At 40.6% G+C, this 480038-nt stretch overlaps 4 protein-coding genes and 1 pseudogene across 15 annotated transcripts; 2 read left to right on the forward strand and 3 right to left on the reverse strand.

The window, feature by feature from the left end:
* The first annotated feature begins 3911 nt into the window (after nucleotides 1–3911).
* On the forward strand, nucleotides 3912–92091 carry ADCY3 (adenylate cyclase 3). Of its 2 annotated transcripts, none has more exons than XM_058551682.1 (22): nucleotides 3912–4028; nucleotides 4502–5351; nucleotides 43500–43649; nucleotides 69253–69383; nucleotides 69945–70056; nucleotides 70202–70329; nucleotides 71584–71742; nucleotides 72630–72807; nucleotides 77481–77609; nucleotides 79284–79426; nucleotides 79580–79741; nucleotides 81397–81484; nucleotides 82355–82471; nucleotides 84331–84590; nucleotides 84870–84929; nucleotides 86384–86465; nucleotides 87311–87469; nucleotides 88035–88181; nucleotides 88759–88878; nucleotides 89914–90037; nucleotides 90729–90853; nucleotides 91509–92091. In XM_058551682.1, exons 2-22 carry the CDS (start codon nucleotides 4677–4679, stop codon nucleotides 91689–91691), a joined length of 3432 nt encoding a protein of 1143 aa, XP_058407665.1. In that variant the 5' UTR covers nucleotides 3912–4028; nucleotides 4502–4676; the 3' UTR covers nucleotides 91692–92091. The 2 variants fall into 2 exon arrangements, with proteins under 2 accessions (XP_058407665.1, XP_058407666.1); XM_058551683.1 differs by having other exon boundaries at nucleotides 4508–5351.
* A 1427-nt stretch (nucleotides 92092–93518) lies between these two features.
* On the reverse strand, nucleotides 93519–106829 carry CENPO (centromere protein O). 2 transcript variants are annotated; one of them, XM_058551685.1, is made up of 7 exons: nucleotides 106628–106829; nucleotides 106186–106301; nucleotides 104722–104891; nucleotides 97443–97560; nucleotides 96229–96488; nucleotides 94853–95024; nucleotides 93519–94087 (listed from the first exon to the last, which is right to left on the reverse strand). In XM_058551685.1, the coding sequence occupies exons 2-7, from the start codon at nucleotides 106262–106264 to the stop codon at nucleotides 93951–93953; spliced, it is 936 nt and encodes a 311-aa protein (XP_058407668.1). In that variant the 5' UTR covers nucleotides 106265–106301; nucleotides 106628–106829; the 3' UTR covers nucleotides 93519–93950. The 2 variants fall into 2 exon arrangements, with proteins under 2 accessions (XP_058407668.1, XP_058407667.1); XM_058551684.1 differs by having other exon boundaries at nucleotides 106617–106829.
* Nucleotides 106752–109777, forward strand: PTRHD1 (peptidyl-tRNA hydrolase domain containing 1). The gene is made up of 2 exons (XM_058551686.1): nucleotides 106752–107018; nucleotides 109435–109777. The coding sequence occupies exons 1-2, from the start codon at nucleotides 106767–106769 to the stop codon at nucleotides 109603–109605; spliced, it is 423 nt and encodes a 140-aa protein (XP_058407669.1). The 5' UTR covers nucleotides 106752–106766; the 3' UTR covers nucleotides 109606–109777.
* Nucleotides 109778–122933: 13156 nt separating this feature from the next.
* NCOA1 (nuclear receptor coactivator 1) lies at nucleotides 122934–357554 on the reverse strand. 10 transcript variants are annotated; one of them, XM_058551681.1, is made up of 23 exons: nucleotides 357214–357553; nucleotides 302291–302426; nucleotides 231095–231251; nucleotides 218140–218245; nucleotides 210989–211155; nucleotides 205162–205259; nucleotides 195949–196126; nucleotides 193603–193782; nucleotides 191985–192080; nucleotides 186954–187094; nucleotides 179092–179239; nucleotides 176479–177799; nucleotides 172981–173161; nucleotides 160324–160441; nucleotides 158862–159030; nucleotides 157294–157608; nucleotides 148981–149082; nucleotides 146441–146843; nucleotides 139255–139429; nucleotides 133479–133662; nucleotides 129196–129285; nucleotides 125421–125477; nucleotides 125243–125332 (listed from the first exon to the last, which is right to left on the reverse strand). In XM_058551681.1, the coding sequence occupies exons 4-22, from the start codon at nucleotides 218226–218228 to the stop codon at nucleotides 125433–125435; spliced, it is 4200 nt and encodes a 1399-aa protein (XP_058407664.1). In that variant the 5' UTR covers nucleotides 218229–218245; nucleotides 231095–231251; nucleotides 302291–302426; nucleotides 357214–357553; the 3' UTR covers nucleotides 125243–125332; nucleotides 125421–125432. The 10 variants fall into 10 exon arrangements, with proteins under 10 accessions (XP_058407662.1, XP_058407654.1, XP_058407656.1 ...); XM_058551680.1 differs by having other exon boundaries at nucleotides 125246–125335; XM_058551679.1 differs by lacking the exon at nucleotides 125421–125477 and having other exon boundaries at nucleotides 122934–125332; nucleotides 357214–357554.
* A 45407-nt stretch (nucleotides 357555–402961) lies between these two features.
* LOC131411729 (peptidyl-prolyl cis-trans isomerase FKBP3-like) lies at nucleotides 402962–403860 on the reverse strand (annotated as a pseudogene).
* Between the last annotated feature and the right edge of the window lie 76178 nt (nucleotides 403861–480038).

The following is a 480038-nucleotide window of genomic DNA, read 5'->3' on the forward strand; positions in this document are numbered from 1 at the left end:
CCCAGATGTAACCACACAGAGGGCCTGAGGGAGCTGGCAGGCAAGCCCAACCCTGTGCAGGTCACACTGGAACGGGAGTGGCCAGAGCTGCTCGGGGACCCAGCTGAGAGATGGATAGACAGTAGCTCCCATGGACTTGTTCTGTGGAGATTTGCCAACCATTTTGGTTCCCATTAATCCCCTTCTTCCTCCCAATGCCCCTGTCGAGGAGTTAGTGCTGTCATCGCACCACAAGGACACTGGGGCTCGGGGAGGCTGAGTAATTTGTCCGGGGTCCCACGTAGCGCCCTGGAGCACACTGCATGTCTCGTTTCCTGCCCAGGCTCCCACCGCTCGGCCTCCCTGAGGCTGGCGCACACCTGGGAGTGCTCAGGAGTGAACACCCCGACTGGCGACCCTTAACCAATGGCGGAGGAAAGCAGGTGGATGAACACTCCCCTCTTCCAGCCCTCCAGTGGGAAATCCTAAGGTGCCTTCTGCACGGCTCCTCCGGCTCCTCCGAGGGTCCCAGAGGGATAGAGCTCCATTGCCCACGGCAGTGACCACTATCACACACCTTGTATTTACCGGCTTTCCCGCCTTCTTTGCCCGGAAATCACTTGCCCAAGTAAACCACCTCCACGCAGAACCCTGTCTCCGGCTCTGCTCTCCGCTCAGGCCCCACACAGGGCTCTCCTGGGCCTCCCACCAGGGGAGCTAATGATCTTCTCTCCTCCCACTTCTTTCCCCCAGGACACCAGGGTTCTGCTCTGATCTGGTGTTTGCTGGATTCAGGAACCACCACATTTCCCCAGGGGGCCAAAGGACTCTTGTTTATCCAATAACAATTAATCCTCAGCCTTCATCTCGAGTCTCAAACCATACAAACAAAAGGTGCCTTCAGCAAAGCGGTGTCCTATCCAAATAGGTCTTGGGATAGGGTGGGAGTCAGGATGCCCTGCAAGTCCATGATTCTGTCTTCACTTTCAGACAAGTCACAGGCAAGTCACCCACACAGCCATTCATGTTCTCAGGTTGCGTGGGTGCGTGCATGTGTGCATGCGTGTGTGTTTTAAAGATAGATTTCCTGTATCTTTTGATTGCAAAAGCAATGCACGCCAGTTTTCCACGTTACAAGACAAAACATATAGCTTGGAACTGAAGGCACCTCCCCCATAATCTCACCCTTTTCCCTGTGGTTATTTTTAATTGCCCCTGGACCAGAGCATTTTCAGCATCAATGAATGAGGCCTATTTGTCCCTTCAGGGGCAGCCAGTGCACTCATAAAGTGCCATTTCTTCTTAGGAATATCATCCATTTATTCAATGACTATGTGTTGAGTACATACTGGGCGCTATGCTGGAGAAGCAGCAGTGAGCGAGACAGAGGAGCCTCTCGTGGCCTCACTGCCTATTTCCAACTAGTTGCATTTTCCCTGATCTCCTCTGTGGGCACGACCTTGAGCAGCTCTGTTGCTCTGGAGTATTCACCCAGTTGCCTCTGGCTCCCAGAGAGGCCCAGTGAGGGGCTGCAGCTGTCCCACTGGGCTTCCCACGTCCACAGGGTAGGGCTGCGCCCATGACCCAGAGTGCAGAGCAGGGATGGGGACGCGCTGCCGAGCCTTTGTCAGGAGGCTCCAGCCACTTGGAAGGTTGCCCCTTTCAGGCCCAATCAGATCCTCCCCTCTGGTCCTGAAAAGGTGTGCTCAGGTCACCTGACTGCCACCTGTGCACAGCTGAAGGTCTGTCTTGTCAGTGCCCCTGGTGCCCTGGCAGAGCTGGCAGGCATTCTGAGGACAGGGGCTGCGTGGCTCCTTGGTTCTTCCCTGATGTCCGGCCTGGCTGGGCATCTGCTGTGCACTCTCAGCACAGGTCTGAGACAGGTACCCATAGCAAAGAGAGGTGGATTGTAGGAGGGCAGGGGTGGAGAAGTGAGGCACAGGGTTGGGGAAGGAGAGGCAGGAGATCGGGGTTTTTACCAGGGGTACCTCTTTGTGGAACCCTCTCCCTTCTTGGGGTGGGTGGGGAGGAGAGGCTGGGGCATGGGTGGTGGCAGAAGGCCCAGCAGAGAGCCCACAGGGCTCAGGAGCTGGGCATGGCTTTGCCAAGTGGGGAGCCCCACAGGAGATCTCCAAAGGTTAGCACGTGTACCAGGAAATGGGGAGGGATTCACAGAGGGTGCAATGTGGGTGTCCCTTGTGCCAAAGCAATATTTACCAGCTTTTTTCCTTTTATTAACACATACCCCATTGTTAAACATAAAAATCATGCCTCCTTTAACAGCATGTAACAATTCAAAATAAATGTTTGGACTCCAAACAAATTAAAACAACGGGGAAAGTGCTTCTTTATTCAAATTACCCTCCTCCTCAATCTGATATGTCCCCCCACTTCAGAATCAAAGCTCTGACAAGTTTGGGCTGAGGTTGGAAGCTCTTCAGAATTAGTAAGAGGGACTGATAGAAATAGTTGTGATAGGGTCAATTCTCTGATGAATCCATTCCCTGGGGATGTGAGTTGACACCTGAGGTTCTGGAAAGGGCGCTCATGGATGTGTCTCAGGAGCTGGAGGAGGAATCTCCATCCAGGCCCGGATGGCTGAGTTTCTCTCCTCTCTAACCCATTTCTTCTGCTCTCCCCAGGGAGCCCATCCCCTAAAGCTGCTGGCTGTCCTCAGCAACCTCCTCCCCCCTCACACATGTTTTTCTTCCAAAACAACCTATCTCCTTCCTCTCCCTTTATCTAAATTCCTACAGCCTGTGATTGATCTTGGCAAGGTGTTTTGTGAAATCCAAGAAAAGTAATTATACTACAGTGTAAGAGACTGATAGGCTTAACCATTCAAAGGAGCATTTGAGTTTGTAAATTCAAACACATCTCAACCAGGTGAAATGTACACGGGAGATCTTTTTGAAGCATGGTCTCTTCCAGTTCCAAGTGCCAGGTGCCAACTGGGCCACTCCTACCCCCTTCCTTCAAGAACAGGGCTCAGCTTTGGGCCGGTTTGCGGAAAGCGGAGGCCCCGCGCTGTCGTTTGGGCTGCCAGGGTGGGCGGGGACACTTAGGTCGGGCGCGCCCGGCGGGGAGCCATCCCCAAACCTCAGCCCCGGCCTCTCCCGGCCCGGAAGGAAGCCGCAGCGAAGGAGGGAGCGGCGAGGGTGCCCCGAGAGCGCCTCACCTGCGGGAGGACGCGTCCGGGCTTCTATCCTCCGAGGCCGGGCCTGCGGGGGGAGGCGTTGATTCGCCCATCCTCACCGCCCGGCGCTTCCACGCAGCAGTCGCCGCCAGCCCGCCGCCCGGTGCTGGAGCGTGGGGCCACCGGGGCCCCGCCAACTCGCGCCCCCGCGCTCCTGCTCGCCCTTCTCCTTCCCCCGCCGGTCCTGGGTCTAGATCGGGGCGCCTTACCCCCCCACTACCCCCACCCCCCGACTCCGGGACGCGGTCGCCGAGAGGGCGGCGACTGCGGGGAGGGAGGGGCGCCGCCCGCCTCCCGGGGCCTGGAGCGCGCGTGGCCCCGGAGCCGCCAGCGCCGCGCGGGGACTCACAGTGCAGCGCGCCGCGCCCGGACTCGGAGGCTCCGCTCGGCACGCGGGCGGGCCAGGGGATGCTGGCGGGCTTCCCCGGCCTCGGCCCGCGCTCCCTCCGGAGAGGGCCCCGGGTGCGCCCCTAGCCGCGCTGCCGCCCCCGCCGCGACCACAGCCGGGGCGAGAGGGAGGGGTCCGGGCGCGCCGCCGGCCCCGCCAGCCGCAGCCCTAGGGGCGGGCGCCCCCGAATTTTCCAGTCGCCGCCGCCCCCTCCTTCCTCCTGCGACCGGGCGCCTGTGGATGCTGAGGGGCAACCCTGCGCCTCTCCCGGCCGGATCCCGGACCTGACGGCGGGGGAGTCGCGCTGCGGCCGGGGGCCGGGGGCCATGGCGGTTGGGGGGCGGCGCAGCACTTGGGCGCGCTGAGCCTCCTACCTCCGCCCGCCGCACGCGTGACCTGGCCCCGCAGCCCCAGCGCCCGCGAGGGGACCGGCCCGGAGCACGCCGCTCCCGAGTTCCCGCACAGGTAAACGCAGGGGCAGGGCCGGCCTTCCGGAGGGCAGACAGTGCCCCGAGGCGGGGAGCCGGAGTCGCCAAGGGCTGGGTGGGAAAGGAAGTAAACAGAAGGAAGATTCAGGAATCCCTAGCATGGCTCTGGTTTCCTTCTGGCATGTTTCATCTTCAGTTTCTAAGGCTTGGGCCTGGAGGAGATTTAGGCGAAGTCAGGGACTGAGAGAGAAGAGATGACAGAGAGACCAGGGGCGCGAGGGATGGAGAGATGGCCAGGCCCTGGGGCAAGCCAGAGAAGGGAACTGAGTATTTGGCCTGGACAGGACCGTGTATGTGTGTGGTCGGCAGTGCCCTGAGCATGGGGGTGGCGGAGAAAGCCCTGGTTCTGGAGCCTCTGCAGCCCGGTTCTTTTATGAGGGGTAGGGCGGGTGGTGGAGAAAGCACAGGTAGGAATGAAGAGGGGCTTCTACTTAGCAATGTCGTTTTAAGTTCCAGATGATCAGCGCTACCTGTGCCCTAGAGACCTGCTCTGCCTTCCTGCACGAGGTGGCCGGCCCTCAGCCTTCCCTAGGTCTCAGAGAGCCCTGGTAGGCAGCCCATTCCAGAGCCTTTCCTCTGTTCCTGGGCCACTTCTCCAGGGCCAGCAGAAGCAGACACAGCCAGGATGCCGAGGAACCAGGGCTTCTCCGACCCTGAGTACTCTGCTGAGTACTCCGCGGAGTACTCTGTCAGCCTGCCCTCAGACCCTGACCGCAGGGTGGGCCGGACCCATGAAATCTCTGTCCGGAACTCGGGCTCCTGCCTCTGCCTGCCTCGCTTCATGCGGCTGACCTTCGTGCCCGAGTCCTTGGAGAACCTGTACCAGACCTACTTCAAAAGGCAGCGCCACGAGACCCTGCTGGTGTTGGTGGTCTTCGCAGCCCTCTTCGACTGCTACGTGGTGGTCATGTGCGCCGTGGTCTTCTCCAGCAACAAACTGGCTCCCCTGGTGGTGGCCGGGGTCGGGCTGGTGTTGGACACCCTCCTCTTCGTGCTCTGCAAAAAGGGGCTCCTCCCTGACCGGGTTACCCGGAGAGTGGTGCCCTACCTGCTGTGGCTGCTGATAACAGCCCAGGTCTTCTCCTACCTGGGCCTGAACTTCTCCGGCGCCCATGCAGCCAGCGACACCGTGGGCTGGCAGGCCTTCTTTGTCTTCTCCTTCTTCATCACGCTGCCCCTCAGCCTTAGCCCCATCGTTGTCATCTCTGTGGTCTCCTGTGGTGTGCACACGCTCGTCTTGGGGGTCACCGTGGCCCAGCAGCAGCAGAACGGGCTGAAGGGGATGCAGTTGCTGAGGGAGGTGAGTCCCCCCTTCTGTCCTACCCAGCGGCTTCCCTGCCCACCACCTCTCAGCCAAAGTAGTACCTGTTTTGAAGGTGGGAGTGGTGTGGTTTTCTTTGCCCTTGAGTCACAGTGTGTCCTGGGAGGCCTCCGGGGCTCTCAGCTGCTGTGCAAGAGGGGCACCTCTCCCTCACCCTCTGGCTTTGTGCTAGAGTTTGTCTGTGCTTGGCCCTAGGGATGGAGGATGTCAGGACATTGGGCCTCAGGGCCACTCTGTCACCTGTGCCCAGCCCGAGTGGGTTGCAGGAAAGCCCACCTAGACCCTGTCTCGAGTAAGCCATTCCCTTCATTGACCTCCTCCTCCAGGAAGACCTCTGTGGGGAGAGAGGGCTCCCTTGGCTTCAGGTCTCCAGCCTGTCAGAGTAGCTTCAGCAAGTGACTGACGTGTGTGGACTCAGTGTCCCTCTGTTGAATGGGGACATTGCCCCCCTGCGTAACGTGGTTGTTATCAAGATCAAAGAAACCTGGGTGAAGGCACACTAGGAAAGGTGACGGGCTGTAGGGAGGGAAAGTGTGATTGTCACAGATCCCGCTTCTGCCGCTGGGAGCTCAGGGTGCTCCGAGCAGTTAAATGATTTGGGGGTCTCCCCACAGTAGGCGTGGTGTGGGAACACAAACGGGGATAGTGTTGCTGCCACGGTGGTGGAGGGTCTGCTAGTTCTTTGAGGACATGTTCTGCTGGAAGGGCTGGAATTTTGGCCTCAGCTTAACTAATAGACAGTATTGTGCTCCCACTGGGAGCCGAGACCCTGGCTAGGTGCTGAAGGGCTGCAGAGACCAGGAGATGCGATTCTCAGCCTTCTGAGCTGATTATCTGGTAACCCATCTGAGGGACTCCATGGGGCTTAGAGTCAGTGAAGTCCACAGTCGTACATCCTACCTGCTACCTCCTTATTTTATACATGAGCCCAGAGATGGGAAGTGACCTGCCCAAGGCCACACAGCACATTATGGAGTCATCTGGCTGGAGTGTCCATTTCTCAATTCCATTTCCAACGATCTTCCTACTACGTCACACTGCCGCCTCCATCTCGGCCAAAGCCATTATCGTTGTCTTCTGGGGTTGGGGACTGAGTCTCCAGGGCCCCAATGGCGGTTGATGCAAGAACGCTGTGGGGCTGTCCCATTGCCTCCCACTTGGTTAGAGCAAAACACAGGTTTTTCTCTGTTTTAACTTTTTTCTGGTTTTGGACCAAGATTCTTCCTGTTTTCCCATTCTGGCTCATGCCGCATCCTCTCTCACGGAAGCTCTGTGCCTCTCGGTTCTGCAGGAGCCCGGCCCTGGGCTGGTGCCTGTGGATTCGTGTGGGCACACCAGCAGGTCCGCTTGTTTTCCTCCCAATGCCCTGTTCATATAAGATGATAACCTGCCGTTGCTATCATGACTTCCGAGTTGGTGAACTTGAGCTTGTGCCTCTGCCAGTTGAGGGCCCTGCTGGAAGGTGTCTGGGGAAGAATGGCAAGAATCATTCCTATTGGGAGTCAGTAAGAAGCACAGCTTGGGGCAAATAGGCAAGTGGGCATGGCAGCATTTGGGGTCTGCGATCCAGCTCTAAACCATTACCTTCTACTGACCAGTCACTTCTGGCCCTTTCCTCTCTGCCTGGGCCCCTGGACCACATGAGCTGCCCACATGCTTTGTCGTCCATTAAAGGAGCAAAACAGAAATTCTCCCCATTGGAGCCCAGAGGCTGAACCCATGATTGCTGGTGTCTTTTGGGCGCTGCTAAGAAACAAAAATCCAGAAAGATTAGGAAACAGAAAAAAAGATAGAAAAATAAGTACATCAAAAATAACAATATTAGCATCCCAGGAGAGCATGGCCTGACATGCAAGCAGTGCCCTGGCTGTGGCTTTGGGAATACGGGGTGAGGGAGGTGGCTCCAAGGTCCGTTTGGGAGCCTGAGATAGAATGCAGGAGGCCCCAGCTTTCAGTGGGCTGTGTTCCAGAAGTTTCTGAGTCACTTGTTTGGGACTAATGTGACTTTTTAAAAGATGCCTGGGTTCCCAGGCCCACCCAGCAGAGTTGTCTTTAAGTCACAGCGTCCCTGTATTTGGTCTCCCTGAACACGGTGGAAACTGAGCCCCGTGTGGCCCTGCACTGCTGTGGGGAGAGCACCTGGATACATCTCCCCCCAGCCATGGAAGGAAGCATCACTCACCTGCCCGCTGCCCCTCTGGGCCCATGTTATCAAGGATAGGAGGACAGGGACATGAGAACGGGTGGTCAGACCCCTCACTAATGAGGGTAACACCAGGAACTTTCTCCAGAGCCAGGCACCTTCCTCCTTTTCTTTCTCCTGCCTGTGGACTCCTCTTTCCTTTCTCTTCTCCCATCACGTGTTGGCTGCAGCCAGGGACTCCGTCCTGGGTCGAGGTAGCAGGGGGCGAACCCGGTTTGACAGTTAGAAGCAGACACTGGATTTCCAGGAGTTTGTGAGTGCTTTTGTTGCTGCCGTCAGCAGCATCGCTGAAGAAGCACTTCCAATGCCCACGTCTTCTTTCTCTGCACCCTTCACCCCCTACACCCGTACTCGGCTCTGTGGGGGAGAGACAGAAGGGACACAGGGGCCTCAGGGCAACCTGAAATGCCAGAGGCAAACCACACAGCCTGCCCGGGGCTCTCCTCACGGGAGGCGGGCGGGTGGGGTTCCCACAGGAAGAGCTGGTGGAGTCGGGGGCTGTGGGATGGGGATGTTGCGGGGGCTTCATGTGTTAGTGAATGAGTCAGTATTACTGAACAGCAGGTATGGGCTTTGTAGCCTGCGGGGTCTGGGAAAAAAGGGGGTTGGATGATAACAGTCGAAGGCCGTGGTGGAGGAGAGCAGGGCTGGGGGATGGGGAGGAGTGAGCTGCCCCTGGCACGGTTTTCCCACATTCCTCCTCTTGCCTGCGTCCTGGTGCCACCAGGCCTATTATGGCACAACTTGCCTTTTACTGCCCCCAAACTGTCCCTATGGTGAGATATTGAAGCAGGCCGGGATCAAGGGCAGGACCAGGCGTCAGCCAATGGGTGGGAAGATGCGGGTGGGGGAACAGCCAAGATGCTGAGGAACATTCCTGTGGCCAGCGGCTGCTCCCCAGACCCCCATGTGCACCCACATACGCCTGTTAGCTTCTGACAGTGTCATTAAAGGTATGAGTCTGTGGCAATTTAGGGGCAAGGAACCCCTGAAAAATATCTTTTAGCTTTATTTCATAGCAGAAAGCCTATTTGGGAGCAAAATTCTCTCGTGGAATTAATAGCCTGTTAAGACCTTTATTCACAAATTAGAACATGATGGAGCTGTGGATGTGTAATTCCTTTCACACCTACAAATTACATAGCGAATCATTGACCCAGTGAATGAGCATCCGGCTCCGAGGGGCTGGAGGCAGCTGCAGTAGGGAGGGGCTGAGAGGAGCTAATGCTTCAGACTCCCCTGTCTATACATTGTCCCAGTTAGTCCTGGATGTTACTGGCTCCATTTTACAGATGAGGAAACTGAGGTTCAGGGAGATTGAAAGGAGGTAGAGGGGCTGGGTAACTGGGGAGGGGTCACTGGTGAGTGAGGAGGTGAGGTGGCGGGTGCGGGGGGCAGCAGGCTTCCCTTGTAGCCTCTCTTTCTCTGGAACCCAGGCAGCTGGGCCTCCTTCCTGCTTCTCTGGCTGCCCCCAAATGTCTTTGCTAAGCAGTGCTGAAGAACGGTGCCCAGAGATGGGAAGCCCTAAAATGTAATAGGAAGCTCCCCTCTCTCTCCCCATGGGGATTGGACGCGAGGAGGGGAGAAGCCCGTGACAGAATGTTCCTGTGGGAACATGGCCAGGAGTGCATGAGAGATGAAGCTGGGTGAGTTGGAGCCGGGTGGCGTGGCGGGAGGGCAGCAGCGTGGGGACTCTGAGCAGCTGCAGGCAGCCGAGGTAGACAGGGTACAGGATGAGAGGAGGCAGAGCAACCCAGCTCTTGGCCTTGGGCTCTGCCACTGTCCCCGGGTGGGACAGAAGGGGTCGTCCCTCCACAGAGAGTGTGCAGGTGGGCATCTTGTAGGAACCAGAATAATAAGGAAAACCACAGGAGGGGCCTGCGGAGCCCACCGAATCCAACCGCACTTGGGGAAGAGTAGTCAGTTATTGAACATGTAAACACCTTTGCAGAAAGTCCCCCCTCAATCCCTTCCCCGGTTGCATATCTCTGTGGCCTTTTTGGATCCTTATCTGTGTGTAAACAGAGCCCTCCAGTCTGTCATCACTGCGCACGTGCAGTTCAGGTCCCACCTCTCACTCACGTTATTGCACTGACATTTTGCCATGAACATCAGAGTCCTCGTGTTTATTATTTTAAATCAGCACTTCATCATCAGCTGGGTTTTTCTGGAGAGGAAACTGAAGCCCAGCGCTGGGCCAGTGGTGGGTAACAGGGGAGCAGCAGGGCTGGGTCTCCATGCCGGGGTCTTCCCTTGCCCCTCAGGCCTGCTTCGTGAGCTCCAGGGTACGCTTTGTGTGTACATGCATGCATGTGTGTGTGCATGCACATGCGCACACACACACGCACACAACCCTGAGCTTGGTCTGTCCAACAGCCCTGCTAAATTCTCCATGAATCGGAATTGCTAGGACTCTGAGGTTATTCTTGTTCTGCGGTTTTTTCATAAATATACAGCAAATCCCACTTGGGTGGTCCAACCCTGAAGAAACATTCAGACCCCCTCCCCCCACCAGCTCTCCCCTCACCAACAGACACACTCTCGATGATTGACTTTCCTGGGCACATGCCCTGACCAAGACTCAGACATCAGACTTACACCCATGTGCAGAGCCAGGCCCTGCGAACATGGAGTGTAGACAAGGTGCGTACATATACTGAACCCTTGCTGTGTTTCCGTTGAGTGTCTTCCAGCAAGAGGTAGACAATTTCATTTTACAAATGGGGACACTGAAATACGTGATGAGTGAAGGACTCGTCCAGGGCCACCTAACTGGTAGGTAGCAGAGAGGATTCAAACCCAGGACAATGGGATTCCAGAATTCCTTCTCTGCAGTTATTAAAGAGCCCCTTAGATGTTTTTGCTCAGAGCCTGTTGCGATACAGTTCCAACAGGATTGGGTCTTTGTTTTCTCAACCCACAACCATTAGAAGGAGCAATGTGGGGGACGAGGAGGTGTTTTTAGAGACAGACATTGCTGCTCATCGAGGAGCATAGCTGTCTAGGGGTTGAGTGTTGCAACCAGCAGCCCTGACATACCTTCTGTGGCTGCAGGAGGCATCATTACCTTACCGGATGATGTAATAACTGATGTCCCTAATGATGACCCACTCATCAAGAAAATTTTAGATTACGTTTAGTATAAAGTAGGGTATAGTATTGCATTCTAAAAAAAATTTTTCAGCAGAAATGGATAAAAGCAAGTTTAGACAAATAAGGATTGTATTTTGGCTTTCTAGGAAATTTACTAATGTGGGATGGCTCATTTCTCAATGGCCTTACTGCACATGTGTCCATTCACTTACTGTGTGTTTCAGTTATCCATTGCTGTTTAACAAACAATCTCAAAACTTAGTGGCTTTACAACAATAACAGTTTCTTATTTCTCGGGATTCTGTGGGTTGACTGCTCAGGTGGGTGGTTTTTCTGCGTCATATGGCACCGGCTGGGGTCACTCGCTTGGCTGCCTGGACTGTTTCATTCAGCCATCAGCATTTGGCTGACAGCCATGCTCAAGCCCTAAGAAGGCCTTACTCACATGTCTGGAGCCTCAGGCTCCTCCACATGACCTCTCCATGTGGTTAGCTTGGGCTTCCTCACAGCGTGGTGGTCTGTGGGAGAAAGTAGGAGCTACCAGGGTTTTTAAAGGGTAGAGCCATCACTATTGGTCAAAGCAAGTCACAAGTCCAACCCAGATGCTAGATAAGGGAACTGGATTCTACCCCTTGATGTGAGAGGGATATGTGTGTGCAGAGAGTGAAGGAATGGAAGGCAGCCACCTTCTGAGGCCATCTCCTAAACTAGGGGACACAAGGGGGATGCTGGGGAGAAGGGACTGAAGAAAGCCATGAGTCTGGGTGGGGTACAGAAATGCTCTGGGACCACAGGATGCTTCAGAAGTTAGAAATGTGGTCCAGAGAAGGGCGTATATAACTTCTTTAAGGTATTGACTCTCTATGAGGTCCAATACATCACTTCTAAGATTTTCGGAAAGTTTCAGAAACTGCATTGCACATAAAAAGACGAAGTCTCGTAGTTCATCTGCATGGGCTTTGCCTTATGTTCGTAAGAAGAATTCGTTCTCTTAACTCTTCAAACACATGTACCCCTCTGTCCAGGGCACTGCACCGGGCACAGGGCCGCAGTCCCTTGCCTCTGGTCACGACCCCAGCACCCGTCCTGGCCCTTTCTCTCCACACATCAGCTACATGGGCAGCCTGGCTCTGAGGTTTGTATTCCTTTCCCAGGAGGCAGGAATATTCTCATTTATGTGTGTCCTTCAGAAACATGTCAAATTTGTCTATCTTAGCAGGTTGTCATTTGCCTCAAAGAGAGATGAAGACAGATGGGAGAATTCCCTTGCAGCACCCCATGGTGCCTTGGTTGTGACTGTCACTCTGTAAATGTTTGTTAAATACATACATTCCTGCTTTGCTTTTACCTTTATCTCCTTCCTCATCAGCGCTCATTGAGAGTTTGATAAATTTTTGACTAGATCCAGGCTAGGGGAAACATTCTGGTGTTAATCCAAGTGATCTGAGAATGATTTTTTTCAAGCAAAATTTATATAACTCTTCAAGGATGCTAATCAATACTCCTTTGCCACTTGTTATTAAAGATTCTTTCTGATCTAGGGAAAAAGCAGCAATAGAGGAGGGTTCTTAGGAGCCCAGAAAATGAGTCATTGATATCCTATTGGCCTAGTTCTAATCTCCTCCTTGGGCAAAAATGATTCACATAAGATCACACAGAAGAAAGGCTGAGTAGAGTTGGCGCTCTCACCATCCCATCTCCCCTGCTTGTGCCTCCCGTCTAAGGAGAAACTTCATTCCTTCCATCACTTGCCAAGTGTTTCATCAGGGCAGCAAGCATTGTTCTAGGCAGGTTGTACAAAGAATGAGTAAAACTTGGGACCTGCCCTCAGAGAGCTCAGAGGCTGTGGTACAAGTCCTGTTAGTGAGAGAGGGCCTGCCTAGGGAAACAGAGAAAGGCTTCCAAAGAGTTGGCCATTGAGTTGGGTTTTGAAGGATGGGTAGGAGTTTGCCAGGTGGAGCAGTGGAAACAGGCTTTCCAGTCAGAGTCATAGGAGGTTCTTACTTGCTTGGGGTTGGTGAGAATTACTGTGTAACGGGTATGAGTGGGTGGCAGGAGCTGGAGAAACAAGGTGTAGAGAAGCCAGACAGCAGAGGGCTAAGGAATTTGGGCTACAATGATGGGGCTCCATTGAGGGAATTTAAGCAGGAGACAGATAGGATCCGATTTGCATTTAATAGAATCATTCTGGTGTACTTGAGTGAGGCTGAGACTGTTTAGGAGGCTATTAAAGTAGTCTAGGTGTGATCCCATGAGGGCCACCCACCAAGCTGGAAGCAGGGGTTGGAGAAGATGAGTTCAGTCTGAGTACCCATGGGACATCCCAGTGGAACTATCAGATTATTCAGTAGGTAATTATTGAACACCTTCTGTATACCAGGCCCTGTGCTCAAGATCTTAACTTGAACTTAAAACAGAGATCTAGAGTTCCAGGTTTAGGAATCATCAGCATTTAAGTGGCACCCCAAACCATAGGGAGGATGAGGGGCTGCCCAAGGAGAGTATATAGAATCAAAAGGGAAGAGGGCTTAAGACCCAACGCTAGGGAGCAGCTTGGAGGAAGGGGCCCCCAGCATGGAGCAGCCATGCCCCACCCCTGCTTTTGCTTCCTGCCTGGGCTCCTGCTTGTCCCAGGTGGCCTGTGATGGGTAGATGGACCATTTGGGAGCAGGAGGCAGCCCCTGTCTGATGGTGTCTGCACTATGGGTTCTCTTGCATTGGGGAAGCTTAAGACCAGCTGAGGCGAGGTGGGGCCAGATTGTCAGGTGGGGGACTGCTCACTGTTCTACCTGGTGAACAAGGGCACAGGAGTGTTGCTTTGTTACCTGGTGGGGAGGGGTGGATAATGTATACAGAGGCACTTTACAAACTATAAAGACTGTACAAATGCTAACCATTTCTTTCTTTCTTCTTCTTCTTTTTTTTTTTTTTTTGAGGAAGATTGGCACTTAGCTAACATCTGTTGACAGTCTTCCTCTATTTTGTATGTGGGACACAGCCACAGCATGGCTTGATGAGCGGTGTGTAGGTTTGCGCCCATCATGGGATCTGAACCCGCCAACCCCAGGCTGCCAAAGTGGAGCTGACAAACTTAACCACTACACCGCTGGGCCAGCCCTGCCATTTATTTCTTTATTGCACTTAATCCTGACAAGCCATCTCTGATCTTTGATCTGTGAATGAATCAGACCAAGTTTATTCATTATCATTTTTCTCATCTCTTTTCTGTGTCATCAGCTGGCTCTTTTTTCCCCGTTGTGAAAGGATTATTTTAAAGAATGTTTTCGATTGTAAAGTGCATATAATATTGCAGAAACTGTGGAAACAAGAGAAAAGAAATTTATCATAATCCTATCATAACCAGTTTTTTGGTGTGTGTTTCTTTCTGGTCTTGCATATGGAAATTTTTACAAAGCTGTACGTGTTACCCCTGCTTTTCTTAGTTAGCTTTATGGTGCAGACTTTATTCTATTTTAAATTAGTCTTCACAACCATCATTTTTTTTTTTTTTTTTTTTTTTTTTTAAAGATTTTATTTATTCATTTTTTTCCCCCCAAAGCCCCAGTAGATAGCTGTATGTCATAGGTTCACATCCTTCTAGTTGCTGTACGTGGGACTCGGCCTTGGGTTGGACGGAGAAGTGGTGCCTTGGGGCGTGCCGGGGATCCGAACCCAGGCCGCCAGCATCAGAGCGCGCACACTTAACCGCTAAGCCACGGAGCCGGCCCACAACCATCATTTTTAATGGCTGCATAGTATGATGTTGGCTAACTGTACCGTAATTAATTCAACAGTTCCTTATCTGTAGGGCGTTTGGTTACTCTTAATTTATTAATTTTATTTATCATTTCTATTTTATTTATTTCTTGTTATTATTTATCTTTAATCCCAGCAGACCATTGCCTCTCTCCCGGCGTTTCCCCTCCTGGCCATTTTACGTCTGGTCCTTCCTTCCTCTGATCATGTTTTCTGCTGTTTCTCCCAGCAGAATTCCTCTTTGTGGTTTCTAAGAAATTTGCTTTGATTAGTAATGAAACCTTTTCTTTCCTTTTCCCTTTCATATCTTCAAGAACACTTTCTTTGTTGTAAACAGAAAAGAAAATGACATGTTTCAGAAGAAATCCACCCCCCTACCCTTTACCCCCATTCAAAACCCCAACGTAAGCGGCCTGGGTTTGAACTTTGGCAAGATTTCTCTGGTTGTGGTTTGTTGTTCACATGTCATTTCAAGATGGGTCCCCATGAAATGAAGCTTGGTGCCAGCTGAGTCAGGTCTGGCAGCATAAGACCGGGGCAGCCACCTATCGCAGCTCCCTGGTTGGCTCGAGGTGGGCTCCTGGGCTGTCCTTGGAAGGCTGAGTTTTTCACCCAAGGGGACCGGGCCCTGGGGAATTGATCCCCGTGGGCCAATTCTTAAGAGACTGAAGAATAAGTCCAAGGCTTAGTCACCGACCTGATGGTAGTAGGTGGACTTTACCACCCTCCCAAGGAGGGGAATACTATGTCTGTTATTTGGTACATATTTGCTGCAAATTGGTAAGAAACCAAATCAGTAATTTCTTGAAGGGGAATCTGAGCAAAGGGCATTGCGTTATGCTGAGGGTGGATCATCACCCCAGGCAGGGCTGGGAGCTGCCCCGCGGGCTCATTTCCCAGTGTTGGACGGCTCTGTCAGCTAGACACAGCCTCCCCCGGATTGCCAGAAAAGTGGCACAAATTCTCATTCTTCAGCTCTCTTTTTTCTAAACTCCTACACATGATTACAGTTTATCTTTCATTGATGCAGTATCAAACACTGGAAAACACATTAACCCCCTCCCCCAAATTGGGGTTGTAATTGTTAATATTATATTGCCCATCTCCAGGGACAAATTTGGGACACTGCCTCTTTATTTCAGTAAAGGGCCCGATGTAGGGTGGTTACTTTAGGGAGCATTTCCTATCCCTTCCATCATGTCTTGTCTCAGACCCAACTGACCTCTACAGTTATAAACTAGAGAAGGGACCTTCGGAGCCTGACCTGCGGGTGGGCGTTCTGCTTCAGAATCGGCAGAATCACTGGCTTCGTAGTCATTTGACTTGGGTTACCTCCTGCCTCTCCTGCATACCAGCTGTGAGATCTTAGGTGCGTTATTTAATCTTGCTGTCTAGTTTCCACCTTTGTGAAATGGCTTAATCATACCTTCTTCCCTGGGTGAGTGCAGTGATGAACTGAGTATGTGCATGGCCTTCAAGGGCCTGATACGCAGCTGGCACTAGAAATGCTTGTTGCTCTGGCTGTCATGTCATAGTTGTTATTACTGGCCCTGGTGAAGAGGAATTTTAGAAAAGCTTGGGCCAACCCCAAGGAAGAGTGGCTCCATGTTCTGGATGTCTGGAGGGCACCTTGCTTGGGTCATCAGACACTCACCCTCCCCTTTTTTCTGCCGGGCCACCGTTTTTTTTTTTTTTGCCTTATAAGTGTTAGAGAGAATGTATTTTTCAGATGAGGTTCCCTATGAAGACAAAGAATACTATACTTTTGATGTGTTCTTTTTTTTTTTTTACATCATGGCAGTGGCGTTTCACTTAATATCTTTTTTCTTTATTCTCTATTTTTGGAGGAATGAATTAAGACTAGACAGCAGGTGGGGAGACACAGTGAAGAAAGTCTCTGGAATGATTTGGACTGGAGGAGTCAAATGTATTCTTCCATTAGGTCAAACACTTGTGCTGTGTGGAGCTTGTTCCCTTTATCGTGAATAAAGGGAACCGTAGTTCTGTGGGATGCCCCCCTGCTCCTGGGTGGCCTCCTTTTGTTCCTTTCCACCAGGGTTAGTGATGCATACCTCATGATACTCACCACTGGATTTAAGGGTGGAAAGGATCATGGAGCTCACAGTCCAACTTGCAGGCAGTGCTGGAACCTTCTGTGGGATCCTGACACATCCTCTAGTCTTTGCTTCCCTTTCTCTAGGGATGGGGAACTCACTTCCTTCAGAACAACCTAACTGGTCTAAACACTCTGTTAAAACTAGTTACAAATAACATTTACATAGGTCTTTAAAGTACATCTAATCTACACTGTGTCATTTAGTCCTCACACCTACTCCGTGAGTGGATATTCTTGTCTCTAGCATTTTGTGGAAGAGAAAGTGGAGGAGGGTCGCGGGGTAAATAAGGTGTCGCGCAGTGACAGTGCAGTGTGGGCTGGTCTCAAGTCCAAGTCTTCCGGATCCAGATGCAACGGAAGTCTTCTTATCTAATGAGATTGAGACGGGCAGTTGGTCAGTTAATGCAAAGAGTTAAATTATTGTGACTGTGGTCCCACAACTGTGTGTCAGAACACGTAGAACCATGAACCAAAAAGAGTGAATTTTACTGTATGTGAGAAAAAGGGAATGAAAACAAAAACTGGATGGTAGTAAGCACAGGTGGTCAGTGAATGACCTCAACACAGTGTGGTAAGAGCTGTGATGCCTTAGATGCTCTGTGGGGTGAGGTGGGGGGCTTGGACGGGGCACAAAGGAAAATTATGGAGTGATAGAAGTGTTCTGTATCATGATTGTGGGCGTAGTCACACGGCTATGTAAATTTGTAAACACTCATCAAAATATACACTTAAAATCGGTGCCTTTTATTGTATCTAATTTATAACTCAACAAAGTAGATATTTTAAAAAGTCAATAATATCTAGGAAAAACAAAAAAATTTGCTCATACATATGTACATTTATATGCATTTAAAATAGCATATTTTAATTGACAACATTTAGCTGTACACTCACTTCCTCATCTTTTGTTGAAGGGAAAGAGCTTTCCTTTGTGTCTAAGTGTCCTTGCTGGTGTTCCTTGTGGCTGTCTTTGGTAGGTAGGCTGTGTTGTCTGTAATTTCCAGTTTCCTTAAAGTGGAGGGAGAATTAAAAGTCAATTGGAAATAATCTGGGTATAGAATACTAGATTTTTATGACTTTTCTTTTTTTTTTTGTGAGGAAGATTGTCCCTGAGCTAACATCTATGCCAATCCTCCTCTATTTTGTATGTGGGACGCTGCCACAGCATGGCTTGATGAGTGGTATGTAGGTCCACGCTCGGGATCTGAGCCTGCGAACCCTAGGCTGCCAAAGTGGAGCATGTGAACTTAACCACTACACCACCGGGCTGGCCCCTCCTTTTTTTTTTTTGGCCAAATTTTTACTGTTGTCTTGCCCATTTTTAAATTCAACAGCAGTTTCTTTTAGGTACTCACATTTATCAAAAATTTCCAAAATACTTGCTTTTCTTAGAAACACCAACTATCTTTTTTTCATACTCAGATTTTATCTGTTTAGGTTATAGTTACTTAAATTATGTAAATATAATACCAAAAAACAACTGACATAAACAGATTTGGGACTAAATACAACTGACTTTTGGGAAACCCTCCAAACGTTGAAGCAGGAGTGCAGTCAAGTTCCAGAGAGGATCCTACTGCTGTGCATATAAGGCCCGTGCACGGATGAATGGTCTGGACCCATGTGAAATATAGGTTCAGAGAGCTTCAGTGCAGTCCTGTGCTCCGGCCCTTCTATTTGAGCCCATTCTGCCCCCTCTTAGCATCCATTCCTGGTTCTGGTTTATCCAGAGGACGTAACACACATCTGCCTCTTGTTTTCTACCCCACAGCCCCTCCAATATTTGAATTCAGCCTCCCTTAGTCTCATCTTCAGCCTAAACCATCTCACTTTTTCAAGAAGTCCCCAGGTGACGTGTTTCTGGACCTTACCTCATCCTGGGCACTTCCTCTGGCTGCAGACTGACACTGTGCGCCCATGAGTGCCATCTCCTGTTTCACATACATTTTCCCCACCTGCTCTAAGAACCCTGCCCATCCTCCCCCAGTGCAGGACACAAATACTAGAGGCATAAATTCTGTAGCTATAATTTAGGATTTAAGTAGAGGAGGTGGTCTCTACTCTTGGAAAGTTTAGATATCAGGCCTTAATGAAAGCATTATCATCTACATAAACATTTAAGTTAATATAGAGAAACTCATTGCTGCCTAGATGGCAAGACAGCTCTGTAGAGAGTGACGGAATGTTCCCCTGCCTGGCAGGATGTGCTGCTTAGAGGAGTGGGGAGAGGCAGAGGAACCCTTCCCAGGGACCATTGAGCAGGAACTACTGCCCATGGCTGGAGGGTGTGTTTGCCCCTCTGGGCTGCCTGCTGACTACGGCCACGTCCCACTGCAGCCCACACACCCCTTATGCCGTCCCTTCCCCCTTGCTTCTCTGTTCCTTTCTCCCTGCCAGAGCAGCCAAGATCAGCATGATTATCAAGTTAACCAGAGTCTGACACATCCCCTCCTTTGTCTGCCCTCTTCTTTTTTTGCAGGGATGCTGTATTTGTTGTTGATTACTTCCAAGGTATAATTTCATTTGTATGCCTGTTGATGGGCATCTATTGTCCATCTGTCTACTAATTTATTTTTACACTTGGTCAAACAAACATGTGTGGCTCTGGATACATGTTTGCACACGTTGCAGGGTGCCGGGGTTGCAGAGACAGGAACTGCGGTCGTGCCTACAAGGGAGGCCCAACTTGGTTTATTTACTTTGTATCAAAAAAAAGAGTTATTATCTAGATATGGGCCTGGCACAGAGCAGTCCCTCTGTAAATATTTGTTGAATGTTGATGTATGAATTATTATTAGGTTAAATTGCGTGAAATTGCCAATATCCAACTGCTTTCAACTGGCAAAAATGGCAGTTTAATTTCATATGGTTCAATCTAATATGAAGTTACAAATGCATTCATTATGGAAAGCCTGGAAAATACTAAATAGTGTGGAAAAATATTACCTATAATATTATCCCTCAAGGATACCTACTGTTAACATTGGGCCCCTTTTTACAGATAGATAGATAGAAAGTAAGTCTGATTTTTCTTCTGTATCATGCAAGTGCTTGTTGTAAGAACTAACTCAACCCAGGCAGGAGTGTAAAGAATAGAAGTGAAAGCCCCCTCCCCTCCCTGGCTCCCCTTCCCATAGACAACTATTGCCAAGTGTTTGGTGTGTATACTTCCAGAGAGCTTTCTATGAGTTTGCATATTTATGTGAATATATGCACATTTAGGATTGAGAGATTATTTGTGTAAGTTTATGCAAATCAGTGAAGCAAACCTCTTAGCGCTAAGATCCACATGGTCCTCTCTAGTAACCAGTTTCCCTCTCAAGGTGGTGGAGTGCCCCTGCAGTCTGCAGCCCTTTCCTTCTTCAGCCAGGAGGTCCCACTCGAGGTCCATGCTGGTGGCCTCTTGTGCGCAGCTGCGGCCGCTCCTCCAGCTGAGGAAGAGCCGGGCTGGTGGCGAGCTGCTCCTGCCAGCCTCCATGTGACACAGCAACAAGGACTCTTTCCGGGTCCCACTGGGCAGGAAATGCAGGCCCAGCGAGCTCAGCAGGCCGATGGCGGAGGTGGCGGGATGCACAGCAGCATCCCGGCCGAGAGTGAGGTGCCGCCATTAGACCTGGCCCCTGCTGCGGCTCTGGTCCCGAGTGAGCAGTTCATTCACTGGGACTCGTGAAGGCATCCGAATCAACACAAATCAGCTCGCAGGGCAGAGGAGAAAGGGTGGCGGTTGTGGAGAAGGAGGCAGAGAGCCAGGAGGAGGAGGGAAGCTGGGCGAGGAGCTGGACACTTGGGGCTCTGGGAAGCTGAGCGAACCCCGCTGGATCTCTTGGATGGCTGGGGCTCCACAGTATCCATGTACCTGCCAAGTGCTGATATTCTTTGCGTTTCTGGTTTTGCCTGTTTCGTCATGGTTTTGTCAGTGAATGGGAGTTGACTTCAAACTCTGCCCCTCTGTGGGTGCTGGGGTCTTGGGTAAACTATTTGATCTCACTGAGTTTGGTTTCTTCCTCCATAAGTGAGGAGGATAGAGGGGCGTGCAGCCCAGTAAGAGCCAGACTCAGGGCCAGATGCTAGGGTTCCGAGGCTGGATCTGCCGTTTGCCAGCTCGGTGATCTTGGTCAAGTTGCTTAGCTTCTCTGTGCCTTCTTTACTAAATCTCTGAATGAGCTACCATAGGTAGAGCTCTTAGAGTAGTGCTTGCCTCGTAAGTTTGCTGTGATGATGATGACGTGCCAGTTCCTCCAGGGTGGGGGTAAAGAACGTCTGAGACAGTGAGTGAAAGCACTTTGTAAACCACGTAGCCCCATTCACATGCAAATGTTCCTATTATTATATGTTTATCTGTAACTATGTAAAACCAAAGACTGTTTGCTTGGGAGGTGCCAAACTGTGTTTTGCTTGAGCGGAATTTACCAGTGAGTTGGGGTTTGCACCTGAGAGCATCTTGTTCCTGCTGCTTGCTGTCCCCTACTGCCCACACTGCTTCTGCCAGGAGGGACAGCCTTGGAGGCATTACCAAACATTTCTAGAGAGGACACTAAAGCCCAGAGGGGACGTGACTTGCCTGAGGTCACACAGAGAGATAGTGTCAGAGCCTCTGTCTGTAGCCTCAGTCTCCTGGCCGCCAGTTCACTGTTCTTCCAACCCTTCAAAGAGGGAGCTGGTGAACACTTGACACCGCCTGTGTGGTGGGGCAGGGACCTGTGACAGGTACAGGAAACAGAAAGGAGACAGAGTGTCTATTCACGAGTATCCCGTGTGGCTCTGCTTTGGGAACTTATGTGGAGATGGGGGAGCTTTGAAGGGGTGTGGGCGGGAGAGGCAGGTGGGCATTGGAGGCAGGTGACATTGGGATATGGGGTGACAAGTGTGAGTGAATGGCCAGTGGGGTGTTAGGAGCAATTTATTCAGGCGGGAGGCTGTTGGGTGTGTGGTTGTGTGGGGAAGATGATGAGAGGGGAGGTGGAGATGGAGGGAGGACAGGTGACCTGGTATGGGCATGTTTGAAGGGGATAGTCTGGAGTTCTGTGCTGTTGAAAGAATTTCCAGTGTGAAATTGGGATGGCCTCAGGCTTTAGATCTTCCGCTGGTGAGCTACTCTTGGTTGCATGGTTCATTTTGCTTTTGTTCTCCCAATCTTGGGAATTCTGTTTGCTTCCCTGGAGCCTGTCAGGCCTGACCATGCCAGGGTTCTCTCCCCAGAGACCTGGAGCCAGGAGCTGTGTGGTTTCCTGGAACATGATTGCCTGCTCCTGCTCCCCTGGCTTTATAAGAAGGAAGTCAGAGGCTGGAATTTTTTTTTCCAGCTCTTGAGAGGCTACATTGAGAGACTGGTCTAAGAGTGAAGATACTTAGAGGCTATTTCTTCTGGCTGAGTATAACTGACTTAATCTGCTGTGTCGCTCATTTTTCCCTTTGGAAAAAGGAGAGATGCTGCCTGACTCTCTTTCAGAAAATTCTCTGTGCTCGACTTCTCCCTCAGGAAAGTCCTGCTTAGGTGCATTTTGATGTAATCATTACTCTTACTCCCATCACAGATACAGCAGAGTCCAATACCTTTCTTTCTTCTGGGTCTGAGGGTTGGACTCATCCCAACTTGACTGAAAGGATGTCCCAAAGCCCTCAAGGGGCTGCTATGACCACAAGACCTGTGAGAGTACAGAGAAAAAGTGTCATTCTGCCTCAGGTAGGAAGGGTCTCTTGGAGGAGACAGTGCTGAGCTGGGCCATGAAGGGCAAATTGGATTTTGAGCCCTAGATTGGTAGGGACGGGGCAGAGGTGATTGCTGATGAGCAGTGGTCTAGGGGACGAACATATATGTATTAACAGAGAACCTTTGACTGGAGAATCGAGTGTGTGAGATAGTAAGAGAGAAGGCTGGAAGGTAATTTGGGATCTGAAATGGAGGACCTAGAAAGCTGTTTGAGATAGCTTTGATGACATTCTGTAGGCAGTGGGGAGCAGTGGAGTCCCAGAAGAGGAACAGAGAGAGGACAGAAAATATATTGGAAGTAATCATGATGGAAAAATTTCCAAATTTGATGAAAGCTATAAACCCACAGTTCAAGAAGTTCAACATAACTCAAATAAATATAAAGAATAAAAATAAAGAGAATCTCACCAAGGCACATCATAATCAAATTGCTTAATATTAGTGATAAGGAGAAACTCATAAAACAACTGGAAAGGAAGAAAAAACACATTATATAGAGAGAAACGTTAAAGATAAGAATGATAGGGGCCAGCCCGGTGGCGCAAGTGGTTAAGTGCGCATGCTCTGCTGTGGCGGCCCAGGGTACGCCGGTTCGGATCCCAGGCGTGCTCCGATGCACCGCTTGTCAAGCCATGCTGTGGCGGTGTCCCATATAAAGTGGAGGAAGATGGGCATGGATGTTAGCCCAGGGCCAGTCTTCCTCAGCAAAAAAGAGGAGGATTGGCAGATGTTAGCTCAGGGCTGATCTTCCTCACACACACACAGATAAAAAAGAATGATAGCAGCTATCTGGTCAGAAACTATTCAAGGCAGAAGACGACAGAAACTGAAAAATAAAAATAGTCAATCTGGAATTCTATACCCAACAAAAATATCCTTCAAAAATAAAGATGAAATAAAAACTTTTTTGTAGACAAACTAAAGTTGAGGGAATTCATCACCAGCAGATATGCACCACAAAAATATTCATGAAAGTTTTTCAGGCAGAAGAAAAGTGATAATAGACAGAAATTTAGACTGCACAAAAGAATGAAGAGGCCCCTAAATGGTAACTATGTGGAAAAATGTGAAAGCTATTTTTTGTCATTTTTAATCTCTTTAAAAGACTGTCTAAAGCAAAAATATAAACAATGTAATGTGGAGTTTATAATATATAAAAACAAAATGTATGACAACAATAGCACAAAGGACAAGAGGGGAGAAATGAACGTATATTGTTATAATTTTCTTGTACTATGTGTAAAGCAATAATATTTGAAGTAGACTGTATTAAGTTAAAGATGTCTATTGTAAATCTCAGAGCAACCATTAAAGAAGCATAACAAAGAAGTATGGCTCATAAGCCAATAATGGAGGTAAAGTAGAATGATAAAATAATTCAAAAGATGGCATGAAAAGAGGAGAAAAGTAACAAAGAACAAATGAGACAAATAGAAGACAAAAATCAAGATGACAGTTTTAAATTTGGCTATATTGATGATAATATTAAATGTAAGTGATGTAGTGACTCCATTTAATAAGCATATATTGTCAGATGGATAACAAAGCAAGAAACAACCATAAGCTATCATAAAGAAACCCATTTGAAATATAAAGACAAATAGATGAAAAGTAAAAGGATGGAAAAAAGATATTCCATGCAAACGCTAACCAAGAGAAAGCTGGAATGGCTGGCTATGTTAGTATCAGACAATGTAGATTTTGGAATAAGGAATATTACCAGGGATAAAGAGGGACATTTCATAATGATAAAGGAGTCAATTCATCAAAAAGACATCATAATCCTAAATATGTATGCACCTAATAACAAGCTTCAAAATACGTGAAGCAAAAACTGATAGAACTAAAAGGAAGAATAGACAAATGCATAATTATATTTGAAAATTGCCACACTCTTCTCTCAGTTATTAGTAAAACAAATGGACAAATTAATAAGTATATAGAACACTTGAACAACCAGCTGGACTGAAGTGATAGTTATAGGACCCTCTAATCAACAACTACACAATACACACTCTTTTCAGGTGCACTGAAATGTTCATGAAGAACATAATCTGCTGGGCCATAACACGAGGTTCAATACATTAAAAAATGAGTAAAATCATACAAAGTATGTCCTCAGACAAAACTGATGGATTGAAGCAGAAACCACAGAAATATATCTTGAAAATCCCAAAATATTTTAAAACTAAACAACACATGCCTAAATAACCATTGGATCAAGACAGAAATCACAAGAGACATTAGGAAATGTGTTGAATTAAATGAAAATACAACATCCCCAAATTTGTGGAATGCAGGCAAAGCAGTGTTGAGAGGGAAATTTATAACAGTAAATGTTTATGTTAATAAAGAAGAGAGGTCTAAAATCAATGATATAAGCTTCTGCCTTAAGTAAGTAGAAAAATTAAATCCAGAGTAAGAAGTAGGAAGGAAGTAATAAAAAATAAAAACGGAAATTAGTGGACAAACAAGTAACAATCAGTGAATCCAAAGCTGGTTCTTTGAAAAGGTCAATAAAATTGATAAACCTCTAGCTAGATGATCAGGAAAATGAGAGGATACAAATTATAAATACCAGGAATGAAAATGGGAACAGGACTACAAATCCTGCAGACATGAGCAGAATAATAAGATAATATTATAAACGACTGTATGCTAACAAATTTGACAACTAGACAAATTGGACAAATTACTTGAGAGACATAAAGTACCAAAGTTGAATAGCCCTATATCCATTGAAGAAACTGAATTTGAGGTTACAAACGTTCCCCAAAGAAAACTTCAGCCCCAGATAGCTTCAATGCTGAATTCCACCAAACATTTAAGAGTGAAATAATACCAATTCTACACAAACTCTGCCAGAAAATAGAAGAGGGGGGAACATTTCCCAACTTATTTTATGAAATCAGCATTGCCCTGATATCAAAACCAGAAAAGACATTATAAGAAAAAAAAATACTGATGAATATATCCCGCATTGTGTATGCAAAAATCTTTAACAGAACGTTAGCAAATAATACCTAGGAATATATAAAAAGAATAACACATTATGACCAGATGGGGATTTTCACAGGAATGCAAGGTTGTTTTAACATGTCAAAATCAATCAGTGTAATTCAATATATTAGCAGACTAATAAGGAAAGCCCATTTGGTCATCTCAAAACGTGCAGAAAAAAGCATTTGACAAGATTCAACACCCATTCATGATAAAACCTTAGCAAACTAGGAATAGAAGAGAATTTCTTCAACCTGAGAAAAGGCATCTATGAAAAACCTACATTCTATTTAATAGTGAAAATCTGAATGCTCTCCTCCTAAGCAGAGTTGGCTTTATTGGCATGTGACTTGAGCGGTCTTGAAATTCTTAACAATTTTATTTTTGACCTTATGTTTTGTAGGTGAAGTCTGCTGGGACAATGGAACATGCAGGTGCACAGAGGAAATATGCACAATATGTGTGTCTGCCATTCTGTGCCGTCCCATTTTCATGTAGTGTTTGTGATGTCCCAGCAGCACGGAATTCTGGTGAACTCATGGTGTCTGAGAGTTCAGGATGCAGAGCAAATACAAAGTAAACATTTGCATCTATGACTAAGTGGAGGTCCTGACAGCCCTGAGAGGCCCTGCTTTCTGTTCAAACTAGAAGTTGCTTCGAATGCAGAGAGAAGGCAGTGGCATTCTAAGAAATGTGCACATCCAAGGAACCTCATCATCTCTTTCTTACTTGTGTTGTTTCCCTGTATTAGCCAACCACTTAACACTGAAATTGATGACATAGAAGGAAAGGGAAAGATAGGGGAAACCATAGTTCCTTCTCTTGTCAGTCCTTCCTTGTTGGTGAGCTGTAGGTAGAGTTAGTAGAATGTGTGCATAACAAAATAAAAACAGTTGTTAGTTTTGTGCAGCATGTCCACTGTTTTGGTAAGAATGAAATACATATATACATGTATATGTATATAAGAACCACAAAATACTAATTGCTTCATTTCAGTGATTCTCCATGTGAGTTAAATGCTCTTATATATGCATTTAAAACTGGCATTGAGTAATATAAAGAGAGATGATAAAATTCATGATAGTAATTTAAAAATTTAACTTTTCTTAGTACAATGTTAAATAGCAAATAAAAAACACTGTGACAAGGTAAAAGATGGAACACAGAGGAAAGGACAAAGCTTTATATTTTAGCACTTTTATTGCACTTTTCTCCTGCTTTTTGAATAAAAGGACCTTCATTTTCACTTTGCACTTGGCCCCTAAACTATGTAGCTGGCCCTGTCCCCTAAGGTCAGGAACAAGGAAAGGGGAAGATCAGCCCTGAGCTAACATCTGATGCCAGTCCTCCTCTTTTTTTTACCAAGGAAGATTGGCCCTGGGCTAACATCTGTGCCCATCTTCCTCTACTTTATATAGGATGTCGCCACAGCATGGCTTGACAAGTGATGCGTCTGTGCACACCTGGGATCCGAGCCTGCGAACCCTGGGCCCCCAAAGTGGAGCGTGCACACTTAACTGTTATGCCACTGGGCTGGCCCCTCTCACAACTTCTTTTACCTTTGTACTTGAGGTCCTTGACAGTGCAATAAGGCAAGAAAAAAAGTCATACAGAAAGGAAGAAACAAAACTGTTTTTTTCTCAGATGATAGATCATCCGTGTAAAAAATCCTAAGGAATCCACAAAAAATCTGCTAGAAGTGAGTTTAAAAAGGTTGAAAGTTACATGATTAATGTAAAAAAAAATCTTGTATTTTTATATACTAGCAATGAACACTTAGAAATTGAAAAAAATACTTTTAAAGTTTCATCCCAAACCATAAAATACTTAAAGCTAAATTTAACAAAATATGTGCAAGACCTTTATAGTAAAAGCTCTAAAACATTGCTGAAAGAAATTAAAGAAGACCTAAATTAATGGAGAGACCACAGATAAGAACAATTAATAGTAAGATGTCAATTCTTCCCCAAATTGTTATAGATTCAATTCAGTCCAAATCAAAATCACATCAGTCTTTTTTGTAGTAATTGATAAGATTATTATAAAATTTATATAGCTACATAAATGAACTAGAAAAGCTAAAACAATTTTTAAAAAAAAATTAGAGGATTTATACTACCTGATTATGAGATGTAATATAAAGTTACAGTAATCAAGACAGCATAATATTAGCCTAAGGATAGATGCATAGATAAATGAATCCAAATAAAGTCCAGAAATTAATACATACATCTGTGATCAATTAATGTTCAAAAAAAGTGCCAGGGTAATTTAATGGAGAAAAGATAATCTTTCAACAAATGATGTTGGAATAATCAGATATCCATATGGAAAAAAAAATCGTAATCCATACCACACCCCACATATAAAAATGAACTTGAAATGGATCATAGTAAAATTTATACTATAAAACTTCTAGAAGAAAGCATAGGAAAATCTTTGTGACCTTGGGTTGGGCAAATATTTCTTAAATGGAGGTGAGTATTGAAGCTGTTAGCCTTCTTTTCCATATGAGGAAGTTGAAGAAGGAGGTTCTACCGGACTTGCTAAAGAATGATAGAATAGGAGCTTGTCTGGCTCCAAAGCTGGTGCTCATTCCACGGTGTCACACTGCTTCCTGTTGTAGGGGCTGGGGAAGGACTTGTTGACAAGTGGCTCGAGGTTCATTGGTGTCCACAGAGACCAGGCAGCACTGTGGGCTGGGGAGGTACTTGATAACTGCGCCATGGACAGGTGTCTCCAGCAGTGGCTGGCATTGCCACAAGGGGCTTCTCAGTAGGAGTTGGGAAAAGGGACAGGAGAGGGACCGAGCCCTCCAGCTGGGAGCATGGTCCTGGGGTCAGGAAGGTGCTACACTGCCAGGCTCGCAGCCCGGCCAGCACACAGCGGACACAGGGAGAGCTGTAATTGGTACCTGGGAGACCTGACAGGCGATGGGGGTGGGCCATAGTGGCAGGAAGTCAGTTGAGAGCTGTATGGGGGGACGACCTGAGTAGATATCAGGGTGAACCTTATAGGACAAGGCCAAGGGTCCTGGATTGCATTTAAATAATAAAATGCAGCAATAAGGTTATACTTCAATCCAGTGGTTCCCAAGTAGACCTGACTGCATCGGAATCCCCTGGGAGGGGGAGGAGGATTTATTCAGAACACAGAGTCCTGGCCCCACTCCAAATATACTAAAGCAGAGAGTCTGAGGGTAGAGCCTTGGGATATAAGCACAGACAGGTTTGGGAACCATTGACACTCATCACCTTCCCAGGTGATGACAGTGACATATTAAAGGAGACTAGGAAGCTGGAAGATTGGGCACAAAGTTCAGTGTAACACTGGGAATTTATAATCTGCCTGATCATAGTAGCTGACATGTGCCGAGACTCTTGTGTCCAGCACAGTACTATGCCGGGTGCTTCACACAAGTCATCTTAACGAATTCTTCCACCCCTCCTGAGGTGGGAGCCATTTTATTTTTGTCTTACAGAGGAGGGAGCAAGCTTAGAGCGGTGGTGACTTGCCACGGCCGGGAGTGGTGGAGTGGACTTCAGGCCCAGCCTGACTTGGAGCCTGAGTTTCTAACCGTGGTGCTTTACTGCCCCAAGCGTTTACCTCTCGGAGAGAAGGGGTGTGTGTGTCGGGAGGGGTGTGGCGTGGGGACAGACGGCCATCGGGGACCTGCAGAGGAAGGATGCCCCAGGAAGCGTGGCACCGAGGCGCGGGGTGGGAGAGGCGCAGGTGTCATTGTGGGCAGACTGCTGACGGCGCTGGTGATGGGCTCACATCCCACACTAAGGCGGGAGAAGGGTCAAGAGCCCCAGATCAGGCTCTTGTGTGTCAGAAGTGTAAGGCTATAAGGGGGAAAATGAGGAGAAAACCACAAGGAACTTCTCAGGAAGTCCGGAACTTCTCAGGAAGCCAGGGGGTGGTTTTAGAACTCTTTTGAAAGCCCGGAGGATGTGTGTTCCCAGGATGAGAAAATCCCTGCCAGCTCGGGGGCCAGTCTCTGAGGGGAAGGACAGATGGTGGCTCCCACAGGTGGAAGAAGCATTTGAGAAGAGGAAGGAAACTAGGCGGCTGCAAAAGAGAAATGAGACCAACAAGTGAGCCCTGTGGCATTGTCTGTAAGGGACTGTCAGGCTGATGATAAGAGGCTCTTCATGCCAACAGGGCCCAGTGACTGGTGGCTGTGCCGTGTGCATTGGTCAGCATGGAACCACTCAGGACTGGTTGCGGTTGTCTTGCCCGCTGGACTCGCCCTCCCTTCCCCTTGAGAAGGCTCATCAGACCGAGTGAGATGATGATTAGATGGGGATAACCTTGAATCAGCTCCAGCGTATAAAGAGAGTGCATCCTTTGCAAATGGCGCTGAATGATGAGTGACACATGATTGGCTTGGCAGCATGGCTTGCGCCAATCTTGGGGCAAGCAGCAGTCTTCTCCCTTCACTCCTGGTAGCTGTGACCCTGTGGTTTCGAATTCCTATGTTTCACAAAGCTGGGCAGAGGGCAGAGGGCTAGGCGACTGGATTCTGTGCCCAGGGCTTGTGTGAGGAAGCTTTATCTTCCCAGCTGGTCCTCTGACAGATCTGGTGGGAGGGGAGGCATGTTCGGAGGAAACGGGTGCACAGAGAGTAGGATCTCTTGGATTCCTGGACTAGATCGAGAGGCTCTGGGGTGGGGCTGCCTGACGGCTGCCTGGAGATTCTCACTGCCATGGGGTGTTTACCAAGGGCCTCCCAAGTGCAATGAGGGAGTTTCCATAAAGAGGAGTGTCTGTCCCGAAGGGTCCCAGGGTCTGCTGGCAGTCAGGGCGGTCCAAGTGAGGGGCACAATAGGAATTGCAAGTTGTCTTTATTGTCTCTTCACGAAGAGATTCATAACAGAAAGATTATGAGGCAAAAAGAAGAAAACAGCAATTGTCCTAAATCCCCCTCCCCCACATAATAACCACTGTTGACATTTGGTGTTTCTACTCCTGCTCTAGCTATTTCGTTTCTACAGAAATGAGATCAGGGTGTGGCTGCATATTTAAACCTTCCTTTCTCTTTAATGACTTATCTTGCGCATATTTCCTCTTCAGGAAACGTAGAGGAGAGCATGTGAGCTCAGGGTGGGGCCCTCGAGGAAGGCTCTGTGGAAGAGGCAGGGCTCAGCCAGCTTTTGAGGGAAGGGTGGAAGGTGGTGTGGGTGGGGCGCTTTTCACATTGGGGGATGCAGGGGTGTGTTTGCCTTTAAGCCTCAGGATAACCATGGAGTAGGCATAACCATCCTGCCTCCCTCCGTTCCTCCCTCCCTCCCTCCTTCCTCCATTTATTCATTCCTTCACCCAGTAGTCATTGAACACCTTATGTGTGCCAGGCTTTGCCGAGTGTTGGGGACACAGTGGTGATTGGAACAGATTTTGTCCCTGCCCTAGTGGAGCATATAATATAATGGACAGACACATCTGTTTTACTCAAAGGCAAACTTCTTTTTTTATTTTTTTGTGAGGGAGATCAGCCCTGAGCTAACATCCATGCTAATCCTCCTCTTTTTGCTGAGGAAGACCGGCTCTGAGCTAACATCTATTGCCAATTCTCCTCCTTTTTTTTTCTTCCCTAAAGCCCCAGTAGATAGTTGTATGTCATAGTTGCACATCCTCCTAGTTGCTGTATGTGGGACGCGGCCTCAGCGTGGCCGGAGAAGCTGTGCGTCGGTGCGCACCCGGGATCCGAACCCAGGCCGCCAGTAGCGAGCGCACGCACTTAACCGCTAAGCCACGGGGCGGGCCCAAAGGCAAACATTTTTAAACAATTAAAAATAGTAATACAAATGTGGATTTTTAGGGGATAGAATGTGAAATCCATGTGCACTGGCAAGGTGAGAGGCGGGGCTTCCTCCCCTGGTGCATTAGTAGGAAAGTTTGAGAGCTCTCCACGTGTGAGCTGTGGCAGGTGCTGAGGTCAGAAGTGCCTGCTGGTTGACACACTGGGGACGTCAGCTTGGCTAAAGCAGATGGTTAAGGGTAACATCAGGGAATTGTGGGAGATATTTAGAAAAGGTCACAGGGACCAAAGTATGTAGGACCATGAGCGCCAGAATGAGGATTTTGAACTTTATCTTTTGGACGATTGGCAGTCATTGAGGCGTTTTGAGCAGGAGGCGGCACTTGCAAAAAGATAGTTTTGGAAGATTAATTGGTGCCAGGGGGTGGATGGGTAGGCCCAGAGAGGGCCCAGGGAGATGAGTCTGTGCCCAGCCCTGCGGGAGGTGAGGGTTTGGGCCAGGAGGTGGCAGGAGGGATGACGAGGGAGGAGATGGAGAAAGACCAGATGGAATGAATGCCCCACTGGAGGTGCAGAAAGGAGCACAGGGAGACAGGGAGAAGGGGCTGGTGCTGGTTCAGGTGTTCAGCAAAGGTTACTGAGGACGTACACGGTGTGGGTGCTATGTTCTAGTTACCTGGGGCACACAGGAGGGTTTGCTGTGGTCCCATCCCTCGGCTGCAGAAGTGGGACCTTGAGATCGGGGCTGCTTGGGGAGACCATGGCAATCCTGGCTATTCCCGTTGACTCTAAGTGGTGTTCCCACCCCTAGCTGCACCTTAAAGTCACATGGGAGATTTTCAACCGTGCCAATGTCTGGGCCACTGGTTTCACTGTTTTGGGGTGCTACCCAAGCATAGCACCAGGGTGATTCTACAGTGCAGCCAGGGTTGGGAACCCCTGAACGAGAGTGAGGGGAGCACACCTAGGTGGTGCTAATTCAAGATAGTTGAGGCTAAAGAAATTTAGAAGAGGTGATAGTTTGCTAGGCCTTTGAATTTTGGAGTTTGAAAGTCTTTGTGTGTCATGTGACTAGGATAGGGCATTGAGAGGACTGGTCCGTGGCCACACAGGGTCTTCCCAGACCCGTCTCTCCCATACAGTGAGTATGTACTAACTTTGCCAAGAGCCAGGAAATGGGAGCGGTAGGAGAAAAGATTGGAACAATGAGGAAGAAACTTGGAAAAGTTAAAATCTGAATTGAAAACCAGGAACTGAATTAAATGCAGACCACATGAAACAGCATTAACAGATGGAAAACATCTTGGTGGATGTGGCCTTGAATGTATGGAAGAGATGCTGGTTGGACAGGAAAAGGATGAGGAGAAGGAGGTTACTCAGGGTGTGGGTGAACCAAGGATCAGAAGATTATCAGAAAAGGAAAGAGAATAAATGACAGAAGAAAAAGAGGTGAAAGGCACAGGGAGGTGACCGAAAGCCATTGCAGACATTGAGAGTTTAGTTTGAAGAACCAGGAAGGTTGAGGATCTTGGCTTTTTGTCTTAATATTTATTATACGACCATGACCTAGAACAGTAATTCCATAGAAGAGAATCACCTGGAGGAGCGCAAAATGCAGATTCCTGGGTCGCAGCGGGCAGGGTGAGACCCAGGAATCTGCATTCTTAACCTGTTCCCCTGGGAATACTGATGCACCTGGCTCAGAAACACTGAACTAGAAAAAGAACAACTAAGGAATAAGCACTGAAGGATGGAGCCAGAACCAGTGACACTAAAAAAATCCTGGTGTCCCTGGGCAGGCTCTAAGAGGCTGCAAGGAAAGAGGGATGCTGAGTGATCTGTAAGCAGCACTACGGGACAGAAGGAAGGGGATCGACTCCCCACAGAGAAAGCTGTGATTCAGGGGAGGAGTGACGCTGCTTCTGCTGCTGAGAGTCTGCAGAAAGTTTTCCTCTCAAGATCTGAGTCATTTCACACCTCGAGGTAGGCAGTTCTGAAATCCCAAGGGTTTGCTCTGTTCCGGGGCCACATCCGCAAATGGGCTGTCTTTGTGTCATCAGTGATGTCCCTCCACGTTTTCGCGTGTGTGATGATCATATTTCTGGAATTCTAAAAATCTTCTTCTGCCTCCAGATTATATGTTCCTTTCTCTCCGGGCTGGTACGTATGTTCTCAAGGTCATTCAAAGACAATTCCAGAAAGTCAGGAGCTAAGCACTAAAGGCAACCAGTATTGCTAGAGGTGAGAAGACCTGAGCAGGTGGCGTGGAACCCTGTTGTCATTCTGGCTAATCCCATAAGTGTACGGTTTATTATTTTTTGCCTTTTGTTCATTTAACATTAGTCATCAGTTCGAAATTGGTTTAAAATTCCTTTACTAGCCAGAATCCATATATTAAAATATATGTAAAATTCCGTTTTGTCAGTATTTGTGAAAACCCACAGTTGAGTGTGTTCACCCCAAGTTTTCTCCCTCTTGGGGCCTTTGCCGACCTACCCTCCTCTCCCTCAGAGTCAATCTATGCTTCCTCCGTTTCTGGTAGCTTCTTTGCCCCGGTAGAAATGAGCTCCTTGAGGTCATTTTTTACTCTCCAGGACTCAGCTTGGGGCCCACTACTCACAGAGAATTCAGTAGGGTTGAGTTTTAAAAAAAAGGATCTGAAGCCAAACATGATTAAACGTTTTTTTTTTTAGATTTTTATTTATTTATTTTTTTCCCTCCAAAGCCCCAGTACATAGTTGTATGTCATAGCTGCACATCCTTCTAGTTGCTGTATGTGGGACGTGGCCTCAGCATGGCCGGAGAAGTGGTGCGTTGGTGCGCGCCCGGGATCCGAACCCGGGCCGCCAGCAGCAGAGCGCACACACTTAACCGCTAAGCCACGGGGCCGGCCCCTGATTAAACGTTTTAAAATAGGATCCTTTCAGTAGAATTGACATCATTTGGCCTGGAGAAAAAGACCAAGGAGACTAACTAGTGGGGTCACATCAATAAGAGAAGACGCAAAGTGCTGTGACCTGATGTTTTCTGTTTGTATAATGAAGGCACAAGGGGAGAGGGGAGTTTTTGGTTGGTTTTGTGGTTCTTCATCATCTGGGCTAACAGACCCTTTTGAGAATCTGGTGAAAGCAATGGACTTCGCTCCCCAGAAAAGGGCAAGACATAATTTTGTCCCAAATTTTAGGGGTTCACTGACTCCGCCTAAGCTAGTCCACAGACGTCAAGTGAATAATCCCATGGTCAGTATAAAATGCGAAATGGAAGATGTTCATTCCTGCATCTCCTACAGAGAGATAGACCAGATGGCCATCTCTGTTCTTAATCTTCTCTACCCCTAGGGTTGGGCCTGCTTTCCATCGTGGGTACATTTATCAAGCTCCTGAGTCCTTATGTTCAGCAAATATCAGTAGCATTCTCCTCTTAGCTCACAAGGTCTACGATTGATATAAATATAAGTCCGCTTGCTCACATCTTTGTCCTCAGAGTTCATTATTCTTCAATACAAAAGCTTGGGAAAGTTTCATGTGAATTCTCAGGAATCAAAAAGGAAGGGAGGCTTTGCTCTAGGCCAGGGTTCCTCGACCTCGGATCTGTTGACATTTTGGGCTGGATTATTCTTTGCCGTAGGGACTGCCCTGTACATTGTAGGATGTTTAGCAGCATCCCTCGCCTCCACTCAGTAGATGCCAGGAGCACCTTCCCCCCTGGTTGTGACAATCAGAAATGTCCCAGACACATTGCCAAATGGCCCTCAGGGGCCAGATCACCCCCCAGTTGAGAACCACTGCTCTAGCCTTTCTCTAGCTTAATTTTGGCTCTCTTATCAAGAGGAACACCTCAGTGGAGAATGAACTATTCTTTCGGATTCTTTCTACTACTGTAGCCACTCATGCAGCTAACTTCTGCTATGTGCCAATAGCTGTGCCAGGCCCTGGAGATGCAAAGGTGAGTAAGAGATACCCCCTGACCTCAGGTGCTTATTGTGTCCTGGTCGGGAAGAGATATGCAGATGCATCAGGTGGTGCCAGGGGGAAGGATGTGTCTCATGGAAAAGAAGCTTGTGTCCTAGGGCCTTTGCACTAGTATATTCTCCTGATTTTTCCCATGGCTAGGTCTTTTTTGTCATTCATATCTCAGTTTAAATGACACTGTTTCAGGGAGACCTGTCCTAACAACCTGTGTTAGCTGTTTTCACCTAATGCTGTATAACAAACAACCCAGAACTCAGTGGCTCACAACCACACGTTTCTCACTCGCACATCTTTGGCTTGGCTGGGGTGTGGCTGATCTAGGCTGGGCTCAGCTGGGTTTGGTTTTGCTCCCTAGGTCTCTCATTCTGCTGCACCAGTGAGCTTCTTGGTGCATATTGTTCCCATGGTGCCAGCAGAAGCACAAGAGGAAAAGCAGGTGTGTTTCAAAAATCTGCTCATGTCATGTGGACTAACATCCATTTGGCTAAAGCAGATCACACGGTCAAAGTCAGCAGGAGGGAAAACACTTCGCTCTCCGCGAGGCTGTGGCAAGGGCGTGGCTGTATAATACTTCTACAGGGGAGTGAAGGGTTGGGGCCAACAGTCTCTCTTACTCCCCAGTCTAAAGCAGCTACCCAATCACTGTATCATTTCTGATCTCTGCTGAGCTCTGATACTCTTGCTGTGGAATTATTTGTTTCTTATTTGTCTGTTGTTACCAGAATATCAGTTTCATGACAGCAGGGACATTTTCTGCCTTATTCACTGCTAAATGCTAAGCACCTACCTGGTACAGGGTGAGCATTCACTAAATCTTTGAAAGAAAGAAAGAAAGAAAGAATGAATGAATGAATGAATGAATAGTGCTGTTTGGGGAAGCAGGGAGGAATGTTGGAGCTGGCTCTTGAAATAGTAACAATAACTAACATTTCCTGGGAGATGACTAAGGCCAGGTATGTGCTGCTTGTTTGACCTGGGTAAAGTCAGGGGATCATCACAACATGAGGCCCTCCACAGGCAGGAGCGGGAGGAATGTTCCAGTTGGAGCCATAGAGCCCTGAAATAGCACATGTTGTTAGAGGGTTGGAGAGAGGCCCAGTGTGGCTGGAGTGAGGGGAGCCCGGTGGGCAGCAGCCAGATACAAGACACAAGAGTGACACTGCAGCCCAGTTGTCAGGGCTGCCATGTTCCATGTTTCTAAGTGAGCCATCATGTAAGAGGCTGCAGAGTGGGGCCCCTGGGGTTGTGCAGTGCACAACCTGAGAAACTATTCTGGCAACCCAGCAAATCATGAGAGACCTTGTGTAACATGTCAAGTTGGCTGTACGTCTGTCTTGGAAGTCTTCTTTGTTTTGGAAGAGGATAGACATTGAATGTCTTTTAGCAGAGGCGTGCTCAAGCTGTAAAACGAGTGGGAAGCTTTTATTTTGAGGCACATGGTGGAAACTTGACAAATGCCCAGCTTGGAAGGGCATGTCAGTGGTGTCCCAAGGCTTGAACCTCGTGTTGTGTTGAGTAGGGTTTTATTTGTTGGAGAACCCAGACATCTTTTGGCACGGTGATGCTAGAGTTTGCTCCGGGGCAGCACAAGAGAGTCACCCCACTGTCTGCAGACCTCCTCACCTGCATAGATGCTCCAGGACCTTACTGGGTTCTATGCTCCCTGGGGGGCCCCCGGTGCCTTGGACTACGCCCAGCCTCTGCTGACCCTCATCACAGTTCAGCTAAGGAGACAGTAAGGTAGGGAGAGGAGTCCTGGACTTGTGCTTGGGTGATGTGCTTGCTAGCTGGGCAAGAAGGCAGCAGCAGACCTGCCCCAAGGCCACATGTGCCTGGTCAGGCTGGCTTCTGTCCCCCTCAGCCAGGACAGATTTTTTTAATGTCTTGAAACAAACTCTGTGCTCACAAGAAAAAAAAAAAGAGGAAGGAGATCTGAGTTCCAGTCTCAGCATGGCTGGGAGACCGCGGGCTTATAACCTAATTTCTCGGGGCTTCAGGTCTCATCTGCAAAATGAGAATGAGAAAACTTTGCTTGTTGTGATAAACAAATGAGATAATAAAGATGAAGGATCTTGTAAAACTTCATTAAAGTATTATCATTAGGTACTCATTTGCCTTCTGCCTTCTGGAAGAAAAGAAAGAAGAAGTCATTAAGAACGTATTTTGTGCCAAGCCCTGTGCTAGGTGGTGGTGCATATAATCTGTCTTAATCTTACTGGAAAGGCCTTCAGGCTTACTGTGAGGATGAGGAAGTCAAGTCTCAGAGAGGTTAAGTGACTTGCTCCAGGCCACACAGCCTATGGCCTATGTGACTGCACAGCCCAACCTTTTTCTGCCACTCGTTCATCTACCAGTAGGCCCCCAAGGTCTGCAGCGAGCATGGCTCCAGAGGTGGGGACCCCATGGGCACTGTGTGGCGGCCGCTGCAATCTCTGGCTGGGCTTCCTTGGGTTGGCGAGGCTGGTTGCCTGCAGAGGTGCCTTCTCCCCTGCTCTTTCCTGCCCTACAGCACCTTGGAGATTTTTTTCCAAAACATCTAAGTTAGTTTTAATGAACAGAGACTCCGGTGTGGCCGTCCCCCAGCAGCAGAGCATCATAAAGTCTCCAAGGGCGACTGGCACGGACGTTGACACCCCAGAGCAGCTTCCTCTCCCTCAGTTTCTCCTCCCCAGTTCTGGAGTGTTCTGGAATCTGCAGGCCGGAATGAGCCTATAGGGAGAGGTCAGCCCTGGCAGTGGAGCCACCAGCTGCCTCCAAGGGGTGACTTCCATTTTAAAGCCCTGTTTAGACGCAGGGACGCGTCCCCGTGGGCTGTTAGAAAATGTGCAGTATACTGTGATTCATCAAATTCCAGGAGGAAGGATTTCGTAGAGAAATTTTCTCACGGTTGCATTTCTGAGCTGGGGTATTGTAAACACTTGATTCAGCTGTCGTGGGCTAGATGAAGCTTTAGTCTGAATGTTTACTCACTTGGGAGATTCATGCATTCTATTCATTATTTTTAAATCTTGTATTAAAAAAAAAAGAACAATTCCTTTGCAATAAGACTGCTGCCCAGTCTAAGGGGGCCACTTCTCACTGGGTGAGAAGAGGTGACCTCGATGTTGCCCCAGACCAGGGCTTCTCAGCCTTGTAGATGCAGGGCACTCACCCCGAGATTCAAGTCTGGTGTGGGAGTTAAGCTCGAGGTGCTGCTGCCACTGCTGGCCCAGGACCACCTGGAGGAGCAAGGGTCTGCACATCCGGGTTCCTGCGGACCTCCAACTGCCCGGGCCGGGAGCTCCTCCCCAGTCTGTTCTCGTGGTCAGATAGTGTGTGTGCAAAACCCCCACAGCTGGAGCTCTCTAATATGTCATTGATGACGATTATAGAGAGGAGATGCCTTCCGGCCGTGCTCATTCACTGAGCGTGGTGTCGGAGCCCGTTCTTTAATGCCCGCGTCTTCGTGAAGCCATCCAGTATCTCCCTGAGTGACTCTGATCCCCAGCCATCCCGCCCTCTCTCTACACCTCTTTGTATGCTCTGCCTTATACTCTGGATATTTCTCAGACCATTCCCCGCTGCTGTCCTGGCCTGGGGTGGGCTCCAGGGGCTCAGGGGTGAGAAGGACAGCCTGGGAGCCTTCCCGGTTGCCCCATCTGCTAGAGGAGGCAGGACCGTGTGTGGGGTGCATGTCAGGGGCGATGGGGAGGCCGAGCAGGGCTCTTGGGGTGGAAGAGGGGCCTGCTAGGGGGCCGGGTGTGGCTGGGGGGAGGTATTTGCACATGGGGGGGCAGGGAAGGCCGCCCTGGAGGGAGATGAGACCAGTTCTGAAAAGGGAGCCCTCCCCGCTTACCCGGGAGTGGGAGCCCCGGAAAATTAATCCCAGACCAGCAGAGCTCAAGGCTCAGTTTGGAGAAGCCCATTTGTCATTGTCACATGAGAGACACATTTCAGATTCTTGCTAGGGTTCAAGATTTCCCTGGTGGCCAAAGCTTTTCTTGGGTCTGCAGTTCTTAAACTATAATTAGAGGCAATACTGATGGGTGTGTTTTAGAGAAATGATGGCTGCCCCAGTTACCCATCCTCCTGTCCTCCCCTGCACTTGGGCCTTCTCCGGCCAGTGGTGGGCATCGTAGTCACCGTCGGTTCTGCAGTCCCAGCACTGTGGTTCAGTACTACTGCAGGGGCGAAACTCATTTTTTTCAAATATGTTTTGAGGAGCACATCCGTTTTGCTAAGTGAGACACACTTACGTTTATAAATACGAAACAGGAAATTTCTGGATTTTAAGAGCCTAGAGATAATGACCACCATTATGGATGGACGCTGTGGAACTCTGTAGACCTTCTATTTTGTTTCAGGTTAAAAATGCCAGCAGCTCACACATTAGTGCTTTAGAGCTGGTATCTTCATGGCAATTTTTTTTTTTTTTTGAGTTTGGAGGACTATGAAGCCCACCTTTTTTTTTTTTTCTTGAGGAAGATTGGCCCTGAGCTAACATCTGTTGCCAATCTTCTTGCTTTTTTCCTTTTTTCTCCTCACAGCCCCAGCAGATAGTTGTATGTCATAGTTGCACATCCCTCTAGTTGCTCCATGTGGGACGCCACCCCAGCATGGCTTGATGAGCAGTGTGCAGGTCTGAGCCCAGGATCTGAACTGGTGAACCCCAGGCCGCCAAAGTGGAGCACGTGAACTCAACCGCCACGCCACTGGGCCGGCCTCACTTCATGGCAGTTTTAATTTTAGCTTTAAAAATGTCTAATATCCTTTCTGGGGAAAGGTGGGGTCATAAATATGTAAATCAGCCGAGGGGTGCTGGTAGGGCAGGGTTTTGTGTCGTAGGATTATGAGATGAGTGTGGGAAGAAGCCTTGTCCTCTAGTTCTGAGACCTCGCTTAATCTCATTTCCTTCTCCGGTAGAATCGGACTCATACCACCTGCCCTGTAAAGATTAAAGGAGATGAGGCAGATAAGTGGGTGCCCATGTCTGTAATGTTGTGAAGTGACGTCATGTTACAGCCAAGGAAACTGAACCCCAGAGAGGGGCTCCCAGCCCTGGCTGCACATCAGGGTCACGTGGGAGTGTTTACAGACTGCTGCCCATGCCCACCCCACCAGTCACTGCGCACCTCTGGAGTGGAGCCAGCTGGTGACCATCACCCCAGGTGACCCTGTCACCATGTTGAGAGCCCTCCTCCACCAGCAGTGCAGCTCCTCCTGCTCTCTCCAGAACCTTCGTCTCCAAAGCGGATCCCTGCTTCCTCTCTTTGCTTGGCAGCATCACCCTATCGGATTTGTGTCCTGAACTCAGAGGCTGAGAACCGGCCTGTAGGGCCTGGCTGAGCCTCTCGCCACTCTCCTCTGGCTGGGGGAGTACAGAGCTCCTTGCAGTCGTGGCTGCAGGGGAGAGGGGTTGGAGTGGAACAGAGCGACAGCACCCCTGAGGTCCCTGTCTTCAGATGAGGCAGGTTTAGAGGATTCGGGGAGCTCTTAAAAAACCCAAGGCCTGGGACCCCCAGGAGGATTGTCTAGAAACAGACGAGCTCACTGGGAGGCGAGGAGGGCATTCCCTGGCACAGAGGGACCTGCAGGACCCACATGACTGTGGCTCAGATGCGGCCGTTTGCCTCCACGGCCTTGCAGCCGAGAGTGCAGGTCGGGCAGGGGATGAGGTATCTGTGACTCCGGGTGCTCAGGGGGCGGGAGGCAGTGTGGCTCTCCGGCCAACCCGGTAACCGACCCGCTTCCCCTTCCGTCCAGCCTCCTTCCCCCAGCCTCTCTGGACCAGCTCATCTCCGGTCCCAACCTTTACCCTCAGAAGTGAGGTCTGATGAAGACCAGACAGTGTTAGGACTGCAAGGACCTTTGAGATGAGTCAGTCCACTCCTCAGCTCATAGATGAGGAGACTAGAGCTCAGAGAGGTTATTTGACCTAGAAAGTCACCCAGCTAGCAAGGGGCAGTGCCGAAGTCCAGGGCTCCTCCCGACCTTGTTTTCTATACTGTGTGTACCTACAAGTGGAGTGAAAACGTGGATTTTATTTTAAAATATGCACAGTTCAATGAAAGGAATGCTGTCCTGCATAGACGGTCCCCAGGCATGAACCAAACCTGAATCCTATTCAGCTCTTTGGATTATAATCTTTGGTCGTGATTGGTCTGAAGCTTTTCCCCTAGTTCCTCTCTGACGGTCTGCACAGCAGGTTTGGTTTTCTTAGGTGGACGCCCCAATGGGTAATGACGACAGTAACTCCTAATGCCAGCTCAGCACTGTGCACTGTACAGAGTCTGGAGGAAGACCCCTGAGTGTGCAGCTCTGTCCCCAGTCCACTGTGACAGCCCAGGCTGGTTGTGGCCAGGGCCAGAGACAGGCCTGTGGCCCCAGGGCGGCCTGTCCTGTCTGGAGCCCCCGGGTAGAGTTGCTGACACAGGTGGGTTTGGGGTCCAGACGCGGCTCCTCTCCGTGCAGCTTATCCTTGCCCTCAAGGACCCACAGCCCCGTGAGCTGGAAGACCCTCAGCCCTGGCAGCTGCTGTTTCTGGACCCCGTGTGGGCTTCGGCCGAGTGTCGCTGCTCAGTGAGGATGCACAGGGCACACCCTGACCTTGTCGAAGGGCTTCCTGTGCTGTAAACTAGGGTGGTTTCCAAGGAAATACAGCCCCCTAAGGAGGGTGGCCGCTGGGCTGGCAGAGGTTCCCAGACTCCAGGTCAGACTGGCTTTGAGACCCAACATGATCTGTGTGATTTGCTTTGACTTATAATCATAAATTGGCAACTCTTCAGATTATCGGGTGTTAATAAGTGGCCTGAGGCCATATTGATACTGACCACTCAGACGGGAGTGGGCTGTCATACCCCATCAGAAGGTGCAGGGAGATGTTCCACAGGACTTCAGAATTGCCTATGTGCCCACGAATGGTGTGGGTGATCAGGGCTGCCCAGGCCCAAGAATACAATGGGTCTTTAGTTGCTGGAACCAGCCATCTAAGAAGCATGTGAAATCTGCACCTGGTGACTTGTGACCAGCATCCCTCACCCACTCGTTAATTCATGACTCGGTTGGCCTTTGTTGAGTGCCCCCGGCTCGGCCTGGTGACCCAAGTACAGACATGGCAGGAACTTCTGGCTGGGGGTGATGGTCCTCAGGGTCAGTATTGATCAATCCTGATGAGACACAGACATGTCAGAATTCGCCTCCCTTACTGTCTAGTAAACCATCTTGTTTAAAAATCTGAAATTGACTTTCTTGCATTTTTCACCTACCCCAGAATCCATTGTATTCTGCCAGGCCAACCTTTTTTTCCCCTCGAGCCAGAAACTAAGAACTTCTGCCTCCATTCCTGCATCTCAGCTCCAGACTTCTGCCTGAGAAACCACACTCTGTGGAGGAGGGGTCTGTCCTCCCTGGGCGGGATCTCAGGGAATCAAGGCGGGGAGAGTGGGGCAGCCTCAGGGGGCAGTGTGAGCTGGCATCAGGGAAGTGGGAGGAGCCAGACCTGGAAACAGGCCTTGTTGGAGAAGGCTCCTGGCCAGTGGTCTTGGGGAAGTGGGAGAAATTAGAACCTGGTCCAGCCTGAGATGGGGCCCAATCACAGTCAAAGATTGGAGCCCGCAGCAGCCAATGCCTGGAAATCAGGAGTGGTTTGGATGTTCTGGTCCGTATCCATGGCTACCTCTGGCAGGAGGCGATTGGGTGTGCTGTCCCAGCAGCCTGTGGGAGTGGGCTGGGGACCAGGGACACCTAGGGGAGACTGCAGGGTGCCGGGGATGGGGAAACAGGCTCGCAATGCCCAAAGAACCCCTTTATGCCAATGCACTGAGCTTGCAGGATGGACATCAGGTCCCATAACCCCCTCTTCCCCTTCCTGTAGCTTCAGTTCCTCATGGGACCTGGATATTGGTGCTGGCTGCCCCTCACCTGCTGGCAGGTGGGGTTGGCTGAGAGGATACATGTGAATCCCAGAAACCTGTAAACGTGTGGTGCACATACATGTAAAGTAGCATGGTGACTACTGAATCAGCCCAGGACCGCTTCAGTTCTCCTGTTATGTTCCATACGACGTGTGCCTGGCTTTTAGGATTGTACACTCGCAGCCAGATCTAGGCTTTGTTCACTCTCCTCCCGAACTAATCAGCATGGCATCTAAGTGCACCTAATCAGTAAGCGCTCAGTGAGCGGTGGTTGAACAAGTGAGTGAATGAATGAACGGGTAGCAGAGGGGCTGCTCAGGCCTCACAGGTGGATGGAACTGGCCCATTTAGCTAAGGTGTGAAGCAGGAGGAAGAAGAACACCCTTCAAACAGCCTTCCAGGCCTGGAGCTACACCCTTGGATCGGTGTCACTCATCCGTGGCAAGTGGGGCAGAGTCTGCTCCACGGACCTGAATACCCCATGGAGGTCTGAGGCTCTACGGGGGCCCTCCGCGGACACCAGGCAACCTGGGGTTTGATTTCGGCCACTGCCCGGCCCACCTGCTCCGTCCCCTCTCCTGAAGACGTGCCTTCACCACTGTCCTTTTCTCTCCTCGGGGTGCAGATCCTGGCCAACGTCTTCCTCTACCTGTGCGCCATCGTCGTGGGCACCATGTCCTACTACATGGCGGACCGCAAGCACCGCAAGGCCTTCCTGGAGGCCCGCCAGTCACTGGAGGTGAAGATGAACCTGGAGGAGCAGAGCCAGCAGCAGGTGAGGCTCCGGGCTTCTGGAGGCTCTTTTAGAGTGGCCTTGGGGCAGTCCGGCCTGGAACCCTGGTTCAGGGACCGTGGCCAGGGAGGAGGGGCCTGTCGGGAGCTAGTGAGCCCAGGGCAGTGCGGGGTCCCTGGGGCTTGGAGTTTCAATTCTTTTTCTCCACGGGCATCACTTCGTGTTATTCCTCTTCTGCCTCCCTCTGCCGGTCCCTCCCGTTTGAGGGCAGATGCTCACTGCACACCTACTCCGTGCTCCAGCTGCTTTCCCTGCAGCTGAGGACCCATCCTTGGCCTCAGGGGCGCTTCTGGGTGAGGTCCATCAGCCCCTCGCCCCTCTGCCCAGGGGCACTAAGTTTCCTTCACGCTCAGGGCAATCTCCCCACTTCCTTCTCCTGCTTAGTCATTTATGAAGAAGCAATACCAGCCCAATCCCCAGGGACCCCACTGTTTCCATGTTTCCATCAAGAGAAGTGCCTGCTGTCCCTGCTCTTTGCTCACTGGCTTTACTCCAGCCTGATCCACCACAGAAACTCTCAGTTTTCCTGTGACTCAGTCTTTTAAATAGTTTTTGGTCTGGATTCATCTCAAATGCCTTTTGAAGGTCTCCAGAAATTACATCTACCGATTTCCTGTTATCCATAGGTTTCTGTCCCCTTCACAAACAAACTCAATAGGTTGAAAATATGTGATTCTCTGCTCTGGGAACCATGTCATTTTGTGTTCAGGTGGTGCTGTTTGTTCTGGGTTCGCTGAAATTGCTGTTTCCATGGACCCTGCCACTCAGGTGGATGGGGCCACAGTTTTGAGGGCCACTCTGGAACCCTTGGCCAAGGGGGCTCTGTTCACGAGCCACACGTTTTCTAGACAGTGCTATTTGAAGGCACACGCTGAATCATTTAGCTGATGGGTCCCAGCTTCCTCTGTCCTGGGGATGTTTTTTCTCTCTCTGTTTACCAGTGAGATCTGGAAGCTTCTGAGCTGGGCCTTGGACTCATCGCTTTCAGAAGGAAAGTTTTAGAAAGGGAATCTCCCTGGCTTCCGTTGTGACAAAGAGCCAGGCTTAGCAGCTCATCGTATTCATCCCCTTCTCCCCGGCCCTGTAGCCTGTGGTTATTGAGGAGCTGCTGCGGCTTGAGTGTATTTAAAGAATCCCACTTTACTGGCTTTATTGAGTCCCTTGAAAGATAGTTTTCAATTTCTGTTTTTTATTCTGTCTTGTTTCTTGTTTGCATCTGATCTCTCATACTGTGGAGGCATCCTTCTGGATTCTCTACATTAAAGGAAAAAAATGCATGTGTCACCACTTAGCTAGGCTGGGGCGTTCTCTTTATATAGTCTTGGTGCAGTTTTCAGCATATATATCTTGTTGATCTTGTCTGTCTCATGACCTATAATCCAGGACGTCTTCCATCACACTGAACAGTACTTGATGGGGGAGCCTCCTGGTGTGGTGAGGAAGGCTCTGTGTCTCACCCTGGATCTGTTATTCTCTGTGTAGGTAATTTAGACAAGTTATCCACTCCTTAGAGCCACACTTTCCTCATCTGCAAAGTGGGGGTATTGATACTCCAAAGTGGGAGTATTGATACTCATCTTGCAAGGTTCCCTGAGGGTCAACTGAGAAACACAGACAGAAGTGCTTTGTAGACCTTGGAAATGGCAATAGTCAGGCCGCAGCGCACAGGCCTTGAGAACCACTTTCTAATGCCCAGTGCCATATGTTCCCTCTGGGCAGAGTCAGTGCAGGGAGCCTGGGGCCTGGCAGAGAAGGCCACCCTGTGTTCCAGGACTCCTGAACACCGTGGAGCTGCCAGGGGGCACCGGCAGCCTGCCCAGGCCACGCTGCTGCTCCTCTGTGTTGCCTGCCTCAGGGCTGCAGCAGCAGAGCAGACACTGGTCCCAGGAGTGAGAGGTCCAGGGACGCAGAAGGGAGGTGCCAGGGAGGAGAGGCACAAATGTACATCCCAGGCCTAGCTGGGCACACAGCAGGTGCCTATAAATGTCCATCAAGTGGATTGAATTCATCTAGCCCAGCTCTAGCCTGAGTGTGAGCTTGAGCTAGTTCCTTTACCTCTTTGGGCCTCAGTTTCCCTATATATAAAGTGTAGATGATAACGAAACCTTTGGGTACAATGGGATAACATGTGTGAATCCCTTTGGGAATGAGAAAAGCACTGTTACCATCAGGAGGGCTGGAATTCTGCCACCATGAGTTTCGATTTGCTCATATTTTCCTTAGGACTTTTGTGACTCTGTGCATGAGAGAGATCTGCTCACTATTTTACTTTCTTTCTGAGTCCTTGACAGGTTTGGGTCTCATGGTTATGCCAAACTTGTGAAATAATTTGAGAAGTGTTCCCTCTTTCTAATCTCTGGAAGAGTTTGAGGAAGATTTGGGTTATTCCTTAAATGTTTAGAAGAATTCACTAGTGAAGCCCTATGGGTCTGGAGTTCTCTTTATGAGAAGATGCAATTTCCCTCACAGATAGAAGGTTCTGTCTTTTTGTGTATGTTTTGGAAAGTTTTTGGTTTTTCAGGAGCTTGTCCATTTCATCTAAAGTTTCAAATTTTTAGCATAACGTTCATCATATTTTCTCTTTATCTTTTATTGACTGTGGGCTTTGTAGTGATGTTCAGTTTTTCAGTACTGATATTGGTAATTTGTGCTTTCTATTTTTTATTTTTTCGATCTGTCTTGCTAAGGTTTATGAATATTTTAGCCTTTTCAGGGAAACACTTTTTTGGTGCTTTCTTTGTGCAGTTCTATAATTCATTAATTTATGCTCTTAACTTTGTAGTTTTGTTTCTTCTACTTTCATTGGGGTTAATTTGGCATTCTTTTTTACATTCTTGAGATGGGACTTAGGTAACTAATTTGCAGCATTTTTCTTCTAAAACATGCATTTAATGCTATAGATTCCCCTCACTACATTGCTTTAACTTTATTTCACAAGTTTTGATATGTCATATTTCCCTTGTCATTTAATTCCAAATATTTTCTAAATTCCATTAGAATGCCTTTAATCCATGGGCCATTTAGGAGTACTTTAATTAATGTCCAAATATCTGGGGAATGTTTAAAAGTTGTCTTTTTATTATTGATTTTTAGCTTAATTCTGCTGTGGTCAGAGAACATACTCTATGATTTCAATCCTTTGAAATTTGTTAGAACTTTATTTTTGACCTAGCATGTGATTTTTTTATTGAAGTATAATTGACATATAATATCATATTAGTTTGAGGTGCACATGCATGAGATCGGCTTTGTGCACTTTGTATTCCACAAAATGTATCAAAATACCTTTCAAAAATGAAATAATGTCGGGGGCCGGCCCCATGGCATAGTGGTTAAGGGCGTGTGCTCCGCTGCTCGTGGCCCGGGTTCGGGGCCGGGCACGTACCGACGCACCGCTTGTCAGGCCGTGCTGTGGTCACGTCCCACATAAAGTGGAGGAAGATCAGCACGGATGTTAGCTCAGGGCCAGTCTTCCTCACCAAAAAGAGAGGAGGATTGGCATGGATGTTAGCTCCGGGCTGATCTCCCTCACACACACACAAAAAAAGAAAGAAAGAAAAAAAGAAATAATGTCAATTATGACACATTTGCATCTAGCCCAAATCACTTTTACCTCTTTGGTCACAATGCAAGGACCTCACAACACTCAACTCCCCCTTCCCCACACTTTCTGACTATTGTAATGTATTTTAAGCCCTGCAAGACATTATTATTATAGTTTCACAGTTAATATTCATTACTTCATTTGCCCGCATTTTACGCTCTCAGTTGACCTCCATTCCTTGCTCATCTCTGCGCTTCTGTCTTCTTGAAGAATTCCCTTTAGTGTTATTTTTCATGTAGGTCTGTTAGCAGTAAATTCTCTCCATTTCTTTTCTTTTTGTGATTAGCCCTGAGCTAACATCTGATGCCAATCCTCCTCTTTTTGCTGAGGAAGATTGGCCCCGGACTAACATCTGTGCCCATCTTCCTCTACTTTATATGGGACGCCGCCACTGCATGACTTGACAAGTGGTGCATCGGTGCATGCCCAGGATCCGAACCTGCAAATCCCGGGCTGCTGAAGCGGAACATGCGCACTTATCCACTACGCCACCACACCAGCCTCTCTCCATTTCTAATTGCTGGAAGTCTGTTTATTTTGCTTTCAATTTTGAAAGTCACTCTTTGTTGGATGTAGCATTCTAGGTTGCCAAGTTTTAACTTTCAGCCCTTGAAAGATATCATCCCATTATCCTCTGGCTTCCATCCCTTCTGTTGAAATGCCAGCTGTCAGACATACTATTGCTCCTTTTAAAGTGATGCATATTTTTTCTTCTAGTTGCTTTTACAGTTTTTTCGTTGTCTTTGGCTTTCAGTTTTACAGTGATGTGCCTTGGAGTTTTCTTTGTAGTTACCCTGCTTGCTATTCGAAGAGCTTCTTGAATTGATGGCTTGATGTCTTTCAACAGTTTTGAAAATTTTCAGCCAGTATCTTTTTGTTGCTTCTGCCTCATCCATTCTCTCTTTTTCTTCTAGGACTCTAGATATCCTTATTAGATATTTTTACCATGTTCCCTAAATCTCTCAGGTTTTTTTTTTTCTGAATCTTCTTTTTTTCCCCCCCTGTGATTCAGACTCAAGTATTATTGACCTAACTTTTGCTTTACTAATCCTCTCTTCTGCTTTGTCAGATCAATGACTGAGCTCATCTATTGACTCGTTAATTTTAGTATTGTATTTTCTTGAGTTCTAGAATTTACATTTGATTTTAAAAAACAGATTCCAGTTCTCTGGTTGAGTTCTCCCTTTTGTCATCTATTTTTTGGAACATATTAAACATTTATTTTAAAGTCTTTGGCAACCATAATATCTGGAATACCGCTGGGTCTGCTTTTCTCTATTGATTTTTGGTTTTGTCTTGTGGCATCCTTGACTTCTTTGTGTTAAATACTGGATATTGTGTATGGAAAGTAGTCGTGGCTCTGGGCGATGTTGTGTCTCCCCAGAGAAGACTGACTTTTCTTGCAGCAGATGGTGAGAGTAGGGGCAGCCCTCATTGATCCCATGTTGGGTGAAAAGATGTAAGGCTGGGTTTTAGTCTGAGAGCTGGTCTGTTTCTCTTCTGTGCCTGCTCTTAGGAAATAGCCCTTCAGGGGTCTTAAGTGAAAGGCTGATCATCCTCTTGAGGGACCCTGTGCTCCTGAACATTGTGAGACTGCCAAAGCTCTCCTTCCATTTTAGCCTCTTAGCTGTCACTTCGAGCTTGGATTCTCGGCCTCTTGCCCCAGGCAGCTGAGGGATCGGCAGATGCCTCAAGATTAGTGTAGAGAAAACAGGCTCGCTTTCTATGGTTCTCTTCTTCCCAGGATCTCACTCCTCTACTCTGGCTTGGAGTCCTGGCTTGCCAATCCTTGATTCTCCAGCCTCCTGAAAGCACTAACCATTGCTCTTCAGTCAGCTTCTCAACCTTGGTCTCAAGGGAAAAAGTGGCAGAGTGTGTTGGGCTCACTTGAGTGTGTTTCCTTTCCCTCACCGATCTTGTCTCCTCAAGTCCTACCTGCCTTGGTTGTTTCCCATTTCCGTCAAATAGCTGTTCTTTTGTACAGTCACACGTCGCTTAATGACAAGGATGCATTCTGAGAAATGCGTCGTTAGGTGATTTCGTTGTGCAAACATCGTAGAGTGCACTTACACAAACCTAGATGGTATAGCCTACTACATACCTAGGCTATGGTACTAATTTTATGGGATCACTGTCATATATTCAGTCCATCGTTGACAAAAACATCCTTCTGCAGTGCATGACTGTATTTGATCCAGCTTTTATAGTTCTTGGCTAAAGAGTTGTCTGATATAAGGTCTTCTATAACAGCAAGAAGCAAAAGTTGGACATTATTTAAAAATTTTTAAAGTTATTTTTGAGTAGCTAAAAGGTACATGGTATGAAATTATAAAGGTGTGAAAAAGGATATACTTTGGAAAATAAGTTTCCCCTGCATAGCTGTCTACTTCCCCATCCCTGAGACAACTACTATTATCTTTCTTGTGTACCCTTTCAGAGGTATTCTGTTTATTTCCAAATCTGTGTATGTGGGCTTTTCTCACACACACACACACACACACACACGGTAGTATGTTCACTCTTCTGCACTCCATCTTTTCACTTACTATCTTAGAGAGGGTTCTAAGTCCTATTGCATTGCCTCATCCTTTTTAATGACTGTATTCTATTCCATTATATAGAAGTAACAGTTTATTTAACTGGGCTCCTATAGGGTAGACATTTAAGTTATTTCCAACCTTTTGCTACCACAAACATTGTTGCAGTAGATATCTTTATAGGGACACCACATCTTACATGTGCAAGTATATGTGAAGACTAAAAACCTAGAAGTGGAATTACTGGATCAAAGGGCATGTGCATTTTTAAAATTATACATATATGTTTACTGTGGTAAGATATACATAACATAAAATTTACCATTTTAACCATCTTTGAGTATACAGTTTAGTGACATTAAGTACATTCACAATGTTGTGCAGCCATCACCGCTATCCATTTCCAGAGCTTTTTCATCATCCCAAACAGAAACTCTGTACCCATTAAACACTAACTCCCTATCCTCCCCTCCCCCAGCCCCTGGCAACCACTATTCTACTTTCTTTCTTTATGAATTTGCCTATTCTAGGCACCCGATATAAGTGTAATCATACAATATTAGTCCTTTTGTGTCTGGCTTATTTCACTTCGCATAATGTCTTCAGGGTTCATCCCTGTTGTAGCGTGTCAGAATTTCATTCCTTTTTAAGGTTGAATAATATTCCATTATATGTATATACCACATTTTGTTTGTCCATTCATTTGCTGATGGACCCTTGGGTTGTTTCTACCTTTTAGCTATTGTGAATAATGCTGCTTTGAACATTGGCGTACAAGTATCTGTTGGAGTCGTTCCTTTCCAGTTCTTGGGGGTAAATACCCAGAAGTAGAATTGCTGGGTCATATGGTAGCTCCGTGTTTAACTTTTTGAGGAACTAGGCATGTGCATTTTTAATGTTGATAAATATTACCAAATTGCCTCAGATAGAGGTTCAAACAATTTACACTCCTCCCAGCAATGAATGAGAGTGCATTTAGGCACTGAAGTTTTCCTCGTTTATCTAGAAATACTTCTTTGCTTTTGGAACCCTGCAGCTCCCCCAAGGATGCCCATTTGAGAACCTCAGCCACAGGGAACGAGCCCCAAGGCAGTAGTAACATCCTGTGAGCTGGTGCCTGCTCTTTACTCATTTGGCTCAAGTCACAGCCAGGTAACTGAGGTTTGGAAGAGTTTCTTTTCTTTTTTAGCATACGTTGTATGATATTTGGTAAAAATATTCCCCACTCCCTTTCTCCCCATTTCCTTGCTGGTATGTATTAATCAGAGTAAAAAGCATTGCCATTACTGCTCTCATTTAGAAGAATTGCCAGGAAAAACACTTACGTTATTATCATTCCTGAGAGAACCAATATTTTTTTCCGTCAATATTTATTCAACAAACAAAGAGAGATTTACATCTGCCAGCATGGAGTACAGTGCTAAAGTATACACCTCTCTCTCATCTAATCACAAAGATGACCAAGCTACCAAAAACACTTCGATTTCAAAACACAATCATATCTGTGGCCCTTAGCAACACTTTGAGTCTTTATTTAACAAGACTCAGCATCCTATGAACATTGTGAAGACATCATATTATAAATTTATGATAAAATAGGTACACAATAATAACAATAAAGTCATGCACCGCATAATGACGTGTCAGTCAATGATGGACCGCATGTACAATGGTGGTCCCGTAAGATTAGCACCATATAGCCTGGGTGTGTAGTAGGCTATAGCATCTAGCTTTGTGTAAGTACACTAATGTTGGCACAATAGTGAAGTTTCCTAACGATACATTTCTAAGAACGTATCCCCGTCATTAAGCGATGCATGATTGTACAAAGAAAAAAATACTGATAGAGGCGTATTCCTTCAAGTCTTTTTTCTTCTTCTGTGTTTTGAAGGACAGTGTCCTAACCATGTTATCCTGATTATAAAAGTAACACCTTATTCTCATATATAGCAGTTAAGCATAGCAGTTAAGAACCAGATGTTTGAGTCTTATGCCTATCATATGGTTATTATGGAAGCTACATGTAAAGTTTATTTAGCACAGTGCTAAATAGTGGGCACTTAAACTGTCTACCATCATATTATTGTCATTGGATAAAATTTTGAAGATACAGAGAAGTATAGAAAAGACCATGAAAACCTTCCATAATCTGGAGGTTTCTTTTAAAAATAATTTTTTTTAAGTTACATTTTTTTCTTTTAGGAAGATTGGCCCTATGCTAACATCTGTTGCCAATCTTCCTCTTTTTCTTTTTTCTCCCCCAAGTCCCAGTACATAGCTGTGTATCATAGTTATAGAGTTGTAGCTCTTCTAATGTGGGATGCCACCTCAGCATGGCTTGATGAGCGGTGGATAGGTCTGTGCCCAGGATCTGAACCGGCGAACCCTGGGCCGGCGATGCGGAGCGCAAGAACTTAACTGCTACACCACCGGGCCGGACCCTAAAAATAATTTTTTAAAAATACAGTGCGTTACATTGGGTTGTCTGCTAGAAAAGGCTTTCAGATTTGCTTGATTTTTTTTTTTTCCGTTTTTCTTGAGATGAAGTTCATATAACATAATTGTAACAATTTGGTACATTCCACCACCTCTATCTAGTTCCAGAACATTTCATCACTCCACAAGGAAACCCCATACCCAAGCGTGATGTTTAAAACCAGACAGAAAGGCACCTGGTGAGCTTTGGGACAGCCCAGAGCAGCAGTCTCCTATCCTTGTCTGTGAGGACGGAAGACCCAGACCCTTGCACACACCGTCATCCTGCGTGTTCTCCTCTCCCTGTGACAACATCAGAGTCTGAAGCCTGCGCCAGATAGCAGACCCTCACTGGCAAGCTTACACTTGGGATCTGCATCTGACGCTTCCGCCAGCACTTTTTGGGGGACAGTGAGAAGCTGTGTGACAGCTTCTCACTGTGTGACATTGGCACTTTGCTTCTGTGGTCTTCAGTTTAGTCGTCTAAAAAATTGAGATTAAAAATAATACCATGGTTGTGGGGTTGTTTGGGAATCACTTGAAGTAAGAACACTGGGATGATTCGAGAAACTGTGAAGCCCTTCATTGCTGTTAGCTGTGGTCACGCTGGCCCCAGCCCCTGGGGATGCTGGCTGAAGGAGGGGCCGAGAGGTCAGACGGGAGCTGCCTGGGGCGCCTTTCTCCATGGTTCCAGTCGGGACAGAGGTTGCTCGTCCCCAGGCACCGGGCCGACCTTGCAAGTGACGTGGCCTCTGGGCTGATTTTCCATCCCGGGGACGTCTGTGGGTGTGTCCTGGGAGCCAAGCGCAGGCTGGTAGAGGTCGCACAATCCACTTCACTTTCCTCCCGTGACAGCCCCTTGTGAGGATACAAATGAGGTAATGGATGTGAAAACACCTTGGAAGGGGCTGCAGAAAGTCCCAGTAGGAGAAGAGACAGAGGCCGGGCTGGACGTGGCTTCCGTGTAAGGAGGCGGTTGAGGTCACTGCCACACCAGGCCACCTGTGTACTCACGGCATTTAAATGCCTTTTTAAAAATATTCCCAATTACAAAAAAATTCTCTGTATATCCTTTGCAGAGGAGGCTTCCTTTCACAGTTTAGTTCTCAGGGTCCGTGTCTCACTTTTTATTTTGCCAGGGTGTTTTTTTGTGTGTGTGTGAGGAAGATTGACCATGAGCTAACATCCATTGCCAATCTCCTCTTTTTGCCGAGGAAGATTGGACCTGAGCTAACATCTGTGCCCATCTTCCTCTATTTTGTATATGGGATGCCACCACAGCATGGCTTGATGAGCGGTGCATAGGTCTGTGCCTGGAACCTGAACCTGTGAACCCCGGGCCGCGGAAGCGGAGTGCGCAAACTTAACCACTACACCACCCAGCCTTGCCAGCATGTATTTATTTATCTTGCTTTCTAAACTGCCTTGGGAGGAAATGCCGGGGGGTGGGGGGTGCTCGCGGCTGCGTGGCCTCCAGCCCGACAGTCTCCTCTCTGGGCCTTATCCCCCTCAGCTAGAGAGTGAGGCTGGGGGTGAGCTGGCATCAGGGAACCCATCCCAGATCCTCTCATTCTGTTCTCTTTGCTGCTGTCACCTGAGAGGTTGTACTCTCCTTTGTGAAGATGACCAGCCTCCTGCTAATGGCAGACAACTCCCGATGGGTGGCCATCGTCCCCCGGGAAGGTGCGAAGCAGCTCTGGGCCTTCGTGGGCAGGCTTCCCCTCTTGCTTGTCACCGGGGAGGGGGTGGGGAAGGGTGTGTCTGGCGTGTCGAAGGGCGTGTCGGGATGAGGGAGCGCGTGGATTGCAAAGTGGGATGGAGTCTCGGATTGCAGTCAGCTTGGCTACTTCGACGGCCCTGGCTTGTCTCCTCCTCTGCAGGGAGGGCTGGGGCCTGGCCACTCTGAGGTCCTTGTGGATTTAAAGCGCTGAGTGTGGCCCTGGCATGCAGGGGGCTCTCTTTGCGTCGGCCGAGCACATATCTAACCCTTTAGGCAGTCCGATGGCATTTTCCTGTGACACACGCCACCAAGGTACACTTCAGGCCTCGCTCCAGCCTCCCCTCGGCTCCACCGGCCTGTTAGGGTAGAGCAGGAGGCCCAGAGGAAGGAACTGGAGTTGTTTTTCTCTATTCCCATGTGACCATACTCCAGGGTTTAGTTGGGGACCTTGAGGGTTGCTAAGCACCCCCACTGGCACCTGGCAACAGCAGGCATCCAGGAAATCCACCCAGTACACACCTGTCGCCAGGTCCAATACAGAATTCTGAGCCTTTCTGGATCACATACTCAGAATTACTTCCCAGGGAGTGGGACGTGGTCGAAGGAGGATGTAGGGGAGGATGGAGGGACGACAGGGGACGCGGCTGAGGCGGGCCTGCACTTGCTACAGATCGCATTTGGTTAGGTCAACCAGCCTTGTCCTCATTCAGGGAACAAAGGACTGCCCGGGCCAGTGGGCCAGGTCATCTCCATCCGCGGCACCCTGGGAACGTGGTGCAGGGGGATGCTGGCTGGTTTTCCGTTCAGTTCCAGGGGGACGCACAGACAGGACAGCGGCTTCACTCTGCCCCTCCTTCTACTACAGCCCCACACCCAGGTCACCTCGACCAGGGATAGCGTTTCTTCTTCATGCCAATCTTTCCCTAAGTGGGTGACCTCCTGCCCTTGAGCGGGTCTCAGAGGGAAGAACCACCCATTTACTGTGAGAGACTTCTCTCTTGGGAGCCCCAGAGCTTGGAACTGTGGAATGCTGCCACTTCATAAGCTCAGCTTCAGTTCCTTGGCTTTCTGAATGTCCCTCCTCTCTGACCTCTGCCCAAGCCTGCCTCACTCTTCCCTTCAAGACCTTTTGTTGTGAGGAAAAGGCATAGTCTATTCTCGAACTTGAGCCCTTTTCTCTCTGGAGGTTGGTGAGGGAGACAAGAGTCAGGGCGACAAAGAGAGAGAGAGAGAGAAGGCAGCTGCTCCTGGCCTGGGGTTGGGCTTCTAGTGTCAACCCTCAAAGTGCCCGCTATTGTCCCGGCAACCGTGAGCTTGGGGCCTCCTCCTGGGGACTAGTGAGAGCAGGGAGGGGAGACAAGGATGGGGCAGGAGGAGCGTGCTTCATGGCCACTCTGCCTCTTACTCACTGCATGGTGGCCACACGCGCCCCGTCGGGTTATCAGCACCTGATGTGGGTGGGCAAACGCATCGTCTACTTGACGTGAGCCACAAAGGAACCCCCTGATATCAGCCTCGAAAGATACTTGCCGTCTTAGCTTCTTCATAGAACCACTCATGAATATCATCTAGTATTTTTTAGTTTTTATTTTAGCCTTGAATGCCTTTTGGTTTGAGAAAAGTCAGAAGGTGACTTTTCCGTGGTGTGAAGTGGGAATTAGTGCTTCTGTTGTTTCCAACTCCCACCTCTTTGATTTCACAGAATGTCCTTCGTTCTAGCATTCTAGGATGTAGCGAAACAAATCCACATTTTAGGTAGTGCGGTGACGAGCCCACAGAGGACGGTTGTTCTACAGCCACAGAGGGCTCCTGGCAGTGGGAGGGCGTCACTGTCGGGTAGCTCCGGGCACCGTTGGTGATGACAGCACTGCTGACAGCCCCGTGTATGGGCTGTGTGGCTTCCGAGCTGGGCCCTGCTGGGCTCTGGAGGGTCGTGGGCCCTTGCCACATCCTCCAGCAGCATTTTTCTCTCCAAAGGGTTGTAGGGTCCACTGTCTGGGTCCAGGGTGGCCAGGGTTATGGTGCATGCCCCCTTCATCTGGCTGTAAGAATGAAGCTTTGTTTAGTTATCGGGGTAGTGTATTAAAAGCTGACTCGTGCCAAGCCCTGGGCTGTTTTCACTGGACTATCTCATATAATCTTCATGACAAACCCAGAAGGGGAGTTGGTACTCACTCCCTTCCTCCTGGTGAGGGCTTCTGTTCGGGACATCCACTAACTAGGAGAATCAGGGGAGGAGTCCCTGGACCACATCTGGCCTATCGGTATCTGTTTTGTTTGACCTGCCCAGAGTCAACTGGAAGGGCAGGGCTGCTGTTTACAGAGATGGAAGATGGTGAGAGGCACAGGTTTGGGGGCTGTCAGGACAAGTTTGCGACGGCTCGTAGACATCTGGATGGAGAGCTGGGTGGGACACAGTCGGGTGGTCTCACTGTGTAGAGCTCGTTTTGTACACTGACCACATGTCTGCAGGCTGGAGGGCCTGTGTCTGCATTTGCAGACTCCCACATGGGCTCTGCCAGGGTGAGGGTGTCTGATCCTACAGGACAGTGCCTTGTAGTATGCTGGGGGCTCAGCAAAAGCTAGAAACCAAACAGCACTTGGGGAACCTCAAGTCCACCTTTGTTGCTCCTATCCACGGATACTAAGAGGTGATTTTTGCTACCAGGTGCCCTCGTGAGTCCCATACCTGCCCCCACCCTGTCTTCTGCCCCGAGGCACTCAGGGAAGGGGCGCAAAGCGGGAAGCACCGGGTAGAAATTCCAGATGCTAGGGCCCGGCCCGGTGGCGCAAGTGGTTAAGTGTGCACGCTCCGCTGCGGCAGCCCGGGGTTCGCCGGTTCGGATCCTGGGCGCGCACCGACCACTGCTTGTCAAGCCATGCTGTGGTGGTGTCCCATATAAAGTGGAGGAAGATGGGCATGGATGTTAGCCCAGGGCCAGTCTTCCTCAGCAAAAAAAGAGGAGGATTGGTAGATGTTAGCACAGGGCTGATCTCCTCACACACAAAAAAAAGAAATTCCAGATGCTGTAGCCACTGCCTCAGCGTCTCAGCCAGTCCCCTCTGTGTCGGCCTGCATGGTTGGGAATGTGGTGTGTATACCCAAATGGGCAGGAGCATCATGGGACAGTGGCACCCAGAGGATCTGGCGGGGCCACACCTGGGATAGGCTGCAGTCATGTGACCCTGTTAAATATACAGCAGGAAGGAAGTGAGTGAGTGCAGCACAGGGGTAATGTGAAGGGGCTGAGGGGGCGGAGGAAGGAGGGACCATCAGCGGGCTGAGCTGTGGAGACTTAGAAGTGTGTTTGGAGTTGGATTTAAAGAACATGATGGATGTGGACTCTCTGGTGACTTTCTAAGAAGAGGGAGGGGAACTGGCACATGTGTGGTGGGAAGAACGGAGTCTTGATCCAAGTGGAAGGGCAGAGGTGGGGTCAGTGAGGAGTGAGGGTGGGGGGGTGGAGGTGGAGGGTGATGGACAAAGTTCTCATTCGAGGACTGTTCTTTGTCCCTCCTGTGGGAAGGATGGAGTCAGGAGACCAGCCAGACCTGGTCTGGGGCTAGGCTGGAGTGGCGGCCATTAGGTGGAGAGTAAAGGAAGGTGGGAGCAGCATTTGGAAAAAGCACTGGCGAGATTTACAGCTTCACTGAGAGGAGGCAAAGGGAGTGAAGCCAAACCCCCATAACCCCTTGCGGGTGGAGACTTTGTCTAACTGCCTCGGACCTTCATGCCCGGGTGGACTGAGCTGCTGCTTCCGGTCAAGGATGGAAGCAGGGGGTGCGTGCCTTCGCAGCGGACATTGCCGCACTCTTCCCACTGATCACAGATGCGACCTCAGCATCCGTCTCAACACAGTGCTCCAGGCAGCTGTTCTCTGTTCCTCAGAGTTGGCACTTGAGCTGGACTTAATTGCTACAGGGTTCTAGAGCTGCGCTGTCCGATATGACAGCCACCAGCCATGTGTGGATATTTAAATTAAAATTAAAATTAAAAATCACTTCCTCCATTGCCCTAGCCACATTTCGTGTGCTCAGTAGCTGCATGTGGCTGGCTAGTGGTACCATATTGGACGGCACAGATTCTAGAACATCTCTGTGATCACAGAAAGTTCTGTTAGTGCTGTTGTAGAGGGTGATGGCTTGCCCCTTGGGCCACGTCTAGCTGACAGCTCATTAACTCACCAGACCTCTAAGGAGCATCTGCTTTGTGCCAAGCTCTCTTGGTGAGGGCTCCAGGTACCACGCACATGGCCGCCTTTGGGCCCAAAGGGCTGTCTCCTGAGATTGCAGTCACCTTGGCCCACACAGTAGCCCTGTCTCTGGGGACTGCACAGGAGTCCAGGCAAGTGACCAGAGGTCCAACGTGCTCAGCGTCCCCTCTCCCGCTCAAGCAGGGTAAGAATTCTGGGTTGCCCCTGGGTCTGTGGGGTTTCTGTGCTGTTTGAGAGGACACGGCCTGGTGGAGACTTGTTGGTCTGGCTCCCCCAACACGGGGATAAGTGTGGCCCTGCTTCCTGTTTAGACCCTGTCAATGTGGGTGGCTCTGGGGATGCTGGCTTGAGCCTGTTTTCACATGGAAGGGTCTTGTTTAAAAGATATGCTGGTTTTGAGTTACACAGCCTGTCCCTCCTCTGAACTCCCACAGCCTTTGGCTGAAGACGGCAGAGCATTCCTGCCCTATGAGACCAGTCACTGCACATGTGACTGGACTGCCCCGCCCATCCGAGCTCTTGGGAGTACTGTTTACCTTTGACCTTCCCAGCATTTAGCTCCGGGACCTGCATAGATGACCAGTGACTGTTCTTTGAGTGATGGAGGTCGTGACCATGTCTTTTGGATGGGGGAAGCATGCGTGGGCCCCTTGTCTAAATGGCGGCTGCCTGCTCCATACACAAACGGCAGCACCAGAGTTTCCAGATTTCACACATTGTGGTCCTTTGTCCTCTCATCAGGGAGAGGGGACCTGTTCGGGCTCTGACCTCCCAGGACTAGCAGGCCGGGCCCTACTCTTCATTTCCTTCCTTCTGCTGCCTCCTCTGCTCAGGTGGTCAGGCCAGGATGGGCACCTGGTGGGATCCAGTGACCTTTTGGCTTCCAAGTGGCCTGGAAGCTCCAAGAATCTGGATAAATCAGGACCAGAACAGACATGTTTGTGGACAGCTGTGGGTCTGCTCACAGCCTATGATGGGTTGTAGTGATAACATGTGTGTGTACACACAGCACATAGGTAGGACACACGTGGGCATACACAAGGACACATACATCCTTCAGACAGACAGGCAGACTTCACATGCTTACCAGACACACACACACACACACACACACACACACACGCACACACACGGCCACTGGGGCACTGCCAGGCTCTATCTCCACTGAAGTCTCCGTCCCTCTGCCCCTTTTACAAGGATGTTGTAGAAACTTAGCTCCTCGTCAGCCAAGCTCATTATTCCAAATCCCTGCTGGCCGCCTCACAGTGATTAACTCCTGAAAGACTCATCAGAGCATCACCTGTAACAACTCCGGGCCCTTGGGAGCCGAACTGGCCTTCTTCCCTGTCTCAGTCCTGAGCCAGCACAAAGGTGAACCTGGCATGAGTCTCCGCTGAGGAGAAGGGGGCTTGACTGGTTCCTTCCCGGAGTCTGGCTGGGGCCCTGCTGACAGCTCGCTCTGGCCAGGGGTGCACAGCTCACCTGAGCAGCTCAGCAAATAACTGTACAAATGAGGAGATCCCAGCCCGGAGGCCAGAGGCCAAGCATCCTGCCCCAGGCTGCTGTGTCTCTTCTCCCAGGGACCGGGACTCTGCCCCCAAACAGCCCTGTACCCCACCCCGGGTCTGCTCACCACCTGGGGGAGGCCTGGGAGCGTCTCCCCAGGATCTGGGCAGTTTTTTGCTCTACCCAGAGAGCCTACTAGAAACATTCAGGACTTATTCTTTCTCTTTCCGGGCCTCGTTTGGTTCTTTTCCCAAAGAGGGTCAGGGCCTTGACTTTGGTTACCGTGTGTTTTTAGGATAACTATCAAAGCATTGTAGGGCCGGGGAGAGACTGTATGAAGCAGGTTACTGCCATCTTCCTCTCTTTGTGTGGAGCCATGTCTCAGTGTCCCAGGCTTCAACTTTCAGAGTTTGGCTGAATCCCGTCCTCTGGACCAGCCTTCCATCCTGTGGTTGACTCCCTCCTGTAGCCTTCTCACGTGGTGTCTGGGGATGGTGGTTCCCCATCTCTCAGGGCAAACTGTTTTACTCTTAGAAAATTCTTCCTCCTCTGGAAGCAACAGTCTGTTCCCCAGCAGTCTTCCCTCATTAGCTTTCTCTCATGGGGCCTCCAGAACAAGTCTCATCCCTTTTCACACAACAGCTTTTCTCAGACTTGAAGATTGCTGTGTGATGCCACAGAGCCCTCTCCTCTCTGGGCTGATCCCCAGCCCCTCAGCCCACCCTCAGATGCCCGGACTCAGGCTCCCTCACCTCGTGGTCACTCCCTGATGAAGGCCTAGGTGACCAGTTTCCTTGGAGGGGAGGCCCAGCCTGGTGGGGTGGGTCCACCACCTCCTCTTTCAGGATGCTTAACTTCCACTAAGGGCCAAGGGGCTTGTTGAGGCGTCGCTTTATGCTGTGAATTCATTTAAAATCTAATAGCATCTCAAATAGCTAGGCTTTTTTCCCCCCAGTGTTGATACACTATGCCTCCCCCATTCTATTCTCTTGCAGTTGGTTTTGGGGTCTCAAATAGAGATTATTACATTTACCCCCTTTGAAGTTCATCCTGTACGTTTTACCAGATCACTCTGGAGTAAAATCCATATGAGCCAATTGTCCAGTGACATGCCATTTACACATTGTATGAATACGTACTCTGTATCTTCTGAAATTTTCCTTCTGGAAGAATTTCCCCTTTGAACAAAGAAAGAGAGCCTAAGAGATCCCCCATTTCACAGATGAGGAACCAAGCCCAAAGGGGCAAAAGCATATGCCCAGGGCCACAGGGACTTTAGGAGCCTAACCCCAGGTCAGTGATCCTTGTTCTAGCCTCCCCCAGCCTTGGATGATGAAGCCATTCCTCTTGCCTCTGACAAGATTTTTAAATTTTTAAAATGCTTTGTCTCTTCAGCGAAGCCTTCTTTGGAGTTAGTCATTATTATCTCCATATGTCTCTTCAGCCTCCAACTTATATTCCTTCTTTTGGTCTAGACCATCAGATTTTAAAAGTAGCTTCAGGGTAAGGAAATGTCATTTTCCCATAACCCAGTTTTCTGAGAAAATTTCCACCCTGCCACTGAAAGTCACAGTCCAAGAGTGAAGCAGCCACATGCCAGAACTTCAGGGCACCACAGTCCTGAGAAAGGTGGCCTCTGTGCACACGTCATTTTTATAAAGGAGAGACGATATGAAGGCATCTGAAGTTAATCACAAAAATTCATATGATAATGAATAATAAGCATTAGAATTCAAAATACCAGGAGTTTTAGAGAGGTGAGGTGCCAGTTTCAATTCAGTTTTGAAAATCACATTACAAAACAAATAATTTAAAAAATAAAAAAGGGTTAAGGGAAAAGAAAAAGTAAATAAAAAGATTAAATTGTTGAATGCCCTCCTTCTGCCCCACTGCATTTGCTCGTGACAAACTTGGATCACATCTTCCCGCTCTGTCCCAGTTCTTTTGCGTGTGATGCTCAGCAGTTTGTGGCTTTCTCAGAGGAAGCTGGGAGAGCACTGGACCACTGCGTCTTAGATGGTATGAGTCCGAGTTTCTGGAGGTGCGTTGCCATTTCCACCTTGAATCTCACTGCTGTCTTGTGTGCTGGCTTTGGGTTTCAAGTGTTCTGCTTCTCTCTTATCCCCAAGTCCTCCTGCTCAGACATGGCGTTGGAGGCAGGGGTCTCCAGCAGTGACCTCGGGAGGCAGGATCTTGCTCTGGGTGTACAACTCAGCCTCTCTCCCACACAACCACAGCTGGGCCTTTCCCCTCAGTTTTCTTTCCTTCAAATCCTTCTCAAGTGCTCCTAAAGTGGTGCGTCGAAACTTTGATGTGGTGGCAAGTCGCCTGAGGGTCGTTGGGCTGCAGGGGGGCCAGAGGATCTGCGTGGGGTGAGCCCCAGGTGATGCTGAGGCCACTCAGCATGACCAGCAGGCGAGACGCTGGGTCATGAGGCCTAGGTTCCTGCGCATGGGCTTTGCTGAACCAGGGGACCTCCCTGAGCCCAGACGGCAGGGCCTCACCACAGGTTTCTGCTGCTCTGGGAGCTTCCCGCGTTCACCATGCACTGTTGGGCCCCTGCACGTGTGCCGTAGAGGAGGCCTGGCATGCACCCCCTCTAGGCAAGCCCCTCTGGAGCTGCCGCAGCCCACCTGTGTCACAGCTTTGGGGTGACCCAGCGTCTCAGGGTCCTCACATTTGGCCCCGTTGGTTACATTCAGAGCCCACTGTCAGTCACTGAGGCAGCCCTCGCAGCATCGGCCCTTTCTCCTCCCCTCAGCCTGTGAGGGGGAGAGGCGGACCGAGGCTCAGGGAGGATGCCGGCCCTGCCCGGAGTCTGCGGGTGTAGAGCCAGGATTGAACTCGGGCCTCTGCCTCCCGTCCACTCCAGCAGCACCCTCCTCCTTCTCTTCTCTGCCGACCATCAGAAGGAATTCCAGCCCCTGCCGCAAGCCCAGCCTGCTCTCCCTGATGCCCAGGAGTGGTCTGGTTTGCTGCCCGGGCCACTGTGCTGAGGCACCCACAGAAGTCTTAGCCAGGTCTTCTTCTGCAAGGGAGACCCACTTCAGGAGTGGCTGGCCAGATCTCCGCACACAACACCACAAGGACTGGGGCCCACAGAATGTTCCAGTGGGCTGACCCCCAGGAGCGTCCTGATAAGACTTTCTAGAACAGCATTGTCAGGTCCTTACTAGATAAGGTGTGGGCACTTCTTGTTCCTTTACATTCATAGCAGAACAACTTCCAATGCAGAGGAGAGAATTGGTGTGTGAGAAGTATGTCCTTGGGTGAAGAAGAATCACCACCCCCGTTCCATTGGTCCAAGAGCCCTGGGTTCTGGGTCTGCCACTGACTCTGAGGAACCTGGGACCAACCACTTAAACCCTTCATGCCTCGGTTTGGTCACCTGCAAAATAGAGGCAATGTTACACATTTATGAAAATATAGGGTAGATGGGAAAGTTTTAGCAAAGAGACATTTTGATATTGGTCAATAGTGTCCATTTGCCTGGTGCAGTGCTGTGTTCATGAGATCAGCAGAAAGAAGCCAGCCCAGGGTGACTGTTCTGTCACCTGGCTCGCTAGGAGGGCTGCCACCTCCCCCACGACCCGTCGTGCTGTGTGCTGTGGTCTCCTCCTTGTTTATACCTGGCCATCGGTCTGCTTCCTCGGGTTGTAACCAAGCAGACGTTGGGGTTTGGAGCCAGCCCAGCAGCCTTACAGGGATCTCCCTTTCTAGAAAACTGTGGTAGTTACAGACAAGCTGGGGTCAGGATCACAGCTGGAGGCAACAGGAAGTTTTGTGTTTATCTCCAGTTTAAAAAGTATTTTAAAAAAGCAGCAGTAGCAGTATAGCAACCATAGAGCATTTTGGAAAACATTTAAAGTTTTCTCTTAATTCCATCCCCAAATTAAATTACCCTCTTCTCTTTTGCACATACCCTTCTGCCTCTATTTAGATGCACACCTGCCCAGCATTGCCTTCACAGAACACAAACTTGTGTCCTGCTCTTCTCTCTCATCAGTTTCTTGTTGCTGCACTTTTCATCAGGACCAGTTTTAGGGTTGCATACTGTTCCATCCAGAGGATGTGTGACGGTTTAGCCACTTGCTGGGCATTTGGGCAGCGTACAGCTTTTCCACAAGTGTAAATGATGCTGCAACAAACTTCTTGCACATTTATCTTTTTCCTTCTTTGGATTATTTCTGTTGAATAAATTCCCAGAAGAGCCATTAATGGGTCAGAGGCTTGGAACATTTTTATGACTCCCGAAACATATAGCAACTGCTATTTTAGGATGAGCAGGCTCTGCCTCTGTGCTGGGGAGACCAAGCCACAGCCCTCAGCGCTGGGCCCCTGCGCAGGCTGCTCTGGTGGCCCCTGTCCCGTCCACCCCTATGCCCCCTGCAGGACCCACCAAACAAGTGTGCCTGGATCCCAGCCTCCTTCCTTCTCCAAGAACACATGTGAGGTGTTGGGGTCTTTAACCTGGTCTTTGAGAATGGATTCAGGGATCTGTGCGTGTATGAGAATTTTTCTGAAAGATCCATAGCTAACATCACATGCTCTTAAAAGGGGCCAGGATCCAGGAAAGGGTTTAGAATCTGAAATATAAGGGCAAACAGGGCACACCAATAAAGTGAGTATAAATGAGGAGGGGGACGAGCATACCTGTGCAGGGGCTTCTAGAGAGGTGGCGTGTGAGATGGGTGTTGAAGGGTATGGGTGGAGGTGGCTGAGGAGGGGCTTGTCTACACTGGAGGGGCCACAGATGGGACGAGAAAGGCAGGTGGGTGCCACGAAATGCGGCAGGTGGGGAGCCGTCCAAAGGTGCTGGCGCAGGTGTCACACGGCTTAGAGGAAGTTCAGAGGTCACGTGGAGGGTAGACTGAGAGGAAGAGCAGAGCTTGGCGCCAGGGAGACCCATTGAGAGGCTGTCACAGAAATCCTGTGGTTGCGACGTGGGCCTGGCCCTGGAGGACAGCTGACAGGGGAGGGCAGCCCCTCTTTCACTGCCCACTTGGCCATTTTCCTCCCTTTGACCCCCGCCTACTAGAATGTTCTTTCCTGTTGAGTCCCTTGGCAACTGCCTGTTTCACTCTTTTCTCATCTGTCAGATTCTCTTTGTCCTTTCTTTGCGCATACCTACTTATTATTTAAAACCCATTTTATCAGAATGACTTAAGGTGGACTCTCTGCCTGCTTAACCTTCTGAGGCTGACGATCAGGTTTCCATAAACCATAGGAGTAAATTGGCAGCCTTAATTTACAACCACAGCTTCTTTCTTGTTATTTTAAAAATTGACATTTAATGATTTTCTGCCTTCAGAACTCATATATGCTCTTGAAAAAAGTTACAGAAATGTATAACGCAAAAAGTGAACATTCCCCACATCCCACCCCCAGAGATGACCTCCTTCCTCATCAAGGTGACCTCCGAGGCACCTGAGTTTTGGGCGGCAGGGCGGCACTGACTTTGCACATGTGCTGCTGCCTTTATCTGGCGTTAGGTGACAGTCTTGGAGCCTGGGCTGTGCTAGGAGGAGGCAATGGGCCACCCCTGAGGAGGCCGGGCTTGTCTTCAGGGAAACTGGGCCTGTGGTCAGGGGCGTGGAGCACCTCACAGGGCTGGACTGGATTCTGACGTCCCTGGGGTTCCATGGGAGCCCGGAGAGGCTTTTCTGGATGGATGGGGTTCTGAGGAGGAGTCCGAGAGGGCAGTCAGGGCCTGACCATGTAGGCTCTGGCTGCGGGGCTGCAGCAGGCAGGCTGGCAGGGAGACAGCACAGCGCCGTGACTTTCCTAATTTCGATGTCCCACGGCCCCTCTCTGCTCACAACCCTGAGTGGCCTCCTCCCAGCCAGCAGGCCCTCCCCCTCCTCACACATCTGCCTCTTCCTCACCTTAGCATGCACCCTGGGAAAGGACTGAGGCTTGTGCAGAAGGCAGGATCCTTCCTTGTGCCCCTCATTATCCCGCCTGGCCTAGACACAGCTCATGAGGCCTGGCTGAGTGAACAGAAGGGTTTTCTGCTCGCCCCGGACATCCCACTGAAACTCTTAATCCATAAACCTGTGGCCAGCTTCGAAGCCCAGAGGAAGTTTGGGCCTCATCTTTCTGTGATACCTGCTGTCTCAACGCCCTCAACACTCCACATCAAGTGACATAGGAATAGCTAAAATCTGTTGAGCACTTGCTGTGTGCAGGTGCTGTTCTAGGGGCTTCACGGTAATGAGTCACTTAGTCTCCCTGTTTTACCAACAAGGACACCAAGGCACAGGGAAGTTTAGTAATTGCCTGGTCTCACACAGTGAGTGAGTGGCAGGGCAGGGATCTGAGGTCATCCAGCCCAGAGGCCCAGCTCTTAACCACCACACCCTCCTGTCCCTGCCAGCCTGGCATGGACCAGGGCACACACTCCATGCACTTGGAGTGAGCTGGGACCCCCAGGATTCCTGCCTCGGCCCCATGCTCACTGCTGCCTCCTGATGCCCCTTCTCCCCCTCAGGACTGCAGCAGCTCCTAGGCCGCCCTGAGAGCCAGCAGAAATCCCTGGCTTCTCTTGAAAATCCTCCTGGAGGCTCGTTGTCTTTTCCAAGCTGAGAGCTTCTCCACAGTGCCTGGTTTCGTTCGGGCACGGGAGAGGGCCTCACATCCCCCCGTCGGGCTCCCCTCGCCGCACACGGTGGGGCGGGGCGTGCAGCTGCCCAGGTCTCTGAGTCTCCTGCACTTGCTCTGCCTGGGCTGCAGGGCCCCGGGAGACCTGGTTGCTGCCTCCTGGGCTCAGGTTGAGCCAGGGCAGAGCGCACTGGGGTCATTTTGGCTTCTCATTCCTGAACTGTAATGATGCCGTTTGTGAGGTTTCTAACAGTGGAAGAGACATTGCTGTGGAAATAGGCGAATAATAGGAATAACCACTACAAGTGCTTCAGGTAGAGCCTGTGCCAGGCACGCTGGGCAAAGAGGGACTCACCTCATTATAACCGTGTGATTCACTGCAAGGAAGAGGATTGATTTTCCCCATGAAAACAGAGATAGGAGACAGGGACCTCCCTGTGCGGCCGTGGGCGAGCAGGGGGGCCTCCGGTCTCCAGGCTGTCCCTGGAGGAGCAGGGAGGGGCTGCCCCTACAGCAGAGCTGTCTTCTGCCCGGGGGGGTGAGGCCCCAGCCCTCTGGCTTACAGGGGGCGGGGAGTCCGGGTGCGACCCCAGACCCCTGGGGACCTCTTGGCTGCCCCACTCGGAGGAGAAGAGTAGAAGCTCCCCACCTCGGTTCTCCTGCCCCAGAGCAGGTGTGTCTGAAACGCAGGTAGAGCTGTGTCCTCTGGCCTCAGGGCCCACTGACCACAATAGAGAGCAGAGCAGGCGGGGCCCCCGCTGTCCAGGCCCTTGGCAGGAGGCGAGGTCCCTCGCTCCTGCACCTGCTGGGCTGGTGTCACTGCTGAGGCCTGGCACTTGCAGCCTCGGTTTCCCGGTGGTCCAGTGACCCCTGATCAGGCCCCAGGTGCTGAGGACCCCGACAGTAGCCCTTGGTTTTCCAGCCACCCCTGGACCCAGGTGACTCGTGTGACTGGCTCTCTGGACACAGCACTCCCAGACTTCCTGAGCCCCGCCCGCCTCACTCCTCCCCTTCAGCAGCTGACCCTTGCAACACTGGCCTGGTCGCCGGAACTGCGCCACCGCGGGGTCAAAGGCCCTGCCCTCCAGCCACATCTCTTGCTCTCACTGCCCCTCCTGCACCGCCATCTCTCCCAGGCCAACCTCACATCTTGTTGCCTTGCCCCACGGGCCTCAGTTTAGTCACCTCCTCACCGTTAGCACAGTTCTCCTGCCCCTCCACCCTTTACGATTTCCGTCCTGCAAACCTCAACTCGAGATTCTCCCTCTAGTTCCTCCCCATCGTGCCGCCCCAGACGCTGTCCTCACTGGCCTCCTCTCCTGGGGGCAGGGGCAGTGTTGCTTCCTGACAAGGCACCCTGCCTGGGTTTCCCCTCCTCTCACCTCCACCTTCCAGCACCTTCTTCTGTCAGTGTCTCCTCTTGCCTGTCTCCCTGCTGCTCAGTCCGACCCTCGGCCTCAGAGCTGTAGGCTCAGCCCACGAGTCTCCCAGGCCTCCGCCCGCCAGGCAGCCCTGCACGGAGGCCTCGCGGGCCCTCGGACTCACGTCCCAAACCAAACGCCCGCCTTGCCCCTCACCGCTCTCTGCTCCTTTGTTCCTTATTTCAGGAACTGGCACCTTCCACCCAGAGGCCCAGGCCACAGGCCCGTCACCTCCCATGCGCAAGCAGTCCCCAAGTCCATGGGTTCTGCTCGTCGCGAGTCTTATGGCCCCCCGCCCTGCCAGCCCGGCCGCTCTTGCTCCGGCCCCAGCTCTGCCTGGATCCCGCGGGAGCCCCTGCCTGGTCTCCCTCCTGTCTCTGCCCCACGCCCTGTCTGTCACCTCACCCCCCTGCCCTAGGCCCTCAGTCCTTCCGCAGCTTTCGGGAAGGATTCAGATTCCTTGCCTGCACACCAGGATCTTCCGGATCCAAACCGGGGGTCGGCAGACATTTTCTGAAAAGGGCCAGATCGTGAATTTTTTTGGCTCCAGCCATATGGTCTCTGTCACAACCCCGCTCAACTCTGCCACTGGAGCAGGAAAATGGCCATAGACAATACGTCAACAAATGAGCGTGGCTGGCCAGTAAGACGTCATTTATGAAAGCAGGCAGCAGCCAGACTTGGCCCACGGGTGGCGGTTTGCTGACCCCTGATCTAAACCAGGCCCCACCCTCGAGCTGCACTTCTGTTTCCGCCTCCACGGAAACACTTGCAGGTCCCTGAACCTGGTACAACTGTACATGCGCTCCCTCTGACAGGATGCTCTCAGCATCGTGATCTCCAAGACTCAGCTAAGCGTCACTTCCAGGAAGTCCTCCTGATTGCCCACCACCACCCTACACACACCTGGCTGATTTTGACACCCTTCCTTCTTTCTTAGTTGTCTGCTCTCCCTTGCTCGTCATGGCGTGGATCACACTGCACTGTGGAGGGCGCACTTACCTGCCTCCTCCATGAGACCCACAGCCCTCTGAGGGGAGAGGCACACTGGCACCTAGCACTGTACCTGGCATCTAGTAGGTCTTCGATCAAGTTGACCGAATTCTCACGTGATTGCTCTATGCAGGGTGGGGTGGTGACCCAAAGCTCTGCCCTCGAGGGCACGCGGAGCAGGCGCAGGAGAGAGTGGGCTCACGCAGGAACTGTCACTCTTCCTGTGGCATTGAAGGTGCACGGAGGCACAGAGCCGAGCTGGGATTTCTTCACGGGTTTCTCACTCCCGTCAGATTCTAATGGTGCTCAGGTCACAACCCTGAGCCCACTCAGTGCAAGAAGCTGCCCGACCTGGGCCTCTGGCCGCTTGCTGATGTGGGGTCTGCACCGTAAGGCCTCTGTGGAAGGTCGCTTGGGTCCTGGCTGACATCTGTCGCCGGGATCAAGGTATTTCTTCCCAGAAGTATCTGAACCTGCCCCTGCCCTCCCCACTCACCCTCTTCTCCCTCCCACAGGAGAACCTCATGCTTTCCATCCTGCCCAAGCACGTGGCTGACGAGATGCTAAAGGACATGAAGAAGGACGAGAGCCAGAAGGACCAGCAGCAGTTCAACACCATGTACATGTACCGCCACGAGAATGTCAGGTGCGCCGGCCCGGGCCCCGAGAGCAGGATGGGGGTGGTGGCTTTGTGGGGTCAGCTGAGCACCGTGGGGTTCGGGAGTCTTCCTCGGGGACTAGAAGCAAAGCCGTCCCCACAGCGTGAGCCTTCCCCTGCAGGAGCAGCCTTTTTGACAGAGATTGGGGCTGAGACATGCTTTAGGCTATGTGGTCCAGCCCCATCATTGTACAGATGTCACCCAGAGTGGGGAAGTGACGTCTATGAGGTCACCTAGCCATTCAGGGCCAGCACTAGGGCTAATAGCCATGCTCCTTCCAGGAAGGATGCATTCATCTTGGGGGCAGGAGTGAGGCAGCATGGGGCCTGGGGAGGGAGGCCCCGTAGAGGGCAAGTGCACAGGAATAAGCTAACCCTCAGAGCCCTGTATTCGCCCTGGAAGTGCCAGGGTCTCACTGCTTGGGGGCTTGAGGAAGGCCCTCCTCCTGCCATGGTCCTGGCTGCCTGTGGGTTGGGAGCAGGAGCTGGTGGTGGAGTCAGGCGTGTCATCGGAGGCTTCACCGCCTGTGGCCGTCCCTCCTGTCGCAGCATCCTCTTTGCGGACATCGTGGGCTTCACCCAGCTGTCGTCTGCCTGCAGCGCCCAGGAGCTCGTGAAGCTGCTCAACGAGCTCTTCGCCCGCTTCGACAAGCTGGCAGCCGTGAGTGCCCCAACCCTCGCCCTGCTTCCGAGATGGGTGGCCTGCCCGTGCCCTCCCTGCCTCCCGCTCGTCGTGCTCTGCTTTCTTTGCCACTCCTCCAGTCGAGGAGGGACTCGGGACCACAGCCCATGCCCTGCCCTTTCAGAAATACCACCAGCTGCGGATTAAGATCCTGGGCGACTGTTACTACTGCATCTGTGGCTTGCCGGACTACCGGGAGGACCACGCCGTCTGCTCCATCCTCATGGGGCTCGCCATGGTGGAGGCCATCTCGTAAGTGGGGGCCTCTGGAAGGGAGGGGGCTCCAGTCCTGTGGGAGGAGCAGGTCTTCCACGCTGGTATGTCACAGCAGGCCTGGCACCCCCAAGCCCTCGCGGAGGGACCGCGCAGGCCTGTAACGTGGGAGGTGGCTTTGGTCGATAGGTGGCTCGGTAACTGGCTCTGGGAAGTTAGGCCATAGCTTCCCTTCCTCAGAGCTGAGGGGAAATGGCAAGACTTCTAGTCTCAGGGATGCTTTTCCAGCCTTAGTCCACACTGCTTTTTCCGCTGGAAGTTGCAGTCCTCATGAAGTTGATCCCGCCGCTTCATGTTTGCTTGGATTTCCCCCCAGGGTGTCCCCCATCTCTTCTCTCAGTGTTTTCTCACCATGACCCCCCAAGACAGACAGGTTCAGGGATCACCATGCCCACCTCTCGGATTAGAAAGTCAGAGTGCAGCAATGAGGTGACTCTGCAGAGGTCACGAGACGAATGGGGCAGCAGAGATGGGACTGGAACCCCGGCCTCTGAGCTCCCAGCCAGCGCTCCGGCCTTCCCCCCGTGAGCTGTGGGGACTGTGGGCTCTGCCTCCCCTCGCTCTTCCCTGTTGCTGCCATTGCTGCAGGTGGGCTTGGACCCTAGAGAGCAATCCCTCCTGTCACTCAAGGCCCCTGGTGGGCCCCGGGTGATATCAGGCCCCCACGTGGGAAGGGAAGCTCCTGGCTGAGGTTCTCCTCCACAAGATGGAGTCCAGGAAGTGGGGCACGTGCGTCGCCTCCATCTCTGAGGGTATGGTTTTGTATTTTTACCATCTCCCAGGTTAAAGCTCCCTCCGCTATTGGTCTAGAGACAAATGCTGCCTTTCCCCAAGGGGCCATAGTTCAGGACTAGAGACTTTCACCTCCACTCCCCTCCCCATCGGGCAAAGTTCTGAAATTCGAGACTGTCTCTTCCTGGAGTTCTCTAGCGAGCTGCAGCGCCTGGCACAGCGCCTGGCACACGCTGGACGCTCAGTGGAACATCAGCTGCACGAGTGAATAAACGGGTGGTTGCAGGAGAGCGACTGGAGGTGCCCCCAGGGGAGGAGGGCTGGGGCAGAGTGCCTCTGCTGGACTAGCTGAGAGGCAGGCTGAGAGCTGTGGGGCACCCCGCAGGCCCCTCGGGCTGCAGGGGAAGACATCTGTGCAGCATGCCTCTTGCAGGGGAAGCCGCTGGCCAGCGGGCCGTGGGCCGTGCCGGACCCCTCCTCCTTTCTGTGTGTACCTGGCAGGTACGTGCGGGAGAAGACGAAGACCGGGGTGGACATGCGTGTGGGGGTGCACACGGGCACTGTGCTGGGGGGCGTCCTGGGCCAGAAGCGCTGGCAGTACGACGTGTGGTCCACCGACGTCACTGTGGCCAACAAGATGGAGGCCGGCGGCATCCCCGGGTGAGTGAGCGTTCCCTCCCGGTGGGCAGGCCTGGGGCCGAGGGAGGGGGCCATCCCATCCACCCCTCAGGGCTGTGGCTGAGACAGGGAGAAGAGCCTTAGAGAAGGGCCCCCTTCCCGCTCAGGAGCAGCGTTCCTCCTCGGGGTGCCTCCTCCTCGGCCTGAGGTTGGCTGTGGCTCCCCTGCCTGGACCTCGGCAGCAGTCTGGCCTCTTGCCCCCTCTACCCACTGTGGGGCCGCCCCGGCTCTGCTGTCTCCCCAGAGGGTGTCATTACTAGTGAAAACCAGAGCGGCAGGCCCCGAGGCAGCGGTTTGCAGCTATAGCGCACCGCCCCCCCCGCCCCGTCTGACTTGAGCTCTTTTACAGAATCGGCCAGTCAGGCGGGGCAGGCCCTGCCCTCAGGGTGGACTGAGGATGCCTGAAACCTTCCCACCTGGGTCAGGGAGCTTCCTCCAAAGGCAGTCACAGTTCTCCCTCAGTGGTGACACCCCAGAAATGGGTTTATCACCCCCCAACAGCAGCTGCTGCAGCTGAGAATCACGCAGGGTGGGTAATAATCGGAACTTAACGTCTTTCGAGTTCAGAGCAGACTTCTGAATTCCTTGTCTCATTTGAGACTCTCAGCCTGTGAGGACAAAATTTTATTCCTGTCGTATGGACTTAACACTGATGCTCAGAGAGGGGCAGGTGCCGCCCTGCCCACACAGCTAGGCAGTGCCAGGACCTCCCTGTCACTGCTCCTGGTAGCAGCACATCTCACTGCTTCCACTTGGCCTCTGCCCCACATGCCCGGAGACACAGGTCTAGCCACTGTCCGCGGACCGTCCGCCGGGGGTGGGTGAGGGCTGCCCCAGCCTGTGCTGAGGGCTCTCCCGCTGCAATCCAGGCGCGTGCACATCTCCCAGAGCACCATGGACTGCCTGAAAGGAGAGTTTGATGTGGAGCCAGGTGATGGGGGCAGCCGCTGTGATTACCTAGAGGAGAAGGGCATTGAAACCTACCTCATCATCGCGTCCAAGCCGGAGGTGAAGAAAACAGCCACCCAAAATGGCCTCAATGGCTCGGTGAGTCCCCCACCCGCCCCCTGGACTAGGTGGATGGGAAGGGAAGGATTACAGAAGGAGAGATTGTGGAAGAGTTGGCAGGACTTGAAGATGGCTAAATGTGAGAGGTGAGGTGCAGGTTGGCATAAAAGTGATTCTGAGTCCTGCTGAGCAGACTAGTATGCAGTGGCATCCTTTCAGAGGGGAAGCTGGTTTCTGGGGAAGATAGCATGTGTTCTAAATGGCAAGTTAAAAATAAGGTGCTGCAGTATGTCCCAAGACAACGTCCAGAGGGGAGGCCACTGGAAACGTGTACGTGGCACTCCGGAGAGGGGCTGTGTTGGGGATAAGGGCCCCCTGCATGGAGGAAGCAGTTGAAGCCAGGGGAGTGACGTGGACGCCAAGGGAGAGAGTGCACAGAGCAGGGGAGAATGCCAGGGAGGCAGTGGGGTTGGATTGGTCATGGAGGAGGAGGAGAACCAAGGCCAGGGAAGATTTGCTGCGTGGGAAGTGAAGACAGAACGGGACAGAAACAGTGAAGCCATCCTGCGGCCCACCCTCTGGCCTGGTCTTTGTGCAGAGTCTCCCTTGTCATCAGACCTGATGCCCTCAGCAACTTCCTTATGTTTTCCTACCAACCACGAACCTCCTGACGGTCCATCTGATTAGAAGCCACCAGCGGCTACTGCAGAAATTGATCCCTGTACCATCCTCTGATGAAATAAGGAAGTTATTTATTCCTTGTAATCTCTCACTTAAAAACCTTGCCAGTCATGAGAATCTAACAATTAAGGAGTTGGGTGCTCTCAGGGATGGCATGTCGTTAGGACCATCCCGTGGCGGAGGCTTTGCCTAGTTATGGCTAAAGCAAAGCCCACTCTGGTGAGGCTTCAGGGGCTATGGCTGAAGAGGTGACTCCTCATAAAGTTTTAAAAGAAAACCAGATGCCTTCTCCGCTCCCCCAAATGTATGTGATGACTAGCAAACCAGTCAAACACATAAATGGAAGATTCATCTATTCAACAAATCTGATCGTAACCACTATTTATCGAGTACTTCTCTGCATCCATTCTTTCACTTAATCCTCAAGACAGCCCTGCAAGAAGGGGGCTGTTGTCATACCCACTTTACAGAGGAGGAAACTGAGGCCCCGAACCTTGCACAAGCTACAGATCTAGCAAGTGGCAGAGCTGGGACCTGAAACCAAAGCCTGTGCCCCTGACCACACTGTGCCAGCCAATGTGCCAGCCACATTGCCTCCCAGATGTCTGTGGGTCCCCGCCGTGTGCAGGAACTCAGCACTGGGAGGAACCCAAAGGTAGATACGCCATGGTCTCACCCCCGAGTAATGTAAAATCCCACTAGGTTTCTGAGCCTTACAGCAAAGGACAGTTGAAGTATTTTGTGCTAAGTGTAAAGTCTGAGCTACAGTAAATCTTTAAAGAACTCAGAACAGTAGGAAGCTGTCTTTCAGAAAATTAGGAAATATGAGGGTGGAAAGTAGAGTCCCATTGAAATGAGACTTGACCTTGCCACAAAGTTAACGAGTCATTCATATTTTTAAGAGTGCTAGATGTAGAACGTCATACATTCATTAGTACAAATTTAAAATGTATCTTCTAAGCTCTTCTACAAGACAGTGATTGACAGTAATCTAAGAAATCAGCTACCCTTGTGAAATGATAGAAAGTTTACAGTTTCTGACATAAAATTTTTAATAGATGCTATTCCTGTAAAAAATTATCCACATATTTGGTTTTACTAGGGACCGCTAGGGAGCAGCAGTCAAATATACGTATGTCTTTGTGACAACACCACTCGTTCTTGTTCTAATCTTGTATTTTATTTTGCTTACTGATTTTATTTAATAGACCCTTGCACGGTGTGTAATTTGGATCAGGAGTTGTTCTCAGCCCCTGACACCCCGTGAGGGTTACGGAGGAGGGAACTGAGGCACGAGGAGCCTCGGCAGCACCGTCTTCATGAAGCTGTTGTGCTTTGGTCATTATTCAGTTTTCAAATCAGAGACAAGTTGAGTTCGTGGACACATAGCTTAAAACATCAGCACCGAAGCTCTGGGGGGTTGGAACGGGGTCCGTGCTGCATACCGCTGGGCCCCACCGCCCGGATGGCGCCTGCACAGGACAGGCGCACAGGCCGTAGTCGTCAAATGACTTGAAGTCAGACTTCGTTTCCTTCTTCAATGCTCCAACAGACAAACGAGTCAGCACCACTTCTCATGGAAACATGGGCAGTGTTCTCTTTTCAAGACTTCTTTCACTGACATTTTGAGGCAACTGAGGTTTTCAATATTTTTGTAAAGTTGACTTTTAACCATTTCTTAGTGCCCCTCCCTGAAAACATAAACTCCGCAAGGTGGAAATGCTGGGTTACGGGTTCTGTACATTGAAGTTTGCCCCACATCCCTGCTCACTCACCTTCTGCCACGCTCCCTGTGCCCTTGCTGGCTCTCGACTCACTTTTATTTTCATTCCTTTGAGAGATGAGACCATGATATCTCACGGTTGTCATCTCATTTCTTTAGTTACTAGTGAGGCTGGGCACTGGTTGTTAGCACGTGATTTTCTTCTGTGAGTTAGTTGCATGTTCGTATCTAACCTTGAGGGCTTCTTCCCCTCTCTGATTTGTAGGAGCTCTTTGTTTATAAGAGAAATGAGCCCTTTGTCATATGACATTCATCAGATATTTGTCAGGCACAGCCCGCCCAGCACGTCACCTCTCTCCCAGGGAACGTAAACGTTTGGCTGCTGTGGGTTATACCGGTTGTCTTCGCGGCGAGGCTGTGCAGCAATCAGCCCCAATGGGCAGGGACCTGTAAACAACTTATCACGACCATCATAAGCTCATGTGATGAGCTCCACACCTGTGTAGGAAGTCTCCAACTCAGGATGTGCTCGGATAGGGCAGTGTTAACACGTCCAACGCTGCTCAGTAGTCACCGGGTCAGAAGTAACGCAGCACGAACGACGCAGGGGAGATGACGCAGGGGAGATGACGCACGGGTGAGACAGGACTGATAATGGGACGGCATAGGGGAAGGGCTGAGAGGTCCCTCACTGGAGTCGCAGGAGCAAATACAGTTCCATCTGCAGAAATCCCTCCCCAGGGTTTAGTTGAATCAAGTGTTGAGGAGGAGAGTGTGAGGAGAATTATCACAATGAATCCTTGCCAAAGTGTTAAAAAGCTCCCGAGACATCTCCCACCCGTACTGACGTTGTTGCCAGTCTCCTCTGGGCTCACTGTTTTACACGCCGTCTCTGACAACTCCCAAACTGAGATCTCAGCCCCCACCAGCTTCCCTGCACTCAGCTTGTAGCCGCCTGTACGTCTCCACTTGTATGTAGAACAGGCAGCCCAGAGGTAACAAGTCCAAAGCCGAGCCCCTGACCTTCTTCTCCACTCGGACACCTGCTCTGCCACAGGCTTCCTCATCAGTCAGTAGGAACTCCATTCTTCCAACTGCTCAGACAAAATTCTTTGAAGATATCCTTGACCCCTCTCTACAATTCATGAGCAAGTTCTGTTGACTCTTCCTACAAGATATAGCTCCAGTCTTCCCTTCTCACACCCTCAAAGCTACCATCCCCGTCAGAGCCACTGTCATCTCATGCCTGGACTATTACAGTAGTCTCCCAACCAGTCATCCTGCTTCTGTCTTTGCCCTGCCACCCTCTTTCTCAACACAGCAGTCAGAGTGAATGAAACGTTAAGTGAAATCACGTCACTCCCCTGCTCAGAGTGCTCCATTGGTCTCCTGTCTTACTCAGAGGAAAAGCCAGAGTCCTGCGGAGGTCAGGAAGACCCTGTACGGTCAGGCCCTCCCCGCCCTGTCCCTTCCTTCACTCTGCCCCAGCAGCAGTGGCCGCCTGGCTGTTGCTCAGATACTCCGGGTGCACGCCTGCTCCAGGGCCTTTGCACCAGCTGTTCCCTCTTCCTGGAATCCCCGTCCCCAGAGAGCCACATGGTTTGCTCCTCCAGGTTTTTGTGGAAATGTCATCCTCATGGTGACGCCTCCCCTGACCTCCTCTTTACAGTCACACTTCCCACCACCCCTGTGCCCCCTTCCTACTTCATCTTTCTCCAGAGCACTTGCTCTCTCCTTGTGTACTGTTTATCTTCTTTATTTTGCTGCTGTCTGCCTTTGCTCACTGGAATGTGAGCTCTCAAGGTCAGGACATTATGTCAGTATCCCCAAGCGTTAGAACAGTTCCTGTCACATAGTTGGTACTCAGTAAATACTCAGTAAATGAGTGAATGAACTGTTTCTCTGTGTTATAGTGTTTAACTTATTCTGTCAAGGAAAAATATTAATCATTGGGGAAACTGGTTTATGGAATTTATTTCAGACTTTTGGAAGGCATTTGACAGGGCTCTACACCAAAAAAGACCTCTGTGAATCACTGTGTCATTGAGTTATTGTTTTAGAAATAGGTGTTGGAACAATTGGGTCTTTCTCTGATTAGAATAAATTTTAATAGTGGAAATTAATACTAGAAAATTGTAGCATTTAAAAATTAATGTTCTAGAGGAGGAATTGAATAGTGAAATTTCTAAGTCTGTGCGGCTTTTAAACTCTGATGGGAAGATTCCAGACTGATGGTAGACCAACCACAGGCTGGGGTGGGCCACTGGCAGTGTCTGGGGTCCCTGATGGCCACTCCTTTCCACTGCAGGCCCTCCCAAATGGAGCGCCAACTTCCTCAAAGCCCAGCTCCCCGGCCCTCATTGAGACCAAGGAACCCAATGGGAGTGTCCACACCAACGGTTCCACGTCAGAAGAGCCGGAAGAGCAGGACGCCCAGGTATGTGCAGGGCTGAGGGCCAGGACGTGGGCAGAGGGCGGGGAGGCAGAAGTTGCTGCAGGAAGAGTCCTGTACTGAGAGGGAGAGATCTGGCCACTAGCCTGGGCTCTGCTCCTTTTTAGCGGTGTAACCTTGGATAGCTCACACGCACACACGCACATGCCCCCGACCCCACTGTCTCATCAGTTACATGGGGTGGGGGTGGGTAAGGTCAAAAGAGGTGCTCACCTTGGAGGCCTTGTCTAGCTCTGATGTCCCAGGATCCTGTAGATTTGAGGGCAGTGAGGACATCCATGGAAAATTCTATAGGATCTGCAACCGTTTTGGAAGTGAGACTTCAGGGCTGGGTCACCTGTCTGGCTAGGTCCAAACTCCACAAGTCTCGTGCACAGATGGGGGGTTTCCAAAAGATTTAACTTCCTCCCCCCCTGAGGACAGGGTCTGTCTTGGGACAACGTCCCGGATCTGTCCATCACTAGAGGGCTTCCTGAGTGTACTCACTGATGCAGGCACGTGCTCTGAAACAGGAATCTCTACCTCGCTGAGGTTGCTGCGAGCGGTCGGCAGCATCGCCGTCTCGCTATGAGGGAGGCGGAAGACTTGCCCCTGGTGCCTTTAGGTCAGGTGCTGGAGAACAAGAGGGCAATTACTGAAAGTAAATTGGGTTTTTCTTGAGCACTACAACCTTCAGTAACTTTTCCCTATTGTGATTTTCTTGGCGGAAAGTGGAAATATAGACTTAATGTAACTCACTAACAAGAATGACACAGAGATTTTTAGCAGCCTGTGATTTTTCATGTCCTCAGAATTAGCCAGTGTCACTCTGCTCCAGGATATGCTTCAGGGGCAGAGGTTCTTGGTGCTGGAACAGACCATCCACATCATTTTACAGGGGAGAAAAATGGGGCTGGAGGAACATGAATTATATGGGGTCAGATCGTCAACCAGCGGCAGACCTGAGCTTTAAGCCCAGGGTCTCTTGAGTCTGGCTTCCAGATACACTCTTGGACCCATACAGACAGCTCTAGTCTCAATTTTTATTTGGACTAATGGCTGTGTGATCACAGTCTGGATTCATATTTGGGGAGCTGATGCTTTTCCTTTGTGACTGGGAATGAATATGGTAGTGGGTAGCCCAGCCCCACCACCCAACTAGCGACAAGGACGTTCCTCTCTCTCCCATCGCTTTCCTCTCAGGTTTTCCTCCCCAAATGAACCAGATGTGAGCTCCTCTAAGAGCTCTCTTAAGCCCCAGGGCTGGAGGTCAGTCACATCCCCCAGGATGCCAATGTGTGTGGCTGTGTGACACCCCCATCCTTGTAGCAGAAAGTGCCAACACAGCACAGACCCCACAGTGGTCTCAAACTCCCAGGTCTCCCGCTCGGGAGCCAGGTGGCTGCTCCCCCACAACGCTGCCATTAGTGGGTGATCATTGCAGAGCTTCCGTTAGAGGCCACAGAGCCTGGGACCCAGAGTCGCGGGGAAACCAGGAAGGACTGTGGCTTTGGGTCTAGACCCAAGCAGGATAGAGCCACATGCGAGTGCTGGGAAGACTTTTCCTGGAAGGTGGTTTTGAGAGCCAGAGGTTAGTCTTCCTGTGTGTGATCTCTTTTTCCCCCGACCCCTGCCCCCACTCCATCCACCTGCCCCCCAACTCTGCCCGCTGCCTTGTAGGCTGACAACCCCACATTCCCCAACCCTCGCCGGAGGCTGCGCCTTCAGGATCTGGCGGATCGAGTGGTGGGTGCCTCTGAGGACGAGCACCAGCTCAACCAGCTGCTCAGCGAGGCGCTGCTGGAGCGCGAGTCTGCCCAGGTGTAAGTGGCCCACAGCCTCCTGCCCACTGCCCTCAGCACTGCCTTGTCAGGACCTACTGGGAGGTCAGGAAGTTAGTCGCCTTAAATACAGCCCCTCCCTGGCAGGCCGAGGTAGATGTGGCATGTGTTTCACGGGGCTTGTTTCCACTGCAGAGTGAAGAAGAGAAACACCTTCCTACTATCCATGCGGTTCATGGACCCCGAGATGGAGACCCGCTACTCTGTGGAGAAGGAAAAGCAGAGTGGGGCCGCCTTCAGCTGCTCCTGCGTTGTCCTGCTCTGTGCGGCCCTGGTGGAGATACTCATTGACCCCTGGTGAGGGAGGGACAGTGACAGGAGCTGGTCAGTGGCCAGGGGAGGGTGAAGGGCGTTGAGCTTCCTAGGCTGGAGGTGTGAGGGATGTGGGTGCCTCCACTGGAGCGTGACACAGGGGCACAGGCCTTGCCTCTGCTCCTTGCCCCCCACTGGAACAGCCCCAGGGTATATTGGGACCGTGCCCTGGACCCCCTTCCTTTTCTCTGTTCTGGAATAGCACTGACATCGAAATGGGGATCACACTGGCGCTGAGTAAGCTGAGGGACATTGGGGTCCAGGGGGATGGAGACCTTGGCTGGATGGGCCTGAGTGATTCTGGGACAAGGAGACAGAGGATGGGGATACTGCTCAACCTGTCACCAAGGCCGATCTGGCTCCCTTTCTTGGCTCATCTTAGTAAAGATAGATCTTAGGCTCTGGGTGCAGACTGATCTTCTCTCTCACACAGCAGCAGGTCCTCTGGGGAAGTTGGGTGTTCTGGGGTCTTAGCCCCAAATGTTGAAGGATGACTTCCACCCTCCCTCCCCCGCTCCCCGTGGCCCATCAGCAGCTCACTCCTGCTCAGGGATTCCCCATCAGAAAGGAGGAGTGTGGAGCCCTGTTCTGATTACAGTTTGGGGAACTGGACTCAGTCACACGGTCCTAGGTTCTGGACACGGCTGCCTCGCCTGTTTGTTGTACAACCTTGAGCACATCACTAAGGGTTCCTGGAACATCAGTTTACTCATTCATAAAATGAGCATAATAATACCTGCCCAGCCAACTCTCAGGATTGTTGTGAGGATCAAATTCAGTCACTTCACAAATATTTACTGTCTCCTTTGTGCTCGGGGCTAAGGTCTAGGGATATACACTGAACACAACATACATACAACATATTAAATAATCAAAACGTATGTGGACAGGGACAAGTGGCACGGATAAAAGTACAGCAGGGAAGGGAGGAGAGATGCTGGTGGCGAGTTGAGTTTAGTTCTGTTTGCATCTTTACACAGGATGGTCAGAGCAGGCCTCAGTGCCAGGGAGATATGTCAGTAAAGACCTGAGGGAGGAGGGGTAAGAAGTGACTGAGAATCAGACACGGAGGTTTCTGGGGCTCTTGGCAAGAGCACTCTGAGTGGAGGGGTTGGGGTGAAACCAAATGGGAACGAGTGCGAGGATAGGTAGATAGGTTTCCTGGAGATACCGAGATGAGATGGATGTGGAAGGACTTTGTCCACTGTGAAGCTCTGTGCCTTGTCGGAGGGTAACTCTCAGCCCTTAGCAGTGAGGGAGCGGCTCTGTTCCACAGTCTCTCCTTTCATCATGGCTGCATGGCAGAGTGCCCACCCCTAAGAATCCCTTCCCAAGTTTTTACTGGGCTCTGCCCAGGGCATCTGTGAGTCTGCCCTTTTCTGGGAACTGTCCTGGTCAACAGTTACCACTGGGGAGGGTCGCACATTCCCAGGCCCTGTACTCAGCTGGCAGCTGCCTCGCCCCCAAGTCGGGGCCTCTGTCTCATCTGTACAGGAAGCAGTAATGCCTCCGGGGCATCACATGGACCTTTTCGGGCACAGGCTTGTGCCTTCCATCTCCTTGCCTTTACTCTGCTGGCCGCTCATGCAGGCTCACTACTTCCTCTGGTCCCCTCCCTAATTGTCTTCTCCCTGTTACAGGCTAATGACAAACTATGTGACCTTTGTGGTTGGGGAAGTCTTGCTTCTGGTCCTGACAGTCTGCTCGCTGGCTGCCATCTTTCCCCGGGTAAGAGGCACTCTTCCTTTTGGTTCAGAAGCCTCTGGAAGTGAACATCACTCCCCGTGCAAGTGGGTGTTGACGGAGTTATGCGGCCTATCAAATCCTTATGTATAGACTATCTTCTGTTAGGGTGCTTCAGGCATTTATCCATTCATTCATTCATTCCACATTCAGTCATTCATTCACATCAGCAGAGCACCCACTTTGGGCCGGGCTTTGGTGGGTTCTGGCACTGGAGCACGCATGGGTGAGTAAGCCAGAGTCTAGAACCCGTGTAGAAAACCAGTGGAGGCCCAGCCGGGAGGTGGGTTGGCCCCGATTATGGAAGGACCTTGAAAGCCAGACAAAGGGATTAAGACTTTCCCCCTATAAGCACTGGGGTGCCATGCAGATTTTTGACAGAATTACAAGGGAAAAGCAGTGTTTTAGGAAAATTAATCTGGTAGGTAGCTTGCCAGGTAACTTGGAGAATTTAGGTATACTGACCCAGGAAAGGCAGGGGTAGCCAAGCAAAGATGGCTGGCCCCCAAAATTGTCCCCTGACCTGGCCTCGCCGCTTAGAGACAGGGAGCGGACTACCGCCAGCTGGTGCTGCCACAGCCCTGGGCTGGTCGCTATGTCTGCTCTGGGAAGGGGTCCGATATCTGGAAGCCGTGGTATTCCACAGACACCTCAAGTAGGACTGATACAGAGCACCAGGATGCCCGCACTCTCTTCTCAGCTCTGCTGCACTGTCAGTTTTTGGTTGACTTACATGCAAAACACTACTCTTTAGGTTCCTGGGAACTATGGGAGCAAGCAGAGTCGTTAGCAGTCGTGTTTACAGGAGAAAAGGCTATCAAAGGCTTATGGCCCTTGAAATTCCATTCCTTCTAGGCCTTTCCTAAGAAGCTCGTGGCCTTCTCAACATGGATTGACCGGACCCGCTGGGCCAGGAACACCTGGGCCATGTTGGCCATCTTCATCCTGGTCATGGCAAACGTCGTAGACATGGTGAGCTCTTGCTGTCCTTGCTGAAGGGACCCCCGCTCTCAGTGGAGAAAGGCTTCCATACTGGCCAGCACGGGCAGTTTGTCAACCAATTCCTCCACCATTAGACACAGGTGTGGAGTGTTTAGTTTCCTAAACAGATCATCCTGGCCAAACAGGGGGGGGTCTTCTCCCCAGGAAACCTCTCAGACTGACTTGTTTCCCCTAGCTCCTCACTCTCCCAGAGTCCAAGAGCCCAGCACCATGCACCAGGTCCTGTGCTAGGTGCTTTACATACATTGACCCATTGAAACAAGCCCAAGAGGTCAGTATCATTATCTGCAGTTTCATATGAAGAAACTAAGGCTCAGAGAGGATAATTCACTTGTTTCAGGTCACACAGCCTGTAAGTGACAGAGTCAAGAACTGAAGCAGTTCTAAATCCCAATCCTGTGTTTTTTTCTTCCATATCTCACTGCTCAAGGGGCCCAATACTCATAAGCATTCTGTATATCTTAAGTATTCTCTACAGTGTGGTTGGTGTCAGGTTTCCATCAGGACCAGGGAGGTAAACCTGCTGCACTAAGGGAGCTCTCCTGTTCGGCCTTCATCCATTTGAACAAGGCTAGACCTTCCCAGAGGTGGGTCACTGGGGCCTGCAGCTTCACAGAGCCCGAATGGCTGGAGGCAGACAAAATCATCTGTTCTCCGCAGTTCATGGAGAAGCTGCGGGTTCCATGAGGGCTGCCAGATGTTTTCATGGGGAGAAGGAACAGCAGTTGGAAGCCCAGATCCATTGATTCAGAGCCTACAGTCATTTATTGAGCACCGAGTGCTTGGAGCTATCACTGATGTTCTCCTGTCAGTCGGCATGGCTCCCTCCAATTTTGGTAGTACTATATGTACTCTCATAAAGAGAGTCCTACTTTTTCCAAATATGTTGTTATATTATTTGCTTTGTTTTCTTTAACAATTTAAGCACAGAAAAAACTCAGCTTGGAGACTTATTCTGGAAGCAGCAGAGGTGAAAGAGCCGTAGGGCCAACTGATCAAAAGTCCAACTGGAAGGAGGAGTTAGGAGCTCCAGAAGCTGACGTGCCCATGGGTTACACGGTGCTCACAGCGCCGGAAGAGAAGCCCAGGCCCCTTGCATGTCAGAACACACCTGGGGCCTGGAGCCCAGGTCTGGGCACGGCTGTTTAACAGGGTCATAGACACTGTGCAGGACACCTGGAGGTCCTTTCACTGGTGGAGGGTGAAAAACTAGGGAGGCCTGAAAACTTTTCACACACTGGCACACATGCTGAGACAAGTCCCAGTGGATGAAAGTTACAAAAAGAAAGTGATTGAGCTCATGGATGCACTTTCTATTGACGGCATCTGCCCAGCAGTGGGATCGGTGACCAACCTCTGGAAATGGAAGTGTTTGAGCAGAGACTGGCTGCCATCGCAGCGAAGCCGTGAGGGGTGGTCGACTGGCTGGCCCCACGGCCCCTCCTTAAGCAACAGTGCAATGTGGGCAAGAGCATGTCGGATTTGAAACCTAAAGCCTAGACTCCTGGTTCTGGCTGTACGACTTGCTAATTGTACTACTTTGGGCAAGTGTGGCCTCTCTGAGTTTTCTATACAATGGTGGCAAGACTAAAATTATTCAGAGAATTTTCATGATCATCAAGGAGATGATGGTAAAGCCCTTTGTAATAACTTGTCATAATTTCTGTATTATTATTCCTCAGTAAAGGCTGCCATCTTGCTGTTTCTGAGGGAGCTGTGGGAAGGCGGGGCATGGCAGCTGAATGCACACTGCCGTGACACAGCCTTGTCTGACCAGTGTCTGCTGTTCCCTTCCACCCTGTGTTCTCCCCCACGCTCCTGGCCTGCAGCTTAGCTGTCTCCAGTACTACACGGGACCCAACAACAGCACCACGGGGATGGAGGTGGAGGATGGCTGCATGGAGAACCCCAAGTATTACAACTATGTTGCCGTGCTGTCCCTCATTGCCACCATCATGCTGGTGCAGGTCAGCCACATGGTGAAGCTCACGCTCATGCTGCTCGTCACGGGTGCTGTGGCTGTCATCAACATCTATGCCTGGCGCCCCATCTTCGATGAATATGACCACAAGCGTTTTCAGGAACATGAGTAAGATGAAGCCGTTTGGGGATCGCCTTCCTCCCATCCCCCCAACTCCCTATTTCAAGGTCGTGGGCCTGCATGAGGTGGCTTTGTCTCTAGAGCTCATTAAGGTTTATATGGGAATCAGGGTTCATGGTTTCTCACAGACGTGCCACTGGTGAGCTGTGATCCTGGGATAAATCCTTTGTAGCTTGATGAGTGGAGATCTGGGTTACCTCATGTTTGGCTGGACATCAGCCTCTTGTACCCAGATGGGGCCTGAGTGCGCTATCATCTGTCCAACAGATTGGTTGCCTTAGAGAAGATGCAAGTGTTCTCCACCCCTGGGCTCAATGGCACTGACAGGTAAGGATGACTGCTCTCCCCTCCTGGCCTGCATTGACAGCCAGGGAATACCACGGGGAATACCACAGGCCAAAGCCCCCTGATCTCCCCCTTCCAAAGGCACATGCTATGGGATGTTCAAGTTAGAGAAGTTGGGATGTTTCCTACCTAGCGGGGCCGGAGCAGAGGTAAAATGATTTTCATATGGACCTGGCCATCCTGAGACAGAGAGAAGCTTGGAGAACAGCAGCAGTGTAGTTTAGAGGGTGGGATAAAGAGGCTAGGTTGAGGTGAAGAGAGGAGGAACAGCCAAATGGATGGTAGCTGCAATTAACTGGCTGGCAGGACAGACAGCAGAAAAAGGAGGAAAGGACACTGCATTCCAATTAGAAGACCTGGATTCTTACCCTGCCATACTAATTCTCTGTGGGGCCGCAGGCAGGCTAGTTTTCAAGTTTCCTCTTGAAGAAGATATTGGACTAGAAATTCTCCAAGGTCCCTGCTAGCTCTAAAGTTTTAGAATTTTATGATTCAGTGACTTGACTAGACCTTCAAGTAAATTAAAAAAAAAATTGATTACCTAATAGAAGATGGGTAGAAGACTTGAATAGATGCTTCAGAAAAGAAATCTAAATGGCCACTAGTAAACAAAAGGCATTCAGGTAATTGCGGAAATGCAAATTAAGAGCACAACGAAAGACCATTACACACCTACCAGCTTGGCAAGAATTCTTAATAATATCAAATACAGTGGTATAAGTGGTAACTCATACAGTCATGTTGGGAGTATAAATTGGTATAATCACTTTAGAAAACCATTTGGAGTTATTTAGTAAAGTTGAAAATAGACCTATGACCTAGCAGTTCCACTGCTACATATATACCTTAGAGAAATCCTTGCACGTATATATGTCCCAGGATATGTGTACCTGAATGTCCACAGTCACACTGTTTGTAACAGCCGCACATACACACAAACATCTAAAACAAATGAAAACAATCCAAATGACATCAGTAGTAAAAGGGTATATAAATTGTGGTATATTCATGCAACAGAATACTATACAGTAATGAAAATAATTAACTATAGCTCCACAAAAAATATGGATGAAAGTTATAAAAATGCATGGTAAATTGTGCCCTTTCTCCAGATTCCCACATGGTTGCAGCTGCTTCTGTGATTAGTCAGGGGATGCAGTGTTTACTAAACATCTGGGGAGCAGCCCTGGTGGGGATTCCAAGTGCAGCCAGGAGGGGCCAAGGGTTGCCTGAGCTGTTAGACAGGAGCCCAATGATTTAAGAAAGCTTTCCTGCCCAGCAGGAGTCTGGACTTGATGTGAAGGCACTTAAAGAGCTGGGAGAAGTTTCTGGGGCCTCGGGTGACAGGAAAGAGCACAACCCAGTTAGAGGGAATTAACTCCCTTCCAAGAGGGCAGCATGGGTGCTCTTTCAATTGAATTACTCTTGCCCTGCAGGCTCCCCCTGGTGCCTTCTAAGTACTCAATGACAGTGATGGTCTTCGTCATGATGCTGAGCTTTTACTACTTCTCCCGCCACGTGAGTGCCTGCACACCCTCCTCTCCTCTCACAGCCTGTCAGGGCCTCCTGAGAAGCAGTCCCAGAATCTAAGAACCCAGGCTCCTAAGGAATGCTGGTTCCCTTCACCCATGGCATGTGACCCTAGTCAAGCCACCCCTTCTCCATTTTTTGTTTTCTTTCTCAGTAACACAAGGAAAACATTTCCTTATCTCTTCCTTCTGACTTCCTTCAAGATGCTGAAGGAAGAGGCATGGGAGGAGGGACTCAAAAGCCTGGATAAAATCTCTATTCCCTAGGCCAGGGTTCATGGATCTTCACTCGCCCTGGCTCTGGGGGTCACTAACACACTGACCACGGAGCCAGAAGAGAAAGGGAAAGAAGCTAATGAAGTCTTCGTTTGGTTAAAAGGAAAAACAGGAGAGAGAGGGAGAGAATAGGGAAGTATCCATGCAAGGGACTTACGGCTCCATGTTAGCTCAAGTGCCACCCAGTGGTTTGCCAGGGAAAATACAGCCTTCCCAAGCCAGGTCTTGGCCTAACGGAGCCTGCTAGGAATGGGGACTCCTCCCTGGGCTAGGAGATCCCCACTGCAGCCACCACCCAAAAGACAGACCTGTAGCTAAAATTAGGTCCCAGGAGGCCCGACACATCCGGAAGGCCTCTTGGGTCCCTGCTGTAACCACGGAGGCTGGGATCCTCACTGCAGCTGTAGGCTGGTCTTTTTTGATTAGGTGGATCTTTCCATTCAGCCATCTTCCTTCCAGTTTTTCCACATGGAACCCCTCCACTTAAGTTCCCACTTTTCATCTTTCCATCAAATGGCCAGCTTAGAGCACACACCTTGCCTGTGTCTGTGTCCACAGGTGGAAAAACTGGCACGGACACTGTTCTTGTGGAAGATTGAGGTCCATGACCAGAAGGAACGAGTCTATGAGATGCGACGCTGGAACGAGGCCTTGGTCACTAACATGTTGCCTGAGCATGTGGCACGCCATTTCCTGGGGTCCAAGAAGAGAGATGAGGTGAGGGGTGGCCTCATGCAGTAGTCTGGAGCCACAAGGCTGTGTTTTCATCTAGTTTTCTGCCAGGGAGCCCCTCTGGGCCCAGGCCTTCTCACCACATGGCATTAGGGGTCAGGTAGGGCTGGACCCAACCAGCAACTGCAGTATAAGCAAAGGAGAAGAATTTCACAGGTTTTTTGTAAAGGGCACTGCTATATAGATATTTTTCCGTGGGCCACACATCTCTGTGAGGCTCCATTTCAGAAGACAAGGCCTTGGCCAGAGCCCACCTTTCTGTCAACTGCAATCTTCTCAAATAGAATGGTTCTTATGGCTTACTTCCTACCTCTACCCTACCCTCTTTCTCATAACTGGGGCTGTTACAGGGACTAGAGAAACTCTTTTTTATTAATTCAAAGTTGTGATGAGCTACTTTCTAATTATTCAAAATTGGAATAATCTGGGAGATGTGTGTGTCTAAAAAGCTGAGTGCACCTTTCATGGGTGTGAAGATAAATTCATCTCTGTAGTACATTATTCTGTCAGTCAGACTTTCTTTGAGCACTTTGGCCCTGCCTCTTTTTAGGAGCTGTACAGCCAGTCTTATGATGAGATTGGAGTCATGTTTGCCTCCCTGCCCAACTTTGCTGACTTCTACACAGAGGAGAGCATCAATAATGGTGGCATTGAGTGTCTGCGCTTCCTCAATGAGATCATCTCAGACTTTGACTCTGTGAGTGCCCATCCTGCCCCCCTCCTACCACAAAGCCAGCTTGTTCCAGATTACATTGCAGGACAGGCTGCAGAAGTCAAAGAGAAGTCGGAGAGTTACTCTAGCTGGCTATGTTTTTCTATATAAGCCCCTCCCCATAATTAATATATGGGCTTCTGCAGCCATCTGGAAATGTTGGGTCTGAGGGGGTGAAGTGGCAGTCTGGGAAATCACCTACAAGTTCATAGGATAAGGACTGGCCAAAACAAGATCCTAAGCTCCTCTGATTCCTATCCTCAAATTCAGATTCAGTAAACATTAGATAATTTGTAAAACCAGGGAAAATGCTTTTACATATGTGCTCACCCACCCTAGGAGACTGGCAATTATGTCCCAATGTTAAGATTGTAGAAACTGAGGCTCAGAAAATCAGAAACTTTGCCCAGGATCACGCAGCAGAATAAATAATGCTTTTATAGGAAAGCATCTCTTGGATGTCTTGGGGAATTGTCGTAAACAGGCAAATATGTCATTTAGTTGGCTCATTCATCTCTCTTGACTCTGCTGACAGTTCTCTCCTCCTTCTTCCTGGCCTCAGCTCCTAGACAATCCCAAATTCCGGGTCATCACCAAGATCAAAACCATTGGCAGCACCTATATGGCAGCTTCAGGAGTCACCCCAGATGTCAACACCAACGGCTTTACCAGCTCCAACAAGGTATCTAACCGCCTCAATGGCTAGAGGAGATGGGGCTCTGCCTCCTGAGGCAAGAGATAGGCAGGCCACACCTAGCATGTGGGAAGGGAGAAGTTACAAGAGTAGCTAACATTATTAAGTATTGCTCTGCAAAGGGGTCACAGGCACACTGCTAGCACCAAGCAGTGCACATTTAAAATCAGGTTTACTGAGAAAGTTTAATGAGCAGACAGTAGCACACACGCAACCCCCGGCTACTATTCCACAGCTTAGGCCAGGCATAAGGAGCTTTGTGTAACTGTGGCCATGCCTCCTTAATGCTCTGTACGTTCGTAAGAACTGGGGAGCAGGAACCATCTCCGCAATTACGTAACAATGAAATGTCAAGGTTGGGAAAGTCGTTTTGTTAGAAAAAGGGAGTCATCAGAGCTCACTGGCTGACATCAGCCTGTTTTTTGTTAAGTTAATTCAGACCCTTGGAGCCAGCTCTGTAGCTACCAGATAGGAGAGGAAATGAGCTGTGGGGGCCCTGGTCCCAAGGGCTGTTCTTGAAATATCATTATCCGATTTTATCTTACAACTGTCCCATACGACATAAGTACTACTGCCATCTCCACTTTATGGATGAGTTTAAAGAAACATGTCTAAGACATGTCATCAACCTCAAGTCCTTACAGTCTAGTTGAGGGGTCAAAATGAGGACAACTTTCCTAGATTTAAAGACCAGGCTCAGAAAAGGGGGAGATGAGACATGACTCACGATCAGATACATGCCAGACAGGAAGCAGTGGGGCTGGGAAGGGTTTGTCTTCACCACCACCATTGCCCAGTCTTTGCCCTGAACCTAGAGGGACCCAGGTGAAGTTGGTCACAGTGACAAGTCATAGCTGAAGAGGTTGCTGACTCCTTTGTGGGAAGAAGTGGAGAATAAGGCCTTTAACAACTAGATGGAGGGATTCACCGCCAGAACGTTGTTCAGGGAAGGAAAGTGAGCAGGCTTGCTGTGGTTATGGCCAGACTGGCTCCTGATGCTTTCAATGCTGCTCTCTGGCACAGGAGGAGAAGTCAGACAAAGAGCGCTGGCAGCACCTGGCTGATCTGGCTGACTTTGCACTAGCCATGAAGGATACACTTACAAACATCAACAACCAGTCCTTCAACAACTTCATGCTGCGCATAGGTAAGGGTTCAAGGCTTGCTGGCCCCCTGCTCCCTTCCGATGCAGGGGACTCAGCAAATCAGCAGGAAGGACTAGAGGCTTGGAGAGACCTGAAGCATTTAGGTTGGGGAGGGTCACACACTCATAGAGCTGGAAGGGAACTTAAAGATCTTCAAGTCCAGTTTCTTCTAGATGATCAAACTGAAAATCTAGTCAGCTGTCCCTGTCCCATACTGTTTACAATAGCCTTCCTTCTGAATCTGGCTACAGTTTGTTGTCTACCTTTCCAAGGAATCTTCTATGCCTGCTGAGGGCTTTGCTGGCCTCAGTCCAGCCTGTTAAGAGTTAATGTCACCTGCTACCCTCTACTGGGAAGGGGTCTCACACCTTCCGGGTGAGGTCACAGGAGACTTGAAGTACCAGGTGTGTGTTAAGAGCAAAACTAGCAACTTCTGTACTAAGTTAATTAGCATATTGGGGGTAGCTGACATTTGCCAAGCACAGAGTGAGGACAGGATAAATAGGAGACATGATTTTTGCCCTTTGGTGGCTTAGAGAGACAAGCTTAATGAGGAATATGATATGTTATATAATTAGGAGCTTTGTGGTTGGAGTCAGGTGGCAAATTCTATGACAGAGGAGTTGGTGGCTTCTGAGAGATGGTAATAAGGTTTGGTGTGTGACTGTCCTGAATTTTATACCTCTACCCCAGGCATGAACAAAGGCGGGGTACTGGCTGGGGTCATTGGAGCCCGGAAACCACACTATGACATCTGGGGCAATACAGTCAACGTAGCCAGCAGGATGGAGTCCACAGGGGTCATGGGCAACATTCAGGTATGTCCAGCAACAGAGCCGAGCGTGTGCTCAGGTCCAGGGCATGGGAACGAAATGGGAACACGGCATGTTTTTCCATGCACTACTGCCTCCTTTCTCTTGGCCCAGAATATTAAGTTGGCAGCGCTAGGAGATTAAAGGCAAGCGTGGGAAGAGATGCCTCCATAACGATCCTTAATAGAAGGGAGAAAATACTTCAAGCCCATTCCTTACCCAGTTCTAAGCTCTGGGTAAGAGTATCCTGCCTCTTGGTCTGAACTTTCTGACGTCTTGTGCCTCCACAGCTCCCCCTGAAGCCACCCTGATCTGTTGATCTGTTATCAGCTGGGTCTGGCAGGAAAGCTCCACAAAAGGGGCAGAGGAGCAGGGAGCAAAAGTTCCCAACAGTGCTGCCTCATAGGTGACCTGTGGCTGTCCTCCCAGGGAGAGAGAGCACTAAGACTATCTTTGGGAGAGGGGAGGGCCCAGGCAAGCCACCCTGTGCTCCACTGCTCTCTGCCTCATGCCCACTGGTGCATGGAGTGCAGGGCCTGGCCTTGGCAGGTCTGGAAAAGAGCACTATGGGCCGTGTGGACTGGGACCTGTGGATAAACTGTGCCTCTGGTCTAGGCACACTCTCTAACCCAAACTCTTGCACTTTGTTCTCCCTCTACAGGTGGTGGAAGAAACACAAGTCATTCTTCGAGAGTACGGCTTCCGCTTTGTGAGGCGAGGGCCCATCTTTGTGAAAGGGAAGGGGGAGCTGCTCACCTTTTTCTTGAAGGGCCGTGACAAGCCAGCTGCCTTCCCTAACGGCTCCTCTGTTACACTGCCCCACCAGGTGGTAGACAACTCCTGAATGGCCTCTAGCCCCACACTAGTCCAAATGGGAAGGGAGAATTTATTTTTTGGAATCAAAGAAAGGCCTTGGAAAACAACAAAACACCAAGTTCCAACATTCCCAAATTGTCGAAGTGCACACTCACATAGACTTTAGGTTTAAAAATCTCCTCAAGCCTTCATTTGTTCGTGGATCTGTGAGCTCTGAGGGTGGCCATACTATTCCTCAGTGTGCCTGTAGCTTCCCCAGAGAGTAGGGGTCTTAGGCATAGTACTGGAACAATCCTTCCAAAGCCCTAGTTCCAGCCAGCCCTTCTTCCCCAGAGAGGCCATGGCCACTGTGAGCAGGAATGTATCAGAAGTGAAACAAAGCTGCCTTTGCCGCTGGGCTGGGAGCACAGGAGGGGAAGCTCTGCTTAACATGATACAACTTCCAGCTGTAACTTGGAAGCAGTGCTTTTCGTTCTGGAGACTTGGTTGTTAGACCATGGCCTCAGTTAGGCAAAAGGGCCCTCGTCCTAATGCTCCTGATAATCTTGAAAGGTTCTTCTGGAACCCCTGTCACCTTAGTCATGAGAGCAGAAAGTGCAATATTTCCTTTTACCTGGTGGGAGGGAGGGAAAGGGAATTTATTTCTGAAAGAAAAATATATAAACAGATCTTCTACATTTATATTTCTAACTTTCTGTTAAAAACCACTTTCCAATATTGCCTTGCCTTTTGAGCTCTTGCTACAGTCGCCTTTGCTACTGCTTTAAAAGAGAATATACAGGTATTGATAAAGAACAAGACTGTTTTATTAAAAGCTTTATTCAATTTAAATGTGATCATTGTGAAAATTCTGTTAATACCTCTCATCTGAGACAGGCTCAGTGCTTTGCTCACTCACACCACTGGGCCTTACCACGTGTCTGGAAGGCAAGAGCTCGAACCAAGACATCTCTTTATTCTTTTTTTTAATTTAATTAATTTATTTTTTTTCCCCCAAAGCCCCAGCAGATAGTTGTATGTCATAGCTGCACATCCTTCTAGTTGCTGTATGTGGGACGCAGCCTCAGCATGGCCAGGGAAGCAGTGCGTCAGTGCGCGCCCGGGATCCGAACCAGGGCCGCCAGCAGTGCAGCGCACACACTCAACCGCTAAGCCACGGGGCCGGCCCCATCTCTTTATTCTTAAAGGCTTTCTTCTAAATGGTGGTCTAAGCTGGCTTTACCACTCCCCTGTGGTCCTCCCAGGGTCAGCGGGAGCTCCCACACTTGTAATTACTTCCTGGTCCTCAGGTGTAGCAAGTGACCACTTTACAATGAGGCCTGAATGCAGCGCTGGGCCTTGGGCAGTAAAGGTAGTAATGACTCCTATTTGTGACTGGGCAAAGGAGGGACAGGAATTGAAATGTCAGGACCTGACCAGCCAGACACAGGTTTTCACATCTGTGCACTGGCCCTACACATACTCCCATAAGCCAAGGAACAAAAAGTGCCAGCAGATGCAAAGGCATGGTTATAAGGACAAACAGTACACTAATCGGACCAGGAGATGGGGAAGACAACTGCACAGCCAGGACCTAGAGCTTGCAGGAGAGGGAAGAGATGCAGAGGGAAGGTCTGCTTCTCTTTGCAACAACTGAGTTATGAGCAGATTTCCAAAGGTGACTTAATACATTCAGCTCTCTACTAAGAAGTTTTGGGAAACAGAACCCTGATTATGATGTGAGAAAGTATTATGGATAAAATATTCTTTATAAAGCAGTGGCCTAAAATACACGGCCCCAAACCAAAGATTAAACACACTTCCCTTCTTAACTATATGATTCATCTCATACTATGAACTTAAGAGCATTCTAAGAACTTTCTTTTTGAAAGTCTCAGATAGGAAAATGAGGCAGAATTACTTAAAGCTTCCATAAAAACTAGAATTACTAATTAGTTGAATGGTACATACCCCCTCTCTCACAAAATACCCTTCTATTGCCCCACAAACTATTCTGATTTTCAGCTAAAACATATGATTAAGTCAGTATCTCAAAAGAACAGATGATCTGGAACGTTATAACAAGTGACCAGGCAATCATGGAAAATTGTCCAAAAATGCCAATGTCTATGGACTCAAACTTGCCCCTTCTCATCCTGACGAGGTGGCTGTTTGTTCTCACTGCAAGGATAGTCCCCAAACAAGGAGTCTGAGCCTTTGAACAGTTTTCAGCTCCCGGGACCTTGCCTGGGACTATGTACAGTACCAGTTTACTCACTTCTGACATGTTCCCAATGAAAATAATATTCTAGGAGACCAGGCTCATATCCAGGGTTTCTCCTTTTCTGGCAAACGAAGTAAATACTTGATGTAGGGGCTTCGTACGAAACAGATTTGCATGGGATGCTCGCTGTTCTTCCCATGAGGTGGATAACGCTTCCATCCCTGAAAAAGTAAGATTCTATCAATCTCATTTAGGGCAACTGGGGGAATCAGAACCTGGATCACTGATAGTCCAGACCCATGTAATTTTTTTTTATTTTCTGGTCTGGAGCTGAGAGAGGCTGCCCCTTATTGGACCAATGTAATTTTGAGACCAGAAACTTAGAACAGACTCTGCCCAGAGAAATCTAAAACTTATGGTTTGAAACCTGTGGCAGCTTCAAAATTGCTGCCTCCTAAAAACATTTTATCCTATTTTTCATTATGGCCCATGTGACATTACTATGGTACATTTAACAGAAACAAGGTCACAAAAAATGTCTCTCTCAGCCAGCCCTGAAAAATTCCCATTTAGAGAATCATCTCTGGAGAGCTAAGTGTATCCTGACTTGTCTTCGTAGTGAAATAAGTCTTTGGATCTCTCACCACAAGTGACCCAATGACTCAGCCTCATTAGCTGTCTCTTCAAGAGGGGTTTCCAATGAAAACAAATCATAAGCTGAAAGAACACTGCGAGGGTTTGATGGAGCAGAGGAGGGAAAACTAGGGTAATTATGTTTACTACTTACAAAGAAGGGAGGAAAAATTGGTAGAAACAAGGAAAACATTCTTTGTCTTCTCCCGTCTGAGTAAATTTATAGTACGTAAACAGCAGCAGGCGTCTCAAGAGGCCCAACTGATGCATTCCACCTATTTCACCCTGCTCCATTCAACCTGAGTAAGCCAGGGCACATTATGACTGCTGCAATGAGGCATCCTGCCTCTTACCTTGATAAGTAATGGTGACGTCAGTTGGAAGGGTTAATGTGAGGTCCTTATACAGCAGTCTAGCACAAAACGGGAAGGACTGACCTCCTGGCTCCACTTTGTAAGTAAACGACAGCAAGTTGCACAGTGCGTTTCTCTGCAAGGGCCCAGCCAGAAAGGCTGCAAAGTCACTCTAACGGGGGTGGGGATCAAGACAGACACAAAGTATATGATGACTGACAGCTCCAAAGGCACTGAGTAGTTGTCACACTTCAAACATGTCTACCAAAAATAGGGTCCAGTAATTAAATTTCAGAGAAATAAATGAAGGACAGAGAGAGGCCTAAAAAAAGGACTAATGACAGAGATTTATTTGTTTTTTTTAATATTTTTACATTTATTTTATTTTTTCCCCCCAAAGCCCCAGTAGATAGTTGTATGTCATAGTTGCACATCCTTCTAGTTGCTGTATGTGAGACACGGCCTCAGCATGGCCCGAGAAGCAGTGCGTCGGTCGCACCCGAGATCCGAACCTGGGCCGCCAGCAGTGGAGCGTGTGCACTTAACCACTAAGCCACGGGGCCAGCCCCTAATGACAGAGATTTATAAGATAACTAAGAGTTGGTGGCAGCCTGGAAAGGCCTGCAGGAAGCAATTGGACAGGGGCTGGGAGTGCAGGGGAGACACTATTTCTGTCAAGAATTTTGTTGATGTCACATATATACCTAAGATGCTTCATGTCTGCTCACATATCAATTTAAGTATCTAACTGACAACCAGGAGCTTCCGTCATTCTAAATGCATAGGGGGGAAATGCTAAGCTTACAAGAGTCATTTATTCCTTATTTGCATTCATTTCCTGTCTACTTTTTTTTTTTTTACCCCAACCCTAGCTCAAATGCAACCCTAAGAAGACAGGCCAGAGTTTAAGCAAAGTATTCCTCCAAAGTATACCTCCAAAAATGGAGAGTATTCCTCTATGATATTTCAGAAACCATCTTTCTGCTTTGCCTCTATACCTAAGGCTCCGCAAGGCACTTGGTACATAGTAGGTACTCTATAAATCCCCGGAGAATTAAAAGTAGAGCAACTGTACTCTACTACTTTGTGAGAAGAAGAAAGGGTCAAGTATAAAAGCTTGAGGACCACCATTCAGGAGTGAATAATCCCTTAACTAGTATCCATGCTTCAACATCACCCAGAATTTCAACAGGGGAAGAAAGGTGGGTGGAAAATAGCTGGTATATAAATAAGAAACAAGCATTAGAAGGATAATGGTCAAACTTCTGGCTCAGAGTTATGAAACATTTTAAAACACAAAAGAAAACATGTCCTTTTTTTTCCTTTTCAGCCTATCCTAGGCTCACAAAATGCTATATAAGATCCTAGACAGATACCTGAAGTCGATCTGCCTGGTACTTCCTCCCAGAGTAAGCATTTAGGTATTCGCAGAGACTGAACAGGAAGTGCTGAATATTAGTCTGTAAGTATTTTGCAGATATCTCCTCTAGGGGAATGAAGACGGGAATTGAATGGTGATGTATCCGAAGTGGTTTCTGTATGACAAGGTCCACAAAATAGGAATCCAGCAGGTTGCCCTCAAAAGCAGTGTTGATGCAGACACAGACTCCTCGGCTGGTCAATTTCCCACTGAGCCCTGAGGCAAACAACACAATATCTCTCAGCAGATGTCAGGGAAAGGTAGTATCTTTTTTTTTTTTTGCTGAGGAAGATTAGCCGTAAGCTACCATCTGCTGCCAATCTTCCTCGGTTTTTTTTTGTTTGAGGAAGATTAGCCCTGAGCTAACATCTGTGCCAATCTTCCTCTTCTTTATATGTGGGTTGCTGCCACAGCATAGCTGACGAGTGGTGCAGGTCACCTGGGATCCAAACCCACGAACCTAGGCCTCCAAAGCGGAACGCACTGAACCCAACCACTACGCCACAGGGCTGGCCCTGAAAGGTAGTATCTTACTCATCTGTGCATCCCAGTCACTTCAGCACTGCCTAGTACATACAGTATGTGCTCAAATATGTTCTGAATGAATAAACATCATACTCTTTCTTCTCATTGACTGTGGCTCAGGTTGAGTTTGAGTTGTTAAAACCATAGAAGAATGGTAGGAAAAAAAAAATCCTAAATACCAAATTAGTGAGTAAGAGATTTTGAAATTTTCAATTTACCTATTCTTTTTTTGTGTCAATTTATGAAGCCCAGTTCTTCCCACAATCCTCTTGTGACACAGATAATGGGGAGAATAAATCCCCATTTTAATGGTAAAACAGAGACTTGAGGGGTTCAAACTATTTGACCAGTGGCAAAAAGTAAGCCAGCAGTAAAGGAAGCTCTACTACAGGGTCTGGCACAGCTGTTTTGCTGTTTTGAATAGCTAAAACAAATAGTCTAAACCAGCCACCAACCAGCCTCCTGCACAAAGAGGCCAATCTTATAGGTAAGGATGCCTACAAACAGCACCCCAGCTTTGTGTGTATATGTTGACAGGAGCAAAAGCAATGCATGTGAAGTAAGTCCAGGACTAATAATACATCTAGCAAACTCACTCACTAGAGACAAGAGACCAAGATTGAAACAGGTCAGAAAAAATTATACCTGTAAAACGATATGCCTGCAGAATAGCTTTTAAGTTTTCCCGTTTTCTTTCCAAAACTTCTTGCTCACTCATGTCCAATGTTTGGTCGGGTTCAACATTGGCTGTAGATGCTTTAACCTGCAAGATATGCGGCAAATCAAACTGGGTACAAAGGGACATAACACAAAGTCCCTGCCCTCACCTAACTGGACAAAAGCTAAATGCAAAGTATTTATTATGTAATGAATCAAGAAATGTTACAGTGGCCCGTTAGTGCTATGAATTCACAGTAGAGGAAGGATCTTGTGGGTCACAGTGCTAGGAATCAGAAGTAGAAACTGTGCTGGCCTGAAGAACAATTAGGAATTTGGTGGGAATGGCGAGTATTGTGGGAGGAGAAAGAGGAGGGTGCGAGGAAAGCCTATGATGAGCACAGGGTGAGTGAAACAGCTGTGAAGAGGCAAGGCTGGGAAGGCCGCTGTGGGTCAGACTGCAGGCGTTCAACCGCCGGGATGAGAAATACTGACTCTAGATGTACACTTCCAGCCATGGCCCAGTAGATGGTATCAGACTAACCCTCCCTCTGAGAACAGCTACACAAGCTGGATGAAATACCCAAATTAAATCAGCGAATATGCAACCAAACAGAAAATGGTCTGAAGGCATTAGAGAACAACCAAAACAGCCAGACTGAAGATTAACGATAAATGCTCTGAGGTTAGCTGGCCTTTTCCTGTTGCTTTTCCCCTCAGAGCATTTGCTGGTTTCTATCACAAGGCAGACAGGCCAAATAGAAAGCTGCAGGCTAAACTTTGTAGCAGTCTCACCGTGCTGAGAGAAAAAACTGCAGACCAAGGTTACTAAAGCAGCCTTTCCACATGCCAAGACCCCATAGAAAAGGGAACCCAACATGCTGCATGCAGTTTGCCCTCCAGGCATTTGCCAATCCTGAAGTGCACATGTGTGACTGGGTATTAAGGAACCAAACAGAAAGAAGCTGCTAAAAGTTAAAAAGCTAAGCAGAGATTTTGGCAGAACAAAATTTGGAGTTCAGAGCCTTCCAAGGAAGAGGGGCCTTGATAGCCCTGTCCCCAACACATATCCAAACTTTTGATCGAGGGCCCTAAGAAAAGGGCAACACCCTACGACAAACCAAAAGAAGACCACTTCAACTGGATTAAGGTGATATGCCCATACGCTATCTGCCTGTCAGAAAAAAACTGATATTCTCTCTGGAGGAAGAGAACATGGTTCAGAATCCCTATATTTTTTCATATACAATACCTATCATTGAATCAAAAAATTTTATCAGGTATATCAGGAAAGAGGAACAGACGACTGAAAACCAAAAGGAAAAAGAAGACAACAGAAACGAATCCAAGGGGATTCAGCTATTTGAGTTATCAGGTATAGCCATTAACATAGATTAAAAGATGGAGAACTCATACCAAAAAGCTGGTATCTATAAAAACGTATCAGATGGAAATCCCAGAACCAAAAAATACACTAACTAACATTAGGAATTTAACAGGTTTAAAAGCCAACTAGAGGGCCAGCCTGGTGGCACAGTGGTTAAGTCTGTGCACTCTGCTTCCACAGCCCGGGGGGGTGGGCTCGGATCCTGGGCGTGGAGCTACACCACTCACCAAGCCATGCTTTGGCAGCATCCCACATACAAAAAATAGAGCAAGATTGGCACAGATGTTAGCTCAGGGACAAACTTTCTCATCAAAAAACAAAGGAAAAAAGAAAAAGCCAACTAAACACATTAGAAAAGATGATAAGTGTGGCAAAAATAGGTATATTTTCATATCCAGATTAAAGCCTAGAGAGAAAAAATAAGATTAGAAAATTAGTAAAGATGTAAGACATAGGTCACAATAAAAAAAAAAACCTCCATACATGGGAGCCCCAGAAATAGAGGAAAGAATGAGGCAGATGCATTATTTGAAGAGATACTGGCAAAATTTCCCACAAGAAATGAAAAATATCAAGTAATTAATTTAAGAAACTCTACAAACACCAAGCAGGATAAAGAAAGAAACCACTCCTAGCCCCATTATGAACAAAACTGCTAAAACCCAAAGACAGACAGAATCTTAAAAAGAGGGAAAAAAGACACATTATATTCAAGCAATAAGACTAACACCTGATAGAAACTATGAACTAGAAGACAATGGAACGATATATTTAAAGTACGAAAAAAAAAATAACTTCTAAACTATAACTTTATACCTAGCAAAAATATGCTTAAAAAATGAAAAACATAGAGAAATAATGTGTTTTCAGACCAACAAAAATAGAGAATTTATTGCCAGCAGACTTACAATGAAAGAAGTACCTAAAAGAGCTACTTATGCTGAAGGAAAATTAATCCCAGATGGAAATATGGAAATGCAGGAAGTAATAAAGAGCACTGAAAAGGATAAATATGTGTATAACTCTAAAGGAATAGTGACTGTACAAACAAAATGTTTCATAAGTTTAAGCATATGTAGAATTAAATATATGATGACAATAACATGAAAGGTGCATGTGTGGGAGAGAAAAGTTAAGATGTTAGGAGGTTCTGTATTATCCAGAAAGTTGTAAAAGTACTAATCTGAAGTATACTCTAAAAAGGAAAAAAACTCATGTTTTCTCTAGGATAACCACTAAAAGAATGCTGAAAGAATATATAATTAACAAGCTAATGGAGAAGTGGAATAAAAAATAAAAAGATCAATCCAAAAGGTGGCAAGACAAGAGAAAAGAGAAACAAAGAACAAATAAGACAATAAAATAGTAATATGGTAGACTGAAATCCATATATATCAGTAATCACGTTAAAAGTTTATGGACTAAATACTCCAACTAAAAGACAAAGACTGTCAGGCCGGATTAAAAATATCTAATTATATGCTACTTACAAGGAGAATACCTTAAATATAAGGTCACCAAAAGACTGAAAGCAGAAAGATAGAAAAAAATTTACCATGCAAACCCTAAACAAAAAGGGTTGTTGTAATTATACCAATATTTGACAAAGTTGATTTTAAGGCAAGTTGTTTAAAATAAAAAACATCTCATAATGACAAAAGGTTAACTCAACCAGGAAGATATATTAATCCTGAATTTGTTTGCACCTAATATACAGCAAAAACAGAATGAAAGGGAAACAATGTACAAATCCACCATCACAGTGGGAGATTTCAACACATGTATCCCAGTAATTGATAAAACAAATAGACAAATCACTAAGGATATAAAACACTTGAACACCATGATGAACACATTTGGTTTGACATATATAAAACACAGTATTCAACAAATGTAAAATCTACATGTAATACACGCAGAACATTTATCAAAACTGACCACATGCTGGGTCATGTTCTCTGGTCACAGTGGAATTAAGCTATAACTCAGTAACTAAAAAAATAACTAACAAATCCCCAAGTTTTTGGAAATTAAGCAATATACTTCTAAAACAAACCTATGGGCCAAAGATATCACAATGGAAATTAAAAATATTTTGAATTGAAATGATAACGAAAATATAACATACCAAAACATGTGCGATATAGCTAAAGCCATGTGCTATGGACTGAATGTTTCTGTCTCTCAAAATTCATATGGTGAAACCTAATGCCAATGTGATGGTATCTGGAAGTGGGGTCTTTGGGAGGTGATTAGGTCATGATGGTGCAGCCCTCGTGAATGGGAATAGTGCCCTTATAAAAGAGACCCCAGACAGCCAGCTTGCCCCTTCTGCCATGTGAGATTACAGTGAGAAGACGACCATCAACGAGAAAGTGCGTCCTCATGAGACACTGACTCTGTTGATGCCAGGATCTTGGACTTCCCAGCCTCTAGAACTATGAGAAACAAATATTTGCTGTTTATAGGCCATCCAGTTTATGGTATTTCTGTTACAGCAGCCCATATGGACTAAGACACTATGCTTAGAGGGAAATTTATAACCTTAAATACATACAGGAGAAAAGAAAGACTAAAAAAAAAATCAGTAAGTATTCATCTCAAGAAGCCAAAAGAACAGCAATTTAAATCCAGAGAGTAGAAGGAAATAAAGATGAGAAGAAATCAATGAAAATATAACACAAATGAGAAAATCAACAAAACCAAAAGCTGGTTCTTTGAAAAGGCTAATAATACAAAACTGATAAAACTTAACAAGACTGATCAAGGAGAGAGGAAAAGAGTGTGAGAGTGAGCACAAATTACCAAAATCAGAGTAAAAATGAGACAACACTACTACAAAATGAGATCAATCCTATGCACAAAATACTAAATTGTTTGATAAAGTTTCAAACAACCTTAAATGTGAGTTTAGATGAAACAGACAAATTCCCTGAAAAATGCAACTTACCAAAAGTGACACAAGAAGAAACGGGACCTATGAACAGCTTTATACTGATCAAAGAAATTAGACAAGAAACTTAACACCTTCCCACAGAGAAGGCCCAAAGGGCTTTACCTGGGAATTCTTTACAAAAATTTAAGGGAAACTAACACCAATTTTACATAAACTCTTCCAGAGAACAGAAAAAGAAGACAAGCATCTCAACCCCCTTTCTGAGACCAGGATAAACTTGATGCCAAAACCTGATGAGGTCATTATAAGAAAAAAAAAAAAAAATCACAGGGAAATCTCTCTCGTGAATTTAGATTCAAAAGTCATATTAGCAAATATCAGCAAACTGAATTCAGCACTATATAGAACGGATAAAAGCCATATGATCACCTTAATATAAATGCAGTAAAAACATCTGATAAAATTCAATACCTGATCACAATTAAAACTCTTGGAAAACTAGAAATAGAAGAGCATTTCTTAAATCTGATATGAGTATCTATACAAAATTTACAGCAAACAGGTTGACTCTATGACTATTTCTATTTAACAACGTACTGGAGATCTTAGCCAGTGGAGTCAGGCAGGATAAACAGAAGTTACAAGGATTGGAAAGGAAAAAGTAAAACTGTTATTGTTTGTATATGACAATTTCAAATGTAGAAATTCTGAAAGAGAGATAAACTATTAGAATATGTGTATTAGCAAAGCTGCCATATACAAGGTCAACATGAAAAATCAAATGTATTTCTATATAATAGTAACAATTAGAAAATACAATTTCTGAAAAATACCATATGTCAGGGATTCTCAAACTATGGCTTGTGGGTCAAATCCAGCCCCATAGTTATTTTTGTAGATACAGGTTTACTGGGACACACCACACCCATTCGTTTATGTACTGTCTGTGACTGCTTCATGCTACAGCAGAGCTGAGTGGCTGCCACAAGGACTGTATGGATGGCAAAGCCTACAACACTGACTATAGATAAAGTTCACTGACCCCTGCCATATAAAATAACATCAGGAAAAATCAAACACTTAAAAATAAATAGAATGAATGATGTTTAAGACCTGCACACATAAAACTACATACATTACTGAGATAAATTAAAGAACTAAATAAATGGAAAGATATACTACGCACATTGACTGGAAGACACAACACTGTAAAGATTTCAGTTCTCTCCAAATACATTCAATGCAATCCCAATCAAAAGTATAAGAGGTTTGTTTTTGGAAAATGACAGCAGATTCCCAAATTTATGTGAAATTCAAGGGGCTAAGAATAGCCAAGATAATTCTGAAGAAGATGACATATATTACAGGTATCAAGACTTACAGTAATAAACCTCTGGTACTAGCACAAAGACAAACAGACCAATGGAACAGAACGGAATCCAGAAACAGACCTACAGTGGACCCAAAGATGCACTACAATACAACGGGAAAAGAGTGGTCTTTAAGAAGTGGTCCTGGATGAACTGGATATCCATATGGGAAAAAAAAAAAGTATGACCTCGGGGCTGGCCCAGTGGCAAAAGCGGTTGGGTGCGCACACTCCGCTTCAGCGGCCTGGGGTTCACGGGTTCGGATCCCGGAGGCGCACCAATGCACTGCTTGTCACGCCATGCTGTGGCAGCATCCCAAATGAGGTAGAAGAAAATGGGTATGGAGTTAGCTCAGGGCCAACCTTCCTCAGCAAAAAAGAAGAGGATCGGCATCAGATGTTAGCTCAGGGCTGATCTTCCTTACAAAAAATAAATAAATAAATAAACCTTAAAAAAAAAAAAAAAGAAGAAGTATGACCTCTATTTCACTGACAAAATCACCTGGACGGTAATTCTGAAAGTAAAACAATAAAGTTTTTAGAAAATAACACAAAATATCATCATGATCTTAAGTTAGGCAAAGGTTTATCAAAAGGAAACGAGTGGTAATTTATATATTTTACATTTACTTTACATTTATATAAAGTTCAAAAACAGGTAAAACCAATGTATGGTGACAGAAATCAGAATAGTGGTTACCTTGAGGGAAATGACCAGGAGGATACAAGAGGGAGAGTTCTGGGGCACTGGCAATATTCTATACCTTGATCTGTGTGATAATTACCAGATGTGTTCACTCTGTAAAAGGTTCTTCAGATTTGTGCACTTTATATATTTAAATATATTTTTTATTTTAATAAAAAAGCAAAAGAAGAGAGGGAGGGAGTAAGAGAGGGGAGGAAGAAAAGGAGGAAAAGGAAGAGGGAGGGAAGGCAAGAAAAGGAAGGAAGGCTGACTTCACCCATGGGCAATGAATGGTTATTGATGGTTTCTGAGCAATGAAATAATGCAGTGTTTTAGGAAGCATTTTCTTGGCTGTGCAGGATTTATTGGAGAAGTAGAAATACTAAAAGAGAACCAACTAGAAGACTACTGCAATAATCCTGGCATCCAAATCACCTGATAAATATTTACAACACACATGGATAATACTTGAGCTATATGGCAATGGAGTCAGGGGAAGAAGCACGGAGACAATCTAAAGGAAAACTGACAGCTCTTGCTGGCTGGACATGGGCTAGAGAGAAAACTGAAAAGAGGGAGGGGTCAAAGTTTACCATGAGGTTTCACGTCTGGGTAATAGAAAGATGGCACTAATGACAAAAATACCAATGACTCAAGTGAGGCTGAGACTGAGGTAACAGCTTCATGTCTGTGAGGGCAGGTTCAGAGACTGCCATGAAGAACCTGCCTGGCCCATCACTAATGCCTGACAATCGTTAGTTGATATTGATATTAGCTGAGACTCTACAGGTTTGATCATTTGAGGGATCAAGGACTGAAACCAATCCAGCAAGATCACATGTAAAACATATTATACAAATTTGCCAATTCCCAAATCATGTTTGTTCTTTACACTCTAGGAAAGCCTGCCAACATCACCCTTCTACTCACTCCGGCTTGACGTTGTTTCACCTCAGCCCTCAGCTTATCTCGCAGACGTCTCAGTTTCTGAATCTTGGTTCCAAGGGCGCTGCCCAGTGCCTGCGCTCCCTGTGGCTCTTCCAATTTTTTACGGGATCTGTTCATATGAATCTCTAGTCTTTCTAAGTGAGCTAAAACACCTGAGGAAAGTAAAAAAGGAATTTCACAAGAAGCCAAGGATTTCTAACTCTGGCAACAGGAAGCACTTCAGGGAAGAACAGAGGGTGACCCTTTTTTCAGAACTTTGTGGCCAGCTCAACTGTTAGACATTCGCCACAATTTATAAAACCAGAGGAGCTGACAACAGAAATCAACGATTAGCAACCTCTTAGGCTGAACACTGATGTACAAGCAGTCCCTAACCAAGAACACTGTCCAAAGACAGCATTATCTGAATATAGCTAATCTCACTTATCCATCATAATAACGACCCAGAGGAAAACAGGGTCACCAAATTCATTGACTCTCTCAGACATTGTTTTTAAAAATGTAGGTGTTTTTTTAAATTGGGTTTTATGCATGTTCTTCCAAAGTGCTAATGCATAACTCTTTGGATTTAGACATCCAAAGAGGCTTGAATAAGAATTTTGTAGCTCTGAAAAGTATCAGAAGCTCAGGACTCTAAAGACACACACTAAAGGGAATGATCCACAAACATTACTAGGTATTAAAGAAGAAGAAAAGCTCACTGCGGACAGAAATTCGGAGGCAAGAGACTGACTAAGGACCAATATAGTAAAGGTCACAGTTTCATAACGCTAATCAACTCGAACAACAAAGCATTTGCTGAACACTTCCTACATATTAAGACACCTGTGCTAGATGCTTTACTTGCAAAGCATGTAAAGAATTAAAAAGTATTTGTTGAATATTTCCTATACATTAGGCATGTGCTAAATGTTTTACTTGAAAAGCATTGAAGGAATTACTTATGTAATTTCCACTACCACCACCACAATGCTAACATTCACCTCCATTTTCCAGATGAAGAAGGCGAGGCAGAGAAAGGTAAAATAACTTTGCCCAAGGCCACAGCGTTTATAATGGCAGAGCCAGGACTCAAACCCAGGTCTAACCAACACCAAAGTCACTGCCCCTTCCACAGAAATAATGCATAAATGGTTCCAAAGCCCTGGGAAGAGAGGCAAGAGACCTCACTGGCTAGAACTGTAGCTCTGAATATAAACACTGAGCATACTATGAATGCAACCTATCGGTTTAGAAAAGGCAAGAGCCTAGAAATATCTGAAGTAATTTTTCCTTCTCCAGTGATCTTAGTGGCCTGTCCCTCTAAGTCTTCAATGTTAGTTTCTTTTACCATTCTGCTCCCAAACAGGACAGCTCACACATCAGTTAAGGAGGAAAGGGCTCTTTCAACGTGGGGGTCATCTTTGGGCAACAGTAGTAAGGGGGGAAAGGCGACCCTTTGTATACCTCCTTTGGACTCGCCGTGTGTACTTAAAGTATTCGCCAGCTCCATCTCCTCCGACTTGCAAGAGCCTTCCTGTGACATCGTCCAGGCACCGGTAACTGGCACCTAGATTTCTTTGCTGGCAAAAGAGAAATGACAAGAAAGTCACATCTATTCACATTCAGTCAAATGCTGATGGCAGGGCACTCACAACGCAGACATGCACCCGCCGGCCCCCGGACACCCCAAGCGTCCTCGCTAGGACTCCCCTTCCGGGACCCGCCCGCCCGTTCCCCGGGTCGGCGTCGGCGGTGTCCCCGTCTACCTCCCCACCCCTGCGCGCTCCCGAGGGCACGCCCCTCTGGTTCCGCCGGGTTTCCTCGCACACCGAAGGAGCTGTAAGAGGCCGTTCAGTTCCAGCCTGGTCACGGCCCCGTCCGTCACCGGGTCTTACCTTCCCCGTACCTCTCTTCCTTTTGCTCACCCAGGCCAGGGACGAGAGTTCCCGCCCTCGCCTTCAAAATCAGCCAATCGGTCCCAGCGTGCTTTGCGCTCCCACCGTACAAAAACATGGCGGCGCTCAGGGCTCCTCCCTGGTCCCGGCATGCACCGGGGAGTAGGCCCGGTCTTTCTCTTGGGCAGGAAGATGGCGGCCTCTAGCGCAGAGCCGCAGATCTTGGTACAATACTTGGTGTTACGAAAGGATCTATCGCAGGCTCCGTTTTCCTGGCCAGCGGGCGCACTGGTGGCACAGGCTTGTCACGCAGCCACCGCGGCCTTGCACATTCACCGTGACCACCCGCACACGGCTGCCTACCTCCGGGAGCTGGGGCGCATGCGCAAGGTGGTCCTCGAGGTGAGGCCCCCCGGCAGAGGGGGAGGGGCGCTGAGGGCGTCGAGACCGGAAATGGGTGGGGTCTTGAGTCTGCGGGCCTAACTTCGTGGTGTGGGTGCGGCCTTAGTGGAGAGAAGTCCTGAACGTCTGGCTTTGAGAGGGTTCTGGGGCTTGAGCTGTTGCCCAGGGAGCTTTCCCTTGGCTGGGTGGGACCTGACTGTGAAGAGTGGACATCGGGTCCTTTATTAACGCTTCCCGCATCCCTCCTGTCTCACCTGCGTCCTCAGTAGACGCCTGTGAGGACGGAGGCTGGTGGAGCGAGACCCGCCTTTCAACTGTGCACTGGGCCGGCCGTTTAATGCGGCGCGGAAAAGTACTGGCCCCCTCCCTTCCGCAAAACCGATCCGGAAGGGATAAGGACACGATTGAAGGCAAACTGAAGCATTTACCTGGGTATGACGCCAAATTATTTGAAAATAGATGCGAACACTAGTACGTATAAGTTGAACCTAGCATAAGAAATATCAGAGCCCAGGGCTGTGAAATAGCGATGAGGTTCTTTGCAGATGGCCACACAGATCTTACCCTTACCCTTTGTCAATTCTGCTGCTAGAAGTGTATCCTAAAAGAGTAATCAGATGCACCCAAAGAGCATTGTACAAGGATATTCATAGGAGCACTTTAGAATAGTAAAAAGTGGAAATTACTAAATTTCCAATACTAGGGATTGGTTAAATTAATTTATCTCCTTATAATGGGTTATAATGAAGCTAGCATAAATCTTGTTTTGGAGCATATTTGGTTGGCATGGAAAAGTGCTCATGTGATGCTAATTAAACTGTATGTACAAAGTGATCCAGATTTTGAAAGGAAAAACTAAGGAAATGCATCCAAATATTAAGTAGTGGGTGGTGGGATTTTGGTTATTTCCTAATGCTTCTCTCTTTAGTTTTCTACATTAAGCACATATTTTAAAATAAAAGCAATTTTTTTCCTCATTATAAAATTTATGTATTTTAATACATAAACCAGAACCTTGAGGTGGAATGGTGGGGTAATCCCTTCATGGCTAGCTGGCAAAAACAGATTATGTTTCGAGAGAAAAACTGCTGTTGGGTAGTGAAACATTGAACAGTAACCTCTAGGAAGATACCTTGAGAATCTGTAAGCAGGGAGAAAAGCAGCCGCTTTTTGTTGAGATTCTTTTTGTAGGACAAAGGCCTCAAGAAATCATGTGGTTTAGACAGCCCCCACTCCTTCGCTGTCAGGCAGATAATATATTTATCCCTTTTCTCAGATGAGACATCTGCAGCCCACAGAAATTACGTGACTCCTCTGAGTTTAAAAGACATCTGATGATTCCTGGTTTTTAGCCATGACTCAAGAAAGGGACTTAGGAGTCACCGCTGATTAAATTAAGGTGCTGTTGTAGCCATAAAGACCAATAAAATATTAGACAATCCCAAGATTAACTGCATTTATTGGGTGCCTTCTGTGTGCCAGGCACAGGTCTGAGCCCAATTTCAGTGAATCCTCACTACTTCTGGGAAGCATGATCATCCCTGTTTTACAAAGAGGAAACAAAAGCCCAGCTAAGTCATGTAACTTATCAAAGATCGTGCAATCAGTAAGTGGTAGGACAAGGGTTTGGACTCACTCTAACTAGTACTGTGCTGCTGCCTGGTGCTGCAGAAGGAGAGAAGGGAAGTCAATGAGTTCTCCTTCAGCATGGCTCTGCCTGAAGGACTCAATAGATTAAGAATGGAAATCCCATTATCCTCTAATTTGGTAAGACAAACCTCTAGTTATCTTAGTGGCTTCTGCCTTCATAGGCAAAAATATACCTTATGCAACATAACATAACTAATTATCTTTATCTTCTGAGTGATAGCTTTAATACTTCCTATAACAGGATTCAGCATGGGTGATAAGAATGATGAGAAACAATTTCAGAAGGATGTTAGAGAATAGTTTGCCCTCCTTTGAGTTAACAAGTGGGAACTATCCCAGCAGAAGGAAAATCCATCTAGGTTTGTGCAGAGTAGGGTGGGAGGGGAGGAGGGAGGTGGAGGTGATGTGATTTTAGAAATCCTTCCAGGAGTCATCTCTTCTAGAAAATGTATAGAGCATAATTACTGACAGTGCATTCCCTCAGCATCTCAAGAGGGAAGAGAAAAATCTCCATTTTATAAACAGGAATACTAAGCCTCTCCCTGTCCCCCCTAGGCAGCTTATCCAAAGTCCTTCAGAGAATGAATGGCAAACGGAGCAGTGAAGCTGTTGCTTCTAGACACGTGCTCTAAAGCTCCTTCTTTTGTAGAGCTCTTGCCCCACTTTTAGTTAAAAGGAACCACCCCCCATACTTTTTTTTTTCTTTGCCTTTTGACACTTCCTAAATGGGCTGTTCAATCTATGTTCTGTGTTCTGTTCCTTGTAGGCCCCAGATGAGACCACCCTAAAGTTGCTGGCTGAGACCCTGCAACAGAAGAACATTGACTACATGCTGTGGCTGGAACAGCCAGAGAATATCGCCACTTGCATTGCGCTCCGTCCCTACCCCAAGGAAGAAGTGAACAAGTATTTGAAAAAGTTCCGATTGTTCACATGACTGTTAACAATTGCGTTGATATATTTGAATATCAGTTAGATCCAGAAACTACATGCCGTCCATCCCTAAGCATCATATACTCCTTTCAATGGCAACTCGCTCTTCCCGTTAAATTATGACAGTTCCTTGAGGGTCAAACACATGTTTGTATTAAAATTGTCATTAATAAGTACTTCCTCTTATTTTTAATTATTAATAAGTTCAGATGGGAGAAGTAGGTGAGCAGCAATATTGTCTATGGGTCATTGCTCAAATAGAAGATTTGTTAGACTCCTATACAAGGGTCAAGGAAACACCCTTCCTTTTTTGTTAGGAATAATAGAGTTCTTCTAATAACCCAGGTTAAAACTTTGCCTTTGAATTCCTTATTTCTTATTCACATCCAGATATTGTATTCACTGAATCTAGGACAACATCAACTTGCAGATACACCATGATTTTACATGTTGTTAAGAAATAAGAAATGCTGCCAATTAAGTTAAGACATGCAATTAATTGTGAGATGTATTTCTATTTCAAAGATGTTAAAATATATATTGGGGCCAGCCCGTGGTGTAGTGGTTAAGGTCGGCATGCTCCGCTTCAGCAGCCTGGGTTCGCTGGTTTGGATCCCAGGCGTAGACCTATAGCACTTACTGTGCTGTGGCAGTGACCCACGTACAAAACAGAGGAAGACTGGCACAGATGTTCGCTCAGGGCAAATCACCCTCAAGAAAAAAAGAGGAAGATTGGCAACAGATCTTAGCTCAGGGCAAATCTTCCTCAGCAAAACAAAATATGTGTGTGTGTGTATATATATATATATATATCTTTCTTTCTTTCTTTTTTAGATTTGATGAAATATGTCAAGTACTGCATCTCTTTTCTTGTAGTTTCTGGTGCTCCCATCCCGTATCAGGCTCTTGTTTTGCTCATCAGTGTCCCATTGGTCTGCTTACCTCTAGTGTATCCTGGTTACAGTGCAGCAGGTGTTCTGCCACCAGGTTTGTATAGGATCATTGAGCACCCTCTTCAGTACCGGCTCTAAGTTGCCCATAGAACAAAGTCAGAACTCCTTAGCTTAGCCTTCAGGCCCTCCACATTCATGTTTCCTACCTATCTTTTTAGGTGAATTTTCTGTCTCTTTATCCAAACTTGATGTTTCAACGAAGACATTCCAGTTGCTGCCCTCTAGTCTCTGGCCTGCAGTCGAATGTTAATACTCTTCCTCTCCCTTTCCTGCCTCTGGCTTTACTTAAACTATTTCTGGCTCAAGCACTATCGCTTTCACAAAGTCTTAACCAACCAAAAATGACAGACGTTCTCTGAACATCTATAACACTCTGTACAATGTTTAAAATATGTCTATAAGCATGGAGACATCTACTGAAATTGCTTGGACATCTGTAAAGCAAAGTTATACTTTGTTCAACAGATATCTGTTACATGTCTACTGTGGCAGGCTGTACTAAGAGCTGAGGATATAAAGATGAATAAAACAGCTTTTGCCTTCAGGTAGTTAAGAGTCTAGTGAAAAGACAGATATATAGATAATTAATACAGAGAGAAATGTACAAGGTAATATGGGTATACTTTTCCCCACACACCCCCTAAGTACTAAGGCCACTAAGATACTAGATACAAAGATTTTCATTTATAAGAGATGGTCACCTGAAACTAGGAAAGTGGATAGGGCCTCCCAGGAAGAACTGGTAGAGTGCTGAGAACAAAACCCAACCCCAGAAAGCTAAGTGAAGCCATAGAGTTTGAAGGGGGAGAGAGCAATCAAGCGAAGCATAGAATTCCAGTAAATAAGAACTGAAGGGGCCAGCCCTGTGGCATGGTGGTTAAGTTCAGCATGCTCCACTTCGGCAGCCTGGGTTCGCGGGTTCAGATCCTGGGTGCAGACCTACACTACTTATCAGCCATGCTGTGGCGGCAACCCACATATAAAGTAGAGGAAGATTGGCATAGATGTTAGTTCAGGGTGAATCTTCCTCAGCAAAAACAAAAACAAAACAAAAAAAAACCCTGAAAACCTTTAATAATTGGGAACATATTGGTTAACTTGGTGAAAGCAGTTTAAATAGCATATGAGGGTGGGAATCATTTGGAGTCTATTGAGACAAGAATGGGAGGGGAGGTAAGAGATGGAGACTATCCTTTCAAGAAGCTTGAGTGGGAGGAGAGGATAATAATTGGATTGAGGCTGAAAAGGTGAATGCTGGGTCCCATAGGGGAAATTTTCTTGGATGCTTGAGCAAGTTGATGGGTGAGGAGAAGGTGGGTAAGGAGAAGAGAGTTTGAAGTTCCTAACTATAATAACTGATGAAAGAAGTCCAGAAAAAATGGGAAGAGATGGGGTCAAGACATAGGGAAGGACTGACCTTGAACAGAGAGAAAGAAACCATTTTTGAGACTGAAGGGAAGTGGGGAAAGGTATGGAGACACACACAAGTTTATACATCAGAGGAGGAAGAAAGTTGAAGTTGACCATACCTCTTGTCTTGATGTTCTTCTATGAAGCCGGAAGCAGGTAGCCTTTGATAAATCTGAACAAACTCCTTGAGTACTATATTATATGGCATAGGATAGTGTTAAGAGTTCAGACTCTGGTGTCAAATGGCCTGAGTCCAAATCCTGGCTCTCATACATTCAAGCTGTGTGAACTTGGGCAAGTCACTCAACTTCCCTGAGCCCCACTTCCTTCATCTGTAAGATAGGAATTTACAGGAGTGCTATATGGATTAAATGTGTTAGTATGTACAAATCCCTTGGAACCATCCTGGTCACATGGTGCTAGAACCTAAACATAAAAAGACATAAGACACAGCCCTCAAAGACCTCTCAGTCAAGTAAGCCAGTTGTCTCATTCCTTATCTGCTAGGGAGTGATGCCATCCAAGAATCATTAAGTACTCCCTGCTATTTCCATTCAAGACAATTAGGAAAATATTTCCAAATGACACTGCATCTTAAAAAAATTTTTTTTTTTAAATTCTGAATTCTGCTGTGAGACATAGTGATAAAGCCAAAGAGAGATGAGTCTATATAGCTGAGAGATAAATCCCTAAAGCTGAGATCTGGGCATAAATAGCATAAACTTCTACCCAAGAGAGAAAAGGACAGGTACTTATGTGCTGATCCTGGGTGAGAGCGAGACAATAGCAGGGAAGTAGCAGATTTTTTTATTAGTATCGGCTAGGACCATTATCATTTGAACTGGACCAGTGGTTCTCCAAGTGTGGTCCCTAGATCAGCATCACTTCGGTACTTGTTAGAAAGGCAAATTCTCAGGCCTTACCCCAGACCTACTGAATCAGAAATTCTGGTGTTATCTAGAAGCAGCCTGGTCCCAGGAGGCAGCAACCTAAAAGGTGAACAATAAATGTGTGTGACTTAGAATCAACACATTCCGATAGTGTATAATGTGCTTCCAGGAAGAAGTCAAGATGGAGAGCAAGAATCTGGCACTAAGTACAGTATATCTGGCCGTGCATACCACGCTTACAAAAAATGCTGTGTGGGGGCTGGCCCGGTAACATAGTGGTTAAGTTCACATGCTCTGCTTCAGCCTTCTGGGGTTCATGGGTTCGGATCTCGGGTGCAGATCTACACACCACTCATCAAGTCATGCTGTGGCAGGCGTCCCACATACAAAAGAGAGGAAGATGGGCACGGATGTTAGCTCAGGGGCCAATCTTCCTCACAAAAAACAAAACAAAACAAAACAAAAGATGTGTTCTTCAATAGAGCAAAGATTGTGCTGCAAGCCTTAGAAAAGGTGATACATCCTTGAAAATAATTTCCTATGCTTTGGTAAGTTTCTTATATGTGAAAAACGTTTTATAATTAACAAAGTGCCTCCCTGTGTGCTGATCAATCCTGACAATTCTGTGATGCAGGCAGTCTTGTCTCAAGTTTACAGATTCAGAAAGGTTTGACTTGCCCAAGATCAAAGTCAGTGGCAGGACTAAGATTGAAAACCAAGTCATTTGTCAGTTCAGTTTTCTCTTAACCTCTCATAGTTGGTTACTAATTTGGTTTTCAGCCAAATAGATACTAGCTAGAGAGTGGTTTGAAAAGGGGTCATGAGTAGTTCAAGCACTGGGAAGCGGTATCTTCCACTTTAAAGTGGTTGATTGACATTCTAGATTAAAAGTCAGCCTCCTGTGACTGTGAGTTGTGTGACTCAATACCCTAGAGCCCAATTATCACTGGATGAGCTGAGAAGATTGAGTTTCTGAACTTGTAAAGCTGAGGATGAGCGCCCAGGTCACGGCTTCTCATGGGGCTGGCAGAATCCAGAGGGCTCCCTGAAAGGGGCATGTTAAAATTGCCTGTTTTATTGTTGTTTAATCAACATACATCTTCCCCACAGATTCTGAGATGCCGTCCTAGGGGTGTGCACTCCTTCCTGCTTCCTGGTTGAGAATGTTGGCAGTAGTGGACCACTGTTACTAATGGGAAGGTGTTAGTGTGGTAAAATGGCTGAGAACCACTGCCCTCAGTTATGATTGCCTCACAAGTTTTAGCTGTTCTTTGAGGTCAAGTTTAGCACAGCCCCAGCTTCTCCTTCTCTACTTTTAAAACCTGGACATGGTAGGTCTTGAATGCTGGCTTAATGCTGGATTTTAGTTGTGGGGATTTTTGCAAGGGCCAAATAAGTGGCACCCAAGTTCTGAACCTAGGTTCTTGAGAAATAAAACAAAAAGCAGATGGAGAAACAAAATATCACATTTATTATCAATAAGTTAGAAGATATAGCTTTATGTGATAGCCTAAATGGGCTTGCTAATTTCCTGTCCTATGGGAAAGTGTGAGTATACAGAGCAGATACTCGCCAAAGCTGCTCCTTCCTACTGTCATTTGCAGACGTAAAGATAGAACAAATCCCCCCACAGTCAATCTGTCAAACTTGGATAGATTAGTTCCACCTAATTGAGAAACATGGACCAAAGGCAATCATCCACCCACTAGGTTATTCCTTCAACCTGCAAGAGGAAGAGTAAGGAGTGGAGCAACAGATCAGGAGCATTATGTTAATTAAGCTCATTCTGTAAAGGAAGAAGTGGGGATGAAGCGATCCACCTCCTCCATTGGATGTAGGCATTCTGAAGAAGTGCTAATGATCCCAGAGGGAGACTGAGCTGGCAACAGGTGCAAGATGTATTTGCTGGGAATGAGGAGGAAAGGTGGGACATCAGTAAGGAGGCCGTTTGAAATAATGGAGGCACAAGACTGTGATATGGCTGCAGGAATGAAAACTGAGCCATAAGAAATATGGTGTTACTTCTTTATGGTACAAATGGAAAGGGTAAGGCAGGTACAATCCCGGAAGACTTGAGATGAAGAGTCAGCTCTGCTACTGAATGGCTATGCAATTTTGCCTCAGTTTCCTCACCTGTGAATAACTCCTAACAAGTTTATGATCATCAATTTAAACAATACTCCATAAAAGCACTGTATAACTATCATCACCACACACAATTTAGTCTTTTTCAATGAAATCATCATCCTTACTTCTTTTTCTCATCTTACTGCTGCGTGGAGATGTCAAATCAGGTCTTTGCACTGGCTAGGACCTCTAGTACAATCATAGCAGAGCTAACAAGTATCTTTGACTTGCTGTTGACTGAAATGGGAATGTTTTTAGATCTTCACTGTTAGATATGTTATTTGTTGAGAGTTTCAGCAAATATTCTGTATCATATTAAGGAATTTCTCTTAATGGTTTACTAAATTTTCTTTTTAAAGATTTTATTTATTTTATTTTTCCCCCCAAAGCCCCAGTGGATAGTTGTATGTCGTAGCTGCACATCCCTCTAGTTGCTGTATGTGGGACTCGGCCTCAGGATGAACGGAGAAGTGGTGCCTCGATGCGCACCCGGGATCCGAACTCGGGCCACCAGCATCGCAGCGCGCGCACTTAACCACCAAGCCACAGGGCCGGCCCAGTGGTTTACTAAATTTTTAAAAATTCATACATGGATTTTTTTTTTAATCAAATACCTTTTCTGCATCTACTGAGATGACTATATGGTTTTTCTCTGTTGTTACTGCGGTGAATTGCATTTCCAGACTTCAAATATTGCACCATCTTTGTTCCTGGAATAAACTCTACTCTGGCATGATTATTTAATTTGAGAGAGATGGCCTAATTAAGAGACCTCGGTTCCAGTCATCTTTCAATCTCATGGCTTCAAAAACCACTGATGTGCTGACTTCCAATTTAATATCTTCAGCCACTACTACTACCCTAAGTTTCAGACCCATGTATATCCAACTGCTGGCCTGACATCTCCACCTTTTGGATGTCTAACAGGAATCTCAAACTTATCAAGACAGAAAATGAAGTAAACCTGCTTCTCTTCCCCATCTCTGTTAATAGAAATTCTATCCTTCCAATTGATCAGCCCAAAAACCTTGGAGTTATTTATGAGTCTTCTCTCACACTCCACTGATAAATTGGCAAATGCTGTTGTCTCTACCTTCAAAATATATCCAGAATCTTCTCACAATTTCCACTACTATTATCCAGGTCCAAGTCATTATCTCTTGCCTGAGCTGTTACAATAGTCTCCTACAGGTCTACTTTCTTCTGCATGTGCCTTCTCTACAACTATTCTAAACACAAAGACAGAGTGATCCTTCCAAAACCCACATAAGATCATGTCACTCCCCTGCTTAAAATCCTCCAATGGCTCTCCATCTTGGAGTAAAAGCCAAAGTTCTTATATTGGTCTGTAAGGCCCTACACCATCCTGGCCCTTATTACCTCTTTGACGTCATCTCCTACTATTCTCATTCACTCTGTTCCAGCCTTAAGACTTTTGCCCCTCTGCTTAGAAAGCTCTTTCTCCATATTGCCACGACTCACTCTCTCACCTCCTTTAGGTTGTCACTCAATGTCACCTTCTCTGAAGACCTCTTCTAACTTTCCTGCTTTAAGCTGCCACCATCACCTCCACTAGTACTCTCTATCCCTCCTTCCCTACTTAATTTTCCTGCACAGCACTTATCATCTGACACACCACATATTTTGCTCATTTGTCAATCAACCTTCATTCCACGAGGGCAGGGATTTTATTTTCTTCACTGATGTAGCCCCAGTGCCTGGAATACTACCTGGCAAATAGCAGGTATCAAATTAATATCTGTTAACTGAAAAATATATATTGTTATTACTATTACTTTAAAAATAATCATCCTTTAAAATAGCTATTGTGCAATATTTTAAAAGACAAACCCTTAAGTCTAAAGATTCCCAAGACCAACCATAATTTACTTTTGAGCTGGAAATTGATAAAGTGACTGAAGTCTTCTCTTTATTTGGGGTTATAAAAATCACATTTCAGGGCCGGCCCCGTGGCTTAGCAGTTAAGTGCGCGCACCCCGCTACTGGCGGCCCAGGTTCGGATCCCGGGCACGCACCAACGCACTGCTTCTCCTGCCATGCTGAGGCCGCATCCCACATACAGCAACTAGAAGGATGTGCAACTATGACATACAACTATCTACTGGGGCTTTGGGGCGGGGAGAAAAAAGGAGGAAGATTGGCAATAGATGTTAGCTCAGAGCCGGTCTTCCTCAGCAAAAAGAGGAGGATTAGCATGGATGTCAGCTCAGGGCTGATCTTCCTCACAAAAAAAAAAAAAAATCACATTTCAAAGACAGACTTAAAAACCTAGATCTGGGGCCAGCCCCGTGGCTTAGCGGTTAGGTGCATGCGCCCCGCTGCTAGCGGCCCAGGGTTCGGATCCGACGTACCGCTTCTCCGGCCATGCTGAGGCCATGTCCCACCTACAGCAACTGGAAGAATGTGCAACTATGACATACAACTATCTACTGGGGGTTTGGGGGAAAAAATAAATAAAAAATTGTTTTAAAAAAAAACTTAGATCTGGTTCATTACACTATTTTTTCTACTTTCCTATACACTTAATATCATTAATAAAAGGCTTTAAAAAAGCTTTCAAGGGAAAGTAAGATGAATTTTTGAAGCTTAAGCTTAGATGTGCACGAGTCTTTAAACTGAGTATGTTCTATGTGGAGCCTTTTTCCCAGTTTATTTTGGTTGAACTCTAAAAGTCTAGCTTACTAGGTAATTATCATTTAAAATACAATTGTTAACATCAGAAGAACGTTAAAAAGGAAAGCTAATTTTAAAAATTAATGCTTATTTTATGAAAGTTTGCAAGTTAAAAAGGAAAATGAACAAGAAATATGCAGCCTAAAGTTTAGTACAGGCAGGTGTATGATAAATTACTTTAGATCTGAAAACAAAGCAGAACTGAGCAGGGCTGGCTCTTCAGGAATGAGGAAAGGAATTCCAGGTAGGACATTTGTTCTGTTAGAGGAAGGTCTTCCTCTTCGTTGACCTGTCCTATCTGTCCACTTTCCAAGTTAAGTCACTCAGCTTCCAGAGGCACTGGTTTTAAAAGCCAGTCTAATAGAAATGTCACAAAGAGCCATCTTATTCTTATTTAATTTTATCATGAATCACTTCTCAGCAGCATTATATTGTAGGTGAAAGAGATAGCATGGCATCTGATATACTCATTTTGGGTAATTGGAAAGGATTATAGTCAACCCAATCAGCTGATTTTCAGTGGAGAGGTCATTTCTGAGAAAAGTAAAGGTTAACAAAAGCATATATCAACTATAAATATAAAGCTTGAGAGCATGAAAAAGTGTTACTTTTGAGCAACTTACATGTGCATTAATTTTTTTTAAAACACCATCCTTAAAAAGTGGAAGTATTAAAGATAACTGCTAATGTTCTGCAAATTCTCCAAATTTGTGGAGGCTCACATTTCATGAAAAAAAGGAACAATCAGCAAGACAGACTCATGACATTGTCTTGGACTCTTTGACACCTTGCAACCTTCCGTTAGCTCAACAATCAGGTCTTTAGGAAGACAACTCAGTGCCTGGTCTGTGCATCAGCTCCTTTCTCTTATTTAAAATACTGCTTCTGAACCTATTTCTTCAATCAGCAGTTAAGAGCCTACTATGTGGAAGGAACATAGTAGGGGACAAAAAGAGAGATGTGGACCTCTTCTTTAAGAAGCTTATAATTTGGTGATGGAGAAAATAGATTTATTTATAACCAAGTGCCAAATGGAGGCCCAAACACTGCAGCAAGACAGTACAGAAGAGGGGGCTACTCTAAGTGTGGGGACCAATGAAGTCTTCTTGGAAAGGGCATCTAAACTGAAGCTTTGAAGGACGAGTAGGAGCATTACAGGCTGAAGAAAGACAATAAATATGGCAATGGAAGTGAGAACATAGTAAAATCAGGAATAAAGACCACTTGTTTAGAGAAGGTGTAGAGAGTAAGGAAGCTTAAAAGCTAGGTTGATTTCAAATCAACTATAGGCAAAAAGTAGTCACTAATAGATTCTGAAGGTCATGTTTAGAAAGATTTCTCTGATAATTTTGTGAAGAATGAATGTAAAAGGCATAAAGGTGGTTATTGTAATCATCCAAAGAAAGATAATTAAATCCTGAATTTGGTCTGTGATAAATAGAATTAGAAAGGAGAAGATAGCTGTGAAGCACTTCAAAGGATAACTTTTTGCAATTTGGTGAGATGAGTGGGAGGAAGTTGTTGAAAATGACCACTAAAGTGCCTTACTAATTTTGGCCAGCCCTGTGGCTTAGCGGTTAAGTGCGCACTCCGCTGCTGGCGGCTCGGGTTCGGATCCCGGGCGCGCGCCGACGCGCCACTTCTACGGCCATGCTGAGGCCGCGTCCCACGTACAACGACTGGAAGGATGTGCAGCTATGGCATACAACTATCTACTGGGGCTTTGGGGGAAAAAAAATAAAATTATAAAAAAAAAAAAGAAAATGACCACTAACAAAATGATGCAATTAATTCAGATAAGGGATAAAAGAACGTTATTTGTGGAGAAGTTATTTGGTTTGGGACTTAAGTTTGAGGTGCTGGAGGCCATGTGGTAATGTTTACCAGTTGGAAATTCAGGACTGGATCTTGAGAGAGATCTTGGCTAGAAGGGTGGACTTAAGATGCATATTAATGTAAGTGGTACTGAGTTCAAGGGAAAAGATGAAATAATTCAGGGAGAGTACAGGGACTTGCTTGAGAACTTATTACCCTCACACAAATTTAAAACATGAAAAAAATCAGTACTTTAACTCAAAATTAGTGCCCAGTTTACTTTCAAAATGGAAACCCCAACAAACTTCTAAGGAACTTGAGTTTCAGAGAACAATTTTAACTCATCAGGATTCCCACAATCTTTATGTGTTACTGTCTAATATGCTTTTATCTCTAACAGTTGTATTGTGCAGTGGAAACAATGGTAGGTTTCATCCCAAAGCCCAAGGATTGACTTTTGGGTCCAGCACTTCCTGGCTATCTGACCAAAAACCTGAGCTTCAGTTTCACCATCTGTAAAATGGGGCTATGACCTACTCTAATTGCTTCATAGGATTTTGAAGATCAAATGACATACTGTATGTGCTGTACAAACTAAGAAATTATTAGCCAAGAGTATTAGTCTAGCATATTGCTTGGCAGAGTAGAAAGAAAAAGTATTTCTTAACTGATGTAGAATCTCCATTATTAGGAAGGAAGCAGCTTCAGGCAAGCATCTCTGTATTCTCCATACGGCCTATCACAATATCTGCACTGCAACAGCTCATCAAAAATGGAATAAATACCAAAACCTTGGTCTAAGGTTTTTTGTTTTACTCTGTATCTTAGGATCTCTGGGCATTGGAGTGGGAGGAAAACTTGACGGAATAAAAATGATTCCTTTTAACATTTTAATTCTTTTCTCAGACCAATGTCTCAGGTTTGTTCCAGATAACTGTGGGCATTGCTTGCTTCTGTTGGTTGCACAAACTACCATAGTTCTGAGGCAAGCACAAGTGATTAGACCAGAGCCAAACTCTAGCATAGGAGAAAGATTCTTGTCTGCAGAAGGATTAGTAGCCAGAGAAAAGTGAATGCTTCCCTGATCTGATCCAAGAAACCAAATTTCCTGTCTCACAATAAGGATCCTCTGTCACTTTATACTTGCCCCACAAAGAACCCACATTTTCCAAAATTCTTTTAAGCTCAGGAGAGGAAACTGCAGTTTCATGGACCCTTTTTCATTTCCTGGCTAGATATGCAGGGACAGAATGCCTCTCCCACAACTGTAGTGGGACACCCTGCTGACCTTATGCCAAAGCTCATCCTTATTTAGGCCTCCAAAGGTCAGGCTCTGCCTGCCTCCAGAGCAGGGCCAGGTCCTCTCTTCTCAGCTCTTAAGTTCTCACCTCTCTTTTCAAAGCCTTTTTTAAAAAGTTAACTCATATAAGAAAGCATTGCCTAAGGTCACACAATGAGATTCAAGTCTGCAGATTCCAAATCAGTTCTAAATCATATAGTCCAGGATAATGAATCCAGAATTTGGAATTAGAAGACTTGGTCTCAAGTCCCAATTCCACTGATAAACAGTGTTTGTGTCATAACCTTTTATAGTTTTCTCTTTACAACAACTTTCAAAGGACTGCAGAGGACTGAATGAGATAATGTACCTAAAAGCACCTTAGAAATTGTTACAGTACAAACTTATTTTCCCTGAATGTTTTTAATATTGTCTTCAGCTACGACATATTATTATGTAAAAGATATAAAAGCCTGTACTTCTGGCTGGATAGGGCTAGTTATGGAAGAGACCTTAGCTCCTGGCTGGCACAATTTCCAAGTGAGGATCCCAGAGCCTAGTTCATGTTCCTTCTGGAGCCAAAGGCTGATTTAAATTACTTTCCAGTCCACCAGCTGACATAATCCTAATAAAATGTTTATGAGAACTCAAGAACACTGGTTACCAATTTAAAAATCCACCTTTCTGGGGCTCCTTCCTGTCTCCAGGCTTTCACACGTGCTGTTCCTCAGAAGACTTCTCCTCACTCTGCTCTTCACTGAGCGTCTTCCTCATCACCCTGCAAACCTCACTTCAAATGCCATTTCTTCCTCAAGGAAACCTTCCTTGACTCTCCAGACAAGGTCTCACTCACAAAGCAACCTCTAACTCTGCTTTATACCACTTATAATCCAATTGTGATTATAACCATGTAAGTCCCTCCACATGAATACAAGCTCTGGGAGGGCAGGTCCATGTCTGTCTGGATCCTTCCATAACCCTAGTGCCTTGAATAAAGACAATAAAATGTGTCGAATGAGTGAATGAGGCCAGAGCTTTGTGATTCTTCAATCTTGTTAAAAGCTCTTGTGGCAATGAAAATAAAATATATAAAGAAAACTAATTTAGTGCTGGCAGAAAAGGTTCTGGATGGAAGAATGCTTCCTTTGGCAGTTTTCTCCAATAAAAAGAATTCATGGGCTTAATTAAATCACCAAGATCTTTTTCAGAAGTACAGGAACGGTCAAGGATGAAGCTCTGAATTACTGACTTTTTTCAAGTGGAGCTGCTCTTCTGGGAAGAGCAGTTAATGTCAACAAGGAAATCAGCACATCTTCCTTTGTAAGCAGACAACTGTCCTTTCTTTTTCTTTGATTGTCAGAGCCCAGGAGACAGTTTCTAGGTACAGAATCTATCTTAGGCAAAACCATAAAGAAGATGAAGTTTCTCTATATCAACCTCACTTTTTCCTCAGTTGTTTCTACTTGTTTTTCTAATGGCCTTCCCACTCCTAGTTCAGGATAAATTTAAATCAATGTTCAGCCTCATTTAAGAGAAGTATTATTTTTACTTTATCCTAACTTTGGGAAAAAAGGTTTTGTTCCCCCATAAATATGACTTCAGACAAGAGCTACCAAATCTGTGTGTATTTATGTGTAGGAATGTGGGATATACACCCTTCCTTGCCCTCTAGAATCACATTTGTTTATCCTCCTTACCCTGGCACTACTTAGCCAAGTGTTGGTGGATTTAGGCCGCCTTAAAAACACACAAACAAGAAACAGGGCCTAATTTTTATAAAATACATTGTCAGATTGAAGGAGCCTCCTGAACTAAGATTCAATATTTGTATAATCTGTATAATAATAATAAATGTTAATATATAAAAACCAATGATGGAGACAGATACGGTATCTTGTAGCCATGAAGTGCTGTCTGGACCAGATCTCCTGGGCCAAGAAACAGCAGGACCAGAGTGTTTAATTATCAGACAAACGGTCAAAGTTAGAATTTCCTCAAGGCCCACTATCACGACTTCACTTTGACCTTCTCAGATTTCACTGGTCTGGTTCACATTAGGCTGACTCTGAGGATCTTTGGCTTCAGGGATCCTTTCTTTTATCATCCTATTAATTCCTGCAGGATGTAAGTTTCATTTCTTCCCTGTAAATGAAGAGGCAACCCATGAGGTTGTTAAACAAATTCTATTCAGTAGCTGGAAAAGTGAATTTCCTGTGGAATGACAGGAATTACATAGAAGCAAGCAATTTTATTTTCCTCAAATGTAGCAATAATTTTAATCTGTACATACATAAAACAAACAGTGCAATTATAAAACCTTGAAGGTGACATGCATACTTTAAGGTGCAGTTGGGATGGGGGGAGGATGTTATTAGCATCTCCAATTTTCCTTACCACTTTTTTTTTCTAGTTCCTTATGCAAAAGCACTGGGTCAGGAAACTTCATCTGGAATGCTGAAGTTAAAGGTGAACTTCCTGAAGTTTGCACGTCTAAATATCACAAACAAAACAGAAATGACCTTGTAGAGCAGTTTGGTAGGGACTAGAGTAATATGGCTGGGCTTTCAAGCTGGGAATGAATGAAATCAGGGATGCATTTTCTGAAAAACTAAAAGACACAATGTTTGTAACTGAGTGTCCTACTTCTGTTTCATAGTTGCTACCCATGTGAGCCCTTCCACCAATCTTTTTATTCAGTATAGTTTTTGAATAGATGCTGTTCAATGGAGTTATTTGTAACTAGGGGTGGTGAGATGCAGAAAGGAGGACCTGGGAAAATGGCTTCTTCCTTGATGTCTGAGTCCACGCTCCTCTTCCATTGTTAGTTCTTATGGCCTTTTCTCTACCATGGAAGCAGAGGTAGCTGGTGCACAATGTCAGATGCTGTCATCATTCACAGGCCCAGAGGTGCAGGTAAAGGCGAGTGATGGGGTCTACCTTTGCTTCTTCCACAAAACCTTTCTCAAGTTTTCCTGGCCTTGCGGTGGAACTTCTAGAACTAGAAAGTCAGTTCACTGGGTCCTTGACTCAGAGACCAGGATGAGATAAGACTTGGCAGAGTGACAAGACACAAAGGGAAAATATGGTACCAATTAGCCTCAGAGCAGGATAGAGAAATTATATTTGTACTGATAAAAATTCGAATTCCCAAAGTCAACCTAAAAAAAAAAAATGAAGATTTTCTTTGAGTACTAATTTTTCTCTGTACAAGCAGCCTGTGTACTTCTGGTGATAATTCCTTGCACTGCTCTCAAGTTGCATGATCCCAGGGGCACTCTAGGGCAGTGTGCTCTAGCTCACCTGGAACAGCTCTTTCTGGCAGTGGCATTTTGATTTGAACCCCAAAGTAAATCCATACATGGCGTCACAGTTATTAAAATAATGAAATATTACTAGCCAAATGTAACTGCAATTCAATCAATGTTATATTTCACACACAAATTTAGAAAAATCAAGAGTATGATAATAAAACCATAAAATTAAACAGAAGGAAATCAATTTCTACAAGAAATCAAATATATTTACAGTAAGATTTAAAGGGGAAAATAAGCTACTTGGATCATAAATTTAATTTTATTTTAAATAACTTTAGCTACCTCAGCTGTTAATACAATAAAAGCAGAAAGAACAGGCTGCCTTTTTTTCCAGATTGAATCAGAAAATTGTATCTACAGTAATTGACAAAACTCACTTCTTGTCCTTCACCCATCTCATCAAAAATTATTGCATTTTCCCCCAAACTGTATTTTTTTGGATTCCTCTGTGAATATACTCATTTCATCCTCGATCCTGGAGGGATCTTGGTTTAAATCCATCTTTAAAAAAAGGAGAAGGAGTACATATGTGGAGGCAAAATATTCTCTTGAAGCCAACAGAGAGAGAGTTGCTAGAAGAAGCTGATTGTACACACAAGCTGCCTGGGGTTGGGAAGGGGAGGGCTGTTGATTTAGAGACACGTGACAGCCTTTCGTGGATGGGCACAGGCAAAGCCCACCGGGCCCTTCTTCCTTGGCAGGGTGGGGACTGAGCCAGTGGAGGCGGAGCTTCATCATCCCCTTGGAACTTGTCGTTCTGGTTCTCCTCCAAAAGCCTTCATCCAGATAAGAAGCCAATGACTGATTACAAAAATAAGAATAATTAAATTTGGCTCAAGAAATAGATTGTCCAACTGTTCTGCCTTGTTATTTTTTCAATATCCAAGGCCTTTACAAAGAAAGAAACAAAAACATCTCTCAATCTCCCAACAAAAGTGAACTCCTTTTTTTTTTTTGCTCCAAATGCTACGACCTGAAGAATGGCTGCAGATTGAGATATCAAAAATCTCAGAAAAATATATAATATATTTGTATATCTCTGTATGTCTATTATTTAAATTTCACATTCCTTTAAAAGTGGTTATTCAGTCAGTAGCTGCTGAAGGAGGCTCTTCTGCTGGGCCTGGGGGGTCTGTGGTCCTGCTGTGGGTTTTTGAGTTCCCAGTGGACCAGGCTGGTTCAGGTAAGGGTCCCCGCCTACCAGATTCACTGTACACTGGACGTCAGCAAACACCTGAACCTGTTGCACCTGCTGGAACACAAATAAAAGATGTGTTTAGACAGAAGGGTCTGCCCCCCCGGCTTATGAGTGGGTACTACTTGAAGTGGAAACTCACTAGAGCATTCCTCTAGTCTGTAGTCACCACAGAGAAGAACTCTTCTGTCTTCTTGTCCTACAAAAAGAAAATCGCTGCACTCATTTTGCTCAGGGTTCTGGAAAGTTCACACTTTAAAAATAAAATCAAAATTGGAATGGTCAAGCCTCCTACAGGCTCACATCAATACTGAAAGTGAGCATCATTGCTAATACTGCCAAGATTGGGAAAAGCCCAGTTTCAGAGTCAGGGTATCCAGTGGTGGGTTTAAAAAAATATGTTATTTGGAAAACTGGTTTAAAAACATTCTACGGATGACTTTAGTAGAATAAAAAAATCTTTATGATGTTAGAAAATTAAGAGCTTTGAACCTAGTATTAGCAAAACATCACCACCACAATTCAGTAATAGGACATCAGCATTACTAAAGTTAATGTCCAGAAGATTTGTGTAGTATCTAAATGTACTATAGCACAGCTCCTTTACAGATTGACTTTAGAATTACAGCAAAATATTAGCAGAACAATTTTATATTTAACTTCTTTTTCCTGATAGACAATCCATTTAAACACATGAACTAAAAATAACAGTAAACTACTAGCTGAGAACAGTGTGAATTTTCCCTTTAACTACTTTCAGTTATAATACACGTATTCCTTAAAAATGTCTAAAGTTGCATAGTTCTAGCATTTTCTACTGAGAAAACAAAGCCAGAAGTTAGTCTTTACCAAGCAGCCTTATTAAAAAGTCATTTAAAGAACTGATTAAGGCCAATATCACACTTGTGAATGTTCCAGACCAAGAATGGAGATGCCTTCTCAGGCATCCAAGTGCATCTAAATAAGTGCCTCAAGTGTTTAGCAAACTTGTGCCTCAGGTTTAATAGGTTCGTGAAGTATTTTAGATTAGTGATGCATTTTTTTGGTCATTCATCACTAATTCATGCTAACTACACTTGGCTTTTCTGAAAACTTTTCTATCCTAATTGAATAAAAGTTGTTTTCCAGTACCCTTCATTGGCCAAATGTCAAATGTCCCAATCATCCAATTGCTGCATCAGTCTGGCCCCCGGTCCTCTCCATCCATCCACACCTCCATCTACTCTCTCTCAGATAGGCAGACATTTCCTGAGCGGGGCTTTTTTAGTACCTATGAATCTAGTTAGATTAGCATCGTTTCTCTCCTGATCCTCCTCTCACCCCACTTTCCTAAATTTTGCTTCTTGCCGCCATATGCTCCCATTTGTTTTCTTCTTCTTTGGGGCTCTTTCTTGTGGACCTAAAATACACTAGCTCTCTGAGTCTGTTCTCTAGCTGCTTCTGTGCACCACCCCCCCACCTCCGGTTGTTCTCTGTGACTTCTCATTCCTACTCTCTTCCTTCAAGAGCTCCACCCCTGGCATTCCGCTCTCCCCATGTCAACAATCTCCCTACTAGCCTTCTTCCTGCTTCTCTAGTCTGTGTTGCTTTGCTGTTCTTTCCTCTGTCTTGCTTCCTCCCCATCCCAGGTCTTCAATCCTCCTCAGTCCTCCTCTCCATGTCTTTTCCTTCTCCTTTTCTGCACAACTGTCTCTATATTTCTATCTTACTCACTCCCCAGCTTCTGTTTGGCAAATACAAAAACATTGGAGCAAATAGAGATTTCATGATGGGCTACAACAGAAAGAAGATTCTGCCACTGAAACTTAACATGAGCACACAGTATAGTGCTTTTAGGCACTGACTAATTTTTTTAAACAATTAACATACAAAATTTCATGTTTATATGTTTCAACATATGAAATATTGGGGCAGAGCACAGGTGTTTCTGTCCCTAAACACTGAAAAACATTCTTGATAAAGGCATGATAAAAACTAGAGAGAAAATTCTGCTTCTTTAAAAAGAATGCTTTTTTAACATACTCTATTTTGAAACTTAAAAAATCAAAAAGATTAAACCAAACTCTAAAAAGTACACATTTCAAACTATTACTTAGAAATGGGGTGCTTTAGACCAGACCTCAAAGGACTTCTGATATTGCCACATCTTCACAGACAGGCAAAGATGCAAATGAAGCTTACAATTTGCCAGGAGACAAGAGGGGTGTGAGAGCTGAGTCCCAACCTCTTAACATTTTCCACCATAGTTTTTACTCCAATTCAAATACTGTCCTGGGGCTCAAGAACTTTAAAACCTGGTTGTCATATTTTAACTAATTTGTTGAACTTCCCAGTATATGTCTCTGTAGGTGTTAGACTTTCAAAAACTTCTAGTGAATGAAGACTATCTTCATTTCCCCCATCACAAAATCCCCTCTTCACCCTCACAGGCCTCAGATCCTATTTCCTAATGCTCCGACTATGGACACAGCCTCCTAACTGATCTTTCTCCTCCTGAGCTGGCTGCCAGTGCTACTCTTTTCCCCTCCTTCCCATCAGGATGAAGCCTAAACTAGCACTTTTATCGCTGCTCCCCATCAGGGATGAAGCTTCCTCTGCAGGACTAAATCCAAATCCCTTAGTTTAGCATTCAAAGCCTCTGGAAATTTGCCCCAATCTACTTTACCAAATTTAATTCCTATAAATTCTTATTACAAACCTTTACCTTCAGGGGATTTGGTTTTCCAGTACTACGCTCAGATTTTACTGTTTCTCTCTCTCTGTGCCCTCTACTTCCAATTCCCTAGACTTCCAAGTTCACCCCCGACCCCGGCCTCCAACAACTATAGTATCTTTCCCCTTCACTTTGCCTTGCTAACTGTACTTCAGGCCCAGTTCAGTCCCATCTCCTGTGTAAATGCTGTTCAGACCAGCTCAGCAATTTCTTGTTTCTTTTAATGCTTGTGGCGTTAACATAAATTTGAGTTGGTCTTTTTTGATTATATGACAATTTATGTGCATATGTCTATATGTTTTATCTTTCAACAGGCCCAAAGTGGTATGGCAGAAACCGCATGAACTTTGGTGTTAGAAAGACCTGGGTTTGAACCTCAGCTCTGCCACTTTCTAGCTTTGTGAATTGTGCATGTAGTTAAATCTCCTCAGGTTCAGTTTTATCATCTGTGAAAAAAAGGAATACCACCTCCTTCAAAGGGTTCTAGTGAGGCTTACATGAGATAAAGCAGACAGTGCACAGCACAGTGCCTGGCCAATCACAATCATTTCACAAATGAAACTTCCTTTCCTCACTTCTCTGCACAGTTCACCTAAAGGGCAAACGTGTCTCATGTTTCTTTGTATCTCCACCTTAGCATAATGCCTGTATTTTAAAAAAATATTTATTAAGAGACTAAAGACTAAACCAAAGTTATTGAAGTGAATTAAAACCTCCAAAATTTAAGTTCATATAGGAAAGTAGCCACCCTTGCTATTTGTATTGTTTTGAAACAAGTTTCTAAAAGGAGGCAGAGTACACAGCAGGCATTCTGTTCTGTCTGAATTTACTAAGATCTTTTGAGATATTTTGATTACACATGAATTTTAGCACAGTGTTTATTTACAAAATAACAATTAGTGGCCACCATTTGTGATCCCCTTATCCTGTCTAAACACTGGATTAAAACTTCTGAAAGCTTATCTCATTTAACCCTCTTCTATAAGCAACCCTCTAAACAGGTATCTTGTTAGTTCTCTTGGTTATACAGCCACTCAGGAAAGTTCCCTAACATGCCCAGGATGACACAGCTAAGAAGAGTAGAGCCAGGACTCACACCCAGGTCTGACTCCCAAGGTCAGGCTCTTAACTACGATGCTACACAAAGTTTCCTGTGTATCTAGAGTACATTTGATAGCTCTGGGCTTAGAATTTTCTTACTGACCTGGGTTCCATCTGCTTCTGTTTTGAGAAGGTCAGTGGATGACAGCTGGTTGCAGTAGAGGCCTGTGTGTCTCAGTGCTGGATCATTTATCTATTAAAGATAAGAATAAGATCAAATTACAAGCTAGTTGTTTAAGTTGAAGACCAAATTCTTCAATGAAACACAATCCCACTGACAGAAAAATAATAGGAGGACAGCAGAAATAAAAAGCTTAGCAATTTACTGTGTTGTGAGAAGTCAGGATAGTGGTTCCCTTTGCAGGGGTGGAGAGTGACGTGTAAGGTAGCAAGAAGAGAACCTCTGGGGGGCTGTTCTGTTTCTTGATCTGGGTGGTAGTTATAAAGGCGTGTTCAGTTTGTGGAAATTCATCTACTCGTATACTTTTCTGTATATTCTTATACTGATACTTCAATAAAAAGTTAATTCACATACACAAAAGTTAATTAGCAAAAGACTTCCACTTCTGATCAAGATTCAGTAACAGGGATCAGATTTATCCTCTGCCTAAATGAACTAAAAAATTAGACAAAATATATAAAATGAAGGCATTCAAGACACTGGACAAAGGCGCTGAAGGAGAGTTAGCCCTGAGAGATGGAAAACAATTGAGGTGAGTCCTATGACTGCCCGAGCCTACTCCCTAGAGAAAATTTCCAGGCTGCAGCATGGGGAAAGGGAATCCTGGCAGAGCCTGCCATGCTCCCTGAGTTGAGAGGATGCAGCTGGAAGTCTGAGATGGCCAAGGCAGCTGGAATTCACAGGGCACAATATCAGGGGAGAGCTACACAGAGAGAACACTCTGAAGATCTGCAGAGGTTTCCCTCGAGTCTGTGGCTTAGTACTGATGAGCTAATGGATATTAGGGAACTACCCAAAGCAGAGGGAAGATTCACCTGAAAAGGTTTACATGGAATAATTCCTAAAGATCACACACAGCTGGGGAAGAGGTCCTGATTCTACCAGCCAGAGTGGAAAAACATCATAATTCATGTAGTCTCAGGTAGCTCACTAGAAAGCTTTTGCCTCAGTAGTAAGGTAAAATTAGCCCTATACTAAATACTGCTCTGGTCCCACTTAACAAAAGAGTAAGAACTGAAAGGATCAAACTGTTTCAAGTATCTTAACTACTTCCCAGAACAAAGCTCAAGAATATTTATAGGCATATCAAGGTAAAATTCACATGTCTGGCATCTAATAAAAAATTACCAGGTACACAAAGTGGCAGAAAAATATGACCTCTAATGAAAAGATAAGTCAATCAATTAAAACTAACCCCCAAATGATGTGGATGATAGAACTGACAGCCAAGAACATTAAAGTGGTTATTATAATAACTGTATTCCACATATTCAAGAAGATAGAGAAAAGACTGAACATGTTAGAGATATGAAAGATATAAAAAAGGTCCAAATTGAACTTCTAGAGATGAAAACAGCAATGTGTGAGATGAAAAATACACTAGATAAAATTAACAGACCAGACATTGAAAAGATTAGTGAACCTGAAGCTATAGCAACAGAAACTATCCAAAATGAAATACGCAGAGAAAAAATGATTGACCTTGCATCCCCCAAAAACCTCCAAACCCAATCAGTGAGCTACGGGACAACTTCAAGTGGCCTACTGTATGTGTAATTGGAGTCTCTGAAGGAGACGAGGGGGGTGGTGACAGAAAAAAATATTTGAAGAAATAATGGCCAATATTATTCCAAATTTGATGAAAATTATACATCCATTAATCAAGAAGCTCACTGAACCCCAAGCACAAGAACTATGAAGAAAATCACACTAAGGCATATCATAATTGAATTGCTTAAAACCAGTGATAAAGAGAATAATCTTAAAAGCAGCCAGAGAGGGAAAAAAAAATCAATTAAGTACAGAGGAAAAAAGATAAAATGACAGCAGATATATCATCAGAAATACTGCAGTGGAGCATCATCTTTAAAGTACTGAAAGCTAAAAATGCCAATCTAGAATTCAGGGAAAAGAACTTTCAAAGATGAAGGTGAAACAAAAACTTTTCAGACATACAAAAACTGCAAGAATTCATCACCAGCAGACCTGCACCATAAAAAATGTTAAGTGAAGACCTTCAGACGGAAGGAAAATGATACCAGATGGAAATTTAGATCTACACAAAGGAATGAACAACACAGGAAATAACTATATGGGTAAATATAAAAGGCTTTTTATTTAAATTTAAAAAATATATAATTGTTTAAAGTAAAAGTTCTAACAATATATTGTGGGGTATATAACATATGTAGACATAACATGGATGACAATAATAGCACAGGAGGAGAGAAATGGAAATAAACTCTTGTGAGGCTCTTATATTATATATGAGATGATATAATATCACTTGAAGGTAAACAGTGATAAGTTAAAGATGTATACTATAAACCCTAAAGCAACCAGTAAAATAACAAAACGGAATTATATATAGTTAATAAGCCAACAAAGGAGATAAAATGAATTAAAATATTTAATTAAACCAAGAAAAAGCAAGAGATGGGACAAAGAGAAAACAAGTAAGATGAAAGATTTAAATCCAACCATATCAATAATCACATTAAATGTAAATGGGCTACCCACTCCAATTAAAAGGCAGAGATTGTCAAATTGAATAAAAAAGCAAGCCCTAACCTATAAGAAATACACTTTCTTTTTTTTTATTGGGAAATTTTTGTTGTACATTATTGTTTATCAGTCACCATATAAGTGCATCCCTCCACACCTTGTGCCCACTCCCTATCCCCCTAGCCCCTGGTAACCACCAAACAGTTCTATCTGTCCGTGTGTTGGTTTATCTTCCACATACGAGTGAAATCATGCATTGTGAAATACACTTTAACTGTAATATTCTTTTACCTAACTCATTATATTTTTTGTTATTTTGTTTTAATCTACTGAAGATAGTGAAAAATTCTAATATCTGAATAACAACAAGAAACAATCCTTTTTAATTCTTTTATTTTGCTATAAGATATGGATCACTAAGTTGTTGGTTTTTTCCCTGCTAACCTCCTTAGGCTTACTATATAATACCCGAAGAATAGGGATTTTTAAAAAAAAATTCACATCAAAAAGAAATTCTAGGGGCCAGCCCAGTAGGATAGTGGTTAAGTTTGCGCACTCTGCTTCTGGCAGCCCGGGGTTTGCAGGTTCGGATCTTGGGAGCGGACCTACACACTGCTTATAAGGCATGCTGTGGCAGGTGTCCCACATAAAGTCAAGGAAGATGGGCACAGATGTTAGCCCAGGGCCAATCTTCCTCAGCAAAAAAGAGGAGGATTGGCAACAGGTGTTATCTCAGGGCTAATCTTCCTCACACACAAAAAAGAAATTCTATAAAAAAGCTACTCAGTGTTTACATGTCTTTAAGACTTGCTATAAATTATGGCTACATGATCATAGCCTAGTCACCATAGTCTACTTTGTGGTTGCTGATAATGAGAATAGTAATTACAGGGAGTTAACTCCAATGATCTTAAATATCACTTTGAATTTAGTTATTCTCTCCTTAAAAATCTTCAGGAGGCTCCAGGATAAACTCTAAACATATAGATGGTCTACAACACACCTAAAGAGTTTACCATATAAATTCTGTTCTAAATATAATATGAATATCCCCTTAACATTCATTAGGCTTCTCAACTTCTATTCCTGCCTAGGTCATGCTGTGATAACCAGACTTGAATGTTCTTTTCTATTCTCTTTCTTTAGGCAAATTTTCCATGAAGGCTTTCCTAATCAGGCCCTTTTTCCTTTAAACCCTCAGTAGTTAACTGTATAGACCCCTAATCTGACATAAATACGTATAGTTCTAGGGGTGGTCCATCTCTTTCAAAGCTGTTTTGTCCTGTTATTCAACTGATCCTTTGTTCATGTTGTGTCTCTCCAACTTGTAATATTATCTCCCACAGGTCTATCTTTGCACACAGTAACTACTGAATAAATATTTGTTGAACCAAAAGGGAGAAATGAAGAAAATGTGTTCAGAATGTAAAGAGGTAACTTCCAAGCTAATGTATTATATGTATCATTTTACAATAAATCTAAAACACTAAAATCTCAGGAGACTAAAATCTTATAAGATCTGTCAAAATTTCCATTGTATATCTTAAGGGATAGCAATTATCAAAAGATAGTGGGAAAGAATAAAGAAGTGTGGTTATTTTTGACAAGTAACTGTCAACATACCTGATTTTCCTTGGAATAATGAACTGCGGTGTGGTGTGGTGTTAGTATGTAGCAAGTGTGCCACTTATGTCACTTACCTGCTCAGGGCACACAGTGTTCATTCCTGGCATCTGCAAAGAGCTCATTTGCATCTGGCCCATCAGTGGGTTCATGTTCTGAACATTTGTGTTTCCACCTGCCATGGATACGGTGATGCTCATATTGTTGTACACTCCTGGCTGTGCAGGCGTGGGCTGGTTCTGGACAGCTTGACTGAACACACTGTTAACTCAAAAACAATTCTGATTATATCCACTGATCATGAACACGGGGATAATGTGACTGGACTCTGTTTCTTAATTATTAGATAGAATTCCAAAGAAAATATTTTACATTCTTAAGTTCATGTAAGACTTCACCTTATTACAATATATAAGGATTGAGTATAATTCAGATGCATTTTGAACTCTGCCCAAGGGGTTTAATAACTAAAAAGAGTTCATTTTAAGTTATAATTATCCAGCCTAATATCAGAGTTGTTAAGCTCCAATTATCTGAATAATTAAAAAAGGTCGTTTTCCACAAAAGTAAATCTTCTAGTTTACCCATTTAACCATCAAAATCATTCTGAAATTTATTACACTATTTTATCTTCTTAAACAGAGACTATCCTATTTAAACAGAGTGCCTGGTATATATATTAATTCTTAATAAATGTTCATTGAAGGAATTAACAAAGGAATGAATGATTCAAAGGTAGCATTCTTATATTGTGATTGCTTGTACATCTCTTACACTTAACACTTGAGGGGAATGATGATATCTTGTTCCACTTGTTCCTTGTCTCTAGTAATAAGTGACATATAGCAGGTACTCCGTAAATATCTGATGAATGAATGAATTATGGATATGGGTTATTACTCAGTGCTGTCAACTGATGAGGTTCAGATTGCTTTTTATGTATAGATTTTACTATATCTACACCAATGTTTTTCGAAGTGTAGTCCAGAGACCATCTGCAAGAGATTTCCCTGGAACTTGTTGAAATTGAGACTCCCAGGCCTTATGCTAGCCCTAGTGAATCATATTTTCTGGGAGTGGGTAGAGAAAGCTGCATTTCCAACTATTTATGCACATTAAAATTTGAGAGTCTGTATTCAATGTCCTATAGGTTGCTATCACTTCTCAGGGTTTCAGCTTCTGCTGGTTTCAATATGCTATAAACTAAGACGAAACCAGATGTATATAACCAGATATTTTTATTTGGCAAATTTAATGGTTTTAAAGACATCAAAGGTCTTCTCAGGGCTGAAGACAGCTTCATGTCTTTTCTAGGAAGCAAAATGCAAGGGCAGCTATGTTTTTCAGAGGGCTTGTTTTACTGACTTCCTTCTTCATGGCTAAGTTCTGGGCTGCTGTTATACCAAAAATCTCAAATGTGAAACCAGTTTCTATTAGTAGGCAGAATAGTATGGAATAAACTCCAAGTAAATCCAATTTGAAACTTTATAAATGAACTCTCCAAATTCTCAGTGATACAGATATATACATCTAAAGGAAAATATGAATTGTGTCTTTTTTTAAGTTCTACAAAACACCAAATATTTTATGATCATCAATTCTTAAACAATAAGCTGCTGGTAAAATTCTACCTATTTTAATGTTAAATCTGGAGAATTTGATTTCAAAAATTATTTACCCCATCAATGGCTTATCTATTCCTTGCTAGCTCTTAGGGGGAAAGCAGGATGTACTGACATTTATCGCTTCTGGTAAATTAAGATAATCATACTAAAATTAACAGGCTGAGAAACAGCCTATTCATCATGTCTGAAGAAAGTAGCAAATTTTCTAAGTAATTATAAAACACAAATGCTCAAAGAAAATTATATGCCTAGGAAATGGTCAATAAGGCATCTGTGGACCATTAATGTCTGCACAGTGTGTACACTTGTGAGGCAGTGTCCCCACAACTACAGGTAAGAAAAAACCTAATAGTCTGTTGCCCATTTTCTAATGAGAACATTTTTGCCTTAGACAATGCTCATTTGTCAATTGATACATAGATCATCACCCCGGAGGCGCAGGGCTATGTAAGTCAACGCACGCAGAAGCTTCAAGGACTGCAAGGATGTCATACTTAGTGAAAAGTTTAAGATTTAATTTCCTTTCAAATTTATATTTGGGACTGTATATTAGCTTAAGTTCTTTCAAAGTGCTCTTGCCAATAGTTCCATTTTAGTCTCTTCCATCAAAGGAAGAAGACCAAGCCCCTCTGCAGCATCACTTGCTGTTCCAGTTCTGCAGTGGACTGGAGGGTTCACTGGCACCTTAGGCCCAGTGCTCGAAGGACCATCGTTGCTTTCCTGGTGGGTCTTGTGGCAGTTATCACAGTTTCCTTAGGCTAGCACCAGGTATTTGATTTCCCCCTAAATCATCGGGGGAAGAGGGAAAGATTAAGACTTTGGCCTAAAGTGGGTTCCATAGATACTACAGGTATTAACAAGGAGGGAGGAGTTCCTAGTCAAATAAGTCTGAGAAACAAAGGGTTAAACAACAGGGCTCATTGGCCTTTAAAATGCTAATTAGCACTAGGACTCTCCCTAGTGACTAGTGTTACACAGAAATACTGCCTTGTTCCACCACAAGTAGGTATGGCTTAACTCTTTATTTCTCTTGCCACCAGAGAGATAATGAAGAAGAATCACATTACACTGTCTCTGAACTCTCTTACATCATTCTACTTAGTGATTCTTTGTTTCAGGATTTAACTTCTCTGACTTACTCCTGTCACCAACTAGACTCCTGGTAACTTGACAGCAGGGGCTGTTCTCCTCCGTTTCTTGTGGTATCTTTCACTGTGCAAAGAGACAGTGAGTGGTCACAAAATATATGCTGCCTGTGCTGACTAATAAGCTTCTACACATGAGCCAAACAAGTAATGTGAATGTTTGAAGAGTTGGTGATAATTATTCTCTTTTCTCAAATGATTTGGGAAAATCAAAGTTTACAGAAACTACTAAAGTACAACAAAAGCTCGTCCATATTTGATTCTGAATCCAAGAAGTGACTTAGGAATAGGGAATCTTTGCACTCATCCGTTCAACAGATGTATATTAAGTGCTTACATGTTCTAGAGGATGGACATGCAGAAGTAAATGAAAACAAAGTCCTTGCTCTTATGATGCTCGTATTCTAGTTGAAGGAGAGAGACCATAAATAAACAGACGAACACACAATATGTCAGATGTTAAGCACTATGAAGAGAAATCAAGAAGGGAAAGGAGGGACCGGGGGTAGGAAATGGTGTTGTTTTAGAAATGATTGTCAGGGAAGTTGAATACGGTGACATTCAATATCTACGTCTAATAAGGTGACATTTAAGGAGACACTCGAAGTGTGAGAGAGGAAAATATGTGGCTACTGAGAGAAGAACATTCCAGCAGAGGGATTAAAAAATGCAAAGGCCCTGAGTTTGCAATGTACTTGGCACATCTGACAAACAGAAGAATAAACAGAAGCCAGTGTGGCAAAGTGAGTGATGAGAATAGCAGACGAGGTCACAGAGGTATCCAGGAGCAAGATTATGTAGGGCTTTATAGGCCTTATAGTGTATTTTGAGTAAGCTGGAGAGTTTTGAGTAAATAACTGACATACCGCCTCATGTTTTAAAAGCATCACTCTGGCTACCATGTAGAGATTAAACTGGTGGAGGAAGGGTGGAAGCAGGGAGATGGGAGGCTACTGCAGTGGTCCAGGAAAAAGATGATGGTGGCTTGCACTGAAGTGTACAAGTAGAACAGGTAAGAGTGAGAGCTGCTAAGAAGCTGACATGATTTGCTGATATGTTTGATGTGGGATGTGAGAGAAGGAAAAAAGGTTTTTCTTCTGAATAATTGGAAGAATTAGAGTTGTCATTTACTGAGATGGGGAAAAATAGGAGAGGAATGGGTTTTGGGGAGAATATCACTTTAGTTTTTGTCATGTTAAGTTTGAGAAGCCTATTATACTTCCAAGTGGAGATGTCTACGAGGCAGTTGGAGATACAGTATGGTATTCAGGGGAGAAGTCTGGGCTGGAGATTTAAATTTGAGAGTCACAAGCATAGAGATAGGCATTCACAGTGGTAAGACTGGGTGATAAAACAAGCAGTTAGGCATTCACAGTGATAAGACTGGGTGACAGAACAAGGGAATGAGTAGATATAGGGAAGAAGAGGTTCTAGAATGAACTCTGAGGCGCTGAAATGGAGGTCAGGGAGACGAGGAAGTCCCAGCAGAGTAGACTGAGAGATAAGAAGAGAGTCACCTGTCTCAAGAGAGAAAGTTGTTCCAGAAACCAAATGAAGAAAAAGCTTCAAGAAAGAATAAATGATCAAATATGTCAAATGTTACCAATGATCATTGCATTTGGTACTGTGATCACCGCATCGGGCACTGTAAAGGACAAAACGACCTTGACAAGAATACTTTTGCTGGAGTGGTGGGGATGAAAGCCTGACTGGTTCAACAAGGAATGGGAGGAGAGAAAGTGTTAGAGTACAGCCTTTTAAGGAATTTAACTATAAAGGGGAGCAGACCTGTCAGCCTGACTGTGTTTTTTTCAAGCCACATTTAAATGCTCAGGTATAGGCATGGAGCAAGAGTTTAGCTGGATTTCATGAGGGAGCATTTTGCTAGGCACAAGCGCACCAGAGGGAAAGCTGGGCAAGGGAGTTGCGAGTGCCTGTAAGGGGGTAATTCTAGTGACGAACCGTGGAATCTAGAGTGGGTTTAGGAAGCTGGGATTAGGAGACTAAATTCTTGCATGTTATATAGATGGTTCCACTTCCACCTAATTTACACACAGTCCTTACTGAGAGCTACACAGTTCTCTAACAGGAAGATTTCCTCTCACCTTTCAATGAACTCTAAGAGAATATGGTCTTAAGTTTTCAACTTTAACTGCCTTACTTATTATGTTGTCAGATCAAACAGCTTCCTTGTCATTAGAACGAAGACACAACTAAATTAAAATTTTTATAAAACTCAAGTAACGTGTGAAAAGTTCAGCAGCCAGGATTTGGGGGGAGATGACTTTAGGGAGATAATTCTCAGCAAAACGAGCACGATGAGGCCACTAAAAATCTAAAGATTCCAAGAGTTGGGTAAGGCAGAATGACCTGAGAAGCCTTAAAACCTTTGCTGCTGTTGTGACACCTTTCAAACGCACTGAGAAGAGTGAAACCTGTGTGCCCACTATTCCACTGAAGTCTATCATTTTGCCACTCTTGCTTCAGATTTTTAAGTGTTTTTATAAAGAAAGACTTTTTAAAAACTGCCTATTTCTACCTCTGTCCCAGGGAAGCTCTGTTACTCATGGGAGTTGATCATATTCTTCAGGTGTGCTAGGGGTGGGATAAAAAGGTTGGGGGCTGCTAGATCACTTTTCTTTTTTTTTAACTTTATTTATTTATTTATTTATTTATTTTTCCCCAAAGCCCCAGTAGATAGTTGTATGTCATAGCTGCACATCCTTCTAGTTGCTGTATGTGGGACGCGGCCTCAGCATGACCGGAGAAGCGGTGCGTCGGTGCGCGCCCAAGATCCGAACCCGGGCCGCCAGCAGCGGAGCGGGCGCACTTAACCGCTAAGCCACGGGGCCGGCCCTAGACCACTTTTCTGTACTGTCAACACACAAATTTGCCATAAAAATGACTTGACACTTCAAGGATTTAAAAATCTTTTTTTTTTCCTGATAACATAAAATTCAGTTCCTTGAATTTGCAAATAAATGGCAGTAGCCAATAACCTTCTACTTAGACTGTGAAGGCATAGCTGTTGTTCTGTGCTGCAGACTATCAGGGATGCTCATATATAAAAACCGCCCCCTTACTTGTTGTTTCCCATTGCTCCTTGCTGCCAGGCCTTCATGTCTGGTGACTGGTACCCAGAAGCAGGTGGAGTTTGCTGGAGCAGAGAGCTCTGAGGAGGAGGGATTGGCATCGGCACCATGGAGCTCCCAGGGCTTAGAGATGGAGCAAAGTTGGTCTCACCTTGGGGAACCATTCCTGCAAATTGACACAAATTAATTTATGTGAATACACTATAAATTTATTAACCCTATAAAAGAAAAATCCCCATAAAGATCTGTCAATATATCTTAAAATATCCTTTTCAACAGAGTAGGAAAAATATTCCAGTCTCTTATAAACGAGGCAGAAAATTTCTGTATAAACAGAAAGATGAATAAATGCATAAAATAAGTATGGAAGAATCCTTTCCATTCACTAAGATGTTGATTTGGGTACCAGGATTCTGCATAATTTGTTTTTTTGCTTACATGAATTTTTAAGTGTAAAAAACATATATCAAAATACTTGGGGCCGGCCCGGTGGCACAAGCGGTTAAGTGCGGGCGCTCGGCTGTGGCGGCCCGAGGTTCGCCGGTTCAGATCCCAGGCGCCCACCGACACACTGCTTGTCAAGCCATGCTGTGGCAGCGTTCCATATAAAGTAGAGAAGATGGGAATGGATGTTAGCCCAGGGCCAGTCTTTCTCAGCAAAAAAAGAGGAGGATTGGCAGATGTTAGCTCAGGGCTGATCTTCCTCACACACACACACAAAATACTTGACGGATTACTTGTGTATTAAATTGAAAACGGAAAAAGGTAAAAACAAAAAACAAAAAAAACCCACGTATGAAACGAAGAATGAGAAAGTTTTGCTGGCCACTCCTCCTCAGTTGTCTTTGTGGGCTCTTCCTCTCTTCTGTCATTTTTTTTTTTAAGCTTTATTGAGATATAACCTACCCAGCATCAAATTCACCCATTGAACTGCACAATTCAATGATTTTTAGCAAATTTATAGAGTTGTGTAACCATCACCACAATCCAGTTTAGACATTTTCATCATCCCCAAATTTCCCTGTGCCCATCGGCAGTCAATCCCCACTCCCACTTCTAACCTCAAGCAACCACTGATCTGCTTTCTGTCTCTACAGATTTGCCCTTTTTTGGAAATTTCATATAAGCGTAATCACATGTGGTCCTTTATACCTGGCTTCTTTCACTTTGCATGTTTTTGAGTTTCAACCACTCTGTAGCATCTCTTAGTAGTTCGTTCCTTTTTACTCAGGATAGTGCTTATTAGCAGCCATTGATGTAACTACTTGAAAATCAATTGACCACAAAAGTAGGGGTTTATTTCTAGATTTTTCATTCTTTTGTAGTGACCTATATGTCTATACTTCTATCAATACCACATTGTCTTGATTGTTGTAATTGTGGTAATTTTTGAAATTGGGTAGCAATCCAACTTTGTTTTTCTTTTTCAAAATTGTTTTTGCTTCTCTAGGTCCTTTGCATTTCCATAGAAATTTTGCATTTCCAAGGAGAAGCTTGTCAATTTCTTCAAAAAGCACGCTGACATTTTGATAGGGATTGCATTGAATTATAAGATCAATTTGGAGTGAATTACCATCATTTTAGTCTTTTCCTCTCTGATTTCATTTTAGTTTCTATTGTTACATCTTCAAGTTCACTATTTTTTTTCTTCCGTAATGTCTAATCTGCTTCTTATCCCTTCCAGTGTATTTTTCATCTCAGCCACTATAGTTTTCATTTTGGTTTTGTTTATATCTTCTCTACCTCTCTACCTCTACTTAACATGTTCAAGCTTTCCTCTAGCTTCTTGAACATAAAGAATAAATGTATAATTATAATTGTTTTAATGTCCCTGTCTACTAACTCTATCATGTGTGTAATTTCCGGGCTGGTTTTGATGGACTAATTTTCTCCTCATTATGGGTTGTATTTTCCTGCTTCTTTGCATGCCCAGTAATTTTTAAAATAAGATTCTAGACCTTGTGAATTTTACCTTGTTAGGTGCTATATTTTTAAAATTCCTTTAAATATTTTTGATCTTTGCCTGTGTTGTGGTTAGGTTACACGGAAACAGTTTAATTCTTTGGGGTCTTGTGCCTAATGAGACAACAGCAGGGTTTAGTCTATGACTTATTTTGCCCCACTACTGAGGCAAAACCCTTCTGAGTATTCTACCTGACACCTCATGAATTATGAGGTTTTCTATTCTGGCTGGTGGGAAGAGGAACTGGCCCTGTGTGAACTCTGAAAATTGTTCCCTCTAATCTTTTCAGGTGCTTTTTCTTGGCCTTGGTTTATACACACATGTACACACACACACACACACACACACGCACACACACAGATCAGTTCCCAGCTGAAGACCTGAGTGAGACCCTCTACATATCCTCGTAGCTCTCTCTGTGTGGCTGGCTCTCTCATGGTACTGTGCCCAGAGACCTCTAGCTGCCTTGATTTTCCAGGACTCCCAGCTCCACTGCCTCAACTCAGGGAAATCGGCCTCCTGTTGAATTTCCCCTCCCTGCAGCACAGTCTGGACAATTTCGAGAACTGTTGTTTAATGTACTTTGATTTTTTGTTTGTTTCAGATAGGGGAATAAATCTGGTCCGTTACTCCATCTCGGGCAAAAGTGGAAGTCTATAATGATATAAAAGAGTAAAAACGAGTTTCTTTTTATAAAAGTTTTCTGTTATGCTAGCACTCTGTATTCTTTTTCTTCTTTTCCTGACAAAATATATTTCACAGTTAAATACTTTTGAGGTAGAAAATGTTATAAAGATGTGGAAAAAAGAATGCCATAATTTGAATACCCAGAATTTAGCACAATTCCTTCAAATCTTCATACCACATTAACCAGAGATGTAGTTTATTTATTTAGGTTTATTTTTTATAGGCTACAATTTAAAAAATATTTTAAATTTTCTGGGAAAGTTGAGCCAACTGTAGACTTTCTCTACACTGTTTTCTTTCACTATATGTTTAACTACCATTGGTAAAGATTATATAAATAAAGCTACATATTTTCTCCTTGCTGCTTCGTCTGTATGTAATTTAATCTCTGGTAAATAATTTTGACTTAAAATATATAGAGAAATTTGTTTTCTCATTTATGACTCTAGAGGGTGGGTTTTTTCCCCCATCATCTTCATTTATACATTGACTGTCTTTGCATTAATTTTACATTTTAAATTTTAACAACTTTGGTTATGATCCTTAAAAAAAAACTTGTCTGTTTCGAATGCATTTTAACCTTATTTATGATGAAATAATTTCTCTCTGAAAATATATATATGTAAGTGGGGGAAAAGATACTTATCATATTCTGGATACTATATCCTGTGGCATCAAAGTTAAACAATAAATAAGAGCCTCCAAGTACATTGGCATGCTTTTGACATTTCTTTCTGGCCTCATCTCCCACTCTAACAGCCCAAGTTTTCCTTATCAGATGACCTAGTTTTAATAGAAGGAAGCGGCCTGTGAATAATGAATTGGAGGAGTAGTTACAGTTCTGGTCCCAGTTCTGCCACTATATTAGACCTAGGATTCCTTGGACTAGACAATCTAGTTCCTTCTAGTTTAAAAATTCTACAGTTATATCTTTGCCTAGATTATATTAAGTCTCCCTGCTGGACCATAAATAGCCTCATGGCCATTTGGCAGCAGCAACTAGAATTAGGATTCATCCTTCCACTCATTTATCTCTTCAAAGATTTGTTGAGCATCAACTTACTGCCAGACCACTGTGCTAAGCACTTGAGAAACAAAGATGAAAAAGGTCACACTTTGCTCATGCAAGGTAGATGTTGTCCAAAAAGAAAGGCAGCTAGGTTAACAAATGGCTATAAGACAGGATGGTGAGTGCTTATGACTGGGAGTGTCAGGGAAGGCTTCCCAGAGGAGACACCTCTGAGAGGAAGGAGGAACAGGAATGAGACAAGTGATGGAAGGATATTTTAGACAGAGGGTACAGGATGCACAAAGGCCTAGAAGTATAAGAGAGCAAGGTATGTACTCTTTCTTGGAACTTGAGAAGTTCGTTATATCTGTAACATTGAGATATGAAGGGAAGGGGAAGTGGAGTTGATGAGATTAGCTTTGGAAAAGTTGCGTTTGGGGTGCTGGTGGAAAATTCAAGTATGTCTGTCCAGTAGGCAGCTGTACATATAAGCTGAGACATCTGGTTTAGAGATAGAGAACAGAGCCATTAGCATGAAAAGGTCACTGAAGCCACAGGAGTAGATGAGATCACTCAGGAGGAGTGGGTGGAGTAGCATGTTTACTGTAGTTCACAGAAGAGGGAGCTCTGGACTAGCTTCAAGGAATTCATGAAGCGGGTACAAAATTTTTAAAAAATTTCTCTCACGTTTACTTTGAATATAGCCTTAATATAAAATAAATTTTAAATATCTAATTCTGTTCTTGTGCACTCATCATGATGGCATGATAGTCTAGAAAAATTTTCTGTTTTCAGAAATAAAAGAAAGCATACTCAGCCCTTACTATTAGCTACATGTTCCTTCATTTACTTTGGGCTTATAATAAGCTGAGAGATGCCAAAGCAAAGGACTAAAGCAAAGCTACTGTATTCATCCTTTGGTTTTACCGTCATCAATTAACACGGTGATCAGCAAACTTTTTCCACAAAGGGCCAGACAGTAAATGTTTTCAGTTTTGTGAGCCATAAGGTTTCTGTAACAACTACTCAACTCTGTTGTGTAAAACCAGCCACAGACAATACATAAACTAATGAACGTGGCTGTGATCCAATAAAACTTTATTTACAAAAACGTGGTGGCTTTTTTTTTTTTTTTTTTTGGGAGAAGGCTTGATTTGAAAGGTTGGAACTTTCCCAGAACTTGAATTTGTATCAACACAAAGCCTGGTCTTGAAGCCTTCTAGCAGGCTGCTAATCATCCTGGAGTAAGTTTATTAGAGCAGTGGAAGAAATACAAACTTTCATACCTTTAAATGTTCTTATGCTCACCAGGAAAACTAACAATTTTCCCCCTATTATTTTGAAACAGTTCATGGAAGAACTGAAAGCTCTGCCATTTCATTCCAGTCTGCAACCAGATGTAACTACCGCTCTCTTCACTGTACCCAGCTTCTAAGTTTTGTTTGTTGTATGAATGCTGACTCTATCACAAAAAATTCTTATTTTGTGAAAAGTATTTTTTGTCAATTAAAATTTGGACTGGAAGAAAAATCCAGGAGCCAGATAGAGCACTTATGATGGGGGGCAACACATCCAGTTATACTGCCCGGTGAAGAAGTAAGCTTCACCCACTCATTGTCTCAATCACCATGCTCCATACTGACTTGCAATAGATCACAGACAGCAATGAAAGAAATCTTGGCAACTTCATTGGAAATGGGTCTTTGAAACACTGCCTTTCCAGGTGGCTTTGGGAAGGAACATGAGCAGGATAGGAAGTTCTTTCTTGGCTTTCCAAAGAAGGATGTTAAAGAGCATGACTGAAAACTGACAGAAGTATTATTATTATTTTTTTTGTGAGGAGATCAGCCCTGTGCTAACATCTGCCAATCCTCCTCTTTTTGCTGAGGAAGACTGGCCCTGGGCTAACATCCATGCCCATCTTCCTCCACTTTATATGGGACGCTGCCACAGCATGGCTTGCCAAGCAGTGTGTCGGTGTGCACCTGGAATCTGAACCCGCAAATCCCGGGCCGCCGCAGCAGAGCACGCGCACTTAACCACTTGCGCCACCGGGCCAACCCCTAGAAGTATTATTTTTATTTTATTTTTTAAAAAAAGAATCCTTGGGGAATTTATTAATGTTTGGCTTACTTGTAGTTAGTATTTTTTCCCCCAATGAAAGAGATAAATCTTTTGGTTTAAGGCTCTGCAATTAATATCATGAATGCTACTAAGAATCTATTTGCTATTTTGGCTAAGTTGTCATTTTGGAAGAGGAATGGGGAAACAGATAACTATCCAAGTCTTCTAACGTTGGAGGAAGTACTTCTGCAGGCTAGAATAAAGTGAAAAAGGCTTATCAAATTCTCTGCATACAGAAATCATAAGACACATGAAAGTACAACTCTTTTGAAGGTCACTTCTATTCAATCTTATAATTAAAATATGGATTTATAATCCTTTTCTTGCCCACACAGATAGTGTCAGTGATAGAAACCAGCCAAAGATGACTTCATTGTCTTGAGGACAAAGGAACTGATGTGGCATAATTTTGATTAAAATGTCTTAGAGAATTCTGGCGCTCTCTGACACAAGATACTTAATTTAATAGTCAAAGGATTTTAGCACTTGTTGCCATCAGAATGAAAAGTATAAATTGATTTAGCTGTCAAAGCTGATAAGCATACTGCCATGTCAAAAATCTCTATATAACTTCAACATTTTATTACAGTCAAACAGTAGCTTTCTCATTGAAATTCATTTTTAAGCAGCCTTAAAATTTACTTTTTCTTTCATAAAAATCAAAGGATTTATTTCAATTTTTTTTCAGGAATTTGCCATTAATTTTGCATCAACATTTAATTAAACATGGTGGATTAATCAAATGTGTTTTATTGCCACTATCTATTAGAATCTCAAAGTGATAAAAGAAAAATTTTAAAAGATATCATCACCTAGGACAAAGAGAATAGAAGAGAGACAGTGCAAATGAGAGAGTAAAAAAGAACAATCCTTTTGGAGGCCAGAAAGTGTGCTGCAGAGGAACAGCTTACAACCTAAACAGCTAAGAGCAGTGACACGAATGAGAAGCCTGAGATACTTTGGGAAGATTGATTATCCTTATGTAAACTAACAAAAACAAAATCTCCAATGTAATGAAAAAATTGTAAGCAAATTTGAGTTAATGTATTTAAATCCATTGTCTGCAGTGAACTTGCATTAGATTCTTATGGGATCCATGAGAGAAAGTAAGAAACTGTGCTTTGCACACAAAATGTTACAAATTTTAGAGTCAGACAGGTCCTTATAGATCCTCCAGTTTAATCGTCTTAGCTATCAAAGAGAGATACACCCCAAACCATCCAAAAATTTAGTGGCAAGAGCTGAGTCTGGACCCTGGATCTCCTGACTCGCACGTCAGTGTTTTTCTCCTTCAGCACACTGCCTCAATGTCAGTGACCTAAAACACATATGAAGAGAGACCTGAGCCTGTCTGTAGTACGTATAAAAGCAACATAAAGTTGTGATCCTCATACCTGATCCTGGATACTGGAAGACATTCTGCTGCATCTGAGGATTGATTCCAGTGCCAAATTGTCCTCCCATGTTTCCTGTCATGCCTCTGTTCACCATGCTGTTGCGGTTGGCCAAAGTTGCCTCAGGATTTGCTGCCAGTTGTGAAAACGGGCTGGTAGAAGTAGGTGGGGTTCCTGGATTTGTACCATAGTTTGGTGGGTAGGGGAATTGCTGTGGAGCACCCTGAGGAAGACGGGGGTTCCCCATTTGAACTGGCAGTCCAGATGAGGGAGGGAGGTTGTTCCCAAAGCTTTGTTGCCTCATGAGCATGGCTCTTTGCTGCTGTATTAGCTGCCTCTGTCGGTGCTGTTGACTGTACAACTCCCGCTGGCGCTGTGCCAACATTTGGGCATTCAGGGGTGGCTGCAAGAGAGGAAAAAATCCTCACATTAATATATTATAATCACTACTTATCTTGGAAAGCTTACAGGATAAAGCCTAGAAGTTTGTGGCAACAAAAGATGTAGCAATTATCAGTGTAAAAGGAAACTAAAACAGAAAAGGGACAAAAACCTCTTAAGTAATAATCATAGGAAAGAAAATGAATTAAGTACATTTTATAGATTAAAGGTAGTTGAGAAATGCTAAAACAATATCTGAATATTATAGCTGGTTAAATGCAAATTCTCAATTAAAAGTCACACAGAACTGAGAAAAGTCAAAGAAAGTATATATATTGATTAGTATTATAGGCCATGAAAACTGTTAAGAAAAACACAAAAAATAAAGAAGAGAAAGAACATGTGCTTGATGACTTCTATCTTATCTGACATTAGGTTGTTCTGACTTTTTTCCTTTTCATTTCCAAAAACTTTACTGTGTTTCTAGTATGGAGAAACTGTTTTTTCCTTTTCTCACTGAGATCATTTATTCTACTTTAAATGAATAAAATGTGATTATAGGCGATTTTAATTTTCTGCATTATACTTTTCTGTATTTTCCAAATTATCTATAATGAATATGCATTATCTTTACAATTAGAAAAACCTACAAACACCATTAAAAGAGGAAGAATCAGGAATCCAGGAACCAATGACAAACAAGTTATCACTTATCAATTAGAAATAAAATAATAAACAGAGATAATTGGAAACAGCTATTTTATATTATTGTTGCAGTATAAGACTACTCTAGGCATTAGAGTAAGTGTTTTAATAGCTATAATATTATGGATGAGGAAAGAAGTGGTAAAATTAGGTTGCAGTCAGTTTTTGGTCTAACTTGCAAAGCAATGTGGCATGTCATTAAAGCCTTCCTAAGAAAATGTCAATTCAGATTGAAGATCTGATTAAAGCATGCAGCTCCATTAAAATTAAACTTGCCAACTAGATATAGTCCAACCTAGAAGAAACTATGACATATGACTTTCTGATAGAAATCATCTTCATATGAATTCCAAAAGTGGGGTCTTGTTTCCTTATTATCTAATTATCCTTGCATAAGCTAACCATTGAGATTTACAAGACAGAGAAACCCAAGTCTGGATCCATGAAGATACCAGTATCTGCTGCTCACCAGCAGTTTCTGTCAACATTTATCCCTTTGGTTAGTGTTGGCTTCCTGTATTTGCCCCAAATCTACATAGGTCCATTTTACAGAGAAATGAAGAGTTTTGTTTGAATCTTCTCTTAAATCTCTCATCCTCCAAATTTTTTTGTCAACTTCGTTAAGAAAACACAAAAAAAGTGGTTGAAGCAAAAATATTAAAACATGCGTGGAAGTTAAGTAGGGAGTGAGTACTAGATAACTCTTAGAAGGCTACCCAGTTCTTTTTATGTTTAAAGTTCTAATGGCTCAGGGTTCATATACAAGGATGATTAAAATAAATAAAAAATAGAAAATGTTGACACTCAGACTGAGCAGAGAACACAAGGTAATCAAGATAACTCAGCAATGTGACTGGGATTTGCTCAGGTGTCAGGTACTATTCACACAGCTTCACATCTTAGGCTTCTTATTACTGGTACTATTCAGTACAGCAGTAACAGTGTTCTACTTAGTCATCTAGTATCTAATAGCAATGACAACAATAACAATAAAACAAAACAAAGAACTTTTGGCTTTAGATCAAATATCAGTAAGGGGTATCACAAATTGATTGTAAATTCATTCTAGAAGAAAGCTACACTACAAACGTCATTAAAAGATCAGTTCACAGACCATTTCAAAGACACTCAAGTTCAACACTTTAAGAAACAAAGCTTGGGGGGCCGGCCCGGTGGTGCAAGTGGTTAAGTGCGCGTGCTCTGCTGCGGCGGCCCGGGGTTTGCCGCTTCAGATCCCAGGCGTGCACTGACACACTGCTTGGCAAGCCATGCTGTGGCGGCGTTCCATATAAAGTGGAGGAAGATGGGCACGATGTTAGCCCAGGGCCAGTCTTCCTCAGCAAAAAAAGAGGATTGGCGGATGTTAGCACACAGCTGATCGCCTCACAACAACAACAAAAAAAACACAGCTTGGGTTAAAGATGTACTAACGATGTCTGATTTTCTCACTTTACCTGAGGTGTAATTTGCTGCTGCATGCCTGACCTCATATTGATGCCAACAGGAGTGTTTGCTGCAAACTGGTTCAAGATAGCTTGCCGATTCTGGTGTATTAACTAGAGAAAAATGGAAACAATGAGATATCATAGTCCTATATACAAACATACAGCATGGCCCTTATAGAGTAACACAAACTTTTTATTGATTACTAACAAGTTTTAATATGGCAGGTTTAGTAAGATTATTTCCCATGTTTATTTGCCAAAAGGCTGGCAATTCCTAACACTTATCAAATATTTCCTGCCTACAGAACACTAAGTATGGCAGAGCACTTAAAAGCAGAACACATACACACATACATATATGTATATATACACATGTGTAAATACCTATGTGCATAAATATACGTACGTGTGTACGTATCTACTTTTAAGTGCTCTGCCATATTTAGTGTTTTGCAGTGTGCATACATATATGCACACACACACACACAAACGTTTACCGTACTTTTTAAAACATGTTAATTCTTAGTTATTTCAGATAAGTACAATAATGGAGAGAAAAGAAGCATCAGCCCTAGGTCTTAAACTATTATGAGTAAAAAAATAAGTATACAATAGGGCATATTCTACAAAGATCTGGAAGATGAATGAAAAAGTTGAAGTACTTTTCACTTGGAGGGTGCCTGTCTGATGGGTAATTCTGGGGGAAAATCCAATGAGGTTTCATTAGCTGGAGAGAATTATGTAAGAAACAAAGGGTCTGAGAAAATGGACTATTTATTTAACTAGAAGTAATTACTTTAGACCAGCATTTCTCAAATTGGTGTTCTAAAGAACATTATTCTGCAGGATATTAATAGATGTGCCAGGAAAATAGCATGCTGTGCTGTATTAAGTATTGGAAATGATGGGTTTACACAAGGTGAAATAGATTTCTTTACTGTAATTCTATGAGGCTTTAACTGGCCAAAGCACATGGTGGTTCTCCAAGAAGAGGATATACTATGCAACTTATTTATCACAAACTTTTTTCTCTGACATATAGCCACTAACATTTACCTCCTAGAACAATATTCTATGGAATACTAGTTTGGAAGATGCTGTCTATATAAGGCTTAGGGTTCCAGGTGATAGGCATGCCTTAATTTTATCAGGTAACAAAACAAGCATTCTTGGAAGTGCTACCTCCTTACAAACAATCTATAGCTTAAAGAATTTCTTGTTCAATAATTTGATATGAATACATTGTTTAGAGAAATAACAGTAACAATAATATCAATACTATTTTGTGTTTGTCTGGTACTTTATAACTTAATTATAAAATATACTGATATAAGATATTGCTATATAAATATATTTGAATACATTTAATATATTTTAATATACATATGCAAACTAGAAAGCCTGTTGAAGTTTTATAAGAGAATCCAAAAAGCTGTAAACAGTGATTAAATACCTCATCTCCAAATAACTCAATTCTTAATTCTGGTTTCATTCATTTTCTAACTCCCATTAGATCAGAAAACAAACTGATTTGGGGGGAAAGGCTCAATATAATGTAAATGCTAAAATTAAAACTTTCAGGCATGGTGGAATAGGACAAAACATTCAGAATCACTTCAAAAATAAAGATACCAACATCATGGCTTTAAAAAGTCAAAGGGACTCAAGTACAAAAACCTACATACTTCGTAAACTCAATAGACAATGAACATGAGTTTAAATAAAGCATTAATTTTACAAAGATTTATCAAAAAACTCAGTATATGCAAGATACTACATAAAGTTTGAAGGCTACTAAGGTGAGCAAATTTGTATCCTCTGGGAATTCTCTGTTGAGTGGCAGAGGCCAAAACAGAACAGTGCAATGCACAAGTGCTATATTTGCATATATAGAGGCCTCTACAGCAGCACAGAAGGAGCAACTAACTTAGCCTAGGACATGAAGGCAGGGACCAAAAGCATGAGTGAGCTCAATGGGACCCTGAAAATAGAGTTAACTAGAGGCAGAGAGAACAGCAAGTATAAAAACATAAGAGAAGGCAATGAGGAAAAGTGAAAATACGTCAATACTTAGCAATAAAGAGAAGTAAAATTGCCAGGGGAGTGGCAGTTGGGATTCCAAAACTTACATATTCTTTAAATTGTGAGATAATGTGAGAATGAAATGGGTGGAGATGGAGGAAAGATGCTTGAGAAGTAGTAAAAATGAGAAAATAACCTTAGAAAAGAAATGAAAACTTCAGAAAATAGGCTATTTTTAGAAGTAGAAGGCATTATTCTAAATAGCAGCAATCTGCAAGCACTTTCTGTTGCAGAATAATTGCTCTATTTCTGTCCTTGAAATAACTCATTTCATTTTTCCCTCCCTTTGACTATCTGTGTGTACCACCTGACTAATGCTATGTACAACTGTCTCACTCTGACCTGCCTCCTTCCCTCTGCTTACTAAAATGGTACCCATTTTCCAGGAAACAGGTCAAGTTCTACTTCTTCCAAGGAAGTCTTTCCAAAAGGATCACCACATCCTTTATCTCCTCAGAAATCTTAACTTTTGTGGGGTTAGGGAGTGGGAGGAGAAAGGTTGGTAGTCCTCAGAGCTGCAGACACAAATTTAAAAGCATATAAAGGCCAGGTCAAAAGGCTTGTACTACAAAAGGAAATGCGGGGTTTGTGGCCACTGGAAGAGTACAAACCCAGCCAACATGTATAAAACACACATGCACACACACACATGCACAGTCCAGGCTGGCTATCATTGTGTCTGTCTGAATGGATTTTTTTTTTTTAATGCCTTAGCAAGAAGTTTCTTTATAATAAACCTAAAAGATGATTATCTAGACCACAGGTTCACAACCAGGGGTGAATCTGCCCCACAAGGGACATTTGGAAATGTCCAAAGACATTTTTGGTTATCACAACTTGGGGAGGGGTTGCTACTAGCATCTGGGTGTAGAGGCCAGGGATGCTGATAAACATCCTTCAATGCACAGAAAGAACCCCACTAACAAGAATTATCCAGCCCTAAAATGTTAACAGTGCCGAGGTTGAGAACCCTGATTCAGCCACCACATAAATTCTTGCCAAATCAAGGAGTTCTTTAAAGAAGCTTATGCTTTTATCAGGCAGTTTGCATTGCCAGAAATCTGGAGGTGAAATCTGCTTCCCTGTATTTTCTGCCCTTTGATCTTAGTTCTATTTTTTGGTCACTTCTATTCTCTATAATATATAAAACAGTGGTTCTTACACCAGATCCATATCTTTCTTTAGTACCCTAACACATAACATATCTGGACTTGACTCGTTTCAAGATGGCTAAGTATACCATATTTCTTTATCTGTCTCGACTGTTACTCCCTCTTCATATTATTCTTTTCTTGATAGTGCGAAGACCATGGCCCTTGCTGGAGAAGAAGAAAACAAAACTGGAATAGAATAATTGTACCTTTTGTCAGCCAATGTTATACCATTTTCTACAAGCAGTAGGTCTACCTATTTTTGATGTTGTCCTTTTCCCAAAATAGAACTTTAGAAGTTCTTTATTGGTATTACAGATATATTTTTTGAGTCTTTGCTTATTTAAGATGTAAGCAACACTACATCTAAAGGCTTATATTATAACTTTGTGTTTCTTCTTAATCACCAGCTCCTTCCTTCATTTTTGCTGGTCTTTAAAAGTCTCAACCAATGCACCTATACTAGTTTTCCAGGGTGTTTTTCCTCCCCCTGTCCCCTAACTGGGGATTATTTATAACTGTATAATCAAATTTAGAATCTTTTTATTCTTTGTGTACCATACTCCAGTCAATGCAATATACTTAAGATCAAGAAATCATATCTGTTTTTAAATTGATCTTAAAATCCATTAAAAAGAAACAAGCTATGATATAGATCTGAGTATGTCTCTTTGTCTTCTCAAATCATCAGACACTATGCTGAATTCCTGCCTATGAGATGCTTACATCTCCTATGTTAGGCAAGAGGGAAGGGGGAAGGAGAGGATATGACCAACAAGTAAACAGGTGATGTCAATCCACTGAGGTGAGTGTATTATGAACACCATGCTATGAATCTGATGTATTCTGGATACTAAACCTTTGTCAGTTATATGGGGTTGCAAATATCTTCCCCGAGTCTGTGGCTTATCTTCTAACCTTGTTTATGGTATATTTTTTGTGTGTGTGAGGAAGACCAGCCCTGAGCTAATATCCGATGCCAATCCTTCTCTCTCTCTCTCTTTTTTTTTTTTGCTGAGGAAGACTGGCCCTGGGCTAACATCCGTGCCCATCTTCCTCTACTTTATATGGGATGCCACCACAGCATGGCTTGACAAGCAGCGCGTTGGTGCGCACCTGGGATCTGAACCTGCAAACCCTGGACCGCTGAAATGGACTGCACACACTTAACCGCTGTGCCACCAGGCCGGCCCCCTTTTATGGTGTCTTTTTATCTTAGGAGTTTTAAATTTTAATGCAAACATCCACCTTTTCCTTTATGTCCCTTTGTTAAGAGGCCATAGAGATCTTCTCATATTCACATTTAGGTCATTAAAACACCTAGAATTTATTTTTCTGTATGGTATAAGGATCTAATTTAATTTTTTTCTCCTCAGGGATATTGAAATGTACCAGCCTGTATTACACAGGCCGTCCTTTCCCCACTGATTGCCACCTCTGTCACTGACTAGGTCTCTATACACGCCTGGATGTGTCTCTGGGTTCTCTATTATGTTCCAGTGGGTAGAACTCTCTATCCCTGTGCCAGTTCCACATTGCTTGGTTTTCATTTCTAAAGCTTGGCTTTAAATCTTGATATCTGGGAGGGCAAGTTCATCCTCGTTCTTCTTTAAGATTGTATTTATGCTTCTAAAATAAATTTAGCGTCTATGTGTCAGATTCCATGTTGAGATTCTGATTGGAATTCCACTGAATTTATAGATTAATTTCAGAACAATAGTCTTTCAATTCACAAATATCTTTTTTTAGATCTTCTTTTTGACTTTCAATTATGATTCATAATTTTCTAAGTTTTATAAATTGTGAACATACTTTGAAACTATATTTTCTCATTGGTTTTTGCTAGTAAAAAAGATTGCCATTAATTTTTATTTCTTGTTCTTTTATCTAGAAACGCTGCTGAACTTCTCTGTAAGTTCTAAGTTCCTTGTAGATTCTCTTGGATTTTCTATGTAAGCAGTAGTATTATTTACATATGATAATTTTGTTTCTTTCTCATGTTTGCTTTCTATATTTCAAAACTACTTAATTTTTAGTGCACTGATAGTATTCTCTTTTTTTCCTGCACTGATATGAACTTACTCACTTAAAATATACAACCATCTAATGGAATTTAAGGCAAGAAAAAGGGTAGGTGTTCCACCTCAGTTCACCAATTTGATCTCAACTGTGAATTTCCCTATATAACTTTAAATAATATATTTAAACCTCAATTTCCAAACCACAGCCATTTACTCTCTTCTTCTTTGATGACAGAAGAAGATTTTGTTCAGCTGACTATCCCAAATCACACATCTCAAGGGGTAAACTGTAAGTACTCTAAGTCAATCCTTGCCAGTAATTGGTTAGGGGTGTACATGTGGCTCAGTTCTGGCTAGCCAGACATGTGAAATCTTTTTTTTCCCCTTTTTTATTTTTTTTGGGGGGGAGGGGAGGAAGGAGGGACAAGAACCTTCTAAAAAAAGTTTCCTGACTTTTGAAAAGAGATGCATAGGAAAGATGCAGTCTCTCTTTTCCCTGCTAGATAGTTTTGTTAGTATGTGATATTTGTAACCATGGCAGCTATTTTTCTAGTTGCCAAGGATTACAGAGTAAAAAGACAGAAAGAACCTGGGTCCTTGATAATATTCTTGAGCCTCTGAAGTAACCACACCTGGACCTGTCTCTATTTTGTATCATCTCAATATTTGAGTCAAAATACATATTTTTTATTGTTTTACAACTTTGAGTTGATCTTTTTTCTTTCCTTGTTGCTGAAAGCGTTAACTGAGGCATTGACTGAGATAAGCCTTGGCCAGACCTTCTCACAGAGAGCCCTTAAGTGGACACACGTGGAATCCTCTCAGCATCTGCAGTGCAAGAGCCACTATGGACTGAGTGCCCCACTGTGGAACAGAAGAATTTATGGTCCAGGATCCAAAGAGTAGGTCTGGATGATGTGGCTCATTAGGTAGCAGAGTTACTGCCCTATATGGAAGTAAAGTTGTTTTTGTGTACTGACATGTCTGAGGGCTTAAAACATAGTGTGTCCTCAAATGGCAACTAAACTTTTGATGGTGAATACAACGCAGTCTATACAGAAGTTGAAATATAATGTACATCTGAAATTTTTATAATCTTATAAACCAATGTTAGCTCAATTAAAAAAAAGTGTGCCCTAGGTTTTGTATTTCTCCAACCTGGTGGATATTTTACTCTGTTGGGATACCAAGACCACCAAACTTTGGACATATCTCCATAATATTTAAAGGAAGAAACAAAGAGCCACGTTCACCTATTTGCATCCTTACTTCATGTATATCCTCTGCACTGCTGCTCTGCTTATCAGTTGCTTTAGGAGCAAATCAAAGTAAAATCAATCTTTTTCTGAACTATATGTGAAATATCATTTCACTCATTCACCAGTCTCACCTAGATTGTTGGTCTGGCCTCGCTCACTGGACCTTGAACTTTAGACAGTATTTACTGAACTCTATCCTGTAAAATGAGGAAATCAGCAAACCTACACTTTGCTCTACTTTTTTTGGTTTAGCACTTAATTACTTACTGCCTGTTTATTAAGTTTATTAATTAAGTTTAGCACTTAATTACTTACCGCACTGTTATTGAACTTTTCAGGTATATGTTTTGAATACCCCAAGCTGACCTTAAGTTCTGAAAGTTGCCTGTATCTTTTATTCTTTGTATTCCTCACAGTACCTACTATAGTCCCCCTAAATATGTTTTGTGAAAAACTAAATACAGGGGAACTATTAAGCATTTCTTATCCTTTTGCTATCTAATGATGAATGGCAAGTTATAACAAGAAGTAGTTTATCTTCAACTAATACTTGGAACATATTACTATTCCCTTTCTTTGTTTCTCTTTTCTTCTCTCTTGTCCCTTAATTCCTCTTTGAGTCCTTTATTCTACTCCAGCATTTTAAAAATTATTCATTTCTTTGTTATTCTACCATTAAAAAAATCTTTTTTTCCTATCTCATCTCCCCCTTTCTCTGTCTCTTTCATCATCTTCCTCTTTTTAAGTGGAATGGAAAAACATTTTATATTATTTATTTTATCTATTGAAGTTTATAATAATAGCCAGTACTTATTAAGTGCTACTAAATGCCAGGCACTGTGCTAAGAGCTTTTACATGTATTATCTCATTTAATCCACACATCACCTATGAGGTAATAGAATTATTTAGATTCTTTTTATAGATGAGGAATCACAGGCCTTAAAAGGGTAAATAATTTGATTGTCAACTTACCTAAGTTAAGGTTAGAATGAGGACTTGAAACTAGAGCTAACTCTTACAACCAGTATAACATAGTGCCTCTCCAATATAATTTAGCGCCTTCTTTCTCTTCCTTCCTGAATTAGTAAGGCTCCATGGAATTTCTTTAAATACTTTTTTTTTTAATCCAAAGCAATATACACATATGGTTAAAAAAATACAAAAAGACTAATAACAAGAAGTAACAATCTACAGCCCCAATCCCACTTCCCAGAGAGAATACTTTTAGCCATTTGCTTTTTTGGTTCTTGATGATTATCTCTATATTTGCTGTTCATACAATCTTAAATATTTATGCCCCTATAGCTACTCATTACCTGTTATGAGAGAGAAGATTTAACTCACCCACACCTCCCAGGACCCCAAACTATCCCTTCCTACATTCTCCTAATATAATAACATCACTAAGCTTCAATCACTCCGACTTCAAATAACATAAATAAATCATTTTCTAGTCCAACATTCATAAACAGTATCTCTCGATGCTCTACTTTATAAATTAAGCTATGCTCCTCTTTATTAACTTAATAATTGTATGATGTTCATCCTAAATATTTGTTATCTCAAATAACAAAACTAAATTGCTTTTAAATTTTAGGTCTCAAAGTACTTTGTTATGAGTCAGCAGTCTTTAATTGAATGAAAGTGTCCCTTATTCTTCTCCTAGCAGACCAAGGATGGTTTTCCGAGCCTTTCATAAAGGTTCTGGAAGTGGACTTGACCTTTATTGTAGCAATTGGGCTGTCTTATTATAAAGAGAGTTAGCACATACCTTTAAAAAGTATCACCTGCTAAACAAGAGTACTCACCTGCTGTTGTCCCTGTAATCGCTGTTGAAGTTGAAGTCGAAGTTGGTTGGGTGCAGCTGGAGGTCTGTTTAGAGTCTGCCTGGGCTGCATGCCCATACCAGGTGAAAAAGCACCTCGGGGAGGTGTTACTGGAACAGGCATAGTTCCCAAAGAAGGTTTTTGCCTGACTATGCCTTGGAAAGGGCTAGAGAGATTGGCAGTAGGTGAAGGAGAAGAATAAGGCTGGGAGTAAAGGTTGGGTCTTTCTTCCATCATCAAAGGTGGTGTTGCTTGTTGTGGTGGAAATCTCTCTGATAATACATCTAACCCACCTCCCTGTTGGAAAATAAGTGGAACATTTTACAAATAAATTTCTGCCAATAAATGATGTGCTTCTCTGTTTAATTTTGGATCTGAGAGCATGTTATCTCTACAAAGTTTCATCATGATATATTCATGCTCAATTCATGAAGCGCTCCAGCAGTTTGCTACCTAAAGGAATCATTTACGAAAGTTACTTTTGAAATGGAGTAATAGATTAACCGAGATGTTTAAAATCTCTCTGAAGAGATGAAAACATGGTTAAAATAAAGGCCTTAAATAAAATAAAGCCCTGAAATAAAGCTAAAAAAACTGAAAAGAATCTCATTGCAAAGCCTAAGAAAAAACAAACCGTACATTTAATAGGTTACCAAGAGAAGTCGATTCCTAAAGGAGGGATTAATTAGGATTTCTTCTATCTCAAATACAGAATTCACGCTTTTACCTTATTCAAAAAAAAAAATCCATAGCTGACCTAATAGAATGCCATAGAGTTAAGGCTTTCAAACTTTTTGACTATTACTCACTGTAAGAACTATAATTTAAATTGTGACCCCTTGTGTGCGTGAGTGTGCGTGTGTAACTGAAAGGAAAGTTTCATAAAACATAACTTTTCCTTTTTGTGGGCTATGCATTCTGATACTTTGTATTCTACACTATTCTACTCCACTAAAAAAATGCTGGTCATGATGCACTAAATTGAATTTTTAACCCCACAGTATGAAAACTACAACCTCGGAAGTTGGAATGTCATGGAATATATAGGTTGAAGTCTAGCATAGATGAATGATAAATTAAGTCCTAAAATAAAAAGTGATGATAGAAATCTGGATTCTATTCTAGAGGGAGCTTCAAAGATTCTGTTACATACTGAAAGGCTAAGACTTTCTAATTCTAATTATTTCTAATTCTAATTAATATGATTTTCTTTAAAACACCCATTATTTATCATATATTTTGATAACTTTTACAAGGGTAAATTATAAAACAGCTAAAACACAGGGAGAACAATATTGAAAAATCTTGCTTAAAAATCATTTTCTGTGCCAGCTCTGGTGGTCTAGTGGTTAAAATTTGGTGCTCTCACAGCCACGGCCCAGGTTTGTTTCCTGGTCGTAGAAACACACCACCCGTTTGTCAGTTGTCAGTTGGTGGCAGCGGCTCACATAGAGATACACAACCATACACTGAACCTTTAAAAAAAAAAAAAAACATTTTCTAGTTCCTCAGGGCTGCATCATTTATATAATGGCAACTTTAATACATACCTGAACAAGTTTGTCAATTCCCAGAGCTCTGTCTAGTTCAGCTAGCTCAGTTTCATCTTTGCCACTGAGGAAGGATACCAGCTGTTCCAGAAGAGCCTTCTCATCATTTCTTCCTTCTACTGTTGTTGGTGGACAGAGAAGCTCATCTAATTGTGAACTAATACACTGGCTGCAGAATCAAAATATAAGAAAGTTTAAGACTGATATAGCAAATAAGTATTCAATCTTAAGAACACAAATATATACACACACACACACACACACACATATGCAAATCTAGTTCTAGAAAATTCTCTGTTGGATGCTTTTTCAACCAATTCTTATGCAATGAAATGTTCTATACTTAATGTGCAGAAATTTATGAACGTTCGGTATGTAGCTTGAATATATTTCTCATTATTTTGTCAATGACTGAACTTTGTTTCCATATTCTTCATATAACTTACAGAAATAGCCTGAAAAATTAACCAAACATAGTTAATAAAGGGAAAAGAATTTTTAACAAAAGTAAAAATCAACCAAAAACTCAGAGAAAAAGTCATTTAGCCTATGTTAAGATTTATTCTACTTATTTATTCTATGAATGACGTTAATTATTGATAATTGAACCATAATCAAAATAGTACATATTATATTACATAACTTTCAAAGATGATTATATTATATCGATAACATGATATGATTACCATTTACAAAAGAAATCAAACTAGAAAAATGAAACATGCTCAGTATTAAGGAACAAAACAAATTGTTAATTACATGTAGGAAATATGTAGTCTAATCCAAACTGATATCAACTGATGAATAAAACTTAGAAATATACAGAAAATAACAGTAATACTAACAATACTGATATAATTATAAGGATTCTTCTTTTGGGAAGGGAAAGGGGAATACAGTTCATAGTTAAGGCTCTAAACCACACTCAATACTATCTAGTTATCCTTTAGTTGCTATGTATGAGATGTACTCTATGTTTTGGAATGGAGCTACCTATGTGGACAAAGAAATTAAATTCAAGATGGGACACTGAGTAGATATAGAGAGTACTTTCCCTTCTTATACCCTCTTGCTCCAAACAAAGAAAAAAGCTGGACAAAATAATTATATAACTAAAAGATGAAGAGCAACATGATTGCTGTACTGAGGCCAATTCATTCACAGGTCCCAGAAATTTTATGGTAATCAATCAAAGCAAAGTAAGAGATGAAAAATAAAACAACAGCTGCACACTATATCAATCTCTTAGTAATTATAACGTGCATTAGCCTTGTAGTCATGCAGTAAATAAATCTGTTTAACTTAGTGCGCTCCCCCATCCCTTTTTTTTTCATTAAACATTCACTTCTATTTAATATCTCACAAAATACCAAAGTAGACTAGAATCCAATTTGGGAAAAGTAGTTCTTTGTTGCAGAAGCTGGTATCTGATATTTTATAAAAAACAAAATGTATTACTCACTCTTCTGCTTTATTTTGATTTACAGCTGTCACTGTATTATTTGTCCATGGAATCTGATCACCTGTTCCTGGTTGTCCAAACTGGTTATCAATTGCTTCCAATTCCAACTCAGGTAATCCTGATTAAAGAGGAAAAGGTAAGAAATCAGTATCACAATGGAATATAAAGTGACAGTATTTTTCAGAAGTAATATATCATAAAGTAGAGTAAGATTTCCCCTATAAAATATTACCTCAATAATACAAAGGTCATTTATTCAGAAACTTAAACTATCTAGAATGTGGCCACATAATTACAAGTAAATGAGAAAGTGAGAAAAGGTCTTTGAATCAAAGAAAATCTGATGTTAAAAAGTTTGCACAGGGGCTGGCCTGGTGGTGTAGTGATTAAGTCCATGTGCTCCGCTTCAGCGGCCTGGGGTTTGTGGGTTCGGATCCTGAGTGCAGACCTCTGCACTGCTCATCAAGCCATGCTGTGGCAGGCGTTCCACATATAAAGTAGAGGAGGATGGGCACAGATGTCAGCCCAGGGCCAATCTTCCTCAGCAAAAAGAGGAGGATTGGCAACAGATGTTAGCTCAGCAGATGTTTCCTCAACAACAACAAAAAAAGTTTGCACGTAAGTTGATGTTACCATAGGAGAATCACTCAGGACTTTGTCAGAAATTATTTATTTTAAAGATAACTATAACAATTTTGGTTAACTGCTTTTTCAGTCTACGGCACTTTAGAATATGCTATAAGTAGGGACGGTGTTATTATCATGAAATGAGAGCTGCAAACAAAAGATAAAATATGTTCTATAAAAGGCAGGAACAAAAACTAAAGGGTATAGCAGTCCAGGGCCATTTGGTGAATGGACAAAGCTCTACAGCTGTTAACTGAGAATACAGCTGTATGATAACAGTAAAATAATTAATGCTTATAATAATGACAAATGGAAAAAGAGGTTGAATTATGTTTTGAAATGGAAGAAAATAACACATGCATTTTATTTATTTTTGTGTGTGTGTGTGAGGAAGACTAGCCCTGAGCTAACATCTGATGCCAATCCTCCTCTTTTTGCCGAGGAAGATCGGCCCCTGGGCTAACAACCGTGCCCATCTTCCTCTACTTTATATGGGATGCCGCCACAGCATGGCTTGATGAGCGGTGCGTTGGTGCGCGCCCGGGATCCGAACCAGCGAACCCTCGGGCCAAAGAAGCAGAGCGCGCGCACTTAACTGCTGCGCCACCGGGCCGGCCCCTAACATATGCACTTTAGAAAGTTTTTGTGTGGGAATTTTTTTTTTAAAGCTTTGATTATTTCTGTACTATTTATACTAAGAAAAAAATTGCAAATAGCCTAAATTCCAGAAATTTAGGGACTAAATGAATTAGTTATGAATGAATGAATGATGGTATAGATATTTATAAGGTGCTATTAAATGAAAAAGAAAAAAAGCATAATCTGAGACATTATGTTCAGGATGACTCTTTTTATAAACTATTTCATATATATTAATAGAAAAAAATTATGATAGGTTATACATCCTTGGTAGATTTTAGGTTTTGAGCTTAAGAATTACTTTTATTGGGCCGGCCCCACGGCTTAGTGGTTAAGTGCGCGTGCTCTGCTGCTGGCGGCCCAGGTTCGGATCCCGGGCGCGCACCGACGCACCGCTTGTCTGGCCATGCTGAGGCTGCATCCCACATACAACAACTAGAAGGATATGCAACTATGACATACAACTATCTACTGGGGCTTTGGGGGAAAAATAAATAAATAAAATTATAACAAAAAAAAACCAACAAAAAAAAGAATTACTTTTATTTTCTTTTAAGGTTGTTAATGGTTATTGGAAATTTCTAAAATGAACAGATATTAATTAATCGTTGTTATGGGCTTAACTGTATTCCCTCATATTTCATCCACCTCTCAACTCCTCCCCTCTCTGGTAACCACCAGTTTGTTTCCTGTATCTATGAATCTATTTCTGCTTTATTTACATCTGATAAGGGGTTAATATCCAAAATATATAAAGAACTTACATAATTTAATATCCAAAAAAAAAAAAAAGACCAACCTGATTAAAAAATGGGCAGAGAACTTAAATAGACATTTTTCCAAAAATAACATATAGATGGCCAACAGGCATATGAAAAATGCTCAAAATCATTAATCATCAGAGAAGTGCAAATCAAAATCACAATGAGATATCACCTCACACCTGTCAGAATGGCTGTTATCAAAAAGACAAAAAATAACAAGTGTCAGCAAGGATGTGGAGAAAGAGAACTCTCATACACCACTGATGGGAATGTACATTGGTGCAGCCAATGTACATTGGAAAAGAGTGGAAAAGAGTATGGAGGTTCCTCAAAAAAATTAAAAATTGAACTACCATATGATCCAGCAATTTCCCTCCTGGGTATTTATCCAAAGAAAACAAAAATACTAATTCGAAGAAATATATGCACCCCTACCTTCACTGCAGCATTATTTACAATAATCAAGATATGGAAGCAACCTAAGTGTTGACAGATGAATGGATAAAGAAAATGTGGTACAGTCATGCGGTGCTTAACAACAGGGATATGTTCTGAGAAATGCAGCGCTAGGTGATTTCGTCATTGTTTGAACATCATAGAGTGTACTTACACAATCCTAGATGGTATAGCCTACTACACACCATTATAATCTTATGGGGCCACCATCATATATATAGTCCATCGTTGACCAAAATATCATTATGTGGTATGTAACTGTATATATATACAATGGAATATTACTCAGCCATAAAAAGAGTGAAATCTTGTCATTTTCGACAACATGGATGGACCTAGAGGGTATTAAGCTAAGTGAAATAAGTCAAAGATAAATACCATATGATTTCACTTATATATGGAAGCTAAAAAACAAAACAAAAAAAACCAGAACAAATTTACTTCTAAATGCAAATAATTATAGCTTTCAATTAAACTTGTCATATCATGACAAATGATAGAGAAATCAAATTCTGCAGGATTCTGAAAAATGAAGCAAACAAAAACCACCAAACAACAACAATAATAAATGGTGATGGGAAAGTAATCACTTAATTCCTGTCATTATCTAAATCAGGAAGTTATTCAAAGTAGATTATCTAAAGCTGTCCCATTGCTCTGCTCCATACATTAATTCCTCAATCCTGTTCTGTTTCATAAATCTAACTGAGACAAATTGTATTTAAGAGTCAAAGAAAATTTACATGGCTGTCTACCATCAATACTGAGTATTGTAAGATAGTTTATTTGACTCAATAACAGGACATAGTATCTCATTTTACTAGTCTTGATGGGAAAAAATGTTAAGAAAATAAGTTGGATAAAATATTTTCAAAATAAAATAAGATTCATGTGCTAACTTTGGTGACTAGAAAAAACAAATAAACAAACAAATCAAACTTTGATTCAATTAAAAGTTTTGTTTGGGGGCTGGCCCGGTGGCGCAAGCGGTTAAGTGCACATGCTCCACTTCGTGGCCCAGGGTTCGCAGGTTCGGATCGCAGGCACGCACCAACACACTGCTTGTGAAGCCATGCTGTGGCGGCATCCCATATAAAGTAGAGGAAATTGGGCACAGATGTTAGCTCAGGGCCAATCTTCCTCAAGAAAAAAGGAGAGGATTGGCATCAGATGTTAGCTCAGGGCTAGTCCTCCTCACAAAAAAAAAAAAAAGTTTTGTTTGCATAGCCTGTATGCTTAAAAGAAATTGGTTTTTATTCTAAGAGTCACTTCAACCTTTTAGGACTTCCTTTAGAAACAGACTTATATAAAAAATTCGAGGAGTTGCTGGAATGTTGTAAGAAATATACAAGTTATCTCTCTTTGTTCAGGAAATAAACCTCCTATTTTTTGTCATGCTTGTGTTCCTATCACAAATGTGAGTAAGTATGCATATATGTAACACAAGACAGGCACAGTAATTTTTAAAGGGAAGCATCAATGCACCTATCAGTCCCTGTGTTGGAGAGAGGCAGCTCAAGTAGGGGGAGAAAATAAGCCCTTGGAGATCCCTGATCAAGCTATTAATGTTTTTTATCATCTTTGCAAAGGGCCCAACATCATCTTTTCTCCATTTAAAATCTGGTTAAGGGGGCCGGCCCGGTGGCGCAAGCGGTTAAGTGCGCGCGCTCCGCTGCGGCGGCCCGGGGTTCGCTGGTTCGGATCCCGGGCGCGCACCGACGCACTGCTTGGTAAGCCATGCTGTGGCGGCGTCCCATATAAAAGTGGAGGAAGATGGGCACCGATGTTAGCCCAGGGCCATCTTCCTCAGCAAAAAAAAAAAAAAGAAAAAAAAAGAGGAGGATTGGCGGATGTTAGCTCAGGGCTGATCTCCTCACAAAAAAAAAAAAAAAAAAAATCTGGTTAAAAAAATACTTTATATCCCCATTAGCCACACTGATCCCAACAAAAAATATATATATTATTAAAAATTTTAAAAATTACCGCATGCAAAGTAGAAAGCATTGCCTAACCATGAGAGTGGCTTTTGTACATTCTACTCCTCTAACAGTTGATTCAGTATCTAGCGATTCTGATGTTCACAGTTAATTTTCTTCAGCTGTTGGTAAAGAGGTTTCTGGTTCAGTTTTGTGTTACATTTGGCTGTAACTATGCACAGCAGTTTCAGTGTTTTATTTTTCTAAATATGATGTAGACAAACAACCAGTTTCTCTAATATATAAAAAAACTCCCATAAATCAATAACATAAAAACTGAATAACCCAATAGATAAATGGTCAGAGAATATCAACGGGTCACATAAAATCACTGAAAAATGATCAACCTAATTCACAATAAAAGAAATACAGATTAAACTACATCGAGATACTTGAAAAAATGAAATCATCCAAGTGGCAAAGATGAGAAGGTGCATAATTCAACGTATTGGAAATGATGTGCAGAAAGGGGAATATTATCAGTTAGTCTGTAAACTGGTATAATATCTAAGAAGGGCCATTTGGCACAATCTATCTACCTTTTGACCCAGCAATTCTATTCAGAACTTACATTTCAGATATACTCTCATATGTGGTAAATTATCTGTACATAAGATTATTCACTACAGCTTTGTAATAGCAAAAGATGCCTACCAACAGGCACAACACACTAAATGCAACCTCAAAAACAGAGAAATTAAAATGGACTTTTTTTTAAGTACTGACAATGTTTTACATGAAACTCATTACTTTTAGAATTATGCAATATTTTTAATGTACTACAAAGTAGTAAGATTTAAAAAAATAACCATCTCAGAATGTTGATGTTCACAGAACATAAAAACAACCACCTCAGGATGTCATTCACTTACTCCAATGATGTTCTCAATGTTCAGATATTTTTGGAATTCCTCTAGAACTGTCTTAACCAATATACAAGTCCTTCAAGAAAATACATCTTCTCATAGTCACATCTAATTTTGGTTTTGATTTTTAAAAAAGTATTATTCTTTTTGGATCAACAAATTTGGCTCCAAATAACTTCAGAAAATTTCAGAAGTCAAATCTACCTTCAAAGGATAAGGATTTGAAGATAGTCAAAAGGACACAGGGGGCCAACCCCGTGGCTTAGCGGTTAAGTGCGCGTGCTCTGCTACTGGCGGCCCGGGGTTTGGATCCCGGGGGCGCACCGACGCACCGCTTCTCTGGCCATGCTAAGGCCGCGTCCCACATACAGCAACTAGAAGGATGTGCAACTATGACATACAACTATCTACTGGGGCTTTGGGGGAGAAAACAAAAGGGGGAGGATTGGCAATAGATGTTAGCTCAGAGCCGGTCTTCCTCAGCAAAAAGAGGAGGATTAGCACGGATGTTAGCTCAGGGCTGATCTTCCTCACAAAAAAAATAAATAAATAAAAACAAAAGGACACAGCAGAGGTTTCCAAGGTACTGCCAAAGAGGCACACTGCACATATTTTGCTCAAAAATACCCTCCTAAATTGTCTCTTGATGTGCTCTTGTACTATATTTCTAACAAAATTATTTAAATGACTTGGTCACACTGCACGAGGGTGTGTGTGCATGTAAACAACATGTTTTGAAACCAGGCAGACTAAGATTTAAATCCTAGTTCTGCATATACTAACTGGATAACTTTGGGTAAGGTTTTGTCTGTGTGGTTTTTTTCTTTCCATTCTCTGGACCGTAGTCTTCTCATACGTAAACAGACCTAAGGAAATTTTCTGGTTCAATGTGCTAAATATAGATTTATCACCTATATTTTATTCTCCCTCCAAAGTGATCACTGAAATAACAAAAGAAATAAAAATGGAAAAATAAATCGACAGCTGAAGGAAAGGCAAAAGAAGTATCATGGCAGCTAACTAGAACATGAAGAATTTCTGAAAGATAAAACAGATGGAAACAAACTGATGGTGAAACTTCAACTAAACTAAAAAACTTACAACAGGACAAAGAAGATTTTCCAAAAATGGGAGGTTTTCCCAGAAGAACATCAGAACAACTCCAAGCTCAGTGGTCATTCAAGCAGGTAAAGGAACAGGCCACGGGCGATTGCTGGGATAGTTAAAGGACAAGTGAACAGCTGCCACCAGGCCCTGCTCTGAGTGCAGCTGACTCTGGCATCTGCCCACGGGATTAAAGTGGTGAGTACAGGACTCAACGTGGGAGTTCTGCCCAGGGAATCTCCCACAGTGGGTGCTAGGGCTGCCATGAGGGATTTCCCCATCACCAACTCTGACTCCCTCACAACAACTGAGAAACACAGCTTCTATAATCAGAACCTACATTCACTGCCAGAGCAAAAGGGCTTCTCACCTTAGCTAAAGAAACATTCTAGCTACCAAGGTTTTTCACTCTAGGTCTTTTTCACTATATATGGACAGACAGACCAAATTCACCAAACATTCAAGAAAAGTCAACAGCAGGAAAGAGAGAGAGCAAATTTAACAAAGAAAGTAACTTGGAAGAAAAAAGGATTATTACAGAAAATGGATGAGCCTTAAAGTAAGTATAATAAATTTATCATCACACAGATTAAAAAGTCTATCATATTCATAAAAAGTAATACAATTCTATGAAAAAGAAAAATTATTTCTAGAAATTAAAAACATGATAGCTACAATTAAAAGAACTCAATAGATGGACTGAAGAGCAGAAAGGATATGGTTAAAAATTCAGTTTTGATGTAGAAAATCTGGGCCAGAGATTCTCTCAGAATATAGTGCAAAAAGGCAAGGAAAAGAAAAGTATGACAGAAAAGATAAGTGCCACAGCAAACAGATCCAGAAGTTCTAACTGGTATATCTCAGGTGGTGAAATATGATGATAATTAAAGTGTCCTATGCAACACTTTTGCACTTGACACAGGTCAGCTTAAAATTGAAGACTAAAGTAAGGAAAGATGCTTGATTTTCCTGGTTGGGCACAAGGTTAAGATTTGGAATCAGCCATTCGATAACGGACTCTGGTTCTAGTGAAATGTAGTGGTGGACAGCATAGAGGTTAGAGGAGGCAGAGAATTAGAGACTGTTCTTTATATGCGCTATCATATTTTTGTCCCATCTTCTTCTTTTCTTTCTTTTTCCTTCTCCAATCCTTTATTCTCTTTCCTTTCTCCTGCCCAACTTGTTTCCTTAGCCTTAGGCCTCTTGAAGTCTTTTTTCTTTCCTGTCTATATGGAAATATTGTAGACTGGCTGTCTGCACCTATCATCCTCCTCCTCATTTACCTCAATATCTTCCCCTATCTATGCTTTCGGCCTTCGCACAAGGTTTAACAGATTCTGGCCTATTTACAAACTTTACATACGGAGCTGCATTCAGGGGAGGAAATCTCAGAGAGAAAAAAGAGCTATTTGTCTCAAGACAGATAGGAAAAACACTCCACGTTCACAGACTTCTAGAGCTTGAAGACACTTTCTATGTTTATTAACTTTAATTATTATCAAATTAAAACATATAATTTTAAAAGTCAGAACCCAAAGGTCCATTATGAATAAAAGCAGTTTCCTGCCTTATCCCTTTCGATCCTTTGGTTACTCCCCTTTCAACAGAGGCAAGCGTTTTCAACTTGCATAGCTGTTTTCTCTGTGATTTGCCTATTTATTTCTAAATATGCACTTGCTGCTACTTCTTGATGTCTCAGTTTTAGATTACAGACTTCCCATCATGATAAATGAGGTCCTAGTTCTCCCATCCCAACCTCTCTTACTACCTCCTGTGTCCCAATTCCCTAACAGAGATCACAGTTTTTTATAAAAACAAAGTTAATATTTAGATTCTTATGACTACACAAATATTATTCACTGCTAAGTCATATTGTGCACTATGTTCAAACCTTCTTTCTTGTACCATACTTTCTTTCCTTTTTTTCGAGTTAACAATTGTCTTATTTATTTCATTTGCCAGCTTTTCTAGGGGAATTTTTCAGATGCTTCAACATTTTGATATAAACCTATCAGTAATATTTTCTGTAAACTCCAAAAGATCAACTTCATTTCTCCCTGGCAGGCCTCCTTTCCAGAGGACTCAGGCACCTGTTAAAATCTGCATGGCTTGTTCCCTAATCTTATTGATCAGCTACCATTCCAGGACTTCCTTTCATATCCTCTGTTTCCCCTGGACCTTGTATCTTTCTCTTTTTTGGTTTCTCCCTATTTGCTAAAGTACATCCTCTAGGAGCTTCACTAGAAAAGGTGAATATACCTTGCAAATATTTGAGTTTTTATATCTGAAAATATCTTCATTCCACCTTCACAACTACTGGAAATTCAGATACCTAATTATAGGTTAGAAATCACTCTAATCCCAAATATTTCTAAAGTAAATTTTATTGATGTATAATTTACATACATTAATATGCATCAATTTCAAGTGTATAGTTTAATAAATTTTGACAAAGGTATAAACCTATAACCTTCCACCTCAATGAAGAAAACAGAATATTTCTATCACATCTAAATGTTCCTTCAAGCTCCCTGTTTGTCAGTCTTCCCTACCTCACCCCACTACTGGCAACCAATGATAGACTTTTTTTACTCAGCATATTTTTGAAAATAATTCATGCCATGTACCAGTAGTTCCTTCCTTTTCATGGCTGAGCAGTATTTCATTTTATAAATATACCATTTGCTTGTTGATGGACATTTAGATTGTTTCCAGTTTGGAGTTATCATGAACAAAGCTGTATGACTATTTGTGGTCAAGTCTTTAATGGGCACATGCTTCCATTTCTCTTCATTAAATACCTAAGAGTTGGATTGTTGGGTCACATGGTAAATGCATGTTTAAATTATGAGAAACTGCTGACCAATTTTCCAAATTTGTTTTGCCATTTTACATTCCCAACAGCAATGCAAAAGTTCAAGTTGCTCCACATCTTGGCCATCATTTGGTATTGTCAGTTTTTTAAATTTTGGGTATTTCAATGGATGTGTTGTTATGTAATGCATTAGAGGTTTTTTTTTTTTTTTTTTTTGGTGAGGAAGATCAGCCCTGAGCTAACATCCATGTTAATCCTCCTCTTTTTGCTGAGGAAGACCGGCTCTGAGCTAACATCTATTGCCAATCCTCCTCCTTTTTTTTTTCCCCAAAGCCCCAGTAGATAGTTGTATGTCATAGTTGCACATCCTTCTAGTTGCTGTATGTGGGACGTGGCCTCAGCATGGACGGAGAAGCGGTGTGTCGGTGTGCACCCGGGATCTGAACCCGGGCCACCAGTAGCAGAGCGTGCACACTTAACCACTAAGCCACGAGGCCAGCCCATGCATTAGAGTTTTAATTTACATTTCCTTGATGATTAATGTTACTGAACATCTTTTCATGTGCTTATTGGCTACTTTCATATCCTCTTTTATGAAGTGTCTTTTAAAATCCCTTGCCCATTTTTCAGATTGGGCTGTCTCCTCTATTACTAACATCTTGCATTAGTGCGGTACATTTGTTAGAACTGATAAGCTAATACTGATACATTTTCATTAACTAAAGCACATGGTTTACATCAGGGTTCACTCTTTGTGTTGTACATTCTATGGGTTTTGACAAATGTATAATGACATGTATCCACCATTACACTAACATACAGAATAGTTTCACTGCTCTAAAAATCCCTCGTGCTCCACCTATTCATCCCTCCCTCTGGCAACCACTGACAACAAATCCCTGGCAACCACTGATCTTTTTAACATCTCCATAGTTCTGCCTCTTCCAGAATGTCATTTAGTTGGAATCATAAAGTATACAACCTTTTCAGATTGGCTTCTTTCACTCAGCAATATGCATTAAAGCTTTCTCCATGTCTTTTCATGGCTTGACAGCTTCCAAGTTTTGGCAATTATGATTCACTGTGTGCAGTTCACATCTTCTCTCTGAAAGCTTTTAGAATCTTTGTCTCTGATGTTCCAGAATTACATGATGATAAGCTTTGGTACAGGTCTTTTGTGTTTGTTTGTGTGCGTGTGTGTGTGTGTTGAGCCATTTTAATCTGGAGAATTATGTCCTTCAGTTCTAGAAAATTCTCATATTTGTTGTCTGAAAATACCTTCTCTTCCATTTTTTTTCCCCTCTTCATTGTTCGTTTCCAGAATTCTTATCAATCATTAACGGCTCTCCTAGGTTGATCATAACTTTTTCTTCCTTACCTTCTATTTGTCTTTTGGTCTGTTCTTTCTGGGAGCTTTTCTCAGCTATATCTTCTAACATTTCTCTTGAAATTTTAAAACTTTGGATATCTAATTTCCAACAGTTCTTTCTTGTTCTTTGTCCCTTTTTTTCATCCCATGTTCCTCATGGATAAAATATCTTTTCAAAATTTTTAATAGTTTTTTTAGTTCATGCACTCATTGTATAGTTCCATTGCATACTCCTTTTCTATTTCTTTTGTTCTCTTTCAAGTTGCAGACTTCCGTCAAAGTCCTGATGATCTTTGGTTGTGTCTGTTCAGTGCTCTAAAATACTGACTGGGAGGGCTGAGTGTGAGGCTTGTGTCTTCTGGTAGCCTTCTCTGTTGGATGATTAGATGGCAGGATGACCTTTGCACGTTAGGAACCTCCCCTTTCATGCCCATATTCAGACTTCTTCTTTCTGGCCATTTAGTGTCTCTTGAGTAACTCCAGTCTCCCACATTGGATGGGGTAGGGGACCAGGATCAAACCAATCAATATGGAGACTTTCATTTTATCGCCTTTCAGCCTTGCACTTTATTGTTTCCCCAACTGTGCCTGATATCCTAGAGTCCGGAACCTCTCAGTTTCAATTAGAAGAGACTTGCAAAATCATTTCATCTAATTTTTATTTTGCAGATAAAGAGAATGAGGGTCCTAAAATTCATTTGCTTGAGGTAACACTGTTAATAAATGGAGAATATGAGACTTGAATGTAGGCTCCTGCTCTCAGTGTTCTGGTCAGCTGAAAAATTGCTTCCAAAAATGTCAGAGATGACTCAAGACTTGTCTCTCCAGCTGCCTGGAAATCTTGGTAAACTTTCAGGAATTGTGTATGACAGCTAAAAGCTGCAAGAAGACTGCAATAAATGAGTCCCACTTCTGATCCCATCAGAAGAGAGACAGGATTTAGGTCAATAACCCGCGCAAATTTTGAAAGTGAGCTGGTTAGTTGCCTTTAGCTTCCAGGTCACACAATGGAATTATCACTACTGTTTTCTTCAACTGCAAAATTTGATGGGTAAAAAAAACCTTGACAGCCTTATCTTCATGAATTTGAAGTATGCTACCAAAGTGTCTCCTAATTAGGAGAATGCTAACCTAGGCTAGAGAAGCGGTGACCTATTTCAACACAGGTGTCTCCTAAACACTGCTCCATGGAAAACTCATTCTGTGAGGTAACCTGAATTACTTGAGAAAAGGAATTCTTTTTTTTTTTTTTTGAGGAAGATTGGCCCTGAGCTAACATCTGTTGCCAATCTTCCTCTTTTTCTCTTTTCTCCCCAAAGCCCCAGTACACAGTTGTATATCCTAGTCGTAGGTCCTTCTAGTTCTTCTATGTGGGATGCCGCCTCAGCATGGCTTGATGAGCGGGTGAGTAGGTCTGCACCCAGATCTGAACCAGTGAACCCCGGGCCGCCAAAGCGGAATGCGCAAACTTAACGGCTATGCCACCAGGCTGGCCCTGAGAAAAGGAAATCTATAATCAAGAAAGTTTGGTAAATGCCGGATTAAAGAAATCTAAACTGGTTTCTTTAATATGGGACTTCTTAAAACCTTTAATATGCACTGTGAAACTTTAATAGGAGAGAGGCGTATGTGCCATGTACAATTCACCGAGTGTATTTCAGCACAACATCCTTTTTTTCCAATTCATAGGACTAGTGTTCAAGGAAGACACCTTGGGAAACATAATCTGAATCAATATTATATTTCTGAAAGTCCTGCTATGGAATGTTTTGGATAAGAACACAAAATTGCTCTCCTTAGCATCAACTGCTCGCTTAAATGTTAATTACAAAAAGGTAAAGGTTATACTCTAATTTAAAATCACATGATGAGCGAAGTTCCTATGTTTAAAAGTAACTGTATATTATTCATACTGGCATTAATAAAAATAAAGTTATTTCACTCTCAACAAACAAAATGTCTGTGCACTAATGGTGAAAGACAAAGCACTAATCCACATTATCAAAAACACAAAAAATGAGGTTTTGTCCCCAACACATACTATTGAGCCTGGAAGTAGGTCTGGCAGTGGTGGACTGAAGTGAAGCTGGCAGGATCTCCGATTTGATGGTTACACCGGTGACTGCACCATCCATCCTCTCTGTCTCACATAAGCCTGGCAACTGTGCTGCCTTCTCCAGTGTGGGTAGTAACTGATCAAACTGGTCAAGGTCAGCTGTAAACTAAGAACAGAAACCAAAGTTAGAGGAAATGTACTCTACACTTTCACCCAAAACAAGTAGAAAAAATGTTTTCCTTTAAACCCTGTGAATTAAGCGTGACCATGAGAGAATGAAGAAAGAAGAAATAATTAGAAAGACTGAGGCTTCATTGAAATTACATGAACTAACACTGGAAACAAGTTTGGATGCTTATGATATTAATATACTGCAGGATATAAGATAAAATACACATAGTATTTATCTACTATATCTTGTATAAAATATCTGCATTGGAAAAAGACTGGACTGGAAAGAAGTGTCAAGAGTACTGTGTTATGATGATAGCAACATGGGTGATATTTTTCTGTCATATTTTTCAAAATTTTGTAAAATGACTTACTTTATGATGGAATGAAAAATAAATTTACATTGACATAATGTTTTTTTATAATTTAAAAAAGCTCGGGAAACTTTTTTATAAATAGCGTATCAGCTTCAAAGATCCCAAAAAAGTCACTTTCCACTTAAGGAAAACATATCTTCTAGAATAGACAGGAAGTTCCTACAACTGTCTCAGGTTATACAGAAGAGAAAACTGGCCTTTATTTCACAAGATTATTTTACTATGATTACTCTGAGATAATTCATCAACATAAAATGTCTACTTGTTTGGGTTTTGTTATTCAATTCAAGTAAAATTTATGTTTCTAGACTGTATAAATAGAATTATATATATGTATTTTTTAAAAGTCTGGCTTCCTTGGGGCCAGGTCCATGGCATAATGGTTAGGTTTGCGCACTCCACTTTGGCGGCCCAGGGTTCGTGCGTTGGGACCCCGGGCACGGACCTGCGCACTGCTTGTCAGGCCATGCTGTGGCGGCGTCCCATATAAAGTGGAGGAAGATGGGCACAGATGTCAGCCCAGGGCCAGTCTTCCTCAGCAAAAAGAGGAGGATTGGCAACGGATGTTAGTTCAGGGCTGATCTTCCTCACATACACACACACACACACACACACACACACACACACAAAAAGTCTGGTTTCTTTCATTTCACATTACATTTCTGAAGTTCAGACATCTCATCATATGTAGCAGTGGTTCATTTGTTTTCATTGCTGAATAGTAGCCCATTGTATGAATATGCTACAATATATTTATCTATTCTACTATGATGGATTTGGCAGTGATTCCAGTTTTTGGCTAACACAAATAAAGCTATTCTGAACATTTTTGAACATGTCTTTTGTTATGCATGTGCAAAAGTACTAACAATAAAGGAAAAAATTGACAAACCGGACTACATTAAAATGAAGAACTTTACTTCATCCAAAACACCATTAAGAGAAAGAAAAGGCAAGGCGCAGCATAGAGAAGATATCTGGAAATATATAACCAATAAAGGGCTCATCTGAATTATATGAAGAACTCTTACAGGTCAATAAGAAAAAGACAACATATTGGGAAAATGGGCAAGACACTTGAATAGGCAATTCACCAAAGAAGATATCCAAAATACCAATAAACATATATCAGGGAAATGCAAATTCAAACTATGAGATACCACTACATAGACTCCAGAATGGATAAAATTTAAAAGACTGACAATACCAAGTATTAGCAAGGACAGAACAACTAGAATGAATTCTCACACACTATGAAAACTGACATTATCTACTAAAAATGAACATATATATATCTTATAATCCTGCAATTCTCAGGATCCTGCAAAACTCAGAAGAAATGCATGTACATGTGCAACAAAACAGACATACCAGGATTGTACACAATGGCATTATTGTATAAAGCTGTTACTTTTAAAGTTAATTTTAGACTGCGAGTTTTAAATGTAGTTATTATTAAAAGCTGTTTTCAGCTTAAAAACATGATATTAGTTTGCTTGTACCAAGAAACATGAAAGCCTAATCCTCAAAGAGCACACATGTAAAAAACTAACCAAAATAGTGTTATTACAAATAGTAAATAGAGACAATACAGAGCACTATGAGAGCAAGAGGAAGGAAGTGTCTAAATAGGGCTACTGGGGAAGGCTTTACAGAGATGATGTGTGAACTGGTTGGGAGAGCAAGGAAGAAGATGCTTAGAAGAGACACGGCTTATCCCGGGAATGGCAAGGACTTCCACGTGCCTAAAATGCAGTACGCCTGAGGGAAGGGAGAGATTTCTGTGAGATGAGGGCAGAAAATAAAGCTGGTTCAAGACTGAGGGACCTATTGCATACTAAGTGTGAATCTTATTTCACAATGGAGAGTCTTATTGATAAACCGCTTTGTAAACACATTTTAAACTATTTCATGGATGTCTATAATCTGTCTAAATAATTTGTAAGCTCCTAGAGGGGAGGGACATATTTTCTGTTCTTCTTAAACTCCTTCAGAGTTCACAGCAATCATTCAACAAATGAAGCTGCCTGTTAATTTTCACCCCACCCCCACCTCAGCCTAAACACAGAGGTTCCTAATTCATAACAATTTATGTAAAGGTTTATTTATATTCTTCTGTTTCAGGGAGTGTTATATACCCTACTACCCAGAATACTCAAAGTCCCTATTCTGATGGGGGTTGAGGGTGCTTAGAATTAGATGAGAAGGAAAACAACCTTGCAAAGCGCTTCAAAGGAAATTAAATAGCAAAGCAAGCCAGACTAGGCAGCCTTGTCTACGTCCTCACATTTCTCTCCCATTTCATTTGTATCAGAGGTTCCCAAACTTAGCTACATATCAGAGTTCTCTGGGGAGCTTCTTTAAAATACAGATTTCTGGGTTCTATTCTCAAAGAGCTGGATTCAACAGGTGGAGTTGGAAGGAAGGGGCAGGAAAGGTATTTTTAAAAATCTTGAAAGATGTGAACTCTGATTTTATAGAAAGAAAGAAATATCTACTTTCTTAGAATGCAGTATTAATATTGTAGCCTTCCAAATTTCCAAAGAGAACTTTATTTATTTATTTTTTTGGTGAGGAATATCAGCCCTCAGCTAACATCTGTTGCCAATCTTCCTCTATTTTGTATATGGGACGCCGCCACAGCATGGCTTGATGAGTGGGGCGTAGGTTTGAGCCCAGGATCTGAACCCGTGAACCCTGGACCACCAAGGCAGAGCGTGCAAACCCAACCACTACGCCACCGGGCTGGCCCCAAAAGAAAACATTTGAGGGCATCTTGTGATTTTTCAACCATTGATACTAACTTTTTAATATATGCCCAATGGCTAGAACAAAACATAGTCTGACTCCAAATTTGGTCTATGGTTGAAGTAGAACAAATGAAAAGGAAAAAATAACTAGGAATGTTCATTCTGTGAAGCCAGGAATTACCTACCTGGCTCTGGGACTCCAGTTTAATCTCCTCAGGAGCAGGTTTGGTCATTGGGGTTGGGTTTGTGTTACAAGGATCCATCTGTTCTTTCTTTTCCACTTTTACCTTGACATCATCCAGGCTCAGGTTTGGAGTTGATCTTAAATCTTTCTCGTCTTTATCTAAAAGGTAGCGTAGAAGCTGATGGTCTTTTGATTCTTTTTTCTTTGAAGCATCCAGTTCTAGTTTTATACTGGAGTTCCCTTGTACCTGTCCAGTCACTGACACAGAAGTAGATGCACTGTCCTTTTTATCAGGCTCAACAGACAAAGTGGTGATATCCGAGGGGCTACCCTCTTGTAAGAGCCGGTGTAAAATTTTGTGCCGCTCTGTCAGTGAGCTATGAGAGGAGGGGCAAGAACCGCTTGAAGAGTTAGCAGAGGCAGAGGTGGAAGTCCCTGTGCAAGACAGTACTTCTTTGCAACTTGTGTCTATATCAGCATGCCGTAACTGCTGCTCTGCAGTTGTCGTCAAAAGCTGCACTAGTTTATGACTGGTTTGAGAATATTTATTGTCTCCATCTGAGAGTCTGTCATTGTTATGCAGAAGCCCAGAATCCAGAGGTTTACCATCACTAGAGCTGTTATCAGACTGAATCATTTCATTTAAAATGGATGCGATCTCTTTGTTATCTTTGGACTCAGCTTTTGCTGGTTGTATATTTAATCTGCTAGGTGAATTCTGTGAGCTCATCTGCCTGAGGACTGGAGAACTGGCAGAGAAGCCAACAGAGTTATTGGGTCCTTCATTTATACTCTGTAAAGATGTTACTGGGATGTTTGAATAAGATCGGTTATTATTATTACAAGCAGCACTTGTCATGCCAACAGGGGAGCTTAATGTTGGAATATTAGGAGGAAATGAATTGTTTGGCATCCTGGGCCTTGTTGCCAATCCAGAACTAACTTGTCTCCTCGGAGACATGAACTGTGTGAGGGATATTCCTGTACCTTCTATGGGAGAATTATTGAGGTTTACAGATGGATTAGTGCTCTGGGAACTGGCCTGTCCCTGGTTTAAGGCAACACTGGCTACAATCGGATTTCCAGATGAGCATCCAAAATTCCCTTGGCTGTTGCTAGAATTACTATGACTGCTGCTATGAAGATCTGAGCTCTGTTGGCGGTTTATTCTGGTGGATACCATGTTGCTGTTGGATGGTGGCAATGTAGATGTACGGGCCACACCATGAGCTGGAGAGATACTAGGATTGACGGAGGGGTTTACTCGGGGAACTGACATTCCAGAATTAGTGTCATCTTGAGGAGAAAGACCACTGTGTTCCCTAGAGGGGAAAAGACATTATTATTCAAACATCTTCGTTGGTTTCCGTTAAAATATTTTTTATGATGTATAACACAAAACCATTAACCTCATTAATATTTAAGCTATCAAGTAAAGAGCTTTTGTATAACTTTTAATTAAGGAAAATTAATTTTTCCTTACTGTTACTACTACTGTGAAATATTAGCACCATGTAACAGTAAACAGTGCTTATGGCCCCATAAATTTGATAATGGTTTCAGTTATATGGGAAAAAAATCTTTCTTGGCCTAGGAAAAAATACAACACATGTACTTTTAAACTTTTCAAAGTTTAATACAAGTAATTAACGTTACAATAATACTTTTGGTTGAAAGAGAAACTTCTCGCATCTCTGTTTACAAAATATTTATTCATGACTCTCTTGTTACAGCTTTTAAGTATTTCAACTCCAAAGAGGAAGACTGGGTAAGGAAAATACTGTGTCACTGATGTAAAAATTAAAAAGGGTGATATGCAGACATAGCAGATGTTTTGAAAGAGAAATCACAATATGAGAAAAAAAACTGTGCTAATTCCACTCACAAGCATAAATTAAACTAAAATTAGAAAAAAACAGAATACTGTATTCAGATTTTCATCAAGTTCTTTACTCAAATCCATAATTATGACAACAGAATTGTGACTGGTATTACCATGTTCCAATAAGCAAATATATCAGATGAGGAAAAGATGAAGTGAGGGGAAATGTCTCTGTTTTTGTTTAATGCTAAATTTTAAATAGTTGTAAATGTAGGGTTTTGAATAATTCATAGGATAAAAGAATAGTTCCATGAATTCACCATATATACCAGTGTAAAACATATTTAGAGAGGAGAACAAATCTCAAGTTGATAGTTTAATGATTTGTAGTTTGAGAAACTGTCAACGTGAACTCAGGAGCCATCAAATTTACCCTAATGAAAATAAAGCACTTTTAAAAATAAAGATAACAATATTTACAAACTTTGGAATCTTTTATAAGACCATAAGTTCATATATGGAAAGTTGGAAATTTTTAGCCACCTTTTTGGTTTTTACCCCTAAAACACATATTTTCAGCCTCACCTTTCCTGTCTTCCTTTTTAACAACAAAGCTATTTTCAGGTGACAAAACTATAAAACCCAGTACGGATATATTGATTATATACTCATCACACTAGTTTAATGCCTAATTTAGAATTTTGTTCTGAATCAAGAGTATAAAAAAGTTTTCTCTAAGAAGAGATATGTGAACTGACTTATTTCACATGAAGCTCTCCAAACAAGCAATACCTGTCGATGATGTGAATTCCCATGATGAAAGGCTGCATGTCTGGACTTTGAGGGTAGCAAAGTTTACACTTGGTGTGGGCGCTAAGCATTGTCCCATCATTCAATATGAATCTATAGGATGGGCTGGAGGCAGTGCCACGAGTCATCACTGTTTCAAACAAAAGAGAAACCTAGTTAAAATTCTGACACTTGTATTCTGGGCAAAGGAGAGTTACCAAGCCTTATTTCTACCTAGAACCTCATTTTAAATGCCTTTCCAACTGCTGCCTGCTCAGACTTAAAGAATAGTTCAGACAAAGCAGATATCTGAGGGGGAAAAATGATTCTGGTTAAAATACACGATCTGATGACAAGTTTTAATTTAGTCCTACTTGAATGGGTGCCTCCTCACATAATGATTAGGAAGAAACCCCAAACCAGGAAAAAAAATCAACCTTCATATTTCCCCATAATGTGGCAGCTCTTCAAATATATTAAGTACCCACTAAAAATACCAGGAAGTAACCTTCTCCCCTCTCACTTTCAGTAGTATCTCTAATAAGCTTTATTTTTCTTTTGCTGGTTGGTTTTTTAATAACAGCTTTACTGAGATATAATTCACATACCATAAAATTTACCTTCTAAGTTTTGATTAGTTTTCAGAGTTCCTTAACTAAAATTCAAATTTAAATTTTCACTTAAGAATATGAATCACTAAGGTCCTACTTGACAAATTATTATAATCATATATATGTATTATTTTTGATGTTTGAATTTAGTTGAGTAAGCCAATTAAGATAAAGCCAATGATTACCAACATAAGGAACAAAAACTAGGTTAAGGCAGTCAAATCACTATATACAACATATTTAGCTTTGTCTTAAAGCTTCATTAACAGCAGACAAAATTCTAACTATATTGGTATTTATTAAATATATAAAGTCTATACCAGACTACTAAGTAAGAAAATGTCATCGATGTTTTAGTAATACAACAGAATTCTATTTTAAGAAAAATTTAATAGGTAGATTCAGCTATACCAAGGTTAAAAATCATATCCACCGAAACATAAGAATTACTACAACAAATAACTATTATAATTTAGCCTGTAATAAATGTTAGTCCTATTTTTCAGACATGTCAGAAAGAGCTTCAACTACATTTCAAAGACATGTGAAAAAGACTTAAAATGAGTGATTAATAAATAATTTTTGAAGCTACATATTACTTTAAGAGAAGACATGCTGTATTTTATTGTCTTGGATATACCATATAAACTGAAAAGGGTATAATCTGTTGTAAACCTATACCATACATAAATCTACTTAAGCACCCAAACCAGGATATAAACTTAATTAAAAGCATTAAGATTTACGTCCAACCAACAGCATTCCTTACCCACCTGGCAATTTCAGCCAAATCATCGGCATATTTACCAAATATCACACACGGATAAATTTAGTATCTAATAAAATAATAAATGATGAAAAAGAGTCTTTAATGGAAACCGATAATTTTTGTGTAAGGATATAAGTAAATACTTGCTATAGCAAAAACCTAAAAAAATATTAGCAATTCCCAACTGTTAATATATTTTTAACAATATATTTTGAAAAACAGAACTACAACAAAAAAGTGGCTTTTGAAGATAAATTATTAACCTGAGACAATGATAAAGCTACAGATGTATAAAGGGCCAGACAAGATACAATATATTTCATGTTATTTTGCTTATGCCATTTTGTCTATTTCCTCATCATTGTTTATTGCTCTTTAGGATCTCCTTATCCTGCTGGAAAACACTCACTGGCTCTTCACCATTAAGCTGTGCTGTTCAATATGATAGCCACCAACCACATGTGGCTATTTAAAGTTAAACAAAATTTAAAATTCAGTTCTTCAGTCACACTAGCCACATTTCAAGTACTCAATAGCCACATGTGGCTGGTGGCTACCATACTGAACAAGTACAGCTCTATACAATCTGACTTCAACTTGCATTTCTAATCTTATTTCTCTCTGCTTCCTAAACATTTCTTCTAAATCTCTTTGAATAGAAGGTAGATAACTTCTTACCTACTTATTTTTCTTCTTCAGCTAGAATAAATATTAGGGCTAATATTGTGTCCCATTCTTGTTTTCCACTCTCCATTGAATCTTGCTTGATGTTTTGTATATAAAATCATCTAGTAAGTACTTGCTGATTGATCTTCAACTTGAGTCTTATTACCTTATTGGTAGCTTAATATTGATGTATCCTCAACTACCATAACTTTTCTTCAAAGGATAGATTTTAAATCTTAGCTATGTTCTCAAATGCTTATATTATATCTCAATTTAAGTTTTTGCTCTTGTAGGAATCTAAACTTACTTTTCCAATGGAAATTAATGGAGAGAAACTGCTTGATTTATTGACAAGCCCTATAAAGTGAGAAAGAACTAGAAACTCAGGCTAGCAAGGGAACATTAAGACACTTAATGTGGAGGGGCTAGCCCGGTGGTGTAGTGGTTCAGTCCACACACTGCTTCAGCGGCCTGAGGTTTGCAGGTTCGGATCCCAGGCACAGACCTACATACCGCTTATCAAGCCATGCTGTGGCAAGTGTCCCACATATAAAACAGAGGAAGATGGGCACAGATGTTAGCTCAGGGCCAATCTTCCTGAGGAAAAAGAGAAGGATTGACAACGGATGTTAGCTCGGGGCTAATCTTCCTCACACACACAAAAAAAAGATCCTTAGTGTGGATTACAGAAACATCAATAGTCTTTTGGTAATTATGTTGCCTTAACTTGTAGGACTATATCTAAACTTGGAAAAATTCCAAAATTGGAAAACCCCTATTAACTTAATCCAAGGAAATGATTACACTCTAAGTTTTGAAGTTAGATTATTTATTTTGTATGATAATTTGTACAATTAGACTTAGCACATCATAATTTACACAGTCATTCTTTGAAATGAAAAAAGGCAATATTAAATATAGTAAAACTTTAATTAATTAGAACCTAATTAAGACTCCAGTTAACTAAAATTTTTCTGGCGCTCAATTGTTCAGATGGAGAGATAAACAGGAAGGCAGCATGGAATAATGAAAAGAATAACAGCCTAGGAGTCAGAGTCAGGCTTGAACTCTGACTTTGTCATTTACAAGTTTAGGACTTAATAATGCAAATTAACCTTTGCCCATCATCACTAAAATGCAGCCAGTAATGCTGTGAGATAATATCTAGCATGGAGCCTAGTACACAGCAGGCACTGAATGACTATTTCCTGAATAAAACCAAAGAAAAAAACAAATAACAAAGAAGCAGCTTCCAATGGACATATATCCTGAGTCATACACACATTCAGCCAATCCCCAGACACCATTTACACCAACTGCTTCATTTAACTCTATATAACAGTCACTAATATTTTGAATTAAGACATGAGTAAGGAAGTATAATTCTTTACAGAGATGGTTGCATAAACATTTGCTCTGCACACCAAATTTTCCCCATAAGTGGGTTTCAAGGTTTAGGACTAGACAAAACTATTTGGAATCTCATTTTGTGATCACAGGTCCTGGCCTCGCTGTCTGATCTAGTCTTGCCGGGCATACAGCTAGTATTTTGATCCCCGACTCCTGTGTCCATTTCTAAAATTTTTACGACATTTAGTGGGGAGGGATATTATTCGTGTGATATTATTGACACGCTAGAAACTCTTCAAAGAAACTTTAAAATGGCAATTATTTTTGTTTTTGTTTTTCCCCCAGAATAGGCCTCAACATAGCTATAAAACAAAGGAAACCATTTCTCTGGTCATAGCAGCTATAGAAGTAGAGCTATTTGGATTTCTGACTCCACCCAATTCGGTGCTGAGATACTCTCAACAAGCATGCCTTACTGATGTTAACTAAATGGGCAGGTATAAAACATGTGGTAGGATACTACGGGCCAATGCTGGTAAGCTTTCTTTTTCTTTTTGGTATTTCCCTGGACATATGTAGAAAGAATGCAATTAAAAATTGTTATTAAGATAAACAAAAAAAAGTACCCCTAGAAGCACTAAGATTTTCAACCACCAATGAGTAAACTCTATTCAGTATATCAAAATTTCTAAAAAAGAAAAATAAACTCATACTTTAAATATTTTCAACAAAGTTTGGCATAAAAAGATTTTGAGTTAACTCTGTTATATAGACCATGGAATTAACCACATTACACAAATCTCAAAGAACATTCTGGTTAATCATTCATATGGGTACTTATGTTTTATAGCAACGCTTCCAAACTTCTTGATACTATAAACTCATTCCAACTGTTTCATAATATTTTTTAAATGAAAATAATTTCATTTTGTGATTATGAAGATAATATAGAAATAAACAAAGAATAAGTAAAGTCATTTGTAATCCCATCACTCAGAGATAACCACTGTTAACATTTTATGAACCTTCTAGCACTGAATAAATAGATATACAAGAGTGAGGTCATACTGTATACGCTGTACTTTCTTAGCTTATTTTTTATTTTTATTTTTTGCAGGGAAGGATTCGCCCTGAGCTAATGTCTGTTGCCAATCTTCCTCTTCTTTTTTTTTTTCCTCTCCCCAAAGCCCCAGTGCACAGTTGTATATCCTAGTTGTAAGTTCTTCTAGTTCTTCTATGTGAGCCGCTGCCACAGCACAGCAACTGACAGACGGGTGGTGTGGTTCTTAGCCTATTTTTTAATATAACAATATATCATGGACATCTTTCAAAGACAAGAAATGATGATCCATTACATCACTGACAACAGGTAAACAGAACTTTCATAAAACTTTTCTAGGCTATCTGGCCCAGCATATCCCATAACTACTACTCTCCCTAAGCGCTAACAGGTGTGCTACAAGAGGAAGTATTCTGAGGAAAAATAAGTCTGGGTAACAAAGTCAAACAGGTACCTTTATTGTAGAACTTCCCAGGAACTTAAATATCTTAAATATGCCTTATGAATCCCCAAAAGTGGGAGATTGAAACACTTCCCAAACTTAATTCAGCATGAAATGACACATCCTAGTTATAGCTATTAATATCTTCTGGAATCTAGGTTTATGTTTCCCAAACTTCTCTGTCAGAAAATGTCTTAGACTATAGACTCTGATTCAGTAGTATGGGCGAAGTCCAGAAATCTGGACTAACAATGGCCCAGGATGAATCTTATCAGGGAACTCTGGGAAGCATTTAACCTAGACCTTTCTTTAAAGAAATAGTCTGAATTGAACAGAACTGGGAACCTTTTCCAAACTATATACACCTGCATGGACCTCCTCCTAGTTTAAAAAGTTCCTCAGGAGATCCTGGTACACATTTGCCCCCAGTCTCAATGGAGAACCACAGTTTTAATCCAGTTCATGCTGAATGCTCCCACATACTCTTTGGCTGAAATGCGTTTTCAAATTTGCTCCTGGAAAATAAAATGGTAAGCTCCCTTTAAAAGCAGTCCATGAGCTGTCCCTATCAAAAGCAGCCTTGAAAAACTAAGCTAAGAATTAACTTGAATTTTTAATGCATATTAGGATTTTATACCAACTGCTGCCTTCAAAGAGTAAATTAATGGGCAGGAAAAAAGAAGACAGACGGAGGACAAATTTTTCTTGCCTAAATATCAATCACTGAAGAGTTTTATGAACTTTTAAACTTTTTCAAAGTTTTACACAAAATCAAGGATACAGTGGATAATTTGTTTCACTCTTTTCACACTGTCCCTAAGGGAAGAGTCAGCAAGGAAACTGCAAATGCAAATTACACCTCTCTCCATTCTTGAGACTAGTGTTTCTCAAACTTGATGGACTTAAGCATTACCTTTGGAGCTTGTTAAGATACCGGGGCCCTCACCTGAGATTTTAATTCAGCAGGTCAACATCTTTAACAGGTGATTCCCATGTAAGTGTTTCATGGACCACCTTTTCCTTACCAGGTTAGATACTGCTGAATATAGAATATCAGAAAAAGATGTGCTCAATCCATGAATGCTGTTTGGCAAGTTGTCCAGAATCTCCAAAACACTAGACTCAGAGTCATGTGATCTCTGGACAACTTAATTCTGAGAAAAACACACATTATTTTTATTGAGGAATTTTTTTTTTTAAAAAAAGGGGAAGAAAAAGACATTAAGAAATGAGTAACGGGGAAGAGGTGTTGAATTATACTTATATTTCTTTACATTTTACTCTAAATTGTTTCAATGTATATGTTAATGATAGATTAATTACTTATTACACTTCAGTAAATCTATTTTTTAGAGAATTCGAATGGTTTAGAAACATACTTTAAACTATGGCTTAATCACATCTATGGGGAGTCTAGTCATTTGGACAATGAGACAATAATCTAGACCTGCTCTGCCTTGGTGGAAATGTATATAAATTCTAGGCAAATAAAATTAAAAATCTTTTAAGTACTGCCTTGGAAGGCCCAATTTATAAAGTTAAGGCAAAAATCAAGGAGTATCATATACTTCAGCACTTTAGGCAATGAGTGGAGACAGTGCTCTGAGTCTCAAACCAACGCAAAAGTCAAGTGCCACTCCTGGTAGAGGGAGTCAAAAAGTCTGCAAACGGCGGATGGCATTAGTTGCTTACTGTAATGATTTTCAAACTTGACTGCCTGGGGAACTTTTAAAAAATACAGATTCTTAGTCCTATCCATTGAAATATCATCTCTGCGGATGGTATTAGTCCAGTAAGAGACCCACTAGGGAACCACTAATCTGTAGGAAGTTGTCCTAGAAGTAACCAGACTAGTGACATTCATACAGATGGCTTCCTGAAAAAAAATCAAGCTGCTTCCTTCATATACCACTAGGAAGCAGCTGACCTAAAATGAAATGAATGGAAAATCATCTGTAAACTTAGGAAACCTAATATTATGGGAAACTGTTAAAATTAAGAACAGCAATGGAATAGTGAAAAATACCTTTTAATTGTTTTTCAGGAACAGTCATACAGAGTCTCTTTCCAAAGAAACTATTTACTTAGAGATTTGAGAATAAATTACATTGGGAAAGGAGTATTAGGCCACCATAATTACATGATGATATTTTTAAAGTATATCAAAATTCCTTATCTCTGAATCTCTATGAACTTTCTGGCCTTAATTCTCAGATAATTTTCCCTATCTTTCCTATAATACCACTAAGTTCCTTAAGAGCAGGGAATATACTTATTTTATACTCCTATAGTACTTGCTATGACACAGCAGCTATTCAATTATTAATTAATAATTTCAAACGACATATTTTTAACTTGAAACTTCAACCTGAGTCAGGAGACACAGGTACTGTGACAGTCATGAAGTAAACATGCATGCTACAGATCTCTGTATTATCCAGAAGCCCTTTGACACACCTGTTCTGCTGGGAATGATCTTCAAAAGCCAGACAAAAATACACTTCCTCTCCGAAGCTGTCCCTGATTCTCCAAGTCAGAAACAATTTTTTTCTTCTTTGGTTATACCTCTATTATAGCCCATGTCACACTAATCTTTAAAATTGTCATATACTCTCCTAATATATTTTGAGCTCCTGGAGGGCAAAACCCTGCTTCTTAGTCATCGCTGTATCTCTGGCACCTTACATAGTATTCTGTGTATGTGAGGAACTTGATATATGTCTGCTGAATGAATGAATGAATGAATGAGTGACCACCACGTGATATCCCGTTCTTTAAAACGTGCATCCCAAAATTCAGGATCCACTCATGAATTACTTTGCTTACCCATTTCTTCCTTTCCTAAAACTGATTATTGCAAAAACTGTAATTTGGAGAAAATACTTATTGAGCCATAAATTCTATATAAATTATCAATATTAATAAAGAGCAAGGTTAACAAAAATAATTGAGAGAGAAAAGCTATACCTTCTTGAAATAGTTGTCTGGCATAAGATGGCTCTCTGCCCTGAGGTTGGAAAAAAGCATAAATGCACTTCCTCACTAAATCTTCCCAGCCAGTTCTGCCAGCAGCTCTCAGGGAACTGGTATCAATAGAGATGATTTTACCTATAAAAAGAATGAAAAGTTTACATTTATGATAGCCTTTTGATATAAATCATCTATATTTCAAAATTAACAACTACATCTAAGGAATATTCTGCCCCCCCAGCAAAATGCTTAATGGACAAAAGCACTAAAAAGTGCTATTAATTTTTATTACATATGATAACGACAAAATAATAAAAAATTGTTTTGGCTTTGGAGAGTGTTATGTACTAGTGTATCATATTTTAAAATTCAACTCCAGTCAAATATTAGTCATACCATAAAGAACTAAAGCTGCCAAGACTAATGCAGGTCAAACTCCTCTGGCTTGCTCTTTGGATCCTGCTCTCTGTATAGTAATGACTGGATCATTTATTGGGGAAGGAGAGGCAGAGATGAAATATATTATTTTGGTTTAAATTAATTTTCAATAACAAAGTGAAGAGAATGTGAGAAAGTAAGCGAGGTTTTCTTTTCTACTTCCTCTTGAGCTGTAGGCAATACTGCATTTAAGAGTAAACGAAGAAGGAAGGCAACAAAAGTTAAAGCAGAAAAAGCTAACAAATGAGATTAAGATTTGCTAGGCACTCTGTACAGAGAACATATGCTTTATAAAATTTAGTGGTGATTTGCTATTGTTATCATACTTGTGCAAATTTCCTACATGGCTGTGGAAAAATTCAGGTAAATTATTCGTTAGTTAATCAGGGGCCAATTAATCTAATTTGTGACTATTCAAATGTGTTTTTATTTTTTATGCAATCTTATATTCACGGAAAATACTATACGTAAGATATATAATATATATGTAAATTAAGAATAGGATTAATAAAATGAAAACCTGCAAACCCACCATCCAACTTCAGAACTTGAACATTAACCAGTACCATTCCATTATGTGGGTATTCCTCACTTGTCACATCCCTTTGTCTTTACATTCTCCTGTCAGTGGACAACTAGATTGTTCCCAGTTTTTTGCCATTACAGTCAATGCTGCTATGAACATCTTTCACATTTTCCACAGTGCATGTCTGTGAGCGTTTCTCTAGGGTACATATGTAGGACTAGAACTGTTGAGTCATAGGTTATGTGAATGTTCAACTTGATAATTTTAAACTATTTTCCAGAAACTTATATAAGAGTTATTGTTAATCCAATATCCCCTCCATCACTTGGTATTGTCAGGCCTCTTTATTTTTTACAGTTAGTAGGTGAAAAATGGTTATGGTCTAAATGTGTATTTCCCCAATTAATGAGGTTGAGTATTTTTCATGTTTATTCAACATTCACGTTTCTTCTTCTGTGAATGCCGATCATATCTTTTCCTCATCTTCCCTTTTCTCACACAATCAACTCAAATCTATTGTATTGTTTGCACTTCCTCATTTTAACTAATCCCTTCTTTATATATTTCACTTGGTTTGTTTAGAAATAAATTAGACCTCTTTAACTTAGGGTCTTGAATCTAACGTACCCGAGTCTGTTAGATCAGGTTGTCGCCCAAGTCTTGGCATAAATGTAGATGGAAGAAAGAAAATAAATTAAAACTTAAATAAGGGAATTTTGTTATTTAAGAACAGTTTGGGGAAAGCCTGGTGAACACTGTGACCAAAACTACTATAGACAATTTTGGATTTTCAAAGAATTTTAATTATTCAACCTTTGTCTCTTATTATGTCCGAGATCAAGAGTTGGTTATAGCAGAGAATCCCGTTACGTAATCTTCACATGCAATAATACTCCCCACAGGCAGTGACTAAAGAAGGCGTGCATGCATGTGTGTGTGTTTGTGTTCGTGTCAGTATTGGCCCACAAGAGAGCAAGAGAGTCTGGAATTGTGGGACTGGAGGGGAGAAAGTGATTAAATTATCAGCAATGGTAATAAATGATTGGGTAATGCAATGACTATCTTAGAAGAGAATCATGAATAGATTGATTTAGAATACTTCTGCTTGCTAGAGGAAAGTTTAACCAACCAACCAACCAAATAAACCATTGTTCAATATTTCCTGATAGACTTTTTTCTTTTTTTAAGAGACACAAACCACTCCATGTAGAATTAGAAGTACTGCTAAAATTTAAGGAATTAAATATCTAATACTTATTATAGCTAGTTTATTTTTTTTCTATTTTGTTTTTTTTTCCTTCTTTCTTTTCTTCTTTCTTTCCTTCTTCTTTCTTTCTTTTTTTTTTTTTGTGAGGAAGATCAGCCCTGAGCTAACATCCATGCCAATCCTCCTCTTTTTTGGCTGAGGAAGACCGGCCCTGAGCTAACATCTATTGCCAATCCTCCTCCTCTTTTCCCCTTTTTCTCCCCAAAGCCCCCCAGTAGATAGCCGTATGTCATAGTTGCACATCTTTCTACTTGCTGTATGTGGGACACCACCTCAGCATGGCCAGACAAGCAGTGCATCAGTGCACACCCGAGATTTGAACCCGGGCCACCAGTAGCGGAGCGTGCGCACTTAACCGCTAAGCCACAGGGCCAGAACCCATAGCTAGTTTATTTTTCATGTAAATCAATTCTATGACATAAATTACATTTTAAGAATACTTTGTATTTCTCCGTCATCTTTCTCTTTTCTTTATATTTTCTCTGGTATCTTTGGTGTAATAAGTGTGTACAGTACAGTGATGCCCTTTTAATAGTGCTTTGGGGGAAGGCAATGCAATATAAAGGAAGAGTTCTATACCAGGGCATAAAGATGTCTGTTCTCAGCTATTAGCTATGTGGTTTTGGAAAAGTCACCATTCTCTCATTTGTAAAACGGATATGCTAGATTCTGTGATTCTCTTTAGATTTATAATTATTTTATGATCCAGAGCTTAACTTTTATTTTTATAAATGTATTTTTATTTATTTTTTTTTGAGGAAGATCGGCCCTGAGCTAACATCTGCCAATCCTCCTCTTTTTTTGCTGAGGAAGACTGGCCCTGGGCTAACATCCATGCCCATCTTCCTCCACTTTATATGGGACGCTGCCACAGCATGGCTTGACAAGTGGTGCGTCGGTGCGCGCCCGGGATCCAAACTGGCAAACCCTGAGCCGCCGCAGCAGAGCGCGCGCACTTAACCGCTTGCGCCACCAGGCAGCCCTAAATTTATTTTTAAATTAGGTATATCTAAGATTTTAATGCTGGGTCCATGGTCAGAAACAAAAGTACCAGTGATAACATTGTTCCTATGGGAAAATACAGTCTTCTTTAAAACATCCAATTTAGTATTCAATTTATAGAAGTGCAATATGAGGAACAGCTGATATATACTGTTCGTAAATCATCCTCATAACATTTAGGCCTCCCTTGTCTCCCACATTTATTCTGTGGCCTAACCATCACCCCTTTCCAACAGGCTTTTATTCTGCTATCAAATAAGCCTTTATTTGATTTTACTGATGCAAAAGACCAGTTATATTTTTCAATGGACCGTATTTTTCCTCTGTGCAGTAATATTTATGGTTTTCAATAAGGGTTTATTAAATTTTTTCCGTGCTGTTCATTAGTAGAAAATAGAAAGGAACATGTACATGGTAGACTCAAAAAGGGAATGAAGAAAGGTATGGTAATTGGTAATTACTACCCTCAGACGCGGCATCTCCAAGCTCCTAGACATTCTCTTCATTATATTCTATTATCTGTGCTAATTTATCCCCACCTACTCTTTAGTAAGAGCAGTTGGGAGTTTATCTTTAAAAACACAAGAATAAAGCACCTAACATAGGAATATTAGATTTCTGAGACTAAAAAATTAATAAATATTGCAACAGGATCTTATAAGCAATGGTAAAGGTCAAAAAGTACATTAAAACTAAACTTTCACAAAGAATAAAATTTAATAGAAATGATTTTTTAAATCTCAGTCTGCTAAAAAGTGTCTGTACTATCTATCTCTATTTTAAAATTAGAGAGGTAAGTGATACATATGTAACTCTAATGTAAAAGTATAAAAATTTGGTTTTTATGTGTTAGAGTGAAGATAAGATTAAATAATATATGAAAAATACTTTATAAATTGTAAAGAACAATAACAATTTGGTTTTCGCCAAAAATCAAATCTAAAGCACGCCTTTAAAAGGAAAGCCTTATTTTCAGGCACTCTCACCATTACTCACTTTGTGGCTCTACTGCCCTTCTTTCAGTTCTTCTAACACACCTCTGTCTTACTCAGGGCTTTTGCAGCTCTGTTTCTTCAATCAGGAGCACTCATTCTGCACCATGATCCTGCCTCACTGCCTGCTTCCAACACCTATACTTTGCACAGTTGGCACCACTCATCCTTCGGGGCTTAAGGGCTCAACATTGGCTCCTCAGACAGGCTTTCGTTAACTAGCTAATTTTAAAATAGATCCTATTACTTTCCTTATACCATCTCACACCTTTTCCATCATAAAATGTACCACAATTTGTAATTACATCGTTGCTTTTTGCTCAACCATATATATACCCTGAGCAATCACACATACTGACAGGCACTTCTAGACACTCAACCAGCATGTGATGAATAAACAAAGAAAAAGAATTAACGAAAAAAGAAATAGCCAGGTTCATTTAAGCATAATATTAAAACCATAATATTTGTATCCATTTATAAATAAACATATTTATATCTACATTGCCAAATGTCTTTAAAAATTTTATTCCATGATTATAAAAAATAATTTACAGTAAAACAAATACAAGTACATGAATAGTTATAAATAACGTTCTCCCCAGCACCCTGCCCATGAAAATGATCACAATATCTAAAATGCACAATATCAAGACCACCATTTAAAATGTTTTCTGTATAAGACTAGTGAACAGAAGTCTAATAGCAGAGAACAGAAGAACACAAAATTTTGACATAATTAGTTTTAAAGGCATAATTAATCATTAACACCGATGGAACATTCTGAACTTTGCAGTTAGTACCTGTAGTATCTTGCTTGGTCATAAAGGATTCTACACCCGTAATAGCTGGAGGCCGAGGTAATCGCCGTGCAATACAAATCAAACATGACTGGAAATCTGCCCAAAACAAGAATGGAAAACTGAAGGAAAGAAGTTAGAAAATGGTTCACATCTATCACTTGCTGTTAATGGTTTTTATAAAAACAATACATGTTGTAGGATCTGACACAATATTGGAGTCACGCCGATTTAATAATATAATATTAGAAATAAAATTACTGGTGACCAAAAGCTGGCAGCTCTAGGTAAAGATCTAGTTAGCATAAATTATCTCTTCCCATTGAATGTTCTTACATAAACTAGAGGAGACTGATGCCTCTCACATATTTGGATGATGACAACTCAAAGAAGTAGTTTTGGCTGGATTTAAGCAACACAGGGGTTTTTAAAAGACAGTTTTGTAGTCAATTTCCTATACTGATCAGTACTTAATGGCTACAAAGATTATTCTTATAACCACTGCGCAGATAACAATTACCATATGAGAAAAACAAGATTTAACTGTTTCTTTTTTTTTTAATAATTTTTATTTATTTATTTTTTCCCCCAAAGCCCCAGTAGATAGTTGTATATCATAGTTGCACATCCTTCTAGTTTCTGTTATGTGGGACACGGCCTCAGCATGGCCAGAGAAGCGGTGCGTTGGTGCGCGCCCGGGATCCGAACCCGGGCCGCCAGCAGCGGAGCACGCGCACTTAACCGCTAAGCCACGGGGCCGGCCCAAGATTTAATTGTTTCTGAAGAAGCATTCTTTTGCCCTCTACAGAGGACTTATGTTTTTAGGATCTATAATTTTTCGAAGTCCAATTTCTAAATATTTTTGAGAGTGCTACACACAATATCACACAGCTAAATATGAAAATTAATCGTATCAGACAGGCTTGTATGTGTATTTTGTAAAAAGTCCCCAGTTGACTGTGGCACCCATTCCCTGGTGAGACCCACTAGCTACATGGCCTTTTTTGCATCTGACTGACTTCTCATCTATTACCTTTCCTGGTCCTTACTCCAGTTTCCAATTTGTGTTGTTCTTAACTTAGCTCAGTCTAACTTCACATGGAAAACTCATCCACTGTCACATATTAACTAATGCCATGCTGATGCTATGTTCATATTAGAGCTTCAGCTGTGTTTTCATCTGTTCATGAGCTTTCTCCTTGTAAATTACCTTGGACGGCCTCAAAAATGCTAACTCTATTCTCCAATGTTCCTTACACTCTAAACTTGAAACTTTCTAAAAATCAGAACTGTTCAACAGCCTGCTGCATCTGGTACATTTCCAACTGGCAACAGTTTAGTTACATTTCTTATTTCTAGGCAGCAAGTTGGTTAGAATTTGACATTTTACTGGGAATGCCAGATTAAAACTGAGAATTTGGGGGCTTTTTAAAGGGAGTGATTCTAGATGTTAGCAATTTTTTTTCTTAAGAAATACATAGCAAATTGAATAGCCACTGTGATATATAATATAGTAACTAAAAATACTATCTGAAGAAGCTAGTTTATAATCAATTACCTCCCTCTTCCTGAATGCCATGGAAAAAGCAATCAAACACCTTAAAATGACCCTTTGTTTTACCTTCTCCATCCTCTTGAATTGATTTTGGCTGTGACACAGTGAAACATTGCATTACTTCATACCGCTGGCAAGCTTCTTGGTTCTCGGTGCCTGGCTCATCTGGAGGGTGAATTAGCATCCTGCAGTTAAAGGTATGGCTATTTCGTCGTGTTGCCTCTTGAGGCCAAGGAACTCCATTTACTGTGGAAGAAAAATTGATTATATGCTGGTGAAAAAGTACAAACTCTGAGGATACAAAAGACATACCTTTAGCCATCTGCTTAATTAGATACTCAGTTTAAAAGACCCTCTTCAGATCTAACATTATCCTGAGGCAATAGGATACTTATCTTCCTTAGCAAATCTAAATGTTTACCAATTAGAAAATTGTTAAATTTCCAAGAAATTGTATAAGATTCCCCCCCTCAAAGATAAGGCCTTACAAATACCCTAATTCATTAACAGTCTCCATTAAAAAAATATAAAAATTAATAGCTTACTAGCTCTTTTGCTCAGAATTTTATCGCAATTAACGAGCTTTTCTGTTTGTTTCCACTTATACTCGGTCAATGATAAAATGACTGAAAACCATTGTTAAGCGAGGGTTTTAACCTAGCAGGCATGGATTCTTAAGGATGGGTTTGCGTGAATGTGCACCTTTTTGGGGAGAGGATTCAAAGTTTCTCAAAGGAGTCTCACTCAAAAAAATATTTAGAATACATAGAGACCAATCTTGGTTTCTTATAACTATTTTTTCCTGTACTTTATTTCATTCGCACAATTATATGCTACAATGCCTCAAATAAGCTATTACATAAAAATTCTTGTTAAAACAGAAATGTTATCTGATTCAGTATAAGAAAATTGAATTCAGTTGTAAAAAAGATGTCTGTACATTTCAAGTGAGAATCATTGTGTGGCTGGTCACCATTTCCCATTTACAATGCTATATTCAAACCACAGGGGCAGTCGGACGGTTTTTTCAAGGCTATCCTTTCACCGATCCCAACAGTTTTCGTCACTTATCCTCTCCATTGACCCTCCTTCCTTTTTACTATCTGATCACTCTATAACTGTTAGACAAAATTATGGAAACAAACCTACAAACCTACACGGGAGTAAGGAGTCTTGGTTCTGCTATGAGCTAATTGTCAGGTTTGGATTAATTACTTAAGCTTCGCTTTATCTTTAAAATAAAGGAATCCACTGTCTTATCTCTAAAGTCATTTACACTCTAAAATTCTATAACAAAACACATAAGCCCCCTTGATAATTCAAATATTGGACTAGTGAATTTAATAGAAATAATAATTTCAGGCCCCCAGTTACTATAAAGATATACTACTATTTTCAAGGAAGAAATAAGGCTTCCATTCCATCTCGTGAACAATGTAGAAAAAAAAAGAGCTATGGAAAACATTTTATTTGCATGTTTGGTTTAGTTATATACGATTTCTAGCCAAGGCCCTGCCCCCACTTTTGGAGCACATATAGGCTAAAGAGTAGGCACATGGCTTAGTGAATGGAATAGAGGCTGGAAATCAGAACCCATCTATCCTCTCAGTTAGGCTCCTCTGTCAGTGAACAACACATCCAAACATTTGGAACTCCTGAGTTGAAACCACTTACATCCAAAAATGTTAATTTTAATAAGTATGTAACATGACAGTATATTCCTCCCTTCCTCCTTTCCTCACCTTTTTCTTTTTTTTTCCTTTGAGCAGGGTGGTGGGAAGGGTATACATTTTTCTCTTGGATATAATCAAAATTGAAAACAAAGGGAATTTCAAGCAGAAGCCTCTATTTTTTTAAACACTTTATTTCTTTGCTGGGAACGATTTGTCCTGAGCTAACAACTATTGCCAATCTTCCTCTTTCCTTTTATCTCCCCAAAGCCCCAGTACAGAGTTGTATATTCTAGTTGTAAGTCCTTCTAAGTCTTCTATGTGAGCTGCTGCCACAACACGTCTACTGACAGACGAGTGGTGTGGTCCTGTGCCTGGGAACCAAACCCGGGCCGCCAAAGCAGAGCGCGCCGAACTTTTAAGCACTAGGCCATCGGGGCTGGCTCTCAAGCAGAAGCCTCTTGTGGCAAGGCAACTAACTGCTCTGCCTCCCACTACTGGCATATGATTGTGGCACGATCCAGAGAGAGAAGATAAAAGGAATGCTCTTTATCAGCTATTTGATGACATTCTCCCTTCATATTGACATCCAAGGCTGAAACTAAACTTAAAAATATTTTTAATATATTATAACATATATTAGAATAATACTATGTACTATAAATATAATAATAATATATTTATTATGTAAGGAGAAGCTACAGAGAGTTTATAATCTTTTAAAAAACACATTTCTTTGTACCAAGTGATTTTGGTAGCAGATTCTTCACAAACTCCGCATGATCCCCCACGTGCAGTATGCTGTAGACACTGGTATTCATTAATTCCTCTTGATTGTAACCCAAGTAGCTGGTCACATTCTCTGACACAAATACAATTCTCCCTTCACAGTTCACAACAAAGAAAAATCCATCCAAAGCCTGCAAAGCCAAAAAAAACAGAAGAGGATTAAGAGGTTGGGAGGTTAAAAGATAAAAGAAAAATAAACATATACATTTCTCTATTGAAAAAGAGATCAGAAATATATGTCAAGTTAAAAGAAGGGAGACTGAACAGGAAATTTAATAGAGCATGTTCTCTGAAGAGGACAAGACTTTTACTCAGACTGCACACTAACGTTTCAAGTAGGCATAAATGAATATTTATTTCTTCCTTAGAAAGAAATTTTATGGTAACAGATGTGAAGCAAGCAACTGACCCATTCCTTCAGTCATAAACATCTCTGAACTGTAGGTTAAGACCTGGTCTCTACTCTCAGGGAAGTTGTGTGCAGTCGGAGAGAGACATAAACATAATAAAATACCAGTGATAAAATGCAGTGTCAGAGACACACACAGAAAACTCTCTGAGCACAAAGAAGGATACCTAATTTGGGGTCAGGGTAGGGGTTAAAGAAAGGCTTCTTACAGACTCCTATCTGACTTATAAAAGGCATAGTGGAAGAAGGCAAGAGGAATGAAGGAAGAACATTCTAGGCAGAGGGGAGAGCATGGCACATAAAGGAACAAAAAAGCAGTTTGGAGTTGCTGGAGCACATGGTACAAGGCAGGGTTGTGGCAGGAAATAAGTCTGGAGAGGTGGACAGGAGCCAAATCACAGAGGGCCTCCTATGCACTGAGATAGAGCCAGGGGTCTCCAAAAGAAGACGTATGTGCCCCACAGGGAGCATAATATCCACAGGGGTGCAGGAAAAAAGTGAGAACCTCTATTTACAGTGTAATCTAAAACATAAGGAAGAAATTAAGCTTAATAAACATATCAACACCTTGGGGCCTCACTCAGTCCAGATAGTCACATATCACAGACCTTGATTCCAAGAGGAATCCCGAGAGAAGACCCAGAATACAGAGGTTGACAGGGGCATCTTAAATAACCTTTCCATTTATTGCAACATATTGCAGTTTACTTGCTATAGAATGTACATAAGCAATAAAAACAAGACCTTTAAAAAGTAGAACATTTACAGAATTTTGCAACAAGATAAAAATCCTTTGTATCACAAAGGGGTTTACTGGTAAAATACTTAAAAGAGCCATCTAACAATGTTGGTGGGCTACTCACATTTCTTTTGAAAAATGGCAAGTGTCCCAGATTTGCTGACCTTTTCTATGACGAGTGGTAACGAAAATATGCTACCTAGCAGATATTTTCCAAATTAGAAGCACAAATAATTTTGTCCCTTCAGGGTAAAGATGAAATTTTAACAATGAATAAGAAGTAAATTGCCTTTCAAAAAGACACTTGAACTATAGAGACAGGATGTACTGAAATGTTACCATAGTTATGATTTTGTTGCTGAAAATGATGCAAATCACTTGTAAAAATTATCTTCTCAGTTTAAACATTTATAAACAGAACTTTTTATCTGCTCAAAAATCTTCCAGAGTTTCAGTGGGCTTTAAACCCACTTTTTAAAAATGTGAAAATGCAACATCTTTTGATTAGTTTGGAAGAACCACTGTTTTAGATTAAGGAAGATGGAATTTCAATAAAAACCTTTGAATAATTGGTGAATAGGATTTTAAAGTAAGTATCGTGACTTAGTAAATTCATCTAATGATATATTTTTCCATTTCTGTCTACCTCATTTTTGTGAGGTATCTTTTTCAGCTAAGATGATTATTTAAACCAAATAGTAAAATAAACTGAACTGAAAACTACATCTTCAAATCACTGCATCACAAAGCATTCAACCAAGATTTTAAAAAATAATGAAACAGGGCCGGCACCATGGCTTAGCGGTTAAGTGCGCGCGCTCCGCTGCTGGCGGCCCGGGGTTCGCATCCCAGGCGCGCACTGACGCACGGCTTCTCTGGCCATGCTGAGGCTGCGTCCCACATACAGCAACTAGAAGGATGTGCAGCTATGACATACAACTATCTACTGGGGCTTTGGGGGATAAAAAGGAGGAGGATTGGCAATAGATGTTAGCTCTGAGCCGGTCTTCCTCAGCAAAAAGAGGAGGATTAGCATGGATGTTAGCTCAGGGCTGATCTCCCTCACAAAAAAAAAAAAAAAATGAAACACAACCACATTGTTCTCATTAAAAATACTGCTAATAGTTTCTTTGACAAGAACAAAAAGAAATAAAACTATTTTTATTCCACCTGACTGTTGTGACTATTTCTCACTTAGTTCATAATGCAAAGGGGAGAAGAATGTGATTAATAATCTAAAAACATTAACACTAGATAAAGCATTGCTAAACTATTTTGGGTTTAGATGAGCACAGGAAAGCATTCTTATATCTAACCAACTTGTTTTTTTTTAAGACAGATTAGGTGTAAATTTCATAGCACGTGATCAATATATATTTATTTGCCTTGCAGTTCATGTGAAAATAGGGATATGTGAAACACAGATTTATCAATTTTTTTAAAGTAGATCTAAAAATTCTTTAAAATGTTCTTAGCTATTAACTGAATTAATTTTTTTCTTTTTGGTCTCTCAAAAGAGTTTAATAAAGAACAGTTTGAGTATGACAGAGTATCACAGTTCAAAGCAAGAAACAGGATTGACATCGAAAGACAGACAAGTAAAACTTGGTGTTTCATGGTGAACCACTTCCAAGGGTCACACCACCCAGCTTCTTCAGCGCTACTTTTTCCTTTTTTTCATCTAGTTTTCAGGGCATCCTTCTTGGCTCCTCGCTCTCTGCCTCCCTGGTGACCTGTCTACCCTCAAAGACACAGCCAGTCTCTTTCTTGCTTTCTTCACTTTCCATGTCTGTCTCTGGATATCTCTGGAAGTTACCTGTTGTCTGCAGAGAGGCTGGGAGAGACCGAGACCCACTCCTGGGATCATCTCTGCCCAATCTGAAGACTGACCAGTGGTAGGCTTGAGCTAGTGTGCAGACCTCCAGCACCAGGAAGGCCCAGGGATTCACCTGGACTACCCAGTGCAATTATTAAGGCATTTCAAAATCCAAAGGATTTAAAAGTTCTCCTTCATTGCAGTAGGCCTGCAGTCCCTGCAGTCTCCTGCTTCCACAGACTTACTGGGGCTTCTCCAAATTCTCCTCTCATTGACTGCACCTGACCTCACTGCCAGGCTGGGAAGTTATCCTAGTAACTGGCTTCTGCAATATGCAGCTAGTCAGCCTTATGGGGAGTGTAGAACTTTGACCAGGTCTCTGCTTGGCCTCAGTTACATGGACTGGTCATTTCCTCTGTGAAGTCTGGGGCATCATACCTCTTTTGAGCTTCCCCAGAAAAGGCTGGCTAGGAAAACAGGTCGACAAAGGCTGCCCCTGTAGCTGCAGAGTTGTCCTGCTGACCCTACCTCTGAGATGCAGACAGCCTGTCTTTTGCTGGAAATGTCTATTTTTTGTTTTTTTAATTATAAATGAAATATACACTTATAAAAAATCTAAAATATGAAAATGAAGTAGATAGAAGATAGTAGAAGCCAAATCCCACCCCCAAGAGATTGGCAACATTTCAGGGAATATTCTTTGAGACTACTCCTATGAATATACAAACATCTCTAATTTCTAAAAGTATGTCTGATTAATAAAATCTGCTAATACTTGTTCTTAGTCTATAAGTTTCCCCCATACGTTGTGCATATAATTAACGTCCAAGTGTGCTCCTGGGAAGGAATCTTTCTGTTTCTCCAAGTCCTGACAGCTGGTCTTACGTTGAGCTGCACACGGAAGATGATAACAAATGCCTGTCCCTTCAGTACCACATAACCAACCTGAAGGGGTTTTCTCTCTACCCAGAACATCACCCTCTGTGAGACCCACCACCCTGGGTCTCACAGCAGGGTTCACATTGGCCAAGGCTTCTCACAGCACCCTGGCTTTAAATGACTACACGAGCTTCATGGACTATCACCTAAGTGTCAGTCACTGGACAAAGTTCGGGAAATAAAACACATAATTGTCAACTATTTTATAGTCTCTGAAGGGAAAGACAAGTACACATAGTGACAATGCAGTACAATAGAGGAATTCATAAACGTTAAGCACAGAGTAAAGCACCCAAAATGGGCGAAGGGATGGTTGTCATGGGTAAGGTTTCCTGGGAGGAGACCACGCTATACCTGAGCCGAGGCTCAAAGGACACAGAGCAGCAGCTCAGCTGGACAAGGGGTAGAAAGGACATTCAAAACAGGAAACAGCTCAGGAGTTAAAAAAAAGGAAATCACCTTGTATGTACTTATTATATAAGTTTTTTTGAAACAGCTTTAAGGAAAAGCAAAAAAATTAAGGAATTTATCTGAAAGGCATTTATCTTGAAGGCAATGTTTTTAAGCAGGAGAGTGACATGATCTGCTTTTACAAAGATCCTTGTGCCAGTGGGTGTGGCATGCAGATGGGAAGCAAGGAGACCAGTTGCAATGTTATTGTGATATTCCAGTTCAAATGAGAGCTTGAATGAAAGCAAGAGCAGTGGATGTGATAGAAAAGAATATGACAGAGGCAGAACAAACAGCAAGTGGTGACCTCTAGCAGCTGTGGTCACGAGCACTTGGGGTGATCTTTCATTAATGACTTTAGGGTTCTGGTAGATAAGTGCCTTTCCCTGAGAAAGGGGATTGAAGGGGTGAAAAAAATCTAGTGTTTTATTTTTTAACTCTTTTTCTAAAAGAGGAAGTAATGGGATGGATTACAAATTTGCTTTTAGAGACGTTGTATTTGAAATGACATTTAGATGGAGATGTTCAAAAGGCAGCAGGATATAATGAAAGGGAAGCTCTAAAGAGAGATCTGGGCTAAAGACAGACATTTGCGATTTACAGGTACATATAGTATCACTTGGCTTTTTGTTTGTTTGTTGTTAACTACAGTCATCTTTTCCTCTTCCACAGAAGATCTGATTTCCTTTGGGGAGTTACTTCTTCCCCATTAAATAAAGTCTCATGAGATTCTTAATCGGGCCAGTGGGAGACTTCCTCTCTAGATGTGAACCTTGAGGAGAATTACAAAAAGACTGCACATGGCTGGAATGCATTCATTCTAGCAGCAGGGCACTGCCAAGATGGGTCTTTCTAAGAGAGCTTTGTATAGTTTCTTCTTTCTAGCCTCCTTAAGATGCCTTGGTTTCATCTTATTTCCAAGCATGGTTCTGTGATATGCAAATAGTATTCCAATAAATTCACATTTGCTTAATTTAGTCAAAATTGGTGTCTGTTGCTTGAAATCAGAGATTCCTAATTGATATTTTACTCACACACACAGATGTGCACACACAGACATGAATACATCATATAGATGTAGATATAGATAAAAAACTGCCCAGGAAGTGTGCAAAGAACAAAAAAAAAAAGGAAAAGAGCCAAGGCCAGAACCATGGAGGATGCTAACATTTAAGAGGCAGACAGAGAAAGAGAATTCTGAGAAAGAGGCTGAGGGCAGCCAGAGAGGAGAGGAGACAGTTCTATCAAAGAGGCCATGGGAAGAGTTTTATGGAAGAGGAAATGTGTGGTCAACGGTGTCAAGAGCCACACAGCACCGTAGGGAATGCTATAAAGTGAGGTAAGGAGGCCTGAATGCACATGCAAGGTACAGGGAGACCTCAGTGACCAAAACAGAATTTTTCTTGGGGAGCAGTGGGAAATAAGGAGCATTAGAGTCAGATACTGCAGAGCTTTGAATAGGAGGCAGAGGAACTTAAGAGAGTAAAGAGCAATAGAGAACCAGGAGCTTAAAAATAATGCCTGTACTGATGAGTCCTTACTATGTGCCAAACAACAAATGTTTGTTGAATAAATAAATTCTAATACCACTCTCTCTTTAAATGTGAGGAAATTACCTCCAATACCTTCATTCTTAACTCATGCCACCTTTATTTTATGTTTAAAAAGGAGGAGGAGGAAAAACTGGAACCTGTATGGTGAGAATTTCTTATACTATGGTGGATATTTGGTCACTTTTTAGATGTGCAGATCTTCCATCTGAGCAAATCCCTCTAGAACAACATTGTCAAATAGAACTTACTGCAGTGATGGAAATGTTCTGTATCTGTGTTGTCCAATACAGTAGCCACTACCACGTGTAAGTACTGAGCACTTTAAATATGGCTGGTGAGACTGAAGCATTAAATTTTTAATTTTATTTAACTTTGAATAGCCACATGTGGTAAGTGGCTATCTTATTGAACAGTGCAGCTCTAGACTGGATGATTTCATGGACAATCTCATGGTGGCTTTTCTATTACTTCTTCTTTTAGCTGCCCTGGATTAGACTCTATAAAGTTGAAGGCAACAAGGACAGGGTTGGGAGATACACAAGAAGGAACAGAAAAGGCTGTCAGGCAAGGGAGCTTTGAAGTCTGTAAAGGTTAGTAATTCTATTTTACAGTCTCTGTTTCACATACCTACAGGTCATAAATACAAATATTATTAGCTTCTTGAGGTCAAGAACCTAAATATATTTCTATTCTGAGTTTCTGGAATTTCTAATTTGATGTGTTTTTTTCATATTTGAAAATGCTTACCTAATGACATTTAATTCATGTGTAATGTTGCATTAACAGTTTTCCTTTGATGCATAGGGGTTTTCAGGGTAATAACTTCATCGGTTAAAAAAAAAATTCTTGTTTTCTTCTTATGGTAGTTTTGAATGGATATTTTCCTGTCATTTTCTGTTCATTTTAGTGTTGTGGACTTTTCTCATACAGCAGTAACAAATGTTTATATAAATTAAAGATGTAGTAATAGTATTCTGTGCCTCCAGTTGTGTAGTATTCAGTTTGTGATCTCCAGTTGTGTAGTATTCACTTTGTGAATAATCTATTTGCTCTCCTATTGATCTCTGTGGTTTCTGAAGAACATGTGGTGAAACTAGGATTTAAATGACTATCATTTTCTTACAGGAAATCCTATACTCAAGGACTTCTATACCTTATACTTCTTCAGTATCTCAAATGACATTATATGCAGAAAATAAATTTAATAAATATTTAATAAATTGAAAGGAGATATAAAGTTCTGAGGCCAGTTTTAAACTTAGGGTACTAAGAAAGCAGACAGAACTCTCACAGAAAAACTAGAAGATATGATAAGACTAGTCTACTAACATTCTGCAGAGTAGAGGAGATAAGCAGTAAGTGCTAGGATATATCAGGGCTCCAGGAAAGGCCCAAGTGTAACCAAGTAATGGGATGGTGACAGGTGCCAAGCACGGGGAAGAGATAGGGTAGAAGTGGGAAATGAGCCTAAAGTATTTTTCTTTCTTTAACTTATTTTCCTCTAACAGCTTATATTAAAAATTTCAAAATACAGCCAAGTTGAAAGAATTTTGTAATGAACATCTATATATCCACCACCTAGATTCTACCATTAACATTTTTACTATACCTGTTACAACACTGCTTCCAAAACACAGTCATGTGTCATGTAATCAATTTAATGGGTTGGGAAAAGAATATAATAATAAAAAAATTAGAGGCCATCACATGTGGTAACTTCCCCCTCTCCCAGTTATATGTATGCACTCGCTCAGAGAGTAGTTTCTATCCAGTTTCAAAGGCCAATGTCTATTTTACAATTCTAGAAAATAAGTGCTCGTTCTCCTAATAAAAATTCTCCTATAAAACTAATCTGACAAAGTGCTTAAATAATGTGGAGGGGAAATAAAGAATTTAGATTTTGAGGGGGAAGTTGCTGATAGGAGGGTCATGAATATTTAGCAGCCTGTTAAAAGTATACGAATGAAGTACGGGACGAGGTTAAAACAAGAAGGACATATTTGGGTGTCATCTCTACAAAGATGAGAGGTGAAGCAAAGAGAATACATGATATTTCTGGGGCTATAAAACCAAGAAGCGAATTTTGAGAATGTTCTCACATTAGCAGTGTTGGTAGAGGGAATTATGGTTAATACAAAAACAGACGAATAGTCAGGGTAACAGGAAAAAAATGTATTAAGGAGTTAGAAAATAAAGAGACCTACAGAAGTTTGAGTTGTTAAGACTGTACCAGAAAGGAGGGCCTTGAGATAGGACAAGAAAAGGATAATTTATTCTATATAAATATATATATATATATATATATAAAATTAGGCCTAGAGATAGAAAAGTATACACTATGGGGAATGAGTGTGTATATACACATATATATACGCGTGTTTTTAAACACTCATGTATGAGAGGGAGCATTTAAGGTGATGAGCCTGCTCGAAAACAAAACATCTGTGTTGAGAATAGGAGGAGTGAAGATTAGAAGCTAAAAGCAAGGACTAAAATTACAAAGTAATTACAAAGTAATTCAAGTTTAAAAGCTCTTCACTTTAAAAAGTTTGATAGATGGTTGTTAAAACTGTAAGGTCTCTTACAATGTTTACATAAACAATTAAAAATTTTTTAGTCCAGGGGCCAGCCCAGTGTCATAGTGGTTGAGTTCGCACGCTCTGCTTTGGCGGCCCAGGGTTCATGGGTTTGGATCCCAGGCACGGACCCACACACCGCTCATCAAGCCATGTTGTGGCGGCATCCCATATACAGGGTAGAGGAAGACTGGCACAGATGTTAGCTCAGGGACAATCTTCTTCAAGCAAAAAGAGGAAGATTGGCAATGGATGTTAGCTCAGGGCCAACCTTCCTCACCAAAATACCTACTGCAATAAAGTGAGGCATTCCTTACTCTAAAGTGAAATTCTACAGTAGGCATAGACAGCATTAGCTGGCTAGATAATTCTGATGTTTTATTTTCCCAATGAGTCCTAACCACCCCAGGAATAAATGGCAGAGCCATACTGTAGGCTTCAGTTTTCTATTTGAATATTTAGAATGCCTTTATGAAAATTTATTGTGTTCATAATCACATTTAATTCTGAAATAGTAACAACTGTCAAATAGTTTCCAAAATAAAATAATTATTAAAAGTTCTTTAAAACTTCAGTAATTTTTTTATAATTTATTCATTGGACGCAAGACATAAAAGAAGATAAAAAACCAAATTGGCTAGAACAAAGATTTTGATCTCTTTCTGAGTCAATGAGAACAGCTACCTCTAAAAGAAGAGGTCCCAAGGATTCCTTTTCTATCACTCCTTGACTACTCGACGAGATGTCTGATTTCTGCACTTCATCATCAGTTGTTGATTTCTCTGCATAAAGAAACAAAAAGTCACACATCCAAAAAGGCTCATTTCCATAATGGCAAGTTTATGAAGACACAGATTCACCTAATTTCAGATTCAAATAACATTTATTTATTATCTAGACATTTTCACATTTAATCTTAATTATAATCATTTTAGGGATAATAAATTGAGGGTCACAAAGGTTAAGTAATATGTCCCAAATCATAACTAATAAGTGGCAGCAGGAGGATCTGAATTCTTACCTACGAAGTCCAGTGTTCCAACAATGAGGAAAACAGTATAAATATATAGCCTTTTAAAAAAGTCTACACCAGAAGTTTTTCCTTTTTTTTTGGTGGTGGTGTGGAGGAAGATTCGCTCTGAGCTAACATCTGTGCCAATCTTCCTCTACGTGGGTTGCTGCCACAGCATGGTTGGTGAGTGGTGTAGGTCTGCGCCTGGGATCTGAACCCATGAACTTGGGCCACTGAGGCGGAGTGCACCAAACTTAACCACTACGCCATGGGGCCGGCCCCTCAAAAGTTTTTAAGAAATAGATAAACTGTAAAAGAATGATTATTTCCTCCATTTTTCTTTCTCCTTTTCTGATTTGATCAATTGCCACTGAAGAGAGAGTGAAGAAATGATTCTTCCTTTTGTAAGCCTGCATGAACTAACTAAGCTTTCACACACACGTCATGATCTGATTGATAAAACTGTAATGGCTCAATGATTTGGAATTCTTTTGCGCGGTGAAGCTGAAAACTATCCTTCATCTTAAAGCAGTATCATACTTAAATAAAAGTTTCCAATCTGTCAGACTTAGTTAGTTCACCAAAAAAAAACAAATATGGTATTATTGAATATAGAGATTCATTTTTTCACTTTAATATAAGAAATATTTGAAAATATTCCAAACAATACAGAAAATGACATGGCATACCATTCATTTTTCACAGATATTAATATTATTTGCTTCAGGTCTTTCCTTTTTTTTTTTTCCTGAGTAAGATTGGCCCTGCGCTAACATCTGTTGCCAATCTTCCTCTTTTTTCTTTTTTCTCCCCAAAGCCCCAGTCCATAGTTGTGTATCATAGTTGTAGAATTGTAGCTTTTCTACATGGGACACTGCCTCAGCATGGCTTGATGAGTGGTGAGTAGGTCCATGTCCAGGATCCGAACCAGCGAACCCCAGGCTGCCGAAGCAGAACGCACAAACTTAACCGCTACGCCACGGGGCCAGCCCCTAATATTATTTGCTTCAGGTCTTTCCTTTCAAATAAATAAAGTGCTGCAAATAGAGATAAAGCTCTGCCACCATTCCTCCTCTGTCCCTCTTCAGAAGTAACCAGTATTCTGAGGTCAGCACAATCATTTCTAGGCATGTTTTTATACTTTACATATGTATGATTTCATGAACAACATATTATTGCTTTGTGTTTTAAAGTTTACATAAATATATATAGACTTTTTCAACTTACTTTTTCCACTCAATATTATGTTTGAGATTTAACCACATTGATACATACAGATTTGATTCATTCATTTGAACTGCCATTTAGTATTATATCATATGAATAACCCACAGTTGACTACCTAGTCCCCTACTAATAAACCTTTTGACTACTACATTCAGCACTATAATGAACTATTTTCAGTATTTCCTCTTTTGTACATGTGTGACAGTTTCTTTAGGGTAAATACTAGAAGTGAAATTGCCAGATCATAGAATCTGTATATTTTTGACATTACTAAGTTTGACATATTGCTCTTCAAAGAGGCTGGAACACTAGTAATGTACAAGGGTTTTTGTTTTTCTGTATCCTCACTGACACTTGATATCATTACTGTTTTTAATTTTTGTGAATCTAATGGGTGTAAAACGTTATCCCATATAGTATTTATAACAGTTTTACTGAGCTACAATTCACATAGCATACCATTTATGCATTTAAAGCATACAATTCAATGGTTTTAGTATATTCACAGTGTTGTGCAACCACCATCACAACAAATTTTAGAACATTTTTATCACCCCCAAAAGAAACCCGGTACCCTTTAGCAGTTACTCCTCAGTCTCCCAACACACCTAAGCCCTAGGAGGCAACCACTAATCTACTTTCTATCTCTATGCACTTGCCTATTCTGGACATTTTTTATAAATGGAATCAGACAATATGTGGTCCTTTATGAGAGGCTTCTTTTGCTTAGCATAGTGTTTTCAAGGTTCATCCATGTTGAAGCATTTATCAGTCCTTCACTCTTTCTATTGCCAAATAATGTTTCATTGTATAGGTATACCTTTTTATTTATCCATTGATCAATTGACAGATATATGAGTTGTTTCCACTTTTCAGCTATTTATGAATAAAGCTGCAATGAACATTTGTGTACAAGTTTTTGTGTGGACATGTTGTCATTTCTCTTGGGTATGTACCTACAAGTGGAATTACTGGGCCATATGGTAACTATGTTTAACATTTTGAAGAACTACTGGACTGTTTTCCAAAGTGGCTGCACAATTCTACATTCCAACCAGCAGTGCATGAGGGTTCCAATTTCTCCCATCCTTACCAACATTTGTTATCATCTTTTTGATTATAGCCAGTGAGTGTAAAGCGGTATCTCACTGTGGTTTTGATTTGCATTTCTCTGATGGCTAATGATACTGATTATGTTTTTCAAGTGCTTATTGGTCATCTGCATGTCTTCTTTGGAAAAATATCTATTCAGGGCCTTTGCCCATTTTTTAATTGGGTTATTATCTTTTCATTATCATGGTATAGGAGTTTCTCACTTAGTTCTAAGATGTACTTCCTTCATCATTTCATGTGTTTATAACATTAAGACAGGATTTTGTTTCTTACACTAGTTCCAAAAAAACATAAACTGTGAAGTCCAAGTAGATTAAATAACTATGTGTGAAAAGCAAAACATTTAAAATTTTAGGCAAAACCCAAGGTAGGAGCGGATATGTGACTAGTTTCTGACCTAAGGGATGCAAAGAGAAGTGACATGCGATTTCTGGGTCTTGTCCTTAAAAGGAAAGAAGCATGCTTTCCCATTTTCTTCTTTCCCCTTCTTGTCAGCTGGGACGTGGACAGGCGAGCCATGTCTGACCACATGAATAATGTGCCTAGGAATGGCACAGCAAAAAAGATGGAAGAAATCTGAACCTCTGACACGTGTCATACCTAGACTATCTGGTTAAAGCCATTGTACTTTGGGTCTCTTGTATCCTAGCCTGTATGCTAACTAATACATTCCATATTTCTCAATAACATGTTTATTTGCTATATTCTGACTGTGTCCATGTTAGACATAATTTATTGACATGCTATGATGGAAGGTAAGATTTTAACTTACTCACATCAACCTTCTACACACACATTCCTTCTCCTCCCATCCTCCCAATATAGTTACAACAATTTTTAGAGCAATCAATATTAATATCTGTGTTACTATGGCTACATAAATACAGTTCACAAATGAACCAAGGTGTGTGCTATAATGTACATGTCTCATTTTTTGTGTTTTACTTTTTCTGCATAGTTTAACTCATCCCTAAACTCTCCTACAGAGCTGAAAAATTCCTCTCAATTTGGTCAGTCATCAACTACTCTATGTGCTCCATTTTTTAATTTTGCACTCATAATTCATTTGGATGAACACACAATTCTAGGTCTAGAATTCTCATTTTCAGTGTTGTTATTTAGGAATCTGGACACATTCTGAAAGTAATCTAGTATGTGTCTATTTTTTCCTCTCTTTTTTCTCTCTGGTGTCTGGAAATTGTACGCTGGTGTCAATTTTTTTTTTCTTTTTTATTCACTGTTGGGCACTACATGAATGTTTTCAATCATTTCTCTTATAATTTCCTCCCTTCTATTTGGTCTGTTTCCGTTTTCTGGGACTCATAATATGATACACCTCACGAACTAATCCTGTATATTTCTCACCTTTCTCTCATTTTCTATTGCTTGTGTTTTTATTTTACTTTCTAAGGGACTTCTTCAAATTATCTTTCAACCCTTCATCTGTTTACTCAACAAATATTCATTCAAAGTCTACTGTGTATCCAGGAACTATTTTAGGTGTTAAGAATACAATGGTGAACAAACAAAAATCCTTGCCCTAATGGAGCTCTAGTGGGGATAGGCAGACAATAAACAGATAAAACATGTAATATGTTAGATACAAAAAATACTGTGGGGAAAATAAATCAAGGAAGATGTAGAGAGGTATATGTGTGTGTGTTTGAGTATCAGATACGGTAGTTAGAGACAAGTTCATTGAGAAGAAATATTTGAACAAAGACATGAAAGGGATGAGGGAGTGAGCCTTGTGGATATCTGGGGAAGATTGCATTCCAGAGGGAACAGCAAGTGCAAATACCTGAGGCAGAGTGTGCCTGGAGTGGTTGAGGCAGAGGGTATGAGTAGATAAAGAGTAGAAAACAAGGTAAAGAGGTAGTTTTTATTAGCTATCCTGTTTTTACGTTCCAAAAGTTATCTGTCGTTTTGAAAGTCTCATTTTATAGCATCTTATTATTGTTTCATGGATGAAATATCTTCCCTCTTGTCTCTGAGGGACTGTTTGGTTATTTTAAGTTTCTTTCTGCTCTCTACATTTCCCTGCTTCCTCTGACTTCCCTTTTTTCTGTTTGCTTGGTTTATTCTCTTTTATATTCAGGCTTTCCTCCTAAGACTTTTATTCTTATTAAAGAGAAGGTACTAAAATGCTGACTGGTAGCTGTATGAAGAGTGGGGGCAAGGCAAGGAGTTCAATTTTTCATTTGAGGATCAATCATTCCCAACTGCCAGTGTCTGTGTGTCTTTGCCTTTGGACTGCTCAATTTCCCCTGAGGAATCCTCCCATCTCTGGCTTAGTGAGTATGAGCCAGGCTGTCAGGGTTTTGAGACCAAGCAGGGAAGGGGCCATATAGCCTCTTGCTGGTTCTCCCCTTTGCAGGCTTACAATACCAGTTTCTCCTGTCTGCTAAATCAGTTATCACTAGATTATCCATTTTCCAGCTTCTAAAATCTAAAATCATATCATTTTAATAATTTTAAACATATTTGTTTATAGTCTTTTCACACTGCTACTATTAATCTGAACTTCTTTTGGGCCTAGTCCTTCTGTTTGTTATTTGTGCTCTTACTCACCGTAGATTATTTCCTCAAGTGTAATATAAATTTTCCGCATAAAGACCACCGAGAAGCACTTTGTCTTTGGGAATCCCATGGGGCCAGCTGTGGGAGTGTTCCTCCAAAGTGTTTGTCTTTGTTTCTGGTAGGCAACCCAGGGGTTTTGTGCTGTGGGGTCCCCAGTAAATATGGATAGTATAAATATACACCAGTCAAAAATATATCAGTGTTTTCTCAGAGGAGATTGTTTCCCCCACCCAGATCCCAGGCAAGCTTATTACTCATATGGAAGGATTTCCTGTCACTGAGTTACCGTCTTTCAATTCTATGCCAGAGCCTCAGGTTGACATCACAACTTGTGCTTCCTGACTCAATCTCCCATGACACTGGGTCCTATAACCTCCCAAGGCAACCACCAATAAGCTACTTTGTTGTAACAAGAAGGCTCTCAGATTCACTTTCTAAAACAAAAAGCATCTAAACAAAAATGTTTCTTTAATAAAATTATGAAGTTCAACGCAATTTCTTAATAAAAAAAGAAAATCACATATTGTAAATGTCTTAATCACAAAGCACACAGCCATGGGTTTTGTTTGGTTTCTTTACCTTGTTCCATTCTCTTCATTAGCTGTATCTGATCGACTGTCTTCTTCAAAATCTTGCATTTGTCTGGTTTTACACTCAAGCTGTCAATGTCACTGATGTTGGCAGACAATAACTCAGCTAGCTCTTCTAAATATTTATTTTCTTGCTCCCTGCGCCTCTTTTCAGTGCTGTTACACAAAGAAAATCCAGTTAGTGTACCTTTCTACTACCATATTTCATTCTCTGATCAAGTATTTAATGTTTACACATTTAGAGAGATCTCTATTTTTATCCAGAATATAAAACCAGATTTAGAAAACAATTTAAATTTACACCTAAAAAAACAGATACTATAAAATACCAAAGCACAGAAAACAATTCTGGCTACAATACATAAAGAGAATGACTGCTATCACTGATGTATTTCCTCAATGATGTATATACATTGAATATTTCATAATCAATGAACACTAGACATTAAAAGGAAGCAGACAGTACATATACTAGCTGTATTTGGAATTATTTTATGTTCTAAATAATAACTCCTTGAAATAGAAAATACGAATTTTCAAATAACTTTGTTATAAATTAAGCAGGGCACAGGATACTAGAATTCAAATGAGTTATAATTAGAAATCTGATAAACTTGATTCTTATAATGATTAGATTATTAGTGGGTCCTCCTCAAAAAGAAAAAAGTATCCATCCAAAAAGTAAAATAAAAAGAACAATAAATCAATAATTATTTATTATGTTTTTTATAATTTTATTTTATTTATTTTTTCCCCTCAAATCCCCAGTAGATAGTTGTATGTCATAGGTGCACATCCTTCTAGCTGCTGTATGTGGGACGCGGCCTCAGCGTGGCCGAAGAAGCAGTGCCTTGGTGCGTGCCCGGGATCCGAACCCGGGCCGCCAGCAGCGGAGCTCGAGCACTTAACCGCTAAGCCACGGGGCCAGCCCTAAATCAATAATTAAAGACAGTGTCTTTTATATACAACTTTGTTCTAAATAGAAAAAAATCATCTACTTATAAGTTCTCATAAATGTAATAAATAAAATCAAATTCGATTTATCTTAAAGCAAAATAATGAGAGCAAGGAACAATATGCAAACAACTAGCACTTTACATTCATTCAAATGTGCTGAATGAATATTGTTCATTTTTGTTTTTCTGTCTTTACCTCTGGCTTATTTAACCAAGTCATCAGGCCACTTGCTTTACGTAACACATACAAAGACAATGAAGTATTACTTTGAGATGAATTTTTCTGTTATCAAATGAACATAATAAGACAGACTGGTCACAAGTAGCTATTTGTTTTATAAGCAGCAATCAAAATCTTTTGGCTTCATATGAAAGTGGTTGAAAAAAGAGGTGAAAAGAGGGAAACATCAGTTGCTGAAAAGCTCATAATTGGCAATAATTACAATATCATTTACTTTTCTTGATTAAAAAAAGACTATAAAAGCAATAGCATTTACATAACAACATAGTAAGCTGAAAAGAACCAAGTCAACTAATCAAATGTATTTACCTACACAAAACAAGAAGCTGCTAAAGGTACACATCCCAAAACAAAACCAAATTTTAAAACTATAACAATTACACATTCTGTCTTTATCTTTTAAATCTTTCATTATTAAGGAATTAGTCTCATTTTACTTAGTAAAACTTTACCTTACAACTTCCACAGCAAGTATATGCAGCAAGATATTTTGACTAATTTCACACCAAGGCATTGAAAATGAGGCATGAAGAAAATGAGTAACACATTTTGACATACACAAGGTTTTAGAGAACTCCAGCTCTGCAACCTGAGACTGTTCTGGATGACATCTGATTTTATGTTAGAGAAACTAATTGATACTAGATTTATTTAGTAGAGTCAGTCTGAAGTATGATCTGTTTAAATCTATGGGTCTAAATTTCAACATGAGTAAACTGGATTCACTTGGTGGGACTCCCAAATTTGTATTTGACATTAAGCTTTATGTAAAACTGAAGTGCTTGAAACCACTATAGAGTAAAAGAAAAAGTAAAGTGATAGAATGGGCAGGATAGGCAGACAGAGAGGTGACAGAGGAAGCAAGAAGCTAAGAGTAATGAAATGGTGAGGTGTCTATAAAATGACTTAAGAATGAGACTAGGAAAATCACCATGAAATGAAGTAACTAGTCAGCAAGGATAGTAAATGAGAGCAGATATGTTCAAATAAAGTCAAAACTTAAGGAAGGATGGAAATGACAAAAAAATTCTACCTTAATGGAAAAGAAGACTTTCTTTATTACTTTGGGCCACCTACATTTCTCCTCTCACTAACCCACTTTATTTCCATTTATACTGCATACATACACTAACAGTTGTTAGTGCTACTATGAGTTAACTTCTTATGTATACTTTTTTCTTCAACTTACTAGTTTTCTCAACAAATGTTCCTATACTTACTATGTGCCAGATAAACACGTACTGTGTCCTAGGGATCCAGGAGTAGATTAGATGCAGCCCCCAATTAGTTGGGAAAACAAAGAAAAGCAACAGGCTGTTACAATATATGTGACAAGATTATAATACTATAAAAGAACACAGAGATAGCACCTAGACCTAGAGAACGAGATGTCTAAACCTAATGGTAGGGACAGACTGGTCTCCTGATAGAAAAAAACAGCTTTTTCAAAGGTATAAAGTAAGAGAGAAAATGTCAAGTTAAAGAACCTGTGAGTAGTTCAGTATGGCTGAACTACAGATGATAAGAAACAAAAGGACAACAGATGAGGTCTGGGCCAGATCACAAGGGCTCTTGCATGCCATGGTAAAGAACATGTATATTGCTTAAAAGTGCAAATTCAAACTTCTTCTCATTCAGTAGCTATGTAATCCTGGAGAAGTTACTTAATAGCAATTTAACTTCTCTAAACTTCTATTTCCTTATCTGTAAAACAGGGATAATGACATTATTTACCTCCTAGGGTTTTGTGAAGATAAAAAAAGATGATACATTAAAATGCTTGACAGAGTTCCTCGCATATACTATTAGCTCAATAAATGTGATCTATTATCATCACTTTGATTATGACTATTTATTTTTCAGGGAACGGGGGAGCCAGAGCCCAGAAGGGTTTAAGAAGAAGAATGAGTAGCATGACCAGATCTGTAAGCTCCTTGAAGATAGAAAATATGTCTCACACTTCACTTACAGCCTTACAACATCACGCACATGGTGGTGGTTGAATAGTAAGCATTTAATAAGCACCTGTTGAGCTGAATTGCAAATGTTAAACAAGCATAAGGCACCGCTACCCAGCATTTTAAGATTGGCATTTTAATCCTCATTCTCCTAGAAAAGTTAAGGAATGAAGAAGAGGTAACAGGAAGGAGATACGAGGCATTTCACCCCACCAAACAATTACTGAGAAATTCCCCTATCCGAGGCTCTTGTACACAGGGCTGGCAATACCCTGAGGTCTAACATAAGCTCTTTATGCTTAATGAGTTCACGATCTGTTTGAGGAAACAGTATATAATAACAAAACCAAAAGAAACATTACAAGGTGGTATTCATGCACAAGCTTAATCAGTTTCAAAATCACAAGTTTTTAGTTTACCATATCAAAAATATCACTTTATTAAAACCAAAGCCCATTACTTATAAACCTGAAAGAGATGATACTTTCAAATATTTTTAAAGCAAATATGCAAAGGTAATTATCTTTAAGACATCTAAGAAGAGAAAAATAAATTAAAATTTTGATATTTGTAATTATATGATTATGTACACAAAAAAAATCAAAGTGGATCTAGAGATAAGCCATTAAAACAGGAAAATGGAGAATAATGGATGTCATTATATGGGATCAATACTCCCAAATTATTAGCATGCCTATACATTAATAACTGCCAATTAGAAAATACAATAGACAAAACAATATCACTCCTAAAAGCAATAAAACCTCTGTGGTACCCTGGCATATATCTAACTAAAGATGGGCCAGACATTCATGGGGAAAATTATAAACTATCACTGAAAAACAGCAAAGACTTGAATAAATGAAAAGCCTTATATTCATAAATAAGAACACTCAAGAATCTAGATGTCAGTTCTCCCCAATTTAATCTATAAAAGTAAATGAAATTCTAATCCAAATCCCACAAGGATTTCTTTAGGAGAAATTTAAAAAACTGATTCCAAAATCTATATGACAGTGCAAAGGGCCAAGAAGAGAGAAAATAATTTTGAAAAATAACAAGGAGAGTAACTTGCCCCATCAAATACCAAGGTGATTGTTTTAGGAAAGTTGAGAACCAGATCCCTATCTACGCAGGAACGTGGTCTGTGATAAAGGTAACAGCACAAAAGCAGAGAAAGAATAGGGTCACAATCACTGATGTTCTATCTGGGGAAAAAAATTAAATTAGGTCTCTACATTATACCATACACAAAAATAAATTCCAAATTAATTAAAACTCTAAATATGCATTAGAAGAAAAATTATAAAAATACATTTAAGGCCTTGGAATAGAGGAAAAAATTTGTAAACAGGACCCCAAAAAAGCCGGACACATGAAAACCTGTGGTGCTAAAGTATGTCAACAGACATCATAAACAGAGTTAAACAGGCTGAGAGAAGATATTTGCATCAAACAAATGCAAAAAAGATTAGTAACTAGAAAATTAAAAATACCTCTTACAAATAAAAAGGAAAAGAACAAACAACCCAGCAGGAATATGGGCAAAAGACACAACCAGGAAATTCACAGATGAGGAAAACATAATTGGCAATAAAAACAAAAATCATGATCAACTTATCTAGTTATCAGGGAAGTGTACTTAAAACTATAACCCTACACTCATCAGATTGGCAAAATGCTAAAGTGAGCAGAGAATCGTGTGGGTAAGAATGTGATAAAAGAGGAACTCTCAATGCTTGTCATTTGAAGAGCAATGTGGTAATCACCTAGTTAACATAAAACTACACACAGACCCTAAAGAAACTCTTATGCATAAAACAGGACGTGTGTATGAGGATGTTCGTTACAGCGCTGGCTGTTAAGAGTGAAAATTTGTAACAAAGAGGTTGTGTATTTATAGAGAACGTCTATCCGTAGGGAAATGGATTTTTCAAATATTGTATATTCGAGTAATAGGACTGAATGAATCTGTGTATATTTATATCTCAAGATCCACGATGGAAAAAGTATACTGTATTAAAATATACAGAGTATTATACAATTTATGTAAATTTAATAAACATTCTATATTGTTTATGAATACTTATATATATAATTACTAAAAATAGATTGGAGGAATTAATTGCAGATAAATCAATTTAATTATTTTGTTACTTTTATTTAAACAAGACTATGCAAACATGTTAAAATATTAACAAAATACTAACCATACAGCAAAATAGGACCAATTAATATGTGGTAGGTATACCTAGTTTCCTAGACTAGTTTCCTAGACTAGACTAGTGTCCTAGTCTTTATTCTTTTATAGATTCAAAAAATTTCCCCAAATAAAAAATTAAATGTAAATGGTAATAGTTTATTTATTCTTAAGTTTTCCTTTAAGAAGGACTGGCTTTATGTACAGATATAAACAAGAACATTAATGTTGACAACACAAATCTGGATTGTATCTTGATAGCAACATTCCTGCTAGCATCTGGACACTTACCTATGATTATGACTACTTAGGGTATCATCCCTCTATGAGAGTTCTCTGAACAGATTAAGAGAAATAGTCGCTTTTCTTTCTCCAGCCTGGAGTCCCGGCACTGTCCTGTTAAAATCCTTTCTTTTTCCCGCCACGAGAAAGAAGCATGTAATCCGAGGACAGAAGAGTCTTCTGTCGCTTTACTGTTTAGATCAGTGATTACCAACTGGGGGCTATACTGCTTTCCCCACCCCCAGAGGACATTCGATAGTGTTTGGAGACGTTTTTGGTTATCACAACTGCTATGACATTTTGGTTATCATAACTGATATAAAGATGCTACTGGCATCTACTGTGTAGAAGCCAGGGATACTGCTAAACATCCTACAACATAAAAGATAGCTCCCCACAACAAAGAATTATCTGGCTGACAATGTCAATAGCATGAAGGTTGAGAAATTTTACTATAGATCCCAGAAGACGAATGGAATAAAATCCCCACTCTTTTCCTCTCAGATAGGAAGCTGTTCTTTTGATGTGATTGAGGTCCCTTCTCTATCTGGCATTTGTTAGAGTCTAAAGCAATAAGTGTCTTTCAGCCTATTTAAGGTGATCATATTTCTTATAACATACAAACATTTAATTTCACAAATAATCATTCTTTAAAATCCTGATATTACAGCAATATATTTCTTAGTCCCACTAATACCACAATGTTCTAAAATAGCAGTTAAAGTATACAACAGATTTATTTATTCATTTGACAAATATCTACTATATACATGCCACATACTGTGCTAGGAACTAGGGATAAAATGGTGAGCAAGAACAGGCAAGATCATTACGAAATGGCAGCTTGGAGTGTAGTGGAGAAGTCAGGGATTTGTGAAATAATCACAAAACCTAGTAAAAACCTGCAATTATGGATGGGAGCTATAAAAATACATGTGGGGGCTGGCCCAGTGGCGCAGCGGTTAAGAGCGTGCGCTCCACTTCAGCAGCTGGACGGTTCACATGTTTGGATCCCAGGCGCGCACTGATGCACCGCTTGTCAAGCCACGTTGTGGCGGCGTCCCATATAAAGTAGAGGAAGACAGGCACGGATGTCAGCCCAGGGCCAGTCTTCCTCAGCAAAAAGAGGAGGATTGGCATGGATGTTAGCTCAGGGCTGATATTCCTCACACACACAAAAAAAACAAACGTGAGACAGATACATAAATGGGGGAAATTTGACCTAATAGTTATGGAAGGAAGAGAAGGCTCTCTTTAAGGAACTAATAACTAAGCTGGCATCTGGAGAATGCACAGGTGTTGACTATAGGAAATCAAGAGGGAGCGAGCTAGATTGAGGGAGCAGCATGTATAAAGGCCCTGAAGAAGGAAGAGAACATCGTGAGTATGAGGGACTCAAAGCAGACCAGTAAACCTGGAGTAGATGAAACAAAAGCTCTAAAGTGGCAATGAAAATGATAAAGCAGCTCTGCCAGAAATAGACTAAGAAAAGAGTGTTCCTACCTTGATGCCAGTGTGTCACATGGCGATCCTTTTCTCTTATGTGAGTCTGGGTTAGCAGGGTCGGATGAACTGTCCCCAAGGCCACTCATGTTGAAAAACTTCACACCTAAAAAGGAAAGACAACAATAAGAAATCTACCCTGATGAACTTTCCAACCAGAAGGGAGGAGGAAGCTCCCTTAAGTTAGGAAATATCTAAGCATTGTAGTCTCTCAGGGAATGGAAAAATTACAGCCATCATAAAAGCATCCACACCTCTACAAAAGCACAGGAGTCATCAGCTATTTAGCGTTTCTACACTGTCTTTTCTGTACCTATAAAATAAAATTAATAATCCTTAATGAAATTGTAGAGATCAATTAGGATAAAAATATTGTTAGAATAATTAGATACGGAGATTTTTTTTTCAAAGAGAAAAAAATCACTTTCGTATGCAAAGGTAAAAACTGAATGTATAACTGGGAGTCAGAGAAATTATTTTTTATATTTATTTATTTTAGACTTTACTTTGCAAAAGGATTTAAAACAACTTTTACTCAAAAGGTTTAGGATTTTATATTGATAGGAAAATAAATGATACATGTATGATTAAAGTTAAAGCGATGAACTAGATTTGGATTTTGAATTGCACTTACCAACTTTGAATTCTATACTCCTAACGTTGTGTTTAAGTAGTCAGGTAACAAAGATCAAATGGTTAGTCTATGTTAGGATCTTGGTATAGATGCCAGAGAACACAAAGTCATTTCCCCTAGCATGCCAGCCAGGTCTCCTCTCACATGTTGTGCCAGTTAGTGACTACACTTAAAGATCCCTTCTGATCTGTCCCTATCAACCACTATTCTTTGTTAATCCCTAATGAAATTCAGAATCCTATCCTTGGCCTTATATTCATCACTACCTTTTGGATTTTTATTATTGTCAAACAACACACCTCTCCATTCTCTTTCACTCCGTCTACCCTTGTAAAAGGAGAATTAGTGCAGTTTTCTTCTTACCTTATTCTCAGTAGTTTTTGCCTAATTCTTGGGGTTTAGAATTCCTCATGGGTTTAACGTCCTAGGCCCCTCTTCCCTCATACTATACATTATTCTGGGGTGATATCACTCACTCAACATGGTTTCAAAAAATATCTCAATACTCATTACTCTCAAATCTCCATCTCTAGCCCAGATCAGACCCCAAATCCAACTCCTCACCAGATATCTCCATTTGGATGTCACACATGCATTTCAAACTCAAGTTTCCAAAATTACTTAACTTCTCCTCCTTATGTATTTTTTTCTCTCAGTTGGTATATTGGAGTCATTTTAGCCTCTTCTCTCATACCCCACATGCAGGCAAACACCAAGATTTGTCAATTTTTATTTCCTAAATATTTCTAAAATCCATCCCTTCCTCAAATTCTCCTCTCAACATCTCTCACTAGACTATTGAAATAGCTTCCCAGATGGTCTCCCTAAGCCACCAGAGTAGGCTATCAAAAATGTAAGTCTGATCATGTCAATCTCTTGCTTACAACCCTTCAATAAGCCTCACTGCCCCCAGGACAACATTCAACCTCCTTAGTATAATATACAAAGTTGGCATCAGCTCTCACCTATTGTGTGTCTGTTACAGAATTTGGTGAATGAGTGACTAAATGCTTGTCCAATCAAGTATTTATAGATTATATATGTTTTATATTATATATTATTATATGTATTATATATTACATATATACAATCTATATATAAACAGATTATATGTGTTCTATACTACATATAATCTCTATATACAGTCACGCATCGCTTAACGATGGGTATATGTTCTGAGAAACGGGTCATTAGGCGATTTTGTCGTTGTGCGAACATCATAGAATGTACTCACACAAACCTAGATGGTATAGCCTACTACAGACCTAGGCTATGTGGTACTAATCTTACGGGACCACCGTCGTATACGCAGTCCGTCGTTGACCGAAATGTCATTATGCGGTGCATGACTATACACATACACAGATTACATATGTTAATTTTAGTTTCAACCCTAAGAAACGACTTTAAAAATAAAATCCTTGGTAACATCCCATATTCCCAGCAAAGGTAAACACTAGTCAGAAAACTTTAAATTGATCTCAACGTGGGTAGCCTAACTTAAGCTAGCGACAAATATTTATTGAGCTCCTACTATATGCCAGCCTCTGTTCTAGGTATGGGGATACAGCTGTGAATAAAATTTATAAAAATCACTCTCCTCATAGAACCTCATTCTTTTGTGAGGGACAGAGACAATAAATAAAATAAAAAAGTAAATTAGTAGAAGGTGATAAGTGCTATGGAGAAAAATAAAGCAAAAATAGAGGCTTAGGTGTGTGGAAGGGGAGGCGCAGCAATTTTAAGCAAGGTAGTTAGGAAAGGCCTCACTGAGAAGGTGAGATACGAGCAAAGACTTGAAGGAGGTGAAGGAGAGAGAATGGTATCTGGAGGAAGAGTTCTCCTGGCGAGGAAAAATGGAAGGGCCGTTAAGACCTTAAGGCCAGAACATAACTATGCTTTTGAGAAACACGAAAGGAATCAGTGTGGCTAGATCTGGGGAGTTAGGGAGTAGGAGACGGGTTAGCGAGATCACGGGAGGCTACACCATGTTAGACCTTAAAAACTGCTTTAAGAACTTTAGCTTTACTCTGAGGGAATCAGGCAATCACTGGAGGGTTAAGAAGATCTGATTTTGGGGCTGGCCTGGTGGCGTAGTGGTTAAGTTCGCACACTCTGCTTCAGCAGCCTGGAGTTCGCACGTTCAGATCCCGAGCATGGACCAACATACCGCTTGTCAGGCCATGCTGTGCCAGCGTCCCAGATAAAGTAGAGGAAGATGGGCATGGATGTTAGCCCAGGGCCAATCTTCCTCAGCAAAAAGAGGAAGACTGGCAACGAATGTTAGCTCAGGACTAATCTTCCTCATAAAAAAAAAAAAAGAAGAAGATCTGATTTTCATTCTCTGACTTCTTCTATGAGGGATAAGTATAATCTTTCTCATCTCAGTAATTTGGTATTTAAGTTTCCAACTGCTAAATGGACTTTTCCATTTGGATATCCCCCTGTCACCTCAAACTCAACATGTATAAAACATGATGAACTTTAAGTTCCAGATTTCTATTAATGATAAATAAATGAGATGAGCTGCATTATGGATTAATGTCATCATAAAAAAAACATTTGTTAAACCTCTTCTGGGGGAAAGAGGAAGGACCTATGATAAAGAAAATAATTACAATTTAAGGTGGACAACCTCAATGCAAAGGCAAATATACCAGACTTGCAACAACTACCACCATAATAAAAAAGATGCTGAAAGATCCGACAATGGTTTTGTTAGCATCCGTTATGAAACCCAAACACAAAACAAGAATAATCAGCTAAGTGATATATTACTGTAATAAATAAGACTGCTACCTTCTTTTCCTATGGAGATTCACAGAAGCATAAATGAGGTTGACCGAATACCACAGAAGTAAAGAAGCCACTTAATTTTATTTTCACATAGAAATAAATGTAAATATTTTTAAATTTATTAATACAAAAAATGAAATTATGCAATACATTTATAATAATGAAGAAGCATCAACTCTAAACTTTTTTCAACAAAAGTAGAAATAAAAGACAGAGGGAAATGATGAACAGGGAAGAAAATGAAAGATAAGAATTCAGAGTTTGCTAAAATCCAAAAGAAAAGAGTTAGCTAACTCCCACTTCATGCTGAGGGGTCACTTCTTGTTTCCTTAGCTGGCCATCTTCTCTGCCTCCAAAGACATTAGGTTATACCCATCTGAGAACTTACCCATCTGAATTCCACTGACTCTCAAAATACTCCAGGGCACATATTTCTTTTTATAATATGCTATAAAGTATAATTCTCTTGTTTGTCTCCCCTTCTAGACAGTTCACTCAAAGCTAGTTACCAGATCTTTTTACTATATAGCCAATATCTAACATAATGCCTAAAAGATATAGAAGCTAAAATAGGTGATGAGTTAAAACGGATTTATTTTACTAATGATGACATTTAAAAATTTTAAAGGATATTTAAGATTTTTTTATTGTTAAGTTTTTCTGGAATCTTTCATAATGCTTTGGAATTCTTTCCTGTAATTGAGAAATCGAGCTTTCTTGATATCCTTGTTTCCCTGTTTTGAACAGAAAAAAAAAAAACTATCTTCTTGGCCTAGAAATTGGAAAATATCTCTTCTAATTTTGAAAAGGTAAAGATCCACTATTTTGGAGAAACCTCCTACAATATTTCACAGTACTGTAGAGATACAAAGACATGTTGTAGTTATACAACTGTAAACCTAAATAATACAATCTCACAGATTGGATAACTTTAAGCAAGAAATAAATCTGGATTTAAAAGGAAATCCCCAGGCCGGCCCCATGGCTTAGGGGTTAAGTGTGCGCGCTCCGCTGCCAGCGGCCCGGGTTCGGATCCCGGGTGCACACCGACGCACCACTCCTCCAGCCACGCTGAGGCCGTGTCCCACATACAGCAACTAGAAGGATGTGCAGCTATGACAGACAACTATCTACTGGGACTTTGGGGGAAAAATAAATAAATAAGATCTTTAAAAAAAAAAAAAAGAAAGGAGATTCCCCATACTGTGCTACCCTCAGACTACTGGCTAGAGATTGACATCTGCTAAATTTATCTGAGATTCTGGGGCTGAGGAGGCATCAGACAACAATTCAACAGCAGCCAGACAGAGTTTGGCCTACCAAAATAAGAGCCAAGAGTCAAGAAGCTATGACAGAGTCACCAACAATTTGCTGATGATATGATTCTGGTATTAACTCCTTTCTATTTACAAAACACAATAAACAGATAGTGGAATGCAAAACCTCTGATGAGTGAAAACTATTATAGCTGTTCTATTTGTGGAATGGCTTTATATTTGGCAGTAAGGGTACGTAAATAAGGTTCATTAAGAAAAGAAATGCTTGTTTCAGGAAACCAATTTGCATATCAGCTTTGAAAAAGAGGTAAGGTTTCTAAGTAAAAGTACCTTGTTGATTTAAAAAGAGTTGCTCAATTATACCCAAACAATCTCAAGTAATCTCTACAGAGCAGTTTTAGGAACTAGGAACCATACCTATCTCTATTCAAAACGATCAGACTAAATCAAATAGGTGGAGCTGAAGAAATAGGTCAGGGCTTTATATTTCAGTTGAGTCAGAAATTTCTACATAAGAAATTTGTCATTCGTCTCCCAGATTTAGCTGAGCACTGCATAATTTGAAAAGTCAGTAACCATTAGTTAAACAACTCTAATAATATACTTTAAAATGTTTACCAGGCAATTAGCACAGAGAGGCATAGATACGATGAGAGAAGACTCTGAGAGCCATCATAAAGAAATGTTTCTCAAACTGGAGTCCTCAGACACCTAGGGTTCTCTAAAAGAAGCTTTCAATTTTGTCTTTTCATTTCAATGACAATTGAAATCTCTCTCATGTGATAAGAAAGAATAGGGACTTGAGGATTTTCATTGCCCTTTTTACGGTTGAATAATTTTCCATGGGTCAGATCTATCACATTTTCTTTATCCATTCATCAATTGATGGCCACTTAGGTTTTCCCTTTTTGGGGGGTTATTTATCAATAATGCTGCCATGGACATTTATATGCAAATTTTTGTGTGAATATGTTTTCATTTTTCTTGGGTAAACACCTACGAGTTGAACTACTGGGTCTTACTGTAACTCTCTTTAACTTTTTGAGGAACTGCCAAACTGTCTTCCACAGTGGCTGTATACCATCTTAAATTCTCATCAGGAACATACAAGTTTTCCAGTTTCTCTACATCCTCACCAATAATTGTTATTTTCTGTTTTGTAATTTTAATTATAGCCATCCTAGTGGGTGTGAAATAGTATCTCATTATGGTTTTGATTTACATACCCCTCATCACTAATAACACAGAGCATCAGCTCATGTGCTTATTGGCCATTTGTATATCTTCTTTGGAGAAATGTCTATTCAAGTCCTTTACCCTTTTTTTTTTTTTGTGGTGAGGAAGATCATCCCTGAGCTAACATCTGTTGCCAATCTTCCTCTTTTTGCTTGAGGAAGATGGTCCCTGAGCTAACATCTGCGCCAATCTTTCTCCATTTTGTAGGCGGGATGTCGCCACAGCATGGCTTGATAAGCAGTGCATTGGTCTGTGCCTGGGATCTGAAACCCCAAACCTTGGGCCACCGAAGAGGAGTGCATGTGAACTTAACCACTAAGCCACTGGGCTGGCCCATTTGCCCATTTTTTTAATTGAGTAGTCTTTTTATTGTTGAGTCATAAGAGTTCTTTACTATATTCAGATACTAGAACCCTATGTGATACACGATTTACAAATATCTTCTCCCATTCTGTGGGTTACCTTTTCACTTTATAGTGTTTTTGGATAAACAATAGTTTTAAATTTTGATGAAATCCAACTTACCTACTTTTTCTTCTTTGTTTGATAAGTACAACATCTGGCTTCCCTTAAAAACAGGTTCTATTAATTGCTATTTTCCCTGTGTATGAGCCATACTTTCTTGTTTCTCTGCACGCCTCCCAGTTTTTTGTTAAATACCAGATATTTTGAAGCTGATGACTGAACAAAGATTTCCTTAAATGTCTGGAAACAAAAATTCTCTCTGAATCCACAAAGCCAGGGACCAAAACTCAGATGGTGGTTATCCCTGGTCCGAGTAAGAGCCCCTGCCCCCACAAGCCTCTGCCGTAAATGATCAGCCAATATCCTAACCATTATGGCCAGGAATAAAAAAGCAAAGGTGGGCCAGTCCAGTGGCGTAGTAGTTAAGTTCACACACTCTGCTTTGGCGGCCCGGGGTTCGTAGGTTCAGATCCTGGGCACAGACCTACGCACAGCTTATCAAGCCATGCTGAGGCAGGCGTCCCACATATAAAGTAGAGGAAGATGGGCACGGATGTTAGCCCAGGGTCAATCTTCCTCAGCCCAAAGAGGAGGATTGGCAGCAGATGTTAGCTCAGAGCTAACTTTCCTCACCACACACACACACAAAAAAAGCAAAGGCAAAGAGATGGATTCAAAGCAATGAGATCTTTAAAATAAAGACATCATTTTATCTTATTTCATTGATTCTATAAATATCAGATTTTTCTTAAAGTGTTTTTTTTGTAGAAGAACATCTTATGCAAAGTCTTTCAAATTTATTATGCTATTAATAAAGACATTATCTATGACTTGTAACTTCTAAAAGTATGTAATATTTAAAACAATATTTTTAATAAATTTATGTTTACCACTAAAAGTTTATTCTACAAATTAAGAGATAATGCTTTCTTTCTTTGAAGTATTTTTTTCTAAACAGAAAGAACAAGTTTGGAAAAAGTATAAAACTTTATTTTTTTTCTATTAAATATATAGAAAAAAGAGGAAAACCAAATTAGTTTTAAAACCTAATATTTTAAATTCCTCACATTGACTTTTTTAAAAATTTAATTAAGATAAAAAATAGGGCCGGCCCCGTGGCTTAGCGGTTAAGTGCACACGCTCCGCTGCTGGCGGCCCAGGTTCAGATCCCAGGAGCGCACTGATGCACTGCTTCTCCGGCCATGCTGAGGCCGCATCCCACATATAGCAACTAAAAGGCTGTGCAACTATGACATACAACTATCTACTGGGGCTTTGGGGGAAAAAATAAATAAATAAATAAAAATTAAAAAAAAAGAGAGAGACAACATTTAAAAAAAATAAATAAATAAAAAATAAACATATATGCATTTGCCTTGCTAAAATACTCCTAGTGTATGAATTTGTGATTGAGGAAAAAGAGTTAGCATATACAATACATATTTGTGGCAGCTATCTTATTAAAACCATTTGGGAAAAATACCCTCAACATTTCCTTCTAAATCTATGAAACTAGATGATTCTAGTTATCTTAAAACGACACTGGGTAACTATAGATATACTGTACATGTCTTCCAAAAATCAGTTCTGCATTGTTCTAACTTGTGAAAAATATGTTGGTATTCCTTAAAAAGATTAAAATCAGTTTTCCTAACAGCTATCTTTGTGTAAACAAAAAAATATGTATTTGATATTTACTTGCATGTGCACATGAGAATAGTTTATAACAGTGTAGCAAAGCAGTAACAGCCTTAAGAAAATGATGATCATAGGGACAAAATTAAGTGAGGAAAATTTCAATGTCTGTCTCGTTCCACCAACTCCACCCTCTTTTCACAGATTCAGATCTGAGGAGCAGAAAAACAGCTAGAAGCTGGGGCCAGAAGAGAATGAAGATCAGCATTAGACATAGATAATCCACAGATGACTATCCAAAATCAAATAACCACATTTGTTACATAAAATGATTCCAATATCTAAAATAAAGAATTAAGCTCCTGATCAGAAGCTGTTCAATTTCCCTCAAACTGAATTTTAGAAACTCATTTCAGAATATAGTATGGTTAAATGCACATATATAAACTAATAAAAGAAAAATAAATATACTGAAATCTGATCTTTAATGTTATAAGGTCACAGAAGTACTAAAGTAATAGAGCTGCATGAGTCAAAATAATTTGCCAAAACAATGGAATTGTATTCTGAGGGCACCAGAAAATGATCAAGTCAGGTAAACCTCTAGATAATTTCAGGGTTATCTCCCCAACTAAAGGGGAACAGGCATGAATAAAATCACAATATAAATCTACATACAATCTCCATTGCCCAAATTTACAGAAAAGATATGCATTTTTTAAAGCCCAGCTTAAAACCTAAGTCATCTCACTTGATTCATTAATATTTGGAAAAAAAACTTTATTGATATCCATTGAAAAATGAAAAAAAAAAAAATCCCTAAGCATTTCAGGTGAATAGCTGGTTAAACAGCATCAATATCTCCTCAATGCTAATACTAATTTACCTAGTTATATCCTTTCCAGTACAATGCCCAACTAAAGACTAACTCTAAACAAATGAAACTCAAATTTCACTTTCCAATGTTCTCAACAGAATAATAACTATGAAAATAATGCCTATAAACTTTAAACTGGAGATGCAGATTTATAAAATTTCAGAATAAGAGGGTCCCCAGCAATTGTCATCTAGTGTAGGGCTTCCCAATTAGAATATATGAAATGCCTATTCTGCCTGTTCCCACTTTAGCAACATAAAGTCAGTAGTAAAAAAGAATTTGAGAGGAACAAAATAACAAAAAGGTTCACAAAAATATGTAGGCCCATTAATATGCAATTAATTAAAGGATATGACAATATAATAATATATATTGTGTTTATATGCATTAACTCATTTATTCCTCACAACTGCCCTATGAAGTGTGTATTATTATTACCTCCACTTCACAGAATCACTGATTGAGCTCAACGGTTTTATCTTACTAATAAAGAAACTATGGTCTGATGATGATGATGATGACAATGACATAACGACTAACACTTATATAGGATTTACTATGTGCCAATCAGAGTTTTAAGCACTTAACTTACATTATTTACTCATAAACCTTATTAATTTATTCAGTCATAAAATATGAGGTAGGTACCATTATAATCCATTTTAGAGAAGGGAAAACTGAGGCATGGAAAGATTACTTAATCTGCCAAACATCATATGTGGCAGAGATAGAAATCATTTTAGGTAACCTGGTTCCAGAATCTGGCTGTGTTTTAACTGATATAACTAACTTACAGTCGCATAACTGATAAATAGAAAAGCCAACAATACAGTCCCAATTTTTTTGCTTTTGCCGCTACACTAAAATGCTTCTTCATTAGAGTCTTCCCAAAAAAGCTGACTTTAAATTATACCACATCTAAAAATCCTGGGTGGTATTTACAAGGTTCTCAAACACATGAAGAGAGAATCTTTTCAATTCTTAGTCTAAACATCACATGGAAATAAATAAAACTGATCATATACCTAATCCTGACTTATCTTCTATGGTCATTATAATATAAAACCAATTATTTTCTAGATGTGATTCACCTTAAAAGGTAAACGTGCTATTCCTTCAAAATCAAAAGTTCTGCCTTTACAAAACCCAATTTTTGTTCAAAAATTTAAAAGTCTTGGATTCTAAGATTATATATATATACACACACATATGCACACATATATAAAATTTCTTTCAATAACATATAAATCATCTTTAGGAATCTACTTTATGGAATTTGGGGCTCCTACCATGTTTTAACATACTTTCTCCTAAAAAAAATCTTTCTAGGCTTTGTTCTAACAGATAAGGTTCTCAGTAACAAATCTATGAATCTCCAAAGTCTCATATGATAGTCTCTTTAGAAACAAATATAGATGGAAAACAGACAGGCTCAAAATGAGTGCCACTGTACAAAACAGCTGGCCTGTACTCTTCCAAAATGTCAATATCATGGAAGACAAAGAAAAGGTAAACAATTTTAGGTTAAAGGAACCAAAGAGATGTGACAACTATGCAATGTAAGATTTTGGATTAGACAGCTGATGAAATTTTAATATGGACTATATATAAGTTAATAACAATGAAAATGTTGTTTCTTGAATTTGATTATTATATTGTGCTTAAATAGGAGATATATACTGAATATTTAGGAGGTAAGGGTCATAAATGTCTATAACTTACTCTCAAATGATACACCATCATCATTATCATCATCATCATAATGGTGGCGAAGGAGGAGGAGAGGGAGAATTAGTAGTTAATACAGAGAGAGATAAAGCAAATGTAACAAAATATAATTGATGAAACTGGGCAATGGACATACAGATGTTCAGTATACCAATCTTGTAACTATTGTTTTTAATAAGTGTTAAAGGGAAATAGAAAACATAAAAATTTTCATTGTGAAATGAAGAAAATTTGACTTTCTCAGAGTCATTCACTGAACAATGAGTTAAAAAAAAAAAAAAAACACACCCAAGACAGTTTAATCACTAGGTTATTCCATTTTCTTTCCCTTTCTCTTTCATAAAGTCAAGGTACTAACATTCCCTTCCTGAAAACTCTTAAAGAGAGGGCTCTCCTACATGATTAAAATTCCTCTTAATTATAATACATCTTACTCTACAAAACTGTTTTTATTAATCACAATGCTTATTAACTCATTTATCTCTTCTTATTGAGAACCAACAGTCTGATTTCAAGTAACAGAAAACTTAAGAAATACAATGCATCACTAAGTTAACAAAAGCCAGAAATCTGGTGTGTGTTTGTTCTAGAAACCAATGAGATTTTTAAGAGAGGTAGTAAGATTAATATTGATATTATCAAAAGATATTAATGAATATCTTTTCAAATCATTTTGCACCTCCAGTCCTTACTCTCCACCAACTGACTGTCTTCCCTCCATCTCCCAAATTCACTGTTTATTCCAAACATACACATTGCTTGTGAGCCAACTAAATTTAACTGCCTTTAAGTTCTGTGATTGTTATACCCCACCCTCCAAGTTGACAGCTATCACTTTCCATGGTGACAACCATCTCCTCCTTTAAAAGTGGGTGGGTGTGCAGCTGGGGCAGACGGATGCAAGGGGTTTCTGGGACGCTGATATTGTTCTATTTCTTAATCTGGATACTGTTTACACAAATATGTTGAGTACATACATGATAACTCAAGAGTTATACACTTAAGATTTGTGATTTTTATCTATACGTGTTATAATTCAATTAAAAAGTCTATTAATTAAAAAAATTTCCTGATATCGACTTACACCTGTTAGAATGGCTATAATTACCAAGATAATAAATAACAAATGTTGGAGAGGATGTGGCTAAAAGAGAACCCTCATACACTGCTGGTGGGAATGCAAACTGGTGCAGCCACTATGAAAAACAGTATGGAGATTTCTCAAAAAATTAAAAATAGAGATACCATATGACCCAGCTATCCCACTACTGGGTATTTATCCAAAGAACCTGAAATCAACAATTCAAAGAGACTTATACACCCCTACGTTTATTGCAGCATTATTCACAATAGCCAAGACGTGGAAGCAATCCAAGTGCCCATCAACAGATGAATGGATAAAGAAGATGTGGTATATATATACAATACATAAAAAAGACAAAATCGTCCCATTTGTAACAACGTGGATGGACCTTGCGGGTATTATGTTAAGCAAAATAAGCCAACAGAGAAAGGCAAACACCGCATGATTTCACCTATATGTGGAAGATAAATACATGGACAAAGAGAACAGATTAGTGGTTACCAGAGGGGAAGGGGGTTGGGGGGGTGGGTGAAAGGGGTAAAGGGGCACATATATATGGTGATGGATAAAAATTGGACTATTGGTGGTGAGCACGATGCAGTCTATACAGAAACCGATAAATAATAATGTACACCTGAAATTTCAGTTATAAACCATAATGACCTCAATAAAAAAAAAATTCCTGCTGGAAGTCTTTCCCTTACTGATTTACCAGTTTCTAATTACTCTTCAACTTTTATCTACCATCTTAGCATAGGGATGTTTCTTTTTCTAGCTATAGGCTGCTATGACCGTTGTCATGTTAGCTCACAAACTCTTAGGAAACAGCAACAATGTAAAAAGCCCAAATGTACAAAAAGGACACTACATACATATAGAATTAATGACTGGATATATGTTACAATTATATGGACCAAATCTGGGGATGATTCAGTATAGTTTTTCTGCTTCCACTGTCAATTCAGTAAAGACCTGAGGGTCTCATTGTAAGATATCAATCTAAAGCCATATTAATTTCAATGTGTATTAAAGCAGTTTATAAAGCATAATCTAGAACTTTTCTAACATTTTCATTTAGGAATATCAGCACTTGTTTTATAATAACCTTGAAGCTTCTGAGATCAAACACATATTTCCACAAACAATAAGAGTCAACAGGTAATCATCTTCCCTCCATGCTTTTGTAGAGACAAAGATCTTTAAAAACTGAGCTACATTCCTACCTGGGAGACTTCTTTGTTCATAATGAGTCCTCAAAACAGATATGGTCAAATCTAGCGCTCCGGAGGGTAGCTTCCAAGGGAATGGGGCAACGATGTTTTCCAGAGGTGGCTCTAGTCTCTTCACTCTCACCTCATTTAAGGCCAATTAGGCAAACAACTAAAACAAAGGAGAAGAAAAAATAAAAGCAGAAGGGAAGTTAGATTGTCATTTTATTCTCTACGAAATTGATAAAGGTTAAAAATGCTAAGTAAAGAAAGAAAACGCAACTTTTAAGGCCAAATGAAAAAATATTTCCGAAAGACAATGGACGAAGATCTGATTTTATAGCTGAAGTCCTTTTTGGTGAGTAAGCATGTATTCCTATTTAAGACTGCTGCTTAGGTAGTACATAATTATATTCTGCCCTTAATCTTCTGAAAGACCCATTTATATGTCTTTTAAAAATTGTTTCTGGCTGCATATGTATATTTATCCTTTCTACTTATAAATTCTGATTTTTCATGTTTTCAGTTTACATTTAATTCTTTCCTTGATTATGTAATATGCCTCACTATGTATTAAAGTTACTATGATATTTTACTTTCAAATGTTTTATTGAAAAAGTTTACAAACATTTTATGTTCATAATACTTAAAAATAAAATTTGTTGAGCTCTGGTTCCAGTAATGACGGACTATCTTGTATTGGATTAACTTGCCCACAGATAACAATTATTAACTCTGGACAAAATACAAAAAATAACTGTTCAAAGACATTAAAAGTGACCAAAAGCAGGCAAAAATGTAGGGGATTTGATCATTGAAAGAAGGAACCACAATGGATGAGATATACACTTATAAGACTTTCCCTTAAGACAACTCTTTCCAGTACGTCCCTTATGTAGTGGGAGGCTAGACCTAAAAGAGAAAACCAGTCTCTTGAGGCATTAGAGAATGTAGTTCAGAGCTGAGAGGAAGCTAGATAACAGGAGGAGAAAATCATGGAAAGAAGGGCAGTACAGTAAAGAGGGCACGGGGGCTCCAATCTGTATACAAATGTTCCTCAAATCCTTGGCTGATCCCTGAACTGCTCACGCACAGGGAGACTCCAAGTAGTCCAACAGAAGGCAACAGCTGGAAGATGGAAAAGCTGAATAGAGATTTCAGCTACTGCCTACCACAGAGGAGACATAGCTTGGATTTTGAATCCTGCCAAGTTAAAAAGGCTTGGTGAACACAAAAGGCTTCCCATAGAAACCACAGAAGGGCCACATCTCAGGAGTAAAGACTATATCCCAGGACTAAGGATTCTCCTAAGTCTAAGTGCAAAACTAAAATACATCTGATGTGGCAAATTATAAAAACCAAGCCTCCAATTTCAAGATGATCAGTTGGTATTTTTTTTTTTTTTACTTTTTATTTTGAAATAATTATAGCCTCACAACCTCACAAGAACTTGTGAAAGCAGTACAGAGTGATTCCATGAATGCACCACTCACCTACCCCCAATGGTGACATCTTATATAGCTACAGTATATTACAAAACCCAAGAAACTGGCCCAATACAATTATCCAGACTACAGACCTTACTTGAATTTTGCCAGTTTTTTCATGCACTTGTTTTTTGGTATATCTTTGTTTATAACTCTACAACTGAGACTCTCTTTTGCTGTTTATAATCACACCCTCCTCCCCTTTCCTTAACTCCTGTCAACCACTTATCTGTTCTCTCTTTCTATAATTTTGTCACTTTGAGAATGTTATATAAATTGAATCAAATAGGATGGAAACATTTTGGATTGGGTTGTTTTTACTCAGCGTAATGCCCTTGAGAGCCATCCAATTTGTTGTGTATATCAATAGTTTGTTCCTTTTTATTGCTCCATGGTATGGAGGCACTACGGTTCTTTTTTTCACTGTTCACTCGTTGAAGTACATTTGAGTTGTTTTCAGTTTTGGGTTATTATGAATAATGCTGCTGTGAATATTTGTGTACAGGTTTTTGTGTGAACCTAAGTTTTGACTTATCTAGGATAAATACCCAGAAATGCAATTGCTGGGTTATATGGAACTGTATATTTTCTAGTCAGTAATTTAGCTGTCTACTACAACAAAAATCAATACTCTTCAGAAAAAGATATCCACGATATCATCCACATTATCATCTACAATATTCAGCATACAATAAACAATTACTAAACATGCATAGAATCTAGGAACTGTAACTCAAAATTAGGAGAAAAAGTGGTCAACAGAAACCTACCACAAGATGATCTAGATGTTGGAAATAACTGACAAGGATGAGAAAGTAGTTATTATAAATATGTTCAAGATGTTATAATGAGTAGACAGATGACAAATACTGGCAGCAAATGGAAACTATAAAAAAGGAATAAATGAAAATTCAAGCGCTAGATAGTTCAATATCAAAATTTTTAAGTCACTGGATAGGCTTAATAGTAGATTTGAGATAGAAAAACAAGTGAGTAAACTTGAAGTCAAAACAACACCCAATGTGAAGACTGGACAATTGAAAAAAATTAAAACCAAAGTTGCTTTTTTGAAAAGATAAAAAAAATTGTTAATAATTTAGCAAGACTGATCAAAAAAAATGAAAGACAATACAAATTACAAATAGAAAAAAAGGAGAGATATTATTTCAGATTCCATAAATATTATGTTCTAAACCATACAATGCAAATCAATTCAATAACTGACATAAAATGAAAAATCCTTTGGAAAACTCAAATTGCTAAAACAACCACAAAAATAAATAGAATGTTATTTACTAAAAAAAACTTTTGTAATTAAAAACATAACAAAACAAACAAAACTCAAGGCCCAGATGGCTTCAACGGTGAGTTCAATCAAACATTTAAGAAAGTAATAGTAACAATCTTTCACACTTTCCAGAAAACAGAAGAGAGATACTCCCCAACTTGTTTGATTAGGCAAGCAAAACCCTAACACCAAAACTTGACAAATATTACCGGAAAAGAAAACCAGCCACATGAATACAGATGCAAAATAGCAAATTGAATCCAGCAATATATAAGAAGGATAATACTCCGTGATCAAGTGTGGTTTGTCCAAGGAACATAAGGTGGTTTAAAATTCAAATATCAATTAATGTAATTTATCATATTAAAAGAATAAAAAGCATATAAACATCTCAATAGACACAGAAAAAGCATCTGACAAAATTCAGCACCTACTCATGATAAAATTCTCAGCAAGCTAAGAATTAAAGGTAACTTCAATCTGATAAGGAGGATCAATGAAAAATCTACAGCCAATATTTTATGTAACAGTGAAATATTGGGAGCTTTCCTAATGTTGTGAAAAAGGCAACAATGCCCACTCTAACCACTTCTATTCATTATTGTAAAAGATGTACTAAAGGTCCTACTCAGTGCAGTCAGTCAAGAAAAAGAAATAAAAGGAAGTTAGAAAGAAAGAATGAAAACTGTCTTTATTCATTTAAAAAGTGATTTTTTGGTATATAATTCTAAAGAATCTGAAAAGCAACCAGTAGCATTAATAACTGATTTGGCAAAGTTGTAGGATACTAGGTGAGTATACAAACATCAACTGTGTTTCTATACAACCACAGGAAACAACTGGAAAATAAAACATAATTTTATTTATAATAGCATCAACATAAAATACTTAGGAATTAATTTAACAAAAGATAAGCAAAATCTATACACTTAAAATTATTAAACATTGCTAAAACTAAACAACACCAAAAAAATAAAGTGATTGACTATGTTCATGGGTTCAAAGACTCAACAGTGTTATGAAGTCAATTCTCCCCAAAATGAATTCATATATTCAAAAATAAACTTAGTGTTTTACTTTATGCATGTCTAGTGCATTTTACTATCAATAACACAAATATATTTTTGTTTTGTTTTACAATATATTTGTAATGTATTTTCTTTTTTTTCTGAGGAAGCTTAGCTGAGGAAGATTCGCCCTGAGCTAACATCCACTGCCAATCTTCCTCTTTTTGTATGTGAGCCAGCTCCACAGCAGGGCCACTGACAGATGAGTGGTGTAGGTCCACATTCAGACACCGAACCCGGGCCGCCAAAGCAGAGCATGCCAAACTTAACCACTAGGCCACCGGGGCTGGCCCTGTAATGGTTTTTTTAAAATTCTTGTTTTATAGGCTTTTGCTTTTTATATAAAGTCTATGTTTTTCTTAAATCATGATTTCCCCCAATTTTGAAATCCATACTAAAGTGGAATAGTTAATGTTAGAAAATTGGATGATCTTGTCACCCGGATCCAAAAGTGCTTACCTCTTATAGTCCCTCTAAATTAAAAACATACGTGTTTTTTATATTTTCAAGACTTTTTTTCCTTCCTTGCCTTAAACCCATACTTCAAAAACTCAAACTTGAACTAGCTCTTCATATTGACTTATAGTTAAAACTATTAAAGAAAGAGTTTATAGTTGTTAGCCCAATTTACATTATATTTGGTTGGACTGTTCTCATTGTATATGCCTCGTTTATCTGCCTTTGTAATAAACTTGGTGCCCTAAAACATTTCTTAGAGGATGAGATTCCTCCTGATTACTACTTCGTGTGTTCTTTCATCTGTGAAGCACTGTATCTTTGAATTTTCCCTAGGTAAACCTGGTAAGAATTGGTAGGTAGTATTAGACTATAGCAAAGACAGCATTGCTCACTAGTCATCCACAAATCCAGGTTCTGTCATTATTTGACTTCCAAGGAAGAGCACCTCCCAAAAATCATTTGTGTTCTGAATCCCGCAGGTACAATCTTTGCCAAATCATGCCACGCTCTTCTATAAAATTATGGGTACTTTGTCAAACCCAGGCAGTAACTGAAGCCAGATGGATTCCTGCTAATGATTTAGGGTCTGAGAACAGCTTGCTAGTGCTGATGGATTCATGGCCAACCATGCAACAGAATATGGGAACGATGCTGAGGGGGAGGCTGAGTATAGTCACTTAGGGACTGCATGAAGACAGAAAAGCACAAGATAAATCCATATTCAAAAAAGATACATAGACAATAAGAAGTGAAAAATATGGAAACCAAGAGATAGGTGACACAGAGAGAACCAAAGAAGACAGGAGGAATATGAAAGAACAGGGATAAAAAGAGCAGTGCTGATGATCTGATGTTTGACTGTTATTATGAAATCAATAAGCTTATTATTCTTAAAATGTATATCTCCAGTAATTATTATGTAATTATCTGTGCCATTCAGATTTCAGTATTTCAAAAGTCTTTCTGTATCACCTCTCCCCTAGGAATCCAGAATAGGAGATCTGACATGGATGGTACAAACTCCTAATAGAACCCAGTGACTACTGGGGATGCCTGGAGTCTTCCAATTACTAGTTCCAATTTTCCTCTCATGGGTAAGCTCTTTCTGTCTTCATTATCTGCTTGCAATGCTGGATTCTGGCACAAGTGCTGGCTAATGCAGCATCTCAATTCCTTTAATTTAATTTATTAAATTATTCAATTTAATCTCTTAAATTCAATCTATTTTAAGAATCAGATGAGGAAGCAATGGGATAGAAGAGTACCTATACTGCACCTAACACAGAGAGAGAGTAAAAAGGAAATCTATAAGACATTCTCCCTTTGTTGTTTTAGAGTTAGGCAGAGATTTGCAGGGTCAGGATTTAAAAATACATAGAGAAATAGAACAAATAAGTATCTATGGATCTACCACCCAGAATTAATAACAGTAAAAATTTTTGAAATATCTTCTTTTTTAAGAAATAAAGCATTACCAATAAATCAAAAGTCCCCACACTCACACATAGCCCACTCTGTTCATTGTCCCTCCCATTGACAGAGATAACCATCACCATGCATTTAGTAAAGACCATTCTGCTTATTTTTTTTTATTTCATTGAGGTCATAATAGTTTATAACATTGTGCAATTTCAGTTGTACATTATTATTTGTCAGTCACCATATATATTCTGCTCATTCTTTAAATCATTTTTAGATTCACACACATATATATATCTATAAACAATACACACTGATGTTTTACGTTCTAAAATACACATGTTTAAACTGTATACTACACATATTCTGCATTTTGCTGATTTCATGCATTATGTTTTGGAGCTCTATCCTTGCTGAGGGGTGTGTATGTGTGTTTCGTTCATACCTATATGTGAATATACCACATCTTAGCCATTCTAGTATCTAAGTTGTCTATAAATTTTCATTATTACAAACACTGCCTCAATGAGTGTTCTTGTATTGTTCATATTTCCATATGCACAAGTGCAAGAATTTCTAATGGTAATATCCAGAAGTGGAATTTCTGAGTTGTACTATTTGCATATCTTCCATTCTACTCACTATTTGTCAAATTGCTTGCCAAAATGACTGTTTCACACTCCCACTAGCAGTGTGTGAGACAACCATTTTCCCCATACTCTTTTCAACACTTGATATCACCAGACTTTATTTTTTAACCAGTCTACTAGATGAAAGTGGGATCTCATTTCAATTTGCATTTCCCTGAATATTATGGAGACTGAGCATCTTAGCTGGCTATTTGGATATCCTATTATTTGAACTGGTGTGGGTCTCTTTTCATCCATTATGCTAGGGACTCAATAGGTACTTTGTCTTAGTTCTGGGAAATTTTCATGGATTATACTATTTATTCTTTTCTTTCCTTTCATTTATTCTGTTCTCTCTTTTTAGAACTCCTAATAATACGAAGTTGACCCTCCAGAACTTGTCTTTTCATTTTCTTTTATCTTCTCTCTATCATTTCTTTACCTTTTTACTCTAGTTGCTAAAAATTTTTCCTCAATTTATTATCCAATACGTCTATTAAGTTTTTCTTTTCTGCTATATATTCTTAATTTATAAGAATTCTTTGTTCTCTGAATGTGCTTTTTAAAATATCTTGTTCTTGCTTTATGGATGTAGCATCCCATCTTTCTGCAGGTATTTTATACATACACATATGGTATATGTATATCTGTGTGTATGTGTATATATGCATATACATCTATATACGACTGGATATGTATATATACGTGTGTATATACATATACATAAAATTTTCTTGGCTGCATAGTTTGTTTTTTCCAAGTTGTTCTGCATTTTCTATTTGCTTATTTTCGTTCTGTTATTCATGGTAGATGCTTTCCTTAGATGCCTAATGGCATTTAGTTGGTTCAGCATAAAAAGTTTATTGAGGGCCGGCCGTGGCTTGGTGGTTAAGTGCGCACGCTCCGCTACTGGCGGCCGGGTTCAGATCCCGGGCGCACACCGATGCACCGCTTCTCCGGCCATGCTGAGGCCGTGTCCCACATACAGCAACTAGAAGGATGTGCAACTATGACACACAACTATCTACTGGGGCTTTGTGGGGCAGGGGGAAAGGAGGAGGATTGGCAATAGATGTTAGCTCAGAGCCGGTCTTCCTCAGCAAAAAGAGGAGGATTAGCACGGATGTTAGCTCAGGGCTGATCTTCCTCACAAAAAAAAAAAAAAGTTTATTGAAAGCTCTAATCATGTACATGGGGCTATTGATTGTGACCTTCACTATAGGGCAATCTAGCCAGGCCCTTTGTTAGGGCACAAATATTGACATGAGAAACCTAGCTCCCATTATCTACCACTTTTTTACTTATTTGTTCAACACCTGGATATATATAAAGTAGTTTAAGAATTGTTAACCTGTACCCTATAAGAAACAAATTTACCAATCAGAGTACGGTATTTATGTACAGTTCTTTTTGCCTGTAGGTAATTTCCTGTTCCCTGCCTGGAGAATAAAGGCCTTAGTTTGGGAAGCCAATAATGGAGAAGAGGGCAGGGGTTTTTAGCATTCAAAATGCCAATACGCATTTAATTCCCCTCTACCTTCAATGTGCCTGGTGTCTGCTAGCCCAGAGGCCCATGTTTTAGCCTAGAGAATATACTCAAGTCTCTCGTCTGTCAAGATGGAAGCAGTGCATTAGCACAATGGCAAAGAGTGAAGGAGACCCAAGCATCTGTTTCTCCAATAGCTTTTAAATAATCCTCCTTATTTTAGTCCCCTGCCCTTCTTCACCTCCAGCTTCAGTTACACAATACTACCACTGACTTAGCCCTTTGAAGATTCACCAGTACAAAGTCAATTGGTCCTTAGCTTTCTCTACTTAAAACTGTGCTTTCTTAAGTTTAATACGATTGTTACCTCTATTCTAGCTGTTTTCCAGCCTCTAATATTTTGCCATATTTTCTCTCCTCCTACACCTCTGGATTTATGACTAAAAACAATAATAATAACAACCTCTATTGACTTTATTTTTGTTGTTGTTCAACTAAACTGTGGTTTGGGGAGGGAACAACATTAATGTGTGCTCAACCTACCACCTTTACCTGGAATCAAATACTGTGTTATTATTCGTAATATTTTATTTGTTTATTTTCAATCTTCCTGTTATTTTGTAATCTTTTAAAAGTTTTGCTTCATGTATGTTATTAACATCTTAATATTTTTGAGAATTTTAAAATCCATCATCCTGACATTCTCGAGAACCAATTAGCAATTGAAATTACTCAATAACATGAAACAGAATTAACAACAGGCAGCAAGGGCTACACAACAGGTAAACAGGAAAGTTTAGAAAAAGGACCAGCTTTAGACCAAGGGAATGCCTCTCCATACACAGGAGCTGATACCATGGATTGTGACTTTGAGGAAGCAGAAAAAAAAAATCCATCTTCTGTTAGCAACTGTCACCTTATAAGATGAGTGTCAAAAAAGCTGTGGTCTAATGTGCTCTTCTCTATGAGGAAGTAAAAGAAACTCTCAAACCTCTAAGTGCCGTAGATTCTCTCATCCATGTACATTGACGGTGAAGAGTGATGAAAGTAACTTGTTACTAATAACACTTAAAATCACAACGTTTATACATTAATTACTTTAATAAAATTAGTACAAATTCAAAGTTGTCTTCATTGTAACATGACTTTAACTTTTCTTCTTTATGATGTACTTTTTGATGAGGAAAGGGATAATATTAGCCAAAATTCGCAGTGTCCTAGGACTAATAGCTTAGGTTACCTATGCTGTCATCCAGTAGTGGGTTGTTATAAATAAATCATTAACACTAGTGGCAATTACAAATTATTTTGATTGCATGGAGTTAAGATTTCATAGCATCTTCTATGTTCTTATTAATTTTACCCCAAATAAAATTTAAGAAACAAGAAGGCATCTAAAAAATTTTGTGAAGAATTAAGTTTTTTTCTGGGAGAGACTCCACGATTTTCATGAGAGAACAAAAAAGAATGATGCTACCAACTTTCCTATTAGTGATGACATAAAAGTCACGATCTCCAAATCAAAGACAAAAATGATTTAAATAAAATTTGAAATCATCTATATTAATGTTAAAAAAACATAATTAAAAAATATGTATAAAGTTTATTTATTTGACTTTTCCATAGTATGTAGTTGCTTTTTCTTATCAACACTATCTGTGAAAGGAGGCCTAGAAAAAAAATGAAGCCTTTAAAAATAATTTATTTTTTAATAGAATGGCAATATTTACTTACTTTTCCTTGTTAATCTTCAATATTTAGAAGGCTGATTTCATTGTTCTTATGATAATGAAATGTTTTCACGAAAACTTTACAATCTCTCTCCAGAAGAAAACTTATTTCTTCACACAACTTTCTGGGTGTCATAAAAAATCTTCATAAATTTATGGGTGTTGTTAGGAGACAAAATTCTATTATATTGGAAAGATATGAAAACTGTTGCTCTATGGTAAGACCAAGAGCTCCAAGGGAACTCTAGCTGGGAAATACAAATCTCAGTCAGTGGCAAGAATTCTACCAGTGGACCAGCATCAAAGAGAACCACAATCCCAAGGAAATTCTTCATGCACATGTGCAACAAGAGATATGAAGAAAAATGTTCATGCTAGCAATGCTTATAAGAGCAAAAAGTGGGAACAACCCAAAAGCCCATCAATAATAGAATGGATTAGTCAACTCCAGTATATTGATACAATAAAACCTCATACCAGTGAAATTAACTGAGCTTTCTATCCTCATTTGCCTACAGACAACCACATTCCCTTCTTACAACTGAGGTAGTATAGCATTATGGTAAAAAGTATAGATTCCAGAGCCCAACTCCACCAGTACGAACTTTCTGACCTTAAACGTCCCCAGGCCTCAGTTTCTTGGTCTACAAAAAGCAGGATAATACTTGTACCTACTCGAGAGTTGTTAGGAGAGTAAATATTTAATATTTTTAAGTTATTTAAAACAGTGCCTGACACATTAAACACTGTGAAGTATTTGATTAATATATAGATCACAGTATCTCTTCCACTTGGCAGTCACATTTCTAATAAATGATAGCAGCCATCATGTTTTCCCTTAGTTTTTGCCAGACTTGGGTATCATGCATTTCTTTAACTATTCATTTCAGTAATATACCCTCACATGGCTTTTTGTTTTTAATTCTCATTCTTCTTCTAGGGAAATATTGATGCTTAAATTCTAAGTTTTAAAGATAAAATAAAAATTTTAAAAGTACATTAAGAAGTCAATCCGGAAGTACTTTGTTGTTTCTTAATTTCTATTTCTTGCCTCCCTTTTCAAAAAAGGCAGATAACCTTAAAACCAAAATTATATGTTTCACTGCCTGCATATCAACTACTAAATCTAAAATATTAATGACTCTTATATCCACCATTACATTTACATTAAAGAGCTAAACACTGAAAAGGCTGGACTGGTGGATTTCAATACTACTCATTCTGGATGTAGTATAAACACGTCTATTTTGGAGACATATTATTCTCAAAAGAATGCTCCTACTATTTTTATGCTCTCTTCTAAGCTCCACACCTGTGAGCATCTGCCTATTCATTAAGGAGTTCCAAACTAAACTCCTCCATTTTCCTTGACTCTTCCCTTTCTCCAAAAAATGGCACCTTCACACCCACCCAATTGCTGCTACCAGAAACCCAGATATCACCCTTGAAATCTTTTCTACTCTCATACCCTATATATTCAATCACCAAGCCCCATCTAACCTATTTCAAAAATAAATCATCAATCCAGATGCATACAAATCCAATATCCTATTCTCGCTCACACCTCTTCCATGAGGTTTCATCTCAGTTATAATAAAATCCAAAACTCACAACATAGCCACTCTCCCCACAGCATACTATGCTTTAGCCATAGTTCTTTCCTTAGTTCCTCCCTATTCTCAATCTTTTTTCTCCACTTCAAGGCCTTCACTACAATACATTCTCTGCTGTGAATTATCCCTTATATCTTCTTCACCTGCCCAATTCCTATTCACTGTTCAAACTTCAGCTAAAATTCTACTTCTCTTACCCTGGTAATCTAAATCAGCTCTCCATTATACTTTCATAGCACTTTCTATGTTTTTTTCTTAGCATTTTTCACAATTTTTATTTACATATTTGTTTGTGTGATTATGTGTTTACTGCCTATCTCCCTTACTAGACTGTAACTTCCCAGGTGGATTTTTTTTTTTTTGAGGAAGATTGGCCCTGAGCTAACATATGTTGCCAATCTTCCTCCTTTTTTCCTCTTTTTTTCCTCCCCAAAGCCCCAGTAGATAGTTGTATTTCATAGTTGTACATCCTTCTAGTTGCTCTATGTGGGATGCCGCCTAAGCATGGCTTGATGAGCAGTGTGCAGGTCTGTGCCCAAGATCCTAACCAGCGAACCCTGGGACACCGAAGTAGAGCACGCAAACTTAACCGCTATGCCACCGGGCTGGCTCCCCCAGATGGAGTTTTTTTTTTTTAAGTGGCACAGAGTAGGTACACAACATTTTAAAAGGTTAATTTGTGGAATTAATGAACCTATTGTAATTCAACAATGGTAATGCAGTTAAAAGCTCAAAGAGAATGAGGATCATTGAACTGGTCAAAGGACATTACAAATCTTTCTAAACAAATCCAAGAACAGTATCAATGGCATAGAAGGGCATACCAAATTATTAATATAAGGGATTAGGCACAGGTTTGGAGGTGAGAATACAGGGAGGAGAGAAAGCTGCAAGTGGTAAAACTGCTAGGTTAGTCTCTACTAACTGGAGAAAGCCCATTTCTGTGGCATCATTCTGCAGTATAATTTCTCTCTCTGTTTTTGTCACAAGGCAAGAGAAAACACCAGGGTGTTGGAGAGAGTCCACATTCAAAGAGCTAAAAATGAAATGTAACACCTAAACTACAAGCATTTAGTTCTTTCCTAAAGAGCAACTCTACTAAATCAGAAGGCAGCTGTTGAGGACTATCAGAACTAAGCTGTTCTAAATCTCCAAAACACTATAGTGAGATGCTCAGATAGGATTTTAATTCCCAATACAGGTTTTATGTGTTAGAAGATGACATTTTACTGAGGTCTAAAACAAAGCAAAGGTCAGATCACTTTAGGTAACAGTTAAAATTGGCATCTACTTCATCAGATGAGTATTTGTATTACACATTTTTCTATGTGTAGGCTCTAACTACTCCACACACTGCCAATTGACAAAGACGGTCTTACTACTACTTCGTACCTCTCAAGGGCAGCAAAGAATAGATATTCACTAAAGTTAACTGATAATATTATTTCTATCTAGATATTTCTACTTCTTTTTATGATATTTCTAAATTACATATTATCTTTTAAAATAGAGAAGTGATCAGCATATGTGCTTAGAATTTTGAAATCAAATTCTAAAACATTTTCTTTTTATTTCTTTTATTCGGTATACATCATTTCTTTTGCCACAGGCAGAGTCATTCAGTCCTCAAATATTTAAGAGCCCAATATGTGGTAAGCACTGCACCAGGTGCCAGGGTACAGCAATGAACAAGAGAGATGAAGCTCCTACTCTTTGAAGCTCATATTCAAATGGAGCAAAAGATAAGTAAATAAAACTGGATAATTTGAGGTGAAGAGTTACTAGGGGAGCTACTTTAGATTGAGTGATTAAGATGTGAGGGTAACATTTGAGCTGAGACCACATATAATAAAAAGAATCCCAAAATTATTTCAGAAATGAATGACTTCATAGTATGTATGTAATAAAAACTCAGCAGACAGAACCTCTTATCCTCTTTCACTAATCTTGAACTTCTCATTATCACCTATAGGATGCCTATATTTGTAAATCCAGGCAACACTCAAAATTTAGTGGGCCAAAAAGAAAATGTTCATCACATCACTCAAAGTCACTACTAGATACACTGCTATCACTATCAATCATACTATCATTTTCCCAGTTCTCTCGATTCTTAGAACTGTTTAAGTCAGCTCTCCTTCTTGCATTTCCTATATTCAATCCATTAAGAACTCCTGTTAATTCTTTCTCTGCTATGTCTATCAAACCAGCATCTTGTTCAGTTTTTCAGAACCATCACTACACTCCATACTGTCAGCAATCCAAGTCTGACGCACTTCAACAGCATGTCTACCCTGTATGCTGGGTCTGCTTACACAATGCACCCTGCTAAATAAATCCCCACAGCCCATGTTCACAGTGTCACACCCCTAGTTGCCACTCAACAGTGCCTTTGCATAGTGTCCATAAAGAATTCACACTCCTGTGACTTAGCACTCAAGGTCTCCTATTATCATAGCCTCTAATAACAGAGCTTAAAAATATACAAGACAAAAAGTGACTGAATTAAATGGAGAAAAACAAATACACATTATAGTTGAAGATTTTAACACCCCGTTCTCAGCAAATGATAGAAGCAGCAGACCTCTCTAAAAAAAAAAATCAATAAAGACTTAGAAAATTCGAACAGTACTATCAACCACCTTGACCTAATTGACATTTTTAGAACACTACACCCAACAACTGCAGAATACATATTCTTTTCAAGTGCATGTGGTACTTTCACCAAGAGAAACTGTCTGTTGATAAGTCAAAATAAATTTAAAAGGATTAAACACATAAGAATGTGTTATTTGAACACAACTGAAATAAATTAAAAGTCAGTAACAATAAGACATTTAGAAAAATCTCCTAAACTCCAAATGTTTAAAATTATACTTCTATATAATCCATGAAGCAAAAATTTTTAAAAAGAGAAAAGAAATGTGAAAACATTTCAAATGGAATGATGATTAAAAAAAAATACACCACACAAGAATTTGTAGAATACAGCAAAAGCAGTGTTTAGAAGGGAGGGAATTTTATAGATTTAAATGCTTATATTAGGGAGAGAAAAAGGTTCTATCTTAATAGGCTAGGGGAAAAAAAAAGGCAAAGTAAACCCAGAGGAAAAAAATAATAAAAGAACAAAAATCAATGAAAAAGAAAAACATAAAGAGAAAGAAAATTAACAAAGCAAAACTGAGTTCCTTGAAGAGATCAAAAAAATTTATAAACCGCCAGTTAGAAGGGCCATAACACAGCCTCCCTTTCCCTTCAACCTTGTCTGAAACCACCATGACAGGCATCTTCCAGACTTCAGCCGCAAACGGTGCGCAACCCCACTGCTGCCTTCCTGATCTTCATCAAACCATGGTTCCTGGGCCAAATAAGATCCACTGCCTATCTCTGTACGGCCTGTGAGCCAGGAATGGTTTTTACATTTTTAAATGGTTAGAAAAAATCAAAAGAAGAAACTAGAAGTTTCTAGTTCATAACACAAGAAAACTATATGGAATTCAATTTCAATTGTCCATAAACAAAATTTGGTTGGAATAAAGCTCATTTGTTTACTTGTAAACAAATGCTTTTGCACTGCACTGGCTGAGTTGGGCAGTTGCTGCATAACCAGCAGTGCCTAAAATATTTACTATCTGGTTGTTCACAGAAAGTTTGCCAACCCCTTGTCTATACATACTCCTCCCTCCTCCTCTCTTCTCTGTCAGTTCATGCACCCACCCCAAGAATTGGCTCAAAATCCACTTAGGAGAAATGTCACTTTTACTTCCTTGAAAAATATTCCATTCAAAATCCTCTATATTGTTTTGTAAAGTACTCAATACTTTTTCTGTGTGTATGATGGTTTCCTCGTTGAGCAGTAAGTTTCCTAAGAAAGAGTCTATCTACTATCCATCAACAAAACTCCAAGTAAATAAGCCAGGGCTAAGCAAACTACCCTTGCCTCCTCTCCCTTGAAGTAAAGACCAAAGTGAGAGGGGAGGAAAGGGAGGGGGCATGAATCAATTGGGAATTGAATATGCATACATTCGTAACTCTTATTTTTTATTAAAGAGAACTACAGAAATTTAACCTGTCTACTGTCTTAAAATAAAGGTTTATTTTCTCTGATTGTAGAAGAACTACAAGCATATCTCATTTTATCATGCTTTGTTTTCTTGCGCTTCGCAGATATTGCGTTTTTATAAATTGACAGTTTGTGGCAACCTGAGTCGAGCAAGTCCATTGGTGCCATTTTTCAAACAGCATTTGCTCATTTCATGTCTCTGTGTCACATTTCGATAATTCTTGCAATATTTTAAACTTTTTCATTATTATTATATTTGTTATGGTGATCTCTGATCAGTGATCTTTGATGTTACTATTCTAATTGTTTTGGGGCACCACATACCGCGACCAGATAAGATGGCGAAATTAACCGATAAATGTGTGTGTGTTCTGGCTGCTCCACCAACCAGCCATCCCCTGTCTTTCTCCCTCTCCTTGGGCCTCCCTATTTTCCCTGAGACACAACAAATCAAAACTAGGCCGATTAATAATCCTACAATGGTTTCTAAGTGTTCAAGTGAAAGAGTTGCACGTCTCTCACTTTAAATCGAAAGCTAGAAATGATTAAGCTTAGTGAGGAAGCCATGTCAAAGGCTGAGACAGACCAAAGGCTAGACCTCTTGTGCCAAACAGTTAGCCAAGTTATGAATGCAAAGGAAAAGTTCTGGAAAGAAATTAAAAGTGCTACTGCAGTGAACACACAAATGATAAGAAATCAAATCAGCCTTATTGCTGATACAGAGAAAGTTTTAGTGGTCTGGATGGAAGATCAAACCAGCCACAACATTCCCTTAAGCCAAAGCCTAACCCAGAGCAAGACCCTAACTCTCTTCAGTTCTGTGAAGGCTAAGAGAGGTGAAGAAGCGCAGAAGAAAAATTTGAAGCCAGCAGACGTTTATTCATGAGGTTTAAGGAAAGCGGCCATCTCCATAATATAAAAGTGCAAGGTGAAGCAGCAAGTGCTGATGTAGAAGCTGCAACAAGCTATCCAGAAGATCTAGCTAAGATAATTAATGAAGGTGGCTACACTAAACAACAGATTATCAATGTAGACAAAACAGCCTTACGTTGGAAGAAGACGCCATCTAGGACTTTCATAGCTAGAGAGAAGTCAATGCCTGGCTTGAAAGCATCAAAAGACAGGCTGATTCTCCTTAGAGGCTAATGCAACTGGTTAACTTGAAATTGAAGCCAGTGCTCATTTACCATTCCGAAAATCCTAGGGCCCCTAAGGATTATGCTAAATCTACTCCGCCCGTGTACTATAAATGGAACAACAAAGCCTGGATGACAGCACATCTGTTTACAAAATGGTTTACTGAATATTTTAAGCCCACTGTTGAGACATACTGCTCAGAAAAACATTCCTTTCAAAATATTACTGCTCATTGACAATGTACCCGGTCATCCAAGAGTTCTGATGGAGGTGTACAATGAAATTAATGTTGTTTTCAGGCCTGCTAAATAACACAACATCCATTCTGTAGCCCATGGATCAAGGAGTAATTTCAACTTTCAAGTCTTCATGTTTAAGAAATACATTTCGTAAGAGTATAGCTGCCATAGATAGTGATTCTTCTGATGGATCTGGACAAAGTCCATTGGAAACCTTCTAGAAAGGATTCACCATTCCAGATGTCATTAAGAACATTCATGATTCATGGGAAGAGGTCAAAATATCAACATTAACAGGAGTTTGTAAGACGTTGATTCCAGCTCTCATGGATGACTTTGAGGGGTTCAAGACTTCAGTGGAGGAAGTAACTGCAGACATGGAAACAGCAAGAGAACTAGGATTAGAAGTGGAGCCTCAAGATGTGACTGAATTGCTGCAATCTCATGATAAAACTTGATGAGGACAGATGAGGAGTTGCTTCTTACGGATGAGCAAAGAAAATGGTTTCTTGAGATAGAATCTACTCCTGGTGAAGATGCTGTGAAGACTGTTGAAATGCAAACAAAAGATTTAGAATATTACATAAGCTTAGTTGATAGAGCAGTGGCAGGGCTTGAGAGGACTGACTCCAATTTTGAAAGAAGTTCTGTGAGTAAAATGCTATCAAACAGCATTGCATGCTAGAGAGAGATCATTCGTGAAAAAGAGTCAACTGATGTGGCAAACTTCATTGTCTTATTTTAAGAAATTGCCACAGCCACCCAACCTTCAGCATCCATCATCCCGAACAATCAGCAGCCATCAACGTTGAGGCAGGACCCTCCACCAGCAAATAGATTAAGACTTGCTAAGGCTCAGATGATGGTTGGCTTAAATTAAGGTATGTACATTGTTTTTTTAGACATAATGCTATTGCACACTTAACAGACTACAGTACTGTGTAAACATAACTTTTATATGCAGTGAGAAACCAAAAAATTCGTGTGACTCACTTTATTGTGATATTTGCTTTATTGCAGTAGTCTGAAATTGAACCCACAATATCTCTGAGGTATGCCTGTACTTACTTCATGAATCAAGGATAGGAAATAAAAATTTACTTAATTAGCAACAAAATTTTTTCTAAAATTAGTAATATATTATGGCCCTTTCTTTCTCCTAAATGAGCAGTTCTCAAATTTTTTGGTTTAAGGATCCCTTTACATTTTCAAAAATTATTGAAGACTCCAAAGAGGTTTAATGTATATGGATTATCAATATTTATTGTTATAAATTAAAACAGAAATTTTTGGAATATTTTAATAACTCTTTAATAACCCATTTTTCTTCTTTACTGCAAATATGTAGCACTGAAGAAGACAATAACTTCACATACAGTTGGGTACCATTGCCTTGATTTGTGGTAAGTCACCAGCTTTACCTTCCATTAATTTTGCACTCTCAGTGCAAATGTCTATACATTAGAAAAGGCAAATAACATCTTAGTATTATTAAGAAAACCATTTTGATGTTGTGGACCCATGAAAAGGTCATGGGGACTCTGTTATGGATTGAATTGTGTCCCCCCAAAATTCATATGTTGATGTCCTAACCCCCAACATGACCCTATCTGGAGATAGGGCCTTTAAGGAGATAATTAAGGCTAAATGAGATCATAAATGTGGGGCCTTAATCTGACAGGATTAGTGTCCTTATGAGAAGAGGAAGAAACACCAGGAGTACGCTCACAGAGGAAAGGCCATGTGAAGACAGCGAAAAGGTGGTCTTTTGCAAGCCAGGAAGAAAGGCTTCACCAGAAACCAACCCTGCCATCTTGATATTGGACTTCTAGTGCCCAGAACACTGAAAAAATAAATTCCTGTTGTTTACTTAGACTCTGCTATGAAGTTTAAGCCTCCCATATCCTTCCTATATCACTTTTCTGAATTGTCACTTCTAACTCCTTTTAACCATTTGAACCCTTATCGTTTGTTTGACATTATAGAATTTGGCTAGGGAGATTTGAGGTGAACCTTCTGCCAATCCTAAAGTCAATATTCTCTTTGAGCTTTCAGATGCAACCTAAGAAGCTCTACTCCACTGATGTCCTCAGCTTCTTCTCAATATCCTTCCAAGGTCTGGTAAATGTGAACATACCTATAGCTCAGTCTTTAGCCCTCTTTTCTTTAGTGCCCGTGTAAACACACATGAACATAAACACATGCACACACACATTCAAGCACACATATGCACATCCTCTCTTTCCGTGGAGAAGTACCAGTCTTCTACATTCAATTTAATTCAAAAATCTATTGAGTATTTTATATATGACATCTCAATAAATTCAATCTACTAGAAAAGACATGGGCATAAAGCTAGTTAAAAATTTAAGCCAGAAACCATAAAGAAAAAGTAATAATTTTGACCATAAAACAATGAAAAATTCCTAACAATGAAAACAATATCATAAACCCACAATGGCCAAGTTAATATCCCCAGAAAAATAAGCCAAGAACAAAAACAAGCAATGTACATAAAATGATATGCAATTGGTGGGCCCGGCCCAGTGGCGCAAGCGGTTAAGTGCGCGCGCTCCCCTGCGGTGGCCCGGGGATCACAGGTTCGGATCCCGGGCACACACCGACGCACCGCTTGTTAAGCCAAGCTGCGGCGGCGTCCCATATAAAGTAGAGGAAGATGGCCACGGATGTTAGCTCAGGGCCAATCTTCGTCAAGAAAAAAGGGGAGGATTGGCATCAGATGTTAGCTCAGGGCTAGTCCTCCTCACACACACACACACACACACACAAAAAAAAGATATGCAATTGGACAATAAAAATGAAAATATATCCAATCTAGTAATTGCTTGAATTAAATTAAAATTAAGGCAAAGTAATTTCTCATCTATCACACTGCGAAAAGATTAAAAAGACTGACAAAATCCAGCATTGGTAAGGGTCTAGGGAAACATGCAATGTCCCACATTGTTGTCAGGCATGTAAATTGGTTAGAGGTTAGAAAACTACCTCCTTTCTGTAGTTAAATAATCAAAACGTATATTAAAAGCAATCCACCTTTTAAGAACTTGTCCTCATCATGTAATCAAAAGTGCATGAAGTGTAGGGCAGCAATTCTCCACTGGGACCTATAGTCCCCTCCAGGGAACATTTAGCAACGTTTGGAGACATTTTTGGTTATCACAACTTGGAGTGGGGAGTGCTACTGGTATCTAGTGGGTAGAGGCCAGAGATGCTGTTGAACATCCTATAATGCACAGGACAGCCCTCACAACGAAGAATTATCTGACCCAAAATGGCAATAGTGCTGAGGCTGAGAAACTCTGGTATAGGAGGATCAGGAGCTTTTACCATTGCAGCTACCTTGCTTCTCCTCAGAAGGGAAAAAACAATTCTTATTTAGGTCAAATCCCAGTGTACTGACTGGCTATGTAACTGGCAGGTGGGGACAATGTGCACTAAAAAGTCAAACTGCTATATGGTTCTCCCTCTCCTACATTCGTCATCCATTTTGCTAGACAGTTAAGTTGATTCAGTCTGACTTCCTAGGAGTGGCACAGCATTTTCTTCTCACACAGTTAATGGGTCAAAACACATGGGGACTAGAAATGTCACTAGTACTATCACACACCTATCATGCTGTGAACAGAACTTGGCAGTCAGCTAACAGAATAAGGTCAAACATTAGATTTGGGGAAATGAGCCAAAGTGGGTACTAATTCCTAACACAGCCTCCTAGGATATAGGAATACAGAGATCAGTTAACAACCTGGACCTATGGGGAATGCAAATTAATGAGCTTTGCTTAGAAAGTTGCCTGAACACACACACACACACACAAAGAGATCTGAATCTATAGACAGTACCCATGTTCAATTAAACACTGGGGTGCTGTGGTTCAAGTGTTCAAAGGGAAAACAGAAAAATAAAGAGATTTTAAATACACAAGATGTATATTAAGGGGACAAAAGTAACCTTAGGAAAGATGAGGACTGAAGTAACATTATTGCAATTTTCTAAATGTTTCAAGAAGACAAGAGTATTTCAAATGTCACATTCAAATATCAAGGGGTCAGACAGATAAGTAAACTCTCCTTGCCTCCCAAATTATGGGAATCACAGTAACAACTCTTTCCACCTCCTGGTGACAGTGGAGTGGGTAAAAGAGATGGAGGCTGGGATACTGCAAAGAAGGGGTAAGGAAAAATTCTAGCTTAGTTACCTAGATGAAAGACAGTATAATGAATCCAAAGCAAAACTGCTTTTCAAATATCCTGTTATCATCTCTTACCACTGACCTAGAGAGGCATTTTCCCTAATTAGCCTAAATTTCATCACATACATGTAACTCTTATACAGATATGCTTGGAAAGGTCTTGCATAAACAAAATTTTACAAATCAAACCTCATTCTTTACATGTAAAACTAACATATTTCATTCACTGGAATCCTAGTGTGTATCATTCTTCTAAAATTGATCCCATCTTAACATACCTTTTGTATAAAATCATATTTTATATATGAGACAAATGAAAATATAAAACACTTTAAAAACACACAACAAAAATAAGAATTAAATTTGCTCATATTGTTTTCCATATTTCCAGATAGATTCATAATATTGAACAATAATAACTTGATCATGACATCTGTTGTACCTGCTAAACAAACCAAATTATATACAATTTGGCAACAGCCATGAAAATAGAAATCCCAATTTAACACCAGTTTATTATAGCAAGATGAACTAAGTCTCCCCAAAGACATGCTTTTTTTTTAGTCTTAGTTTAGGCTAACTTTGATCTTGCTGGGAAGGAATTTAAGGAATTGTACAGAAAGGATAAGAATTTTACCTGGAAAAACTGTAAAGAATTTGTAGAGCGGATATGAGGAAGAAGCACTGAGGAGTCTGAAGAGGCTGAGAAGGCAGGTTGTTTGGGAGAGAGAAGGTCAAGAAGAGGTAGAGATGTGGCAGCTTACTGAGGAACAGGAAAGTCTGAGAATGAACAAAGATATTTAAAGGCAATGTACAGGAAGTAAGTCTTGCTGGAGGATATCGAATGTAAACTACTCCTTTCATCCCAACAAAATCTTTAGGAATAGTCTACATTACTAATCACCAAAAATATAATTTTGGCATCATATTTTTTGTTTGTTTTCTTATATCCAAGAAGTCTTGAAGAGAGCTTCAAAGTTAGAGAATGGTAGTCTAAGGATCAAGACCAATTTGCCCCCCCCCCACAATAATTACATTATGTAAATATACAGGTGGTTAAATTAAATTACAGAATATTCTATTTCTTATTAAAAAACAACATATGTCCCAGTTCGCAAACTGGTTAATACAAGGTTATAATGAAGCCAAGGTTTATGGGTCTGGACCCCTTTGATCCATTAACTGTTCTATTCTGAGTTCACAGGTCATATGCCTAATCTTCGGTAAACTGCCTTTCAAATGAGAGTAGCTAGATGGTCAGTTAAGGGTAGACAGGAGAATACGAATAGATGAAAGAAAAGTCATCACTACTACTATTGGCAAAATTTAAAGTATATTTCCCACTGATTTTGAATCTAAGATCACATTAGTTTGTGGAAAAAGGTCAAACAACCTTCAACAGTTTGGAAAATTATTCTATTTCAGGCTCATGTAAGTTTTTTCAAGAAGGTTCACCATGTAATTTTATGTCTAAAACAAACCCAAGTGAATACTTTCCAAGAACAAATTAAGGACTACATTCATAAAAGAATTACTACTTAAGATGCAATTATCTCATTTTAATGATGCTTAAATTAAAGCAATTAAACGATTTAACAGGGGAAACGAATCTATGAAAGCTTCTGTTAATTGCTGACCATAGAAGAAGAGTTTTAAAAAAAAAAATCCATACATTTTGTTTAAATTCCTCTCATGTTTAAATCTAACAAAAGCAATAATGGTAACATAAGTAGTAAGCAATATCAAATACTTAATCATAATTGAAAAGACAGTACAAAATGTCTACTCTTTCCTATTTAACCATCTGGAACATGTTACAAACTCCCTGAAAGCAAGAAAAATCTGCAAGTATAATTACACTCTGGGACTATTAGCATGACATGCTTCAATAAATACTCCTAATAGGATCTGTTGATATAATAATTGGCACTAAAACTGATGAATTTTCCTTATATGGCTATTTGTTCTTACTGATTAATACTCAAGAAAACCAATAAATCACCCCTTGAACAAAAACAAACAAACACATAAACAAAAAAAAACATCCAGCAAGGGCAAAGGGTGACAGGTTGCAGAGGCAGAACAAAAGGGACAAGCAAAGAGCAAAGATTTGCAAACATCTGAGGTGAATTCATATTTTCTTTCCCACCTTCTCTCTTTATTCCTCTCTTCCCCCAACCCCCAAATCTGGCATAACTATCTGTGCTTTGGTCAAATGTGACTTGGTTAGGGTTAGGAGAAAATGTTACATTAAGTCTTGAGTTGGCTAAATTCCACTTGGCTGAAGGTCTTCAGATCAAATCCTAACAAGGGAAAACATTCAAAATTTCCTCTACTCTTGATAGTTTTGGAGATTTAACACCTAGCTCAAGGTTAAGAAAGAGAAGAACCCAACCAGCTAAGATTTTTAAGAAGATAGCTCCGGCAGCTGAGCAACGGACGCAAGAGGGTTGCTGTTGATAGTCTAACTCCAATATAATGAGCCGTTGGATTAATGCAGCAGCAGTGGGGATGAATGAGACACTGGACTAAATGGACAAGAGCTGGGGTTGAAAGAGAGGCCAAACTGTCTGCATGCGTGAATACAAAAGTAATTCATGTTCACTGTAAAAGTCTAGAAAATACAGGTAAATAAGAATAACATAAAAATCATCTATAACTGTTCCACCTAGAGTTAATTAACAGTTGTATATTTATTCTTCTACAAATATAAATACATATATAGTTTCGTTTTAATGATTATGATATCATAGTGCACATATTGTTTAAGAGCATCTTTTTTCACTAAATTTATATAAACATATAACTTCTCATGTTATTAAACATTCTTCTATATAGTTTGTAGTATTGCCTGTAAAATATTTCTCTGTGTGTGCATATCTATCACAGTTTTTAAGCAATGCAGCAGTGCTGGACTTTAGATTGCTTCCAATTTTTTGCTATTAATAACAATACTATGATGAGTCATCTTTCTTGCTAAAACTTTGTTTACATTCAGGATTATATTCTCTGATTAAGCTCCTACAAACACCAAGTTTCCTGGCATGGCTGGATGGATATTAATGCCATTTAGCCAAGACTGAGTTTACAGGAGATAACAGATGTCTGAGGGAGAGGCTAATGAATTCAGTAACGTACACGTGTATTAATTACGAATATAACATCCAAGAAAATAAATCCAGCTGACTTCCAAAGAAGTGGGATACAAAGGTTTTTGGAATCACTGACATATTGATGGTAACAGAGTGGATGACATGACCAAGGAAAAGTATGAAGAGAAAAGAATGGATTACTATGGAAAACACTCAAATACTTAGGGAGAGGCGCAGTTACAGCTTCGAAAGATCAAGTACCAAAAAGAGAGAAAATGAATAAAAGTAAGAGGAAAACAAGCAGAAGTTGAGGGTAGAGAGATCATAATGTCGAGTTTCGAGAATTATTTTGAACCTGCCAAAACAATCACAATCCCTTTAAAACACAACAAACTTTTAGAGGAGTGTCCAAAGGTAGTCAAGAGTCTGTTAAAATAAACCCAAGTGAGGCACAAATACTTCCCCCTAAAGACACCAGCAATTCAACGTATCTCAACACCACCACAAGCATTGAATCTACATGCTTTTATACTCAATTTGTCTACCACCCTCCCCAACTTCATACCATAAAGATCCAAACAACGAAGAATTCTACATAAGTGTGTAGGATATCATTATCAAGGTGGTTTTTTTACGGGGTGAGGGTGAGAGGAGGTGGCCTAAAACTGTTTTTCTCCCTTTCAGTTTTGGCTAGTCCTAGTATACTACGATTGATTATCACAGTAAACGTGTTCACAATTTCAATCTCATTTTACAAACTTTCCTAAGTATCTTTTTCAGATTTAATTTTTACAAAATTGATTTCATTTTTCCCTTCCTCTTTCTACCCTCTGGTTAACTCTCAAGTATTAAGAGCTTTAGCCCACCAACAACTGGTTTCCAAATACCCACACCAATTGCTCCGCTTTCCGCAGCTCTAATCAGGGACTGCTCTTGCAAAAAATCAGAGTACTTAAGAGTGGGCCTCATATGGATACACAAATTGAGTCGTAGGAGATCAAAGTATACTCCTACATCAAGTCACATTGATCTGGCTGCCAGAACATGCAGAGATACTGCTTGCCTTTGGGGTATTTTTTTTCCCCCCAAAGCCCCAGTAGATAGTTGTATGTCATAGCTGCACATCCTTCTCGCTGTACGTGGGACGCGGCCTCAGCATGGCGGAGAAGCGGTGCGTCGGTGCATGCCCGGGATCTGAACCCGGGCCGCCAGAAGCGGAGCGCGCGCACTTAACCGCTAAGCCATGGGGCCAGCCCATCTTTGGGGTATTTTTAAAGACCAACCTCATTCATTATTCCTATAACCCCTGATATCATTTTATCCATTACAATCGTCTATTTCAACATCCTCTTCTTTCTTCTAGGCCCACATTCCTCTTCCACTAAGGAATTCTTTATTCATTCTCCTTTTCTTATCCTAGTTTTGCCAAAAGAGTGGTCTTTCCCTTGCATATTTTTAGTATGTTATTTTATTGGGAAGGGGCACTAGAAAAAGATGGAAAGAAATCTCAACTCCTATATACACAATTTTGTTAATCAATATCAAATCCATACCAGAGCAATGTACTATACCAAATTACACCAAATTAAAACTGTGAACTATAAATGAGCCACTCAAACAAATAATTTTCAACACATGTGAATAAGGATGATCAGAGAAAGAGAAATACGCCAACAGTACATAGTGATACTCATTCCAACTCACAAATCATCATTTCTAACCTCTGAAGATCATTGTTCCTTTGTTTCTCTCCCACTGTCTTCCCCATAAGTATAACCTATTGTGACAATAGTACTAAGTAACAAGCATGTAGGCCATGTGTAAATAAGACCTCAGTGCTATTTGATAAAAATTTCAATATTATATATAAATAGTGCCATTTTTATTTTACTTTTAAAAACCATCTGCTTTAGTAAAGCCTAAACCTAAAAGTAGGCTCTTAATATTTCAACACTGATCTGATAAAAGCATACTTTCCTAGTATTTCTGATATTTTCATTAATTTTTGGGACACCTATTTCATTAATAAATGGAACACCTTTGTAGCAATGATAAATTTCTACCAGCCTTCACTTCGCCTCCTATCTGGACTTACTCCTCTAATCCCTCACATCACCCTCCTCCTCCCTCTGGGAAGCCATTCCTCATCTGCTTTGGTTTGATTAAGCAACCGTCCTATGTGTTCCCAGAGCACCCTATGCTTACCCCATTGTAGCATCTAGCAAAGTATTTGTCTATATATCTGTCCGGATACCCTCAAGCGGACTGTAAGCTCCTTGAGAGCAGGAAGGCTATGTTTAACTCACTGCTATATCTCCAGAGCCTTGGACAGTGCTTGGCACCAAGTATATTCTCAATAGAGACAGTCAGTCTGGCCCCCATCAGCACCATCAATCAGCACCATCAACTGCTCTACCAGCACCATCCTACACTAAGGCTTACGGAGTCAACATAATTTTTCTTAGGGTACACCTTGAATCCTTATACTGACCGTCTGTGTATCAAACAATATGTTACAGATTCTATTTAATTTTATTCCTTCAAAGTCTCTATGAAGTAAAAATAATTATCCTCCTTTACCAATGAGAAAATAAGAGCTCAGAAAAGATAAATTACTTCTCATAGCTTCACAGTGAGCAGTTGAGGAAAGATTCATGCCTGTCTGTCTCACTGTGAGTGGAGACTGTTTCTACTATACTACTATTCTGCTTCCCCAATACCTATACTGAATCAACATGAACACCTAATGATTCAAACATATTTTTCTTGCTATATTCTGCAATGTTAGATCCCCTCTGAGTATCAACAAAATGTTTGTGAAGTATCTGGAAGACTGTAAAGATGGTGGTTAAGCTTACACGCTCTGGAATTAGATTGACTATCTGGATTCAAAAATCAATTGTGCTGCCTACTAGCTGTGTAATCTTGGATAATTTATTTAATTTCTCAATGTTTCAATTTGCTCATTTATAAAATGGGGATAGTAGTAGTAGCTATAGGGTTGTTGTGAGGAATAAATAACAATATATGAGAAGGATTTAGAATAGAGCCCAGCACATGATGATAATACTAATAGCTAGGATTATTGCATGCCTACTATGTATGTTACCTTATCGTCAATAAACATTAGCTATTAATATTTAATTATTTAAGTTTACACAAAGAGGTTGTTAATTTTTTCTATGTCAGTGGTTCTCAAACCTTATAGTGCATTAGAATTACCCAAGAAGCATTTAAAAATACCCACAGGTCCTGCATCCTAGAGATTCTAATCTGTTGGTCTGGGTTGGGCTCTAGAAACTATTCTTTTGAAAAGTTTCCAAGAGGATTTCCATTCCCTGAAATATGGTAGAAATCTTAAAACATTTCTGCCACCTAGCATCTAAAACTGCTCAATAAAATATAAAGCTTAGTCTTTTCAATGTTGAATACCCCATAAAGAATGCAAGAGGCAACCACTAACGTCAAGAATGAAAACAAATCAAGAAAACAGATAGAAAAGCAAACAGTGAAGCTTCCAGATACTCCAGCGGGCATCTGGAGTATCCTGGTAACCTAGGAGTTAGCGGGACCACGGAAGAAGGCTCAGACCTCCTAAAGTCAGATCAGAGGCCATCAGACAAAGTCAAGGCCCAAGAAAGACAATAACCCAGGAAAAGGATGAATCCAAACATTAAAAACATCTCAAAGGCAAACATCAAGGAAAATTTACATCTTGGCTTTAGCAAATACATTATGAGAATTTGATAACTGAATCATCTATACTGTGTGGATGTTCCTAAACACCAAGAGTGAGAATTTTAAGTTAAAATTCAGGTTCACATACTCTCAACTCGAAGCACATAGTGGAAGAAAATAAAAATCCTCTCTAGAGGAATGTACCCTGAATCTAAACCGAGGAGTTCCTATAATTACACGGGTTCCAAAAAAAATGAGTTCACAATTCAAAAAGAAAAATCACAAAACACATAAGAAAACAAAAATACACTCTAACTCTGTGCTCAGGAAGAACAGGAAATTTTTAGTGTACATCTGGCTACCCTGTGCCGCAAACCAAATGGAAAATACTTTAGCATTTTCTGAAACTGAACATGCACATACCCTATGACCCAGCAATTCTACTTCTAGGTAGAGATGCTTTTGTACACCACAAGACACATATAAGAATACTCGTTGCAGTATTGTTCATAATAAAATGAACAAAAACAAGTGTGTCAATCGACAATAGAACAAATCTTCGTATATTCATAACTAGCCATGAAAATAAACGTCCTACAGAGCAATGTAAATGACTCTTAGAAACTTAAAAGTACATATTAAGAACACACCCAATCTACCATTTTTTATAAAGTTCAAAAATAAGTAAATCAATAGATTATATTATTTAGGTATAGATACATATGCAGTAAAACTTACTTTCAAAAATTAAAAGAACAACAGTCACAAAATTCAGTAGAGTGTTTACACTTGGGGGAGACAGGAAGAGGGATGAGTTAAGAAAGGTTTACACAGCGAGTTTCCACTGTATTAGCAAAATTCCATTTCTTAGGTTGAGTATACATACTACTGCTTGGTTCATATTAACATACTAAACAATATTTTTAAATCTACTTTTTAATGGAGAGCAATAAATTATTATTAAATGAATTAGGAGATTACAGAACAGTATTTTATGGAGAATAACTTAAATATTTCAAATAACACTACTTATTTTGTTATTTATTACCCAAAATTTATTTGTCTTGATTACCTAGAGAACTATTATTCAAGATACTACTAGTTATTACATAAATGTAAAAAAGAATTTAGAGTTTATTAAAAAACTTTACAAGTTAACCATCCAATTACTTGTTCCTATTCTTCCCAAATCACGTGACCATGCGGTAAATTGTAATTAATATAACTGACAGCTACATTGAAGTCTCAGTGCTCTTCCTGAATTTTAATTATAGTGGGTACTTTTTGAAACTACAGAAGTAGTAACAAGGAACAATTAAGGGGTAAGACATAATGAGTCTAACCAAGATTAAAGTACATGCTAAGGAAGTAATACTTGTCTTCTGATCTCTTGGGTAAAGGTGGGAGGGAGGAGGAGTTGTTTTCCAAAGAATAATCTCCAGAGGAATCCCAATTAATAAAACTGTCAGGGAAAGAAGTAGGATTAAGATGTTCAGGAACTATTAAATCCTTTTCTCCTAGCATTGTTAAAAATGTAGCTTCAGGCTGGCCTCGTGGCTTAGCGGTTAAGTGCGCGCGCTATGCTACTGGTGGCCCAGGTTCGGATCCCGGGCGCACACCAACGCACTGCTTCTCCTGCCATGCTGAGGCCGCGTCACACATACAGCAACTAGAAGGATGTGCAAAACTATGACATACAACTATCTAATGGGGCTTTGGGGAAAAAAAAAGGAGGAGGATTGGCAATAGATGTTAGCTCAGAGCCGGTCTTCCTCAGCAAAAAGAGGAGGATTAGCATGGATGTTAGCTCAGGGCTGATCTTCCTCACCAAAAAAAAAAAAAAAGTAGCTTCATTGACTGATTATAATAAACAGTATTATTATTTTTTTTAAATTGAAGGTACAGAATTATGGAAGATTTTCCAAGAAAATTGCATGAAAATTTTAAATATTCCAGTCCTAGTAACTTTGTAAGTGACAAATCTTAACAATATCAGATATTATTTTTGTACTGCAAGATGATAACATGTACTGAAACCTTGAAAACATAGACTACTTGGAGAGAAAATGAGTTTGACTTGATGAAAACTGAGGTACAGAAAATAACTACAGTTTTACTTCAGTGATTGAAGTTCTATGCATATCATAAAAACTGCTATAAATGCAATCCAAAGAAGAGATTTACCATGGGAGTACTAACAGTAAGAGGCAATAGGGTTTGGAGAACAGAAATTAGAATGGGGCTTGAAAAGCAGGCACAGAAGAAGTATCATTGAAAAAAGCTCCTATCTGGAAAGAAAGCAAGAGGAGGTAGGCTCAAGTACGATGACAACAGTAGGGATATGTGGCTCTGGACCAAGGAACATCCCAATTAATGCCACTAGGACTATGGATAGGCAAAGCAAAGTAACAACAAACAAAGGCGTATACAATGTGACGACAAAATAAAGAACAAATGGGAAACAGATAATCTCAATGCTACCCTCAAGAAGTGACCAATACTTTCATGGATTCTGGAGACTGACAGTAGACATCGGGGAGTGAGAAAAGAAGGAAAATTATACAACTGCCTGAAGCTACAGTTGCAGGTCACCGGGGATCCAATTTAAAAATGCAAGACTAAGGCTGAGGCATATGAAAATGGTTAATCATCCATAATAAGCAGGTAAAAGCATTGTGTATAAGTTATAAGATAATCCAAATTAACAAAGTTTTATTTTAAAACATCTAGCACATTTTAGCCATAGCTAAGCCTCCAACTTAAGGGGCTTTCCGCTTGCCCCATTAGCCCCACTATGTAAAACGTTTCAAATCCTATCTATAAGAGCTCAAATCTGACATCCTCCATAAATCCTTCCCAGAAAATAGTCTTAAATACCTCTTTTTGAATTTCTACCATTTTCATTGTCTTTGTCGCAGATACTAACTACACATTTGATGGTTAGAGAAGATTTACCAGTAATTTGATATATCTGATATCTTCAAATATTAAATTTTACACTATAAAGTTTGTAATAAAAGTATGCTGGTTTCACCAAGTAGAATAAAATTCCTTAATAAGAAGGTACTATAATTTATGCCTCAAAGTGGAATACTGGAATATTAGAAGACAATGATATAATAACTTTTACCCTGTGGAATATCTATTGAGTCATATGTGCACATCATCCATCATACTCTACCTGCCTACCTTCTATATTTCCACATCACTGTCAAAATTAACATGATTCTGGGGCCAGCCTGGTGGCATAGTGGTTAAGCGTGCACACTCCACTTCGGCGGCCCGGGGCGCATAGGTTCAGATCCCGGGCGCACACCTACACACCGCTTGTCAGGCCATGCTGTGGCAGCGTCCCACATAACATAGAGGAAGATGGGCACAGATGTTAGCCCAAGGCTAGTCTTCCTTAACAAAAAGAGGAGGATTGGCATTGGATGCCACCTCAGGGCTGATCTTCCTCACAAAAAAAAAAAAAAAATTAACATCATTCTTAGAGGACCAGATTGCCTATTTAGGCAAAATTGGTATATCCTCTCTCATATTTGTCTCCAACATTAAATCACAAAGTTCTGTCAATTCCCTCAGTAACCTCTAAAAGATACGGATTCTCTTTCTATTTATAAATCTTTGTCCAGGTTCTCATCTCCTGTGCTTAGGCTTAGAAGCCATGCTAGTCCATTATACATGCAGAACAACATCTTTAAGAAATGGTTTTTTTACTCATTTCCCTCCTAATTAACTCTCAGAAGTTGGGTTTTTTTTCTTAATTGCCTAGCTAAATAAATGTAAAATGTATATCCAATGCTCTCCTTCAGTTTTTCCCTGCCTTTCCTTCCCTGAGTCTCTCACAAGACCTTTGGTATTCTATTTATCGATATTATCCCTCAACTCCATATATATGCAAAGCACGTACACTTTTTTCAAATTTTGATCAAAATTCATATTCTTTAAGAATACTTTCCTAAGTTCACCTCATTCTGATCACTGTTCCTTGAAAATTTCCCAATTTATATATTATGTAGTACTTGTTCATATGCTTTTTTTCCCTTGCTGCATTTAAAGAAAAGATTCTAATATACCAATATATTCCTGGTCATAACCATGCATGCTTTTTATTTTAACTTATTAATATTCGTTATACTATTTTCAGTTTCTCCATTGCTGATTTCACTTATGAAAATATTGAGGAATCTTTTTTCACCACTGAAATTAATCACCTACTTAGTACTTATGATGGTTAATTTTATGTCGGTTTGGCTAAGCCACAGTATCCAGATATATGGTCAAACACCAGTCTAGATGTTGCTGTGAAGATACTTTTTAGACGAGATTAACATTTAAATCAGTGGACTTTACAAGCAGATTATCCTCCATGATGTAGATGAGTCTCATCTAATCAGTTGAAGGTCTTAAGAGAAAAAAGACTGAGGTCCCCCCAGGAAGAGGTAATTCTGCCAGAAGACTGCCTTCAGACTTGAGCTGCAACATAAACTCTTCTCTAGGTCTTCAGCCTGCCGGCCTGCTCTGCAGATTTCACACTTGCCAGCTCCCACAACTGCCCATGAGCCAACTCCTTACAATCAGTCTCTCTCTCTCGCTCGCTCTCTCTATATATACATATACACACATACATACATATACATCCTATTACTTCTGTTTCTCTGGAGAACCCTAATATAGTACCCCAGAGTTTAAAGTCTTGTTTGGTGACTATAGGGAACCCAAAGATAGGCCCCTCACGTTCCTCAATCAATTCATTCCTCCAAAAAATATATGAGTGCCTGCTATGTGCTACATTCTGAAGATTCAAAGTTGATCTAGATCCCTGTCCTTAAGGACTTGGGAGTTGGAGAGGTTTAGTGGGGGAAAGAAACAATTAAAATAATACGATAAATATCATAAGGTTATGAGCTCAGGATACTATTCATGGGAGTACATAGGAGAGACACATATCTGAGGTTCCTGCATCAACTGAATCTTACTGCCTATAACTAAAGTATTGTTCATCATATCACTCTTGGAAACCAATTACATACTTTAAACATATAGGAATAAACTAAAAACATTTTTAAAAAGCAAAGAATGTGAAAACAAACATGATATAAATATTACATTGTTAATATTCCTGTGGAGTGGTTTCTTTGCAGGAGCTAAACTGGCTAAAGAATCTTAAAATAGGTTTTAGAATGTTGAAGAATCTTGTTCCAGTTAGAAAAGCCAAACTGATTAACTGAGATTGGAAAGATACACACAAAACCTCACAGTTCATAAATCTCAAGCATTCTATGTAAAATGAATATTGTAAAATGGGATCACTCTTTAGTTCTTTGAAATGTAAAAGCATTTTAAATCATAAAATTCTCATTTTGAAAGCACCTTAACTATATATGAAAAGTGATTAAAATTTAAGTTCATTTAAGAATACTTTCAATTAATTTGCTGTAGCTTTTACACCTACAACTATGCTATCTATACTACCAAATAATATAAAAACTGAGGATCTATGTTCACAATGTGAAATATGGCCACCTAAATTTAAACATTAAAAAAAAACTATTAACTTAAGAACAATCATTAAATCTTAATCAGGTAGTGCAAAATGGTAATTAAAACAAAAATCTTTTTTTTTTTTTTTGCTTGGGTACTATATTTAAATACAAAGATTTCCTTAATTCCCAGTAGCCTGAGAATTTATAATATTTCATAATTCTGTCAGACTAGTGTACTAAGGACTATTTTATAAAAGTTGCTGTCAATATTACTGTATGACATTTACTTCTTTGGGTAGTGATTAAAAAGAAAAGTGTTTCCCAATACTAATTAAACTAGTGATATTATTAAATTAACACAATTTCATAATTTTCCACAAGCATTCTTTATCAACTAGTAAAATCTACAACCCCATAGTAGGCACAAAATAAATATTTGTTAAACGAATGAATGAAATGTTCACAGGCCTGAGATTCCTGTAGTCTGAAGTCTCATGACCTTGCTTCTCAAGTCTACTTCAACATGGACACTGCCAAAGGTATAATTTTTTTATGAAGACTAAGAGATTTTCCTTTGGGACTATAGGGGCCTCCATATATCCTCCTTCTAAGAAACTATATAATTGGCATCATGCTAACACTTCATGAAATAACTGGAGCGAATTATTAGAGATCTCTATTGTGCCCATAAAAGCTTTCTATTCAAATACGAATACCCTGCTGCCAAGTTGAAAGCTCAACAACCTCTGTGCAGAGGCTGGAAGGCTAAAAAGGCCCTAAGAAATCAATCAGGATACCACAAGAGGCCCACTGGGTCCCCTGCTAATTTAACAAGGATTAAAGTGCAATATCCTTGGGTAAATCACAACTTCTAAGAGCTTCAGTTTCCTCATCTGTAAAAAATGGAGGTTGGTCACTCCAAGATTCTATGATTAAGCGATTCTAGAGTGCAGAGCAAATTTACCTTCAATATTCCTTTGGCAAGTACGATGCTTTAGAAGCCCTATAAAAATGGTTTTTGGCCTTGTTTGGGTGATGGACAGCTTTGAGACTCCAATAAAAGCTACAGACACTTCATCACAAAAGCATTCCCACAGGGACAAAACTTTGTATATAATATCAGGAGAGTTTAATGATCCTCTGAAGTGGTCCATGGAACTCACGTTAGAAACTTCTGTTCTGTAAATTTAAGTAGAATTTAATAAATTGGAGATGTGTTAATAAGTTTGAAAACAATGCAGCACTTTCTACCTAATTCTTTTGATTTTTTTCTAACAAATTAAATTTATTTTAAATTTCAAACAATAGTAAAGAGGAATTGATTATTTGTACGACTATCAAAGAGAAAACATGGTTTTGAAGAACTGAAAACTACTAGTTTAGATAATTAAACTATGCTGGTAAATCAGAGTTCCAGATACATGATACCCAAACCATTATGATTATAGGTCAACCTCAAGTCTAACGAACCAACTGTAATGGAAATAATTACTTAGAATTTAATTTAAATTTAAACAAACATGTTCCATCTGATTCTTTTTATGTGGACAATCCATTTGGAGATAGGCCTTCAATAAAAATACAAAACTAAATACGAAATATTAAGTTACTAAAATGGCTTAAATTTCTGAAAGATTAAATAGCAATCATGTATTTTAAAAGCCCCGTGGCTTAGCGGTTACGTGCGCGTGCTCCGCTGCTGGCGGCCCGGGTTCAGATCCCGGGCATGCACCGATGCACCGCTTCTCCGGCCGTGCTGAGGCCGCGTCCCACATACAGCAACTAGAAGGATGTGCAGCTATGACATACAACTATCTACTGGGGCTTTGGGGGGGGGAAATAAATAAATAAATAAAATCTTTTAAAAAATAAATAAATAAATAAAAGCTGAACATAGTCTCATCACATCCTAATTTATAATTAAGATTGGTTAAAGAGTGTTGAGCTACATGAATTTGCTCATTATTTATATTACTAAGAAAAAAATTTAAGTTTTCCAATGTACAAGGAAAGAAAGTACAGGGTCAATGTCTAATAAATCTATGATTTATTACATAGAAGTAAAGAAGGAACAATTACACAATTCTGTAGAGATTAATTAAATACAGGCAAATAATACTGGTGTTAAGGTTTTTTAAATCATCTGCAGAATAAGCCAAAAGGATGCTAATATCTGCTCTGATAGTATAGTTTCCAGTGTAGATCTTTTGTGCAAGCTTCTCTTAGGATTTCTCTTGTCTAAAATGGGTCCCCAGGGAACAAGCAAGAAGAAATTCTGATTATTTTCTGATGCAATAAAGGGAGAGGCCTTTCTAATACTGAATTTAAGGAAAATAATGACTCTGCCTCGATTAGTGATGGCAATATTCCTATTAGGAATGTAAAAGTAAAAAGGCTATATTTTCCAGCGTATTTCTTTTGTCATTTTTTTTTTTATTAATGTTTTAATGGTTTCTAACATTGTGAAATTTTGGGTTGTACATTTTTGTTTGTCCATCACCCCATATATGACTCCCTTCACCCCTTGTGCCCACCCCCCACCCCCCACCCCCACTTCCCGGGTAACCACAGTCCAGTTTTCTCTGTCCATGTGTTGGTTTATATTCCACATATGAGTGAGATCATACAGTGTTTGTCTTTCTCTTTCTGGCTTATTTCACTTAACATAATACGCTCCAGGCCCATCCATGTTGTTGCAAATGGGACGATTTTGTCTTTTTTTATGGCTGAGTAGTATTCCATTGTATATATATACCACATTTTCTTAATCCAATCGTCAGTCGAGGGACACTTAGGTTGCTTCCACTTCATGGCTATGGTGAATAATGCTGCAATGAACATAGGGCTGCATAAGCCTCTTTGGATTGTTGATTTCAGGTGCGTTGGATAGATTCCCAGTAGTGGGATGGCTGGATCATAGGGCATCTCTATTTTTAATTCTTTGAGGAATCTCCATACCGTTTTCCATAGAGGCTGCACCAATTTGCATTCCCACCAGCTGTGTATGAGGGTTCCTGTTTCTCCACATCCTCTCCAACATTTGTTGTTTTTTGTCTTGGTGATTATAGCCATTCTAACGGGCGTGAGGTGGTATCTTAGTGTTGTTTTGATTTGCATTTCCCTGATGATTAGTGATGTTGAGCATCTTTTCATGTGCCTATTGGCCATCTGTATATCTTCCTTGGAGAAGTGTCTGTTCATTTCCTCTGCCCATTTTTTGATCGGGTTGTTTGTTTTTTTGTTGTTCAATTGTGTGAGTTCTTTATATATTATGGAGATCAACCCCTTGTCAGATGTATGTTTTGCAAATATTCTCTCCCAGCCGGTTGGTTGTTTGTTCATCTTGATTCTGGTTTCATTTGTCTTATAAAAGCTCTTTAGTCTGATAAAGTCCCACTTGTTTATTTTTTCTTTAGTTTCCCTAGTCTGGGTAGACATGTCATCCGAAAAGATTCCTTTAAAACCAATGTCAAATAGTGTGTTGCCTATATTTTCTTCTATGAGTTTTATAGTTTCAGGTCTCACCTTCAGGTCTTTGATCCATTTTGAGTTAATTTTTGTGAATGGCGATAGCACATGGTCCACTTTCATTCTTTTGCATGTGGCTGTCCAGTTTTCCCAACACCATTTATTGAAGAGACTTTCCTTTCTCCATTGCATGTTCTTAGCACCATTGTCGAAAATTAGCTGTCCGTATATGTGTGGTTTTATTTCTGGGCTTTCAATTCTGTTCCATTGATCTGTGTGTCTGTTTTTGTACCAGTACCATGCTGTTTTGATTACTATTGCTTTGTAGTATGTTTTGAAGTCAGGAATTGTGATGCCTCCTGCTTTGTTCTTTTTCTTTAGGATTTCTTTAGCTATTCGGGGTCTTTTGTTGCCCCATATAAATTTTAGTATTCTTTTTTCTATTTCTGTGAAGAATGTCATTGGGATTCTGATTGGGATTGCATTGAATCTGTAGATTGCTTTAGGTAATATAGACATTTTAACTATGTTTATTCTTCCAATCCACGTGCATGGGATATCTTTCCATTTCTTTATGTCATCGTGGATTTCCCTCAATAATGTCTTGTAGTTCTCATTGTATAGGTCCTTCACCTCCTTGGTAAGATTTATTCCTAGGTATTTTATTCTTTTTGATGCAATTGTAAATGGTATTATCTTTTTGAGCTCTCTTTCTGTTAGTTCATTATTAGCATATAGAAATGCAACTGATTTTTGTAGATTGATTTTGTACCCTGCAACTTTGCTGTAGTTGTTGATTGTTTCTAACAGTTTTCCAACAGATTCTTTAGGGTTTTCTATATATACAATCATGTCATCTGCAAATAGTGAGAGTTTCACTTCTTCGTTACCTATTTGGATTCCTTTTATTCCTTTTTCTTGCCTAATTGCTCTGGCCAAAACCTCCAGTACTATGTTGAACAGGAGTGGTGAGAGTGGGCAGCCCTGCCTCGTTCCGGTTCTCAGAGGAATGGCTTTCAGTCTTTCCCCGTTGAGTATGATGTTAGCTGTGGGTTTGTCATATATGGCCTTTATTATGTTGAGGTACTTTCCTTCTATTCCCATTTTATTGAGAGTTTTTATCATAAATGGATGTTGTATCTTGTCAAATGCCTTCTCTGCGTCTATTGAGACGATCATGTGGTTTTTATTCTTTGTTTTGTTGATGTGATGTATCACGTTGATTGATTTGCGGATGTTGAACCATCCCTGTGTCTCTGGTATAAATCCCACTTGATCATGGTGTATGATCTTTTTAATATATTGTTGTATTCGGTTTGCCAATATTTTGTTGAGGATTTTTGCATCAATGTTCATCAGCGATATTGGCCTGTAATTTTCTTTCTTTGTATTGTCTTTGTCTGGTTTTGGTATCAGGGTGATGTTGGCCTCATAGAATGATTCAGGAAGTGTTCCATCTTCCTCTATTTTTTGGAATAGTTTGAGGAGGATGGGTATTAAATCTTCTTTGAATGTTTGGTAAAATTCACTGGAGAAGCCATCTGGTCCTGGACTTTTATTTTTTGGGAGGTTTTTGATTACTATTTCAATCTCTTTACTTGTGATTGGTCTATTCAGATTCTCCATTTCTTCTTGGTTCAATTTTGGGAGGTTGTATAAGTCTAAGAACTTATCCATTTCTTCTAGATTGTCCAATTTGTTGGCATATAATTTCTCATAGTATTCTCTTATAATCCTCTGTATTTCCATGGTATCCGTTGTAATTTCTCCTCTTTCATTTCTAATTTTATTTACTTGAGCCTTTTCTCTTTTTTTCTTAGTTAGCCTGGCTAAGGGTTTGTCTATTTTGTTTATCTTCTCGAAGAACCAACTCTTTGTTTCATTAATCCTTTCTACTGTTTTTTTGGTCTCAATATCATTTATTTCTGCTCTGATTTTTATTATTTCTCTCCTTCTGCTGGCTTTGGGCTTTGTTTGTTCTTCTTTTTCTAGTTCTGTTAGGTGTAATTTAAGGTTGCCTATTAGGGCTTTTTCTTGTTTGTTAAGGTGGGCTTGTATCGCTATGAGTTTCCCTCTCAGGACCGCTTTTGCTGCATCCCATATGGTTTGATATGGCATGTTATCATTTTCGTTTGTTTCCAGATAGTTTTTGATTTCTCCTTTAATTTCATCAATGATCCATTGGTTGTTCAGTAGCATGTTGTTTAATCTCCACATTTTTGTCACTTTCCCAGTTTTTTTTTCCTGGTTCATTTCCAGTTTCATAGCCTTATGGTCTGAAAAGATGCTTGTTATGATTTCAATCTTCTTAAATTTATTGAGGCTTGCTTTGTTTCCCAACATATGGTCTATCCTAGAGAATGTTCCATGCGCGCTTGAGAAGAATGTGTAGTCAGCTGTTTTTGGGTGGAGTGCTCTGTATATGTCTACTAGGTCCATCTCGTCCAGTTTTTCATTTAAGTCTAATATTTCTTTATTAACTTTTTGTCTGGATGATCTATCCATTGCTGTAAGTGGGGTGTTAAGATCCCCTACTATTATTGTGTTGTTGTTGATTTCTCCTTTTAGGTTTGTTAATAGTTGTTTTATGTACATTGGTGCTCCTATGTTGGGTGCATATATATTTATAAGTGATATGTCTTCTTGATGGAGTGTCCCTTTTATCATTATATATTTCCCTTCTTTGTCTTTCTTAACCTGTTTTATCTTGAAGTCTACTTTGTCTGATATGAGTATGGCAACACCTGCTTTCTTTTGTTTGCCATTAGCTTGGAGTATTGTCTTCCATCCTTTCACTCTGAGCCTGTGCTTGTCTTTAGTGCTAAGATGTGTTTCCTGAAGGCAGCATATTGTTGGGTCTTGCTTTTTAATCCATCCTGCCACTCTGTATCTTTTGATTGGAGAGTTCAATCCATTTACATTTAGGGTAATTATTGAAATATGAGGGCTGAATTTTGCTGTTTTGTCACTTATTTTCTGGTTCTTTTGCATTTCCTTTGTTTCTTGTCCCATTTGTTTTGGACTGCCAATTCAGTTTGGTTGTTCTGTCTTATGATTCTTCTAGTTTTCTCTTTGTTTATCATATGTGGTTTTAATTTGATTATTTGTTTAGTGGTTACCTTGAGGTTTGGGCAAAAAATCTTCTGTATGAGATAGTCCATTATCTGATAGCCTCCTATTTCCTTATACTAAGTCAATTCAGTCACTTTCCTCTTCCCCTTCTAAGTTGCTCTTGTTATACCTTATTCTATCTTGTGTTGTGGCTGTGTGTTTACAGTGATGAGGTTAAATTTATTTTTGGTGAATTTCTTCCTTTGATCTTTGAGTTTAGTATTTAAGTGGTTGCTAACCTATTCCGGTAAAGATCTACTATTTCTCTGATTTTGTCTACCTACTTTTCTCCTTACTCCAAGCTTTGTGTTCCCTTTCTCTTCTTGTTTTCAGGCCTGAGGGCCTTCTTGAGTTTTTCTTGTAGTGGGGGTCTCGTGGCCATGAACTCCCTTAGCTTTTGTTTATCTGGGAGAGTTACTATTTCTCCATCATGTTTGAAGGATATTTTTGCTGGATAGAGTATTCTTGGCTGAAAGTTTTTGTCTTTTAGTATTTTGAATATATCATTCCAGTCTCTTCTAGCCTGAAAAGTTTCTGTTGAGAAATCCGCTGAGAGCCTGATGGGAGTTCCTTTGTACGTTATTTTTTGTTTTTGTCTAGCTGCCCTTAATATTGTTTCTTTGTCGTTGACCCTGGCTAGCCTTACCACTAGGTGTCGTGGTGAAGGCCTTTGTCTGTTAATATATATAGGCGTCCTGTTGGCTTCGCTTACTGGTATTTCCTGCTCCTTCCCCAGATTTGGGAAATTTTCAGCTATTATTTCCTTGAATAGGTTCTCTGTTCCTCTTTCCCTCTCCTCTCCCTCAGGAATACCTATAATTCTTATGTTACATTTTCTAATAGAGTCCGATATTTCTCGGAGTCTTTCTTCATTTCTTTTTAGTCTTAGTTCTCTCTCTTCTTCCATCTGGAGTATATCTGTATTCCTATCCTCTAAAGTACTAATTCTTTCCTCCATATTGTCAGCTCTGTTCTTTAAAGATTCCAGATTCTCCTTTATCTCCTCCATTGTGTTCTTCATCTCCATCAGCACTGATAGGTTTTTCTTTATGATTTCAATCTCTTTTGTGAAGAAACTCCTAATCTCATTTAATTGTTTGTCTGTGTTGTCTCGTATTTCGTTGAGTGTTTTTATGATAGCTATTTTGAAATCTCTGTCATTTAGTTTATGGATTTCTGTGTCTTCGGGGTTGATTTCTGGGTGCTTGTCATTTTGTTTCTGGTCTGGTGATTTCATATATTTTTGCATTGTGGTTCCTGTGTTGGTTTTGATTTTCCTCATCCTGGAAGTCTCTGGTTGCAATTTCCACCTGCCGCCACTGTCTGGTGGTAAAGGGCTGTGTAGTCTAAGCCCCCTGCGCTCTGCCCCAGTTTTTCTGCTGCGATCCGCAGTTTTGTTTTGTTTTGTTTTGTTTTTTTTCCCCACTGCGATCTACGGGTCCAGTCCAGTTTGTTCAGGTCTGCCTCGGATCGCTAGATCTGGTCGAGCTGCAGACTCCGGGTTGCGGGGAGGGGGGAGCTCTCTCTTTTGCCCTCTGGGTCCCTGACGTGGGAGGCTTCTCGTTTGCCCCTCTTTATCCGCTCTCTGGGGTGCTCAGATGTTGATGGTAGCCCTGTGGCTCCTCTGAGCCCTCTGTGCGGGAGTTTCCCACTGGCTGAGAGAGCCCGAAGAGCTACAGTTTCCCGCCGAGGGCCGCCCCTCCCCCCTCTCTGGGAGCCGCGCGGACCGGATCGCTGATCTGATGGGGAGGGAGCGGAGTTCTCCTTACCTCTCCCCACTTCCTCCGGGGGCCCAGCACGTTCCGCTCTCAGATGTGCGGCAGTGTGGATCCCTCTGCTCTAGCTTTTCACTGTCTGGGATTCCGTTGTTGGTCTGTGGCTGTTGCTTTTATTGTATCTTGTGGGGGAAGAATTCACGGGAAAGCTCACTCCGCCATGATGCTGACGTCACTCGCCCTTTCTTTTGTCTTTTTAGTTAAACAATATCTAATTTTCTTAAGAAAGTCTTTTTCATTAAGTTATAAAATCATAAATTCAGACCTTTTATTACAAATTACAAATTCCAGTTTGTTCAGTTCACAAAAGAAAATCATTGAAACACATTTATGTAACCTGCTTATTGCAACATGGACTGTGGATTCTTCAATGTTCCACTTACAAATTACTTAGGGACTATGAATATACCACTGTGTTTACTTTAATAATTGCTACGTTTGGACTTACGAGTAAAATGGGCCCAGGGGGGCCGGCCTAGTGGCATAGTGCTTAAGTTCACACTCCGCTTGGGTGGCCCAGAGTTAACGGGTTCAGATTCCAGGCACAGACCTACATACCACTCCTTAAGCCATGCTGTGGCAGTGTCCCACATACAAAAAACAGAGGAAAACTGGCATAGAAGTTAGCTCAGGGCCAATCTACCTCAAGCAAAAAGAGGAAGATTGGCAACAGATGTTAGCTCAGGGCCAATCTTCCTCACCAAAAAAAAAAGGGAGTGGCAGGAAGCCCACCACTTTCATCTAAATCCCTAGCACCCTCCTTTCATGCTGCCACTCTTCTAATGTCCAGAAAGAGCATAACTAACTTAAGAGTGTGTTTTCTGGGGCCGGCCCCGTGGCTTAGCAGTTAAGTGCGCACGCTCTGCTACTGGCGGCCCAGGTTCGGATCCCGGGCGCGCACCAATGCACCGCTTGTGCAGCCATGCTGAGGTGGCGTCCCACATACAGCGACTAGAAGGATGTGCAACTATGACATACAACTATCTACTGGGGCTTTGGGGAGGAAAAAAAAAAAAAGAGTGTGCTTTCTTCCCAAAATAACCATTCCCATATCTGGTCCAAGGTCAACTGATCCAGTCCCTCTAGATCTGAGGTTGGCAAATTTTTGTGTAGAGAGCCAGACAGCAAATATTTTAGGTTTTGCAGGCTATTTGGTCTCAGTAGCAACTACTCAACTATGTTTCTGGAGTGCAAAAACAGCCATAGACTGTACATAAACTAATGAGCATGGTGGCTATATTATAATAAAACTTTATTTACAAAAAAATAGGCTGCAGGCAGGATGTGGCCCATAGGCTATGGTTTGCCAACCCCAGGCCTAGATCACACCAAGAAACAAGATTGTGTAAAGCAGCTATAAGCTAAGGTGGCATAGTTTCAGAATAAAAAATCATTACAAATAAAACAATTATGAATCACTTTAAACTTCTCAGAATCCTTTCAGCCTAGTATAAAAGAGAGCATGATATAGCAGAAAGTATCTACGCAGGTATTCAATACATACTAGATACTTAATGAATGCAGATTTCCTTTCCCTTCTCAAAAGTGTCATCTCTCATGACAGTATTTGCTGCCAAGTCCTACTTCTAGAAATCACTTATTCTGGCCCTCTGACAAGAGCTGGCCCTTGATTCTTCTTGATCCTGGCAAATAGGATCCTGGTACCACTGTATCAAGATTTTAGTGCTCCTTCGTTCCTTTTCCCCCCCCATTAATCCAAAGCTGCAATGTCACAACCTTATCCATCTGAGCCTCAAACGCCAGTATTACTATCAGTCACTATGGGCCCAGGGAAGGTGGTAAGGAATCAGAGAAGAGAAAGAAGAGGATAGAGAGAGGGTAGGTTCAGGTGGAAAACAGGTGAGCGGTAGCATTACCTCCCTTTTCCTGATTCTAAAAAGGAGCCAGGTGCTAACTTACTGTTAATTTAAATGAAAATGTTGTCTACTCTAGTGGGAACAAAGAACAGTTCACTTTATGCAAAGTGCTCCCTAATGAAAGAACTCAGTTATAACAGGCGGAAAAAAAACACAGTAAGCTTTATTCTTATGCTTTTATCTAGATCACTCTGCCTCCAGCTGTGAAACTGACTGGTGTTTTTAAAGCTCCAAGGAGCCTCTACTAGTAACCATGGATACTGCTTCAAAACAGTACAAAAAAAGTAGGAGGGGACAGCAATTTGAAGAGAAAAACAGTTTTCTTGATTTTTCACCAAATGAAGCTACAGTAACAAGAGACAGACAGGCTGATGGCTGGGCAAGGGCCTCAAGATCACTACTTCTCTACAGAACCAGTGAGGTGCTTGATCTCTCAGCCCCACAGACCTACTACCTCAATGGATCATTTTACCTTATCCAAGAGTGATCTCCAAAAGCTAATTTAGTCACATACAATGGACAATGTCTTATAAACTCAACTAAAATTCTTGCCAAGAAGTCAGTGAATTTTGCTTTCCAGCAGAGCAGCTTACTTGGAAAAAACAAATTAAGAGCACAAAGTTGCTTAAAAGTATATGAATCTGAGCCTAAGAAGGTACCTATGGTTTTAATATAAAGCTGCCCAAGGAATTCTTCTCAACCTTTGTTAGTCAAAAGGTTTTCATCAAATGTTCCTTTTTTCAAATCCCTTAGCAACCTTTTCAGTTATTAAATAATTCATTCATATACAGTGCATATCATGTTTCAGGCACTGTATAAGACACCGAGTACAAGACAATAAAGAAAATAGACAAAACTCATGCCTTATGGAGCTTACAATCTGATGAAGAAGAGATATTATATACACAATTGCAAACTGTGTTAATGTATTACGAAGGAAAAAAGCTAAAGAGTACTTACTAGGATATCAAGAAAAGCTTCTTTCACATATAAAAAGACCTAATGCTGACAGCTATTGATGCCAGGTAATGGATACACAGCAATTCATCATACTCTCTACTTTGGTATATGTTTAGAAATTCTCAAAACAAAAGTTAAAAACTGAAAGAAATAAGAGGAGACCCGAAAAATAAGTAGGTGTTAAACAGGCAAAAGGTGCCAGGGAAAAGTGTTCTCTAGGCCACAGGAAGAGAAGATGCACCAATCCAGAGAACCTGGGCGCTGGCACATTGCAGGGATCAAAGCCCCAGAAAAAGCTAAAGATCTTTCACATCCACAAGTGATAGATGAAAATATTCCAAATAGTAATAATGGAAGCTACCTTCATTGGGCCTTCACTAAGTGCCAGGCAGTGTGCTATGTTAATACACTTTATCTCATATATATCTCAGAACAATCTATAAAAAAGGTACAACTATTCCTAGTTTGCAGATGAGGAAACTTATGCATGGGAGATCAAGTAACTTGCCTGTATCTATCTGATTCCAGAACCTGTGCTTTTTCTTAACCACCATCATACGCCCTGCCTATCACATATCCAAATGCCACTATTAATTAAGTTTTACTCAAGAGTTCTAAATTTTTGTTCCATCTCTACAATTAAACAACTCTGTGATTAAATCAAGTCATTTCACCTCTTGGTCATTTCACAAAATGGAACAGAATTAGATGATATTAAGGCTTTACTAGCTTTTAAACGCTACACCTTTATGATTACATTACTAATTTTTTTCCATACCAGAAGTTTATACCTATCGTATTTTACAGATCATATGGTATGATTTAAGCAATTATCTAAATTTCAATTCAATAATTAATCAATCCACAAATAATCTCTGGTCACCTTTGTGCCAGGTAGTCTTCTAGGTGTTAGAAATACAGTAGTGAGCAAAACAGTTAAAAATCCCTGCCTTCATGGCACTCACAATTTAGTGGGAGGAGACAGACAATAAATTAAACAAATAAGTAAACAATATCATATATTAGACTATGGTTAGTACTATGGGGAAAATAAATCAGGGAAGGAGTATAGGAATTGCTGATTCTCCCATACCTATCATGAGCAGAAATTTGTTATGCACTAGTCCTTGCCCTTGAACTGATCACACTCTAATAAACACAAATATGAGGAATTCTAGAAAAGACAAAGTAGTATGGGAACACACAGGAACACAAGGCAGAAGGAACTGAGCTGCACTCTGGATTTTGCTCTCTTAAACACCAAAAAAAAAAATCAAAAAGAAAAAGAAATGTGTAAAAAGAATATGAGACCTATATTTTAAAGCCACACTTCAAAATTTTAAAAAACCTTATTGATAAATATTTAAAGAAGATATGAAAAGAGAGACAGATTATTTTCCTGTTTGGCAAAACTATTATTAAGACAAAAACTGGGGCCAGCGCCGTGGCTTGGCGGTTGAGTGCGCGCGCTCCGCTGCTGGTGGCCCAGGGTTCAGATCCCGGGCACGCACCTACGCACCGCTTCTCCCGCCATGCTGAGCCGTGTCCCACGTGCAGCAACTAGAAGGATGTGCAACTATGACATACAGCTATCTACTGGGGCTTTAGGGAAAAATAAATAAATAAATAAAAATTATAAGAAAAAAAAAAAAGACAAAAACTGATCCCAAAATTATAGGCTTAATATGAATCAAATAAAAACTACCATATGTTTTAGAAACATGATCATATAAGAATCTGTACTACAATTAAAAGTGGAAAAGGGTAAATGTGTAAGAAAAACCAAGGAAATTTTGAAAAAGAAGAGTAATGAGGGTAGCTATTCCCTAATGATTATGAAAACAGTTATTAATATGCTTTTCCCAGTTGCATTTCCTTCTACTGACTTCTCTACTATTCCTTGAGTAGCATCCACTTACTTGGAGAAGTTCAGGAATGAAAAGAGAAAGAAATATTTAATATTCACCTTTTGAATTAAAGAAAGGATTCTACAGTAAGATAAAAGCCTTAAAAGTTTGGTTTTCCCCAAGAAGGAATTTTTTTAAACACTAATATTTTCTGACCAAGCCTGAAAGACAGATTATAGTTTCTTCCACAGTATAAAGGAGATATCCCTTCTGCTCATGACAGCTAAAACATAAGGCCTGCTTCCTCTGGTAGAAGGAGGATAAAACCTAGAGAAAGTGTAAATTGAAGCCACAAATTCCTGATTCTGGCCAAAGAACTGTGGGACAAAGAAGTGAGACAGACAGGAGAAGCAAGTGATTAGATCAGTAGCCCCAATATCCTCTCCAGGTGGAGGCTGCAAAAGGAAAAGAGTGTCTGACAGAGCAAAGAAATCTGGGAGTTAGAATGGCTTCTGTTCTGCTTCCTGTCGCGACTGTGCAAAGTGACTGCCTTCCAGAAGCATCCCCCCTTCACACACACACATACACACCAACCTCTTACCTCCACTCATACACACCTAGCACAAGCTGGAGATAGCCACCTCAAAATATATGCACAGAAGCACAATCAGATTGAGGAAGGGTGTGAGATCGGCTCTGGAGTCTCCCTTTTCTCCTGTGTGCCTGGAAGGCACTGGGAAATTCCTGTGAGCTCTAAAGTAGTACAGGAAAGGTAACTTGAGATGCTGGATAGTGAGTTTACCAAAAGAGGTCACTGTGATAGGGGCAAAGTAACTGCATAGCAGAGGCCTAGAAAAGAGACCACCTGGCTGGGGGCCAATGGGAAGCCCTAGCCAGACCTCAGGTTATCTGTGACACCAGGAAAGATGGCCAATGCATCCTGGGAGCCAAAAGAACAGATCTCAAGCAACATCAGTTGTAAACTTCAGCCACAGACATCTGAAGAACACCCAAGGACAGTTCTGGTAGGCACCACAGTTGTCCCATTCCAGGGAGTAGCCAGACCAGTTCCTTTAAAGGAGGGACCAGTGAGAAACCAGAGAAGACAGCACATGGATGGAGGGTCTTGGTACCCTTCAACCACTACAAGGCCACACAAGCCATATACACCCATTCCATAAGCCTGGATTCCATTGCGGGAAGGTGTGAGAGAAGAAATGATACTTGAATGAATAGTATCCAAACAGAGACTGAAATATCCAAAGAGATCAATTTAAATTACTGGATAAGACTTAGTTTACCAGATTAGAGTAAGACTGGTACTCTTCCTCCACTTACTCGATGACCAAGGTTCCTCAAGAGGAAAAGATGAGTTATTGAAAAATAAAGAAGCTACATTTTCTTTGCAGACCTGAGTTAGCACGAGTAAGCTGTGATCCTGCTACAGATTTTATGTGCGAATTCAAAAGAAATACTTCTCGGCACGTTAGAAACCAACATCACTTTAAAAGTAACAGTAGACTTCTAGTTAAAGATGGCAGACTGAGCCCATTCATCTACCTCTTCTCCTTCTTAAACACCTTATGTTAGGAGGGCCTGGGAGTGTAGGCAGGCCACAGAACAACTACGTGAAAAACCACCAAAGAAGACCAGTACTACTCTGATAGTAAATGGTAAATGCTGACTACAGCATTTACTATGAGTCTAAAGTCTTTGTCAGAGGGCTTATTACAGTGTGAACTTTGAGATGGAGATAACAGCAGGATAGGGGTAACCTCAGTGGAGGAAAAGAAAAAAGAAGACAACTCGGAACTTATCAGAACTCTCCCTGCAGATAAATTCCTTCCCTATAGCAAAAAACTGAGGGAGGGGCAGGTCCCAGCTTGTTAGTCTTGTCCCTGCAAGTACATGATAAAGAAAATGGGAACTGCATCTCTCATTCACCACAGTAAGTGAGAAGCCAACCTGCAGAGTCCTGTGGTCAGTGATGATATTCAATGGAGTTCTCCATTGAATTCAATGGATTCTCCATAAAGGAGAATCTTGACCTTTACGGAATTACACCAGCTATCAAGATATTACCAGCATCTGAATCATCTAAAGTGCTTAGGTGCCCCACCTCAGACTTAATGAATCAGATTTTTGTGACTGAAGCCAGGAATCTGCATTTAAACTGAGTCCCCAAGGGATTGTTATATACATTCAAATTGGACAACCACTGATTCAGACCTTCATTTGAAAATACTGTAAAGAATAATAGCTAAGAATTACCAGCTACTTAATAAAAACAAAGGCGGTTAAGTGCACGCGCTCCCCCTACTGGCGGTCCGGGTTCGGATCAAGGGCACGCACTGACGCACGGCTTCTCCCGCCATGCTTAGGCTCCACATACAGCAACTAGAAGGATGTGCAGCTATGACATACAACTATCTACTGAGGCTTTGGGGGGAAAAAATAAATAAATAAAATCTTTAAAAAAGAACAACAACAAAAAAAAGCGAGGCACGAAGGTGAAAAAGCAGGGGCACAATGACCCAAAGAAAAGAGAATAAGGCAACAAAAAGAAATAAAATATTGTTAACTGTAATCGGTATCTTCAGAGAGATTCAAGAGGCCAACATATCCATAAAACAAGAAAAACCTGTTCATAAAATGCAATAATCAAGGAACAAGAAAGAATATTTAGAAAATAAAAACAAAAATTATTTTCAGAATGAAATAACCTGACTTTCAGTGAAGGCCAAGATGGAATAAGCCCATAAGAGACTCTCCCTACCACTGATTACAACTAAAACTCTGGAGAATACTAAAAGCAACTCCCTGAGGACTCTGAAAAGTAAACAACAGCACGTGCATCCATCAGGGAGGGAAGTCAAAACTTGAAGAACAAGCAATATGGCGGTGAGTTTACTCATTAAAAAAAAATCCTTCCTTTATCTACCACCTTGACATGAGGGTGAGTAGAGTCCCAAAATTATGCAGCAGGTGCACAAAGCAAAAACTCCAAAAGAAACCCCCTCTTTCTAGCTGGAGTAAACAGGGCATCTGTAAGCTGAAAAGTATATGTTTGGGGTTGGGGGAGTTCCCAGTTCCTTTTCTTTTTTTCTCTGCTCACCCTGCCCTGAAGCCAGTGCAAGTCACAAAGCTGTTAATACCGAGGCAGGACACCTAAAAGCCTAAGAGAAAACCGGCCCCTCCGTCCTAAGGAACGGGAAAGAGGAGCCAGTGTAGCATGAAGAGTATGGGCAGAATCCTTACTATGTATTTCTCTCTTTTTTCCCCTTACTGCTTCAACCCAGGGGTACCCCAATGGGGTATAACTGTGCAAGGGGGTGGGTGGAGCTAATACTCAGAGAGAAACCCCAGCTTTCCAGTGAGAAGGCCAGGAAAAGACTTCTGGGAGCCAGAGAGCATAAGGAAAGTCCCCAAGAGTACAGAGATAGAGAAGATCTCTTGATTCCACTAAGGTGCATATGTTCAGAAGAAACATAAAGAAGTACAATGGAGGAACTCAACAATGATATAACACCACTGACCAACCATCAAGATGGAATAATACAGAGATACCAGTTTTTCCTCCAAATGAATCAATGCAATTCTAATCAAAATCCTTCATATCTTTATTTTTTTAACTTGATGAATATATTCTAAAGTTAACCTGTAAGAATTAATACTAAAAATAAGCAAGACAAACATTTTTGAAAGACTAATAAGACTGTAAAGCTACAATTAACATTAAAACAGTATGATAATTATGCAATGATACAGAATTAGACCAAAGAAACATTAGTATAGACAGACAAATACATGTATATATGGGAATCTTATATATGATAAAAGTAGACTTTGAACAGTCGGTAAGAAAAAAATTTCAATAAATGCTATCAGAACTAATTACCTATTTTAGGAGAAAAAGTTAGATTTCTACATAACATCATTTATAAAAATTCCAAAAGATTAAACAAAAAATATTCAAAGAAAGACCAACAGCCAAAAACATATGACAAAAAGAAGTCAAATAACTGCAACTTGAATGACATTCCTTTTCTTAATCTTTTAGATTCCCATTATATTTTTAAAATAAAAAGTCTGTGATTATATGCGTGTGTCTGCATTCACTTGAATGTGTCAAATCTTTGGATATTTCTACACTAAACAAAAAAGAAAAAAATAGAGGAAATGGTAGATATGAATACTTATTCAAAACTTCTATACATAAAAAGAAATCATATAAAATTAAAAGGCAAAAAAAAGTAAAAGTTTTTGCAAAAGCTATGACAAAGTTAATATCCTTAATATATTAAAAATTTATACATAATGATTTAAAAACTGCTAAGACTCCAAAGAATAAGTGGATAGAGCTCCCTAAATACACACAAAGAAACAAATTAAATATCATTGTGCGCATATCAATTTAGCAAACACTGGAGTGGGAGAACACTCAATGTGATAATGTGGTGAAACGCATGCTCACTTGCAGACAGTGAGGAAAAGGTGACACAACCTTATTAGGAAGCAATTTGACATTAAGTAGCAAGAATCTTAGAAAATGCTGATGCTCTCTGAAGGAATTATTACAACTTGAGAAAGTCTTCCAATTCTAGACTCACATTCGACAGCTATGTGATAACCAGACAAGTCACATACCATTTTGAGCAGTTTCTTCATTATAAAAAATGAATACAAGCCACTAATTCTCAGGGTTGATGTGACAGTTAAAAGAGTAATCAAGCATGTAAAAATGTCTTAAAAACTACAGAGCAGAGGGTTGACCCAGGGACTGTGAATTCTGGGGATTTCAGAAGGTTCTCAAACTCTCTGATTGAACTTATTTGAATGTTTGTGAATGTCTAGAGGACCCCAGATCCTCCAAGGGGTCCCTGATCCAAAACTGAAAGTAGTTTTCAGAAAACTGAAAACTGCTACAAGCAAAGAGCAAAATAAAAGTGAAGCTATTCTTCCCAGAGTCCAGCAATATAAGCCCAAATCAGGAATTCACTATAAAAATCCAGGTAGTATTAAAGATGGTATTAAACTTACCCCATTCATTTCTAAACTCCTCAGGGTAGTATTTAGTGATTTCTTAGCATATTACTTCATTCTCTGATGTAGTTATAAAGGAAACTTGAAATTAGGAAAACAATATAACAGTCAGCTGGATCTACTTGGATCAATTACATGAAACTAATGCAATCTACTTCAGAAAATGAAGGGGCAGTAAATAAATTTAATATATTTAAAGTATTTTAATTCATTAAGATATGCATAACTAATACATAAACTAAACTGGGACATTCTTCTCGAAGCAAACAAAAACCAGAGATTTTATGTATATATTTTTAATAAAATGGGATATACAAAATTATCACTTTTTCTCCAAAATAATTAAGACTAAAAGATTAATTCTAAAACTTCCATTTCTAGATAATGAACCATACTTTCATTTAAAAACTTCTACCCTAACAGTGAGCCACAGTGATAAAATTCTACCCAATCAAGCACATGGCAAACAGACCATAAAGAAATTTTAACTCTAATGAAAACTAAACAATTAAGAATTAAAAGTACTTGAGGATTTCCACTTCTGGGAAGGTGGAACTGATACATTTTTCCCTATTCCTCTCACTAAGTAAAACTAAAAGTCCTGGACATCGTATGTAACAAACCTAAAACCAAAGTTGGAGAGAATTAATCCCTACCCAGACCAGGTAGGGATCCTCAGGATGCAAGGAAAATGACACAGTAGAGAGTTCTACAGGTTTTCCTTTGTGCCTTATATATCCCAGACTTGAAGCTAACTAAAGAAGGTAGCAACAGGCCCAGACTCCCCCCACAAAAAAAACAACCAAATAAACAAACAAAACAAAATCCTGTTCTCCCTAGCCAGAAGATCAGGAAAAGGACAATCTTGAGAAAAGCTGTTGTACACAAATGTCACACAAAAAAACTGTGGACCCACCCACCCCCACCAGCCAAGTGAAGTGGGGAGCCTAGATTTCCATCCTTGCCAAGCTGTTAACAGGGCACCCCATATTCCCCATCACAGTGGTGTCAGAGAAGCCAGTGGAAGGCCGGTCTCTATCAGGTGGTAATGAGACCTCCTTCCCCACGCTGTCGGTGAAGACCACGTAGAGAGTTTGGACTTCTACCTGGCAGTAACAAGGTGCCTCTCTCCTCTGCTACAGGCTGGTGTCAGAAGAGACCGAATAGAGTCAGGCCTTTCACCACCGCCCAACAGTAAAAAGGCCCTCCCCTGTGGAGGCCGTGTGGGAAGCATACTGAAGCACTCCCGTCCCTCCCAGCCAGTGAAAAGTCAGTGGTAGCCAGAACTACCATCCCCAACTAGCAGTAATGATGAATTTCCCCCCATCTTGAGAGTTAAAAGAGGCAAACAGGAATCGGGACTTCTATCCCCACCAGACAGTAATAAGACAGAGCACTCCCCTCCTTCCCATGCTGGAGCAGTGCCAGAGCAAGCCAGCTAAATCAGACTGTTTTTAAACAAGATCCAGAGTCTCAGAACATAATACCCAAAATGTACACAGGTATTCAATGAAAATCACTCATCATACCAAGAACCAGGATTATCTAAACTGAATGGAAAAAGACAATTCACAGATGCCAATACCAAGATGATGGAAATGTTAAGATTATCTGAAAAAGACTTTTAAGTGGCCATCATAAAAATGACTCAAGGAGCAATTATGCACATATTTGAAACAAACAAACCAAGAGAGTCGCAGCAAAGAAAGAAAAATAAAGAAGAACCAAATGGAAATTTCAGAACTGAAAAATACAATAACCGAAATAAAAGACTCAACGGATGGACTCAATAGCAGAATGGTGATAACAGACGGCAGAATCAGTGAGCTTAAAGATCGATCAATAGAAATTATCCAATCTGAACAAAAGAAAGACAACAGATTGAAAAAATACACAAATGGAGCCTCAGGGACCTGTGGAACGACGACAGAAGATCGAACATGGAAGTCATCCAAGTCCCAGAAGAAGAAGAGAAAGAGTGTGGGCTGAAAAAACATTTGAAGAAATAATGGCTGACAATTTTCCAAATTTGGTAAAAATCATAAACTAACAAATTCAAAAAGCTGAGCAAACTGCATACAGGTTAAACTTAAAGAAATCCAAACACAGATACATTATAATAAAGTTTCTGAAAACTAAACACAAAGGAACAAATCCTGCAAGCAGCCAGAGGAAACAGTGCATTATCTACAGGAGAACAGCAGTTAGAATGTCAGGGACTTTCTCATCAGCAACCACAGAGGCTGCAAGGATTCCTTTACATCGAAAAAAAGGTTGTTGGGCCAGACTCAGTGGCCTAGTGGTTAAGTTTGGCGTGCTCCACTTTGGAGTCCCAGGTTCAGTTCCTGGGTGCAGATCTCCACCATTCATCAGTGGCCATGCCATGGTGGCGGCTCACAGACAAAAGAGGAAGATTGGCAACGGATGTAAGCTCAGGGCGAATCTTCCTCAGCAAAAAAAAAAACATTGTCAAGTATCAATAAGAGGTTAGTATCACTGTGTGTGCTTTTTAACTCATATTTTAATTTTAGATAGTATTTACCAAATCTCTACTACAAAAATTGGGAAAAGTGGGAGCCGGCCCAGTGGCATAGCAGTTAGGTTCGTACACTCTGCTTGGCAGCCTGAGGTTCACAGGTTTGGATCCCAGGTGTGGACCTATGCACCATTCATCAAGCCATGCTGTGGCAGGCGTCCCACATATAAAGTAGAGGAAGATGGGCACAGACGTTAGCTCAGGGCCCACCTTCCTCAGCAAAAAGGGGAGGACTGGCAACAGATGTTAGCTCAGGGCTAATCTTCCTCACAAACACAAAAAAACTGGGACAAGCGTACTCATACCTCCCACATCTCAATTTGTTATTTTATTTTGTTCAAATTTCCAACATTTACATTCTACATTATAATAATATAATCAATTGCATATATAATTACATATTCAATTCCTACAGGTATTCCAGTCTTAGTTCTAATCTTAAGTGAGTTCAGTGTTTGTAAGATTTGAAGAACATAGTCAACAAGCTGGAACTATGGCTGACTCCTCATTCAAACTTTACTTGACCTCCCCATCTAAAATGACAACTCTTCCCTACCACAGATGGCTGCCTGTACCACTACCCTGTTTTACTTTTTTTTATAGCACTTAATTACCTGAAATAAGTTACTTTGTCTTCTTCTTTATTGTCTATCTCCTTCTTCCACAAGAAGTAAGTTTCATGACAGCATGGACTTTTATTCTGCTCACTGCTGTATGATTCATTTGCTTATTCTTGCATTGGACATTTAGCTTAGCAAAAAAGAGGAGGATTGGCAGATGTTAGCTCAGGGCTGATCTTCCTCACAGAAGGAAAAAAAAAAACTTATATGCAATAAAATACACCTAATTTAAATGTACAGTGGAATGAGTTTTGACAGAGGAAAATACCTATGTGACTACTACCACAATCAAGATATAGAACATTTCCATTGTCCCAAAATATTTCTTCATAACTCTTTGCAGTCCAGATAATTTTTACTTGAATATTTAAAGGGATCTTAAATGAATTCTATGAGAAATGGTTTGACATATAACAGAGCTTTTTTCTATATCCACCAGTTAAAGGATCAAAATGCTTATTTATATGTAGTGAGAAGAAAGAAAGAAAGAAACTCTTATACATCTCAGTATGCTGCACACCCTACCTAAGAACACATCTTTCCCCTCTTCTCCAGGGAGTGTGGGTCTATTTATCACTCAAGTCCCAGCTCCTGCCACCTTCTCTGCAAAGCTCTTAACTCTCCCTCTCCTCCTGTCCCTTCTCCAAATTAATCTCTACATTCCTACGGCATATTATTATTACCCTTATCTCAATATTTGTTACACAGTACATTAAGGAAAGGACCATGTCTTACGGATATGTACAAACCCAGCATCTGGCATGCAGAGCAAACAGCACATACTCAATAAATAAATCTTAAGATTCAGGTAAAGCATCACCTACTCAGCAAAGCCCTTTCCCACTTGACCTTTAACCCTCAAAATATGAAATAATTTAGTTAGGCACTTGGGGATATTCTTCTAAACCACTATTCAAACAGTTCAATTGAATTGTTAATTCAATTAAAAATTCATCATTGGATTATCTAAAGCTTTCATTGAAATTTTTAATTCTGAATGTTAAACATTAATGCTCAAAAATACTGGTCAACTGCTTGATAAAATGCTTGCTATTTTTTTTAAAAAAAGAATCTGCATATTTTTATCTAGAGATAATTTAATTTATGATGTTTCTCCATTTCATAAACAAAGCAGAATTAGTTTTGCACAACTACTGGCAACAAATCGTTTTTCTTTAAAACCTCTTCTTAGTTTATTCCAAGTAAATTTCATGACCCTAATTCAGCACAAGGACCTGCTTCATAAATGTCAACTTTCACTACTGAAGTGTTACTAACATGTTAAATGCTAGGGAAAAAAATAAACAAACAAAAAACCTGCTTTTCCTAAAGCCCTAGAGAGAAAACTAGGCCCTCAATTCTTTTTCTTTTTTTTATTGAGGTCATATTGGCTTATAAATCAATTCAGAATTTTTACAAGTCTGACCATTCACTAGAAAATTATAACTTTAAAAAGATATCTAGCAATATTGTTGACAATAAACAATGATAGTTGGCATAGTTTTCTTCTGAAGAGTGAAGGAGAGATTTACAAAAACAAAAGTAAAGCTGAAAGAAATTACATATCTGTGTGGCAGAGTTCAATGGCGGCTTCCTAAGACGTTTTATTTTGACCCTAAACACTTTTGTGAATCATTTTAAACGTAAGATTTCAGTAAAATTTTTCCTGTGTTACATTTAAATTATTTACTAACAGCATTGTCCAAGTTTAACTTTTTTTTTTTAACTATAAAGCCTCAGTTTAATTTTATTTATTTATTTCCCCCCAAAGCCCCAGTAGATAGTTGTATGTCATAGCTGCACATCCTTCTAGCTGCTGTATGTGGGACGCAGCCTCAACATGGCCGGAGAAGCGGGGCGTCGTGTGCGCCCAGGATCCGAACCCGGGCCGCCAGCAGCGGAGCACGCGCACTTAACCGCTAAGCCATGGGGCTGGCCCCCAAGTTTAACTCTTAAAATTAATAAAAATAGCATCAGTGCAAATGAGCAAATTATCAGATTCCTATCCATAGTTCAAGATGAAGAACAAAATAGCTTTACAATTACTGTAATTGGACTTTTCACATGAAGTTCCACTCTACTTATAACATAGTTTAAATTGATCTCCCTGCCTGAACCTGTCTTATATACGGATGCCAGATTAAACTCCTTGAATTAAATAACTCTTTCAACGTCAGCTTCTGTTGAAAAACCATCAATGACTCCCCATACTACAGAATAAAATCCCACTTAGCTTGATTTACAAGTTCACTCATCTATAATGAGTGTCTTTATCTATGCCTCAGCTCCTACCTTACCCTTCAGTCAATTCCTACTGTCAGGCCTTTCCTCAGACAAACACTTCCTGGAGTGCCTTTCCCAACTCCCGGCTCCAAGAGAATCCATATCCTACTAAACTTGCAAACTCCAGTTCAAATTTCTCCAAAAAACTCTTCATCAACCAACTTGCTCCCCACCTCCCTTATTCATTAAGGTACTTAAGAACAGATCCTGTATGAGTATATTTCAATTTAACATTATTCCATTGATTTGTTTATTTCAATAATAATAATAATTTGTTGAGTACCTACTATAAGCCAAGCTATTCTAGGCACTGGCATTATAGCACAGAACAAAACAGATGAAGTCCCCGTTGTCACAGCGCTTTCACTTATATGTAATGGATATGAAATATTTGGGCATTAAATTATCATAATACATCAAATTTCCCATTGTTGGCGAATTAGGTTGTATTCAGTTTTTACTATTATAAGTAATATTGCTGTGAATATAGCTCTAATACAGCTTTTTTATTCCTTGAATTATTTAGTTCAAGTTAATTCCCAAGAGTAGGATTATTAAATCAACAGCCACAGATGTGTTTTGGCTTTTAAGACGTATACTACCAAACTTCCCTCCAAATGAGCTGTACCAATTCCAAAAGGAATGCATGAGTACTTGATTCTCTGTGGATTACTTTATTAAAGTTACTCAATAAGTATGAAAAGGTTATTCACTATTGTTTGAACTAGCCAAGAGGTTGAACTCTTTTCCTTATGTTTGTTTATTCTATGTCCCCTTATGACCTAACAGGCATAAGTTTATCAATGTACTTACTGGAATCTTAGTGTTGTAAATATGTTTTAAATATTCACAGTAATTTTAGATAGTATTTAAGGTCATATTTATAAATATTTTCCATTTTGTTATTTTTCTTTTTAACTTTGTGTTGGTTTTCTTATACAGATGTGCTTAATTTTTTACAGTCAATTTTTTAGTCTTCTTAAATTACTATTCTTTGTATAGTTTCACTCATTTTTCAATTTTAAAAAGTTAACCATATATTTACATACAGACAGGTCTAACACTAATTTTTCTGTTATTTGATCATTCCAAAACTAAGTAATTCTACCACTTGACAGACTTTATGCTTCTTATTGTATATTAAATTCCTAAACCGTATCTTCTCAATTCTTAAGATACCTGTTCTTAAAATAATATTTTTAGGTTTCTGAAACTAGGAGAAATATCAGAATTAATGTCCAAAAACCTACCAGTAGCCAAGCAAAAGAATAATTTGTGACGCATGTCACTACTTGCCCATGTGTAAATCTATGGGAAATACCTTCCCATAGACAATATCTGTTTATCCAACAATACCCACAGCTGAGTTAACTGCATAGGTAAACTCACATGTCACATGCAGTTGAATTTTAAGTTAAATCTGAAAGCCTAACTGTTGCTTGAAAATGTTTTCAGAAAGACTGAACTATAATAAAGCACTAAAATAAAAAGCTATTGTGATGCAAAAGTTGTCTGTTGCAAGACAAGCAGGGACAATTAAAGGCTGGAGAAATGGCCCAGTCTCTCAAAATAGATCACAGAATTATCAGAGCTGGGAGAGACACTGGTGTGACCAATTTACATTTTACAAAGTACTATCACCCAAGTGCTGGATATTAATCTGTCAAAAGTTTCCAGCTGACTCAAAAAGGAAGTTATTTAACTCACGGTTTATCTACAGAAAAACTGAAACTATGAGTTTAGCCAAATAAGAAAAGCAGTTAAATTCCAAACATTTCCCATATGACTCAAAACTATACCAACAATCACAATGTGTAAAGAGACCAAAAAAGCAAGCCCAGGTGAGGAAAATCAGCATGTTAGAATGTGAAAAAGAATTAGACTCAATTTTATATTATGACTCCAAAGAAGATGGTACAGAAATTACATGGATAAATGTATGCTTCTGTCAGTTAATTTCTAAGCAGGTTTTTAAAAATAAATTTCTTTTTTCTTGAAAATATATTAAATCAATAGTATATATCACAATTAACAGTCTTTGAATTGAGAAAATGCACTGGGTGTATGTATTTCTGAATATATTTGTCTACATCTATTCAATTATTTATTCACTCATTCATTTCTGAGTACAGGAAAGCAAGAACAGAGATGCAGGAACAAAACTAAAGATATAATGCACAAAGATCAAACCCTTCTGAGATCCTAAAGGTAACTGTGATGCAGAAAAATACACGATGAATGAAGAAAATACAAAGGTTAAAAATGACAACCAGTTAGATAACTAACTAGCAAATAACCAAAAAAACCTGATAAAATTAAAGGTGAGTAATAGCAAAAAGAAAAAGCTGAGAAAAAGTAAATTAAAATGGAACTTAATTCAGGTAAGAGTATTAAGAACTTATTAAAACTATGTGGTATTTGAGCAAGATTCAGATACCATAATTCTTGATCAACCACCCATCACTGCAATAGGTTCCAGAGAGTGAAAGTGAGAAGGGATGCACCAGGCAAAATTACCTGTTTATTATTATCAAAGGGTTTGGACCACAGGAAACTAGGTACTCCTGTGCCTCAGTTTTAGGTAAGCCTAACACCTGAAACACTGAGAGCAAGCTACCTGGTTTCTTAGCTTCTTTTACTTAGGCCCACATCTTAACCCACAGAAAAGAAGAAGGAAAAGATAATCAAGTATTTCCACAAACAGCCACGATAAAGTAACTGCGACCCAATTTATCCTCCTGGCTTATACAACCAGAAAACTGAATAAAATAGATTAACCAACAGTTTTCAGATTTTGAACAACAGTCAAAGCGAGAGTGGGATCCCTGAGAAAAGGATCCCACCTCACATCCCTGAAGCAGTTTCCAGGATTCAGCTTAGAGAGGGAGGACTTCAACAGAGCGTGGCAGTCTCAGAGAGCTGAGGCGGCAGACACTGACGTTCAGCCAAGGCAGCCAGAATTTGTGGGAAAGAATACCAGAGAGAAAGGAACCGCGTACAGAGACAGAGCTCTGGAGATCTGCAGAGGTGTCCCCTCAAGTCTTTGGCAGGTACTGATCTGTGATGTGTAAGAGGAAACCGCCTGAGGTTGGGGAAGGTACCACTGAAAAACAAATGGGCCAAAGAATTCCTGAGATTCATACAAGGTTGGGAACAGTTTGTATCCCCACCAGTAGAGTGAAAGGAGCTCATAATACGTGAGAAATTAAGTAAAGTCCTCAGAAGGTATCAACTCTAAATTAGCTCTAGGAAAAAAGACTGCTCTGGACCCACCCTCAACAAAGCTTCCTCAAAATGAAGCAAGTCTCAAAAAAACACCCAAGTGATTTCAAAAAATTTAACTGTATGCCAAAACTTAGACCAACATTAGCTAAAGGAATACAGCAAAATCCAGCACCCAACAACATAAAATTCACAATGTCTGTAATCCAATGAAAATTTACCAACCCTATAAATTAAAAGGAAAATATGACCTATAACCAGGAGAATAACAAATCAATAGAAACAGACACAGAAGTGAGAGAGAGAGAATTCGGCAGACAAAGATGTTAAAAGAGCTACTATAAATATGCTCAATATGCTCAGAAGGTAGAAAGACATGGAAGTGTTGAGAAGTGCGAGATTTTTTTAAGGCCCAAATGGAACTTCCAGAAATTAAAAATACAATATCTGAAATGAAAAATACACTGGATGGGATTAACAGCAGGTTGGACAGTTAATTTGAAAACATAGCAATAGAAAATATCCAAAATGAAGCACAAAGGGAAAACAATTCTACAAGGAAGAAAGAAAGAGAATACCAACAATTTGTAGCAATATATCAAAAAATCTACTGTACATGTAATTGGGGTCCAAAAACTAGAGGGAAGAAGATGATAGAAAAAAATAATTGGAGAAATAACAGGCAAAACTTTTTCAAACCATAAACCCACAGATCCAAGAGACTCAACAAAATCCAAGAAGGATAGAAAAAGAAAACCACATTTAGAAATATCATAATCAAATTGTTTAAAACCAGTAATTAAGATAAAATGCTAAAAGCTGCCAGATGTGGGGAAAAGAACTACTATCTACAGAAAAACAAAGACTTCTCATCAGAAACTATGCAAATGAGAAGTCAATGGAGTGACACTGCTAAGTACTGGAAGAAAACAATTGTCAACGTAAAATTCTATATCCAGTTAAAATATATTTCAAAATGAACATGGAAATGTTTTTAGACAAAAGATGAAAAAATCCATTACAAGGAGACATGCACTTAAAGAAATGTTCTTAAGGCAGAAGGAAGAGAATATCAGACCAAAATTTGGATCTACACAAAGGAATGAAGAGCACCAGTAACAGCAAATATATTAATAACTATAAAAGACAACTTTGTCTAAGTTTTTAATTTCTGGGTTTTTTCTCAATTGTCTTAATTTCAAGAAAAATCTGTGCTTACAGTAGAAACTAAGAAAGTAATCCCTCCCAAAAAGAATCTCACTCTCACCAAGTAACTATTGTTAAGATATTCAAACTGATTTTATAACATTAATTGGACATATTTCTATCTTTTTACGATCTCTAGAACAGTTTCTCACCACAGGAATTATATGTTACTTGAAAGCTAGAAAAAACTCATTGGCCAAAGGATCTAGCCCCAGAACCAATTTTTGGAGAACATTCCTTGAACTTTCTGCCACTGTTTTTGGTTTACCCAGATTTTCTTCTTCTTAAAGCAGCTTGGGCATTTCACAATTCATTTCAGAGAGATTTCAAATAAATTGTCTTAGAGTTAATAAGTAGAGCTCTCTCACAATTTTAAAAGTCTCTTTTCTGTTTTTATATCCCCTTTTTCTTTCTTCCTTTGATTTTCTATCTTCTTGACAAGATTAGTCAAATATTTGTTTACTTTATTTGTTTTTTAACCCTAAGAAATAGCTTTTAGATTTTTCAATACTACAGTTTTCAATTCATCTGTTTCTGCTTTTATCTTATTTATAGCCTCCCTTTCTCCTATGCATTTATTTTGTTGGTCTTATTCGTTTATTATTCTACTAAATTCTGAAGTTGAGTACATTTATTTTTTTTTTAATCAGTTTACTTCTAAGTACAGTATTAGTCTTAGCCTGAGTCTCATTTCAGTTTGCTATCAGTTACTGTATATTTGATCTCCTGTTTGACTCAATTTTTTTTTTAAGGAAGATCAGCCCTGAGCTAACATTCATGCCAATCCTCCTCTTTTTGCTGAGGAAGACTGGCCCTCAGCTAACATCCGTGCCCATCTTCCTCCACTTTATGTGGGACGCCGCCACAGCATGGCCTGACAAGTGGTGCGTCAGTGTGCACCTGGGATCCGAACCCGGGCTGCCAGCAGCGGAGCGCACACTTAAGTGCTACACCGTGGGGCCGGCCCCTTGACTCAATATTATTTAAGAATGTCTTCTGTTTGATTTTTCCAAGTGGTTGGAGTAGTGCATTTTAAATTTTTATTTATTTATTTATCTTTCCCCCCAAAGCCCCAGTAGATAGTTGTATGTCATAGCTGCACATCCTTCTAGTTGCCGCATGTGGGACACGGCCTCAGCATGGCCAGAGAAGTGGTGTGTCGGTGCGTGCCTGGGATCCAAACTCGGGCCGCCATCAGCAGAGCACGCGCACTTAACCGCCAAGCCACGGGGCCGGCCCCAGGAGTAGTGCATTTTAAACTTCTGTTGTAATGACAGAATGGACATAAGGTTTCAGCTTTTCTGGAATTTACTGAGGTTTTCCTTTGTGGCTTAACTTAAAATTTATTATTTTTTTTAATGTTGCATAGTCAACTGGAAAAGTATACTTAATCCCAAATTTAAATGAAAGCTGTATAAGTAACTAAATAAACTCCATTATCAGCAGTGCAGGTCTTACACTATACTTCTTCAGGCTTTCAATTTTTACTAGCATTAAATGCATCCATATGATATTAAGAGTAAGGACAGAGAGTCTCAATTTTGCACCTAACCTAATTTTATGTTTACATTGCTAGACCTGTAATAGGCAAAGAGTGTTTCTTAACAATGTGAGGAAGTTCTCATTTCAAGGAATGTCTAAAAATTCTTGAAAGTTTTAATAGCTATTTAAATTCACCTTCACATTAAACATTCCCCTGTTCTTTTTTTTCTGAGGACGATTCACCCTGAGCTACATCCGCTGTCAATCTTCCTCTTTTTGTATGTGAGCTGCTGCCACAGCATGGCTACTGACAGACGAGTGGTGTAGGTGCATGCCCGGGAACTGAACCTGGGCTGCCGAAGCAGAGCATGCCAAACTTAACCACTAGGCCACTGGGGCTAGCCCCCTCCACGTTTACTTTTAATTGAGGAAGTTAAAGGTATAAAATACCTGAAAAGTCACTCCATATCAAACCCACTCTCAAAACCAATAAAGCATCCTTCCTTTTTCTCTAAAATAGTAAAACATGGTTTGACTAGTAAGTAGCCTGTTAGAATTATGACCTTTCTTGTATGAGACACTATACTCCAACTAATATATCTGTGGTAACAATAACTTTTCAGGAAACCTATCATATCATAAACTTATACTGAACTAACAAAATCCCTAAATCCTGGATTTTCCCAAATCTATGCTTTAGCACTTTGTTTAAACTAGAAGAATAATTCACCTTCTTTTTTCATTCTGATTAAAAATCAGTTTCTGAACACAAACTTTCAGTTTCACTCCAAGAGAAAGGGATGGATGAATCTTGGCTCTACTGTGAGTTAATTTCAAAGTAAGCCTTACTAAGACTCAGTTTCCTTATACATAAAATAGATGTAATAATAGTTTACACCTCACAGGGTTACTGCGATAGTTATCTGAAAATATGTATAAAGTGTCTATCACAGTTCCTGACACATAGTAAGCATTAAATATTAGCTATTATCATTATTATATTTTTGTTTTCCTCATATTAGCTTCCTTTTCGCTGCAATTCACTGATCCCATACTCTGTAATTAACCACATTAGCTATGCCTCCTCATTTAAGATCATTTTCAGAACAATAAATGTCTCAATGCCTTTAACAACTAATTGATAAGAGATGTTAAACTGAGCACCTCTCAATTATGCTTAATCTTGCATATCACTTTTTGGTTTCCATAGCATCCAGGTATAGTTTGGAAGGTATTTCATCTCTCCATTCAAAGCTTTTATGATCAAATAGAAGAGTTTCTGTCATATACAATTCTTCAAAAAATATCTTTTATCTCTTACCGATAAACTATAGCTCATAAAAGCAAACCCTCTTCTTTAACACAGCCAAGTAACTGGTTGTTCAATTTCAATAGCTATGCCACTCAATAATTATAATTGTCATTTGGAAAATGGAAGAAACTCTTGTGCCTCTACCATCTTCAGTTTCCAAATACTTTAATATCATTTTCAAAAATACCATTAAAGATACGGTAAAAGGTTGCTTCACTTTATTGCTATACAAAATAACAGGTGCACCTGGGTTGGAGAGAGGAGGTGGTGAAGCACAGAAAAATAGCACAACTATTAACTAGCTATACCAGGTCTTCAGATGGCCACCTCCCATAACCTTCAGGAAAAGTCTGTCTGGAATGGTGACTTCTCTCTTTCTCTTGAGGGTAAAACCAAAAATTTTCCTTCTTTCTAGAACCTATATACCTCCTTTCATGAAGCTTAGCTACCTTACTACATCATAATGTACTCTGTAGCTGGCCAAAGAGAAATCAAAAAACCTATGGAGTAGGGACAAGTCATATTTTCCCCTCAACTGTTCCCACCCCACCTCCTAACAGGCAAGCATTCTTTTCGCAACTAACTCTCTCAGTCATCTTTCTCAAACTCAGAGATTATTATAAAAAAGTTCCTTACAGAGAACACACAGATTACTCATTAAACCACCACAGCACATCATCAACAATTTTTTCCACCTGTCTCAGGTCTAGGACTTCTTCAAGTTAACTAAGCCATGTTCTCTCCTCCCCATTTTAAAAGTTAAAGAAAAAAGAACAATTCTTAAACAAAATTATGAAGTAGTTGTCTCTTAAACCAAACCAGGCATATTTACTAGATACATATTATGAGCTAAACAGTGTACTAAGTGCTTTGCCTAATTTTATCTCATGTAACCTATGTAAAGTCAGGTGGGAAGTAATTATATAATATGTGTAGGGGTTGGGGGAAGTAAGGAGTAATTTTACCTAAGAGTCACAAAGAAATTCAGCAAGTGGGACCAATAAAATTAGCTAGTAATTGAAAGTAAAATGAGCCATGAATAGGCTGCTTACAGATCAGGAGGTAAATATAATTTAAAAAAAAAAAAACACTAGAAGCTGTTAACAATACACTTTATTCTTTGATTTCTGACTACCCACTAACTAAATTAATCCTAAGTCTCTTAGTGAGTACCTTTATTTGTAAAGGAATAAACTCAGTTGGACTCCAGATTCCCTAAGTATTAAGACAACTTCCAAAATCAAAATTACAAATGAAAACCGGTCTTTAAAAGTTTAACTTGTTAGCCAGCACACTAAAACAAACAAAAGAAATAAAAAGTGTAAAGATCAGAGCAGAGGGATTTACAAGGGGAGATACAAAAACCAGAGAAGCACAGACTCTAGGGCTAGAACACCTCGATTCAAATCCTAGCTCTACCACATACCAGTGACGTAACCTCAGGCAAGTTGAGGTCTACTTCACTGGAGCTCTTGTAAGGATATAATGGGCTAATATGTATAAGTGCTTAAAATAGAGCCTGGTAAATAGTAAGCACTATATAGTACAACTGTCCTTTGTAGATAATGTGATTTTCCATATAGAAAACCCAATAGACTCAAGAAATTATAGAAATAAGAATTCAGCAGGTTGCTAAATACACATAATTCACTTGTATTCTCATAAGCCAACAAAGCGAAAATGTAAATTTCTGGACATTTTCTTATGGAAATTTTCAAAAAAAGCTCAGAAAATAATGTCAAGAATTATACCACCAACACCACAATTACCTTGCTTAAACAACGATCAACTCATAGCCAATCTTGTTTCATCCCCACCCATAGCCTCCCCTCTAACTCCGGATAACAATGAAGCAAATCCAAGATATATCCTTGCATCCATCACCATTTCAATACGTTATCTCTAAAAGATAATGACTCTTTTTTAATATAACTACATACTGTTATCATACCTAAAAATTAACAATAATTTTTTTTTTTAAGGGCTTTCCTTGCACTTTTTGGTTTTTTTGCTAAGGAAGATTCACCCTGAGCTAACATCTGTGCCAATATTCTTCTATTTGTATGTGGGTCGCTGCCACAGCATGGCTGCCAAGGAGTGGTGCAGGTCCTCGCCTAGGAACCGAACCCAGGCCACTGAAGCAGAGCATGCCAAACTTAACCACTAGGCCATGGAGCCAGCCCAACAATAATTTCTCAATATCAGATACCCAGTGTTCAGTTTTCCTGGATTATTTCATAAATATTTATTAAAATCTGGACCCAAATAATGTCCAAACATTGCCATTAATCTAAAGTTTCCTCCATTTCTCTTTTTTTTCTCCTTACAACTTATTTGTTAAAAAAACCAAGGTGTGTCCCAAGGACCTCTCCATAACCTAGATTTTGCTGACTGCATCCCCATGATATCATTTCATACGTTTCCCTGTCTTCTGTGTTTTCTATAAAATGGTACTTAGAGCTAGGCTTGATCAGATTCAGATTCAAGTTCACTTTTTTGGCAAAGACACTTCATAGACAGTGTTGTGAACTTAATCATTAAGAGAAACCTAATGTCTGCTTGTCTCTCTGTGATGTTAGCAGCCACAGATGATCTCTGCTTAGGTCCAGGAACTCGTTACAAAATGATGATGTTCTATTTATCACTCCTTCTTCATTTATTAACTAAAATACTCCTGAGAAAATAAACTTGCCCTCCTCAACTATTTAGCTACCTTCAAGTACAGCTGGTTCCTTAGCATACTCCAAAGAAAACAAATGAGGTTTTTGTAAGTATCAGTATGAACTCATGGATTTAAACATATTTGATATGAATGATTATAATGCAGCTGTGCTTACTGACGCTCAAATTGTCTCATCTGCATCTCCAGGCAGAGCCCATTCAATTAAGGACCTCAGTTGTTTTGCCACAATCCTATTAGTATTTGATAACTTCCTTGCAAGATGTTCAAGTCCCCAGTGTGGAATCAGCGTTAGCCTGCAGCCACTTTCCATATTCAGCTAGTTTCTTTCTTATTCTTAATTTCTACTAAATTAAAAATTCCTAATTCTTAATTATAAATCAGCTGTGTTATACATTCTGGATTAAGATTCAACACGGACCCAGAAAATTATAGCAAGACTTCTCACTGAAGTCTACTTTCAGCATTCCATTGAATGCTGAAAAAAGGCATACCCCACTCAAAACTGGAAGTTAAATGCTTCAATTTGAGCGATTAGAGCAAAAAGATTCCTAATCTATTCTCTACTTACTTTTTGGCTCTAGAAAGTATTTCTTCATGTTCTATTTCAAAATTTGGATGTAATTTTTAAATATGCACAATAAATATTCACTTTTTTTCTTTCATAAATGAATAAAATCATCAAGTGTGGGGAAACAGTCAAACTGTTAAGAGACTGAATTACTTTGAAGATTTTATTTATTTATTTTTCCCCAAAGCCCCGCTAGATAGTTGTATGTCACAGCTGCACATCCTTCTAGTTGCTGTATGTGGGACGCGGCCTCAGCATGGCCGGAGAAGCGGTGCATCGGTGCGTGCCCGGGATCCGAACCCGGGCCGCCAGCAGCGGAGCGCACGCACTTAACCGCTAAGCCACGGGGCCGGCCCCAGTGACTGAATTACTTTGTACCATAATTCAGACATAAAATCCTCATATCTCATCCTTAATTTTAAAACTCGTGATACAGTGAATACAAAGCTATAAATTCTACTTGAAATACTAAATATATTTGCTAAGTTATGCCCCCTTGAAATAACAGAAATGGCAATATCAGCAGTAAAGAAATGTTTATCTCATTTCACTAAAAAACTAAACATATAAAGCCCTGTCACCCTACTAGCATACATCACTGTGGAAAAGCAGAACCCCATATTTGCTGACCATTGCTTCACAAAACTCTAAAAAGACATGGCTTTAGTGGCCAAAATGCTTATCTCCACAATTTTTACTGCTTCCTTCAACAGAAAATCATGATCAGAAATCACATTACTGAATGCCAATTCTTCTCTCTGAAAAAAGGGGGATATAAATTGATATCCCAGTGCAATCTCTTTTACTTACAGACCAAGTGCACCCTTTCCTGCAGCTGACATTGTTGGGCTTTGATCAGAGGAACCTATGCCACCTTTCCAGGCAACAATGGCTTCTTAAAAAACCACTAACCACCACCACCAGCAACAACAACAAAACAAAATAACAAACAACTCTTCCGTGGTAGTGTGGATTTTTCAGTGATAAACACTAACACACTTATATGAAGTGCTGGTATGTCCTCTGCACCATCAGTGCTTTCATCCAACTGAAAAACAAAATATCTGCTAGCATGCACACATGACAGTAATTGCTTTTCCAGATGGTATGCCTTTGATAAGGGATTTTTGCCAAAAGCTCATTTTACTTTCTCTCCAAGCATAATATTTGTCATTAACTTTGAAACTGGTTTTACAAGCTTCTCAGTAGTAGCGTGAGTTAATCTGTTCTTTGCTATGAGAAGGATAACTGTGAGTGGTAACTACAGTAGTGTGGTCGTCTTTGTCTTTAGCAACAATATTCATTAATTTCACACTGAAAAGCATTATTTTATATAATTTGATATTTATTTCATTTTTCATCACAAGTCTAAAATTAATTATTATAGAGAAGGAAAGTGAGACAGAAATATTAATTCAATTCCCTAGGGTAGCATGAAAGTAGAAGAGCCAAAACTTGTGCTCTTTCCGTCATATCACAGAGAAAACTATAGCAAGGGAATACCTATTCCTTTAATATACCTCACTGAAATTTGTTTTAAAATATTTTGAGTCCAAATGAAATATTTTTAAAAGGTTCCATTTTAACTTACTGTAAACTATAATCGAAGATACAACCTTACAAATGTTCTAGGGCCTTTACTCATGTACTGATTTTGTTTTGTGTTGATTCTCCACCTCCCCCCCCACAAAAAAAACAAAATCCCACAATCTCAAAATCTAAAGTCTTCTCAAAAAAATTACAAGAAAATTGAGGCCAGCCCAGTGGGGCAGTGGTTAAGTTCATGTGCTCCACTTTGGCAGCCCTGGGTTCATAGGTTCGGATCCCAGGCACAGACCTAGCACTGCTTATCAAGCCATGCTGTGGCAGGCGTCCCACATATAAAGTAGAGGAAGATGGGCGTGGATGTCAGCCCAGGGCCCATTTTCCTCAGCAAAAAGAGGAAGATTGGCAACAGATGTTAGTTCAGGGCTAATCTTCCTCACCAAAAAAAAAAATTACAAGAAAATATTGTCAAAAAGTATTATATAAAACTTCTAAGCCTAAGTTTGTAAAATTTTCACTTTTCCTCATTTTCAAAAGGGAAAATGACCCATATTAATAGGGGATATCACTCTGTGAAAACTTGCAAAAGAATGGGGAGATAAAAGAAATTGACTAATTAGAAATCCCTAATTTAAAGATTTAAGCAACCTAATTTTGGCTATTTGGGACTTTACAAGTAGAATCATATAGTTAACAACCACAACCAATTAGTTGGCAAATTCAATTGATCAGAACTTCCTACTCCCTAATCTTAACTTTAGTTGAGATCTGAATATAGAACTTTTATATTACCTAGAAACGGATTCTAAACTCTGATTTTCTGTGCTCATTTTTTGATTGCTTTTAAATGGTTTTCAAATAAATGTATTTAGCCTCCCTGGCCCCAAAGTAAACATTCTGAGTGATGCTGTCTTCAACTTCATTCATAATGAAGTTACAGAATAATATATATTCTTCCACATATCAAAAATCATTCTTCGCAAAGCTTGGACATTCAATTAATATTGTTAAATGAAAGTAAGAAGGAGAGATATCTAAAAAAAAAAAAAAGAAAGAAAAAGGTTCTGATAATAAGACAATAATACATTTAATCATCATTACCAGTTAATTCAAAATGACACTAGAAAATTTCTGAAAAGGATAATATAGCTGATAGTTGCAGATAAGTTTTTTGTGTTTTTTTTGTGTTTTTTTGTGAGGAGATCAGCCCTGTGCTAACATCTGCCAATCCTCCTCTTTTTTTGCTGAGGAAGACTGGCCCTGGGCTAACAACCATGCCCGTCTTCCTCCACTTTATATGGGATGCTGCCACAGCATGGCTTGACAGGCGTTGCGTCAGTGTCCGCTCGGGATCCGAACCGGTGAACCCTGGGCCACCGCAGCGAAGTGCGCGCACTTAACCACTTGCGCCACCGGGCCAGCCCCCAATGCAGATAAGTTTTTAAACTTCTCATCACAGCAACCTCATTCTTTTTATCTGCTATTTGATTCGAGGTAACTTTTCTTTGGCAAAAATTGCTCAATTACACCATTCCCTTCTAAGAGGTAATCTTAACTGAGGCAGTCTTAGGATTTTCCAATATCATGGATTCTTATTATTTTAGAATTTATCGCTTTACATATTCTTATTCCAAAACAGAACAAAATGAAATTAATAATCTTAGTAATAGGTGATACATTTTTCTCAGATTTTCACGTTCTCTGTATTCTAGCAAGATTAATTTACAAACCTCTATAATGTATACAGAGAACCAACCAACTTTGACCTATCTCCTAAAATAATTATCTTTCTACACTTTCTGCCTATTTGCAAAAATATAATTAAAAGAAAAAATATTTTGTTCTTAAATAAACACCTAACTGTACCCTGTTTGGAATTTATACATATTTTAGAAAAACAGAGAGCACTATGCTTGTTTTCTGTTGATACTGTGTTTCCTTTGATTGTTTTCAATTGTCTTATGTAGTTTTTAAAGTGGGGATCCACCCCATGATTTGGAAGTGTCACTTGATTCTTTAATTACATATCTTGCTCTTCCGGCCCAAGAGAAACTAACCCATCAGATCCCAAAGGTCTACAGGGACAGTCTATGGGGAATAAAAGTGACACTTCTTGGTAAATAGAAAACCCTTAGCACTAAGTTTAGGAGAACAGGAGAAAAAGGTTTCCAACTCTATCTAAAGGACAATCACCAGGATCTTTTGTATTATGTGGGTGCACTCTGTTAGAGTTCTGAATTCAGTTGCTCATCTCAGAGGGTCATGACATAAATAAAATAATTATTAAATTGGCATTTATTCATTCCATTTCTTCTATCACAGATAGTTGACTGAGTCTTAATCTTCAATCACTATATTTCTTATAATTGACATGCTTTCCTAATTATTAGGATTACTTCCTTTTAGAATCTGGATCTTTTTTCAGTTTTTGTGGGGAATGGGTGGGAGAGGGGAGTGAACTCTTCTTTAAAAGCTAACCATTCTAGCATAAAAACTTCTAAACTTATGAAATCTATATATAGAGACCAACATTAAAAAATGACTGCCAAGGAGTCAAATTAAATAAAAATTGTGCCTCAAATACCTTAGAATAAGTAGAAATTCTAAATATCGGTGTCTTCATTTGGAAGCAAAGATTCCTACTGCATGATCTTGCCTGATGGTCCTTGATTTTATCATCAGAGTCAGTTCCAGTTACATTTCCATTAGTATGGATAGATCTAAAGTAGGAGAAAGAAGACATATTTAGTCCACTAAAAACACTACAAATTTTAGATACTGTGACACATCACTGTTTTTCTGTAAGCATACAAAGATTCTCACACAGATGCTTTAGTTGTTCAAGAAATGCAAATTCATGGGCCGGCCCCGTGCTTAGCGGTTGGGTGCGCACGCTCCGCTACTGGCGGCCCCGTTCGGATCCCGGGCGCGCACCGACGCACGGCTTCTCCGGCCATGCTGAGGCCGCGTCCCACATACAGCAACTAGAAGGATGTGCAACTATGACATACAACTATCTACTGGGGCTTTGGGGAAAAAACAAAGGAAAAGAAGGAAAAAAAAAAAAGAAATGCAAATTCCCAATTGTGTCCCTACTTGAGATTTAAAAAAACTGAGGGCCAGCCCTGGTGGCCTAGTGGTTAAATTGGGCATGCTCCGCTTTGGCGGCCCGGGGTTCAGTTCTCAGGTGCAGACCCTACACCACTCGTCTATCAGTGGCCATGCTGTGGCAGCAGCTCATATACAAAATAGAGGAAGACTGGCAAGATGTTAGCACAGGGAGAATCTTCCTCAGCAAAAAGAGGAAGATTGGCAACAGATGTTAGCTCAGGGGGAATCTTCCTCAGCAAAAATAAATAAATAAATAAAAACAAATAAATTAAAAAATTGAAATTAAAGATTAAAAGTATAATAAATAAAGTTGATAAGAGATAATTAGTCATTAGCTTTAAAAAAGTTCAGATCCCCAAAGGAGGTATGCAGCAAATTGGGCTTTGCATCGGTATTCCAAGGAGGCAAGGAGCACATAACCATGAGCTCACTCATCAGAGTTGCTGAAATCACCCCAGCAGCAGTGGCCTCAGTACCCAGTTTCAGGTAAAACGGAACAGTAGGAAGAAACAAGATTCCCAGCAGAAGATATCTCTATGATAAAGAAGTGCCCAATATGATGACTACCATTCATTCCTGGGTCACTGTCAGTGGCATATTACAAGTTGGATTTTACTAAATTAATAGTAGTGCTATATCTTCCCACTCTACCTCAAAGCTAACTCCAAACAGTGGGGACTTGGCAGACATCAGAGAATTCTTAAGAAATGTGAGCCCTACTGGCTTTCATTATTTAAAGCGTAATTGCCTTAGGCTTTACCACCCAGGGTTAAGCTTTTTACTAATATCCCTTTAGATCACAAACACACAGTGGATCAGGCTCTAGAGATAATCAGCATACCACAGGTGAATTCAGGAATCTTGCTAGTTAATACTACCTGAGGCTCCCACCCCTGTCACCCTTGGGCTTTATTCCCAAGACAACCATTCTGGCCAACTATCCTCTCTCCTACATTCATGCCTACAGTGTTTTCTAGGCTTTTTCACCCACTCTATGCATTCCCCCACTGCTGCCTTTCCTTCTAACCTTTTCCACAGAGGCCTCTGGAAACCCCTTTTACACAGCCAAACAAATCACCTCTGCATCCTCAACCTCATCACTGAACATTCCTTTCAACCACTGGGCCAAATCTCGCTCTCGAAAAGAACCCTGTAGAGTGAAGGCTAAGGCAGTAGGAGTCAACCCTCTCCACACTGACATTTCCAGACCCAAACTCACAAGCAATCCCCTTCTTTCCCTCAGGCTCATGCCATATGGGTGGACTACCCTCTTCTCTTTCTTATTCAATATCCTACTCTATTTTTTCTAACTTGGGTCCAGACTCAATCCCTTAGATGCACTCTACCTACCCTTTCATCTCTTTAGTTTCTGTGTTATCACCAGTCTCAAAATCTTGGTTGTCACCCAAGCTATCAGTCCACCTAGTATGTTACTTTCTTCCTTGCATTTCACCACCCTCAAATTCCTAATCCTGGGTCAATCCAATCAAGTGCTGCTAGAGAAAAATCACACAACCATATGCACTGATTCTGCTATAATACTAACGTCTTCAAATTCAGGTAGACACTGAATGCTATCCAGTAACCCTTTTACATGTTGTTAATCAGATCCTTCCCCCAAAACTCACACTGCCTTTGTTTCCAAACTTTTGCCACTCTCCCTCTTCCAGCCCTATGGGGAATGAGATGGGAGAAGGGTTTCTTCATGTTTTCCTTAACCATTTGTATAGGTTGTTTATATTGTGAAAATACTGTTTCTTCCACTTACTTTTAACATTTTCTCAGTCTATCACTGGCTTTTAATACTGAAGTTTTTATTTTTAGGTGGCCAGATTTTTCTATCATTGCCTTTTTCATTTCTTTTATTATTTCTCTGCTTAGAACTTTCTCCCACCTTCAATAATAGCAGGTACGTACTCTGATTTTAACCTTTCTGTGGAGAAATTGTTTGAGTACTTCATTCCAAATGATGTATGAATGAGATTTGACTCTAAACTGAACTGTATTCCGAATTGCCAGTTTTCCTAGCAACAGTAATTCCATCGTTCCTCGGTTTAAAAAGTTTCTTCTTAATATATTCACTTGTTTGCGTACAATAAGGTTGATTTCTGGGCTATAATCTCTTTAAGTAATATAATTATTGTTTCTTTATATGTTTTAATTTGTGATAAAAATATCCTTTGGTATTCTCATCTCCTTATTCTTCCTGACAATAGTTAGATACATTTTATCAGTTTCTAAGGATATGCCTCGGGATTTCATTCGTAAGAAACGGTTGCCCAGTCCACTCTTTGAGTGCTGGGTATTTCTATCATAGTTGTTGCCCACACACAATGCTACTTTCTGCTTTGAATGATCACCCATACTATTACTGGATCTAGAACCAAAACCTTTCTAATCGTGCTAGAAAGCCACTCTTTTTACATATTTATTCATCTGGAGCCAGATTCATAGAACCTTGCTCTTTGCAACTTTCCATGCTTTGTATTTGCTTTTTCATTGGTAAAATCTGGTTATATAAAATAAAGCTATCTCACACACAATTTTTATTTCATACGCCAACATTTTTTTATCAGCTCTGCAGTATTTTTCAGATCTTCCTGTTATCTTTTAAGATCCACACAGTTATATTTACTTTTTAATTAATTTTTTTGAATTCACATACTACATTCACATGAATCAAGAAATCAAAATGATGTAAAAAAGAACATACGTTTGAGAGGTTTCACTCCTATATCATCCACGTGCAGCTCACGTTGCGCTTGCTTATATATAGGTCATGACTTTTATTATCTTGTACATCCTTTCAGCGACTCTTTATGCAAATACGCCTAACTGCAAATATTGTCTTAGTCCTCCTGCCTTTTTACACAAAATGTTCAGTTTCCCAGCTTACTTTTTTTTTATTTGGTATAGCCTGCAGATTTTCCATGTTAGGATATGTTTCTTCACTGTCTTTTAAAGCTTCACGATATTTCATTGTGTGAATACATACTAGTTTGTGTAAGCAAGCCCCTATTTTTAAGAAATTAGATTCTACAAATTTAAGTCTTATTTCTGAAAATAATTTATTTCAAGAGCAATAACTGTACAAACCAAAAAGTACACGAACCTATGTGGGGTGATTTCACAAATTTTTATTCTATTAATAAATATAAGTTCTCTTGTACATGACTTTATCTTTTATCTCAAGTTTACTCTATGATCCTATCTAAAGTCTATCAACCATTATAGTCATAATCTCTGAAAGCAGAACAATAGTTCTCAGGGTAAGAGGCCTCAAATTCTGAAAGCTGCCCAACCTCACTGAGGGTTTCCATGGGGCTGCAAAAATGAAGTACAGTTGTACAAGAGTCAAGACAGTTGTGCAAGTCAATAAATGTTCCATTCTACTTAGTGGGATCAGGAAAGGCTTCATGGAGGAAGTAGCTGTTTGTGTTCAATCCTAAATGAAGTGCTCAAGAGGCAGGTGAAGGTAAGGGAAAACTTAAAGAGGGAACAAAATAAACAGCAGTTTGAATCAGCATACCTTGTCAAGAACTCTTAAGTAGTTCCACTTCCACTTAGAATGCAGAAAGCCACAAAAGAATGTCATTCCCACTCTAATGAGAAAAAAGCCGGATCTATAAAATCAAAACTTCTCTTGAGCCTAACAAAGAGTTGAGGTCACAAAGCAACCAAGAAAATTTAATTCCAAAAAGGGACAAGTTCCTTCAAGGGGGACAAGTTCCTTCAAGGAGAGACTGCACACACAAACTGTTTTACCTTTGGCAGGTCACAGAAAAAGAAGTGGCCACCATACAAGTGTCTAAGAAAAACTCTGCTAAAATTTTAACAAATTCTTAAAGATCAAGTGCAGACTAGTGTGTCAGTTAGGAATGGCTGGGGACCCCAGACACAAGAAGAGTTTACTCTCAACTGCAAGTTCTTCTACATGCCTCAACCAGATGATCACAAGAAAGCTTAGAGGTAGGACAGGAAACAAGAAAGAGCCCTGAATCATTGGGGCAAGAGTGCAGGAAATGACAAGCATAGGCCTGAAGCCCTGCCTAATTCCCCAACCTTTCTCCCACACAGAGCAAAAGCCTCAAGCCACTAGGGGAAGGACAGAAAATCTTCTTACCCCCGGGTCCAGCCAAAAACCCAGTGCTTCAGAGGAGAACAGAAGTAAAATGCCTCTGCCTCTGGGGGTGGGGGAGAAAACACTCTCAAGCCCCCAGACACAGGTATATCTACTTATGCTAGGAGAGGGTAGATGCAAAAAAATCCCTCTGCCACTGTGGGGGAGGGGAAGCAGGAAAAAGTCTTGAGCAAAGGATCCTGCACTAACATCAGGGAGAAACCTACTACCACTACGGGAGGGAGAGGATATTCCTAAAGACCAAACACAAATATACAACAGAGTTTGACTGCCACAAGGAAGAGAGCAGAAAAAGTGAGAAAGCCCTATCACCAGTGCCCAGAAACATAGGGCCTGACCAGGATTGAGTCTGGACCAGAACAAAAGAGAACCCCACCCTGTCCCACAAGCATAGCACTGGGTAACAAGCAACAATAGTCTATCACTGGGAAAGGGACAATAACATGAAGAGAAATCTCTCTATTGCACAAATGTGCAAAGACCGTTGAAAGATGAGGGTGTTATAGGAACACAGAGAAAATCCTGTAGTACCACATGCCACACTCTAAACACAATGGAACAGCAGCCAACTGCTGGAGAAATCTGAAGCCTGTGGTGCACTGAAGGTAACAATGGCAACAAAATCCAAACTCAGCTCAATTCATGATTAGATTGACTCAACCTCCAACACAAACAGCCTGACAGAAGAAGAAAATCACTGCAATCTCTCCTATTCTTCTGTACACAATGGTGAACATTAAATCAAAAATTATGAGGCATGCACAAAGGCAAGAAAAAAAAAACCTTTGTCAAGATATAGTGCAATCAACAGAGTAAGAAATGATTCAGTTACTGAAATTATCAGACATTTTAAAATAACTGTAAATACATTAAATGATCTAATAGAAGAGGTGGACAACATTCATAAAGAGATGGAAAATTTCAGCAGTGAAGTGGAAACTTAAAACAGAAAGGCTAGGCCGGCCCTCTGGTTTAGCCATTAAGTGCGCGCGCTCCGCTGCTGGCGGCCCGGGTTCGGATCCCAGGCGCACACGGATGCACCACTTCTCCCGCCATGCTGAGGCCGCGTCCCACATACAGCAACTAGAAGGATGTGCAGCTATGACATACAACTATCTACTGGGGCTTTGGGTGGGTGGGGGGGACAGAAAGGCTAGAAACAAAAAAAATGATATTAGAGAAGAAAAATTCCTTTGACAGGTTCAACAACAGTCTGGATACAGCTGAGGAAAGAACTGGTGAACCTGATGACAAGTCAATAGAAATAATACAAAACAAAACCATAGTTAGAAAGAGTGGGGGGAAAAAACAGTTCAGGGCATCCAAGAGATATGGAATTATATCAAAATGTCTAGCATCCATTTAACTGGAGCCCCAGGAGAATAAAACAAAAACAATGAGATACAAGAAATACATGAAGAGAAAATGGCCAAGAATTTTCCCAAATGAATCCAAGACAACAGACCAAAGATCAAAAAATCCCAGGGAACCCCAATCCTGATAAATACCAAAATGCACACAAACAAACAAACATACATGGATATATCATAGTCAAACTGCAGAAAAACAAAGATAAAACTCTCAAAGGCAGACACAGAAAAAAGAAAGATTACATACAAACAACAAAGATTAAAATTTCCTACTCTTCAGGAAATTACACAAGCCAAAAGACAATACTGAGTTCACATCTTTCAGGCACTGAAAGGAAAAAAAGCTGAACACAGAATTCTATAACCAACAAAAAATATTTTTCACAAATGAAGGAAGAAAGAAAGATGTTTGACAAATAAAACCTGGGAGAATTCACTGCCTGCAGACACGAGAAATGTTAAAGGAAGTTCTTTAGGCAGGAGTGAAAATTACCAGGTGAAAATCTGGATCCACAAAAAAGAAATGAAGAGCATTAGAAAGAGAAGGTAAATATAAAAGACTATTTCTTTTCTTATTTTTATTCATTTTAGAAGGCTATACACCAACTAAAGCAAAAAATAACATATTGTGGGGTTAATAACATATATAGAAGTAACATTTATGACAACATAGTACAAAAATGGAAGGTAGAAAACTGAAGTATACTGTTGTAAGGTCATTACATGATACATGAAACAAAGTCTGCAAACATTTTTGATTGTCACAACTGGGTGTGGGGAGTTGTCACAACTGGGTGTGGGGAGTGGTTGCTACTGTCATCTAGTAGACAGAGGCCAGGGATGCTGCTAAAAATCCTACAATGCACACAGGATATCTCCACCATCCCCAACAAAGAATTATCCAACCAAAATTACTGATAATGCCAAGGTTGAGAAACCATAACCTAGAGCAACCACTAATATGTGTGTGTGTGTGTGTATATATATATGTATATATGTGTGTGTATAAATATACGTGTGTACATATATAGAATAAGCCAAGTGTTAGATAAAATGGAATTATGAAAAATGATTAATTCAATACAAGGCAGAAAAATGGGAAAAAATAAACAAAAAAAAGATTAAAAAATAGTAAACAACTAGCAAGGCAGTAGACTTAAATCCAAATTTATCAATGATTATATTAAATAGAAATTATCCAAACACCCAATTAAAAGGTAGAGATTATCAGATCAAATTAAACAAATAAGATGCAACTATGTGCTATCCACAAGACACTTACTTTAAATACAAAGACAGAGAAAGGTTAAAAGTAAAAGGACAGAAAGGAAAGAAAACTTAGCATGGCTATATTAATAACTGACAAAGCAGACCTCAGAACAAAGAATATTATCAGTGATAAACAGGGACACTGAATAATGATAAAGGATCAATTCATCAACAAGGCACAGCAATCCTATATGTGTTTTTACCTAACAACACAGCTTCAAAATAAATAAAATAAAAACTGATAAAACTGTAAGGAGATTAGACAAATCCACAATTACAGTTGTAGACATTAATACTCCTTTGTTATTAATCAAAAGAACAAGACGACAGAAAAAGAAGACTTGAAATTGACCTAATTGGACATTTATAGAACATTCTACACAACGAGAGCAGAATATACTTTCATTTGAAGGGAACACAGAACATTCACCAAGAAAGACCATATTGTGGGCCACAAAAGAAACCTCAAGATAGTTAAAAGAACTAAAATCAAATAATGTATTTTCTCTGACCAAAACAGAAATTAAATTAGAATCGGTAACTGAAAGATAGATTAAGAATTACCAAAGGTCTGAAATTAAACAACACACTTCTAAGTACCCCAAGAGTCAAAAAGTAAGAGATATTAGAAAATATTTTTAGTTAAATGAAAAGTAAAACAGAACATATCAAAATTTGTGGGATACCACTAAGTAGTTTCTAGAGAGAAACTTATAGCATTAAATGCTTATACTAGAAAAAAAGAAAAGTCTTGAATCAATAATCTAAGCCTCCATCTGAAGGAAGTAGAAAAAGAAGAGCAAATTAAACACAAAGCAATTAGAAGGAAGGAATGAAATTGAAAACAAAAAACAACAGAAAAAAATCCATGGAACCGAAATCTAGCTCTTCGGAAAGTTCAATAAAATTGAATAAACTTCTGGACAGAGTGATCAAGAAAAAGAGAGAAGCCACGAATTACCTATATCAGGAATGAAAAGGGGACATCACTAGAAATCTCACAGATATTAAAAGGATAATAAGAGAATATTATGAACTTTATGGCAATAAATTCTACAACTTGGATAAAAGGTACCAATTCCTTAAAAGTTTGAAGACAAACTACCAAGTTCACTCAAGAAATCAGATAACAAGAATAGCTCTTGGTATATTAAAAAAATTTAATTCATAATTTTAAATCTTCCCATGAAGAAAGTTCCATGACAAATGGCTTCCTTGGTAAATTCTACCGAACATCTAAGGAAGAAATCATACCAATACCATATTACATATACTCTTTCAGAAATAAATGAAGAGAAAACATTTCCCAATTCATTTTATGAGGACAGCATTACTCTGATACAAAAATCAAACCAAAAAAAAAAAAAAAACTTTAATAAAAAGAAACTACAGACCAATATCCTTTCATCAACATAGACACAAAATATCTTAACCAAACACTAGAAGAATGAATCCAGGAATATATAATAAGGAATATATGCCATCCTCTCACCTTCCAGTGCTATAATCAGACAATGCTCCTGCTGCTAGTCATAGGGTTTTCATGGCCAATTTTTCAGAAGTCGGTAGCCAGGTCCTTCTTCCTCATCTGTCTTAGTCTGTAAACTCCACTGAAACCTGTCCACCGTGGGTGACCCTGCTGGTATTTGAAATATCGGTGGCATAGCTTTCAGCATCACAGCAACAAGCAGCCACCACAGTATGACAATTGACAGATAAGTGGTGTGGTTTCCTGACTGGGAAACAAACCTAGGCCACGGCGGTAAGAGCACCAAATCTTAACCACTAGACCATCGAGGCTGGCTCATATTAATAGACTGAAACAAAAATGATCATCTTAATAGATGCAAAAAAAAGATTAGAAAAAACCCACAGCCATTCATGATTCAAAACTAGAAACAGCAGAGAACATCCTCAGCCTAGGACATAAATCTACAGCTAATATCATACATAATCATGAAAGAAAGATTAAATGCTTTTTCTCGAAGATCAGGAACAAGGCAATAACATCTGCTCTCACCACTCCTAGTCAACACTGTACTGTATTGCCAGTACAATAACGCAAGAAAAGGAAACAAAAGCACAGAGATGAAAAAAAAAGCTTTTTCCACAAGTGATAGGATTGTATACAGAAAAAAACAAAGAATCTACTACTAAAACTAATAAGTGAATTTAGCAAAATTGCAGGATACAAGGTCAACATACAAAATTCAATTGTATTTTTATATGGTAGCAATTAATAATTAGAAATAAATTAACAAAAGAGTAGCAGTTATATTAGCATCAAAAAAGAAATACTTAGGATAAATATAACAAAATAAATGGAAGATCTGCGTGCTCAAAAATACAAAATACCAAGTGAGAAGTCAAAGACCTCAATAAATGGAGATACATACTATTTTCAAAGATCAGATCAATCAATATTGTGAAGATATCAATTCTCCCCAAATAATTTACAGATCTAATGTAAATTCCAATCAAAATCCCAACAGGCTTTTTTGTAAAAACTGACAAGTTGATTCTAAAATTTATATGGAAATACATAGAACCTAGAATACTCAAAACAATTTTGAAAAAGAAGAATAAAGTTGGAAAATTTAAACTACCTGTTTTAAAGGCTTTCTATGAAGCTATAGTTATCAAGACACCATAATTCTGGCATAAGGATAAACATACGGATCAATGGAAGAGAAGAGACAGTCCAGAAATAGATCTACATATTTATGGTCAATTGATTTTCAACAAAAGTACCAGGGTAATTCAATGGAAAAAGAATTGTCTTTGTAACAACTGGTGCCAGAACAACTGACATCCACACAGGGGAAAGAAAAAAAGAACATCAACCCACACCTCACATCTTATACAAAAATTAATAGACCTAAATATAAAAAAACACAAAGCTGTAAAACTTCTAGAGGAAAACATGAGAGAAAATTTTAGGGACCCTAGGTTAGCCCAGGGGCTGGCAAGCTTTTTCTGCAAAGGGTCAGATAGTAAATATTTTAGGCTTTGTGGGTTATACAATCTCGGTTGCAAATACTCAACTCTGTCCTCATAGAATGAAAGCAGCGCGAGACAATATGTAAACAAATGGGCAGGGCCATGTTCCAAAAACACTTTATTTACAAAATAAGCAGTGGGCTGAACTGGCTGTAGTTTGCCTACCCTTGAGTTAAGCAAAGAGTTTTTAGATATGACACAAAAAACATGAACCATAAAAGAAAAAAATTCATATATTGCACTTAAAATTTGAAACTTCTGCTCTTCAAAAGACAGTGCCATGAAAATGTAAAGACAAGCCACAAACTTGGAGGAAATATTTGTGAAACAAATATTGGACTTGAATTAGATAAATAATTTGTTTCTAGGGCCGGTGCCATGGCTTAGCGGTTAAGTGCGCGCGCTCCGCTGCTGGCGGCCCAGGGTTCGGATCCTGGCGCGCACCGAGCCACCGCTTCTCCGGCCATCCTGAGGCCGCGTCCCACATACAGCAACTAGGATGTGCAGCTATGACATACAACTATCTACTGGGGCTTTGGGGGAAAAAATAAATAAATAAATAAAATTATTAAAAAAAAAAAAACTTGTTTCTAGAATATAAACAACTCAATACAATAATAAGAAAATACACAATCCAATAAAAATAATGGGCAAAGTATTGGGACAATGCAAAAATGACAACTCTAACAAGCAGCCTAGTTACATGGTACATGTGTTTAAGCCTTCCTACTGGCCTTTAAGCTACCTAAAACTAGACTACTCCTGTCTGAATGGAGCACCCAACATTCTGCCTTACACAAGAAGATAACCAACAAATGAAATAAAACTATCAGAGCATTTTTTAAAAGTTAATTTTTAGAGAAGTTAATACACAGACCCGGTAAAAAAAAGTAAACTGTACTAATGGGTTACGGTGAATAGAAATTTTTCCCCAATCATCCAGGCTCCCTTCCCTTGTTTACTGTGTATTCAGAGGTATTCTATACATATAAAAGCATTTACATATGCTTTTAATGAAAGTGGTAGTATATTATACACAATTTTTCATCATGATTTTTTTTACTTAATGTATCTTAGAGCTTACTTCATATCACTCCTTATAGAATTCCCTCATGCTTTTTTTTAAACAACGTCATGATATTATATTATATGAATACATCATAATTGATTTAACCAGCTTCTCATCGATAGACCATTACTGACAATGCTGTAAAGAATATCTGTGTACTCGTGAAGTGGAATTAGTGAGTCAAAGAGTATCTAGGGCCAGCCCCGTGGCTTAGCGGTTAAGTGCAGGCGCCCCACTGCTGGCGGCCCGGGTTCGGATCCCGGGTGCAAACCGACGCACTGCTTCTCCGGCCATGCTGAGGCTGTGTCCCACATACAGCAACTAGAAGGATGTGCAGCTATGACATACAACTATCTACTGGAGCTTTGGGGGAAAATTAAATAAATTAAAAAAAAAATTTATTAAAAAAGAAAAGAGTATCTAGATTTTAAATTATGATAGCCTTTGCTAGATTGTGCTCCACAAAGCTTATTGTGGCTTAAAAAAAATATGGGCATGTGTCAGTAAACCTTCCAGATAAGGGAAACTAAGATAAAGTAGCAAATTCTCATAATATAGGCCCGATTACTAAACAAAGATGTTTTCGAAGACTTTCAACTCTTAAGTAATACCTGTTAATCCAAGATAAGTTTATAGTGAGTGACAATGAGAAGAGTGAGATGTAGTACGGCTCCCCATTACCCCCAAATTTTTTCTATTAAATTAAGGCAATAATTTTTATTTAATATTTATAACCTGTTTAATTTCTAAGAGGACTTGAATTAGTTACAAGTTAAAATACAAAGTAAAGAGGATTAATCACAATAAAACTATGTAAATGAAAGTAAAAATTAGATACTATGGTAGTTGGTATAGCTACATACTATCTTCCAAAGATGGCTGCTATCAATTCCTTCCCTTCCTGTGGGCCCATGTCACTCCACTCATCAAGAGATGGGGCTTATTTCCCAGCTCCATGAATCTTGGCTGGCCTTGTGACTTGCTTTAACTAACAGGATGTGCTGAAAGTGACACTCTGAAACTCCAGAGAACAGGAGGACTGGCAGCTTCCCTTTCTCTCTCTTGGAAGTTAGAAGCCACGTAAGAAACTTCGACTACCCCAAAACTACCACGCCGTGGAGAGGCCATGTGGAGGCATGCCACGGTGCTAGACATGTGAGTGAAGCCACCTTAGACTGTCCAGCCCAGCCTGGCTACTAGCTGAGTGAGTGATCCCAGCTGATGAGACACAGAGCAGAAGAATCCCTCAGCCAAACCTTGCCAAATTCCTGACCCAGAGAAGTGTAAAAATAATAAATCAATGAGGTTTTAAGCCACTAAGTTTTGGGGTGACTTGTTATTACACACTATCAAGCTCATGATATGAGGAAATTATAAACACTGAGCGTCAAATTTGGGTCTATCTTTTCAGGGTTATAAGTTTTCATCCTCCAATAAAAAGAAAGGTAAGTTTTGTATCTGAACAGTATGCACTTGTGCAAAGAACAATGAGCCTAGTGGACTACAGTTTCAAATATAATTTTAGAAAACGCACGTCCTTCAAATGATATTCCTTGCAGATAGCTTCTACACAAACAGATGGCATATCATTACATCAGAACTCAGTACAGGCATTTTCACGTCGGGGAAGACAGATACTTTTGTTCTCTGAAGACTTAATACAAGAAACTAGATGAATACATAATTCATTAATGAATAAGATATTCATTAAACTATCTTCCCATATCTGATATTTTAAGTGAGCTTTTGATAGACATTAAATAGGTGTCAGTTTCTGATTAAATCTTCTAATAAGAACACACAGAATAAATACTTTATAAGGTTGGTTCAAGTTAGTCTCATATATATTAATAGCCCTAAAATATACCTTTTCCCTAGAACTGCTCCCACTGAGATCACCAATATTCTTTAATGCTATATCCCATGAAAATACCTTGGTCCTTGACTTATTTAATCTTAAACAGCATCCAGACAAACAACCATTCTCTTTCAGTCACTAAGTGCAGCTCACACTCAAGGGCTGGGGAGTTAAGTTCCACTCCTTAAGGGAGGACAGTGTCTGCATAAATTACTTGGAATTCTTCTGTATGGTATAAATAAATAAGTGGGGGCAGTTATTTATTCAATCACCTATTTTAATCAGTATGGACTTAGGGATATTTACTTTATACTTGGGGTTATAATCTAATACTATGTTATTTATTTTACTGCTCAAATTGTTCCAGCTTTGGTCATTGGGTGCTCCTTCAGGTTGGCTCCTGTATCCTTTTGCCAAGCCCCTATCCTTTTGGATTTTGAGTATTTTCTCACTTTCTGGCAATATAAAATGTTTCAGGCTTATCTTGCATATTCCTGTCCCAGTCCAAGAATCAGCCATTTTTCAAGGAGCTTTAGTTCTTTTTATTGGAGAATGGTATTAGAAACCAAGATCTGGGTGCTGGGTGGGCTCAGTGCTACTGGGGTATCATTGCTTCCAGACTCTTTCAGTAGACAGAGCTAGGAAATATATGTCTGTATAATAGGCCATATATACATACATATCTATAATTGTTTCTTTATCCATATCTATATTAAGCTAAACATGAGTTCATATTGATGTCTCTAACTCTAATCCAGTACCATATGATTCATTCCAGCCTTCCCCTTGCCTGTGGTTATCTGTAACCTCACTCTCCAAAAATGAGAAACCTGGCTCTCACAATTCACCATTCATTTACTCATTTGTTTAATACCAGTATGCACGTAAAATGGCTTCAGAATTATTAGCCTACTGAATTTTTGTCCTATTTTTTTAGTTTCCTTCCAAAAGTCTTATTAGAAGAATACTCATTTTAGATGTATGTGTTCCTAAGATCTTCACCTAAATCATCTCTTCTCTCTCTGCACATTCTACCTGGGTGGTGTTTCATCTCCATGACTTGAGTTACCTTCCAAATGCTGATAATTTCCAAATCAGTATCTCCAGCCCAGATCTCTCTCCTAAACTTCAAACCTACTTATCTAACTATCTACTAGATCTCAACTTATGTGTCCGATAGGCATCTCAAACTGAACTCATCATCCTTCCCTAATCTCCTCCTCCAGTGTTCCCCTACTGAATGGCATCATCATCATCTACCTATTGCGCAAACCAGAACTTTAAGAGCAGGTCTGTCCTCTTCCCTCTACATCTTCCTAATATCCAACCACCAAAGCCTAAATCTTTCTCAAATCCATCTACTTCTGTCCACTCCATGACCCTAGGATAGCCAGCCCAACATCACCTCTGACCTAGAAAATTTATTGTTAGAACAAACAAATAAATAGGACAACTCTCTAACTGATCTCACTACCTTCAATTTTACCAGCTCTAATCTGATATTCTCCACACCATAGCCTGAGGGATCTTTCTAAAAAACAAACCACATCATATCACTTTTTCATGATTAAAATCTTTTAATAGCTCCCTATTCCTCTCTAGATAAAACCCAACTGCCTTGATATCATTTTCAAGGTTCTGTGTGATACTATCACTAGTTACCTCTCCAGTGTCATCTGTTCCTTTCTCTCATTTTGTATTCTCTGCAATCAACTAACCTGAAATCTTCTCAACTTCTCTCTCCTGTCGTCTTGTCTCAACTCAGATGCTGCTTCTTCAGAAAGCCATCTCTGCCTTTCCCTCAAATCTGAGTTAAGTGCTCCTGCTCTATGCTCACATTCCTCCATGTAGTCTACCCATTGTAGTATCCATTGTACTGCACTGTAACTACCTGGTTATTTTTTGCATGGGTCGACAGACTATAAGCTCCATCAAGGCAAAAATTACATCATCTTGTTTTTCACTGCATCTCTGAGAGCCTGATACGTAGAAGGAACACAATAAATGCTTAAAATAAACACTTTTGAGTTTCTATTTTTATTTCTGTGGCTTATATTTAATGACTATTTTATAGGTAATCAAAATGAAATATCTTCTGTAAGGTACAGAGTTTAATATTAATCTGTTAAATCAAGTTTACTAATTATATTATTCTATAGAGTATTTCCTTGGATACCCTTTTTCAGAAAAGGTACAAAGCTAGTATAATTTCTGAAACCACTTCTGTTTGAAAAATCTCTCTTTACTTCATATGTAAATAACAGTGTGGTAAGGTATAAAACTCTGAAGTCATATCCTTTTCCCTCCCAACACTGTAGATACTGCAGTAGTTACCAAACTTCAAACCAGGAATCAATACTACTGGTGATGTTTTCACTAGTCCCAGTACGATCAAAAAAGTTGACAGTGTTGTTCGACCTAAAACAAAAATTATTCAATTGTTTGTTTTATATTTTATATCCTTGTTTAGCCAAATAAAAGTTTGATAATTGATGTTAATTACTCAAATTTTCTACTAGCATTTTATTAGTCCATAAATCCAAAGGTCTAGAATTCCCTAATCTAGCATTTTTCATTAAATAGAAGACGAGATTCCAACCTGATTATCTTTCCTTTGAAAATCATTTGGTTTTCCTCCTTGAATACTTGTAGAAAATTCTCTCATTCTTGAACATCTGAAATGTGACTAGTCTAATTACTCATCTTGTTTGCTATTTGGTGAGTTCTGTTACAAGTGCAAGTCTTCAATTCAGCAACATTTTCACCACTGAGTATTTCTTGATTACTTATACATCATTTCTGTTCTTTCCTTTTAGAACACTCAATTTATGTATACCAGATCTCTTGGATCTATCTATTGTCTCTATTATCTTTTTGTCATAATCTCCATCTCTCTCTCCATAATTCTGGAACATCATTTGAACTAGTCTTCTAATTCACTAATGTGATTTTCTGGAGTATTCAATATACTTTTCACTATTATTATATATTTTCATTTAATTTTAATGATTTTGCTTTCCGAACACTTTTTCCTATTCTCAGAATGCCCCTTGTTCATGACAATCCCCTCTTAAATCTCACTGAGTCTAAAAATTTGGATTTTTTACATCTGATGCAGTGTCATAACTATTTCACATATAGCTATCTGCTATGAAAATTCAAATTATTCCTTCTTTTCAACTACTGAGTCTTCTTATCTCCTATGATTTTTCTGTTTGCTCATACCTACAAGAGAGATGGCTATGTTCTTGCAGAATCAGAACCTAAGAAAGGCTCTCTCAAGAATTATTTAGATCAGTGTTAAAATCTTTTTCAGAAAATTTCTCCTTTATGTCAACACTGGAAACCCAAAACCAGCTGGGGCCACAACCTCTTCTCCACCTGCTAAGGCTCACCTCAGTAATAGCCTTAATCCAGTCCAGCAGACTGACCCTCTGTGTCAGTTAAGATTAGGTTCAGATGCACATGAACAAATACCTGTGGTTTACAGAAAAGAAAGGTTTATTTTTTCTCTCACATAAGATGTCTGGAGGTAGGTAGGTCAGGATAGATTGGCAGCTCTGAAGTCACCAAGGACCACCACTTGTTCTACCTTTTCACTCTGCCAGCCTTACCCCACAGCATCTATGCTCCAAGTCATCTCATGGTCAAGAGATGACTGCTGCAACTCCAGAAATTACATCCACGTCCTAGGCAGAAGAAAGGAGGAAGGGACAAGAGCTCCTCCTGAGGCTTCCCTAGATGAGTCCATCTCCTTTAAAAAGCTTTCCTAGAAGCCAAAAGCCAAGGCCAGAGCCAAAGCCAAAGGCTTCTGTTTACAGCTGCTGGAGAATGTCATTTTATAGTTGGGCTTAATGATATGTCCATATTATAGCAGTTATGTTACTAAGAAAGAAAGGGAGAAGAAATACTGGGTTGGCAACCAGCACTCTCAACCCTATCATTTTTCTCCCTCTCCTCAACAAGTTTCTAGTTTGCCAATGTCCCTCTTAATTATGGTATTCAGAATTAAAGTCAAACAACAGATGTTACATGTATTTTCACTAGGGTAGCATAATTAATTCTTCCTGTAGTCAGAACATAATACTTCAATTAATGCATTTTAAGGTTGTCCAAATTTCCCCAAAAGTCATATCAAACTTCAGTTGTCTAAAATGCCCTATTTTTTACTATTCCAAAACAGGATTTCTCCATCCTGTATTTGTACAACTGATTTTCAAGGACTCTTAATTGAGCATCTTCAGTGTGACACTGCGGTCAAGTTAAAGACACAAAAAAACCTTGAAAGACTTGTGGTATCAGGAGCTAAAGAGACAGAGCATATAAATAGATGAACAACAATGTAAGATATCATATGAATCTTTCCAGACAAAGAAGAGAGAAAATAGGTGCTACAAAAATATAGAGTTGGCAGAAAAGTTTAAGAGTGAAATGGGAGAAAGTGAAAGCTTAGAAGAGAATGAAAGAAAACACCTGACAATGTTTGTAAGAAAAGGGTAAAAAACTAGTAAAGAGGCTAGCGAAGAAAATAGGACTAATGGAATAACATCCTCTCCTTTAACCCTGCATCCCACCCCCGTCCCAGCTCCCACAGATCTCACTCCTCTGCGAACCTATGTCTGCAGGATCTATGTTCACAGCCTCTGCCACCTTACTTGCCATTTATTCCTCAACCCACTGTAATCTGGCTTTAGCCCCACCATTCCATTGAAGCTGCTCCTGTTTTGGTCATCTCTTAACTGCCAGATCACTACTTAGCCCTTGTTTACCCTTTGGTAATCTGGCATCACTGACCACTCCCTTCTCTGGTTTCCGTGACATTATTCTTGGTGCACCTCTTACTCTCCAACCATTCTTCCCTCCCTTGTCTGTGCTGGCTCCTCTTCTTCACATACCTCTCAAATGGTAGTGGTCATTTTGTCTCCAAGTCTATGCATTCTTCCTGAGCAACCTCACCCATGAGCATGAGATCCACTACCATTATCACCTATATATGACTTCCAAATCTTGCTCAAGGCCAAACATTTGAGTTCCACTGGCACCAAAAAGATTGTTCCATTTCAACAACCATATTTTTCATTCCCCAGATCTCTAATTGATTCCTCTTAATAAATGCCTACTCTTGTTTTATAACTACTTGTTTTTGTTAAGAATATAATAAATTCGGGGCCAGCCCAGTGGCGTAGTGGTTAAGTTCACGCTCCGCTTCAGTGGCCCAGAGTTCGCAGGTTAGGATCCTGGGCGCAGACCTACACTCTGCTCATTAAGCCATGCTGTGGCAGTGTCCCATATACAAAATAGAGGAAGACTGATGCAAATGTTAGCTCAGGGTCAATCTTCCTCAAACAAAAAGAGGAAGATTGGCAACAGATGTTAGCTCAGTTAGCCAGTCTTCCTCACACAAAATTCACTATCTTCCTAAAATTATTGGCTACACTCATTTTAGAAATCTGTTCTGGTAACTTTTTATTTGACCCTAAGCTCTTCTGTTCGTTGACTCTCTTTCATGGTGTTAGCTTTCCTGAAACAATGTGGAGATTCTTATCTTTGTAGTTGGGATTCTGTTACATTCTGGGGGCCTCTTTTGGTAAGGCTCATTGAGGGAGCAACACTCATTTCATACTGCTTTCAGGAGTGGAAGAGGAGGAGAACGTGCCACCACACAGGGTCTCTCAGTGCCTGGACTTCTAAGTGTGAGTATAGCCAGTTACCCAGGATGCTTCCCAGTCTCATAGGCCCAGGTTCCTACATGCAGTTTTCAGACGGAATCAGACCTTTTGTTTGGCCCAAATTGGCGTTACAATGTACAAAGTCCGTTACAATGTACAAAGTCCGAGCTGCTGGCTGCTCAGGTTACAGTAATGCTAATGAATCACCCTACTGATGACTCTAAGACTCTTCCTGCTCTCAGTCTCCCCCACCTCTGGATATGAGCATTACCCACAGGACCTCCTATCTATTTTCAGAAATTCTTCACTGTTTCTGATTTACGAAGGGGAAGAACTCCCCTTCTTGTTTCTATAGATGGCTACATATATATTTTTCTATTATTTCTACAGATTTGTTGAAGGAAAGCAAAAAGGTAGTGAGTGTTCAGTCTGCCTTCTTGAAATTAGCCAGAATAAGTTTTCTAAAATGCAAATCACATCATGAATCTGTCCCTCTCCCAGCTTAAAATCCTTTATCGGCTCCCAGCTTCCTACAGATAGACTCTAAATGTCTTAGTACCACATTCAAAGTCCTCCACGATACAACAGAGGACTCCCCACATCTCCATGCAATACCTCTCATGGTCCAGCCACACCTAACTAGTTATAGTTGCCCCTGTACAACATCCTTTTTCAGACCTTCAGACCTTTGCATGCCTCATTCCTTTTGTCTCTAATGCTTCCACCCCCAGCATGACTCTTTTTAGTCTTCTAGGCATCCTTTAAAACCCAGTATCAAAAATGTAGGAAGAGATACATATCAAAGTTTAACAGTGGTTTTTTCCCTGATTTTTGCTTATCTATATTTCCTATTTTTTTACATTAAGCATGTCCCACTTTTATTGAGGCAGAAAAAGTTCCTTTTAACTTCAAAACTCTGGTCAGGGGTTCCCTCCTCTGTAAACCTTTACTTGACTAGCCAAAAAAGATTCACTTCCTCTTTGTGCCACCACACTGTCATGTTAAATCCCCTTTTTATTATGCTGTATTGAATGTCTTTCTTCCCCTACTAGACTGTAATCTCCTTGAAGACAGTCTATGTTTTCTTGATCTTTCTCTTCCCAGAACATAAAAGAACGTGAAATCTTGTGCATGCCTAATAAATGTTTGCTGGATAAATCAATGAACAACAATAAAACTGGAGGAATTAGGAATGGGCAGTTTCATGATCATATGAACTGATCTGGGAAAGTCATTTAACTTTTCCTCCAAGAAAAAGAAAGGGAAAAAGTACACAGAGACATTTAGAGGTAGTGAGGAAAGTATAATAATTATGTAATCATTTTAAATCAGAAAACATTTTAAGAGAGCATCACATCCAAGCCCTCATGCTACAGATTAAAGAAATGCATCCCAGAGGTAAAGTGATCTGCTCAAACTCAGAACTTCTAACAGAACATGGATTAGAACCCAGGTCTTCTAATTCCCATTACAAAGCTCATTCAACTTTACTAACTTATCCTATTACTGTTCACCTCATGTGAGGCTTTGGTAAGGATAATACCATCTTAACAGCTGAACAGTGCTTGAAAATGAAAGTTCTCCCAACATGCACGATCACTTACATTGTAGTCTATCAGCATTCGGCCAGGGTTTGCCTTTGAATAAGACTATCCTAGGAAGCAGCTACTAGAGCTCAAACTAGGGAAGGAAAGGTGAAAGGCATTCATTCAGGCCATAGATTTGATTTTACCAGGTGACCAAATAACAAACACAGATATAAGACTTGCCCTTTTTGTGGATATATTCTGTAATTTCATCAGACACCCTAACAAACAAACAAACATAAAAAGTCATCTCAACATTGAAAGCAAGCTAAATTTCCTAACCTGCATATTTGTGGGCTTACAAGAAAGGAAAAGGGGTTTTTTCAGTTTGTTTTTGGTAACCGGCTGTTCCCTTCCCCCATCCTAGAAACAAAAAGTTAGTAAACATAGTTTTCAACTGAGGGAACCACAGCCACTCTAGGTAGTCTTGCACTAGTAACACTTAGGAAGTTATAAGATCATTTTTCATTATGAGGCTTTAACACTGCTGAGATAAGGCTATAAAGAAATTTGATACATAAGAAATCTCCACAAGACTTTGGCTACATAGCAATCAACCCCTTTTAAAAGATATCTTCAATTTAAAATATTCATAAATACATTTTCTTTTCCTTATTTTTCCACCTCAAGACATTCCTCAGTTCTTCCTTTCCCTACCAGCACTGAAGAGATTTGCAAAGGTCATATACATCCAAGTCTAAATACATGTGGACTCTGGACTTTGCCATTTTAAAGGAAGTACTGAACAAAGTAAAAGGAAAATGCAAATTAACTTAGCTTGAGACAGAGTGACTGGAATGCCACTGCACATTATTATGTTTCATTTGCATACAGATGATAAACTAGTGGGAAGTAGCTCTGTGAAAACAAAAGCTGGATTAATAATAACGGGCCTCAGTAGGAAAAAAGAATCAATAAGCCACTTGAAAGACGAAATGGACAAAAGCCAAAAACCTGAAACGTAGACCTAGGGCCATATTATTGCAAAAGTGAAGTATAAGAAATAGGTTTTTCCGCTCATCAGATGTCTTTATTTCCCAAAATAAATACCCCTGATTAGCTAGAAATTCCATAGTGTTAGTCACAATAAAGATTCACTCACTTAAAATGTCATAACATAAATAAATAGCAAGGTGAATGTAATTATTAAAACAATGATCCTTCTCTAGCTCTTAATGGTAAACAAATTGATCATTTTTTGTTTAAAGCAAAACTGTACTGAACACCTTTTGTCCAACATTTCTTCAGATATTCTGTTGACCGTTAAAAGACTAACAAATGTGGCACCAGAAAAATAAGCTATTGTTAATTCTAAAACTGGAAATCTTTGGTTGCAACTCTGATGTACTTGGCAATCTTTAATGAGAAACCATTTAATAAAATGCTATTTCTGAGAAGTAGTAGAGAATTTCTTAGTTCATGGTGGGTTGCACCAAGATCTAAAAAAATCTGAGAAATTAAAGACTAATTTTTAAAAATATGCAATATGCTAAAACTGAAATATGTGTGTATTTTACCACTAGGTAAAATATGTAAGAGTTTAAGTTATATCATTACGGTAAATACGTTGAATTTTTCATAAAATTAGCAAACAGTTTTCACAGCATAACCATCAAAAAGAACTGGTAAATTTTTAGTAAATTAGGACAATACTCAAGAGAATATATATCTCACACTGATATCTCAAATATCCTTGTAGAGAAAAAAGTGGTAGAAAATAAGTAATTAAAGGTACTTCCAGGCAGAGGAGAAGCTGCCTATAAAACTTCTGCCCTGAAAGTGCTGATTAACCACTCAGTATCCACCAATGAACAGAGCTGTGGTAGCCTGCCTCAGTGCTCAGCCTTGGGCTGTCCTGTTAAACTTTTTTTCCATGACTTGTTCCAATAATTCAAAAACTTGTTCATCGTATCTGTTAATAACAGAAAACTGAAAAAAAAAAAAAAAGCTGAGTAGGCTAGATAATGCAATAAATGAAAATAAAAAGAGGTAAATGATCTAAAGGATAGAACAGGGGGTTAAAAACAAACTAGATATAAATTAAAGGTAATAAGTACATGAGAGTTTGCTGTGTAGTATTTTTTATCAGTTACATATCTTTATATATCCTTTTGCATCTATTAAATGTTTGTTTAAAACATTTTTTAAAATTAAGAGTAAGTAAAGCACTAGAATAAAGCATATTAAAGTCCTTTCCCTAGATTATTTCATGTAATCCTCTAGTAATGAGGCATTATTACCCTTATTTTATTATTTAAAAAAAAAGCGGAGGGGCAGGCCTAGTGGCATAGTGGTTAAGTTCGGCGCACTCCAATTCCACGGCCCAGGTTCGCAGGTTCGCAGGTTCGGATGCAAGGTGCGGACTTACACCACTCATCAAGCCATGCTGTGGCAGCAACCCACATACAAAATAGAGGAAAAACGGGCAAATATGTTAGCTCAGGGCCAATCTTCCTCAAGCAAAAAGAGGAAGATTGGCAACAGATGTTAGCTCAGGGCCAATCTTCCTCACCAAAAAAAAAAAGTCAAGTCAATAATCCAAGGACACTTTACTCATAAATGGCAAAATCCAAATCTTTTTGCCCCTAAAGTCCATGACTTGATTTGCTACACCATTCTCTCCTCTATTCTTAGGTTAAAATGAAGACAGGAAGATCTGGCTTAAATAGCCAATTATGAAAATAAATAGATAGATAGAGAAATAGATAAACAAATAAATAAATTTACCTACAGGCTTACATGACCAAAGCAGTTAACAGGAACAAAATGCGGGATACAGTCACTTAAAAAAGAGAAAAAAACTTACTGCAAACTTGGACTATCTTAATCAAACTGATAAAACAGACCCATTCTAATCTGAACTGATCAGACTCACATTTAAACCGTTATATGAAGTTTTGAACACCATGATTTAGAGGATTTAAAGTTAGAGAATATCTAGAGGATTTTCAAGAGTCTGAAAACAATGATATACAAGACACAGGCTACGGAAATTAGCCTGGAAAAGAGAAGCATATGAAAGAGAGAACAGCTATCATCAAACAGAGACATCAAAGCAGTCACCAAATATCTGAACCCTTGATATACCAAAATGGACAGAGATCATTCAGAGAGTAGAAAGTAGAACCAACAAGTAGATAATATATGGAAGCAGACCTCAGGATCATTGTTACTAAAGATAATCAAGCAGAAGAGAGATAGACTAAAAACACCAAAGGTCCCTTACAAATCTCAGATTCTGTTTCCCTAATCCTTATCCTTAATATGAGGTCTTTGTTCTCTAAAACAAATTGTATCCTTGATTTTAACTGTATGTTAGTCATTTACCATTTTATATGCATATTCTCATAAAAGAAATGTCACAAATTATGGTCCAACTGGCAGGCTAGTCCACAAAAGCTTATTCTACAAAACCATACTACAACATTAATAATAGCGTAGTCACATTATATTTTCTTTTATCTTTCCCAAAATCAACCTAATCTTCACCCTCCTACTAGTCTCCCAAATATGGAAAATGAGACTACATTGAAAAATCAACCTGAGTTCTGAGCAAGTGAGCAGCAAGTCATCAGAACAAGACAGAGTTGAAGAAAAAAATGTCCTTTTTTCCCCTAAAATAGTAGCTCCCTAAAGTGCCATCCCTAGTAATTTTTTAATAAAGCTATTTATTATTTGTAAATTCCACCTTTCTGCACAGCATTCCCCATGCCCTTCTTTCCTAATTTCAGTAGCCTCAAATTCCCCCACACGGTAGTACCCTACTCTAGCCCTACTTTGGCTGCCTCAATTTACCATAATACTTATCTCCAAAATTACATCTTTCCTGTTTAATTACAACTAGGGGTCGAGAGGAAATCTGACTAGAACAATTTATAAAAATGATTATAACCTCTTAACCTAACCAGAAGTATCTAAAAAAGCAAGTATTTGTCTATCTAAATTAATGCTTAATAAACAGAATTTCAGGCAATAAAACAAAGTGAAATAAAAAAATCATCAGAGAATGCAGGTGAAGATATTGTCATGTAAAGTCAATAACGAGCCTTGTATAAAAATCAGCTCTCACACGTGGACTCTGTTTCATAACTTTCTGAGCCTTCAAATCCTTTCAAAGTCTATGGTTTCTAAGAACTGTATCCCTGGTTTGTGGGGGAGGGAGTCTATGATAATAAGTAGGACTGGGGAAAATAGCTTCCCCTGGTACTTGTATAGATGATTATATTGTAATTGGAGAAAAACTTTGAATAGATAAATGAAATATTAAGAAGCAGGAAGTTAGGAAAATTCTAGGACTGAGGAAAATGAGTCTATATACTTTTCTCAGGCTTATAAGATACCTGCTCTCTCATTATGACCCATCAAATATCACCAATATGCAAGAAAGACAAAAACAATCTATTTAATAGCTTTAAAAAGTAGGTATAAATGACAATTTAAAAAAAAAGCTGGTCAGGTATGGTAAAAACAATTGGGAGAAAGATATTGAGGGGAAGATGGAAGAACACAGTCAATAAGACGTCTTTTGAAATGAATGGATAACCCAAATGCAAATAATCTACCTACAGATAATCATGACTTGACCATACATATAACTGAAGGTAAAATACATTATTCTGAACTAACATGTGTAATACGTTTAGAGCAGTGCCTGCTATACGATAAGCACTCAAAAAGTGTTCACTTCTACAACTATTAATTTATAATACCCACTGTTTGTAGTTTAAAGGAATTCTAAATACTTAATCCTGTCCTCTCCTAAGCATATGACTACTACATATTTTAATATAAACACAATCTAAATGTATAACCTCTTTCAGATCTTTAAAGGCAATAATCTTCCTCTAATTACAATGATGTGCTAGATTACAAATTACTAGAGAACATTATTGTATTGCTACTAATTAAAGTTTTACTTCACCCTTTTCAGCCTTGACAATCTTCAGTCCTCTTCCAATCCATTTTAATATCTGGCCAAAACCAACTCTCAGTGTACATTTTGATTACTGCATCTTCTTATTCAAGTGTCCTTCCTCCTCCCATTTCTACACCACCCCCAAATCAGGATCCAACCTCTAGCTCCCACAGAGTTGGGCACAACATCTGGTGTACTCTCTCTATGTAACTTCAAAATGCCTCCACTATGTGCCCTTATCAGATACCATTATAATAATTGTTGATATATCTACTGCCACTGTAGTCTGAGAATTCCTTGAGGACAAGGTCCGTATTTTCTTCATCTTTATGAGGGTGGCACACAAAGCCTGATACTGAAAGCTTCTAAATGTTTGCTGAATGAATGACTTTATCCTTCAGAAATAAACTAAATGACAAGAAATAGTTTAATAAAGTATAGTACAACTAGATGAAGCAGTATATAGCTATTGAATCATCATTATGAAAATTCAATAATAAATGTTAGAGAGGCTGTATGTCATGGTGACTAAGAGCATGAGATTTAGAGTCAGTCCCAGTTTTCATTCATGCATTCAACAAATATTTAATGAGAGGCTACTTTAAGCCAGGCACTATTCTATTCTGCCCTCATAGAATTTACATTCCAGTGGGGGGAGGCAAACAATAAACACAATAAAATAAGTAAATAATATAGTATGTCAGAAGGTGATATGTATTAGGGGAAAAAAGAGCAGGGAAGGGGACTGTGAGTGAAGGAGAGGGGAAGGGAAATAATGGATGGTATGGGTAGACCTCCTTTATTCAAGGTGAGATTTGAGCAAAGACTGGAAGGAGTCAGGGATATCCAAGAAACTGCCAGAATGTTTTCCAAAGTGGCTGCACCATTTTACATTCCCACAGCAGTATATGAAGGTTCTAATTTCTCCATGTTCTCATCAACACTTGTTATTATCTGACTTTTTTATTCTAGCCATCACAGTGGGTGTGAAGTGGTACTTCACCGTGGTTTGGATTAACAGATCTCTAAGGGCTGTTTTTTCATACTCTTCATAGTGTCTTTTGAAGGTCAGAAGTTCTAAATTTTGATGAAGTCCAATTTATCAATTTTGTCTTTTATGGATCATGCCTTTTGTATTGAATCTAAGAAATCTTTGCCTAACCAATGGTCACAAAGGTTTTATACTATGCTTTTTTCTAGAAGTGTTAAAGTTTTAGGTTTTATATTTAATTCTATGATCCATTTGGGGTTAATTATTTTTAATGTGGTATAAAGCATGGATCAAAGTCTAATTTTTTGCTTGTGGATATCCACTTGTTGAAAAGACTGTCCTTTTGGCACTGAACTGCTTTGATACCTTTGTTAAAAATCAATTTAATATATGTGTATGGATCTACTCCTGAACTCTCCAGAGAGTATAATATAAAAAGTACAAATTCAAATCCCTGTAAGAGCCAAAGTAACAAAGAGTGTAAATGGGGCAAGTTTAAGCAAAAAGGAAGAAGTGGGGCCTATATCTTACTGAACAGAATACACGCTATCCTTAAAGCATTCAAATTCAACAGATATTAAAACACTGCGTAGTCTAACCACAATGGTGTGTATATGTGGTTGAGGGGGCTGTGTGTAGGAGAAAACACTAGTATATAAAGACATATCAAAAAATGAAAAAAAGCTGGATAGAAAGAGAAGAGTACATTGGAAAAAAGGTTAGAGAGGCAGTTGTATAGCAGTGGGCAAAACAGAGGGAGTAACAGAGAAAGGGAAAAAAGATGACACTAACAGGCAGGAGAAGAAGAGAAGGTCAGATACCAGACTAAGAATTAAAGGGGGTTAGGGAAAGTTTAAAAAAAAAAAATTGTGTACCTCTACCAATATAATTATTACTAACATTTCATAAGGGTGGCCATTAGTTTGGCTTAGTTAACAGCAGCGACATATAATTATTTGCATTTACTTAATGAACTTCTGTCTTTGCTCCCCCTCAATTACGAAAAGGAAAAACCTATTCATATTCATAAAGAGAAGAAATATATTTCATAGGTCCGGGTCCATGTCACCCGTGCTTTTATAACATGCAGAGCAAGTCTCAGCCTGTTCACCACCAAGCAGCTGGCACATAAGAGGTCATACTCAAGCAACTCAGAGAGTGACCTGCTGGGCGAGCTGCTCTGGCTGTTCCTCAGTGACAGAACTAAGAAGAATAACTTCTTTCTTGAAGGAGATTCACTTAGGGTTTCTGTTTGTTGTTTGTTTTTGTGTATTTGTTTGTTGTTTTTAACTCCGGATCCAATGAATTAAAGAATTGCTATTTGCTTTGGAAAAAACACCAAAAAATTACGAATAAAATTATAAATCCAGACTGTAACTTTCAGAAGCCCACCAAAATATTAATAGCTTTTGTCTAGGGAAAGGACTACATATGGTTAGCTACTTGCTTATTTTACTTGCTCTGTGGTTTTTTTCTCCCTTCTACTTTTTAATATTTTTCCCTATTTTCCACAATATTCCCATTTTCCTTTCATAACGTAGGGGGACAGAAACAAGCAAGCAAGAAAGCGAGACAGCCTTCCTCCAAGTAATGTAACATGAATCACCTTTAATCTCTCAAAAACACCAAAGGAGAGATAAATTTAACAAAGGGTGCCAAAATAAATGTCCCCCAAATAAATTATTCCTAAAGGCGCCTTTACTAATTTAGAAACTTCACAGGGAACCTGTTTTTAATACTAAATTTTTGAAAATACAAGATAAGCTCTTTCTCAACGCTAAACTAGATAGGACAGCTATAACTTACTCTGATGCCTGGAGTTCGAATAAGGATCAAGACAACACCCTTACTTGTGGCTTGCATGCTTGTTTCTTAACCCAATGAACCTGTACCATCTCTGTCTTTCAACTGTGGATAGTTAATATAACTTAACTATTAGTTCTGCAGATTCACCTGACACTCAGTATACTACACTTAACCATATTTACTTTGTATTAAACTACTGTAGATGTCTTTTTTTTTTTTTTTTTTGGTGAGGAAGATCAGCTCTGAGCTAACATCCATGAAAATCCTCCTCTTTTTTTTGCTGAGGAAGACCGGCCCTGAGCTAACATCTATTGCCAATCCTCCTCCTTTTTTTCCCTTTTTCTCCAAGGCCCCAGTAGATAGTCGTAAATCACAGTTGCACATCCTTCTAGTTGCTGTATGTGGGACACCACCTCAGCATGGCTGGACAAGCAGTGCGTCAGTGTGCGCCCGCGATCCGAACCCAGGCTGCCAGTAGCAGAGCGCGTGCACCCAACCACCAAGCCACAGGGCTGGCCCCCGTAGATGTCTTTCAATATCAAAATCTTAAGCCATAAAAATTTAACTTTCTACTTATGTTTACATTTTATTCCCAGTATCCTATACTAATTTTATTAATCTATTAATATTATTCATTTTAAGTCACAATTGCCAGAGACTAGAATCTTGCTTGCTTTACTTGCTCCACACAGAGTTTAATCAAATAAAATTCAAGTAATAAAGGCTATTACCCATGCTTATGTGACTGTCTTACTGCCAAGAAATTAAAATTTGCTATTTGTCAACTAACCTGGTCAAATGAATTATGGATGGCCTTATACCAGAATAAGTCAGCCACAGATCCTGAGCCACACAGTTCCAGGAGCCTGTTCATTTGATAGTATAAAGGTTTCCTTATACACACCAAGTGCTTCTACAATCAGCCAGAGAAACCGCTAGACCTAATAACTGCTCACGGTGTAGAATATTATGAATTCCATTTTAGAGAATGCTAAACTTGGTGGAGGAAATGCGGGGAAAGTAAAACTCTCACGATCTGACAGTAATGTCTAAATTGGTACACTTGATTAAATAATGTCAAATTATTCTTCAAAGTTGAAGAGGCATATGCTCTTTAACCAGTGATTCCAATCCTATACAACCATACACACACACACGCATACACCCTACATGCTCTCTATAGAAATTCACACATGTTAACAAGAAGCATGTTCAGGAATGTTCACTGTAGCATTAATAACAAAATAATCTAATAATAAAATGATAAAAAGTCTAATAATAAAATAATGGAAACTACCTAATAACCACCCAAAGGAGAATGGGTAAATAAATTATGGTGTAGCCATGCAATAGAAATTGCACCCACAGCTAATATCATCCTCAATGGTGAAAAACTGAAAGCTACTCCTTTAAGAACAAGAACCAGACAAGGATGCCTACTCTCACCACTCCTATTTAACATAGTATTGGAAGTCCTAGCCAGAGCAATCAGGCAAGAGAAAGAAATAAAAGGGATCCAAATTGGAAAGGAAGAAGTGAAACTCTCACTATTTGCAGATGACATGATTTTATAGATAGAAAACCCTAAAGAATCCACCAAAAAGCTTTTAGAAGTAATAAACTAATACGGTAAAGTTGCAGGACACAAAATTAACATACAAAAATCAGTTGCATTTCTACACACTAACAATGAAGTAGCGGAAAGAGAAATTAAGACTACAATCCCATTTACAATTGCAACAAAAAGAATAAAATACCTAGGAATAAACTTTACCAAAGAGGTGAAAGATCTGTACACCGAAAACTATAAAACATTGCTGAAAGAAAGTGAAGACACAAAGAAACGGAAAGATATTCCGTGCTCTTGGATTGGAAGAATTAACATAGTTAAGATGTCCATACTTCCTAAAGCAATCTATAGATTCAATGCAATCCCTATCAAAGTTCCAACGACATTTTTCATAGAAATAGAGCAAAGAATCCTAAAATTTATAGGGAACAACAAAAGACCCCGAATAGCTAAAAGAATCCTGAGAAAAAAGAACAAAGCTGGAGGTATCACACTCCCTGATTTCAAAATATACTACAAAGCTATAGTAACCAAAGCAGCACGGTACTGGCACAAAAACAAACCCACAGATCAATGGAATAGAATCGAAAGCCCAGAAATAAACCCATACATCTATGGACAGCTAAACTTCGACAAAGGAGCCAAGAACATACAATGGAGAAAGGAAAGTCTCTTCAACAAATGGTGCTGGGAAAACTGGACAGCCACACGCAAAAAAAAAAGGAAAGTAGACCATTACCTTACACCATACACAAAAATTAACTCCAAATGGATTAAAGACTTGAATGTAAGACCTGAAACTATGAAACTTCTAGAAGAAAACATAGGCAGTACGCTCTTCGACATCGATCTTAGCAACATATTTTCAAGCACCATGTCTGACCGGGCAAGAGAAACAATAGAAAAAATAAACAAATGGGACTACATCAAACTAAAAAGCTTCTGCACAGCAAAGGAAACCATCAACAAAACGAAAAGACAACCTAACAATTGGGAGAAGATATTTGCAAACCATACATCTGATAAGGGGTTAATCTCCAAAATATATAAAGAACTCATGCATCTCAACAACAAAAAAACTAACAACCCAATTAAAAAATGGGCAAAAGACCTGAACAGACATTTCTCCAAAGAAGATATACAGATGGCCAAGAGGCACATGAAAAGATGTTCAACATCATTAACTATCAGGGAAATGCAAATCAAAACTACAATGAGATAGCACCTCATGCCTGTCAGAACAGCTATAATTAACAAGACAGGAAACAACAAGTGTTGGAGAGGATGTGGAGAGAAGGGAACTCGCATACACCGCTGGTGGGAGTGCAAACCGGTGCAGTCACTATGGAAAACAGTATGGAGATTCCTCAAAAAATTAAGGATAGAACTACCATACGATCCAGCTATTACACACACTGCTGGGTATTTATCCAAAGAACTTGAAAACACCAATGTGTAAAGATACATGCACCCCTGTGTTCATTGCAGCGTTATTCACAATAGCCAAGACTTGGAAGCAACCTAAGTGCCCATCAAGGGACGAATGGATAAAGAAGATGTGGTATATATACACAAGTGAATACTACTCAGCCATAAGAAACGATGAAATCCAGCCATTTGTAACAACACGGATGGACGTTGTGGGTAATATGCAAAATGAAATAAGTCAGAGGGAGAAGGTCAAATACCGTATGATCTCACTCATTAAGTAGTAAATAATAACAACAACAAACAAACACATAGAGACAGAGATTGGATTGGTGGTTACCAGAGGGGAAGGGGGGAGGGAGGAGGGTGAAAGGGATAATTAGGCACATGTGTGTGGTGATGGACTGTAGTTAGTATTTGGTTGGTGAACATGATGTAATCCATGCAGAAACAGAAGTATAATGATGTATACCTGAAATTTATACAATGTTACAAACCAATGTTATTGCAATAAACAAACAAAAAAAGAAATTGTAGGAAAAATGTTGAGAAAAAAATTATATTGTAAGAGCTGTATCTAAAGTTTAAAAACATGCAAAACAATTACATTATTTACGGAAACAAATATATTCAAGATAGTATTTACCTTTGGAAAATGGAGAGTGGAAAAAAGGGAGAAAGAAGGGTACAGAGAGGGTTCAACTGCACAGTGTTTTACTTCTTTAAAAAAATTCTGAAGCAAATATAGCAAAATGTGAAGATCCAATTAAGTTGGGTGGATGGTACATGGAATCATTCCTCTACTGTTTTTTATTCTTTTCTGCATGTTTGAAATATTTCCTATCAATTCAGAATACAAAGAGAGCTGAATTGAGTGGACTCTATTTAACAAATAGTTAATATCTGACGAAGAGTAAGGAAAGCCAGCAAAGAAGCACCTGTAGCAGAAGACTGTTTTCACAAGACTTATTTCCATCTGGGAGTGCTAGAGCCATATGCACACACAGGCACAAATCATCTCACTTAATCCCCCAACGACACTGCGAAAATGGAAGTATTATCCCCGTTTGGCAAATAAAAAAAACTGAGGTCAAAGAAACTGGGTGTCTTGACTAAGGTCACACAGTAAGTCACAGAGAAGAGTCTAGATAATCTGTAGATGTAAAGCAACTTTCATAGCAACTCTGGTGTTTCAAAGAATGGGACATGCAGTTTAGTAACTCTTGTTAAAAAGGAGTTTCATTTGATCACAAGCTCAAGATAAGCCCCAAAGATGATATGGCTACCAAAAACAGCTTAATTCTGGGTTATATTAAAAGGAAAACCAAAAAACTATCAGTTGCCCATATTCTGTACTACTATGCGCATAAGTACTGAGTTTAATTTTAGACTCTGAGTTTTAAGAGGACATTGATAAAATGGATAGTTGTTACCATGGGCAACATTCCAGCTGAATAAAATAAATGTTTTAACCATTAGAGCTTTTCAAAACTGAATTGAATTGCTCTAGGAATATAAGCATTTCTCCTACTGTGCTGGTAGATATAATGCTCGCATTTAATTATAAAACACTGTGCGTTATGATGCGTCTTAGTCAGGTCTGGCTGCTACAACAAAATACCACAGACTGGCTGGTTTAAACAAAAAACACTTATTTCTCACAGGTCTGGAGGCTGGCAAGTCTAAGATCAAGGTGCCAGCAGATTCAGTGTCTCATGAGGGCTCTCTTCTTGGTTTACAGACATCTGCATTCTTGCTGTAACCTCACATGCTGGAGGGGAGGGGAGGCAAGCTCTCTGGTCTCTTCTTAGAAGGACACTAATTCCATTGTGAGGACTCCACCCTCACAACCTCATCTAAACCTAATTACCTCCAAATTACCACCTTCTAATACCATCACATTGAGAGTTAGGGCTTCAACATATGAATTTTGGGGTGACACAAACTTTCAGTCCATAAACATGATGCAATCACCAACTCCTAAAAGGAGTTAAATTGCTAAAGGAAAAATAACTTATTAAAACTGTGACAAAATTGAGCTCTTAACCCCCTTTTCCCTCCAAAACATTTTTTATTTATAAAATGATTTTTGATTAGTTAAGATTTCTTAATGTAACTACTACATTATGGTACAACACACTTTGGTGAACCACACTTCGGTGAACTAACCATCTCATATGTCCAAGAAGAAGCTGAAAACCCTTCTGTCACAGATGTTGGGGGCTCTACTCTGACAAGAAGCTGGACTGCATGATCAATAAACTTCCTCCTAATTCTCATATTCTATAATAAGTGAAAAGGTTAATATGGCTTTGGTAAAGAAACTCCACGTGGGCCGGCCCCGGGGCTTAGCGGTTAAGTGTGCGCACTCCACTGCTGGCGGCCCGGGTTCAGATCCCGGGCGCACACCGACACACTGCTTCTCCAGCCATGCTGAGGCCACGTCCCACATACAGCAACTAGAAGGATGTGCAGCTATGACATACAACTATCTACTGGGGCTTTGGGGGAAAAAAATAAATAAAATAAAAATAAAAAAAAAAAGAAACTCCACTTAAGACCAACAAAATACTCATTAGCAGGGAGTCAGAGGTGAAACTAATGCAGTGGCAGAAAATCATAACCTGATTAAAATATTATCAAGTGAGGTGAACCAAGTCTTGCTGAAGTATATATTTAGAAGATAATGAGCTACATCTCTACTGCAAAAACAATTGGGACCTATCTCATACCATACAGAAAAATCGACTCAAAATGGATCAAAGACCTAAACGTAAGTGCTAAAACTATAAAACTCTTAGAAGAAAACATATGCATAAATTTTCATGACTTTGGATTAGGCAAGGGTTTCTTAGCTATGACACCAAAAGCACAAGAAGGAAAAAATAGATAAATTGGACTTTCTCAAAATTAAAAACTTTTGTGTCTCAAAGGACACCATTAAGAAAGTAAAAATACAATCCACATTATAGGAGAATATATTTGCAAATCATATATCTAATATAGGACTTGTATCCAGAATATACAAAGAACTCTTTTTTTTTTCTTTTGCTGAGGGAGATTCGCCCTGAGCTAACATCCATTGCCAATCTTCCTCTTTTTGCTTGAGAAAGATTCGCCCTCAGCTAACATCTGTGCCAGTCTTCCTCTATTTTGTATGTGGGTTGCCGCTACAGCATGGCCGCCGATGAGTGGTGTAGGTGCACAGCTGGGAACCAAACCTGGGCCTCTCAAGCAGAGCATGCCGAACTTAACCACTAGGCCACAGGGCTGGCCCCCAAGAACACTTAAAATTCAATAATAAAAAGACAATTAACAAAATTTTTAAATGGGCAAAAGATTTCAGTAGACATTTCTCTAAGAAAGACATAGCAATGGCCAATAAGCACGTAAAAAGATGTTCAACATTTTAATCATGAGGGAAATGCAAATCAAAATTATAAGATGCCACTTCACACTTACTAAGATGGCTAGAATAAAAAAGTCATATAATAACAAGTATTTGCAAGGATGTGGAAAAATCAGAACCCTCATACATTGCTGGTGGGAATGTAAAATGGTGCAGTTTTGTAGTTCCTCAAAATGTTAAACATAAAGTTACCATATGACCTAGCAATTCCACTCCTAGGTATATAACCAAAAGGAAGGAAAACATATGGCCAGGCAAGAACTTGTATATGAAAGCTGATAACAGCATTATTTATAACAGTCAAAAAGTAGAAATAACCCAAATGTCCATCAAGAGTTGAACAGATAAACAAAATGCAGTACATCCATACAACAGAATATTATTAGGCCATAAAAAGGAATAAGTATTGATACATGCTACAATATGAGTGAACCTTAAAAATATTAGGCAAAATAAAAGAAGCCAGACACAAAAGGTCACATATTGTATGATTCTATGGGATTTCTTTTTGGGGTAATGAAATAGTCTGGTGTTAGTAATGATAGATGCATAACTTTGTGACTATACTAAAAACCACTGAATTGTATACTACTTTAAAAGAGTGACTTTATGCTATGTGAATTATATCTCAATAAAAATAATAATAAATAAAAACAGGAAATCTTTCTTGGGAATATCACAATGAAATTCTAGATATTTCACCATAGTAAACATAGTATGGCAATATGATTCCCAGAGTAAGAGAAGAACCACAAGAAGCAGGGTATTAAGAAAATGTGCCCCGTGGCCGGCCCCGTGGCTTAGTGGTTAAGTGAGCGCGCTCCGCTGCTGGAGACCCGGGGTTCGGATCCTGGGCTCGCACCGACGCGCTGCTTCTCCGGCCATGCTGAGGCCGCGTCCCACATACAGCAACTAGAAGGATGTGCAGCTATGACACACAACTATCTACTGGGGCTTTGGGGGGAAAAATAAATAAATAAAATCTTTAAAAAAAAAAAAAGAAAATGTGCCCAGGTCAAGCACTGGGGCTTTCTGATAAACACATGACCAAAGTTTAGCAAAAACAAAGCACATATTCCTACACTCTGCGTGCCTGCCCCAGGCAGACATCAGTCATCAATCATAACACCCTCTGCCACTGAGCTGGAAATGGCCATGGATCGCTTCTGAATACAGTTCTCTATGTACCCATTACCAATTTATCATAATTGATAAATTGCTCAAGGCTGGACCTAAAGGTACTAACCTCACACCTATTTCTTTCTTAGTCTATTACACATGGAAATATTAGTGGTCAGTACTAGTTTTATTAATTATAAAATACTTCAGACATACAAAAAGGTATTGAAAATAAATTTAACATATACGATATACCCATCATCCAGCTAAAGAAATATATTACAAATTCAGTTAACACTTCCCCTAGTTTTAATAAATATCTTTTTAGAGAAAGAACTGTAACTATACTCTTGCTCTCTCAGTTAAAAATATCTGCCTACAGGGTCGGCCCCGTGGCTTAGCGGTTGAGTGCGCGTGCTCCGCTGCTGGCGGCCTGGGTTCAGATCCCGGGTGCGCAGGACACACGCTTCTCCGGCCATGCTGGGGCTGCGTCCCACATACAGCAACTGGAAGAATGTGCAACTATGACAGACAACTATCTACTGGGGCTTTGGGGGAAAAAATAAAATTAAATTAAAAAAAAAATAAAAAATAAAAATAAAAATAAAAATATCTGCCTACAAATATGGTCCATGGAGTAAAACCAACATCACTATTCACCCAGAGACTCTTAAGCGACCTCTGACATGTGACATTTACCACATATAAAATCTCTATCACTGTCAATTTAACAAGAGAAGGAAACTCTCCCACATGTCAACAGCAATAGTGATGGAAACAGAAATTAGAAAATGACCAGAGGGTTCTTTCCGTCCAAACTTTTCACTGTCATTTAGCCAAAGACAAAGGCCTCCACCATCCACCTTTCCTTGTGTATTGCCAGTCTAGCACACTTCTCATTTTAACATCTATAAGATTTTTCAAGGCACTTTCACACACAATATCACATTAACCCTACAAGATAGATAAGGCAGCTATATTTATACCCCTTTTTAAAGATATGGAAGAACAAAGCGATTAAGAGCACAAAATTGGAGTCAAGCAGGGCTTGAATCCCTGCTTCACTACTTCTCAGCAATATGAACTGCAAAACAAAGATGCCTGGCTTACAACGTAGTTATGAGGATTAGATTATACAATGCATATATAAAGCACTTAGCACAGAACCTGCTATAAAATAAGCACTAAATAAATGGTAGCTGCTGCTATGGTCGTTGTTGTTAATTATACAAGAACAAACAGCTCCTGAACAAGGGAGCTAAGACTAAAACTTAGGTCTTCTTTGATTCCACACAACACTGCTTCATTTGCAAATGGTCACCAGGAGTCCTATCTATACAGAGTAAACTCGACCATTTCCAGGAAATGCTTTCCCTTTCTCATCTAGACACCATGGTGGTCACTTAGATTTTAAGAATCAAAAGCCAACAGCAATACCAACAGCTGCTAATGTCAAAAAGACAACTAGACATATGTATCTCATAATACCATCTATAAAGTCGTCTAGCCCACCCCACCCCCAAAATTAAGCCTTAATCAAGCTTTTACATCAAACTACTAATGTACAGAATATAAAGATGGTAGAGAAGTATGTTAATCTAAACCGAAATCCAGACTGAAAGAAATTCTACCAGACAAACTACCCAGGTTCTTCAACAGATAAATTGCAAGGAAAAAAAAAGAAAGAGAAGCAGGATTCTACAAATTAAAAAAAGACTTAGACATTTCAATCAATCCTGATGTCAAAAAAAATTTTTAACTATCCCCCAAAAAAGGCAATAGCATCAGCCCCATGGACATCTGCTTGGGGGAGAGAAGACACTAGTGACACAACCAGAATATTGCAGAATATTTTAGGCTTTGGGACATTCTTTTTTCCCCTTGTAAATCAATAAACTGGCATCGTGGTTTTTAAAAGAAAGGCAATAACAACACATATAGCCTTTACTCTGCCTATGCTACACCTATGATAAAAGTCTTACTCCAAAGAGTATTTTTAAAGACTACAGGTTTACAAGTTCTTAAAATGATGCCCTCCCTCCCAATCTACAAGAGACAGCTGGACTAAAGGTCAAAGGAAAAAACAAACAACAAGAATAGGAACACTATTGTAACTTAAGCTTAAAAGAAAACCCACATCATCAATAGGATTAGCTGTCAAGAGGAACCTTCCTAGAAGTAACCCATCTTATGATGCGATTTGAGATACCTTAATGAAAATTATTGCATCTCCCTGTCATCAAGAAGCAGCCAGCTTAAGGTAAATTAAACGAAAATTAATCTGAAATTTCAACATGGGCACATGCTGTAATGAAGATTACTTGTTTATTTCCATATTATTCCAAAAAACTTTTGAGACAACTCAGAGCACACTGGAATTAAAAAGGGAAAAAGTGATGAGATTGAGGCAGAGAAAATGAAAGAGGAAAATAAGTTGAAGTAGAAGTCAGAAGTAAGTTTACCACACAAACTATATGTGACAAGGGCCTATATAGTTGCAGGGGAAGGGCTGCACATCTGACTGAGCTCTCTTGCAAGAAGAGAAATATAGGCTACAACAGTCATGATGACTATGTAATACAGGGAAACCAGTGGTAAAGGAAACACAGCTTTTCCTGGTACCAAGACCTGGAAAAAAAATTACTACGTGGGTTCTAATAATAATGATGATGATAAAGACAGCAGCAGCTTGAACTGTACACTTAAAAACGATTAAGATGGTAAATTTTATGTTATGTGTATCTTACTACAATAAAAAAAGACTGGGGGTAAAAAAAAAAAACAGCTCATTTTCATTGCATGTGTCCTGGGCCAGGCATGTTCTAAGCTTTTTATGTTTAAACTCACAAAATTCTCACAACAACCTTGTGGAGGCAGGTACAATTATTATTCCCATATTATACATGAGAAAACTGAGGCACCAAGAGGGGAAGTAGCGGAGCCAGGATTCAAGCCCAGGAAATCTGGCTCCAGAGCCCACACGCCTAACCATTACATAACCCCTCATCCATAACGGTGTCTCACTTTGGGCAAAAGCATTTGCCATCAGCTAAAAGTAGTATTTGTCCATCAACTATTAGCTCGTTTTGTGTTCACTTTTAGTCCTCCAGATTAGCTGCTAATAGTAATAGTAGTAGCAGTAGTTATAACATCACCAAGGGCACTGAGATAAAGGAGATAATATTCTCACAAGAATTCTACAATAAGAAGAATACTAAATTTTATAAAGCTATTTGTTTTAATGGCCCTCAATAAAAGTTGATTGCATTACACCAAATAACAACTCCGCAAAAGTAATTCTACTCCAGTCTAAACAATGCAATCAATATACTCTGATATTCTGGCTTGATCCAAGTAAAAACTATTCTAAAGCAATGGATTGAATGTGTTTATTTAAGCAATTCTCAAAGAGTACTATTTCTGACTACTAGGTTTTGATAAGAATTGGGCAGCAAAGTAAGTGGATACATACTTGCTAGAGGGAAGATATTCTATACTGCACTTACAGTGGACTATATACTTTCATAGTCAACCAGGTGCAGAATCAGGTTAATATCTTCTTACGAAAATTAAGGAATCTAACCACTAAAGATATCTAAGTATGCAGCCAACCCACCTCTCCACAGAAGTGAGCCAAGAAAGTATTTTATTATAGGGCCAAAATTTTCCTGAAACTGGTTCTGATTCTCCACCAGTGGACAAACGGTCAATTGAGTCCCAAAGCTGTATACCATTCAGTGTAGTCACAATGATTTTGACCTGGAAAATTCTCAAAACAAGAGTTTCCCAACATTCATCTCAGCCATAAAATAACCTCAATTAAGCACCCATAGAGTATTCAATTAAGACAGGTAGCCCTGAGCTAAATGAAAAATGAATTGTATACCTATATAAAGTTATTAGATATAAACCAATTAAATATCCAGGGATAGCTGTAAAAAAAAAACCCATATATATATAGATATATACATATATATATAGATACAGATATATACACAATGTAGGTTTTGGAGTAGTAGATATATCTTTCTTTCTGAAATAACTAGGTAGCAGGGTCAGCTGTCTACCAAGGCCATCCCTAGTTAGTGTAAATACAATTACATCATAAGCACATTATGTCTAGGAAGCAATAAAAAAAGACAAGCATCCCAAAAGGAACGTGAACAAATATGAATACGAGAGCCTTAGGGAAAAAAAATCCAATATACAATAAACATCTGATAAGATGATCAACTTTATCAATAGTCAGGGAACTGCAAATTACAATGTTGTTATACCATTTTCACCCAGCAGATAGGTCCAAAAATGACTGATACTATCCAGAGTTGATAAAGGTGGGAGAAAGCAGCATCTAACATATACTGTTGATAGAAGTGTAAATTGATATAGCCTTTGGGGTGACATTTTGAAAGGACATCAATTTTCTAAATGTGCATAACTATTAATTCCATAGGTATGTTCTCATACATATGCAATAACAAGTACAAACTAGGCTGTTTACCAAAACATAGCCTGCAACAGCAAAAAACTGGATATCTAAATGTCAATCAAGAGAGATGGTTACATAAACTACAGAATATACATCTAATGTAATGCTATGCAGCATTTTATACAAAGATAAAATGGCTCCTTCTTATTCTGACACAGAAAGATTCCTATGACATTAAGTTTTAAAAGTTTGTAACAATTTTAAAAGCATGCTTCTACTTGAGGGGGGAGGAACGGGAAGGAGGGGAGAAGGTTAGGGATGGATGCCAAGGGGGTGGGGGTTCTGAATTAGTCAGGACTCTCAGTTCCAAGACACAGAAACCCAATTCAAATGAGCACAAGCAAGTTAGGGAACTGATTAGCTCATTTAACAGGGAAATATAGGGTGAACCTAATTTAAGGTTCAAGTGGATCCAGAGGCTCCAATGACTCCCCAGGCTCACACATAAGAGCGTGTGAGAATGTGTGTGACTGTGCATTTGTGAATGTGTGTGAGAGAAAGAGTCTCTCTATCTGTCTCAGTCAGCTCTGCTTCACACTGTATGTTGGCCTCATTCTTTCCTATGGCAGATAGGTTTCCTTCATGTGGCCAGGCACACTCTATTTCAGCTTAGCAACCCCAATGGGATGAGCCTATCCCTAGCCCAACACCTGTTCTTCACTCTCAAGGAAGGGCTCTGAATCTGCTTTGGTCATATGGTTATCCTGCAGCAATCACTGTGTCCAAAGGAATAGAGCATTATAACAGACCAAACCTAGGTCACACGCCCAGCCCTTGCTCAAGGGGGAAGACACTGCAATATGAAATGGGGATTATGGGGTGCTAGACCTAATTTAGCGTGGTAGCCTAAATTAACAGCTACCATACAATTCATGACAGAGACTTTCACCTTTTAACTCTATATACTTCCACTTCTTTGAATGTTACTAGAATATAGTCGTGTATTGTATACATATGGATTCGTTTTTAATTTAAAAGGGAAAACATTATTGGAATGCAGTCGGAAAGAAAGCCTCAGGTCTAAAAAGTTCAGGCTTGATGACTTTAGGAATAAAACTAGGGGGAAAAGATGCCTCACATATAAATAAGGATCTGGACTTCCTAGTCCTGCATACTTGGTCAACATTTTAACCACCACCCAACAGCCCTTATCAAACCAAGCATTAAAAGACAAACAAAAAATGGAGAAAACAGGTTTTAATTAATTAGCAATATGTTGATAAGAGGGAGGGGAAAGACCTCAGGGACCCTAAGGAGAAATTTTATGAAATCCTCAGACCGCAAAAAGTCTCCAATAGTATCTGAAAGCCTTTTACACCCTCTCTCTCTTTTCTCACCCTATACTCTTACCAGCCAAACAATACACATAGAAAAGCTCTGGATCAGTTTTACTGAAGCCAAATCAACACTCTCTATTTATTTCAAATATCTACTCTAAAGATGGTAGCAAACCATCTAAAGTAAAACAATTTATAATACCTACCCCTAAAGTAGAGACATTACTAAAATTTCTCCTTTAATTGTCCCAAGGGCTACCATTCAACACTACAAATTCTTTTCACAAAAAATTTAGTAACAAAAATCCCATTTAGACTGACACACACAAAGAATTCCTCTTTACTTCAATGACTCCAAGCAGGGCCTACCAATTCTGGTATTCGTCTCTCTAAAGAAAGCCAATTTTGGGGGCCGCCCCGGTGGCACAAGCGGTTAAGTGCGCACGCTCTGCTGTGGCGGCCTGGGGTTTGCTGGTTCGGATCCCAGGTGGGCGTCGACGCACTGCTTGGCAAGCCACGCTGTGGCAGCGTCCCATATAACGTGGAGGAAGATGGGCACAGATGTTAGCCCAGGGCCAATCTTCCTCAGCAAAAAAAGAGGAGGATTGGCAGATGTTAGCACAGGGCTGATCTCCTCACAAAAAGAAAAAAGAAAAAAAAAGAAAGCCAATTTTGCTATGGTGAGGCAAAGACATTTACTACTCACCAAACATTCATTTCTTGCCCACATTTCCTAGCCCCTTAAGCAGTGCCCTGTGACTACTTTTGGCCTATGGGCTATAAGAGGAAGTGATGTGAGTCACTTCAGGGCCAAAGGCACAGTAACCAAGGAGGCTCCATGTTCCAGATTAAGCACCAAACGTACTTTATTATTTTGTTCCATGGGACCATGCTATAAGCATCATTCCAAAGCCTACAAATCTAATTCAAATTCCACTTCCCCCAGGAAACCTACCCAGACCATGCTAGGTTTCTGGCATCATCAGTAACACATTTATGTATGTATACCGTGGGGCATTGTGACACTGCCACATAACTAATAAATGGCCTCTACTCTCCATAATTTACAACGTGGTTGGTGGGAAAGGACACCTGTAAAAACAGAAACAAGTAACCATGATAATAAATAAATTTCAAGTGAGTGCTAAAAAATAGTAAGTGCTAGAGGAGTTTCCACATATCTCAGTTAGCAGCTAATACTAGTTAGTTATATACTCCATATGACATCTTTTATATTATTTTTTAATTCATGTATTTAAAGCAAATAAGACTCCCTATAGAGATTATAATCTCCTTGAAGGGCAGGAATCCTAAAATATAATAACCTCATGGTTCTCCTAGATTACCATTCAAAAGAGTATTCAATAAAAATTCATCTTTTATTGAGAGGAAAGTGTTGAAAAATTAAAACAGAAGTGTAGTAATCCTCAGACTTTAGGAATTTGTGTCCCTAGTACGGCTAAGGAGACAGAGGAGGGAACACAAGTTTCCATAGCAGGTGGAGCTTGACACTGGAGAACAATGAGTCACCAAGCTACCTCAGACTTGTGAACATAACCCTTAACAGTCAGCTTCTTATGCTGTAGGACTACATGCTCTCTGAACAATATCTGATTTCCAATTCAATTTCTCAAATACCCTGAAACCAGTAAAGAGAATCCCTAGATATTATGTATGAGTATTCCAGGTACACATACAAAAAAGGTCTACTTCTCTCAGTACGTTAATAAGTAGCATTATGATTAATCAATGTGACCCACCAAATATTTTAATATCTACATGTGTAAGACACTGCAGAGGACAAAATATAAAATATGTCCCCCTTTTGCCATTCTCATACCTTAATACGGAAGACAGAACACATGAAAACAAAAAATGCCACACAGTACAAGTACACAGTACAAGGCAGTATAAAGTGTCAAGTGAATAACAAGGAAAATAAATACTAAAAGAGTTCATTGAAGGAAGAGATTATTTTCAAATTTTATAGTCTGAACACTTAATAAGCAAGGTGGAATCTGAGCTGAGCTTTAAAGGATAGGTAGAATTTCAAGAGGTATAGACCAGGACAAGGGAGAACATTCCAAGGAAAGGAATATATAAAGGGGTGGAAACAGAGAAGCCCAAGGGATGTTTAGGAGACAGTAAAATGACAATTTCATTTCAAACAGTTTATTGGGGGAGACTAGTGGGAAATGAGACCAGAAAAGCGGGTTGGTGCCAGACACCGGAAAGCTTTAAATGACAGACTAAGGAACAAATTTATCTTGACAGTAATGAGGAGCCATTGAAGGTTTTTAAGCAAAGTACCACAATGAAAATAAAAATTAGGATGATCATTCCAAAACAAAATTTAGGACAGACTGAAGAAGGAATTCACTGGGGACAGTGAGACCACTTTGGATACTATCACAATAATTAGGCCTAAATTAGAACGAAGGCAGTGAGAAGAAAAAGGAACATATCTAAGGAGCTGACAGAACTTGGAAAGTGTTTTTAGCATCTGTCAAATCAGACCCTAAGGACTCTAGAAAGCTGAGATTCAGATGCTAGAAAGAGGTTAAAAGCACAGCAACTGTGAATTCCAGCCTACCCAGCAGGGTTTCCCTATACCTGAACTGATACTGGGCTCTTCTACGCATATATGCATTCCCACCTCCACACTCATACAAAACGTCCAACCTTCTGGGGGCGGGGGGTTAGAGGGACAGAGGTGAGAAATGATAGATAAAAGCAGCCAAGTGATGAAGGCCAGGTAGTTGTGCAACAAATAGATAGAACTCAAATATCTATAAAGGCCAAAGGCATTACAATCACATCCAATGCAAAATGGAAAAACAGACTGCAAATCCAGTCATCCTGCGGGCTTGAGTGATGACATCAGATACATCCATTCAATTTGGCAAGAGGGTAAGACTGGATGAATGGAGTTACTGAGGTCCCAGTCCTTAATAACAGAGGTTCTTAAACTTTGGGGAAGCCATGAACCCTTTTCTTTTTATTTTTTTGTGAGGAGGATCAGCCCTGAGCTAACATGCATGCCAAACCTCTTTTTGCTGAGGAAGACCAGCCCTGGGCTAACATCTGTGCCCATCTTCCTCCACTTTATATGGGACGCTGCCACAGCATGGCCTGGCAAGCGGTGCACGCGTGCGCGCCCGGGATCCGAACCCGGGCCGCCCGCAGCGGAGCGCGCACACTTAACCGCTAGGCCACGAGGCCGGCCCAGAAGCCATGCACCCTTTTGGGAATTTGGTAAAAGCTCCAGACCCTCTTCCCAGAGAAATGCATAGACTCACAAAATTTTCAGATTTTCAGACAGTCCCCCTAAAGCCTATCTAGAGACTCTTAGTCCATGAACTCCAAGGGTTCTTAGGTAAAAACACTTGCTAGAAAACAGTTACAACCAGTTTCATCATAGACCCCACAGTTAAAAAGTTTTTAAATAGAAAGTGATATATGTATATTTATTTATAATTTATATACATTGCACACTAGACCAATAAACTATGTACCTTGTAAAGCATACAAAAAATGGAAATGTAAAAGAATGACATTTATTATAATAAAATAAACCATTTTTAAACATTTTAATGATTGATGACACAGCTTTGTGCTCTTTCTAATAAATACTGTTATTAATAACACTCTTTTCAGTGAGAGTAATATGAACATGGTTTGTTATCTTTTCATTTCGCTTTCACATTTTGTAATACAGCAACTTGAAAGTCTGGTTCTAAATTCAGTTCATCCTTATAATAAATAACTATTTTATTTGGTTTAAATGGCTATCACAACCAAAAAACATAATTTACAAAGATGAGTAAAACCGAAGGGAAGAACTGCATCACTTGCTGCACTGAATAAAACATGATATTCAATTTTCAATCCCATTCACCATTTATGCAAAGGTTTTTGCTAAAATTCAGCTAGTGCATTTCCATATTTCCTGATGACAATCAGTTGTTCTTACTAACTAATCAGATGGTATTGCCTTCTTTTTTTTTTTTATAATTTTATTTATTTATTTATTTATTTTTTCCCCAAAGCCCCAGTAGATAGTTGTATGTCATAGCTGCACATCCTTCTAGTTGCTGTATGTGGGACGCGGCCTCAGCATGGCTGGAGAAGCGGTGCGTCGGTGCGCACCCAGGATCCGAACCCAGGCCGCCAGCAGTGGATTGCGCACGCTTAACCGCTACGCCACGGGGCCGGCCCTTGCCTTCTTATATTTTCAGCAGATGGGCTTACAACCACTAAACCACTTCTTTTACAAGCTTTTTATATATGTTAGAAAATTTTGTTTCCAAGTTTAAGTGTACCTATAAAAACGTTCTTAAAGTTAACATACATCATTTTCAGCAATTAAATCCAATAATGATGGAAATAATTCAAATATACATTTTCAATAACCTCTCTCCATAACACGGAATTTTATTTTGTTTTGAAAGTAGTCACTTTTTGAGTCACCGTTAAGAACTTACCATCATCACAAAGAGACAGATTAAGTGTGTTTATTTTTCATACATATCTGCTAGGTAGCATGCTATTCACAGCCACTTGTCACAGAAAATGTCAGCAAATTTGAGACGTGGTTTTTGTGAAAGAAAAATGAGTGAGTCATCTTTAAGTTAGACAATTCTTAAGTCCTGTGCCTCAAGATGACCAGTTAACCTCTATGAAATATTATACAAAAGATCTGCATGGTGACTCCCTACTGCAATACAAAGTATGTTAAGAGTCTACTACTTAAAATAACAAATTTAAAAATCCAATTACCCAGGCCCCTATAAAACATCACAACAGAGTGAAAGTAAAGAAACTTCCTTACAGACCTCTAATATTTCTCCCATTTCCCAGATAATTTTATGTAAACCCTACTGGAGAGACCACTGCTCTAAATGTGCCTGAGCTCCCAAGGGTCAAAGCTCTCTATTAGTGCCTTCCAACCAATTTCCCTTGCATGCTATCAAAGTTTCAAGGAGTTATCTTTAAAGGTACTCGAATTATACTGTATCCATCACTGAATTACTACCAGTTTGGCAAAAGACACAAGTGCAGCACATTCTGTGACACCAGTTGTCTTCAACACTGTTCCCTCAGTGTAATGTTGGCTAGTGGTTCAAATAATAGACAGGGCTGGAACAAGGTCCAAGACTCTTCATGACATATCCTGCCTTAAATCCTTTTTGAAACATGGTAGGGCATAAATAAATCAGTAAAATAAATCATGAACTATATTGAGAGCCAGGGGCTTTCAACCTGCATGACTAACCTCACTTACATAGTGAGATATACTTATATTTGTACAAGGAGACATTTTTACACTTAGGAAACAAGTCCACTGCATCATCTTACGAATGCCAAATGATAACACACTGTTTAAAAAACAGCTACCGCTTTAAAAAAAAAAGTGTAAGCCAGCAAAAAAGATTTTGTACTAACTTCTACCAAAAAAACACATAGTCTGTTCTCAAATATACATAAAAATGAGTGAAGAAGTTCCCAGTGTGGTAAGCCTTACATATGGAATCATTTCAAAAACTATGAAAATATAAAATTTGGGGTGTAAAACCTGCCAAAAAAAGCTCCACGTAAATTTGGAAAACTGACATTTCTCCTTTTCATCCAGATCTACAGCCTTCACTGCTCCCCACCACCTCCTTCTGCTACAATCCCTCAATGTCTTCCTACTGCACTAAGAGCACCTGGATCCCTCTCCCACTTCAGCTGTGCCACATTCCTCCTTGCACTTTCCCCCTTCATTACTCCCTAAATAACCCCCAGCTTTTCTGTCCTTTCATCTTTGCTATTTAATTTTCCTGAATTTACTGCTCTCCTCACCCTCACTCACACAGAAATCATCCCCTGCCTTCAAGGTTCTTGTCCACTACCAAGTCCTCCATGAAACCTGCCCTGAGCCCTCTCAAATGAAAATAACTGCTCCCCCTCCTGAATCCTCAAAGCACTCTTTCAGTATCTCTCTCATGGCACTCACCACATTCAATTAGTATTACAGGTATTGGTGTGTTTGTCTTATCATCTCTCTTCGGTCATAATCTCCTTAAGAATAAGATCTATATCTTATCATTTAACTTCCCTATCTCTTAACCACACAGCACCTTTAACAAAGTAGGTACTCATTTAACTATGTCTTGAATGAATGACTGAATGGCTACTTAGAAATTCAATTACAGACTTTCTGTGCCATCGGGAATGGAGAGGGAGGTATGACTTAGACTTGGCAGAACAAATAACTTTGCCCTGGTTTCCTCCAAACAAACTCACCACAGTAAAGCCCGTATTTCACGTACAGGTGCTTTCAAAAAGCAAGGACATTTCATCCTTCAGCTATCCAGCCAAATATGGTGTGATATCTTTATATATACACACATACACTCACAACAGAATACCTTTTACTGTTAATCAAATCTGTGCTTGATAATAAAAGCACATAAATATTTTAACCATATAGTCAAACTAAAAATTTAAGATGTAATACATTTGGGCCGACCCCGTGGCTTAGCGGTTAAGTGCGCGCACTCTGCTGCCGGCAGCCCAGGTTCGGATCCTGGGGGCGCACCGACGCACCGCTTGTCCGGCCATGCTGAGGCCGCGTCCCACATACAGCAACTAGAAGGATGTGCAACTATGACATACAACTATCTACTGGGGCTTTGAGGGGAAAATAAATAAATAAATAAAATCTTTAAAAAAAAAAAAAACATGTAACACATTAAATCTATCAGAATAAGATCAACCATTCAAAACACACGTAGAAACATAGAGAATGACCAAGCAATTTATTTCAAATAAAAAAAAAATACGCTAAGCTTTAGCTATTTAAATACTAACAAAACTTTAGAGGCAGAATTTTACTGCTAAGAATCCAAAACCAACTATTCAAAGATAAGCTTACCTAGACAGAAGCACCAAAGAATCAACATTACTAAAGTACAAAGGTGAGATCAGAAACAGCACAAAAATCTTAAAGTGACACTTTCATTAAGTAACTGGTGTATATGGCTCCCAGGTCACCAGAAAGCCAGGAGATTGCAGGAGTCTCCACTGCACATGTACAGAACAGAGAGTCCAGAAAGGAAAAGAGGGCTGCGAGGTGGCCAAATGTGGTGAACATGCCTGGAAAGAAGCCAATTTAAAGGTATGCTTGTGATTTCAGGTCAGAAGACCTGGACTCAAATGTCATCCCTAATACCTACAAGCTGTACAATCTTACACCAGCCACTTAACCTCCCTGAGCCTTGTTTCCTCGTTTATAAAACGTAATATGTAGAGCAAGCAGAGTACCTGAGTACAGTGTGTCTCAGAGACAGCACTCAATAAATATTTGCTGACTCCGAATGAGGACCATACAAGAAAAGCAGACATTTCTCTCCAGGCACTTTTGTAGTTTTTGAGAGAGCCACCTTAATTAATTCCTGATTAATACCTTATTACAATATTTGACAGTCAATTTTTGCCAAAAAATAAAAACACTCTCTTACACCTAGCTTACACATTACTCAAAAGCTTACTAGAGTTCTTAAAATTTAAAATCTTTTTGTAAGAACTTTCCAATACAAAAAGCAACTCTTACAAAAAAAGCTTAGAAGCCAAATACCTGGGTTCTCACCCAAGTAATGCCACTAAATACGTGAACCATGAAAAGGACTATTTTTTCCTAGCCTTAGTCTTCTCATCTGTAATATTAAGGAGGTTGTCCTAAATTACCACTAAAGCCCATTTACTCTAAATGTTGTGGTTCATGCCATCTCCAGGATTTTTCGATCTAATTAAAAAAACCAATTCAATATACACTAAAAAGAGAATCTCTTTCAAAAAAAAAAAAGAAAGGAAAAAAAAAAATTTATTATACAGAACTGAGTAAATGACGCTAAGGGAGTGCTAAAAATCAAGCTTTCCAGAGAACATACCAGCTTTGACTCTGTTTTTGAAGGTCAAGAGATAAAAGAAATACAATTTAAATAAAGACAATGATGGGGCCGGCCCAGTGGTGCAAACAGTTAAGTATGTGCGCTCTGCTGTGGTGGCCCGGGGTTCGCCAGTTCGGATCCTGGGTGCGCATCGACGCACTGCTTGGCAAGCCATGCTGTGGCAGCGTCCCATATAAAGTAGAGGAAGATGGGCATGGATGTTAGCCCAGGGCCAGTCTTCCTCAGCAAAAAAAAAGAGGAGAACTGGCAGATGTTAGCTCAGGGCCAATCTTCCTCAGGAAGGAAGGAAGGAAAGGAGGGAGGAAGGAAGGAAGAAAGAAAGAAAATGAAACATAAAATCAAAGAAGTAAGATATCTATGGGCGATATAATACTTTCTTCACTTGTGTAGCACTTCACAGTTTACAAAGCATTTCTGCATATGCCATCTGCAGTAAACTTTCTGGAATGAGAAATACAAGAACAGTTTAAATGATTTACATTTGATAAATGTGTCCACAGAGAATCTCCACTAAAAACAATAACATCAAAAAACATTTTAGAAAGGAATTCTTTCACCATGTATATGGAGGATGAATTAGAGAGGCAAACACATGCAGGCAAACAGCTATAAACCTACAAATCAGTATTTTAGCACAAGAAATGTGAAATCAGACCAATATGCTCATTTAATGATAAAGAAACTCAAGCCCACAGGGTTGATGTGATGCTCATTACTCTGTGTGCAAAATGACAGGAGAACCAGATTGTAGAACCAGAAATAACGGGGGAAATCCAAGAAATTACAAAGAAAAGAATCAGAGAAATTGGGGATGGATAAGATAGTGATGTGTTTAGGTTGTGGAAATGTAAAAAAAAAACATTATTAAAGTCTTTCTGTGTGCCAATTATTATGCTAGACGTATCTTGTTATTTAACAAGTTAATTTAAAGATCTCAACAATATGAGGGCAAGTACATTATTCCAATTTTAAACATGAAAACTTGAGGTTTAGTGTGGTTAAAAAAAGTAGCCCAAGGTTACATCTACTAAGTATCTGGAAGAGCCAGGACACAATCCCCTGTCTGAAGTCGAGCCTCCATTTCCAAAAGAAGCTTAAAAATCACCTCAAAATTACAAGCCAGAAGGGCAAAAATGAAGTATCACTCTGGAAACATTGGATAATCCAGTGTTACTAGAATTCTGGTCCTGTTAATAGGTGCATTTCACCTCTGTGCTTGCATCTATTATTACCAGTCTGGTCTGTTCCCAACCATGAGGTCCAAGCCTTCTCAGTAAAGCCAAACTTCCGCGCCCTCCACACTGAAACATATTCATGGAGCAAGATTAGATCAAAATGTATCTAAGATGAGGGTGACTAGACTGATTAATTTCAAGTCTTCCACAACTCCTCAAGTGACTACAGCTTCTGTTTTGGCATAATCTATTTATCTTCAAAATATGATAACTATACTAAGCTTTTCTAAAAACCTGTCACTTCAAGGAGCCTCAAAAACACTGTGTTGCAGATTGGGGTACGGGGGAGGAAGCATGGATACAACAACCCACTCTACTTGCACTTCTAGAATTGGACTCATACGCTGGTGTCAGTGTTTTGTAATAATTTCTCTTATTCAACCTTGTATCCTGCAGAAATATAAAATAATCATTTCTCTACTCTATATTATTCCAAATACCGTGCTCCCACAAAACATTGTCTAGAACTAAATACAGGAAAACCCTGAACCTCCTTCTTAAACTAAGCAACCAAGAATGGTACCCAGTTGTCGCTAGGCCATTTTATGACCTCTGACCCCATACGTTGAGAGAAAGGCACAAAGTCTAACTCAAATATAAAGAAGGGAGGGGCCGGCCTGATGGCATAGCGGTTAAGCGCACACGCTCCACTGTGGTGGCCTGGGGCTCACAGGTTCGGATCCCGGGTGCGCACCGATGCACCGTTGGTCAAGCCATGCTGTGGCAGCGTCCCACATAAAGTAGAGGAAGATGGGCAGGGATGTTAGCTCAGGGCCAATCTTCCTCAGCAAAAAGAGGAGGATTGGCCTCAGATGTTAGCTCAGGGCTAATCTTCCTCACACAAAAAAATATGTACATAAAGAAGGGAGAAAGGAAGGCTTGAAATGACTAGACCTCACCTCCAATGGTAAGAAAAAAGGTCAGAGACCAAGGGGCCCATCCTCAGAGATCAATGACCAAGAGTTAAGCTACTGGTTAACCTGGGAGAAAAGCGATAAAGGAGTCCTTCCCTACAGTTTAGTCTATCCAAATGGGCAGCAAAGTTGTACAAGGTGGGGAGAAATTTGTACGGTTCTACAGCCCAGACTGGAAATGGTGCTCTGTCATTCAACTCCTGAAACCCGAGTATTTCACCCTATCCCCTCTGTGCTGGATATTTGCAGATAATGTAAAAAGGAGCTGGCCACATATTTTTGGACCTCTGCCAGGAAAGCAGTTTATGGCCCTCTGAGAATTCCTGTAATTATCATATGTAGAAGGCAAAAATCACTGCCAAGATAATAACGAGCATTCTGGGTATCTCCTACGCCCCACGACAGGGGATTCTACTCGGTGGCGTGTGCTTGTATTGACCTCCTTCCTATATGTGCCCTAAAATGAAAGCTATGTTGTTCATATCGTTTAAGGCCAATCAATTCCACAAGATATGCAACATATTCAAACAATGTAGAGCCCTTGGGGGATAGCGGAAAAAAACCAAACTAAAGAACAGGGGTAGTATCCAGGAGAAGATATGTGAAATTGATGACAACAGAGAAGGGAGGGCTAAAACGTCCTTAAAAAATAATTATAAATCATATTGCGATATACCATCCAACAGAGAAAAGATTTTCAAGGAATGTCTAATATCCTCTCTTCCCCACTCCACCTTTGAGCACCTCTACACCATTCTCATCACTTACTCAACATTTAGCCCTGGTGAAGACGGATCACCGGATTAGCAGGATCAAGAGTACATGCAGAGAACCTTCCATGCTGGGAACAACATCTTTAAATTATTTAGGCTTGTTTACCACCCTTTGCTACAGAGTAAAAATATGAAATTTTGCCAGCGCTTTCACAATATATACCAGTCAGCACCATAGCAACCCAATCCTCTGCCCACCAAAAGATTAACACATACATAGAAAACAGGAAATTCAACAAAAATTAAAGTTTGACCCTAGAGTCCCTCAACAGTTAAATGTCTTAAGTAGTAGCAGTATCTTTACATCACACCCACTTCATGCCACCCTTACAGCTTCCCGGCATAAGCAAATTCTTGGGATTATACAACCTGCTGCTTCTGTTTCCAGCCCAGATTTCTAGAAATGAAACCCTGGAATTGAGGGAGAAAGAAAAACAAATGTTGGCAGAAAGAGGGAGGAAAAGGCATTGTCTATATAATCCCAATTTAAGTGGAACAATCATCATTAGTCCCATCAAGCACTTTTTTTCAATAAAACCACTTACCAAAAAATGCAGATCTAAAATACTCCCTTGGCTTAAACCACACAAAAAGCAATTTAATAGACACAATCCTATAGATTTTCTCAGAAAGAAATTGAGGAAGAGATTAACTATAAACTATGTAAGATTCAAGTTTCGCACCTTGAAAATCAAACTTCATTGTGAGTTAAATGAGTGTAATAAATAAGCAGTGCAAAATGTCTACAAAAACCAAACCAAACACCTGTTCTTATATGCAGCTCCCCTGCATTTTCTCTCCAAACCATATATTCCCTTATCAGGTCCACTTTCTGATCCACTGTTCCCAAAGCATAAAGTCTTAATAAGAAATGGAGGGAAAACATTTCAGAGGCCAGTTCACAAAACCAAATTAGACCTTTCCACAAAGTACAGGAGATAAAATAGAAACGCTTCCAATCGTATCTAGTTTGTGACAAATAGTTGAGGGAATGCCTGTTTATTAAGCTGAATCAAACCCCCACTGCTACCTTTAACCCAAAACTATTTCTAGTTCAAGAACCAAAAGACCCAAGCAAATACTCTCTTTTCACATTATTCTCAACATGAAGAAATCTGACCCCCTTCCTACTACATCATAGCTTCTGCGAAACAGGCTGAGAGGCCCCTTTGGCCAGCTTTTTTTTTTTTTTTGAGACTAACCTCCAACCAATTCCAGAAGAGACAAACCTCAAACAAATTTAACCCTTGAAATCCATCCCTTCAGCAGTACAATGTAATCTAAGCTTTATCACAGCAACTTTTTACACAGACACTTGAAGATTTCTTATTCACTGAAGTGTAAGCCTCAGCCCTCACAAATCATCGCCACAGATTACTCCTGGCAGCAAGAGGGTGCTGGGACTGCAATTCACTCAAGAACCCTTCATTCACCATCATCATACTCGACATTAAAAATTCACCATCTCCAAAGAAAAAATGTCACCTTCTCCACAAGGACACCTGCCTCTTCAACGCCTCTACGATGAACGAGAGTCAAGCGTGAAAGGCTAAAAGATCCTTCAGCTTAAAGTTTTCCTCCCCACCAAACTCTGCAGCCACAGCCCCGTGGACTGTCCTTGTCACACACACAGGCTTTATTGTCAAACCCTCCGTCTCTAACACCGTCAGCCGAGGCAGCGTCTGGCCCATGGGAGTGACCATTTGAAAAACAAAAAAAAAACCCACAGCTGGGCAATAAGGACTAGGGACCCTCGGGTCCGGTTTCTCCATTTCTCTTCCAAAAGACCAGAGAGCGGCTCGAGTTCTGTCGCTGACCATTAACCAATCCCACCTCCCAATCATCCAGTCCACACGTTTGCTCCCCTTCCGAGGGCCTTTCAGCAAAATCCTAGGAAGAGGACCAAACCCTAGCCGTACCATTAAAATCTCACTTATCAATCCCATTTCTACCTCCGACACCCCTCGTCGGGAGGAGAAAGCAAGTGCCCCGGGGTAAAGAGCAGCGCCGTCGAAGGCCGCGCTTACGGAAAGGCTGGCCACGGTCATCCCCATTTCGCAGTCCGGGCAAGCGAGACTCGGAGAGGTTACCCTGCTGGCCAAGGTCACCGCGCTCGCCGGGCCGAGGGGCGCCCGTGCCGACTTCCGGCTCCCCCTCTCGGCGGCGGGGAGCGCCGAAGGGCTCGGGGCGCCGCTCCCCACGCCGGGCCGCCGGCCGCGAGCCTCGCGCACCCTCCGCGGATGCTCGCCCTGTCCGCGCTAACTAGGGCGACCGGGAAAGGGGGCAGAGAAGGCGCCGCTGCAGCAATCGCCCTCCGCGGGCGCAGCCCCCAGCTGGTGCCCGTGACAGCTGCGACCTCCGCCCCCTCCAGCCGCGCGAGGCCGAGGGAGAACTCGGGGAAAGTGGGAGGGGAACCGCACGGAGAGAAAGGAGAGCGGGGGGCGGAGGGGCGCCAGCTGCTCCCCGCCCCCTAGGGCCTCGGCGGCCGCGCGGCTCGTGACAGCTGCACCCACTGGGAGGCTCGGCGCCCGCCGCCCGCCGCCCGCCACTCACCTGCCGCCGCCGCCCCTGGGCCGCGCTGACGGGCGCCGCGCTCGCCCGCGACCGTGGCGGCGCCGCCGCGGCCTCCGCCGCTCCTCGGGCCGGGAGCCCGCCGCCGCCGCGGCTCTCCGGCCCCCTCCTCCGGAGCAGGGGTCCCCCCGCAGGGGGATGCAGAACGAACCCTGCGCAGGCTCCGCTCGAGGGAGCAGCAGGGAACAGGGCAGCCGAGCGCTCGAGGCCGAGATCCAGCCGTCTGAAGGGAGGGCTCGGCGAATCGCGTCAGACTCCCGCTCGCCTGGCCTGAAGAACAGGCATTTCAGCCGCTCTCCGCGGCCGCCATGTTCTCCTCCTCCTCCTCGGCCGCCGCCGCCGCCACCGCCCCCCGCTCGCGGCCCCGCCTCCTCCGCGCCCCGCCCCGCCCCGCCCGCCGCGCTGCCCCTGCTCGCTCGGCCCGGCCCGGCCGCGGCGACCCGGTGCCGCGGACTCCGACGGCTCGCCGGCAGCGCGCCCCTCGCCGCCCGGGCCGCCGAGCGAGGAGGCGCCCCGCGCCCTCTGCGGGCCGCAGGCTCGCGGGGGGCGCCGCCGGGGTCCCGCCCCGGCCCGCGTCCTAACGAAGTGTGGGAAAGGAGGCCCGAACTCTTCCCCTCCCCTCGGGGCGTTCCTCTGCTGCCGGGAAGCAGCCTCGAACCCCAGGGCGCTTTCTTCTAGGCAGCCGGCCTGCGGCCTCCCGCTGGTCTTATCTCTCTGAGAAGGTGGTGGAGCGGCGAGAGGCCCTGCGGACCCGGGAGGAGTCGGCTCTGGGCCCGTCCCTCCGCTGATTTGTGTATTACTTTGAGCGAGACACATCCCGCGGGCCTCGTTTTTTATTCTGTAAAATTGGGAGGTGGCTGCCTAGATGATTTCACAGGCTATTAGACAAGGGAAAAGAAAGATCATCTGCCCCCTTCGTTTTACAGATGAAAAGATCTGACTGACACGTCTGGCTCTGCAATTCTATGAATTACCCAAAATGTCTGTCATTGACAGAGCTTTCCCCTCAAGGGAGCCCACACCTTTCTTCTTTTTTACCCGCTTTTTTTAATTCTATAATGGAAGTGCTACTTCCAAAAGTAGAGTGTTCCTTGTCACTAGAGGAATCAAACGACTGCTGAACAGGCTTTCTGAGCTGTGAGGGCCTTATCTGGAAAGCATCCCTCATTCCGAAGTCTGGCAGTATAATACCTATCTCTTTCCCCGGGTTTTCCTAAGGATGAATGAGTCACTGGCTGCGGAAGTGCTTTGTAAAGCAGACATCTATCCTTTCCTGCACTCTTATTCCCAGTTAGCTGTCTTCGCCCACCGCAGTCCCGTCCTGCTGCTGTCTCCCAACGTTTTCTGCTGTTTCTCTTGGAGTGTTTTCTACCCAAAACAACCTCTGTATATCCTTAAGCCCTTCACACGTCTTCTAACTGAAATCCAACTTTGTCTTTTTTTTTTATAATTTTATTTTTATTTATTTTCCCCCCCAAAACCCTAGTAGATAGTTGTATGTCATAGCTGCACATCCTTCTAGTTGCTGTGTGTGTGGGATGCGGCCTCAGCATGGCCGGAGAAGCGGTGCCTCGGTTCCTGCCCTGGATCTGAACCTGGCGGCCAGTAGCGGAGCGTGCGCACTTAACCGATAAGCCATGGGGCCGGGCCCCCCAACTTTGTCTTGAAAACACGAACCTCCCTGGCACCTCTCTGAGGCAGTGGACAACTTCTTCCAGAGATAGGAACTCCATCCTGCCATCATTCACTGCGGTACCCTAGATCATCATCCTCTTCCTGTCCTGCTAGATAAAGCATCCTTTAGGCCACACCCCACATTCATTCATCTATTCATTCATTTCTGTACCTATTTATTCAACTGATTCTTGTCGAAGACCTATTACTGGGGCCCTAAACACATTTCATTAGCTCTTGCCATCACCTGGTTTAGCAGGACCTCTAGCTACCTGCAGTGTCCCTGTCCCCAGTAAGAGCTGGAAATACCTATGAGTATGTATCTCTGGCATTCCCAGTTTAGTCCCCTTCTATAGGACCTACCTCCCAGTCCAGTCCAATGCAGACTGTGTGAAGGTGCCTACAAATAAGCCACTCGTGCAGATAATGCTGTCTCCTGTTGGGCCTACATTCTAGCAACTGCTGATTGCCAAATCCAGTGGACACTTCAATCTTCCCATCATGTGGCCATTCTACAGACCTCGTTACTGCTAACTCCTTTTTGAAACTCTCCTCTCCTCCCCTGTTGTCTACATCATTCTCCCTTCTCTCTACCTGTTTTCTGTCCTTCCCTTTGCTAGCACTTTTCTTGGCTGCTCCTTTTCTACAAAGCCATGTAATGTTGGTATCCTCAAGGTTTTATTTCTTGCCTCTCCTCTCGCTTAGATTGACTTCCTTTGTTTCCACAGCTGCAACTGTTAGTAACACCTGCATCTCCTTCTTCCAACCACCGCCCCACCCCCACCCTGCCCCAACTCAGCAGCTCAGTGTCTTAATTAACTTTAAAACATCCTCAGGGCATGCACTGCTGAGATTTTGTTGAATGATGAATGAAACTTAAGGTATTATTTATATTCCCATAACTATCCATAGATGCTAGAGAAAGAACTCTTTTTCTAGGGTGATACTCCTTCTTAAGTAAGACCCTTTCACTTTTTTCTTCCTCTACAAATCAAAATCACTTGCCAAAACAGTTATAACCCACTTTTTTTATTTTGTTAAAATACACAAACATAAAATTTACCATCTTAAAAACATTTTTAAGTGTAAGTTCGGTGGTATTAAATACATTCACATTTTTGTACAGCCACCACCACCATCAATCCCATAACTCTTTTCATTTTGTAAAGCTGAAACTCTATACCTATTAAACAATAACTCCTCATTCTCCCCTCCCCCCAGCCCCTGGCAACCACCATTATGCTTTCTGTCTCTATGATTTTCACTAAGTACCTCATATAAGTGGAATCATACACTATTTGTCTTTTTGTGACTGACTTTTTTCAATTAGTGTAATGTCCATCCACATTGTAGCATATTGCAGAATTTCCCTCCTTTTTAAGGCTGAATAATATTCCATTGTATATATGTACCACATTTTCCTTATCCATTCATCCATCGATGTACACTTGGGTTGCTTCCACATTTTAGCTATTGTGAATAATGCTGCAATGAACATGGGTATACAAATATCTCTTTGAGACCACGCTTTTAATTCTTTTGAGTATGTACCCAGAAGTGGAATTGCTTCTGGTAATGGTAATTCTATTTTTAATTTTTTTGAGGAACCTCCATACTGTTTTCCACAGCAGCTGTACCATTTTACATTCCCACCAACAGTGCACAAAGGTTTCATTTCTCCACAACCTCGCCAACACTTGTTGTTTTCTGGTTTTTTGATAGTAGCCATGCTAATGGGTATGAGGTGGTATCTCATTGTAGTTTGTTTTGTTTTTTGCTGAGGAAGATTAGCCCTGGGCTAACATCTGTGCCAATCTTCCTCCATGTTTTTTGTATGTCGGACACTGCTACAACATGGCTGGTTAGTGGAGTAAGTCTGCACCCGGGATTTGAACCTGCAAACCTGGGCCATTGAGGCAGAGCGCGTGGAACTTTGACCACTGGACCATGGGGCCAGGCCCTATTGTAGTTTTGATTTGCATTTCCCTAATGATTAGTGATGTTGAGCATCTTTTCATGAGCTTGTAACCTATTTTTATTTCTCCCAATTAGTCTTCTCCTAGGTCATTTTCAACACCTCTCTGGCTCCATCTACTTTTCCTAAATGGTCCCACTTCCTTAACTTCAACTAACCCCCCCGGAATAATTAATACAGGGGCAAAAGATTTATTAGTTAGATTTACTTCCTGAATCTCACAGCAGCCTTTCTGGAATCCATTTACTTTAGCTGTTTAAGTGAAAGTTCTTTTATGCCCAAAGGACAATGCCAATCAACAAGTGGGACTGACTCCAATTAAGTGAAAGTGCTTTGAAGGGATTTTTTAAATGAAAATGTAAGACATTTAACTTTTATAGCCCAAATTGATCTGGTTTTAGTCCAGGTCCTATTGCCCCCATACATTAATAATAATCCTTTGGTAGAATAGAAACATACTAGTTATGTGACTAGAATCTATAACATACCTGTTGAATTTTCTCCAAAGCATAACAGATTCCCAGGTCTATAAAACATCTGGCTAGTGTACAGGAAATCACTCCAGTTACTGAAGCAAGAAATGATTTAACTTTGATACTCCTATTTTCAAATAGTTTTTTTGTTTTGTAATAATGAAACAAATTCATAAGAGAGTCAAACAATAAAGAAAAGTACAGAGAAGTAAAAAACAAACTCTAGTGAGCCAGAGAAAAACATAGTGAACACCTTTCCACACACATCAACGGTATATTTGCACCCATAAATACAGCAAGGTATTCAGTTTTACTTAATAGAATCACATTGTAAATGCTTGTTGCTAATCTGATGTCTTTTACTGTACAATATATTTTTATCATTAAAATGACTGAATACTCTTGCATTGTATTTTTTTTTTTTTTTTTTTTTTGCCATTTTATTAACCAACCCCTTACTGAAAACCATTTACATTGTTTCTGGGGGTTTTTGTGTGTGTGTGTGTGAGGAAAATTAGCCTTGAGCTAGCATCTGTTGGCAATCCTCCTCTTTTTGCTAAAGACGACTGGCCCTGGGCTAACATCCATGCCCATCTTCCTCCACTTTATATGGGACACTGCCACAGCATGGCTTGACCAGCGGTGCGACAGTGCACGCCCGGGATCCAAACCCTATGCGGCCGCAGGGGAGCACGCGCACTTAACGGCCACACCACCTGGCCGGCCCCTGTTTCTGGCTTTTTGTTTGTATGTTTATTTTTGTAATTAATGCTGTAATTCTAATGCATGCCTCTATGCACAATTTGAAAATTATTTTATTAGGTTGAATTCCTAGATTAATTGCTGGCTCAAAGGGTACATGCTTAATTTTTTTTTTACTACATATTTGCCAAACTGACCTCCAGAAAAATTGTTCCAATCTATGGTGTTGCATACAGTGCGTGAGCCTTCCGCTTCCCCACAAAATGAATTTTGTCAGTTTTCCTTTGACTAGTCTTTAATTTCTACATTAGCTTCAAGTATAGACATTAAGAAGACTAGGTTTAGAATTAGGCAGACCCGGGTTTGAAATGGCTCTGCCACTGACTACCTGTGTGACCTTGAACAAACCACTTTAAACACCTCCAACCCTCAGTGTCCTCATCTGTAAAACAGGATGCTAGCAAAGGATTGTTGCAAAGATTAAATAAAATAACGTAAGCAAAGCACTTAGTATAGTGTTTAGCATTTAGGATTGCCCATGAGAAAGTAAAAATTAGCTCAAACTAAGAAGGTAAAAATCTGCCCAGCTGTTCATCAGGCTGGAAGAATAGGCACAGATAAAGCCAGCTGCACAGTTAACAGGATGCAGTGTCCCCTGAGGACATACTGCAGCTGTAAAGTGTCAAAATAGCCGCCTTCTTTGAGTGACTACTGCTTTCCTACTCACTGAGAAACTTTGTTCTCTACAATCATAGACATCAGAAACTTTGGTGTTGGTAATTATATCAGTAAGAATGAAGCATCTGTCTCTTGCCTGGAGAATTTAAGGCCTTTTGATAGAGGTGTGGCCTTGATTTACAACCCAGGCCCAGAGTTTTAGATAAGGAGTTTTTTGGACAAACATTCTACATCTTAACTTTATTGCTTCCAAAGCAACAGGCCTCTGGGTCCACTCTGCAGTCTAGACTGCATGTTGACCCCTTTATACACAGCTGTGCTTTACTTTGAGCCTTTCAAAATACTGCTTTATTTAAATTGTATCTAAATTCTGCTAAAGGTTACTAGTTACTATCTTGTAGCGCCTGGTATTAAGGAGAAGTAGGTATTACATAAACATTGTTTCATTTGGAGCATCTTATAAATTTCTTTTTAACAATTTCAAAATAGTATTTATTAAATTAGCTGTTGTTCAGTGAACTGAATGGTTTTTGCCTCAAAGGATACTGGTTTTGAATTACGTTTCTTAGAGTTTCTTTCAGTTCTAGTACCCCCTATGCTGTTATTTGAGTGGGAAAACTTTTTGCCCAGAAAGTTGATTCTTTTTAAGTCAAATAAATAACTTACTATATCATAGTGTTCCATTATCAAATGAAAGGATTTCTGATCTCTTTGCCAGGTCTTGTTGAATCGTTGCTGTAACTTTATTCCTACACATTATGCAGCAGTTATTTTCTAAAATATTCTTAGGTTCTACTCTAGTTAATTCATTTTCAGAGTTAAGTACTTAGCAACATCATCTTGCTTCCTGCTTGGTGAATTCTCCAGTGATGTATGCAGTTCCAGTGTGTCTTGACCCAATGGCAGTGCGGGTCGACCATGTTTAAAAGACAATCTTCCAGGGCCGGCTTGGTGGCACAAGCAGTTAAGTGCGTGCGCTCCGCTGTGGTGGCCTGGGGTTCGCCGGTTGGGATCCCGGGCGCGCACCCACGCACTGCGTGGCAAGCCATGCTGTGGCGGCATCCCATATAAAGTGGAGGAGGATGGGCACGGATGTTACCCCAGGGCCAGTCTTCCTCAGCAAAAAAAAAAGAGGAGGATTGGCAGATGTTAGCACAGGGCTGATCTCCTCACAAAAAAAAAAAAAGACAATCTTCTTGTCCTGAATGACCACTTCACACTGTTAGTCTCAACAACTATCCTGTTTCTCCTAAGGTGGACATTACTTGCACATACTAATCTTAACTAAGGGAGATGAAGTTACCATAAATTTCCTTTGGTTTTTAAATCTGAATTTGGGGGATTATATGCTCTATGATGGACATTTTGGTTATTTTTAATTTTTCACTACTAAAAACACACTGCAATGAATGCTTTCTTGCACCCTTCTAAGATGACAATATTATCTATTTTCCCAAGCATTAATGATATAAAACACAGGTGTGCCTCCCTAACATAAGTAGGCTTCAATCAGACTTGCTATAGCAGCTGATTTCACTTTCGAAGTCCAAATGCCAAAGCCAGTTGCACACATGGGAGGACCAGGTTGGCGGTGGCCTGTGTGTGTGCTTCAAGAAGTGCCAGACATACTCCACCCCAAAGCTTACCATGGTGCCTGCCGTGTCAACCACAGAGATTCATTACTTTGGGTTTGTAACTTGCTATCTCAGGATGATCCTTTAAACGAATGATTTCTCCTTGATTATGGTTATTGTAGAAAATTGAGAACATACAGAGAAGTTGATAAATGAAAATAGAAATTACCTGTAGCTCTCGACTCAGACAACACTACAGTGAACGTTTTGGTATTTCCTTCCTTTCCTTTTATATACATGAAATTGAAAAGATGATCTTTTTTAAAACTGTTTTGTTATTCATTTAAGTAGCTTTATAGTAAAAGAAATCTGATGAATATTAATTCCAAGCATTTCTTTAAATTTACTTCTAGTTCCTTCATTTATTCAATAAACATTACTAAATGCCTACTACATGCAAGACATTGAGCTAGACACAGATTAGTGATCTAGAACACTTTATCAGTGTGTACCAATTCACATATTTTTACAAATCAATAATCAGATGTAATCAGTGAATAAACTATTTTATGTTCTAGTTTTCTTTTTCAACATTATTTCCTATAGATTTGTATATGTACCTCAAACTTCTTGGGTTTTAAGGGTTGTATAATATTCAATTGTATTGATATCACCATTCCCTGTTATTGTCAATTTAGGGTGTTTCCTCCTCACTCTTGCTTTTGGATTCTTTCTTTGGACTTAAATCCTCAGAAGAGGTTATCAAATCAAAGGGCATATTGTTACTTATTGAGCAATCTCATTTTAGAATTCAAATACTTACAGGAAGAGGAACAAGTTACATGTGCCTTAGATTTCTCATGAATCCAATCAAGCAGATGAATTTTATTAAAAAACAAAATTCAACTCAGTAAATTTGAAGATGTAATTGGCTTTATTAGGCAGTTCATGAATTGGGCAGCATCCCGTCTAGCAGTGGAGAGATACTCCAAGGGGTTGTACAAAATGGAAGGTTTTTATAGGGAAAAGGGTGAGGCAAGGGAGTTATTAGAAAAGAAAAGAAAGGGTTACTTTTAGGCCAAGACATCTTCTTTTTTGGGGGGAAGGGAATGGCAAGGGTTTTATCACGCAGACTGCCTCTTCTTCCTCTGGGGGATAGAGAGGACCCACAGGACAGATTACCTTATTGGTGCTGACCAGAAAATTCCAGACTGGTTGATTAAGATTACACTTCTGCAGAAGGTCCAACTGCAATTAAGTCAGGTATTAAATCTAGTTTTAGTGTCATTGGCTTTAGCACAAGTGACGCCATTTTGGGCTCATGGTTTTTCTCTTTAACAATCCCCCCTTTTGATCAGAATCTCAGTTTGACTGACAGATGTGATAAAAAATTAAGGCATTAGTGCCACTCTAAGCTATTGCTCTGTAGTCCTCACAGCTTTGTTGACCCTTGATGTGGTATCCACAGGTCATGATGTTTCGCTCAATCCCCATGACACTTACAGTTCATGGCTCCAGGTTCATAATCATTCCCTTCGCTTCATTCCAGTCTTAGGAAAATCATTTGCTTGGTAGTTAGTGGCTACAAACATGCATTTAAGGCTTTTGAGAGAATACAATACACCTGGGGGATTTTTACTATAACTGTAAGCAGGACGATTCCCAATGTTTGGAGTGAACTTTGGAGCCATGGTCCCCAAGACCCAAACCAATCAAGACCAAATAAATCAAAAAAAGACCTTGTTGATGGAGTTACCTTTTTAAGCCAAATTGCTTGCTCAGTGATCTTATGTAGCTGAGTTTCAACTTCCCCAGAAGTGTTGATCCAGGTACAACAGGTGATATTGGCCATAGCAGAGACACTTCCTTGCTCAGCTAAAAGATAATCAAGGGCTCTTCTATTACCAAGAACAACCTTAGCCAGAGAATCCAAAGATTTTTGCTGGGCAGCTACCGTCTTAGCAATGGAATCTGCAATGTCTCCAAGAGTTAAAGAGAAGTTTCTGATCACATTCCCATTTGTATTTATTCGTGACCAGGCAAGTAAGGCCCTGCCAAAGGAAGTGAATGCTGAATCATGAAAGCCTCCTGGTAGGTCCTTTCTAGGACAGTTAAGGACACAGTTAGATAACCTAAGAGGCATTGCCTAGTTGTGTACCAGACATCTAGGCATTCATAGGCCCAAGGAGAATGATAACCACCACAGACATAGATAAATCCTGTCCTTAATTCCACTAAAGTGGCACTGTTAATGGACTCATTCACAGAGATTGCTGCGTTTATCTGTTGAAGGCCAGGGGTTGGTCAGGTTTCTAGCAAATGTGCGAGGAGAATCTCCTAGCCTGAAATGAAGAGTCAATCCATAAAGATGGGTGCTGCTGGTGATATCTCTAGTAAGTGGGGGCAAATCTGAGCTACATAGTTATGGATATATCAGAATCTTTGATGACAATTCCAGCAGTCTGAAAGGTTACCCCCTTTAGCAATGGCCTGGAAGATACAGGTGATGATGGTATCTTTCCAGCCCAATGCCAGAGTAAAAGAAAGGAAAAGAAAGAGTTGTATTTTTAAAGTATGAAGTCTTGGGGCCGGCCCGGTGGCACAAGTGGTTAAGTGCACACTCTCTGCTTTGGTGGCCCGGGGTTCACAGGTTCGGATCCCGGGTGCACATTGATGCACTGCTTGTCAAGCCATGCTGTGGTGGCGTCCCATGTAAGGTGGAGGAAGATGGGCACGGATGTTGGCTCAGGGCCAATCTTCCTCAGCAAAAAAATAAAATAAATAAATTAATTAATTTTAAAAAAATGAAGTCTTGATCTGGCATCTTGGGCTGAAGCACTCTACTTTGATGTCAGCTACTTCTCTTCCTCATAAATTTGATTTGGAGGTCTCCAGAGTTTGTACAGAACCAGGTGTCAGGTGGAGCCTTCTTCAGTTGTGAGACACATATCCAGGGTTCAAGGCCCTCAAGTTTGCCTGCCATCTGGGTAGTGAGGAGGACCTGGTATAGTCCCTTCCAAGGAGCTTAGTGATGCCAAATCAGAAGGGTGAGAGAAAATTGGAAATGTTAGTTTGGTGAGTCGTAGCCAGATATTTGAGGAAGCTAGAAGAATTCAGGATCCAGTCCAGTCTACAAGTATATAACAAAACCTCAAGACAATTAACAGGACTAAAATCTAATATCTACAAAGATGCAAACATAATTTTTCTGTCTACAATTACCCCCATTTTTTACCAAAGATAATCACAGTAAAACTAAATGTCTTTATGTTAAATTTAGCTTGATTATTTATATAAGTGCAGCAAGAACAGTGATTGACCATATAAGCTCTTTTTGAGACTGCTTTCCTGGAACCTTGTAAGCAAGGTACCAGGTTGATTTTTCCAAGCAGTTTCTTGAAGCTATCTGGTCATGTCGGAGTCTATGCACATCTCTCTCAAATATGACATTCCAGTCAAAGCCTTGGCAATATAGCCAGTGTTTCTGATGGTGTCCTGTTATAAGGGGAACAGATTCTTATTGAACTTATGCAAATAAACATATTTTCATGAAAATAAGAATACTCACTGAGAGTTTTTGAATTCCCGAAGGATCAAATAGGGAAAAGTAAATGTTTCATCTTTGTTCACAAAGGTATACTTTACCAAATTGTTGTAAGTCCTAGATAGCTTAAGAGAAAAAGTCTCCTTAAATCTCGAAAAACAAAATATTAGCGCATCCTCCTTGGTTCATGCAGTCCCATGTAATTAATACCTGTTCTGCTTGAATCCAGTTTTTCCACTGGTTCTCTTGACCTTGCCTGATGATTGAGGGTGATAGGGACAGTAATAATTCCAAGAAGTTTACAAGGTCTTCATTAAGTCTAATATGACCTGCCTAGTGAAATGGATGCCTTGATCAGTGGAGATTGTAGAAAGTATACTCCAAGTATAGAAACACATTTTCTAACAGCTTCTTTGCCACTGTGAGGCATCAGCCTTGAGGCAGGGGAAGGCTTCAACTCATATGGAAAAAATAATACAATAACAAGAACATATTGATAACCCACACTAAATGATAGTTGAATGAAGTCCAGCTGCAGGTGCTCACAGGACCCAGAGGGAGGAGTTCTGAGGCCTTTGGGGACAAAAATAGTTTTTCCTACGGTGGGTGAAGGAATGTAAAAACTGAAAAATGGAGTTTGCCAGGGAGCTGGGAAAAAGCAAGCAGCCATCTTGGGTTTTTCGTAGCCCCGACTGTTTGTTTAATTTACAGCCATTGTTAATCCGTCTTAATTTCTCTGATTCAGGAGCAGACTGTTGCCATGTTACAAGGACATCAGGATAACAAAAATCTGGCAATGAGGAGTCATTTTTTGCAGAAGCAGAATGGACTTCATCCACATGTGCATTCTAAGTAATTTTCCCTGCTGACAAATTTTGTGACAGAGATAATGAAACCGGCAAACAGCCATTGATGATTAAGCAGCTAGTAACTATGGGGGATTAGAATTTGCCAACTCAAAATATGTCTCTGCCTGAATGACATTTTGACCCCACCCCCACTAACTGACCAAAGGAGTTTGGGATGGGAGGTCTGCCCCCAGAAAAGGCCATTACCATAGACACCTCCGGGTACCTGGGTGAGTCATGCTAAGCCCATTCTTAGTTCTGGTTACCCTTTATGAGAGACATTAACATTTGTAAGGAAAATCTCCATTTATAAAGGTAGCTTCTTCCCTGTACCAGGAAGAAGGGAGGGATGGCCTTACCTAGAAACTTATCAGAATGAAAGGTGAGGACTTAAATCTGCATGATAAACTTACTCATTGTTAACTGTGCTGTTTGGGCAATATGCTATCTGACTCCCACTAGGTTCCTATAGATGACATCTCCCTGGAGCCTGGGTCACCATGGTAAAGGGTGTTTGAGCTATTTTTTTCAGGAACTGAACCCCTTGTCCACTTCAGGCCAGATTGAGACCACCAATCCATCAACTGGGCCCTTTTGACGGCAAGAGGTTGGAACTCCACCCTCAGGACATGCTAATGTCACCATTCTGTGAACATGTGTCCTACAAAGAGACAGGAAGCCTGACTACGCCTGTGCAGATCATCAAGTACCTCATTTCTCCTCTCGTCCAATCATTTCAGACCAGCTTTCCCCCTTTCCCATAAATACCCCTGAGTTCCTATTTTTGGAGAGGTGGATTTGAGACTTGTTCTCCTGTTTTCATCACTTGGCTGCATTGTGATTAAACCCTCTCTCTCTCTGTAATGTCGTCATCTCAGTGATTGGCTTTCTGGTTGGTGGGCAAAAAGGGACCTGGTACAGTAACAATAACATGAACTTATCTGACTTTTAGTAAACCTAGAAAGAATAGAAGTTGTATATTTGTATAATATTCAACGTTGATAACTCTAAAGACATGTCTATTTTAATTAAATCAACAAACTTAAACTAGCTGTAATTTACTAAAGATTGATCCTAGATCATGTGAACATATTTCTGAGAGTTTAAGTGCTTAGTTTTCTTTAACCCAATTAAACAGAGCTCTTTTACAAATTAATTTTGGCAATACCATCCAGAGGTGGAAAAACATTACACACCTACAACATACATATATATAGATACACATAGGTAGACACAGAGATTTTTTGGTTACTAATATTTGTGGAGAAGACACTTAGGATTTTTCATTTGCCCAATTTCAAAATATTTTTTCCTTTTTTTTCTTCTGGTGAGAAACACTCGCTTTTCAAATAACTCAAATTCTAGAGAAGATGGGGTAAGAAATCTACATCACAAAGGCATAGATTAAGTTCAGGACAATTCTATTATCTAACTCCTGATCTTTTCAAGCATTTTGAGAGAATAGGCCAGTTTTGGGGGATTGGCAAAAGGGGTAGGTGAACTTTAAACTTCTAGACTTCTGTCTTTGGACTTGCAGAGATTTACAAGACAAAGACAGTTGTTTCCAGTTCTCCAAAGAACTGAATTGCAGCCTGAAGGATAAGGAGGTTGACCTGCCCTCCAATTACATTACCTCCAATTTGCTTCTTTCCCTCTGGGTACATAGTTTTGTTTTAGCTTACGGGAGAAGGCCTAAAAAAAAAATTCCTAGCAGGCTTTGAATATTCTTCGGTTATAAAGAATCTCATTTCTTTTAGCTAGGACTTTGGGTTTTCTGGAGCCACACTAATAGTCGAGGGAGTGGGGAAAGGACTGAACTCACAGGCCCCAAAGGATGGGAACTGTGGACTGATTCCAAACAAGTGGGGAACTGCAGCTGCCACCAACAGTTCCCAGCATTGAATCTGGGGACACAACCAAAGAGCTGGGGTTTCTTTTTGGCTTCTGAGTTACCCACTTAGCAATAGCCTTTATCTACACAAAACAAGACAAACAAACACACGCACCTTAATATATTGGCACTAACCGAGGAATGTTACTGCATCCTGGCCACAAGAAGGCCCTGTGCACACCACAAACAGTTCTCGCGGAACCTTGGACTGGGGGAAAGGATTGGACCACCAAACCCCAAGGAATAAAGACTGCAGACTGATTCCAAACAAAATAGAGAACAGCAGCTGCCACCAGCAGTTCCCAGTGTGGAATCTGGGGTATGATTCCAAACAAATGGGGAACTGCAGACTAAACTGTCAGCAGTTCCCAACATGGAATCAGAGACAGGGCTAAGGATGGGAGTTTTCTACCTGGGGAACTGTTGTCTGAAGGGCTGGGGCTTGTCTGCCAGCTCCATTGGCTCCAGGTTAAATCCTCTACCAGCTCAATTGGCTCTGGGCAGAATCCACCGCCAGTTCAGTTGGGATCCAGGCAGAATCTTCTGCCAGCTCAAGCTAATCTGGCCTGTAAAGAAGCCAATTAGATCAGGAGCTCTAATGTAAAGAGAGAGTAGAGCTCAAACCAAGAAGAACTCGCCAATGGCCCTTGGAAACAGCAAGAAAGATAGTGAACTCAAAAGGGTTTGTGGGAGCCATGCCTGTGTTTCTCATTGTCTCTTAATGCCATCAGAAGTTTCCTTCAATCCCACTGCTGCCATCAAATCTGTTAAAAAACAAAATCCAGGGGCCGGCCCCATGGCGTAGTGGTTAAGTTCAGCGCATTCCGCTTCAGCGGCCTGGGTTCGTGGGTTCAGATCTCAGGCACAGACCTACACCACTCATTGACCATGCTGTGGCAGGGACCCACATGCAAAATAGAGGAAGACTGGCACAGATGTTAGCTCAGAGCTAATCTTCCTCAAGCAAAAAAAGAGGAAGATTGGCAACAGATATCAGCCCAGGGCAAATCTTTGTCAGGAAAAAAAAAAAATCAACCAAGTAAATTTGAAGATCTAATTGGCTCTATTGATTCATAAATTGGGCAGCATCCCATCTAGCAAGTAGAGAGATACTCTGAGGGGTTGTACAAAATGGAAGGTTTTTATGGGAAGAAGGGTGAGGCAAGGGAGTTATTAGAAAAGAAAAGAAAGGGTTATTTTTAGGCCAAGACATCTTTTTTTGTGGGGGAAGGAACCTGCAAGGGTTTTATCATGCAGATTGCTGCTTCTTCCTCTGGGGGATAGAGAGGGCTCACATGACAGATGACCTCATTGGTGCTGCCCAGGAAATTCCAGACCGGTTGATTAAGATTACGTTTCTGCCGAAGATTGGAACTGTGATTAAGTCAGGTATTAAATCTAGGTTTGGTATCATAGGCTTTAGCACAAGTGAAGCCATTTTGGGCCTATGGTTTTTCTCTTTAACACTTTCCATTTTGGCGAGGTAGGGGCACTGAAACAGAGGGAAGGCATAGGCCACCGAAGATGAACCTGACCCTCTTCACGGCTCAGCTAGCCTTTCCGAGGGCAACAAGAATGGTTGCTAGGAGTGGTGCCCCTTCCACCATCATTAGGTTGCAGATTCTACCAGCCTGCGAGCTCACTGAGGGCAGGGCCCTCCTCACCCAGCATAAAGCCAATGGCCCTTTTTTTCATTAAGTTTGGCTTTCAGAAGAGGCTGCACTTCTGCACTTTAAACACATGCAACTAACAGCTATTGATACACCAAGCCATTCTTTCGCTTGACCAATGATGACTGAATTTTCCATGAAAACGGGGCCTACCAGCTGCTGGTGCTGGGGAACAGGGCCTCTGCCAAGGCAGCTGATAGACGGGTGAGAGTTCTTAGGGGTACCCATTAGTGCCCTGCTGAAGAGTCCCCAGGCAGGACCTGCTGAGGAGACCCTTCCTGCAGAGCCCCAAGACATGGGGCTGGCCATCCCCTGGCCAAAATGTCCCTGCACTCCCACTCACCACTGAGCTTCAGACTGCAGCAGACTCCAGTAGGCAGCTGCAGAATCTTCTGGGTGGCTACCTGGTGACAAAGTCCCACTCTCTCAACTTGGTGGAGTGGACACATTCCTCTTTCCCTCCCCCCTTCCAGGGCTGCCCAAACTCTGCCACTTGGGCAGAGGAAAGAATGAGAAAACAGAGAAGGAGAAATTGCTAGCTATACTACCTCACTCCTAAAGGCAAGCTGGCGGGCCCTAAGTTTTCAAATATAAGAATTATAAGCAAAGGGGCCGGCCCTGTGGCTTAGCAGTTAAGTGCCCGCACTCCACTGCTGGCGGCCCGGGTTCGGATCCCGGGCGCGTGCCGACGGGCCGCTTCTCAGGCCGTGCTGGGGCCGTGTCCCACATACAGCAACTAGAAGGGTGTGCAACTATGACATGCAACTATCTACTGGGGCTTTGGGGAAAAAAAAGGAGGAGGATTGGCAACAGATGTTAGCTCAGGGCTGATCTTCCTCACAAAAAAAAAAAAAATGTACATACTTTGGGCTGGCCCCATGGCTTAGCAGTTAAGTGAGCGCACTCCGCTGCTGGCAGCCCGGGTTCGGATCCTGGGCACGCACCGATGCACCACTTCTCCGGCCATGCTGAGGCTGCGTCCCACATACAGCAACTAGAAGGACGTGCAACTATGACATACAACTATCTACTGGGGTTTTAGGAGGGGGGAAGAATTATAAGCAAAGATTTTATCCAGAGATTCATTTATGCAATCATTTAATAAATATTTATTTTTATTAAGCTCCTTTTAAGTGTCAAGCATTAGTCTAAGTGTTGAGGATGCGGGGGGAACAATTTCTGTCCTCAGAAGCTTACATTGTGGAAGAAATAGATAAATAAATAAACAAGTAAATAAATGAGGAATGGTTTCACATAAGTAGAATATATAAAGTACAAACATCAGTGCTAAAGTAATCCAATGTATTAACCACTGAATCACTCTCAGAATTTCCCTTCAGTACCAAGCTGAATAAAATCTAAGAATATTCTTCAGTTCAATTCCACAAACTGAGTGCCTACTTCCTACAACGGCTGGGAAGCTATAAACACTGAAAAGAGGTTCCTTGCCCTCCAGGCACTCATCTTCTAGTAGGGAAGTTTAACATATTCAGCTGCAAACTGATGTACGTCAACTACAAGTTGATGTATTCAACTGCTGGTATACCTTCATTTTGGGAAGGCAGTTGTATATATTTCCATTCATGGAGCTAGTGCATGTCAAGGATATGCTTCAAATTCAACATATCCTGGGTCCACAAGCTTAGAGCTTGCACATAGCTTCTTGTTCAATGAGAGTCTATAGCTATGATTCTAGGAAAGATTTTATTTTGTCCCTCTGCTCTTCCCCATTGCCCAGCCTCATCACTGCCCTCCAGCCTCACCTAGCCTCCCCCTCTCCAGCTACCCTTTCTCCATGAGCTATCAGAGAGTTTGCTATCTCCTCAACTTCCTATTGTCCTTAGAGTCGGGTGACACTGAGGACACTCTTTCCTTTGGCTCTTTCCTCTGGCTCTTTCCTCATCTAATTTCCAACACCCATGAACTCCTAAGGCAGGAAGAGATCTTGGAACAACTGATTCATATTACAGATAATACAGCCATGGCCTAGATAACTTCAGTGACTTGTCCAAGGTCAAATAGCTAGTTAGTAGCTTCCTGTGGGGGGCATTTTTGCTGGGATGAGTCTGGGGGAAGGCTTTCAGGGACAAAGTTTCACAGATGTAAAGGGCCTTGCTTGCCTGCTGCTCACTGTCAGCATGGAAAGGAAGAAGACTCCTCAGCTGACCAAATAGAGGTAATGCAAAGAGCAGTAAAATCACCTGACCGCCCAGAGAAGTAGAGGTGGAAGCAGGATTACAAGTGGTTAAGAAGTGAGTGGAGGGCCGGCCCCGTGGCTTAGCGGTTAAGTGTGCGCCCTCCGATGCTGGCGGCCAGGGTTCGGATCCCGGGCGCACACTGAGGCACCGCTTCTCTGGCCATGCTGAGGCCGGTCCCACATACAGCAACTAGAAGGATGTGCAACCATGACATACAGCTATCTACTGGGGCTTTGGGGGAAAAATAAATAAATAAATAAAAATATGTTTAAAAAAAAAAAAAGAAGTGAGTGGAGGTGGGGGTGGCCAGCCCCGTGGCTTGGCGGTTAAGTGCGGTGCTCTACTGCTGGCGGCCGGGGGTCGTATCCTGGGCGCACACCCACGCACCCCTTTGTCTGGCCATGCTGAGGCCGCGTCCCACATACAGAAACTAGAAGGATGTGCAACTATGAAATACAACTATCTACTGGGGCTTTGGGGAGAAAAAGGCAGGGGGGAAGGGAGGAGGATTGGCAATAGATGTTAGCTCAGGGCCAGTCTTCCTCAGCAAAAGAGGAAGATGGGCATGGATGTTAGCTCAGGGCTGATCTTCCTCACACACACACAAAAAAGAAGTGAGTGGGCAGTGAGAGGTCAAGGCTAACTCCCTTATGAAGTCTGTTGTTGGGGAGAGAAAATGGTAATCAAGAACTTAATTGAAGACAAGAAGATTATCATTTCAGTGGAAAGGAGCTGTGAACATGTTGGTGGGCAGAGGGGAAGATAATTTATTAGAAAAGATTGAAGTTACAAAAAAGAAAATAATTGACCAAGCAAAGGTTAAGGGAGTGGACAGGGATGAGATGAAAGCCACAAGTGGGGACATGACTTCTTGGCTTATTGTGCCATTAACTATCTATTTGACTCTAAACTCCACAATGACAAGGACCAAGTCAAGGTTTGCTCACCTTGTGGTGAGCAAGGCCACCTTGTGGCCACCTATGTGGCCAGTACCTGGCACATAGTAGAAACTATATTTGTTGGAGGGATGAATGAATGAATGAATGAATGAATGATAAGGGAACCTCCCAATGCTGCATTTATGTAGCAAATGTTTAGGTCCAAATTAAAGAAGAAGAATAAAAGAGGCAAGAAGAAGGTTGAAATATAACAGATGCCTGCTTTGGCCTCTTTGGCCAATGTACTGGATGACATCCAGGAAACCAAGACAAATTGTCAGTAGTCACTACCATATAGAGAAACTGACAGTTCTGGTGACTTCAGTGCTGATGTTAATTGGAACTGTACACTACAGCATAAAGTTGTTTATCTTCCTGAGTTCTGAATGCCAAGTGAAATTTATCATGTAAATCTTTACGTGAGGATACTGAATAGCAGAGTAGCTGGTGACCTTGGTAGAAATTTTACCAAAAAAGATAGAGAAATCATACATATGCACAGAGGTAATATTCAAAATGCTTAACAACTGGTATGACACAGAAGCCAACAGACCAGCCCTAAGCAACTGGTGTGGCTGCACCTGTGCATACTGATGATTAGAACTGCACGTGGCCGGGGGTTGGCCCTGTAGCGTAGTGGTTAAGTGTGCGCACTCCGCTGCTGGCGGCCCGGGTTCGGATCCCAGGCACGCACCGGTGCACCGCTTGTCCGTCTATGCTGTGGCAGCATCTCATATAAAGTAGAGAAAGATGGGCACGACGTTCGCTCAGGGCCAGTCTTCCTCAGCAAAAAGAGGAGGGTTGGCATGGATGTTAGCTCAGGGCTATCTTCCTCACAACAAAAAAAAGAACTGCACATGGCTGTTACTTATATTAATGCTCAGAGAACAACAGTGCTGTTTTTAAAAGGCTATTCTTTCAAATGGGTGGAAGAGAGTGCAAAGCAATGTTGCTTGCTTTCAGAGCAAAGTCTGCCCCACAAATTCTTAGCCTGATGCTTCTCCATCCACTAGAGCAGAACTTTACTCACTGTTCCTTCAACTTTGTCCTCCAGACTTCAGCAAACTGTGACACTGGCCGCTTGCTTTAATCTGTCTTCCTTGACTCAGCAGTTAGAGCCAGCTGCACTCATATGAGGCCTGCCCTTAGCTAATCCATCTGCCAGTTACCTTCACTGGACTACAATTATCCCCAATATCTGCCGCTTACCCTGGTCGTGTACCGAACAGATCAGATTCTTGACAAGACGTAACCATAGAAAAGACTCAAAGAAGATTTTATGGCACAGAAGACTAATGGTAGAAAACCAAGCTTCAAGAAGTTGCAGACTGGGAATACTACAAGGAGATAAGATTATAACCCCCTAAGTTTTCTGTGAGTCATGTAGAGACTCCACCTCTAATTTTGAAATATAGAAAATCAAATACAGAGATAATACACTTCTATTCACTGCTGAAGGAAATAGGGATTTCTTTGTGTCTTACATTGCATTTTGTACTGTAAAATTAAAGGAAGCATAGCTGTTCGAATGCCTCTGAAATCCAGGAATGTGTTAGCCAACAACTCACAGGCACTTGCCACAACTGTTTAGCCTCCTATGGAAGACGGAACTTATTCCACAGGATCATGATTAACCAATCATTCAGCAGGGTTATGGGCTGAATTTTGTCCCTCCCCAAAATTCATACGTTGAAATTCTAACCCTCAGTACCTCAGAATGTGACTGTATTCGGAGAAAGTGCCTTTAAAGAGATGATTAAGTTAAAATGAGGCTGTAAGTGTGGGCCCTAATCCAATCTGACTGGTGTCCTTACAAGAAGAGGAAATTTGAACTCAAAAGAGACACCAGGGATGTGCACACACACAGAGGAAAAACTATGTGAGGACGCAGTGAGAAGTCGGCCATATACAAGCCAAGGAGAGAGGCCTCAGAAGAAACCAAACCTGCCAACACTTTGGTCTTCTACTTCTAGCCTCCTGAACTGTGAAAAAATAAATTTCTGTTGTTTAAGCCACCTAATCTGTGGTTATTTTGTTATGGTAGCCCTAGCAGACAAATACAAACAGGTACTTATTGCAGGCCTAAAGCACATAAGCTACAGGGACAAAGTCTCCTCACCTGGGCTGTAACTATTTGAAGGCAGGACCTGAGTCTTATGTTTCTTCGTATTCCCCAAATACCCAGTGATGTTCCCTTCATAGAGTAGAACATCAACACAAAATTTTTAGTTGATAGTATGTAAAAAAGTCTAAGACACAGTCACTACCTTCAAGATGCTGGAAAATTGGTAGTAGAGGTAAGACAGGTTGGCAAAGCAACTCGCAGAGCAGGAGGACATATGGGGGCTGGGGTGTGTGGGGGAGTCCTGAGGGATCCATAGGAGCATTTGTGGATGGCTTGATTGGTAGGATTCAGATAGGAAGGGGAGAAGTAGGGGATTCCTGGGAAAGGGAATAATGTAAGCGAAAGCACAGAGTTGGAAATGCCTTATTTTCTATCAGCAAGAGAGTAAATAACTGTTCCAGCTAGAGTGGTATGTTCATGTAAAGAAAATACACTGCATTTTGGAGAGTTTTGAATGCCAGTCTTAGGCCTCAGGATTTGATGCTTATCCTAATTCCCTTCTGGAACTAGGGATCTCAGATACTATTCCCTCCTGGTTATGGGAGCTGAGGTAGGGTAAGAGGTAAGGAAAGATTAGCACACGGAATTGCGAAGTGCAGGGGGGAGGAAGGTCAAGAGACAGCAAACTGGGGCATGGCTAGGATCAAGCTAAATGAATCAGAGAGGCAGAACTAGTCATGAGGTAACCAGATTGACCTAGAGGTGCCAAGGCAGAGCAGACTCTGAAAGGGACGTGGGAAGGAATGCCTGGAGCAACTCTGAGGCCCCAGATATAGCACAAGAGCTTTATGGAAGACTTGTCTAGGGATGGGGAGGGTGACGTTAGAAGGATGGAAGCATTCTGGAAAATATGTAGATGACAAAGGGTCACTGCAGATTGTTGACCAGAGGCCAATAAAATTGTATTTTAGAAAATTCAGTTAAGTACACTGTGGTCTAGTGGTTAAGATTTGGCACTCTCATCCTGCAGCCCAGGTTCATTTCCTGGTCAGAGAACCGCCCTACCTGTCTGTCGGTTGTCATAAGGTGGTGGCTGCATGTTGCTGTGATGCTGCAAGCTATGCCACTGGTATTTCACATACTAGCAGTGTTACTCATGGTGGACAGGTTTCAGCAGAGCTTCCAGACTAAGACAGACTAAGAAGAAGGACCTGGCCACTCACTTCTGAAAAACTGATCATGAGAACCCTATGAAGAGCAGCAGAGCATTGTCCAATATAGCAGGAAGGTGAGAGGATGGCACAAAAAGACCTGGTAGGGTCCTGCTCTGCTGTACACAGGGTCGTTAGGAATCAGAATTGACTCAATGGCACCAAAAACGACAAAGAACTAGAGTTAGAAAGGAAAGCACAGGGCTGGCCCCATGGCTTAGCGGTTAAGTGTGTGCGCTCTGCTGCTGGCGGCCCGGGTTCGGATCCCGGGCGCACACCGACACACCGCTTCTCCGGCCATGCTGAGGCCACATCCCACATACAGCAACTAGAAGGATGTGCAGCTATGACATACAACTATCTACTGGGGCTTTGGGGGAAAAAAATAAAATAAAATTATAAGAAAAAAAAAAGAAAGAAAGGAAAACCCATCAAGGCAGTTTTCGAAGGTTATGAAAATATTTTTGAAAACACCCAGTTTCATTTTTCTTTGCTCACCATAGCGTCTAACAGGCAGTCCTTAGTAAATAAATGTTAAATATGAAATAAATGCCCTCTGCAAAATGATTGCTTTTGTCTTTAGACTAAGAATACCTCCTAGGATAAAGTAATAAATTAATATCATGGTTTATACATCAAATTCCTGTGAATTTCGCCAATGTGAATCACTTCTATGCTGCATAATAATCCCTGGATGATCAAATAGAACTGAGTTTCTAAACCTTGCAGGTTGAGGATCTGATGCTGCATCAAGTCATTGGTTGAAAACTATGGAAAGAGGTTTTTGCTACCTATGCAAAAATTAATTGATTGGAGGGATATAGGGCAAGTCAGAGAATAAAAAGTTCTCTTGGATCGTTTGTCCTCAGGAGGCCAGAACCACAGCAGCTTCAGAGATCTCAGTAGCAGGAAGTTGTGAACTGTCTTTCAATGGCACTTTCAGATAACGTAGATTCACCACTTTCTGTACCTGTATTTCTCAACTCAAAGTTCAGATTCCTGGGATAAAAAGTGTTATTGGCTAAGCAAAGATCAAACATCAACTTCTATGTTCAGGGTAGATGTCAGAATGTTGTTACTGACAACCCCATCAAAACCACATATTGGACATATTGGGCAGGAGCAGTCCCCCCAAGGAAGCAACTGCAGGCAGACAAAAAAATAACTGATGTCCACTCTGGGTACTTCCATTTTGATATTCACCCGCAAAAGTGTGTGGACAGGTTTGTGGACAAGATGCTGCTTAAGTGCCCTTCCACCTCTGAGAAGTCTACATGTCGGAATCAACATTTGTCATTCCAGAGACCAAATCCTACAGATAATGATGAATTCATGTACTGTGGAGCTTATCTATACAGAAGGATCTCATTTCCTAGAATTTTCAATATTTTTTCATTATGTCCACATGATCTGGTAGATTTAAAGTTTTTCATTAGAGTGTAACATTCAAACAGAAAAGTGCACAAATCATAAATGCTTAGAATTTTCACAAAGTAAACAATATGGGTAACCAGAACCCAGATTGTGAAATAGAATATAACCAGCACCCCAGAAGGTCTTCCTCAAGCCCTCTTCCTCTCAACACAGGTAACCACTAAGCTAACTTCTGTCTCCATCAATGGGTTTTGTCTGGTTTTGAGCTTTATGTAAATTGAATCATATATTTTGTGCTCTTATGTGTCGGTTTTCTTTCATCAATATTGCATTTTAGGGGCCTGCCCGGTGGTGCAGCAGTTAAGTTCACATGCTTCGCTTCAACGGCCCAGCGTTTCACAGGTTTGGATCCTGGACATGGACCTGTGCACCGCTTATCAAGCCATGCTGTGGCAGGCATCTCACATATAAAGTAGAGGAAGATGGGCATGGATGTTAGCCCAGGGCCAATCTTCCTCAGCAAAAAGAGAAGGATTGGCAACAGATGTTAGCTCAGGGCTAATCTTCCTCACACACACACACAAAAATACTGCATTTTATGAGATTCACCTATGTGCTACAAGTAGCAATAGTTCGTTATTTCCATTGTCGTATTTTGTTTTATGAGTACATCACTGTTTATCCAGTCTACTGTTGAAGGACGTTTGTTTCCAGTTTTTAACTATCACAAAGAGTGCTATGAATATTCTTGTGCATGTCTTTTGTAAGTATATATACTCATTTCTGTTGGTTATATGTCTAAGAGTGGAATTGCTAGTCCACAGAGTATGTGTAAGTTTAGCTTTAATAGGTAGTACAAACAGCTATCCAAAATGGTTGTACAGATTTACATTTTCAACAACAAAGTATAAGAGTTCCAGTTACTCCACAATCTTGACATCACATGAATTGTCTGCTTTCTTAATTTTAACCATTCAGGTAGGTGTGCAGGACCTCATCATGGTGTTAATTTATATTTCCCTGATGACTAATGAAGTTGATCACCTTTTCATACGTTTACAGGCCATTTGAAATCTTCTTTTGTGAGGTGCCTGTTGACATCTTTTGCCCGTTTTTTTATTGTGTTGTCTCTCTTTCTCTTATCGATCCATTGGAGTTCTTTATATATTCTGCACATAAGTCCTTTTTTTGGATATATGTATTACAAATGTCTTCTTCCATTTTGTGTTTTTCCCTTTTACTCTCTTAATCATGTCAATTAATGAACATAAGTTCTTAATTTTAATGTTTTCCAATTTATCAACCTTTCTTTTATGTGTAACACTTTTAGTGTACTGTTTGAAAAACTTTTGACAAAAAGCAAAAAAATACAGGATTTATTAACTCAGGAAAAAAATTATACTGGAAACAAAACATAATCATAGTATACCATTTGGATCAACTGTGAGGATTATTTATACAATCATCATAATATAATTACTGACCATTGATTTATGCAAAAATTATAAGAACTTCTGAGGTCTCTGAGGGGGCCCAAGAAGTAGCGACCATCTTCCCAACCTGAGTTCTGAACAAACTGAGATGTAAAACAAAAGAGTGGCAAAGAGAGGTTAAAATCTCACCTTTACTATAACTGATAGAGACCAGGTTGGAGGGTGTAACATCAAGTCTTTTTGCAACTTGGGATGGTCAATATAAACCAGACTTAGGGAGAATTACTCCTTCAGTTGTGGGCAATGCTGGACCAAGGCAGGCTTTCTCATATGAGTCCCTGGTGTTGCCCATTCAGCCAACAGGAGTCCCTTGGCCAGCAGGTGATTGTTTTCCATCCAACACCACTAGATTTTCAAAGTTGTCTCTAGAAAGTAGTTTAGTTTAAAAAGGAAGAGAGGAAGTCAAGATGGCGGCATAGGCAGACTCTGAACTCACTTCCTCCCGCGGACACAGCCAATTTACAACTACTCGTGGAAAAATTACCCCTGAGACAGAACTGAAAACTGGATAAGAGGAACTCCTGCAACAACGGACAAGCCTAACTGAGGTAGAAGAGGCAGAAACTCCTTCTGGAGAGGAAAAACGCTGCCTTCACAAGCCGCAGCGCCTCACGGCCGCGGGGGAGCAGCCCACAGGTACGCAGCCTCCCTGGAGGAGCGGGGCCCTGAGCCAGGGAGCGCCCCTGCTGGGGGCATTTTGTGGACCCAGCACAATCGAGACGAGTGGCATAATATCTGACTTTGCCTGCTACTAAAACATTGGGGAGTACCCCCAGAAAAGCTGGTTCACAAAGAAACTAAAACCGGCTCTTAAGGGGCCCACGCGCAAACTCAGCCGTTTCAGAAAGCAACCTAAAATCACCAGAAAGACAGGTGCACAGTGCTTTGGTGAAAAGAGACTCACCTAATAGGCCCTGTGTGCATCTCAGTGAGAGGTGAGACCTCTCCAGGGACTGGGACATTGGCGGCGGCCATTGTTGTGGCCTGGTGTGGGTGTGCTGACACAGACGCCATTGGAGTTCTCCCTGAGGCCTGCCAGCCCAGGGTCTGCCCCACCCGCTAGAGCACCGATTTAATCCAGCTCAGCCAGGGCAGGCAGCCCACCCTAGAGACTGGCCCCACCCAACAACAAGCCCTCAGGCAACTTGTGAGCCTGCATAGATTGGTGACTGGATTCTCTGCAGCCTGGCAACTGAGCTGACTTCAGTGGGGCAGGGTGTGCACAAGGAGTGGGTGGAGAGTGTTGGGTGGTGGTGGAGTGTGTGGGGCTCCCTCTGTGGAGAGACTGGGTCTGCTTTGGGAGGTCGGGGCGCACACACGGGGCAGGACTGTGTTGACTGTGTGTGTGGACCTGTGGGCGGCAGGGCTTGTCAGCTGCAGAAGACTTGTACTTCTCAAAGACCCACATAGGGGGTTTGCCCCACCTTCCAAAGCCTGAAACAATTGGGTGCTCCCGTGCCTGAGGCCAGCCCCGCCCAGCTGCAATCCTCAGAGAGCTGACAAGCCCTCTGTAATGTATAGCAATTGTAAGGCCCTGAGCCTAACAACCTGCCAAGCTGGGGGCCTACTCACTTAAAAGAAATACTGCAACACAAATGTGGTATTAGAACTTGCAGCCAACTGTGCTGGGGCTCCCCACACCTGATAAAGAGGCTGAAGGGCCCACAACAACTATAAGCAGCTGAGCATTACAACAGCTGGCCAGGAGTATAACTTGGCCTCCCTGGGCGCCTACAGGGAGAGCAAACAGGCCACAACAGAAGGACACATGTAGCCCACATAGGGGGCACCCCTGGAACATTGAGAACTGAGGGAATCACACTGCAGGCCTCCTAAGCCATCACTTACATAAGATCACCTATCCAAGAGCAGGAGACGTAGCTGACCTACCTAATACGTAGACACAAGCACAGAGAAAGAGGCAAAATGAGGAGGCAAAGGAATACATTCCAAGTAAGGGAACAGGACAAAACCCCAGAAAAGGAACTAAGTGAAACAGAAATGAGCAACCTACCCGACAGAGAGTTCAAACGAAGAGTGATAAGGATGCTCACTGATCTGGGGAGAAGAATAGACGAACTCAGTGAGAATGTCAACAAAGAAATGAAAGATATAAAAAAGAACCAATCAGAAATGAAGAATACAATACTGGAAATGAAAAATTCACTAGAGGGACTCAAAAGCAGAGTAGAGGATACAGAAGAATGGATCTGCGAGCTGGATGAAAGACTAGAAGAAATTACCCAAGCTGAACAGGTAAAAGAGAAAAGAATTAAAAAGAGTGAGGACAGTCTAAGGGACCTCTGGGACAACATCAAGCCCACTAACATCTGTGTTATAGGTGTCCCGGAAGGAGAAGAGCGAGACAAAGGGGCAGAGAATCTATTTCAAGAAATAATAGATGAAAACTTCCCTAACCTAAGGGAGGAAACAGACACCCAAGTACACGAAGCACAGAGAGCCCCAAACAAGATAAACCCAAAGAGGCCCACACCAAGACACATCATAATCAAAATGTTCAGAATTAAAGATAAAGAGAGAATCCTAAAAGCCGCAAAAGAAAGTCAAGTTACATACAAAGGAAACCCCATAAGGCTATCAGCTGACTTCTCAGCAGAAACCTTACAGGCTAGAAGAGAATGGCATGATATATTTAAAGTGCTAAAAGGAAAAAACTTACAGCCAAGAATACTCTACCCAGCAAGGTTATCATTCAAAACGGAAGGAGAGATCAAAAATTTCCCAGACAAGCAAAAATTAAAGGAGTTTGTCACCAAGAAACCAGTGCTACAAGAAATGTTAAAAGGACTGATTTAAGGGGAAAAGAGAAGACCACAAATAGGAAAAATTATCTATTTCCATGATAAGAGGGTAATGGATACAGATGCACAAAAAAGAGGTCAGATATGATATCAAAAACATAAAAGGAGGGAGGAGGAGAGTTAAAGAGTAGAGCTTTCAGACAGGGGTCAAACTAAAGAGACCATCAATTCTGTATAGAAGAAGAAAGGAACAGAGAAGGACTATTAAAACACTGAGAAAAAAAAAGTTAAAAAATGGCAGTAAGTACATACTTATCAATAGCTACTTTAAATGTCAATGGACTAATTGCTCTAATTAAAAGGCATAGGGTGGTTGATTGGATAAAAAAACAAGACCCATATATATGCTGCATACAAGAGACACACTTCAGACCTAAAGACATTCACAAACAAAGTAAAGGGATGGAAAAAGATACTCCATGCAAATGGCAATGAAAGGAAAGCTGGGGTAGCAGTACTCATATCAGACAAAATAGATTTTTTTTTTTATTGATGTTTTAATGGTTTCTAACATTGTGAAATTTTGGGTTGTACATTTTTGTTTGTCCATCACCACATATATGACTCCCTTCACCCCTTGTGCCCACCCCCCACCCCCACCCCCACTGCCCTGGTAACCACAGTCCAGTTTTCTCTGTCCATGTGTTGGTTTATATTCCACATATGAGTGAGATCATACAGTGTTTGTCTTTCTCTTTCTGGCTTATTTCGCTTAACATAATATGCTCCAGGCCCATCCATGTTGTTGCAAATGGGACGATTTTGTCTTTTTTTATGGCTGAGTAGTATTCCATTGTATATATATATACCACATTTTCTTAATCCAATCGTCAGTCGAGGGACACTTAGGTTGCTTCCACTTCTTGGCTATAGTGAATAATGCTGCAATGAACATAGGGGTGCATAAGCCTCTTTGGATTGTTGATTTCAGGTGCGTTGGATAGATTCCCAGTAGTGGGATGGCTGGATCATAGGGCATCTCTATTTTTAATTCTTTGAGGAATCTCCATACCGTTTTCCATAGAGGCTGCACCAATTTGCATTCCCACCAGCTGTGTATGAGGGTTCCTGTTTCTCCACATCCTCTCCAACATTTGTTGTTTTTTGTCTTGGTGATTATAGCCATTCTAACAGGCGTGAGGTGGTATCTTAGTGTTGTTTTGATTTGCATTTCCCTGATGATTAGTGATGTTGAGCATCTTTTCATGTGCCTATTGGCCATCTGTATATCTTCCTTGGAGAAGTGTCTGTTCATTTCCTCTGCCCATTTTTTGATCGGGTTGTTTGTTTTTTTGTTGTTCAATTGTGTGAGTTCTTTATATATTATGGAGATCAACCCCTTGTCAGATGTATGTTTTGCAAATATTCTCTCCCAGCTGGTTGGTTGTTTGTTCATCTTGATTCTGGTTTCATTTGTCTTATAAAAGCTCTTTAATCTGATAAAGTCCCACTTGTTTATTTTTTCTTTAGTTTCCCTAGTCTGGGTAGGCATGTCATCCAAAAAGATTCCTTTAAAACCAATGTCAAATAGTGTGTTGCCTATATTTTCTTCTATGAGTTTTATAGTTTCAGGTCTCACCTTCAGGTCTTTGATCCATTTTGAGTTAATTTTTGTGAATGGCGATAGCACATGGTCCACTTTCATTCTTTTGCATGTGGCTGTCCAGTTTTCCCAACACCATTTACTGAAGAGACTTTCCTTTCTCCATTGCATGTTCTTAGCACCATTGTCGAAAATTAGCTGTCCGTATATGTGTGGTTTTATTTCTGGGCTTTCAATTCTGTTCCATTGATCTGTGTCAGACAAAATAGATTTTAAAACAAAAACTGTAAAAAGAGACAAAGAAGGGCATTACATAATGATCAAGAGAACAATCCAACAAGAGGATAGAACACTTGTAAATTTCTACGCACCCAATGTAGGTTCACCTAAATATATAAAGCAATTATTAACAGACATAAAAAGAGAAATAGACAGTAACACAATAATACTAGGGGACTTTAACACTCCACTTACACCAACGGATAGATCATCCAAACAGAAGATCAATAAGGAAACAGTGGCCTTAAACGATACACTAGAACAGATGGACCTAGTAGATATATACAGAGCATTCCATCCAAAAACCGAAGAATACACGTTCTTTTCAAATGCACATGGAACATTCTCCAGGATTGATCACATATTAGGCCACAAAACAAGTCTCCATAAATTTAAGAAGATTGAAATAATACCAAGCATCTTTTCTGACCACAACGGTATGAAACTAGAAATCAACTATAGGAAGAAAATCAGAAAAGCCATAAATACAAGGAGATTAAACAAAATGCTACTGAACAACGACTGGGTCAATGAAGAAATCAAAGAAGAAATCAAAAAATACCTGGAGACAAATGAAAATGAAAATACGACATACCAGAATTTATGGGATACAGCAAAAGTGGTTCTAAGAGGAAAGTTTATAGCAATACAGGCCTATCTCAACAAACAAGGAAAATCTCAAATAAACAATCTAACAATGCACCTTAAGGAACTGGAAAAAGAAGAACAAACAAAGCCCAAAATCAGTAGAAGAAGGGAAATAATAAAAATCAGAGCAGAAATAAATGAAATGGAGACCAAAAAAACAATAGAAAAAATTAATAAAACCAAGAGCTGGTTCTTTGAAAAGATCAACAAAATTGACAAACCTTTAGCTAGACTCACCAAGAACAAAAGAGAGAAGGCACAAATAAGTAAAATCAGAAATGAAAGAGGAGAAATTACAACAGACACCTCAGAAATACAAAAGATTATAAGAGAATACTATGAAAAGCTATATGCCAACCAATTCGGCAATCTGCAAGAAATGGATAAATTCTTAGAATCATACAACCTTCCAAAAGTGGATCAAAAAGAAGTAGAGAATTTGAATAGACCATCACCAGTAAGGAAATCGAAACAGTAATCAAAAACCTCCCCAAAAATAAAAGTCCAGGACCAGACAGCTTCCCTGATGAATTCTACCAAACATTCAAAGAAGACTTAATACCTACCCTTCTCAAACTCTTCCAAAAAATTGAGGATGGGGGGAAGCTCCCTAACTCATTCTACGAAGCCGACATTACCCTGATACCAAAACCAGAGAAGGACAACACACAAAAAAAGAAAATTACAGGCCAATATCACTGATGAACATCGATGCAAAAATCCTCAGCAAAATACTAGCAAATCGCATACAACAATATGTTAAAAAGATTATACACCATGATCAAGTGGGATTTATTCCAGGTATGCAGGGATGGTTTAACATTCGCAAATCAATCAACATGATACACCACATTAATAAAATGAAGAATAAAAATCACATGGTCATCTCAATAGATGCAGAGAAAGCATTTGACAAGATACAGCATCCATTTATGACAAAGACTCTGAATAAAATGGGTATAGAAGGAAAGTACCTCAACATCATAAAGACCGTATATGAGAAACCCACAGCTAATATCATCCTCAATGGTGAAAAACAGAAAGCTATGCCTCTAAGAACAGGAACCAGACAAGGATGCCCCCTGTCACCACTCCTATTTAACATAGTACTGGAAGTCCTAGCCAGAGCAATCAGGCAAGAAAAAGAAATAAAAGGGATCCAAATTGGAAAGGAAGAAGTGAAACTGTCACTATTTGCAGATGACATGATTTTATAGATAGAAAACCCTAAAGAATCCACCAGAAAACTTTTAGAAGTAATAAACGAATATGGTAAAGTGGCAGGATACAAAATCAACATACAAAAATCAGTTGCATTTCTATACACTAACAATGAAGTAGCAGAAAGAGAAATTAAGTATACCATCCCATTTACAATTGCAACAAAAAGAATAAAATACCTAGGAATAAACTTAACCAAAGAGGTGAAAGATCTGTACACTGAAAACTATAAAACATTGCTGAAAGAAATTGAAGAAGACACAAAGAAATGGAAAGATATTCCATGTTCTTGGATTGGAAGAAATAACATAGTTAAGATGTCCATACTTCCTAAAGCCATCTATAGATTCAATGCAATCCCTACCAAAGTTCCAACAACATTTTTCACAGAAATAGAACAAAGAATCCTAAAATTTATATGGAACAACAAAAGACCCCGAATAGCTAAAGGAATCCTGAGAAAAAAGAACAAAGCTGGAGGTATCACACTCCCTGATTTCAAAATATACTACAAAGCTATAGTAACCAAAGCAGCATGGTACTGGCACAAAAACAGACACACAGATCAATGGAATAGAATCGAAAGCCCAGAAATAAACCCGCACATCTATGGACAGCTAATCTTTGACAAAGGAGCCAAGAACATACAATGGGGAAAAGAAAGTCTCTTCAACAAATGGTGTTGGGAAAACTGGATAGCCACATGCAAAAAAATGAAAGTAGACCCTTACCTTACACCATACACAAAAATTAACTCCAAATGGATTAAAGACTTGAATGTAAGACCTGAAACTATGAAACTTCTAGAAGAAAACATAGGCAGTACGCTCTTCGACATCGATCTTAGCAACATATTTTCAAGCACCATGTCCGACCGAGCAAGAGAAACAATAGAAAAAATAAACAAATGGGACTACATCAAACTAAAAACCTTTGCACAACAAAGGAAAACATCAACAAAACGAAAAAACAACCTAACAATTGGGAGAATATATTTGCAAACCATACATCTCATAAGGGGTTAATCTCCAAAATATATAAAGAACTCATGCATCTCAACAACAAAAAAACTAACAACCCAATTAAAAAATGGGCAAAAGACCTGAACAGACATTTCTCCAAAGAAGATATACAGATGGCCAAGAGGCACATGAAAAGATGTTCAACATCATTAACTATCAGGGAAATGCAAATTAAAACTACAATGAGATATCACCTCATGCCTGTCAGAATGGTTATAATTAACAAGACAGGAAACAACATGTGTTGGAGAGGATGTGGAGAGAAGGGAACTCTCATACACTGCTGGTGGGAGTGCAAACTGGTGCAGCCACTATGGAAAACAGTATGGAGATTCCTCAAAAAATCAAGGATAGAACTACCATATGATCCAGCTATTCCACTGCTGGGTATTTACCCAAAGAACTTGAAAACATCAATGCATAAAGATACATGCAGCCCTGGGTTAATTGCAGCGTTATTCACAATAGCCAAGACTCGGAAGCAACCTAAGTGCCCATCAAGGGACGAATGGATAAAGAAGATGTGGTATATATACACAATGGAATACTACTCAGCCATAAGAAACGTTGAAATCCAGCCATTTGTGACAACATGGATGGACATTGAGGGTATCATGCAAAGTGAAATAAGTCAGAGGGAGAAGGTCAAATACTGTATGATTTCCTTCATTAAGTAGTAGATAATAACAACAATAAACAAACACATACAGACAGAAATTGGATTGGTGGTTACCAGAGGGGAAGGAGGGAGGGAGGAGGGCCAAAGGGGTAATTCGGCACATGTGTGTAGTGATGGGTTGTAATTAGTATTTGGGTGGTGAACATGATGTAATCTATGCAGAAATAGAAGTATAATGATGTACACCTGAAATTTATACAATGTTATAAACCAGTTACTGCAATAAACAAAAAATTTTAAAAAATAATAATAAAAATAAATAAATAAAAATAAAAAAAATTAAAAAAATTAAATGGAGGAAAGTTTATCCGTAATTGTTTTGGTAAAAAGAAAACCATTCTAGGCAGTATTCATGTAGGAGTATGTTTTAATTAAGATATAGCTAGTGCTATACAAAATAAACTCCTAAATGCATAGTGTCTCAAACATAATATAAATTGATTTCTTGTTCATGTAACAGGCCAAATCATATGTTCCTCATCAATGAGGCAGCTCTGCCATTTTCCACACATGGCTTCCAATGTTGCACCATTATTTCAGCATACAGTTAACATGTGAGGGAGGTTTTTATGGGCCAGGCCTGGAAGTGTCACTCATCGTTTCCACTCACACTTAGCTGGCTGGAGATCTAACTGCAAAGGAAGCTGGGAAATGTACTCTAGCTTTGAGTCCAGGAAGAAGAGGAGACCATGAATTTTGGTGAACAGTTATCAATCTCTGCCATTGGGTATGAGGTTCATTGGGCAGAACCTTATCTGCTTCCCATTGCCTCCTATGCCTGACACATAGTAGGCACTCAATAAATGTTAAATAAATAATATAGTGGAAAGAACACGGGCTTTGAAATCAAGAAGATCTAAATTCTAATCCAAGCTCTGCTACTTTCTAATTGCATTAATTTAGGCAAGTTACTTAAATTTCATGAGCCTCCGTTTCTCATCCATATAATGGAGATGAAAATATGTTTGTGATCTACGTCCCAGGCCATACCAGCGAGGTATGGGATTGGACAGTAACTAAAAATATGCCAACAAAAATAGTATTTGTGAAACAGGCCTCTTTGATCTCCTCCAAAATAGCTCTGAGAGTGGGGAAGGGGACATGTAACATGGAGACAGTGGTTGTCTCATAAGTATTCTTAAAGAACTGTAATCATCCAAGCAGCCCATAGAGTCTACCATTTCCCTGTTTTCTGGCTCTGGTGCTGCCCAGTGGTCAAGGCCTGTGCTGAGGCTACAGGTGCCCAACGCCTTCATGTTCCCAGGTCACTGTGTGCTCTCGGCTCCCACAGTCCCTCCAGAGCCCCATGGGCTGACTCTGCCACATGAGCTGCCCAGCAAGGATATCTCAGGTCAGAATATCTTGCCTTAATATCTTTCAAGTGAAATAGCTTTGTTTCTTCTCTTTTGTTCATTCTCACTAGGATTAAGGTAGGAATTCTCAGAGCAGAGTCAGCAGATAATGTTAGTGACAGGCAGCTTAAAATACTCACTACATCCCTCCCACTTTCACCCGAATTTGCCCCACTCTCCTTAGAATAATTTATTTCTTAGGACCTCCTTGATTCTTTGAGCAAATAAGCCCCTTCCTACCAGGCTTCCTGACATTCCTAGACCTGTCAGAACTCTGAATCTAGGTTAGGTGGCCAAGCTGGGCTCCCCACCCCCACATCCCTACCCACATCCTTATCTGCTTTGCAGGGTTGATGTTGCCATTCAACGAGATAAAGTAGATAAAATACCGGACTTGGTGGTGGCATTAGGAAGGTATACAATAAGTGTTGGTTCCATGCATATTCCTTGGGATACTTCTGGCATCACGGAAATTGATAGATCTGTCATCTATCCCCTGAAGGGAGCCCCTGGCCACATGCAGCCTTGAATCTGGGGGCAGATGGTGTAAGTGCTGCATGACTTTTGTACCTAGGGCAAGGTCAACAAATTCCAAGTTAATAGACAGTTTTGGATATAGGATCTATTTTGAATTTTCAAAAAATAGGAAATAAGAAGCTGATATAGGCCACAAGGCAGTGACATCATGAGAGCAGCATATTTACACATATGATTTTTCCAATTATCCACAGATATTTACTATTCAAGTGCAGTGTGGGAGTTGCTAGTGGTAGTGCTTCTGTTCTAACAGCTGCTGTATCTGAGACCCTCATTTTAGTCCTGATAGGAAGCCAGAATTAGACCTCAAAATGCACTTGGAAAAGAAGGACGAAAACATGAAAGAGAGAAAATGTGCAAAATAAACATGGTATTCCAAGAGAAGTCCTCTGGATGAATTAGAGAAGAAAAGAAGTACAGAAAACAAGAGGTGACTGCACTGACTGAGGAGTGAGCAGATAAGGGCCTGCGCAAGGAGGTAGTTGTTTAACTGCTTTGATAATGACAAATGTGAGACACTGCAGAAGAAAAATCAGGAGAACTTGGTGATGGGTTAGATATGGGACATAAAAGGAAAAAGCAGAAACAACCATGAGGTGATGAGCTGGAGGTGCTGGGTGGTGCTCCTGAGCTTAAAGCACAGAACTGAGAGTTAGAAGACCTGGCCCTGCCACTTTGAACAACTTATATATCCCCTCTTGGGCTCAGTTTCCTCATTTGTAAAGTGCTTCTATCAACCTCGTTGTGTTTTTGTGAGGCATAAATAAGATGATACGCGAGAGAGTGCAGCACCAGCTACGAGGTTCTGGACAACTGGAGGCTGTACAGTTCACCATCACCGTTCTCATCATTGTCAGTAGAGAAGTTGGAAAGAGATATAGTTTGAGGAAGAATACAATAAATTCAATTTTAAATATGCTAATATGTTGGCAAAATATCCAAGTGGAGATAGCAGATCACAGCCAATATAGGGGAATGAATTAGGGAGTTAATGAGTCAGGGTCATTATATATAACAAGAACATGTTTCTGAAAGGAGTCAAGTCTTCTACTTTATTGATACATAATTTTGGAGTGTAGACTCAACTGGAGAACAAGGTTTATAATCACTCGCGTGGTATAGAATTGTACACAGGACGCCTGAGGAACGAGGCACTGGTATTTCTGTGCTATGGAAGTCTGGACGTGGCTGCTGCAACATTACAGACCCTTGGCTGGAGGCTCATTCATCAATGTCCTTAGATGTCCACCCGTGTGAAGTACACAGAAATAGCAAAAACAAATAAGACTGAAATGAGAAAAAATTGGCGTAGGAGTAAATAGAAAAGAAAGAAAGAATAAAGTGGGAAAATAAAAACAGATATGGAGTAAAAGATATTTGCGCACTGGATGCAACTATAAATAAATTAGTGGAAAAAGTTTTGTATATGCTTAAGAACGTAAATCAGTGAACCAGACTGAGTATCATATCATGTAAACACTGTGAGGCAGGTGGTGGTGACAAAAGGAAACTTGCTCACTTTTCCTGAGAAAAAGCTCTAGGTAATCACCCTTTGTAAAATAAATTATAATGTATGTGCAAAAACAGAATTTGCTGTTTGAAGGAATCCTATGATGGTTCCTCATCTGAAGGAGAGTTCCCTTCATAAAGCAAACGATCACTCCCATATGTTAAACAGGTGAATTGGTTAATTGCACAATTTACCACTTTGATAGAACTTTATTGTCCTCTCTTAGGACTCTTTAGGTCCAGACAAGGATATATGTTGAACCTGAAGCCCAGCTAGAGATAACTCATTTTCTACCTTCTTTCCAAAGTACATCTTCTTGAATAAGTTCCTCGGAGATTCCTTGCAAAAGTAAACATACAGTAAATGACTGAAGGAGTGGGCTCCAGACTCAGGGCCATCCTACTGGTATGGTCTGGTGCAAAAAGGTGAGCTAGGCAAGCCCAGCTCTCTCTCCTAGGTTTTATGACTAAGAAACACAGCAGTGGTGGCTGAAATTGAAAGGATACCAAATTGCCAACCAAAGTTGAAGAGGCAAGAAACAATGAGAAAGCAGAGGAAGCTGCCAGTATTCAGAGGAAAACGGATGTGCAGAGAGAAGCAGAGAAGCCACAAGCCAAAAAGATGTACCTCATTCAAGGAAGACAGCCTTCCAATTTCTGTTTGAGTGTGGACATCCTTACCATAATGTACATTTTCCCAGAGATAATAGCTGATAATAGCGTCCACTTACTAAGTTCTTACTAGGTTCCAGGTCCTTTGTTACCCACATTATTTCTTTCCATTCTCACTTTCTCTCTGTGAAGGAGGCAATATGATCACCTCCAAAGGCTAAAAGAGGCAGAAACTCGCTCAAGGTCATAAGCCACTAAGTAGTGGCAGAGTATAGACTCCAACCCAAGTTTGCCTGACACTAAAATCAAGGATCTTAACACCACATCGTGCCCCACCCCATCCCCACTCCCACCTCCAGTAATTAGAATAGACAGATTGAGCAGTTGTCTCTATTCAGAGGCCATAAGGTAGTCCCCTCCTCCTCCCACCAGCTTGAAATGTTGAAATGACTCTTATTGGTTTACACTAGGGAAAAAGTCACAATATCAGACTGGATTTAAAAAACTATGCTTGCACAATTGTTTGATGGACAGAGTAGGCGACATACCTGCTCTGGGCTCTTGCCTTTTGGAGAACGGAAGGCTGGAAGGAATATAGGAGCTGTGAGATCAGGAAATAGGAGAAAAGATTAGAAAGTCACTCTTAAAAAAGGATTAACCTAAAAAGTAGATTAAGAGGAAGGCCAGCAAGAGAGACCAGCTGCAGGAGATGTGGATGAGTGGGAGGTCAGGAGAGTACCACTGCTTGGGATTTCAAGAGGCTGAGTGGAATGTGACCCATCCTGTGTGGGAGGGTGAGGCCTCAAGTATGTTGGGAAAATGGGACTTTGCTTCCCTGTAAGCCAGGTGAGCTAAGAGTCAACTTTCATTTAGAATGGGGGATAAAAGTTACCTGATAAAAATCACAAGTTAAAGTTAATTAATGGATTAATTATGTATCTATTAATAATTAATTTATTAATCAAGCTCTTAATAGGTTGTTAGATAAGTTTAAGTTTAAACAATGCAACTGTGTACCTACAATTTACCAACTTCATATGGTGTTTAATCTAGGATTTCCACATTCTGTAGCAAACTGGTTTTGCACTCTTACCTACTGTTTGTGCAAGTTGGGTTAAAAGAAAGTAGTGTAACAGGGACCCTGGAGAGAAGAAAAGAGCAAGTCTGTAATCTCGAGGACATGGTCAACTTCTTTAAAAAATGCCTTTTTTGGGGGAAAACTTAAAAATCTTGCCCTCTCCTAAATTTCTGACACTATCACCTGAAGGAACTGTTTTTCAAACCATGGATCGTGAAATCAATTTAGTTGGTCATGACCAGCATTAAAATCAAAGAAAAAAGAGTAAGCACTGTTTAAAATTTTTCTTTTGTTTTAATTACACACACATACACACAAATGTGTACTAAATTAAGATGTAAAATGTATTTCTTACTGTGGTTCACTACAAAAAAAGTTAGAAAAACACTGCCCTCTTCCTGGCCTTCCTATTGAGATTATTTTACTTTCTGCATATGTCCATCTTTACTTTCTTTAGTTTGCATAGTGAAAACAAAAGGCCTCATTTATTTTTCAAATATAAAAGTATATTCTAATATTGAATGTGTTTCTTCAAACAATCCCTTCCCCTGCACCTGGAGATTCTTACTCCAAGGGTCAAGGGTGCCCTGGTTGAGAATCACTGGACGAAGGCATAGGGAGCTCGAGTCTCTTGAGTGGTAGTAGCAGCATCAGTCCCCAGCAAGGGAGGCCTATCGACCTGTTTGGGATGTTTGCTGAGTTTATTTTATCACACCGTTTCCGGAAAGAATGTAGAGGTGGCCACCTCTTGGTGGGCCACCAAGAGTCTTGTAACCTGACATTTAGGATCAGTGAGTTCTCAAGATGATTAAAGTCAAAAGGTGTCATTCTCAGTGTGCCTCTATTGCAGAAATGTTAATATTTTAGCCAGGGTGATCTTTAAAATATTAAACAGCTGGTCAGCATGGCTACCAGACAATCTTAATAAATGTTGACCATAAACAACCAATAGGTGCATTCTACCTGAAGGTCACCTTGTACTTAGCGATGGAGGAAAAGTATGATTAAATCCCTGGCCCTCCCCCAAACAATATTTGTGAATTATAAGAAGATACCTCAGAGCAAGAGCTAAAATTGGTCAATGTCAAAAGATAACAGTGAGGTTTAAACTTTTTTTTTTTTTTTTTAATGTTGAAGCTAGGAATAATCAGGTATGATGTGGGAGAGAGCAATACACATTGCTCTTCAAGAAACAAGAACATCTGGAAACAAGAAAGAGGTGAAGTGGTTTAAAAAAAGTATAAAAGTCAATAAGGGAGGGATGGAAGAGAAAAGCAGGGAGAAATGCTCAGAAGATCCAAGACAATGCACTGAAGATCATATCTTTAAATGATTAGTCCAGGTCTGGAAAAATAAGGTAGGAGTAAAAAGAATATATCCAGGATACTTTTAATGGAAAGAATATATATTAAAGGACAGAGACTGGGTATGCCTGAGCTTTCCCCCTAGACAAGCAAGTACCTAGGGAATCATGCTTCCTCTAGGGATCAGGGATCCAGGACTAGGCTCAGAGATGAGGTGAGTTGGCCCACGGGCTGTAACCGATGGAGCCAAGGGAAAGACAGCATCCGTGGGCAAAGCTGGGAGCATGCCAAAGAGGGAGTCCCACTGAAGTGTCAAGCCAAAGGATCTGGGCAAAGAGGCAGAAATAACCAGGTGCTGGGCAAAGGAGCAGGAACTGAGACCCCACGACAAGGCAAGCAGTTTAGAACGACAGGTGGGAGGCAGAGCCTGGGGGTTTCCTAGGGGACTGGAAGTATTATCACAGAAGATTTTTATGGGGCTGTTTAGGGTGCCAAGCCTTTACCCCCAGCAAGAAATGATAGCCACAACCACCACAAAAATAACAGTAACTACTCTTTATACGCATAATGGGCGTTGGTTTGAATCTTGGATTCACCACTTGCTGGCGGCAGAATGGGTATATTTCACATGTTACTTAACCTCCCCCAGCTTCAGTTTCTCTTCTTTTAAAATGCAAATGATAATAATCTTACACTCTCTCTCTGGATGATTACATCCTTCCCACGGCATTCAGTATATATGTGTTGACAACTCGGAAATTCATTTCTCCAACCCAAACCCCTTTGAGTTTCAGATTCCTGCATCCAAACACAACTCAAACTTAACAAAGGCAAAATGAAATTCTCTAGATTCTCTTTCAGGGCCAAGGACCCTGGTCCTTGTCTAAAATTCTTCACTTCCATAAACAGCACTGTCAGTTGGTTCCTTGATTCCTCCTTCTCCCTCACTCTTAACATCCAATCCAATGACTCCTGGAATAAAATCCAAAATCCTTTCCATGGCCATGGCCTCTCCTTAAGTCCTTCTATCCTTGCCTTAAAATGAATCTGGTATGGCCATGAAAATGCATGTAACCCCTCTGGCCCCTTCCTCTTCTCTGCTCCCAGCTGCTACCTTTCCAGATTTTCCAAGCTCTGTTTAGTTACAGTCTCTCCTAATTTTCTCTAGACCTCCTGCCATTTATAACCTGTTTGGGATGAACTTTTCTGGCTCCACCTCAGCCCTCTTCTTCAGAAAAGGTTCTTTTATTTCTCCACCAGCCCCATGTCCAAAGACCTTGGGTAAGAAATACTTTTAGGGGGCCGGCCCCGTGGCTTAGCGGTTAAGTGCGTGCGCTCCGCTACTGGTGGCCCGGGTTCGGATCCCGGGCGCGCACCGAGCACTTGTCCGGCCATGCTGAGGCGGCGTCCCATATACGGCAACTAGCAGGATGTGCAACTCCAACATACAACTATCTACTGGGGCTTTGGGGAGAAAAAGGGGAAAAAAAAGGAGGAGGATTGGCAATAGATGTTAGCTCAGGGTCGGTCTTCCTCAGCAAAAAGAGGAGGAGTGGCATGGATGTCAGCTCAGGGCTGATCTTCCTCACAAAAAACAAACAAAAAAACTTTCAAATGCACCCAAGCTCCAGTAAAATTTGGTTGTGCACAGAACTGCATCAGGTGGATCAGGGTGGGGAGCAGAGAAAACAAAGTACTTCGAGAGAGAGTGTGTGTTAGAAACATCCAAACCGAAAGGTATAGCTTTTTATGGGAAAATACTCCCCCTTTTGTGCCGTGGCAGGTTGGAAGGATTCAAGATCATCCTGAAGATAAGCAGTGGCACCATCCTGGGCTGGGGCTCCGTGCACTTCTCCCTCCCTCTGACTCTGCAGCTGCCTTGTCCAGCTCTCTTTCTCTTCCCGCTCACAGTAAAACCACAAGACGCAGCCAGACTGTGGGGTTATCAGCCAGTGGAGCACTTCCATGAAGCAGTTCAGTGCACAAAAGGCAGAATGATATAGGATTCAAACACAAGCGTTTTAGCCCTGATCCATCTCACGTGTGGTGCCTATTGAAACCTCAGAAACATTCAGGAAGCTGAGAAACATTACATGCGCTGAGGATGAATAGGGAATGGGGACAGTGGCCCCACTGTTAGGGCAGGTTAAGAGTCATAGAACTCTCCTTTCCTCCTTGAAGAACGGACAAGATACAAAATTGGCAAGTGTTCTTTCATGGAGGATAATGGCTGGAATCTCATTTCAAATGCAGCTTCCAGCTAGAAATCCTTGCATGAGTGCCCCTTTTCTAGGCACTCTAGGATGGCCAGACCCTGTATGTTTTGTTCATTTTAGAATCCCAACCAACTAACACAGTGCCTGGAATGTAGTAGACACTCACTAAATACCTGTATAAATGTAACAGGCACCCAGATGCCCTAACTTCTCCCTGCCTTTGCATTTTATAATTTTTTTTTTTGTTTTTAAATAACTATTTCAATCCTCAGAACACAGTTGGTCCACTCAAAATAACCCGGGCAGCCTGGCCAGGCAGGGGCTCAGAGGTCTCAAATGACGAGCACAGAATATCAGAAAATGTACACAGTGTTTATCATTCTTCAGACTCACATTCCGCTCCACGTCCATGCCTCTAAACAAGGAACGCTGGAGTAGGCACAGCTTTTTCCCTATGGTACAGAGGAAACTGAGGCCCAGAGATGAGTAACCGACCCAGCTTCTCTCAGTTTTAGAGTGGATGGGCCAGAGCTCTTTTGGAATTTTGGAAAGAGCCTGAGCTAACCAGAGTTCAGACTAGGGCTCTGCCACTCAGAAATAACCTGGGTAATATCTGCAATCTCTTTGGGCCTTGTGTTCTTCCTCTAACAAGGAATAACAATGCCTACCTCATAGGATTATTCTATTTCAAAGACTGAATTAAAATAGGTAATGAAAATAGGGTGATATAGGAAAGTGTGTACAAATTAGATACACAAAAATAATAGTTTCCCTCTTCCACCCCCAGAGTGGAAACAATTTTGTGAAGATGATAAAACTTTCTGTTGGTTTTTGTCTGAAAAAAAAAATTTTTTTTTGTCTGAAAAGAAAGATCACATGCATAATAAATCAGTGTTTATAGTAACAATTAAAAAGCCATTTCAACAATGTTAATTCTCGTATCTGGCATATATATTATCTGATACACATGCACACACATGCACACACGTGCACACACATGCACACACATGCACACACATGCACATCTCTCCTTCCTCAATAGCCAGCTTGAGCTGTCAGCCTGCAGAAAGGCAGCAGACAGGGACCCAGGAAGCCAGGGTGAAGCAGCTCCCACGTCAGATGGGCTCTGAGACAACCTTCCCCTTCCCTCAGGCTGAGATATTCTGCCATCTGTTTTGATTAAACCTTTCAAAATTCAACTTGTGTTTTTCCTTCCATTCCTTTGAAATCTCCTTTAATTCAACAGTCTTTAGGCTTTTTTCTTTCCCCAAACCACCATCTGGTGCTTCTATTAAAAAAAAGAAAGAAAGAAAGGAAAGAAAACACATACAACAAACACTTTGAGTTCCTTGGAAGAAAGGTATAATGATGAGGATAATTTATTCCCATAGTGAGGCCCATTACTATTTCCATGGCAACAGACTGTGATGTTCTGAACATGGGACTTTGTGATCATCACAAGAACAGGATAGCAAAAAGCCCTGTTCAAACTCTTTGTCCTTATGGATTCTTTGGGTAGTCACCCTTGGTGGCTCCCAATTGTCTACAGAATTAAGTCCAAAGGCCTTAGCATGGCATTCAAGGCCTTCTCAGTCTGGTCCAATATTTTTAGGCTCATCGTCTGCTAATCCTAGGGCACCTGGTACCCTGGCCGTTCTCTACAGCTCACTGTGTCCTGGACACACCACATTCTTTCACATGTCCATGCCTTTACCTCTGTCATTTCTTCTCCTTACAATGCCTTCCCTTCACCCCTCCCCCTCTTTTTTTTAACCTAAGGAAATCCTCCTTATTCTAAAGTGTTAGCTCAAATGTCACCTTCTAGATGGGCTCTTCCATGGCTCACCCAAGCAACAGAGATAGCTCTCTTTTCTGGGCTCCCAGCAGTTTGCTCAAACAGATATAATGACACCTAACTTTTTTAAAATCATACTTATGTTTATATCTCCTTTTATTTGAGTTTGGATTATCTGCTATTGAGATCTGTGCCTGTTTAATCTTTGTAGATGACCCCAATTATGTCCCATGATTTCTCAAAACATCCTAAGGGTTAGATTGGAAGGCATTTTATCTCCATTTACTGTTAAGAACACGAAGGTTTAGAAAATGTAAGTGACTTTGACAGGTAGCAAGTGGCAGAGCTAGAATTCCACTGATAGAATGGAAAGAATGTGGACTTTGGAGTCAAGCATATTTGGGCTCAACTTAACCTCCCATTCCTCTCTAACCTTCCATTTCTTCACCTGTAAAATGAAGATTAAATGAAATCATGTATGGAAAGGTGCTTGGCACATAATTCATATTCAAGTCATTAGTTTGCTTTTTTCCCCTTCAAAGTCTACTTTCTAGTAGCATCTAGAATAAAAATAAAATTTTTCTTTCATTTTTGTTTTCCAAATTTTTATGTGGTGCTGAAATTCAGATGAATAAGCAAATAAATGTCTTCAGCATCTTCCAGAGAAAATTTTAGCCTTAATTCGCTTATCTGTAATCTAGTTTAATAAGAAAAGCTACCTAACAGAGTTGTAAAAATTAAATAAAATTAAAGCAATATATGAATGCCTGAAGGTCTTAGTGCAGTGTTTGGTATGTAGTAAGTACTCAGGATGTTTGCAATTACATCACTATTATTATCTTGATCATCACCATCATCATTGTTATTATCATTATTTTTTGCATGGCAGAACAATAGGCCCTGTGAGAATTACAAAAATTAACGAGATGGTCTCACGACAGTCTTCGTGCTTTTCTCACCACAGCCTGCCTTTTCACTACAGTCATCTGTGCAGTCATTTCCTTCTATAAGATTGTAGGTTTTCGATAGGGCTTCTGTGCCTTATCTGTAATTCTTTCTGTTGGGTGGACCTAAAACAAAGCCTTGCGGAGGAGGAGCCTTCAGTCAAATTTGGTCAAAAGAATGCTGAATGATATTTCTCCAAAATGAGCGCTAATACTCAAATAAGACTCAAAAGCCTCTGGGTCTCTCATCATCAAGAAGATGTTAATTTTCAACGGTGGTGTGTTGGCTGGGAGAACCATTTTTGTGAAGGTTGTGCATGTCTGTAGATTATTAGACAGAGCTTTTTCATACTTTAGATGCTTAAACTTGTAGCTTTTCTACATGATCTTTCCTCATAGGACATAGACAATTCCAAGATTAGGAGACAGACAACTCCTGATCTCTGGAGGATGTGGGAGAGGGGGTCTAAAGAAATTGTGTCCTGGAAAACATGTCCACCAGGTGTCAAGCACAGCCCAACTGGATAATCTAGTGGTAGTATCACTTAGATATTCATTTAGCAAATATTTTCTTCAGTACCTCCTTCATTTTAGGCACAGTATTGAGCTAAGCAATACCATGAAATCCTATTTAGCAACCTGCAACCTCCCCTCGCCCCACACACCACCAAACCAACCACCTACATGAGAAAGGGTATTACTACCTTCAGATAAGGGAAGTGGGGCTCAGAGTGTTTGACTTGCCCCAATATCACACACATAAGTGACAGAGGAAAGACTTAAGTGTAAACCCCATTCTCTGAGACCTAGAGCTCACAGGCTTCTCCTGACGCATCTCCCTGGCTTCTAGGATCACTTGCAGATTACCCAAGATTCATGGCTGGTGATCACACCCCAGTGGCAGGTGCCGGCCAGTCTGTCCCCATTCTTGCTGTCCATCACGCTAGGGTTAGGATTAGGGTAATCTTTGCTGGCTCTCTCTCTCTGGCCATCACCTGGATTGTGGCCTCTGGTTTGTGCCTCCCTAGGAACAGGCAAGGCCCACAACACTGAGGGTGCAAAGGGTCACAGGGAGGAAGTTTGTGGTGTGTCCTTTAATACCTTCCCTTTTAGAACTCCCCCCTCCCCTTTTTTTTTTTGCTTCAGCTGGGGTGGGGGTGGGGGGGCACTGATTCTGACTCACCACACACTTTGAGAGCTTCTGACTCATCTCAGTTCTGGTGTTCTTCCAACTCTGCTCAGAATACTGTGGGTATACAGCTGCCCAGGAGCCGCCAGACCCGTTCAGATGTGCTTGGTTCAGCCCTAAATGACACCAAGTTCATTAGTAAATTAGACACACACACAAGAATCAAAGACTTCCCCAGCAACCAACAGGGCTTAGGCAAGTTTTAGACTGTGTTGAAGCCAAGATTAATGTGCAATACCATTAGAATTAATTAACTGCTTTGCATTCAAGCATATAGTTTACGTTTACATTGGTAGTATTATTGATGGTTAAAAGTTTACTTTTAAGCTTAAAAACTTATAAAAGTTAACTACAAATATTAAGTAGTAATAGCTAAAAGTTAACCATAATTTTTTTATATTAATTTTTTTATATTTAACTTATATTTAAGTTAAATATAAGTTAAAAGAAAAAAATTCTCTTTATTCATTATTTTATATAGCTGTATAATAAAATATCCTTCTCGACTTTGAGAATTTGTAAGAGATCACATTTATCAAAAGTTTAAGAAACAAGCTTTAATTTAACTGCTTAAAGAATTATCCTTTTGGCTGTTCCCATGTAGTATATGACAGATGTTTCTTCAAATAGGTGAAGGGCTCCAAGTTCATTTAATTGTTCCTGATTGCTATTTTAATCACTATGCAGTAATTCCATTTCAAAAAAGAATTTTGCGTTTGGTAGAATTTTGGCATTACACTGTCCTTTCTTTCCACGAGCCTGTTCTGGCTCACTCTCCAGCAGAGCTTTTCCCTGTTTGTTTGTTTTCAAGAGTGTTTTGTCCCATCCTCTGTTACCTTTGCTTACTCTAACTGTAAAACTTCAATTTCCAGCATTTATCATCTTCTGTGAGGTGGTTTTAATGATACTATCAAAAATGGTCTCATCCTGTAGTGAGTATCCTGTATAACAGCAATGAACAACTTGCTTTGGGGGAAAGTTGGCTTTATCTCTATTTTTAAGAACAGATGTTCGTATGTTTTGATGAACCCCCATCCAGAATCTCTTCTGACTTGATTTCTTTGACACAAAGCTTCTTGTTTTCTACCTGATCTGACACCTTATACTCTACTTCCTATACCTATGAAATGCTTTTTTGCAAAGATATGGTTATAGGCTGGTTTTAGGATTTTACCTCCTAAAAAGGAGGTAAAATGGTTACCTCCCTTGGCCACATTTTTTAAATGTTTCCTAGTAATCTGTGTTCTGCAAGAAATGAAACTGAGCCATGGTTCTGCAGAAACTTGATAATGTCGTCCCTGGAGGGTTCCTCATTGCTCAGCGTCCTGGGGACCGGCCACTGCGATCTTCCCTCGTGATGTGGGCCCTCAGCATGTATGTTTTAGATGTATTTGGAGCCAGGGAGTTTGGTAGGTCAAAGGATGTTTTAAAGATTTAAAGAGAAATGGAGCCGCCTACATTGAACTCAATCCCGTGCCGAAGTTACTGCAGTCCCTGCCTCTGACACGGCATGTGTTCTGGCTTTTAGCAGGATTGTTCTCCCAGCTTTGCTCTGAAATGTAAAGCCCCATTGCCCACTGCAAGTCTTAATGAAAAGCAGCTCATAAGCAAGTTACGTAACCTAATTGTAATCCAGGGATCAGCTTGGTTATATTATTTAAAGAAATAGCATCCATTTTCTGTGACCTGATTTAGAAAAGAAACCCAGGGAAGAAAAAAATTACTCAGTTCAGCACTTTGCTCTCTGTGCTCAATCTAATGAGAATGCTTGTAAATAATTCAAAAACAATTACTTTTAAGAACATTAAACCCAACTTAGCCCAGGGTTATATCTCAAAGTAGCTTTAGCTGCTTAAAGCAAGTTACAAATGATCATGAAATATGGAGCTTATTTTTGCAGACAATTTAGTCATTTAGTAAGTTTAATTTACTTATCAATTCAACACACGTGGAACACTGACTACAGGTAAGATACTAAAGAACGCTAAGATGCATGAGCCCTGCTCTCAGGAAGCTTAAAATCTGGTTAGGGTTAATAATAAGGTATCGACATTGGTTCATTAATTGGAATAAATGTACTATAGTAATGTAAGATGTTAACGGTAGGGAAAACAGTTTGGAGGAGGGAGTTTACGGTAACTCTGTACTATCTTTGCAACTTTTCTATAAATCTAAGACTATTCTAAAATTAAATGTTTATTTTTAAAAACCTGGATAGGGAAACAGTTGGATACACAAATAGAAACACATCCATTCTTGTTGCCTGGTTTATAGAAATAAAACCAGGCCTGCCTAAAGGGCAGCTTCATAAGTGGTAAGGTTGTTTTGTGAACTTCAGAAGCACAAAACTGGATTAGTCATAGTCCTGATTCATGTTAATAGTGCGTGACTCATGAATCAAGGACTATCATTGGTTCTTTGGTCCTTATGTAAACCTCATTTAATTGATTTATACTGTATAGTAATATAATAAACCACTCATGGACCGACCTCTCAACCCTCCATGACTTACATTGACCAATGTATTTCTCTCCTATCCCATCCCCCTACTTCCCCTCGGTAGCAACCACTCAAATTTTTCTTTTATCATACCCTTGCTTTTCGTTAAGTATTATTACACATATGTGTGGGCCTAAACAATATGCTAGATTTATTTGTTTTTGAACTTATCATATTATGTGTTGTTTTCTGGGACTTGTTCTTTTGGCTCAACATTATGTTCCTAAAATTTATCAATAATGCCGTAGTTATAGTTAATTCATTTTCACTGTTGTATAATATTCAATAGCAGGAATGTACTACAATTTATTTAACCATTTTCATCAGTGGTTTCTAAATTTTTGCTATTACAAATGGATTCTGCCATGAACCCTCTTAGACGTGTGTTCTGATAAACGCGCTCATCTTTCCATTGAACTAGAGCTTTATGAGATTGAACAACCTTAAAACTGCATAAGAATCAAAGCTCAACAGTTCACTTACAGAAATTATGTTATGTGTGTCCAGGGAAGAGCATATAATATAAATATTTCACCTTTAAGGCAAAGGAAAATATCAATTATACACTAATTCCATGTCAGTTAGGATTTGGTTTGACTGTGAAATCCAAATTAACAGTGGCTTAAACATCTTGCTCTCGTGTAAAACGCCCAGAGATGAGAAGCCTAGGACTGGTATGATAAGGTCCACAAAGTTGTCATGGATCCAGGTTTCTTCCAGCTTTCCAGTTTCCTATCCCTAGCACGTGACCTTTATCTTCATGGTCCAAAAGAGCTGCTTAACTTCTAGCCGTTATATCTGCTTCTTAGACAGTAAGAAAGAAGAAGAAAGGGAGGAGAGTGTGCGTCTTCCATTCAAGGACCCTTCCCCAAAATCGCACATGACATTTCTAATTACATCCCACTAACAGAAGGTAGGCACATGGCTCCATCTAGTTTCAAGCGAGGCTGGAAAATGTAGTCTTTATTCTGGGTGTCCCTGTATTCAGCTAAAAATTAACAGTTCTATTACTAAAGAAGAATGGTAATAAGGATTTTAAAGACACTTAGTCTCTGAGAAAATTGTCACAGCTAAAGTGAGAGCAGAAAGGAAACCAACTCAACAAGGATTCATGCTGAATAGTATAAAGAAAAAATAAACACTGATAATATCACCACCCAATGATTACCACTGTTAACTTTTTGAGATATATTCTTCCAGACTTTTTCATCCATATATACAACCACATATATATCTCCAATATATCCATAACTATACCTATATTTATATAAATATATCCACACATTATTTTCAAAGGGACCATTTAAATTATTGCAGTAAGTCAAAGGGAAAAATAGCTAGGTTGTTTTCCCCCTTTAAACTCTTAATAAATTTCATGAGAAACCTAACATTGGAGTAACTAAAGGAAAGAGGAGAATGTGTTCTGTAATTGAATCTTTATATTTTTCAGAGTTGCCAAATGCAAAATAATTTTAGCTGCATATGGGTGCTCTAGAATAAGGATTTAGAGGTGAATTTAAAAGAAAAATGATTATCCATCCCAGAAAAAGTGCAATCTGCAATAGAGAAGGTGACCAGAAAAATTAATAGACACAAGAACTTTGGGGAAATCCAGATCAATAGAGTTTCCCAGGCCATAGGTAGAGAGAGGTACAAGTGTCAATAGCTAGAGTATTTACTCCTAAACATTCCCCACCAGATGAGCACAAGATAGGCTCTTTGGGGATCTGCTCTCTTTAAAAGAGTCTCCTAGATAGTGAACCAACATGACATATGACCTTTGGTCAAGAAAAAGTACTATTATACAGAACTGAAAATTCACTCAACAAACTTACTAAGACTTACTATGTGTCAGGTGCTTGAGTACAAAAAAGAATAAAACATGGTCCCTGTCTTCATGGAGACCATGGAAAAATGAGTTGACATTTACTAAGTGCCAGACACTGTCATAAGCACTTGACATGCATTATCTAATTTAGCATTTGTAACAATCTATTCTTATCCCCATTTGACAGATGAAAAAATGAAGCTTAGAGTTTAGGTAACTTTATTGAGGTCACAAAGCTAGTAAGTGGCAGACCTGAGATTCAACCTCGGGTCTGTCTGACTTTAGAGCCCTTGCTCTAGGCCACTGACAACTCGAGTGGTCAATGCTATAATAGAAGTTTGTACACAATTCTGAGGAAACACAGAAAAAGCATGAAATATCTGCCAGGGGAAAACTTGCCAAGTAGTATAAAGATGAGAAAGTGTGAAGCATGAACATAATGTCTGTAAGTGTTGAAATAAAAATCAATGTGAGCATTGACAAAATAATGGAAAAGGCAAGATTTCTGCCTCAGAGCCTATTAAACCTGGATTTTACAAGTAGCCTTCTTTGTGTCATTGGCTACATAATTCAATCCTATATTATCTAATATCTTTACCCTTATTTCAGCAGTTAATCATATATTGATACCCTTGCTTCTTATCAAGCTATTTTCTCTCTGTGAGTTGCCTCCATATATAGATCAGCAGCTCATAGAAAGCAAAATACAACATTTGATTCTTTTTTGTTTTTTGTATCTCTGACTGAGGTACACACTAGCATACTATTACTACTTAGTACATGCTTGAGTTGAAGTGATATCCATTTATTTAAAGTTGATTCAGAGTGGTAAATATAGGAGACGAGCATAGAAGATCCAACAAATGGATAATTGAGAGTCCATGAAGAATAAAAACAAAGGATTAAAACAGAACTAATATTTAAAATTATAATCCAAGAAAAATATCTGGAAATAAGAAAAGATCTGAATCTACGTATTGAATGGAACATACAGAGATGAGACTGGAGACTAGGCAGGAGCCAGATCATGTTGGTCCTTGTAGGACACTACAAGAAATTTAAACTTTATTCAAAAGGCAGTGGGAATCCTTTGGAAGACTTTAATCAGAAGCACCATCAGTTACACAAAATAGAGAAGTAAAAATGTGTGTGGACCTGAAAAAAAATGAAATGTGAGAATTAAAAAATGGTTTTACTCTATAACATAAGACCTTTCTGCTTCCACTTTAGCTGTGGCAATTCTCTCAAATTCCCTTCTACATGGAAAGCCCTTTCTTTTCATTTGTCAAAATTCTACCCATGAGGAGACTAACTTTATACCAACATTTTTTGGCATGATAGGCATGGGAAGTGGTCAGGTAATCAGAAACCAGTGGCTGAGGTAGAATGATATCTAAAATTATAGCTCAGGGTTGGGGATGAAAGGGTATGAGGAGGAGTAGTCACAAAACCAAGCTCAGGAAACGGCCTAGAACTCTTTACGTTCAACATACTCTGGAATATCAAGAAGAGTCTATTAATGGGGGTGGCCAAATGGCATAGTGGTTAAGTTTGGCGCCCTCTGCTTTGGTGGCCTGGATTTGCGGGTTCAGATCCCGGGCGCAGACCTATACCACTGGTCAGCCACGCTGAGGCAGTGAATCACATACAACATAGATGAAGATTGGCACAGATGTTAGCTCAGGGCTAATCTTCCTCACAAAAAACAAAAAAGGAAAAACTGATAAATTGGACTGTATTAAAATTTAAAACTTGTTCTCCACAATTGACCCTGTGAAGACAATGAAACTACAGATGAAGACAATGAAACCAGCTACAGACTGAGAGAAATATTTGCAAACCACATATTCAACCAAGGACCTGTATCTAGAATATATATGAGCTCTCACAACTGAGTAGTAAAAAAAATCCAATTGGAAAATGGGCAAAAGATATGAACAGATATTTCACCAAAGAAGATATACAGATGACAAGCATATGAAAAGATGCTAAACATCATTAGCCACTAGGGAAATGCAAAGCATAACAACAGTGAGATATCACTACACACCTATTAGAATGCTGGTGAGGGTATGAAGAAACTGGATTACTCATACAATGCTCAGAATATTAAATGATACAGCCACTCTCAAATACAGTTTGGCTATTTATTTTGAAACTAAATATGCAATTATCATATGACCCAGCAATTGAATTCTTGGGCATTTATTCCAGAGAAATGAAAACTTATGTTCACGTAAAACCTGTACATGAATATTCATAACAGTTTTATTCATATTAGCCCCAAAATGAAAATAACCCAGATGTCCTTCAACTGGTGAATGGTTAAACAACTATGGTATACCCATGCCATAGAATACCATAAAACAATAAAAAAGGAGTAAACTATTAATATACACACAACTCAGATGGATCTCAAGGGAATCATGCCGAGTGAAATAAGCTATCTCAAATGTTACATAATGAATTATTCCATTTATATAACATTCTTTTTTTGTGTGTGTGTGAGGAAGATCAGCCCTGAGCTAACATCTGCCAATCCTCCTCTTTTTGCTGAGGAAGACTGGCCCTGGGCTAACATCCGTGCCCATCTTCCTCCACTTTATATGGGACGCCGCCACAGCATGGCTTGACAAGTGGTGCATCGGTGCGCGCCGGGGATCCCAACCCCGGGCCACTGCAGCGGAGCGAGCGCACTTAACCACTACTCCACCGGGCCGGCCCCTATGTAACATTCTTGAAATAGCAAAATTATAGAAGTGGAGAACAGGTTTGTGGTTGCCAGGGGTTAAGAAGAGGGTGTGGCTCTAAAGAGCAGTATGAGCCTTGTGGTGATGGAACAGTTCTGTAGCTCCATTGTGGTGGTGGTTACACAAAGCTATACATGTGACAAGATTGCATAAAACTACATACACACACGCGCGCATGCTTATAAAATTGGTGAAATCTGAATTAAACAAACCACTAAAGATATACAAGAAAGAAAAGAAGCCATGATGAAGAAAAGCTAGGCAGATTTTTAAAATACAAAGAAATCTTTTAGAAATAAGATATTGTCACTGTAATAAAGCTTAAAACGCAAGTTAAACAGCATATTAGATAGCTGAAGAGAGAATCTGTTGCCTAGAATACAAATTTGAATAAATCACACAGAATGTAGTACAGTGGGATTAAAGAGATGGTAAATGCATGAGAGAAGTTAAGAGATACAGAGGACACAATGAGAAGATTCTACCTATGTCTAATAGGACTTGCTGAAGGAGGAAATAGGGGGACAGGCAATGTTTGAGATAACAGATCAAAATTTTCCATACTTAAAGAAAGACATAGGACCAGGCAGAAAAAAATTCCAGACATAGACAAATGATGGGAAACTACACAATACCAGAGATGAAGAGAAAGTCTCAAAAGCAACTAGAGGAAAAGGACATATTACCACAGAAAAATAGCTATGAGACTGACAGCAGATCTCTCATCAGCAACAATAGAGTCTTAAAGACGAGATTAACATCTTTAAAAAACTACAAGAAAATAATTGTTAACTTAAAATTGTGCACATAACTAATGTATCCTTTAGAATAAGGCTAAAACAAAGTCATTTTCAGACAGAGAAAAAGTTTATGACTCACAGGCTATCACTGGAAGATCTATGATAGTTATTTCTTCCTGGAGAATCAGAAGAAAGAAACAGAAACCAAAAAGAAGAAATGAGATGCAAAAAAAGTGTTGAGAGATAAACTGGTAAACATGTAGATTAAATCTACACAAATATTAACTGTAAAAACAACATTAATAATATTAAAAACTAATTGGGAGTAGAGACAAAGTGTAAATAAAATACCAGTCAAGAATAACATGTCAGGGGCCGGCCCGGTGGCGCAAGCGGTTAAGTGCATGCACTCCGCTTTGGCAGCCCGGGGTTCGCAGGTTCAGATCCCAGGCGCACACAAACGCACCGCTTGTTAAGCCATGCTGTGGCAGCGTCCCATATAAAAAGCAGAGGGAGATGGGCATGGATGTTAGCCTAGGGCCAACCTTCCTCAAAAAAAAAGGGGAGGATTGGCATAGCATGTTAGCTCAGGGCTAGTCCTCCTCACACACACACACAAAAAGAAGAATAACATGTCAAATGGGACGTGGGGTGGCCAAATTTAAAGAATTTAAGGACTTTGTGTTGTTTGGGAAGAGGATAGAACTCTTGGTTAACCTGAAACGTTGTTAAGGCAACTGTACAAGTTAAATTTTAACAATAACAAAAAAGCCTTTAAAAGTATAGATATACAATACATAACTTCCCAACAAACAGAGGAAAAAAAGAGGACTTAAAAAAAATCAAGACAATAGCTGAGAGGAAAAAAGAAACAAAGAAAGAGCAGGGTAAACATAAAATAGAAAATAACTTGCTAAAATTAATATCAAATATATCAGTGATCAAAATAAAAGGAATTACATCTCTCCATTAAAAGTCAGCAATTCTCGATTGGATTTAAAAAACAACAAAGTCCTGCCATATGCTGATGAAAACAAAGGGATGAAAAATAATACCAGGAAAATACACATTTTTAAAAAATTGGTATACAAACATTATTATTATACAGAGTAAATGCTAAAGCAAAAAATATTATTAGGGATAAAGAGTATCATTACTTAATAATAAAAGGAATATTTCTATTTTATTCAATGCTTTGTTTTTTGCTGTCTTGAACAATGCCTGGCACACGGCAGGTGCTCAGGAAATTAATGGTTGAATTAATTAAGTTGTGAGAAAGATACAGACTTAACAGCCTAGTCTTAAAATATATAGAGAGCAGAACTTAAGTCGAGCCTTAAAATATATAGAGAGCAGAAAATTCTAAGGAAAATTGATAAATCTATACATTTTTAACAGATTTTTAACATTTCTCACACAGAAAATAATAAGATCAAACAGACAAATTTAGTTAAAGACACAGACGATTTGTACAACTGACTTAAATTTAATCTAATGGATATATAGAGGACCCTACACCCAATAATTATAGAATACGTAATTTTTCAAGGTCATTTGTAAAATTATGTAGGAAACATTTACAAATATTAACTGTGTACCAGACCATAAAGGAAATCTTAACAAATACTAAAGAATTCATATCTATAGTTCATATTTTCTGAGCACAATGTGATAGTTAGAAATACACAACAAAAATATTTTTTAATGTTTATCAATTTAGTCTTCAAAGAAGATATAATTATGAATATGAAATACATAGAAAACGAATGGCAATGAAAATATTGCATATCAAATTCATTTTGTACAAACAGCACAAAAGGAAAATTTATTGCTTTAATACATATATATTTTTAAAAAAAGAATGAAAATTAATGAGTTAAGTTTCTAAATCCAGATGTTAGAAAATGAATAATGGAGTAAGAAAGAAAGTAGAAGGAAGGAAACAATAAAGAAAACAGGAGACATTCATGAAATGAAAAATAAACACTACAACAATGCTAGTCCTTTGAAAAGGCTAAAAAGGTGACATTTTATTTTCTTTTAGATACTTTTTTCACATTTTAACATCTCTGAAATATTTTACAATTGATGATATCTAAGATTCAATAAAATACAGCAGATAAACTTCTGGTAAGGTTGATCAATGAGAAAAAGAGAAGGCACAAATAAACAATATTGGAAATAATATAAAGATATAACTATGATTACAATAAAAAATTCCTTGATCAAATTAATGCCAAAAAATTTGAAAACAAATGACATGAATTTTTAAGATAAATTATTAAAATTAACTTGAGAAGAAATAGAAAATATTACTGGACCTATAATCACAAAAGAAATGGAATAATAGTTAAATCTACCACAAAGAAAACAGGAGGTTCATATTATTTTACAGGAGAGTTCATTTCCAGAAAATGAATTCAAAAATGGAAAGTTCCTTTTAGGAGGCTAGTATATCGTTGATACCAAAACCAGACAATGACCATACAAGAAAGGAAAATATAGGTCAATCTTGGCTATGAACACAAATGTAAAAAATCCTAGACAAAATAATAGCAATCCAAATCTAGAAATGTAGTTTTATAAAAATTGTGACTAGTTGCATTTAATACATAAATACAATGATGAATTACCATAAGAAAAAATCTGTTATTTCATTTCAACACATTATTAAATTAAAAAAGGTAAACCACATAGTCATCTCAGAGGATACAGGAAAAACATTCAATAAAATTCAACATCCACTCATGATCTTAAAAAAACCCACAAAACTCTTGGCTAACTAGAAATAGAAGGAGACTTCCTAACCTGAAAAGGAGCATTGACCAAAAACCTACAGCAAATGTTATAGTCAACAGTGAAATGTTAGAAGCATTTTTAAATTCAGGAAGAAAAGACAAAGATGACCATTATCATCATTTCTATTTAACATTGTCCTAGAGGTCCTGTGCAAGAAGCATATAAAATGTGTAAGAATTAGAATCATAGAAACAAAACTATCATAGCATATTAATCATAGTTGTTTCAAATTCTCAATCTGATAATTCCAACATCTGTGCCGTATCTGAGTTTGGTTCTGATGCTCGTTCTGTCTCTTCAAACTGTGTTTTTGTCTTTCAGTACACCTTGTAATTTTTTGTTGAAAGCCAGATATGGTATATGGATAAAAGGAACTGAGGTGAATAGGCCTTTAATGTGAGGTTTTATATTTATACTATGGCCGGGGTTAGGCTGTGTTTACTGTTTGCTGTGGCTGTAGGTGGCTAAAATTTCCTCTGGTGTCTTTGTTTCTGTCTCCGCCGTTGTCTTTGGTTTTCTCTGGAGACTTTTTTTTTGTGTGTGTGAGCAAGATCAGCCCTGAGCTAACATCCATGCCAATCCTCCTCTTTTTGCTGAGGAAGACTGGCTCTGAGCTAACATCTACTGCCAATCCTCCTCCTTTTTTTTTTTCCCCCCAAAGCCCCATAGATACATACATAGATAGTTGTATGTTGTAGTTGCACATCCTTCTAGTTGCTGTATGTGGGACGTGGCCTCAGCATGGCCGGAGAAGAGGTGCATGCCCAGGATCCGAACCCGGGCCGCCAGTAGCGGAGCACGCGCACTTAACTGCTAAGACACGGGGCTGGCCTTGGAGACTTCTTAGGTAAAGTCTGACAGACACAATTCTTTTGGCTGTGTTCCCCTGCTATTACAAGAGGCTTTACTGATGTGGTGGTCATGTGAAGGCAGGAGAAGTATTCTATTGTCCTATGCATAGGTCTCAGACTTAGTGAGCCTATGCCCTGGGCTGTGACCTTCACCAGTACTTCTCAGTTTTGTTTTGTTCCCCACCCTCCCCGCCCCGCCCCCGTAGGTGAGACAGGAAGGTTAGAGGGGGCTGGAATTGAATATTTCTCATCCCCCATGCAGAAGGCTAGAGAGGGCTGGGGTTGGGTATTTCCCTTCCTTCAGGTTAGTTAGTCTCTGATAAAACCCTAGTCAGTTAGGCTCTGGTAAAGTAGTTTCTTTTAAGGGCAGGCCTTGTTAAGAAGAGAATGCTCTACGTATATTTCAAAACAGAATTTAAAATGTCCATACCGGGGCGGCCCCGTGGCTTAGCGGTTAAGTGCGCACACTCCGCTGCTGGCGGTCAGGGTTCGGATCCAGGGTGCGCACCGCCGCGCTGCTTCTCCGGCCACGCTGAGGCTGTGTCCCACATACAGCAACTAGAAGGATGTGCAACTGTGGCATACAACTATCTACTGGGGCTTTGGGGGAAAAATAAATAAATAAAAATTTTAAAAAATATTAAAAAAAAAAAATGTCCATACCAAGACACCACAATCACAGTTAGAAGACAAGTTCCACGTTGGCCAGGTTGTGGAGCAACAGGAACTGTCATACGCTGCTGACACGTGTCTAGGAGAGCACAGCCTCTCTGAAGAGCAATTTAGTGTTAGCTCGTAGACTTGAACACATACTGTACACATCCTACGCCCCAGAAATTCCATTCTTAGACGTATATTCTGTACTATTTGCCTTTTTCAATGTGTTTTTATTTGCACTGATGATCCAAAAGCAATTGTGGGTAAAACTGCTGGTGATTTAGCATAAATCAAGACTGTGGTACCAAATTGTTCTGGTTGTCATTGGATTCTTTACTGTCAGGCAATTGAAGTAAAATCATCATCATCATCATCATCATCATCATCTGGTTTTACTTAAGAATTTTATTGACGAAGCATTAAAAATTATGAATAAATTTTATTAAATCTCAACTCTTGAGTACATGTCTTATTAATATTCTGTGTAATGAGGTGAGAAATACACATAAAGCATTTCTGCACACCAAGGTACGATGGTTCTCTCAGGGAAAAACACTTGTGCATTTTTTTGAGCTATGAGCTGAACTAGCTGCTTTTTTCATGAACACCATTTCTTCTTGAAAGAAAGACTGACAAACTATGGTTTTTCAGACTCAGGATTTTGGCAGGCATTCTCTCACAAATGAACAAAGTGAGCGCCTGTCACTTCAAGGAAAGCAACTGATGGCATCTGTTGCCAATGATAAATTTTGAGCTTTCAAGCAAAAGTTAGAATTTTGGAAAACTTGTGTCCACTACCATGACCTTGACAGTTTCCCAATTTTTAAAAGCTTTTATGATTAAATCGTTGATATAAACGTGTGCTTTTTTGACATTGTATACTGAAATCTGTCAACATTTGTAAGACGTATAATTCTATGAACCAATGTTTTCCAAATGACCAAGAATGATCAATGGGTGTTAGTGTAACAGAGTATGAGAAGTTCATTGATATGATTTCAGATTCCACATTGCAACTAACCTTTAAGAAACTATTGCTTGTTGATTTTTTATTTAGTATCTTCGAGGAAGAATATCCAAAATTATCTAATAAGATTATTAAAATACTCCTCCCTTTTCCAACTACATATCTGTGTGAGGACTGTTTCTTTTCATATACCTCAACCAAGACAACATATTGCAACAGATTGAATGCAGAAGAAGATATGAAAATCCAGCTGACATCTATTAAGCCAGACATTAAAGAGGTTTGCAAAAATGCAAAACTATGACTTTCTAATTAATTTTTTTGTTTGATAAAATATAGTTGTTTTTCATTAAAAACATTTATGTTAAAATGTAATGGGTTTATTATTGTTATTTTTAATGAATTAGTAAATAAATATTTTAAAAACTTCTCATTTTTAATTTTGAACACCATAAATATCAATAGACAAAATCCACATAAACAAAAGATATTTGGGGTCCTTAATAATTTTAACAGTGTAAAAGGATCCTGAGAGCAAAACATTTTTTTTTGAGAACCACTGCCCTAGAGAAAAAAAATCTCCCTATGTTCCCCAAGAGACCCATATAAGGCTATTCATTGCAGCAATGTTTGTGATTCAAAAAAAATTAAATTACTTAATGTCTATCAATAAGGGAATGGAAAAATATATTTTGATACAGTCAGATAATAAAATATCTCTCTGAAGTTAAAATGAATGAGCTAGAATTACATCTTAATGTGGGTGATTCTGAAACATGTTGAGAGAAGTAAAAACATGTTGCAAAAGGAGAGATACAGAATGATATCACTTACATTTGAAAAACAGAGAGAAGGATATTATTGCTTATGGATACCGCCATATGTAGTAAGCACATACACTGTTGGATGTGGATACACAGGAAGATACATACCAATCTTAGCATGCTAGTGGGGCGTGGGGAGTGGGGCCAGGGAAAGCAGGGGAATGTTCAAATGTGTATGTAAATTATGTAAAAAAAGATGTAAAGTAAATATAGCACAAAGTTGGGGGCCGGCTGGTGGCATAGTGGTTAAGTTTGCGGACTCCCGATCCAGGGTGCGGACCTGCGGGACCGCTTAACAACCCACGCTGTGGCAGGCATCCCACGTGTAAAGTAGAGGAAGATGGGCACAGATGTTAGCCCAGGGCCAATCTTCCTCAGCAAAAAGAGGAGGATTGGCAACAGATGTTAGCTCAGGGCTGATCTTCCTCACCAAAAAAAAAAATATGGCACAAAGGTAATGTTTACTTATCTGGGGCCATAGGTATTGTTCTGTACATTTCTATTCATTTGAAACACTCCGATATTAAAATTTACTTATTTTTAAATGCCTCTGTGTGTTCACTCTCCGTTGGTAAAGAAAAATTGAGCTGGCTAGCTCCCGGTGGAATACATTTTCTTCAACCAGGGCTGGACAGCCAGCTGTCCTGCTTTTTGCCAGCTGCTTGTTGACCCTAATAGATGACTTGGGATATTTGAAGGGTAATGTCTTTTCTGTCTGCAAAGCTCTTGATCCTGGGTTCTCAGTCATGGCTGCAGAGGAAATTCTCCCTCCGATTTCTTACAGAACTCCTGCAGCTGTCAGGCAGGGCAAGAAGCCAGCATACCCAGAGAACAACTTGAGCAGGCATCAGCATAGTTCCCACGTGGGGCAGGACTCCCAACACAAAGTATCCTGTTCCTTTTCCTTTTCCTTCTGCAGCCAGAGAGCAAGCCTTTGATTCATGTGGTGATGATATCATGTAGCCTGCTGGGTGTAGCTGGGCTCTGGGCGTACATGGGAGGCACCTAACTCCCCCAGCACTCCCTGAGCCTCCTGAGCCCCGCCGGATAATTTCATGGTGGAGCTCAGATGATATTTTTACCTTTAAATTCAAACATTCAGCCCAGAAGCAGCTCAGCTTCCCGGAATTTTTATTAAGAATTCCCTCAGCAATAATTTTCAGACTTCATAGCCTCCGATAAGGAGGAAAAAGCTTGATATTCTGGTTTTGTTTCTGTTTGAAGAGCGTATCCCCAAAGGAATTGCATGTGTCCCAGATTCAACACAGCTGTTAATTAGAGCTGAGAACTCTTGGTTGACCCCTGTGTGGCTAATTGCTAGAATTGAGAAGCATCTCTAAGGGCCTCATATGATAACAACTGAAAATTGTACTGAGCATCACCTAACACTTCTGGAACCAGTTCAGGACGGGAAGCAATAGGCTCCCTGCGGTTCCTGGCGCGGGAGAGGCAGCTATGTGCTGAAGGAGCAGTATTAAGGATTCTCTTCAGTGATTAAAACACCCACATTTCACTTTGGATGTGTGACTTGAGGCAATGTGCTCAGAAGGGCTTATCAGAGAGCTCAGAACTGTGCAGCGCAGCATAGGTGGCCTACTTCCAGGGGCTCCAACTCCTCTGACATCTTACCCCAGTGCCAGTGCCACCACTACCTCCAGGCCAGTCCTGTGGGACACGGTGTGAGATAGCTCCTGTCGGGACCCTCAACCAGCTTCTGAGGTGCAGCCTGCTGCCATTGTTCTGATTCTGCATCTTAAAACGACAACAGTGTCTAGTTCCTACGATGAGAAAATACATGGAAATCACTTAGTTCCCCGCCTGGCGCATAAGAATGGCGATCACCTCCCCTCCCGCTCTTTGCTCTGTGGGCAGAGAAGACAGTGGAAATACCCAGAGACAGAAAGGTAGGCTGACTGATAGAGAGGGTGAGATCTGGGCCTGGGTGGGAAAGAAGAGGAGATAACAGAAGGGAGAAAATTTCAGCTGACAGTCAGAAAGACAGCCAGAAGGACAGTGGCTAGGGACAGGAGAACCAGGATGTGGCATGGGGAGAGGAGGAGGCGTGAAGGGGGGGAGAGGAATGTAGGAGAGGAAAGGAAGAGACGGGCCAAACAGAGCTGTAAATAGAGCCGTAAGAGAGTCGCTCTTCCTCCTTTCTCCCCGGGTCCTGTGAGAGATTGGAGATCAGCAGAGCTGACCATGAGTGTTTTGGCCTTCTCAGCCAAGAGGCCCAGAGCATACCCCAGATAGTTTAGTTCTCTGGCTGACTCCACTCCCTCAGCCTGGCCCAAGGAAGGTCGCCTGGAGCCAGCAACGTAAGGAGACACTCATGATCCCTTTTCCAGAAGAGGTCCAAACCATGGGTCCAATTCCAGGACGTGACAGCAGCAGAAAGCAAACCAGAGGGGGCCGGCCCCGTGGCTTAGCGGTTAAGTGCGGGCGCCCCGCTACTTGCTGCCCAGGTTCGGATCCTGGGCGCGCACCGACGCACCGCTTGTCTGGCCATGCTGAGGCCGCATCCCACATACAGCAACTAGACGGATGTGCAACTATGACATACAACTATCTACTGGTGCTTTGGGGAGACAAAGGGAAAAAAAGGAGGAGGATTGGCAATAGACGTTAGCTCAGGGCTGGTCTTCCTCAGCAAAAAGAGGAGGATTGGCATGGATGTTAGCTCAGGGCTGATCTTCCTCACAAAAAAAGAAAGAAAGAAAGAAAGAAAGAAAGAAGCATTAAAAAAAAAAAAAGAAAGAAAGCAACCCAGAGTCAGCCTTGCCCAGAGCCGGGAAGGGGAAATACCCAAAGGGAGCTGGAGGAAAAGAGATCAATTTCATTTTCTTCTAGACCCAGATTGGCTGTTGAGGGCACCCTGCTCCAGAGACAGCAGGGGACCCCACATATCTTGAGTCTCTAACATGTATCTTGAGTTCCTCCTTCTAACAAACACCTCTCACGGGCCTTCATATATGGAGGATAACAAACATATATGGAGGATGCCCTGTGTGCTCAGACTATGTTTGGCAAAAGTGGGGGAAACAGGGACAACAAGCATGGCTGCTGTCTGCAGGCAATGTACCGGAAAAGAAAATCTAATGCACAAGGAATCACAATGTGCAAAACCCAAGAGCACCAAATGAGTAGCTGAACGGGGCGGTGCAGGCTCAGGGTCTGTAGGACGTGAAAGGGATGGCAATGAGGACTAGAGTGGTCAGGGAGACTTCATGGAGGAGCTGGGGCTCAAGGACAAGTGGACAGAGGCAGAGTGCCTTACTTGGGTAGATTGACAGGGCTGATCTCACTTGACTGGAAGGCCTGTGTTAGAGAATAGGAACTCATGGTTCTTTGTTGCCCTAAATTTACATGGAGCTTTAAATTTTGAGACCTGTCTTATAAATTTTCATAATTGCTTCTCACAAGGCTTTTAAGAAATAATTTTTATTTTCAGAATTGGAAAATATCTTAGATTTTATATACAGTCGTCCTCTGTTATCCACAGTTTCACTTCCCAGGATTTCAGTTACTGCGATCAACTGTGGTCCAAAAATATTAAATGGAAAATTCCAGAAATAAACAATTCATAAGTTTTAAATTGTGTGCCATTCTGAGTAGCATGATGAAATGTCACTCCATCCTGTGCCATCCCGCTCTGTCCCGGCCAGGACGTTAATCATCCCTTTGTCCAGAGTATCCACCTGCTCGTTAGTCACTTAGTAGCCATCTTGGTTATCAGACCTACTGTCACAGGATCACAGTCCTTGTGTTCAAGTAACCCTTATTTCACTTAAGAATGGCCCCAAAGTGCAAGAGTAGTGATGGTGGCAATTCGGATATGCCAAAGAGAAGCTGTAAAATATTTAAGCGAAAAAGTGACAGTTCTTGACTTAAGGAAAGGGAAAAAATCATATGCTGAGGTTGCTAAGATCTACGCTAACTTTTATTACAGTATATTATCATAATTGTTACTTTATTCTTAGTTCTTGTTGTTAATCTCTTACTGTGCCTAATTCATAAGTTAAACTTTATCATAGGTATGTATAGGAAAAACATAGTATACAGTTACGTGCTGCATAACGATGTTTCAGTCAATGATGGACCTCATATGTGATGGTGATTCCATAAGATTAGTACCATTTAGCCTAGATGTGTGTAGGCTATACCATCTACGGTGGTGTAAGTACACTCTATGATGTTTGCACTACAACAAAATTACCTAATGACACATTTCTCAGAATGTATCCCCAGCCTTAAGTGATACACGACTGTATGTAGGGTTCAGTACTCTCTGTGGTTTTAGGCATCCACTGGGGGTATTGGAATGTATCACCTGCAGATAAAGGGGGGCTTACTGTAGCCCAGGCTCCACACATTACATTTGAGGAAATGATTCCCAAAGAGGTTGGGTGACTTACTCAAGGTTATACAGTTAAGTAGCTCAAGGACTATAATGCAGGTCTTGTTCTACTCCAATGGACTTACCAAAAACTGAAATTTGGTTTTCCTTTATATAGAATTATTTCCTAAAATAGGGACCTATACTTAAAAAGAATAATTTTATGTTTTATTTCCTTACAGTAAAATAAATATATGATCATGATAGAAAATATAGGTAAGTCAAAAAATTAAAAACATCCATAATCACAGCATCCAGTTCATAGACTTTTTTTCTTTTTTGATGAGGAAGATTGGCCCTGAGGTAACGTCTGTTGCTAATCTTCCTCATTTTGTCTGAGGAAGATTGTGCCTGAGCTAACATCTGTGCCAGTCTTCGTCTATTTTGTATGTGGGAAGCCGCCACAGCATGGCTTGATGAGCGGTGTGTGGGTCCGCGCCCAGAATCCGAACCTGCGAACCCTGGGCCGCCAAGCAGAGCGTGCAAACTTAACTACTACACCACCAGGCCAGCCCCCATAGACTTTTTGAAGATCATTAAAAGAATGTTTTATTTCCATTTGACTCGTACATATAGGTAGCTTTATTTCAGGAGCAAATGTCTCTGGTCGTCTTTAAGGAGAAGTGCATTAGGCAGGATAATGTAGTACAAAGGGCATAAGATTTGGAGGCGAAAGATCTAGGGTCAAGCCCTGGTCAGTCATTACTAGCTGTGTGATCTTCTATGAGTCAACCAACTTTCCTGCACTTTGGTTTCTCATCCGCAAAATGACGAGGTTTCAGTGATCCACTTCTTAGCTTGCTAAAATGTCTTTATTGGGACTTCAAAATCAAGCGTTGCAGGCTTAAAACAGTTACTTAAAACAAAACAAAACAGTATCTGATGTTTTTAAAGGAATGTAACAGCATGTTAAAATAGGCCTCTTCCTTTCTCAGGGTTTTGGCTGAGGCTCCAAAGCTGAGAACAATAAGTTTACGTCTCCCCCACTCACACACATCCTAAGTGAGATACAAGACTGTCTAGGCAGACTTGCAAACAGAGTGGCCTAGAGCTGGTTCTGCCATGATTAGACCTTCACACACCAACAGGCTTTGCCAGAAAAGGCTAAGAGAAGGGACCTAGAGGCTGCCTTCTGATTCTACTAGAAAAAAGTCTTTAGTAAAAGGCTGGCTGGTGGCACTTCAGGCAGTAGAGCAAAGCTGCACTTATGGAAACAATAGGAAGTTTGTTTCTTGAGAACATGAGAAAGAGAGTTGGACTTGAATTATCTTATAGACTCTAAAAGGCCCTTCTAGATGATTCCAACATGGGGGACACTGTGTGGGGTGGTCTGCTGGAATCCAGGTGATAAGGGTGAAATTTTAAGAGCCTAGCTGAAGTGGGTATTGTCCAAGCAACACTATAGTAAGTAGGATATCCCAGGAAGGAAGAGTCTCTAAACAAATTCTCAACAGCATCCACTAGAAAAACACCCTTTAGACCTGCCACTCACAGAGGGCTCTGTGGTTACACCTGCAAGAGCCACTGAAACCCTGCCTCTTGCTCGCTGACCCCCTCTCTCTCCTGGGCCCAGCTTGTGCAAGAGGAAGTAAACAAAGAGAGGAGAAACAACTGTGAATCCCCTCTTCACAATATGTTTTCATGTCTGGTTGTGGCCCACACTAGCGGAAGGGAGAACTTTAATCTCAATAAGAAAGTGAAGTTTTGGTGTTAGATTGGACTGAACTTTTCAAAACCTGAAAGTAACCAGAAAATCATGAGTGGGGAAGAAAGACGGGAGAGAGCAGCTTTAAAGGGCCAGTCATAAGACAGAAAAAAGTTGCTTTCTGCTTGAATTCTCCCAAATCCAGCTTTTTTAATATACTAGTTACAGGAGGATAACTTTGGTGACTTGAGGGAGGATTGATTGCAAAGAGGAGGGATACTAGTGGCCAGATCCCAAATAAGAGACTGTTGTCTAGAAACTAGGTAATAAGACAATAAGGGCTGAGGATACTTCTGAGGTAAATCTGGCAGATCTGGTAAATCTGCTTAGATGTGGAAGGGAAGTAAGGTGGACGTCTCAAATAAGCTTTTAAAGTTTCTGGACCAAGAGACTGGAAGGTAGTGATTTGATGGATAGCAATGCCACTTCTACAGCTAAATATGTGTTCTAGAGAGATCTCACACTTAGGTCAATGATGCTGCATTTTTGGAACTCTTCAGTTGAGTTCCTCCTGAGCCAATGGCTTCTGAGCCAATTTATGAGTCATGTAAAATCAATTTCTGAGTCATGTAAAAAATCAATAAAAATTTATCCATTTTTCATTTAATCCATCATTTAACAAACTTTTGTTAAGTGTTCTCTGTGTTACGCACTGTGCTAGTCAGTGCAGAGAAAAATTAGCGGGACACAGGGTCAGTCCTCGAGTTGCTCACCGTCTATCTGCTCCATATTCCAGTTAAATATGGGGGTAACCCTGGTTTTTGAGGTTTTCTCCCCCTTTAACTCCCTTATGCCATTACTTTTAAGTAGAAAAGAACAGAGCATTGTATAAATTGGGTATGCACCATCTTAAGTACATGAACTTATTTCCATTTGTCCATTTTGTTTCCTACAGAATTTAGGCTGTTATGACAACATGGTCCAGAAATTTGATCTCTGTCCAAATTTGCACTTTCTAAATGTAAGCAGACACTCAAAATCAGTCTAAAAATCACTGGCACAAAATGTACCCAAACAGGTGCATACAATTGTGTTCTGTCTCTCTGTGTCTCTCTCTCACTCTCTCTCTAACACGCACATACACACACACACACCTGTTCATACTACTCAGATTCAGTTCAACCTGATAACAATATATCTCTAGTACTCAGAATATCAAAGTCTGGGCCGGCCCCATGGCTTAGCGGTTAAGTGCACGCGCTCCGCTGCTGGCAGCCTGGGTTCAGATCCCGGGCGCGCACCGACGCACCGCTTCTCCGGCCATGCTGAGGCCGCGTCCCACATACAACAACTAGAAGGCTGTGCAACTACGACATACAACTATCTACTGGTGCTTTGGGGGAAAAAAAATAAAAATTAAAAAAAAAAAAAAAAGAATATCAAAGTTTGGCGCTAAGTCCTCTAAGGGACATTAAAATTAGAAACATAGTTCATTCTTTTCAGAAGCCCATAACTTAGAAGGAGAAATAGACACATTTATAAATAGACATACGTGATACAAAGTAAAGTGTGACGTGATATAATAAAAGAATAAACAATAAATTATAATAAGTTAATAAGGGAGAAAGAATCTACAATAACCCCTTGTATTTATGTTGCCTGATTTTTGGACCTCAAGTATAGAGTTCTGACTTAATCACATGCTTCAATTTATTCAACAAACATTCTTTGAGCACCTACTATGTGGCAAGCACCTATTTCTAGGTATTGAGGATATGCAACTTTCATTCAAGTTGGGGATATAGTCAATAAGTAAACAAATACCTGACAGTAGTGGCAATGGAGAGAATTAAAGCAGGGTGATGGGAGAGCAAGTTATTAGATGTCTCCAGTTGGGTAATCAGAGACAGCTTCTCTGAGGATGTGACATTTAAGCAAGACCTGACTGGCAAGAAGGAGCCTATCCTGGGAAGGAAGATAAGAAGGATAAGCTTCTCAGACAAAGGGAACAGCTATAGCAAAGGCCCCAAGCAACAATGAGTTTCATGTGCTGCAGAGATTAAAAGAAGGCATGTGTGCCTGGAACACCGTGGGCAAGGTAGGGAGATTGTCATGAGATGAGGTTGGAGAGGTGCAGTGACCAGATAACTAAGGCTAGATTTTAAAATAATATAAAGTTTGGCTGATCCTTAAATACACACGTGCACACAGACACACACATACAACATTCCAAAAATGTTTCAAGCGTTGGCAGCACTGCTGGAATCTATGACTACTTTGGAAAAAATAACATTCATTTGGATCAAGTTTAAAAACTCATTACTCTATATTCACAACTAATACTTAATTTGACTGGGAAAACCTAAGGAACAAAAGAATATTTGCAAGGTATACATGAACTCTAAGCATTATCAATGGTATCACTGAACCGAGTATAGGAAAAGCCATGAGTTCCTAAGGAACAACTTGAAAAAAAGAAATCCCATGATGGAAAGCAGGGGAGTGGAACAACTCCACCGTGGGGGTGAAAAATGGCAGTTTCTGCTATGTTTCTCATCAGGCTGGAGATGATTATGCCATATTCTCATCATTGTTTTCAGATAAGGCCCCTCTCTTATTTTATATTGTTAATTTTCCCAATCCCCACTCCATAAGTATCCTGTCTAATATGTTTAGAATATGTCCTCAGATGGGTATGTATCTTTGGTAAACATATGGGTTGTTTTCTCTGAATATGATTTTAATTAGCCAACATGGAATTGTTCTATGATATTGTTCTGTTTTATTTATTTACTTAAGACTATTTTTAAAGGTCTATCCTTGTTGCTCTGTATATCTCTAATTCATCACTTCCAATTGTTGCAGAGTATTTTGTGATAAGGATCTTTCATATTTTACTTACCCATTCCCTAGAGATGGATACTAGGTTGCTGTACACTCGTTGTATGCAACAAACATCCTCATAAAGGTGCCCTTACGGGCTGAGGTGAGTTTCTCCGGGGCATTACAGAGCCATAGGGATTATTCTCATTCATCTTCTCTTGGTAAGACTGGATTGCTCTACCAAATGAATGTACTCATCCACATGCCCATTATATTTTCATAAATGATTTATACAGAACACACTGAGTCTCAGAGACATATGGTGATATATCAAGGTCAAACAGATAGTAAATCTCAGGATCAAGATCCAAGTCTTCCAATTCAGTTCTAAGGCTTTTTCCATTGAGAAAATGCCTTTCTCAGGAAGCCTATCCTTACCCACATGGATGCGCACAAGCACAGATGCAAAGTTTAGCTAAATTACTCCTTAAGGGGTATAATTATCCTTTACTGCCCCTTATTCAATGATTATTTATTGAATGGCAGCTACAGAAGACAACGCTTTCTTTTCTTCATGAGGTCAAGGTTTTATTTCCTTTCATCATCAAAGCAACTGTACGAACCAAGTGTGTACTAGGGATAAGCTCCTTCCTTTCCTTGAAGGAACTTACAGTCTAATTTCTTCTCATAACCACAGTCAACGTTAATACAGGTAGCAGATTTTCACAAACTTTCTGTAGTTCTGTTTTCTTGCATCTGCATTTCATGGCTTCAGAATCCCTCAAAATTGATCATTTTACCTGGTCCCTGTTCTCCATTTGTGGAGACTACCAACTCCCTCAAACTTCAGGTCTCAAATCTCTGAGTCATTCCAGAAGACAGTTACAAGATTAGTGGCCAGTGCCCAGCGTGTAGCACAGTGACTACATTGGGAGCACCATGCCTTATGAGCAAGTATGGCAGAACCATAAATTGGATCCATTTTAGCTGTGGTTGGCTATGGCCTTGGCTTTGAATTAATTACTTTCCTGGACATGTGGTTCCCAGATGAAATTCATGCTGTGATTTGATTTTTTAAATGCAAAAAAAAAAAAAAATTCTCTAGCAGAAATTCATCACCAACATGTTAAGGAATTTGATGACTAAAAATAATCTCCCCACAGAGTGCATGAACATGGTGTGCAGACGTGGAAAGGAAGAACAGACCAGAGAGTCTGTGTGAAAGGGAATGACATCACCAATGAATGGGGGCAGGGGGGCCACCTTTTGACTTTAACATCAAAAGGCTGCCCACATGTCAAAAAAATATTTGAATCTATTAAATAAGAAATGATTTAAAACGCTTACCATGGACACTAGCCTTCAAATCATATTAATTCCCTAAAGGCAAGTTACAAGTCAGGAGGAGTCCAGCACAAAGTATTCTTAACATCTCCCTTTTAATTCTGAGACGGAATCTGCACTTGATACACGTTTACTCCATACACAGTTAGGTGGAGCCCGCTCATCCCCCTCAGTAAATGGTTCTCCTTGTTCCTGGGGAAAGAAACCACTCAGCTGCTTCAAGAGGAGAAGAGCATTGAAGCTGGGATTTATCCTGAGGCAGGCGGGCGGCAGTGGGTAATGTAAGACGAATGCCAAGAGCTCTGACAGATTTATACTGAGCGTCTAAACCCAAGGACATTATTAAGCCTCTAGAGGCCTGGGGCCAAATTTAATCTGTAAACTTGAGACACAGGAGTGGAAGCCAACTAGGGGCTGGCCCAGGGAGGGAGCCGCGCAGTTATCTGGGGGAAGAGCATCCTGTGTCAGGGAAGACATTTCTGCTGTTAGAGGCAGCAGCTCCCGGTTTCGAGGAAGCTCCTTCCTGGGCAGGGCTGAGGCTGGCAGTGGCAGCGGCTATCTCACCAAGCCAGTCCTGTAGTGTGGTTCTGAAAGTTCTTATGAGAAGCTCAGCCTATAGCCTGTTCTTCTAGCCTGTCCAATGCTTATATGAGCTACCTAATAAATCCTTTTCTGTCTAAACTAGTTTGTATGGATTTTATGTTGAAACAAAGATCCTGAGCCAATTTTAGTTAATTATAATATCAGTCTGAGGGTTCTCCTTTGTACTGTTCAGTGTGTTGACCTCTTTATCTGATGTATCAGCTCTAAGTGAAATCTTTTGACCCTCTCGCTATAAAAGATTAGAAAATCAGCATATTTATCCTCCTCAATTTTTATTATATAACTTCCCGCTGGCCCCAAAGTTCCCAAGTTTTGGGCAGCTGGCTTTCTTAGATTATTCCTGTAAATAGTGAGACTCCTAAATACCAAATCCAGACTTCTCGGTGCCCAGCAGTCTGATTATTCCCACTCGCCACCCCCCCGCCCCAAGATTGTTTTTATGCTTGCCCTATAAGAAGGAACAGCAATGAGGGAGGATAGGGGATCCTTCCATTGAAATTCAAATCCACCCTGTGTTCAGCCAATTACCCAGGCCCTGCTATGGCTCTCCATGGGACGTTGAGAAGATAGAGGACTACTCACCTTTTCTCTCCTTGCTGACCCCTGGCTTGTAGGTTTCTCCAATAAAATGTGAACCTGAAGCCATACTGCACAATGAGGAATCCATTCTGAGCCCTGTTTCACCACAGGTGGTAACCACAAAGGGACCCACCTCGTATTACAGTGAAGATCATTTCTCAAGATGTAAAAAGCCCAAAAGTCATCAAAGAGGAGATCCATAACTGCAACTTCATGAACAACAAAAATCAATAAAGCAATAATTACTATAAGCAAAGTCAAAAGAATGACAAACTGGGAAAATATTTGTACCTCATATCACAAAGGGCTTATTTCCTTAATATAAAGAGTTCCTGCAAATCAATAAGACCAACACCCAACAAGAAAATGGGCCAACAATATGGATAGACAGTTGATAGAAAAGGAAGTACAAAGGAAACACTAAGACAAATGACTCTTAAACATATGAAAAGAGAAAAATGTTATTTCAAAATACACCAAAACTCCATTTTTCACCTCTTAGAATGGCATAAACCAAAATTTATGATAGTCCACGGTGTTGACAAGGGTCTGGGGAAATGGACATCCTTACTGATGAAAGTATAAATTGGTACAGCTTTTAGGAAGGGCAATCTGGAAATATCTGTTAAAACGATAAAGCACATACCCTTTTAACCAGTATTCTAATCTTAGGGATTTATTCTACAGATACACTTGGATATGTGCAAACTGAGTTATGTACAATTGCAACATGGTTTATGAGAGCAAAATATTTTAAATCACCTGAAAACAACAAGGAGAATAAGAAACTTTATCTCTGATGAAATGGCTAAGCTGCTTTTACCCTGAAACTCAGTAGATACGAAGGAAGAATATTTTCTGTGGTGATAATTCAACATGAGTAAGAAAGGAGGTCCAGGCAGAGAGGTGGCACATTGCAGAGCTGGCAGAACTCAGAATGCTCAAACACAAGTGAATTCTTGAGGTGCAAAACCAACAATACCTTGCTCAGAACATGACTCGGTGCAGGCTAGCTGCTGAACTTTCCTTGCACCCCATTTGAGACTACAGAGGGGCAGAGGAAGCAGGTGAGGAAAGAAGGTTGCAGACCCACCATCTTGGCATGATGACACCAGGTAGAGGAACAGCTGTGAGTAACAAGCTGCCTGTAGTTGCTAACGTTTTCCTCTGAAGAGGAGGAAAGGCTAGACGAGCTCACACAAGCACACATACAAACCCTGCTGGGCTCATGGGGGCCAGGGAGAGGTTTGACACTCTGGTCCCTTCTCCACAAGTATTTCAGCAAATAGCTTGTCTAGGCAGCGGGGTCTCCAGGAGACACTATTCATATTGTATTGTATGTGAACGGCGCCCCCTGGAGAGAATATAATCTGGGTGTTGTCCTTTGGAAGTGTAGAGTGTATCAGCCCTACAGAAAAAGTGCCTTACTTAAAGGTAAGAAATAACCAAAAGGGAGACAGCACAAATCTTTACAAAAATACAAGAAAAAAAGGAGGAAATCAATAGGGAACATCACTGGCAGATAAACAACTACAGCAAAAAAATCTTGCCAGAAATCTAGTGAAAATTATGACCAAAAAAATCTCCATAAACTCTAGAAACACAATTAAAAATAATCTCTAGAAAAAAATAACCTGTATATAACAAGTACTCAAAGCAGAGATACAAGAGTTCAAGGAGAAAACGGCAAGACAACTAAAGTTAAAAATGAGTTAGCATTAAAAATTTTTTTCTTTGAGGTAGAATTTATATACAGCAAAATCTTAGATGTATAGCTTGATGAATTTTTAAAAGGTAACCACATCCTGGGCCAGCCCCGTGGCTTAGTGGTTAAGTGCACGCGATCTGCTACTGGCGGCCCAGGTTCGGATCCTGGGTGCGCACTGACGCACCGCTTCTCCAGCCATGCTGAGGCCACGTCCCACATACAGCAACTAGAAGGATGTGCAACTATGACATACAACTATCTACTGGGGCTTTGGGGGAAAAAAAAAGGAGGAGGATTGGCAATAGATGTTAGCTCAGAGCCAGTCTTCCTCAGCAAAAAGAGGAGGATTAGCATGGATGTTAGCTCAGGGCTGATCTTCCTCATAAAAAAAAAAAAAAAGGTAACCACCTCCATGTAACCACCATTTTGATACAGATATGGAATGTTACCAAGACCCAAGAAGGCTCCTTCCTGCCCCCTCCCAAGTCAAAGGTAATTGCTGTTTTGACCACTATCGTCCACTATCAATTAGTTTCGTCTAGTGTTGAACAGCCTATAAATGAACATATACAGTAGGTACTCACCATGTCTAGGTCTTTCACTTTACATTATGTTTGAGATTCACTCACATTGTTGTGAATAGCAGTAATTCATACTTTTGCAGTATTACATAGTATTCCATTACATGAATGTTCTATTTATCCATTAACATTTGAGTTGTTTCCAGTTTTTAACTATTATGAAAAAAGCTGCCATGAACACGCTTGTATATGTCTTTTAGGGGATATAAACATTCATATGTGTTGGGAATAGACAAAGGAATGGAATTACTAGGTCATAAAGTATATGTATATTTAGCTTCGGAATCATTAAAAAGTTTTCCAAAGTGGCTGTACTAATTTAAACCAGGAATGCATCCTCCACATCCTAGCCTCTACTTCATATTATTAGTTCTTTTAATTTTAGCCCCTTCCAATAGCAGTATCAAATTGTAATTTTAATTTACTTTTCCCTGATGACTCATGTTTAGAACTTTTTCATGTGCTTATTTTTTGTGAAGTACCCATTCAAGTCTTTGCTCATTTTTTATTGGGTTGTTGGTCTTTTTCTTTTTTTTTTTTTTTTGGTAAGGAAGATCAGCCCTGAGCTAACATCCATGCCAATCCTCCTTGTTTTTGCTGAGGAAGACTGGCCCTGGGCTAACATCTTTGCCCATCTTCCTCCACTTTATATGGGATGCCGCCACAGCATGGCCTGACAAGCGGTGCATTGGTACATGCCCAGGATCCAAACCTGGGCCGCCAGCAGCGGAGTGCACGCACTTAACTGCTATGCCACAGGGTCGGCCCCAGTCTTTTTCTTATTAATATGAAGGAGTTCTCTGTATATTCTGGATAGGAGTCCTTTGTCAGATATATGAATATAAATATCTTTTCCCAGTCTGTATCCTGCCTTTTCATTCTAATGAGGTCTTTTGATGAAAAGTTCTTAATTTTAGTTAGGTCCAACTTATCAATATTTTATTGTATATTTAGTGCTTTTTGCAACCTGTTTAGGAAATCATTGCCTACCTCGAAGTCATAAAAATATTCTCCAATGTTCCTTTTAAGATTTATTGTTTTCACTTCACATTTAGTTCTATGATCCATCTCAAATTAATGTTGGTGTATGGAGTGAGGCAGGGGATATAGTTTCATTTTTTTTCCTATATGGGTAGCCAATTTACCCAGCACCATTATTTAAAATAACACCCCTTTATCCTGAATTACGTGTATCACAAATCAGGGAATTGAACATGTGGGGTCTGTCTCTGGACTTCTGTTCCATGACCTATTTGTCTCTCCAGTACCTATACCACACTGTCTTAATTATTGTAGCTTTATAAGAAATCTAATGCCTAGAAGTTTAAATCCTCCATCTTTCTTCTTCCTCTTCAAGATTGTCACCTTCAAGACTCTTCTACGTCCTCAGAATTTCCAGATAAATTAGCCAGTTTAAGTTAATGTACTTCTAACCCAGATATCAGTAGTCAAATCTTTGTTTGATTAGTCCTTATACCTTTTATATACTTTATGATTTTGCAGATAAAATATCGCAAATCAATTGGAAGAATTCAGGAAAGAAGAAGGAGGGAAAGGGCATTTACCATCATGGAACTGAGGGTCATAATAAGAGTGACAAAGAAACAATGAACACTTGAAAACGTGTAAAGAACGCAGCAGAAAGGCTTGAGAAAAAAAAGCAGAACAAAATGAAAATGAACATTTTGAATTGTCAATACGAATATGTCCCAATAAAGTTACTAGATCTCAATGATAAAGAGAAAAGCACTTTGAGCATTCATGCAAAGTTATCAACTCATCTATAAAGGGAAAAAGTTTCAGACAAGCTTTAGACTTCTTCACAATAACATTCAACAACAGAAAACAGTGGAGCAGGGGCCATCCCAGTGACACAGCAGTTAAGTTCGCTCATTCTGCTTTGGCAGCCTGGGGTTCACCGGTTCCGGTCCTGGGCGTGCACAGACTCATCGCTCATCAAGCCACGCTGAGGCAGCGTCCCACATAGAAGAACTAGAAGGACCTATAACTAGGATATACAACCACGTACTGGGGCTTTGGGGAGAAAAAAGAGGAAGATTGGCAACAGATGTTAGCTCAGGGCCAATTGTCCTCAAAAGAAAAAAAAAAAGAGGTAAAAAATAAATAAATAAATAAGTAAAAAAGAAAAAAGTGGAGCAATCCTTATAAAGAAAAAAGTGTGGGGCCCAGCCCCGCGGCCAGGTGGTCCAAGTTCCACGTGCTCCACTTTGACAGCCTGGGCTCGTGGTTTGGATCCTGGGTGTGGACCTACTCCACTCGCCAGCCATGCTGTGGCAGTGACCCACATATAAAGTAGAGGAAGATTTGCACAGATGTTAGCTCAGGGCCAATCTTCCTCAACCAAAAAAAAAAAAAAAACAGAGGAAGACTGGCAGCGGATGTTAGCTCAGGGCGAATCTTCCTTAGGGTAAAAAAAAGAAAGAAAAGGGTGTGATCCAAGAATTTCATACTCAGCCCAACTACCATCATTTAAATATAATGTAACAGACAAATATTGTCAAAAACGCCAAAAGTCAGGGAATATAGTTTCTTTCTGGAAGGAAGTACTACAGGAGAACATTTAGCCAACTCAGAGAGGATAGAGAATTTGGAGAGGTCATTCATGTGGCATTCATTAGATGCGAGCATAACACAAAGGATAAAAAAGAGGCTGCTGTCCCAGTAGCTTATTTAAGACTAAAAGCTGAGAGGGAAGCTTGTCAGACAGGATCACCAAAGTAGGAAGACCAGGGCTCTGCACTGAGAACACAGAGCAAAGTGCCCGGACTGGGCTAAACTGAAGAAATAGACTTCAGATGGGTTCTGGGGCCACTAGGAACCACAGGGAACGTGAACGGCCCAGGAAGTACCATTAGGCCCCACCTCCCCAAGAGAACCAGATCCCAAGTCATAGACCCCAGACTTCAGGCTGCGAAAACGTGAGGCCAAGAGCACCCAGGACCCTTGAGATCAGCAGACACCAGACAGCATATCTGATGCACAAGGCCAGGGAGTCCCTTCCCCCAACACCACAGGGGAGAAACAATAGCTCCCCTGCTTCTATAAATCCAGACCCAGCTGAGGACCAGCAAGAGGGCACACAGCACCGTTATCCAGGAAGCATAAACCTGACATATATTAAGTGCCTCGTGTGTGCTAAGCACGGTTATAAGCTCTTTACATGTATTAATTCATTTAATCTTCACAACTCTGAGGTAAATATTATTATGACTTCCATTTTAGAGATGCAGAAACTGAGGCACAGAGAGGTTAAGTAGTATGCCTCAGGCCACACAGCGAGTAAGTGGTCAAGCTTAAACATAAATACAGACAGTCTGTTTCCACAGCCCATGCTCAAACCATTACGTAGATGGATTATTTAAATCAGTCAACAAAGATAAACCTGAATCTCTATAAACATGGAACTAGTGAAGTAAATTGTGTTACACTCACTTAAGGAAATTTAATGCAGCTATTACAAAGAAAGAGGCAGCTATATATGTGCTGATATGGAATGATCTCCAAGATATATTAAGTGAAAAAAGCAGGGCACAGAAAAGTGTGCTATATGCTACCTTCATAAACAAAAGGTTTCATAAACACATAAGCTTGTATCTGCATCCATACTTCTGGAAATACACTCCAAAACTCAGAGTTGTTACCTGTGGAGAGAGGAATCTCAGTGATGAAGGTTGAGGAGAAACCTGATTTTCATGCTGTTCCATTTTGAATGTGCATATGTTACCTAATCAAAAACATGTGATTAAATAAACAGATATAAAGGAAGTGGAGGGGCCTCCCCAGGAAAGGGGGTGATAAAGGCCGTCTCACCAATCTGAGTGAGGCTCCCTGGCGAGAAGAAAGTTTCGCTAGAGATAACGCCGTAAGTTAAAGGAATTTCCTTCAGAGGAAAAAGAGAAAACCAACACGACAGGATGTTTAATTGGGAGGTTTTGACTGATGCACCAAGTTTCGATAGATTTCAGATTCCAAAGTGAGGTGTGAGGCTATGTGGAAATTTCAAAGCAGGTGCCAAGAACAGGTTAGACAACTGACCCACATTAATGCCCTAACGTGCTGAGAGGAGAGAGGGAGGATTTTGTGAAGAGGATTTCTCTGGAGGGAGCTGTGAATCCTTCTCCTCAGAGGTAGGGGAGCTTCCACAGGCCCCTCCTGCAGACTGGCCATGCACTCCTTGCAGGATTAGTTATGGGAGCCCATGACTGAGAAAGCTAAATGGGGGAGGTCCCAGAGAAGAGGGAACCAGGTGCCACCCCCCACAAGAGCACGAAGCAGGACCTCTGCTGTTGTCCAGAGGTCATTTTAAATGAATCTTGCCCGTGAGCTTGCTGGGGTGAGGGGACATAAGTAAAAAGAATACCGGCAGGAGCATATGCCAAGACGAGAGCAGGTGCAGCCAACCAGAAGGAAGGGCGCGTCTCAGGTTAAAGGATTTGTCGGCGAAGGCCCAGGAGCAGAACCTATGAAGGAGCCAGGAAATTGCCCACGAGTGTGTTTCAAACACTGCTAGGCCCAGAGAGGAGGAGCCAGCCAGTACTAGCGAGTAGGAACTTTCTTGCCCCTCATTTCTTCTCTCCCACCTACCACGTCCAGGCTGTCTGGCTCTGGCTCCTGGCAGAGCTCCTCACGGACAGCATCTCACTGGGGGGAGGGGCAGTAAGCAAAGAGAAGATATTTCCCCTCCCACTTTCCCGGATCACAGACTCTCACCTGCAACAGGCTCAGCTGAAGGAAGGCAGAAGCGTTAATTACAAGGTTGAGGTTACGTTTGTGACTTAAAACCATCGTAAGGATTTCTGTTACCTGAGAGTGACCAGAAATGTCACGGAAGTGCTTGAGTTTTCATCCACAGAGGAATGCAAGACCTTTGCCCCACGGAGAGCTTTAAAAGGAGAGTAGAAGATAAAAATCAAGTTGCTTCTATGGCCACAAAGCACAAGTCCTGCTTCTTCAATGAGCCAGTCACACAAAAGGATTAGTTAACAAGAGTAAATTCAAAGACCCAAATTTAGTATGTGAATTTTTCATCCTAATTATGAATGATTAGATCTTATCATGAGTGATTCAAGAGATCTATTAATATACATTAAACGGAGACATTGATCAAGATATGTGTAGACATCAAGAGAAAGAATTAAAAGACTACAAATATGTACGATTTCTATCAATTATTCAGGTGTGAAGAAAGTCATATATAATGACAGAGTATACAAAATGTTTAAAATCAATACACAAAGTAAAATCAAAGCCAGTGACCACGGCTCACCTGGTTCAAGCTCATAATAGATGACTTAATTATACCCTTGTGTCCATTATTCTACATGTAGGAAGGGGTACTGAGTCACTCTTCTCTATTTCCACAACCCTTCTCCCAGAGTTTCTCTCTTAAACGTTCTATACATTTATTTATCCAAATAAATCAAATAAAGTCTTCTGTGCCCCCATTTTTAGTTCGCAAGTTGTCTTCTGTTATATATATATATATTTTTGTGTGTGTGTGTGTGTGAGGAAGATCAGCCCTAAGATAACATCCATGCCAATCCTTCTCTTTTTGCTAAGGAAGACTGGCCCTGAGCTAACATCCGTGCCCATCTTCTTCCACTTTATGTGGGATGCTGCCACAGCATGGCCTGACAAGCGGTGCTTTGGTGAGTGCCGGGGATCAGAACCGGGGCCGCCAGCAGTAGAGTGCACGCACTTAACCACTAAGCCACAGGGCCAGCCCCCATGCCTTCTGCTATATTTGGAGTCAAATAACAAATTTTATTTCTCCATGTCATAACAAAATAGGATAATTTTCAATTTTTGTATATCTCTCCTTTTCTCCCTTACATCCTGAGATATAGATATCTCTGTTGAGCATTATGTGTGCAGTTTGGAGCTAGATCACCAAAACTGTGAATTTATTCTTCATTTTAATACGACATAATAAGCTTGGAAAGATATGGCAGGAGCACCCAGAGATGACTTTTCATCTTTCCATGTGCCTGAAATGAACTGGTAGATATCCACATGTATTAATCAGAAAGACCCAGGTCAGCTATATTATATATAATAAAACATTAACTTGTAATCCTTGTCGGTTATTCAAAGACAATATAGTCAATTGCACAGATAGGTGCATTCTGTTTTTGTTTCAGAGCAATATACATCTGGTTCTTCTGTAAAGCATGACAATCTTCTAAGCCTAAACCTCATTTTGGAAGTTTAGTTCTCCTGAAGTGGAAATGTGTATATGCAATATTCTCCCAATGGCTGAGAAAGGTTTATGCATTTCTTGTGGATGGCATGCAGTTTGTATTTGATGCTTCTGTGAACATCAAGTTTCTTAAACTTTTGCAATTTACCAGACAAGGGCTAATTTCCTAAAAATAAAGAGTGCCTACAAACGCGTAAGAAGACCAATCCACAACAGAAAAATGGGCAACCCCAAAAAGTATGGATAGTTCCCAGAAAAGAAATCTAAACGTATCTTATACAAATGAAAAGATGCTCAGCTTCATCATCATAAGAGAAATGAAATTTTAAATGATAATGCAATACCATTTTCACCTACAGATTGGTAAAGATCAAAAAGTTTGAGGGCGCATCTTAGTTGGCAAGGCTGTAGAAAAGCAGGTACGCATACCTATACAATTTTCTCAAGAGGGCTATTTGGAAATATCTATCAAAATTACAAAGGAAAGTATGTTGGTCAAAACTTGTAGAACTGTATACTAAACAGGGTAAATTTTGCTTATATAAATTATACCTTAATTTTTAAAAAATGAAAAAAGTTAATATTTGTCTCCTCACAATAAATTTTATATTGCCTATAAAAAGAATGAGATTGATCTATACTGACTGCTGGCAATAAATTCTAAAATATTTTAAGTGGAAAAAGCAGGGTGCAGAATGGTGTGCGTGGTATATTCCTTCCAGGTAAAGACAAATGACATCTACTTATTCACATGTATATGTCTGTACATGCACATAATCTCTAGAATTATTTGCACAAACAGTGGCTACCCCTGGTGGGGGGGCCTGGAAGCCCACAGGGTGGGAGGAGATCTTTTTTTTTGGTCAGGAAGATTAGCCCTGAGCTAACATCTGTGCCAATCGTCCTCTATTTTGTATGTGGGACGCCTGCCACAGCATGGCTTGATGAGTGGCATGTAGGTTCGCACCCCGGATCCAAACCCACGAACCCTGGGCACTGAAGCGGAGCATGCGAACTTAACCACTAGCCACTGGGCCGGCCCCTTTTTCACTGTATATACTTTCATACTGCTTGTTTTTTGGTTTTTTTGTGTTTTTTTTTTACCATGTGTATTACTTTCTCAAGTATAATAAAACCTTAAAAAGTGGGAAGAAATACAAACATACGTGCACTCAACCCAAAAACTTCACTTATAGAAATTTATTCCAAAGATATGCTCCCCCCGGTACAGACTGATGTGTGTTCGAGTTGTTCACTGTAGCATTGCTTCTAAGAGCCAAAGACTGGAAACAACCTAAATGTTTACCAACGGGACATGGTGAAATCATGGTATTATGAAACTGTGGACTACTTGGAGGCTATAAAAAAAGAGAATGAGGAAGCTCCTATGTACCAAAATTGAAGTAGATCCCAGATATCTCAAGTGAAAAAAGCAAGGTGCAGAGTAGTACATATATCATTGTTGAGATAATAGGGGAAGATAATATTTACATGTATTTGCTTAAATATGCACAAAATCACCCCAAGAAGATATGTCAAAAGCATAAAATGGATTGCCCCTGGGAGGGGAGCTGGGCATCTGGGGAACAGGAGTGGGAAGGAAAGTTTTCACAAATATTTGTTTATACTCTTTGAATTCTGAGCCATGTGAAAGAATTACCTATTAACATGAACTCTAGGTTTCCCTGGAGCAGTATTACCAATATAGCTGCATGATACACGCCACAGGCGCTCACTGTGAAGATAGGCTTCTTTGGCACAATCATGTGTCCTTCACCACCACAAAGAAGCAGAGGCTGCCTCACCGTTTCATTTGTGCATGAAAATGAACTGGGTCCGTTTCTAGGGAATGCTCTAGGTGGTCAAACTGGCCACTTGTCTTACCATAACATCATTGCAGGCAATGACAAAAGGTTTCTCACCCGTTGACAAGGATGTGGACACCTGGGGTGGACAGCGCCAAGGTCACCATGGGGAAGGCTAGAGGCATTGACTTAGGAATGAAGCTTTTCTGAAGTGAACAGTTTCTCCACAGTGATCTCCATCCCCAGGCACAAATGGTTGTCAGCCAGGCACAGAGATTGTGGTCACAGAGCTGGGTCAGCCCGTCGTGCCTCTTTCCCGGGATGGTGCTGTTTGAGCAAAAGAAAGAGCCAGAAATTCAAGCATCACAGTATAAGACCACCACTTTTATAATCACAGGCTTATGTGTACCAATAATTTATCAATATTTCTAAATATCTTCAAGACTATTTCATGGAAATAATTTAGATTCAAGAAGGAAACAAATGTACATGATTAGACTTGAGGAAACTGTCCCCAGAGCACATTGCCATAATAACGATTAGTGTACACTGAGAATATAATATTGAGAATACTAATTTAAGCTCTTTTCTATACTGTATTATATGATGAGTGGACATTATTCTTTGAAGAAAAGACAGTAAAAATATTGGACATAAGTTTCAAGTGCATTTATTTCCTAATAAGTGTTTTCCATGTTAATTTGTATTACACTCTCAGTATCTGAGAATATTTCTTGGTCATAAGAGATTCTGAACCTACGTAGAAGTTAGAACTCTTTGGGTAACGAGGGAGAGAAAATCTGATCCAAAAACTGGCTTAAGCAAAACAGGAACTTACTCGATGATGTAACTGAACGGTCCAGGAACAGGGCTTGCTGCTATGCTGCTATCTTGAATTGAAGGCTGAAATGTATTATCAGGCTCTGCCCCTCTCTCTCTCTCTCTCTCTCTCTCTCTCTCTCTCTCTCTCTCTCTCTCTCTCTCTCTCACAGCTCCCTTCTCTGACTGGTTCCCACACAAGATATCAAGATGGCTACAGCAACTCTAGGCCTTACTTGACAGGTAAAAATCTGACAGGACAGAGAAAGAATCTCTCCCAGAAGTCCCAGCAAAAGTATCATTACTTCTCATTGATTCTGAATGAGGCTTCTATTAATCAATCAGTCTGGACAGAGGAATGCAATATTTGGATTGATTTAGGTCACAAGCTCTGTGTCTGAGCCAGGGTGAAGCCCCAGCCAAAGCAACCACACTGGGGAGGCAGGGATTTCCACAGATGGGAACTAGGGTACAGTTACCAGCAGAGGGGTGGCTGCATGGTCGGCAGGGAAGAGAACAGCTGTCAGTAAACAGCTGTAGCCTGAGATAATTGGTGTGCAATGGAAATCCAACAGGAATGAGGATACCAAAAACAAGAAAGGCACGCTGACATAAAGAGGGTAGAAAATAGGAGATGTTTACATCCATCACTTGGCATTACCATTTTAAATTAAAGAGTCAATGTTACTGGACTTGACGTGTAATTTCAAAAAGAAAGAATAATTAATGTTTCTGGACTCGTGCAATTTCAAAAAGAAAGAATAGTTGCTTTATTCTTCAAAACTTAAAAAACACTTCATAGGGGGCCGGCCTGGTGGCGCAAGTGGTTAAGTGCGCGCGCTCCGCTGCGGCGGCCCGGGGTTCGCTGGTTCGGATCCCGGGCGCGCACCGACGCACTGCTTGGTAAGCCATGCTGTGGAGGCGTCCCATGTAAAGTGGAGGAAGATGGGCACAGATGTTAGCCCAGGGCCGTCTTCCTCGGCAAAAAAGAGGAGGATTGGCGGATGTTAGCTCAGGGCTGATCTCCTCACAAAAAAAAAAAAAAAAAAAAAAAACACTTCATAAAATAAGCTTTAAGAAGGAAATTTTATCCTGAAAATTACTGCAAATCTAAGATTACTGTCATCTAAAAGCATGTCAGAAATAAGACAGGGCTGGGAATCAGCTACTGTCAGTTCTAGACGGAATGTCTAATTTGAAAATGATTTATTCTTTTCCATGTAAGGCTCTTCTAAAATATGTAAATTGGAGGTAATTCGTACAAATCATGTAGTGGTAAGATAAGACCTAGAGTAAGAAGTTTGGGTTAGAAGCAGAGTGACTTTTAAAAACAGTTTTAAAACAGTTTCTATATTCATCAAGGATTTAATGGCAAGAAATTTAGTCTAAGAATTTTTCTAAATCACTGCAGAGAATTAATAATTATCAGAGGAAGAAAAACATTTTACTAGTTCTGAAGAAGCATTGTCCTGCCCCTGGCACAGGGCCCGGTGGATTTAGCGTGTATAATTTCTCCTGAGCTCCTCTGGCAGGGGCTACTGGTAGCCTACCCAACAGCTTTTCCCCACTTTTGTTTTGCTTAAAAAAATAAATACTTAAATAAAGCGCTATTTGGATTGGGCCATGATGTGGCCAACTTCTGGGTCTAAGTAAATCATGCCACTCTCGTTTCCCTTTTGTCAGTCTAGCGATGGGCATGTGGTCAAATTCTGGCCCCAGACGTCTGCTGGGAGCTTCAATGTTTCTTCCTGCTTAGGGGGACTCAAAAGGAGAGAAAGAGAAAGCGGGTTTCGCTCGGCTCTTTCCTTCCTGCTTGGGACTCGGCGCCCTGAGGAGAGGATGTTTAGAGCAGCTGCGCCGTCTGCTGGCCGGAAGGGGAAGGCCACGAGAACAGCCGACCTCGCAGAGACATCACCCAGCTGCTGCACACCCCAGACGTCGCCTGCTTCCACACGTTTTAAGTGGCATATTGTGGTGATGTGGTTTGAGCACTTTCAGTTGGATATTCTGTTGCTTTCAGCCAAAGTCATTCCTAAATGATATAGCTCCTCCTCAAATTTCTGACTTGTGGTTGCCATACTAAATACCACGCAGCTAAATTTGGAGGTTATATGTTTGACTCATGAAGCCTAAAACAAGGAACAGACTTTCAAAAATTCATTCTTGAAGAACAACTATTTCTTAAACTGTCCTATTTGTTTAATTTTGACCCAAGGCCCCCCACCCCCCCAAAAATAAATTCAAGCCAGACCCTTTTTACCATTTCCTTTGGAAGGCCATTAAATAAATTTATTAGTAAGATGACATGCCCTCACAGCTGACACCTGTCCTCTTGTTTCAAATACGACAATCAGCAAAATCTGAGGAGGAAAGTTCAGAGCTCATGATAAGCAAGGACATTCACTTAAAGCCATGCAAAGACACAACAGACGGCTCTCAAGGTGGTGGCAGACCTCACCACAGAGGAGCTTAAGTATAAACAGAATGACAGGACTTCGAAGGTAAAGGAGATTTAAGCATCAGATGGAATTCGACCAGATGATCTTTAAGGTTCCTCTCAACCCTAATATTCAAGGATTGTATGTTCTTGGATCTCAAATCTTAAAACTGAAAAATGTCTTTTTTGTTTGATTCAGCAACACTGTTTTTATTACCATCTTCTCTCCTTAAATATTTGATATATACCCATTTTTTGCTTTCTGACTGCCTATTCCCCATCCTTAATATCATATAACCCAAGTTCTATACCCCACCTCTATACCTAAAGTATTGTTAGTTTAATAATGACTTTGAAGATTCAAGCCAAATCCAACACATTTTTCTTAATCTTTTAAAAATTAGATAATTTGTCTATTGGATAATTAGTTTATTTCTGCAAATCTTACAAAGGATCCACATGTATTTTTAGAATCCTCGTGCTTGTATATATGCCTACAATAATAAAATCTGTTAGAGTTGCTTGCTATCATTGCTATACTTGTTGCCCATATCTTTCCTGTTAACTTTCACATACGCCTTCCCTTATTTTTTCCAGCTATATTAAGATATTATTGACATATAACATACGTAAGTTTAAGTGGTACAGCATGATGATTTGATACATGTATATATAGTGAAATGTTTACCACAATAAGGTTAATTAACGCCTCCATCCCTTCACACAATTCTCTTTTTTTTTTTGTGAGGAAGATCAGCTCTGAGCTAACATCCATGCTAATCCTCCTCTTTTTGCTGAGGAAGACCAGCTCTGAGCTAACATCTATTGCTAATTCTCTTCCTTTTTTTCCCCAAAGCCCCAGTAGATAGTTGTATGGCATAGTTGCACATCCTTCTAGTTGCTGTATGTGGGACGCAGCCTCAGCATGGCCGGAGAAGCAGTGTAAGTGCGCACCCAGATCTGAACCCGGGCCGCCAGTAGCGGAGCTCCTGCACTTAACTGCTGAGCCACGGGGCCGGCCCTCACACAATTCTCTTTTTGTGCGTGTGGTGAGAACATTTAAGATCTACTCTCCTAGCAGCTTTCAAGTATATAATACAGTGCTGTTAATTATAGTCACCACGCTATACATTTGATCCCCAGAATTTATTCATCTTAGAGCTGAAATTTTGTTCCCTTCATAATCTTTATCCTCCCTGGATTGTCTGCTGCATCTGAGCCTGTTTCCCAACCTTCCATGACATTCCAGACACTTGAGGGGTTTTTTTTCTTTGTAGTCCTTATCAAAATATAACTGCATCATCTGTGGAAACTTTTTAAATTATATCAAAGCTCTAGTCCAAGAATTCTGATTCAGTGGGTCAAGTGTGGAGTGGGATGTGTTTGGCCAAACACCCTCTCTTTATGGAGTATTCATTTCCCCTAATCCCTTCTCCCATCAATTCTGTTTTCTAAGCAGGGAAGAAGTGGGAAATGGCTGTTGGCTAAGCTACCAATTTCTGTTCAATATCACACAATTCAACGTGGATTTTAAACTAATGAGGAAAAAGGCTTGGCATGTGTTGTTAAAAAGTGACCAAGTGGAACTTTTGCTCAAACAGGAAAAAACCCACTAATCAAAAGGAAAAGAGCGATAAATCAAGCATTTTTAAAATTAACAACTTCTATTTGTCAGAAGATATCAAGAGAGTGGAAAGGTAAGCCACAGAATTGAAAATTATATTTGTACTTCATATTTTTAAAAGAGACCTGTATCTAGAATGTATAAAGAACTCTTACAAATCAATAAGAAAAATATGGACAATCCAATGGATATTCATGAAGAATTCTGGAAATTGCCCAAGTCTCAAGAGCCAGTTTCTAACATTTACTAGCCCTAGAGAATGTGAAGCCATCTTACAAAAATGTCAGCCAAGTAAGAACACTCTTACTCCTCATCTTGCCATCTGACCTCATTCCTCTTCTCACATCTATCCTGGCTCCTTGGAGAGTTACCAACAAAGAACACAGGGCTTAGAGGTCAGAGATGAGGTGAATGAGAAAACAGTACACACAGATTTGTACCTGCAGCAGATACCAAAGGGGCAAAGACTTAATTACTGGATTGAGGCTCTTTTCATACAGTGTTTCAATATTTTCACTGGGTATATAATTCTAGGTTGGCGCCTATTTACTTCAGTACGTTAAAGGTATCACTGCTTAATCTTTTGGCTTCCGTAATTGCTATTGAGAATTCAGCCATCTGTCGGACTATTGCTCCTTTGAAGATAAACTGTCTTTTTGCCTCTGGCTGCTCTTAATAGTTTCTTTTTGCCTTTGATTTTGTTTCCTTATGGTGTGTCTGTGTGTGGCTTTCTTTTTATAATTCTTCTTATGATTCCTTGAGCTTCTTGAATTTGCGGGTTGATGTCTAGAGCTGAAAAATTCCCAACTATCATCTCATTAAGTGTTGCTTCTGTCCCATTCCCTTATACTTCTTCTAAGATTCCAATTGAATATGTTAGACGATTTCATCCTATTGTCTCTTTTCTTTTTCTGTTCTTTTTTCTCTTTGTGCTTCATTCTGAATGGTTTCTTCTGACCTGTCTTCGTGTATACTAATTCTTTCTTAACTGTGTCTAATTTGTTTTTAAATTCATTTATTGATTTAATTTAGGTTACTCTATTATTATTTTTTTCTTTTGGTGAGGAAGATTAGCCCTGAGCTAACATCTGTTGCCAATCCTCCTCTTTTTTTTGCTGAGGAAGATTGGCCCTGGGCTAACATCCACGCCCATCTTGCTCTACTTTATATGTGGGACACCTGCCACAGCATGACCTCATAAGCAGTGTGTAGGTCTGCACCCAGGATCCGAACCCTTGAACCCTGGGCCACCAAAGCGGAGCACGTGAACTTAACCACCACTCCACTGGGCCAGCCCCAAGATTTCTCTATTTTTTATTATTAGAATTTTTGATTCTTTTTCAATTCTGCTGTGTCATTTTTATATACTTTACAATTCTCTGCTAAAATATTCAAACTTCACCTTTATCTGCTTGAACTTGATAAGCATAGTTGCTTTACCATCTGTATCTGGAATCCTTGAGGGTCCATTTCTGTAGTCTGTTATATTTTATTTTTCTTGTTCATGGTGCTATATCATCTTGTATACATGGTTATTTTTTACTGTGTCCTGACAATTGTATTTTTAATTATTTGTAAAAGAAAAATCTGAAACATGCTATGATGTTCTCTTTCTCCAAAGAGAAGTTTTGGAGAATTGTTGCTGCCAGGCAACTGGAGGCACTAACAATCCAAGATTACCCTAATCCAGTTCCTGGCTTGAGATTTTCTGGGCTACCCAGAGAACTCACAAACAGACTGCAGTGCATGCAAGGGCTGGTTTACTTTCAATTCACCCTTATTTCTAGTGTCTGTCCTTTCAGTCCCAACTCAAGGTGCAGGGCACTTACCCCTTGCTATATTGTGATTTATAAGAAACATATACATTTGGTCACTCAGATGACCAAAATATATTTCTCAAATATATTTGGTCTTCATCCACAGTTCCTGGCTCACAGCTCCCAAAACCCTTGGAATTTCCTGAGTGATAAGAACAACTGGGAGCATCTTTTGTATAATATTTGGTCTCTTGTCCCCAGTTTCTAAAAACACTTCAAGGCCATAAACGTGAAATGAGTGTCTTGCTTATGTTAATGGAGGTGACTTTTGGACCCCACCCAAGGGTGGGGGATGGTTGCCAGGAGAACCAGCCCTGTGATCAGAGGATTGGAACTTTCAGTCCCACCTCCTGATTTCCCGGTGGGAGAGAGGGGCTTGAAGTTGACTCAATTGTCAATGGCCAACGACTTAGTCAATCATAAGTATGTAATGAAGCCTCCATAAATACCCAAAAGGGTGGAGCTGGCCCAGTGGCATAGCGGTTAAGTGCGGGCGCTCCACTGCGGCAGCCTGGGGTTCGGATCCCGGGTGCGCACTGACTCACTGCTTGTCAAGCCATACTGTGGTGGCGTTCCATATAAAGTGGAGGAAGATGGGCACGGAGGTTAGTCCAGGGCTGATCTTCCTCAGAAAAAAGAGGGAGATTGGTGACAGATGTTAGCTCAGGGCTGATGTCCCTCACACACACAAACACTCACACACACACACAAACCAAAAGGACAGTTCGTTGGCCTTCAGTCTTTGTATCTCTTCAACCGGCTGTTGATTTGTATCCTTTAATATCCTTTGTCATAAATGGGTAATCTAATGAGTAAAGGGGTTTTCTTGAGTTCTGTGAGCCGTTCTAGCAAATTAATTGAACCTGAGTTGGAAGGGGTTGGAACCTCTAGTTGGTAGCCGGTCAGTCAGAATCACAGGCGACAACCTGAGCTTGCCACTGGCGTCTGAGTGCGAGGCGGTCTTGTGGGACTGAGCCCTTTACCTGAGGAATCTGATTCTCTCTCCAGGTTGATAGTGTCAGAATTGAGTTGAATTCCTGGACACCCTGCTGGTGTCCAAGAACTGCTTGTTGGTGTGGGGAAGGCTCCACACACACACGTTGGAACTGGGTCCAGGAATTTGTACCTCTGGTGGGCCCTGGACTCCTACCTTTGTCTCCCAGCCCCAAAGGCACTGTTAAGCCTCTCAACTACCTGTTCTGGATTACTAAACATCCTCAGGACAAAATGGTACCACTACCATGCTTATCTTTGGATTTTCATCTTCTCCAGTACCTTAGCCTAGTAATTTCTTACTATTTGTTAGTCTGCTGTTTCTAGAAAGGTGGTTTCATATTTTTCTCAGCATTTTAGTTGTCTTCAGTGGGAGGATTTATCTAAATAACTTAATTCATAATTCCTGGAAGTGGAAGTCTAACCTCAACTTTTTCATCTCCTCCTAGTTACCATCCTGTAACTTTTCAAGGAAGCATAGACATAGTGAAAACAATAAGAGTTGGGGTTCTGGTATTGACTTCTTCATTAATTTGTTGTATGGCTTAGAGCAAATTACCTAACTTTTTTTTTTTTTTTTTTTTTTGTGAGGAGATCAGCCCTGAGCTAACATCCGCCAATCCTCCTCTTTTTTTTTTTTGCTGAGGAAGACGGCCCTGGGCTAACATCGGTGCCCATCTTCCTCCACTTTATATGGGACGCCGCCACAGCATGGCTTGACAAGCAGTGCGTCGGTGCGCGCCCGGGATCCGAACCAGCGAACCCCGGGCCGCCGCAGCGGAGCGCGCGCACTTAACCGCTTGCGCCACCGGGCCGGCCCCTAATTACCTAACTTTTGACTCTCAATTTTGTGGAAACAAATTAAAATTAACCCCTCCATCTCTTTAAGTAAGTTAAAGGAGACTGTTAAAGGGAAAATATATCACTTAATCCTGAAAGAACTTTTCTGCTACCCTCCAAAATGACATAATCTGTGCTGATAAAGATAGGAAATTGACAACCTTATAAACTAACCAAAACCAATTTTGGTTACCTAATTATTCAGATTTAATCAAGATCTTAAAAAGATTAAATTTGACCAACTTTCATATCAATCATAGGTGATGATGTTTTTCCATTGGGCTCTCTTCTCAGTCAACATGAAAAAACAAGAATTCTTTTACTGTCAAGTTTTTTTTTTTTTTTTGATAAGAGATGTTTTACCCATAGAAATATTAAGCTTTCAAATCTGTATGAATGTCAAAGATTGTAAATTATGTTTTAGTTAATTATGGCAAGTTTAAAATGGTTAATGTAAGATAGTATTGTTAACATGTTAACCAGGATAGACTCGGTTATTCTACAGAAATAAACAATCCCAAACTTTTATTGACTTAACCCATTAAAGTTTATTTTTCCCTCACAGGAATGGCTGCAGGTGCTGTGGCTCTTCTGGACAGCGCCCTTCCACGCACGTCTGACATCCGGGCTATTTCCATCTTTTGGTTACACCATCTTGATGTTTGGCCTCTGCTGCGGTTGTGGCAGGAAAAGAGAAAGACATCAAGAACTAACAAGTGCTCTTCTCTCTATGCTTTGTCCCAGAAGTGACACATGTCACTTCCACTCAGAGCTCATTTGTCATTACTAGTTGCATAGACCCACCTAACTGCAAGGGAGCTGTGAAACGTATGGGAGCACATGGATATTCAGTGACTAATAAATTATAATAAATTACATCACTTCAGATGTGATTGAACTTAAAATGAACTCCTCGAAATATATCCAAGTAAGAGAAGAGTTATTCCCAAAATAATAGGAAACCATGGTGCGGTTTCCAGTATTTGAAGAAGCAGATCCTCTGCTGTCTCCCCCCTACGGTGGTTAATTTTTTAAGAGGGTCCAACAGCTTCAAAACATAAAACACAGCATGGAATTTCATTTATTCTTGGATAGCTGCCTTATTTTTAAAAGGAAGGAATTGGATTGAATGATCTCTAATGTCACTTAAGAACCCTTGAAATTATTGTTTAACTACCAAAAACAATTTTTTTAATTTTAACTTGAAATAATTTTTTTATTTCAACTTGGAATAATTTTTTTCAGAATCCTCATTTTTCAACCAAAACTTTAACTATGCACTAGAAGTTCCAGTCCCTTGAAAGAAACCATTTGATAAGTGATCTAGAGATACAGGTAAATCTTATACAGCTGGTTTATGACACCCCCCTTTCTATCCAAGGATCTTAATTTTTTTATGAAGGCATTTTGTTAGACAAAATAAGTTAAAATATGGAAACACCATTCCTTGGTGCAATGCCAAGGGATGAGATCAGTTTATTCAAAAAATTAACATGAGCTTACATCATTAAAACTTTGCTCTCCATATATAACTTATTGTGGCTGAGTTTTAGCAAGAGAATTCTTTAGTAAGAGAATTTTGCTAAATTTGTTAATAATGTTTCCTATGTTCTGTTTATTGGTAAGAGATTGAGAGACCATTGGTAATAGTCTCTAAACTTGTGATTGTAAAATCAGATTCTATAGGATCTAAACAGGTAACATAAATGATGAAGCAGTTAAGTGGGAGTTGTGGAGACAGTCAAGAATAGGATGGAACTTGTTTAAAGTGGGGACCCAGTATCAGCATGTTGTTGTTACGTAAGAATTTGGGACCAGAGTTACCAGGTCTTAGGAATGAAGGAAAGAGAGAAGTTAAAAAGGGAAAGAGGATAGCTTAGATGGAAGAGGTGGGGGATTGTCGTGGGGAGGAAGAAAGGCTAGAGCTTTCTTTCTACTCTTTCCTTCCCTCTCTCAGTCAAGCAATTTTTTCCTTATGCTGGATGAAAGAGAGAGGGAAAGTGGGAAAGCAAAGGCTGGAGAGATGAAAATAAAAATAAAAACAGCAACAAGGCCCTTTTAGAAGTCAAGGGCCAAAAATAAAAGGGGCAGAGGTGAATAACCATGGTAATAGCAATAGTAGTAACTAACAGTGACTGAGCACTTACCATGTGCCGGGCAATATTCTAAGAGCTTTACATAGTATTGACTCATTTAATCCTCATAATTACTGTGTAGTAAAGAATTTGGCCTCCAAAGGGAGATCTGGCCTTGTCCTAGCTCTGGGAAGTAACCTCTACACTCCTAGAATTTTCCAAGTGACAGGAGTGTCTTTGTTATTCATGGTGGGCTCCTTGGGCCACACCTGATGGTTATGCTAGCAAATTGACTCATAGTGGGCCCCTAGGCAGTTTATGCTAAAAAGAAGATTTAAGGTGGCCAAGGCAGACAGGCCAACCATAAGATTAGAAGGCTGGGGCTTTGAGCCACATGATATCAGCCTGACTTCCAGGGAGGGGAGAGAGATTGGCAATTGAGATCAACCACATGGGCAATAATTCTCTGGATGCCAAAGCTCAGGTGAGCTTCTCTGGTTGGCAATACTCTGAGTATTGTCACACTTCAATGCCAGGAGGTAACGCATCCTGACAATAATGGAATCTTCAAGTCTGGAACTCTCCCACACTTAGCTCTGTGTCTCTTCCTTTGGCTGGTTCTAATTGGTATCCTTTGCCTGTAATAAATGTGACTGTGAGTGTAATAGCTTTCAGAGTTCTGTGAGTCTTTGTAGCAAATCATCAAACCCGAGGGTGGTTGTGGGAACCTGTGAATTTGTAGCCATCTGGTCTGAAGTGGGGGTGGCTCTGAGGATCTCCACACTTTCAGCTGGTGTCTGAAGTGAAGGCAGTCTTATGGGACTGTTCCCTCTGACTGTGCAGTTAGCTAAACTCTTTTGCAAGCACCCTAAGAGATTGTTACCATGAGAGAATAGACACAAAGAGGGTAAGCAGTTTGCCTAAGGCCATACAGGTAGTGAGGGGGAAAGCCAGGATTCAAACATGGGCAACGCACTCACCACATGATATCGCTGCTGGATCATCTCAAGCTGCGCGAAAGAACACCTAATAGCATCTTAGAATAGGTTTGCTAAGGAGAGTTTTTCAAATGTACTGTGATCCACAGTAAGAAATCTGTATTTTATATGACCACTCATTATACACACATACACCTGAAACAAAATGTGTGATACTCTGATATTCTCTATTTTTAGTTATTTGTATTTTCTAAATGCTAGAAACCTACCCAATTGATTTCCTATCCACTTAAGAATTTTGCACCAGCAGTGTAAATAATGTTGGTTTAGAAAGTTGCTTTAAAATAGTACTTTCTAATTCTGGCTTTAAATTGGAATAACTTGTGGAATTTTTCAAGAAAAATCCAAAGCCCAAGCTCCGCCCCCAGCTTTTGACTCGGTCAGTCTAGGATGGGGGTACAGCATCAACATTTTATGTTTCTAAAGTCTGTGGGTACTTCTAGTGTCTAGCCAGGAGTTGAGAACCACCATTCAAAAATATTATCTACTTCGATATTTCAACAAATGTTTTAAGGAATAAATATATTCTTTTATTTTAAATTGAAAATGAACGAAGAAAATGCATGGCTTAATCTGGTAACCTGAATCCCGTGTAGCTCACTTTCATGGCTATGGCATCTATGGCAGCATTATACCTAAACTGCAAGGGCAATTTTTGAGTACTTAAAAATAAACATCAGAACTGGCTCTCTAACTCTAAAGACATGTAGTCACATTTTGGTGACTTTTCTTTTCACTGAAAAGTGATTTTATTGATTATTAAGAAGAGAAAAAATATATATAATCTGGAAAATAATATAAAAAAGCATAGCTGTGTGTCTATTACTCAATTTAAAAAATAAAGAATATTACCACTACCTATGTGCCTCTCTTTGACCCATTTTCCTTTCTTTTTTAGAGATAAATACTATCCTAAATGCTGTGTTATCTTGTAATTTTTAGAGCTTTAACAAGTTTGCATACACGTACAACACATTGTTTAGTTTTGCATCCTTTTGAATTTAAATTTGAATGGAATTATATTCTAAGCATTCTGTTTCTTGACTATTTTCAGTCAAAATTATATCCCTGAGATTCATCCATGTTATTATAGCTGTTGTACTTTCACTATTGTATAATATTGCATTCTATAAATATGCTACAATCTATCCATTCCACTGCTGATGGACATTTGTGTTGCTTCTAATATTATGCTATTACAAATGGAGCCACTCTGATTGGATTGATCCATGTTCCCTGGTACACATGAGAGTTTCTTTAGGACATATACCTTAAAGTGAGAACATTGGGTTATATAATATGCACATCTTCAACTTTACTATATAATACCAAATTGTCTTCCAAAGTTATTGTTTTAATTTATACTCCCACCAGCAGAGTATTAGCGTTTGCATAGTTCTACACATTTGCCAACACTCAATATTACCAGACATTAATTTTTGCCAGCCTGGTAGGTATAAAATTGTACCTTAACGTATCATTTCCCTGATAATAATGAGATTGAGCATTTTTCCATGTATTTATTATCTAATTGGGTTTTCTCTTCTGAGAAGTTCCCGTTCTAGTCCTTTGCCCATTTATCTACTGGGTTTTCATTTTGGTAACTTCTTACATGTCAACCTATCAAATCCTCTTAAAGTAAAATATGCCATAGTAAGATGATCTTCAAACAGAAATCCCTCCAAAGTGTGTTTGTTTGGAACTCCTTAAAGATTTTGGGTGATCATTCTAAACATAGCAAATTTGTTAGTTTAAATCAGCATATTGAAAATTATCCAAACTATCCATATATTGCCAGGGTTTCCTGCTTTTTTCCATCCCAAATCTCCCTTAGTACTGAGCTACATTTCTCTAAGAAGATATCACAGTAGGATCACATGCAAGGCCCTGTGTTTACTGCAGGACAGAAATCTGGCTAGAGAAGAAAAACTTTGCACAAAACCAAATATTGTGGAGGAAAATATATGAGAATATGGGTGGAAAGCAGCTTGTCAAATGGAGTGTTCTTTATGCATTTTCTTTCCTGCCAGATAGAGGATAAAGGTCATTCCTAAAGCTGGACAAATGAGTAATGCAAATAAAAAACAAAAGTATCACAATGCAAATAACAATGACTTCAGTAATATACCTAAAAAGTTAAGAACGGAAGACCTGCCCTACTGGGTTATACGCATAATAAATTAACTCCAGTAATCACTTCTGTAACAATAGAACTACTGGGCTCCTTCCCCGGCTCAGATTTCACCACATCTTTATACCCATTCCCTTGCCTGAAGTTCAACTCCTTTGTCCTGCTAGCCCTCCAGTTTATTCACCCAGCAAACGCCAACCCTAGTGGTATTTTAAAAATAAAATATTATGCCTTTTCTCAAAAATGTTATAATTCAGTATATTCCAAGGAACTCTGAATAATTTGATCATTTCCTTCTTTTCTTCAAATTCCTTACTTTTTAATTTAGTCTCTTCATATAGTAGAAATGTGTGTGTGTGATATCTATTTCAGTGATATCTATCTATCATATTTCAGAAGAAATATGCTGTAGGGAAATACTTTGAAACATGCTATTAGTGTTTCCATGTTGTTGCAGTTGTACATTCTTCATTCAAAATCCTCTCTGTGGCATTAGTTTTTAAAGACTTGTCAACAAATTCTTTTTTTTTTTAAATAATTTTATTTTTTCCCCAAAGCCCCAGTAGATAGTTGTATGTCATAGTTGCACATCCTTCTAGTTGCTGTATGTGGGACGCAGCCTCAGCATGGCCGGAGAAGCTGTGCGTCGGTGCGCGCCCGGGATCCGAACCCAGGCCGCCAGCAGCGGAGTGCGCGCACTTAACCGCTAAGCCACGGGGCCAGCCCAACAAATTCTAAAGTAAGGTGATTTAGTTGATTTTTTTCTGAGTTTACCTCATTTTATCCTATTTTTAAGTGCTTGTCAATTCTATTTTATTTCACTAAAAAAATACAAATATTTCTGTTTTCATTGTTTTAGGGAAAAGAGGGAAGAGCAACTCTAGATCCGAGCCTGATGTTCTTTGTGTTTGGTAATAGGGTGCCCAGAGAAGGCAATTGTAGACTGTCAGATAAGGAGAGACGGGAGCCTGATGAGCTGGCTCAGGTGGAGAGAGTGCCTGTCTGGCCTCCCACAGTGAGCTGACTGCCAAGGCAATGACCTTGAAATTTGGAAGATAATCTGATTCTGCTGAATCCAGAGAACCTCAAGACAGGAGAATGTGATGTTCCCAGAAGCAAAAAAAAACCCTGCTCTGCCTGGTTTTCCAGGGTCCTGGGAACCCAGGGTCTTCTTCCTCCCTCCCACTTTGTCCAGGGAAACTTCTAAACACAATGGATACCTTAGGTTTATTCCAGGCTAGACTAATACTAATTAGACTGTTTTTTGAAATAAAGATAAAAATCAGTAGATCGGTTAGGTTCAAAAGGCACTAGTCTTTAAGTTCTGAAGAAGGCAGGGCAAAAATCCTAAGAACGCTGGGTCAGGATTTCAAAACCTAGGAATTCCTATCATAGAAGGGGAATCTGTGTCGCACGTAGTGATCACCAGCAGTGGGTCATAGTCTGTAAATCCCAAGAAGTATTAAGAATTTTGGAGATGAAAGGCTGAGGAGAAAAAAAGAGCAACAAGCATGACCTATAAAGTTTTGTCTGTCAAAGAAAGAGATCAGAAATAAAAATTAGAGTTGTGTATTGAGTTGAAATTTACAAAATAGATAATGTAACATTCAATATTCTCTGCAAAATGATCTTTAAAGACAGATTGTACATTAATGTACAATTAATAGGAATAAATATGAAAATGCTAATCTCTTAAAAGTTGGAGTAGATACAATTATTTTCAGACAAAATAGACTTTAAAGATTTTATTTATTTTTTTTCCCCAAAGCCCCAGTAGATAGTTGTATGTCATAGCTGCACATCCTTCTAGTTGCTGTATGTGGGATGCGGCCTCAGCATGGCCGGAGAAGCGGTGCGTCGGTGCGCACCCAGGATCCGAACCCGGGCCGCCAGCAGCGGAGCACGTGCACTTAACCACTAAACCACAAGGCCGGCCCCAAAATAGACTTTAAAGTAAAATCATTACTAAGGATGAAGAGGGTAATTTCATAACGATAAAAGATTTTATTTACCAGGGAGATATAACAATTTTAAATTTATATGCACTTTATAACATAGACTGGAAATATATAAAGCAAAAATAGACAGAACTAAAAGGAGAAAGAGACCAAAAATCATTGTGATGGATTTTAATGTAACTCTTTCATAATTCCAGGTAGATTATAGATCTAATTGTGAAGGCAAAACTATAAAGCTTTTAGAAGATAATTTAGGATAGTAATTTCATGAAACAATTTTCTTTAAAAAGATGCAAATATTTTCTACCAAGACATAGAAACAACACACTGACTATAAAGGAGAAAAAATTTGATAAATTTGACCAAATTAAAATAAAGAGCTTTTGTTTATCAAAAGACACAAAAAATGTGAGAAAAAAACAAGCTACAAAATAGGAGAAGATATTTGCAATACATAAAACTAACAAAAGGTTTATATTGAGAATCTATTAAAAAACTCCTATAAGTCACTAAGAAAACGCCAAGGACCCAATAGGAAAATGGTCAAACACTTGAGAAGTCTCTTCAAAAACAAGAAAACTAGGGGCCGGCCCGGTGGCGCAAGCGGTTAAGTGCGCGCGCTCCGCTGCGGCGGCCCGGGGTTCGCTGGTTCGGATCCCGGGCGCGCACCGACGCACTGCTTGGTAAGCCATGCTGTGGCGGCGTCCCATATAAAGTGGAGGAAGATGGGCACCGATGTTAGCCCAGGGCTGTCTTCCTCAGCAAAAAAAAAAAAAAAAAAAAGAGGAGGATTGGCGGATGTTAGCTCAGGGCTGATCTCCTCACAAAAAAAAAAAAAAAAAAAAAAAAAAACAAGAAAACTAAATGGTCAATAAACATATGAAAAGTAAAAATGATTAGTAATCAGGAAAATGTAAATTAAAACCACCATGAGATACTATTACACATCTACCAGATTCCCAAAACTTGAAAATCTGACAATACCAAATGTTGATGAAGACATGGAGCAACAGGAATACTTAGAATTTGGTATTTATATTTCCAAATTTTAAAATACATCCCCTAGGACCCAGCAATTCTACTCTATATTGCATACCCTAGAGAAATTCAAGTGCATGTGCATCAAGACATATGATCAAGAATGTGAATAATAGCATTGCTTGTTATAGTAATGGGAATAACCCAAATGTCCACCAACAGTTGAATGGATCAATAAATTGTGGTATAGGTATACAACGGAATATTACTCAGCAATATAAGGAAATTAACTATAGCTACCACTAGAACACAGAGGAAATTCACAACCATGCAAGAGATAAAGAAGCAAAAATACATATTTGCTGCTTCCAATGGTATAAAGAGAGGTCTGAAAATTAATGAGTTAAGCATCCAACTTAAGATGTTAGAATTGCAGAATAAAAGCAGAGAGTCAAAAGAAAGAATAAAATAAGCAATATATTATATATTTATGTTACATATAAATATAATGTTGTATATATAATACATAATACACATATAAATAAATAAGTTTTTATAATGTTATATATAATGTACATATAATACATATACACATTATATGCATTATATACATATTATATATAATATATACATATAATACATTATATATAATTAAATAGAAAATAGAACAGCATCAAAGCCAAAAGGTTTCTTATTGAAAAGACAAACCTCTTTCAAGACCAATCAAGGCAAAAAAAAAAGAAGGTACAAACAATATTAGAAATAAAAAACAGGCTATAATTACAGATGCTTTAGAGATTGAAAAGATAGGAAGATATTTTTGAACAGCTTTTTAAAAGAAATAGTTTGAATAACTTTTTGCCAATGAATTTGAAAACAGAAAAATATAGCTTTCTAAAACCGACTCAGGAAAAAATAGAAAATCTGCAGGATTTTATAACAATTAAAGAAACTGAATCAGTTTAAACTATTTCCACAAACAATAGACTCAGACAATTTTAGTAGTGAGTTCTCTGAATAATTCAAGAAACAAATGATTTCAGCCTTATAGAAATCATTCCAGAGACTAAAAAAAGACAAAGCACACCCAACTCACTTTATGAGACTAATTGTACTTTGACATTGAAAAATAAGGAGAGGGCCGGCCCCGTGGCTTAGCGGTTAAGTGCGCGCGCTCCGCTGCTGGCGGCCTGGGTTCGGATCCCGGGCGCGCACCGACGCACTGCTTCTCCGGCCATGCTGAGTCCGCGTCCCGCATACAGCAACTAGAAGGATGTGCAACTATGACATGCAACTATCTACTGGGGCTTTAAAATAAATAAATAAATAAATAAAATCTTTAAAAAAAAAAAAAAGAAAGAAAAATAAGGAGAGTACATATAGGAAAATTATGAACGAAACCCATTTGAACATAGAAGCAAATATCCTAAACAAAATGTTAGGAAAAGGAATCTAGCAACATATGAAACGATAATATGCCTGTCCAAGTTGGGTTTAACTCAAGTATGGAAGACGGGTGTATCAGTTACCTACGCTGCATTCAAAACAAAACATCAAAACCAAAACGACAACACTCAAAAGCAGTCTTGAAACCACATTTCTTATTGCTCACAATGCTATGGGCTGGCTGGGCTGGTCTTGCCTGGGTCACTTGCGTGGGTGCAATCAGCTGGGAGCTCAGCTACGGGTGGTTGGCCTAAGATGACTTCACTCATATATCTGGGACCTCATTTGGGATGTCTGGAATGGCTGAGATTCCGGGCCTCTCTCTCCACGAGGTCTATCATCCTGGACTTTTTCCATGTTGAGAGAAGCATTCTACGAGGGAGAGAGCAGAAGAACAAAGTCTCTTGAGGCTCAGAACTGTCTCAGCGTCTCTTCTGCCACATTCTAATAAAATAGCAAGTCCAGAGCAGATTCAAGGGGAAGTGCACTCCACCTCTTGAGAGAATAAATGGCAAAGTCACATGGCAAAGAGGTATAAAGGATGGGACGAATGGTTGTAGCCATCTGCAAACAATCTACCACATTAGTTTAATATTAGAAAATCAGTTGTAATACACGATGGTCAGAGCTGAAAAGCCAAAAGAAATTATCTTTTCAATATATGCAAAAAAGGCATTTAATAAAATCTAATACCTATTCAAGATTTTTTTAAAGATTTTATTTATTTATTTATTTTTTCTCCCCAAAGCCACAGTAGATAGTTGTATGTCATAGCTGCACATCCTTCTAGTTGCTGTATGTGGGACGTGGCCTCAGCATGGCCAGAGAAGCGGTGCATCTGTGCGCGCCCGGGGTCGGCTAAGCCACAGGGCCAGCACCCTATTCAAGATTTAAACAAAAACAACAAAGTAAGAAAACTAGGAAAAGAAATTGCTTAACCTGATAACATGTATCTACACACAAAAAAAACCTACTCCAAATGTTATACTTAAGGTGAAACATTGAAAATATTCCCTTTAAGACCAGTAAGAAAACAAGAGTGTCTTGTATCACCATTTCTAATTTACCTTATTGTTCTGGAGTTCTTAGCCAACACAATAATGTAAAGTAAATAAATAAGGATGGAAAGGAAGATACAAAACCTTCATTGTCTGCAGATAATAAAACATATAAGAGAGTTTAGCAAGTTTGCATGAAATCAAATCAACATTAAAAAAATCAATTGCATTTATATTCACCAGCAATAATAATTAGAAAATGTAAAGATACTCTTTTTTGTATCAAAAACTAACAAGTTTCTGTTTTCAGGTAAGAAGGAGTAAGCATATTCCACCCTCTCTCTTCCACTGAATGTAGCTATAAAGCCTGGACAGAATGCATGGAACAGCTCTTTGATGAGTCTAAACATAAATAGAAAAAGATTCTCAACATCACTAGCCATCACGGAAATGCAAATCAAAACCACAATGAGATACAACTTCACATCCACTAAGATGGTGATAATCAAAAAGACAGGCACTAACGAGGGTTGGCAAGGATGTGGAGAAATTGGAACACTCACACAGTGCTGGTAGGAATGTAAAATGATACAGTCACATATTGAAAAGAAATCCAAGAGAACTGAAACTTGTACACACAAAAACTTGTACACAAACGTTCATAGAAGCATTATTTGTAACAAAGGTGGGAACAACCCAAATGTCCATCAACTAATGAAAGGATAAACAAAATGTGGTATATCCATACAACAGAATATTATTCAGCCATTAAAAGGAATGAAGAATAGATTCATACTAGAACATGGGTGAACCTTGAAAATATCATGCTAAATGAAAAAGCCAGACAGAAACAGGCACATATTGTATGATTTCAAAATCTGTATTAGTCAAGGTTCTCCAGAGAAGGAATTGGCTCACACGATTGTGGGGATTGTGGGGGCTGGCAAGTTCAAAATGGGCCAGCAGCCTGGAGATCCAGGGAAGAGCTGATGTTGCAGGCTTGAGTCCACAGGCAGTCTGGAGGCAGAATTCCCTCTTCCTCTAGGAACCTCAGGCTTTTTTTCTTAAGGCCTTCAATTGATTGGACGAGTGTCTTCTAATGGGTATGGGGTTTCTTTTTGGGGTGATAAAAATATTCTGGAATTGGATAGTGACGATGGTTACACAACTCTGTGAATGTATAAAAAGCCGCTGAATTGTACATTTTAAAAGGGTGAATTTCAAGTACGCGAATTATATCTCAATAAAGCTGTTATTTAAAAAATTCTAGCAGGAGTTTTTATGTATGTAGACAAGCTGATTCTAAAGTTTATTGGAAAGGCAAAGGAACTAAAATGGCTAAAACAATTTTGAAATCGAAGAATAAAGCTGAAGGAATCAGACTATCCAATCTTAAGACTTACTATAAAGCTACAATAATCAAGATAGCTACCACGAATTCAGTCCTGAGTTCTAAGATAAAGAGATTTTAATAAAAGGAAAAGTTTTCTTAAAGCTAAAAATTTTTATTATTTATTTTTTCAATTATTTATATATTCCCCCATTCCAAAAAAAAAAAGGATTTGAGTCACCTTACCAAACAAAATACAGCATTGGATGAATGAATGAGTACATAAAAGACAAGTGAAAACATAAGGGTAAAATAAACAAAGTCCAAAAGTCACTTAAAAGTAATACACAAACATACAAACAATAAGATCTTCTTAACCCTCCAGAATTACAAACAGATTTAGCTAAGAGATTTCTAGCAGCCAGCCCAAAGAAAGAAGACAAGTCAATTGCATGTCCACAGTGTTCATGAGATAAAAGACAAAAGCAGATGTTCAAGAGAAAAATATTTCCTAATTCTGTGAGTTGAGAGAAATTTCTCCCATTTAGGAGAACACAACTGCGGGGGTGGGCTGTGAGGAAGTGAAATGTCAACAGCTTCGGAGCCAGCGGCTTCAACAGCGGCAAGAAGTGGCATTGCTGGCACAAACATCAACATTGTGACTCCAGGTATTGGTAGCCCGGGAACAGAGACCAGAGAGAGTTGGCAGCCAGCAGTGGTGTGGCCTTTAGGTGGCCTCTGAAGAGAGAAGGGCAGGAACAGGTACACTTCAAGGCAGCTGAGAGAACCAATTCCCAGAATACTTGTGAGTTACCACATAGAGATTCCAAGAAATCTTTTTTTTTTTCTAAAGATTTTATTTATTTATTTATTTTCCCCCCAAAGCCCCAGTAGATAGTTGTATGTCATAATTGCACATCCTTCTAGTTGCTGTATGTGGGACACGGCCTCAGCATGGCCGGAGAAGCACTGTGTTGGTGCGCGCCCGGGATACGAAACCCAGGCCGCCAGCAGTGGAGTGCTCGCACTTAACCGCTAAGCCATGGGGCCGGCCCTCCAAGAACTCTTTAGGAGGAAATGGAGAAGTTCCTAGAACAGGTAGGGGAAGAGAGAGAAATATTGCTGTGTGTCTATTATTAGGGACATCAGACCACACACACGATATGTTTTTCTTTTCATTTTTTGTTTTTGTCAAACCAAAACATATCTATCTTTCTTTTCAAAAAATTAAATAGAACTGTTAGCTTACAGTGGAAAATAGCATCATTTTGCCCGTTTGATCTTCGGCCCCAAATTCCCATTTCTATTAAGCAACTTCTTTAAACTTTTTTGGCTGTTTCTTCTGGCTTTATTTCCATGTATCTAAATTATGTGCTTACATTGCCATTTCTTGATTTTTTACTTTAGTTACTACCTATTGACCTGTTATTACTGTAAATGAAGATTTAGCTCTTTTAAATCATCTTCCTCAAATATATTCACTCATATGTACTTCCTTATTCCCATTTTACCAAATTAGTCACATTGGCATTTTTGTTTAAATACATATTTATTATTTATATTATCATGATTAGTTTCTATTATTCACAGCTGTGACAGTGTATACTATGATAACAATTCCTTCTTGAACAACTGTATGTTTTTTCCAGTATTAATAATTGCCTTTTTTTTTTATTTTTGGTGAGGAAGATTGTCCCTGAACTAACATCTATGCCAATCTTCCTCTATTTTGTATGTGGGATGTTGCCATGGCATCACTTGATAAGCAATGTGTAGGTCTGCACCTGGGATCTAAACCCACGAACCCTAGGCTGCCAAAGCAGAGCACGTGAACTTAACCACCATGCCACCAAGCTGGCCCCTTGTTTTTTTTTTTGTTACTCATTGCTTAATTTGTATGTCAAAATCACTAATTCAACTCCAAATTATCCAATAGAACTAAAAGTCATTTCTGAATACGTTCAAATACATTGGATACTCTATAAGTTTAGTTTTCTCCCTAGAAATATCTCTTGGAGCCCTCTGCCTTCATTCTCTTATCTGTACCATTTGCTCACTAGGCCTGCTGCCTAGCTGTCATCCTGAAACTTCCTGTCACTAAAATCCTGGGAATTCTTTTCCCCTTCACTTACGTGTTGGATCTTCTGTTTCCTGGATCCAGTGTCTTACTCTTTCTTGGCTTCTTCCTTTTTCACATAATTTAGTGTTCCTGAATCAAAGTGTCATTATTTTACCCTCTTACCTGAGTGATAATTTGGCTAGGTATAGAATTTTAGATTGAAAGTCATTTTTCTTCAGAATTTTAAGGCTCTGCTCCATCTTTTTCCCCAGACCACTCCAGTGTTCTTGTTTTGTTTTGTTTTTCTTTTTTTCTGAGTCCTAAATTGCTTCTCCTTCCTTTGAATTCTTGTTGTGGCTTGTTTGTTTGTTTCTGCAGTTAGTGTTTGGTGTCTTTGTTTCTCTTGCTTAAGTCTTTTTCAAATATCCAGTGATCTTTTGTTGTCCATTCATATCTTAAATTAAGGCACTAAAACATTGATTGGAAGATTTGAATACGTGTGCTGGACTTGCAACTGGTGAGCTTCACTGTGGAATGATTGAGGATACATTTTCAAATTTTCTTTAGGGCTGTTCACTTTCTCCAGAGAAGAGAGCTTGAACATTCTGATTCACGTGTGCATGGGGATAGAACTATCAACAAGCTGGCTTTCAGCTTGCTTGGCACTAAGAAACTCAAAAGAGAGGGTGGAGGGTCATCCTTCACTGCATGGACTTTGTCTTAGTCTCACTCTTTATAGAACGGTGCTTCTGCTTTGCCTACCACTGTACCTGTGCCTGAATTGGGACCTGCCTTTTCAATTTATCCAGAGGTTAAACCTCCAGTCGTCTGCTTTGGGCATGGGAGAGAAATTAGTATGTTATATCAAAGAAAACAGAGCCAGATACTTCTGCATAGGAAGAGATATTGGAAAAAGGATATTTGACAGTTAAACATGGCAGATTGAACATACGGCACTTACTTCTGTTGCCTCTAGAAACTCTGCTAAAATGAGAATAAAATTTTTGAAATGCATAAACACAGTAAAAGGAGAACATGAACAGTGATATAGCAGTCAGAGTTCTGGCAGGAAACAGATGGGCACACTCAAAGGAGAATCGAATAGAATTTAATGAGGAAACTATTTACAGAGGTGTGGGCAGGATAAAGAGAACCAATAAGCGATGGTGAGGTGCATGGGGGCTGACAACACTGGGAAGCTATCACCATCCCTAGGCCTGAAGGGGCAAGTGGAAAGAATGATTACTGGAAGTTGGTGAGAACCCTAGGATAGGACAGAAACACTCTATAGAAGCCATGGAACTAGGTAGAAAAATTCTGCCACTACCAAAACTGTGTCTTCCAGGGAGGAAGTATGCTGGGGGAGGGCAGCAATGGGAATAAATACACTTATGTCTACAATTCTATCTCCTCCCACTCTTCAGTCTTCTGCCAGTATCTCCAATTAGCTGAATCCAACCAGAAGCCAAAAGTCAAGGAAGCTCTAGTCCATAGAAGTTATTTTCCCAGGCTGCAGAGTGGGGCAGAAAAGATGGAGAGTGGATTTGGAGAAGTAAAACAGAGAAATAACACAAGTGCAGACAAGTGATGTCAACACATTTTTGGAAGATGAAAATTGGATAAGAGAGTTACTAGAATTGTGAAAGCTTAATATAAGAGGGTTATGCCAATGAGAAGAAAGCTGGTATCACCAGAGCATCTTGGAAATGCCTAGAATTTGGAGGCACCAGGTATCTCTAAAGGTAGAAATTCATAGTACAGCTGAAAAGAGACGGACTGGCTGAAAAACTTTAAATGGTTTGCATAGTCCCCTAGAACTCCATTCTGCAGAGACAGGTGTAACCTCTTCCCCACTCCAGCAGAAGACTGAGTGTCTAGAAACTTCCAGCATCTAGACACAGAGATACCAGACACAGGCGAAGGCAAGGATAATTATTTGTATAGTAAACAGAGGGGTATTGCAATTCTATTGGAGACTTAAGGTTTAACTAGTAATTATTACATAGAAAATTACTAAAACAACCCACAAGACAATGATTAATTCTAATATGGGTAAAAAGTTATCTAATCAGTAGTATGCTACTCGGCTCAATAGCAAGCAAGACTTACATAGCAAGACAATGTAAGCATAGTACAAACATTGATTTAAACAAAAAATGTGGGGCCGGCCCCGTGGCTTAGCGGTTAAGTGCGTGTGCTCCGATGCAGGCGGCCCGGGTTCAGATCCCGGGCGCGCACAGACGCACTGCTTCTCCGGCCATGCTGAGGCCGCGTCCCACATACAGCAACTAGAAGGATGTGCAGCTATGACATACAACTATCTACTGGGGCTTTGGGGGAAAAATAAATAAATAAAATTATATAAAAAAAATAAACAAAAAATGTGATACAAGTATGTTGGAAGGATGAAGGGAAGGAAGTGGGTATTAAGTGTGCTAAATCCTGTTATTCCAATAATAGGAACTCAATAGATAAAATACAAATAACAATATAAGAATATTTTTAGAAATATAGAATTAGAAAACAAAAGAAAGAGCTAAAATAATTAAAAGTTTTACTTCTGGGGAACAAATTTCAGGGGTGGGAATGGTGGTTCAGGGTTCTCCTATTGTCATTATAAGCCTTGTCACGGTATTGGACTTTTTCATGTATATGTTTCGCTTTGATAAAAATTAAAATAACTTTTAAACAAAGGAAGAAAGGATATATGTGTTGCCATTAAAGTAATGAGGTTTACTCAAGGCCTGGGGAATCAAGACAAAGCTGAGGCCCAGCCCAAGGGGAGGGGCATGTGGTGGAGGATATGCTAGTTCTCATCAGACACCTGAGAATTCAGAATTACTACGTACTCACAGAAGTCATTAACTCGTGAAGACAACAGAATTACGTTTTAGATATGCAAAAGCATATCCTAAGAGCTACGTACACTTCCAGAAAACACTCTTCAGAGAAGAATTCCAACCAAATGAGAGACTAATCAATTATAACAGTAAGGTAATGGCGGAAAACTCCTACCAAATCAATCTTCCAATCAATAATAAGTATAAGTTCTGGGGGAAAAAGGTAAAAAACAGGGGCCAGCCCGGTGGCGCAAGTGGTTAAGTGCGCGCGCTCCGCTGCGGCGGCCCGGGGTTTGCAGGTTCGGATCCCGGGTGCACACCGACGCACCGCTTGTCAAGCCATGCTGTGGTGGTGTCCCATACGAAGTAGAGGAAGATGGGCACAGATGTTAGCCCAGGGCCAGTCTTCCTCAGGAAAAAAAAAGAGAATTGGCAGATGTTAGCACAGGGCTGATCTCCTCACACACACACAAAAAAGGTAAAAAGCAATAATCTGAAAGCACTGGAGAAAACCAAATGCAGACAGAAAATAAAGTGAGTTGGAGGGCAGGGAGCTTACATTTGAGAAAAGGGAATGGCACTGAATAAGTTATAAACATACGCACCTAATGACAGATTATCAAAATATATGAAGCAAAAACTGACAGGGATAATAATTAAAGGGAGAAATAGACAATTCTACAGTAATATTTGGAGACTTCAATACCCAACTCTCGATAATGGATAGAATAACCAGACAGAAGATAAGTAAGGAGATAGAGGACTTGGCACAATAAACCAACTAACCAACAACAGCGTACACATTCTTCTAAAGTGCACATGAGACATATTCCAGGATAGACCATATGTTGCATCACAAGTTAAGTCTCAATAGACTTTAAAAGATTAATATTATACAAAGTATCTTCTCTGACCACAACAGGATTATCCGAAGTAAAAGTGGAAAATTCACAAATTTGTGGAAATTAAATAACATAAACAACAAGGAATCAAAGAAGAGATCACAAGGGAAATTAGAAAATACTTAGGATGCTTGATAAAATGCAGATTCCTGGCTCCAAACAAGATCTACCAAACCAGAAATTTTGGGGGTGAAGCCTAGGAATTTGCATTTTAAACATGCTTGCAAAGAGAAATTATGCTTAGATTTGAGGCAATCGTATTTATGCACAGTTGGTTGGGTTTTCTAAATTTGGTGAGAAGGACCTGTTCCTGATGGCTCCCTGGAACTTTGGAAAGATGGAACACTTGAGAAACTTGGGGTGAATTAACCCAACTGTAGAGAAGGTGAGGGAGTAAATAAGACCCCTCTATCTAGACTGACAGAATGAGCTAAAACAGGGAGAAGGAAAGCATATTCCATATATTTGAGGATTTCGATTCAAGGGATGGAATAAGAGAAGGTTGCTGCGTTCTGTTTTCAGGGTGAGAGATGGCATGCTATATTATTATATTGTGCTCATTTTGTGTATGTAACTCTGTCTGAGGAGTTTGATTTCAGCATCGTACAGCATAATTTTAAATGAGAGACAGAATGGAGGAATGCCCTCTCAAGTAGAGGATAGCAGTGGTTTTCAAACCTTAATGTGCATAAGAGTTGCCTCAACTCCAGAAATTCTGATTTGGAAGGTTTGGAGCAGGACCCAGAAATCTTCATTTTAGTAAACACTCTAGGATATTCTTATGCGGGTGGTCCACAGAACACACTTGGAAAAACACTTGGGCTGCACTTGAGAGAATGTCCTGACCTAGATCTATGGCTCCCTGGCTAGAACATCAAAGGAACACTTGTAAAAGGGCTGACCTACCCACTTCATGAGTCCCAGGTGGAGAACTAGCAAAGATTGAAGAATCAAGTGCAGAAAGGACATTTCTGATACTCTGCTAAGCTCCCTGGAGAGGGAAAGCAGCACCCTAGTTTTCCTCACTTTATAAAACAGCAACAACAAAAACTACGCCCACACAATTTGCCAGTCAGTGCTGGATGCACACTCTAACCACTAGGGGGCACCCAAGGATTTCCACACAAAAACTCCATTCCCGCATGGAGGAAATCTGATACAGGTCAAGGGCATTCTGGGGCTTTATTGCTAAGAGTAGAATGAAGAATGGAAGGAGCTAAGAGGTTAAAAGCATTTGCTTACACGTGTAATATCCTTTTCTTCCGGCGCCTATTTAAACTTTTGCATTTTAAAACTGGTCCTCTGAGGTAGCCAGGGTTGGAATTGCAAGGGTTGTTAAAGAAAAAACTATTCTAACAATTCTATATTGTATATTTCAAAGTTGCTAAGAGAGTAAATCTTAAAAGTTCTCACCAGACCAAAAAAAAAAAAAAATAATAACTGTGAGGAGAGGGATGTGTTAACTAACCTTATTGTGGTAATCATCTCACGACGCATAAGTGTAACAAATCACGTTGTGCACCTTAAACCTACATAATGTTGTATGTCAATTATATCTCAATAAAGCTAGATTCTGACACTTGTTAAAATGGTAAGGAAGACTTTATTCAAGACTATTGCAATAGGTGTCGACTATTGAAACAGGGAGAGAGATCAGACTCAACTCTGAATACACTAAGGACAAGTGAGAATTGATAGCCAAGGAGCAGAGAGAGGGGGTCAGCGGAAGAAAAATTACTAAGAGGAGATGTCAAAGGTAGTGGGATTCTTGCTAAACCTACTTAGAATTCTTGCTGAAGGCAGGCTAAGGGCTTAGACATCAAAGGTGGGGGATGAAGAGCTTGATCAGATATCCAGGGTTATCAGATATCCAGGGTGGGGGATTCTCTCCAAACTGACTTAGCAGTATTCTTGCTAAAACTGGGCTATGCAGGCCTGGCAAGAGGAGCAGGGCGGGGGCAGGGGTGGGGGAGTGAGGAGGCCAAGGTCGAGGCCTAGTTGAGAAGAAGGCTCAGAGGAGCCTGACTAAAATTTGGTCAAGGAGAAAGTCTTTGTCAGGATTTATGGAGAAAGGGCTCTTTTTCTCTTAGTTTCCTTTTCCATTCTTGTTTCACCCTTCCCAGGATAAGATCAAAGTGTGGCCCTGAGGGCAAAGGGCCTGAGAGGCCTGCTTTTTACCTAGGCCTTGATCTTGAAGTCCTGCCTGGTTTAGCAGATTAGAATGGAAACAAGGCCAAATTCTCAACCTGCAGAAGAGTAAAGATAAGTAAGTGCTTATCTTCCATTCACATATTTTTCTAAGAGATCCAGTGGGGTGTACATCTAGGTGGGTGTTGGAGCATTTGGGGATACAAGATCCAAAATCTCTCTTTTACACACACAACTAACCTTGATGAGATATAACTGAATATATGGTAAATGCACACATACACACACATTCTGATTTGGAAAGTATGTATCTAAATACTAAAGCCCCATTATTGTTCCAGACCTAGAAAATAGATTGAATAATATTCCCAAATTTAATCTAACACTCCCTAAAATGTGTCATAAGAAACAAAAATCGAATGACCTACAGTGTAATCCAACATTAAGACCGTCCTGTGTGTGCTTTCCCACCCAATGAGCAAGTAAAGAAGGCCTAGGATGTGCCAGGGGCGATGCTTGTTATCTCATTACTTGAAATAAACCTACAATGGAGACTGTATGCCCCCTCTAAAGATGAGAAAAAGACTCAGAAAGGCTAAATAACTTGTCTAAGGTAAAACTGCTGGAAAGGCAGAACCAGGAGTTTAAGTCCTGAGTTTAGAATCTTATTAAAAATTATTTCTATCATTTTAAAGTAATGTATTTTAAAATCAAATGGGATCAGGGCTGGCCCCATGGCTTAGCAGTTAAGTGCGCGCGCTCCGCTGCTGGCGGCCCAGGTTCGGATCCCGGGCGTGCACCGACGTGCCACTTCTCCGGCCATGCTGAGGCCGTGTCCCACGTGCAGCAACTAGAAGGATGTGCAGCTGTGGCATGCAACTATCTACTGGGGCTTTAAGGGGAAAAAAATAAATAAATAAAATCTTTAAAAAAAAAAAATCAAATGGGATCATAATACATGTTTTGTGACCTATTTTTTCCAAATAATATGTCATGAATATTCTCCTACCTCATAGCCTTCAAATTCACTTTTTTTTTCTTAATAAAACTTTTATACTTCTGGGAAAAGATGGAAGCTTGAGAAGAAATGATTGATTCCTTTTCCTCCCAATTCCAAAGAAAAATGACCAAAGAAATGTAAAGGAAAAATCTGTATCAGCACTGAAAATAGAGAAGAAAAGCATCCAAATATCAGACACTTTAAGGAATTTTACTAGACTTAGGGCAGATGATACTAGATTAAAGAAGGATGTGCAGGAAGGGTTGCCAGATTTAGCAAATAAAAATACAGGATGCCCAGTTAAATTTGAATTTCAGATAAACAATACATAATTTTGACTCATGCAATATTTGTTGCTTATCTAACATTCAAATTTAACTGGGCATCCTATATTTTATCTGGCAATCATACCCCAGAGCCCATTCACAGCTTCCTTGATGGAACTTCAAGACAGGAAGGAAGGAAGGAAGGATGGAAAGAAAGAAGAGGAGATGGGATGGGAGGCAGGGAGGGAGGAAATGCTGGAGCTCAGGGTTGGAGGGACAAGAGGAGCATGATGAGGATGACCAGAAAAGTTGCATCTGGAGTTCCAATTAGTTCTTAAGGGTCCTTCGGGTTGTAGTGACCCTAAGCTCCAGGGATGTCAAGTGATATTAAGTTGTAGAAAGAGTAAGGTTGGTAAATAGGCCCTCTCAAACACTGCTAGTTGATGAATAAATTAATGCAATTTTTCTAGAAGACAATTTGGCCACATATCAAAAGCTTTAAAACATGTATACATGTCAACCTAGCAATATCTCTTCTAGGAATTTATTTTAAATAAATAATAAATGTGTTCTTTGAAGTGTTGTTTTTAATAACAAAGAAATGGACATAAATGATGAACAATAGGAGAATGTTTAAGTTATAGTATATCCATATAGTAAGGAATACTATACAGTCATTAAAAGTGATTCCATAGATTATTTATTGACATAGAAAGATTTTTCACCATATAGTTTAAGTATAAAAAAAAAAAACCAAAAGCTCCAAAATTGCATTATGGTAAGATTCCATTTTTGTAAGAATGTATATATATATATAAAATATATATATGTATTTTATGCATAAAAATGTCTAAAAGGGCATATACCAAAATGTTAAAAACAGTTTTCTCTAAGTAATTGAAATATGGATGGTTATTTTTTCTTTTTACTTATATATTTTATAATTTTTCTTAAAAATGTATATTACCTGGGTAAATTTTTTAAAGTTTTTATAAAATCTCCGATTGGTGATGATGTGCTGTTGAGTAATTATAAAATGAAATTGCAATTATAAAATGGGCCTTAATATTAAGGAACATCTAGTCCAGATAAATGAGCACTGAGTTTCCACTGGGTGCCAGGCCCAGTGCTGCAAGCTGGGGATAGAGATGAATTGGACACACTCTCTGCCCCACAAGAGTCTAAAGGCCACATTCCTTGGTGAGGTTCCTTGGCTCTCAGCCTGGCTGGTTCCAAAACCTCATATGTCAGCCCATTCGAGATCACCTCTTATTTTAACCAAATTCGCAGAGGCTGGTGAACAAACTAGGACAACGTACTAACTTGTGCTGAGAATCATCACAGTCACATAGGCCAGACTAGTACTCCAGCATGACCAGCACATTTTTTCCCAGCGGGGTGAACTACATAGGGGACCAAGGTATGATTAGAGTGTTGCTTACTGAGCCTGGAACCATACCAGAGGCAGGTAGTAACTTAAAATTTTAATGGGACGTGGCTAAATTAGGCACGTAGTACCCATCTCCTCAATAAACATGGCCTTGCCAACGGAACCACAAATACCACAAGACTGAGATTTTCTCTTCGTAGGACAGCAGTAGATGGATGGGCAATGCCCATCTCAGAGATTCTCCTTTTATAAAAATCTTCCCAGGATAACAAACCTCCATTTCCTCCAGATTGCACTGTTGATAAAGTCACAATTTGCTCAGACCTGGAGCCATTCCATTTCTTTTAAGTAATTTTTGCCTATTTTTCCTCTGCAATTTTGTATTTGGGTAATTTAACTCTGAAGATTCTCATTTCTTTAATTTCTCTTTCTTAAAGGGCATCTTAGTATGTACTCACATACAGCAAACTTTTAAATACTAAATGCATTATTTTTAAAAATTGGAAAAACATATTCCAAACCTCAGGCAAAATAATGGAAAGGGGTTTTGGTGAAGAAGTTAGGAACCACTACATGGGGCCTTCTACAGCTGCTATCTTGCTCCTCAATCAGGATCACACTTGGGCAAAATTCTTATGGTCAAATACGCAACTGAGCCCCTGCCACACGAGGTAGAAGACGCCAGTACAGCTCTCTCTCTCGGGGTAGTCATAAAAGAGTTGCCCCTTGGTGTAGCTTCCTTCGTTGCCAACTTGCCTACCCAAATTTTCTGTAATTGGAACCAAAGTCCACACGATATACTCAAATTTTGACTTCTGAGGAACATGGTGTACCCACTGTGGATTATATCCAAAAGGCAAACTAAGCACATTCTTAGGGTGCTGGCAGCAAGGGCACACCTTAAGCACACATATCTGCATGCACGTGAGCATGCACACATGTGCACACACACACACAGTTATTTGGAAATATTTCAATATTTGAGAGTCAAAAAAAAAAAGGCATTGAAATAGTCATCCTGCAAAAATTACGAAACAAACAAATCATAGAAGTTATTGGACTTCCTGATACTTATTTTAAGGTTTAGTGTATTTTGGTGTTTCTTTTTTTTTAATTTCACACGTGGATGCTGTTGTGTTTAGGGCCTCAAAACTCTTTAATCCAACCTTGGTGATATTAATTCTAGTATAAATGTTTTTATAAACTTTTAACATCAAAACCACCTGATGTTCACATTCACCAGGCAATTACATTTATGTATTCTACATTTCAACACGTCTCAGCCACTGGATACATTCTTGACTCCTTCTAAGAAGCCATGAAGTTATTCACATCTCACTTTCATCATACACCAGAATAGCTCTTAAAGTTAACTATACTTGGAGTTAGGGTTTTGTGCCAAACACCCAATACCTACCCATTAATTATTATTTTCTAAGTATTGAGAGTACAGTATAAGGGGTAAAGTACATGTCAAAACCTGGTCCCTGCCCCAAGGCTTACCATATGAATTACAAAAAGAAATCAATTCAGACTACACACTACATCAAATTAAAAGCAAGGCTAAACATGTAAGACACAAAGTTCAGGAACCTTTTTGTAAATCCCTTAGAAGTTACCACAATTCTAACTAGAATTTGTTGGTTTGAGGGTAGAATTTTGTATTTTTGTTTTAATCTTCTAACAATCCTTCTGCCATTGTTCCAGGAAAGAACATTTAACTTAAGAAGAGCACTCCGGAGTTGTAATACCATTTTAGTTATGCTCTCTTGTTGTCCCAAAGGAAAAAATCAAACAGCAATATAAAGCCCTTTGATATCACCTAAGTTCTCCTTAAAGCATCCGAGTGAACTGAAATCTATCAAGCCGGGCCGGCCCTGTGGCTTGGCGGTTGGGTCCTCGCGCTCCGCTGCTGGCAGCCCGCATTTGGATCCCCGGCGTGCATCGACGCACTGCTTCTCTGGCCATGCTGGGGCCGTGTCCCACATACAGCAACTAGAAGGATGTGCAGCTATGACACACAACTATCTACTGGGGCTTTGGGGGGAAAAAATAAATAAATAAAATTAAAAAAATAAAAAATATATATATCAAGCCATTGAAACAAGAGTCTCAAAGATAGTAGCATACTGCAAAGAGATTTTAATATTTATTTTCTCTTTCATTAACAAAATAGCCACCAGTACCAATATGTCTGCCTGACGAAAGACATCTTTTGCAGTGTCTGTCCAGTTCATATTGCTCCTCCTTTCCCCTTGGCCTCCAGACAGTACAATTCCAAAATCACAAGAGTGGGGTCCAGTCAGACTTGTTCATACAGCTTGACTCCACCCCCCATTGCAGTCGTTTGCACCAGGAGTGGGCACCTGACCCAAGGTGGACCAATCAGAGTCTCATCCCAAGAAATCTGGAATTAGAACCGAGGAATTCAACCGTTCTTTAGGTGGCTAGACCTAGACCACAGAAGTGGGGGTGAAGTGGGGATGAGGTGAGGGCATCTTCCACCATCCTTCTCCAAGATGGGAAGGATGAGAAGCCAGTCTATAGAAAGAAAATGAAGCACAAGTACAGAGATGAAAGAGAGAGGGTGCCTGGACAGTGTTCAGTTCCTGATTCCATTTGCTGGCTCCATTCCTGCCTTTGGCAACACTGACACCCTCCTGTAAGCTTATATAGAATAAACTACTACTTTTTTTGCTTAAGCCCCTTGAGATTCCTGTCATTTCCAACCAAACCTCTTAACTCAACCTTGTCACTCTGATATGGAATTGAGAGTTTTATGTTTCCCTATACAAAGACATAAGCAAAGCACTTGCCTAAATTACTGAAATGGGGGTGGGGGTGGGTGGAGCTAATTCCTTTTGAAACACATGAAAAAATATCTCATCATGGTGAACCTTTGGGTAAGGAAGCTTCCTTCAGTAGACTTCATTGAAGGAGCTATTCTCTGCAAGAATTTGATAAATATACTTGCTCGGCATAACTTTATTTTCTATTTATCAAAAGCCTTAGAAAACACTGACCTTAAAATTGTAAAAATAAAGATTTTTATTATGTTTTAAAGCTCTACTGCATAGTATATTATACAATGAAAACAAACTGGGCCTTTCCTAGGATACCACCACCAGACTGGGTTCAAACAGGTCATACAAAGTAGTAAAAGATAACCTCTACAAAGTAGTGCTATTAGTGTGATATATCTTAGGGAAAAAAAAAAACTAGACAGAACTTGGAAAAGAACCACCTGACTATTCTGATCAGGTAGGAGAATCTTAGAAACCTCCTCAAATACCCCAGAGAATTATTAACAATGTATTACCTTGCTGAAATGTAGATGACATTATCTTCTGTCATAATATTTCTTTTTTTCAGCCTCCAATGACATTTATTGAACATCTATCACTGGCAGGCACTGTGTTATCTTGTTTACTGCTATATCTCCTTCACTTAGCTTAGTCTTGGCATATAAAAGGCATACAATAATATTTTCAGATGAGCAAATGACTATTAAAAGATAAATAAGAATCAATCCATGTTATCTGATAAGTAGAGAATAAAATAATCTGTCCAATGAGACAATGACTAAATGACGATTTTATAACAACTTCTTTTGTATATACTATATAAAGAATTCATATGAGTTGGTAAAATAGGAATACCATATGATATAAATGGACAGAGAACACGAATAGTTTACAGAAGAAAATAATTTTATTAATAAAAAGTAATAAAAATGTTGATCATCAGTGACGATCTAAGAAAAACAAGTTGTGGGCCGGCCCCGTGGCTTAGTGGTTAAGTGCGCACGCTCCACTGCTGGCGGCCCAGGTTCGGATCCCAGGCGCGCACCGACGCACCGCTTCTCTGGCCATGCTGAGGCCGTGTCCCACATACAGCAACTAGAAGGATGTGCAGCTATGACACACAGCTATCTACTGGGGCTTTGGGGGAAAAATAAATAAGTAAATAAAATAATAAAAAAAAAAAAAAGAAAAACAAGTTGAAAATTTATTTTGCCTAGTAATTAAAAATTTTAAATGTAGATGAAATATAGTTTTAAGGAGGGTATGATGGAACTAGTATACTAATACTGCAGACTAAATTAATATATTTTTATAGAAACTATGAATAATTATTTTCATGTGGTAATTAAAGTTCTGAGAGCTAATTTTAAGGATGGGCACCAAGAGAAGGAAAAAGAATATTTATTGTGTTTATCTGTTTATTGTGAAATGTTTTTTATATATGTTTAGGTGTGTAGAAATGAAATGTTATTTTTCATAATAAAAAGTTAAAATCAGCCAATAACAGAAGACTCATTAAGTAAATTATGGTACTTCATTCAATAGATAGTATGCAGTTTTTTAGGAAGATAAATATGGAAAACATAGAAAATACACTATTATGGAAAAATACTTATGACATAACATTAAGTGAAAAAAAGCTGAAAATAAAATTATATTACACCATGACTACAGTCAAATAATAAATATATATCCATATACACAAGTCCTAGAAGTAAGATGAAAGAAGTTTGATTTGTTGGAATAGTGAAACTGCATTATTTAGAGTCTACATGTAATTGTAAATTTACTTAGAATTATTGATATAATGTTGTTTGGGTAATAAAACAAAAAGAAAAACAACTTTTTTCTGAATAAAAAAATGAATTTTAGGAAAAAGAACATTGTAGAGTGTCAAGGCTTGCTGGCTATGGGGAGTTTGGTTAACAATTTTCTTAAGTACCAAACAATGCAGGCATTTTCCAGAACACAGAATTGAAAATTCTTAGTGTAGCAATAGAAAGAACTTGAAATTATTTTTTGGAGCAAAGTGAGGGATGGACAGATAACACTACACAAAGGTTTTCATTAAGTACTTCTTGATGAAAATAAGATAATAGACAAGCAATCCCTTAAAAATAACTTAGTCTGAAATCTTTTTTTGGTGAGGAAGATTGGCCCTGAGCTAACATCCGTGCCAATCTTCCTCTGTTTTGTGCGTGGGACGCTGCCACAGAATAGCTTGATGAGCAGTGTGGAAGTCTGCGCCCAGGATCTGAACCCATGAACCCTGGCCGCCGAAGCGGAGTGTGTGAACCTAACCACTACGCCACCGGGCCAGCCCCCTGAAATCTTTTTAATTCCTCCTCCTACAAATGAGTCAATTCTAGGAAGACTATTTCAAAGTGTGGTAAAAATTCTGTTGCTTCACTGTCTACAACATTGAGCAAAAGAAGCCAGACACAGATGGGCACATTCTGTATGATTTTACTTATATAAAATCTAGGAGCTGGCAAGTTTATGATGTATGTAGTTTACCACCTGCAAATTATTCCTCAATAAAGAAGTAAAATATGGTCTGTAATCAGATAAGTTTGTTTCACAGAATTGAAAATCAGACACAGACATTAGGAAGATTTTATTTTCCTTAAATTGCCTATTTGGAATGTAATGAAGCTTTTCTAAGTATTTTGAGTAATCTGACCTTACTAAATTACCTTGGGTCAATGTGAGTAGTCATGAGCGGCAAGATGTTCATTTAGTCAGCTATTATGGCTCACACTGGCCAGACTGAGTGTACATCTTTAAGGCCACTGCTGCCACGCCTCTTCAAATGATCAGGTGGATTCTTTTTTCTAAAGAGTTATGTTATTTACATGGCAGACTCTTAAAGGAATCTATGAAATAAGACCATGTAAGTCACACCCTGGAAATCTGTGGCTGACACAGAGAATGGGGGTGCACTGTGAGGTGAAGCCCTGGCTGCAGATGGAGGAATCACAAGCTCCAGGAGCATCACATGGTGTGTCTGACTGTAAAGTGGAACCTGACCTACTGTTCGCATCTTTCATATTTTGGGTAAGTGTTCTTCCAAGATAAATTATTTTGGAAGTTCTAATTCATGTATATTTAATACAAAAACAGAAATTATTGATGCTGTAATATAGTCAGAGGAAGCATTGTAGAGTAGAAGAGCATGGACTTGATTGTTCTAAAAATCAGGAGTCCAATTCTAGCTCTTCCCCTTTCTAAATATGTGTCTGTGGAAAAATGATCCAATTTCTCTAAACTTCAGTTTCTTTGACTGTGAAATGAAGTTTATTATATTTGCCATACACTGTTATCTTAAGGATTAGAGACCATATATATGTGCGTGCGTGTGTGTCTGGCACACTCAGCAAACAATGGTGGTGGGGACTGTTAAATGTTAGAACCAGATACTAGGCATTCTCAGCACTTATGGCTGAAGGGCTTTGTTCAAGTGCTGTAGTTTTTCTGACACTCAAGTTGTTCATGTATAAGAAAAGCCAAAAATATCCACCTGTTGAGGAATGGCTTTTGAGGTTCAATTAACTTGCAAGCAGTCTATTTTTGTTCTTTCTTGCCCTCCTGTGTAATTCTACTGAATTAAGCACTTATAACTATAGGTACCAGAAGAGGGGAAAAAAGTCCTATTTATTGGACACATGCAACACCAGAGGAAAAAAACCAGAAATGGCAAATAGCACAAAACACCCAATCCTAATGTCCATCTGAGTCCCAAGGCAAAAACTTCTCCTGATCTAGTCATTCCTCTCTAGGGTGGATGAGGACGGCGACCGACTTGAAGCAGCTGGGGCAGTGATTTCATTGCTCTAATTTTTAGATGTTCATCTCATTCATGAGGGAAGTCAAGACAGGGCATGTTTCAAGCATATCATCTATACAAGCAAAATGTGGCCTCCCATTTGCCTGGGGTCTACCCTCCTACACTGCTCTGGTGCTAGAGCAGGGACGGCTACTCCATCTCTCTCTCCTAAGAGTGGGGTGGAGGCCAGGGTAGAGGCAGTTATCTTTCCGATATTTCATTGGCTCAAGATATTATCTTACTCAGGGAGAAGAAAATGGCAATACTAGAAATAAAAATGTTTGGCTAGACTGGGCCAAGCCGTACAAAATGACCCGAGCCACTGTATATTTTAAACTAAAACATTATTGCTATCTGACTCCAGAATAGCATGGCCTGTGTTTCTCTATTTAAGAGGAGAAAAGAAAATCACAACAACTTGGCATGGGAAAATTCCCAGCAAGAGGCTGACATCTGATTTTACCTCTTTTTCTTCTTACTCACCAATGCTAGATGATCACAAACAGAACTTTACCCTGCTTCCCAGGATTGTTGTGAGGATTAAATGAAATAACAAAACTACTCTGTCAAGTTCAAAATGCTATATAAATATAGTTAGGTTATTACAAGAAGGGAACTGGTATCACTCCAGGTTTGTGCTGGAGACCGCAACAATGAACTAAACAGACTGCTGGGCAAATCTGCCAGACAGGAAGCATGTCTGACTCTTGAATATAGGCTGGATTCCCTTTCGCTGAGCTACACCTGCCAGACTGGAAGCCCCTGGTGCTTCAGTCATGAATGGGCATGTCCTGTCCAGGGCCTTGCCCCAGTCTGGCCTTCGGCTCCACCCTACAGTACTGGCACAGGGCCAAGTCTGGGCTAACTTCCCCCCTCTGCTTGCTTGGTACTTCCTTTCCGGTACCATCAGGCCTTAAGCCAGAGTCTCAAGTTTTGCACGACACAAGTGGCCCAATAATGAGAAAACTCCTCCTCCATGCAAGGGAATTTCCCTTCCCTCCTCTTTCCTTAAGTCACTCCTATTTCCACTTCTCTCTGTTTCTCATCTTCCCCAGGGCTCCAGAATAGGGTGTGGGAGGTCAAGAAGCTGAGAAAAGAGCAAAGGAACAAATGTGTCCCATTGACCATTCATCTGAATCGACTCTCAGCTGCTCCCCACTAGTGCTAATTCCTTGCTAACTCCTTGTTTCTAGTAGCTGGAACATAATAGGTTCTTAATAACTATGTATTGAATGAAACATCAAATTAACGAATTGGCAAATACATGTCAAATGAAGCCATAGGCCTTTTCCTGGACCCTGACCTCCCCAAGCCCTGTCCTGCTTTTCATCTGGTCTTATGGTCAAATACTAGGGTAACCTCAGCTTGGTTTCCCAGATTGACTTTGACTTTAGTTTTTTATGCGCCAAGGACCACTGTCAGCACACCTATTCTTTCACGTGAGTTTTGAGAGGAAAAGGAAACTGAAAAAGGAACAAACCTCACTTTCCATCTGTTCTCAGAAGGGATAGAATCAACGTGACAGTATATGTGTGCGTGTGTGTACGCGCGTGTTTAGGAGGGGTATGGAGAGATTGTGAGGTTGTGTTATTTTCTACAGGATAGTAGACTAGAAGAGACACCTCAGCCAGAAAGCATAGTTGCTGACAGTAGAGGCAGACGAACTCCTACCAAAGACAGAAGGTAAAGGGGGCACAGCTTTAGATTCCCACTACTTGCTACTCCTATCTCCATGTGCCCTGAGGATCAGAAGGGTAGAGCCAGGTTTTTCTGGTGTTCAATGGTGGAACACTACTACACTGGTGGAGCACATCTAACATGAACCCCAGATGATATCAAACAGTCAAATATACATGCAATTGGAATGCCAGAAGGAGATGAGAGAAGGGGGCAGAAAAATGTATTTAAAGAAATAATGGCTAAGATTTTTCTTAATTTAAGGAAAGACAGAAATCTGTAGATACAACATTGTAAATGAACTCCAAGCTGAATAAACACAAAAAAGTCCATGCTGATGCATATCATAGTCAAATTATTGAAAGCCACAGGTAAAGAGCAAATCTTGAAAGCAACAAGAGAAAATGACATATTGTATAAAGGAAAAATGATCTGATCAACAGCTCACTTTCAACAGAAACCATGGAGGCCAGAAGAGAATGCAAAAACATCTTTAAAATGCTGAAAAGAAAAAAGAAAACTTGTCAATCCAGAATTCTATATTCAGAGGGTATATCATTCAAATATAAAAGGAAAATAACAATATTTTCAGATAAAACTAAGAGGATTTGTAGCCAACAGATCTGCACTACAAAAAACACTAAAGTTAAGTTCTTCAAGTTGAAGGGAAATATTTCCAGACGGAAACTCGGATCATCAGGAAAGAATTAAGTGCACCAGAAATGATAAATATCTGGGTAAATTTTTTGGTTGTTGTTGCCCCTTTCCTCTTAATTTCTTTATAAATTATTTGTTTATAGCATTGTCTTGGGAGATTTATTACTAATACAGGTATTACATAAAATACGAGCTCCAAGTTCTCATATCCTTCCTACTCTATAAGATAATGTGTTTATCTTATGAGATACTTAGAGTCTAAAATTGCTTCTGTCCTCTAGTCTAGCCTCTTCCCACCACTGTGGGTTTGTTTTGAGGGTCGACTTGGTAGGAATGGGATGAAAGATGGAATCCTTGAAAACTAACAGAGAGGAAAATTAATAGAACACAGGATATATATGGTTGGTGGTGAGGAGGATCGGTACAGAGAAAGAAAACAGATTGAGATTAAATGCTCTCATGGTAAAAGCTAAGGAACAGGCCTAAGAATCTGTCCTAAATTGTGGCAGAACTAGGGTAAGAGAAATGTAACATAACTAGTCCCTTCCCTGACCTCTCAAGCTTAGCACCCTACGATAATTCCTCATCTTCTTTAGACTTGACAGGTATATGTCTTAAGTAGGACTTAGCTCCCACAGATATCCGATCTCCAGTTGGTGCTGAAGGTGAACAAGAGGTGGTGGAATTTGGGAAATACTAAGGAGAGATATTACAAGCATGCCCTAAGAGGAAAGGAGGAAGTCAAAGAACTGGGATGGTGGGTGTATCACCTATGGGAATCAGAAATACTGAAAGAGTAGGATAGGATGGACCAACTGTCCTCAAAGTGTTACCAATTTCACCTCACTCTGGTGGGACTCTGACCCACATTCAGAGCATGTTAGGCTTGTCCTGAGCAGGGTTGTGGTTAACGTCTTATGGGGTCGGTGGGCAGGGTAACAAAAGTTCTGAATTGGACCCCAGTGCTTGGGCTACTGTAGGCTTCCAGTTGTATAAAGGACCCCAATTTCCATCAGAGGTTGTTAGCTTTTTGGTTTATTTTGGGGAGACTTTTTTTTTCTGGCGAGGAAGATTAGCCCTGAGTTAACATCTGTTGTCAATCCTCCTCATTTTGCTGAGGAAGATTGGCCCTCAGCTAACATCTGTGTCTATCCTCCTCCATTTTGTACATGCAATGCCACCACAGCACGGCTTGATAAGCAGTGCACATGTCTGCACCCAGGATCCGAACCTGCGAGCCCCTGGCTGCCAAAGCAGAGCGTGTTAACTTAACCCACTACATCACCAGGCCGGCCCCTTAGGGAGATTTTAAAATGTTGTTTTCTTTATTCTTTCATCAATTCCTTTCTACAAACTTCATTTTTTGTCCTGCCAAGGATTTGGCTCCTCTTTCAGAAAGAGAGGATTCGGGGTGAATTGCACCAGGTCCAGAACCCAGAAACACAAATGACATTGATCAAATGATGGGAGGGAAATGGAGACTGGCTATCTGCCTACAGGAATGAAAAACAGGTTTCATCTTACAGGCCAACTCTCTGGAGCATTATATTGAGAAGGATTCTGAGGCTTAGGCTCTGGAAGGTAGAACCACAATTAATTGGTGACGTCTGCTGTGGGAATGAGACCATGTGCTCAAGAGTGCTGCTATCCCTAGCTTGGGTGGTTTGTTTGCAGATTGACTGGTTCCCAGTAGATAAGGGACCTTCTAGACTAATACAAAGGAGTCAGGCCTCTCAGTGTCACTGAAGCTCAGGACCTGTCTGTCAGGTCTTGGTCTTGGTCAGGTCCTAATCAAAGAGTTAGGAAAAACACTGAGGGTGAGGGCGGGAAAAGCCTGTTTATCATCATTCATGTTTGCTAAGTTCCTCACATAAGTTGGTTGGCAGTTCAGATGGGGCCTGGGCTTTAGAGCCATTCCTCTCAAGTCAGCCTTGCTACCTTCACCTGCCCCAACAGGTAAGGAACGATTTGATCTGCGTGCATTTCTTCTTTACCAACAGAAGTCACAGGGATATGAGTTTTGCACATGGGACCAGACCTCACTCTGCCTCCAAATCCAACAGAATTCTTGGGTCTTGGAAGCCCATTCTGTTGGCTTCCACTGACTCCTCCTCTAACCC

This window comes from Diceros bicornis, chromosome 12 (genome assembly GCF_020826845.1).
Source record: "Diceros bicornis minor isolate mBicDic1 chromosome 12, mDicBic1.mat.cur, whole genome shotgun sequence".
NCBI classification, from domain to species: domain Eukaryota; kingdom Metazoa; phylum Chordata; class Mammalia; order Perissodactyla; family Rhinocerotidae; genus Diceros; species Diceros bicornis.

Bases quoted from the DNA above. Each gene is read 5' to 3' on its own strand.
- NCOA1 (XM_058551676.1), bottom strand. From the start codon at position 218,228: ATGAGTGGCCTTGGGGACAGTTCATCCGACCCTGCTAACCCAGACTCA. The intron at 139,430-146,440 runs GTATGAGGATCA...GTCAATTTGCAG, and splicing joins CTTCCAGTATCCAGGATCAG to GAATGGTTCCCCAAGGTGAG. The intron at 129,286-133,478 runs GTAAGTGACATA...TATCTTTAATAG, and splicing joins ACACTGTGTGCCCTGAGCAG to ATAAATGATCCAGCACTGAG.
- ADCY3 (XM_058551682.1), top strand. From the start codon at position 4,677: ATGCCGAGGAACCAGGGCTTCTCCGACCCTGAGTACTCTGCTGAGTAC. The intron at 81,485-82,354 runs GTAAGAGGCACT...CATTCCTTCTAG, and splicing joins TGGCTGCCATCTTTCCCCGG to GCCTTTCCTAAGAAGCTCGT. The intron at 90,854-91,508 runs GTATGTCCAGCA...CTCCCTCTACAG, and splicing joins GGGTCATGGGCAACATTCAG to GTGGTGGAAGAAACACAAGT.
- CENPO (XM_058551685.1), bottom strand. From the start codon at position 106,264: ATGTCACAGGAAGGCTCTTGCAAGTCGGAGGAGATGGAGCTGGCGAAT. The intron at 104,892-106,185 runs GTATACAAAGGG...TACTTTCCTCAG, and splicing joins ACACGGCGAGTCCAAAGGAG to GTGTTTTAGCTCACTTAGAA. The intron at 94,088-94,852 runs GTAAGAGGCAGG...TTACTTTTTCAG, and splicing joins CGTCACCATTACTTATCAAG to GGATGGAAGCGTTATCCACC.
- PTRHD1 (XM_058551686.1), top strand. From the start codon at position 106,767: ATGCACCGGGGAGTAGGCCCGGTCTTTCTCTTGGGCAGGAAGATGGCG. The intron at 107,019-109,434 runs GTGAGGCCCCCC...TGTTCCTTGTAG, and splicing joins TGCGCAAGGTGGTCCTCGAG to GCCCCAGATGAGACCACCCT.